The sequence below is a fragment of the Cydia amplana genome, chromosome 18 (assembly GCF_948474715.1).
Source record: "Cydia amplana chromosome 18, ilCydAmpl1.1, whole genome shotgun sequence".
Lineage (NCBI taxonomy): Eukaryota > Metazoa > Arthropoda > Insecta > Lepidoptera > Tortricidae > Cydia > Cydia amplana.
In genome coordinates this window covers 2,859,596-3,436,311 of record NC_086086.1, presented here as the reverse complement: position 1 = coordinate 3,436,311, position 576,716 = coordinate 2,859,596, and the positions used below count along the sequence as shown (strand labels likewise).

General features: G+C 36.6%; 4 protein-coding genes and 1 long non-coding RNA gene across 6 annotated transcripts; 4 read left to right on the top strand and 1 right to left on the bottom strand.

Annotated features, from left to right (window-relative positions):
• Nucleotides 1-7,273: 7,273 nt before the first annotated feature.
• On the bottom strand, nt 7,274-7,867 carry LOC134656299 (uncharacterized). The gene is made up of 2 exons (XR_010097505.1): nt 7,733-7,867; nt 7,274-7,412 (listed from the first exon to the last, which is right to left on the bottom strand). It is a non-coding gene; the product is annotated as an uncharacterized LOC134656299 (long non-coding RNA).
• An 88,902-nt stretch (nt 7,868-96,769) lies between these two features.
• On the top strand, nt 96,770-527,537 carry LOC134656260 (gonadotropin-releasing hormone receptor). 2 transcript variants are annotated; one of them, XM_063511776.1, is made up of 6 exons: nt 96,770-97,475; nt 100,798-100,981; nt 110,731-110,930; nt 113,742-113,866; nt 117,651-117,793; nt 527,528-527,537. In XM_063511776.1, exons 1-5 carry the CDS (start codon nt 96,831-96,833, stop codon nt 117,778-117,780), a joined length of 1,284 nt encoding a protein of 427 aa, XP_063367846.1. In that variant the 5' UTR covers nt 96,770-96,830; the 3' UTR covers nt 117,781-117,793; nt 527,528-527,537. The 2 variants fall into 2 exon arrangements, with proteins under 2 accessions (XP_063367846.1, XP_063367844.1); XM_063511774.1 differs by lacking the exon at nt 527,528-527,537 and having other exon boundaries at nt 117,651-117,832.
• On the top strand, nt 201,656-229,123 carry LOC134656262 (uncharacterized). The gene is made up of 8 exons (XM_063511779.1): nt 201,656-201,674; nt 214,971-215,072; nt 220,336-220,500; nt 223,833-224,011; nt 225,049-225,262; nt 225,836-226,268; nt 226,735-226,838; nt 228,866-229,123. The coding sequence occupies exons 2-8, from the start codon at nt 215,012-215,014 to the stop codon at nt 228,970-228,972; spliced, it is 1,263 nt and encodes a 420-aa protein (XP_063367849.1). The 5' UTR covers nt 201,656-201,674; nt 214,971-215,011; the 3' UTR covers nt 228,973-229,123.
• Nucleotides 355,164-356,765, top strand: LOC134656567 (uncharacterized protein K02A2.6-like). The gene has a single exon (XM_063512125.1). The coding sequence runs from the start codon at nt 355,164-355,166 to the stop codon at nt 356,763-356,765; it is 1,602 nt and encodes a 533-aa protein (XP_063368195.1).
• Nucleotides 356,952-359,342, top strand: LOC134656566 (uncharacterized protein K02A2.6-like). Its single transcript, XM_063512124.1, has one exon. The coding sequence runs from the start codon at nt 356,952-356,954 to the stop codon at nt 359,340-359,342; it is 2,391 nt and encodes a 796-aa protein (XP_063368194.1).
• Nucleotides 527,538-576,716: the final 49,179 nt, after the last annotated feature.

Below are 576,716 nucleotides of genomic sequence, written 5' to 3'. Positions count from 1 at the left end.
TAATGACGGACGTCGCCCGGATCGCAATTTAAATGCAATGCAATGCAATTCATGAAACAATTAGACGTCCGCGAAAGCATGCGGTTCGTAAAAATAATTATGAATTTGCGTGAAGCGGTTGCTTTCATTGTAGGTATTATATATCTTATAATATTCTCATTTAAAATATTACTTCGTTTTGCGTAGGTAGTACCTACATATAAATATGAAGTACCTAACCAAATAACGTGAACTAAAAACTCATGTTTTTCGACTACCTACCTATGTGCTTAACTAAAAGCTACGCTCGTAAATAGTAGGGATTTATTGCACTACTATTTACGAGCGTAGCTTTTAGTTAAAGACCAACGAAAATTTAAAGTAATTTGTTATTGTTTTGCGCTGCTGTGTCACTTTTTACAAGCTTTTTTTTTTAAACTTGCATTGACCTATGTATGTTTGGACGGATCAAATCTTGCAAGTTAAATTTGCATAGATAGGTATAAGTTGGGTGACAATGCAATATCATGGTACCATCGAGCTGATCTGATGATGGAGACAGGAGGTGGCCGTAGGAATTCTGTGATGGAACACCCCGAATTGTATTTGGGGTTTTTAGAATTTTCACATTGGGTATTAGTTGCCTATGGTAAGAAAAGTACAGTCAGCGCTAAAAGCTTGTACCTACTAAAAATTTAATTTTTGCAAATAACTTATGTTGAACATATTGAGGAAAGAGTTGGGGTAACGTCGATAACTTTACGTTTAAACTTGCCCGGCGTATAATTACATTTACCTAAACGAGCCAAGAGTTTGTCAACAGACCTTTCAGACCTCGTTATATTAGTTCAGGAGCTCAATTTGACCGTAGGTACATTTTGATATAGATATGATGTCATTTAGTTATCATTCGCGCACATCACTCTAACTTGTCACTATTGGCGCGAGCGAGACGAGATTTATAACAAATAGACGTCAATTAGATACCAAAATGTAAGTTTTAATTAGCCTCTTATATACAACGCAGTTTCGAATGCGTACAAGCGTAGGTTTTGGTAATAGTCGCTCCGCAAGTCATAAATATTTTCCCTCTAATTTTTGAATCGGGCGAGTAAAACATTCTAGATGATAAAGCTTAATAACTACTTTCCACGAAAATTATTTTGAATATGATCGGTTGAGTCATTAACGAGATTAAAAAAAACCCCACCTTCTTATATAAAAGCCCATTCTCTTATATCTTATATAAAAGAGTATTCTATCTATCTATCTAAAATGACGTAAGTGCTGCGAAGATACGCTCTTTTGCTTGTACGACTTTTTGTATTGTAATGCTTGCGACACGCACTTGGCCGATTTGTTAATTACAATCACAGATAATTAAATCAAGAGGAACGTTAATCAAATCGTTTAATCATGAGTCTCTGTTTACCCTTGGTTTACCCAGAGAAACACCGCTAAAGATTGAAGCGGTTATCTAGCTTTATGGCAGCCAGTCCGATTTGTCCGAAGTTCAAGCCTCAATCAGTCAGTTTAATTCGATTTTCACTGATGAAAACGTGAATTGTAACAGTCGAGTAGAACTATTACTGATCTATGAATTTATATCAATCAGTAAGTTTTGATCATTATAGACTGGACTTAATCGCGTATCTAAGTTTTAAGATTTACCTCCGACGTTTCGTAAATGTAAGCGTAAACGAATATCGACAGTCGATAAATCGAATATCGTTAGTGTTGTGTGTCGACAGAGTGACATCCCTAGTGCGCAAAACGTTCAAGCGGATAAACAAGACCAAGTGCGGGTAGTTCGAAAAACTCGCGCGGTTAGACGATGCTGATGTCAACTTAAGCCAGTCTTCTCCGAGACCACGGGGACAACGCCGTCCTCGAAACGTCGGAGGTAAATCTTAAAACTTAGATACGCGATTAAGTCCCGTTGTATAATTTAATAATGTGTAAAAATCGTGAAAGTTTAAATCAGTGTCATTATAGACTGTTTAACAAATTTAAACATTTCATTGAACTCATAAAGTTGTAAATGTATAAAGTTGCTTACAACAAGTCATCAAGAGAACAAAAGATATTAAATCCACTCTATTCTTTGAAACTCGAGACCCGTAACGTTTAACAAGTTAAATTTAACCACAAGGTCTTGTCGCCGACAAAAGAAACTTAAAGTGTCAATATATGAAATGTGCTCTGGTTACTATCAGTACCACGTAATATGATAGTTCAATGACTTAAAAACCAGCTAATGTACTATACCCATCACGAAACTGGTGTTCCGGAAATTTGGGAGGCGTAATTGAAGCCGAAGATAACACAGAGTTCGTAGAGACTATATGATACTTTGGGCCCGATTCGGATTTTGAAATAGACATCTATTAGATATCTTTTAGACATCACCAACATTTGCGCGATTCTGGAGATACTCTTGAACGATTTCCACAGGATATGACTTAGAGATCCAATTCACATCTAATAGATATCTATATATATGTTTTTTTTTCTGGTATGAAACTATAGGTCTATTCTTATTGTCTTTAAAATACCTATGTACCTACATAAACCATGTATGACTGTTTGTTTCTGAATAAATAAAAAATAAAATAGAATATCTGATAACTCTATCTAACGTAAAAGTGACATTGGTTGCCCGAATTGCACTGCAAAAGAGAACTATTTGAAATCTAAACTATAACGTATCTAGAATGGATCTAGTACGTGTCGTCTCTTGTGAATATCTTGTAGTTCGAATACGGCAGTTTATTGAAATGTAAGGTAAGGGGTACAATGACCGGGTGTTTCCCTTCTCATCTCTGTGTTATGGGACGCACACAAAGGCAGTACCCGCCAACGTGTAAGGACTATTGAGAGTTCATGGAATCTAAAATGAACTAGGCTATTGGGTGAAAGCGATGGACTAAAAGAGGGCTATGAGATAAAAAATCGGACACATGCCTGATAAAATTATGAAAAACCGGCCAAGTGCGAGTCGGACTCGCGCACGGAGGGTTCCGCACCATCAACAAAAAATAGAGCAAAACAAGCAAAAAAACGGTCACCCATCCAAGTACTGACCCCGCCCGACGTTGCTTAACTTCGGTCAAAAATCACGTTTGTTGTATGGGAGCCCCACTTAAATCTTTATTTTATTCTGTTTTTAGTATTTGTTGTTATAGCGGCAACAGAAATACATCATCTGTGAAAATTTCAACTGTCTAGCTATCACGGTTCGTGAGATACAGCCTGGTGACAGACGGACGGGCGGACGGACGGACGGACGGACGGACAGCGGAGTCTTAGTAATAGGGTCCCGTTTTTACCCTTTGGGTACGGAACCCTAAAAATTGTCAACATATTTTTGGGCTAATCCGTGTTTATTTGGAAGTCAGAGTGTAGTCTAGTTTCAACTAATCCATAGTATTCAAAGTATAAGCCTCAACATCTATCTCGAAGGCATTAATGCCCCAAAGTACGAAGCAGGTCAATGCTTAAAATAAATTATCTTAGCTAAGTTTAGTTTATGATACAGCTGCTTCTAGTAGTACAGCCAGCAGCAAAAAGGCTAAGCGGACAATATGCAAAGAAAAACATTAATTTTTAGATGTTTTTAGTTTTAATCACTTGGGGTACGTTTTTGCTGTTGACTGTACTAGGAAATGAAGTAGAGAATAAAAACCATTATCGAATATCCCAAACGATAAGAGTTCTTAAAAACGATAATAATTATATAAGTAGACAGAAATGTCTAAGTGTAAGGCCTGAGTGGACGCTCGAAGCGGAGCGTTCGGCGGGGCGTGCAGCGTGGCGTCGGGCTCACAAGTGATTTGAGCAGCGTGCACTAAGGCCGCTCCTATACGCTTGCATTTGTTTAACATGCCCGCCGCACGCCCCGCCCCGCGCGCTGCACGCCCAACTCGAGCGTCCACTCAGGCCTTACACTAAAACTAAAATCAGCCAAACGTATTCAAACTCATGCATGAACATGCTAATAAGGATGGTAACAAAGTAGGTACGTAGGTTGTTTGATTAGCAAAAGTTTCTATACTGGATGTCGATGGACTTATTTCATGAATATCTATCATTAGGTACTAATCGATTTTTAATGAAAATTTGACGTTATTGCGATGCAATTTGTCTAGGCTGTCTAGACTAATTTTCATTAGTTAACTAGGTATAAGTATTATGTTAATAAGAATTCATAAGTTATAGGTTCTTTACCTATCTAAATACATATATTTTAATAGTAGTTTACCGACTTATTTTGATATTCTTAATAATGAATCAATTACAACATTTTCACAGATAAGAAATGCGGATTTGTAAGGTATAATAGAGGGTTTATGATATTATATCTGTAGATAAAGAAAAATGTTTATTTATTTTAGCTTATGCAATTAAAAAATGCAAACGAGAATCAATTTTATTTATTAATATTAACAATCACCAGGGTCCTTAAATATTACTGAAGTTTTAACTCAAAATGAAACAAGTTATAAGTTAAATTTCGAAATTATATATAAGGCCACCCTAAACCCGCAAACCGGAATTTAGTTCAAAGAAATAATTAAAGTAGCAAAGATGAAAGGAGATCACTTCGTGAGTTCGTGCCTCAAACGTTATTAGATACTAATAGTTGGTGGTGGGACATATCAGATTCTAATTGGGACTAGGCCTGTATTGCTGTATTAAATTAATATGTTGGCCCTGTGGGGGAGGGAGGGAGGCAGTATTGTGATTCTGCACTACCCATCAATACCCACAAATAGGTTGAATGTACCCGCCAAAAGTACCAATATTTCACTTACCCTTACGCACAGAAAATGGACTAGTAAGATAATTAATTAAATATATAAGATGCTGTTGGTGTCTGCTATTTTAATACATTTTGGCAAATAGTATGTCGATTTTTTACGGAATAACCGATATTTTGTGATTTAAAGGTTTAACCTACAGGCCAATTGTAATTTTACAATAATAATATACATGATTGTATCAATAATTGTATCAATAATAATATACATGATGTTTATTAATACTATTAATAGTTCACTTATGAAAATATGTTTAATAAATAAAGATTTGTTAGCAGGACATTCTATCAATTTTCCAGAGCACAATTTTGGTAAACAAAAATAACGAAACTTTGGTATGTTTAAATTTATTTTTCGTCCTGTCATGATGTGAAAGGTTTTTTTAATCCAAATTTATTATATCCAAAATAAGCATTGAGGTTCCCAGGAACAAAATGTAGCTAGCCACATATTCAGCTTTTCTCTTAATGCCCTGTCTGGAGCAATGTGTATTAAACTTACTTAGGTACCTACTTTATATTGTTAAGTTATTCATAAGGGCCATGTCTTGTGTATGTGGGGCTTTTCTCCATCCAGTCCTTAACTAAACTATGACAAACATTGACTTACTTGACTTATTTTCCTATGTCCCCTAGATGGGGCAGAGGGCGTCCACAGTGCGCCGCCATCTGGATCGGTCTTGAGCTTCGTGCTTGACTTCGCTCCAAGTCTTCCCAATAGCCTCTGCCTCTGCAATAATAGTCCGGCGCCAGGTCTGCCTTGGACGGCAACGTTTCCTCTTTCCTTGGGGATTCCAGTCTAGGGCTTGCCTCGGTATGTGGTCAGGATCCCTTCGGAGTGTGTGCCCAATCCAACTCCATTTCCGGCGCTTGATCTGCTGGTTGATCGGAGTCTCATTGCAGCATCTCCACAGGTTGGCATTAGAGATTTTCTCGGGCCAGTATATACCGAGAATGCGGCGGAGGCAGCGGTTAATGCAGACTTGTAGCTGTCGCGAGATGTCTTTTGTGACCTTCCACGTCTCGCACCCATACAGCAAAACGGTTTTTACGTTTGACCGGAATATTCTGAGCTTAACTCTCCGTGTCAGTTTACTTGATTGCCATACGGGGCGGAGCTGTGCGAAGGTTGCTCTTGCTTTGGCTATTCTCGAAGCGATGTCCTCTTCGGTCCCTCCAGTTTCCGACACGACGCTCCCGAGGTAAGTAAATTTGTGGACTTGCTCCACAGCCTCTGTGCCAATAAGGAGCGGCACAGTACTTGCCGCCCTGCACCTCATCTCTTGGGTCTTCCGGGTGTTGACTTTGAGTCCCATCTTCATTGCCTCACTTCGAAGGTCGTCCATGACAAACATTGGTATACACATATAATCTGGATACTTGTCTAAAAGCTCTTAAAGTGAGACAAAATTGATAGCCCCTTGAGATTGGAATAATTTGTTTCAAATAGCAGGGTTTACCGTATTAGGGTTTGATACCAATAGATTGTATCTTCGATTAATTTCTCTGTAGCTGATTTGCGCACCGAAAACGTTAGCAAACTTCCTCAATATTAAATACTTTAGGTATTTATACAAAATAAACAGAGTTATGTGAGAAATGTTACTTCCTATAAGTACATATAATTAGCGACAACTTATTTTTTTTTTTTAATCTGGCTATTTAAATGGTGTACCTATAGGTATTTAAGGTTACGTCACGGAGTATTCAAATAAAGCTTAAGCGGAATTTGTAGAAGTTTTTAATTTAAAACTAAACTGAAGTTCAAGGATAATTTAATATTTTAATCACTCGAGTTATAAAAAGGAAAAAAGCCTCATTGTTAAACCGAAACTCTGTAAAACTTTTAATTTATGCTCGCTCTTTGTCTATAAAGAAAAGATTTGTGTCATATCCGTCTCTATTTAAAGAAAAAAAGGAACCATAATTAATAATTTGTCAAAAAAGTTATTTTAGGTTTTATTCATCAACCATTGAACAAGTTGCGCGTCGAGTACTCAAACAAACTGCATTTTTTCACATTAATTTAGGTATTTTGAGGAGTAACGAGGTCAATAGTCATATCATTATACATTTACATAACTCTAAGTGTTATTATGCGCGAACTCTAGTGAATTAGCTTCCTTTGGGACATAAAACAAACGTATTTCCATTTAAAATCTGCCGTGAAGGCCAATTTGAAATGTGCCATTATTGTTGAATATCACGGCGTAGAAATAACAAGATTTTAATACATTAAGCGAGAGTGTGCTTTACGCTTTTTAAACCTAGCCTAACACATTTAATAAAATAAAATATGTCTAGTTTTCTAGTTTTATAAGATATATTATGTTACTTATTATTATTCGATTTTATGGACTTGAATTTGTCTGAAATAAACGGATTGCATCAATGCAAAGCTATAATATTTACTTAACGTAAAAAGCGGCCAAGTGCGAGTCGGACTCGCCCATGAAGGGTTCCGTATTTAGGGGATTTATGACGTATTAAAAAAAAACTACTTACTAGATCTCGTTCAAACCAATTTTCGGTGGAAGTTTGCATGGTAATGTACATCATATATTTTTTTTAGTTTTATCATTCTCTTATTTTAGAAGTTACGGGGGGGGGGGGACTTTTACACATTACATTTATATACATTGTACCACTTTGGAAGTGTCTCTCGCGCAAACTATTCAGTTTAGAAAAAAATGATATTAGAAACCTCAATATCATTTTTGAAGACCTATCCATAAATACCCCACACGTATGGGTTTGATGATTTTTTTTTTCTTTTCAGTTTTAAGTATGGGGAACCTCCAAAAAAAAACTACTTACTAGATCTCGTTCAAACCAATTTTCGGTGGAAGTTTGCATGGTAATGTACATCATATATTTTTTAAAATTTTATCATTGTCATTAGAAGTTACAGGGGGGGGGAGACACACATTTTACCACTTTGGAAGTGTCTCTCGCGCAAACTATTCAGTTTAGAAAAAAATTATATTAGAAACCTCAATATCATTTTTGAAGACCTATCCATAGATACCCCACACGTATGGGTTTGATGAAAAAAAAAATTGAGTTTCAGTTCTAAGTATGGACCTAGAATATTACGGACGGACTGTCACCTAAGACAAACTGTGACACTGCAATGGCGGACGGTTTGAATGTGTGCGTGTAGACGAGTGTTACCATGTAACACAAATTCTCCCCTAATGGTGAAACAATTATTTTTAATATCGTCCTTGTTGTTAAATAAAAAAATTAGGACAGTTTTACGTTAGACAATAAAAAAGGTGTGTACGTATCTGATTTTATAGGTCTTGAAGATGCGCAATATTGCACAATTACTTTGTGCAAACATTATTTTCAATACCTAATGATATTTAGCATCGTAATGAAATCAGTTCGTCATGTTTTTTTAATTTATACATTTAACTTGAAACATATCTGGTTTTCAACAAAAAAAATATAATACATATCAAACAAACGTTAAGTATCGCCCCTTAGTCGATTCCCGATGGAAATTACCATACCGACCTAGTTTGAAATGCATAATCAATAATTTAACCATTTACCTAAGAAATAAATAAATAAATAAAAAGTCATTTATTGTCGCAAAACACAGTAACAAAATAAAACAAACAAGGAAAAAGAAAAAAGACACAATAAGCACATAAGTCCAACACACATAATGATACATAATGATTTAATAAGAAGGGTATCAATTACCCTACTTTCGGGAAATTACCCTATTCATGTTACTGGTCACACTCCTGTTTTGCAGTTTGATAATTTATAAACAACAAATTATCGTGATTTTACGTATTAATTGATAAACTTAAGTATGAAAAGTTATTCCGTGACTTTTTTTCTTTCGAATGGTACAATTCTAGCAGGATTTAACTACGCATGCCGGCATATTTTATATTTTTCTTCGACATGTTTACTTCAATGACGTTTCGATTCGTCTGACGGCAAACTGGTGGATGTGGGCTGTCAATGTGTGTGTGTCACGCGTAAATACTTAGAAACTGGTGGATGTTGGAATCACAGTTGTGTTGTAAGCGAAACTCTGTCCGTAATATTATAGGTTCATGGAACCCCCAATATTTATTGCTTTTTTCTATTTTTGTATGAAAATCTTAATGCGCTTCACAGAATACATCTACGTACCAAGTTTCAACAGTTAGTTCTTATAGTTTCGGAAAAAAGTGGCTGTGACATACGGACGGACAGACAGACAGACAAACATGACTAATCCATAAGGGTTCCGTTTTTTGCCATTTGGCTACGGAACCCTAAAAAGTCGTATTTATAACCACAGCGCATCTCACAATTATTTCAGCCTTATGATAGTTACCTACGAGTACACTAGCGCGTGATGATAGACGCATTTATGGCGTTATAATGACATGATCGAAAAAACGCCCTACGGTGTCATTACCACGCGATAATCTCGTTTATCATACGCCTTCTTCTAATAATTATCGTAGGGTATACTTACAAACATACATATATTACCTATATCAAAACAGATAACCAAATTTCCAGTGACAAGTTCGTTCGGCGAGCATATTTCACAGCCAAAAATTGGCGGGTGAATCGAGTGCGCTCGGTGCCGGTGTAATAATAGTATTTTATGCAACCGTTGTTTAAGAGAGGTCAAAAAAGGCGAGTGGCGTGAGTAACAATTTGAGGCGAAGCTGAAAATTGTTAATAAAGACGCCACGAGTATTTTTTGACTAAGTTAAACAACGTTGCATACAATACTTTTTCTACGACCAAGCACTTACTTTGAAATAAAATTGAACATTAACAAATATTTTTAATTCAAGAAGTAGCAAAAATGGAGGGTACGGGCGGGAAAAGAATGAATGAATGAATGAAATTAAAAAAAGAAACATGTCTATGGTTCACTTATTTGTCAGAGATGACATTTAAAATAAGGTTGACAACACTGTATGTATTTCATTCAATATTTTTTAAGTGGTCATGTCACACTTCGTGTATTGTAAAATCGCCAAAAAGATACTGCGTGTATGCACAAATTGGGGAATAGACTAAAGACTTGTATTGACAACTATAAGGTAGGGGTTTAAAGGTGTGTGCACGACCCTTTAAATGACAAATAAAAGTACGGGAGTAGAAAAAAAGATTAAGGGTCAAATGACTGTCTCGTACATATTCTAAACGGAGTGCCCAGCCAACATATATTTCGTCATGTATTTGCAATTTTCTATAAATATTATTGTGTATTTAGGAAATGCATATGTTGGTGGCAGCCTAGCGGTCAACTAGCCCAGTAAAGATACGGTTGTGCAAAACATTATTATAATTGCCAGATTTTTTAAAAATATCATTCTAAGATGATATTTACAGATGATAAATAAAAATGCTGGAATCCTGCAAAAACTCCAACTGGAAGTAGGTAAATAGGAAAAAAAATACCCTGTTTTTTTATTTCAAACAATTATAATTATTATTATTATCTACAAATATAACGACATTTTTGCCAAAAATCTGTAAAAATATATGACAGAAAATTTATACAAGTAAAACTAATTAATAAAGAAATGTAATGGTGCGTGAGATACATGAGTTAATTTGCTAAAAACAAGTTCCATTAGTAAACAAGTACCATTTCGTTTCTATGCTTTTTAAACGACCTAAAAAAAATTATCCACAAAACTATAAACATCAGCTAATTATAAATTATTTCCGATTTTCCATACATCGTGTACCTACGTAAAATGATTGGAGTACCTACATACATACACATAGATATTGTTATTGGGAGTCGCTGGTTTCACATTTCATGTCGGTCTTGACATCCATCTAACCGTAACGGTTGACAGACAGCTGGTATATTTTAAGATATGCATCAACGCAGACCACAGACCTAGAATCCGCTCGCGCTTGACAGACAGCTTAAGTGTGCGAAAGGGAAGCCATCACGTATATGAACATCCCATGAGTGCGAAAGAGTCGGACTACCAATGAGAAAACGTAACCACTTTTGAGTTTGACGACGGCCGCTGACGGCCAAGAGCGTATCACGGTAATTTTCAAATTGAAAAATATACACGGATTAGGACGAAAAGTATTAAATAAAGTAATTCAGTAAAGATGGTGTCTTGTAGTGTGCTGGGTTGCAGTGTCACAGGGCCAAATAATCCAAGCAAATACTCATTTCAGAGGATTTATGATATTCCGAACGTAATTTTCATAACGATATTTTGTCAAATTAGTAGCGTAAAAAGTGTAAGAAGCCGGTTTATACAGTTCATTATAAGTTTTTCTTCCTTTGTGTGCTAATATTTTATCATATTAGGCTATAATTTAAAATATTTTGTGTAAAAACATAATCTGTTACTTTACGCTAGGGCTTGACAAAATGTTCATATGACGGTATCGATAACTTGTCGGTATATCAATAGCTATATAATTATTTCTTCACAAGACATCATTAAGATATTAGCTTTTATAACCGACTTGAAATAATCCGAATGTTATACCTTTTTGCAGGTGCTTATGTTTAGCAATAAATTTAAACTTCAGTTTCCAACACAGTAAGAGTTACATTAAGATAAATCTACAAGGATTTTGATAGCACATGCAGTGCAAGTGTTATTTATACGTCTTAATGTCGTAGAATTTTTACGTTTAAAATAACACATTTGAAAAAGTAGTCGATAAAGCAATCAAACATCGACAGATTATTAATATGTTGTAACATGACATCACTATTTTTGATCTCACATAGACAATTTACGCACACACTTGCATTTCATTTTTGGTCACACTTTTGAAGATTGACAGTTGTTCTTGTTCATCTAATTCTATGACGCAGACTATTGATGCAACAAATCTCTGTGCATTCGATATTTGACAATATGGAACATTTCATGCCAAGCATAGAAAGAAGTGTTTCTTAAATGTGGTGATGTTTAAATTGGTTTCTACGGCATCCCACAAAAACGTCTGGTCCACTGTCACCTTTAAGCTGCACTACTGTTCATTTTACTATGGAAATTGACAGTAACAGCGACGCGTTCAGTACCAGTAGTGCAGCTGCGGTCAGAAATGGAATGTTACCCTAAGGGTAAGTGACGTGACGCGTATGGCATGTACAAATGCAGTGTATTATACAGTGTGTGGCCTATAACGCGGGAGAATAATTAAAACGTAGATTCTACTACTCAAACAATAAAACTTTTGTTCGACAACTTTTTGAAATTATGTAGTCTTAAAATTGTCCCTTTTTCAAACAAACTAAATAATATTTTCAATGTACTTTAAATTCCGTCTAATTGACATCGCCCGTCAGTCTTGTCACCGTACAGGCATAATCAATTTCGTGATACATTGCGTGTTCGATTAAATTTTAAAGTGTTTTAAAATACAAACCACAAGTTATTTTTAAAAGTTGCTGAACAAACATTGTCTAGTTTGAGGAGTAGAATCTACGTTTTAATTATTCTCCCGCGTTATAGGCCACACACTGTATACCGTTGATTTAAAGCTAAGGTTAAAATAAATCATTCTCATGACAAATAACGGCTTTCTAATAAATAATGACATTTACCTAAAAAAACGCGTGTGTCGATTTCTATGTACTAGTTTATTATATGTATTATAATTTGGAAAACCCCCTTTTTACTAGGTACTGGAAGATACGGGAGCAAAGGTGGACTGAGTTTAGTCTGAAAATAAATTTAAACCATATCGGTTTCAAAACCATTAAATCAAAATAAAAAGTAAACATACAGTATTCGTAATAAAAGTAACTACCTACCTAATTCAAAATATTAATTAGTTAGGTAAAGTCCGTCAACCAAATCTTGTCAGTAGTAAAAGGCGGCAAATTTGAAAAATCGCGGGTTAGCAACACTGTGTTCAAATAATTCCAAAACGCGTGTCATCTGTGTTTTATCTGTGGAATGTGGATAGTGAATGACAGCCGTCACTTTATTTGTTTTCATTTGGTTTTCATTCTGAATCGTTTCTGTTTCAAGAGATATTTCTGCTGTCACCATTAAATACCAATACATTAAATAAGAATAAGCAAAGCTAAGGGGCCTATAATGTACAATCATGCTCGTTGATGGTAAACATGACTAAAAATTGAGGTTATGACAAGTACTGGAAGAACTCTTTCGAACTTTTATGATTATGTCCAGTTTTTTTGTTTTAGGGTTAAAAGGCATAAATAAAATTAAAACGTATGCCTAAATCTATCCAGCAAGACCATAAATTGTGTCCTGGAAACCGTCCATAGGCCCACATGTCTAATATTTTCAGCAATCAGTTGTGACTATTTACAAAGGTAAACCTTTTAAACAGTATTAAGAGCCTTGATTATATCGCCGTTCTTTCGCAATATCTACCTAATCCATACATGTTTGTTGCAGGATTAAATCTTGCCCAATATAAGGCGTTCGTAGTAGGTAGTATCTCTTCAGACAATACTTACCTATGGCGGTTTATGTACGTGTACAACGCAACCAAGTCGAAAAATAAACTTATTATTTAAAAATGTAACAAAAATATTGAGAGCAATGGAACAGATATTAAAAGTTGTCATTATGTTAATCATCAAGAAAATAGATTATGTAGGCTGATTTGATTCATGCACTCAGTTACTGCACATATGTACCTATGGGAAATCCTAGTTTATACTTGCTGAAGTAGGGATGTATCTATTTAAAAGAAGTTTTAAGTCGCTGTACATACCTGTTTGTTCAATAAAAGAAAATAATTTATTCAGCGTGCATATGAAGCACTAGTAGTAGTAACTTAAATTACACATTTTGAAACAAATCAAACAAAACAAATCTGTTTTATGCTTAAGATGCAATAGATTACTACAGAGTAACATTGGTAACTTCATTATATTTTTTCAATTAATGACCTGTTCAATTAATGATAGTGTAAGCTAAAGTGACCCATCTTATTTACCTTTAAATTAAATAAACACCCAAATATCAGTTGTTTTATTTTTAATATGTATATTGTACAATATATACCAATCAAAAAAATTACACAGGTATGTCATATTCATCCAGAAGAGTACACTAATTTACATTAACAAGTGGCATATTATATTGTAAATAACAAATATATGCACTATCTAATTATCTGCATTTTGATATGATTTTATTTTAGTAAACTTAGAAGACATAGATAGGGAACAAAGAGAATATAAGCACTGCGATAGGGAGTTGTTTTTGATATCTTCAAATTTGTTCATCATTCTGATTAACATTGTTTTAACATCGCTTTTAAATTGTCCGTCCATGTTTCAAATTTTTTCAATAAACCGCGAGTGACAATTTGAATTGAAGTACGCAGGGCGCGCTCAGCGGAAAAAAAATTATTTTGGTTCGATGTACATTGCTGCTTTTCTTAGTGCAATACTGCTCTTTGAGTGTTGCCCTACTTTAGTTTGCTTTACATTGCTACTGACAAGATTTGGTTGACGGACTATATATTGAAATTACTATAGGTAGGTATATTGAAAAACTACTCTTCTATATAATGTTTTAATTTCTTTCTTTGTACATCTTCAGAAACCCTACCTGTAGTGTCTACCAGGAATAATGGAATACGTACCCAATCAATAACTCCACTACTATACAGAGATAACTTTTGCTTGAAGTATTAACATTATGTGAACATTATGTATCATAATGTGATTTTTAGTGTTTAGTTTATATTTTTGTAATATATATGCTAGTTTTAAGGTAAATACCTATGTATGGGCCACTAGTTGCCTGACATAAAGATTTCATTCATTTATTCTTTTTATTCATTTCATTCATTCATTCATTAACTAAATTATAAGGAATTCATTAACATCGCAGTTTATTTATTTACATTATATAACATCAAACACTGTTGCCTAACAGGTGGGTAAAAGAATGCGATGAATCATTGTCGTTCAATGCGAAATTACGATTTAAATTTATTAGTCAATAATAAGTTGAATATGTCATTGTTATAAATTGTCATATCATTCTATCTACCTTAGAATTACGAAAGCACTTAAGGTTTTATATTTTCTGAATCTATTGTAAAAAGTATTGATTGAAATTGCTGTGATGCTCTTGGGACCGAAGCTCGAAGGCTTATCTTACGTTTGAAAAAAAAAAAGGTATTGCCGAAGCTACGACGACCACCTACGTGAACAGTTTTTCTATGTTTAATATAATTCAATTCCGTTATAAATATATCAATGACATAAATCATGTTTTGCATTCGTATAAAAAAATATCCAGAAAAATATTTAAATGTTATTAGTGTATTTAGTCTGATATTACTTTTTAATTTATGGTATGACCTTTTTTGTTTTTTTATGGTATTTTTGTATTTTAATTAATGTAACTACAGATTCCTGTTCAAGCCTAGAAGCAACCGTGCCTAAAAACATAATTTAAAGTTAAAATAGTTTTTCTCGATAACAGAGACGGCTGCCACGGGTTTTCACCAAGGTACTTTGAGAAAACTAGTTTTACAATTGCACACATTCCTTCGCGCGTTTATCTTAAAGCTTCAACTTTGATGAAGACATCCCGGTAATGTGTGTAATTACCCGCTGCGTTCTGCGAGATAACCGGAAAATCTTAGTGGCAGAATGGCGTATGAGGCGTTCATTAGATAATTACAACGACGGTAATTTAATGTTCATACGACGCCTGTCTTCAATAAAGCTCGTTTATCAGAATTGTGTAATGACCCTTTAAATTTAATTTGTCGCAACTAACGGATACTTATGAATAAGAACGTAATTAATTAATTACAGAAATATTTTGAATTCATGCGGTTTACGTAGGTAGGTAGCAAATTTCGCTTCGCATTTATCAAAAACATTCGCAGCGGATAATAGCAGCGGCAGCAGTGTTGTTTGCTGGATAGTACACTTGGGAAATGTTGTATATTGCTAATAAAATATGCACTACGTAAATAACAGTGTTAAGTTAGTGTGCATCATCAGAAACTATGTTGCCTAAATTATGTTGTATGAAACTCGGAAACAATGCAACTTAATTAGGTACCTATATAAGCAGAATGAAAAGGTAAAGATCATATTGAATTACAAATATATTCCTTTTGTTGATGATTCATCTTCCTCGCGTTGTCCCGGCAGTTTGCCACGGCTCATGGGAGCCTGGGGTCCGCTTGGCAACTAATCCCAGTAATTGGCGTGGGCACTAGTTTTTACGAAAGCGACTGCCATCTGACCCTCCAACCAAGAGGGTAAACTAGGCCCGTATTGGGATTAGTCCGGTTTCCTCACGATGTTTTTCCTTCACCGAAAAGCGACTGGTAAATATCAAATGATATTTCGTACATAAGTTCCGAAAAACTCATTGGTACGAGCCAGGGTTCGAACCTGCGACCTCCGGATTGCAAGTCGCACGCTGTTACCGCTAGGCCACCAGCGCTTTTTCTTTTGTTGATGATTATAAAAATATATTACAATATATATCAATTAGAACCAAAAAAATAATTTATTTGTATGTTGTATAAACGTAGATATATATTAAGCACAGGAGGTGATCTATCAGCTCGATGGGTTGATGACATTCGGAAGATTGCGGGTCGCTTCTGGGTAAGATTAGTTCATATAGGGGGCTACTGCAAATACCGAAGATAGCCAATTTCGGGCATTTTTCTCTTTCACTTCAATTAAGGCGTAATTAGAGTGACAAAAACATTTCATGGATAAAATTATAGCCTAGTTCCAGAATGAATGGCGGATTCGAAGACGTAATTAAATAACACGGAGTAGTTTTATTTGCAAGGCTGATTGTATGTGTTACTTCGCGTGGTTGTTTGCTTTTATATATGCCAGTTGTGCAAACTATGACTAATCTTTTTACTGCCTGTGGGTATGTCTATAATCCTTCACATTGGTATTTAGGTTTTTGTCGGTTGTGAAATAATATTTTGCAATTTTAAGTATAATAATGTTGTTTCTGTTAATTTATTCACGAAATTATTAATAATATTATCTTATTTGTCGAGTTTAATGAACAACAATGAACTTTATGAATACAATTCATTTCTAAATGGGTTTGGAAATGCGATTTTGAATTTGTAAGTAATTTTCTTCAGTGTATTTTTATTAGGTAGGTATGAAAACTTTGTGTTGTCCCTATATTAAACAAAAGTCGGTTCACTCAAAATGGTAGCTGCTTAGATAAAATAAAAGCAAAAAATAATCAATGTTAACTAAATGAAGGGTTTAAAAAGTTTAGCCTTCATTAAGGGATACTCAAATTAACAAGCAACAGAGTCGAAAGCTTGTTCCTACAAAAAAAGCTCATTGCGGGAGTTAAATAAGAGTTAAATATTTTGGGTTCTGAACTTTGTACAAATAATAGCCCAATTAAAATATACCTAAAATGTATAGCACTAATCAATTGAAATGAAATAAATACGTAAGGCAACATTCTTCAACTGAGTCTTTTTTATTAGCCATACCTAAATGAATGAAGATCTACGCAGTAAATTCGCTTACACTTTATTTACTAATACCTATTTAAGCCTCAAGAAGTTAAGTAGCGAGTACCTACATAATTGTCTATTCACATACATACATACATACATATAATCACGCCTATTTCCCGGAGGGGTAGGCAGAGACCACGGATTTCCACTTGCTACGATCCTGACATACTTCTTTCGCTTCCGTTACTTTCATAATATTCCTCATACACGCTCGCCGGTTTAGGGTGCTCTTGACCTGGCCTTTCTTCAGGATTTCCCCGATCTGATCGAAGAAAGTCCGCCGAGGTCTGCCCCTTCCAACTCCCTCTTCTACTTCTCCCTTATACACTCTCTTTGTCAGCCTTCTTTCACTCATTCTTTCCATGTGTCCAAATCATTTCAACATACCTTTTTCAATTTTTGTCACTACATCTTCGTTCAGTCCACACTTTTCCCTTATCACACTGTTCCTAATTCTATCTTGTAATCTCACACCACACACACTTCTCAACGCTCTCATTTTCACTGCATTCACTTGGCTCTGATGCCTCTTCTGCCATACCCAACCTATCTATTCATTCTATTTGTCTATTCATTAGAACTTAAATTGAATTAATTTGCCAAAGCTTCAAATTCTTAATTAAACGATGTCCTGGATGAATGAGATTAAGTTCTTATTCGCAATCCCTATTGTAATGACAACGAACATCGTAAAGTTAAATGTATAGGGAGTTATTTTCCAAGTGACTTGCCAGTTTTATACAGGATGGCCCAAAAATAGGTTGAAAATGTTTTTACTAACACGTCTTTTACAAAATGTTATCTAAATTAAAACTATAATCATTTCTCAAAAATAAAACGTATTTATTATCTTCCAAATTCACTTTACCATTGATACAGTTAAAATTATCAACAATACGCCGCAGTAAAAAAATAGACATATTTTTGGGCAAAACTCTATTTACATTACAATGTATGTTCCAGTTAAATCCCTACAATGAATGCCATACTAAATGCTTAAAATACTAGTTATTTTCTAATCTAGTATTCGAAATATCATTCAATTGTGTACCTTATTCTATAGTCAAGTAAGGTAAACAAGTTTCAAATATGGGTGTTTCTGATATGAGTTTACTTGAAGCAGAGGTGAAGTCTAATATACAGGGTGAATCCTGTCGTGAACAGAAATATGCGTTTCTTACTGTTTAACTTTAGCTTAAACATGTGAACGTGACAAAATGCAAAAATATGTCAACGTTGTTTGTTAATTCGTTAATCAAAACAATTGTTTTAAATTTACTGAGTCTCATGGTCACCCTAATTGCTACGTTAAACTGTCATAGACCTATAGCATGTTACTAAGATTAATCAATTAACCTTTTTGTATTTGCTGGTAAGAACATTGAAAAAGATTAAATTGATAATGACACAATCAAAAGTCATAATAAGTCATAACATTACGCTATGAATTTTATTGAACGTTTCGATATGGTAAGACCACGCTCGAACGAATGTACAGAGCAAACACGAAAAGGATTTCGAGAACGTTACCCCCCGAATCACCATCACGGAACTCCAGCTCATTTTCAACGTGACGTCCGTAATTACTTGTATTTCGTGTGTGAAACTAAGCGAATTAGGCGGGCACTCACAAGCGACGCGTAGAATACGCGTACGAAACACAAATCGCTTGAGAGTAGCCTCGTGAGAGAAGGGCCTATAAATACCCTGAACGCTGGATAGGCCGAAATTGACTCATACACCACCGCGTAGTCTTGACTTAACTTTTGACAAAGGAAAAGTAAAGGCTGACAAATTCGAACTAAGGAGAGTATAGGGTGACCATAAGGTTGGTGTTTTTACTATTAAAAATTATTATCAATAAAGTTTAGTTGTTTGCTTGTAGAGTTAATGCATTAAATTTGCCTTAAAATGCTGTGATAGAAACATTTCTGTTTACGACTTAGGTTTCACCCTGTATTGTACCTAAATACAAATTTGCCTCCGTGTATGAAATTTACACTAAATCGCTTAATGTTTGTTTACGTTTAACGTCAGAGTATTCCGTTTAATTAGAATTTCGACTTACTTACGCGACGCACTTAAGACGAAACAGGAGCTGAGATTTAAATATTTTAGGTAAATATACCCGTCTCGTTAACGGAAGCGGCTCCTAAAACTAGTGCGATAAGGACAAGGCGAAAAATCCTGCGTAAAAATCTCAAAAATCGAGGTTTCGTACTCGACTGTTTCCTCCTCCAAAACTTAACCAATCGTAATCAAATTTGGAAATCTAAATGATTATAAAATTATCTGTGTCGGACCGTTTTGCTTTTTTGGCTAATTGATATCAGTTTTGAATACCACGCCTCTCATTGCGGCATAGTCAATTAGGCCATTTTGGCCATTTTTGAAGGGCTCTAGCGCCTTAAAAAATATTAAAAAAATGCAAAACGGTCCGTCACAGGTATTCAACAATATTAATCTGTGTTGAAAAAATCATTGCTCTAGCTTCAAAACCCACGGAGGAAACAGTCGAGTACGTTTGTATGGAGAAATGACCACTCCTGTTGGCTCTTAAAGAGTCCCCAGCAAGCTCGGTTCTCCATACAAACGTCGTTACGCTCTCATTTTAAAACGACTTAGCTAGATTGCTCTGAAACTTTGTACTTACAATAGAATAAGATATATCTAGTCCTGTAGTTTATGTAGCTTCAAATACCATGGTTCAAAGCGACAGCAAAATGCGATTTTGCTCACTGTTTTTAAGTAGCAAAGTACCCTTGTTCGAGCTGCTGAGGTGAAAAGTAAATTACCGGACTAGATATACCCCATATCATTGTATGTGCAAAGTTTCATTACAATCCAACACGTTTTAAAATGAAGGGAAGGTGAAGTTCGGCCGAGCTCGCTGGGGACTCTTAAGATAGACGTAGCAATTTGTCGTACGGGGAAATACAAAATGCAAATACTTCCTTGATATACTATTTCAAATGCAAAATACAAAAGAGAGAAACGGCATTTATTGCAAAAACTTAAATATAAATACAAACTAAAAATATAAAAATAAATACTTACTAAAACCCGTCCCGGGCTGTCCCTGACGCAAAGGTGCCCATCACGCTCGCTGCGTTGCCGCGTTGTATGCGAAAATACAAAATAGTTTTTGAATTTATATTTAAAATACAAAATACGAAATAGGTATTTTCAAAATACTTTTATTAAATACAAATACTTTGCGATAAAAGGTACTCTGAATAGTGAATACCTAGTCTGAATTAAAAAGTATTACTCGGAATTTCCGAGTTGAAAAGACTTTCTTTATTCTTTGAAAACAGTGTTTCAATCAGTCCTCTATCTAAAGTGCAAATTTCTAGTTGTTTGCTCATATTAACCGGAAGGATGGATGGATGATGGTTTTTAACGGCCAATTTTTAAAAGCTTTAATTTAGATATGTAATGTTTTACAGCTAGTATAGGTAATACCTCTCGTTAGTGTGATGAAAACGTCACGTTTGTGTTTCACCAGGGCAGAAAAGTTTGTTCTCCTCTCGTGCCTTGAAACCCTCGCAACACTCAAGATTCTTCTTTTTTAACCACTCGCTACTCTTGTGGTTATGTGCGATGTTACTAAACATATTCAACAGTTCCATATAAAAAGAATGAGAGAGTTGCCAGGATTGTAACATCAGAAGAGATTGTAACTCCTACCTAAATTACCTACTATAAAGTATTTTGTATTTTGAAAATAGAAAATAGGTCCCAAAAACTATTTCAAATAAAATACAAAATAGTTTTCTTCAAAAGGTATTTAAATACAAAATACAAAATAGGTATTTTGCATTTTGTATTTGCATTTTAAATACAAGTATTTCAAATAAGTCACACCTCTGGCCAGTTAAGACCATTCTGTGTTATTATGTGATAATGACTGTTTTACTGAACTTAAAGATTTCCTTTGAGATGACAATTAGCTGAAGCAGAAACAAGGACTTGACAGTTAGGTTTGATGTCTTAATATTCATTTAATTAATTACTACAGACTCCCGGAGTAGAAGCCATTGTCAAGAGAATTACGTAATTCAGGCTTTCGAGTTCTGTAGTCTAAGAGAAATGACAGGTATTTGCATTCAATACTTTAAGCATTTTCATTTCTCATGCTCTGAAAGTGACTCATTGTTTAACTATGAAGCGGGCTAAAAGTGATACGTTTCGACCCGAGGTTTACTATCTAAGCATATTTCTTATTTTACTTACGATTAGCAATGAAAATTCGGTACAAAACGCGACGGCTATTCTCGAGTCAAACGGCGTAGCGTCTCGAGAGACGACGAAGGCCAGTGACCGGATGGCATGAACCTCGTTCGACGTGTTGCCTCTCTGTCGCACTTGTAAATTCGTAGGTAACTGTGACAGGGAGGCAACACGTCGAACGTGATTGCGGTAGACCCTCTGATCCCTTGGAGGATGAGATTAGTGGTGGTCTTGAACGCAATGTGTGTCGACAAGCTGACGCCGTCCCATTTGCCAAGGACCAAAATCAGGGCAGCGGCAAGTGCAGCGGCGGAGGCGGCAGAGACTAAAAAATTTAATAAATACCAGGGTCTCGGTAATATCAGTTTGAGGCATTCGGTGTCGTGACCCTCGCGCCGTAGGGTCCGGGCGCTCGTTCACATAAAATAACAAGGAACAGATAAAGGCTCGTTGATGCAACTGGAGACCAAAGGATTGCTATAGCCATCTCGCTGGTCTCAGCTTTCTCTCGCAGGGCATCATTATTGCTATACAGCAATGGAATGCTGTCAGAATCTTTTCCCGATACCGTGGGGGCCCTTTTTAGATATAGTTTTTCTTTTTAGTTTAGACAATATTTTGTTTTAAGTATGTTTATATCTAAATTACATAGGTAAGTTTTTAAATTAATTTTATTTGTGTATTGTATCTTGTAAATCCTGTGTGTAGCAATAAAAATGTTCAAAATAGATTCGCCGTAATGTATTCAATTTTGATATTTAGTTCATTATAGTTTAAAATTCGATATGAATGAGTCCTTTTAAATGGATAATAGGATTTAGGAGGTAATAGTTAGTCATACTTTCGAAATGAAATGAAAAGTAGAGAATTTACCTCGGTAGAAAGCACCCATTTCTGCCTCGAACTATTTAAAATATATCTCGTGAGAAATGCGATGGGTGCGTTCCATCCCTAGGTTAACAATCTGACATTAAATTGTTATTCATTCAATTTCAAATAAATATAATATAGGATTTTTTCACACAAAAAAAAACAAATGAACGCAAAAATTAAAAAATAATTATTTTAAATAATTACCTTAAATGACTTACGCTGAAAGCGCCTGTTTTCCTTGTAAGTAATCCCGCCAATACGTGAACTTCAACAACCTATTATACTAGACTTAATAGCCTTATTTAAAAGCTATAAACGTAAATGGTATCTGTATAAAGTAATGGAGGGTATCGTAAAACAATAGGTGGTCTACGGTCCAATCACTTAGCAATAACACAATAACTATTCTGTTGCTATTTGACGTCTCCGTGCCGTCAAAGTATAATTGGACGTGATCGAGGGAAGGTCACAGGGCACAAGCTTGCACCGATATTGTTTCATCTCTGCGATTAAAATCTTATTAAAGTGAGTTTTAAAGATTTACTATAGAGACAGTAGAGTGTATCTCTTTAATACCTTATTTAACATATGTCACAACGAGGGGCTTCGTGTGCCTCGCAAGACTTTGAAAAATGACCAAAAATCCATAGTATAATATATTATACTCGTATGTAACTAGTTGGATGATTTCATACAATATATCGGATTGAAAAACATCGCAGTAGTTTAAGAGTATGTAGGTAGGTATCGGATAAAAGCATTTTCCGACCCATATCACACAGCCAGACATAAAGATTCTAATAAAATCACAAACCTAAATTACATTTTCTTCGATTGTTAGCAAAAAATATAGGTATTATTCAATATTATTAAGTGTGTAGGTATAATTGCCACGGTCACAGTCTATGATTAGTACGTAATTGTACATAATTGTGCTGAGGTTTCATTTTATTTCTAATGGTAAAACAAAACAATAATTACAATTCAATCCAACTCTAGGTCCATGGGGTTCCAGCGCGCATAAGTTGTTCGCAGAAATCGCGAAGCGTCTGGTTGACGTAACTGGTGACCGAAGAGCTGGCGGCTACCTCGCACAACGTATCAGCATTGCGATACAGCGAGGAAATGTCTACAGTATCCTTGGTACAATGCCTCAAGGGCCTATTTTAGATTTAAGCTAGCTTTTAATTTCTTTCAGTAATACTCATACTGATACTGATACTTGGGGTAACTCCAGCCAGCAGATCCTGCAGCAAGGACTAGGAAGAGGAGACTACAAAGGGGAGGCGATGTTGATACAGAATAGCCCTGTAAGCTCTGCTGATTCAACCTAAGCGGCAGCGAGTCAGTGGAGGTGTCAGCGTCACCTCACACCGGCTAAGCCTCAAACGCGAAATCAAACAAAGTACGCGCGCAAACCGGCTTATTACGCAACAACCCCTGCCACCCCTCCGTAGGCGCCCGCAGCCTGCCCGAGACACCGGAGCACCCAGTAGATAGGACAGGAGTGTAGGGTTTGCAGTCAGGATAGTAGGAGAGACAGGAGATTTGAGCCGACCCGAATACAAGGCATCGTAAAGTCAGCATGGGGTAGATAGATGCTATACTTGGTGTGTAATAAATACTAGGTGTGAGGATGTGTGACTGCATTATGGCCCTCCCCTTTTCCCCTCCTTTGTAGAAACCTGGGTACCTGGATAGCCCCGTCGTTATTACGTTATCTCGGATAGTAATAAATCAAAGCATTAGCCGCTCTCGCCTTAATGTTTCTTCTTGCGAAGTACTGGGGATTCCGTATTAGTACTGCTCTGGATTCGATTTTCTTCTGGTTCTGATTAATTGATTTGCTGTCCCTCTTTCTCTTGATTGTGACACAAACAGTCCCGAGGTGCGTTGTCAATGTAGGTCGAATACCGCCGTAACATACACCCGTAGCACTTAACGTAGTTATTGCGTCTATATTCCCCGTTTTCTTGCGAGAATGAAGAACGTAGGTAGTAGTCACTAGTTTCTTGATTGACGACCCAGTATACAGACGTAGCGTACGGTGAGCTCAGTAAGATGGACGAAGAATTTGTTATCAGTGGAGACGGCTTTACTTTGCACCCAGTGCCTTAGCCTTCACTTGTAGCTCAATCTACTTAAAAATATTTAATTCTACCAAAATATAGGCACGCTTCGGGTACCAGAAGACTGCACACTGCTCACTTAAATAAACAACACTCATTTATTAAATTTTAGAATAAAACACAAAAGTAAATAGCACTTCACTTGAATAAACTATGAAAAGTATATATCTATTTCGCGGAAGATTGAATAATTTTACGGTTTAGCCTCACTTGTTTTAAGTCACTCGCGCGACAACCGTAAAATTATTCAATGTTAGCATGTCTCACAACATTTTAAATTCGATTTCGCGGAAGGTTTTAACTAGGTACTATTAGGTAGATATGTATTAACGGGTATATCCTTGCACTTATAAGTACGTATATATAACATTATTAACACCAACCAGACTCAAGCCACTTAGCAGCACGCACAATAAATAAATAAATATTATAGGACATTATTACACAAATTGACTAAGCCCCACGGTAAGCTCAAGAAAGCTTGTGTTGTGGGTACTCAGACAACGATATATATAATATACAAATACTTAAATACATAGAAAACAACCATGACTCAGGAACAAATATCTGTGCTCATCACACAAATAAATGCCCTTACTGGGATTCGAACCCAGGACCGCGGCTTCACAGGCAGGGTCACTACCCACTAGGCCAGACCGGTCGTCAAACAATAATTCTGTAGTTTCACTATCACACACCACACAAGATCATTTTACAGTATACCTACTGTACCAATTGGCTATTAGCTTGCAGAATGTCTTTGTATATCTGGTCGGTTGTTCGTTCGGCTTTCTGACCGGCTGTCTATCCAGCTGTTCTCCTCTCCGCGGGCCGCACCTTCCGACCGACCCTCGTAAAATCGTGAGAAGCTTCGGCAAACCAGTGCAATCTTTATCCGTTTAGTCTTTTAAAAATTCTTCCCTTTTAATTTATTTCAGTAATACACTGTATACAGGCTGCTTCCTGTAACAGGAGCAATAAATTAAACTAAAGGCTGTACTTCTCAAACTGACCAACATTTGTAAAGCGTGACAAGCAACGTCAAACACACTGATGTCAGCGTACATTGAAGGCAATATTTATTTTGTATGAAAAAGAGGAAGTCTAAAGGATTCATAATTTTTAAAAGTTGCTGAACAAATGTTGGCCAGTTTGAGGAGTACAGCCTTTAGTTTAATTTATTGCTCCTGTTACAGGAAGCACCCTGTATATCTTGTTTGTAATAAATGATTATGGTTTAACATTAAATAAAACTTTAAAAAATTAACTTAAAATAATAATTACACCTATTTACAAATAAAAAATGCGTTGTAAGAAACAGTGGCCAGCAGACTGGCAGCGTTTCCTTTTTGAATGGCCATTGGCTGTTATCTAATGTACTATAAAATATCAGATGTAAAGTAACCCATAAATGGCAAATTCATTCATTAATTATCATCACATTAATCATCAGACGGGGAATATTTTATTAATCCTTGACTTTTTTAACTAGAAAGGTATTGTCAGACCCTTTTTAGGGTTTCGTAGCCAAATGGCAATAAAGGGAACCCTTATGGATTCGTCATGTCTGTCTGTCTGTCCGTCCGTATGTCACAGCCACTTTTTTCCGAAACTATAAGAACTATACTGTTGAAACTTGGTAAGTAGATGTATTCTGTGAACCGCATTAAGATTTTCACACAAAAGTAGAAACAAAAAACAATAAATTATGGGGGTTCCCCATACTTAGAACTGAAACTCAAAAAATTGTTTTCATCAAACCCATATGTGTGTGGTATCTATGGATAGGTCTTTAAAAATGATATTGAGGTTTCTAATATAATTTTTTTATAAACTGAATAGTTTGCGCGAGAGACACTTCCAAAGTGGTAAAATGTGTGTCCCCCCCACCTGTAACTTCTAAAATAAGAGAATGATAAAACTAAAAAAATATATGATGTACATTACCATGCAAACTTCCATCGAAAATTGGTTTAAACGAGATCTAGTAAGTAGTTTTTTTAATACGTCATAAATCCCCTAAATACGGAACCCTTCATGGGCGAGTCCGACTCGCACTTGGCTGCTTTTTGATCAACAGTTTACTACATTTCGTCATTTTATAGAAGCAACGTAATGTATGACGTATTCAACAGAAATACATCATTGGTACGTGATTCCTAAAGATTGTCTTCAACTCGGTCCGTGTCAACTATTGATAATTGCGATGAAAATGTGTTGCCAACTCGCCATCTGATAGTTCAGCCAACTAATGGAACCGTGGAATATCGTTAACATTATATATATAATGTATATGTCGGCTTTACCTATAAATTATAATACATAAGGTTGACTGGAAGAGATCCGTTATAGGGATTAGTTCGCCTATGTACATTGTATACTTTCTGTTTAATTGTTTCTTAAGTTTCTTAACCTATCTTATGTACAACAAAGTGTCATACATCCATATATTATGTCGGGAGCAGCATTCAAGCTTTACAAATCTTTTCTTGATATGTTGTGATGTTGTGAAATGAACATCGGATCAAAATATATTTGTCACAGTGTGAATTCCGGTCCGTGACAGAATAAAAGCATTGAAACTGATGTTTGTTGGATTCGCTCGAGAACTGGGCGCGAATTAGGTTTTGTCCTGGTCATGCAATTTATTCTTCCACTATCTATGTAGATTGAGAAATAATAATAAAATACGGTTTGAAATGGGTGTTTTTAACCCATAACCATATTTGCGACATGTATAATATGTCACCGTAAAATTGTAAACACTCGTCATATTATAATCTCGCTAGTTACATTATAAACTGACGGTAGGGAGATTATAATCTAACCTAACCTAACCTACGTTAGATTATAAACTAACGGGTTCACAATCTTACGGTGTCATATATATTATACTGTACAGAAAAAGAAAACCTTAAACGAATTATGTATACTCAAATAACCTCGAGAAAATATGTTTTTATGAAAATGGGGCTTTCCTTGAAAGGATATTCTTGAAAGAAATTTCATACAATAGAGATGTTTTTAAGAGCACTAGATCGTTGCTTTATTCCTGTATCGTAAATCATTCTCATCACACTTCTCGTAAAGCCTGTCATTCTGCGCGTACCGTACAATCTGGTTTACCTACTATGGGATTAGTATGTTAGATATTAGAATTACAAAATGATGGCCCAATATAAAAACATTGTGTTTAAAATTTACTAATTTCCTTTCACTTGTAATTTTGTATTGCTTATCACTGCGTGTAATTTGGGAACATAATTTATGTGTATATGTTGAATATTATAAAGACGTATCTACATATTGCAATACATTTTTTCTTGGAAATATTATTTGTAGGTACCTATGTTTTTTTGTGTCGGTGAAAGCACAGCAGCCTGCAATTTTTGTATTGACTGTATTTTATAAATATGAAAACTCATCACCGTCGCGTCGTTATCAGCTAAAGATGTCCACTGCTCGACGGACGGAAATAAATGTCAACGGCCGCTTATCGCCGGTAACAGTAGTCATGATGACACAATTCTATTTTCGCACATTGCTTTCGATGTTCATTTGTATTTCACATTCTGAAATAGTTATTTACGATACAAGTGCGGAAAAGAGGAAATTCGAAACGAGTGGCGATAAATTAAAACACGACCGAAAGGAGTGTTTTAAATCGACACGAGTTGCGAATTACCTATTCGCACGCGTATCGTACAACGTTTTACAGTACATATGCCCCTTTAAATATATTTGACATAGCAACGAAAAGGGCTTATTTACGCACTAGTGTGGGAAAGTAGCACAATATGTACTATAAAGTTTATTATTCGTAGTGAGTAGTGACATCAAGCAAATTTAAGAAACCTAATGCAAACACGTAGCTAGACGCTCGTCTGACGAAAGCCCTTACTGCCCTAAAATAGTCCTAATACCATCTTGGATGACATTTCGAGTTAAGCCAATAAGGGATTTCGGGCCAGCTAGTCAGGGTAATCTTGTATCTTCAGATACAAACCAGATTACTATTCTTACCTGTATGGAACGAGTCCTAGTTTCTGTAACTTGATTTTCTTCATAAAAGTCAGGTGAGAAACTCCCGTTTTTAGTTAAGTATAATAGAATTAATATAATATTTTTTTATTGACCATAGAAAAACAATCTTACAGACACATGAACACAGGTGGATCCCAAACTAGGCTATGCCTGTGACTTGGGCTCCTAGAATGCAGTTGACATTAATATGTTCGAAAAGGTAATTATTGTTTATAGTAACAGGTTATTGATTAATTTTATTTAAAATTTAATTGAATATTTATTATGTACATAATTGCATGAATTATTGTAAATTAAGTATAATCGTAGTGTGTAAGTTTTAGCTTATATCTTGTACATAGCTAGTGTAGTGTAGAGGTTGAATTGATTTATTTCGACGTAAACAATATATCAATATATGGAGGAGACAGTAGGAGTTACATAAAAAATATAGATATGTATATATGTCGTAGTCAGATCGTATAATCCGCCGTATTACATTACGGCTAGCCGTTATCAAAAACAGGGGCGTTTTGAAATGCGGCGGTTCAACGATTAGCCGGATTGTCATTGCGATACGTTCTTCAATAAGGCGGCCTACGTTTAGCCGCATCGTATATCTACTATTTAGATTGTAGAGTGACCAGTTCTTTCGGTCGCCTACGTAACCGGAGTTTGACAATGTTTGCAATTTAACTTATTTTTACCATGGTCCCACCGCACTACATGTGTTTCTTTTCCAAAACATTTCCTTCACAACTTAAATAGACGGAGCCCCGCTTTGCGGGGTTCCTATTTCTGGGCGGTTTGCCCTTCGGGCATCTGAAGCTACCTAACGAACCTAACCTACTTACCTACCTAACCTTTTTTCCCCAAAGTGTAATGTTTTCACGGACGTCACTAAATCAATAGGTATCCGTCTAGTTAAGTTGCGAAGGGAATGTTTTTGAAAAGAAACAGTCCGACGAACTCCAGATTTGATGGACACCCCAGCGTTTTTCATAGTTTGTTGTTGTTATGTCAGGCAGCGCTACGAGTGTTAAAAATGGGAACTAAAAACTGTCAAAGCGGCGGCTAATGACTCGCTGTATTACATTACGGCTAGCCGTGTTGAAGAACGTATGGCGCCGAATACATTCCGGCGGATTTTCATTCAGCCGCATTCAATCCGGCTAATCGTCGAACCGCCGTATCTCAAAACGCCCCTGTTTTTGAAAACGGCTAGCCGTAATGTAATACGGCGGATTATACGATCCGACTGCGACATATATATATATATATATATATTTATATTTATATTTCTTGAGGGATCTTCACTCTTCAGTATAATTTTCAGTAGAGGATTCCTGCTCCGTCTTCGCATTCAAAAGCTTTGATACGTCGTCTCGTACCTCTGACTCTTATGGAGATAGCTCTTATCACAGAAATTTGGACTTTAACTTTCAGCCAGAAAATTATTTGTGAATATGCCTTTCCCCATTTATCATTCAATTTTGATGCTGTTTTCTTTAAGAAACTATTGTATTCAGTCCCTAGGGCTCCGTCGCATGAAATGACTAATGGTGTAAAAGAGTATCTTAGGTCCTCTGTTGCTCTGTCGTATTTTAGATGTATCTCTCGGCTGTGTCTTTGTGCAGTTTTTTTGCCAGGTGAGGTTGCTGTAAGAGGAAGCGTCAGCATTTACTATGCGAACGTCAAAGATCGCTTTCCTTGCAGGTTCCCACACACTGTTTAGTAATAAATCCTATAGGTAGATACGCCTTATTTTGTGTCTGAGATATATCGTACTTGAAGGTAATATCAACAAAAACAACCTTTACTGGTAGTTGAACATTTATTACACAAGAGCAGAGCGAACATTAAATGGGTCACTTTGTAACGAGATCATATTACTATGATACGTTTTCATTGCTCGAGTGTAGTCACTTAGTAAATAGCATTTAGAAGCCTATTTGTCAGAGCCCTTGAGACTCGCGGCCTCTTTTACTTACCAAATAAAACAGATCCTTAAAAGCTCCTCGTGTCAAGACTGCTTTCAAGCAAATTGTTGATCAATACTTTAATATTAAAAATAAGAAAGTAGCTCTGTCTGTCTGTCTGTTACCTTTCCTCTCTAAAACCGCTGAACCGATTTACATGAAATTAGATATAAAGATATTTTGATTCTCGGGAAGGACTAGTTCTTAGCAAGCATCATCATAATTTCACGCAGACAATTGGCCTGATTTGAACTTTATTATACGTCAAAAAATTGCTAAAGATACGACATGGATCGGATATAATGTCATTTCTGATCCATATTGTATCTCTAGCAATTTTTTGACCGAATGTTGTGGGCAAAATTGAGTTGTTAATAAAGGTAACTGAACAACCAAGTTACAGCATCGGAAAATAGTCGATGTTGCTGTCGAATTCCTTAATAAGTTTCGTTACTGTACTTGCAATTAGAGATGTAAAATGACATAATGCCTTATTCAAACTTCAAGATATTCACAAGAGACGACACGTACTAGATCTATTCTAGATACGTTATAGTTTAGATTTCAATTAGTTCTCTTTTGCAGCGCAATTCGGGCAACCAATGTCACTTTTACGATAGATCGTGTTAGATATCTATTAGATGTGAATTAGATCTCTAAGTAATATATTTTGGAAATTGTTCAAGAGTATCTCCAGAATCGCGGAAATGTCAAATTTGACAAGTTAGATCTTAAACATATCGTTATCGTATCTTGGCGATGTCTAAAAGATATCTAATAGATGTCTATTACAAAATCCGAATCGGGCCCATAATCGTCTTGTGAGCCAGCATATGGACGGTATTCTATTCTCTGTCGTGTTTCAGGGGAGACCTAAGCCTAACCGATACCCCAATGAACATTATCTAGTCTACACGGACCAGACCTGCTAGCATGAGTTGCGTTCTTGCGCGCGAATCCATTACATCTTGTGCGACTTCGAGTATGGACACGCACGAAAACGCAAATCATGCTCTACCATCCATCTTACATATCAGACCGTTTACCGATATTTGCCGGTATCCCGATTCAAAACGTTATAAGTACTATCAGTAAATATTTCATAGTTATATGCAAAGGTCAGATATAATCAAATGTGTCAACTGTAAAGAAGGTAGCTATACTAAAGGTTTATCACGTGTAGTTTCCTAAACGTTTTTTCAAATATCTGGAATATCGTTATCTTTTGTAACTTTTCGATTTAATAGGGTCGAGTCTCTAATAGCTTATAATCGGAAAACGCCCACCCGTTAGGTATTAGCATAAATCTGTGAGAACTCTTGTATAATTTCCGAGTATTTTACTAAATTAAATTATCCATCAGTTTGTGTTGTTCGTCGTTCGTACATCGTTAAAGGGGTGTCGTAACACACTTCCTGCGTATCAATTTTAATACAATAGTATTTTATGCAATCCGGATATAATGAAGAGCTTTCCAGTCGAGTACCGTGTTAAGGCCACTAAGCTTGCTGAGTGGCCTTAGTAGGTACGAGATTAAAAAGCTCAAGTAAAGTTAATCAGACGTTGTTATAGGTTTCTTGAGGTGAGATCGACACAAAGTTAAAATTCCAACAACTCTAAAATGATAATGCCATCCGAAGGGATTATCCCTTATTAACGTTAAATGAAAACCCTTTGTATGTTACCGTTTTAATGTAAAATAATATGACTAAAGTTTTTGACCAAATCGTTATCGTAACTCGACATGAACTGAAAGCAACCCCAAAATACAATTTTCTCGTCAAAAAAGAAATCACACACCAAATATGAAATATTAGCAATCTGTCGTCCGAAATATTATTTTAGGTTGTTTTATTTACGAAAAGGTAAGAAAAATAAAAGGGCCGCCCTTGTACGGATTATGCAAATTTTTTGAAGTGAAAATTTCTTTTTGAGGTGGGGAAAAAATGATAAACTCGAGACAGCGTAAGGCGATCACATGACCGTAAGGGGCGTAAGGCGATCACGTGACCCTAAGCCCCGTAAGGTGGGCACTCGTAATTTAAATGGAATTTAAATCAATAAAGAAAAACTCAATGTTATTTGACATTTTATGTTGCGGACTCCTTTTCAAGACTCTTTACTTATGTTCAAATAATTTGACGTTGTCATGGCAGTACGTAAATAAACATGTCAATGAAAAAGTGTGATCTTATTTGAGAATGATAATAATATACAATAAATAAATAGAATTAATACCTCCGCTAAAGGTAAGTATGTATAGTGTTACCGGGCGTCGGTAACATAGTGAGGTGAGTTTTCACTTCTATCGGCACTCCCGGAGTGCAACCGTTGTTGCTTGTTTTTTAATTAATAAAGGTGAGTAAGTACTTAAGTAAATATTCCTTATTGTGCACCATAAAGTTACAAAATACGCAGAAAATTAAATACAAGTTTAAGACTGGGTAACAACAGCCGACCCGGTCTTATCACTGAAAAGTGATATCTTCTAAACAACCTTTGGTTAGAAAGCAAGTTGAAGTGATGACAAAAAGAAAATAAATTGAATAAATTTGCAGTTTCCACAAACTTCATCTGTTGAACAGATGCAATGCACCTGGGTAGGTTAAATCAAATACCTAACTTGATGGAGAGAACAAAACTTTGTTTTAGACATTTAGTTAAAAAGATTAGACAATTGTGAATAGTTTTTAAAACAGAAATCATATTATTAATTCTGTGTGTACTTTTATACCTACTTTGAATAAACAAAACTGTTACTTACTTTTTTTGCTAATGACGTATGAAATGCCATTGCTATTTAGACAATTCTTTGAACATTTCAGGTTTTATAGGTCAAAAATCAATCATAAATTCAATTCAGATATTAGAAATAGATAGTATTGTGCGTGTAATAAAATTTAATAACTTTCATAACTAAATGCATAGGTAGTTATGAAAGTTATTAAATTTTATTTGTAATGACGAATAAAATCTTTTTCCGGAAAACGCACCTACTAAGATACCTACATAATTATTGTTATTGGCAAGTATTAGCGAAAATATAAGGAAAATGAGGAAGTTATCTGTTCAAGTTAATTTGGTAAACGTGTCTGTCAGGGAGTAATTTCCTGTCAGACTCTTTCAGGGTAAATTAATTGCATTACTACTTAGAAACCTTAGAAGCGAGTAAGATAAATGGTTATTTTTACTTCTGCATGTCAATTCCATTTTCTATTAGAACATTTTACAGATCAATTCAATTGTGTTATATCGTCGTCAGATTTAATAATTACGTGCTTATAAGTGGTATCAAGAAGCAACTAAGTGGTACTACTGGTACTTGTGATTTATATGACACCGTAAGATTGTGAACCCGTTAGTTTACAATCTAACGTAGGTTAGGTTAGGTTAGGTTAGGTTAGTCAGTTTATAATTTAACTAGCGAGATTATAAACTGACGGGTGTTTACAATTTTACGGTGACATATATATATTATACTGATATAATCACTAAAAACATATCATTGTTTGTTAATTAGATTAAAGTTTTATTGATTTTAAATTAGAGAACTATTAACCTACAATCATTTTTTACGACTAGGTACCAGAAGTACAACCCTAATCGATACGAATAAGTAGTAACCGAACCAACTCAAGAGTTTTTTACTTATCAATATCATATGACAGAGTGTAAGAGTGCCACCATAAATAACCAACTCCTGGGAAAGTAAAACATTTAGTTTCCACACTTTCACTGCAAGCGCTGGTGGCCTAGCGGTAAGAGCGTGCGACTTGCAATCCGGAGGTCGCGGGTTCGAACCCCGGCTCGTACCAATGAGTTTTTCGGAACTTATGTACGAAATATCATTTGATATTTACCAGTCGCTTTTCAGTGAAGGAAAACATCGTGAGGAAACCGGACTAATCCCAATACGGGTCTAGTTTACCCTCTGGGTTAGAAGGTCAGACGGCAGTCGCTTTCGTAAAAACTAGTGCCCACGCCAATTACTGGGATTAGTTGCCAAGCGGACCCCAGGCTCCCATGAGCCGTGGCAAAAATGCCGGGACAACGCGAGGAAGATGATGACTTTCACTGCAAAATCTGTGCAGATTTAACTTAGACTAAGACGGGCGCAGATTTAAGACTAAGACTAAGCACGTCCACCTTGCACGTCTTGTTTGTAGTATACAGTCAACGCAACCGACTGAATGACTAAAATCATCACAACACCATTCAAGAGACATGGAGTAATCAACTCAACTATGTGCCAAGAAGCCAATTAAAGACTTCTATGTAAGTACAAATTCAAAATGTTGTAATGTAGCATAGCTTATTGATGTCTCATATATTCTGTTAAACATTCTTTTATATAAAAACACTGCCTGTAGTATTATTAATTTATTACCAATGTGGTTTGACTTAATACTATATAAACAGAGCTTTTATTAAAAATTAACATTTTTATTGCAAATATTTATTTAATAACTGCGCCTGAAGAAATATCAGTAATAGCACAAGAATCACTAATAACAGGTAGATCCGTAGAGAAGTCCACTAGATGACATGAAAAATATTTGTTAAATTTACAATTTTATTTCAAAGTAAGTGTTTGGTCGTAGAAAAAGTATTGTATGCAACGTTGTTTAACTGAGTCAAAAAATACTCGTGGCGTATTTATTAACAATTTTCGGCTTCGCCTCAAATTGTTACTCACGCCACTCGCTTTTTTTGACCCCTCTTATACAACGGTTGCATAAAATACTATTTCTTTTCATTTGCGTTGAAACGAATCATTCATCAGTCTTTCATTTCCGACAGCGAGAATCTCCATATATTATACTCGTAGGTATTACATTTATGACAAGGATCTCTTTCTTTTACTGTTTTTAGGGTTCCGTAGCCAAATGGCAAAAAACGGAACCCTTATGGATTCATCATGTCTGTCTGTCTGGCTGTCCGTCCGTATGTCACAGCCACTTTTTTTCCGAAACTATAAGAACTGTACTGTTGAAACTTGGTAAGTAGATGTGTTTTGTGAACCGCATTAAGATTTTCACACAAAAAAAAAACAATAAATTTTGGGGGTTCCCCATACTTAAACTGAAACTCAAACATTTTTTTTCATCAAACCTATACGTGTGGGGTAGCTATGGATAGGTCTTCAAAAATGATCATCATCTTCCTCGCGTTGTCCCGGCATTTTTGCCACGGCTCATGGGAGCCTTGGGTCCGCTTGGCAACTAATCCCAGTAATTGGCGTGGGCACTAGTTTTTACGAAAGCGACTGCCACCTGACCTTCCAACCCAGAGGGTAAACTAGGCCCGTATTGGGATTAGTCCGGTTTCCTCACGATGTTTTCCTTCACCGAAAAGCGACTGGTAAATATCAAATGATATTTCGTACATAAATTCCGAAAAACTCATTGGTACGAGCCGGGGTTTGAACCCGCGACCTCCGGATTGCAAGTCGCATGCTCTTACCGCTAGGCCACCAGCGCTTAGGTCTTCAAAAAAAAAAGGTCTTCAAAAATGATATTGAGGTTAAACTGAATAGTTTGCGCGAGAGACACCTAAGTGGTAAAATGTGTCCCTCCCCCCCCTGTAACTTCTAAAATAAGAGAATGATAAAACTAAAAATATATATGATGTACATTACCATGCAAACTTCCACCGGAAATTGGTTTGAACGAGATCTAGTAAGTAGTTTTTTTTTAATACGTCATAAATTACGGAACATCAACATCAACATTTATTCAGCAAATAGGCCACAAGGGCACTTTTACACGTCAACATGGAATTTACATACAGCAAAAAAAAACACATCAACAATTATAAAATACAACTAAACCGCAAATATCAAATCAAACTAAAGTACTACATAGAGATGTTTAAAGTCTCTAAATGTCGAATTACAAAAAATGCTATAACAATAGTATTGAAAAAAAAAACACAGATACAAAAACTATAATCTAAAATTATTTAGAGATGTAAATGTCTCTAAGTGTCATCATAACTAAAAGATTACAATATGTTGTAGTTATCAAATTATCTTTAGAAATGTATAGGGTCTCCAAGAGTCAAAATCCTGTATACCTAATTAAAAACATTAAGAGAGACAATGATAATAAAAATAAAATAGCATACGAATGAGGTGTGTCCATGTAATTATCCTCAAAAATAAAGTTACTAAATATAATAGTTCGTGTTAGCTTAAATAGACCAGTCTCCACAAACAGCACCCGTTCATGAGTATGACGCGTATCTCAGCCATCGCCTCTCTCAACCTTCATTCGGGAAAGTGGCGACCCGATCAACAACGCCACCGTAAGCAAAGACTTTTAACCCTTCGTATGTCTAAGCACTGATCAGTGCGAATAAATTTAAACCTATTGTAATTAAACAATGGATTTAAATTCATGCGCACTGAACAGTGCTTAGACATACGAAGGGTCAAGCGAGCCCTTCATGGGCGAGTCTGACTCGCACTTGGCCACTCTTTTATGCCTACTTGTGTTATGCGGTATTTTTACATTTTCTTTATTAAACTTAACTAAGAATGTCGCTGCTAAATTATATTTTTTTTACTTTCGACATTGTCGTTGTTTACGACATTATCCACATTTCTAAACGGTTATTTTTTAAGGAATACCAAGTCTGTTTTTGGACGGACTGTTAAAGGCAATAACAGCTTTATGTAAAAACAATTATACAACAAAGTTAATTTGGCTTATATTAAAATTATGCAAATGTATTACCGTAAAATGGGGTGATGAGTAGGGTCAAAACTGAAATTCAAGCCTCGATAACGTTTTATTTTTACATATGAAAACTGAATGGTAATAAGTATTCCGGACGTTTGTATTTTAGTTTTTATTTTATTTTGGGTAGTTCCATTTCATAACTTTGACGATAAAGAGGAAAACCCACATCACTCCGTAGTGCCTCGTATTTGGAGTGAGAGGGGTTTTCATACAAAGGTGATTTTGGAAGATTGTTTGATCGATTTTTTTATTATGCGTATTACTATAGCTCCATTTTAAATTGGAATACATTATTTTTGTAGCAGTAGCCTTAAAATCCCTTCTCACCCCCCCTCTCAAACCTTCTCTCCCCATTCATAACCCACCTCTCCCCGTGAAACCTACTCACCCCGTTTTACGGTATTTAATAATAATTTTCACACAAAGTTCAGTAAACTAATAATCATTTACAAAAAACCTTGTTCGTTTGTTTACATGTATTTTATTAGCGTCTGACTCGAGTAAGCTTAGATCTACGTAGACAGCTATTTCAAGGGCCCCTTGACTCCTATCGCCTCTGCTAGAATATGTATAGCTGTTTATTGCCTAGCCGGGGTTTTATTGGAACAATAAATTTAGACACAACAACTCTAATCGCAGGAGTCGTTAAATAACACCACATAGGCATAGTTAAAATGCTATATTGATTCTTCATAGGCATTGCACATTGTAGAGGGTTAGATACCCACCACATAGACCGGTAAAGAGCTTTTAAACCAGCAAAAATAATACATTACTTTCATAAACAGTAGTGTATAGGCAGCATCAACAGTAACACGCTAAAAGTATCTTTGACGGCCTCCTGACCTAGTCAGTAGTAGCGACCCTGCCTACGATAGGGTTCTCTGGTTCGAATCCCGATACAGGTCATCCCGATAATGGAAATTTGTTCCTAAGTTATGGATGTTACTTATTTATATAGTATGTATGTATATCGTCGGCTCGCCTAGTACCCATAATACAAGCATTGTTTTTTTTTGGGCTTGGTCAATCTGTGTAAGATTACCCAAATAACTATTTTTTAAAGTTGATTCTTTGGCGCGTATTCCAGATAGCCCTCCATGCCGAGGGTGCACGGACAAATAAGAGACAGCCTCCCATGTGTGATGCAATTATTTTTTATATCGGACGTCAGAGAGATCTCCCCGAAGTCCTACTCTACATCAAATGTTTGTTAGGATTCCTTGAGGGGTTGGGCTGACAGGACAAGCCTACTTGCTACCCACGTCACGTCGTTGAGTTACCATTGACGTGAAGTGTGATCCGCTACGTTAGATGCTGCCTGTACCTAGTGATGTCAATAATCCCGAATGTACTACAAATTTTTATGTGACCAAGTTGACTAGTAGATACTGCCAAAATGCATCAATTCCGCCGCAGCGAGCTTGATCTGACGGTCTAGCATGAGTTGCGTTCTCGCGCGCGATTCCATACATCTTGCGCGACTTCAAGTATGGAGTCGCGCGCGAGAACGCAACTTATGCTAGACCGCCTGGAGGCACAAATATGTAGTAGGTACAGTAAAAAGTGTTTAAGAGTTGAGAATAAAATGTCATTAAATCATTGAATATGCCTGTTCTTAGGAATTATGAAATTATTAACTCATTTAGAAATTTTCACTTCATACATAAGTTAAACGTACTGGTGCTCGACATGCTAATGCCCAATAGATGATACCCTGCTGTCACCTCTATTGACAATGACTTAAGTTTCAAGATGACATGTACTGGGACCGCGTCGAGCACCAGGTACGTTTACCTAGATGTCAAAATTAATTTCTGTAATACCTATAGAAGACATAAAATATTTAATATTACGCACCCAGCATAATAGGGTGTCAAGTGAAAAATTCTAGAAACATCGCTTGGGCCCATGGAAGAGAATCCGAAAAGCAGCTGAAATAATATTGGAAAAGCGTATTAGTAACAAGTGTCCGAGACAATGTACGGAAAACGGCGTAGATGCGTTTCATGGCAGTCTTGTGCGGGAGATAGGAGCGGCGCGACGTGTCGCGTCCGATTGCGATTGGGTCTTCAGAGTTCGCGGGAAAAAGTTTGTACTGTGTTCTGATGTGACTGGGAATTTGAGATTGACAAAAAGTGATAACTTTATAGTGTCTTAAAAGTTGGTGGAAAAATTGTGAAGTTGAAAACTTTAGTCACGATTGGAGGAAGGTGAGTTAACTCAAAATAGTTACAATTTAGTTGATGAACTTATTAATAAAATACCTACGTAACTTAAAAAACTACTTAAACTTTGCCATTTGGCATTAAGTCCGCCATTTGTACATTGTTGTATATATTAATTTTGTGGAAAAAAAATTAAATAAATAAATAAAAGTTTTCCATTATTCAAAAACGTACATATTAAAACCTGCTTAAAGCGTATTGAAGGTTTTTTGAGGAAGTTAATAAAAATCAAGTGGAAAACTGGAAAAACTTGTTGCCTGAAGGATATGCGGGAACATTAAAAGTTTCTTAATGGCAATTACCGTGGTATTATACATACTTAAGTACATTAAATTTATTATTTACTTTAATCTTTATTGGACAATACATGAAGGTACAAATGGCGGACTTAATGCCTTAAGGCATTCTCTACCAGTCAACCAATGGGTCAAACCAGAAATATAAATAATTTTATTATTGCGGAAGAAGTTGTAGTATTAAAAACTTTATACTCTTAAATATTCGGGTCAATCAACATTTTCTCATGGCCATTGTTAAGTTATTTTATTAAATCCTAGTTTTGGTCATTTTATCAGAAAGGTAGGTATTACCTATTTGCTGTTTATCTTTCCCATCAGCCAGGGGGCAATAGTAACACGGTTTGTTTTACCGTTTAGTATGCCTACTTAGCTCCAAAATTCGATATTTAATTTAAATTGTAAAGATGTTATTGTGGTATGTACCAATGTTAATTTATACGCTAATTTAAGGTACACCAGCATTACTATCATGTTGTAATATCATTTGGTTGTGATATAGTATTCATGTACAAAAATTGGGAGCATTGGGATTGGGAGTGGGGAGCAAAGTTGCAATATTACGGTAGGACTATTGTATAAATTACAGTGCTACTGTCTTCTCCTGGCCGATGATAGAAATAGACGATCAACCCAACCACAGACGCAATAACGCTGATTAATAGCTATGGGCAAGCTTAGTCTTCTGTCAGCTAAGTCTGACATGTGAAATCACTTATCTTCCAACCACAAATTTGTTACGAGTATCTTGAGTCACTCTCGTATGTCTCGAGAAGACAACGAACATAACTTATTTATAAGTATTTGTATTCCTAACATGACTAAGGCCTAAGATACACTTGTAAGTTTTACTTACGTAAGTAGAGACAAAGCCATTTGCTAGAATGAGATAATGATATTTATCTCTTATTCTGGAGTATAGCTGTGTCCCTATTAGTGTATCTCAGGCCTAAGACATGGATGATGTGAAACTGTCCAAAAGGCTAGCTTTTCTCGTTTGACTAATTACAAAAATGCCTTTTAATGCATTGAGTAATTTTTTTTATCTGCATTGTCTACAACAAAGTTGAAAAGCTTAGAAATAAAAAGTACATTATCTTGTTGTTAAAATGGCCTTGCTATTTGGTATGTTGAGATTTTTGATCATTAAAAATGCATCAAAGGAACACTTAAAAAGGCATTATCGTAAAACAAAGATAGGTACGAAGGCTTTCAAATACAGTATACTTTATATGTTTAGTACTAAAAATTTGATACGATTCTTGACTTCATTCTTCTTTGACTACACAAAAAATTCCATTTTTAGAAAAAATCTTAGTGATAATTCTGATGAACAACCTCTATATGATTGGGTACTTATAATAATTTTGTTATTTTAAAATATACAAATTTAAAATAATAATTATTAAATTAAACCACTGAATCGCTGCATCCTACCATTAGGTAAAGATTTTTATATTTTGTTTTTCTTGTATCGAAAAATTAGCCTTTTTTTCTAATATCGCTTTATGCTAGTTGTATGATGTATTCAGGTAATTTCGGATATTGGGTAATTTCGAAAATCATTTAAATATCGTTATTATAATGGGAGTCCCTTTTCGGGATTATCCGCCATTTTTTTAGTGTTTTCTCCTTTCGGAAATACCCAAAGAATACATCTTACACGTTTTTCGCAACAAATCAATTAGTTACTAAGTACATAACTTCGTCTTATAATCATAGTTCCTTCTTTAATTGTTCCTTAGTGCATGAAAATAATTGCAATAATATACAGGGTGCAAAGTGACAAAAAGGTCAAGTTCAAAAGTGAGAATAATGTTAAATCGTGTCATAGGTCTCTACCACTTAACTGGTTTGGTTGCATGCAACTGATGTGCCCGGTGTATTAAGTTACATTTAATAGCTATAAACTGAGTAGGTATAGTTTAGCTTGTTTACAAATAATAATCGCCTGGCTTCAATGGTAGATCTAAGATAAGATAAGATACTGCAACTTAGACAAATATTTGCTTCGATAATTTTATTGCTGCTGCAATATTATTTTTTGCTGAGTTTTCTGTAACATCATTAAGAATATTAAAACCAAGGGACTTTTAATTACATTACTACAGCGAATATTAAAATATCGGCTTAAGGAGACACGAAACGTATTAAAAAAGGTACCTTTACTGGTAATAGCCCATATACGACACTTCACTAATAGTAGTGTTCGGATAGAAATACCATATTTGCAATTTGTAATATGACGCAGGTACTTAAGGTTTGCACACGCATTATTGACTTATTTAAGTAAGAAGTCCTTTTCCACTTTTAATTTAACTGTCAAACATATTCAGCATATGAACAGTTTGTCAATGTCGGAAAGTGCATTCAATACGTCTTTACAAACACAGGCAAAAGGGGTTTTACTTATGGTTACGTCAGTCCTGTCAGCCAAATGCGGTAAATGAACATTTCAGTTTTCTAGTGATCAGAACATAATAGTGAGTCTTGTGTGCCTTATTTACAATTAAATTGCCGTGGCAAGACGTCACTAAAATGTGTTTGTTAGTTACGGTACGCTTGTTATTTTACTCGCGGTTTTGCGACATCTCTTCAGTCTATGTACCTACTGAGTGCGCTTTTCTTATAACAAAAGTGTAATTATCGCTCTTTGTCTTATATTTTGAGACGGAACTTGTAATTTCTTACTTTGTTGCTAGATTTGAAGTAAATATCTATAAAGTAACACACTAAAATTGAATATAAATGCAAAATTACTGACCTACTTAGTCCAAAAGCTGTAAAGAATATTATTCGGTTCTTGGGTCGGAACAGAAACTGACAATCAATGTCTTTTTGTCTCGTCTTTAAAACATTATATCTTATAATTAACATGCATGCATCTTAAAAAAGCTGCCAAGTGCGAGTCGGACTCGCCCATGAAGGGTTCCGTATTTAGGGGATTTATGACGTATTAAAAAAAACTACTTACTTCATCTCGTTCAAACCAATTTTCGGTGGAATTATGCATGGTATTGTACATAATATATTTTTTTTAGTTTTATCATTCTCTTATTTTTTAGTTACGGGGTGGGGACACATTTTACCACTTTGGAAGTGCCTCTCGCGCAAATTATTCAGTTTAGGAAAAAATATATTAGAAACCTCAATATAATTTTTGAAGACCTATCCATAGACACCCCACACGTATGAGTTTGATGAAAAAAAAATTGAGTATGGGGAACCCCCAAAATTTATTGTTTTTTTATTTATTTTTGTGTGAAAATCTTAATGCGGTTCAAAGAATACATCTTCTTACCAAGTTTCAACAGTATAGTTCTTATAGTTTCGGAAAAAAGTGGCTGTGACATACGGACGGACAGACAGACGGACAGACGGACAGACAGACATGACGAATCCATAAGGGTTCCTTTTTTCCATTTGGCTACGGAACCCTAAAAACTGCCATGCTTATTACGGTATGTAATATCAATAACATGCCTGAGCCCCTTCCCGGACGCGGAATAAATGATTTATATAAGCCAATGGAGTTTTCCTAGCTCCTTTCGAGTTAGGAAACTTATAGGCGAGTACTTTCAAAACTTTTTCCGCGACCTTAAAGGCTAGCGACTGCATTAACTCGAACGCAGTGCATCTTGGTTGTACCAATGTCAGTATGAAGAAGATGCATTGTAAGTTTACGCAGTGGCTAGCAGATATGTCAGTGTCAAACTCGTGGTAAAGATAAATATCAACTTTTTTTTTAAATCAGCAGCGGTGACAAACAATTTATTCACCTAAGCCTAAGTGCTGAATATGTAGGTCATATTAGTATGGCGTAGTAGTAGTAAATTTTAGAATTTGACACTGAATGTCAGTTACTAGTAACTTTTGTTTACACGACGCAAGTTCTATTGAATGACACTTTATTACTACAATGTCGTTTACGAATGGTCAACAACGTCGACAATACTTATGTAACGTAAACTTTATTTGATCACCAACATCAAATGCAAAATAAATTAATTAAAAATTAAAAAACACGACTGCAGTTTAAAAGCGAACTGAAAAGCTAAAAATAATTTTTAGTTATGTTAGTTACTCAACTTAATGAATGTAAAATATAATATATAAGTGTTCTGTCAGGGTCGTAAACAGCAAACGGAAAAGCTTAGGCTCATTTAGGATCGTGACTGTACCTGTATATTTTATTTCGATGCAGTCGGGGACCTTGATATATTGAATTTTTCCCATTCACAGGTCCCCGACTGCATCGAAATAAAATATACAGGTACAGTCACGATCCTAAATGAGCCTCAGCTTTTTCGTTTGCTGTTTACGACCCTGACAGAACACTTATATATTATATTTTACATTCATTAAGTTGAGTAACTAACATAACTAAAAATTATTTTTAGCTTTTCAGTTCGCTTTTAAACTGCAGTCGTGTTTTTTAATTTTTAATTAATTTATTTTATTTTATACATTTTAGTGACCATACAAACCAATCACATTTTTTATATGATTTAAGGCACTTAAGTTGCTTCAAGGAGCTTTCATTATGTTGATATTTGATATGTTAGCATAAAACGTGCTTAAAAACCTAAATAGGCCGGACCCAAAAACCAGACGTATTGAAAAGTGCTATGGCTTAATATCTCTGCAACTACATAATTATTTCCCATTAGTTGGCTTTCGGCCTTCGCAATTAAGATACTTAGGGAAGCTGTAGAAAGCATGCACCTATCTTACGTTCCGGGCCTTCGGCCCTACGCGAAGCTCGGCCTTCGGCCTTTGCAATTAAGAATCTTGGGGAAGCTACAGAAAGCGCGCACCTTTCTTACGCTCTGGGCCTTCGGCCCTACGCGAAGGTCGGCCTTCGGCCTTCGCAATTAAGAAACTTGGAAAAGCTGCAGAAAGCGTGCACCTTCCTTACGCTCCGGGCCTTCGGCTCTGCGCGAAGCTCGGCCTTCGGCCTTCGCAATTAAGATACTTCGAGCTGCAGAAAGCGTGCACCTTTCTTAAGCTCCGGGCCTTCGGCCCTACGCGAAGCTCGGCCTTCGGCCTTCGCAGTTGAGATTCTTGGGGAAGCTACAGAAAGCGTGCACCTTTCTTACGCTCTGGGCCTTCGGCCCTACGCGAAGGTCGGCCTCCGGCCTTCGCAATTAAGAAACTTGGAAAAGCTGCAGAAAGCGTGCACCTTTCTCAAGTAATTTGTACATTTCGATCACATCTTAGATTAATTCTTCTAATTCTATAAAAATTGGTATGCTGGTAAAGTACATGAAGCTGAACAATTTCCACCATATTTCCCAAAATGTCCAAGAAAGTTTGTATGAAACATTCCTTTTTGTTACCAAATGTGTAAGGAAATCTGGTAACAAAAAAGGATGTTTCATACAAACTTTCTTGGACATTTTGGGAAATATGGTGGAAATTGTTCAGCTTCATGTACTTTACCATACCAGCATACCAATTTTTATAGAAATCTAAGATGTGATCGAAATGTACATTTTTTTTGAGAAATGCTCACCTAGTCAATCGTTCAAACCGTTGCTTTCGTATTTGACACTTTCGCAATTGAAAATAACGTAAGCGCCACGTATGACGTTGTCGTATATAGCTGCAAAGAGAAATGTCATTAGCGCGATGTAGAACATTTCGTATTTTCTCTCCAACGATACAATTAAACATATAACTTATATATATTCATATGATCGCCTTAAAAAATCCTTTCTTCTAATATCCCATTCAATAGATTTAGACAATTCATTTATCTTTGCGTTATACTTACATTTTGTAAAATCTTGTCCTACCAAATGAATAGTTTAAACCATATTTTGTGTACAGTTTTAGAATCGTTTATAAGTCGTTAGTAAGTCGGTTTATAAGTTTTATTTTTGTTTCGGTTGCACAATTTGCAGTGCATAATCCGCCATATTGGTTTTGTGATGACGTCACATAGCCTATGTTACTCGGGATGACGTAAGGATTCCAATGACATCTCAAACACCTAAATCGGTTCAGGCACTTAGCTGTTACGGTGTAATAAAGAAACTTACATACCCACATACAAACATGAACCCTGAAAACAATACACTCTTTTTTTGGGGCAGTCGTGTAATAAATGCTTTGTGTGGGGTCTCTATTGTTTCCCAAAAAGTTTTGAGTCATAATGTATTGTTTGCCCGCATTTTCGTTAGTCATATTCAGTGATCGTTAATTTTCCAGCAGTTTTGGTGCAGCATTGTTGGTTAAAAGCATCTGTATGCCCTAATCTAGGTGGAATAGATAATTAGGGTTAATAACAGTAATATTAACCTTAACCAATCCTCTCCCTAGAAGAAAATCCTTTATTTTTACTATGCTGCACCAAAATTGCTGGAAAATTAACGATCACTGGTCATAATTCATTTGATACAGAAACGCGTCACTTTTCAGGATTGCCATAAAACGAACCTAACCTAACCTATCCATAGGATAACCTAACGAAAATCCTGAAAAGTAAACGGTTTCAGTTGTATGTCTAATGATAATCTGCCGTATTCGAACTTCAAGATATTCACAAGAAACGACACGTACTAGATCCATTCTAGATACGTTATAGTTTAGATTTCAACTAGTTCTCTTTTGCAGCGCAATTCGGGCAACCAATGTCACATTTACGTTAGATAGAGTTAGATATCTATTAGATGTGAATTGGATCTCTAAGTCATATCTTGTGGAAATCGTTCAAGAGTATCTCCAGAATCGCGGAAATGTCAAATTTGTCAGGTTACATCTTAAGCATATCGTTATCGTATCTTGGTGATGTCTAAAAGATATCTAATAGATGTCTATTTCAAAATCCGAATTGGGCCCAATATCAAATAATACATTATGATTTGAAACAAAGGGTGTGATGTGTAGTGATTTATTATTTTTCAATAGATTTGTTACCATCGCTTGTTTTCGTCCAAATAACGCTTTCTAGTTTAATATATAGTAAAATAGTGACCCGCCCCGGCTTCGCACGGGTTAACCAATTATACATAAACCTTCTTGTTGAATCACTCTATCTATTAAAAAAAACCGCATGAAAATCCGTTGCGTAGTTTTAAAGATCTAAGCATACTTAGGGACAGACAGACAGGGGGAAGCGACTTTGTTTTATAGTAGTGATAATTAACCATAACGCAGTAAAGGTAACAGCGTTTGGGCAGGCCTATGGAACTCTCCGCGTGAGCTCGGATTTATACCTACGATTCTGTTCCCGTTCACGGTAGAAAAGCAAGCCAGTGAAGCCAGTTCGTTGCCGTTCTCGTTACTCGTTAGTATGAAGATGCGTACGCATCGGAAAGCTGAAAGCATGCGTACGCATCTTCATACTAACGAGCAATTTCTCATATATAAAATGCGGCTCGATGCTGACAGATGTGATTCCACCCTAAGCGTCGCGTCGGCAACCCTAACGTTGTGCCGGTGAGCGCGGTGCGGGGAGCGGCGCGCTGAAGGTCAGTCCATTGTATTTTTGTGTAGGTATCAAAACGGTAGGTATTTGCGTTTTCTTTGAGAGATAAGTATCTGTTCGTAAGAACTATTATATAATCTGTGGTTTGGGCAATACCTACGGGTATTTCAGTCGGTAGACGTCATCATCGACCATTTTCATTATTCATACATATTGGAAATTAAACGAACCTACGAACACGCCATATTTGATGAAGAGTGATGAATCTGACGATGAATAGAATTGCCATTCCCAAATCAGAACAGATCAAAAATGTTTTCTTACTCCGAATTTGAATTAAGTCAGTGAAGTATTTTCTTTTCTCAAAATGCTGATGTTAAACAGGACCCTGTCGTAAAAAGGGGGAAATGTAGACAGTGAATTTGTGTTTCGTTCTGATTGATATCTCGAGTCCTATTTGAGATTAATTTCCTGTCCTTTGTGGGTGGATTAGAGTACCTACTTGGGAATGTGTACCTTTGAATCGAGAAGTTAAATGCGAGTTGTAGAAGTCTATATATACATATAATGTAGTAGCTCAAAAACACGTTGACAAGGAATTTTTAAGATACTTTTTCTTACTTTAATGTCTTTTACAAAATGACATTAAAAATTAAAACTACAATCATACCTGACTTACTTATTGAATCTAACGATGTATACTCGTATTGATATTTTTTGGTTGAATCGATTTAATTTGGCTAAGTTCTTGTATGTACTGATTTAAGATTATCATATTATGTAGGTACGCAATTTGTGTAAAAAAATACAATACTAATTTCTGAAAGTCGAAGCTCTTTTTCTTAAAATATTCACAGCGACGTCTCAAATCATGCATATTTTTTCACAGGAATGTTTGTTTTTGGATTAAAAAAAATGATAAAATGAAAACCTGTCAATTGTCCGTTGCTTCTCACGTATAGGTAATACGCTACTTTTGATGCTGACTGTACATTCAGTAAACCCGTTCACAATTCATTTGTTATTGTGCGATACTTATTTATTTAGGAATTCCGAAGAATTCCAATTTTCTCCGGATAAAGCAAACAACAATTTTTGAACAGCAAATTCAATCAAGGCACCAGCATCTAGCGTTTTTCTTACCAGTGAGTAATGTTTCGTTTTCTTGCAGACATTTCGTAGCGTACACAATTTTATTTTGATTCAAGGATTTACCTAACGTCTTACGCTAATTAGTACAATCTTGTCCTCACTTTTTTTAACTGTGTTTTAAAAAAAGTTTCCGATCAGGGAATAAAATGACTTGGAACCACGGCCAACTACATAAGCTAATAATAATAATCTTATACCTCAATAAACAATTTGGTACCACTAGGATGGATACTCGTACGCAGATACACACTTATACTTAAAGTGTTAATATCTGGGAGACCGAGCTTTGCTCGGAAATCATATAAAATCTCAAAAATTAGCATTTTCCCAGAGATAAGATCTAGCTAGATCGGTTTGTGCCCCCGAAAACCCCCATATACCAAATTTCATCGAAATCGTTAGAGCCGTTTCCGAGATCCCCGAAATATATAGGTATATATATATATATATATATATATGTCGGCGACGGATGGTCCCGATGGCGGTGGGCGCGTGGGGGTAGTACCTAGATGTATTACTTCACAGCCAAAATAGTAGGTATGCTACAAACGCATGAAATAAACATTCGGACTCATTAACCATACTAGTGCCTACTATATTTCAGTACTAAATGATGAAAAGAACTAATTGCTATTAGAATGTTGACTGGTTAAATTCAAAATAAAAAGATCACATGAAATCGTTCAAATCTTTATTTCAGTCAAACTAAACCGGTTCCAACCCTACACCTCTGACCCGAGAAGATTTAACCCGGCAACAAACTCGGCGGGACACATCTTTTCAAAACAACACATAGTTTCTTTATTTTACAAAAGTAACCTTCTAATGGCACATAAGAAATCAAAATAACACTTGGAATAAAACACTTAGATAAACGGTTAAAGAACGTGAGAATCTATAAACTTTCAGAATAATCCTTCAGGTATAAGCCTTCAGGAACGTAGCGAATTAGGCACGAGCTTGGCTAACGTCCGATCTCTAGCGCGGTCCGATCCAGAAGAAGGAAGCCAGTTCCAGCGGCGGAGCCAACCGCTCCCGCCTCCAATTCAAGTTGGTAAACCTGCCTGACCAGTCTACCAACATAACGACAAAAATGCCTGCTCGTGCCTACGTTCACTCAAGATACTACGTCATCTTGACGTTCCAAAGCCTTCTACCTGTCATTTAGTTCAACAATACGCCAAACATTGCTAATCGATTTTATACAGGCGTCTAACTATGAACTGTAATGCTGCAATACGTCTTTCTGGTGTCTCGCTCCGACACGGCCGTCCTGCGCTACACACGTCCTCGTGTGTGGGTGTACGCATTTGATTCTGTAACAAAACATACAGCACAGTATCTCATCGCTCGGTCATTCCTGACCAACAAATTGGGTCTCACTCAAATTACTATTAAAATCAAACTTTGTTATCAATCAAACCAAAAAAAATAATTGTTCAAAATTACTTTGACAATCCTCAATTCTCAAGTCAAAAATAGTCCATCGAGCAACGACTAAATAAAAATAATCATCAGTAATCATCGCCGCTATCTAACGGATACACTCCAATAATCATCGCCTCCATCTGGCGGGTACTCTCAAATTTATGTAAAAACAGAACAATCCCAAACATCAAAAACAAATCACAACAGCTCTAATTCATTGCTCGACAGTATCACTACTATTGTCGTCAATACCAATTTACGAGGAAATTAATCTGGCATAAAAAAAAAATTGGTCATATGTGATCTAAATTTTTGTAAGACATCTTAAAATAAATAAGATTCTGAATTGATAGTTCCAATTTTACTCATATGAACACAGTACATAAACGGGAATTCATTTTTAACAAAACAACACCAGTCCTTCGGTGCACTGCCAGTCCTTCGGCAGATACCAGACCCTCGTCAGAAGTAACCATCTCAGCCGCGTAAGTGCTACTCCTCGCAAAGAGCATTCTGCACATAAAAAGCAGACCACGTGCACCTCTTACATGCTCCGGCACTTCTGATGCGGTCACTAAACAATACCCAGTCCATCGGGCATACTTTCAGTCCATCGAAAGCAAAACAGTATTGCCCAGTCCATCGGGCGTGCCTTCAGTCCATCGAAAGCATGACAGTATTGCCCAGTCAATCGGGCGTGCCTTCAGTCTATCGAAAGCAAAACAGTAGTGCCCAGTCCATCGGGCGTAATTTCAGTCCTACGAAAGTACAAGCTTTCAGTCCGTCGAGAGCAAAACAATGTTAACAGTGAATTCCAAAAAAAAGAAAATAAAAACAGGTCTTTAAATCATGTTACTCAGAACCATTGGTACTATCAGCGTCAACTGATCAACTGAAACTGAACATTACTGATCAAAATCACTAAAGATAGCTTTCTTCTTTAGCTTTAACAACAGAAACTCGCTCAAGACTTCTATGCAGAAGTAAAACATCTCAAAATAATCCCAACGAAATGGGAACTGCTCACCAGCTTAATAAAGTATGATGCACGCGACCAAGTCAAAGGTGGTGGTGGTGAGGTCCAACCCAAGCACGGAGGCTGATCCTTTCCGCTTGCCGTTGCCGTTGCTGCGGCAGATTGCGAGAGACACGATGTGGTTCAACATAGCTGGCTGTTACTGAAATCATCATTTGCACGGTATCAGGTTTATCATGTATGCAGGCTAAACTCAAAAGGTTTATGAAATGCAAGGTAGCAGACACAAAACACATGTTTCCAATGTATACGGGACTTCAAAAATCTCAGAATAAAATTTAAACTTCAATGAGTGAGTTTTATTTAATTCCATGAACAAACAAACACGTGTTCCAAAAATAAGTAACACGGTAAAATGGGCCAATACGAAAAGTGACAGCTTATTAGTTACGTTCGACTGTTATGCTTCGCCATTACACTCAAAATAAAATTCACTAATAAACAATTAGAACGAAACCTGTCCTTTTATTTCCAAATCTCCAGCACAGAAGATACTGCACAGCTGCTTCTGTGTCACGGGCGTAATGGTGTCTGCAAGTTCGCTCGGCTCTGGCTGCAGGACACTGTAACATTAATTTTCATATGCGTAGCTCATGTTTCCATAGTATGCACGATTTGTTCTATCACGGCATTACGAGCAATAATTTGTCACAATTTTATTAATTACTAAACGTTACAGGGTAAAGATTACATAATCCTTGCATTGGCAAATCAGCAGGATCAATTTCTAACGGTGCATTGTATTTTAATGAAAAAAAAAAAATATATTTTTTGAGGGTAGATGCACAAGTGAGCGATGAAATAATATCACGTCGCGACAGCCAATATTTGATTTTAATTAACAATATGGATTTCATACCAAAATAACTTAAGATCACTTAGATTTAAATGGATTTTAAAAATTAATTGTATTTTCATGAAAAATCAATTATTGAGGGTAGATTCACAAGTGAGCGATGAATAATATCACGTCGTGATAGCTAATACTTGGTTTTAATTAACAGTATGGATTTCAAATCAAAATAACTCAAGATCGCTTCGATTTAAATGGATTACAAAAATTAATTACAAAGAAACATAACGATCCCAGACATGACGTCACGTAACGACCGCTATGCTCGACTGTCTCAATCATAATTCACAATTTCACAATAATTCTCACCAAATAACAATGAATTACACTCGCCATTCAATCAAGGTTAGACACGTGAGCTTACCTTACCACGTGTTCAGATTATGGAATGTAGGTCACCAGAAATACACCACGCTCCCAGGTGGCTGTGTAAGCAATACATGAAACTCCGCATCGATCCCACTTGCTGATGTCGGCGACGGATGGTCCCGATGGCGGTGGGCGCGTGGGGGTAGTACCTAGATGTATTACTTCACAGCCAAAATAGTAGGTATGCTACAAACGCATGAAATAAACATTCGGACTCATTAACCATACTAGTGCCTACTATATTTCAGTACTAAATGATGAAAAGAACTAATTGCTATTAGAATGTTGACTGGTTAAATTCAAAATAAAAAGATCACATGAAATCGTTCAAATCTTTATTTCAGTCAAACTAAACCGGTTCCAACCCTACACCTCTGACCCGAGAAGATTTAACCCGGCAACAAACTCGGCGGGACACATCTTTTCAAAACAACACATAGTTTCTTTATTTTACAAAAGTAACCTTCTAATGGCACATAAGAAATCAAAATAACACTTGGAATAAAACACTTAGATAAACGGTTAAAGAACGTGAGAATCTATAAACTTTCAGAATAATCCTTCAGGTATAAGCCTTCAGGAACGTAGCGAATTAGGCACGAGCTTGGCTAACGTCCGATCTCTAGCGCGGTCCGATCCAGAAGAAGGAAGCCAGTTCCAGCGGCGGAGCCAACCGCTCCCGCCTCCAATTCAAGTTGGTAAACCTGCCTGACCAGTCTACCAACATAACGACAAAAATGCCTGCTCGTGCCTACGTTCACTCAAGATACTACGTCATCTTGACGTTCCAAAGCCTTCTACCTGTCATTTAGTTCAACAATACGCCAAACATTGCTAATCGATTTTATACAGGCGTCTAACTATGAACTGTAATGCTGCAATACGTCTTTCTGGTGTCTCGCTCCGACATATATATATAAATGAATAAATATGCAAGAATTGCTCGTTTAAAGGTATTAGATTAGATATATGGCGGGACGAATTTAACGCATTCTACACCAAGTGGTGGGAAAATGCCGATGAACAGGGTCGAGTGGAAAAAAAAGTAGGCTAATAAAAAAAATGTTAAGGCACTGTGCCGTATGTGATTGTTATTCTAATTAAGTATAAAAGAATCACTATAGGTACAGTAATAGCTAATCTAATTCGACTAATCATTATCAGGCAATAACTCATGACAGTTGAGTTCTATGGACCGGAATCGGATAGGACTTTATAGGTTAACACTAATTGTGTACAAAATTTGATGCTTCCGTGTCTGCTACAAAAGAGTAGGTACAAGAGACCTTAGATTATTGAAGTTTGGTGAACTGTGACTAATCAGTGACAAAATTAAGGAAATTAGCCATAAAAATGTAATTGAGAATAAACCTGTGTTTGATGTTATGCTGTTTTGGTCACTGAAAATTCAGGCTTATGGCTTTATCCATAACGAAGTTAGAGGAGTTCGAAAATGCCATGACTGACTTCGAGAAAAGAGGGTACCGTAAAATGGGGTGAGTAGGCTCAAAACTGAAATTCAACCTCGATAACATTTTATTTTTACATATGAGAACTGAATGGTGTATATAATAAGTGTTCCGGACATTTGTATTTTAGTTTTTATTTTATTTTGGGTAGTTCCATTTCATAACTTTGATGATAAAGAGGAAAACCCACCTCACCCCGTAGTGCCTCGTATTTGGGGTGAGAGGGGTTTTCATACAAAGGTGATTTTGGAACATTGTTATATCGATTTTTTTTTATTATGCGTATTACTATAGCTCCATTTTAAATTGGAATACATTATTTTTGTAGCAGTAGCCTTAAAATCCCTTCTCACCCCCCTCTCAAACCTTCTCACCCCATTCATAACCCACCTCTCCCCGCAAAACCTACTCACCCCGTTTTACGGTAAGGCTGTGCCTCCTTTGTTTTTATTGTTCCACTTGGCGGGAGCAATGATTTGCCCTCAGATATCTATTTTATGGGACATGTCATGATCTAGCAGCAACAGACGTCTTTCGCTAGACTTATATCGACCGGGATATGAACCGTGATTACCTTTTGTATTGTTTTCCAGCTCCCGATATTTCGACGCAGTCACATGCATATTGTTCACGGGTAACTGAAGATAGCGAGTGGGTGTCAAAGTTGTGTAGACCGCGCTCGGTCTAGCGGCTCTATATAGCCTCATTAGTGCGCGTCGGCTACGTTCGCTTTCAACGTTACCACCGGGATATCGGGAGCTCGAAAACAATACAAAAGGTAATCACGGTTCATATCCCGGTCGATATAAGTCTAATGAAACTAACCGTGAATCATTCAAAACTGTTAGATGTCTTTCGGTTGTAATGATGATAATCCGTCTGCCGATATTAGAACTTTTAATGAGCCTATTCCTTACTTCATTCAAGTTATTTTCGAGAATTAATTAGGACTGATAAGTTAACAAGAAGGGTCGTTTCTTGTTAACTTACTGTTTCATCTCGAATAGCCCGCGAGGGGTATGGTATTACTCGCCTACGCCGCGATACGGCCCTGAGACTTACGGATCTAACCATGGACAATATACACAATTTATATAGTAAAAGATAGTTTATTCAAGTAGGCATAATTACAATGCGCTTATGAGCGTCAAATAAAGAGACACCGGCTTTTAAGTTTATTGACCTAGCGTCTGCTTGGGCAAAATGCTTTCGTTTGTCCGGATCTTCGCTACAGGCCGCAAAATTCTCAACTCATTTTTGCGAAATTTCGCGAACAGGTTCAATAATTAGGTAAATAGTTTTTTTTGTTGATTCAGTTTTTGGATTTCGATGGCGGAGCTTTACATTTACTCAGTTTTAAGCTATGCTCGGGAGGTCTATAGCTTACAGATCCACTAGTTATAATTAACTAAGCGTAACTGAAGGTCTCCGTTTCAGCTTGGGCAAAAATGCTTTTGTGTGAAGTTAATTGATATATGTACCCACTATACGATGGCAGCTTAATTTACATTTCATAATAAAACCGTTCAGGAAATCGTACTGTAGGTGTGTGACGATATTTTTGGAATTCTATTTTTACGTCTTTAAATGTATCAATTACCTTATCATAACGTTCATAACATTTTTCCTTTTTAAATATCAAAAGAAAGCTTTACTGGTTGTGTCTTAACAAAAATATTTCTTCGACATCAAAATGAAATTTGGAAGTTGTTTTTAGAATTGCTAACAAAAATGATTTAATTACTTATGTGAAACAATCTTTCGTTTTTATTCCGACTTTTTAAATTTTAATTAGAGGTTACTATATACACAAAATATACCTAATGTTTTGCGATACACTGACTAATTGGACCGTGCAAGACTTTTAGTTACTCTTAATAAATAAATTAAAAATTAAAATAAATTATAGAAAGTTACGCAAGTTATTGAGATATCCAAACTATAGTGACCTCTCAACAGGAAGTGGCCAAATCGCATACCGTATACGGAAAAGGCAAAATTGGACAGTCAATTTTGCGTGATTGAAGACCCTAGTTCAGTCGTGTAAGTCGAGGATGAAGAAGGGCTCAGTTGGATAAAAGTGATATGTATAACGTAAACTAATATAAACTTTCCTAAGTTACTGAGATATATCCACGCATCCCATATAGGGAAAAGGCAAAATTGGACAAAAGAGGACCATGGTTCAGTCGTGTAAATCAATTGGATAAAAAGGATTGGACGTAGCTATAACATTATGGGTTCAACACATTTACTTTTGTAGGTAATTGGTCGGCGAATTAACAATGACGACAGAATGATATTCTACCAAACGTTTACTCTCGGCTATTACCTACTTTATTGTTGACCTAAAATGTAGTCACGTCTTCTTTACTTTTAGTCACTTTCTTGTACTTTTACTAAAGAAATTGAGCCAAAATTCAACAGTCCAAGAAGGTGGGTGTGATTGCTGGAGTCGCAGGCTTATCGTAGTAATTAATAAAGACAATAGGAAACTTTAATTGCGTTAAACTGCTTTAATGGAATTTTCAATTCATCTATCCTATATCTCTCAGATCTGTGACGTTGAACATTAAACCTTATTACCTCCAAAACAGGTCGCTAATTTCCATGACGAAAGTTTATAATTTGTGTGCAAGTCACGCATTAAAATATGATTTATAATCCGTCAGCATGCCGTTATTTTAAGCAAATATTTTAATGGAAAGTCCCCTGTTATGTCAAAACTCTACCTAAATATTAATGAAATGTTCTAAATTATTAAACTACATACATTTTCAAATAGATTTAATCAATCTTTAGCGTAACAATCAATCAATCAATCAAAATGTAACGGAAAAAGAAAAACATCGACAGTCGTGGAGATCAAAAGTCTTTTGCTGATCAGTGAGACACTACCCTATATAATAATAAATATGTAGACTAGACTAATAAGAAGGAAAAATCGGAAATAATTGCTCGAAAAGTCTCCCAAGTGACGCTTTTATTTATACAATCCATTGCTTTTCCGTATCGAATACTAATTAGTTTACTTTTGTCCACATTTTGCAGCACACTAGTTGGATCCCATTTATTTTAAATGTTTCTTTTCGTACGAGTACCTAGGCTTTGTTTTCTTATCTAAAAACCAACATAAGTTTAGATAAGACTTTTTTTTATTAAAGTTCACCGAGCCTTGTATTATCTTGGCAGTATTGGCAGGCAAGCTTGGAGCTTGGGACTGAAATAATATGTGACCACCTACGCAAATATTTGTTCTAGCGGCCGTTTTTCTGATTGCAGTGGCATTATTGTCCCTAGACGATCTTACAAATAACTTTCTAATTTTCTTCTATACAGTATAAATACGAATATACCTAATGCATGTTACGCAGTAGGTAGGTGTGTTCGATGTACTCCTCAATTAATCTCTGCTCATGAAGAATGAAGGCACTCCAGGATAGTACTAATCTTTTATTTACTTATCAACTAGATACATGTAGGTAACGTTTAGGTAATTTGAAAATCTATACAAATATGTGTAACCGCTTCGGGTGTACGGTGTAGTCTAAATGTAGGTACGCGAAACGGAGAGCCGTGACGTATGTGTGTGACGTCATGTGTCGTCAACCGGTCCTCGCACGAGTACTTATGTTGCGCCAACAAGGTGTATTACTTTATTATAGTCATCTTCAAATCAAACGCCCACTGGATGAGAAAGGCCTTTCTTCACGGCACCCGGTCAAAGTGTAATTTTAACCTCCCAACTTACCGACCTCGTAAGTATGTATAACATTAATTAACGTTAATATTTTTTTAATCAGGAGTCAGGTGTGTAGGACATGTGTTATTGATGGTACTTGCTATAACTCGAGCACACTTTTTAACGCTTTGATGAGTTTTGTCGAGTATGAAATAAGTATCATAACTTTCAATTTATATTAAAAATAATAAAAAACCGGCCAAGTGCGAGTCGGACTCGCACACGGAGGGCTCCGCACCATCAACAAAAAATAGAGCAAATAAAGCAAAAAAAAAAAAACAAACAAAAAAACGGTCACCCATCCAAGTACTGACCCCGCCCGACGTTGCTTAACTTCGGTCAAAAATCAAGTTTGTTGTATGGGAGCCCCACTTAAATTTTTATATTATTCTGTTTTTAGTATTTGTTGTTATAGCGGCAACAGAAATACATCATCTGTAAAAATTTCAACTGTCTAGCTATCACGGTTCGTGAGATACAGCCTGGTGACAGACGGACGGACGGACGGACGGACGGACAGCGGAATCTTAGTAATAGGGTCCCGTTTTTACCCTTTGGGTACGGAACCCTAAAAATGTAAAATGTTACAAATCAAAAGTATTGATTTGCAACAAAAGTATTGTACCTTATGATATTAATGATTATGAATATAGAAAATATGAAATATAATACAATACTTTATGCCATCATTAAGGATTTTCTTAAATAGAAAAAAATGTAATCAAGCAACAATTGGTATGTTCTCAGGCACGCGATATGCTTTGAGCTTGTGAAAAGAAATCAACCAACAAAGGCTTTTATGATAGCCTAAATAAAAGTACTCTGCGTTCTTTTCTAGAATTGTGACGCGAATGGAGATCAAGGCAGTATTATGAGTCCTGAGTCTTTGTCAGTAAATAAAGGAAAACTGGAAAAAATGCTGTATATTTAATATTTCCGTTATACATACTACTAGTGCCAAAAACGCGCTTCATATATTTTCTCATAATGTCAAACGAAGCGACGCTGCAACGCCGACGTAACGCAATAACAATCCACGAGAAAATTTCAAACGATCGTAACATATAAATAAAATAAATAGCACCCCTATAAATAAGACGGTTTAAAACACCATAAAAAGGGCTCTTTAGGATAACAGAGCGTGCATAAGAATACAGACAATCACATTACTCTTTAAATATCACCACAAAGACTAAAGTTACATTCAGAATTTAAAATTTCAACTTTTCATATAAGGCGGCCTTGACACGACCTGCTGTGTATTTCACTTCCACTTAAGGTGACGTTCGGAAGACAGCTGCACTTGCATTACTGTTGCAACATTACTGTGACCTTGACGCATTGACTCGATAGTGGTTACGGAACGTCATAATCGCAGCATTAATGCGGCGGCAATAATAACGTCACAAATTTTATCAAGGAAATTGACATAGCGATATCAACGCCACTGTAATAATGTCACAAAAGTAATGCAGCTGCTGTTGACGTCCGAATATCGCTTTTACTTTTGCGCGGAAGGTATACAGAAAGTCTTAAGTTTATACAGGGTGCTTCCTGTAACAGGAGCAATAAATTAAACTAAAGGCTGTACTCCTCAAACTGACCAACATTTGTTCATCGACTTTTAAAAATTATGAATCCTTTAGACTTCCTCTTTTTCATACAAAACAAATATTGCCTTCAATGTACGCTGACATCAGTGTGTTTGGCGTTGCTTGTCACGCTTTAAACAACAAAATTTGCAATACATTGCGTCTTAGAATAAACTTTAAAGTGTAATAAAAAATCAAAACATGAGTTATTTTCAAAAGTTGCTGAACAAATGTTGGTCAGTTTGAGGAGTACAGCCTACAGTTTAATTTATTGCTCCTGTTACATGAAGCACCCTATATGCTATCAATATAAATATCAAGTTGATTTTTTTACGCTCGAATTAGCCTTCTGATAGCTCGCTGTCCTTATTGATCCATTTCTTGCGATCCTGACAAATCGTTAGTCAACATTACTAACTCACGCATTAATATGAAAAATATTAGGCACCCTTCTATCTTCCTCTCTTTGTACTTTGAACAAAAACTAAATCGAGAGAACCGGGGACGCAATTTTTTTTTCTAAAAGCGAGTACTCACGGTCGATGTGAAACTTGAACATGTGAAATTTCGAGTCTTATATCAATGGAATAAAGTCCAAAATATAAAAAAAAAATTGCCGACTGTAGAAGAGCAACCGTTTTTAAACCTTAAAACATCAGAACCCATATTAAAGCTGGTACATATATTTATAATATCACTCATAAAAACCTACGCTTGCAATTGGATGGCTCCTGAATATTTATACATAATCTTTAGAGGCCTGTAAATTTTATTTAACGGCATGCGGGTAAATAAAATAATATTGTTATTGCCTACTGTCTCTTTAGATATGGGCATACTTCGGATCATTATATCGTTATCAAACAAACTCTTTTAGGTTTATATTAATCTTATTTAAACGAAGATACATTAATTACGGGAGGATTCAGGGGAATCTCACTAAATCTCAGGTGTGAGAGAGGTTTCGACGAAGGTATTCTGTTTTAAATAATTTTAGATATCTATTAATACCACAATGGATACCCTAAATACACAAGTAGGTAGGTATTTATTTTAACCTCTGTTATAGCTGTGAGCATGCAAAGTTACGAATTTCATTCAAATGCGCGTATTGTTCACGTCACGGCATATTATTGTTTGCTCTGCGCCAACATACGACATTAGAAAGGAAGTTAATTAAGTTGTGCAGTTTGACTCGGCATTATACGAACGCCACGAAATTTATGCGTTGCTTATTAGCTTCGCATTTTGAATCCTTAAAGTTTTTATGTTCGGGTTGGTTTTATTAATTGTATGATTAATAAGTGAAATAAAGACTTATCGGAAATAAATGCTAGACTAAAATTTACGAAAACTTAACTTACCTACGCAAAATTAGAATATCACAAAAAAAGCATATATTATAGGAAAATGTACTTTCAAAATCGAATTAGGAATTAAAGTCAACCGGGCGTATGGATTCAAGGGACGAGGGCGCCATCAAATACAATATTTTTTTTATATAAATATTTAACTTATCTGCTTTTTAACTAACTTCCGAGACGTATTTTTTAAGTATATGTCCTTTAATGTATTTCAATATTACGAATTTTTTCCACTTTCGTGATTGACGAAAAAATGCCTGTGCGCAGCAAAATTTACCAAGGGGCTGTCCATAAATTAGGTCATCTATTTTTGACGATTTTTGACTCCCCCTCCTAAAATCATCCAAAAATCATGCTTCGAATGACCCCGTTTCCTCCTACGTCATGCTACCATCATCCGATGTCCAGACCCCCTAATTTGAAATGACGTAATTTATGAATAGCCCCCAAGCAATATAGTAAATTCGTGCCGGAGGAAGTCCTTTGAGAAATATAAAACTCCTTGCTTTACCTTCTTTACCTCACTCACCAGGGTAAGGGCATCGTTTTATTTTATCACATCTGCTGTTGCATCCTCAAAGCACCGATATTTTATATTTGCGTGCTACGTAAGGGTACTGGGACAACCCCCTAACGAGTACGTGAATCGCATATGCAGAAGTTTTATTTTTAATCCGAATCGTAGTGTCACTCGCGAAACAAATCACGAAAACATGTCTAAATTTCGTTTATTTTCTGTTATACGTCACTACCCTGCATAACATAGCAGTAAAATTTTAGAACTTAATAGCTAGTGATATAGCCAAGCTAGGTATGTGACGAACAAACGTTTTAAACAATTTTATATTTTCAGGATATTGGGATAAAAGGTAAAAACCTGCGCGACGGTAGGAAAGTTTCGCGCGGCACGCTATATCTTTTGTTTCTTTTAATTTCCTAGCATTAAGCCTTTCTTAACTACAAAAAAAACGCTATTCACTCATTAGTCGTACTGTATCGTATTATATATGTACGTATTGTACGTCAGTTGACTGTTTAGGCTCCTCCGTCTTTTGCATTTGTATACGAGATAGTCATTAAGATAAGCCCTAAAGTACTGATGCTTTAAATCAGATCGCATATAAATTACGGATAATGGTTTCGATATATTTAACTGTAATGGATATAGATACGTACCTATAGTATGTACTTATATGTATTCCATGTTTGACAATGACATGGAGCGGTTTTCTAATTTTAAGGTTTTGATGTTTATATGTTACGATCGATCGCTCTAATTATGATTAGTGCGCGCAAAACGCACTGCAAGGTACATACCTTGCAGTCTATTACAGTATAGTGCATTAGGTACAGTGACCGCAAAAGTGCACTTTATGAATGAATTCCATGCCTTCCCAAGGTATGCACTTTTGCAACTGTGTGTACTGTACACCGCTCGCCCAAGATGTACTACGAGTCGTGTCAAAGTCGTATCATCATATTAAAGTTTTTACTAATTGTGGAATCTGATTTGCTCGAATTGAAAATATGGATATGAAGGAAATGAAACAAAGAAATATTCGGTTTAAGATACATGTTCCCATTGCCGCGAAAACAATACGTATTTAGTGTAAGTGTAAGGCCCGAGTGGACGCTCGAGTTGGGCGTGCAGCGGGGCGTGCAGCGTGGCGTCGGGCTCACAAGTAATTTGAGCAGCGTGTAATAAGGCCGCTCCGATACGCTTGCATTTGTTTGACATGCACGCCGCACGCCCCGCCCCGCTGCACGCCCAACTCGAGCGACCACTCAGGCCTTACACTAGTATACTGTATTTGTTCGCGCGGCGTTTTGGTGATTGATTTGTATTGACATTAGTATGATTAAGCATTTCATATGTTAACATAACACGCGTTTGTATGTCTAACTATATCAAAGCTTGTTTATATATATCCGTATATTGGAGTCTCATTAATAATCGGAATCTGTATGTTAATAAACTGAAATAGATAAAAGTGACCAAGTGCACCAGTGGTGGAGGCCGGGTTAGTTGTCAGGACGTTAGCCGCTTAAGTTGGAGACTTAAGGTTCGATTCCGACCTCCGCCAACGGTGAACTTGGTCACTTTTTCTTTTGTGTATGACATCTATTCCCGTCTCCAATTTATATTAAATAGTAAGTGTGACTACTTGTCTTGAAAACACGATTTAAAAAATTGTTTGATTTGTTCCCTAGTTGAATACGAGTATGTTTCTTTATTTGTATAGTTGTCTATTAATATCACCCATTGATGTTTGCTCGATATGGCTGGTGGTCGCTAGGCAGATCATGAAATGCCGGCGTTTCATGATCTGCCTAGGAATATCACAACCTACTTATTTGATATGCCTAAACGTCGCCAGGCAAATCGTCAAGCGTTGATGTTTGAACGATATGGCTGGTAGTCGCTAGTCAGATCATGAAATGGCGGCGTTTTATGATATGTCTAGGAATATCTCGATATGGCCGATTTTAGGATCTGCCTCCGAGATAGACATTTCCTCTCAAAATTCAGGAACCCCGTGTAAAACTCTTGGACAGTGCACGTACTTACACTCCAACGACGAATACAATCCTTGAAGAGCAGATACGTGCACTCTCCGAGAATTTTATTCACTTGGAAAAAGGTAATGTAAACAAAGGGTGTTTCCGCTAACAAAATACATTTTGCAGTATAGGAAAATGTTATTAATGTTGTTTTTACTAAAATAAATAACTTGGATGACAAATTGTATTTTAGAATTAACTCTTGTTATGCTGTCACAATTCAAATGTAACTTTTAGTCATGTAGGATTTCGTTATCATCGATGCTTGTCAATATTATTCAATAGATGGTCGTTTATTTTCAAATTTAATTGCGATAACAATGAGCTTTTGTTTTAACATTAAAAATCTTGAATCTAATAAGGTCAATAAATTTTAACATTTTGCACTATTTCGTTTGTGTCTACATTATGCCATTACCATTTATTATAATTATGATTCCGCATCCAAGGCAATAAGGTATAATACATACCTACACCTCTTTTTAAAACTAGATATATATACATATACGCATTATATACGTGTTACTAGCAAAGTACATTATGCATTCGCCGCGTGCACTGGCCGGAGAAAAGTAGAAAAAAAAACCACGCTCAGATTTAGTTTGATGGCGAAGTTTTCCTCAACTACTACGCGGGCGCATCGGAAATTTAAACTTACGTTTACATTTCGGATTGACATAGTTATTTGTCTTGTGATATGAGTTTATCGCAATCGATCCTACCTATTATAGGCCTTAGTCATGCACTTGTGACTGCCCTCTCCTCACCATCAAGCTATTATGTTTACCACTAATAAATAAATATTATAGTACAATTTTACAGAGCCAAACATAGTCCCATAGTAAGCTCAACACACTTATTGACCATACCCACAAGTGGCTGAAGCCGAAATCGAACCGGCGTTCAGTTTACGCGACTATCGTCCTGACCACTAGACCCTGGGCCCGATTCGGATTTTGAAATAGATATCTAAAAGATACCTATCTTTTAGACATCACCAAGATACGATAACGATATTTTTAGGATCTAACCTGTCAAATTTGACATTTCCGCGATTCTGGAGATACTCTTGAACGATTTCAACAATATATGATGAAGATATGACTTAGAGATCCAATTCACATCTAATAGATATCTAACTCTATCTAACGTAAAAGTGACACTGGTTGCCCGAATTGAGCTGCAAAAGATAACTAGTTGAAATCTTAACTATAACGTATCTAGAATGGATCTAGTACGTGTCGTTTCTTGTGAATATCTTGAAGTTCGAATACGGCAGCCTGTCAGGGTGGTATCCGTCCCAAATTCTCAAGTATAAGTACATATATCTTTGAAAGCAGTTACTTGCACCTCCTATACGAGCCTAACGTCCTGACGGCGGAATATAAACACTACAATTTATTTTTCGTTAGCCCCGTCTTAAAGGAAATTGCAGCTCTCTTACCGCCAACACGGTGCATCTTAAATCTTTATAAGCTGTGGAAACAGATGCAATTTTATTTGTTACTATCATTTACACACGGAGTATACTTTGTGCGGAAAGAGAAGAGTCGTGGAATGTATGGAGCCCAATACATTTCACGACTCTTCTATTTCCGAACATACTCTAAATATAAGTGTTAAGGTTCCGGGGGGCCAATTAAATTGCGAGGTAATTTAAACTAATCGAAATATATTCCATATTTTACATTATTAACTAGAGTCACAGACAACACACACAACACATCTTTTTCGCTTTCTGGACATATATATATATCGCACTTTAGTTAATAATATAAAACGTGGAAGATATTTCGATTACTTTAAATTACCCCGTAATCTAAATTGTTGCTTATGCTGGGGTCTTTTGTAAGTAAAAGGTACTACTTGGGATTATGCCAAGTAAGTATCTAAGCCATTCTAACAGATAAGGTGTAGGTAATAATTATGTTATACAAAAGCGATCTAGCCTTCATTTTGCTTTATCAGGCATGCAAAGCTGTGGTTCTAAATTAGAAACAAATGAGTTTAATTAAACCGCCTGTGGCGAGATAGTACCGGAATTGTTAAATTAGAAGGAATAGTTGTGAACGAGTAATTTGTTACCTTTTCGGTGGTTCAACCATTTCACCGGTAAAGTTAATTATTGTTGAGGCAATCCGCAGAACTACTTTCAACTGATTAGGAGCTTATAAATATGTTCACGGAATTTAATTTCCGCTCCTAAGTGTTTTATTAACCCTTCAAGTGGCGCCTGCGAAAACGCGAAATGTAGTCAAGTGGCGCCGCGGATTTGCGCAAAAGCAGGCGGGGCCCCTATGGGTGGTCAGCGCAGATTAAAAGAATTTTACAAAATCGTCGATTTAAGTTTTTCTATGTTTGAAAGTATAATATATTAAATCACATATCCTTAAAATCAGCGTTAAATACGCCATTTGAATATAGCAATTAAATTATTATAATGTTTATACATTTGGCCAGACGCCAGATCTAATCAAACTCCGGAAGAATGACAATTTTCCAGTTTCCTTGTTAAAAATGAATACCACCATAAAACAAAGTCATGATTGGAGTTGATTGATATTTATTTATCAAATTAAGACTTATTTTTAAGATTATATCATTAAGAGGGACCTAACATACAATTTATTTTACAAAACAACCTCTTAAAAATCAAGACTGAATTCGGGCTAGGCGGTCGTTCCCGAATGAATGGTCCTCACCAACAAATTTTATACCAAGTGTATTTATGTTTCTTACGGTATGCTATCCTTGTCTAACTCGCTACCTAATTTTTGGCACTATAGAAGAGCGTAACTATACTTAAATGAGTCCAATTTCCACTCACTCCACCTCATTAACCACTCACTGGTGGCCGACAGTTTACTGGTTTTCGCATCGACCCGTGAGTGGTGGGCCGCCAGTTGACTGCTTTTCGATCCGACCATTAACGGGTTGACCGCCACTTGAAGGGATAAGTACTATACTTAATCAATAAATATAAAAAAGTCAAACGACCCTTCGTTACCCCTCCTATATTGATGACCCCCTTCGTTGCGCCTGTATATCTATAGTTGCTTTTTATTATACAATAAATATATAGTCAGCAATACTAATTCGCACCTTTGCATACAAAGTTCTATGCAGGGGTGGTTGTAACTTTTCTCGGCAACTGACTGCACATATTAACAATTAACAAATCAATAAACTAAAACATTCAAGAGCAATGAGCGCGCTTTTTATAACCAATGAATGAATGAATGAAATCCATTTAAATTTAATTATCGGAAACACGGAACGGAATATGATCTTTTCATTGAAACGTATTTTTTTTGCGACGTACCATCGCCCACAGAGTTAATCGACAGTTCGTAAACCTTATTACAAAAGGAATAAGGTCCACCGATGGACAGCTGTTAAGAGTGTTGCTGTTTGTATGTATAATTTGCACACATAAATTAATGTTGAGCTTGAGGGGCATTCATTCAAGCCATATACAGACGAGATGTATATGACACCGTAAGATTGTGAACCCGTTAGTTTATAATCTAACGTAGGTTAGGTTAGGTTAGATTATAATCTCCCTACCGTCAGTTTATAATGTAACTAGCGAGATTATAATATGACGAGTGTTTACAATTTTACGGTGACATATATTTCGTTCAACCGTAATTAGGTTAATGAGACAGCAGTCTTACGAGAGTATAATAAGTAGTTTTGTCTTCCTTTAAGGAAGATTTATCACATGCATTGAAAATTATTTTTCGAGATGTTCTTACGCTGTCTTATTAGTGTAGATACATAAATACTTTAATAGTAGTTTATGCAACAGTGATATAATAAGGGTTCTTAAAATTCAAGGGTCGAAGTTACAAAACGAGACGTAGTCGAGTTTTGTAAAAAAAGACCCGAGAATTTTAAGAACCAATTATGAGCTGTTGCATACATTACTTTTTCTATGACAGCTGCAGCAAAAAAAAAGAGTTATTATTAAAAAAAAGAGTTATTATTTAAAAAAAATTGAGTTATTATTAAAAAAAAAAAAGAGTTATTATTGTAAATGAAAACATACCTCTTTCAATCAAGATGATCGGAACTTGTATCTTTAAAAAAAATAAAGCAGTTGTATTATACTCATAAGATGACTGCTAGCAGTCATCTTATGAGCCTATAGACAAATCATTCAAATGACATTGCTTTAGATATCACTGTCAGTCATTTAATTGACACATTTAAGTGCTGGAGTAGAAAAAAGTATATATTGTGCCCAAGTGCGGTAACTAGCACTATACGTGCGTATGTCGAAAATTTCAGGGGTATGTACTGTAAAACGTTGTACAATACACGTGCGAAAAGGTATTTCGCCACTCGTTGCGAATTTCCTGCTTTTCACACTTGTATCGTAATGTACTATTAAATATTTATTCGTTATTTATTGAGACACTGAAACCAATGATTAAATATCCGTGCTCCTTTACAAATAATATATTTCATAGATACCTATACCTACAATTATACAGGCACACGAACTAGGCTACTCCACTTTGGACCTAACCTAATTGCGATCACATTAAATACCAACAGAATTAAATAGCTAACCTATAAAACTCAAAAATATAAATCAAAAATAAATAAAACTAATCTTAAAGTAAATGTTTAAATAACTAAAAACTATCCCCCTGCGGTATGGTGCCGTAGATGCTCTGGCAGCATTTCCTCGATGTATCGCAATGAAGTATGACTCACGCTAAACCGGGCTGGGACTCACGCTAAACAATATTTTGTATTGTTTTCTAAGTGTTTTTGTATTTTATTTTTATATCCATATTATAAAATAACCTAAAACTAATGCCCACGCCAATTACTGGGATTAGTTGCCAAGCGGACCCCAGGCTCCCATGAGCCGTGGCAAAAAATGCCGGGACAACGCGAGGAAGATGATTATAAAATAACCTAACTTAACCAGACAGAAAGGGGAAGGCCCCCGCTCCGAGTCGTTCCTCGTGCAAAGGCTGTCCGTGGTGATCCAGCGTGGCAATGCTGCGAGCATCATGGGCACCTTTGCGCCGGGAACGACTTGAAGCGTTGTCTTTTTTTTTATAATTTTAATTGTAATTTGTAATTTTAGATATAAATATTAAGTTTAGAACGATTAAATGCATTTTACTTAAGCTTAAAGACAAATAAAGAGAATAATAATAATAATAATCTTGATCTTGGACACGGCGCGGATAGTCCGCCGGTTCCTCTCTCTGCGGCCCTGACCACCGGTAGCTTGGGCCCTGCCCCGCTGCCGGCGGCACCCTAGGTTAGGTTTTTTTATAATGTGTTTATATGTATTTTTTATTGTTTTGTAAGTGTTTTTATATTTTACTTTTATATTCATATTGTAAAAAACCCTAACTTAGAGAAGATAAATAAATAAAGGAATAATAATAAATTCATTTATTTAAGGACCATCAGGGATCATTTTTTGTTAGTACTTACGACTATGCCTTATAAAATATTGTTAGTATTATGCTCTATAAACTATACAATGTCATTTTGTAGCAAAATATAAATAAATTAATTGAAATTAAAAAGAAATGAAATTAAATCAAAATTTTAACAACCTGTATTCGTATGAAATCACGGGCAAAACTTTTAATAGGCAAAAGATGCGGCTATTTTTATAAATGCCTGCGTGCTCCATACATCATTATTCGAGATTTATATGATTTTTTGCGAATTTTGCCATTGCCAGTTCAGCTGAAACAGATGGCCTGACGTTAGTGTGTGGTAAAATGACGTGTTGGTATGAAGTTTTAGAGGGAGTTGGCGTTGCAAATATGACTAAATAACGTAACTAGTGTATACTATATAGGTATTTGTATTAAATATTTTTTTTATATCGATACAACATAATCCATCCTGCGCCATACTATGGTATAGCGCAGGATGAAAAAGAAAAAATACATAGATTGCTCACTCCATACATCAGTTTTAGTACCAAAAAGACTATTAGCATCTAGCATCGAGTAGCGGAACTATCAGTACTGCTATTTGACAATAGATGTAAGTAGCACCGACCGGAAAGTCTTATGCTGTTGAGATAAGACTTTCCGGTCGGTGCTACATCTATTGTCAAGTAGCAGTACTGATAGTTCCGCTACTCGATGCTAGATGTAGACACTGAAATTAATAGTCTTACTGATGTATGGAGTGAGCACTCTTGTCTTACTATATTTCTCTATGGCCATACATTTCTCATATCGTTATTTAGTTACTTACATAATTGTTTATGAATATAATGTACAAAATTTCTTTTTTTTGTAGAAGTCCTTAGCTAACCTTCTTTTTGTAAGTATTCACTTGTTAAAACTTTTCCCTCCATTTCATATTAATAATAATGTATTTTTAATGTGAGGTCATTTGAATGATAATAAAAAGTCAAAAGTAAAATGGGTAATAGTCGTGGTCGGTGTTTGCGTAGGTGGCTTTTTGAATTTCGCTCGGGGCTCCATTTTTAGGGTTCCGTAGCCAAATGGCAAAAAACGGAACCCTTATAGATTCGTCATGTCTGTCTGTCTGTCCGTCTGTCTGTCCGTCCGTATGTCACTGCCACTTTTCTCCGAAACTATAAGAACTATAGTACTGTTGAAACTTGGTAAGTAGATGTATTCTGTGAACCGCATTAAGATTTTCACACAAAAATAGAAAAAAAAAACAATAAATTTTTGGGGTTCCCCATACTTTGAACTGAAACTCAAAAATTTTTTTTTCATCAAACACACGTGTGGGGTATCTATGGATAGGTCTTCAAAAATGATATTGAGGATTCTGTAACGGCTGGGAGTTAAAACACCAGTGAAAAATCCGAAAATGCACAAAAAATTATATTAATCGAATTTAAAAACGGAAAGTAGGTACACATATAAAAAAAATGAGCGCAAGAGACGTGCGGCTGGCGCGGAGTCTAGATCGGAACCAATTCGGGTTTGTTCGGAAATGCATAGATGCACCCCGGCTCCCCGCACCTCTCTCAGCTCTTACACATTCATTGACGCTTTTAATGAGATATTATTTGCATCGCGAACATACCCCCCCCCTAGTGCTGCACTAGCAGCACTCATCCCCTATCGGAAGGTGAGCGACGCGTGTGGCAGATCTGGTAAGTATTCCCGTTCTGGTCTTAATCCTCACCATTCGGATCCGCCCGTCTTTTCCAGGTATAACTTCTTGTATAATGCCCCTGGGCCACACATTGCGAGGCCCGTCTGGCTCTACAATAAGTACGAGGTCTCCAACTTGCAATGGCCTCGCCTCTGCTTGCCATTTCTTTCGCGGCACCAGGTCAGGCAGAACCTCCCTCACCCAACGCTTCCAGTATTGGTCAGCAAGGAGTTGAGCTATGCGCCATTGTTTTCGTAGAAAAAACTCTGATCCGTCAAAGACTCCAATGTGTGGTAGATTGGATGAGGTACCCACAAGAAAGTGGTTAGGTGTCAAAGTTTCCTGGCTATTTGGCTCGACAGAAACGTGGGTTAGCGGTCGGCTGTTTACTATATTTTCAACTTCAGCGAGTAGCGTGTTTAAAGTCTCCTCTCTAGGAGCTCGTTCTTTTAGTATGGTTTTCAGGGATACCTTTACACTTCGTATTAGGCGCTCCCATGCACCTCCCCAGTGTGGGCTAGCAGGGGGAATAAAAGTCCATTTTGCCCCGTGGTTCATCGCTCCATCTTTGAGTTTCTCCTCGTCCAGTTCCTGAATCGACCTTCTAAGTTCAGTATCGGCACCTCGGAGATTCGTCCCATTGTCCGAAAACAATTGCTGAGGCCAGCCTCGTCTTGCTGCCATGCGGCGCAGAGCCATGATGAAGGAATCGGAGGTAAGTGATGCGACGGTCTCCAGGTGTATAGCTCTCACCGTTAAGCAGGTAAACAGGACGCCATATCTTTTTTCGCGTCTTCTCCCAATAGTTACCTCCATAGGACCGAACAGATCTACGCCACAAAAGGTAAAAGGACGTTGATGGTGAGCCAATCTAGCACCAGGTAGGTCTCCCATTCTGGGAATCTCTGGTTTACATTTTTTAAGTCGGCAGGTCATGCACTTAGATACAACGTTTTTAACGGTAGGTCTTAATTTTGTAATCCAGTATCTTTGTTTTATATTATTTACAACCAATTCCTGATATCCATGCGCAGAGCTGGTATGATAATATTTTACAATCAGGCGCGCCGTATAATTCTGACCATCTAGGATTGCAGGTCTTCTCATTGCCGGCGAAACATCTGCAGCCTCATCGATGCGGCCCGCCGCGCGCAAGACTCCATATTCGTCGAGGAACGGTGACAAAGTAAGTATTTTACTATTTTTATTAATGTGTTTTCCTTGTTCAAGGTCACTTATTTCTTGTCCGAAACTTTCAGCTTGAGAATATCTCAAAATTAAACTTTCAGCTTTCTCCATGGTGACATCTTTCTCAATGGTATGTTTTCTACATTTGTTTATAAAGGTAAGTACCATATTAGTAGACCTAAGTAGGCGCAACCAGGAAGAAAATCTTGTTGGGTCCGGCACAGGTAAGTCAATTTCATTATTTTGTATAATATTTACACATTCTAAATCATCTGTGTTTTTTATTTCAGGGTTCAGTACATCGGTTGGCCAGTCACACTCATCACGTCGGAGGAAGGTCGGTCCATGAAGCCATTCGTTTTCCAAAATGCGGCAGTCATAGTTTTTTCGCGTGCCCAAGTCCGCTATGTTTAATTTTGTAGGCACGTACCTCCATTCACTAATGAGCGTCATCTCGTCAATCTCGCCTAAGCGATGTGATATGTACGGTTTGTAGGTACGCGCGGCATTCCTTATCCAATGCAAAGTACAACTCGAATCACTCCAAAAGGTTCGTCGCTCGGCCTTTATCTTATGTTCCTTTGTTATCGCATCTGCTAAGCGAGCAGATAAAACAGCAGCTTGTAATTCCGCCCTAGGAATTGATAAGGTTTTATTAGGCATTACACGACTTCTGCTAGCTATAAATGCAACTTGTATTAATCCATTACATTCCCATCTCCAGTAAGCCACCGCGCACATAGCTATAGATGAACTGTCGCAAAATAGGTGCAACTGCAGGTTTGTATATTTATTATTATGCGGCGGCGCAGGCATAGATAACGATAAGGCCGGGACGGGCGCGTCGCCGCCTAGCGACAGCTGACTCTGCGTCGGCTCGGTGTGCGTTGCGCTGGCGGGGCTCGTTGCCGCGGCGTCGTTATAGTACCTGGGCAGTCTCACATTATCTAATGATTTAAGTAGATTCGTCCACTTGCACCATTCATCGTATATATCGTCAGGTACACCTTCATCCCAAGATATATTTAATCGCCAAGTATCACGAATAATCAGTTTTCCTATAATAGTAATTGGCGATAAAAATCCGTAAACATCGAAAATCGACATCACAACGCGCAGCATGGCACGCTTTGTTGGCCTTTGTTGTCCATTTATAATACTTTCCGGTATTTTTTTAAACGATACGTCAAACCCCAAGGTATCATCAACTGGACGCCACAATAGGCCGAGAGTTCGCTCGCCTTCGTACTGCTCGCCGGTTTTGAACTTTACGGCCGTCTCACCTAGGGCTTCTTTCGGTAGGCTATCGAGTACTGCTGGGCTGTTGCACATAAAGTTGCGTATTTCAAAGTTTCCCTGTTTATGAATCATTTTAACTTCACGTATCAACTTGATTGCTGTTTCTTCATCTGGCACGCTGTCAATCCAGTCATCCATATAATGTTGCTTATGTATAGCTTCCGTGGCTGACGGATGTGATGACTCAAAGCGTTGAGCGTTCTTGTTTTTGATAAATTGGGCAATAAATGGCGAACAGCAAGCCCCAAATACTAAGGACGACATCGCATACGTTCTCACGGGTTCTTCGGGTTCTTTTCTGTATAAGAATCGGAATGCATTCTGATCTTCGGGTCTTATTTTTATGCGCAGAAACATGTCCTTTATGTCACCAGATATGGCGATAGGGTGCTCGCGGAATCTGAGCATTATACCGAAGAGAGACATGAGTAGGTCGGGCCCTTTTAATAAGTAGTCGTTTAGAGAAAATCCGTTCGTGGTAGCTGCGCCGTCAAAAACAAGCCGAAGTTTTGACTTATTTGGATTGTCTACTCCAAAATGTCCTAAGTACCAAGTTTTTGGCGTAACTTGAGTGTCGAGTAGTTCGTGCGCATAATCATTTTCGAATAAGTGTTCAAAACGTTCCATATACCTCTGTTTGTATGCGCTATTCTTTGACATCTTTTGCTCGACATTTCTTAAGCGTGACATCGCAAGGGGAAATGAGTCGGGCATAACACAGTTCACGTCTTTCCAGGGCAAACCGACGTGCCATTTGCCGTCAACGAGAGTAGAAGTTTGCTCCAGCAGTTCACGAGCGCGTTCATCTTCGCTATTCAGCCGCGGTTTAGTAGAAATTCCCATCGAATCCACTGCAAAGTTACGGCGAACCTTCTCGTGTAGATCATTAAGCAACCGGTTGTTCTCGGTGACGTCAGCGTCGTCGACATCATAAGTAGTTAAATGCAGGGTTGTAAACAGTGCGCGGTGTGATGACGTCACACCTGAGGGAACCCTGCCGTGTACACAGTAGCCCAGCGGAGTACGAGTTACATACGGCTCGTCGTGTGTACTTCCACCTATGATTTCTAATGGTAATATCAAATGATAATTATCTTGGCCGATTAGTATTTCAGGTTTTTTATACTGTCCGTTACTAAAATGTTTTTTATACTTTTGAACATGCGCGAACTTTTCACAATTAACTAAGTTGATATATTGTTTAGGTAAATCCAGTTCATTCACACTGCGCGCGCTCAACGTAAACAGTTTTTTGTCACTATTAGACACCGTAATGTTATCTATCTGCTCCGTTTCGCACGCTAACTGAGCATTGTGCCATGCACCACGCGCACGTAAGTACTTGGGCCGTCCCTGCAGGCCGGCCCGGGCGGCCAGACCAGCTGTTATCATCGACACACTAGTACCGTCGTCAAGGACCGCGGTCGTGTTTATAATAGTTCCATTAGGTCCGTGTACACTTATTGGCACGACTTTTATTAACACAACACTTTCGGAGGTACAGTCAATATGAGTAACGACTTGAGTTTCCGTGTTTTCAGTCTCGGGCGGTTCTTCTACGACGGGGTTGCTGCTTGATGTACCACGGTTAGTCGGTACGAAATGCAATAAGCGGTGATGCGCCTCACCGCAGTTATCAATATCACACACCGGCGCCGGGCACAGCTGTTTATCGTGATGACGTAACAGGCACTTGTAACAAAGTCCGGACCGCTTCACATAGCTCCAACGATCTTTTCGTAATGATTTTTTAAATTTCTTACAGTCTGTGAGATTGTGATTAGTTCCGTGACAATAACGACACTTAGTATAACTTTGTTCACTTTGTAGTAGTATAGTCTTAGCGTTGATATTATTGTCCGTGTATTTACGCTTAAAATTGTCCTTTGGAGCATTAATTAACGTAACACTACACTTTGATATTTTAATAGCTTCTTCGTTGAGAAAATCCGATAGTTGATCGAGTCTAGTCGTGGTACTTGCCGTGTTGTGTAGGTACCGGTAGTCCGCCCATTTAGACAAAAGAATGGTAGGCAGTTTAGATAACACAACTGTGATTAGACTCGAGTCTTCGAGGTGATTTTCACGGTTAAGTGCGAGTACAGCGGCAACATAGTTTTTAATTTTATTTGAAAACATAAGAATGTCTTTATGGTATTCTGGAGCCACTGAACTCAATTTTTTTATTTCTTGTTTTATACGCGACAAGATATTATCTGGGTTGCCGAACTGCAGCTCGAGCGTAGACATAAGTACTTCGGGAGAAGTAGCCGTGATGAGTAACGCCTGGACCGCGTCTTTTGCTGCGCCACGGAGACATTTTCGTAGCCGCCACAAGTTCTCGGAATCACTAAATTGACACAATCGAGTTGATTCTTCGTATGCCATCTTGAACTGCAGCCATTCCATTGCGTCACCAGTGAACAGTGGTAGATCCTTGGGTGTACTGATACGGCTTAGGAGTTTGGAGTTTTGTTTTTCAGTGATGCTAGTTGTGAGGAAATCTTTAAGTACGTTAGCGAGCTGGTGAATTGGACCGTCGGTGCTAGCGCCGTTCTGTAACGCTGGCGGGCACGGCAAGCCTGGCCCCTCGAGACCCTCGTTCCGTTCAGTGACTGGCCGTGACTCCAATTCTTGCTGACTTCGCTCCACCCATTTAGCAACCTCACTGCGTTTGGAAACTAAACTGTCGGCCTCCGATGAATGTGGACTGTAATCGTTATTTAATTCCGCTATCTCGGCTTCCAATCGCTTGTCAATTAACTCCATCCTAATTCGTGCTTTCTCTTCCGCCGCTTCTAGCTCCAGCTTCTTTTTGCGCGCTTCTACAGAAGATACAGAAGATTTCTTTGTTTTCGACACACTACTAACGGCGCGCTCAGATTTACGAGTCTTTTCTGTCTTGACTGTACTCGCGATCACTGATGTCACATCCAAAATCCGTTTTTGTGATGTTGAAGGTTGAACTTGTTCTTCTTTAGCTTCGGTATCCTGCGGCATATCGGTACCGGTCGCTTCTTTGTTTTCGGTACCCTCTAATTGCAACTGTTCCCGCTTAGCAACACTCCGTGTTTTAACATTTGACATCTTAGGCATCTTAGGCGTATGGAACATGTACGATCCGGTTCGAAGACCAGCTTTTGTAACGGCTGGGAGTTAAAACACCAGTGAAAAATCCGAAAATGCACAAAAAATTATATTAATCGAATTTAAAAACGGAAAGTAGGTACACATATAAAAAAAATGAGCGCAAGAGACGTGCGGCTGGCGCGGAGTCTAGATCGGAACCAATTCGGGTTTGTTCGGAAATGCATAGATGCACCCCGGCTCCCCGCACCTCTCTCAGCTCTTACACATTCATTGACGCTTTTAATGAGATATTATTTGCATCGCGAACAGGATTCTAATATCATTTTTTTCTAAACTGAATAGTTTGCGCGAGAGACACTTCCAAAGTGGTAAAATGTGTGTCCCCCCCCCTGTAACTTCTAAAATAAGAGAATGATAAAACTATAAAAAATATATGATGTACATTACCATGTAAACTTCCACCGAAAATTGGTTTGAACGAGATCTAGTAAGTAGTTTTTTTTTATACGTCATAAATCGCCTAAATACGGAACCCTTCATGGGCGAGTCCGACTCGCACTTGGCCGCTTTTTTATAAGTTTATGGTAGTGCCTTTAAACCAATATTTATGCGGAAATAAAAATACGCAGGGAAATATGTATGGGAGCCCTTAAGACACCAGAAGGGATTTTAAGTGGACTGTATATTAGGAAATTAAAATAATAAAGTACTTGTTTGACGCCTAGATTTATGGATTCGGAGAAATGCCTGCGCACATACCTAGTGATCTCGTTGTAGGATTCTTCAGCTGGCCAGCACTTCATAAAACCTTTCCCAAACTTCAGCGTCAGTACACCTGTGTCACTTTCATTCCGTTTTTAACAGTTTTTGCTAATTTCACATTACATTTTGATTTATTTCAATTAGAAGATGCGTTTAGGTCCGCATCGATTCAGGAACTGATTCGCCAAGATGGTGCCTCATAGAACTGCCGTGAAGCGAGACGGCAATACGGCTTTGTGCGCGTTGGCAAACGATAGGTAGCTTGGAAGGGTATAGAAACCTTTACTAAGTTTTAAAAATAAAATGAAGTCTTCTTTCAGCAAAATATGCTATCTATGATATTTAAGGTACTTTCCCTCCATGTGGCATCGCCGTGGGACGCCCTGTATATATATATTTCGGGGATCTCGGAAACGGCTCTAACGATTTCAATAAAATTTGGTATATGGGGGTTTTCGGGGGCGAAAAATCGATCTAGCTAGGTTTTATCTCAAGGAAAACGCGCATTTTTGAGTTTTCATATGCAGATATTAAATGATTAGATGAAAAGATATTTTCTGCGTTCATATTTTAAAAAGGGGTTAGATTTAATCTTAAAAACACGGAAAGTAACAAATTGGATTGTCAAGATTAAAAAGGATATTTTGATTTAAAAGACGCTTGTATCACATATGGGAATTAAGATTTGAGTCGGATTAAATTGTTATTATGTGATTAAGTATCTACGGAGAATAATTTTATACGTCCTGAGCTAAATTTTTTTCTGATAAAAATATTTATTAAATCCCGTATCGAGTCCCGCAGAATTATATTTTAGAAAGTACCTGTACATAATATCTTAGCTTTAAACATTCGTAAGTTTTGATCTAAAACATTTTTTATACAAATGGACCTCAGAAAATGCTCTGACTAGACGAGAACAATGCATCCATATAATTTGGTTGAGAGTTTATTCAGTATGCATCAACTTTTAGATACTTCTGCCACACTGAAATACTTTCCAAATAATATAGTTTATCTCTCACAACCTTAATGTTCGGAGACATATCTCTTTTGTTAAGCTATTAGAGAACACTTTTCACGCGTAGTCTGATGTTGACTGTTCATTAATTATGAACAAGCCCTCAACATTGCCATAGTTAAACAATTAGCAACGCTGCGTTCTTGGTAACACAATATGCAATTATCTTCTCTTATTGGGAATAATTGGAACTGTGTTGCTTGGTTGTTGGAGTCTAGTTTCGGTTTATCTTACGTATGCAAGAGGCGATTCTATTTTTCAATTAGATATGGTTCTGTGTTAACGTGCGGATTGGCACCAATAATCGTGGTCCTCACAAAATGCAATCAGGAGCTGTCTCATAAGGTATCTCGCTCTCACTTATAGACAAGCGTGAGAAGCCTGATAATATATGACACGACTCAAAGTTAAAACAGAATCGTCCGCCAATGCTCTTATTCAAATTAGATTGACACTCTATTTTAAAAACGTTGATCTGATATACACATTTGCGTGATATGAAGGTACGTGAGTGGATCTGAAAAGCCATTTAGATTCGTAGTTATATCTATAACGATCCTTGCGAAGGTTGCTCGTTTCGGAGTGATAATGGACGCCATGTTCACGCGAACAAATGATCAGTAGTTTCCTGTGCATAAGCAAATTCTTTTTCATAGCAATTATGATATAATAAATCTAAAAATAAACGAAACCTAAGCAGAATCATATTTTTTTTAGCGTCTGGATCATATTTTTTGCGAATTATAAACAAATCTGGCTAGTTGAGTATTCAATGAGTGAGTGTTAAAATGTTTTGGATCTTACAACTTACAAGTCTTACAACAGATGTTTCGACGACGTCACAAAACGTATTTATGCTAATGTGGCGATGTCTTATTCACTGAATTTGTTTTCTCATCTTTGCGTCAGAATGTTATACTAGTAGGTATTATAATCAGGCCTCGGAGTTTTTTTAGCACGGTAAGACTAAGGAGAGCTATGGAGTCTTTGTTAACATTAAAATTAAGTTCATACTCATACTCATCCTCATTAATTAAGTACAAGTAAATTATGTACAGCTCTAGACCTAATAAATATCAGCGATCATCACAATAACGAAATACGTAACTATATATTCATGACATAATGTGACATCTGATTTACTCATACACATATTTAGGTAAAGAGGTTTAATCATAAGTGGCCTATCACTTAAAAAAGTACTTAAGACATGCAACCTATGATTATAAACATTGGTAATACGTATTCGACATATTAAAACGATATTCCATAGATATTAAAACTGTTTATTATTCATTAAGGTTGATATAGAGCTACAATATTTTAGAATAGTTATGCGTTACTCTTCCTTACGTCTACAAAACAGTTCGTTCACACATAATGGGCAGTATAAACGTCGTAAGTCGCATTCATGGGCATCATTTTCAAGACACCAATATCAATATCTTAACAGTAATTATAGTATGTAGGTACGTTAAGTACTTAAATAAAATATTGGAGCGATGACACTGCAATATGGGTAATATAATAATATTAACATACACATATACATATTATATTATTGGGCATCATTTTCAAGACACCAATATCCTTATCTTAACAGTAATTATAGTATGTAGGTACGTTAAGTACTTAAATAAAATATTGGAGCGATGACACTGCAATATGGGTAATATAATAATATTAACATACACATATACATATTATTACTTTTTTATAATATAACATTTAATTAAATATATGTAAACAGAATTAATTACATATAAGTAGTCTAAGTATTTATAAAACGATTCGGACGAACTTAATTAATGAGGATGAGTATGAGTATGAATTTAATTTTAATGTTAACAAAGACTCCATAGCTCTCCTTAGTCTTACCGTGCTAAAAAAACTCCGAGGCCTGATTATAATATATACTTTATATATGTCTACGATTTAAATAATAAAAAAAAACATTATTAAGAAATTAGAGGGGCTACCGCGAAAACCGAATTTCGCAAATTGCGGGGATCTTTCTCTTTTACTCCAATGGTGTAATTAGACAGTGGTGGTGACAGAGAAAAATGCCCGCAATTTGCGAAATTCGGTTTTCGCGGTAGCCCCTCAGGAAACTTTCATGGAAATTCTAACGAATTCAGAACGATAAAAAAAATAGAAATCACTGCGTCATCGCAGTATTGTATTGAAGGGTTTCCAGGTATAGCTGTTTAGATTTGCAACCGTGCGAAACTGAGTTTTTTCTTTGAGAGAACGCAATAAGTATGTATGAATGAATGAATAAATGTATTATGAATCATGTCTTAACTGTATATTGCATGAGGTTCTTCTTTACAGCGATGTCTTGGCTTATTGGTATAACTTTTATTTATTTCACCCATCTTTTTACTTTTGTTAACATTTTTATTACCTACCTAACAATTTTATTCCAATTTGCAAAGTCTAGATAAATGTGAGTAATAATAATGTTCCCTTGAGTATGAGTTATTGTCAGTTAGACAGTTGGACAGGTCAGGTATTAACTCACGAAAATAATATTTGAAGCGTCACTGAAGTTTGTTCATAATTTATGTCATACAATAGGGTATTTAATACTTTAAATAAATAAAATACAAAGTACCATTAAGATACCTCCATGTAATTAGATTACAAAACCACTGTACCAGCTTTCTTCTGTTGCTTCTATTACACAATCTATTAAAAAACTATACGTACTTTCAGCAATTTCATTGATAAGCATTATAAGCAAATTATATTAACGAAACCAAATGTCAGATGCCAGAATCTACTGTCAAGTCATCTGTAAAACGCATATCCAAGCAGCTTACTTTTTTTTAAACAAACTCGTTGACTTATTCGTAGGACAAACACGAAACAATTAAAATTAAAATATTGTCGTACGAATAACAAAGGAGATTATTTCCAAGGTAACACGTAGTTGTTTTTGTAAAAAAAAGTATGCAAGCAAGGTAGATGTTAGGAATGTGAGAACTTCAAGCTGGAATTCATATTACATTTGTTACAAAGTAGCGACCCAAATTATTTTGAGCTCTACTACCTCTCCGCTAGGCCGATTCCATTTAAACCATTTGATATAGTAATAAATGTCATTTTTATTGCTACAATTAATTAACAATTTTATTATTATATATTTTGTTGCTACAATTTATTAACAATTTTATTATTATATATTTTATTGCTACAATTTATTAGATTTGTAACATATTTAGGTAGTGGGTTGAGCTTCTCGAACTAGGTCGAAGCCTGTGACTCGGGAGTCAGTGATTCCTCCTAGGTGGGAACTCTCCATTTAGTAAGAAATTAAGAATGAAGGAAATTCTTAAAAATCAGTAAAATAGAGCATCTAATACCAGATATGTGTAAGAGTGAAATTGTAAGCCAGACCATGCGCATGTTCGCGCGTGTGTATGGGGGGGGGGAGATGTGAAGTTAGAGAGAGAGAGTATGTATAGATAAGGTTTTTGATGTAGCTCACGCTGATTGATGCAGCGGCGCACGCTGACTCAAAGCCATGTTAAAATAACATTAAAAACCAAATCAATTTGTTTAAAAAGAATCGGCTTCGGTAACAGAGTTTAAAAGCACTCAGCGCTCATCCATCAATTTGAACAATAATGTTCTATGAAAACTTTCCCGTAATGCATCTCACCAAATTGTGACGATTAAGTATACAGATTTTCGAATCTATATCCATCGGATAAAATACATGTCGAGGAACATTATTTTTAGAGTTGAAAATTCATACATCAAAGTTGAACTGAGAAGTCGTTATCATTCAAGTGGAAGTTTGTCGCTTGGCCGATTTATTAAGGCCTGTCGACCCTCTTGTCTGTGTTTGTTTTGAATACTTACAGGTCTAGAATGACGCTTACGCTTAAAGATAATAGAAGCGTGCAAAAGGGAAGCTATCATGTATACCTATGAATATCTGATGAGTGCGAAAGAGGCAGGCTACAAATGAAAAAACGTGAGCACTTTAGAGCTTAATAGCTTATTCAGGAGATACTGTTACAAAAGAAAATAGACAAAAGAAAGAAAAAAAGAATATTATGACACTTTTATTACTTGATTATATTATTTCTCAATTCAATACTTCAAATAACACTTCACATGATTCAGATTATGGTCGCATTATTGATATTTGACATGTAATCTTGTAAATTGTAGACCTATGGTTTTGAATTAAAAGAATATCATTAAAGCCACTTCACGGTACATTATTTAGCATAATAAAACATTCAGGTTCATTTACATAGTACGACCTTTTTACAACAATGAGCGTTAAATTCTAAACGTCAGTCTGAAATACTGGTCCTTTTCTTTGACGAAAGGTAGGATTACCTAAATAAATTCCTATGTGACCTGAATAAAATGTGTGTGGAATATGTGTTTTTTACTACCCCGATAAAGTGGGAAATGGAGACTTCTCTAGGCCAGAGATTATCTTTAAACCCTTTTACGATTTTTTCAGTGCCCAGGTAAGTGATACTCCTTTTGACGGCTACTATTAATAATAAAGGTAAGCCATCATCAAATATTCTGTCAGGGTTCTTGATACTCGTACCTGCAGATACCTACTGCGTTTTTTGCAGGTGAAAGCTGCCTGAGTAGGTACCTACCCTTCTCAGGCAGTTTTTACATAGTAGTCAATACTTATTACAAGTTTTTTGTGTAAAATAGATATTCGTAACTTTTACAATAGAGTTGTTAAAGAAATTGGTAGGTAAGTAGGCAGGGCATATTAATGAAAACAATTAACATAACATAACATTAACGCGCCCATCCGCCTTAATAACGCGTTCACTGTTAGCGCGAGCTACTCGGTACGCTTGTAGCCAATAACAGGTTTTTCCGCTTTGTATCAAAAAGCTCCCACGTAAAGAATGTTAAAAGAACCTACTCGAAAATACGCTGTGTTGGGTACACTCTTTGTTTTTAATATTTTGTGTCGTACCTAATGAAGTTACGGAAAATTACATTGAGTGTTGTTTGTTACGTATTAGTTAAATGATAAATATTCCGTTAGGAAATACAAATGTGTGTTTACACCTAGGAAAATGCTTAATATAGGTACGTACCTAACAGATTTTCGACACCTTTATGGTTCCCTAAGTATTTACGTAAATTTTGCTCGGGTTCAATTAAGTAAGACAAAATAGAATAAGTATTTCCACATACAAAAACTTAATTTATTAACAACAAGCAGACTACATAATAGAAGAAACACATATAATATTACTTTTTGTTTCAGTATTTAGTTTACCGTTAAGTAAGCTATAGCTGGTCAAGCAGATCTTGCCAGTAGAAAAAGGCGGCAAACTTGAAAAATGTAGGTGCGAAGGGATATCGTCATATAGAAAATTTGAATTTCGCGTCTTTTCTTACTTACAAGATTTGCTTCACCAGCCTATATATTATGTACTTGTGCAGACAGTTACTATGTTGTTATTTTAAGTTTTTGTATTACTATGAAGAACAATATCAATATTGCTTATTTACTTAAATAACCCACGACTTAAAATAATATTGTGTCGATGTCGGAGCTCATGACTCAGCGCAGAGCGGCATGCGTGAAATTTCGGTTGAACAACTGAACAAATGTCGCTTTGTACTCTCAAGGTTTTACACGTATACGCGTAGTTTCTTTTGCAGATATTATTGTTAAACATGATTTTATTCATATTACCTACTCTTTTCATATTCCAGTGAAAGAATTTGAAACCTAAGGTAATGGATGCGTCACGAATTCAGTGTAAGATTTATATTACGAAATTTCGAGAGGGTTTATTATATGACCTGAGAGATGGAAACGAGTATGTAAAAGTTTTATCCGAACATAAAGATCGTATATTTTTGACATACCTCTATCGGTGCGATATATTTGAAAACTAGAATTATTCAACAAAATGAATTGACGTGGTAGGATTCTAAATGCTGTGTGGATAATAAATCACATATTTGAATTAATCAAGTAGGTATAACTATGTTGCTAGTTATATACAATTCTGGCTAAAATTACAAGAAGAAAAAAACATTTTGGCAATAGCAGGGGTAAAAGTGGGCTAGATGTCCCACTTTTTGAAATTACTTGTTATCTCTTATAAAAAGCAAGATGCCTTATTTTGTAAAATGGGTAGGTACTTTGGTTTATTATCTTAAATTTTATAAAAGGAATAAATTTAAATTAAATAAAATAAATATTATAGGACATTCTTCACACAGATTGACTAAGTCCCACAGTAAGCTCAATAACTGTGCTGACCACACAAATAAATGCCCTTACTGGGATTCGAACCCAGCACCGCGGCTTCACAGGCAGGGTCACTACCCAGTCTACCCACTAGGTCAGACCAGTCGCCTAGAATAAACATTATCTTTGATATTTCCCGAGTATTGGCGATTACTGCGGACCTCTAAATTTTATATCCCCTATATGGGATAGTTGCCTAATCCATGTAAATTACGTTTAGGATAGATGCCCCGTCGAGAAAGAGGATATTTATCCCGCAAAAACTTTGATCGCACCTAGCCGTCCCTTGCAATTGCACAGAGACATGCAACTCGGTCAACTTAGTTGTAGTTCTAGTCGCGAAACTAGATTGCAATCGAGGCAACTATACCCCCGAGGCATCTATCCCAGTTTTACCTATCTATGTAAAGTACATTATCGTATTCCAATAAAGGTATTGAGAATCGTACGATATTGGATGCTCTGCATGTTCTTCACGCGTATCATTTCGAGAATATACTACATATATCCGAATATACTTCTTCACGCGCCGTAATATATGTATATCTGAATAACCCGCACCGCTTTCGTTGGCGATTTTAAGGAAATAATGTATGTTAATTGGGTTTCTGTGCCTGATTAAGAACTTCTATTTTGGAGGAGTTTTTTTCTGAATAAATTAACATAAATAAGACCCTTGTTTCGGTAAACCTGTAAATACTCGCTGGGGATTCTTTTATACAAACACATGGTACTGGAATAAATGTACACAGAATTTTTTAATGGCAGACCGTAAGAAAACGATATAGTCAATTAAATTAAATTAACTTGCACTGATACATATTTGAAAACTTGTAGTAATATTTATGTACCTACATTTTATTTCTAATTTTGATTATAAACTTAATTTTAGATCGTTTTACTCGTAATCATGTGATATCTCTACAATTTGGATTTAAATTCTAACTTCCAAGCTCTTTCTAACGTAACAAGATTCAAGCATTATTAAAACCCTGAATTTTATAAAACATTTTGATTAAAAAGGTTTCTACATAGGTATTGTACATATCTGGTATACTTAAGTAGTACAGAGTAGGTATACAGTAGATAGACAGTAGGTAGGCTCTGTAAGTACAGAGTACAATGGATCGACATCAAATTAATAAGATTCAGTCAGAGCGCATTCGCAAACCAGGCCAGGAAATTAACGGTGTGGTTGGATGTGCCACACCGCACCTAAATCAGTCAATCACTGATTTGGCTTCCAGATACCAACAGATACTGAGGTATGTTAATGTAACTCACTTACTGTGCAGTGTGACGTCATTCAGAGATGACCAACCGTTGGTTTCTACAATATCGACATTTCGAGATCAATGACACAATTATTTTTTCACCTCAGCAGCTCGAACAAGGGTACTTTGCTACTTAAAAACAGTGAGCAAAATCGCATTTTGCTCACTGAGTGAGACAAAATGAGCAAAATGCGATTTTGCTCACTGTTTTTAAGGTGCTGAGGTGAAAACATAATTGTTGGTATATCTTAAGAAAACATGAGTGGTAAGTGATGAAGAAGGAATACATTTTTCGGGTTCTCTAATATGTTCTCACTGCTGAGGTGAAAAGTTTTGTGAACTACACGAGATCAAAGTTATTTACATCTCGTACGCTTTTGAGTCCCTTACTACGCTCAAGATTCTAAATTAGATTCACTCGCTACGCTCGTGAATCTAGTATAGAATCTTTCGCTTGCACGGGACTCAAAACAAGCACTCGAAGAAATATCAAACTTTGATCTCTTGTTGTACAAATAACTATTAATATCTTGTTAAATGTTTGCATCGGTCGGTATCGGTCTTACCGCGGAATAAGGTTTATTAAAAACCGAAATATCCGAACAAATGCTTTGACATGTGTAATATAGGACATTGTTGTAACTTAAAGGTCAGTCGATACCTAACTATTAATATAATCTGATTATCTTATCTAACCGCGCAAAAAGCTTTCCACTTTGAGTGTTTTAAATTACCTACCGAACAGGAGAAGGTTTTTTGGCGTTACAGTACCAGTTGTAAGTACATACATAATTTTAAAATTCATGGCATGTAAATATTTCGATATGACGCTTATTTTCTTTGTAAACTTTGACTTAACACATTCACTGCCAAGAGCACGTATGTGTATTCGTTTTGTACTGGAAACGGGGCGCCCGGCACAAACACACAAACATACAGACGCGGCGGGGGACTTTGTATTACAAGGTGTAATGATTATAAGTACATACTGCAATGGTGTGCAGAGTAACGATTATACAACTGAAAGTAAATGAAAATAAGACATGTTTTCGTTTTAGGCTTCCCTACTCAAAGGGTAAAAACGGGACCCTATTACTAAGACTCCGCTGTCTATCTGTCTGTCCGTCTGTCTGTCACCAGGCTGTATCTCATGAACAGTGATAGCTAGGCAGTTGAAATTTTCACAGATGATATATTTGTGTTGCCGCTATTATAACAAATACTAAAAACAGCATATAATAAATTTTTCACCACACCAGCTCGGAAAGGCTTACTTTGCACTTCAAAAACTGATAGCAAAGTTGCATTTTATTCACATGTGAGGCAAAGTAATCTAATGCAAATCTTGAGTTGTTTTCTTATGTTTGCTGGTAGAATTGTCTTTTAAATGATGATTTTGGATGATAAATATTTAATAACATTCATTTGGATTTGATTTGGTTTGATTTTGTTTGATATTTCCATTTAATATTTGCTTCGGGTTGGTGTGGTGAAAAATTTTGTTTCACTCGGGGGCACATTTTGTTTAACCCTCGTGCTTTGAAACCCTAGCAACGCTCAAGATTCCATTTTTCGAACCACTCGCTACGCTCGTGTTTCAATTTTGGAATCTTTCGCTTACTCGGGTATCAATATTAGCACGAGCGGTTAAACAACAACTTTACTTTGCCCCCTTGTAAAACAAATAACTAATTTAAGTGGGGCTTAAAAGTGATTTTTATGCCGTTTTTAGGGTTCCGTAGCCAAATGGCAAAAAACGGAACCCTTATAGATTCGTCATGTCTGTCTGTCTGTCTGTCTGTCCGTCTGTCCGTCTGTCTGTCCGTCCGTATGTCACAGCCACTTTTCTCCGAAACTATAAGAACTATACTGTTGAAACTTGGTAAGTAGATGTATTCTGTGAACCGCATTAAGATTTTCACACAAAAATAGAACAAAAAAAACAATAAATTTTTGGGGTTCCCCATACTTCGAACTGAAACTCAAAAATTTTTTTTCATCAAACCCATACGTGTGGGGTATCTATGGATAGGTCTTCAAAAATGACATTGAGGTTTCTAATATAATTTTTTTCTAAACTAGTAGAATAGTTTGCGCGAGAGACACTTCCAAAGTGGTAAAATGTGTGTCCCCCCCCCCCGCCCCTGTAACTTCTAAAATAAGAGAATGATAAAACTAAAAAAAATATATGATGTACATTACCATGTAAACTTCAACCGAAAATTGGTTTGAACGAGATCTAGTAAGTAGTTTTTTTTTTATACGTCATAAATCGCCTAAATACGGAACCCTTCATGGGCGAGTCCGACTCGCACTTGGCCCGTTTTTTTCTATTGCGCCAACTTTATCTCTTTATGGTTTTGTTTTAAGTCTCCTCTTGCAAATATATTCTATTTTCCGTATGATTTTTTATAGCATACCAATGCCTTTGATAAAAAAAATATTCTACATTAAACTTGTCACGTAACTTTGTCAGGTTGTCACGTATTTGTGACGTTGTGCGCTTACTACTATAGCTACTGGTGTTCATAGCCTCTATTGTAAAACTCGATTATGATCGGCTTTTTGGCCGAAATGAAAACATAGGTAAATTGACTAGACACGTTTTGGAATGAACACTCAACTGCAGAGTAATCTGAAGAACGTATGCAGTCGATATCCCGGGTGCCTATTTCACACTTTTATACCAGCTGGGCCTAAAAATACTATGTTTTTTTTTTATAAAAATTTTTCTTATATCAATAGTTAAAAAAAAACTACAATAAAATTTAGTAAAACTAAGACATTTAACTTAAACATTACGTATTCACATCAAAACATTCTCTTAGCTTTTATACACAAACGCAAACGCGTGTTCAACAAACGCAAAAAAAATTAACAAAATGATTTTTGGGCCAACCTGTGATATTTATTCCGTGGTATGTTGGTTATTTACACTTCTTGCGCCGTAACGGGATCTACCATCTAGCATCATATTCCAATAAAAAACCGGCCAAGTGCGAGTCGGGCTCGCGCACGGAGGGTTCCGCATCATCAACAAAAAATAGAGCAAAACAAGCAAAAAAACGGACACCAATCCAAGTACTAACCCCGCCCGACGTTGCTTAACTTCGGTCAAAAATCACGTTTGTTGTATGGGAGCCCCACTTAAATCTTTATTTTATTCTGTTTTTAGTATTTGTTGTTATAGCGGCAACAGAAATACATCATCTGTGAAAATTTCAACTGTCTAGCTATCACGGTTCGTGAGATACAGCCTGGTGACAGACGGACGGACGGACGACCGGACAGCGGAGTCTTAGTAATAGGGTCCCGTTTTTACCCTTTGGGTACGGAACCCTAAAAAGGCTAGCAAATCAAATCAATACTTATGTTAAAGCAAAGTAGTAAAGAATTTTGGATTTTTTTGTTTGAATCTCTGATTAAGGAAACTAATATATGTAAATAAATACATTTACAATTTAAACTAACTTTAACGTATTCAATAGTTAGTAAATAGTGTTACGAAATTGAAACCCCGGCTCAAGCTAGGGATTGGAAGTTTGGAAAAGGTTTGATGAGTAATAAAACATGTAATACAAAATTATAAAGCCTGATCAGGTATATTTATCACGCGCCATTTTGCGGAATTTCACTGGAACTATTTTTTCATACTATACTGAACTGTCACCTCTCACATGAGAATAACAGCGCCCTCTTCACAATGATCATATATTACTGTATATACCTTCATATTACGTACGTTGTAGTATTTTTTCGTGTCAAGAATATGCCCTACTACTCTGTCAACAACATTTTTCTTATATCACCGATATTTTTATTGGATTAGACTTTTTTTTAATAAAACTGGGTCTCATTATGGACCGGGTGGGTAGAATTAATAAATTTACCATTTTATTATAATAAGTTTAATTATGTAAGTATTGTAAGAAAGTGGATATTGCTTTATTAATAACTTAATTACTACCTACCCAAAATAATTACAGCCATTTGATCAAACTAAAGAAAACTACACTTACAAGTTCTTGAGGGATATTACATTTTGTCGTAAAAAACTGGCGTATCGTAAAGTGGCGTGTCGTAAAATAAAAAGTAACATTCACTTTTGGAGTTTGTTTTACGAAATTGATTAGAAAATAGATAATTATACAATTTGTTTTGTAAAATTATAAACATTAGCGAATACTTTCAGCACAAAGTTAAGTTAAGATATTTTATGAAAAAATTGCTGAAAAAAATGCATTTTATATAGTTATTGCATATTATATTTACTTTTCGGCCGGTTATACACAGCTGTAGTGAGGCCAATTATCACCTACGCTTCCGCAGTCTGGTGTAACAAAACCAGCCAAAAGACAGCAATAGACACATTAAACAGCCTGCAACGCACGGCTTGTTTAACAGCAACAGGCGCCTTCTCCTCGACGCCGGGGGCGGCCCTAGATGCACTGCTGGACATTATACCACTCCACTTGCAGGTGCAAAAGGAGGCCAAGCAGTGCATCTACAGAGTCTGCACGCTAAACAGGCCAAAATGGCGCTCTCAAGCATTAACCAAACTAAAGGCCTGGGTTTTTGCAAATAGAACCCTTAGCATGCCCACAGATGACACGCACACTCAATGTCACTTCACTAAACTGTACACAGTAGAAATACCTCCTAGAGACAAATGGTCTAACGACCAAATGTTCGTCGAAGAGGGAAGCCTCAATTGGTATACGGATGGTTCCAAGAAAGGCAATGATGTAGGATGCGGGATCTATGGTGAGAGACCTAAGCTCAGAGTTAGCGTCAGCATGGGCACACAGGCCTCAATCTTCCAGGCAGAAGTCTTCGCCATCAACAAATGTGCGGAGATCAACCTGGATAGAAACCTGAGACACCAGCATATCTACATCAACTCAGACAGCCAGGCTGCTCTGCTGGCACTAGAATCTCTTGAGTCAAACTCAAAACTAGTCCAGAACTGTAAATCAAACCTAAATGCACTGGCTAACTCCAACAAAGTCATACTTAGATGGGTACCAGGGCACTCCGACATTAACGGAAACGAAGAAGCGGATGAACTTGCTAGGAAGGACGCAGACACACCCCTGGTCGGCCCAGAACCGTTTTGTGGAATCACAAAACGGGACGCATATTCTCTGCTCAACAACATGGAAAAAGCGAGAGCAATCGATTGGTGGAAGTTCGTCAGAGGACAAGAACACTCGAAAGCTCTAATCAAAGGGTTCAACAGCAAAACTGCTAAGGAGCTTCTAGGGCTCAAAAGACACAAAACTTGCGCGGTGACTAGAATTTTGACTGGACACTGCAAGTTGAACAAACACATGTTCCGAATAGGGAAAAAACAAGATGCGACATGCAGGTTCTGTCAGGAGTCAGAGGAGACTGCTATGCACATTCTCTGTTCCTGCGGACCACTAATGTCCAAAAGAAGTACCTACCTAGGGCGACACATACTGGAACCCTATGAGGTACAGAGCATTACGGCCCAAAGAATCTGGAGCTTCCTGGATTCAACGGGCATCAGTAGTGAACTTTAAAGGGCTGTCACAATAGATCATAGCTTGGTCGAAGCGACACTCAAAGGCCCACAAAACCCCAATAATAATAATAATACTTTTCGGCCGTCAAATTACCATCAAGGTGGCATTTTAATCGCAATATAATTCGCATCCTATTTGGTATACCTTTCTTTATTTAAGTTTCTGTTATACCTTATGTTTTTTACGCCAAATAAATATTTTTTTCTACTCGTCGACTGCAATGCTTGAATTAAGACTTCGTATACCAAAGTGAAATCACATACTTTTTTCACTATGGGACCCCAACTCAACTATAATATTCATGTCGATACAGTTTAGTCAACTATAATGAAATTGACCAATCGAAAGCGCGGAGCAAGTACCAGGGCCTCATGAGTTACGAGAAGGTGTCGTTGACCAACCGGCCGGGTCGTGTACGAGTATAAAGGTATATCGCGGCTGCTCGCGCATTTTAGCTGTATACTTTTGGTTTATTTACCCACATATATGATTCTTTTACTAGTTTTAAGTATTTTTTTGTTGACTCGTAGAAAAAGTATTGTATACAATAGTGATATAATCAAGCTTTTCAATCTCGTACCTTACTTAAGCAACTCAGCAAGCTTCGTTGCCTAAACACGGTAATCGACTGAAAAGCTCTCCATTATATCACAATTGTATAAAATACTATCTATTTCTATTCTATAAACACCTCCAAGCACTCTTCATTATATTGCATTACGTTATTGAGCTCAGTTTGCGTCATACTTGTTCAAATACTTAAGCCTAATTAATTGGGCGTCAATTAGGCCCAATTTTCTACTTGAAAGATAGCTAAGTGAAGGTAAAACGTTACTTGATACGATTGGTACGTCATGGTCCATTATCGTTATAAAAACAGAAATATTATTAAAAGGATATATCGCGTATATATATTGAATTTATACTACATCCCGACGTTTCGAACCCTTTACAGCGTTCGTGGTCAACGGGTAACTGAGGAAAAACTACAATATGCAAAACTACCCACATACAAAAATAATGAACCATCATAAACTATAAATGGAATATTGTGAATGTAATCATAATATCTATATTTAATTTTGAATAATTTATGCTCAAGTTATTTTGACTCAAAATAGAGAGAAGTTCTTGTAGATTAGAAAACTAAGATCCTACTCGTAACTTATTTATAAACGATTCGAGGTTCGCAAGTTTTTGAATTTGTGATGTTGATGACTTTATGATTAGGGGCAGACTTCATTTGAATATAAACTAGTAGTTCACCCCGAACTGAGAACTCGCGGTTCCCCAAAAAGATAAATCAACTTAATGCACCTATTAAATTATACAACGGGACTTAATCGCGTATCTAAGTTTTAAGATTTACCTCCGACGTTTCGAGGACGGCGTTGTCCCCGTGGTCTCGGAGAAGACTGGCTTAAGTTGACATCAGCATCGTCTAACCGCGCGAGATTTTCGAACTACCCGCACTTGGTCTTGTTTATCCGTTTGAACGTTTTGCGCACTAGGGATGTCACTCTGTCGACACACAACACTAACCAAATCTTCGTTGTATAATTTAATAATGTGTAAAAATCGTGAAAGTTTAAATCAGTGTTAATGCACCTACTTCGTCGGCCAATGATCGAAAGCCACGTGCGATTTATTGCAAGGTCTGCCCTAACCTGATCGATTTAAGTCGCCATAGAGATTAAATAAACTGTATCTGTGGTAAGCCGTGGTCTTTCTTGTCAAATTTCAAATACCTATATTATAATTATTTTATTTCGTTTTATCTTGCTATTTATATTAAAATCGTAAATAAAAACAATATTATAAATATCTAAACCGAGCGCTTTCATTTGATACCAAACTCGACCATACTTTCTTGCAAATAAGGTGATCAGAATAGCAAGACCCCTTACAAATAACTTTTTGGCCTTCTAGGCTCTTCTAGCTCCATATCACCCAAGGTTTTGAAGAGGTGTGGCCGATTGTTAATTATTTTTCGGTTGTAAACAAACGCTACATTAGTTTAGTTATGAACTGGCAATTTATAGTTGGGAAATCAATGGAAAAAGCTTAAAGGACCCCGCAGCAAACATAGGGGAAAAGTGGTTTCAGTTAAATCTCACGATTTTAGAAAACATGTCGCGTAAATAGAAAATTATATACTTAATTATTTCTGAAAGTATACTTCTGAGAGAGTTGTGCCCATACAAAAAAATAATCAGGAGAGCCAAATTAACATCATACTAAAATTTCGTGAGATTTAACTGAAACCACTTTTTCCCTATGTTTGCTGCGGGGTCCTTAGTAAATTACCTACTCGTGCATCACATAAATTATTACCAGGACTCACTCATCCGCTCTACAATTTTTTGGCTTCTGCACCTACATTATCTAAATAAACTTTGAGGTTGAAACCACAGACTCGTAAATGTTGTTGTCAAATTTACGATCACAGGTAAGTTATGGTCATGAATACAAGAAATACGAGAAAAAATAAAATCAGGAAGGTAGAAGTTATTACCGAATATCTATTATTGCCAGAATCAATTTTACTTAGTCCTCTTCCTTTCACAGACCTATTGAATTGACGTAAATGTCATGACCTATTAAAAACACGTGGTCCTATACTAGAACAAGATGAACGCAACCTCAGTGTTTAAGCGGCATCTGCCTCGGTCGGTGGATAGTCGGTAAAAAAGATCAGAAATATTTTTTTCAAACTACTATAATTCAACGTCCTTGTATTAGTACGAGAAGGATTACATTAAATAAAATACAATATAGTATATATATCAAGTTTCATGTTATCCACTTTATTATGTTATTAGCGTATTTTATATAGCGTATAAATTGTTAACTTTTATTTCAATGTCTTTGACGTGTATTAATTAATAACCGATATAAAAACTTTTATACAAACCTCACAAAGTTTCCCTTATAATAAAATTACTAGTTACCTATTTCTTGTTTCGTGAATTTCCTTCTAAATTTTGTTTGTTGCCCTGAGCCCTATGTCATTTAGTTGATGTCGCGGCCGCGATTTCGTTGGCATATGTCATGTGTTTCGCTTTAGTTATGACAATCTGGTTTGGCATACGTCTACATAATTTAACGAAGAGTTAGTTTGGGTACCTATTTAGGTAAGATAGTTCTGTTTCTATGCTATTAAAATGTTATTATTCAAGGTCAGGAATACATTCCCACCCACTTACATTCAGTCATATTTTTTGGTTATGTAAGGTTAGGTTTAGTGAAGGAATTAAATATCGGCACGGACAAAGTGAGAAAAATATGTACACACTACCTTATTGTATGGGTATTAAAGTCGTGTATGCATGTTTATGGCACTTTGTCAGTGTCGATATTTAATAGGTAGGTACTTTGGCTGTATTCAACTATTAGGCGCAGTACCTATTATATCCCTTCAAATTATAGACACACCTTTTTTCGCATCATCAACATTCGACGGACTACTCTCTGTCATTAACAAACGATTCATTGAACTAATGTGTGGTTTATCAAGATTGACACACGATATCTAAATGTGCACTGTTTGAATTGAGTGAACCAATGCCAATGTCAAGTATGCAATATTTTTGCATAAATTATACGCGTGATTTGTCAACTGTGGTACCTACAATGTGTAACAAAAGACATCGTGTGAGTCAAACGATTTAATATTTATGAATATAAATTTGACTATTAGTGGTTATTAGTGTTAAAGTGTATTATTTGATCGTGTACCGTAAGACGGGGTGAGTAGGTTTCGCGGGAAGAGGTGGGTTATGAATGGGGAGAGAAGGTTTGAGAGGGGGGTGAGAAGGAATTTTAAGGCTACTGCTACAAAAATAATGTATTCCAATTTAAAATGGAGCTATAGTAATACGCATAATAAAAAAAATCGATCCAACAATCTTCCAAAATCACCTTTGTATGAAAACCCCTCTCACCCCAAATACGAGGCACTACGGGCTGAGGTGGGTTTTCCTCTTTATTACCCAAAATAAAATGTAAACTAAAATACAAACGTCCGGAACACTTATTATATACACCATTCAGTTTTCATATGTAAAAATAAAATGTTATCGAGGTTTGAATTTCAGTTTTGACCCTACTCACCCCATTTTACGGTATATCAGAGCACAGTAAAATTATTATGTTACATATTAGTTATTACTATTTAGTTAGTTTCTTGTGTTAAGCATTTTTTAAACTGTATGCAGTCAAGATACCAACAATTATTATTTGTTCGCTTGGTAAGGAAAGATTAAAGAAGAACTTTATGGATTTTAATATTATCATGTCAAATTAATCATGAGTATAGTGAAGGATCTAATAGCAGGGCACGAGACCAAATAATGAGATGATGCTGAAGCTTGCGATGCAGCCTATGAGGTCATAATAACAAAAATGTTCCAACAAGGGTAGCGTAGTTATTAAGTATCCTAAAGTATATGGGGCCGCATAAAGCCGCTTTAATGGAAATATGGGCTACTGGGATAAATTAACTTCGCTGTTTACTATTAGAGATGGTTCCTAGTGCAAAGGATTCAACATTATAATAATACTTATAACATATTAACTGAGCATTCTTGGAATGAATATATGTTTTAGAATGTTGAGTCCGGAGGGAACCAGAAATTTGAATATTTGTACAACACGCGTTGAATCCTCTAAATTTAGACATTCGGCGTTATACGGAAACTCGGTTTTCATTTTAAAACATTTCAAACAATTTCAACTAAATACTTTTGAGCGTTCTAAAAATTCATCAGCTGGCATCCAGCATAATTCTCTCAATTCATTTCAGTCTTTAGTCAGTAGAAATAACATAAAAAATCCCAAATTCGAAAAAAAAGATTAGGGGACAACTTTAAATAAAATGGCCCAAATTCTACATGACGCACTTTTATTTGCAGTAACTACGTATTTTAGCATAACAGAAGAGCTTGAAAACAAGTCATCGTTAATAAAAGGTTAAAAAGCTTCACCGCCACGGCAAGCTTTTAAGAAGATTGGGGACAACGCCACGTCACCACTCTTCCATACAAATGTAGTCCCACTTTTCCTCTCTGGATATTACGACGGAAAGCGGTCGTCTACTATCCTCTTAAATCAGAAGAAAATGTTGCACTTTATCAACGTTTTTTAGGACCCGTAATATTAGGTTATTGACAATTAGGTCCATTACTGTACTTAAATGCATAATTATATGTATGTTAATCTGTAAGGTATTTTGTAATATTTGCCTGATTTAAATTTTGAATATATAAATCAGTATTTATTTATTCAATTTTTTTTTATGTTATTTCTACTCAGAATCACGAGCTCTTTTGATCTTAATAGGAGAAAAAGAGTGTCCCAAAATTTCCATACATTTTTCGATCTTTCCATTCCATGACCGCCATACAAAGTCTATGAAAAATGGTAATGGAATGGGAATAAATAAAAACCTCGGGACACTTTTTTCTCCTATTAGGATAGAAACAGCTCGTGATTCTGAGTAGAAATAACATAAAAATCCACAAATATAAAAAAAGTGTAGGGGACAACTTTAAATAAAATGGCCCATTTAGCTTAAAACACAAAGCGGTCTTCATAAAAGCAACATTAATTAAATCTGAACTAAAACGCAATTTTGGAGGAGAGTGGTTTATTTTAGTTTTAGTGCAAAAACCTAATTCCTTTGAAGGCCTGTTTTACTGCGCCGTGATGTTTCGAGGTTGAATAATAAATCTCATTCATTAGGTACCCATGTAAAAGTCTCAAGATGGTTTTGCAAATCAAATTCTTACTTTGAGTAAGTCTCGTTTTAAAAAGCAAGCTTCTAAATAAATTCGCAATGTTCGTACTAAGAACAAAATACTAATGTACGTTTGTGTAGAAATCACATTCCAAATATATACAGACTACGATATTTTATTCAAAACGTTTGAAAATGTTATTATTAGTGTCCCACGTTTTTAAAGAAACGCTACTTGTATAAATATCTTTTCCTCCGTATATTTTTAACATTATTTCTAAACTGTTATTCAAGTAGCTTGAATAGCCAAAAAATAATAGACTTTTCTAGACAATGGTCAATGACAAATAATATCTATATTTTCGGTCTGTCTAGTACTTGGTGTTTCTTAATAATCTTAATGTTCGGTAAGCTGCGTCTGTCTTGATGTTTTAAAAGCAATATTAACTTAAAGAATACGCCTGCATTAGACGTAATTTTGATTGTTGTATCAAAAGTGAATAATTATAAGTTAATGCATTTTTTTCCAGTACCAATAAATAGATTCCAATTTAAATGTTTAACATAAGTAAGATGAAGGATGAATTTAATGAATAATCCCACTTGATTACGTTAGTCAGTAAGCCGTTTATGTATTGTTCATAATACATACAGAAATATTTCTTATTTGTTGTTTCAGATTGGCAGAAAACAAACTAACGCATGACGAAACATGGAGAGTTTAGGCAACAATACCACATTATATGATGATAACAACCCGAGTTTCCCAGGATTAGAAATACTACCTGCATTTGATATATGGCCTATAGAAAAATGCATCAGATTGGCGATAATAGACAATAGCACAGATCCAACAAATATTACTCAAAGTGAGTTTTTGTACAACGACACTCGTCTAAGATGTTGGGAGCACTCACCAGTATTGAAATCCGGGACATTAATAAGAGTTAGCGTGCTTTCATTGATAGCAGTATTATCGTTATATGCGAATGTAGCAACTATAATAAGTATAAGAAGAGGCAAGCGAAGCAGAGGTCGGGCGAGGCCATCCTGGACGGCGATATACAGTCTAATATATCAACTGAGCATAGCTGATTTGCTCGTAACAGTATTTTGTATTGGAGGGGAAGCCGCCTGGATGTTTACAGTACAGTGGTACGCTGGCAATGTGGGCTGCAAGTTATTTAAGTTTGTGCAAATGTTCTCACTACATTTGAGTACGAATATAGTGGTGTTGATTGGAGTTGGTCAGTGGCTGGCTGTTAAATACCCCATGAAGGGCATTGGCACGGCGACGAGAAGTGGACGACTAGTCACATTCGCTTGGATTTTAAGTTTTATATTGAGTATACCACAGGTAAGTGTTTTGATTCATTTAACTAAGCAGTTTGCAAACTTATAACTAAATATAAGTTTGTAATACTTGTTACTAATTGTTATACTTATAACTAAAGGTCGACAACGTGCATGTAACACCTCTGGAGTTGCAGGCGTCCATAGGCTACGGTGACTGCTTACCATCAGGCGGCCCGTATTCTTGTTTGCCACCGATGTGGTATATAAAAAAAACTAATTACGGATATCATATGATAATAGGGTCGATAAATATATGATAAATTACTAATAATCACGGAATTACAATAAAATACAATACAACTTCTCTTTATTGCACAACCTCAAAATTACATTTACAAAAAAACACACATAGTACATAAAGACGGAGGTAGCAACAGGCGGTCTTGTCGCGATCTCTTCCAGACAACCATTTAAATGAAATGATTGAAACGTAAAAAAACGTCATAATATTTGGCAATAACTCATATTTTAATATATCGAAATTTTTAATAAAAACGAAAAAAACTTTACTGTTCTAAAACATAAAACTCATTAGGTATGTATTTATATGTTTCTCCATACACTGCTGAAATGAATTTTCTAAACTGTGAAATTTGTTTATGAAATGAAATGAAATGAAATCTTTATTTATTTATTTGAGATGAATGAAACTGAAACGAAGTAACAAGTTTCGACATTCAAATGTTAGTTATGTTATCTAAACATAGCTAATAACTAGGTATAAACAAAACAAATAACAGCAACAACCTTGAGGCAAATGTTTCTTTAACCAGAATTATGTTTTCAACTTCAATGATTTGTCATATAGCCGCGATCAAATTAGGTACCGTTATTAATGTTTCGTTATAAAATTGGTCTTAAATTGGCAGTTTATTTTACCATTAGGTACATGTTTTTTGGTGAAGACGTAATTATAATTGTTAATGATAGTGCTCACATTACTATGACTGGTAAAATAGGTATTGTTCATTAGTGATCCTGGAAGAGTTGATTAATTTGTATTCAAAAACAATACTTAAAAAAATATATATTCCGCTTAGTAGAACTAACTAAACGTGTTCGCCAGACATTTTATTTCGTTCAAATCTCCTTTGGCCACCTTCCGCTTGCCTTATCAGACCAGTCCCTTAATAATAGCATAATTATGACAAAGTTCGAAATGAAGTGTCACAAAAGTGACTTTAACACCAACGAACTAACCCACTTCGTACTGCCCAAAGCTGGTCTTTACATAAATACACAGTAATATTTAAGTCGATGTTTCACGTTAAAAATCAGTAAAAGCGGCTTCGTACTACGTCCGATCCGAATCCGATCCGAATCCGTGAAAATAGGGTTGCCTAATTGGAGAAAACCACTTTCCATAATGGCTTCACTCTATAAAAACTATAGCGCAAAATTATTTTCAAATTTGTCCAAAGTTATGAAAATAAAAACGTTTAATTGAAAGCTCAATTTTAATGTTGTTATTCAATTTGCCTAATCTTATAGTTAATTTAAAAAAATATCTGTGTGCCCAGATTTATTTTTTCTCAAGGTCAAATCTAAAGTTGAGTTAGGCAGTCTTAAGTCTGCTTGGTCTAGTCTAATTTTAGAGTTGCTAGATATTTGATTACACTGGGCAAAATTTAAAGGTAAATACTAGTTTTTAAAGGAACTACGAAAATAATGAAGAAAATCGGTAAAATATATTTTTATTTGGATATATTATGTACTAAGTACCTACAGTATTTTATTCACGTTAAACTAAATAAAAAGCGGCCAAGTGCGAGTCGGACTCGCCCATGAAGGGTTCCGTATTTAGGCGATTTATGACGTATAAAAAAAAAACTACTTACTAGATCTCGTTCAAACCAATTTTCGGTGGAAGTTTACATGGTAATGTACATCATATATTTTTTTTAGTTTTATCATTCTCTTATTTTAGAAGTTACAGGGGGGGGGACACACATTTTACCACTTTGGAAGTGTCTCTCGCGCAAACTATTCAGTTTAGAAAAAAATGATATTAGAAACCTCAATATCATTTTTGAAGACCTATCCATAGATACCCCACACGTATGGGTTTGATGAAAAAATAATTTTTGAGTTTCAGTTCGAAGTATGGGGAACCCCAAAAATTTATTGTTTTTTTTCTATTTTTGTGTGAAAATCTTAATGCGGTTCACAGAATACATCTACTTACCAAGTTTCAACAGTATAGTTCTTATAGTTTCGGAGAAAAGTGGCTGTGACATACGGACGGACAGACGGACAGACGGACAGACGGACAGACGGACAGACAGACAGACATGACGAATTTATAAGGGTTCCGTTTTTTGCCATTTGGCTACGGAACCCTAAAAACGGTGATCTCTTTGTGTTTATTTTAAGATAAACGACCAAAACTTTTCGGGCTGTCCCTTTTGCAGCTGTGTTGACAACTAAGCCAACTTAAACAGTTTTTTGCTGATGGTAGCCGTTGTAAATACGCAAGGCCCTTTAGCAAGACACGACTCTTTCACAGCCCTTATTTTCTATAGGTACTTTTAAGCGTTAAAGTTATAATAGGACAAAAAAGACGCAATTTAGGATAATAATCCTTTTTGCGGTTTAGTAACGAACCAAACCTTGTCCCTAATACTTCTAACGGCCCAAAATCAACAATGCTTATAAGATGTCACACCGACGATACAGATCTGTCAGTGTCAAAGGTGTCATTTTTTAACCAAAAACATGGGATTATTCGTCGACCGCCATTTTGGTAACATCGCCTCGTGATTCATTTTTTTGTTTTTGCTTATTAATATTGTTTAAAGTGCAATATTGATAGCGTATTATGCAGTAAACTAATGTGGAAGTGTGCAGATAATGGAAAAATAATCATGAAACGCGTATAACCACCATTCTGGCGTCAACGCCGGGTAGTCCACGCGGGTTCTTGTAAAGTCTAGCTATCGCCTTACAAGAACTGAGAACCCAACTACCGAACAACGTCGTGCTCTAGAGCATTTATTTTGGTATTTCTACCTCTAACCGTGACTGGCTAGAGCCCTAGAGGCCATAATTTTATACTTTTATACCGTACACTGGCTGAATTTTATTACAAATAATATTAATTCGATCCCACGTGGGATCCACTTTGACGTTGGCGAAATCATCGACAGTATCGATGGAGCCATATTACCCAAAGATTGAATTGAATTGAACCAAAAACTTTAGACACTGACAGATCGGTATCGTATCGGTGTGACATCTTATAATCATTGTTCGAATAGGGACGTAAATTTAATTACGATTAGGGTGACAATGCTATCCTTATAAGCTTTATTTCATTGTTTCAGACGATAGTGTTTCAAGTAGCAAAAGGCCCTTTTGTTGAGGAGTTCTACCAATGTGTCACGCACGGGGTTTACTCAGCAAAGTGGCAAGAGCAATTGTATACAACGCTGTCCTTGGTTGTTATGTTTATTCTGCCACTCCTGATTCTTGTGTCGACCTCCGCTTCTACTGTTCGGACTATTGCTGGTAAGTATTTATTTGGCTTATTTGCCTATTGTGTAGTGTGACAAATTCAGAGGAACGCTAAAAAAAAGTTTAATTACAAATGTTGAAATTACTTTATGTGCTGTAATTCAGTAACTAAACCTTTTTTTGCATTCCTCTACATTTGCCCATGTGTAAATGTTAATGGGCGGACGACGGATGCAATATACGTCAAAATCATGTTGTTTTATTTAAACCATTTTTTTTAATGGATTTTTTTCTTGTTTGTAAATAAATGATTATCCATTAAAAAAAATGGTTTAAATAAAACAACATGATTTTGACGTATATTGCATCCGTCGTCCGCCCATTAGTAAATATGTATACTACGTGTACGGTCCACATACCGCACATTGCCATCTCAGCGAAATTACTTACAATTGCGTAAAGCAATATAATACGAGTCAGTACACGTTCAGCATTAGAACCTATCACGCGTGTCCTCATTTGCACTATCATTCATAATGTCGCGCTTTTATAGTTAGTTATCAATAAAGTGTTTAATTTCGGCTATATTGTGAGTTATCATTATGTCAAGCAACCAACAGAATACAATTGGCGTAATGGCACGAATCTGACAGGAGCAAACAACGTACTCCAGCAAGAATTAGCAGAAATACAGCAAATCTTCAACAACGACTTACTCTCTGAAATAAGTGAAATGTCTATACAATGGCATTTCAACGCTCCCGCCTGGCCCAGCGCTGGAGGAGAGTGGGAAGCCCAAGTGAAAGGGCTTAAGTATCATTTACGTCGTGTAATCGGCGAACAGAAACTCACATATGAAGAGTTTTATACAGTTTTAGCAAATATAGAAGGATGCATGAACAGCAGACCACTCTGCGCAATATCCGAAGATCCAGACGATTTAGACTACTTGACACCATCGCACTTCCTTAGCAGTGGTCCTGTGCTAACTGTATTAGATACGGAACAGGACGAGCGAACAAGATGGCACAGAACACAAAAGATACATCAAGACCTGTGGAAGCGTTGGCAATCAGAGTACCTCTGTCAATTGTCGGTCAGAAGCAAATGGAAACAACAACAAGAAAACCTTAAAATCAACGACATAGTTATCATACACGAACCCAATCTTCCATCTGGAAAATGGGCTATGGGCAGAGTGGTACAGTTACACCCAGGGAACGATGGCCTCGTCCGCGTTGTAACTCTAAAAACAAAAAGCGGTACTATCAAACGGCCGGTCGTAAAATTGGCGTTATTATCAACAGATACGTCCTTAAGCACAGCATACAAATCAATGACAACACCTCACCAAGCAAGCAGTGATGACGAAGTCGACAAACAACAAGCACAGCAATTAAACGTCGAGCCCGCAATGGAAAAGAAAAATAATACTTCGAGAAAAGGTCCTAGAATCTTCGCATCAATGGCCTTATCGCTATTTTTATTTATGACCGTAATCACGACCGGACACTGCTACTACAACATAACGAAATTGAGCAAATCACTTTATTTAGATAAAGTATCAAACATGCAAGTGATACGCGATGAGTGGAAACTGGTCGTATATTACGACATGGACCCTTACTGGGACGGCTCAGCAACATTTGAAAAATATCTGAAACAAATCGACAATGTTTGTTCCAAAACAAAAAAAGCATTTATGTGACATTATAATGTTACAATTACATCATAGCCACAGCGAGTTACAATATTATAACAGCATGCTACTTAGTCAGCGTTTTGAATCACATGTTCGAGGACGTCGCGGCCTTGCCGACGGCGTAGGCTATATCGCTAATAGCCTCTTCGGAGTCCTAGATCAAAGATTCGCCGAGCAATACGAGAAAGATATCTCTATTATCAAGGACAATCAAAAACACCTAGCTCTACTATGGAAGAATCAAACATCGGTAGTCGAAGCAGAGTACAATATGCTAAAACGAACAGAAGAGGCAATCAACAAACAACATAAAGTCATCAACCAACACTTGAACAGTTTAATTAACGCAACCAATACACTGCAAACAAAAGTTCAAAACGCCGAAATCATGAATGAATTAGCACTCTCAACAATCATCGCTAACAACATGCTCACCAAGTTAAAATCGATTCAAGATACCCTGTTGGACACAATAACCGACATTCACCACGGCATGTTTAATATCCACCTGCTATCACCCGAACAGTTACGCAACGAACTGAGCATCATCTCAGGACAACTATCTCAAGACTTATCATTGCCTATCAACAACATACAAACTGGTATGGCGAACATATATCATTTACTCAAAGTTAAAGCAAGGGTTACGCAGCGATATTTGATCTTTGAAATTAAAATACCCCTGGTCAACAGAGAGAGCTTTGACTTATACAAGATTATAACGATCCCGCAACAATACCAGACTAAAACAATCAGCATTAAACCTATATCCGATTACGTAGCCATCAATTTACGCAAGGATATATATCTCATTATGTCTGAAAAGGACATACAACAATGTCTTCGTTATGAGGACTCTACTCGACTTTGTCACACAAAAAAGCCAGTATTTCATTTCAAACCAGATGAAAGTCTCTGCATTAAAGATCAGATAACAAACAAGTGCGAAACAACTATTGCAGGATGCCGAAATAGTTGGACAGAATTAAATAAGTTGAATACTTATTTGTACTACTGTTGTGATAAATGCACTATACGAATCATATGCGAGGATCAAGTTACTGCAGCACAGACAGAAAAGGCCGGGGTTATCGTACTCGGCCGGAGCTGCGTCATCAAGGGCGAGGACTTCACCGTATTCTCACACAAGGATCAATGGAGTGAAATAAAAACTACATCGGACATTTATACGCCAGAAATCGCACAAATAAATCACATTATAAATATTTCACTCCCACTATCTGAATTAAACGTCACGGATAACAGAGTTGAACTCGAAGAAATTCGAACTCAAATTAAACAAATGAAGACAGAGACAGTACTACAAGGTGACATTTCATATCACGACGTGCATCAATTCTCCATCATTTACCTACTACTCTTCGTTGGGCTCATAGCAGCAGGAGCAATCATCTGGCGCCGCTTGCGTCGTCGCCGTAGCGGAAGCGCCGACATTAATTCGGAACTTCAGGAGCAGAGAATACCAACCGTCGTCGTAACTAACGTTCCACAAATTCAACCTCGAATCCCGAATCACTCATCTGGACACGAGTCACCTATTAACATAGAAGTGAAGACACCACCCAACACTTTCAGCGTTCGTAAGACAACGAAGCAACACAGAGGAACTTCACCGGTCTTGCATTAAAACTACGCACCAAGACATCAATGATCATACTTTGAAATTTATAAGTTTTAATGTTTATTTTGTATCAATTGCTTTTATCATTAATTTTGTATCATTTTCATCTCGCTTCTCTCGCGGGGCAGCATGTACGGTCCACATACCGCACATTGCCATCTCAGCGAAATTACTTACAATTGCGTAAAGCAATATAATACGAGTCAGTACACGTTCAGCATTAGAACCTATCACGCGTGTCCTCATTTGCACTATCATTCATAATGTCGCGCTTTTATAGTTAGTTATCAATAAAGTGTTTAATTTCGGCTATATTGTGAGTTATCATTATGTCAAGCAACCAACAGAATACAATTGGCGTATGTGACACTAGCAGCCCATACACTACGTTTAACGAGCTCATTCTCACTGACACTGACAGATTGGCTGTCAACGTCAAATCACTTCACGAGTTTCACATCTTTATACGTGCGAAAAACCAATACGATCCGGTTATGCAAATGTTGGGTAAATAACGGCGGTAAAGGCTTGAAGGTTTGATTGTCCTTTGTTTAACCCTCTCGTTCATACAAAGATATATATGGGTGTTAAAAATGGAATTATATTGGCATCTATTAAAGTAAAAAAAAAAAAACCGGCCAAGTGCGAGTCGGACTCGCGTTCCAAGGGTTCCGTACATTAAGTCCGACTCACGCTTGACTGCACATTTCTAATAGGTTTTCCTGTCATCTATAGGTAAATAACTATTTTGTGTATGTTTTTTTCAAAATTTTAGACCCAGTAGTTTCGGAGATATGGGGGGATGGTCGTTTTTTGCCTATTTTGTTGAATAACTGCTAAACTATTAATCCTAAAATTATAAAAAAAAATATTTGACATCCTTACAATGAGCTCTTTCATTTGATATGCACAAATATAGTTTGAAAACCTTTATTTTTTAATTTTTTCATTTACCCCCCAAAAATGAGCTCCATATTTAAAATTCATTTATTTACGTTACACGCCCATCTTTGGGTCACAAACTTATATATGTGTGCCAAATTTCAACTTAACTGGTTTAGTAGTTTCGGAGAAAATAGGCTGTGACAGACGGACGGATAGACAGACGAGTGATCCTATTAGGGTTCCGTTTTTTCCTTTTGAGGTACGGAACCCTAAAAATTATGACATGGACTAGAGGGATAATATTATAGTAAAAATTCTTACTAAATAATTCTGCCTGACATGTAGGGACCACAAACACTTTCTTTACAACTTCCTGTCAGCGGGCATTATGATGGTCACAGTAATCAATGATCGCTCGATAATGAAATTATTTGTCTGTTTCATCGTGCGGTACTAAAAAGATCTGATAAGTTTACCTGTTTCCAATTTTGTGTATTTCTGTCGGATTTCAGGACGTATATGTATACCAGTGCGTGGCGGCGCGTCAAAGATAAGATAAGATAAGATAAAAGATAGTTTATTCAAGTAGGCATAATTACAATGCGCTTATGAACGTCAAATAAAGCTAGGTAGACCGGCTCCAACCCTACACCTCTGCCCTGAGAAGATTTAAATAATATATCCATAGGCAAGCCGGGGCTAATTTGGCATACATTTTTCCTTTCCAACTCTGCTCAAACGTCTAAAAACAGGCAAGCCGGTGGAAATCGGCTTTTATGGACGCGCCGCCAGCTAATTCAGTATCTCCAATCATCAACGTTTTTAGGGTTCCGTACCCAAAGGGATGTTAACAATTTTGGACACAGTGTTTAACGAATTAGGCTTAAAGATAAACATAAACAAAACCAAAACTCTTACAATTTCAAAATGCAAAACTAGTCATCCTCCAATAGTTCTCAACAGCACCCAAATTCAGCAGGTTGAAAGATTTAAATATTTAGGCAGCTTAATTACTAGGGACTCCAGGTGCACACCAGACATCGTTGCAAGAATTGCAATGGCAAAAAGAGCTTTCAACCAGAAGAAACAACTACTGAAATCCCGTTTGTCATGTAGAAGCAAGAAGCTACTAATTAAGGTGTACATCTGGAGTATAGCCCTTTATGGAAGTGAAACGTGGACAATGACCCTAAAAGATAGAAAGAGAATGGAAGCATTTGAAATGTGGTGCTAGAGGCGTATGGAAGGCATTAGCTGGAGAGACAGGATAACGAATGAGGAGGTGCTAAGAAGAGTGAATGAAAGGAGAGCTATCCTGAACACCATTGCAAATAGACGCGGAAAAATGATTGGACACTTAATACGACACGACCACTTCTTTAAAGCTATCCTGGAGGGGCGGATAGGACGCAAGCGGGGTAAAGGAAAACCCAGACGCAGCTTTCTAGACCAAGTGAAAGAGAAAGTGGGGGTCGTGTCGTATCAGAAAGTCAAAGAGCTGGCGCAAGACAGGGAATGCTTGAAGATACCCCACCGACAAGAGAATAACTCTTAAGTTAATGATGATGACCCAAAGGGTAAAAACGGGACCCTATTACTAAGAATCCGCTGTCCGTCCGTCCGTCCGTCCGTCCGTCTGTCTGTCACCAGGCTGTATCTCACGAACCGTGATAGCTAGACAGTTGAAATTTTCACAGATGATGTATTTCTGTTGCCGCTATAACAACAAATACTAAAAACAGACTAAAATAAAGATTTAAGTGGGGCTCCCATACAACAAACGTGATTTTTGACCGAAGTTAAGCAACGTCGGGCGGGGTCAGTACTTGGATGGGTGACCGTTTTTTTGCTTGTTTTTTTTGCTTGTTTTGCTCTATTTTTTGTTGATGGTGCGGAACCCTTCGTGCGCGAGTCCGACTCGCACTTGGCCGGTTTTTGTATAGCATCTTCTTCTATCTTTATCCCGGCCTTTCGCTTTCCGACTTGCTTTCCTCCACTTTGCGCGCATATAGCCCGTGATGAAATAGGACTTTTACAAGTGTAATCGCACAAAATATCTGACGCGCTCTTATTATGGATTTGCCTTGTGACGTGGGCGTGTTCATGAATAATTATTGCAGAAACCGGTACAGAATGGGAGCTGCAACCTACAGTTGATTTGGAGTACGATACATAATTATGTAATCACGTCGTCTTTATCAGGAAATATGGAGGCCGATTCAAAAGTACAAATAGATGACAGATAGGACTCTTATGTTTATTGGCTTAAAATTTAGGGCGTAACTTTCCAGAATTCCATATTACTTAATTTAATAACAATAGAAATTGCTTTGCCAACCCATGATACAATAACGTCCTTATCAATTAGTGCTAACCCGTTATAGGTATTCACATATTTTTATCTACTTATTTTTTGGATTAAATTAATGTCCTATCCTCTCACCGCGATAAGATAAAACTACAAAACTCGACACGTGTTTCGCCTCTTTACGAGGCGTCATCCTGATAAAGCAAAGCTGCAGTTACAAAATATATTAAAAGTAGAGATGCCACGAGTATTCGGCAACTACTCGGTATTCGGCCTATTCGGCCACTTTGCCGAATGTTGCCTACTATTCGGCCGAATACCGAATATCTGTTGCACCTACTTAAAAAGAAAAATTGCAGAATAAAAATAACCAAAAACTATGTAGGTATATTTAGAATGTGTTCTTGGAAAGTTGTTAAATACGAAGACCCATTTTTGAGCATTTGTTGATTAAGAAACATTTTATTTTTATCATTAGTCTGTTTTTTTTACTCTGTTCATTAATGCTGTGCAACAAAAATATATCTTAGCTAACGTCATCTAACGTTGAGCTTTGTTAGCGATCAGTTTTCATAATAATTGTGACTCAAAATGTTCGCATGTCATGCCGAATATTCGGTATTCGGCCGAGAGAGGGGCCGAATATTCGGTATTCGGCCAAAACCACTATTCGGGCATCTCTAGTAATGGGTAATTCATAATAATCAATCAGATTTATATAATATGTTTTCCCATTTCTTTTAATAACTTTATTTTCTTTTCCTTTTGTAAGAATTTGATATGTTTTCTGAAAGAGCTACGAATTTGTATGATTCCATGTACATATGTATATTTTCTAAATCAAATTTCTATTACACCTTATGTGTATAATTGCATGAATTCTATAGTAATTTAAATTGTATTTTTTCCCTTATTTTCTCGTAATGCATGTTAATTATAAGATGTAATTATTTTTGAAAAGATGTGTCCCGCCGAGTTTGTTGCCGGTCCCATATTGGGATACCCTCCTCCTCTGTTAATAAAATCCATTGACACTTTTTTATCTCCTCCTAACAGTTGAGCTTCAATGCAAGTTATTTCTATACGGTTACCGTCAGTTTGGCACTGACATAAACGCCGTCGAGAACGTAATTTACTTTCTATACATCTCGTTTGCACTAATATGCGAGTACGAGCGAGATGTATAGAAAGTAAATTACGTTCTCGACGGCGTTTATGTTAGTGCCAAACTGATGGTAGCCGTACTGAGCAATCATTGATGTCGCTTTTTGTGAGGGTACCTATATACATCATAAAGAGACAAACCCCTACATTCATAAAACTTAGCAGCAATCTCTTACAAACCTCCGTCAAATATATATCTTTCTCACAAACAGAAATGTCGAAATGGACAAATGAAAAACGGTTTGTTAGATTTGACAAACGTTTATGAATAACGCCACAAAGGCACCATCTGCATATATATATTCGATACTGTTCTCATTTAGACAGGTTTCTAATAGGTTATTCTATCCATTTCATTCAATAGCCTTAGGAAATTTTGAAATCCATTGAATATCAATAGTCCCAGCGAACACTGTCAATGTGTGCGTCCCATTATAAGGGCAAATGCAGCATCCCCTTAGTGTATCCCTACTCGTAACATTCATTAAATTATCGAGAAATAGTGAGTATCAGTATCAAATCAATGTCAAATTTTTCTATGGTGATTCCCCTCTCTATGGCATTTTGAGTTTTCTCTAAAAGAATATTCTTATTATAAACATTAAGGCTTAAAACATGAGGCACTTATTGAAAATGATCTAATCTATAAATAATTGGTAATTTTGGGTTAAGTCATGGCTAGTTTTAGCTGACAGGGTACTCTAACTTGCAAAAGATACGCTCACTCTCAACCCCATATAAATCATGCCTGCGTCAGTATTGAAGTCCGCAACCTGAATATAGACCTTGACCCTAACTTCTTGTCAATTAGAGAAGCTTTCCGTTTCGAAATTTGCAAAGTCATTCATTAACAATGTATTAGGTACGAGAAAATCGTTCAGAATAGAGAAGAAATATATTGAAATCGCCATTGAGCGTAAGCAGGTAATTATTATGCTTAGCTCATTCTGGCGTATTAAATACGTTCTGTAGGTTGATAATTGGTTTTGCGCATGCAACATCAATTTGTTTGGTTTGAGACATACCTATTTGTAGTGTTGAGTTGCTCACTCGTGAGGCACCTCTTTTGTACCACTCATTTTGTTAAATCGTCGCAGTACTTCACACCGCAAAAATGTCTTACTTCACTCCTCTATTCATTTTACTCATTTACTCGCGCGCATCACAACAGGTCTTACCACACAAATCATTCAAACACTTCATTTGAAAAAACCACTCGCGGCTGAGGCGCGCGAGCGCGCGATGCGCACAAGTACTCACAACTCGCAAGAGTCGCGATACTCGCGAGCGCGCGAGCCGCTCGGTACTCGCCGACATTCAAATCCTCATTTGAGTCTCAAATGAGTCTGTTAACTGCCGAACTACAAACCTTATTGCAAAGACAAAAGGTCCACCGAGAAATTCGTTGAAGTTTCGCTCACCGCCTCACGCGTCACTGACTGGGACATTCCCTCAAAAATCCTTTCAAAATGAAACAATGAATTATATTTATCCAAAGAGGGAGTGAGACAGACACACGCCCAACTTCAATGTCGCCTCGCCGAAAATGACACACGAAAGACAACAAGCGTAAGCGCTGCAGGCTTTCATACATCTTAAATATGTCTTTCATAAATATGTCTATACATTAAATATTTTTTGTTGCCGTTGGAGTTTTTTGAAGCCGGAGGAACGGTCGATGCAAAAAAAATTGTAGTACCTCACCTCATTTGAACTAAGACATTGTAGTACTTCATTTTAGAAAATGAGGTACTCATACAAACTCATTTTAAATTGATGTCCCACCCATCACTACCTATTTGACATGAAATCGGGTATTGCCAGGGATTTTAAAATCTCCTATCGGCACTCGCGCCAAGCCAAATGCATTGAAATTGTTTACAGCTTTAATGCGTGGTAGCGCAGATCAGATCCCGTGTGGATTATATACCTGTATTACCCCTCGCGCGTCGAATGATCCTAATGTCCTATGACAATTCCTATAAGTCTCTTTTGGTTGGGCTCAGTTTAAAAAATAATTGAACTTTAGACTTACCAAATAACAAATTAACGGAAAGTGACATTTAAACATTTAAATTGGATTTAAACTTTTCTTGTTTCAGAAAGCGAAAAAGTTTTCAAACCGGAAGTCATAAGACACGAAAATTACCTCACGCCAGACTTGAATAGACGGAGACTTATAGATCGAGCCAAGATGAAATCTTTGCGGATGTCCGTCGTTATTGTGACGGCGTTTCTGCTATGGTGGACGCCGTATTACGTTATGATGATTATATTCACATTTCTAGATCCTGACAAGAAAGTAAGTGCTTAATTATTTTCAGTAGGCTTAGCACAAGTGGCGCTACTGTCACGCTACGTGGCTGCCACACTAGTTATGTAGTCTGCAGTAGCCTACAGGGTGCCGATTCTAACTGGGAATTTCCACTTGATTTGATATTTATTGTTATGATACGACTTTGACGCAACTTGCAATAGATGTTGTGCGAAATAGGTGCAAGCTATCTATGTGTGCAAGTGTGTCTTATAATTTATGATCCTAGAAGAGCAAGAAATTAATTTAATTAAAATTTATTTCGCTCAGTGTTAGATTAAGTGTTAATCTCATGAATCATTTTGAGTGCAAATTAATCAGAATGACTAAGCATTTCTAAATGTACTTCAGTATTTGAGATTGAGAATCATTTCCCAAAATACAGTGGGTGAAGCCCTTGACACAAATTAAAAAATAATTAACAAAAATAAATCGCATAGCCTTTGAACCCTCATTACTGAGCTTAGTGAACTGATTTACAAAGACCCTTCATTTACATGATGAAATTGATGAATCCTTTTTTCCTTTTAAATATTTTATTCTAATTATCGCGGCTCCAGTAATGATTGATTATTTTAACTGATTGTTTTTCATTATAAATACAAGGATAACTCTGCTGTCGTAAATAAATCAATCATACTTAATACTCCGGTAATGGTTATCCAAAGCAATTAGAACATATTACGTCTTTTCGGCAATATGATTAATTCAATTTTAAAGTCGGTTTAAGACGATTTAGAGGGTTTTGTTTCAAAGTTTAATTAAGTAGAATTCCGGGGCATTGTGAGTATTCAATTATTCAATCTCGTCAAGTGATAAACTAGTTAACATGAGGCTGATGGGTCGACCAGGAAAGTGTTCAGACGAATTGGAAACGAATTAGGTACTATTATATTTACGTCACCGTTATGTCTCCGCTACGCAAGGAGAAAATATCACTTCCTGGCCAAGGCAAGACGTGAAACTTTAGACAAACCACGGGCGGTAATTCGTAAAGCCCCAGATCGCATATTGATGGCCCTCACCTTCGGCTCGGGCCACAAACACCTGCGATCTAGAGCATTCACAAATTCACCTCCCTAGGTAAATATGTAATGTACTATTAATTACTATGGACAAAGTGAATATTAGGGTAACATTCCATTTCTGACCGCAGTTACACTACTGGTACTGAATGCGTCGCTGTTACTGTCAATTTCCATAGTAAAATGAACAGTAGTGCAACTGCGGTTGGAAATGGACTGTCACCTTTAACGTACTCAAATTCATATGGAATAAGAGAAACAGTATGAGGATCATCGACAAGTGTTTCTCTCACTCCATCTAACCTTATAACTTTGTCACGAAAATAAGGACGATTATATGCGCGACGCATAATTGATAACATTTAGGTTGCAATGAACATATAACTACTAACCAATATTTAGACTTGTATGCATTCTGTCAAGAATAGTCAACCATTTGAAGCTAAGAAAAAGCTAGGAAGGAAGCTAAAGCTAAAAAAAAGCTAAATATGAGTTAAATAAATAGGTATATTTACTATAGTAAACATCATCGTTAATAAGGAGTTATGGTTTAATGTATTCCTGACAAAATGTATAATATAATACCTAAATAAATATCTGGGCGACCGAGCTATGCACATGAAAACTCAAAAACGCGCATCTTCCCAGGGATAAGACCTAGCTAGATTTTTTTGCCCCCAAAAACCCCTATATAGCAAATTTCATCGAGATTTTTAGAGCCGTTTCCGAGATCCCTGAAATATTATATAAATCAATAAATAGATATACAAGAATTGCTCGTTTAAAGATATTAGATAGAGAGATTAGATAGATACATTCATTCATTCATGTAAATTTGATTTCTTAATCTCTTTGTTAAAGTTGTCCGACTCTTTTTGAGTATTCGTAAAATGAAATTAGCATAATTTACAAACGGGCTCGTTGAGGCTTCCTTAATAAGCATCTTAATTAACAAAATATTTCTGTCTTATCATTAATTTTCTAAAAGCGATACTGGACAAAGTGTGATGTTATCTATGAGAAGGCCCTTGGCTACGCCGCGTGACTTAACCGCCATAACCAACAAGGTCCTTCTTCATAGATAACGTCACAAATATTCAGAGTATCATTTTAATCTCTCTCCTGTGGCTTTTCCACAGCTGTTGTAAGATGGCCGTGATGGGTTGTAGATTTTCGATACTTCGGAAGTTAGTTTGCCGGTACACTGACTGCTAAAGGCCAACGCCTGAAACGCTGAATGCTGAAACGGCTGAACGCTTTAAGCAAAGATAATTTAGTATAGTTTGCATATAACCCAGCGAAATCGTTATCGGATAAATTGAGAAAATGTCAAGTAACGGCTCGATTCGGGAAATGAATTAGAGATTAACTAGATACGATATAGTAAAGATATGTGACGTTCCACGGCAAAAGGTACCCTATGGCGGCTGGCGCCGCGATTCGGGAAATGAACTAGAGATTAACTAGATATGAAATAGTAAAGATATGTGATCTTCCACAGCAAAAGGTACCTAATGACGGCTGGCGCTTACGTCGCATAGCGCCGCAATAATGTTGGAGCGGCGTTAATAATAGCGTAAGCGCCAACCGCCATAGGTACCTTTTCTCGTAGGACGTCACATATCTTTACTATATCGTACGTATCTAGTTAATGTCTTATTAATTTCCCGAATCGCGCCGTAAGTCTCTTTGCTATAGGGTCTATAGCATTCATAAATTTAGATGTGTTACTGATGGTGTATTTTATATAAGCAATTCAATGTTTTTGTTACAGCTAAGTGAGGATCTCCTGAGTGTAATTTTCTTCTTCGGGATGACGAACAGCCTGGTGAATCCGGTTATATACGGCGCCTTCCATCTGTGGCCCCGGAAGAAACCCTCACACAGACACAGTGACAGGTAAATATGTAATTGACAACCCTGTTTAGCTTAAACCTCTCGTGTCGAATGATGTTCCTTTTTTTTTTCTGATGACCCAGGGGGAATCCCTTATGGATCCCACTGGCCCGGGAGAAGCCCTGTGGGTATGTCCGACTTCCACGGACTAAACCCCCTAGGGTGTTCCGCCGCGCGCTTTGTAGGCGGGGTTTCGGGAACTCGATTGTAGACCTCCGATACCCCGCCGGCGATGCTCTTGCGAGCTCATCATATGGGGCTGCTCTAGCAGCTTACTCCGCTGAAGACACCTCGGAACATTTGAGGGTCTTCCAGCTCGATACCTCTTCAGGCGAGTGATGGAACTCCCGACCCATCACCCGCAGGTTCCCGTTAAGGCGGCATTAGCCTTGCTGCGAAGGCTCTTCTCCGCCTACCTGGCCTCCTTCGGCGCAGAGGGAGCGAGTTCGCGTCGTCCTCGCGCGATCGCTCTGCGGCTTCCTTTTGTGTCAGAAAGGTGACGCTAAAGGAAGCCACTGCCGCCCATGCCTCCTAATCATTCGGCGTATTAGCGCCGGCGGCAGTGAGAGGTCTCCTCCTACAGCCGCGGCCAGATGACAATGTGTTTATAAGAATTATGGTACTTATTTAACCCTTAAACAGGCCTGACGAATTTTTTACTTTTGATTACTGATTCGGGTAGATAATAGCGTTAAAAGAAAAGTAATTTCTTGTTTTTTTTTATTGTCATTAATTCAATAAAAAAAGCCCGGTGATTTTTGTATGCCCTCTGCCCGTTAAAAATGGTGCTGCGTGGCACATATATGGCCACTGCCTTTTTAGCCATACAGAGTAGTTTTAAGGGTATGTCACGTCTTCACATGTACATACTCGATAAAATAATAAAACCACAATTTAATCAAGAAATTCGCGCGGATATCGTGGTTTGTAAGATTAATCGTTGAATAAATATTTAATTTAAAAACCAAAGGAAAATATAATATTCGATATATTTTTCTTAGTTTCAATGACTTTTGTACTATGAGGGTTCATTCATAGTAATGAATCTTACCCTTAAATGTCATGTAAACTCCCTGCAGGGCAGAGGCCAATTATAAACCACTCGAACGTGCCCAGACGGGCAGAGGGTTCATATGAACCGCAAAATGCGAATATTTTATCAGAAAACAATAACTAAGGTAAGTTATGACTTACTACACATACATTATCTAATAATCTACCATAAAAATACAAAACAAAATACTTACAGTACTTTTTTTCGGCGTAGCGAACTTATACAGCGGGAGAAACGTACAAAAACTGCCATTTGTTGTCAACTTGAACTTGACAACTAAATTGTCAAAGAAATTTGTTCTGACACCTGTCATTTTTTTACGTTCCGATATCACCCACTTAATAGACTTTACGGCAATTACATTTTGCGGTCGTTGTATTTACACAGCTCGTCAAAAAATATCATTTGCTATGTGGTACTTATAGATACACTACCTGTTTAAGGGTTAAATAATCATAAATACCTACCTACCTCCACAAAATAATGAAATGTAATTTCGCTGTTTAAGCAAACCTCATTGATAATGCAAATACTATGTAACGCATTTCTGTTAACATAAGGTAAAATTATTCGAAAGCCACTAAAAGGAAATTCAGTTATTTTGTTGTTGTTGTTTTCCTCTGAATTCATTTTATAAATTACTTATATCGCATTTTCATCTGGAAGACAATTAGTATATCTCGTTTTTCGTTTTGATGGATGGATGGAGGATGATTTCGTTTTTTTTTCTTTCCTTATAAAAAATCCTATTTTTGTTAATGCTCGTGGTAGGCGTTGTGATGAGTTTTAGCAAATGAAATACTGCCTTTGAAACTCTTTGCTTTCCTGCAAATACCCGCGGAGGTGTCACTTCCGTTTTGTAATAAACAGTTAGACCAATCAACAAGAGAGGTGATTTTATAAGAATTTCGATGTTTTTTTTTTCATGTTATGCTATAATTATATTGAAATTATTTTCCGACTTGGCTTAGTTTTTTCAGTAGTCTAATTCTCGGAACTCAAAAGTTCATTTGGCATTACTGGTATACATAGGTACGTAAGTATTTCAAAAATCCGTATAATATTATGCTTATCAAACTTAATCAATAATTTAGAAAAAGTTTCGTATGGTTTTTTTGCGTAGCTGTACTTACAGATTTACACCATGTCAAACATATTCTAACTTCTAAGAAATGATCTGTGTGAATAGAAAAACAGATAAGATTTTTTCTATCGTAATTTAAGAGTAAAAAGTAATCTGGATTGTTTATTATTAGGTACCTACATTAGAAACATTGAGACCATGTACATGTTTCTCTTATATCAGAATCGATCGTAAAAATCAGACTATATATAAGTAATAAAAATTGTCCAGCCCTAGTAGCACGGTCGCATTTTTATCGTTTATCACCATGCCTGTCACGTTCTAACAAGTATGTAAGTGCGAAAGTGACGGGCATAGTGATAGTCGATAAAAATGGAACCGTGCTGAGCCCGCTGGTTGGTTAAGGTAAGAGCTAAATACAATTTTCTGTCTACTCCGCTTTTTTTACGCTACAAAGCCCTTTAAATGTTACGAATGATGTTTTAAATCCTTTTGAAGTAGCTAAAAACGCTACAGGTTTGCAATAACAGTACGAGTATAAGTTGCAATATATTATATTTTGATACAAGGTAAAAAACACCCTGTATGTCACACATAAAAGCTGCCGTATGCCGTACAGCTAGTATGATAGCTGGTATCCATTGTTCGTGCAGGCGCACGTTGCACGTGCATGATAAAAAAGTGACGTACTCAGGTGACGTCCTCAGAAAGTGGCGTTCTCAGAAAGTGATGTACTAAGAATGTGACGATCGATCTCAGAAAGTGACAAACTCAGAATGTGAAATCCTCAGAACGTGACCTAACTCGAAAGTGACCTCCTAAGAAAGTGACATACTCCGCCTAAACCCTTTAAAATGAACGCAATCCTGAGCTGATACTACAGCTTATTTGCAACAAATAAGGTCTTCATAAACTGAGGGGGCCAAAAATGAATTAATTATGTAAATTGCCGTCGACGACAAGACGATAAATATTTTCATTGAATTATGAGTTGATGTATAAAGTCTCACTGCCGTATTCGAACTTCAAGATATTCACAAGAGACGACACGTACTAGATCCATTCTAGATACGTTATAGTTTAGATTTCAACTAGTTCTCTTTTGCAGCGCAATTCGGGCAACCAATGTCACTTTTACTATAGATCGTGTTAGATATCTATTAGATGTGAATTAGATCTCTAAGTAATATCTTGTGGAAATCGTTCAAGAGTATCTCCAGAATCGCGGAAATGTCAAATTTACCAGGTTAGATCTTAAACATATCGTTATCGTATCTTGGCGATGTCTTAAAGATATCTAATAGATGTCTATTACGAAATCCGAATCGGGCCTCAGACATATTTTGCTAGATATTAAAACTATAAACTTCGTGTTTTTCCTAAGCACACATTCAGTCTTAAAGTGTCATTCTATGGAACTTGCTTACTATGTAAAGAAACCGCCATATTGAAATTGTCTCTGAATGATGAATTTACTAGTGAATCGTGTCTACATAGTTAGCAAGTTCCATATAATGCAAGTCACAGAGATTAAGGAGTATAATTAATCATATAACATGTATAATTTTAATTCCAGAAATAGAAAGATTCCCACATAGGGATTAATACATACTATAAATGTAGGTACATATATGTACTTTTTGTTTCAGAGATTCTGGTGGACATCACGCGTCTCTCTTCAGACGTGGGGATAACACATCATCCGTGAGATTGACTACGATCAGGTCTATAAGATCCTCAGCCAAATACACCAACGGAAACAATGTTAGCTTATTATAACTACGTAGAGGCAGTGATTAATACCTAATTGTAAAGAGAACATTGACTTAGCTTTAATGATCAATGAAATAAAATGAAATGAAATGTATTTATTTGTCAGAATATGGTACATTGATGTACCATATATGGGTGGGTATATGGGTTGTATGGTGTATTGATGTATGTGTATTGATGATTGATTGATTGATCTTAAATTAGAATTACTTAATGCAAGTTCCATCATATTCTACCGTGAAGACGGTGTACAAATATTTAAAGTAAATAATAGAATTAAATCTAAACCTAATGTATGTATAGTGTTATTTTCTTTTTGTCAATGTTAAGCGTAATTTTTACTCCTTAGATCTGTTTAATATTCTGATATACCTATTATTAAGAGTTTCAATATTCATTGTATGCCAAGTACCTAATGATTAGGTACCTACTTGTCCTGATCAATCATCTTCTTAAATATGAGTACGATATAATATATAAAGCCTAAAATAACGCCCTGCGAAAGCATTGCTGTGCTTTTTTGCATTTAATAAAAAATAAATAAATAAAATATCTAATTCAATAATAATGTACGAATAAAATGTCATTTTATTGCAGCATGGGAGTCAGAAGTAATGTTGTAGCAATTAAAATGTAAATTTAAGTTGCTCGACTGAGTCTGATAAACATGTCAACGGCTGGCCGCGGTACAGTTATTATCCCCTAGTGAATCCCTGGTTTAATTTTATTATTTCCCGTAAATGTTTACTCAAATTTAATTTATAAAGTGTAGTATGTCATGTATAAACATAAACACATTTTAAGCCGCTTAAGTACGCCAGGAGACTTGACTTCGTTAAAACCTAAGAAATGTGTTTTACTTTTGAAGTAAGCTCAGAATAAAACAAACGAGAGGACGTTTAATACTGTTCCAGTTGTTTGCTAGAGAATTACTTGAAAAGTTTCTTCGTTCTTGATTTATATTACGAACTTATTACTCGTAAAGTATATTGCATTGTACTTTAAACTTAATTTTGTTATTATAACATACGTTTACCTGTCTGAGTGAAGATAGTAATTAAGACTGCATCAATTTGTAATGTTTGTAATGTAAACATAGGAGTAATGTTACTTACTGTTACTTAAACACAATAAACAATTGCGGTAATTTTATGTAAACAAATATTATTACTATCACGTCGGTGCGAATAAAAAAATCACCATGTATTTTTTAGCTACTTTACAGGAGACAAAAAAAAACTGTTTATTTTCCTGTTTGTAATATATTTGTTGCACCTGTATTTTTTTTCTGGTAGATCAATGGTTTTTACATGATACTTATGCAGAAAATAAACAGTTTTTTTCGTAAATTTTTACAATATTAATTATTTTAACCAGAATTTTGCTACATAGCGACTTAAATTTGGTTCACTTAAAATCGTCATGTGTAAAGTTTACACGTCATAGCGATTTGTTGCCAAAGTAACGTAGCACGAGAAATGATACATAGCGGATTTTAGGGTCAATAAATCGCCATGTGCAACATTATCGCCATCACCCTCGACGGAAAACAAGGCATTTAATTTCGTTATGTGCAAAAAAAATCACATAGCTATTTTTTTGTACAAATTTTGTTAGTTATTTTCAAAACTAATATAGATATAAAAAAATATTGATATAGGTCGACGGGAAATTGAAAAAGGAATTAAAATATGCCAAAATCAAAAAATCATAAAAAAACACGTAGCGATTTTTTTATTCGCACCGACGCAGGACTTTGTGAAGTTATCCTCCTGAGACCCAGAAACATTTGGTTTGTTTTTGAATTTGGAACCCTTAGGGCTCATTTAGACGGTGCGAGAACTCGCATGCGAGTTTCATTACATTGCGTCATTTGATCGGTCGGCTGAATTGATGTAACCTCAATCCGCAATGTAACTAAAATTGTAAACGAGTAAACGAGTTCGCGCGTCGCCGTCTAAATGAGCCCTTAGTTACGCAATGAAAGTCAAAATATTTTTTGGAATATGTACAAAAATCTGTAGGGTCTTAGGAGGATATACCTTGATTTATTTTCCTCACGATAGGACATGGAAGGACAAGGACCTGTACTGGAAGGCGTATTTTATCAGTGTCATAAGCGACGTTTCTGGTTGAATAAATGTCACTTTTGACACTGATAAATTATATCTATAACAAATCCAAATCGAATGCATAACCTGTTATTAAAATCAGAATACGTTTTTGGATTACTGGTAAATAGGTATGTATGAAAATGTTTCTTATACTCGTACATATATCAAATATTTTTATGCTTTTATATAATTTGTATATACATACAATAAAAATAGGTACTTAATGTATTTTTTATGCATTTAGCTTTGAAATAAACTGTTAGAAACTACGGGTCATAACACAAAGAAATTAAATGTAGAAATTAAGAAAATTCTCTGTCAAGTTGTATATTAAGAAAATAATTATGAATAAGTATGATGTTGTGTAAATACTATTAAATTAGTGTTAAGTAGAATTAAGTGTAAGTATCATAAAAAAATATGTTATAAGTAGAACATATATGACAAGATGTGTAATGTGTCTTAGCATAATTACTTCTTTAAAAAATGTTGTAATCTATTATAATTATTGTTGATGTTGTGGATGAATTGTGTACAGTCAGCTTCAAATAGACAGTGGCTGACAAAGTGGCAAAATTTATCGTAAGAAACCTTTGTTACCATAGAAATAAGTACGAGTTCCGTTTTACCCGCTTCATTTAATATTTGTATTAATAAAAATAATAATGTGAGCCTATATACGCCCCACTGCTGGGCACAGGCCTCCTCTCATGCGCGAGAGGGCTCGGGCTATAGTCCCCACGCTGGCCCAAATGCGGATTGGGGACTTCACATACACCTTTGAATTTCTTCGCAGATGTATGCAGGTTTCCTCACGATGTTTTCTTTCACCGAAAAGCTAGCGATTAATAAAAAAAAATATTAGTTTTCACTCATATCATAATGCACAATTTAAGTCTGTCATATTATGTATGTACGTTAATAGCTGTGCCCATAAACCATCGCGTAGGATTTAAAGTGTAATTTTCTGTCCCTAATGGTGGTTTTCTAGTAATAAAATTGCCTAGATTTGCTCAATTATTTATTTCCAGGGCAAACTGCTTTCCACATAACAAATTATATCAACATCGGTTCAGAACTCTAGTCGTAAAATTTAATATATTTTTTCTTTTTTTTTTCAATATACTTACACATGTTGTTATAACAGATAGGCACGGAGAATTAGATGCTTCTAGTAAACAGCATTTGTTGGGTCTTATTATGTGCCATTTTGATTGTAACTGCAACTATATTACTGTTTAGATGACAACGGTTTCACTCACTTGAATTTTTAGTCGCTATTGGCGACATGTTTCGGGCCCTTCGGGGGTCCTTCCTCAGGCTCGAGGGAAGTAGTAGATGTAGTTTAAAATATGTCTCACGAAAGTTTAATATCCATTATTGCAGAGCTATATTACTATAGCGACATTACTGCTGCGACGTTGATGCCGCTGCTGTATCTGTCAATTTACTGGATAAAATGATAGACGTCATAATCGCGGCAGTCATGCGTCATGCAGCGGCGAACGTGTCTTGAACGTGTCGGTAAACGTGTTAAATTTGTCTTGATGGCAGTGACGATCAAACGTACGTAAAACGATCAATCCGTCACTAACTTTATCATTGCATTTGACAGCGAATTGCCCACATCAACAACGCTGCAGCTGAATTTGCAGTAATGACCCCTCGCGCCCGTATAATTAATTATGCCATTTAAATTCGTGTAACAACAATAAATCGAATGATGTATTTCTTAGGAAATCTATGTGTATCTATTGTGACATATTTTTTAAGACCAGTAAAGATTTTAAAATCATATCGTATTTTTAATTGATACCTAATATGCAAAAAAAAAACTTAAATACTAATTGGTCAAGTGCAAGTCTACTTTACGCACCGAGAGTTCAGATGACATCAGTCACAATGTCTTGCGTCAAAAGTTGGAAACCTAAATGCGAGTATAAAATAGCGAATACAACGATAATACCAAATCCGAAAAAGATGGTCTTATGGCATTTTCAACAGAAGTAGCAGAGAAAGCACTATTATCAAATATTCGTAGGCTTATTTGAGCCACAAACTTGTCAATAGTCGTCATTTGTCAATCCGACTGTAGGCGAAGTCTGGATATTTCATTCAGCAACCTAAATGGACTATTGATTATCAAGTTAAATGGCTTCTCATTGTTTTGCATCTTCGTTCAAAGTTAATTTATACACACTTAATAATTGCCTTTCTTTGAATAAGATTTCCGCAAATACTTTTGTTTTCAAATCCAATTTACCTATTCATAAAATTGAGAATAAAAGATAAATCCCTACTAATCCATACTAATATTATAAATGCGAAAGTGTGTCTGTCTGTCTGTCGTCTGTCTGTTACCTCTTCACGCTTAAACTGCTGAACCGATTTAGTTGAAATTTGGCATAGAGATAGTTTGAGTCCCGGGGAAGGACATAGGATAGTTTTTACTTCGGAAATCATCCCTGAAGAGAGTGCAAAGGGGGGTGGAATTGAAAGAGTTAATGAATTGCCTAATACTTGAAGTAAGCAATGCGCAAATTGAATGATTGCTATTAGCATTATCCAAGCGCGATACTTACTTTAGCTGCTGTTACTAATTCCATGCAGACGAAGTCGCGGGCAAAAGCTAGTAGGTAATATTTTGACTACATTTGCGCCCATGGGTACTGTTGCCAGCCGCTACGTATAAGTCCGAAGAAAAAACATTATTTTTGTGAGCATCATTGGTAGGTATTACTCTTAGTAACAGTACAAAAATAACCCTTAAATTGGCAACACAGCAGGAGGCAAATTATCTGACCATCTTTTTGAATTTATGTCTGAATCATAATCATTAGTACCTTCCATTGAGCTTTGAGGAGGCTTGAACTCACAACCTTCCACGTCTTTTGTCAATTTAAGGTTTAAAAAGATGGAATTTTTCAGTACCCTGATAAATCCCCCGTTATGACATTTTTTTGCAATGATGTTAAAACAAATTAAGTAACAATCAGACAACTAGAATTCACCCATACTTGTCATATAATAAACATAAGGGGTATAGTAGGTACTGTACCGAGAGCGCTGGTGGCCTAGCGGTAAGAGCGTACGACTTGCAATCCGGAGGTTGCGGGTTCGAACCCCGGCTCGTACCAATGGTTTTTCGGAACTTATGTACGAAATATCATTTGATATTTACCAGTCGCTTTTCGGTGAAGGAAAACATCGTGAGGAAACTGGACTGATCCCAATACGGGCCTAGTTTCCCCTCTGGGTTGGAAGGTCAGATGGCAGTCGCTTTCGTAAAAAGTAGTGCCCACGCCAATTACTGGGATTAGTTGCCAAGCGGACCCCACGCTCCCATGAGCCGTGGCAAAATGCCGGGACAACGCGAGGAAGAAAAAAAAGCGGCCAAGTGCGAGTCGGACTCGCCCATGAAGGGTTCCGTATTTAGGCGATTTATGACGTATAAAAAAAAACTACTTACTAGATCTCGTTCAAACCAATTTTCGGTGGAAGTTTACATGGTAATGTACATCATATATTTTTTTTAGTTTTATCATTCTCTTATTTTAGAAGTTACAGGGGGGACACACATTTTACCACTTTGGAAGTGTCTCTCGCGCAAACTATTCAGTTTAGAAAAAACTTATATTAGAAACCTCAATATCATTTTTGAAGACCTATCCATAGATACCCCACACGTATGGGTTTGATGAAAAAAAAATTTTTGAGTTTCAGTTCGAAGTATGGGGAACCCCAAAAATTTATTGTTTTTTTTTTCTATTTTTGTGTGAAAATCTTAATGCGGTTCACAGAATACATCTACTTACCAAGTTTCAACAGTATAGTTCTTATAGTTTCGGAGAAAAGTGGCTGTGACATACGGACGGACAGACAGACGGACAGACGGACAGACAGACAGACATGACGAATCTATAAGGGTTCCGTTTTTTGCCATTTGGCTACGGAACCCTAAAAAGGTAAGTATAGTAGGTAGGTACTGTAAAGGTTTGCAACCGTTACAGCCCTTTAGTCAGTGGCTGGCAGCTAAGCCACTTTTAAATTTGGAATCGATCTCGGTGTCAGATGGAACGGGTGTACTGATGGGCATTCCTAATGAGACAGTCATCCAGAATAGTCGAATATTATTGATGTAAATTAGCTAAAACCTATTAAAATAATATACCGAAGTTCATCAGAAACCTATTTAAACTTCTTCTACATCCTCCCTATTAGTTCGTCCCTCTTTACAGTACAATACATAGAAACAATATTTGGGCATTGTGTTTTATGTGATTTGGTTATTCCTGTTTTCTATAACCACAATCTTTTATCACTCAGATCCCTAAAACACTTCTTACAACAGATATTTTCCAGACAGATATAAGATAATATTATGCTTTACACTCACATACAGTCGTAAAACGGAATCAAATCTTACCCTTCCAAAGGAGCAATACTCTTATCTTAGGACAATAAAAACCTACCCACTTTTTATGTAACAATAAATACGCAAAGCTAGATAAATAAATAAATAATTGTGAGTAAGCTGAGACAATCCGACAACACCGAGGGATCAATTCCAATTTAACAACTTGTTACAGTTGATCTAACCTAGACGATCGTCTTGGTGATTGGCGCGCATCTCACGCACGAGTTTCACTTTCTTTCGCATGCACCAATCAACCCAAGTGATCTTCGAGGTCGTACCAAAATAAGATCAGAAATGTAACACATTTTTAAATCTGAATCGGGCTCCGAGACTTTACTTATCTTTTAAGAGTGTCGCGGATTTTCTTGGTATTTATTTAGGGCAAAGATTTGCTTGGCTAAAAATATAATTTAAGTAGTAGCAAAGAAGAAAAATTAATGTGCATTACTAAAAGTTTAATTGATGCAGAAGTCAAGTTAAAGTGACAATTGACTGTATTGTATTCAACTGTATCTACTAATGCAATTTTTATCTTATTTCAATGAAATAACATGAAGAAATATGTCATAGGATATAGGTAAAAAGCACTGGTTGCCTAATGGTGGTGCGACTTTCAATGGAGGTTGCGGGTTCAAATTCCAGCTCGTACGAGTTTTCTGAACTCATGTACGAAAAAAAGATCACTACATAGTATAAAACAAAGTCGCTTCCCGCTGTCTGTCAGTCCCTATGTATGCTTAGATCTTTAAAACTACGCAACGGATTTGGATGCGGCTTCTTTTAATAGATAGAGGGATTCAAGAGGAAGGTTTATGTATAATTTTTTAACCCGTGCGAAGCCGGGGCGGGTCGCTAGTCATTTAAAATTTGCCATTCGCTTTTCGGTGAAAACATCGTAAGGAGGAAACCGGACTAATCTCAATAAGGCCTAGTTTACCCTCGGGTTGGATTAACTAATCATAATAATAGTTAATAATAGCAGACTCCCATGAGTCTTAGAAAATAAAGCTGGGTAACGCAAGGAAGATTATGAACACATGAAGAAATAGTTATTAATAAATTTTAATAGTAATGACCCTAGATTCATATAAACATAAATATAAATAGTCAAACCAATTTTATTGACTGCAATTTTTGACAACACATTCTTCAATTTTTATTACTAAATCCTACGACCAATTTCAGAACATAGGTAAATAGCGTGAAGTGTTAAATTGAGGATCAAATATTATTCGCCGACACATGTCTAGACCGCAAGCAGGTGATTGTACACATATATGTACCTATTTAGATACAGACGCCTTCAGAAATATCGAAGCGACCACGAAGTTAAAAAAGGAAGGAGTTTCCTGTTTAGTACATAGTACGTGCAATTTCACCATATTTCCTAAAAATCTTCTACAGGGTTATGAAAATGTATGGTGTTTTCTTAACTCAACGGAAAATAGGGATGATGATTGATGACACATGTTGAATTTTGTAACAAAATCTAGTCAAATAGCAAACGAGCAATTTATCACAATAATGTGGATATTAAACTAAAATATTGAAAAATTACAAAAATACAGGACCTGAAAATTTCAAAATTTAAGTTTTTTTTAACTTCCAAAAACGATAAAAGTAAGGGTACCATTCGATTCCTTACATTTCACCCAAAAAAATATTGTATGGCAACTATATACATAATAAACGTAATATTTCACCGACAAAACGCAATTTTCTTGTTTTGTCCATACTACAAGATGGGCGATGACGTCACGGCCCCTGGCCGTTTTGTATAGGCCGTTTCGCGAGTGAAGTGCGACTGTCGGCCTTTGACTACAATTTCTGACTTTTGTGTTCCTTTAATGCAATGGGTCCCATATAGACATTTGATCCTAAAAACAAACCCGATCGATTGATACCATAAATGAAAATTAGTCATGTAGCCTATTACCTACTACATACATTATTTGGTCCCAAATTGAAATTTCGTATTTTTTCCAACAAAGTCTACGTAATTTAAAAATGAATCGACAACTATTACCGTAGCTATACATCGTACTTATATTTGGTAGACCATTGTTGACCTTACTGAAAACTGATTAGGCAATCCATCAAGCTGCCAATCAATAGCATTCTGTATTCAAAAAACGTTTGCGAAAGGATATTGAAAATCCTTCCCCGGTAATAATATGACCAATGAATTTTAGATTTAGTATACCTACCTATCTATCTACTTTGTACAATAAAATATGTACCTACTTTCAGTTATTCCTTTCCTCCTTCCTTCCTATTCCTTCCTATTCCTTCCTATTCCCTCCTTCCTTCCTTCCATCCTATTCCTGTTTCTTTTTATTTATAAAGAAATACGTTTCATATTCAGCGACTCATGTGAACTGGTATTGGTCAGTGAATCATAGAACTTTTTGAAAAAAAGCGAACATAACCTATTATTAGTCTAGTACCACTTATCTCAGGCGGCTGGTAAAAAAAGTTACGCGGTTACTTTTTAGTAGACGATAACTGAGTTTTCAGTGTTAAACTAGTTTAAGTTTTACTTACTTAACAATATTTATATAAATCAACTTCTTACCAATCGCCCCAGGTAAAGAGTAGACCTATAAATAGATTTCTTTGTGATTAGATTGCCACGTATGAAATGTTAGTTAAATTTCCCGTTGCTATCGAGTACGTGTCGGACTTTTTCATGCGTGTTATGTGCGATATATCCGCCGACGCTCGCTCTTCATAGAAAAAATATAACCCCTCAAATAATCTGTAGAACAATTTCCTTTTATACATCTTTGTGATATTTTATTTGTAGCCATATGAAGGCACCTGTCCGTATGGCGCGGCGTTGAGAAGTACCGTACCAATCGAGTACTCCGTGAGAGACACACATCGCTACATAGTATAAAACAAAGTCGTTTCCCGCTGTCTGTCTGTCCCTATGTATGCTTTAAAATTACGCAACAGATTTTGATGTGATTTTTTTTTAAATAGATAGAGTGATTAAAGAGGAAGGTTTATGTATAATTTTTTTAAGCTGGGGCGGCACTAGCGTAGCACCGCGTTTCAAAATATTGAATACTAATTCAATATTTTGAAACGGGTCACTCACATATTTTAAGTCGAAAAGCTGCTATCACGTTTCACTTCATATATGCAGAGGAGCATCATATATCAAAATAATGCCTCATAAACAATGTATGTTTGCTAAACTTGTTAAAGCACTGTAAACATTTGAAATTGCATTGACAAAGTATGAATTTATTATTTCCTAAGTTGCTGTGCCACAGTACATTCGCCATCAGAAATATCGGAGCGACCAAGGCGCTCACAAATATCTGATATCACAAACATCTTCTATTGTCCAGGCGTTAGAGTGTGTATTCAGATATTGTGAAAACCTTGGCCGCTCCGATATATCTGATGGCGACTGTAGTACATAACATAAAGTTGCAAAGATATCTGACTCCTGTCGCATACTTCTATACAAAGGGTTTCAGTGCCCCTAGTGTATATTTTATTCGACAGCGTGACGTGACGTACGCGTTTGCGTTAAGTGTCATTGTCAGTGGGATTTCTAGTTTCCAAAACGTCCCTCTTGGCGCGCTGTTCAAAATCCCATACCTACAGATATAACGCAAACGCTCATCACGTTATCGAATGAAATGTACTTAGGTACACTAGGGGGTTCTGATGTTCCTACAGCGTAACTTATACAAAACGTGTATATTTGTCTATAGGAATATATGTATGTAGGTTGGTTAGTGAAGTTGGATATTCCAGTAAAAGCTAAGTTAGTGGCAGGTTCAAAAGTTAGCATGCGAGTTTCCCGATACTGAAGACGAGAATTATTGAGGATAAACACAGTTTGTCCCTATTAAGGAAGGTTAACTTTGAGTCCTTTGAGATATATTTAATGTACACAAACAAATAGCATTAAACAAATGCGAAAATGCCAAAATTTGTAGCAAAGCATAAGTATAAGTATCAAAAACGAAGTCTATTATTTATGCTATACCTACTCGTTAGTAAAATCTTTCCTACGACATCGCATGTTATCGCAGTCTCTGGAAGTAATTGAAATCTCATAAATTTGTACAATCCATATCGTCTTCCATTTTGTGAACCGTAATAATATATACAGTAAATGAAATAAAACTGATTATCAAATACGCAAAAAGCTTTGCACCTTTAAAATCAAATATAAATGCAATCAGATAAAAATGCATTTACACCTTCAAGATCAATTTGATTTTGACTGTTTTAGTGTAAGCCATGTTTTTGTATAGTGCAATTGTGAGTGCAATTCCTTTTAAATGTCTTAATTTTTTGGACTCCCTTGTTAATAAAATATATGCTTTTTCTCAAACATGCAATGAAATGTTGTCGCTCCGGGCGTTATATCAGGCTTCGAAGTATCACGTTTAGGGCGGAGCAACTCCAGCAAACTGTAAAGGAATTTCATACGAAATTGAAGGCCTAGGCCGGGAAGTAATTTTTTTTTTATTCTAATGTAAACATGGGGTCTGTGTCCATGAACAGGCTAAACAGCCGAATTATATATATATTTTTTATATTTTTAGTCAATGAATGGTTATCGGACCAAAATATCCGTGTTAACGCCTGTTATACACGAACGTACTGAAATTAAGAATACGAATCTGTATGATTCAATGTGTTGATGAATAAATTTAAAATTTTGTCTATATACGTAAGTCACCAGAGACCATAGACAATATTTAAAATCCTCTGCATTTATTTTATTTATAGAAATTGAGATTCTTATTATCAGATTGTGTATAATGGCCCTAATAAGGTCTATTCGAACACTACACACGCGAAATACGGACGACTTCCGTAAAAAAAAAAACAATTATGGCGGGATTTGAAGAAAAATTAAAAAACTTTTGTTGTGAAATATAATATTTAAAACCTTCGCGTTTTGAACACATATTAACTCACATTTATAGACGGGTCTAACGCGAAATTTATTCAATTACCTTTATATACCGACGCATGTTTTGTTGTGAAGTTGGATTTTTATTATAAAGATTATAAATTTGTTTTTTTTGAGTGGTGTATTTTTTATTTCATTGCATGTTTGAGAAAATCACTATACATGCCTAGCTGTGAAAAGGTCTTGCCGGCTTCGTATCACTATCCGCTATACCTACTCACCCGGCAAGCCCTTCTTTCCCGGCGTCTGCAGTAATGTACTATTAGGTAGTTCTAAAATAATATCCTGGCAAAGCGAACATACAGTTTTCCGACGCTCCTGAGATAACGTCGCGCCGCTCAATCCCCAGTGTAAGCAATATCGTGTAAGGAATTTCGCTACGAGTATTTCGTAACTTCACAATCAGTGACAGAGGTGCATAATATATCATACCCGTGTCTGAAACAACTTGAAATATAAGGGAACTCTCAGAACAAACAGTTTAGTTCCTAGAAACTGTTGCGTTTATGTAGTAAATAAATAGTAATAAACGTTCGTGTAGTCTTTGTTCTTATCCTATGATAAATAAGCTTTATTTTTACTATATAGGACGCAAACGAGTCGACGAATCGCCTGATTGTACGCAATCACCATCGGCCATCACAGGGATTGCCGGTCTTTAAGACAAGAGAGTACGCTCTTTTCTTGACGGTTGTAACGGAAATACCGGCGGAGACAGTTTATTCCACAGTTGAGGACTGCCAACCATATAAGTAAGTGGTGAAGATGGTAATCTGTAAGTATCTGTATTGTATATGTCGCAGGCAAATTGTAAGAATCCGCCGTTTACAAACGGTGTCATCATTACACAAAGGTTGTCACTTTGCAAATTGCCGAAGGCAACATATGAAGGGTGCACGGAAAGAACATGTCTAGTCACTTCAGTAACATTTTGAGTAATCGCTGTTTTAAAATTTAGAACAATGTCAAAACATATGGTAATTCCGTGACCAGGTATTATTTAATTAAATTAAAGTTGTCTTCCATTTATTATACAGTGGTAGCAAAAGATATAACTAATAGTTCATTAAGAGCTCTTCATTTTACCAAATACCACGGTAAATAAATACCATGGATGCATTAAATGATTATGATTATGATTTTGAGATAAAAATCTCATTTTCCGAAAAAAGTGACTAGACATGTTCTTTCCGTGTACCCTTCATATGTTGTTCTGTGTAATAGCTATGAATTAAAATAATAGCTATTAATAATAAATTGACAAATTAGTACAAATAACCATTTGGCAATATATTGTGGACGTTATTTACTTAGACTTAGTTTTAAGCTTTGACGTCATTTATTTTTAATTTTTAATTATTAATTTAATTTATTACTAATAAGTAAATGGTATTAATGTTATTATGCTGCCTTATAGACTAGCTTAGAATAGAATAGAATAATAATACTATTGTGTGCCCTAACAGGGTGTCATGATCTGACCATATACAATGTAACATCTAATGTATATACACAGAATATTTAAGTCGGTTAAAATAATAAGCGGTTTCTGATTATTCACCCTTTTGCCGCAGGCAAGTCAAGAGCTAATATTTTTTGACGTAAGTACGTAAATCATAGACTGTAGGAATTTTCCTTGGAAATGTTTATCCTTAGGCTAATACCAGACCTTTATTTATGAATATATCGCGACCGTAAAAGCTTACGTCAACTAACACGCAATGCATCTCGCTCGCACCAATATATCACTACGAGCGAGATGAATTAGTTTACATAGCCGCTAGCGAATAGGGACGCGTTTAAGTCATGGTAAAGGGTTCTGATTGTTATCAAATCTCATAAGGTACGGAATAATTCAGATTAATTCAGCAGTAAAATAACATTTATGGAATAACACAGGTAAATAAGACTGAAAAGTGATTCTTCTTTAATAAAAAAGATTTTTGTATTCTTTTTACTTTAATCCTTTTACAGTTGTGTCCTTAATGGACACCGGAGCCTTTTGATATTTTTATATTAGTATCAAGTTTTAACCATTACTTGAAAATGTATTAATAAACAAACCGATGTCTAAATTAATATAATGTATTCACTGTAAGTAACAATACAATTACTCGCTCTTTAGCTATAAAAACTAAAGAAAGAGAGAAATTGCGTTTCCTTCACTTTCAAGATTTTGATTTATTTCAGTTACATTTTATTACACGACTGCCCAAAAAAAGGAGTGTATTGTTTTCAGCGTTCATGTTTGTGGGTATGTAAGTTTCTTTGTTCCACCCTACCAGCTAAATGCCTGAACCGATTTAGATGTATGATGTATCATTAGAATCCTTACGTCATCCCGAGTGACATAGGCTATATGACGTCATTATAAAAACAATATGGCGGACTAAATACGCCATATTGCGCAACATTTAGAAAAAAATATCATGCAAACCCATCAAGTAGGGCATCAAAATGAAGCGCTTTGAAAGACGATCAATAATATATATACAATATGAGGTTTTAAGTCTAATTTCGAGAAAGTAAGAATTCACAAAATATGTTAAGAAAAGCTAATCTTATAAAACCAAATATTATCCTATTGTGGGGATATTCAAAGGAAGTGGCTTGACCGCTGATCATAAAAAAAATTATACATGGGTAGGTATTATATTAATCATATTTTACTTGTTTTGAAACCAAGCCAATATGTTCTAAATTGCGCTAAAGGAATAGAAAAGTGTAAAAGTTCTTTGTAGAGAGTTTGAGATTGTAGAGTCCGTCTTCAGATATAACTCTGCACCCACTTTGACGGAACAAGGTGTGAAAGTGTCAGAACCGAAGGCCGAGCTCTACGTAGGGATGACGGCCCGGAGCGTACGGCAGATGGGCTCTTCCTGCAACTTCCCCGAGTATTCAAATTGCAAAGGTCGAAAGCCGAGCTCCGCGTAGGGTTGAAGGCCCGGAGCATAAGACAGGCTCGGTGCGCGCTTCCAAATTTCCCAAGAATATTAATGACGAAGGCCGAGCTCCGCGTAGGGGGCAAAAACTGGGAGCTTGAGATAGATGGGCTCTTCCTGCAACTTACCCGAGTATTTTAATTACGAAGGCCGAAGGCCGAACTCCGCATATGGCCGACGGTCCGAAGCGTAAGGCTGGTGCGTGCTTCCCGTAACTTCCCCAAGTATCTTAATTGCGAAGGTCGAAGGCCGAGCTTCGCGTAGGGCCGAAGGCCCGAAGCGTAAGAAAGGTGCACGGTTTTTGCAGCTTCCCCAATAACTCAATTGCGAAGGCCGAAGGCCGAGCTTCGCGTAGGGCCGAAGGCCCGGAGCGTAAGAAAGGTGCACACTCTCTGTAGCTTCCCCAAGATTCCCAATCGCGAAGGCCGAAGGCCCAGCTTCGCGTAGGGCCGAAAGCCCGGAGCGTAAGAAAGGTGCATGGTTTTTGCAGCTTTCCCAGTTCCTTAATTGCGAAGGCTGAAGGTCGAGTTTCGCGTAGGGCCGAAGACCCGGAGCGTAAGAAAGTTACACGCTTTATGTAACTTCCCCAAGTTTCTCAATCGCGAAGGCCCGGAGCGTAAGAAAGGTGCATGCTTTCTGCAGCTTCCCCAAGTATCTTAATTGCGAAGGCCGAAGGCCGAGCTTCGCGTAGGGCCGAAGGCCGAGCTTCGCGTAGGGCCGAAGGCCGAGCTTCGCGTAGGGCCGAAGGCCTGGAGCGTAAGAAAGGTGCACGCTCTCTGTAGCTTCCCCAAGTGTCCCAACCGCGAAGGCCGAAGCCGAGCTTCGCGTAGGGCCGAAGGCCCGGAGCGTAAGAAAGGTGCATGCTTTCTGCAGCTTCCCCAAGTATCTTAATTGCGAAGGCCGAAGGCCGAGCTTCGCGTAGGGCCGAAGGCCTGGAGCGTAAGAAAGGTGCACGCTCTCTGTAGCTTCCCCAAGTGTCCCAACCGCGAAGGCCGAAGGCCGAGCTTCGCGTAGGGCCGAAGGCCCGGAGCGTAAGAAAGGTGCATGGCTTTTGCACATTCCCCAAGTTCCTTAATTGCGAAGGCCGAAGGCCGAGCTTCGCGTAGGGTCAAAGGCCGGGAGCGTAAGAAAGGTGCACGGTTTTTGCAGCTTTCCCAAGTATCTTAATTGCGAAGGCCGAATGCCGAGCTTCGCGTAGGGCTGAAGACCCCGAGTGTAAGAAAGGTGCACGCTTTATGTAACTTCCCCAAGTTTCTCAATCGCGAAGGCCGAAGGCCGAGCTTCGCGTAGGGCCGAAGGCCCGGAGCGTAAGAAAGGTGCATGCTTTCTGCAGCTTCCCCAAGTATCTTAATTGCGAAGGCCGAAGGCCGAGCTTCGCGTAGGGCCGAAGACCCGGAGCGTAAGAAAGGTGCACCCTTTATGTAACTTCCCCAAGTTTCTCAATCGCGAAGGCCGAAGGCCGAGCTTCGCGTAGGGCCGAAGGCCCGGAGCGTAATAAAGGTGCATGCTTTCTGCAGCTTCCCCAAGTATCTTAATTGCGAAGGCCGAAGGCCGAGCTTCGCGTAGGGCCGAAGGCCCGGAGCGTAAGAAAGGTGCACGCATTCTGCAGCTTCCTCAAGTATCTTAATTGCGAAGGCCGAAAGCCAACTAATAGGAAATAATTATGTAGTTACAGAGATATTAAGCCATAGCACTTTTCAATACGTCTGGTTTTTGGGTCCGACCTATTTAGGTTTTTAAGCACGTTTTATGCTAACATATCAAAGATCAACATGATGAAAACTCCTTGAAGCAACTAAATTTCCTTAAATCATAAAAAATGTGGTTGGTTTTTATGGTCACTAAAATGTATAAAATAAAATAAATTAATTAAAAATTAAAAAACACGACTGCAGTTTAAAATCGAACTGAAAAGCTAAAAATAATTTTTAGTTATGTTAGGTACTCAACTTAATGAATGTAAAATAGAATATAAGTGTTCAGTCCGGGTCATAAACAGCAAACGGAAAAGTTTAGGCTCATTTAGTATCGTGACTGTACCTGTAGGTATATTTTATTTCGATTGCAGTCGGGGACCTGTGAATGGGAAAATTTCAATATATCAAGGTCCCCGACTGCAATAGAAATAAAATATGCAGGTACAGTCACGGTCCTAAATGAGCCTAAACTTTTCCGTTTGCTGTTTATGACCCGGACTGAACACTTATATTCTATTTTACATTCATTGAGTTGAGTACCTAACATAACTAAAAATTATTTTTAGCTTTTCAGTTCGATTTTAAACTGCAGTCGTGTTTTTTAATTTTTAATTAATTTTCAGATATGTATAATTATATAATATCTACGTAGTGTAACTATTAAAAAAAAATTATAATACTTAGTGTAACTACCTAGGTAGGTATTAAAAAAATTGTATACGTATGTAGTGTAACTATTAAAAAAAATATTTTCATTTACAGAGCGGCACGTAAATTTGCATGAATATTTCTTTTGACAGCATGAATATTGAAAGTCTTAAATTTATCTGTCTACAGTGCGGACTATAAAATATGCGGGGTGTGATTAAGCCCGCTTAAGCCAGTAAAGGGTTCAAAGTTACACGTTCTGTAGAACTAATTGCAAAATTCTTCCCAAGCAATCAAATTAAAATAAAAGGACAAATGATCTCAGGTCTTTGACTTGTCTTTTAATGTTGCAATTTACAGGCCAATTCAGCGTACGATGACACCAGAATACCTCTAGAGAGGTATTCTGGTGTCATCGTACTAGAGGACGCAGTCTTTAATTTTAGGTAAAGCAAATCGAGAAATCGCAAAGCACCATTCGGATTTTGTAATAATACTTTTGCGTACAAATTGATTGCTTTGTCTACCGATTTTGCCTACCTATACCTACTCGTATATTATTTTTTGAACATAACGGTATTATAAAAAATAATCACATAGTTATATTCGTCCCTCCTGCTGCAAAAATACCTTAGCGAACTCTGCGCCATCCACTGGGCAGAAACGGCTTTGGACAGAGAAGCATGGCGGTCTTTGGTGTCGGAGGCCAAGATCCACTTCGGGTCGCTGCGCCACAGCAGTAAGTAATTAAGTATGTACTTATAGTTATATTGCAGTTTTATATTTTACTACCCATTGTACAGTCAGCAGCAATCGTTGCTAATCGGCGAGGTGTTCAAAATTACCTTGACGCACTCTTAATCTCAACAATAAAGTCGCGTCAAGTACATTTTGAACACCTCGCCCGCTTCTAGCAACTATCGCTGCTGACTGTTCATTATCCTAGAGAACCGTTAGCTAGTTATTAACTTCAGCGATTGAAAAATATAATTCCATGGACAAGGAGTATCATAACTGTAAACCTGCAGAGGAAATTGAGTTGGCAATCGTTTTTCCGATTTATTTCGGACGGGTCGCGTCACTGTCAGAGAAATAAAACCCTTCCGAATAGAGCTTCCGCTTGCAACGGACGCGAAACGCGAAGTTATTAATAATTGTAGTAACAATTTTCAAGAAGAAGACTGATATTTGGATTTCGAAACCCTCGGTTTGATTTGCTCGGGTACCTAACTTAAAAACATAATTGAAATCAAATTTAAGTGAAATCTGAATAATCAATTCATGGGAATCATGGGTTTAGAATTCAATATGACATCTGCGAATCACAGTTTTTGAAAGCTTTGTATCTTGTTAATTTTCACGTGACAGATTTTTTGCAGAATGAATTGGTACACTGGTGCGATATTTTTAAGAAGTGAATTCTTTCAGCAATTAAACTATTTCTAGTATATTTAAGAAAAAGTAATTTGATTCGTTTTAGATACCTACTAGTTTTGATAATATGTGATTTTCATACCTAAGCAATTATAGTTAACTTAGTGGCCCTATCGGATTTCGATAAACTAATAGATATTGTAGGGTGAGGGTAAACATAATCAGAAACATTTACAATCAAAGCGTCAGCAGAGTAAGGCTGGAAAAAACTGGAGAGGAAATACCAATAAGAAAGGGAGTAAGACAAGGAGACCCCTTATCACCTAAACTTTTCATAGCTGTACTTGAAGAAATCTTCAAAAAAATGAACTGGAGTAACCAAGGACTGTGGATACGGGGCAAATATCTCAGCCATCTCAGATTTGCAGATGACATTGTCATCTTCGCTGAGTCATCAAATAAACTGGAAGAAATGATGCAATCTCTGGCAAATGAGAGCATGCGCGTTGGACTGTACATAAACATAGAAAAGACCAAAGTGATGACCAACTCTAAAGCACGGATAATAAAAGTAGATGGAAACGAAGTGGAATACGTAAACGATTATATTTATCTAGGCAAACAGGTGTCCTTCAACAAAAAACATAATGAAGAAGAAGTCGACAGACGAATAAACAACACATGGAAAAAATACTGGTCTCAAAAAGAAGTACTTAAAGGCGACTACCATCCAAAGTTAAAAAAGATAATAATGGACACTTGCATACTGCCTTGCCTGACATATGGTTGTCAAACATGGACATACACAAGTACAATAAAAAATAAAATTTCCACATGTCAGCATGCCATGGAAAGGAGTATGTTGAAGCTAAGACGAATACATAAAGTCAGAAATGAAGAGATCAGGAAAAAAACCAAGCTTGTGGACGCCCTAAAACAGACACTGCGTCTAAAATGGCAATGGGCTGGCCATGTGTCAAGATACACGGACAAAAGGTGGACTAAAATTGTGACTGAATGGACAGGACCACCAGGAAAAAGATATAAGGGTAGGCCACAAAAGCGCTGGTCAGACGACATAGTTGAAGTAGTTGAAAAAACGGGAAAAAATTGGATGAAACTAGCTACAGACAGAGAACAATGGAAGGGACTCGAGGAGGCTTTTACCCAACAGGGATCAGTGAAATGAAGTAATAAAACAACATAATAAAATAAACAAAAATTATATTATATAAAAAAAAAAAAAAAAAAAAAAACTGCTATATTACAAACTGTACACATTTCGCTGAAATAAATAAAGCTGTAATAAAAAAATAATAGATATTGTAGCTTATTCGCGTCTCGATATTTGCATATTAAGTTACGACAGCGTATTAGTAATAACTAATATCGCTTGGGGTTGATTCTGTCTTTCCAACTTGATACGGATTTCATCTTATTTTGACGACCAATCTGACCTAGTAGGGTAGTGAGAATGTTACTATAATATTTATTTATTTATTTTGAGGCGACCTTGACCGTATACACTTACATTTACTTAGCGTAAGCTCCCTACGCTAATGTTTGCTGACGAAATGTAATCATTTATTTTTTCATGTCAAAAGAAATATTTCTTCATCGGTTTCGTTTGATTCGATCTGTCAAGTCAGAACATTTTTTCAAATAAAACTGGGCTCCTGACGCCACGCTTCAAAGTCGTATCAAAATCAAATTGTTTAAGCACAATAGGCCTCTTAACTATTAATTTACTTCATTGCTAATTTGCGTCAAATTTATTTACACGAGCGTTGATTCATGAATTGCTTGATAGCAGCAATATATGGCAATTATAATTCTCATTCCGCCAAATGGTACGGTGATGATAATAATGTACCTACTAATCCGGTGTATTGCTCTAAAAAAATATGCTGAAATGAAAATAATATTCCTTTTTGTCTCTAAAATAAAATAAACAATACGAACAAATCTCAAGTTAAAAAAAAACATAAATAATAAATAATAATATGTACTCGCTTTGTATACATAACAATGGCGATATTCGATTCAAAGGCAACTCGCTTTGCCTTTGATGAGATAAATGCTTTGAAATAGTTTCAGTCCAAGATCTCGGCTTGATTGCCACCGGCGTGGTAATAAGAGAATGTGAGGCTTACAAACATAACGTTTCAAGCGTAAAACAATGTTAGTAATTACTACCGTTAAGTTAGGCTGCATTTTATGTAAGGTAATGGCTAATGGAGGATCCGCAGTAGTAAAAAGTTTTCTTGTATTATTTTGTATAGGTACACATTTTTAGACCTATTTTTTTTTCAAACAGTTCCGTGTTAACATGCCACTCCTAAACCGTTATAGGCAGAAATGTCATTTGATTTTATTTATACAAGCATATTTCAATAAAAAGACACGTCAATTGTTTACCCTTTTACAAGCTTTTATTTACTTTCACCTGACCGTTGTCTGTCTGTAAACAAATCTTGCAAGTTAAATTTATATTTTTAAAATCGGATGACAGTGCAATATTATTATGACATAGAGCTGATCTGATGATGGAGACAGGAGGTGGCTATAGGAACTCTGTGATGCAACACCGCAACCTATACGTAATTGTGTTAGGGGTTTTTAGAATTGTTTCGATGAGTATTAGTTGTCTGTCGTAAGAAAAGTACAGTTAGCGATAAAAGCTTGTACCAAAAATGTAATTTTTGCCAAAAACTTATTTCTAATGCTTAAAAAACGAGGTATAGCAATTGAGCTTTTAAATTAAGTACGGCAGCATGTGTAGGCAGCAGTCAATCCGATAGTCACTTATTTAGGAACCAATGGTCAACTGAAATAATTGAACCCAATTATGTTCCATTATTGCTAATCATGGCTGGAGTATACTAGATGGAAATGTGGCACGTGAGAATGATTGGTTGTGACTTCCAATTTTGGCAAACTAATGCATAATTGCAATTTATTGAAGCATATGCACTTGAATTGAAATGAACTACGAACAATATTCTGTATGTATAAATTGTATAATGTTCATGAACACAAAATATTCCTACATTTACCTAGTATGCAACTGCATGATAATCGTTTACGAACCTAAACTAACATTTATATAAGCATCTGAATATTATCAAAACCTCATAATTAAATTAATGATGAGCATTTTGTATGACTAGCACACTGTCTTTTTTAGTTTTTAAATGTTTAATATGTTAAGCAATACATAGATACTACTTACGTTATTTTAAGTAAAATGTAATCTAGGGATAACTATTATTGGCCATCTGTTATGTAAGTATTCATATGTAAAACTTTTATTTACGGCTGTTGTTGTCCTAAATATCAATAAATGAAAAATAAAAAAAATCTCATTTTGATGTTTTAAAAAAGGTGATGGGTGCTAATTGGCTTCATTTTAATGGTATCTCGTGACCCTTTACTAATATTTTGATGTCAAAATGATAAACGACGTAATTTTGTTATCATTGGGCGAATGATAATAAAATTACGTCGCGGGCGGTGCGTCTCGCTCGCGCCAATACATGAACGGACAAGTGCGACCGAAATACACGATAATTAAATGAAACACTATGTCATTCTGATATCAGCGTTCTTTGAAAAAGGCCTGTAAGTAGCCCTTATGCACTAAATATATATTTTTAAACAACGATAACATAAAAGTAATATTGCACCCGCAATTTCTCAGGAAATGTTAATGGAAATATATTTCGCAATAGTTCTCGATGGGCCCCTTATCTTCATCAAACTGTAATATTGTTGTACATGGGTACGTATACATATATTGTACACAAACGTACTCTACAAGAAATTAACGACATCTATAGAAAAAATACAGTATTATACATTTAGAAGTCGTCTCAAGGTTTCAAACTTTCAGCCCAATTTACACAACGTTTGCAGTGTGTGCATTTACTGCTAGATGGCGCTAAAAGCAAAGATAAACTAACGCCATCTTTCACTGTTTATACTGAAGCTATTCTTTAATATACAAGCTGAGGCAAGTCCTTGACTGTTTGGACAAAACCGTGTTTATTTCTTACAGGGTAACACTACAATGATGATGGTCCGGTTAAATATCAATAGATGTCGCCTATGCATGTGATTTTACAGTAGTAAGTCAGCAGTAAGAGTAACCAAGCGGATAAGGTATTCAAAATTATCAATTTAACATTCATGCATTACAACAACATACAATATCTATTGTACAGAAGAGAGGGTATCTGCTGACTGTATGTAATTTTTAACTGTTTGTTTCTTTTAATTTGGCCCCAAAAAGGTTCAAAGCCCCGCCATTAGAAAAAAAAATGAAATACTTAACCTACAATTTTTTTTATCAAACCAAATCAATTTATACCATCAATTTATAAGGGAGGTGGGACGTAGAATTAGGGAGAGGACTTCTGATGCTCGCGCGGGTTCGTACCTGGTGCAAAGGCTGGCCATCGCTATCCAACGTGGCAACGCGGCAAGTGTCATGGGCACCTTGGCACCCGGTACAACTCGCGGAGGTCTTTTAGATTAAAATATTTTAATATTTAGATATATTTAAGTTATTTTTGTACGATTTTTTATATACCATTAACCTTTTGTATAATAAATAAATTTTGATCTATACAATTACAGCTCCCAAAATTAAACGAGAAACGCCTGAGAAATGCAAAAACCAACTACAGGAAAATAGCCGGACATAATTGAAAATTAGAAAAACATTTTTGCCAGTAAACGAAGTGCTCGCGCAGCGCGCTCGTTCAGTTAATTATTAGCGCAGTATCTAAAAATACACAAAAAACTAAATCCGAAAAAGAATGATGCTTTTTTTCCCATCACATTTTTCATTTCATGGACGTATTATGAAACGTGTGGATGCTCTCGTAGCCAGCATGCTCACTCGATTCCAGCGAGTATCTATCAACTGTATGACTCTTAAGGGAAATGGAAACTACACCGCCATTTATTTTCTAAACGTTCGTGTGGTTTGCAATTTTATTTTTAAAATAAGTGATCTTAAAGAATTATATCAATATATGAAATAAATATTTACTAATACATATTTACCTAACACCAAATGTTAACTCTTTACGGTACTTGTAAATTTATCTATTCAAGGCTCCCACCACTGCCACCTTATAGTACCAAAATGCTTAAGAAAATACAAAAAGATGACGGTGTATGGTGGTAATTTTTTACTTATTAATTAATTAATTTAAATATTTAAAATTTATTGCACAAGAGAAAAACTTGATGAACTTAAGGCGAACTTAAATGATGGGCAAAGCAGAAAAGATTGTAAGCAGGGTTATTAATGTGCCCTATTTTTAATTTAAACTCATTATTCATTACCTTCTTCGTTCGACTGTTAAAAATCTAGTTTTATCTTTTTCGTTGACACTTAAAAATCCTAAAATACAAGTAACGAAGGCGCTTTAGCAACTCGACGGGCCCATCTCGATAAGACAAATAAATTTTCTCAGAAAAACTGTAAAATGATGTTAAGAATATCAACTTGCGTAAGTGCTTATTTCAAAAAGGTGGATATTTTGAGACATGTAATACGCAAAAGCCTGAACAGCTGAGTAATTTTATGTGTATTTTATATTAAAATGGTTTCCATTACGTAAACAAACATAATCTAAGGACGCTTTACTGCAATGGAAATAAATATAGGTAAAATAATGGAGAATAAATTGAATTTATATGCTTAACTTTTATAGGTACGCATATTATTAAAGACAATTGTGCATAATTGAGACGGTTAGGCTACATATAAGTCACAAGGTAAATTATGTCTTTTGTCACGTTCACATTGTCACTTAAAGAAAGGCATCTAAAATGAGAAGTGGGGTCCCTGATAGAATTGAAATAAATGTCATTGTTACTCAAGTATTTTAATAATAATGACGTACACAGCTTTAAATATGATCATTTTCTTATCTCTGCCTCTAATCTCATAGTTTCGATCAAGTAACTTTTCAAATAGGTATGTAAAAACCAAATCTAGTAGGTATCAGTTACAAAACCACATAGAGTCTGTGCGGAAAGAGAAGAGTCGTTGAATATATGGGGCCCAATACATTCCACAACTCTTCTCTTTCCGCACAGACTATACCTACAGACTGACATATACATACGTTAAATACATTTTATAAGACCTCATTGTTTTCTACTACGGTCACAAATAAAACAGCATCAACTAAAGCTTATACAAATAACAAAAGATGAAGGCGTAACCAACCATTAATTAAAGCAAAAATCCAGTCCTATTTTTACAAGCGTAGTCCTCACGATTTGACTATGCGCGCTCAAATTTATGGGCCATCCAGTGGGTATACAAATTGCCAGCTTTTGTTCAGTACCCTCGAAAATGGAATGGGAAGGTTCGATTGGGGGATTTTTTAGCCTAGATTTTTCTTAGCCTTTAAGCTTTGTTCCCTTGCCTCGATGAAAATATGAGCAGACATGCCTTCGCTCCGCTTGGATTTCATATTTCAAGATAATCTTTTGCCTAAAATGTTTTTGTAGCGAGAGTGGGAGGTTATATCATTTATTAAGTATATTTTCGTGTTCTTTGCTACAAGCAAAAAATAATGCTTGATCTTCATTTGTTTTATGATTGCTTTTTATTTTAGCTGACAGTGCTGGAAGTTACCAGATTAATTTTTATTTTTTGTTCTTAAAAGCGTACAAAAAGATACCGGTTTAGGGCGATGTAAGTTACAAATAGATGTAAGGTTTCAGTATCCTTAACTTTCGATTACAGACGAGAAAAAAATATTTTTTCCGTCTATAGTGTAATATATATAAATTGAATTAGACATAGTGGGGACTGACTTAAGCCTTGCTAGCAAGATGTCGTATACTTTATACAATCTATTTAATTGATTTACATGTACATAACACTGAAATCAATTTAAATACACTTACTTATACTCGTACTTACAAAATATTGGCTAAAGGAACTTTTGCACAAAATAGGTTCAGGAAATAACTTTCCACATCATACCTGCTTCCTGTTCGAGTAAAATGTGAAGAACCTAACATTACTGCCACGGAGTGTTGACTTTGCCATCATTCTAACGGGAGTCATTTTAGTAAATGGGCTTTTAGCCGAGGGTCTTGACTTGCAATGGAGTTTTCGTGCGATTGCAGTATGAATACACAATTTAATATGGATATATTTTAATAAAGGTAGATTGTTTCTGGTACATTCCGTACTGTTTATTTAGGCTGATAACGCATATTCAATAAATAAATAAATAAAATTTTATATAATAATCTAGTTCAATAGGTAGAGAATATCATTATATCCTGAAGATGCACGAACGACCTATACCTATTTGTTTGTCACAGTTATAAATAAACATAATCGCAATAAATTTTAATTAAATACCTAATGAAGTCTCAATATTTTGAAATTTAAAATCAGTGAAAAATTAATAGTAAATAAAAAACTGTGTGTCAACAGTTTTTGGTACGTTTGAATACAGTAATGCATGATATTTAGATGCATCAGCTAGATACTTGTGTTATATTAACCATTTACAAAACTATAACTATACTTTATATAAATCGAATACTGTCTGCTTTAAAGAGCTAAAATTTAAGCGGTAACTTCTCAAAACCTGCTACAATTACTACAACCTTGGATATACGTACACCAAAATAATAATTGGAGTAACTTGATAATGGTAGCTACCCCATTTCACTTATATGTTAGTTTTATGTTTTATGCCTTCCTAAAATAAATTCACAACAAAATACTACCACAAAAAGCATAATCAAATATGTAAAAGGAAGCACAAACAAGAAATGCGCTTGGTTCTTTAAATTTCATGGCATTTTAAATAAGAGAAAATAAAAACCTTTCATTTTTACAAGGTACCTACTTGTGTCAAGAAAAATCATAAAATGGAGTTAAAAATATGTTGTGTCTTACAATGGTATTAAACATTAAAAATGCAACTGACTGAATACGACTGACTGACTGAAAAATGCAAATGACTTCTATAAAGAAAAAATTGTACTTTTTTTACTTTCCGCTGAGCTACGCCTTTTTACGAAGAAGATCATTATTTATTTTTGCAATAACTCAAAAACGCCTGGGCCGATCAAGTTCGCTATAGTTTCCATTAAAAGTATTTGTCAAGCTTTTGTTTCACGATTGTTTTTGCAGCTTTCTAGCACTTACGATCACAGAGCAAAGCCACGGACAGACAGACATGGCGAAACCATAAGGGTTTCTAGGTGACCACGAAGTATCTAATTTGGGACTTGGGCTATAAGAGAAGTCATAAATATCATAATGACATTTAGTCATTTTAAGAAGGAAACAATTTAGTTATTGTGGGACTTAGTCGTTTTTAAATTTAAAACATAATAATATAATGGCATTATGATATGAAACCAAAGCTACCTACATGTTTGAGGTTATATAGAGCACCTAGAGCCGAACGAGTGGTTTGGCTTGCGGTTCCCAAAATTCGAGAAATCGAACCTTGAACCGGTTGTAAATGAAATTATCATCACTTGGAAATATCACTAGACATTTAGCAGTCGCCCCTGATAAGGCATTTTCAGTTCTGGAGTAAAAAAAAATCAAAAGGGTTTTGTATTTTTTTTTAAGTCCTCCTTTTCGGGATCCTTGAGGATGAAGCTGGAAAAAAGGCTTAAGAGAAAATATCAACAGAAGTATAATGATCTACGTTAGGAATACTACTAATAAGCTAATTTAGGGTTTAAATTAAGCATATTAAATACCACTGTTACCCGTATAAATCATTGGCCTAAATTGCCTTAATTAATTTCCATTTGAACGAAGTCCAGCTAAGTCAAAACAAATACGCAACCGTCATTTAGTTGAAAGGCTATTAAAAGCAGTCTTGAAAAAAATAATGCTTTGTTCATTTAGACAAATCTGCCAGACTTAACGTAAATCCTTAGCTACTAACTTAATAGCCACCCTGCGTACACATTTGTACATTATATTCAAATTAAGTAGGAAAAAACGTATGAGAAATTAATCTTTCACATGAGGAGCTATAGTATAATAAAAATATCGTGATAGACCCTAAAATTATGTTTTGTAAGTGTAAACCGAGGTTTTAACCCACTACCTACTAATTCTGGGTTGAAAACTTAATCTCTGATCACGTCAAAAGGATAAAAGTTTTAGATCTCTCCTATAAGAGTATACGTAAGCATAACAGCAGTTGGCAAAACTAGTCAGAAAAACAATTTCCTAGTGATGATTTTTGCTGACGCACATGCATAATTCAAGCGGTTTTGATGGAAACTGGAATCACGTAGGTTTTGTAAACGAATCCCAATCCGAAGAGATGAATTTAATGCCATTTTTTCGAGATAATATTTTTAGATTCAACATAATTTGATCGGCTGGGCTGTTTACGGTTGTTGTTTCAATTAACTTGATGAGCAAGTTAAGAGAAATTCTCTTTAAAAATATTTTCTTGGTGTTTGTCTTCATGGTTTGAAAGGGTAAAATAGTATGCATATTATCATCAAAAGCTCAGTCTAATCTCTGTTAAGCTGGACTAAAAAAATAATGTCAATCTGAGAAAAAAAAGAACGAAGTTAAATGGATGGCACATATATCTTTGCCTACCTTTGTTTGCTAAGACTGTTTAAATTCGATTTTTGATGTGAAAACTTCTTTAGCGGCGATGTGCACTTTTTGTGATGGGGAAAAAATGTTAAATTCGCGAGAGCGTAAGACGTAAGATGTCATTGATGACTTCTGTCGGCACTCCCGGAGTGCAACCCGTTGTTTTTTACCATGACTAAATCAACTAATTACATAGTTTGGTCAACACTAGCGACTGCTTAAGTTTTTAAAAGATTCGTGTTGCGGCCGTGGCGGCTGCTGCAGAACCAATGAGGCTATTCTTGAGTGCTGTTGTAACGGTTCAATAGTTGATAGGTACTCTTAAAAATAAAGTCTAACAAGTCAAGGATCGAAAAACTTTAACAAAGTGTTACTCGGAGCGGATTGCAGATATATGTAAAAAAAAGTGCAGTACCTATCGTAAGTTCTACTAAGTACTAATCAGTTTTCACATTCGGGTTAACAAGGCTTTTTCTTAACAGTAAATTCAAATTTACATTACTTTAAAATATAAAGCTCATTAAGTTGTTCATATAATATTAAATAAGTAGGACGGACGTGTCCTGACTATATTTAAATAGATAGGGATAATCATGGTAAAATACCCAAGGATAAATATTTCATCAACATATTTCAAATCTTTATACCGCAATTTACGACGCATAAAGACCCGGAAAGTCAATCTATTGAATGTGTATTTGTGCGTAAAATGATACTCAAATAGGAATTGATTGGATATATTTTTGACGCAGATTTTCAATGAAAATCACATAAATATGTCTGACATCTTTGGATTTTGTAGATACCAGAGATATTGTACCTACCTAGTCTGTTTGATAATAACTTATAATATTTAAAACTTTCGCGTTTTGAACACATATTAACGTCTAACGCGAAATTTATTCACATACCTTTATTTACCGACGTTTAAACTTCTTTATTAAACGTCGGTAAATTTATAAAGGTACGTGAATAAATTTCGCGTTAGACCCGTCTATATAAATGTGAGTTAATAACTTATAAGTTATATCACTATATGCTGGCAAGGCATTGGACATTTAATGCTAACTAGATTCCACTTTATTAGGATTTATGGTAAAAAACCCACAGGCTAGATATTGAAACATGAAAAAAAAAATATATATATATAATACAATACCAAAGAAAACAGCTGACTTTTGTTTTGAATTTTCATACAACGTAACCCGCATTTATTGCTCTATCTAGTGTACAAAGGGTAGCTAAATTATTTTTTAGACCACGATGAATAAACCGTGACATCGCTCGAATTCCACGCAGTCAAAATAAAACGCGTATAGAAAAATAACTCGTTGTTTAGTCAAAATATGTCACTGAAGGAAACCACATTTTTTCTCAAATTTTTCAAACTCAAAAATCAAACCTATAAAGCTTGGCAAGGAGGAAATTGGAAAAGCTATGGCAACATCCTGCAGTCTCGAATATTGCTCCTAGGAAATGAAAATATGCGTGTACTTATTGCTGCAAAAAATGACTGTGATATTGACTAACCTGACTAACTATGATTGCTTTCGTTTTAGGCTCTTATAGGTATAAAGGATGACTCACGTTAAACCGGGCCGTGACCGGGCCGGAGCTTCCGGCGCTTACTTTTCTATGACAGATGACAGGTGATCACGTGCTTATTTGCATAGAAAACGAAGGCGACGACACGGCCCGGTCTAACGTGAGTCATCCTTAAGACTTAGTGCAATCCCCTCTTGTGTGTACCTAGTGAAGATTAGGATATACTTATAGTGAGGGAAGTAAGTGCAGTGAGCACTTTTGTCTCAGGCGATGCTGCTTGGCACGATTGTTCCTTGAATCATACTAAGCTGATACAATGCTCTAGCCAAGAAATTAACTCTTGGTCAACCCTCAAAAACCCTACGCTTTCGGATAAACGTGTAAATAACCAGTCGAATTAAAAAAAATCGGCCAACCTATATACCTAAACTTGTTACAAAGCTAATTTAAAAAAACAACACTTTGCATACTTTAAGGCTAACACGGCACGGGTCTTAAATAGCCCAACGGATTTCCACGTCCAGGTTTATTGGGACGATCGTAAATAAAGTGCTACGGTACCGATTTCGAATCAATTCTTACCATTCGCCGTCCTTCTCACACTTAGCTTGCCAATAACCAATGAAAGAGACAACGATTAATACGTTTTACATATCGATATTATGAAGCAAAATTGGGTTGGATGTTGTGGTTTGGAGCAAATAATCGTTTACCTATGTACCACGTATGTAGAGTACCGAGAGAACGGAATACGATTAAACAATAAAAACAAAAACCGGCCAAGTGCGAGTCGGACTCGCGGACGGAGGGTTCCGCACCATCAACAAAAAATAGAACAAAACAAGCAAAAAAACCGGCCAAGTGCGAGTCGGACTCGCGCACGGAGGGTTCCGCACCATCAACAAAAAACAAGCAAAAAAAAACGGTCACCCATCCAAGTACTGACCCCGCCCGACGTTGCTTAACTTCGGTCAAAAATCACGTTGGTTGTATGGGAGCCCCACTTAAATCTTTATTTTATTCTGTTTTTAGTATTTGTTGTTATAGCGGCAACAGAAATACATCATCTGTGAAAATTTCAACTGTCTAGCTATCACGGTTCGTGAGATACAGCCTGGTGACAGACGGACGGACGGACGGACGGACAGCGGAGTCTTAGTAATAGGGTCCCGGTTTTACCCTTTGGGTACGGAACCCTAAAAACGGTCACCCATCCAAGTACTGACCCCGCCCGACGTTGCTTAACTTCGGTCAAAAATCACGTTTGTTGTATTCCCATACACTTAAATCTTTATTTAATTCTGTTTTTAGTATTTGTTGTTATAGCGGCAACAGAAATACATCATCTGTGAAAATTTCAACTGTCTAACTATCACGGTTCGTGAGATACAGCCTGGTGACAGACGGACGGACGGAAGGACGGACGGACAGCGGAGTCTTAGTAATAGGGTCCCGTTTTTACCCTTTGGGTACAGAACCCTAAAAATCGTTGAACTTTTTTGCCTTCTAACATTTTTATTTATTTAATTGCCAAGCGGACCCCAGGCTCCCAAGAGCCACGGCAAAAAGTTACACGCAAAAGGCAACGGGACAAAGATGATAATAATGATGTACCTAATTGTGTAATTGTGGTATCAATGTTAGATTGCCTAGCTCCAGATTTAAACAAGCTGATTTTCAATGTTTGACACAACACGGTTTGATACAAACTCCTCTTCACACCTCTTACCTCGTTCCAATATTATACTTGCAGAGATTAGGCCATTTCGTGGCACTTTAATCTTATTTTGTGTTTTGTTTCATATTATGTATTGTCTGTGCTTACGAATAAATTCTATTCTATTCTATTCTATACATGCTAAATTAACTCTGTCTGTTACTTGTTCACATAGAACCGGATTAGATGTGCAATAGAGGTAGTTTGAGTACGTATACGAAGTCACGGACAAAAGCATAATATAAAGTCAAAATGCTCTCACAATACTTGGTATAACAGCAATCCTCTGAAATTGGCCGGTGTACCGTTACCGTCTGTGTCGATGGCACGCCGACAATAGACGTCTTGCTAATTGCTTGTCACGCGCAAACGCACCTAACTACCGTCATTTGACGTCGTATTATCCAAGGTGTTTTGGAGAAACGCAATCATAGTATCACGCGATGGAAATTAAAGGATGGATAAATTGGAAGTATATCTTTTGGACATTAAAAGGTGATTATTATTATTAGGTGATTAAAGGTGATTAGGTGATAATTTAAGCAGATTAGCAAAATGAATTGAGGTGGTTGACGAAGTGAGTTTGCTTGAATTTCTTGTCTTTTTGTATTGAACCTTAATGATAATTGTATTCTGAATTAACTAAAAAAATCGGATTGTTTGACATGGCCGGAAATCAGATACCACAGTTGTTTTTTCATTGTGATCGCAATAAAGTAGCATTTTTCTCACCGTAGAAATTCGTATTAAATTAGTAACGAACGAAACGAGAAGCAAAAAAGTACGTTCGTAAATTAGTATTCTTTTTATGTTAAGGACACCCAGAGGGCAGTTGAGTATATTTATTATTTCACACTTTCCTAACTTCTACCGAAATAATGAATTAACACGTACAATAAATCTTTTCTACATAGTACTCGTATACCAGTAACGAAGTCCTAGTCCTTATTTAGTGTATGCCCTTAGTGCAGTCTGGATACATTTAATATTTGACACTTTCCGAACTGCTACCAAAATAATGATTTAACAACGAGAAGGGTCCGCAGGAGGAGAATCTGTTCTATTTTCCGCGAAGCTCACATAATAATTGAATTATCCCGAAACTATTCCGGTCGTGACACTGTCTACTGAATTAGAACTTTAGGGTATCGTGTTTGGCAGTTAAGTTATTTCATCTAAGCCGTTTATTTCTGTTATCTGTATAAGCGTTGTAATTATAGTTGGGTTTACGTCCATTTTATTGTGGTCATTTTGGTGTTTTTGAATTTCTGGCGATTTTAAGTAAACAATTCAATTGAACTGCTATATAAAATATGTAAAAAAAGCAAACTAGACTGCAGCATTTCTTAAAATATTCGCGATTTTAATACAATATCTGGGTGAAAACATATAATAACTCGGAAATGCGCGTTTTCCCAGAGATAAGACCTAGCTAGATCGATTTTTCGCCCCCGAAAACCCCTATATACCAAATTTATCGAATTCGTTAGAGCCGTTTCCGAGATCCCCGAAATATATATATATATATATACATTAGGTATTTTCGCGATTTTAATACATATTTAAAACGGGGTCGTCCGGGTCTATCGCAAATTTACTTCTTACTGTGTCGAAACGGCGGAAATAATAAAGGTAACAAAGTAGAGTAGATAGTCGATAGACCCGGTTTTAAATATGTTTTAATATAGATTGTAGCATGAAATAAAATATATCGATATACTTATTATTTACTTATGCACTCCTAAATAAAAACTGGTTGGTCATGCTATTTATAAAATAAGTCGGTACATTTTACATATTTGAAAAATTTTCGTGAGTGTTGTTTGTCTTACGTAATAAAAATAAACTTTGATGACTTAGCTTTCTAAGCATTATTTTATAATATGAGAGAATATACCTAGCTTTGAACTTCTAATTATATTACAAAACATGAACCCACATAATTTGAAAGTAAGTTTTAATAAGACCGCATTAAATTTCTTCACGTACCTAATGTTTTATTCCGAGCTATTCGTTAAAGCAATTTAGCACCGAGCTAAAGTCTCGAGTAATTAAGAATCGTGCGTCGTTGAAATCCTTAAAAGGTTTTTTTTTTTACAATTTTCTATTGAATATTTGGTTATAATAGTTATGAATCAAATAAAAAACAATAACAAGATTAAGATAATGAATTTAAAAGCTGAGATACAATAACCAAATTTTAGCTATGCAACGTTAACTAGTGTTTAGCACTAGATAATGGAAACTGCGAAATATTGCGCTTGGCTGAAAATACGTGGTTAAACTGAATAATTAGTTTACCCACTAGCACATGCTGTTGCGAATGTCAATTGAACTTTGCTATTATTATGCCGTTATCAGAAACGCTGGTGGAGAAGCGCTGGTGGCCTAGCGGTTAGAGCGTGCGACTTGCAATCTGGAGGTCGCGGGTTCAAACCCCGGTACCAATGAGTTTTTCGGAACTTATGTACGAAATATCATTTGATATTTACCAGCCGCTTTTCGGTGAAGGAAAACATCGTGAGAAAACCGGACTACCCTATGGGTTGGAAGGTCGGATGGCAGTCGCTTTTGTAAAAACTAGTGCCTACGCCAATTCCTGGGATTAGTTGCCAAGCGGACCCCAGGCTCCCATGAGCCGTGGCCAAAATGCCGGGACAACGCGAGGAAGAAGAAGAAGATGCCGTTATCAGAAAAATCAACCTCTATAGCCAGTAATAGGCTTTATAAACAGCAACACTCTTGACTGTCCATCGGTGGACCTTATGCCTTTTGTAATAAGGTTTACGAACTGTCAGTTTACAGTGAGGGCGATGGTACCGAGTGTAAGCTGCGATAAACTGAAACAAACGTTAAACTCGTATAGAAAAGAAAAAGTGACCAAGGTCTCAAGTGCCTGGGATCGAACCAGCGTGCAGCGCGCAGCGTCTTCTGCACAGAACATATTAAAGAGGTTAGAATGGCTATCGCGCACAGTTAGTATCGGAACCGGTGTCGCCGCTCGTTCCTCTCCACATTTACTAACACTCGCGCAACGGTAGTAAAAACTAGCTAGCGCCTTGTGTGCGTGGTGAATGGATACGCCTCCTTTCAGCAGATTTGACGTCTGGCTTCTTAATCTGAACGTTATTGTGGCGCAAAAAGGCATCTTTACTTCATTTTCGGTCAGCGCGGGCGAGTAGCATGCGAGCGTTTGCTCAAAACCCCGCGGCGACACGTACCCTGCTCGCATCGCCATTCTACTTGTTCTGTGGTCTTCTGCATTTGTGACAGACGCGATAATCACTTATACTACTACTGCTAAAAGGACTATTTCAGTTTAAAATAGAGACGTCTGCTTAAAAAAATACAATCTCAATTTTTTAATTAATATCTGGTTTGTTTCCTAGTAACATGTTGCAATATTCTTGCTTGGTCGGTACTCAAAGCGCATCGTCATCAAACCTCATTACTTCAGCATTAGTTATCGATCGAGATGTGCCGCATGTTTAGTAATGCATTTAGATGGCTTTCAATCAAGGACATTTGCTGACTTAGTGACACGTCTACAACAGATTGGGTGACAATGTGCTTAATTAATCAAAAGACTTTGGTGTTAATGTGTGTGGTCCCAGGGGTGATGCTTCCACGTCGCAGTTGAATACTCACCGCGATCCTGCGCCGCTCCGTTATAGGCGGAGGTGGCACTCGTTGGATTTTTAGACGGTAGTAGGCCCTCGCCCTTTAGTCCGTCATACCCGTCTTGCTCCCCTCGAGACGGGATGCGTAAAAGCATTTTCCAAACGTAAAAAAAGGGGTGATGTTTCCAAATCAGAAGATTCAAAGATTCAAAGATTTTTTTGCATAGAACACAGTTATGAGAAGGTGTTACAAAATAAAAGATTTCCGTGCATTCAGTCTGCATGCAGGTGTGCAAATATTTTAAAAACAGGCAATATTTACAAAAGCATAAAATAATATAAATATAGGCAAAAATGGATTAATCAATGTCAAGGCTATTATGAAGATAACATTTAGAATTTAACAATAGGTACCAAATTATGAATGTAATTTAATAAAATAGAAGTCATTTAATAAAAGAGAAGAGAAGTCGTGGTGGGTTCGATCTGTCTTATTGGTGTTTTTAGTAAGTTACGTGTAAACTTTAATTTATTTTTATTCGACTGCAATGCTTGAATTAAGACTTCGTATACCAAAGTGAAATCGCATACTTTTTTCACTATGGGACCCCAACTCAACTATAATATTCATTTCGATACATTTTAGGCAACTATAATATTCATTTCGATACAGTTTAGTCAACTATAATGAAATTGACCAATCGAAAGCTCGGAGCAAGTACAGGGCCTCATGAGTTACGAGAAGGTGTCGTTGACCAACCGGCCGGGGGGCGCGGGGCGCGGGGGCCGGGTCGCGTACGAGTATGAAGGTATCGCGGCTGCTCGCGCATCTTAGCTGTATACTTTTGGTTTTTTTTTTACCTACATATATGATTCTTCTACTAGTTTTAAGTATTTTTTTGTTGACTCGTAGAAAAAGTATTGTATACAATAGTGATATAATCAAGCTTTTCAATCTCGTACCTTCCTTAGGCAACTCAGCAAGCTTCGTTGTCTAAACACGGTCCTCGACTAAAAAGCTCTCCATTATATCACGATTGTATAAAATACTATTTCATAATCATACAGCAATAAATAAACATCGCAAAAATCATTCTCCCAAAACACGTAAACTCCCAATAGTTAGTCTCCATAAAAAGGCGTATTGTTGAATACAGTGAACATATATGTACCTATATTTTTCTCATTCCTGCAAAAGACGTTCACCGTTCATTCACACATTCACCAGAACATCACCACATTGTCCAGAAATGATATAATATTATATATATACGAGTATATATAGATTTCTGTGGCTTCTAAGCAAGCAACGTGGATTGTTTGCTGACAAACAGTACTGTTCCTAAACAATAGTGTGTGTACTTTGCCAGGGTATACAGACAGCACTTGCATTCGATGAACTACCTATAAATCACATCACACTTTATTGATCAATAATAGACGTTATGTCGTTGCAATAAGACTTGTAATTGGTTGATTACCTATCTGCAAAATAAAAATCTTGATGGAAAATAATATTGACACCCATTCGAGGGTCGCCCCGCCATGCAACATATTTTGAGTTTTTATTATGCTCAATGCAAGAACCGAAAAACATAATTATATTAAATACACGATAAATCCAATTTTAGTTTATCGTATTCTAGTTTGTAGTAATACTTGAGCGAGCACAAGCAATATCGGCTAAGAATAATATACCTAATACATATAAAAATTGTTTCATTGATTTTGTCAAGAAGATATTTTTAAAATATTAATTCATCGTCTACTGTCATTACATATATCATAGAACTTTATCTACATAATAATTATAAGTAAACTCATGTCAGTAAAACAACAATCCTCAAACAACACGCTACAATGTGCAAATGACTTACGAAGGTCTACCAATTGCCTAAAAGGGGTTGGTTAGAAGTTATCATGGTTAATTAACGACGGACTTATGGAAGCCTTAACTGCGTGCGACTGCTATGTGTTTCAACCAGATTCAGTCACAAAACTAACTGCCGTATTCGAACTTCAAGATATTCACAAGAGACGACACGTAGGTACTAGATCTATTATATAGATACGTTATAGTTTAGATTTCAACTAGTTCTCTTTTGCAGCGCAATTCGGGCAACCAATGTCACTTTTACGTTAGATAGAGTTAGATATCTAATACATGTGAATTGGATCTCTAAGTCATATCTTGTGGAAATCGTTCAAGAGTATCTCCAGAATCGCGCAAATGTCAAATTTGACAAGTTAGATCTTGAACATATCGTTATCGTATCTTGGTGATGTCTAAAATTTATCTAATAGATATGTATTTCAAAATCCGAATCGGGCCCTAAGCCACCTTTCACTAGAATACTACTACGCAACTACTTACTTTACAAACCGCCTGAGATAAGTGAGGGAACTATACCTACGTAAGTATACGTAGTAGATAGGTACTTAACATGTAGCTTACCAACCTAAATAAATAAGCAAGAAAACGAAACGTACCTCATTAAAATTAAATGTAAAACAAACAGTGCTATTTGGACAGACAGAGCTTGTATTTACTCAAATATAATAAAATAAGCCTAGATCCGCAAAATTACCACTTACACATCTGGTGACCGGTCGAGAATTTGTCGGCGGAAATGACAGGAGATTTAGTTGGGACGCCGGTTACCATACAATTATATTGTGTCCTAGACATATAAAATATAAATTTATCTGCTAGTTCAGAAGCATTTCACGGATTGTCCGTATAAAAGCATTTTAATTTGTGTATTTAGAACTTTTTTCGGCGTAAAAGCCGATGATTACTTTTTCAGACATAATTATTTTTGATGGTTTCCCACAGAAAAAGAAACTCCTAATGTAAAAATATTCATAAAATTCGCGTTTGTACGGGACAATGGTAGACAACATCATACTAAGTCTTTTGTCTAAGTTCAGGAATTTAATTATGTGTTCATATTTAGCGCGATATATTTGGAATGAGTCGGGCATTTATTATGTTTGAGTGGAAATCTCGGCATCATATTTGTTAAACGTAAAAAAATGTGTGACGATACGGAAGTCTAGTTGCGCGAGTCTGCGTAAGTCAAAAAAAGCTTTATCAAGCGACGTCAGCTTGTTATTTTATGAAAAAAGTCATTACCGCGTTTATCTTAGCGAAGATATCCGATACAATGAAAAATCTCGTAGCTTTTTTAAAATGTTTAACAAGCATTGAACACTATCATCCCTTCATAGTCTAAGAAGTGACTTTTTGTCACTAAATACAAAGTAAAACCAACAAGAGGATAAAATAAGTAAACATAAATAAAAAATTGTAGATTAATTTTAATGTTTTATATAAATATGAGTCAATGATGAAATATGGATGAAATATATAGGATCAATGAATGATGTTTTATATATAAACAAATAGGAAATCTATGGCTTCTTTGTACTTTTAATACGTACATCATTATGTTTAAGATTTTCAAAGCGCAATATGTCCAACGATAGATTAGAGGGCCCACCGCGAACTACGTTCGACGTGTTACCTCCCTGTCACAATTACGTACGAATTTACAAGTGCGACAGAGAGGCAACACGTCGAACGTGGTTCGCTGTAGACGCTCTGCTTTTGGAATATCTAAAATGAATTAATGAATAATAATTAATCTGCTAGCACCGCTTTCGATTTGTACCTAAATATTTAGTAATATTTAAAACATTTTAACTTGAGTAAACCAAAATAAGAAGACTGAATTTACGATATCGTAGGCAATCATATCAGACTAAAATATAGCATAATAAAATAAAAATTCTTATATTCTCAGGCTCTTGTTCTTTCCCAAAAATTATAAAGAAACATGTTGCAAAAGAAATCCTTACAAAAACATAAATGTCAGAAACACATTGTATGGTATACGGATTCCCAACGACTTAAAATAGACTGCCCTTAAGTATATCTGTGTACGTGCGTGGGATGAGACTTTACCAAATTACACGGGCCCGGGGCTCACGTTCATAGGTACTCATAATAATAAAAACTTTGAAAAGCATTCCCGCAATGAATGGACACTGTTGAAATTATATTTTTGCGCAGAGATTTTTGTGAGAATCAGACAAAGGCAGGTGCGTTATTAAGTGAGGATTTATTTTATTGCGCAATGGACCGAGGTCGCCAGTCTTAGTGACCGCGTGACCTATAAAAAATGATATAATGTACTTATTTTACAAAATGTTTAAGTAAGCTTAACAATTTTTTTGCACGGATATCACTGAATAATTTAACCAAACTTTAGCAACAATGTCTTGTATTTGCTTGCTGAAGCGGTTTGGAGAGTTTTAAAGTAAACTCGAATTATTAATATAAGAAGTCTCTCAGAAATGTCATCAAATAAATAAAATAACAATTAATATAATACTTGTATTTAGAATATTTAGAGTTATTGAACGCCCTGTTGTCGAAGCAATTTTATTTTAATTCAGAAAGGTCACAACTAAATATTATTAGTTACAGCACAGATAGCCACGTGGCGTTGTCGTACTTATTATCTTGAAACGAGAGTTGCTCAGACAAATTATTTCGAGACAGGTTGTATTAGGGTTGTAGGCTCAATTAGGTTTACTCGGTTAGCCCTAGCCCAAACTTGCCAAAGCTTGAGCCATATAAAAAGTAAAACGCAAGCAAATTTATTTCAGATACATTTGATACATATTGTACACAATAAATAATTAATTGGAAACTGAATTAAAATCAATATGAATAATTTTACCGATAAGCGTATTTAATTTTATTAATTATTACTCGTACGAGTAAAAGACAAAACATTCAAAATGGGAATGCGACGGAGCCCTAGGGACTGAATACAATAGTTTCTTAAAGAAAACAACATCAAAATTGAATGATAAATGGGGAAAGGCATACTCACAAATAATTTTCTGACTGAAAGTTAAAGTCCAAATTTCTGTGATAAGAGCTATCTCCATAAGAGTCAGAGGTACGAGACGCCGTATCAAAGCGTTTGAATGTGAAGACGGAGTAGAAATCCTGTACTGAAAATTATACTGAAGATCCTTCAAGAAATATATATATATCTACAGTAGAATCCGCTTATAATGACATCGAAAGGAAGTTACAAACACGTCATACTAAGCGGATGTCATATAAAACATAGTTGTACAACTTCTTATGTTTGTTAAGTTTTCCAAATTAATCTCAAATTCTTTTGTGAGAGATGAGTTTTATTAAACTTGTAACAAATATCAACATGTCACTGAGAATCAAAACTTGAATACTTTACACCCCACGAATATAGGATTTTTAGGTCATAGTAAGCGATTTGTCACTATAAGCGAAGTCATCTTATCCGAATTTGTCACAAAGAATTTTATATCAAAACCAAACTTCCCACAGTAATTACGTCATAGTAAGCGGTTGGTCAGTATAAGCGGAGTCATAATAAACGGATTCTACTGTATATTTTTTACGTAACTCTTACTGTCTCCTTGTTTACGTCGAAATAAATCATGATCATTCAAAATGGGAACCCACTACCGTCGTATAATCAGTTTACAGGCTTGAGTGAAGGAAGCATGCAGACCTTGGAATTTCAGAGGCAGGGCAGTGCGCCAGATGCTGCGACGTTCGTCGTTCAAGCTCCGTTCCACTTCTGGTTATCTATCCAAATGAATTAAACATTGTAGGAGATTAATAAAAAATAAAGTTCTCAAGAATTTAAGAATTTTGATATTTTTAATAGTAGTTTATGCAACAGTGATATAATAAGGGTTCTTTAAGAACCAATTATGAGCTGTTGCATACATTACTTTTTCTATGACAGCTGAAGCAAAAAAAAAAAAAAAAAAAAAAAAAAAAAAAAAAAAAAAAAAGTTATTATTAAAAAAAAAGAGTTATTATTAAAAAAAAAAGAGTTATTATTTAAAAAAAATTGAGTTATTATTTAAAAAAAAAGAGTTATTATTAAAAAAAAAAAAAGAGTTATTATTGTAAATGAAAACATACCTCTTTCAATCAAGATGATCGGAACTTGTATCTTTAAAAAAAAAAAAGCAGTTGTATTATACTCATAAGATGACTGCTAGCAGTCATCTTATGAGCCTATAGACAAAGCATTCAAATGACATTGCTTTAGATATCACTGTCAGTCATTTAATTGACACATTTAAGTGCTGGAGTAGAAAAAATATATTTTGTATCTCTGTGAAGAAATGTTTGTTCCATTCATGACCCAGATTTCAGCACCCGAATGTCTAAGATCCAAGACATTCGGGTGCTGGAATCATAAATAATCATTATATTGTATAAAATAATATGTAAGTAACTAAAATATAAGTACTGTAGCGAGGGTGCGCGCGGGGGTGAAGGGAAACCAAGGCGGTTATAAGTGAGAGGTGTATTGATAGAGTTATACACTAACTGATATGAACGAAGACGTGTTCCCCAGCCAGTTAGCAGATAGGAACTGGAGCGGATGCACGTTTTTAGAGACAATGCCTAGTCATAGCGCATAGTTCCACAAGGGAATAGCTAGAGATGATCAATCCCTAAGATTCGATACAAAACAATTATTAGGCGGCGGACCTAACCAAACCAGGAAAAATCTTAACACCGCGATCTACGAATCGTATGGAGCCTTACTAGCGACATCTTCCGGGATATTCGGTTACTACTGGTTTGACTACTCGTCGCTGGAGGTCACTAGTATCGTGCGGTTGCGGCCTAGCTAGCGCCATCTTCTGGGGTTGTTCGGGTACTACTGGTTTGACTACTCGTCGCTGGAGGGTGCTAGTGGTATGCGTATGCGCCGTCTGGCTGGTATTGAACTTAGTAGTGTTACAGTACCTATTTATTTATACAGGGTCATTTTTGGACCGTTACCCATATTGTGCGAGATGATTAGGTAGGCTATACTGAACAACTCTTTCCATGGGACCAACTCCGAAATCACAAAAAATGTTTTGGCCGTTTCATACATGGACACTCGACCAAAAGTGGATGTCGACGTTTTCTATGGGAAGGCCAATTTTTTTTTGGGATTTCGGGGTTGGTCCCATAGAAAAAGTTGTTCAGTATGACCTACCTAATCACCTCGCACAATATGGCTAACTGTCCAAAAATGACCCTGTATTATGCCCCAGGGGCCCTCTTTAGATATAGATTTTTAGTTTTCCTTTTTAGGGTTCTGTAGCCAAATGGCAAAAAACGGAACCCTTATGGATTCGTCGTCATATCTGTCTGTCTGTCTGTCCGTCCGTATGTCACAGCTACTTTTTTCCGAAACTATAAGAGCTATAGGTACTGTTGAAACTTGGTAAGTAGATGTATTTTGTGAACTGCTTTAAGATTTTCACAGAAAAATAGAAAATTAACAATAAATCTTGGGGGTTCCCCGTACTTAGAACTGAAACTCAATTTTTTTTTCATCAAACCCTTACGTGTGGGGGATAGGTCTTCAAAAATGATATTGAGGTTTCTAATATCATTTTTTTCTAAACTGAATAGTTTGCGCGAGAGACACTTCCAAAATGGTAAAATGTGTCCCCCCCCCCCCCCCCCCTGTAACTTCTAAAATAAGAGAATGATAAAACTAAAAAAATATATGATGTACCTACATTACCATGCAAACTTCCACCGAAAATTGGTTTTAATGAGATCTAGTAAGTAGTTTTTTTTAATACTTACGTCATAAATCCCCTAAATACGGAACCCTTCATGGGCGAGTCCGACTCGCACTTGGCCGCTTTTATAAAATAAAAACTTCAAAAAACTCCAAATTCATGTCCAAACTTTTTAGTATATTATTATAATAATAATAAGCATTTAATTATTTTAAATCTACCTATGCATTAATATTATGAATGCACCTCAATGAGATACATTTCCTTGTTAAGTGAATCATAGATTGATTATAATTTATAGGTAGAAAAAACACATTCTTTTGTTATTTAAATCTCGTCTCACGATCATAAGCTGAATAAGATCCATAAGCGGAACGTACCAACGCCGAGCGCCGAAGGCTGAGTCTTATTAAAGTCACTTATTGAAGTGATAATGAAGCCTGCAGGCTGCCCGTTACAGCCGTAACATTGCCAGCCTTATATAACAAGATATTCCTCAACTCGTTTTAGCCTTAAAGCTAATTGTGAAATTTGTAATATGGATGAAGATGCCTACTGGCAAATTTAATATGCGCCTACTTTCTACAGAATAATACTCGGTTTATCCTGAGTCTTGGGTTGTTAAGTTACAGTCGTACTCGAACAATAAGATACGTCAATTATTAGATATTGAAACGACATGGATCGGATATGTCAGTGTCAAACAAATGTCAAAAGTGAGGTTTTTGTTTGAAGATACGTAAGAAATAAAATACGATAAAATAACTCCTTATTTCACTCTTCAAATCATAAAAGCTGATATCAATGGGCTAATATGTAGGTTACATGAGAATACGGGTTTCACAACAGACTTTTTTACAAAATAAAAACATACTTAATCAATATTATTCTCCAAAATAATCGTATAAAGTAATTCGTTTTTTGGAATTTTATAACAGCAAAAGTAAGTTTTTTTTTTTCAATATAAATTTAATGATCCATCTCCTTTTTAAATATAAAATTGTCCCTTAATAGCACGTTGGTGTTTTCAGAGAAGACGCTATAATTAAAGACACCTTTTGAAGAGCGAAAAATTATAAAGAATTAGCAGCACGATAATTAACATTTTAGCGTCGTTAATTAAAAGAGCGCTTAAGTGATTGAAATCCGTCTGAATTAAACAGGGAACCAAAATAAGCCGTCATTAAAAGGCGAATTACCTCTTAATTAGGGGTCGTTGAAACTGAAGTGGACTCGTCCTTTAAATAAAATTAACAGACCGAGCTATTTCGGCTAATTCATCTCCAGGTGTTAGCCGTGACCACTTTGTGTAACTGGCTGGACTGAGATTCTTGGTAATTTTGATTTGGGTAAACATAAAATGATTTTTAAACATTTAAATAATTTTATTTCAATTAAAATATAAACTTAGAAAAACTACATAAAACTAAAAAAAAGGGGAAAAGATGAAAACTACAAACTATACTTATAAATAAAAAAAAACGGCCAAGTGCGACCGGACCATCAACAAAACATAGAGCAAACCAAGCAAAAAAAAAAACAAGCAAAAAAACGGTCACCCATCCAAGTACTGACAAAAATCACGTTTGTTGTATGGGAGCTCCACTTAAATCTTTATTTTATTCTGTTTTTGGTATTTGTTATTATAGCGGCAACAGAAATACATCATCTGTGAAAATTTCAACTGTCTAGCTATCACGGTTCGTGAGATACAGCCTGGTGACAGACGGACGGACGGACGGACAGACGGACGGACGGACGGACGGACAGCGGAGTTTTAGTAATAGGGTCCCGTTTTTACCCTTTGGGTACGGAACCCTAAAAACTGTCTCCAACTCGGTGTTTTGTGGTAAGGTTTCTAGGCACCTTACCACAAAACGACATGGCGGCATTGCCGCGCTGGACGACAATGCCAATGCGTTTGAATTGGTGGAATTAAATATGATGTCTAAATATTTACGATAACACTTATTAAAAGCTTCAAAATAAATATACAGAGTGGATTTTCTTTTTGGGTCAGTGAGGGCAGCTACCAGATCCCGTGCTGCTACGAGAAAACGGTCTAAGAAGACCTTCCCTCGATTTCAAATTAATGAAGATTGGCTTTTACAGATTTTGGAAAAAACATACAGGGTGCGAGAAAAAGGTCATTTTTGACAAACTTTTTTTTTGATGCCAGTCGATCCCATTCCTATTAAGGATCAAAAGCTTGTATGGAATCAAAAAAAAAAAAATCCGGCTAGAAAAGCCACAAATCGAGGAAAACTTTTCCCATACAATTTGTATGAAAATGAAAACTTATTTTTCACATGCTGTTTTTGTATGCCAAGCGATTCCATACCTATCCAGTATCAATAGTTTCCTAGGGGTCAACTTACGGTAATGTACTAAAAAGCCACAAATTAATAAAAACTTTTTCCATACATTTACTATGGGGAAAATGTGAAATGTTATTCTCAATTTTCTATCTCGCTCATCAGTCCTACAGCAATGTCTTCATACAGTATTATGGTCCTTAAATGTAACAGGACTGATTGGCCAGATGGAAAAATGTGAATTAAATTTCACGATAAGTAGGTTAGAATCTAGCTGTGCAAGGACTATTTTAAGGGCTAAACACAAATGTTTCTTTCCCATTCACGGAACATAGGTGTACCGGACCTTTGGGAGGCGTGCGCGGAGTCGAAGCCAACACGTTTATAACCCAATTTAATGAATGAAATGTAGGTATGGGGTACACCGAGCGGATTCTGTCCTTGCCACGACGGAATTGTTTATTGTTTTAATTAATTAACACAAATAGATGTTCGTTATTTTTGGCTATGGGCCCGATTCGGATTTTGAACTAGATATCTATTAGACATCACCAAGATACGACAACGATATTTTTAAGATCTAGCCTGTAAATAAAAATATTGACATTTCCGCGATTCTGGAGATATTCTTGAACATTGTGAAAAATGTCTCGTTATGTATTTTTATTAGATCTCAAAACGATTTTGAAACTATCTTAATACGATAATTTAACGTAAATGTGACATTGGTTGCCCGAATTGAGCTGCAAAAGATATCTAGTTGAAATCTAAACTACTAAGTATCTAAGTAGTACATATCGTATCGTTCTCTTCTCTAGAACTGATCTTGTTTTCCGAATACCGCGGTATAAATTGTATAACTATTATACCTGTTGATGAGTGTCTTTTCAAAAGGGCTTATTTTTGTATAATATTCATAGAGAAGTAAGGCCTTTAGAAAAGACTTTCCTCTGTTGTCAATAAATACCTCTTCAAAAGTTACCCAGATAAATTCTCAGGGAATCGCAATAGCGCCCCGTAAACCATATTTTAGGGTTTTGCGGATACCTTTTTTATAAAAACCTGATTTGTTCTCGCCTACATCGATCTCGTCATGATTATAAACCACAAAGTTACGACAACTTTTGTGAGATATCAAATATTTACGATCGGAGTCATAACGTCCGCTTCGTATAAAAAGTACCTATTTATAAAAAAGAAGATCTAAAGAATATCCGAAAAGGACGATAGTTTGTTGTTAAGGCGCTAGACGCCGTTTTTGGCCGAAAACTCTAACATTCTAGAGTCTATATCTTCTTAACGGTTCAACAAAAAAATATGAAAAAAATATATATGATTTTACGTTTTACTCGTATGTACAACATTTCTAACGTTTGACTTGTTCCCTATTATGACTTATAGTTTTTCCAAAAAAGGAGCATTACGACAGGCCGTTTTGCGACTAACTTTGCCTATTTCTAGTGAACGGTTTATTCGATTAAAGTTATTTTTAAACTAGAATAATTGTTTTAACAGATACTACAAATGAAACGTAGAATAATGTTAATAAATAATTTTTTTTTTAAGAAATCGAATATTTTTCAACATTTTGTGCGTATGTAGCTCGAAAAAGGCGTGGCCGGCAGTCGTGTGCTAGCTTTGAGACGAGGAGGCTGTGTCGCTCGTCGCTCCGTGCCTTCCTTGTATTCTGCATGCTTGTTCTGAGCCGAGGTGCAATAAAATTGGAGTTATTGTGGCCAAAGATTAAATAACTGCAGAATGTTGATTTGGTTGTGACGCACTTTAGCGCGCACAACACGGTGTTTCGCAGCCTATTATTACGAACGTAATGACAATATTTCCACTTATGTTTGAGAAAGCTTCATTTGAAATATATAAAAAATGTTTTCGAACATGCGCCGACATATTGCCATTAAAATTTAACGTTTTTAATAAAGTTCAATTTCTAAAAAAAATTGATCAACATTGGCAATTTATGTTGTAGGTACGAGTATATACTATATAGTTTGATTCAGAAACCATTACATTTTTAGGATTGTTACCCATTAAAATGATGTTAGTTTATTAAGTAAATCTGAGGGCACGGCAGTGCCCCCGCCAAGTCGAGCAAAAAAAGAGGCACGGCCGTACCATCCTTTTCTCGAAGCGATTCAGTCCATTTTCGACGTCCTGTAATTTTGTGCTGGCTGAAGCTAAAACCCTGAATTTTCAGTAATATATAGGGCTAAACATGCTTAAGATATATTCTCAAAAACATTCAATTTGAACTAGTAGTTTAAGAATGATTGTACGCCAAAGTTCCTTATTTTCGACACTGACACACTCACCTACGATCATCATAATTCTAAGGTACTTCTAGTATATCCACAAGCTTCAAATTTTAAACATAAGTAGTTTTCAGCTTATCAAGCCATAGAAAACCTAAAAATATTGCAATATCAGTCACGTTTTAAAGATCTAAGAACTGCATAAGTAAGTTTGTAATCCCATATAAATATTTGCTATTACAAAGTTACTGTTGCAGTTCCTACAAATAGTAGGTAGTAAAGTAAAGGTACACTACGATGTACGATGTGAGTATGAATGAAGATGTGTTTCTTTATGATATGTGTATATATTAGACAAAACAAAAAACCTAAGGTAGGTAATAAACACATTAAAAAATGTTGGCTGACGGCGTATTGCATAAAGTATCATTCTATGGAAGTAACTATGTCAACAAAAGTCATTAGTAAATTCATTCATCAAGTTTGATTACTTACATAGTTAGCAAGTTCCATCGAATGACACTCTACCAATTCAATACGACGGTTATGTCAATTACACAAACGTGCAGCATGGTGCGTAACGGGATGGGTAAGTAATATATAATAATAATATAATTTTACACGGCGTTTTAAACAGGACGCGAGTCGTATTAACCGTGAAATGTAATTTACGACCTCCACTAAATGCATTATCTACTCATACTCAAACAACAAAATATCTGCAAACAAAAGGTATACGAGTATAGCGCCAACTGCACGCCTCTGGGCTGTATCTTATTCTTTGAACCTCGTGGCGGTGCAGCGATACAAAATTCACGTACGATCGCAGCGAGCGGGGTAAGCGGGTGGTGCGGGTACAGAGCGCTTAGCTCCGCCCTGACGCTCAAGGGCATTGGGCCTTCCAATCGTCTTAAGCCGCTTTTCGGTTTACTAGCTTGCGTTTTCTAAGTTCAGAGGGGCTACCGTGAAAACCGATTTTTTTAAATTGCGGGCATTTTTCTCTGTCACTCTGATTACGCCTTCATTGGAGTAAAAGAGAAAGATCCCTGCAATTTGAGAAATTTGGTTTTCGCGGTAGCCTATTACATTCAGCGTAGAGTCCGTTCAAACAGCAAATATTGCTGCGTGTAGGTAATATTTACAGTGTTTAGCAATATATTATTCGAAGAATTAGTGCCTTAATTTAATAGTTTTTTTTACAAATTAATAGTGTTTGCAATAGGAAATATACATGTTAGCGCTCGGCTTCCTTTTGAGCGCTAATCATGGTAACTCGTAGTAGGATGGCTGAGGTCTTCGGTGTAGAAAAGAAGCTTCGTTGTAAAATACTCATATTTATCGTTTATTTATAACTTTATGCAGCACATTTTTTAGACTATCAGCACTTTAGCTGTTTTAGTAATATTAGTAGCACCATCGTACAGTAAATAACAATAATACACTTTTAGGACACTTTTTGTTAGCACAGGCTGTTAAGGTCTTACTCCTAAGGCTGCTCAGATAATAATGGTCGATGGTCGCTTCAATGAGCAACGCCTTTTATTAGATCATCACCCCTCCAAGCCTAACCACTTGTACCTGTTCGTCAGGTGGGTAGGCGACCGGTAGTTGTGACGTCACTTACATGACTTAATTATTTTAACTAAAGTTGAATTGGAAATTTCTATCACATTACTTTTTATAAATGAACACAAGTAAATAAAATGCGATGTTTTATTATTCTTATTTTTCGAAAGCCGCTAACACCAAAAAAAGTACCAGTTAATACGTAGTTTGATTGTTACTTTCAAGGGTTACCTACCTACTAAATTTAATGACTTTTCTCGAACAACCTATTGCGTGATACCAGATATACCTTTATAATAAGGATTTACGTTTTAGGTAAGTACTCTCGTAAACAGGTTAAAAATAACAATATTTTTATTATATATATAATTATACAAAACACTACGTTAGAAGGTTGGTACGTACAAACGTTACTTTTACTCAATTCTGTGTTTTAGGCAACATATTACTTAAACATAGGTACCCTTACCGTGTATCTATTCTATTATTTATACTATAATACTAGAACAGGACACAGAAATCTTTCCACCACAAAAAATACATATTCTATGTGAACGGAAGGAGTCATAAATAAAAATATGCTTGTCTATTCTAAATGTTATCAATCTGTATATTCTGAGCTTAGGGCGACAGTTCCATTCATGCGATGTCATACGTAAGTCGTGCTAGTTGACATGTGAAGAATCGTGCTAGTTGACATGTGAAGAATCGTTGGGATTATTCCACGAGGGATCTGTCTGTCTGTCCGTCCGTCTGTCACAATCTATTTTCTCCGAAACTAGGTACTGGACCAATTAAGTTGAAATTTGGCACACATATGTAAGTTTGTGACCCAAAGATAACGTAAATAAATGAATTTAAAATATATAGAGGCCATTTTTGGGGGGTAAATGAGAAAATTAAAAAAAAAAAAGTTTTTCAAACTATTTCGTGTTACATATTAAATGAAAGAGCTCATTGTAAAAATCTCAAATATATTTTTTTAAACCGCGTCGGTTATAAAAATGTTCAAATAAAAACTCTAACTTTATAAGGTTGTAAAAGATACAAAGTTAATTTATAATTTACCTGTGTATTGCAAACTTCGTGATATTTTATCTGACTTAACAAATTCAACAAGAACAATAAACGCAGAAAATAACGGTTTAAAAAATGCTTTAACTAGCTTGCAAACTCAAGCAGAGCGCGCATTACTGCAGCGATGCCGTAAATTGTGAATTAAAAACGGATTATTCAAACCGTAATGCACCTTTTTTCTTCTCTTAATATTTGCACAATACTTGCACTCGAAGAAAACTTTCCTCGACGTTATTTGGCCCCGCACTGAAGGCGTTCGCTGTTTATGAAGGAAATACAGACGGTACTATTCGCCACTGCAAAGACTCACACGTACAGTCCAATTTTATTCTCCCGGGAAAGTTCTAACGTTAACTTTAAGAAAAGAAAACTTCAAAACTACATAAAGGTTTTGCGTATGAGTATTGCTAGCAAGAAAAGAAAGCTATTTTAAGATTCTTCTAATATTCTAAATGTGAAAGTTTGGCTATCGTTCCTCGCTACGTACCTGTTCATCGTACATAGAGAATTCAATTATATCACAGATAGTTTGCATACATCAGAATTCGTACCTTAAGGGATGCAGGGTGCAATTGGCGATTGTCATTTTAACAGTATTGCGTTAAGCCGTAGTGGACTGTACTTTAAGAAATATGAATATTGCTAAGCTAATCCAAATTTAAATAGTTTGGCTTACCATTGTTGCTGCTGGTCCCCAGCGTGCTATGGCCTCTGATGATTGCTCGTCCTCTATTTCTAATTTTGCACTACAAGGTTTTAAATGAGAATAAAACTGAACTTTTCTATATGCTGTTTCGTTCAACAAATATACGGTGACACTGGGTAGTTTGACGTGTAACGCTTGTTATCAATAAAAGATTGATTGATTGAATACATTTTGACTTTTCCATTTTATTGAATCGAAGTAGGTACTTTGGTTCCGGATTGGATGCCAAAGTAGTAGAATAACTCGCAAACTGCTGGTTAATGAACTTACCTGAACACTAAAACATTCTACCAAGATTCTAAATTTAAACTTTGAGTTAACGCCTTCCATTACTAAGAAACCCAACCTATTTAGTATATCCTTAACAATGACAAGTAATGGATGCTTAAATTCCAGTACCAGAGTGAATGACATTAATTAAGCTGAGTAGTGTGCTCAATCTAATTATTTATATAGAGTTACAGATAATGAATTCCTCCTACCACTTAGTCTGAATATAGGCTCTCCAAAATTTCACTGCAGTCATTAGGATTAAAAAGATACGCTAATTTTACGCTGCGACATATTTAATTTCAGGCTTAGGTTTAATATAGCCATTTTACCTTTTTATGAAATGAAAAACTTAAGCTTAATACGTTAATAATATTTTATACAATTGTGATATAATGGAGAGCTTTTCAGTCGAGTACCGTGTTTAGGCAACGAAGCTTGCTGAGTTGCCTAAGTAAGGTACGAGATTGAAAGGCTTGATTATATCACTATTGTATACAATACTTTTTCTACGCGTCAACAAAAATAATACTTTAAACTATTAGAATCATATAGGTAAACAAACCAAAAGTATACAGCTAAGATACGCGAACAGCCGCGATACCTTCATACTCGTACGCGACCCGGCCGCCGTGCCCCGGCATAAATATTATTCGAAGTGGTTATTTTACATTAGGTACCTATAGCACTCAGATCTCTCAATTTTGGATATTAACAACGTATTCAGATAATAAATGAAATTATAAGGAATAATAATGGTTACAGAAAAAACATGATCTCATGACTAACGACAGGGCAACGACAAGTTTAGAACACCTCTGTTTATAGGATGACTCACGATAGAACTGCCTGGGACCGGGCCGAGGCGTCCGTCACTTGAGTTTTCTATACAGGGTGCTTCCTGTAACAGGAGCAATAAATTAAACTAAAGGCTGTACTCCTCAAACTGACCAACGTTTGTTCAGCAACTTTTAAAAATTATGAATCCTTTAGACGTCCTCTTTTTCATACAAAATAAATATTGCCTTCAATGTACGCTAACATCAGTGTGATTGACGTTGCTTGTCACGCTTTAAACATAACGAAATTTGCAATACATTGCATCCTAGAATAAACTTTAAAGTGTAATACAAATCAAAACATGAGTTATTTTCAAAAGTTGCTGAACAAATGTTGGTCAGTTTGAGGAGTACAGCCTACAGTTTAATTTATTGCTCCTGTTACAGGAAGCACCCTGTATAAAGCATTACGTGATCACCGATCACCCGTCATAGAAAACGAAGTGGAGAACGCCTCGGCCCGGTCCCGGGCAGATCTAGTGTGAGTTATCCTTAAAACAAAAACAGTGCGTAATGTTGTCGAACTTTCAAAGTTACCAGAATCGACTTTAAACACTGCAATGTATGATTTATGATATTTAGTATTTTGTCGCGTGCTGTAAACAAAGGAAAAATATTACTTTAACTACAATTTTATGCTTACCGGCAAGCAACAGTTTCGGAACAGTTATAAATCAGTATGAAATTAGTTTTCAATGACAGAAAACTCATCCGCAGAGGATTCATTGCTTTCCGATTACCAATAGTTCGTGAAACGAACTTATTGAGTTATGGTACTTGCCGAGTTTTGAAGTTAAGAATCTCATAGCAGGTGCACGAACTAACTGTTTGGCTACTGCTCAGGATTTCAATTAAAACTAGTCGGATTTTCGGTCAATCTGTTGAGCGATGTCAACCCCAATTTTACTAAACAGACCCATACTTCAAGTCGCGCAAACTGTCACGTAGTCGCGAGAATCCAACTCATGCTAGCATGTCAGATAATATCTAATACTAATCAGCATTGCGATACAGCGAGGAAATGTTGCCAGCATCCTTGGTACAATGCCTCAAGGGCCTATTTTAGATTTAAGCTAGTTTTTAATTTATTTTAGTAATACAACCACTGTATATATCTTGTTTGTAAATAAATGTTTAAAAATGAAAAAAAAAAATACTGGCTAGTGTTGGTCAATAATGATTTTCACTACATAGTATAAAACAAAGTCGCTTCCCTGTCTGTCTGTCTGTATGTATGCTTAGATCTTCAAAACTACGCAACGGATTTTGATGCGGTTTCTTTAATAGATAGACTGATTCAAGAGGAAGGATTATATATAATTTGTTAACCTGTGCGAAGCCGGGTCGGGTCGCTAGTTCATAATAGAATTCAATAAAGTAATACAGTGTACTTATCATGCTCCTAAAACTGTAAATATAATGTAGCGATGAGTTGTACAGTCATTAGTCTTTCATAGTGGTAATTTTTGAAGTGAAAATTTCTTTAGCGGCGCTGGGCACTTTTTGAGGTGGGGAAAAAATGATAAACTCGTGACAGCGTAAGGCGATCACGTGACCGGAAGGTGGCCACTCATAATTTAGATGGCATTTAAATCAATAAAGAAAAACTCAATGTTATTTGACATTTATGTTGCGGACTCTTTTCAAGACTCTTTACCTGTGTTCAAATAATTTGACGTTGTCATGGGAGTATGTAAATAAACATGTCAATGAAAAAGTGTGATCGTATTTGAGAATGATAATAATATATAAATAGAATACCTCCGCTAACGTATGTATCGTGTTACCTGGCGTCGGTAACATAGTGAGGTGAGTTTTCACTTCTATCGGCACTCCCGGAGTGCAACCTAACTGATTACGATGTTGGCTCTTCATTATGGAACTCATAAAATAAAAATAGTCGAACTTAACTTTAAAAACAAACATTCAACCTAATAATTATCCTCAGCTGCCACCTTTTTAATTGTTTAAAAAAATGGCTACTGAGAGTTAAAATTACTCATGAAACTCCTAATAAAATTATTAAACTCACATGGTGCAAGCGATGCAAGTAACTGAACAAACTAAGTAATTGCACTCCAACTTATCCCCAGTGACCTACAGCCATGACTCATTGCAGAAAATTGCAATTATAACGAAATGCTGCTACGTTAGTTAATTCCAGCGAATGATATCGTGATATTTCATAGTTAGCTCTCGGAAACATTTTACTGACTTCACAATTAGTTCAAGCGAGAACATTAAATTAGTATCTTGTTCTTGCTAGTGATCTTTCATTTCTATTGTGCTCAGAGATCCGTCAGAGGGATAAATTATTTACTCGTAAGTCATATCTTGTGTTAAATGATAAATACGTAAACAGTGTGATTCGCAATAATCACGGGGACTTCTGAATTATACTTACTAAATAATAAGGACTGGCAACCTCCATACAACGCCGTAAGAATCGTCAATGTTGTAGAATGACATTAAGTATTATTTAAACATTGTATTTATTTGTGTATGAAAACTGCCTAACTTTATAATTTCAATACGTAAAATTATACTTGCCGCAGTTATGGTCACAATAGTAGATTTAAAGCATAAAAAGAGCATTTTTAGCCCTTAGAAAAGGTTTAACAATCTTAAAAGAACTACACTGTAGATGTGTAGATGATGCAATTTAATAAAATTTGCTTACGCTTAATATGATTTTATTCTGCTTTGATTGTACAAACAGCAACGCTCTTAACTGTACATCGGTGGACCTAATTGCAAAAGGCATAAGGTCCACTGATAGACAGTTAACAGTGTGGGCGATGGTACTCGTACTTTTGTGCATTTGACAGTGGCTAGGAAAGTCGCCTTTTACGTTTAGAAGTCATGAACAGCAGGCGACCGATTTTAAACGCATAAAGCTGAAATGGAAAAGAAAAAAACGGCGATGAACGCAGTGTTGTACGGAGATTGTCCGTCTTGAATATTTACTAGTCTCTGGTTGCAGCTTGCAACTTACTGTAAGATACTATCAGTGACTGACTAACTAAAGTCTGACGTACTATCTATAAAGCCAATAATATTATTCTCACCTGGGAACTTGCAGTAAACTCAATCCAATATCACTGCTCTCCCATTTGACTAAGCCGTAAAATTAATGATAAGAGAATGAGAAAGTGTAAAAGATTTTACTGGAAACGAAAAAGGAAAGCAAACAATTCCAATCTCAGGATCAGTCGTAAACCACAGCGTAAACAGCACTTCAGACTACAACGGTTTGACCTCAAACTAGAATTACAAACATAAAAACAACAAAAACGGACGGATCCTACAGCCCGAGAAAGAATTTTATGTTATAAATAAATAAATAAATAAATAAATATTATAGGACATTCTTACACAGATTGACTAAGTCCCACAGTAAGCTCAAGAAGGCTTGTGTTGTGGGTACTCAGACAACGATATATTTATATATATATATTTACAAATACATTTACACACCCAAGACTCAGGAACAAATATCTGTGCTCATCACACAAATAAATGCCCTTACTGGGATTCGAACCCAGGACCGCGGCTTCCCAGGCAGGGTCACTACCCACTAGGCCAGACCAGTCGTCATAGGTAGATAAATCATTACTGGTACGTTCTAAATATAAAATGAACAAATTAAAGCGTCTACTTATATGTATAAATAAAAAACTTCCGATAAATAAAATAAATATACTGAAGTACACCTGGTTCCCATTTTTTTACTAATTCTTGCTACTTGCTTCCACTTTTTTAAGATTAAAAGTAGTATCTAATTAAAGTCAAATAATTTCTAAGTAATTATAGAGTTAGAGAGTTTCACGCAAAAGTTAATTGAGTTAGAGAGTTTCACGCAAAAGTTAATTACATCATGTCAATAATAAATAAATAATGTAAAATTTAACAGAGTTCATTTCCCACTGAACCCTTCAATTTATTTTTTTATGCGAAATCCTTCACATATTGTGAGCAAATATGTAGCTCCTATAAGGATAATGGTGCGCCAATAACAATATTGTCGAAGAAAATATTCTGAATGTTTATGGTATTCTAGAAGATGTTTTTGTAAGCAACCAAGCAATCTTATCTTTTTATTAATATGATAAGGACAGCTTGGATATTTAAATGTGATCATGATATTTCTCATAATATACTTTTATCTACAAACCCTAAAGGAAACATAGTTTTTAGGGTTCCGTACCCAAAGGGTAAAAACGGGACCCTTTTACTAAGACTCCGCTGTCCGTCCGTCCGTCCGTCCGTCTGTCACCAGGCTGTATCTCACGAACCGCGATAGCCAGACAGTTGAAATTTTCACAGATGATGTATGTCTGTTGCCGCTATAACAACAAATACTAAAAACAGAATAAAATAAGATTTAAGTGGGGCTCCCATACAACAAACGTGATTTTTGGCCGAAGTTAAGCAACGTCGGGCGGGGTCAGTACTTGGATGGGTGTCCGTTTTTTTGCTTGTTTTTTTTTGCTTGTTTTGCTCTATTTTTTGTTGATGGTGCGGAACCCTCTGTGCGCGAGTCCGACTCGCACTTGGCCGGTTTTTTTACAAACTAATCTCGTATCTAGAATTATTTAGATAAAGTTAACTGAGTCTGTTGCGGACGTGCATTTTATAAGATTACCGTATTACTGTATAATAGTACCCTTTTAAGTTGTACAATTTGTCTTTTTAATCAAATTTTAAAAATAAATATGTATGGTTAATCAAAAATATATTTTGAACTAGTGTCGTCTCGGTTTAGTATCTTCCCTATTCTTAAAAACCGGCCAAGTGCGAGTCGAACTCGCGCACGGAGGGTTCCGCACCATCAACAAAAAATAGAGCAAAACAAGAAAAAAAAACGGTCACCCATCCAAGTACTGACCCCGCCCGACGTTGCTTAACTTCGGTCAAAAATGACGTTTGTTGTATGGGAGCCCCACTTAAATCTTTATTTTATTCTGTTTTTAGTATTCGTTGTTATAGCGGCAACAGAAATACATCATCTGTGAAAATTTCAATTGTCTAGCTATCACGGTTCGTGAGATACAGCCTGGTGACAGACGGACGGACGGACGGACAGCGGAGTCTTAGTAATAGGGTCCCGTTTTTACCCTTTGGGTACGGAACCCTAATATCAGATATATAAACGTATTAATACCTATTCTTTTCCAAAACTGTTAAAGCGGAGGCATTTACCTAACGAATTGTAAAATATTACAAAACAATACATATTACCTACTGAAAAAATGGCACAAAGTCATCTTTGTAAAGGTTTTTCTTTTCAAATCATGCTTGTATTGTCTGTAAAGCAATATGAGTGATACCATCTCTTTTTAGTGTAGGCCGCACAAACTTTGTTCGCGGTAAACTTATGGGATCACATCGGTCTTGCAAATCACTTAAATGTGTTTTCCTCAGAAACCGTTTGACGTAGATAGCTAAAATTTGGAACAGTTATAGCAATTACCATCACTAACATTATTTATATGGCAGTCATTTATGCCTTTCTATATGCGGAGCTTTTCGTTCCTCCAGGTGGCACATTGACCCAAAACGTGAATCCAAAGCAGATATTCACGCGCCATCTGTGCAAACGCGATTCCTATGGCGTAATTGTATCGATCTGCTTGCGAATATTCGGCGAATTATCATAAGATACTTGATATAGTATTGGTTATACTAGTTTTTATGGTAAGCTGGTGAAATTAGTGTGTACTTAACGTTGAAACAAATACAAAATAGAAAAAAACAATTTTATGTACAAGGTAATAAATATAAATGTATTACTGCACAAAATGCACAAACAAGAACGCCTAATTTAGGCTATTATTAAGGTATCCAAATTACAACATAAATATAGTTGGTCAAACCAAATTTGTCAGTAAATAAGAACAAAAAAACTATACTCATCCTTTTCTTTTGGGTGCTAGTACTAGTGTAAGACAAAGATAGTATGATTCTCTCTGTCTATGTTTGAAATGAGACAGTCCTTTGACAAACTATAAATTACAAATTACAAAACAATAAAGGTACGAGTACAAAGGTTAGCATATTAAATTAACATACAATTAATTAAATAATGTTTAGTCAAAACATTATTCCTCAATCACATATTATATTATATTGAACAATTAATTGAATAAATTGTATTTTTAAAGTGAAAACTTTAGCGGCGCTGTGCACTTTTTGTGATGGGGAAAAATGTTAAACTCGTAACAGGTGTCACGTAACCGTAAGACGTAAGACGGTCACGTGAGCTGATCGAAAAACTATGTTACTTCAATGTCATTGAGATTTTCTTTATTGATTTAAATGCCATCTAGTGCGTTTCGATCTAACTGGTATTAATATAACTCGAGTACTAACAGTGATGTGCTTAGGGGTTTCAAGTAATGCGACGAAATAACGCTAAATGGCGTTAACCTCAATTATACATAGTGCTGCAGACATTTTGCAATAGCGATTGAGTTTTCACTTCTGCCGGCACTCCCGGAGTGCAACCCGTTGTTTTTTTTTTAAATACAATTCTCACTTGTCATAGTATGTGGCACGTTTAAGGGCATCCTCTAAATAGTAATTATTGGCAAGGTGCGCAGTCGGTGGAGGGGGAAGTGGCGCTGATCGTCACAAACACAGGTAATCTTATGGAATGTCTGACATTAGTACTAGCGGCCGCTTGAACTAATTTTACTCCATAAGATTTAACGTAGAAAGTCTGCAAAAATGAGGGCAGCACCAGTCGTGCACCTAGCGAATACAAACATAGGAATCTTTTTATTCAAGTTCTCAATCGTAATATTTATAAGCACATTCAACCGAAGCTAACTGATTGGTTTCTGTGAGTGTTCCAATATTTCTGCTTCTTAGTTTTCCTCGTATTGTAAGAAGTTCATAAAAAGGCCGTATTCAGTTGCCTTGTCTAAAGAAATTGCCTCTGAAGGCACGAAACGATCGGGTTGCCTCGTAAATACTCGCTGGGATAGCTTTCAATGTTATTAATGATAATTACTGTTTATATCCAATAGTTTCTAGAGAACAAAAGCTATGTCGACGCAATATACGTTATCCGCAAAGTGGGACGGTCTCGGACGTATTGACAGTCGGGAGATGCCCTAACCGCTTCTATTATCGGTTCAATAGATGCTATCAGGCGATAAAAATTCTCCCAATGAAATGGAGCACTCACAACATTGGATTATTAATACTGGGTACTAGAGGACATGTACATTTGTGCTTTTCTAAAAAAAAGACATAAAGATATGTATGTATATGACACCGTAAGATTGTGAACCCGTTAGTTTATAATCTAACGTAGGTTAGATTAGATTATAATCTCCCTACCGTCAGTTTATAATGTAACTAGCGAGATTATAATATGACGAGTGTTTACAATTTTACGGTGACATATACATTATATAAATATGTATTACATGCATTATATATATGAATATGTTTATTAGGTTATTAGTATTTATATTAGGTACCTACATATTTCCTTTTTCTTTTTCTATTCTCGTCCTAGTTTGTTTGTTCGTTGCTAATATTAGTTTGTTCTTACGAAAAAAAAAAACTGTTTTAGTATCAGATAATCGCATTAAATCCATTTAAATCTGATATTGTACCTTCTGCAGTAAATAAACTTAAGTCTTCTCGCTGTTTAGCAGAATGGTTTTTTATCTTAAAATTAAATCGTGTCTTCTTACTCGTACGAATAGAATTGCACTTTTGTAAGAAAACCTGGACTGCAATTTATTTTAATTGCATACTGTATTTTACACTAACGAGATATCAGTGTGTTTGTTCATCTTATAGTTCCACTGATACAGTCACGGGGAATGGATACGTCTATGTCAGCAGTAAATAATGGACGGGAAAACTTTTACTGGTGGAAATCTATAAATAACGGTGGTAAACATGTACATGTAACTAGATTTAATACTGAGCCTAAATCTTTATTTAAAATCAAAGCTATGATTATCAATAGCGGGATAAGTAGTTAATAATCATCATAAACATAACGGTCTGACAGCGAAGAGTCTCAACCAATATTTTGAGAGACTCTCGCTAGGAGGTTGGATCAAGGGCAGATGCAGAAGGCGGTAGTCTTGTACCCCACTGGCCCACCTAACAAATTTACTGCTAACTGCACTGACAAATTCTTATTCGAGAGTCGAGTACGTATTGTACCTACATACAATAGCAGTCGTTTTCCGCCAAGAAAAAGGCATTGGGACATGTAGCGCGTGGTAACGTTAATATACCCTTAATAACGTAGCTAATAATGATCGCAACAAAATATTATTGGATTTTATTTCGTCCGAGTCTATAAAAGAAAATTCAGCCACGCAATTTCGGACCCTATAACCGTGACAGTCGCAATATGTGCTAAAACGTAATGGGGAAAATGAGAACAACTAAATAAGTAGTTTTTTTTTCTGCTCCGTTATTTGGGCTGGTATTGTTATTTGTAATTAGAATTGCTACTAATAGGCTTTATTATTATTTTCGGGCGTTCGTACATTTATCGTAAGGCTGAGATTTCAACGACATGATTTTGGTGAAACATATGCTGCTGAATTTATTCATCATGTTTACAAAAATACACCTTCAGGAATGTTACGTTTACTACGATACAGGCTTATAGGACGCCATTGCCATGTGTACCTTTTGGGTACAGAAATCTACATTGTTTTGCAGAAATATGTGACCTTTGAACACAGAAAGAAGAGAAATAAGGACGTTTCTATCTGAAATTCCAACAGAAAATCTGATACAATCGTCCTTAAATATTGCAGAAACACATAAATGATGAATTAATTGATTTCTGGTGTGATGGTATTAAGCTACATGCATAAATTGCATATCGTTTCTATCTTAGTTCATCCAAAAAAAAGTGACGGAGAACAACCAGTACGGCTACCAACAGTTTGACACTGGCATAATCGCTAGCGTGTGAGCAACTTACTTTTTATGCATCTCGCTCGTACTCGCATGTCAGTTTGACACTGCTAAGGCAGTCGTGGTAAAGCTACAGGGCAATTCGAACGTTTTATCACTAGCCCGTGCGTCTCGCTCTCGCTACTACATTTTACGGCCAAATCTGAACGAAACGAACGCGCACTGACATCCTTTGGATATCGTATTGATGTCAACTGTGCGTTCAAGATATTTTGTTATGAGATAGTGTAGAAGATCGTTACCTACTTGTAAAGCAGTGTCAGCGGAGAGGTAGACTCACGGTAGACTAAATTGTTACCACGATAGCATCTCAGCCACATGTTTCAAAGGCCACTGAGTTAGCATAACTTCCAAAAGTAAGTTACGCCGCCGCAGCCCGCATAGTCCGCGATGAAATTATAGCAACCACACAAATCCCTGATCAAAGAGGCACAGATAAGAGAATAACGTTGAATGCGAGATTAAATAACTAAAAAAATTAAGCTTTATCTCCTTTATTCGATGACAGTGATAAGCTTCAAGTTGTATTTTATGAATATTAGCAAATCGGACAAAAGATATCCTTTGCTGTTGAACAAAGGCTAATTTGATCAAACTGGTCTGCTTTCAAGGTCGAATATTACAAGAAAGCTAATATTTGTTTTAATATTATTCCGAAAAATTTTCTCATCAAAAATGTTTGGACATTCCTCTTTTTTTGTAAGGTGAAATGACATAATGGTCGAAGATGGAGTATGCTTGCTTACTAAGAACAGCCTAATTTATTTGAAAATTACTTAATTGAACTCTCCTATATGATATGTGACGTTAATTTAAATATGACCAAAAACGTATCAGGCCATTACGAAACTTTTTAAGAAGAGATGCGTTGCTGAATTTAAGGATTCCTCAAGAATTCCTCAAGTTCCTATTGCCCATCAAAAATATTTTCAAATCTAAACTAAAGCTAATGGTATGAAGGTTGGTTTTATAATTTTAAAATGAGGTAAAATAAGAGCATGATAAAATTATCAAGCGATTTGCCGACAGTCTCGGACGAACTGATACAGGTAATTTATTTTCGCAAGAAAGTTCGCATTAATGTCAGACGCTAGCAATTTATCTTGGCGTAATTCACGTAAAACGCTTATTGGCTGTCGAGGTCTACCCGAGGATATAAGATAACATGATTTATATCCGCGCGCTAATTATTTCTATCGATACGTAACCTTATGATAAGACCTTGCGGACCTTTTTAGCTTTTTCCTACGTACGCAAACTTTGACGTTTTTATGGTGTCCTTAAATTCTCTCTCTCTCTTAGGTAGAAAAGGAAGATAACAGTTTATGAACCGGGGTCTGAAAAAGTTTTTTTTTAATGATCATTTGTACCTATCTGATAATATTCGCTGCAACACCGGTATTTGTAAGCCTAAAAGGATGAAAAGGAACGGAGGCGGAGGTAGTATGTCAACTGCAAATGCATTGCAGAATAACATCTAACAAAAGTTAATCCGTCCATCTGTCAATTTCTTTGATAAAATGAGTGACAGTAATCGGCGGCGAACGTCACTCATTTTATCAAGGAAATTGACAGATACAGTTATAGTTTATCTATATTGCAAAAAGTAGGTGGTATATGGAGACATTGTTTTATGTTCTATTTGGTTCGATAAGATGGACTGACTTTGGAAAATAGCCTTACCAAAATAACTGTACTAAATTCATTTCTGATTGAATTTTACATAGATTGAAACCACTTAGCATGTAAAGCCATTTACCTAGTGATTATGTAGTTAGTATTATGTTTAGGATGCAATTAACATAATGTACATATTTTATTATTTACAAAGCAGAGTCAGCCCGTTAAACAGCAACGTGACACAAACTGCATTGCGGTCCGCGAGAGTGCATAATTGTGACCACCAGACTCGCAGTAAGTGCATCATTTTCAGTATAACGTCTTCATTCAATTCAGGCAGGGAAATTTACCAGATGCCTAAAATGACTAAAAATCAATCAAAATATATTAAAAAGCGGCCAAGTGCGAGTCGTACTCGCCCATGAAGGGTTCCATATTTAGGGGATTTATGACGTATTAAAAAAAACTACTTACTAGATCTCGTTCAAACCAATTTTCAGTGGTAATTTGGATGGTAATGTACATCATATATTTTTTTTTAGTTTTATCATTCTCTTATTTTAGAAGTTACAGGGGGGGGGGACACACATTTTACCACTTTGGAAGTCTGCCCTGCTTATCGCAAACGCAGTACTTTGTATGAGGGTTTTCATGCAAGTACTGCACCCACGATAAGCAGGGCAGAAGTGTCTCTTTCGCATACTATTCAGTTTAGAAAAAAATTATATTAAAAACTTCGACATCATTTTTGAAGACCTATCCATTAGATACCCCACACGTATGGGTTTGATAAAAACATTTTTTTGAGTTTCAGTTCTAAGTATGGGGAACCCCCAAAATTTATTGTTTTTTTTTCTGTTTTTGTGTGAAAATCTTAATGCGGTTCACAGAATACATCTACTTAGGTACCAAGTTTCAACAGTATAGTTCTTATAGTTTCGGAAAAAAGTGGCTGTGACATACGGACGGACGGAAAGACAGACAGACATGACGAATCCATAAGGGTTCCGTTTTTTGCCATTTGGCTACGGAACCCTAAAAAGAATTACTGCATATTCACTTACGTAGCTTGTAGTGACTGTGTGAATAAAACAGAATCTATTCTGTGACCATATTTCCTACATTTACATTATAAAAAAAAAATTACATGAACGGTCAACGATAACAGCATTTGAATCAAACTTTATACGTAATTATCTCGAAACTCAACTTTTAAAGTTACATGATTTGCGCGTGACACGGCGGTATAATAATACGAATTTTTTTTTCTAATTTTATAACAACGTGCAGTAACAAGGCATTAGCTTTCCGTGGTGACTTTGGTACCCCGTTTAAAATTGGAAATAGTTGAGAATACCAAAAATAATTGTACCTTTTCAAATTTCACTTACTGCTGTTATAAATAGGTACGTGGTGAAGCAGACTGCTCATTACCAATAAAATATTGTGCTTTACAACTCACACTTTACAACGGGTAATAACTGGGTTTGAAGGTCTTAATACTGCATGTACCTAATAATTTTACTGTGACAGTGCCCCGACATAGCCATTAGTGAACCCGTCACTTAATTCTTTGCTGAATTAAAGAGTCCCGAGTACAAGCATTTGCCAACTGTATCATGGGAAATCGCCGAGAAAACGACTAAGGTTACCTGTATTTTAAGCAGTGCTTTCATGTTTATAGTTTTCTTTCCATTCTTAATCGTTTTGGCAACGATAAGAGGATCTTTTAAGTATATAAGTACCTCCACTTTCTCGACAACTCAAAATAATTCTAATGTCAGCGTGATACATTATTATGGTTACTTACTTACTGCTGTGGCGCAACGACACGAAGTGGATCTTGGCCTCCGACACCAAAGACCGCCACGCTACTCAGTCCAAAGCCGTTTCTGTCCAGTCGACGGCGCCGAGTTCGCGAAGGTCTTTCTGCATTTCGTCTCTCCAGCGGTACCTAGGGCGTCCAGACGGCCTTCCGCCACTTGGTACTCCAGAGTACGCCCTCCAGACTGCGCGATCTTCCCCCATCCGTACTACGTGCCCGAGCCATCGGAGTCTAGCGGCTTTCGATTCTCCGATGATGTTCGGCTCGGACACCAGATCTTCAATCTCCTGGTTCTTGCGGAGTCTCCAAGTTCCGTCCTCTCGACACGTGGGTCCCAATATCTTGCGGTAGATCTTCCGCTCAGCTGCCAGCAGCGCGCGCTCCTCTTTTTTGTGTTAGTGTCCAGGCTTCGCATCCGTACATAAGAATTGGCCTTATGACCGTTTTATATATTCGAAGTTTCGTGTTCCTGGACATTAGCTTGGACACTAACACTTTATGCAGGGCAGCAGCACAGCGTAGAGCATTCTGGATCCGGACTTGTATCTCGCCCTCTCTCTGGTTGGTATCCGTGACGATGCATCCAAGATACTTGAACCTCTCCACGCCTTTATATGAAGTATCTCCCACTGTGAGGTCTTTCCTACGAGTCCTCGTGTTTTTGTATCTCTTCATGTGAAGGTACTCAGTTTTGTCGTGATTCACTCGCAGGCCAACCTTCACAGCTTCCCCCTCTAAATTCTGGACAGCTCTGCGGACATCCTCTTCACTTTCTCCTAGAAGGGCCAGGTCATCAGCATACCCCACACACCGGTGTCTGCCATTCAACTCCACTCCGCCATCTGGAATTGTGGCCTTCCTAATGACATACTCGAGCACTAAGTTGAACAGCATCGGCGAAAGTGCATCACCTTGCTTAAGCCCTGTCATAACGTCAAACTGGTCCGTAAGTCCGACTCCCGTGTTGACAGTCATTTTGCTCGTGCTGGTTGCGACTCTTATCATCCTCACCAGTTTGTCGAGTATTTCGAATATTCTGAGGATGTTGTATAGCGACTCGTGATCAATGCTATCGTAGGCCTTCTTGAAGTCTACAAAGAGGATATGAAAACCCTGGGCATATTCCCACCTCTTCTCCATTAATTGTTTAAGGTGACGGTAGAGGTGGGTAAATTTTCAGATTCTGTCAATTTACCCCATTTCACACACAAGCGCACTTCACGCACACTACCTCACTTTACTGGGACAGGTCATTGACCCATCAAGTTTTTTTAAGATTGCGTTTTGAGTTTAGTGTTAACCACTGACCTCTTTTGAGGAACAGAAACTGTAAAAACGTTCCATTGAAAGAAGAAAGAGAAACAATACATTAAATCTTGCTCTCCTTGTCTGTTCATGTCACACGTGACGTATTTAAATTCTAATTTAATTCATTTGATTGTTAACTATTTTCTGCATATTATGGCTTTGTCGAGATACGCGTTTTGTAAAGTTAAACCGAATAAACCCAGATGTCATTAAGTCAGATGTAAAATGTTATTTACTACTCTATACGGTTATTCATAAGGCGAAAAATCAATTCAATTAAAAATTTAAATAAATAAAGTTTCGGCAGGGTGGAAATTTAATTAAGGCCGACAAAATAAAATTTAATAATATATGTCGGCTGATGTACCCCTAAGATCTTTACAGATTTACTTGTACGAGTATCCTATATTCGCTATTTATTTTGCTATTAAATTTATAAAATTAAAATAAATAATTAAATATTATACTGGCATTCCACCGCTATTACTTCAGTGCTGAACTGATTATCTTCGATCGTAGCCTTGATGATGTAGTTGTACTTACACTTACGGCGGTAGGAGCGGCAATGAACCCCGCGCAGCGTAGAACGAGAGGTGCGTTGGGATAAGTGCATATACATATAATTCTTCGTGCGTCTGTCTGTCTGTCCGTCCGTCTGTCACAGTCTATTTTCTCCGAAACTACTGGACCAATTCAGTTGAAATTTGGCACACATATGTAAATTTGGCACACAAATGTAAATTTGTGACCCAAAGATGGACGTGTAACGTAAATAAAATGTATTTTAGAGAATTTGAAATACGGTAGCCATTTTTGGGGGGGGTAAATGAAAAAATTAAAAAATATGTTTTTTAAACTATATAGTGTTACATATCAAATAAAAGAGCTCATTGTAAGAATCTCAAACATAACTTTTTTTATAATTTTAGGATTAATAGTTCAGCAGTTATTCATGAAAATAGGCAAAAAATGATCATTCTCCGCCCACTTTCTCCGAAACAACTGGATCTAAAATTTTGAAAAAAATACACAAAGTAGTTCTTTACCTATATATGTCAGGAAAATCTATAAGAAATGTGCAGTCAAGCGTGAGACGGACTTAATATACGGAACCCTTAGAATGCGAGTCCGACTCGCACTTGTTTTTGTTTAGCTCTTATTAGGTTTAAGGAGTTTTATGAGTGAAAAAAGAAGTTTTTTGTTTTATTTGCCCGCGTTATTGCCGATCGATTGTGTTTTAAACGATAATTAGACAAAAAAACTTGTTTTTCACCCAACGAATATAGATCCCCATGACACATCTTCCAAGTCGCCTTTGGATAGGCTTAATTTTAAAAATAATTGAAATAATGTTCTATATCATTCATACTTGCAAAAAAAGACTAAAAATAATTTACGTGACCAATGCTTATTATTAGTAAATATCTTACAATTTAATATCTGATATATCACACGATACAAAAAAATGGCCGCAAAGTTAAAAGTTTATTTATTTACGTTACTAGTCCATCTTTGGATCACCGACTCTTTGTCATATGTGAAAAATGTGTACCAAATTTCAATTGAATTAGTCTATTAGGGGCAGACACACGAGTGATCTTAAAAGGGATTTTTTTCTTGAATGATTTGTATGTACTTACCCCAACGCACCTCACGTTCCACGCGGCGCAGCGTAATCAGTAAGTACCTAATAATTAGTGTCCGACCGAAACACAAATTTCTGTATATATAAATATTGTTGTCCTACTTGCTCGCCAACTTTTGGTCTTTGTCACATAGTTTAGTTTCATAATACGAAGTACTATTTCGTATGTTTCGGCCAGGCCGAAAGATTCGGCCGTTTTTTGGCCGAAACCGAAACTACGGCCGAAACATGATTTTATGGCCGAAACCGAAACCGAAACCGAATCTTCGGTCGGACACTACGAATAATCACAATGGTCTAAGTACCACAGACCCTACTGTCGCTTAAGTCCTTTATGCCAATCTCTGCCTATTAGAACTTATAAAAAAAAAAGAAACCGAGTAATTATATCCAACTACCGAACCTGCTTACAAATTTTCTCGAGATATTGGAGAAATGTGATATGCAAAGGAGAACATTCGAACAAACGAAAGTATTTTTGCCCAAGCTGAAACGGAGACCTTCGCCTACGCTCGGTCAGTGATGGTTTAGGTACAGTCAGCTGCAGGTCACCCCTGCATAGAAGATTGTATGCAGGGGTGGTACCTTTTCTCTGCAGCTGACTGTACACCTATAAAAAATTGTTGTACCTGCTGCAATTTTATACCGGTACCGTACTTTATATTTCAACAGGTATAGTACCTTCAAAACGAAGCGGTATTGATAAATAATAACGGTACCGTACCGCCTATAAATAATAATAATTATTATTTTTAGATTCCTCACGTCGTGGGCTATCAGAATATACCCCATGTATGTTAGCCGATTTTTCGTAGTTATCGAGTTATGATTTTTTTTTACTTTTAACTTTTCATATGAAATTCCGGGGTTCCCATACAGAGTGGCTAAAAAATAACTGCATTTCCGTTGCCAGGGAGGTTGTAAAAGTTGCTCAGTATAATCCCAACACCTCCCTGGCAACGGAATGCAGTTATTTTTCAGCCACTCTGTATGGGAACCCCGGAATTTCATAGGAATAAGAATAAGAATAAGAATTGTTTATTGCCACATACATGAACATAAAATAGAGTTAGAATTACTTACATAATAAAATAAAACAGTTGTTATCATATACAAAACAAAAGTGAGAAGATCTTTGTATTAGGCACAGGGTTCCAGTCTCAGCGTGTGCCGGGCCTAGGTGCCCGGCGCTGGTTTTCAGACCGGTCCCAGACTATGGACGGTCGGAGAATATTACCTACATAGGAAAAGTTAAAAGCTTAAAAAATCATAACTTGAAAACTACGAAAAATCGGCTAACATACATATGGGGTACATTATGATAGCCCACGATTTTTGGACGTCACGGTTTGGACCACCCTGTATAGACAATAATCTCAACGCTAGCCCAATGCGGATTGGGGACTTCACACACAGCTTTGAATTTCTTCGCAAATGTATGCACTACGAGTATGCAGGTTTCCTCACGATGTTTCCTCCTTCACCGAAAAGCTAGTGGTAAATATCAAATGATATTTCGTACATAAGTTCCGAAAAACTCATTGGTACGAGCCAGGATACCAATGAGTTTTTCCTTACCGCTTATACCGTAAAGAAATAATGCAGTCTCTGCTTTGCACGATTATTGTGTGGACATAATTCTTATAATCACCGAAACATACATACCTCTACGCACAGAATGTCATTGAAATAAAACATTGTTTTTTATAGTAAATTAATATAACATTCGATTTATACACATAACAATAAGCAGGCCAGGCCGCAGCGATATTGGCCTGTAAGCTTCATCTCGGTCTCCAAATCCGCAAAACTCGCTGGTACTAAATGCTGGTCTTGCCGTTATTAATTATCTTGATTCTTGAAGATTATCAGAACAGCACGTTACGTAATCGCATACATAGACGGAACGAACGTAGGTGTAGACACTGCAAGTCTTTAGGTATTAAACGAATTACGCTTCGTATTAATAGATGAGTAATATTTAAATGAACATATAATATTCTCTAACATAAATACAAGATTACAATTAATTGACATCAAAAGTCATTGACGTACAGAAGTCATATACATTTTTATAATGACGCAAAATTGATACCAGCATAATGAAAATCAATCCCAATCAGTAAAACGAGTTTTTAAACTTTTTTCATTTTAAGCGGGTTTTGAAGGAACAAGTTACTTAAATTCGATTGTAATCGTATTGTTTTAGGATAATTTACTGCTGTTTTCGACCGTTACGACCCGTAAATAACAACAACTCACATTTAAAATTTGACTGGAGCTCGACGTGATTATATTTATTTACCCTATTTTATGAAATACAATTTATCTACTGGTATACATTTTCGTATGCGTATATGATGAAATGTCTTTATTAATGTCAAAAACGAGCTATGACGATGTACACGTCTGCTTCGATGCAAGGCCAACGGCCATCTGACTCGAAGAAGAGTTTTGAGTGATGTCGTCAATGTATGGAAATTATACGAAAGTTTACATTTGGGATTGAATTTCTGTGTTGTATTTGTGAGTAAAAATATAAGTAGATAATAATCTGGTAGTTTAGTTATCTAGCCTTCAAAATCCCACAACAACTCAATTACTGTCAAAGACAAAACTGTAATGCGTCTTGCTCAAACGGAACTCCATATTTTGATTTTTGGACACTTTTAGTGTCGATTTGTAGAGAATTACAGGAAATAAAAAAAAATATGGCGTGAAGAGCCGGTACACGGCTTCTTCGTGAACAGATTTGCGTATAATTTAATGCAGTTATTAATCATTCATTGAACAAATTGATTGCACAAAGTGAGGTCTAAATCGAAAACGTCATATACCGTCCCCTTAAGGAGGAATAACTGGTCTACTGTGCTTCTGTTCCTTCGGAATCCACACTGGTAATCCCCTATGGTTTTTTCAGCGTAGGGTTCTAACCGCGACAGTAGGACGTATGCCAGGATCTTGTAAGCAGTGGGTAGCAGGGCAATTCCCCTATAATTCGCGCATACCTTCCTGTCTCCTTTCTTATGTAGAGGGCATATGACCCCAACGTTCCATTCACTGGGTTGACGTTCCTCTGACCAGATTCGTTGAATTATGTAGAAGATTCTAACCCTGACTTCTGTCCCTCCATACTTCCATACTTCACTTGGCAACCCGTCGATACCAGAAGCTTTATTGTTTTTTAATCTCACGATCGCCTTGGTTACTTCATCAAATGATGGCGGCGGTACTGGCTCGTCTCGGTTTTCTGCTTCTACAGAAGTATTGTGGATTGCTGGGCAGTTGAGCAGGTCTCTGGTTATTATTATGGTTAAAAAATATATATATATATTGATGCTGGGTGTGAGGTTTATTTTCGGCCTTCTTGTTTTATTCGTCTATAATTATATTCATAACTAGATTTCCCTCTCAATTGCGTCGTATATTTGCGGCATTGTTTTATCTTAGTAACTCTGCGGTTGACGTGCACCTCAAAGTTTGAACCCAATCCAACCCAAGTTTGTCACAACTTTCAGTAGGTATAGCAAATATCGCTAAAGGGGTTATTCGATCTATCCTTGCACCAGACACTTATTATGAGATAGATCTTCCGCTTCTAGTAGAAGAGTAGTAAGCAATTACGAGTAGTAGGTCTAGTCATAATAAAATACTTTGAAGTTTTATATTGGTATGTTTTGGAGGCTTGAATTGTTAAAGAGTTTACTACTAATCATGTCTAACCTATAATTTTCTTCATTTCAGGCAGCCCTAGACCGCAGATAGCTATTGCAAAGCAATCAACTTCTAAGGTGGCATCGCAGAGCGTGGATAGAGCAATGCTCCTGTTGTGTTGGCTATTATGCTTGCACCTCACCTCTTTCACTGCATTTGTGCCGGTACAATGAATGCCAATCATCTAACTCATACCGTGCGAAAATTCACGATGATTGGTATCTTTCAATGAGGGAATCGCTGGAAAATGTTCGTATTTACTTGACTTTGTTTATCCTATATATCAAATTGGCCTCACACACAGTATCTTTGTTACTTGATTAGTCAAAACAACCAGTATCACGGATTTACTTATTTTTTTACAGCCCTTATTTTTTTTACATGACTACTTTTTCCAGAGTAATACATTTAAAACTTGTCTTGATGCTCCATCTTAAGTTGCCTACTTGACTTAACCCTTCGATGGACAACGATGTACATAAAGATTGTTCTATATACTTACGAGTATATGGCCTTTGTATAAGCCTGCAAAACCCTATTCAATGTTGTGATTTGGACCGTTAACTGTCCCGGTAAAAATAAACCATTAAGCCGATTGACGTATGTCGGAAAGGAATATAGGCACGATTAAACGTCAACACGCTGTATTTTCATTTCGGCAGTGTGTGTTTTCCAATTTTGTGTTAGATTCTTTTTTATTGCAAGCGCGCATTCGAAAGGTTTCGTTTTAACTACGAGAGCCGCCTGATGTCACTGCTTTGATGTGCTCAACACTTAATTTTTATTTCATTCGACTTATAATTCTCAAATTGCGATTGGGTTTTCTATATCAGATCTACTAATATAGAAGCAAAATGTACTGTAGCTACAGGTAACAAGATTCATGGGTAGGTAACCGTTGCAGCTTAAGTTTTTCCAAAATATGAAGTGTTTAAGGTTTAGTAAATTTTAGCGATTTTCAAAATTAGGTACCTCTATTTCGAAGCTACTCAGTGCACCTTAATATGCTATCGCTTCAATGTTGATCAAATATGCAACTGCCTTAAGTACATAATTATACCGTAGCGTTTGCATGCACTGACCTGAAAGTATATATACTAAATTGGTTATGACTCATATGCTCCGATGACATGATCAATATGAAATCTGTCAACGGCAACGTTTAATTAATACAACAATTATTGACAAAGAAACCAGCCAAGTGTGTCCTGAATAGTTGGATTTACCAAGTACGGACAACTCTCAAACAATGTGTAGTGTTACTTCGAACAGATCCTCCTGTTGGGTAAACTATCGGATAGTTGGACAGAAAGGAAACCAGCGACGAGAAACGTTCCAGTTAACAATTGTTGACGACCAGAGCTGCTATTAACAGTCGCAGCATACGCGAGCAATCGCTCCAGCGCGAGCCAGTTACAAGTGTGATCTGGTGACCTTTTACAATTATGAGGAAACTAAGAGCGCAAACCAAAGTTTCTGATATAAAAGCTCGCTTGCGCATGATGAGCCACGAGAATAATTTTCACGCCAGACACCAATAGTTGATAATACAAAACGTCATATCTTGATATGAATCTCTGAGATATAGGGGAAACTGGGGAGGGTTGATCACCCCTTTTGTTTTTAGCATACATTTTCTTAACTATTTGTAGTATTGAAAAACTTTATAGACCATACGACTCAGAATTTATCTCTTCATTAATAGTTTGAATTAGAACAGATTTGTGCAATAAATTAGATCATTATTTAATGAAAACCCATACTGTTGACTTTTACCATGTGTCCCCTATGTAAGGGAGACTTGTTTACCCCTGGTCGGGAGCCTTGATCCTAGGGGGATCAAGTGACCCTGGTTCTTGGGACACATGGTAAACATATTTTCACCATGTCTCCCTATACCAGATTCTCATTGATTATATAACTCGGATCGCTATTAGCAATGCATCTATAATTTGTAAAATACACAGCAAACATATATATATTGCATCTTCTATGCTTTGAAGTTGTATTTCCGGTAATCAGATGTCTAAGCCGAAGGGATCAAGTCTTCCAGATTTGGGGACACTTGGTAAAAAGATTTTAAGTGGCAATGTCATATTTCGAGGGTAGTATCTACATTAATTTATTCACTTTATCTACAGAAAATTAATATATGAAGATATCAAACACATATTAATCCATAAACTTATACTTTTAAAAAACAATGTAATCGTATTATCCATAAAACAACATAAAATAGGGAATCAATTTTTGTACCAAAAAAAAACAAAAATCGAAGTTATTAACATAAAATTTCTTGTAACAAGCTAATTTTTTTAAAGTTCTTATGAAGGTATTTTTAGCGTCAGATACCTACAGCAATTTTAATTTTTTTACCCATAACTGGTCGTTATTGTTTACTATAATAAATAAGTTTAGAAATTTACTGCTCACGTTTCGAGGACGGTGTTTGAGCTGCATAATCCTAAAATCCTTTCTATGGACCGTCGGTCGGAAAGCCATTGAAATAGCATTTCATCCATAAAAACAAATATCGCCGGTTGAAAACCAAATATCGTTATAAGTGTTTTTTGTCGACCGAGTAATGTCCCCTGTGTGTAAAACGTTTAACTTGATAAAAAAGACCAAGTACGGGTAGTTCGTAAAATGTTGATGTCAACTTTAGTCAGTCTTTTCAAAGGCCACGGGGATAAATCCGTTTTCGGAGTCGGTTGTATAATTAAAAACTGAATTATACGCCATTAAATTCCGTTTTAATAAACAATAATGAGTCAAAAACCTTGAAAGTTTAAATCAGTGTTTCTCTGGTCGTACTTTCGCGGCATGATTTACTAAAGAAAAGAAAATATTTATGATAGCTCTATGAATCATTTTGTAAGTAAATTTATTACAATAAATCTTGATCGCTTTGGGGGTGACATGATCCCGGAATCATATCTCCCCTGAAGAAAAAGACAAAGTCTCCCCATACATAGTAAGATTATAAAACGTGCCGTACTCGAAACATGTGTTCGCGTATATCAATGTAATCCAAGTTAATCATCACTTCAATAAACAACAAATAAAATAAGCACACTCACTAACATCATTTCCATCTCATATTATAAAATAAATCCAGTTAAAGCTTACCGAAAATTGAATATAGTACGCAGAAAATCTTTCACCGTCCGCCATTTTTGAACCACTGACTTTTCCGATACAGTGCCATGACAGAACGTGAAGTTAGGAACGAATGAATGAGTGTTACCAGCGCAAAAAATTGTATCTCGTTTGGTTTGATTAAAAATGAAGTTTACCAAGTGTCCCCTAGGGATCGACCCTCCCCACCCTCACCTACAAACATTTATGAAATTAACACAACAGCAGGAAATGTTTGTGTCACACAATATTATTTGTTATTGCTCCATAATCACCAACTTCTATTTCTACTTAGCTAATGTATTGGCATATAAAGTTACTCAGATAGCAAAGTAAAGCTCGTTGTGTTGTGAGTTATGAATTGTTAAAAAGTTGGGCGCTCTGTTTTTTAGGCGCTTTGTAAATTGTTTCAACTGGGACATCAAAAAAAAAATAATCTGTTTATTTTTAATCATATTTATTTTGTCTTAGGTATATCTATCGTCCGTCTCATCGTTTAACAAGAATATTAGCTTATTAATTACTGTCATATTTATTTTATAATTTTATTAACTATAGCTTTATTATTACTTTCCTAATTTTACAGCACATTGGCGCCCTTTAGCTGTAATGCTGTAAAGTTTTATTTCAATAAATATCAAATTGTTCGTCATTACTTACATAGTATTTTTTTCTTAAAGGTGAACGATTATAGAAATAAAATAAAAATAAAAACAATAAAATAAGTCAAGTTCTGGATAGTTTATTTGAATGTTATACCAAACAGCGGTATGTATATTGTATGTTATATTATTTTTATGTTATACTTATTGAAAATATGGATTTAGTGCATTATACATAAGATTAGTATACGTTTTGAACGTTTGTAAACTGAAATTATACCAAAAGTGCGTATTCATTATGATACGCACCCTATAAGTACGGAATCCATAATACTTATGTACAGCGGCGGTATTGGCATGTATAAAACGACAAACATAAACATGTTGAGTAAGAATGCCTCAAACTGAACACGACGCGTGATATTGGAATAAATTGGTATCATATTTCATACATTACATCTTCAAATTCCCCCTAGGGCGCGGCATAACAAGTCCAATAGGTACCTATCGTCGGTGCGAATAAAAAAATCGCCATGTATTTTTAGGTACTTTACAGGAGACAAAAAAACTGTTTATTTTCCTGTTTGTAATATATTTGTTGCACCTGTGTTTTTTTTTCTGGTAGATCAATGGTTTTTACATGATACTTATGCAGAAAATAAACAGTTTTTTCGTAAATTTTTACAATATAAATTATTTTAACCAGAATTTTGCTACATAGCGACTTAAATTTGGTTCACTTAAAATCGTCATTTGTAAAGTTTACACATAGCGATTTGTTGCCAAAGTAACGTAGCACGAGAAATGATACATAGCGGATTTTAGGGTCAATAAATCGCCATGTGCAACATTATCGCCATCACCCTCGACGGAAAACAAGGCATTTAATTTCGTTATGTGCAAAAAAAATCACATAGCTATTTTTTTGTACAAATTTTGTTAGTTATTTTCAAAACTAATATAGCTATAAAAAATATTAATATAGGTCGACAGAAAATTGAAAAAGGAATTAGAATATGCCAAAATCAAAAAATCGTAAAAAAACACGTAGCGATTTTTTTATTCGCACCGACGCTATCGAAATTTCTGCGCTATTGTGCTAATTCAGCATTCTCATATTTGACTTATGGTTGTGGCGAACGATATATATTCGTGTGTCATTTGAGTAAAATGCCTGGTGCAACTATATACAGTCAGCTGTATAGAAATGATCCCCCTCCCCCCCCCCAGTAAGTTTCCAGATTAAATCAAGAAGCAATTGTCATTCCCAGTTGGTATTCTTTAAGACGCAGTTAACTTTCTATCGAAAACAAAAATATTAGGAGAACAATTCTGTTTAATATTACTAGAACCAATAACTTAAATTTGATGATGTAGAATAATGTAGATAAAGATAAATTCCAATGCACACAGTGCTAACGTAGCTCCATTAATTGGCTGCTTGGTTGCTATGTTAATCACGTTCCTTATAAATTGGAGGCAAGGACACATTTTGAATGAGAAATAATAAAATGTAGGTATTGGAAAGCAAAATTGACTCTTAAGACAATAACTTGGACTTTTTTAAATTAAACATGTCTACAAAACAAACTGTTAGGGAAGAGGAAATTGTATATAATTTCTTTGCTTTAGTTAGATATGCAAGGCCAAGACAAACCAAACTATAAATACGATACCTAAAGAATTAATATTCTTAACCTATTTTGAAAAAAAAAAAAACTATACAATTTAAGGAAATTAAATCGCTGTTCAGAAAACGATCTTAAGGGCCACTTGCAACATCCCACTTAAACCGTTAACCCAGTATCAAATTGTACTGGTAACCATGGTAACTCCAGGTTTAACCGGTTAACCTCGGGTTAGTGGGATGGTGCAAGTGGCGCTAAGTTAAATTGTGGATGTGACTATATGTCTTAAACGCCACTGTCATATAACTCCTCGAACTTCTTCACAGTACTAGAGTGCTCACTCCATACATCAGTTTTAGTACCAAAAAGACTATTAGCATCTAGCATCGAGTAGCGGAACTATCAATACTGCTACTTGACAATAGATGTAGCACCGACCGGAAAGTCTTATGCTGTTGAGATAAGACTTTCCGGTCGGTGCTACATCTATTGTCAAGTAGCAGTACTGATAGTTCCACTACTCGATGCTAGATGTGGACACTGAAATTAATAGTCTGAACTGATGTATGGAGTGAGCACTCTTGTCTTACTATATTTCTCTATGCTTATGTAGAACATTGAAGCTAACATTAAATTAAGAAGACAGGAAAATAATTCACATTCTAAGATTTTTAAATCATTTCCACGAACAACGGGCCAATTTGAATTTTAATTATTCGATGTTTCCGATGTGATACTGATCAGTCAGTGTCAAAAATGACGCTTCTGGTTGAAGAAAAGTATCGAATCGGAAACAGATCGACAAACTAAAATTCAAATTGGCCCGAAAGATTAAAAAGTTATTAAGTACCTTTTGAAGAAACCATACATATCCTATGTATGTCTGAGCCGCCATGTTTTCAGCATGCTTGTTATTTTCACAGGCAGATACCTAGACACTTTATTATTGTAAACACTTTAACTTACTTTATTGTAAAAAACAAGTAGAAATACCTATAAGTAATATTAATAGTTATTTTTTTAACACGTTCGCGGACGCTCAGTCACACCAGTTGGACACCTAAATTTTGTATGGAAAATTTAGGACTGTTATAACATTCCTGTCACTACAAATATATATTTTAGGTTTGAATATGACGCGGAATGCTATGCAAGGCGAATGCTATGCAATCCGCGTCAATATGAAATATATTTTTTATACACTATGTGACAACAAATGCTCTACAATTCGGATGCATAAGCATGTCTGTCACATGACGTAGTCAAGATGTGTTCTTATATGACATCGCATGTTATAGCATTCATTCATCGTGCTCGATGGACTTGATGGCTGAGACTTCTGACTTCCGAAGCGGCGAGATTTTTGCTCTAAAGACTCATTGCTGACCTCTTCAAACATTTTTCTACTTCTGTTTTGTTCCCTCATTGCTTATCATTGTAATATTGTGTCCATCTGATACATGCACCATCTCAAGCACGTTCGCCTTTCATTCGACCTAAAATTATGTGATACTACACATCATGTATTGGAGACCGCATAATATGTCTGAGGAATCTATAGATTATATCTATAGGCCCACTCATGGAATGTTGCAGAGAGCCGAGTGGCAATGTTGAGCTCTCTTAAAATGGAGAGGTTTATTGTTCTAGCTGTCCAAGGTATACGCAACATTTTACGCCAACGCCACATCTCAAAAGCGTCAATCTCTACCGTATTTCTCTTTTTGAGTTCCCTGTAGCGCACCGCCGCGTTAAGTTCTGGACGTAAAGCATCCACCACTTTTCCTGCCAGGCAATGATTCACCCAACTTTATAATATTTTTCGGATGCATCTGCACCAGACATAAGTCGTGAAATATACACAGAATTTTTCCACGCTACTTATTATAAGGTGCTTACCTTGTGAGAGGTGGTCATCGAGCACCAACAGGCTATAATTCACAATTATATGACCTAAACTATGACAAAGTAACGTAATTACTTGAATAATAGGTAGGTACATTCATGCCTCACGTTTTCACAGAAACCGTTATCAAAACTTGATTGTAGTGCAATAAACAGCAAGTAAACATGTTTGTTTATTAAAACACAATGAAAATCTTAAAGAAATCTGAAGAAAAACATTAATTACGATTTTATAAATAATCCGTCAAAATGGCCATCGCGCACGAAATTCACCCAAATTGCATGTGTCTACTCCCAGACGCACCTACCGGGCTACTGAGGGAGCTGCCATACAAAGACGAATGCTATGGCATGCCCGTCACAGAAAGGGGGGCCCAATTGAAGACGTCACAGGATATTTTTTAACTTCTATAAAACGATGTTAATATGGCAGTATGCATTTTTTTTGATTCTGGTGACTGGTAGAGGAAATGTTGGTGAATAATATTATACTGTGGTAAAGCGGATTCATAAGCATTTCAACGCAGAAATTTAAAAAGAATAACGGATGCAATAGCATCCGCGTCACCAGGAGGAGTACAAAAACGAATGCTATGCAATCCGCGTCCGCGAACGTGTTAATATTAATCATTCAAAATCATCGCTTAAAAGTCAATTATATCAGCCAACATGAACAAACAACTCAAAATTCACTTCAGATTACGTTATGGATAAAATGCAACTTTCTTATCAGATTTTGAAGCGTAATAAAGAGAGCCTTTCCGAGCTGGTGTGGTGAAATCGTTATTTTAGATACAAGTGCGAAAAAGAGGAAATTCGAAACGAGTGGCGATAAATTAAAACACTCCCTTCGGTCGTGTTTTAATTTATCGCCACGAGTTGCGAATTACCTATTCGCACGTGTATCGTACAACGTTTTACAGTAAGTACATATGGCACTTTAAAGTTTCGACATACGCACAAAAAGTGCTATTTTACGCACTAGTGCGGAAAAGTAGCCCCATATGTACTGTAAAATACATTACGTACCTACGTAACCTCATTTGTATGCATTACCCCGGAAGAATCACGTAGAGTATGCAGCCACTTTTATTCTCACCGCACGCTCAACACTTCTGTTTCGAAACTATTCTTCATTTCATTTAAATGGTTCCAACAGACAGCCAAAGTCCAAGGCTAAAATGAGTTTAGAATGGAGCTCGCACAGCGTATCAGTGGCCGTAGTTTTAAACGCTGCTTGTTCGTAACAATCAAAACTTTATGACGCTAAAAAGTACTTTATTACGAGGATTAACTCAGTAGGGGAAACGTAATAATAAGCTATTGTTGTTTACAAAGTTAACTAACCAAATAACTGATTTTGATACAGAACACACATTCCGCGTCTCAGCGACAAAGAAATTGACTTAAAAAGGTTTTGAAGGTAGAATTCTGTTTTCGGGTGTTGCATTTTTTTTCTTTTGTTAAACAGAAGAGTAGTAACGCATATTTTATATGAAATTTATAATGAACCACGGCGTAGTTAACCCAATAGCGATGACGCTTAGGATCACATTTATCAAAGGTTTATATAGAGTGCATAACCAAAGTGACGAATTGACGATATATAATCGACAAAACCAATAGAGGATGGACTTTTCTGCCTCTTTTCTCATTCAGATACCTACCTTTTTTATTTTTCGACTGGGGTAGACAAACTAAGATTCTCACCTGAACTACGTCCCCTGGTTTCCTCGGAAATAAAGTTTAAAGCCTCGATTTCAATCAAGAAAATAGTAGAAATAGTATAGAGAATTTTGTAGAATAGTATTTGGTTTTAATTCTATGAATATGTATGTTGTTCTACAAGGTGTTTGTAATATGGGCCTTTGTCGCTTAAAAATATGTTTTTTTATTATTATCTGATATGATATAATAATGACTGTATCAAATAATAACGTATCTTTGAAAAAAAAAATATATATAATATGTTTTTTATTATTATCTGATATGATATAATAATGACTGTATCAAATAATAACGTATTTTTGAAACAAAATAAAAAATAAAAAATATTTTGTATTATATAACAACCTTTACAGAAAACCGCCAGTGGCAATCCTCCAGCAGGTAAATAATGCTCGGCACGTTTTAAGTGTTGTAACCGTCAACTACCACGCTCCATACACAAAACGTCTAATATTCGTAAACCAGATTTGTACAGTTATGACATTTCGCTCTCGGAGATCTATAATTTATCCCGACGACATGGTAAGGGAGTGAATGGGAACGTTGGTGTTTTTCGTTAGAACTCGCCTTTACGGTTTTAAACGCCCGAAGCCGTGTACGGAGAAGGTTACATGGATTTGTGCTTTGTTTTTCTGCTGAAGACTTTGTAGTTTTTATGTTGTTTGTAATTTTTCGTTTTATAGTTGGTTTGAATCCCTATAAATGTACTGTAATACTATTACGTATATTAAATTTCATATCGCGTATGTAGTATGACTGTATCTACGCTGCTTTGTTATCAAAAATCACTACTCTCTCATAATAAAATGTATCTGAGGCGAATTATTTTTGATAGATTGGACATGATTTATTTCAAAACTTCGGAAAATAACGCAATAATATTGTCCTCAACTCAGATAAATAAGTAGCGTTTGAGACATTTGACATATATGTATAGGCATATAAATCACAGCATTATCATTCATTACACAGTCTAATTGAACCAAGTTAAGGTTATTAAGAAATCTTTCAGCAAATTACACTTATCCCTCAAACCAACCAAAACCTACAATTAACGTGATTTATCACATTAATTACATAATGTTATTGTCCAGAGAGGCTTTTTACCTCGACTTTTTTAAGGAGCTACTTCGCCTAAGAACGCGACGGCGTCTTTTATATCAAAAAGACGTAGGTACCTAATTACACGAATATACACTTACGATTTCATTCAAATCGTAAGGAGTTTTTAAGATCTCATGACGGTACTATCCGGCACTAAATGAGAAATATTTCTGTATTCAGTACTAACGAGAATTTTTGAGAGAAAATAATATTACTTACATCTTAAGTAGGCACATATTGAATTGTGTATAAATTAACTTTGAGGCTGAATGCTGAATCTAATAGGTTCACCCACTTTTCCAATGTTACAAAGAGCCCAATTCGGTGTTTACAATATACATACAAAATATGTTAACTATTATATAGAATACTTATAAGTTTAACAATTTAAACGAGTACGTTCCAATAATAGTTGTCGAAATTGTATCGAAATATTATCAATTATTGATAATGTTATCGGATTTATTGCGAATTTATTTCTACCCCAACGTTTTCATTGACTTTTTGGAGTTTTTTCCCGGTAGTTACACAAATCTCTATTTTCCTGATATATCAATTATGTTATATCCGCAAACAACATCAGTTTACCCTTCGTCGAAACGTCGTCAATAAAGATAACAAAATTAACGATACACCCGATAAAACTATGTTGTAATAATATTTACTAATAACTTGATACACGTATACAGGTATTATTCCTCTCTTAAAAATACAACCCAATTCTGACTGCAAGCAGCAAGGCAATCCCACCCCGCAATGTCCTTGGTAGGTACTTTTAAATACCTATTATTAATTCGCATGGGGATTTTCAGTTTCAGTTTGGTAATAACGTATACCCAATGATATTATATAACCATAGATAGGTTACACTCATACTTGAAGAGCATAAAAAATACTTCCATATTTATTACTGTGCCTACGAAGAAATCTGTTATTTTTGATTAATTTTGTCGTTCCATCCATCTTTGTCACACTCGTTGTTAAGGTCGTCTCTTTCTCTTTCGGTGTGCGGGAGCTCGTTAGCACGTGCACATTTCTCGCTTGTCCAGCCGCGACTAAAGGCAACTTGTCAAATTTGTCACAAGGTAAGCGCTTCAATTTTAGAACGCCTATAACCTATCTTGAGTTATAAATCATTGCGTATACCACGTCTTGCACCATGGTCAGACGAATCTCTATATTCATCACTTGGTCGTGATTACTTAATGCCGATCATCATGGTACGAGTACGCTCCATGGATCTCTCTCTATCAGTCATCATATCAGCCTTTTATCACCCACTGCTGAGCATAGGCCTCTCTTCGAGTACGCCACTTATCCCGGTCCTGAGCCAATCTCATCCAGAAGTGACCCGCAATCTTCCGAATATCGTCTACCCAACGACCCAATGGACGCCAGGCACTCCTTTCGTCTGTAAGCGGCCACCACTCCGTTAACATTTTGGCCCACCTGCCATCACTCTGCCTGGCAACATGTCCCGCCCAGCTCCATTTAAGTTTGGTAATGATGTATCCGACGTCTTGCACCTTGGTGGATCATCGGATCTCGACATTCCTCACTCGGTCTTGCAGTTTGATGCCGAGCATGGCATCTCTATCAGTATATTGTCAAAAGTAATGTCTGGTACATATAATACCAATCGACGTTCGACGGCTGGCTGGTTGGTGTAGTCGCAACAATGTCAATGCAAATAAGGGTATTTTGTATAAATACATTTAATTAATATGTAAAGCTGAGTCGTTAGGCAGTCTTTCTATTCTTTGCGTATTTAAATGACGCTTTCGTCATCTCGACGGCGTTACTGTATCCACAAGGCGGGTTGGTGTGCACTGCGACCCGAATGAAATAAGTGTAGAAAATTAACAGCAACTGCAATATAGTAGAAGTTTTGTAAGAATTGACTATTAACAGTCATGGTTTGACTTTTATGTAAGCTAAGGATATCACGATAAGTCTTAGCTTCATATACTTATTTATCTGGGTCATAACTGTTAACCCTTTATCAAGCTAAGGTATGTCTCATATTTCCCACATACGGCATTTCAAACATTTGTGTTTTATTTATAATGAATAAGACTGACAATTGATTGTCATTTTTGAACTGTCAGTCTAGTAAAGGGTTAGAATTGTATTCTTACAGAACTCCGACTATAAAAGAATCCTTTTCTATACAACCATGCACATTGGAAAACCACCTTGGAACTCTGTTATGTGTGCCACTGCGTTATTAAATTTTATGAATTATTAAGTGTCAATTATCTTTTGTTACTTAAAATACGTAATTATTATTTCGCTTGCTAAATATTATATGTCCAATATTACACATGATTAAGAAGTAAATTAAGAGTTTTGAATATTGGATCGAATCAATTTTAACGGCTGCAAAATTGCAGCTCACTGCCCATGAAACAGACGAGGCAGGTTCGGTTTAGATTTTAATTACGTTACAGTGTTACAAATAATTCAGTCTATTTTTTTTTTTTGCAATGACAGAATTGAGGTTAGCATTGAATAATTATTAGGAAATTAGGACAAAATGTGAAAAAAAATTTTCTATGTCATTGACTATTGCAGATATATTTTAAATTAAATTTTCACATCCCTTTCCCCCTCTATTATGTACACATTATTACAGAATCCATATGGATTCTGTAAAAAAAACTGTAACTAATAAACTGTAACTGTAAGTAATATTACTAAAACATTAAACTTGGAGATGTAGAATTACCACTGTCAAAGACAAAATATCTATCTAATACCTTTAAACGAGCAATTCTTTTATATTTATTTATTTATTTATAATGTATATATATTTCGGGGATCTCGGAAACGGCTCTAACGATTTCGATGAAATTTACTATATAGGTGTTATTGGGGGCGAAAAATCGATCTAGCTAGGTTATCTCTGGGAAAACGCGCATTTTTGAGTTTTTATACGTTTTCCGAGCAAAGCTCGGTCTCCCAGATATTATTTATTAAGTATTTACAAATATAAACATATAAAAACAGAAATAATACCTACAAAATAAAAATTAACTGAAAACATCTATCTATATATACATATTTACAAATAAAAAATGGGAGCTAGCTCGCCGCCGGATGGAAGGGTGCCCAGAAAGCTGATGGCGTTGCCGCGCTGAATGGCGTAGCCGATTCGTTGGGCAAGGAAGTATTTGGAGGTATAAAAGTTCTCTAAGCGTCAAAATTAACTGTATTGTAACCGATATTATTAGTCGATCGAAGGATGCAGTGTAAGCCGAGCCGGGGGTGAAGTGACGTGAGCGTCACTTCTCTCCCAGTTCAGTACCACGCAGCCTCTCGGATAGGGCGCCGCGTCGCCGATCAAACGACCCGCGAGGAGTGCAGTGTCTTTGTGCATTTGTTTCTGATTTCTTACCCGATTTAAGATGTAAGTAAAATTGTCTACATAAAATTTAAAAGTGGAGTTCGTCAAAATTTTTGTTAACGGAAAAAAGTTTTACGTTAATGGGAATCTCTGTTTAAAGTTTGGTTTCGAAACTATTTTTAATCACGTACGTAGTTAAAGATAATAATATAATTTTTAAAATGCATAAAAGGTCTTTTGAAACGTTCTGTTACTTAATAACTAATTTCTGAAATTATTCAGAGTTCATATATCCAATTAAATATAAGTGGCAGATAAGTAAGTAAATTAAATAAGTTCGCGTTACAGTTACCTATTTAAATTTAATGATGAATTTATTAAGTACGTGAAAGTAAGTACCTACCTACCTATACCAACCTTCATTATGTTTGAATTAATTATGAAAAAAAATCATTAAAATATTTTCTTATTATTCTATAAGAAACGGTTACTGAAAAAAATGGGCGTGTTCATAACTCTTTAGTCGTGCAACGTTTAGCACAGGATACGAAAAACTTGTTTTTATTCCACTAGCTTCTGCCCATGCCTTCGCGAGTTCTTTCCCGGGCCTATAACTATCTCCGTACCAAATTTCATCTAAATTGATTCAGTGGATTACAGATAGAGTTATTTTCGCATTTATAATATCAGTAGGGATTATTCTATATATAAACTAGTTAATACCGAGTACCTAAATACTATCAGGTATCTGTATATTCTGTATTTAATCACTTTTTTTTTGAGTTACAACCACAAACCAACATGTACCTGCATGAGAATGAAACATTTTACCGAACACATTAGCGCTATATTAAACTGAATCACGAATTTACATTGCGGAAACGAAATAATTTACATTACTGCATATTTTACATAATTAATTGCACGAGTAATTAGTGATAGTGATTAGAGGTTACTTACTGAAATTATCATATATTACCATACGGTCGAACGTGAAATAGTGAGTAGGTACGAATTCACTACACTAGTTCGGGGATCCTAATGATCTATGGACCCCAAAGGGGTCCGTGATTTGTGTTTCTGTTCAAGCGTCTCAGTGATGAATTGATCGAGTGATTTGCGTAGAATTCTCCAGAACGCTCCTTATATTAAAGCCGAAAAGTAAAATTTAGAACATTTAGTTACACGAAAGCGAATAAAATTCATATTTTGAATTGATAATCAGAATATTATTTGTTTAACACATACAATAGAAAAGTAAAGATAAAGATAATAAAAAGATAGTTTATTCAAGTAGGCATGATTACAATGCGCTTATGAACGTCAAATAAAGCTAGGTAGACCGGCTCCAACCCTACGCCTCTGCCCCGAGAAGATTTAAATCCCCCCTCAATTGGAGGAGGGTATCCCAATATGGGACCGGCAACAAACTCGGCGGGACACATCTTTTCAAAAAAAAATTACATCTTATAATTAACATGCATTAAAAAAATACAATTTAAATTACTATAGAATTCATGCAATTATACACATAAGGTGTAATAGAAATTTGATTTTAAAAGATATACATGGAATCATACAATATATACGTAACTCTTTCAGAAAACATATCAAATTCTTACAAAAGGAAAATAAAACAAAGTTATTAAAAGAAATGGGAAAACACATTATATAAATCCGATTGATTGTTATGAATTACTAACATAAAATATTTGATGTGCTTTCTTACCTGAGCTGTGTACGTTAGCAAACAGTACGTACGTTCAGTACAGTACGTTAACAAAAATACGAAGTTAGGTAACGATTTCACACCACATTCAGAATAGTGCGGGTACAGTCAGCAGCAATATTTGCTAAGCGGGCGAGGTGTTCAAAATGATCTTGACGTGACTTTAGTGTTAAGAGAAAAAGAGCGCGTCTAGGTAATTTTGAACACCTCGCCCGCTTAGCAACTATTGCTGCTGACTGTACATGTTCAATATATTGCTTATTAAAATAACTATTAAGTTTGGACATTATCTTTATAGAAAATATAACTACTTATTTTACATTTACTACAAATTACTTCACATAAAAAATAAAAATAAAACACGAATACAAAATTAAAACAAAGCACTCAGTCAAACCCGCCTCGCGTCATCCCAGGAGCAAAGGTACCCAAAACGCTCGCCGCATTACTGCGTTGAACCGCGATGGATAACCTCTGCACCAAGAACGACCCGGAGCGGGGATCCAGACCTCTATCTCTAAATATAAATTTGGCAGTAACTATGAATAAACACTAAATTAAGATAAGTATTCATTATTATACAGGATGAAATTTTAACCATCAGCCATACTTGCGTTGTGAATTTTTAGGTCACACTGGACAACTTTTATTATGGGACCAATGCCAAAATCGCGAAAAAAAATTTGGCTGTCGCATGGAAATCAGCGGCATAACATCAGCCGGAATGTATGAAACAGCCAAATTTTTTTTTCCGATTTTTCAGTATGATCTATATACTCACTACGCAGAGTATGGCTGGTGCTTAAAATTTCAACATGTATGTTTTTTTTTAATAAGTAGTTGATAAATAATTTTAGTGTACTACCTATAATTATAGGATCTTTATATTTATATAAACAATACAGGCTATCAATAATGCGTGCGTTCCCGATATGCTAATGCATACAGTTTTACTCTTAGAAAATGTTTATTTATTGTATTTAGTCTAAGATTTCTTTACAATCTAGAGGATTTTATCACAGATTTCAAATTATGAAATAAAAAGCAACATTTTAAAGGAACACATTTTTTGCTTCCTAACTAAAATTAATAAATTTAATAATATGTAAAACCGGATCCGTTTTTCAAGCTGTACCTATGCTACGTTGGGCGTTTTTTTTTACTAAGCTAGAAATTTTGAAAGTCTAATGCAGCGAGAAAAACTGAGTTTGCATAGGATTATTTTACTTTAAGTGTAAGGTTCCACGTTGAAATTTTTCAAAAAATGTAAACTAGGTGCTTGTACTTCGCTCAAAGAAAAAGTTAATATTTCTGAGCATGTTTAAATAAACATAATTAATTTTTCTTTCCAAAAAATATTTTGTTCTTTTCCTTTCTCTATGCCTCTTCTCAGTTTATTTCAACTCTCTGAACATGTTTGCGCCATTGGATCTGTCTAGGTTTCATCACCAAATAGCTTTTAGGCGTTTTCGGGGTAGTTATCCTATACGGCGATTTTTAGGGTGATTTCAGCGCGACATTTATTTCATATAAAATTTATCTTGCTCACCTGGTTTTTAGCCATTGCGACAGCAATATAGCGCCTTAATACTGCAGCAATAATGCCGGTGAAGTCTAAATCCGAATGATACCTTAAAATGATCGATTGGCACAGACAGCCACATAAATTGCTAATGACAATCGGCCATACTTCTAAGAACTCAACTGACAATCGACCTAGCTATTTCCGTCCGATATATTCGATTTCGCATTTAGATATGTATACGACTATACGTGAATTCAATTAAACATTACGTAACTATAATAATAAAACAAGTCTTGTTTTTTGTGACTCTAGACATTGGTGTGGTATGGTGGATATTATAAAGTACATCTCGCGCCATGTTTCTAAATTTTTGCCTTTAGGTGTAGACATCACCACTTTTCACAAAAGTCACTTTACCTCGGCTGCCATTAAACCACGAATTTCTTCCTGCTTCTACTATGAATTTCATAAACCTTCTGAGTATTTACGATCTGTCGCGTCACGGTCTAGTTAATCCCTACTGTACAACTCCGACAAGACAGACCTTAGTAGATTTCATGAATAATTCGGCATTCAAACTTCTATAAGGTAATTTATTATAACATTTTCATATTATTACTGTCAAATTTGGTCTATCGTGGTTATCCATTTTCGTAAAACTTTACGTTTATTTTGCATTATCGTATTATTCCTGTTAATTTTATAAATTTTATCATCTTGTCGCAAATTAGGTACTGTGAAAATATTTAGCAATATAGTTTCTTAGCGGCAATATGCAGTATGAGAGACGCTAAATAGATATAATTACTTTTACTTTATAACTCTGTTCTCGTGTAAGTGACTTGTATGTCTTTTATGAGAATAAATATCTTTAAACCTAAATAACCCATTTAAACGACATCATTGGGTGTCTCTGCATGCTCCTAAGTACCAGAATTGTAAGTAGGTAAGTTATTATTAGGATAGGATAAGGATAAACTAACATAGATATAAGTAGATTTTATTTTACTGTACATAATTAACAAATATGGACTGTAATTTTGGTCTGAAATTAATATATACTAATTGATTGAAAATACAGCATACAATTATAATACATTAACATTTTTAAAATAATGATATAATTCTAAATTAAAGTCTGTTATTGCTACTTAAATCTATAAGAACAAATTATAATTCTCCCCATGGGGGAGGAGGAGGAAACAAGACAGAACAATATAATATTTAAAACTTTCGCGTTTTGAACACATATTAACTCACATTTATAGACGGGTCTAACGCGAAATTTATTCACATTCCTTTATTTACCGACGTTTCGACACAGGTTTCACTGGTCATGGTCGCGGCTAACTGATGTCCCAGCAAAATGTCAAAACAGAGATTTGTGCAACTACCCGACGAAAAGTGTATGAAAAAGTTTGGGGTAGACATCACATTAGACCCGTCTATAAATGTGAGTTAAGACAGAACAAATCCTACGTGGGTGAAGCTGCGGGAATGGCTAGTTAAATACAAAGTTTATCGTTGATAATGACCTAGCTAATCCGTGGGCAAAGAAATTAAGTGGGATTATAATTTTCTGATGTTACATTAATAATTGCTTCTTTTCCGACCTTTCCCTGGTGCATATTTTTAGGTTTCTATTTATCACAATCAGGATTACCTTACCTGTAACCTTATCATTGTTTCTTAAAGGTTATTAGCTTGAAAAAAACATGTTCTCTTTATTTTTTTCTTAAACGGGACCAATTGGGGATAATTAAACATTAAACCTATCTTTGACATTTCAAATATCACTTATAATTCAGGGACATTAGCTAAAATTACGGCATAATTAATGGAAGACTTTTTAAATTAGGATAACATATGTACGTTATAGAGAGAAGTTATTTTTCATTAACTCTCCCCTTCCCTAAAATAATGCCTTAAATACCTACGTTATAACAAATAATAAATTGCACATCTACCTGTCTACGTATCTGTTTGAAAGTAAGCTCAAAAATAAATTGGGCTTTTGCGATTGTCAGCATTCATTTCGCATATTTTTAATAATATTAAATTTCCATTCGTTATTTTTCCATATAAATTACACGGAGAGTTTACAAAAACGCCGCATTCATTTCACTCATAATTTTGATTGATGGATTGTGATATAAGATTTATTTTAACTCTTGTTATTTGTGTTATTTATTGGAAAAATTATTAATAATTATAGTTGGAATTTTCTAAGGAATTTCTTGAGCTCAAACCCCTAATCTGTTAAACAATAGTAGATTGTACAACAAGGGCTTAAAGTGACCCATCTTTACCCGAGGCAATTTTTTAATCAATTTTTCAAATAGTAGACGAGGGTAAAAATGGACATTTATGCCCTTGTTGTACACTCTGCTTTTCACTTCGATTGCGAGGAAAATAAAACACATTTTTCACGGCAATTTACACCACGAAATTGTCGTAAAGCGAAAGAACATAACCAATTCCTGCCAACTGACTTTTTAATTATTTTTTTAATTTTCAACATGTGATCAGAGTTTCAGACGCTCGGTTTTCTGCCAAGTCAAACATTTCGGAACATTTTTGAACGATAATCGACTCCTATTTTATGTGATTTACTAAATTTAATGACAGAAAATACGGATTTCTAATGAATTGTAGCAAAAATAAAATAATATAACAAGTTTTGTCATCTACACAATTTTATTGCTTAGTAAAATTGTGCAATATGTTTTAACTGTTTGGCTGTTGAGACCAATTACCTTAGTCTTAGAAGAAAATTTTACTTTTATGCTCTAGAGCATAAAATGCGATTTTATGTCGTCTACGCACGACATAAAGGTGCACTTTTTGAGCATGAGCAGTGACAAAGATATTGTACCCTTTATGCAGTGGTTAATAATGCTACTGCTAATAACCCCGTCATAAGTGAACGGGAAAAAGTCGCAACGCACCCTCGCACATGTCTGGTCGAAACGCAGCCTTAACGCCTTATTCAAAAAATTTGGACAACAAAATTTTGTCAGTCTCATACAAACCTTAATTTCAAAATTACGGATAGGGACAAACAAATACGAGTATCAATGGCTTGTTAGATTCGACTGACTGACTGTTTATGAATACCGCCATTATTATTTTATATTTTTTAGATTAGGGAGAATACTGGAAGTAAATAGGTACTAATTAGGTACTTTTTCACTTACTTTAATGTTTTATTAACAAAGTCATACTTATGTAATCATTTTCAATTTTACTTTGTTAGCTAAAGAGTAATTAAGGTGTGTGTGTTCTTGGAACTGTTCTTGGAACCCGATTCTGATTTAATAATTTGTTAAGGCTTTCATCTTGTTTTGATACGACCTCCAGGCGTATCAAAGGCATCTTACGCGCAATAATAAGTGCGAGCGAGATAAAAAATAATTATACAGAAATAAATATAATAAGACAACATTACACAAATCACAAATAGACCCAGTCCCGTAGTAGGTAAGCTTGTGTTGCGTTGTGGGTACTACACGACGACATACGTACACGTATAGAAAACTTCCAAAAATCAGGCACAAATATTTATGAAAAACATACAAATAAATGCCCATACCAGGATTCGAGTCCGAGACCTCCTGCTTCCTTTGAGGCCCTTATATGCCTATTGCCTATATGACTCAAGGACGTATCAACACAATCAGAAGAAAACCTTACCAGATTGTTAAACCAAAATAGGCAGAATAGAATAATTTCTGGGACCAGTTTTATTGGATGTTACGTGAAGCTATTGAAATAATACTGAAGCTTGCGTAAAATGTACACTCAGTACAACATTTTCTCATTAATTATAAGGAGGCAAATAATTCTTTGACAGGTTCTAGCGATCTTCGGGCTCAGCACGGAAGCATTTTTATCGACTATCACTATGCCCGTCACTTTCGCACTTACATACTTGTTAGAACGTGACAGGCATGGTGATAAACGATAAAAATGCTACCGTGCTACTAGGGCTGGAAGGCGTACCGTGAGCGCTTCTATTGAATTTACATGTTTAAGCTGTGTTTCAATCCTTCGCTTTGAATATTTGTTATATTTAAAACATTCTGTCGTTTGTTTAAATACAATTTAATTTTTATTATATTATCTAAAGGTAAAAAGCATTTTAAAAATTATGACAAAAATTATGGTGCATATTTTCGCCAAGTAGTATACAAAAACATACGCTCGATTCGTAGGAGTATTCTAACTTTAAATGTAAGTTATTCATATATTATTACGTGTCCTTTACTTGCAACGCAGGTTTCAGAGACGAATGTTTGAATTTCCCCTTAGAAGATTTATTGAAAATTTACAAATTATTCATAATTTTGAACGCTTCACACAATCGTCATTTTCATTTCAAGTCGCACAGATATCAATACCAAATCGGAATGAGCTAAATAAAATAAAAAACCTCTTGATCTAAGTATAGGTTCTATGAACCTGTCAAAATCTATATATTAGTACGTAGAAAATGCCACATCAGAACTTGTCAGTTTTTCAGCAATACAGCTTTTATTTTTAGTATTTTATTTTTAAATTTTATTCAAAATATTTTTGCTCTTATTAATTCAATTTTTTACATATTGTGTTGTAATTTTTGAAAATCATATCATATTAGGTACTACATTATGGGAAACATACAAAATCTATAATCGTACACAACCAAACCACCAGACTTTGTGTAACCAAGGAACCTAAATCTTTAAATTAGTTATTTATTAAAATAGGAGATAAATACCACATTTTACTGGATAGAAAACAATAATATCGTAATCACGACAAGACGACCTGCCTATTTGGTTAAACTCCCTAGCCACGTTTTTAATTGCCTTTGCCTTACCTGCGCAGTTATTAGTCAATGAATGCTAGCGAGAACGCTGAATAGGACCCAACCTTTTCATTCACTTTTATTAAAGCTTTCATTACATGTTCTGAAAATGATTGGGTTCACGTTTTGGAGCGAATCCTATAGATCCTATTCACTGATTTACTACACCATCACTGAGTTTTACTGCGTGGTAATTAAATGTATTTTTCTGTTGCCCTTTTCAATTCATGTCAGTCAATGAAGTTAATTTGTGACCGGGTTTGATTACAGCATCCATACTCTATTAAGGTGACTGTCCATTTCCAACCGCAACTGCACTATTGTTCATTTTACTATGAAAATTGTCAGTAACAGCGACGCGTTCAGTACCAGTAGTGCAGCTGCGGTCAGAAATGGAATGTTACCCTTAACCTAAAGCGATCAAATGGATGAATGTTTAGAAATTAAATCGAAGGATTAATAAGTGTCATAATCTCTTGCTGCTAGCGTTAATGAGGACTTTTAAGTAACATTTAAAATTCTTTCAATAAATTATTTTTCATTTGAGAATACAATTGCTGACCAATTTACGAGTAATAATTAATAAAATGTAAGCAAAGATGTTACAACCCAATTAAACATTTAAAAATAATGTCAATTCGAATATTTTTCGTATGTAGGTATTTTTTAATAATTTAACCCGACGTGTTTCTCTAGACAATTAAGCAAACAGTCGACATTTTAATTAAAAGTAACAACTTCGCTTTGAATAACACCTGTCTCATGCGTGTTCACACTCTTAAAAATAAAAAAAGTTTGTGTTAAATGTAAACCATGTTTATTCCAACTATTTAAAATTTTGTAACTTTCTACAAACTGAATCGAACATTTTTAACAAGTAGGTACAAAAGTTTTGTATGTTCCAAAATAGAGTTTCAGTTTCAGTTTCATTTATTTTGTTAAACATAGGTAACATACAGTACCTATAAGATGTTTATAAGTGCCTCAAAATTAGCTAAATGACCAAGATAATATGTATTATCAATATGAGAGTTTGCAGTACCTTTGCAAAGCTAATATAAACAAGAACACTTTTTACTTGGTGAATATTATATTCTCCCAAAATATTAGGGTAGGTACACTTAGCGTTACTTTTTCTAAGGCCCCTCTTTAGTTGTAACAAAGCCTTGAAAGAGATTTCTCAGAATATTCAGTAGCCTCGTTTATTGTGTTTCCCCTTATTAGGGTTCCGTAGCCAAATGGCAAAAAACGGAACCCTTATAGATTCGTCATGTCTGTCTGTCTGTCTGTCTGTCTGTCCGTCTGTCTGTCCGTCCGTATGTCACAGCCACTTTTCTCCGAAACTATAAGAACTATACTGTTGAAACTTGGTAAGTAGATGTATTCTGTGAACCGCATTAAGATTTTCACACAAAAATAGAAAAAAAACAATAAATTTTTGGGGTTCCCCATACTTTGAACTGAAACTCAAAAATTTTTTTTTCATCAAACCCATACGTGTGGGATGTCTATGGATAGGTCTTCAAAAATGATATTGAGGTTTCTAATATCATTTTTTTCTAAACTGAATAGTTTGCGCGAGAGCCACTTCCAAAGTGGTAAAATGTGTGTCCCCCCCTGTAACTTCTAAAATAAGAGAATGATAAAACTAAAAAAAATATATGATGTACATTACCATGTAAACTTCCACCAAAAATTGGTTTGAACGAGATCTAGTAAGTAGTTTTTTTTTTATACGTCATAAATCGCCTAAATACGGAACCCTTCATGGGCGAGTCCGACTCGCACTTGGCCGCTTTTTTGATCAAACATTCACGATATACGAGTAGCAGTATTTAATCTACAATTTTTATCAAAGGGTTTAGTGATTGAGAGTTATTTCACTAGACTTATGTCGACCGGGATATGAACCGTGATTAGGTAGCTCGAAAACAATACAAAAGGTAATCACGATTCATATCCCCTAACGAAACTAACCGTGAATCATTCAAAAACTGTTATTGGGGGTAACTTTATGCTTATTCCTTTTCCTCAAAATACACTACAAAGAGTATCTCTCCGGTGGCCCTGAAAAGAAATCAAACATTTGCCCTTTTTCTTTATTCATAGAAACTAGTCCTTTATAGGTTTGTTCTATTCAATTCAATTTCATAAATTTCAGCAGTCGGTAATATGCCAATGAAACAATTTCTCATATTGTGGTAGCAGGGGTTTATAAACTGCAGTAACCGCCATCTGTTCAGCCATAAGCTTATTACTAACTTCTTATTTTCGTGTCGAGATTTCTTTTTTCATACGACAGATGCCCAGTAATTTCCTAACTAATTGGAATGAAAACAAATATGTACAAACTAATCTTAAGGAAAATTTGGTACTTAAGTAATATTAAGAGCACAGGATTCTTAAAGCTTAAGTTATAAAACCCTACTCCATAAAAACGTGTTTTCTATCGTAGTAACATGAATAGTGCTACAAAATGTTATGTATAACATTTCTTGACGTTCAAAAAACTCCTGAAACGGCCTCACAAAATCACTGAGTCGGCGTCATAAGATGGATTACCTCATCCATCGATACGGTAAATGCTACTCACGTCTCGCGGAATAGTATCTATAGATAGGCGGATTCTGATTAAATGATTTGTTAGGGGTTTCGACTTGTTTTGATACGATCTTGAGTCTTGTCATCAGAATACCTACTCTAAAATCAGTCACGTATCACGCTGATTGGTGCTCGCGAGATGCAATGTGTTTAGATATCTCTCTCGAAAATATTGGGGAGCATGATAATTATGCCTAAAGGGGCCCACTGATTACCAGTCCGCCGGACGATATCATCCTGGCAGTTGTTCGGAACTGTTAACTTTTTATTCTAACTGACAGGCCGATATCGTCCGGCGCACTGTTAATCAGTGGGCCCCTTAAAGACGCATGCAAGGGGAGGCAAACGTAGTCCCCATTTTCCTGTCTGGATTTTGATATTCTGAAAAATATTTTTATGAAATTAGATTTTTAAAACCATTAGCTAGGCCCCTTCGTTTGATTTTTTCGATCCTTAGATTATTATATGAGTTAGGTATACTCTTATAATAATTAAAAATCTAATAAAATCAAACGAACATTCAATTGTTCATTTTTTTTCTATAATGTCAAAGCCTGAGGAGGAAAATAAGGTCTACGTTTGTTGGATGAAGCGGTCGTCTACTATAGTCATAAAACCTTAACAAATTATAAAATCAGAATCGGCCTCTTAGTCATAAACTGATTACTTTAGTCGCTGGTATTGCAATATCCCACGATGATATCGGGTTACAGTCAATATCCTTAATTAATTTGCTAAGGACACTGCGGTAATATGGTATCTTCGATGTACAGTCAGCAGCAATAGTTGCTAAGCTGGCGAGGTGTTCAAAATGATCATGACGCGACTTTATTATTAAGCGAATAAGGGCGCGTCAAGGAAATTTTGAACACCTCGCCCGCTTAGCAACTTCTGCTGCTGACTGTACATACAAGTTAAATTCGAGACCACGCGCGCCCACTAAAATATTAACATTCTTTGTATTAACTGCAGCTGCATTAGGGTAACATTCCATTTCTGACCGCAGCTGCACTACGGGTACTGAACGCGTCGCTGTTACTGTCAATTTCCATAGTAAAATGAACAGTAGTGCAGCTGCGGTTGGAAATGGACTGTCACCATTACTGTAGCGGCATCGTTGTTGCCGCCACTGTATCTGTCAATTTCCTTGATAAAATTAGTGACGTTCGCCGACGCACTACTGCCGCGAATATGACGTTCATACCGTCATTAATTTTATCAAGGAAATTGACAAATACATACAGCATCTGCTGTTGACATCCGATCGTCACCTTTAAGGTTTATATTTTGAATAAATGATAGCGTCCACGCAAAAACCAGGTTCCTATTATTTTTCTTTGTTTCAATATAAATCGAATAACTTACAAAGATTTTACTGAAAATTGCCAATATTACAAAAGAACTTGATTGACAAAAAAATCATACGGCCAAAAGTAATACCTATTAGCAGAGCCCGCTTGTTGCTGTTTCATTTCCCAAAAAAGCAATTTGTACTTAAAAATTGGCAGTGGATTGCATGGACTAAAATTGGTATTTCCAATTGGTTTTTAAAATAAATACAAGTAAGGTACTGAGTTCTTTTATCGAAAAATCAATTTTTGTAAAATTAAGATTTAAGGTACAGACTTGCATCGTACGATCTACTACAAAATGATTTAAAAAAATATTAATATTGACATGGAATATTCTAATTAATTAATTATTCAATGCGTCCCACCAAATTAAGCGAATCTAATTTAGGCTTCTCTATATAATTCAAGTTCACGCATGAACCAATTTCAAACTTTTCAAATATTAAGTATACGTCTTAGGGTAGCAATCTAAGTTGTTTTAACTCTATTAATGTCCTCATTAATATTGAAGCGATTCGTGGAATGAGTTTTGAGATAGTATACATTTTAGATGAATTCCTGTTATATTATAATTATCTTTATTATAATTAAATTAAATTATAATTATCTTCGGTATATTTTTGTATTCAATGAAAAATTTAATACAATAATATAAATACAATATTTTTATTTTATTCTATAGTTTGTTGAAATGCATCGTGTTTTAAATTAAAATAAAATAAGAGATCGTTTTAACAAACTATTTTATAAAATTTTAATCACAAATTATTCTGGCTGTTTCTGACTTAATGTAACTGATAAAGTAGGTACGTAGGTAATGCTAAAGAAAATGATGCTATACTTGGGTAATATTTATCTATATCACTGAGACAATCTTGTATTATTTTCACCGTTTAAAAAAATAGGCTTAGCTTAGCTCAACAGCGCCGCTACAGTATCTCGCGCTTGAGATAGACTACCTCTAGCAGTCTTACGACCGCATTCGAATAATGCTTTTAAGATGTTACAACGATACGATTCCGATCTCTGTCAGTATCAAAAGTGACGCTTTTGGTTGAAGAAATTGTTCTAATTACCTAAATAGAGAGGGACTAGTCTATCTCGCGGGCGAGATACTCAGAACATTTCAAACGTGCACTGACACCAAACCGATATAATGATAAACTTTAAATATAAAAACTAATTAAAATATTTTCTGAAAATAATTTAATTTGTTCTAATACATTGTTCAACAAAGGATCTCATTCTATATGTACTCGTAACTCGTTTCTCTAGTGAACTAACGCTATAATATTTATTACAGGTAACCGAGTAGCGTATGCGCGCGGTGATGTTTCGTCTAATATGCAGTGGGGCAGTGTCTACATCGTGTGTTTAGCACTGTGTTGCCTGCAAACAACGTCTGGTAATTAACCTTTTATAATTTAACGCTAACGCACGAGTTTGAACCGAATTGTTCCAGCTTTAAGGCTTCTTTTAGGCTGGCTTCAGATGACTCGCTCATTATGCTTTTTGAGGTTAGCTTACACTTCCGATGCATTTGTTCTTTGTCACAGCCTGCTTTGTGGCTCAGCTAGCATAAAAAGTACCTATTTTGTTTATATTTTCACTAGTTTACCCACCGTTCACATGAACGGTACCTACACATGTAGGTACACCTATTTTACCTTTTGCGTTTTTTTTATGAACTTTTAAATATTTTTGTAAATGTTATTGTCTTAGAGGATATAACCAAACGGAGACGCCTTGTCTGTAAAAAACAGTCTGCCGATTTTTGCGGCGGGCACGTCAAATGTATAGGTAACGTAAAAATAGCCATGTCAGATAAATGACCATTGGCCGCCTATTTTTGACAGAGGGGCACGCTTGTTAATGATGACTCCGTTTGATTATATCCTCTAAGGTTATTGTATACGTAGGTAGTTGTTAACCGACTTCCAAATCTAAAAGGAGGAGGTTATCAATTCGGTTGTATGTTTTTTTTTTTTTTTTTTTTTATGTTTGTTACTCCATATCTCCGTCATTACTAGACCGATTTTGAAATTTTTTTTTTTGATTGTATGTATATGCATACAGATTGGTCCCGTTTTTGTCAAAACCCAGTTCTGATGATGGGATCCATGAGTAATCGAGGGAACTCCTCAAATCTTAAAGGCATACATATAGTGATTTTTGTGTTTTTATCAACAAATCAAGCATATTCATTTAAAAAAGTGACATTTGATGAAGTGGAACTGCTGATGATGATCAGAACGGAACTCTTCAACGACGCATAGTACACGTTTGACGATTTGTCCTCTTCGTTATGTTTGTTAAGCAAGTTAAGTTTTTAAGCCACATTTTTGTCAAGCTTGAGTTCTGATGATGGGATCCATGAGGAATCGAGGGAACTCCTCAAATCTTAAAGGCATGCATATAGAGATTTTTGTATTTTCATCAAAAAATTAAGCATTTTCATTAAAAACTGTCGATTTGATGCAGTGGAACTGCTGATGATGATCATAACGGAACTCTTCAACGACGCATAGCTCGCATTTGGCGATTTGTCCTTTTCGTTATGTTTGTTAAGCAAGTTAGGTTTTTAGGCACATTTATGTCAATCTCAAGTCCTGAACATGGGATCCATGAGGAATCGAGGGAACTCCTCAAATCTTAAAGGCATACGTATAGAATTTTATATATTTTCATCAGAAAATCAAGCATTTACATTACAAACTGTGGCATTTGATGAAGCGGAACTGCTGATGATGATCAGAACAGAACTCTTCAACAACGCATAGTACACGTTTTGTGATTCTGAATTTCGATTTTGACTTGGACTGGGCCCCGGACTCCGGACTCGGACCCGTACTCGGACTCGGACCCGTACTCGGACTCGGACCCGGATCCGGACACGGACCCGGACCTTGATCCGGAAAACCACTATGATACCTAAACTAAACAAACCACTATGATTACCATAAAATGTATACATATTACCAAATAAAGTATAAGCGCCGTTAAGTGGGTCCAGGCTAGTAGTTAGAGAAGTCGGTTTTTTTCTATTAAAGATTATTAATATTCTAGACTTCTATAGTGGCATTCAGATTATAAAAAAACTAGATGTTTTTAGTATCAATATTATATTTCTTTACAGTATTAATATTATAACACTTACACTGCGTGTGCTATAAAAATCGTTGCATAATTGTGTTGGTCTAACTCTACGTAGGTAATAGGTATTTATCATGTTTTATGATTTTACTTAACGGCATGTATATATTTTTTTCTATTTTCGCTAGCTGCCATCGATTGCGCATGCTCATTGAACTTTAATGTTGTGTATCCATCTAAAGGCCAACTGCCGTATTCGAACTTCAAGGTATTCACAAGAGACGACACGTACTAGATCCATTCAAGATACGTTATAGTTTAGATTTCAACTAGTTCTCTTTTGCAGCTCAATTCGGGCAACCAGTGTCACTTTTACGTTAGATAGAGTTAGATATCTATTAGATGTGAATTGGATCTCTAAGTCATATCTTGTAGAAATCGTTCAAGAGTATCTCCAGAATCGCGGAAATGTCAAATTTGACAGGTTAGATCCTAAAAATATCGTTATCGTATCTTGGTGATGTCAAAAAGGTATCTTATAGATATCTATTTCAAAATCCGAATCGGGCCCCAACTTCCTCAGCCTGCCATTTTTTGTGAGCGATGACTTGCGTAATGTATCGATAGCAATATAAGCATGTTGGCAGTCTAGCGGTAACGCGTAACTTTCAAACCGAAGGTTGGGAACCCCAGATCGTACCAATGAGTTTACGTTTTGATATTTACCAACCTCTTTTCGTTGAAGGAAAAGGTCGTGATGAATCGGACTAATTCTAGTAAGGCGTAGTTTTCTCTCTGGGCTGTAAGATTAAATACTTAAAAAAGCGGCCAAGTGCGAGTCGGACTCGCCCATGAAGGGTTCCGTATTTAGGCGATTTATGACGTATAAAAAAAAACTACTTACTAAATCTCGTTCAAACCAATTTTCGGTGGAAGTTTACATGGTAATGTACATCATATATTTTTTTTAGTTTTATCATTCTCTTATTTTAGAAGTTACAGGGGGGGGGGACACATTTTACCACTTTGGAAGTGTCTCTCGCGCAAACTATTCAGTTTAGAAAAAAATAATATTAGAAACCTCAATATCATTTTTGAAGACCTATCCATAGATACCCCACACGTATGGGTTTGATGAAAAAAAAATTTTTGAGTTTCAGTTCGAAGTATGGGGAACCCCAAAAATTTATTATTTTTTTTCTATTTTTGTGTGAAAATCTTAATGCGGTTCACAGAATACATCTACTTACCAAGTTTCAACAGTATAGTTCTTATAGTTTCGGAGAAAAGTGGCTGTGACATACGGACGGACAGACAGACGGACAGACAGACAGACAGACAGACAGACAGACAGACAGACAGACATGACGAATCTATAAGGGTTCCGTTTTTTGCCATTTGGCTACGGAACCCTAAAAATGATACTTAAGAAAGGATATCACGAGAATTTTCATAAGTTGACCCGCATCTTAATCTCTAATATCGCACATTCTAGTTTTTGGGCAACATAATAATCTATCTAATACCTTTAAACGAGCAATTCTTGTTTATTTATTTATTTGTTTATTTATATATATATATATTTCTGGGATCTCGGAAACGGCTCTAACGATTTCGATGAAATTTGCTATATGGGGGTTTTCGGGGGCGAAAAATCGATCTAGCTGGGTGTTATCTCTGGGAAAACGCGCATTTTCGAGTTTTTGTATGTTTTCCGAGCGAAGCTCGGTCACCCAGATATTATATTATAATTTTAAAGGAGAATTATAGACGTATGTTCGTGTTTTTTTTTTCTATTGAGTGTCAAAAATTCAGCATTCGAATAACTGATGTCTCTACAATAAGTGTAAGGCCTGAGTGGACGCTCGAGTTGGGCGTGCAGCGGGGCGGGGCGTGCGGCGTGCATGTTAAACAAATGCAAACGTATAGTAGCGGCCTTAGTGCACGCTGCTTATATCACTTGAGAGCCCGACGCCACGCTGCACGCCCCGCCGAACGCTCCGCTCCGAGCGTCCACTCAGGCCTTACACTAAGTGTAAGGCCTGAGTGGACGCTCGAGTTGGGCGTGCAGCGGGGCGGGGCGTGCGGCGTGCATGTTAAACAAATGCAAGCGTACAGGAGCGGCCTTAGTGCACGCCTGCAAGGCCTGAGTGGACGGGCGAGTTGGGCGAAATATCGCAGCTTAAAAGATTTAGCTATTATTGTAATGGGCTATTATTTTGGCTTAGGAAAAACTTGTTTTCGCTATAATTAAGTCGAGTAAGTAGTAAACTAGACGTAACACGTAGTAACGGGTGAATTCATTTGGAAGACTGCTTCGAATTTCTTTTCTCTTTCAACTTAATTAACTCTTTAGACGCACTAATTCAATAGAATCTATAATGAAATTGTGTTCAAAAGTTAGGGAATGAAATCCTTTATTTCGGATCTATATCGGAATCCCTCAAGTTTTTTCACCTATCTTTGCATTCCCTAATATTGTTTGTCATAATGATCAGTGTCCTAACACTAAAAACCCTAATTTTGGTTTCCCTAATTATTGATTGCTTATCCTAATGTTATTAAGCATATTTTCATTTTTACGAGGGTCGCAATCCTAACCCTAACCTAACCCACTTTTGTGGCAGCATGTTCTAAAACCTAACCATTTTTCAGAACCTTACATTATGGAAAATAATCGTTAGAGTCTGTGCGGAAAGAGAAGAGTCGTGGAATGTATGGGGCTCAATACATTCCACGACTCTTCTCTTTCCGCACAGACTCTATGACAATTGATCGTTAGGGCATGTGCCCATTAGAACAAACCAGTTAGGGCAAGTGACTTTAGGGCAAACGTTGTTAGGGATTCAGAATGACACCCTTTTATTTCAAGTAGGTATAAGTGTAGTATAATTTTTCTATATACGAATATCATGAAATGAAGTTATTTGGGACGGATATAGATAAACAATAAGTAATAATAAATTCTACAAATGTCAAAGATTATTTGAAAAGAGAAGCAAAAAAGGAGTGGATTCTTTCCCCCTTATTTATATAAACTCTACAAGCCACAGTAGGGTATTTGACTGTATTTAAAATAAATTATTTCACACCATGGAAGAAATAAATCACTAGATAATTATTAGAAATACATAGATAGCAGTCATTTTTGAACACCAGTTCTATTTAATAAATCGGAAAGAAATATAAATAGTAGGTGAGTTGACCGTGACGTCATTGTGTAATGTTTCATAATATATAGATTCCATATTGGCTAATAGTTTTGACAGTTCTAAAAAAGAAACTAATTTGACTAGTAGGAAAATACCCTATTAGTTCATTTATGGCTTGTCTCTTTCTCACAACTACCGTAGTCAAAATTACAGATTAAGGCAAGCGATTAACACCTTTTAGGCTTATAGCGTGTTTATGAATAAGGTCCTATATAGGGTTTGAAATCCGGATCCGAAATGTATGAAATTATCCGGATCTGGATCCGTATCCGCGGATCTTCCCATACATTTCGGATCCGTCGTGCAAACCCTAGTCCTATATCTTTAGTTTTCTTTTATCTGTTGTATGTATGTATTATACAGAGCCCCTACGCTTCTCCGAGGACCAAACGCATGGCCGGTTTCGTCGAAACGACGAAAAGGACGGTCTCGCGCTATCCAGAGAAATATTCAGGAACATCACGAAGCAACTCCGAGAGAACATCAAGCGTGAAGGACCGACCGATAGGAGCGATCATTTGTTACATAGTGAGTGTTCAATTTATAAGAGTACCTAGTACAGTGGGCCAAGAAAGTGGTCTGCCAGTTTTGACAAAAGTTTCTGAGAGATCTAACGATCGCTAAGGTTGACTTTTCTAACGGAGTTTAAAGTAAATCGACCTTGTTGTCTCATGACGTTCAAACGAACCTCAACCGTAGGGTGGTAGACCAGGCCACTTTCTTGGTCCACTGTACCTAGCGTGCGTATAATAGGTATATATTGAGTGTGTGTTTACGGGCATTCTATATTTGATTCTTTTTTTCTCGTACTATCAGCAATAAAAGAGGTTTGTTATATTTTAAAGAAGTAAATACAAAAATTATGTTAGTCTGTTAGGAAAGAGTCGTGAAATGTATTGGGCCACATACATTCCACGACTCTTCCTTTCCGCATAGTGTGTCAGATCATATTACATATTATCAATATTTGTGACAGCTCAGATGAAGATTTAAATATTAGCGACTAAAATAAAAAAAGAACGCACTTCTCCACTTGTTTGAAACGTGTAGGTAATCTCAATAAAATTAAGAAAAAATGTAACTTATTTTCCTTTTCATGCGAACGGTACAAACACTACAAATGAAATTCCGAGCTCTCGATAATTTATAGATTTATAAGTTACTAAATGTACTGGGAGATCAAAACTTTTAAAATGTGGTAAGATAAATAGGCACCTGTGGACCTTTGTCCTTAAGCAGTAACGTATTTTTTACATTTGAATGTTATTTTTTAATGTTGTGTCTGTGACTTATTAGAACAGAACCATGAGCAACTAATTAAACCTTAAAACACTTTCCCCCTTATTTCTGCTAAGTTAATCAGCTGATGATCATCCTTTCTCCCTCTCTATGACATAACGACAGATAGGGACAAACGATGATCATCAACTGATTAAGTTACCAGCCGTTTATGAATAACGCCATTTGTTGTTAATATTCATAACATTTTTATTTTTATTATTACTTTAATTTAACAGAGCGAGTTTATGCTATAATAATTTTGAAGTTTTATACGACTCTTCAAACCACTAATTTAAGCACAGTTTACGACAAAAGTTAAGGTTGATAAGGTTTACAGGTCGTTATGGAAGATCGTTATATTTTTTATATGCTTATTACAATTTTATGTAACAAAGAATTAATAACTTAATTTAGCGCTCGCCTCATCCATTACAATAATGTTGTAAAATAAGAGTGGTTCTCTCACATAAAATAATGAGAGATTTCTTCAACTAAAATAATTTTTGAAACGCATAAATTACAAGCAGTTATTTACGTTTGATACGAAATGAGATAAATAAAGATAAGACAACCGCATATATTAACATAAATAAAAGAACGTGAAAGAAACAGAGAATATTCCAAAATTATGAATGAAGAATGATTTTCAGCATATTATATATTCTGATATTCTTAGATCTGCAGCTTTGAACATATCACAAGAGTACTAACGTTCGATATACATAAATTATATTTCATATTTCAAAAACCGGTAATAATAATTCATAAATAGATTGCAGTCAAATTTTGGAATGAGTTGCGTGAGAATGGCGTGACTTAATTATTGGGTATCGGCCTACAGTGCGAAATCTGTCAATGTTCAACCGAACTTTTGTCAGTTGCCTGACTGACATTTTATAAGGAATATGACTTTTTTAACTCCAACTTTTCCACCATCAAAGAATCCCTCGACTATGACAGATGCTTCAGATTTCCACCTTTATTTATCATCTACGATGAATCCAGATTTTATATCAACTTATTTCTTGACCTAGTTCCGATTGTTCCGTTCACTTTCACGAGTGGCAGATACCTAATCGATAAATTGCATTGACGCTTTCTACGGTTTTGTCATCAATACTTATAACCTGATCTCAATACGACTAACACTGCCGTATTCGAACTTCAAGATATTCACAAGAGACGACACGTACTAGATCCATTCTAGATACGTTATAGTTTAGATTTCAACTAGTTCTCTTTTGCAGCGCTATTCGGGCAACTAATGTCACTTTTAAGATAAATCGTGTTAGATATCTATTAGATGTGAATTAGGTCTCTAAGTAATATCTTGTGGAAATCGTTCAAGAGTATCTCCAGAATCGCGGAAATGTCAAATTTGACAGGTTAGATCCTAAAAATATCGTTATCGTATCTTGGTGATTTCTAAAAGATATCTTATAGATATCTATTTCAAAATCCGAATCGGGCCCACAGAAATAATTAAGTACCTAAGAAGACTTTCATCTCTGGTGTGCCGCGATAATTTTTTTCCAAACAGTTTCTTCAAGCGCTAATCTTTGATGAAACCAAAAATTCACAGAGTCAAAATAATGCAAATTGTACGTCTTTGATTTAACAAAAACAATATATAAAAACACAAAAATACGACTCATCTTTTGAAAATCTTTCTGTAACCTTGTCACAAAAGCAAAAAGAAACACAATTCCAATATTTTTAAATTCAACCTAAGTCGTGATTTTAGGGCGTCTAATTGAAATGGAACAACAAGTACTTGTAGCTTTTAAATATAAAGAGGGCTTTCATAAATATTTCGCAATCGCCATTTAGACTATTTAAAGTCGGTGAATGTCTTATTTGTACAGCTCCAATTTTTTTCAATTCAAATCATTTACCTACTTTCTCGATTCACCAACATCTGTAGAGGTAACTTACTTTTTTTTTGTTAGGTTTGGTTTAGTGTCCCACTGCTGGGCAAAGGCCTCCCCTCCTTTTTAAAATTTATTTTGACATTCATTTTTGTTAGAAAGAGACAAAATACAACGGAGGTTTGTAAGAGGTCGCTTAAATGAGGGAATCATTTGTATGTAATATAGAATTTAATTTTTCTGTAGAAAATAATAATGGACACAGTAGTTAAATTAAAAGCGTGATCAATAGTGATTTGGTCTTAAGGCGTATACTCTTGTTAAAGTCAGGACAAAAATACATAATTATTTTTTTTACTTTATTCAATAGAGAGACGCTTGGTAAGCACTAAAAAACGTGGTTTTCTTTTTAGGATTTTTGTTTTTTATCTGAGTATCAAAAGTTTCACCACGGCACTAATGACAAAAAGTGTGCCTTTAGCACAAATTTCTATAATGTTATTGCTAAGCTTTTCAGGCAATGGGTGACTTAAATTATGATTTTTTATTCTTTAGATTTTTATTTAATTGAAAATAAGTCGGACTCGCTCTCGTCATAAACACTGAAATGATTATCTACAAATCATTTTTATCTGGCTTGTTCACACACACACGCACACAATCTGTAGTAACAAAAACATATATTTACTAACAAATCTTTTTTTCTAACAGGTAAATTAGAAGACTCCCGTCACTATGGACAGTATCAGGGCTACCACCATCACGAGCACCACTGGGGCCCCTACTTTGAGGGCGACGTGGGCGATCCCGAGGGCACGATGCAAGTGACGGCACACGTGGGGGCCGAGGCCCTTTTAAATTGTAGGGTTGGCATGCTGAAAGATAAAACAGTGAGTGTTTTATGTTGTCCCTGTATAGAATGAATCATGCTGAATCCGTATGAATGACAAAAGCAATATAACTAAACCAAAAAACAAGAACTACCATCAAGATGTTACACAAAAATATAACCACAAAAGGAAATAATTACCAAAACAGTCAATTCATTTTGTGCTAAAATTTTTTTTGTCTGATAGAGAAGTACAAAAGATTTTGAATTTCTGTTCCTTGCGAGCCTGGAAATGAATTTATATCTACAAAGAAAATCATGCAAGCCCTGACACCTACTACTTTAAAGCAGTCTGGCTGTATGTACGGACCACGTGATTTGACTTCGTATAGTAAACAGTAAATTGAGTGCCGACATTGTTTCCCTGGGGCCTCAAGAATTGTAAAATGTAAAATGGTTTTCTACGTGCTCTTGGCTAGAACGAATCAGTAATGTGGTAGCAACCTTGTTGGAATAAGTTTTATTTTACCTATACTTTGTGGAGCAAGTTTGATTGCGAAAGTATAAACATATCTGGAAAGATCAATATTATACAACCTATCCGTAGGCGTACTAAACAACGCGAAGCAACGTATAACAATTATTTAAGTTACAGAATTACAATTCTGGAAGTTAAACAGTTTTAGGAAGGAAGTTTTTGAAAGTTTCAGGGTTTTAAAAACAAAGTTTGTTTATTAAATTTTGCGGTAATATTTTTAATGTTACTTTGTTAAGTAAATTAAGTACAAAGTATTCTGTTCAAGATAGATATCAGTGTAAACTCTTCAATTTAAGAAAATTACGTTAATACGACATTAAGTTAATGAAAAAGGATTCTATTTCTAGTAAATCGTCATTAGAAATTGAAAGAGACATCTTTTTGTAAGGTGTCAGTATGATTTGCTTTTAACGAAAACTTGAATCTAATTATGGTTATAAGTAATGGTTAAAAATGCTTTTAAAGATCAAAAGGCTTCCCTATTTGGCGTTGCAATCGGTCCCGCTCAAACAAAATTGATAGCTTAATCAATTGCCTTAATTGATTCCTCATTTGTCCAGGTAATGTGGTTGCGGCGTGCAACCGATTCCGCACAATTGCTCACCGTTGGAAGGTCTCCGTACGCCGGTGATAATCGGATAGCTGTCAAGTTCCAGTACCCCAATAATTGGAGGCTCAGCATGAACCCCGTCAAGAGGTCTGATGCGGGCCTATATATGTGCCAAATATCAACACATCCCCCTAAAGCAATATTAGCTAATTTAACTGTACTGCGTAAGTATTTCATGTTATTACAGCGACACACTCGGCTTTGAATGAATAAATGAATGTAATTAATTTATCCAAAAAAATATTTCCATATGAGATTTAAACTAAAATATAAATAAATTAAATGAAGATTGCGTGTCTTGTGGTAATGCAATCGGCAGATGCCTGGTGCAATCTATATCCATACGGTAGGTATCTAAAGTATCTTTATTCGTTTTAAACGGTGTTTAGTAATACATATACAAACAAAAGAAAATATCGAAAAATTGGGAAAGGAATTCATACGTAATGGAAAAATTAAAATTAATTAGGATTTTTCCATACAATACAGTCTGTCGACATTTTTGATGCGACAAGATTTTAAACACAAATAGGTACCTAAACCTACACAATATAGCGAGACAAACACAAAGAACTAATAAAATTAAACTAAGCTCTCAAATTGAACTAGTGCACAAATGTTTTATTGTGCAGGCGACCGATTGATCAAATAAATGTAGGAATTCTTTTGTTGCCGTTTCAATTTCTAGGGAATTTCAACAAACGTTCGTATTTATTTATATTTGTTTGTTTTTACAGCTCCAGTTTTAACGATAAATGGAGACCAGACTCATGAACTAAAGGATAGATTTTACAAAGCAGGAAGCTCTATAAAATTGTCCTGCGTCATATCAGATGAATACGTAGCCTCACTAACCACGAAGGTGCCCCTAACTACGGCAGTCCCTACCACAACCACGCCTTTAACTACAACTACTGAATTGACTACAAAGATGAGCACAATTTTTAATAGAATAGATTTGATGATGAACAAAAGTTGGAGTGTGGAGACCACAACGATAACTTCTACAGTTAGTGTTAGTACAACTACAAAAAATATGCCGGAATTGAAGACCACGGTAGCCCCTATGATAACGTCAACTGTCCCGACGGTGGTGAATAATATTTACGGGATGGTTTGGAAGAAGCAGGGGAAAGAATTTAATGAGAACGTATCGTGGCGGAATATGAGGTTGGTAATTTACAGGAGATTTAATCTTTGGAAGTTTTCCCACTGCTGAAGAATATTACCTACCTATAATTATATTCTATCGAATCCCTACATTCAAGCAACTTTAAATAATGGTTAACTGTTATACGTGCCTTTGTCTTTTCTTAGCCTATTTGTGTGTCCCATTGCTGGGCAAAGGCCTCTCCCCTAGTTCTCTATGACTCCCGATTTAGCGCTTCTTTCGGCCAGTTATTAAGGAAGGCGTCAAAGTCGTGCTTAATCAGTAAAAAAAAACTTGATTTATTCTTAATTTATACGAAATCAAAAACGAATACAATGATTTTACAACAACGGACCTGATAACACCTAATCTGATACATGAAAACGCGTACAAATTAAAATGCATCTTCATTAGTTAAACCCCCTGACGTTGTTGAAGTGGTCTGTAATTTATAGGCAAAACTAAATTTAAACTTATACTTTGTAGTGCCACAATCAGCGTCGCATCAGCGTCGCAGAACGACAGTGGGACATACACGTGCCACTTACAGAACCATTCTCAAGTTATAATCAACGTTCATGTTTTGATTGGTAAGTTTAGAGAAACGTACCTATTATTGAATTAGTTATTTTAGTTGGATAAATAGGGTGACTGATCTGCCGTATCACGCCAAACTCCGTTAACTCGAGTTACATGAGTTACGGTTAACCAGTCTAAATCGTCTTAAAAACCATTAAATATATATCTTCTAAAAGTATATTTTGAAAATCTTCATTATTTACTGAGAAAAGTATATGACTTACTCATGTAACTTCATTTTTTTGCCGATGGCGTCAGACACAACTCAGTTAACTTGAGTTGCATGATATATGGTTCTTAAGTTACCAGTTTAGGACATTTGGCATGACTGGCCGAGCGCTTGGTATATACGACAACAATATTATTCCGCTTAATCCGTGGCACGTCTGATCACGCGTATGTCATGTAACTTGACTTACATGACTTCGTGTGACCACTATAGTATGGAAGAGTTGGTCATGCGGAACCATTTAATTCGAATAAAATGAAAACTATTCAATTATGCGAAAAAAAAATTAAAGATCCTATTCTGTGACCATATTTCCTACATGTAGATTAGAAAAAATTAAAAAATTACGATAAACCGTCAACGATAACAGCATTTGAATCTTTAAAACTTTAAACGTAATTATCTCGAAACTCAACTTTTAAAGTTACACGAGATGCGCGTGACACGGCAGTGATGTCTTAGTTATTGGCCCCTCCATGGTAGTTGGATACTCTTATAATAATGAGCTTAATTGTTTCTTTCTGCCTTACTATGGAGAGGTCAATAACTGCTATAGTCACCCTAGACGTATTTCAAATGTGTTTTTTTTTATTAGTGTTAATACATATACAGTCCACCTTAACTAAAATATTATAATCACATACGAGTATTAGTACAATTGTATGTCATACAAAAGGTAAAAATTAACCGCTTCTACAAAATATGTTACATAAGGTGACAGTCCATTTCCAACCGCAGCTGCACTACTGTCAATTTTACTATGGAAATTGACAGTAACAGCGACGCGTTCAGTACCAGTAGTATAGCTGCGGTCAGAAATGGAATGTTACCCTTAATGTCAATTAACCACTATTTTATATGCATTGGCAAATTGATGTTTGGTCAACTTTTGTCCCGATAATGCAATAAAACGAATATCGGGAATGAGGTTAAGCTATTAATACGGTAACAGATAATAAAGCGTTGCATGTTAATTTAACTGGATTACCATAATAATATCAAGGTGCATTACAAATAACTCTTGATAAAAGCTAAATATTTTTAAATTAAAAATTAAAAACTAGATACTTGGACTTCTATTTAATTGCTTTAACAATAAGTATATGACGTTAATGTAAATTAATTAAACAAACCCGTTAATACCAATTCATGTTTTAAATTAAATTAAATTTTATGTATCTACTTTAAGACTCGTTCAACATTATGGTTAATTGAAGAATACCTATTATAAGACTACGGCTTAAAATCCGATTTCATATTGTGTAAAATATATCCGGATAATGTTAATTAATACTGCTTTAAATATTTTTAGTAGGTAGGTATTTGAAGCTAGTAGTCCAGACTTTTGAGTCGTGGTTTAAAACGATAATATGACTTTTATAATTATCTGTAGGACAATAGATGTCTCATCGACACCAGATATTTTGAATATCTACTTAAACTTAGCTTTGTGCTTATTCTCATATTGATTTGCTTGTCGCATAAACTTCAAAATCAGAATTAAGATATATACAAGATCAAAAATGTATTCTGCAATTTTTCCATTGGACTATTGCCAGCGGGGTAAAACAGGGGCCAAGTTCACCCCTAAAACTCTATTTTTGTAAATATTTTTCATTTAATACAGGTCGTAAACGTGGACCCAACTTAAATAAATGGTCGCTCTCCCAGAATAAATTGGTACATGAGTGCCTATGTGTGTGGCCACGATTTCGTGGTACGTGATGGAGAATGTAGGTACCTACGTATATGCTTCATCTAAATGTTGTGGTATTTAGTGCACTTATCTAATTTGTATTTTTTTGGCAGGAGAAAACCAAGCTGCTGTTCACCACGACACGTGGAACAAGGGGACCTTATTTTGGCAAAGCCTTTCTCTAATCTATCTTTCAATGATTCTTATATTTGCTACTTGAAATAGTGGTTACTATGAGAATGTTATAAGACTTTGTTTATTAAAAATAGTACACGATTGGTGATACTAGAGAATATTGTAAAAAAAAATACTACACTGCGTTTTCGGAGTATTGTATGTAATGGTTAGTAGAACAGATAAAAGATTGCTTTGAAATTATTTTTTTTTTATTTAAAAATTGTGAACAAACTATAGCAATAAATAAAAACAGTAAAAAGTAACAGAAAGCTGGATAAGAGACACGCTGATGCAATTAAAATACCTAAAATGTACCTACCTTTGTATTAAATTATCAGGTTATTGCAGTCTATTTCAAATATATTTTTAAATATTTAGATGAACAGTTAGAAACACGGGTTGGATACTTTCCTTGCCACATCCTAGCATCACATGAGTTTACGTTTAGTTATGTTAAATCCAATTTTGTTTAATTTGAACTAGAATACATAAATACCTATTTAATTTAAGTCAAAAGCAGTGTTGCCAACTTAGTGGATTTTCCACTAGATCTGGTGGTTTAGGCATGCCTTACAGCGAGATTTTTTTGGTTTTAGTGGCTAGTGGATTTTATAGTGGATTAGATTGTTCCAGTTAGTGGTAATTTACGTAATTTAACCGCTAGTGTGATTCATAAAATGCTCTGTATACGTTATAGTTAAAAATGAGCATTTAGGCCCGGAACTTCAAACATGGTTTAAGTTTAGGATGTAGGCAACATTGCTCAAATCAAATCTGTCGGGTCATAGCAAATCAAAATCTAAGTACTCTATTTTATTATTTTTAATTATTCCTACTCTGTTTTAAATTTAAAATCTAATATTTTCCCGCTTTCCTTTACCACACCGCGAGTTGAACGCCCTACCGCGTTCCAACGGGCGAATTAAAGAACCTAGTGATTTTACTATAGCGAGTTTGCAGCTATAGCTGGTCAACCAAATCTTGTCAGTAAAAAAAGGCGCGAAATTCAAATTTTCTATGGGACGATATCCCTTCGTGCCTACATTTTTCAAATTTGCCGCCTTTTTCTACTGTCAAGATCTGGTTGACCAAGTATATATAACACTACGCTTAAGCACGCGACATTTCACAAGTATCGCAGATGGTTGTCGCTCATGAATAAGTAATGTTTTGTGTCGCACTGTAATTTCTAGTGGAATTCTGGTGGTTTGAGAGCCCGACAAAGTTTAGTGGTTTTCTGGTGGTTAATACGGCCTTATTTGGTGGGTTGATAAAAATAAAGTTGGCAACACTGGTCAAAAGTTACATTTGAATTGTTAAACACATGTTTAAAGGACAATACTTGCACGAATAACCATTTTTAACCGACTTGAAAAATGAGGGGTTCAAATTTGTCAGATTCCTGTAGCGGTATCATGGTCGTATTTTTATCACCTGTCATGTCATGCGACACTTTCGCACTTACATAGTTGTTAGAACGTGACAGGCATGGTGACAAATGATAAAGAGACGGCCATCATAGCCCTTCTGTATGTTTAAAAATTATCATAAGTTATGATTCATAACAAACTGTCAAAGGTTCAAGTGTTTACCTGACTTTGATCGTAATAATTATATTTTTAATTAAAAATTACAGAAACTGTGATTAGCTATATAATCATTGTTATATTAAGAAAAAATATGCTCGTTAATATAACCACGTAGACTGTAAATAATGGGTTTTATTCTCTACTTAGAATCATTTTCTATGTAAAGACATAAGAGCATATTCGTAATATAATCTCAATGTTATAATAGTAGGTTAAATAGATAATCACTTCATCGTGTATTTACTTAATGTAAGTGTACAGTTAAAAACGATTGAACTATTGTGAATAAGAAATCAAACCTTATGGGTATTACTAACGATCATATACGGCAAAGCCATTTAGCTCTTTAATTCATAAAAGTATTTTATATGTTGTTGCACAATTATGTTAACAAACACTGATATTCTTTTTCAACAGAAACAAGGCGACTAAGGTTAAAAAACTGTAAAATCTATAAAATAAATCTAATAATGATACCACGCTTTGTTTTATTCCCCAATTTCATTATTTGGACTCTGTGCGAAGTCGAGATTCGCGAGTTCAGACCGGCTAGCATGAGTTGCGTTCTCGCGCGCGAGTCCATACTTGTAGCCGCGCTAGATGTATTGTAGTCACGCGCGAGAACGCATGTCATGCTAGCAGGTCTGAAGTGTGTAAAATTAGTGTAGTAGTGTAAAATTCATTCGATAGCATGACGGACGTACGCGTTTGCATTAAGTAAGTATCATTTTGAACAGCGCGCCAAGCGGGACGACACAAACTCAAAACTCAAAATTTTTGGAATCTCAAAATCCCATACAAAATAAGACTTAACGCAAACGCGTGCGTCACGTCACGCTATCTAATGAAATTTACACTAGGGATAGAATTTATGGCAGCTTTTTGAATAGACAGCTAAACCTCACCCTTGAAAATATAATGCGTTCTCGCTTTCAATATAATCTTTACCTTCAGGAAAATGGAAAAGGGGGTCGACGGCGTAGAAAATCAATTATACAGCTGACTTCAATTGATAATAAAGAAGCGTGAACCCATGATGCTGATCTTTCTATTAACAATGTGAGGCTTAAGATGGCTGCCATTGTGACGCCGTCAGTCGGCAACTTTCAATATATTTTTCAATTTTGGTATAATACCAACAATTGATAACTTGAATAAACTTGGGCTCTTGTTTGACACTGACAGTGTCAAAACGGACATTTACGCTATCGAGAACGTAATTTACTTTCTATACATCTCGTTTGCACTAATATGCGAGTACGAGCGAGATGTATAGAAAGTAAATTACGTTCTCGACGGCGTTTATGTCAGTGCCAAACTGATGGTAGCCGTAGAGAGGTCATAGGGAACAATAAACAGTAAAGAAAAATGCATGCTTCAAAGAATTTATAGCATTTTGATCTAGTTGTAAAACTTGAATCTGTATAAGAATAAAAGTTAATAGTAATAAATTCTTTAATTTTACATATAACTTGGCTGACTGGTTAGATCATTTTCCCGAAATCATAATTTACCTGTAGCTTCGCGGGGCTCCTATTTCTGGGCGGTTTGCCCTTCGGGCATCTGAAGCTACCTAACGAACCTAACCTACCTACACTTTTTTCCCCAAAGTGTAATGTTTTTCATGGACGTCACACTAAATTAATAGGTAGGTACCTAGGTTAGGTTCGTTAGGTAGCTTTAGATGCCCGAAGGGCAAACCGCCTAGAAATAGGAGGTCTAGCTAAGTTAAGAACTAAATGTTTTTTGAAAAGGAAGTGGGGTGGGATAATCGATTTTTTTATTATAGAATAAACGCCGTAAGAAATATTTGTGAGTGGCTAAATTGTCTAATGGGAAAATATGCGAATGGAAAAATCATGTTAGGAATTAATGCGTCTAGTGTAAATTAAGAATAGGAAAAAATGCGAATAGAAATTATGCTACAGGTAAATTATGATTTTGGGAAAATGATCTAACCAGTCACTTGGCTATCCATACTTTTTTGACAATAAAGAAAATGTAGGTATATATTTCATTATTAAGTTACATCAACAGTCAGGCTGAGATCTCCATACTGATTTGCAAATGTTTGCGCTATTTTACAAACGAGCTTTTCCTGCACGCGTTTATTTGCTTAGTCCGTTCTGATCGCAATTTTAAATTCTATTCACTACTTCAGCGTTATTACGAAATTCTTTGATTCTTATTTCAAAAATAATTCAAGGAATGAGGAATTTTGTACGCGGAAGTTTACTAGACTTTTCTCTTTGAAGTCTTGTACAGGTACTTAATCAGTACGAAATACTTATAGGTACAAAAGTAAGAGGAATTTATAGTGTCAATAAGGTAAAATCAAACTAGTGTGACCTGTGTGACATAAATAGAAAGTAAAAAAAAATGTGTTATATTAATTTGTTATTTAATGAAATTATTGGGTTTGGAGTGAAATTCTACCAGGATTGAATAGAGTAAAACATTATATGTGCAGACAGAAAAACGATATATATATTCATGTGTTCAAGTACACTGACAAAATAGAAAACCACAGGCAAAACCAAATAGTCGCCAGCTCATGGCATAAGGTTTACAACCTGTTTGGTTTATAAGTTCCAACAGAAATTAAATTAAATCAAAATATTTATTTATATAGGCCATTGAAATGGTACATTTCACATTTTATTAAATAAGGCGTTGTTATTTTTTAATGTTAATAGTGTTCCTCCCATCCAAGTTTCCTTCCTTGAACACCCTTCGCCCTCCGCCGGATACGCCCCAATACTTGAAAAGCCATGATTTATTTGAACCATCGTATTTTTTATTTAAAGGTTTTCTATTGTGTAATATAGGTGCACAATATTTTAAATGAAATTTACATACGCCCTCCACTCTATACAAAATATTCCAAGTGCTATACGAAATCTTTGTGAAAAATCTCCCGCATATACGTACTCGAGTCTGCACTTTAACAATACGTGACCTGGGAATAAAAAGTTTAGAACTGAGAAGGTTCAAGGCAATATAAACCTTATGGCAACTTAATTAGGATCTTAATTTGAATGATGTCTAGGTATCTTTAAGGTCCTTTATTTTGTGAGGAGTTGTACTGGACTACGGCACGCTGGAGCATTCTCACATGCATCTTCGTTTACATACTACATGAATATGTAGTGTATTGTTCAGTTTCTTTCTTAATTCAACAACTTAAAATATGAATTTATATAAGTATGTACCTAATTCAGTCGCAAAGGTCGTTTTGGAGTTCCAAAACTTATTTAATACTAATACGGTAAATATTGTTTCAATATCTTGAACTATAGTAAGTAAAATATGAAGAGTAATTAGACTGTAGCAGATAGTTTTGAACGAGAATTGTAGAGATTGCATTCTATTTGGAAAAGTATTAGACACAGGGTGATATACACTTTTGACGCGTTGTTTCATCCTACTATTGATGCTGACTGTTACCACGGTTGCTTATCGCGCATGTCGCGACGTGACAAAGCATTAATCTAGTAAACGTATGTTGTCAGAAAGTGACATGGGATAGGCGATAAGCAACCAGTGAATTAAAGTAGCAGAGTGAAGTCCACCAGACTACTACCAGGGCGAGCTGTAGACGTAAATCAAGATGTAAGAAAATACAAGAAATCAAATACTTATATATATGTTTTTAATAATTTTATTGAAATAACTAAATAGCAATTTTTATGAGTGACAACTTCCCCCATCCGTGAACAAAGAACATGAACGTAATATGCAAGCGCGAGTTTGTGCATGGCTGCAATAAACATATGTATGTTTATTGCAGCCATGCAATATATGTATATTATTAGGTATGCATTTGGAGACTAATACGCGAGAATAAAATCTGGAGATAATACTGGAATATAGTCCCTTTATTTAAAAATACGGAATGCATGATGTCTTATTAAAAAGTGAGTACGTACCTACATATTAATAATTCCTAGTCCATATTCAGGACTTTTAATAAGTATAGTTAGATACTCTACATTGGGTAAAGATCACTTCCAATGTGAAAAAGATAGACACATTGTATTATTATAAATTTATGAAATAATAAATGAGTCACGCTAGACCGGGCCGTGCCCAGGCCGAGGCGTCCGACTTGTAGTTTTCTATGACGGCTGATCGGTGATCACGTGGTGCTTTCCATAGTAATCGAAGCGCCGGAAGCTGTGGCCCAGCCCCGGCCCGGTAAGCGTGAGTCATCCTTAAATTATTTACTGCAAAGGATTTTAATTAAAAGTACTAAACATTATCTCACTAATATTTGTAAGCCTACCGATACTTTACTATTATACTAATGGTGACCGAAGAGCTGGCGGCTACCTCGCACAACGTATCAGCATTGCGATACAGCGAGGAAATGTCGCCAGCATCCTTGGTACAATGCCTCAAGGGCCTATTTTAGATTTAAGCTAGTTTTTAATTTCTTTTAGTAATACCACTGTATATATCTTGTTTGTAAATAAATAATTATTTTTTATGGTTTCCATGTATTTTAAGTAAGTCAATATGTAATCAGCCTACACTTTACCCTTGTTAATATTATAAAGGGTTTAAAAGTATCTGTGGTTATGCCCACGATAATGTACGTTCAAAATACGTGATTGATTCATAGGATTTTCCGTAAAAGGTTTTTGTGTATAATGGCCAGATTAAGGTCACGCATGGTTTAAATTCACGGCTTTTGTTTTTTGATCCTTCGTTTTTTTTACGCCAATGTTTTATTATAAACTGAAACATGTCATGTATCGAGACAGAAAAAGCCCTCCTGTGGCTTAGATTATTCTAGTATTCTATTTCCGACACACGATGGGCCAGCGCCGGCCACTCCAAGGGACGTATTTATGCGTTAGAGGGAGCAAGTGATATTGCTATCTCATTCTACCGCATGGATGCGTCCCTTGGAGTGGCCGGCGCTGGCCCATCGTGTAGAGGAGCCCTCGGGTATCAAGGGTAGTTGCTTACAATCAGGCGATTGGTCTGCTCGTTTACCTACTTTATGATTAAAATAAATTGATTGGTCCCTAGTTGTATACCTACCTAGTTGTAAACTTAAATGTTACAAAGGTGTATAATAATTATGTTGCTTATACTGAACAACTTTTACTTTGGAGCCAACAACGAAATCGGGAAAATAAATCAGCATTATCTAGGTAACAAGAGACTGTTATTTTCTATATGAGTAGTATTCTGTATATTACACATTAATCGTTGTTACTCACTCAAAGGTACCTAAGAAAAAGACTACATCAATACACAGGTATTGGCTACGTGCGAAGTACATGGTGGTAAGTAAAGCGATCGAAGCGCATGCGGTGGTGAAAATTGGAACTAAAAAAGGATAGTCTTTAATATTTTATACAAGTTATATGGCTCGACCTGGAACCTTTCCACGCCGTGTCAAACACAAAAGCTGTCACTCAGACGCCACATCATTGAAGTGTCAAAACTGAAGTTGAACTTTATGTATACGCACGTAGGTCGATGTTGCTCTGTGGTCTGTGACCGATTAATCGGTCTTTGGCGTTGAACCTACTATATATTAATATTATAAATGCGAAAGTGTGTCTGTCTGTCTGTCTGTTACACTTAAACCGCTGAACCGATTTAGTTAAAATTTGGTACCTATAGAGATATTGTGAATCCCTGGGAAGGACATAGGGTAGTTTTTATCCCAGAAGACATCCTTAAAGGGGGTGAAAAGGGGGGTGGAAATTTGTACGGGGAATCGATAAAAAGCAGATTGGATAAATAATAAGCTACCCAAATTACTAAATCCACGCAGAGGAAGTCGCGGGCAAAAGCTAGTATTACATACGACGTGCATGAAAAGTGATAGGGGAGAAACTATAAAAAATATTCCAGCCAAATTCTGTACTTTATCACGTCCCTTTGCGAAATAAACTACATTTATTCTTCTTGAAAACTTTACCCCATTTGACATTCATAGAGCATACTATAGGGTAAATAGTTTTAGTGAAATATGTAGACATGAGAGCATGGACGAGTAAGTTGCGTTTTATCCGTCTACTGTAATGGCAAAAAAAGCGGCCAAGTGCGAGTCGGACTCGCCCATGAAGGGTTCCGTATTTAGGCGATTTATGACGTATTAAAAAAAAACTACTTACTAGATCTCGTTAAAACTAATTTTCGGTGGAAGTTTACACGGTAATGTACATCATATATTTTTTTTAGTTTTATCATTCTGTTATTTTAGAAGTTACAGGGGGGGGGGGGGGGGACACACATTTTACCACTTTGGAAGTGTCTCTCGCGCAAACTATTTAGTTTAGAAAAAAATGATATTAGAAACCTCAATATCATTTTTGAAGACCTATCCATAGATACCCCACACGTATAGGTTTGATGAAAAAAAAATTTTGAGTTTCAGTTCTAAGTATAGGGAACCCCAAAAATTTATTGTTTTTTTTCTATTTTTGTGTGAAAATCTTAATGCGGTTCACAGAATACATCTACTTACCAAGTTTCAACAGTATAGTTCTTATAGTTTCGGAGAAAAGTGACTGTGACATACACGGACAGACGGACAGACAGACAGACAGACATGACGAATCTATAAGGGTTCCGTTTTTTGCCATTTGGCTACGGAACCCTAAAAAGGCAGTTATGTGTTTGTTGGACTTATTTGTACGTTGTGTACGCTTTCTTGTTGGTACTTACTTTATTTTATTGCGCGAGTTTGATAAATAAGTATAATATTGTTGCGCTTTTAAAAAACAAAATGGCGAATTATAATGCATATTCTGGTGTTTTTTACAAATTTCTTAAAATTGTGAGTATATAATAATAACAGTCATATTTAAGAGTTTTGTAAATTATATTTACAAAAATAATTTCCTATAATTAAAAATAAAATAAAAGAATTAAAAAATCACTCGAAGGCTTGTTTCTAATTCTTTTTGGTTTTATACCCGTAAAAACTATACGTATGATGACAACCTTCATCTTCTACCTTTCTGTCGGGTACATGCTGCGACAATAATGTTGTTTATAACGTATTGAATTTTGGTACGAAGTTTTAAGCGGCTTAAGACTATTTGAAAGACCCTCTTTTAATTTATCATAAATTGTATGGGCTTTCATCTTATATATTTCGTTATCGAAAGCTTATCTAAGTCGTGAAAAAAATTACCTGCAAATTATATAAAATATAAAACAAACTTAAACTAGAAATTAAACAAGCCCATATATCGCATCAGCTGAATGTGTTTTCTAATTAGAAGTTTAAAGTGTTATTTGTGTGACGGGCTGGAATTATGTTTTGCACTTAGCAAGTTAGCATGGCGCATCGCAATTAATTTGCATCCTTGACGCCGGGAGCGCGTCGCTTGCACGTGGCTACTGCATGGTAGGTAGGTACAGCCTGCAATAATATTGTTACTCTTCGAAGGCCGCAAAAATATTTGACACGATCTTATTTGTAGAGCCATAAGAGCGTGTTACATTTTTTGCGGCTGATAGCTAACGGTGTGGACTGTATGATGAAATGATGATATAATGCAAAGACGCAGATATTATACAAATATTATAAATAATTTATTTAAGACAGAACACATTAGTCAAGATCTTAATAGTTAGGCGGTGACAGGCAGACTGACCATCGACAAGCAAGCATTAAAAAAAGCGGCCAAGTGCGAGTCGGACTCGCCCATGAAGGGTTCCGTATTTAGGCGATTTATGACGTAGGTATAAAAAAAACTACTTACTAGATCTCGTTCAAACCAATTTTCGGTGGAAGTTTACATGGTAATGTACATCATATATTTTTTTTAGTTTTATCATTCTGTTATTTTAGAAGTTACGGGGGGGGGGGGGGGACACACATTTTACCACTTTGGAAGTGTCTCTCGCGCAAACTATTCAGTTTAGAAAAAAATGATATTAGAAACCTCAATATCATTTTTGAAGACCTATCCATAAATACCCCACACGTATGGGTTTGATGAAAAAAAAAATTTGAGTTTCAGTTCGAAGTATGGGGAACCCCAAAAATTTATTGTTTTTTTTCTATTTTTGTGTGAAAATCTTAATGCGGTTCACAGAATACATCTACTTACCAAGTTTCAACAGTATAGTTCTTATAGTTTCGGAGAAAAGTGGCTGTGACATACGGACGGACAGATAGACGGACAGACAGACAGACAGACAGACAGACAGACATGACGAATCTATAAGGGTTCCGTTTTTTGCCATTTGGCTACGGAACCCTAAAAAGTATACAAATTAAGAGTAACAGCGGCCTTCGAAGAGATATTATTGCAGGTGACTGTACAGTTGGCGTCAAAGGTATTGGAGTTTTACACCTTATTCCTTTGAATGAAGCTAAATGTGCTATCTTCAGCAGATTTCTATCTATGATATGAGGACCCATAATTGCTATCGTGTCTCCTTATAACTGTTCTTGTGTGTTTGTTCACAAAATAATGTAGGTCGTTTTTCTAACAAAAACAGATTCGTAGCACATATTGACATCAATGGTCCAATCAATTTAATATTATTTTAGCTGACTAGGTATACCTACGTCCTACATAGTACAAAGATAGCTGATTTTTTTTTGGTATATTAAGTAGAAAGATTTCGCGTTTTTAATAGTTAGCCGTAAGTTTACATATAAGTACTTTAAAATTAATTGGCATAAATAAATGATGACACTAAGTCAGTGACGAACTATATTTTAAGGAATTTTTCAAATTCATTTTAGTCCTTAGGCTAATAAAGTAGGTACGTGGAATTATTGGACTCACAAGACTTTAAGTAACGTGTAAGGTTTTATCGAAACAATTTTTTTTTGCCCCATTTGAAGCATGTAAACTTCTAATTGCTTTGTCATTTCAGGAAAACATTAAAACCCTCGACAAGATCATTTTAATGAAGTAGTGGTAGAGTATAATCCAAAACTTTTAAACGAGTTTTAAAATAATATTCCTCGAGGTTTCGCTCCGGGAGTTAATTGCAGTTTTTCTTTTACTAGTATCGTAAAATTAATAAGCACTCCTAGAAGACGAACAGGGGCGGAGAAGGTTTCACCGCCTGTTTAATGGTTGCAAGTGTTCTTCTGATCTGAGCAAGGTATTGGTGCAACAAAGCTTTTAACTGTCTTTTAATTTAAGAGGAGTACCGCCAAGAATGTTTTCTTTTTTTAGGGTTCCGTACCCAAAGGGTAAAAACGGGACCCTATTACTAGGACTCCGCTGTCCGTCCGTCCGTCCGTCCATCCGTCCGTCCGTCCGTCCGTCCGTCCGCCTGTCACCAGGCTGTATCTCACGAACCGTGATATCTAGACAGTTGAAATTTTCACAGATGATGTATTTCTGTTGCCGCTATAACAAGAATACTAAAAACAGAATAAAATAAAGATTTAAGTGGGGCTCCCATACAACAAACGTGATTTTTGACCGAAGTTATACAACGTCGGGCGGGGTCAGTACTTGGATGGGTGACCGTTTTTTGCTTGTTTTGCTCTATTTTTTGTTGATGGTGCGGAACCCTCCGTGCGCGAGTCCGACTCGCACTTGGCCGGTTTTTTAATTTCTCAAGATTTAAAATAGCTGTTATTTTAGTGTTGTGTGTCATTGTTTTAAATTCAGAGCCTCGCCTACGAAAAATTCTTAAGACGAAAGGTGACGACTGCCCTGAAGCCGCCTTTTCATACTAACGTAGGCTACAAGTCTATACAAACGTATTAACTTTTTAATTTGCGCGAATTCAAATACATTAAAAATACGTTATAAACACATTATAGGTCTACACCACAGAATTTCGCCAGTAAATAAACAAGTGGTTTACCATTTTAAGGTAAAATAAATATTGTGGGCCCAAAACGTAGGCAGTCGGCCAATGTAGTTTTAAACAAACACCAAGCTAGATTCGACTCCTGTACCTATACATAAACAAAGATGGACAAAGTCCAGCAAAACCGGCCCACGCAAATATTAGTGTACGCCAACAAATATTTAATTTTGTGCTTGTTCAAAAATGCCTTCGCAAAACTAGCACGCTGATAAATTAGCTGAAGTTGCTTGGTGTGTAGAATATTTAAAGTTATACAAAATTGATGCTTACGCGGTTGGGTTTATGATATATTTTTGTTTATACGCGGCTATGCTACTTTTTATGCAACGTTGTTCCCTGAATTAGTTCCATTTTATGCGGAAAGATTTTGAATGTTTGCTTATTTTTAGCTGTTCAAAACTCAAACGCAAACGCAAACGCTCGTCATACTATCGAATGAAATATACACTAGAGGGATACTTACCATCGTTGCCTTGACTTAGTAATCTTAATAATGATCTTCTCATATTGTATTGTCTTCGCTTACCGCGATAGTTACTCATGAAATATAACTATTAAAACAGGTTATATCGCGTATATTGAATAAAATGATAAATACAATAAAAGAATAAAAGATAAAGATATGCGATAAAGCTACACCGGTTCTAACCCTACACCTCTGACCCGAGATGATTTAGATATTTATTTCAATATACGCGATATAATCCGTTTTAATAGTTTTATTTCTTCTCATATTGTGTTAAATGTATCGAATAATGATATAATTTAAATAAGGACCGTCCCTATAGACCTCTCTTTCTATCTCTCGTTTTTGCCCAGGGCCACCTTTCTCTCTCCTTTTTATTCAAGTTTGTGGTCGCTACTCAAGAAACATTCAGCGCCAATCCAGGTAGCGACTACCATTTGTACCGATTTACCATATCAGTAACTCATACGAGTTCTATTTAACACTTCTACATACTTACAGTTGTTTTCTGGTTATTAAACATCTAGGTACTTGTTTTAGTAGTTTTATACTTTGTATATAAATTACTAAGATACGAAAACGCACAATACGACGAGGAACGATATAAATAAACATGCTGGAGACGCGGTGTTATTTACTGCTCGCTCTGCTGCGGTATAATTAAGTGCTCCGATTGCAAATCTGCCTGTTAAGATAGTTGAAGAAACCTTGGCGTAACAACGTCGTTCAATTAAAGTAGATAAGGGATTTAAAACTTAGACTCTTTACTCTGTTGAACTTTTTTCCGAAGGTAGGGTACGTGTATTTCAATTGTTACCTGCACATTTTTTTGTTTAATTATTAGAATAACTGTCAGTTACATAATTTTATGGAAATAATTTGCTGCTTGTCACACAAAAGCCTTTAGTAAAAGGTATGTTTTTTTTATACTACACAAATAGGAATTACTAATTAATACCTAGACACATGAAAGAGCAGAAAATCTGAACAAAACTGCGTGTTATGATTCCGATAATTTGAATTTTGCCGCGTTTTTAGAAAAGTAATGACAATTTTTATCTAAAAACGCGGCGTCAAATGGATGTAAGTAATATGAAACTAAGAAATATATTTGTGTAGACAGAAGACAACTAAAAACTAAGCTATTTGTGTGATATAAACCCAAAAATGTAAGATACAAATGTTGTTGCTGATCAAGGCCGTAAAAAAACTTTGTCGGCGTCTCCTGAAAGGTTTTGTTTTGTCTATTACTATAATTTTACCTGCGGTCGACGACAAAGGTCAACAAGATGACTAGAATAATTTCTTGAATAAAGAAACTTAAGTATTAAGTATTACTACAAAACATTTGTCTTCTAAATTTAAATCTCCTTGGTCAATACCTATTGAATAGAATAAAATAACTCTGTAGATTACTTGCAGTCAACGAAACAAGAAAACTGTACTGTGATCGCGTGACAAACATTCTTGTCCCTATGGGAAATCAAAGATGGCTGTGCTAAGTTCTTAGGTTATTTTCTGAATTCCATTATTCGCGCTGCAGTGCAGTGGAGCTTGAATTAGTATTATTATGACCCAGATAGTACAATTATAGTAATGATTGTTCATACGTCATTTTTAATATTTCTGTTACATCAATCATCATAGAACCTAACATATTATGTCAAATCACGTTCGATGGCGAATGCAGCAAGGTTGCTGTTGCGTCGAAGCGGTGCTGTCAACTGCATTGCAAGAAACTTCGTGTTTGGAACATTTCATTTGACTAGTGACTTGAGTTACACTATTACATCGTATAGAGTTAGACTGCAGCTCATAATTTCATAGAAATTTGACGTTTACCATACATAATACTTGCACGTGTGTGCTATAAAATCGCTGGTAAATTGATCTGACTCTAGCACTGTAATAAATGTGTTAAGTGATACATAAAAAGCTGTTTAAAGCCCCATTTAGACGGATAAAGATTTCACGCGATTTTCGTTACTTTGCTTAATTTTGGTCGATTTACTGAATTTATTGTAGTTACCAATGTATTAAGTATTGCATGCATGTAGTTGAATAGTCTTAATGGGGTTTTATACAGTTAGATAGATAGATAGAATACTCTTTATTGGCACACGTCGGTAAAAAGATACAAAAGAAAAAACAATTGATTAAATGTAGAGGCAGATAACAGGCGGTCTTATCGCTATAGAGCGATCTCTTCGAGACAACCTTAGAGCTATTTTATGGTAGCTGTTTTTGTCGCGGCCGGACGTCGGACTCCTCTCATATCCCGGTACAGTATTTTCCTCGCTAATTCAAGGCTTAAGGCCAGGCCGTAGTTCCGTTTTATATCTCGTGAAATCACCAACATGCTCCATAAACGCAACGCGAATTTCCACGTCAGCCTTTGTCTCGGCCTTTCGTGTTTCAATTTACTTAACTTATTGAGCATTAAGGCCTTACGGCTCGTAAATTACACATTCTGCGTATATAAAATGCCAATTTATTTTTTCTTGGCTACATTGAAATTGTGTGGGAGTTTTGTTCCTGACACTGACATAAAAATATTTAACAGCACATTTGAGTAAAATTTACTTATCTATAAAAAGAATTCGGAATCCATGATACATCCAAACAAGACTTTCGATTTTTCTTTTTCTCACAGTAACCATTTATAAGGTAGGTACAGTACGTAAATATTAAACCTAGAACACATAGAATACTGACTGATCAAATTGTGGTTGTATGTCACTTTACATTAATTCATTAAGTAATGTTAAAGTTTGTACTTACTAACACTATATGGATTTACGGATTCGAAATAAATAATCAATTTAAATTTAATATAACCTGGAACCTAACCTTTCGTATAACCCAAAGGTTGTCTGGAAGAGATCGCTCTTAAGCGATAAGACCGCCTGTTGTTACCTCTATTGTCTTTGTTTATGTTATTGTACATTTATTGTAAACTACGTGTATATGAGGTGTGCAATAAAGAGTATTGTATTGTATTGTATAACCTCGAATGACGTCACGCTCATATTGCATTCTTCTCTGCGGTGTGATTTGCTTGAAAGTAGCTCAAAAACTGCTTTCAATAGAATATTATAACTACTTTCAAACGAACGGAATATTAGATTACGACACAAGTGCGAAAAGTAAGAAATTTGCAACGAGTGGCTATGAATTAAAACACAACCGAAGGGAGTGTTTTTAAATCGACACGAGTTGCGAATTACCTTTTCGCACGTGTATTGAACAACGTTTTACAGTACATTTATGGCCCTTGAAATTTTCGACATGTGCACGTAGGTATTTGTAGTATGTACCTCACTGGGGCGGTAAATTAGCACCATTATACTGTAAATTCAATTGCTATGTCATTCATGGTCCGATTCAACAAAATTCAGGATTCAAGGGCCTCAACATAACTTAGACGGGATATCCAGCAAATTCAAAACATATTGACAAACCAAATTTGGAAATATTTTACTCATTTTTTTAATAATTTGCTTCAATTAGTCTTGAAGCCTGTATATAATATTCGTTCCAGAGAATTAGAAAAGCCTATTTTAATAACATCAAGTCTTATAACTTAAACAGTGTCTGTGTTATATTTATTTCTTTACTCTGTTAGATATTTCATAATAATATTCTATTTACCTAATAAGATCACTGAGTCATTATTAAATTCTAAGTAGCAAAATACAACTACAAAGAAACGCCGGACAAAAAGGTCACAAACGCTCAGTACGGCCGTGACAGTATTTACCACAAAATAAATACTTACTTAGTACTAACTTTATTAGGTAAACCTCTTATATTAACTGATGGACCCCTAGGGAGTCTTCGTCTAGTCAGCGTCAAAAAGAAACGACTCTTCTGTGACTTCACACGAAAATATAACTCCAAATCTATTTATCTAATACCTTTAAACGAGCAATTCTTGCATATTTATTTATTTATTTATATATATATATTTCGGGGATCTCGGAAACGGCTCTAACGATTTCGATGGAATTTGGTATATGGGGGTTTTCGGGGGCGAAAAATCGATCTAGCTAGGTCTTATTTCTGGGAAAACGCTAATTTTTGAGATTTTATATGTTTTCCGAGCAAAGCTCGGTCTCCCAGATATTGATAATGTTATAGATCAACTACCTTCGGTCTGCGACTTAGTGTGCATAGAATGATGATTTCCGTGATAGCCGTTCAAGAAGTGTAACGCTCTTACGGTAGATGTCGCTCGGGTCCCCTTGACCCATATGGTGGAAAGATTTGCTGGCTATGGATGAGGTCTTCGTGGCTCAGATGGCAGAGCGCTGGAGTATCGATCCAGAGGCCGTGAGTTCAAGTCTCACCCAAGACAGTAATTTTTCCACTTATAAATATATTATTGTGTAATAGTTAAAGACTACCTATCTAAATTACCTAGAGCGAATTGGTAAGAAAATTGAGTTTTACCAATTATTAGTGCCATGTCAGTAATTCAAATAAAATCGATGAACATGAATAGACACGGTAATACCTCTGTGGCAGATTATTTTTATTTTAGATGAAACAAATGAAGTCGATGATGATAACGACTTGAAAAATTTATTCATTTATTCATAAACGACATAATCAATACATTAATATAACAAGCCAAGGGATTATTTGCAGTACCTACCTATATCTGGCAACAGAATGCAGAGTAGCGCAATTCTAAACGCTTTATACAAAATATTTAAATATTGATTTTCTAGGATAAAAGCATCGACTAATGAAACTCCTTATAACAAGCATCTTTTTAATGTTTAATTGAGGGGAATTTTGCCAAAGACCGTTCGTCTTAGGCGCTGAACACACAGAGCAAAGCGTAGACGCGGAACGCGGCGTCCTTGGCTGGTTGTGCGTCTGTATAATTATTTTCACAAAATAAATGGAAAATTGAAGGTCATCAAATACCTATCCACGCGTTGATATGACATATACATAGATAAAACGGTTACTGTTACGAAGGGAAAAATAATTTGAAACACGTTATACCGGGCCGGGGCCGGGCCGGAGCTTCCGACGGTTCGTTTTCTATGAAAAGCACCACGTGATCACAGATCAGCCGTCATAAAAAATACATGTCGGACGCCACGGCCTGGGCACAGCCCGGCCTAGCGTGAGTCATCCTTTATCATGGAAATTTAAAATACAGAAGCTAAAGTCGGTAAAATACATCCGTGTATTCCGCACTCACCAACGGTAAATGATTAGAAGGGCAACCATCTTGGCTTGTCACCCGTGTAATTGCGTAAAGTGACTTATTCGTTTACTTATAACGTAATACTTCACAAAAAGCGGATTTCCATCGTTCCGTTTGATCGCTCAGGATCTTATTAGAGGCTGCAAAATTGGTTTTTAGTGCTTAGGATAAATTATAAGTCGGGATGAAAGGAATTGTTATAATTTTAATCCGCAGAATTCATTCGGCTAAATGATATGTAGGTATTACCTAAATTTTGGAAGATAGATTTCAGATACCAAGATATAAAAAAAATCAAGAAAGAATGATTATTTGTGTCTGTCAAAATTAGGTAGACATAATAAAGCAGGTTAATTTTCTGTACTTACATCAACATACGTTATTTTAGTTGACATACGAAAGATAATAAATTACATTTCTTTTTTTGTTGTTATTATTCCTTAGTGTTAGAAGAATATATTACTCGAAAATGAAAAATGAAAAATAATGATTTATTTATATTAAGACCAATTCCGGGTAGTTCGAAAAACTCGCGCAGCAAGAAAATGTTGACGTCAACTTTAATCAGTTTTTCTTCGGAACCATGAAGACAATGACATTAAAGCACGCGATTCAGTCTCATTTTAGTTAATCATTATCATCTTCCTCACGTTGTCCCGGCTTTCTGCCACGGCTCATGGGAGCCTGTGGTCCGCTTGGCAACTAATCCCAAAAATTGACGTGGGCACTAGTTTTTACGAAAACGACTGCCATCTGACCTTCCAACCCAGAGGCCAAGGCCTTATTGGGATTTGTCGGGTTTCCTTACGATGTTTTCCTTCATTAAAAAGCGACTGGTAAAGGATATTATAGATATATATTTCGTACATTATGTAAATTCCGAAAAACTCAATAGTACGAGCCAGGGTTATAACACGCGACCTCCGAATTGAAAGGTCTCGTTTTAGTAAATTATAATGTTTAAAATCGTGAAAGTTTAATATACCAGCCCATTCGCTACACTCAGCGCATGTTCGCGCACATAGCGCCTTAAACTTGCAAAGTAATATTAATTTGTACGCAATGAGGATGGTTATTAAGACTTACTTCTACTTAATTAACCCCGCGTTACGCAAATTACTAATTACATGTCGTTATTAAGTTAATGTTAGCTTATATTTAGTAAAAATAAGATTTTCCGTCGAGTTTTGAGAAAATTAATTCGTTTAGTTATAGTTGATGAATTTAATTATCAGTGAACAATTGACTTAGACTTAAGTATGTTGCGGAATTTCATAGAGAAGGTTTGGGAATACATTAGGTAGGTACTTGTTTGAAAGTGATGGTTTGACTGTGGTGTGGGATTCTCATTTTTCAAAGGTAATATAATTATTTTGTAGTCTACTACATAATGCAAGTCATTAAGATACGATAATGGGTTTTAAAACGAGTAAATCGAGTTTCATTTTAAGATCACACGAGTGTTTTAATGCCTAGTTATGTACAATTACATAAACTGTCTACATTTTATAAGCTATCCAATGATATGTCTATTATTTTATTCAGAAACTAATTTAATTAGCCATTCCCAATATACTGATGAAACACTCAATATCACTATACTTAATATCGAAATCGCACGTTTAAACATCAATTAAAATAATGTATAAAATAAATTCAAGCATATCTCACCTAGGTCCTTAAAATTACACAAAAAGTAAAACTCATTTACATAAAAGTTGAGCAAAATACGCAGTTAGTACTCTTAAAACCACTACCAATACCAGGGTAGCAAAAACGCTGCAACATAAAATAGGAGTCTCGGGCCAATGTGATAATTTAAAATCGGGAACACGTTTTTCCTTCCACGGCTCCCGACGTGTTAGTCCCTAGACGTTTTAATTAAAGCTTCAGAATCTCGAGAACAAATAGCTGTTGATTCCATCCTTCGATAATTAAGTGTTTCATAATGATACCGATTAGATAACATAACAGATGTTCAAGTAGTAAAATTGTGTATTAATCAGTTTAAGAATTTAATCGTAAAATAAAATTTGAACGAAAAATATCGTCTGTCCGCGACTTCTGAGTACGATGAAGTTTTTCGGGACAAAAACTATTTTATCCTTCTCCAGACTGAAACTTTCATCACACCAAATTAGTTCAGCAGTTTAAGCGTGAAGAGGCCACAGACAGACACACAAAGTCTACTTTGCATTTATACCTTAAAAATCGTTTTGTAAAATACTAGCGACCCGGCGTCTTTGCACGGGTTAACAAATTATACATAACCTTCCTCTTAAATCACTCTATCTATTAAAAAAACCGCATCAAAATCCGTTGCGTAGTATTAAATATCTAAGCATACACAGGGACAGACAGACAGCGGGAAACGACTTTGTTTTATACTATGTAGTGATATTAAGTAAGATAGTATCGAATCCTTTCCATTTAAGAGACCTAAGTAGGTACTACTTATAATGCAAGTCATTAAAGCAAAGCTGTTGGATGTTTTATAATCAGTGATCGCATAATAGATCCAGTCATTTACGTGATAAATAAACGTCACTTTTTTCACTGTTAGATAGAAAGAAACGGAAAGTATCATCATCATTTCGATAACCACGCCCATCATTCGCCCGCTGAACTATTCCTTTTGACTTGACTCTTGACTCGCGTCATAACCCTCGATCATCATTACTTGAGTTACATGTCATTTTTTCCTGTCTAAAGACAAAAGGTTAATCTTCCAGTGACTTTATGTTCCTTGTTCTTGCGATTATTTATTGGAAAACTCCGCATTGGTTAGACGACCGGTCTGGCCTAGTGGGTAGTGACCCTGCCTGTGAAGCCGCGGTCCTGGGTTCGAATCCCAGTAAGGGCATTTATTTGTGTGATGAGCACAGATATCTGTTCCCGAGTCATGGTTGTTTTCTATGTATTTAAGTATTTGTATATGATATATATCGTTGTCTGAGTACCCACAACACAAGCCTTCTTGAGCTTACTGTGGGGCTTAGTCAATTTGTGTAAGAAAGTCCTATAATATTTATTTTATTTATTTTATTTATTTATTGGTTGGTGTAATTTACACATATTTCTAAGGATACGAACTTAACCGCTCTACAACACCGCTAGGAGGGCTTTAGGGAAAATTGCCACATATTTAGTTTCTTGGCTTACCTTTGATATTACTAAACACATTTATGTTATTTATGTTTATGAGATTTCTCATTTCATATCAAAAGGCTTACTCATACTAGATCAAATTTAATATGCCTCTATTCAATAAGTCTATATTAAAGTACTTTAACAAAGTATTTATATTTGTTAATGAACTATTTGAGGTGCTTCTATTTGATGAATAATAATTCTATTTTGTAGAAGGAACGTTATTATGTCATTAACGTACGGTACCCTAAAAATAGGTATCTTAGTTACTGTAGACTTACGTAATTTATACGGACTCACATTAGGACAAAAAATAACTATTCTATTAAGTAACTATATCGAATATTTAATAATGGTAATTAGATAGGTAACCAAGAGGTTGCACACGGAGTCAGAAGAAACCTCGAACAAGATGGGAGGATGAACTCAATCTCACAGCGGGCCCGAAATGGAGAGGAGTGGCCCACGACAGACCCCAATGGAAAGAGCTAGAGGAGGCATTTGCCAAGCGGCACACTGAGCTTAGAGACATACTCTAACTCAGAACAAAAGGGCTTAATAGATAGATAGAATTAGATAAGTACAGAAATTTACAAACTTATAACTAGCTAAATATAAAAATTTAGGGTATTATATGTTATTAGGTCATAGGTACCCGGCTAAATGTACCTAGAACGCTACTGGCGGTTAGGTAACTATTTGCAATTGCCGTCCGTTAGCGAGATGACGGATGACATTTGAAAGATTGCGGGGCACTACAAAATCTTACAAGTGCATTACCGCGTAAATCGAAGTTTGCTAATTGCGGGCATATTTCTCTGTCACTCTAATTATGCCTTTATTGAAGTAAAGGAGAAAGATCCCCGAAATTTGCGAATTTCGGTTTTTGCGGTAGTCCCTCTGTTACTACAGAACCTGGACAAGTAGCGAACCTTCTCGAAAATAGCCCTTAGAGTGAGCGATAAAATATTGAAATGATAATGATGATGACTACTTATGAATAATGAACAGTATATTTCATACATAGTAGAATCCTGATACCTCGTTATGGTTATACAAACGCCCAACAATTGCAATTTGTATTGCCATTTTTTAATTTTAAAACAGTACCATTCAAAAAGCAAAGAAAACAAGTACTTTTTGTTTTCTTTGTTTAACGTTGATTATTTTCTTGAGGCCGAAGATAACGAGCCCTCTTTCAAGGCGCTGCCTCATTTCCCAACAGGTTTGTTTGTTTTTAATTTTTGGCGTCGACTCCAGTTTAAACGCATCTAATGACGTTACCAGCTACGGATTAATATTGCGGTAAAAATTATTCGGATAATATTTTACGGGTCGGTGTACAAATTTTGTGATACCGTGATATCGCGTTACGCAATTAGGTTTCTTTTGGATAGTAAGTAACTAGTAGGAAAATAACCTATTGAGAGTACAAATGAAAACAAGATAGACAAACGAACACTATGTACAACAGAATTCAAATTACTGCTTATTAAAATTGGACATTTATGGTTACACTTCCACATTTTATCATTGCAAAATCTGTGCACAGGACATAGGCCGTTCTGTATCCCGGAATCAATCATCTAAGGAGTGCGCTATTTGCATTTTAGTAAAGTTGCCATCAGATATATCGGAGCGGCAACAAGGTGCTCACAAATATCTGAACATGCACTCTAACGCCTTGACAATAGAGGAGATCGATTGTCAACGAAGGCAGAGGCTAGTTTGTAAATAGATGTGAAAAAAAATCTATGGATTTTTTAGCTTACGTAAACAGATTTTTTCGAACCGTGATCTTCAATATCCCCAGATAACGAAATAACAAAGATACAGCTCCTAACAACACTGTAGGTTTTAGCTCTGCGCTCAACACAAAGTCCTGGAATGTTAATGGTCTGACACATACAAGCTATTTTGCGGCACTAGCCAGTTTTAAACAATAGGGCACTATTAATCATTTGTTGAGGTCGCCGTTATAAGCACAGAATGAAGATACTTTAAACGTTTTGGCTATATTTTACTATGAGAACTGTTAAGTACAAGGTTTATATTACAAAATACAAAATAATGGAAGATGACAATCAAAATAATGATACCTATAATTTAAGTTAATACAATTTTGCGATTTCAGGTATCTTTATTCAGATAAATTGGAAATGACAACTGTCACGTACCCAAGCTATGTGACCAATATTATAAAGACATAAAAAGGAAATAATAATAATAATATTAACCCTAAGTAAACCAGGATAAAAAATAAAAAATCTCGGGTTATATGGACTCCTTCTTCTTCTCCTAAGCTTTTTTCCCATCATCTGGGGTCAGCTCTCCTTGTCTGTCTTTTCCATTTTACCCTATCCTGCGCTGTTGCTGCGTCCATCTCGGTCTCCTTCAGATCTCTCTGGACCGTCGTCAGCCAGGTGGCGGGGGATCTTCCGCTGCGGCGCGTCGTGGTAGGTAGGCGTAACGCTACGTTTACCATGTGGTCTGTAGGGCGGCAGAGTATGGCCATACCATCGCAAGCGACGTTCCTTGACCTTGTCAATAATGGGAGCGACTTTGTAACTGCCTCGGATGTGTATGTTTCGAACTTTGTCTAGAAGTGTTACGCCCGCTGACCAGTGTAGCATGCGCATTTCTGACGCGTGGAGTTTTGACAGATGTTGCTGTGTAGATGCCCAGCACTCTGTACCGTAAAGTATAGCTGGCCTTATCGCTGTTTTGTACAGTTTACCTTTTAGTTGGATGGGCATCCTTTTATCGCACATCACGCCTGTTAGCTGTCTCCACTTCATCCATCCTGTGGTTGTTCTGTGAGTTACATCTTTCTCGATCTTACCGTCACTACTGATGATAGACCTAGATATTTAAAATGTTCAACCGTTGGTATTGGTCGGGTTATATGGACTATTTCATAGGGTTTAGTTTTTGAATGCAGTGATTGGGATGCGGATTGTATTTTAAGTAATTTCGGTAAAACAAACTAAATAATATGTCATCACCAGTGGATCATGAATAACTTTGTTTATCTTTGATTCCGGCGTCTCAACACGGGTTTTACCGGCCATGCTCGAAGGTAACAGCGAAATTAAAAGTAAATCTAGTGATCAAACCTTAAATCATTTTATTTGTAGCGGAGGTATAAAGTGTTGTGTTCATAGCCCGGTTTATCGGCGTCCAAAACGTGCCAGTTCTAGTTATTAATAAAATATCGACTCAAGTGTTAACGCATTGGACCGGCAATCTAAATTCTAAAGATGTGGGTTCGAGTCCCACGTTGTGCAGAGTTGATAATCATTGATTTTTTCATTGTGATTGACATCTGTAACTTATGGATGCTCCATTTAATTGTTAATGTGATTTACTAACTCCCCTAGCGAGTGGTTGGCAGTTAATGTGTTAAGGCGATGGTACGAGAGGCTTTTCATTACATGAGTTAGAGCGGTTTCGCACTACGTCCGATCCGAACCCGTGAAAATATGGGTCTGGAAAACTCGGACCGAATTCGGAAATTCGCTTACGCACTAGTCCTATCCGAACCCGTGAAAATATGTCTAACTCGGACCGAATTCGTATATTGGCTTACGCACTAGTCCTATTCGAATACCCCGCCCGCCCCGCTGCCTCTTTGTTCGTACGCAGCTCGGCTTTAACTCGGACACAGTGCGCGAGCGTTCATACAAATATTACTAAGGCTACTTCGGTCCGTCAAATATCTTCTCCGGAATGGAGATTCTAGAATGACGGAAATAAATCGGACGACGGAGATCGGATGTAGTGCGTAACTTACCATAGAAATAGTTCTACAGCTACAACGGACCATATTTTCACGGGTTCGGATCTGATTCGGATCGGACGTAGTGCGAAACCGCCCTTACATTAACAAACTAGCAAATCTAATCGCTCATCACAGTGTAGTGTAATAGTTGGCAGCGATCGATTCCACCCGAACTCAATAAGGAGGATAGTGTTATCTGCAATATATTTCGACGTGTGATTTTTGTTACGGTATAAGGAAAATGGTAACACGCACCCGTTACAATATATCATAAAAACTGGTCAGGACCTCATAGGGCCATGATTAGTGAAACATTACGTAGGTACTTCCGTACCCGCTATTCTGTACAAAACCCAAAATAAAAGTACAATCTGAAAACCACACGTTATATTTTAACTTCCGTAAAAGCAAGGCTCTCTTTATAAAATTTATGAAAGGATTTTTTTTGTAGGTAAAACCATACGTACGTGTAGGTAAAAAATAAGTAGGTACTTTATTTGTAACGCCAAGGTGCATATATAATAATTGCTTATATTGCCCCGGGTTTCGATAAATTAACTGAAATACCTACGTTCTAAATAAGCCCAAAATAGTTTCTAGAACGTTAAATAATTAATTATATTTCAAAAATTATGTTTCAGATGTAGCTAAAGGTACTTATACTCTGCTCTGTATATTATTTTCACTTTCAAGTTAGGTAATTCCAATTTTTTTTGCATTGAGAAGAAAATCTTAAATAATTTATGCTTTCCGTGACACGGTTTCGCATAACGTGGTTCCGAGCAACATGAGAATCCCATTCCAACTTTTGCAGTGAAGAGCAGCACTTTGATTTTAAATTATATATATAATTTTTGTATTTTGAGTTCATTGAAACCAGCGGCGGTAGCACGGTCGCATTTTTATCGCTCGTCACCATGCCAGTCACGTTCTAACAAGTATGTAAGTGTGAAAGTGACGGGCATAGTGACAGGTGGTAAAAATGGAACCATGCTGCGCCCGCAGGTTCACAATAAATTTACCCATTCTGATTTACAAGTTATTACGGTGTTGATCTTGTTTTAACCCTTTAAGATCGCTCGCGCTTAATAGCGCATGTGAAAAGTAATAAAAGTCGTGTGTGAGATTAACATCATTAACTTACTAACTTACTGACGATCGTCTGATCGTCAAAGTCGTATAAAGATAAGATCAAAACCATAAAAAATGTTGTTCTTTAAACCACTTCGCATTCTTTTCGCATATTATTAGTCAAAAGGTTCCGTTCGCCAAAGGAAACTAATAAAGAAAACAAGCTCGTTGCCTCAAAAAGCTAAAACTGATATATAATAAGCGACCTCAATCTCGGCGAGCCGAGAATAATACGGCAAACCAATATATCAAGGGATCTTCAAAGGTTTTTACAAAATATAACGTTATCCTAAATTGCGCTCGTAACTTTTAAGGTTTTTTTAAAACGGTGCTCGTTTTGGACGTAATGTATGAGTATATGATTAGGTAGAGAAAACGTATTGAATTTATACTTAATAATTGATTTTTGTATAGGTACAAACTAGTTATTTATGTTATTAAAGTTGTTTTATAAAGCTGACGCAAGTGGGATGAATCAAACCTAACGCCCTAAACGTCAAAAATTTAATCTCGATACGATATGGATCGGATCTGTCAGTGTCAAAAGTGACGTTTCTTCTAACAAAATTGACAATTGGCAGATTCGATCCATATCGTACCGAGATATAATTTTGTTTTTAAAATTTGAATCAGGCCGTAAGAAATACTCTTTCCCATCATTTTATCCCTTATTGGGATAAGTTCGCCTTTGTACATTGTATACTTTCTTTTAATTGTATCTTAACCTATCTTATGTACAATAAAGTGTTTACATACATACATACATACATTTAAATCACTAATATTTATTGAAAATTTCCATGTTTGTTTCTTGTTAGGATGATGGTTACTTTTTATTATTTATTACATGAATCAAGTTAGGGGAATAAAGGAATAAGGTGACATTCGAATGTCAGTTACAGCTGCATTACTGTTGCGACATTACTGCTGCGGTATCATCGCCGCCACTGTATCTCCTTAAGCAAGATATTATGTCGAATATGAAAGTGGTAGCGACCCGTAAAGATTAAACCAAGCGAAGCGGCTATTATTATACAAATGTGTGTGATCCCGGGAAACGAGGGGGTTTAGAAAGTCATACCAATATTGCCAAGATCCCGCGCTGTTATGTGAGTAGGCGGCCTTATGATGAAAATGAATGGCAGTATTTGAACCATAGATGGTAGGATCCTAATAGAAGTGATATACGCGTGCGTCCGTGAGGGACAAAACAGGCAAGCCTGCATTACTTTTGTGATATACAGGGTGGCAAAATAAGAGGTATACACTTTATTTTTGAAATTTTATTCTATAAAACATAAAAAATATTAAGTATGTATTCCTTGTTAAATATAATATGTAGGGTCAGCAATTACACATGGAAAATAATGTCAGACAAATGTCCACCTCTAGCAGCATGGCAGATGCGAACCCTTTTCATCGCGTTTTTCATCACTTTTTCACACATTTCTGGCGTTATCTCAGCGACAGTGTTTCGAATATTTTGTTTTAATTGCTGAAGGTTCGTTGGCCTATTAGCATAGACACGTCCCTTTAGATAGCCCCACAGAAAAAAGTCAGGGGCTGTTAAATCAGACGATCTTGGGGGCCAGTCAATGTCACCGTTTCTCGAAATTAATCGACCGGGAAACGTTATTTTTAATGTTTCTATTGTTTTTAATGATTAATCTGTCAGCTCCCACGGCTCATATATGAGCCAGAACGCTTATGGTGACGTCATATCGCGGGATTCGACAGGTTAAAACACGTTGTTCCGTCGTAAAACGCTCCATAATAAATTTGTATCTACACAAACTAATTTTCATGCAATAACTGTCATATTTACCGCCAAAATAAAATGGTGGCAAAAAAAAGTTGTATACCTCTAAGTTGGCCACCCTGTATTATTGCTGAAGCAATAATACATGGTGGCCGGCTGAAGCCGGTGTTATTTGTCATTGTCAATTTCCTCGATATAATGAGTGACGGATTTAACGTCATAATCGTAGTAGTAATGCGGCGTCGAACGTCGTGACGTGCACTTATATTATCAAAGATTGACAGATTCAGCGGCAGCATCAACGCATCAACCACAGTAATATCGCAACAGTGGTGCAGCTGATATTGACATCTGTACGGATATGATGGTCGTTCTTGTCTACGTGACAGCGTGATAAAACGGTGTCCGTCACTTTCTTTCCCACGGTGTTAAACAGTGACAGTTATTTTATCACGTGGATAAAGATGGATAAAGCTATCCATAATAGGCTGGCTGAAAGTCACTGTGCGCGACGCAATTAGATTTAAGTTTTTAAATACCAGTTTTACGTTTGTCAAAGCTAGGGGACGCACGGGGAAGGCGGGGTGCGCGGGAGCGGCCCTGATAGTTTACCTCACTAGAGCAAAATTAAACCAGTCGATATTAACTTAACAGTTTTCCAAATTATTTTTCAAAATGTTTCCTCATTATTTCACTTCAAGGCTGCCGGGAAAGTTTTAACTGCAAATCGTATACGTTCCAGAAAGTGTTCCTGATAGTGTTCCGTCGAGGAACAGATTAGTATTAATTAATTTCTATGCATATTTAGATAGGAATTTTTTCTTACATACAAAGCAACACAATTAGGATAGAATATATTTTCATGTATGTTAGCGAGATATTTTTGAGCTGGCAACTACATTCATCTCAAAGCCCTTCCTTCCGGCGCGACCTATGACCGCGCCACCTAGCGAAGATAAAAAAAAACTTCTCCTGCCGTTGAATCGAAATGGCTGCGATCGCTCCGCGCTCCGGTTAAAATAATTCATATTTCGAGTTCTGTCGCTGCAATTTAAGTGAAAATCAACCAGAAACTACTCAGTGACCCAGTGCCCCTCATGGATATATGCAGCTGTCGATAAAAGCAGAGGATTTCCAAATCACCATACATAGACCACCACGCGGTCCGCCAAGGTGCTTCTGGATTTATGTAAGTTTGACCTCTCAATATATATCGCCGCTACATAGTTTTTTGATCCGTTCGATCCGGATCTTTCTTTCTCTGGTTGTGTTGCTTTTGTAATTTGCGGTATTTCGTACCCAGTTTTTCATTTAGACACGTTTGTATATAGTTCAATTTAGTATTGTCATTTCCGCCATCTTTGTCTCGCAAAATGGTCCCAAACCCTACAGACGGCAATGCTGAAGCCGACACATCGTGTATTACACAAGACATATTCGAACGAGATCTAATTCTCGACGAATTAAAGAGAACATTACAGTTCGCAGCGACAAATACAGATCAATTCCGTTCACGAACAACAGATTTAACAGTGCATCAGCGAAAGTTTACTAAGATTCAAACTAAAATCGAAAAAGCGTTAATTAAATTGCAAAGCTTCAATAAAGAAGCCAATATTAAGATTCGTAACGATTTTAACGACTTGTATTACGCGATAGTTACGCATTTAAATAATCTAAAGGAGGTAGACGTAGAAAGGCGTCGCGCTAGCCGCGTACTTACCCCCAACGATACGCTTAGCAACGATCGTCGAAATTTACCCAAATTATCGCTTCCCGAATATCACGGTGAACCGACTGGTTGGCCTGCCTTTTTCGATTTATTTCAATCGCTGGTACACAATAACAATGCCTACACGGATGCGGAGAAGTTTAGGTATTTGCTCCTTTCCGTTAAAAACGAGCCACATAATTTAATTAAATCAATTCCCATAACGGAAAGTAATTATGCAATTGCGCTCGATATTCTAAAGTCCCGTTATGACAATAAACGCATTATCGCATCACAACATCTGGACAAGTTGTTCGATATAGACATTTGTTCCGCGCGATCAGCTGTTGCTATGAGAAATTTACTAAATGTTTATCATGAAAACATAAAGGCTCTGGAAGTAATGGACTTTCCGGTTAAGGAATGGGACTTCGTTCTGTTAAATTTATTGTTACGTAAGATTCCCGTTAATACCCGAAAAGAATATGAACGTTCCTTAACCAACCCGGGCGAAATACCTAAAGTTCAAGGCCTAATTGCTTTCCTCGAACGCGAACTTTCCGCGGAACAGATGATTTCAGTTTCCAATACACAGTCCACTCGAAACAATTCCTTAAGTAGTAAAAATAACCCAAATTTAAATTCAAATCAAATAACACCCAAGCGTGTTTTTGCAACAAGTACGGCGTCAGCCCAAAGTCGACCTTACATCGATACAAATAAGGTTCGATCTTGCTTGAAGTGTAAAGGAATGCACTCACTTAATAAATGTTTGGAGTTTCTAGACTTATCAATCAAAGATAGATTTGCATTTGTTCAAACAAATAATGTATGTTACAATTGTTTATGCCCCGGGCACGACTTAAGGAATTGTAAATCAAGTTTTAAGTGTCGTAAGTGCAATAAAAGACACCATACGTTAATTCATTTAGAATCAAACATTCCGCGACCGGCTATCAACGAAGCTGCGGAATCTGTTGCCGTCTCGCTCGCTCTTACGGAGCAGCCCGGCCCTAGCAGCCCGTCTGCAGTTCACGGCGTAAACGAACAGAGTTTAGGTAATGTAGGTAAACGGCCTAGCACGGTTCTATTGTCAACAGCGTTGGTTGACCTTTATTACGAAGGCAATAAAATTGCTACTATTCGCTGTATGATAGATGGGGGTTCACAAGCAGCTCTAATTACAGAATCGTGTATGCAACGACTTAATTTACCGCGACATCACGATAGCGAGCCTTTGGTCGGTGTCGGCGACTTGCCGCTGGAACCTAGGGGTACCTTCGTGTGCTCAATTTCGCCTAAGGGCAAACAAAGTCCGATTATTCCGTTAGAGGCTTCTATTCTGGCGAAGTTAACCCGCCAAATGCCTAGTGTACCACTAGCACCTCTCGCTGATTGGCCTCATTTGCAGGGCCTCGCTTTGGCCGACCCTGAATTTCATAAACCTCAGCCGGTTGATATGATACTAGGCGAGGATATCTTCATGGATATTGTTCGCGATGGCATTGTCAGGGGTAAACCTGGAACGCCCACCGCAATTAATAGTGTGTTTGGTTATTTGCTAGGAGGTAAAGTGAACTTTACTTCCAATGTTTCGACTCCACGCCATACTTGTTTTACGTCGTTCGACAACGACAATCTTCAGAAGTTTTGGGAGCTGGAGTCAGTACCAGAGTTGCGGAGTTACACTCCCGAAGAAAAGCTATGCGAATCCTTTTTTCAAAAGACGCATAAGCGCGACGACACAGGGCGATACGTAGTCGCTCTGCCATTCAAGCCCGACGCACCGCCGCTCGGCGAGTCTCGGCAAATTTCTCTAGCACGATTCCATAAATTGGAATACCGTCTAGAACGTAACCCCCAGTTGAAGGCGGATTATCACGCGTGCCTCCAGGAGTACGTGGATCTCAACCACATGGAGCTCGCGGACGATAACCCCCCCACTGGCGCGAGTTATTACCTACCCCACCATTCTGTGTCAAAAATTTCCGAAACTACACGCACACGCGTAGTATATGATGCTGGGTGTCGCACGACAAGTGGACACTCCTTGAACGACACCTTGTTGACGGGTCCTAAGTTACACTTAGACATCGTTGACGTTCTTCTAAAGTTCAGAGTGCATAACATTGCATTTTGTTCCGACATCAAACAGATGTATCGCAATATTCTTGTGCGTGAAAGTGATAGGGACTTTCAGCGCATCCTTTGGCGTCAATCGCCCGAGGAGCCTCTGCGCGACTATAGGCTTCGTACCGTTACATTCGGTGTAAGTAGTTCCCCCTATCTCGCATTACGCACAATCAAACAGCTAGCTCATGATGAAGCTGAGCGTTTCCCACTCGCCTCACCAGTCTTACTAAATGACGTCTTTGTCGACGATGTGGTGACCGGTGCAGATACCATAGCCGAGGCCCTCGCTCTGCAGCAGGAGCTGATAGGTATTTGTGCCACGGCTGGGTTCGAATTACGTAAATGGCAAAGTAACTCGCCCGCTATTCTCGCTGGTACGCGATCCCCAGATTCTCATGGTGAGCGGCGCGATAATGTTCATTTTGCCGAAATGGAAAATGACAAAGGGGTCAAAGTCCTTGGACTTCAATGGAATCCGGGATCAGACTCATTTAGTTTCAAAGTACAAAGTACTTCTAAGGCCTGTACGAAGCGGGCAATTCTCTCGGAAATTGCAAAAATTTACGACCCACTCGGGTTATTATCTCCGGTAACATTGTTTGCCAAACATCTAATTCAATTGCTATGGTTAGCAAAGGTTCCCTGGGACGCCGAAGCCCCTATCGATATAGTTAACTCATGGACGAGTTTTGTTAGCGAGCTCCCGCTCTTATCTCAAATTTCATTTCCTCGTCATATTTTTAATATTGACGACTTCGATTCAATCGAAATTCACGGATTTGCAGACGCAAGCCAAATTGCATATGCCGCATGTGTTTATATACGTCTTACGGACAATACCGGTAAGGTTCAAACTTATTTAGTCATAGCTCGAACCCGCGTAGCACCTCTTCGGATTTGCCTTACTATCCCGAAAATGGAATTAATGGGATGCGTGATCCTGTCAAAATTGATAGAACGAGTAATGCGTATTTACGGTGATCGCATTCGCCCCGATCAAGTGTACGCGTGGTCAGATAGTTCCGTCGCGCTCGCGTGGCTTAAGTCACCCCCGCACGAATGGAAAACGTTTGTCTCTAACCGCACCAGTGAGATTTTGTCCCGTGTCCCGGCGAGCTGCTGGCGTCACGTCCCGTCAGCTGACAACAGCGCTGACCCGGCGTCGCGCGGTCTGCTGCCCGCCGCGCTCGTACAAAATGACTTGTGGCTCCATGGTCCTACATGGCTCCAACAAAGTCACTCCTGGCCTATACAAAAACCGGTAGTAAACACAACTGAGGAAAAACGCAATAAAAATGAATCGACAAATGTTAATTGTGCATGTGTGTCCACACTACCTACTTCCCCGGACGATGATACTCTTATTACGCGATTTTCGTCGCTAGGTAAATTAGTTCGCGTCACGGCATTGATATTTCGTTTCTATAATAAATGTAGAAAACATAAACAAACGCTCCCGGAGTACATCACCGTACCAGAGTACCACTTTGCATTAAAGCGACTCATATTGATTACGCAACAACAAGTGTTCGACGACGACTTTAAAAATATTTCGTCAAGTAAATCCCCTTCCTTACGTTTGCGGCGTCTCGCGCCTATTATAGATAGTGAGGGATTATTACGCGTCGGCGGACGCATTCATAAATCGTTTTTACCTTATGAGTCAAAACATCAATTAATTTTACCTAAACGACATCCTCTTACAAATCTTATCATTGACGATGTTCATATACACGAATTGCATGCCGGTCCGCAGTGCGTGCAAAACTCGCTCTTACAGCGATATTGGATCATTTCGGGTCGCGATATTGTGCATCTGCGCGTGCATCGGTGTATTCCATGTTTCCGCGCACGACCTACTCGCGTGCAACCTCGCATGGGCATGCTTCCCTCGGTTCGCTTGCGCCCCGCGCGCGTATTTAGTAAAACTTCGTGCGATTTTTGTGGGCCATTCTACGTTCGCGCTAATAAAGTTCGTAATGCAAAAATAATAAAATGTTATGTTGCGGTTTTCGTATGTATGAGTGTTAAAGCTGTACATCTTGAGTTAGTTTCCGAACTTTCTACGGAAGGTTTTTTAGCCGCGTTGCGTCGTTTCACGTCCCGCCGAGGATATTGTACAGACATATATACCGATTGCGGACGTAACTTTGTTGGTTGTAATAATTACCTTAAAGAATTATACGCGTTCTTACGTAACGATTCGGTCATGAGCGCTCTCAACCAACAAACCTTAGAACAAGGATTAACTTGGCATTTTCAGCCACCGTATGCTAGCCATTTCGGTGGACTATTCGAAGCGGCTGTTAAGAGTTTCAAAACCCATGTATACCGCGTAATTGGTACACAAACGCAAACATATGATTCTATGCACACGCTGACCTGTCAAATTGAAGCGGTACTGAACAGTCGGCCGCTGTGCGTGTTAAGTTCGGACTCTTCTGATCCGTTGCCCCTTACGCCGGCTCATTTCTTAATCGGAGAGCCCTTAACGGCCCTACCGGACGTTTCCTTGATTGACGAAAACCCTAGTCGTCTTACGCGTTGGCGCTGGGTACAGCAAGCTGTCCAGCATTTCTGGCGTCGATGGAGTCGCGAATATCTCCATCAACTGCAACAGAGTACAAAGTGGCTTCAAGATCGCGGTCCCGCCATCCGTGAAGGCACTGTTGTTGTAGTTTGCGATGACCACTTGCCGCCGTTACAGTGGAAACTCGCACGCGTTCATGCTGTCCATCCGGGCACTGATCAAGTTATTCGCGTCGTAACTTTAAAAAGTGGGAACACGTTGTTCAAACGACCCGTAGTTAAGGTCTGTCCTTTACCTTTAGAATAATTCCTACAATCGTTACGACTCTTAATGTTAGCATTTAAGTTAGGTATAGGTTTCTTATCCTTTTAAACTTTCGTAACGTTACTTTTAAAAGTCACTACGTGCTTTTAAGGTGAGCGGCATGTTCCGTCGAGGAACAGATTAGTATTAATTAATTTCTATGCATATTTAGATAGGAATTTTTTCTTACATACAAAGCAACACAATTAGGATAGAATATATTTTCATGTATGTTAGCGAGATATTTTTGAGCTGGCAACTACATTCATCTCAAAGCCCTTCCTTCCGGCGCGACCTATGACCGCGCCACCTAGCGAAGATAAAAAAAAACTTCTCCTGCCGTTGAATCGAAATGGCTGCGATCGCTCCGCGCTCCGGTTAAAATAATTCATATTTCGAGTTCTGTCGCTGCAATTTAAGTGAAAATCAACCAGAAACTACTCAGTGACCCAGTGCCCCTCATGGATATATGCAGCTGTCGATAAAAGCAGAGGATTTCCAAATCACCATACATAGACCACCACGCGGTCCGCCAAGGTGCTTCTGGATTTATGTAAGTTTGACCTCTCAATATATATCGCCGCTACAGATAGAATTATTTGTGAAAGTTTTGAAACCGACATCGATCATTTGTGCGCACACGTGTCCAACTTTATTAAGAAATCCACTTGGGTACTGTGTTCCTTCACTGAAAGCAAAAACTTGTAACTGAATTTGTACTTTATATTATGTTGGATGCAATTGATTTAGAGATAAGATTCTTACATATTTTAATCACATAGTAGAGAGAGAGAAAAGTAGGGGGGTAAGTACCATACAACGTAGCGAGAATTGACGTTGTATGTAGATGGTGCTAAATATTGTTGAAAAAATATAATTATTACTAGATTACATTAAAAGAAAACAACATGGGAGACTCTTATAGCTGGTGACCGTACAAAGGTGGAGGTGTATTATGCTGACTGGGACATATTTCATGCTAAAAGGGGGGGTTGCGACAGGCGGAGATGAGGGGACGCTATAGTTCGTTTTTTATAGCATTAGAAATAGGTAAACAATCTTGACGTGTCTTTTTATTGAAAAACACATTTTAAAAATAAATAATGGCAAATATGTAACAATTTTGAATCTAATACCATCTAGCTAGTTAGCAATGTATCAATCAACTAGAAGCATAATATACTTTAATTTCTCCCGTGATAACTTTTAAATTGGTTTTTAATTCTATAAGATACTTGGTTAAGACTAAAGGAAAAGTCAATTCAACTAAACTATTTGATCAGTGCAAAGCGAACACGGAGAACGCAGCAGCGCCCGCCCTCTTGTATTGTATTTATTGAGAGATAAATTGCTTCAGCTATCTCCTCTACTATCTCAATCAACGACGAAGACCATGGAGATTAAATTACAATTCAAGTTTCCCCTACACTATTTTCACTTTTTTACTACTTTATATAAATAGTCAAGAAAGTCAGTACCTAATGACATTCGAGCAGTGTGGCTACCACCAGTTTGGCACCGACCGGACCCAACCATTTGCTGCGTCCTGCAACACCGTCGACGCTGCTGTATGTGTCCCGTCTACACTACCTTACGAAGGTCGATGATATTTTAAAGTATGTGAAAGCAAAGACCGGATTCATCCTGAGGGTCGCGAAGTTGGAATCTCGACATAATGCGAATTTTAATTCGTTTGTGGTTACCGTTCCGACTGAACATCTAGCGACCTTCACCAAGGAGGAGTTTTGGCCGAAGGGTGTCAAGTTTCGGCGGTTCCGCGGCCGGGTCCCTGACACTGCGGGGTTGCGTAACGCATCGCAATCATAATGTGATTTTTAGTGTTTAGTTATATTTTTATAATAATATATATGCTAGTTTTAAGGTATTTATGTATGGGCAACTAGTTGCCTGAAATAAAGATTTCATTTCATTTCATAAACGCTACCGAGAACATAATTTACTTTCTATGCATCTCGCTCGTACTCGCATATTAGTGCGAGCGAGATGTATAGAAAGTAAATAACGTAGACGTTAGCGTTATGTCAGTTTTGACACTGTCAGTAACTCATGGTACAGGTAGTTGAAAGAAGGAAATAGCGTTATCTTCAACTAGTCATGAGCGAAACACTTCTTCAACTAATGGGCGCTTATAAATTATTTTACCACGGATTTATTGACGTCCGCGGCAAAGGCACGTTTTATCGTCACGGTAAAGCACGTATGAAGTCGCTTATAAATTACAGTCGACGCTGACTTCCATGATAATATTCCTTTACCAAACAAAAAAATGACTGCTACTGCGTCTAATTACATAAGTTCTTAACCAACACAATTCACGTGGGTGCCCTCTTGCCAGAGACGTTTACGGTAAAGTATTAAAAGCGCTCATTAGTACCAATTTATAATGTTAAAGAATGTTTCAATAAATAAAACAATTTTATTAGACTCTTTGGTGTTTTCCAAAGTAGTACACCAAACGAACACCAAAAATTGCCAATCGGGGGAAATAATACATGTGTAAGCCAATTTTAGCATGTGGTGTAGGTAATGGTGTATGAAACAAGATACTAAAAGTACCGGGGGGTGGGGGTGAAGCTAACGGGTAGAGGGGGGTTTTAAGGTCCCTTTTTATAACAAATTACACGTAACTTTCCCACTTTAATACATTTTAAAATATTGATCCTAGCGAAAAAGTGCACTAAATCTTTTTTGTAGAAATTTTTATGTAGTAGAACATTTCTTGCTATGGGCCACCGTTTAAGAGTTATTTACGAAAAACTATAAAAAGGGACCTTAAAACCCCCCCTACCCGTTAGCTTCACCCCCACCCCCCGGTACTTTTACGAGGGGTGTTCAAAATATTCTCGGTATGAGAATGAAAACAAACAAGTACGAAAAGTTTGATATTTTTATTTTTCAATATACTATGTTCATACACTTAAAAGATCGATCAATTATTTTTTTTAATCCCTCGTAAAAATATTTTTTATCTGTCGTGTAAAAATGCTCGTCCACTGCCGCCTTCAATGCTTCATCGTCAGAAAATTTATTTCCACGCAGATCCTTTTTAAGATTGGGGAGCAAAAAGAAGTCGCTGGGGGCTAAGTCCGGACTATACGGTGGGTGAGTAACAGTTACCCACATTAAACAATAGCTGCCTTGGCAATATGAGCAGTATGGACGGGGGCGTTGTCATGCAGAAGCAGAATACCTTTGGTTAACTTTCCTCGCCTCTTTTCTTTAATTACATCCTTTAATTGACGTAGAATGTTAGCGTAGTACTGTCCTGTGATATTTACACCTTTTTCTTTATAATCGATTAGTAATACTCCTTCACAATCCCAAAATATCGTGGCCATGACCTTGCCAGCTGAAGGGATGACCTTGAACTTCTTGGGATGAGCTGAACCCTTAATGTGCCACTGCATGGACTCTTGTTTACTCTCTGGGTCATAATGATGAACCCAGGTTTCATCTCCAGTAACTATTCTTTGCAGCACCTCATCAGGATTTTCACCGCACAGGTCAATAAAATCGGAACAACAAGCTACACGCATGTCTTTTTGAAGCCGAGTCAGCATTCGCGGAACCCATCTTGCACTTACTTTTGACATATTAAGATGGTCATGTATAATATCATGTACGGTACCAATAGAGAGATTGGTTACTTGTGCTATAGATTTTACCTTCACTCGACCATCTTCCAATATAAGTTTTTCCACTTTATCAATATTTTCTTGTGAAGTAGCTACTACAGGCCGGCCAGGTCTAGGGTCATCTTCAATACTCTCCCTTCCGCGTTTAAACTCGCTTGACCACTTTTGAATGGTAGATAAAGAAGGAGCAGACTCACGGTAAACACAATCCATTTCCTCTTTTATGGTTTTTTGATTTTTACCCTGTTTTGTCAAGAATTTTATCACGCATCGATGTTCTAATTTAGTTAACATTGTTAATTCGCACATGATGTTCATGTTTGTTCAGCAATTGCAGAAAAACAAAAGACTATCTCGGTTCGAATTATACTTTTTTTGAATGTCAATGAATAAACCTTAGCGGCCAGTAACGAAAGAAATTTTAGAAGAGGTCGTAAGATATCAATACCGAGAATATTTTGAACGCCCCTCGTAGTATCTTGTTTCATACACCATTACCTACACCAAATGCTAAAATTGGCTTACACATGTATTATTTCCGCTGTAATTCCTTCGTTTGGTGGCCTAAAGACTCGAAAATGAAATAATATATTCAAAGAGTTATTTTGTTACTCAAACGCGGATTGAAAAACCGACTGACTTGACTTGTAATCAAAGACAAAAACCATCAGAACTAATTATATCATTTAGTGCTGCATTGTGTTACATTTATTTATTATCAAAAATAAATTACTGTATTAATTGTCGGAAAGAACATTAAAAATCAAAATTAGATCAAATAAAGTAACACTTTTGTGCACATTTTGCTAGCACTGATACAATAATACCTACTCTGCATACAATGAATATAACCTATTGAGTTTTATTCTAATCAAAATCGTGTTTTATCAGTACTATCTGAAGTCTCGTAACGCGGTACAGGAAGCCAAATAAACCTGAGAGCATCGTCATTCATGCCCCAATAACCTTCGAGAATCGCTTCGGGACCTTTCAATCTATCCTAAAAGCTCATTATAAACTAATCTGTAGAAAATGCTGGAGTATAGATAGTTGTTTTATAACTTGTACAAACATAAATATGAGTAAATTATTCACAATCAAATTGTTTAAAGATAATAAAATTTTCTTCGTAACTTGAAACTTATGTTTTTCTTCAAAATTTGTTCGTTAACTTTTGTTTTATCTTAGGTTTTCTAATTGTTGTATTTTTTGTAATTTTCTGATGTTCACAACGACATGTTGCCAACCAGACCCTAATAGGCTCCCATGAGCCGTGGCAAAATGCCGGGACAATGCGAGGAAGATGATGGTTATATGTATATAGCAAGATCACAAAAAACGATCAAGGAAACATTATCAAAACTTTATTTTGTCGTCGTTGCTAAAACATTAGGTAAGCAATATCAAAAGAGCCACTTATGCGCTGCCAGCCATAAGGACTTTGAATATTCCTTTCTTGAAGAACTCCATAAACGGCTTAGGAGCACAGAGTCTAATAATATTTCATATAAAATGGCCACGGTCCACTCCACCCCGGATGGAATTACCTCACTTCGCGAGCGCACATTGAGTGGAAACTGATGGAATATTAGGTTATAAGTACCTATGTAGATACTTAGGGCATACTGAAAATTCCTGGACTGATGGCCACTTAGAAAAAATAAGTCGTCTCATATATCAGAATCCAGATACTTTCAGTATGGCCCACGTATCGTGCTCACATATACAATAAAAATATTTCGGTAGGTACGAGTACCTACTTCGTATCGCATGCCTCACTAGAGTTTATTCTTCGATATTTGTTCGAGAGGCCTATTCGAGGCATAAAAAATCAACTTGTTTTAATAGGTCTCCTGGGGAAACCGAACGAACTGCCAGCTTAATTTTTGGAGTACAGTACCTAAATAAGAAGTGAGGAAGAGCTTTGTTCTTTTCGATGAAACTTATATACTGATTAATATAAAACTGTAGGTACTCATTAGCGAAAAGAGGAAACAGAAACATCACTGCATATGTGAAGTGATAATTATAATTATATATAAACTTCAAAATAATAACTGAGAAAAATTAGGGAACTGAAATTTCAAATATGAAAACATCGTACCTACGCAATTTATTCATCATAAAGTAAATTTAACAATGACTGTTTCTGAAACGACGTATTTGTCTAGATTTCGCTATGTAAAATAACTAGCGACTCGCCCCGGCTTCGCACGGGTTACACAAAACCTTAACTAATTATACACTCAACTACTCCTCAAGAATCACTCTACTGATAGGTGAAAACCGCATGAAAATCCGTTTAGTAGTTTTTGAGTTTATCGCGAACATACATACACACAGACTGAGGCGACGGGGGACTTTGTTTTATAAGGTGTAGTGATAAAACATATTGTACTTATAAAAATATTGTACAACAACTTACTAGAATAAGTCGAGGAAATGCATGTTTCCGTAGCCGCTATTCAGGGTTCTGAGAGAGAAATAGGAAAAAATAACTAAACAAAAACTCATTTATATTGCTCAAGTTTCACAAATCAAATTGAGTCGCCACTTCGACGAACGTGTAATGCTCACTTGATAATCATCATTTTCCTCGCGTTGTCCCGGCATTTTGCCACGGCTCATGGGAGCCTGGGGTCCGCTTAGCAACTAATCCCAGTAATTGGCGTGGGCACTAGTTTTTACGAAAGCGACTGCCATCTGACCTTCCAACCACGGGGGTAAACTAGGCCCGTATTGGGATTAGTCCGGTTTCCTCACGATGTTTTCCTTCACCGAAAAGCGACTGGTAAATATCAAATGACATTTCGTACATAAGTTCCGAAAAACTCATTGTTGTAGGTAGTTCAATAACAAGTATATCTACCCGTTATTATTTTAATAAACCAGTTGTCATCTGAGCTCGGTGTTTGATTTACTACATGGTGGCAGCGGTGAAAAAATAAATAGGTTTTGTACAGTTATCGGTGGCTATTAGTGAAAATATTAAAAGTTATTGTGTTGGTGTTAAAGTGTGATTAAAATGGAACACGCGAGACCGCCTCCCGAGCTCAACACCGACGGGAGCCCCGTCAGCCGGGCTGACGCGTGGCAAAGTTGGAAGATACAATTCAATTTATTTCTTAAGGCATCCGGAGTGGTTAAAGAAGACGCTGCGACTCAGGCTAGTTTACTTATCAACTTAATTGGACCCGAGGGGTTCAATGCATATCAAACATTCGAGTTCGACAAAGAGACGGATCGCGACGATATAAAAATCCTTCAAACAAAGTTCGATGGATATTTTGGTCTGAAACCGAACATAACTTTAGCGAGATACAAGTTTTTTACTCGCAGCCAAGAAGATGGAGAAACTATAAGCCAATACGTAACCGCACTTAGGTTATTAACAAAAAACTGTGCATTTTCCTCATTAGAACAGGATTTGATTCGCGACCGTATCGTCTGCGGCATAAGGAGCACTATCGTGAGAGACCGGCTGCTTCGTACGGACGATTTGACACTCGATAAGGCGATAAAAATTTGCCAAGCGGATGAGGTGTCGAGTGACGGTTCCCGGAGTCTGGACGCGTTCAAAATAAGCGCGGGTCCCTCGCAAGTGGACGCCGTGCAGCTCCGTGGCGGCAGGGCCGGCCGCGGGGCCCGCGGCGGCGCCGGCGGGCGCTGGAGGCCGAGTCGCGGCGCCCGGGGCGCCCGGCCCGGGGGCGGCGGCGCGGCGTCGCCGGCCCACCAGCGCGCGCCGTGTCCGGGGTGCGGCCAGACCTGTGACCCCGGCAAATGTCCGGCTAATGGAGTGCAGTGTTTTATGTGTCAGGGCTATGGGCATTTTGCGCGAATGTGTGTGAGTAAATCGGTAAATAATAAAAAGGTGTACGACATTGCGGTTTGTGACGACGAATCGGGTGATGAGTGCGAGTCGTTTTTTGTACCGGTGATTGCTAATGTTTCGTCGGTGAGCTCGTCGGCGAAGGACTGGTATGAGACACTAAGAAGTGAGTATGGCGAGGAAAATTTTAAACTTGACAGTGGTGCCGATATAAATATGATATCTTATCAAAGATATTTGCGATTAGGCTGTGACTTAAAAAATATTGTATATGAGCCGAGCACGAGATTGTTTTCTTATTCCCGCGATGTTATTCCTATTAAAGGTGTTGCTATGATGGATTGGTATTATAAAAACCGAGTGTATAAATTAAAATTTGCAATAGCTGATGACGAGCATGCTGAAAGCGTACTGGGGCGTGACAGTTGTACCGAGCTAGGGTTAATTAGACGTATCCATTCTGTAGACGTATCTAAATACAGCAATTTATTTGAAGGGCTAGGATGTCTTCCAGGGCGATACCACATAGTGGTGGATGAGACTATTCAGCCGGTTATTAGTGCGACACGGAAAGTACCGATAGGTTTACATGATAAATTGCGGCAAGAGCTGGATAGAATGGTACAGTTAGGAGTTATACGTAAAGTGAGTCATCCCACGCGATGGGTAAATGCGTTAGTTATCGTGGCTAAGAAAAATGGGTCACTTCGTATCTGCCTTGATCCCCGCCCGCTCAACTGCGCCGTGCAACGTGCTCACTTCCAATTGCCGACTATTAACGAAATAGCTGCTAAACTTCACGGTGCCCGGTACTTTTCAGTTTTAGATGCCAGTTCGGGGTTTTGGGCTGTACAGTTGGATGAAGAGAGCGCGGACTTATGCACGTTTGGCACGCCATTTGGCAGATACCAGTACCTTCGTTTGCCATATGGAATAAATTGTGCTTCGGAAGTATTTCATGCTAAGATTAAACAGCTGTTAGAAAATTTAGATGGGGTTGACTCGTTTATTGACGATATTATTTGTTGGGGCCGCACGAAGGAAGAACATGACGAAAGGCTTAATAAATTATTAAAAAGAGCAACGGAAATAAATTTAAAATTTAATAAGGATAAGTGTAAGTTACGTGTAGAGGAAGTAACGTACTTAGGCCACGTATTCAATAAAAACGGTATGAGACCCGATCCCGAGAAGATTAGGGCCATAAAAGATATGCCTGCGCCTCAGGATAAAAAATCACTTGAACGATTTTTAGGAGCAATTAATTTTTTGTCTAAATTTATCCCCAATTATTCGGAACATACTTTTCCATTAACCAGATTGCTTAAAAAAGAATCCGTATGGTGTTGGGACTCCGTGCACGACGCGGCGTTTGTTAAATTAAAAGATTTAGTGTGTAATGCACCGGTGTTGACGCTGTTCGACGCGTCGCAGCCCGTGGTGGTGTCTGTAGACGCGAGCTCGGTGGCGCTGGGCGCCACGGTCCTCCAGGGCGGGCGGCCGGTCGAGTACGCGTCGCGCACGCTCACCGACACACAAAGGAGGTATGCGCAAATAGAAAAAGAGATGCTTGCTATTGTGTTCGCGTGTGAGAAGTACCATCAGTACATTTATGGTCAAAAGAATGTTGTTGTAGAAACTGACCATAAACCACTAGAAAGTATTTTTAAGAAAACATTAGACACTATCCCAGTACGCTTACAGCGAATGTTGTTACGTTTGCAGGGGTACGACTTAAAAGTTAGCTATAAACCTGGTAAATATATGTATATACCCGATACCTTATCGCGCGCGCCTCTTCCAGATTTATATGATGACTCAATAAGTAGATGTGTTGTCTACCAAGTGAATCAATTACTAGACAGCATACAGATGTCACAATCTAAACTTAAACTCATAAGGGATGAAACTGAAAAAGATGAGACTTTGTGTCAGTTAAAAGAGTATATAAATAAGGGTTGGCCACAGAACAAACGTGATGTTATTGAAAAATTAAAATGCTATTGGTCATATAAAGACGAGTTACAAATAATTACAGATATTATTTTTAAAAACAAGCTTGTTCTCATCCCTGCCGCGTTAAGAGAACAAATGCTAAAAATCATTCATGACGGTCATCAGGGCATTGACCGCTGCAAGAGCCGCGCGCGAGAGGTATTGTTCTGGCCGGGCATCACGCGCGACATTGAGTTGTATGTGCGGCGCTGTGAGGCCTGCCAGGAGTGTCAGAATGCTCCCGCTAGGGAACCTATGTTACCAGTACCTATTCCAGAATTGCCGTGGTGTAAAGTAGGAATGGATATATTTGAGTATAGAAAGCAATACTTTCTAATTATGGTTGATTATTTCTTGGGCTACATTGAGGTGGCTCAGTTGAAAAACATGACATCGTTATCTGTAATTGCTGTTATGAAAGAGAATTTTGCTAGATATGGGATACCGCAAACAATAATCACAGATAACGCTACTACATTTACAAGTCGTGATTTTAATCGTTTCAAAGGTCAATGGGGATTTGAGCACATAACATCTTCACCCCACTACGCTCAATCCAACGGGAAGAGCGAAAGAGCCGTTCAAAGTATAAAAAAGATTCTAACAAAATCAATAAATAGTGGTACAGATTTTTATCTAGATTTGTTAAGTTACAGAAACACGCCGCGTGGAAACATAGGTTCTCCCGCGCAATTGTTAATGGGTCGAAGGTTAAATTGCAGGCTGCCCGTTCATCATAGTTTGTTAGAACCGGTAAATATGAACCTGCGGTGTCATAAGGCACTAATTAAGCAACAAAATAAAACAAAAACAAACTATGACAAACGTTGTAGGCATCTTGCAAAATTGAATGTAGGCGATGACGTAATAATAATGGACCACACTAGTGTGACTAATAAAATGAGAGGGAAAATTGTAAAAACATGTAGTACTCCTCGGTCATACTTAATAAAAAATCGGAGAGGTATGGAATACCGTCGTAATCGCAGACATTTAATTAAGTGCGAGCCGGTTGGGCCACCGCCACCACCGACCACGCAGCCGCCGGGACAGGGTTCGAGTCCGCTCGATGTAAAGTGTGCACCTGCGGTCGAGCAGGCTCCGAACCCGTGTACCAGCGCTACTACCCAGGCTACTCAGCCAAACGAGCCTACACTGACTCGTAACAGAGCTCGTAAAATGGGTATTGATATCAATAGTTTGTTTTAGGTATACCAATTTACTTGTACTCATTTAAATAGCTTAAATAAGTATATAGTCATAGGTATTATCTACGCTTCTTTTATTTATTCTCTCTTCTCTTTTGTTTTTTTTTTTTCTTTTCTCTTTTGAAACAGAGAGGAGAGGAATGAGTGTGTTGTTCTACTTAAGTTTAGTTATATATACATAAGTTTAGTTTGCATGCTTATTATTTTTAAGGGAAAGATGTTGTAGGTAGTTCAATAACAAGTATATCTACCCGTTATTATTTTAATAAACCAGTTGTCATCTGAGCTCGGTGTTTGATTTACTACAGTACGAGCCGGGGTTCGAACCCGCGACCTCCGGATTGCAAGTCACACGCTCTTACCGCTAGGCCACCAGCGCTTGTTATGTAATGCTCACTTGATAATACAAAACATTTATTTAGACAACAACTCCAAAGTGCCACATCCAACCAAACGGTTTGTTTTAACCGTAAGCAAAATAAACTCGAGGATTTCTCATTTGGCACTTCAAAATATTCGACACTTGGCAAAAAGTTACCAGCCGGCGTAATGAACGAACTTGAGTCACTGAAAGGGTTAAAACTGTTAAAGTCTCGACTTTGTTATGGAGAAAATTGGTAATTCATTACATAAATTGAGCTTACTTTACTGGGTTAATGTTCTGAGTAGAAACTGGGAGTTAAAAGCTAATAAATATATTATTTAATTTGTTCGCGACCAGAAATTGTTGCTGAAACCATGAATTGTGAGAGTAGGCAAATCTTTAGTAATCTGACAAAGAGCTTGCTATAATGAAGTTGCCAAGAGTTATTGTGACTCATTTGAAATAATATTGTTCAGTAGGTATACTTGAAAATGGCTAAAAAATGGCTAAATAAGGCAAAAGACAGAGACGAATGGAACAAATTGGAGGAGGCCTATACCCAATAAAATGGGGTTCCTATCAACATTTAATTATTAAACGCATAAACATTAAATTAAGTATAATTAAAATAAGTTAAAATAAAAAGGTAAACATAGTACATACTTAGAATTAGTTATATTAATGAATTAAATTTTTCATTTATTCTATGTACCTAAATGATACGTTTGTAAGTAGTTGATAAGAAAATAAAGAGGCTTTTTATTTATTTATTTATTAGGTATACTTGAAAATAAGCCTATGTATTTTGAGGAGTACAATCAAGTTTCGTATATAACAATAATATTTTTAATTCAGCTACGAAATTGTTTCAGCAAAAATACTCAAATGTGTCCAGAGAAACGATATCAGAAAATTCCTGACACTGCCGTTAACAAATTTGATGTGTATACAGGGTGCTTCCTGTAACAGGAGCAATAAATTAAACTAAAGGCTGTACTCCTCAAACTGACCAACATTTGTTCAGCAACTTTTAAAAATTATGAATCCTGTAGACTTCATCTTTTTCATACAAAATAAACATTGCCTTCAATGTACGCTGACATCAGTGTATTTAACGTTGGTTGTCACTCTTTAAACATAACAAAATTTGCAATACATTGCGTCTTAGAAAAAACTTTAAAGTGTAATAAAAATCAAAACATGAGTTATTTTCAAAAGTTGCTGAACAAAAGTTGGTCAATTTGAGGAGTACAGCCTACAGTTTAATTTATTGCTCTTGTCACAGGAAGCACCCTGTATAATACTATTCAGATATGACGTGCTCATATACACAAGTAGACGGTAAGGTACGATCGATTGTGTCTTGCTATTTCAGTCAGTCTTGATACAAAAAGTACTGAGGTTGACTGAAGTAGGACGACAAATACGAATGTTTCCGAGAAAATACGATAGTAAACAATTATGCACTAAATTTGTAATCAAACGATTTCCGTGGTAAGAAGTTAACGTAACGTTAAAAGGGGGATTCCAGTAGTAAATTCTCCTTTACGCTCAAATTTCCTACTTATACCTGCGGCGGTAGCACGGTCGCATTTTTATCATTTGTCACCATGCCTGTCATGTTTTAACGAGTATATAAGTGCGAAAGTGACGGGCATAGTGACAGGCGATAAAAATGGAACCATACTGCGCCCGCTGGTCAAGCACATCTTGTCAGTATAAAAGGCCGGCTTTGAATAATTGCGCTCCGTTTAAATTGTTCGAAAATCACGTGTCATTTATATCTTATCTGTGGATCTGTTTTGTTGACCTTTCATCGTTGTTCGATGTACATTGCTGCTTTTGGTTCGTTTCCTAGGGATACCATACTTTAGTTCGCTTTACATTGCTACTGAATATCCTGCTTGACAGATTATATTTAAATAATTATTCCGCAAAAAAATTATATATTATAGACTAGCGATTAGTTAGGGTTGTCTAAAACAATAATTGTCTGATTCAGGCTAGTGACCTGGCAGCGTCACACGAGCCATTAAACCGTTCGCATCAGTGCACATTGGCTTATCCAAACCTACGAGTAGGTAGTCATTGCCGGCCCGGGACCTGTAATAAAATAAGGAATATGACAACAGTTAATGAAAATCCTTGCGTAGTTTTCGATTTGCAGCTTTTCATAAATTTTATATAGCATTATTAAGCACAATAATTACTACATGCTTCTAATATACTTAGGTATAAGTATGATAATAATAGGGATGATGACACATGATGAATTTTATAACAAATTCTAGTAAAATAGATAGCAAACGAGCAATTTATCACTAAAACGTGGATATTAAAATAAAATATTTAAAAATTACAAAAATACAGGACCTGAAAGTTTTTTTTTAACTTCCAAAAACGATAAAAACAAGGGTACCATTCGATTCCTTACATTTCATCCAAAAAAATATTGTATACATAAACGCAATATTTCACCGACAAAAACGCAATTTTCTTGTTTTGTCCATACTACAAGATGGGCTCCCAGAGACCTTGACGTCACGTTCCCTTATCGTTTTGTTTAGGGCGTTTCGCGAGTGAAGTGGGACTGTCGGCCTTTGACTACAATTTCCGACTTTTGTGTTACTTTAATGCAATGGGTCCCATATAGACATTTGATCCTAAAAACAAACCCGATCGATTGATACCATAAATGAAAATAATTAGTCATGTAGCCTATTGTATTCTCTGTGTGACATAACATAGTTTTGTGAAATAATTTGTTGTAGGTACTACTAGGTTACTAAATAACAAAATGTATGCGTTACTATAATATATTTATGTATTTTTTTTATAGTCTGACATGTACATGTTTGTTACATGAGCGGTTTACATTCACAACTTATGAGCTTACTTACATGTCAACTCAAAGCTTAGATTTTTCTTAGAGACAAAATAACATCCCTCTAATCCATTTAAACATGATAAAGTGAAGGCCTTAGATTAACATATGGATAAAGTTAAAAGGGACTGAGAAATAAGTTACATGGGGGCTTGCAAAATAAAGGATCCAAAGAGATTTTCCCTTTTTTGGGAAACGAGGCTTAACTATTGTGTTTGGACAAAGGTTTCAATTAAAATAAAAGACGTGTTAGCTCACGTGGTTTGTCACTTTGGTTAATAAAAGCAGTATTTCGTTCGTTAGATAATGTAGGTGTGCGTAAATAAGCCCTTGGTTTCGCTTAGCCAGTATTAAAATGCTTATTTTATGTTTAATCTAACCACTGGTAAACATCTTGGCCATTTTCAACAATATTGTACCTACTAAATGTATTAAAGCGGGTTACTTAGGTATTAAAAAAACGTGAGTGACCCGTCGAAACCGAGTCGAAGATTGCTCTGATTGGTTGGTCAGCAGCATCGGTCCGCCATCTTTAACGTGGGTGACCAGTTATAATATAATGAATAAATATCTGGGTGACCGAGCTTCGCTCGGAAAACATAAAAAAAATCGAAAAGACGCATTTTCCCAGAGATAAGACCTAGCTAGATCGATTTTTCGCCCCCAAAAACCCCCATATAGCAAATTTCATCGAAATCGTTAGAGCCGTTTCCGAGATCCCCGAAATATATATATATATATATATATATATATATATATATATATATATATATATAAACAAGAATTGCTCGTTTAAAGGTATTAGATAGATAGATATTATGTTTGTGTCGCACGGAAGTTTTGTTTATATTATTGTACCTGTTGTAGATTTGTTATACTGTTTTGATTAAAGCAATGGTTAACATACTAGTATCTAGTAGTTGTTACTTAAATAGTATTTTAAGTAACAAGTATATAATATATAACAATTTCTTATGCATACTTTCTAATTGCTGCGTTACTTATCCGTCTTCATTCGATCCGTAGTTTCTACTGCACTTTTTATTCCGTACGTTCTTTTAGAGACAAATCGTACTTATTTAGTAAAGTACCTACTTAGTATTAGTAGTTTTAGCGGGAATTCGCCCTTGCAAATGTAATCTAGTTTTCGTGTAATTTTTTTCATGCCATTTGCTCTTGGTTACAATTCAATATAAGGACGACAATTTTGCGTTAGCACCCGTATGATAAATCATAGTACCACTCTCAAATATAGATATAAACTAGATAGTAGTAGTACACTAAAGTTCAAGTCTCGTATAAATATGCAGTAGTCATCTCGCAATATTACAGAAGTGCTCTCGCCATGAACGGAGACCGAATTCTGTTTACAAGACTCTTTGCTGCTCAGAGTTAACTTTGTATAATGTTTATGTTCGGGATTTAGGATTTCGAGGGTTAAAGGCAAACAACTTTTCAGAGCGGTGTTAACTTACGGAATATTACTTACGAAAAACGTTATCTCCGTTTGCTTTTCGTTTTTGGGGTTATAAAACTAAATTGGACAGAATAATGTTTTTTTTTTTGCGAGGATGTGACTTACGGTCGTTAATGATTGCAGAATACCTACAGAATGACAGAAAAGTATAAATTGAATAACATGGAATTAAAAGCAAACTAAAGGGTAACACGCTGATTGGTGGTCATCTCAAAACAATGTAATAAACTTTAACAAATTGTTGAATCAGAATCAGCCTCCACGTGAGCCATTGCATTTTCATCATTTATGAAGATCTAGTCCAGAGCGTCGCGTAAACCACTAAAAGGTCTACTCCATTCTAATTACAGTAGGTCAGTTAAAGTATCATGTGTGGCCATAGAGACACAAAATAAAGGCGTTTGTATGCGAGTGGCCATGTCTTACAAAAAAGTACACTTGTAAATACTTATTTATTTAACAAACAAATAACTCTAACCAAATCAAAAAGTAAAATGAATTGTATAAATTAAACGTCTGTTTTTCTAAAATTTACCAGCAATACAATTAAAAAACGATCATAACAAACTACACCATAAAACATTGTTCAATTCTGAACGCTGCTAACAAAAACTATTCATGATTTGTACGACACGCATTGACGTGATATATTATACGCCGTATATCAACGCTGGCTATCTATAACATCGTTTTTATTATCACGATAGTTTCAATATAGTGGGAAAAAGAATGCTGGTAAACCGGCCTCAAGCAACGTTTGTGTACAGGCGGTGCCTTTCACTTGCCTTCCTTGTAATTTTGCGTTATTGGTATTAAGTAAACGATCTGAAAGACCGTTTTATCTATAGTTGCGATCTTTTCAAAGAGGCTTTCCCTGGAGTCTGTTTCTTTGGCAAACTTTGAATTCGTGCCGGCATAAATTCAGTATAAGTAATAATCTAGAAATTGTTTCGGGTGTAACTATGTATGTAGTTTATCTACGTTGTTTTATTCCTTGTTATTTGTGTATAAGCTATAATAATAAGGTAGCTTTGAAATATATATGTTTGCTCTCTGTTTCATTTGCCGTCAAAACATCATTTGTCCTAACGTATTTTAAATATTTAAGAACCGTTGGCTTTTAAAACACATCCTGTCATTGAGTTAGGTAGGTCAGATTAGCGAACTTTCTAAAAATATTACGGTTTTAAATAAAACGCGTTTGGTAAATGAAAATTTGACTAACAAAACATCGAATGAATATCAAACATTATTAATGATGAATGACCAAAATGAAAACCTTTAAAGTTGCGAGGTATCCTTGTTTGTTTAATTAATTGTCAATGATTTAATACGATGAATAGGCTATTATTTTAAAAGACAGCTTATATATTTTTTCTACTCCCGTACTTTTATTTGTTATTTAAAGGGTCGTGCACACACCTTTAAACCCCTATCTTATATTTGTCTTTAGTCTATTCCCCAAAAAATATTTGTGCATACACGCTGTATCTTTTTGGCACTTTTACGATATTTCGTGTAATCACCACTTAAAAAATATTGTATGTTGCTAACCTAATTTTAATTGTCATCTCTGACAGACGAGTGAACCATAAGACATGTTTTTATTTTATTTCATTCATTATTTTCCCGCCCGTACCCTTCATTTGCTACTTCTTGAATGAAAAATATTTGTTAAATTTACAATTTTATTTCAAAGTAAGTGCTTGGTCGTAGAAAAAGTATTGTATGCAACGTTGTTTAACTGAGTCAAAAAATACTCGTGGCGTCTTTAATAAAGACGTGGCGTGAGTAACAATTTGAGGCGAAGCCGAAAATTGTTAATAAAGACTCTTTATTAACAATTTTCGGCTTCGCCTCAAATTGTTACTCACACCACTCGCCTTTTTTGACCTCTCTATTACTGGTTTGTTGGCAGTTACTTTCTCTATAAGCCACTACAAAAACACAAAATAAATAAATATTTAAGTTTTTGATAAGTAAAGGTCTCAGTACAACCTAAAGCATGTAGCTTGGTAACAAAATGTGTCTAACACATAATTATGTATGTACTAAAGATAAACCTTTGAAACACTGTTAGACATGAGAGATCAAACCGCAGGTGTTTGCATGATATCTGACTCTTAACGTCTAATCCCCTCATATGAAGCCTATGCCCTCCTTGTCTCTGTAACCACTATTAGAAAAGAGATGAGCAAGCCTACCTTCATGAATAATACATTTGCGGATTGCCACTCGTACGTACTCTTGACGAATGGCGCCCGTGAATCAATAAAGGCTCGTAAGTAAACCATCAGAGACAGTACACACTTCTATATCTACTGAATAAAAGTGTGTATTTCAAAATGTTATTTCTAGTTTGACAGTTGTTAGTTTGAAAACCTGTTCTACATAAAAATAAATTGCGCAAAAACTCAGCCTCACTGTGCAGAGGGGGAACGCGGCCAGTGTATTTAGAACAATGCCTCAGGCTAATTAAGGTTTAAACTTACGATCATTTGTTATTTAATATCTGTTTTAATAAATTAACAAGATGTATTTTTTCCGCAAAAAATAAACTTGAACCTATTTAATACTTATAGGTATGTATAATTAGGTAAGAAGTAGGTACATTACTATATATAGAGGCCGGAAAACGAAGGGTTGCAGGCCCAAGACAAGTAGATAGGGATACGCGGCCGGCAACTCAGTTTCTCGCCAAACTTGCATAAAATAATAATATTAATCATATGATGATGACGATAACAATTTAAGAAGAATGAGAATTTTTATTATTTTTGCGCTAAGATGCACGGTTTAGGAGATACAGCCCTATAAACATTAATATTTTTCACCAGGAAAAGTTATTTCAGCTGTCGTTTAAAAACCACCCAAGCGACTGTCACAAGGTTAAAATTAAACTGCAAGATATCGAAAACAAAGTGTCTCCGACTTTTGGCCAGAATTACCAGTAGTTAAATGAGACGATTTCTTCCAATTATGAAGACGATCTCGACAACATTTACTGAAGAGCGCTTAAAACTTTGAGAAGCCCTCCCGTTGTCGCTTCGAGGTATTCCCCCTTGTTTCTCGGATTGCGGACGAGGCGCTAACCACCTTGGAGATTTATGAAAGTGCCTTGTCTTTTTAAGGCACTCTAGGGCAAAGGGGAGTTATTATCTAGGTTCAATGTCGCCTTAATTTTGTTTCACCTTTTTTAGACTGTTGCCATTAAACTTAGCGGGGGTCAGAAAAGTTTTCGCGTTAGCGGTCTTTGGTTTATATTAAGCTTGTAAATCTAAGGGTGGTGTTGTGAGGATTTGTGAATTTCTGACAGTAAAGTCCGTTAAAAGGTTTAGGTAGTTAGGCTGGTTGGACATTGTTGACATTTTTTTTGTGAAGGGAAAGGAGATACGGGAATAACTACCTTTTTTTAATATTATAATTATAGGTACACGGCCAAAACCCGGCCGGTTTGAAAGTGATAAAAATTTAGTTAACACAAATTGCAAAATAATATAAGCTCATTATAATATAAAAAAAATTCTGATATGATACTCAGACTTTTCAAATATGATACCTAACCTTGGTTACCTGCATATTATTATGTTAGATATCGGAATGCTCCACCAGTGTGCTACCGATCTTAAAATTGATGTGAGTAAAGACACCGAAATAATTCGTTCGGATTAGGAAACACCTCGATAGCGCCTATTACCTCGTTCGGCACAAGGCAAAATTATACACCTCTCAACCAGAGTTCAGTCTTATCAGACATCAATTCAAACTTTATGCGTCTCATGAATATCAATTAGTTCAATGTAGTCGTAATTGAAATGAGGAGAGTGATGAGCTGGAGTTGACAGAAAGTTGGATGATTCTGCGTTTCGTACTTATAATTTTGATTAGTTAACAGTATCAGTTCGAATAATTTTACGGTTTAGACTCACTTGTTTTAAGTCACTCGCGCGACATGTTTCGGAGAGCCTGGGTCTCCTTCCTCAAGCACTAACAGTGCGAGCAGCGTTCACGACGGCCGTGTATCGCGTTCAATGTTAGTATGTCTCACAACAGTTTAAATTCGAGTATCAGTTCCGTCAATATTGCTCGTATAAATGTAGTAGTGCTTTTTTATTGGGCGTCGTTGAAAATTTAGAAAAAAATGTGAAGTTTTAGTTTTCATCTTCAATTCTTAATAAACACCTGTACCGCAAAATGTAACGTTTGTAAATATTTGTATTACGATCAAAGATAAATAAATGTTCTATTAGTTGCACACATTAATGTATGTATGTTTGATTTAATATGTACATATATGTTAGCGCTCGGCTTCCTTTTGAGCGCTATTCGTGGAAACTCGTAGTAGGAGGGCTAAGCTCTTCGGTGTAGAAAAGAAACTTCTAAAGTAAATAAAATGCAATGTTTTATTATTCTTAGTTTTGGAAAGCCGCTAACATATATGTATATGTATTTATGTGTAAAGTTTTAGGTACCCAATATTTATTACAATTTTCCATTACTCACGAAAATTCTGCCCCCATATCCTCAGAGCAGGAAAGAGTTTTGAAATATTGGTTGCGATCAATCCGTGTATGAACTTCACAAGTCAAGCAATGTGAGGTGTTCAGTCATCCGCTCATGCGGGCGAGCCTCTAAGTGCGCGAACAAACTTATTCATTACTCACTCCCATGTGTCTTGTAATATTTCGTCCCTTCGTAAATCAGCCTGAATTTCCGCATTGAGTTAGCCGGAATGAAATTTAATATAATGAATTTACTTTATACCGGTCCGAAATCCGAGTTACTTAAGCCACCTGAATATTTTTTCCTACTCAGAAGATAAATTAACTGAATCTTTATAAAAAAAAACATCGCTAAACAATTGAAATACACACTATACCAATATAATAAAAAAATTGATTTACTCAAGATTCATGTACCTACATGTACCGACCTTGTATTAAACAGATATTTTCTTTAAGTACCGGCTAGGGTTCCTTTTTTTTCCATGTAGATAAAGAACCGTGTCCCGAATAGTATGGGTTCTGGGCCATGAGGCGTCCCAAAGTAACTTATTTATCATTAGATAGTGCATAGCCTATATCGATAGAATATATCGTTCTTATGAGCGTATTTGGTGGGCATACCTTATTAGCAAAAAAGTCTACTGCCTTATAATAGGGCGGCAGAAACCCATTTCATTTGTAATATTATTGCCTATAATTTATCTGTAAAATATTCAAACATTGTATTCATACTTTTCAAATGCCAGATTCAGTTTTTTTTTAACATTTTTCATGACTGACTTTGGCCATAATTCAATTTAAATGGAAATCGTCACCGCCACGCGCTACAAATTATTATTCACAAAAAATATATGAGTGCCTATTTTAAAGTGATACTTTTTAGAATGAGGAATAAATGAGCTAAATTGTACAATTTTTTATTAAGTATAAATCGTTACACTGTGATTGTAAAGGACAAAATTGTCCTAAAAAATACATATAATTTTCATTTATTGTACAAAAATCAGTTTATTTATATGAAAAGGTATAACGATTATTTCAAAAATGAATTCCCCGTCCCTAAATTATACAAAAATGATATACAACTTGCCCTAGTAGCTAAGAGCATGAAGAAATATAGCATAGATTGTACCTGGGAGCCGACCATTTCCCCTCTTCCCTTCTTTTTGGTACACGGTACGATCTCGTTGCTACCGGGCCAAATCAGCACATTATTTGGTAATAAGGGTATGCAAGTATCTAACACAACCAATAAAAGCTCCATGAACATAAATGGGAGACATATTTTATAAGATTTGACAGTATCCATGAAGAATCTTCAGATATATAAACGGCAATTAAGCTACCAGTATTGGGTTGCCTATAATCATATGCCCACTTCAATTAACAATGTAACTATTTTTCCGTGAATGTACTCATAAACCCCTATCCGTTAGTATGCGATTCATTAATGGACGCACCATGGCCCAAATCGGGACACGGTTCTTTATTTTATAAACAAACTATAGAAGAAATAATAGGAAAACCACTGTTTTATTGTGATTTACCGAGAGCTCTTGCGGCCTTGGATTCAAGCCAATATTTAAACGCGGCCGCAAAAACCTATTGTTTTGGTCGAACTTTGTCAATATATAGGGTGTATCGCAAACGATCGGACTTCATCATCTCGCTTAACCACTTTATACCAGTCTAATTGCGGTTATTACACTGATGCGGATCCACGCCACTTCGGTGTGTAAGCGAGATAGCGATAACGGATGTATATAGCGATGTCCCGCTGCGCTCGCACACTGAAACGGCGTGGATCCACCAATTTAAAACCCATCTATGTATATGTAAGTTCCATAACGACTCATTACCAAATACATAACGGCTCGGCCACGATATTGCGCGACTGGTGGTAGTAACCATAGGTTGGAGCGAGACACAGCGATCGGACCTTTCGTTCCCACCTATGCCTATGGTTGCTGCTGCTGCCGCTGCTGGTCGCGCGAAGTCGTGGCCGGGCCGTAACATTGAACCTTCTACAGCTATGTGTTTATGCCGCCATTAAAAATAGGGACTCAATTGATCGTTTGGGGGCTTTTCACTTAAAAGTGTACCATTTACATTTTTTGGAAAATCCATTAACTTTTGGGTTATTTCTACTCAGCATCACGAGGACTAGGCATCGATTTATAAAGAAAAAAATTGTGTCCAAAAAAATACAGTTTTGTAACGCATTGTCACATACATTTTGAATGGACCGTTACAAAACTGAGACCCAAAATTTGTATGAAAAACTGGGGACTCTTTTTTTCTTTGACTCATTCAATAGTACTCGTGATTCTGAGTTGTTGGTGATGGTTTCGAAAAAAAGTTAATGGTACCTTATAAGCATCGTTCAGAATACTGCTGCTTCATTCGTATTCAAGAGGCCTTTGCAATGATATTGAGTGTAAATATTCCTGTAGACTTTCTCAATAATTGTGATGAAGGTCTTGAGGTTGAGAGTCTGTGTAGAAGTAATAACGATTATAACCAGACATACGCGAATGTAGTAAATAAGCTCCAACGCAATTTTGATTTAAAACCGAAGATAGTATCTTGTTTTAAGGAGTATCTGTGTAGCCCCCATTTCGTACCTTTATTGTCTGTTAACCAAAAAATTTGACGATCGACGTCGACTGTTCTATGGCTTGAAATTTAAAATATGTAGCGTTTTATAGGTATCTGTTTTAAGAAAACTTTATTTCATTGAAAAATACAGTAAAAAGACAAATAAATAACTTATGAACTAAATACAACTATGAATAATACTAAATTAAAACTAACAATCCTAAATATATCTAAAATAAAACAAGGAATATAAAAACTACTGAAAGAGGCCTCCCCGCGCTACCCCCGGTGCAAAGGTGCCCATTTAAGAAAACTGAATTATAACATAGAGAAAAAAATACATAGAGTGCTCACTCCATACATCAGTTTTAGTACCAAAAAGACTATTAGCATCTAGCATCGAGTAGCGGAACTATCAGTACTGCTACTTGACAATAGATGTCGCCACCGACCGGAAAGTCTTATGCTGTTGAGATAAGACTTTCCGGTCGGTGCTACATCTATTGTCAAGTAGCAGTACTGATAGTTCCGCTACTCGATGCTAGATGTAGACACTGAAATTAATAGTCTGAACTGATGTATGGAGTGAGCACTCTATGTATTTTTTTCTCTATGGTATAATTCAGTTTTCTTAAAACAGATACCTATAAAACGCTACATATTTTAAATAATACATTGAAATGATAGTAATTTAAAGACTAATTATTTTAATACAAACCAAACCTGTTCAGACTGTTATATAATGAGTAATCAGCCTGTGTTAAATTTGATTATTATCTATTTAACAATCCCACATAACATTCATAATGTATGTGAATAAAGCATTGTCCACATTAGAGCAAATGCACCGGATAATTGTATTATGCACAGTCTGCGACCGCAGGTAAGCGCCTTCCGTGGCAGCCCCCTTGACCCAAAACCCTTTGTTAAACGAGTAGTCGCCCGCACTAGTTCAAACTGTAGTCATAATTTGCACGAGCAATTTGTTGGGCCTGTTTTGTTATTGTTTAGTAACCTTAAACTTATAGATAAAGTGCTTGTAGATTGCTGTATGAATATAAGTGTTTTTGGTTCTGTAAATGTATGCATATCTGCATAAAAGGTAAATATACAAGTCCTTTTAATTGGTATATATATATATATATACTGGTCATAGATATTACTCTTCCAACTATGTTTTTACCTCTTTGACCTACATTAACAATAGACCTAGACTTGCTGCATAAAGTTCAATTACAGTTTTGACACTTCGGTGACGTGGACAGTGAAACGGCGTCGAAAAGGTTAATAGAGTTAGACCAAGATAAGTCTGCAACGCTTTTGATAGCACACGCAGTGCAAGTTCTATTAATACGTCATAATTTCATAGAAGTTTGACGTTTAAAATAACACTGGCACTGCGTGTGGTATCAAAATCGTTGCAGACTCTTAGTTTAACCCTAATTATAATATTACAAGAAACACAATGTTCCTAATTTGTATTGTACTCTCAAATTTATCTAGCTTCTGTAGTATCATGTCAACCTCAACCTATATATCTTACTGTCAACCTCAACCTATATACTTACTTACTTTACTCTATGATGTCAACTGTCAATGTCATCTGAACATTCTGAATAAAACTACAAGAATAATAAATATGTTTTAATATAACATTCTGGCGACGACGACGGAGCTATGACCGCACGCGTTGATCGTTTCCAATTCGATTCGTTCGATAACAAAACAGAAGACTGGGATTATTATATCCAGCGCTTCGAAATTGAACTACAAATTCACGGCCTCGACAAAGAAACTTCTGAGGATAAACGAAAACAACTTCTTCTTTCTCGGATTGGACCTGCAGCCTTCAAGGTACTCGTAGATTACTATCGACCAGTTGTCGTTACTACGAAGTCGTACGATGACTTAAAGAAGGTGCTTAACGAATATTATGGGAAAAAAACGTACGTTCTCTCAGAAAGAGTTACTTTTGCGACTAGACACAGAAAAGCAGAAGAAACAATCACACAATTCATCCTCGAGCTAAGATCATTAGCGGGATACTGCGAATTCGGAACCACCCTAGACGAACGTATAAGAGACCAACTGGTAATCGGCATCAATAACAGCACATGGCAGCAAGAACTTATTAAAGAACACCCAACAAACAGTGCTAAACTCTCCGATGTTATAGCCACAGCAAACAAGCTTGAACAAGCAGAACTACAGAGCCAACGTTTAACGAACAACCCCCAGATGGGTACTGAACAACAAACCGTTAACAAAATAAGGCCCAAAACTCATCGGCCTACTCAACAACAAACTCCTAAAGTAAAAACATGTATGTTTTGCGGACGTGATTTTCACACGAACATGAATGACTGCCCGGCAAAAGGAAAACGATGTAATGCCTGCGGCAAAGAAAACCACTTTTCAAGCGTCTGCATAACCAGCGGTAGGCTCAAGTTAAAACAGAACAATACCACTAGACAAATAACAAGGCAAACAGACAGCGACGATGACAATTTTGATGAACAGAGCATACACACATTTGCTGTGAAGAGACACAACAACCCAACTACAAAAATTATGATACCAACTCAACTCAACGCAAAAAGGGTCGAAATGCTATATGATCCAGGAGCAGTGCATTCCGTAATTGGAAAAAACCTATGGAATTCTATTGGACGTCCACAACTAAAGAAATGCAAGAACCTTATGGCTTACACGGAAGTAGAAATCGAAACATTAGGAACATGCGAGATAACAGTTAATGCTTTTAACATTCAGAAGGTATTGACCGTTTACGTTACGCTACGAAACGATATTCCACTTTTTGGGCTGGATTGGTGCTTAAGTTTCAAACTACCTTTGCCCCCTGGAGCCAGGCTGTGCAATATAAAAACACCTGCAGCAATAACCTCAACCCAGCACGACACAAAACATAACAACGCAGTACAGAACATCCTTCAAGATTTCAAGTCACTCTTTGACGGTAAACTTGGAACTATAAAAGGGCATAGTGCTAAGATTCACATACCTAACGACGTGACGCCCAAAACATTTCGACCTCGCCCGGTACCACTCGCCTTACGTGAACAAGTGAACAGCGAACTACAACGACTAGTCCAAGAAGAAGTTATAGAACCAGTTGACACTATGTCGACTCCAATTGAATGGGCCTCCCCAATTGTCATTGCAATTAAGGCTAACGGAAGCATCCGCATTTGCGCCGACTTCAAAGTTACTATAAACCAACATGTCCAAACCGATGATTATCCACTTCCCAGATTTGAAGAGATTACATCAAAATTGTCTGGAGGACAACTGTTTACAAAGATCGACCTGAAAGATGCATACCTACAACTGATGATCCATCCAGAATCGCGGAAATACTTAACGATTTCAACACATAAGGGCTATTTTCGCTACAAACGCTTACCATTTGGAATTTCCTTTGCGCCGGCCGTTTTTCAAAGGACAATGCACCAGATCCTCAGTGGCATTGATGGTGTTGTTTGTTATCTTGACGACATTCTTATAACAGCCCATAACTTAGAAGAACATCTAACACGCGTAAAAACGGTACTAAAAAGGCTACAAGACGCCGGAGTGAAAAGCCAAGTAAATAAGTGCGCTTGGTTACAGGAAAGTGTCACCTTTCTAGGACATAAAATAGACGCCAGCGGTCTACACCCGACGGAAGAAAGAATCAATGCAATTAAGAACATGCCTATTCCGGCCAACACAACGGAACTCCGAGCACTACTAGGCTCGTTAACATATTATGGCCGTTTCATAGACAGCCTTCACATGAGATGCGCCCCATTGTACAGACATCTAAAAAAGAACCAAAGGTGGAACTGGACCGAAGAAGACACAAGAATAACGAACGAACTCAAAAACATCCTGACGTCATCGGACACGCTCGTACACTACGACGAAAACAAACCGATATATCTCAGCAGTGACGCATCAGAGAAGGGACTTGGTGCTGTTCTATTTCATAAAATCAACGAGACGATGAGACCCGTAGCGTATGCTTCGCGAACACTCTCCGACGTCGAACAACGATACTCGACTATCGACAGAGAAGCATTAGGGATCGTGTATGCTGTCACGAAATTCCACCAATATCTTTATGGTAGAAAGTTCATCCTGTTAACTGACCATAAACCCCTGGAAAGGATTTTCAGTCAAGATCGAGAAACACCCAAAATCGCTAGCAACCGGCTCCTTAGATGGGCCATGATCTTAAACAGCTATGAATATTCTATCCATTACCAGGCAGCACGAGAAAACACCCCCGCCGACGCACTATCAAGACTACCGATCGCATGCAACGACACAACACTAGAAGAAAGAACCGGGCTACCGCAATTCGCCCACTTACTACATCTGAGACTCGAGAACATTCCTTTAACAAAACACGAGCTACAAAAACAAACACTCAAAGACAAGACGCTCAACATTATCAAAAATTATATCATAACGCATTGGCCAGATAAGAAAGACCTTTCCAACGAGCTGCACACGTTTTATGAAAAAAGGGACCAGATATCATACGAAGACGGAATCTTACTTTGGAACGGAAGACTCGTCATACCAGAAACACTCCGACCACAGATCCTGGAAATGCTACACGACGGCCATAACGGCATCACAGCTATGCAGTCACTGGCACGTCTTCACGTATATTGGCCAAACATTGACAAAGACATATTAACTTTCTCAAAAAGGTGCAGTCTATGTCAGCAGTCCAGAAGCAACACGAATGAAGCTCCGGTGTTTCCGTGGGGAATACCAGTCGAGCCTTGGCACAGGTTACATGTAGACTACGCGGGGCCATTCTTAGGTCACATGTGGTTAATAGTTATAGACGCCTATACGAAGTGGCTAGAGGTTGTGCCGATGAACGTTACAACGACGAGGGCAACAGTGCAGAGATTAAAGAACATATTTGCTACATTTGGAACACCAAGATATATTGTAAGTGATAACGGGCCGCAATTCACTTCAGAAGATTTTAACCATTTTTGCCAAGTTTCAGGCATTACGCACATTAAAACAACACCCTATCACCCAAAAACGAACGGATTGGCGGAGCGCGCAGTGCGCACGTTTAAGGAGCGAATGCTAGCCAGTGACAGGAGCCTTGACCTCCATGAACGCCTTAACAGCTTCCTTCGAGGATACCGCAATACCCCACGGCGCTCAACAGATCGATCGCCCTACGAAATGATGTTCGGAAGGCCAATACGCACTACTTTCGACCTGTGGAAGCCTGACGTAAGAGAGAACATGGAAAAGGCACGCCTCAAACAGATACTGAGACCTACCAACAAAGTAGTTGTGCCTCCGGTATATAAACCTGGCGATAAGGTTTGGATAAACAAACCTATCGGTAAGGGGTCTGACCCTGGAACAATCATTAAATGCAACGGACCTTATTCTTACGAAGTAGAACTCACGAACGGAGTACATAAACGCAAACATGCAGATCAGCTTCGCCTAAGATATGAACAAGTACCAAAGACAGCCATCGACATAAACCAACAAACATCTCGACATGTGCCCGAAACTAGACAACCCGAATCTGAACAAGTCCCAAGGAGAACGATCAAGATCAAAAACTTTACATACTACAGACGTAACGTTAACACTCGAGAACAGAGTGGCGACCATGGCGAATAACCGGCTCCAGTAGCGCCCAACCGGGATCACCCAGACGGTCCCATGCCCCCACCGGCACCTGTGGCCTCCACCAGCAGGGATACAGGCGGAGGAGCGGCCGAGCCGCCTGCGCCACCCCCATCATCTGCTCAGCCAGATCCACCCTCACCGCGCCGGTCGGGACGGAAGACGAAACCACCGTCACGTTTTGGCTTTTTCGGATTATAGGCAAACAAGCCTTTTTTGTGAGAGGAGGAGTAATGTAGTATCATGTCAACCTCAACCTATATATCTTACTGTCAACCTCAACCTATATACTTACTTACTTTACTCTATGATGTCAACTGTCAATGTCATCTGAACATTCTGAATAAAACTACAAGAATAATAAATATGTTTTAATATAACAGCTTCTAGTCATTCGCACTATATATGCGGGCGAGCAAAGTAGGTCAAACCCAAAATGACTTGGATAGGTTAAGCTGCGGAGTTATCCTTCGATTGCTAACATTTTCCTAGTGTGCCAATGCCAAGCAAGTCATCTATGTGGCCTGAAGTTTTTGTAATGATAGACCGTAGATTAAACTTTTTCCCTTAAATTTTTGCAAAATATTTTTATTTCACTGGTTTTGTTTAGGTCAGCTTATAAAACCACAATATAATATTAAAAAAATTGAATACAGGTTGTTAAAAATAGTGAGGATCCGTTTAAGCCCGCATCCGGTATCGTAAATCTGATAAGAAAAAAAGCGGCCAAGTGCGAGTCGGACTCGCTCATGAAGGGTTCCGTATTTAGGCGATTTATGACGTATAAAAAAAACTACTTACTAGATCTCGTTCAAACCAATTTTCGGTGGAAGTTTACATGGTAATGTACATCATATATTTTTTTCAGTTTTATCATTCTCTTATTTTAGAAGTTACAGGGGGGGGGGACACACATTTTACCACTTTGGAAGTGTCTCTCGCGCAAACTATTCAGTTTAGAAAAAAATGATATTAGAAACCTCAATATCATTTTTGAAGACCTATCCATAGATACCCCACACGTATGGGTTTGATGAAAAAAAAATTTTTGAGTTTCAGTTCGAAGTATGGGGAACCCCAAAAATTTATTGTTTTTTTTTCTATTTTTGTGTGAAAATCTTAATGCGGTTCACAGAATACATCTACTTACCAAGTTTCAACAGTATAGTTATTATAGTTTCGGAGAAAAGTGGCTGTGACATACGGACGGACAGACAGACGGACAGACGGACAGACGGACAGACAGACAGACAGACAGACATGACGAATCTATAAGGGTTCCGTTTTTTGCCATTTGGCTACGGAACCCTAAAAAGTAGTACATAGTTACAAAAAAACTGAAAAACTCGTTTCGCGCCATTCCAGACGCAAAGTTGCCCATCATGCTTGCCGCGTAGCCGCTTTGAATCGCAATAGACAGCTTCTTCATCCGGAATGACCCGGAACGAGGAGCATAGCCTCTATTCCTTTAGATGGTCGTTTTAATTCTACGTTTATAAGATATTTTTAAAAACATTTATTTTTATCGTAGATCAAAGAGCCTAGATTGACGTACAATGGTACAATTGCAGGCTGCGAGATGATATTTGATTTTAAGGTTAATTTTGTACAATAAAAAGATAAAACAAAAAGGTACAAAAGGCATCATCACAAGCGAGACGACCGAGTTTGAATGAGATTAAGAGCTTATTATTTCATTTCAAAGTATTGTTATGAATTTCTAAACACTTCCGAAAAGGTTCCAGAGGTTGGGAAGGCTTAGCCATATTAATGAGCGCTCATCCCTCCGCATTTAGTATAAAAAATAAAGCCGCCTAGAGGAATCTTTATTATTTTGCCTAATAAAGTAATTTCGGGAGAAATAATGCTCTCACTTTACTTTCTAATCCCAGTAGAGCACAATTTATGGCTAAAGCGGTTACTAAATTTTTCTTAACCAAAAGAAAAATTATATTTCCGTTGAAATTTTGACCAGCTTCAGCCACCTTAAGAATGAGGAATAATAAGTATTTTATTGTTGCCAGTAATTGTACATTTCGTACTGCTTTTAAGTATAAATATTGAAATGTTATGTTTTGAAAATTAAAATATGTTAATGTATTCTTTTGATTTCGTGACCAAGAAAAGACGGCAAAGACTAATTAGAAATTCGTATAAAATGAATTGATTTGTTCTGAAGTAAAATACTCAGGCAAAAGAACTTTAACAAAAGGTAAATATTATGACAATAATATTAACTTTACAGACGACTTGTTGATGCGAAAAACGAATTGGAATATAGTACCTATTATAAAATGAAATACAATTTATTTTGTTTTCATATAGAAACAAACCAAAAATAGACACTTTTAATAATTATTTAAATTTAATTGTAGGTAATTTGTACTAGTATTAAGACCGTGGGACGTTAAACGGATAATCCTTTTTATTTGGCGCACTATCAGAGTAATTAATTGTATTAAAATATGAGTATAAAATCAGTTTAATGGTAATTCCATGTGGTATGCAAATAAACGAGGTAATTTGTGTGTCTTAACCATGTGCTTTGCATATTAATACGGGACCATTCTCCGTAGTGAGGCTTATGCGCTTGCTTGTTTTATTTAATTGCCTTGTGTTCGTGATTTTCAACAAAATAATTATCACTTTAAATTACGGTGATGAGATTCACCCCAACAGGAGACGCATTGAGTGGCGTATTAGGGTTTACCGGGGTAATATTATAAATGAGGAAGTCTGTATGTTTTAATGCTTATTTTACGCAACGGCATCCCCTTGGGATGAAACTGGACACACACAGTAGTTTATTATAGCCTAGAAGAGTACATACATTTAATGAAAATCCCCTAAGTCGTAGGACCTAAGAGGTTAAAATTTAGTACAAGTTAAAAAGGAAACGGTACGGAGAAATTAAATGACTTCTTTAAGACGAAGTCGTGTGGACTAAGGCTAGTCTCAAATAAATACCAAGTAGTAATATTTTAATTTTATTTTGGCTACTGATCCCTTAAAATTAGAAATTTAGCTGTAATTTCCTATTTTACCTGGCTGGTACCTACTTGCTGCATACCCGATCATAGAATAGCTATTAGCTTCCTGAATTTAAGTTAAAGAGTTTATTAATGGAGCCCCGATGATGTTTGGGTGGCAATACACATTTTAGCTATTCAATACGGTTCGCAAGATACAGCCCTAGGGCAGACAGCCTGACAGAAATCGGAGACTAAGTAATATTTATTACTCTTCGGGGAGTACTGACTCGTACCTACCCCAAAAACGAGTTCCACAATAAGTTTCGCCAAGAAATTTATTTGGATACTAAAATTAAGCGTGTAAAATATTTTCTTGAAATTATATTTACAATAGTTATGTAAGTATTTTAAGAGACCACGCCCACGCTTCTCAACCATGCCATTAGCATTCAGAAACTTCTGAGTTCTTATTAATTAACATTTAAAACACTATTTAACGCAAATTCTGCAACAAATTAATCATAACTTTGGCTGCCAAGAAAACAAAATGAAATCAAACTTGGGTCGAGGTTCTGAGCGTCAGCAGTAGGTACGCCCGGTAATTACCAAGGGGCAGGATGCTATGTAAAATTTGAAGCTACAGAGCCAGTGTCGTGTCGAGATCACAAATTTGTATTCCAAACTCACAATAAAGTTCATTTAAATATAAATGCGACAAGACCTTTAACCCCAGCAAATGCTGTTAGTCGTATAAACCGAGTCGTAATTTTTTACGACGACCCAAAATAACTGGAGGCTTTTAATAAGCTTAGAAGCACAGTGAAGTGAAACATTAAAATTTTCTAATGCGTAATGCTTAGTGGTCACTAATGCTGTTAAGTGGCCCCTGAATTGCCCTTTTACTCGCAAAACTCAAATAAAACTCAGACGTGACCACAGTTGAGAAGTCAAATTTGGATGGCTATAAGTTAATTAATTTGATGAAATAAAAACCTTATATTTTACTGCACTCAATATTTGATAAAGAGTCTAGTTAGCCTTCAGCATCGTTAATGTGAAATGACATTGTACATTAGGTACATTTTTGACATCCACATTGTTTATGAAGTTTGACTTTCGATTGATGAGAGACGGTAATTATAGAGGATATATCTACCGATTTGTGAGTCTGATGTGTCTGGCGGACAAGTCTGTAAATGTCTAGCGAAGCGAAGGTCTTCGTTTCAGCGTAGGAAAAAATGCTTTCGTATGTCCGGATGGTCCCCTCTACAGATCACGGTTCTTAACCGATTCTCGTGAAATTTTGTGAGCAGGTTGGATGGTTAAATATATTTTTTGGCAATTTAGTTTATGGATGGTACCATGGTAGATCGGCGCCTAAATAAATAGCGGTTTCGATATCATTAAAACTATTTTTCTTCTTGAAGCATGTTTAGAGAGCGCTTGGCAAAAAAATGCAGAAATTTTGGAAGTCTGGTTTAGGCGATATTTGAATATTTAAATTTTTACTCGAGAACACCTATGTAAGTATTCAAATGTCCCCAACTTATTTACTCGTATCTAAGTACCTATTAGGGAAGGCATATTGACAGATTTGTCAGACATAGCTCACATGTTAAATTTGACAAACACATTTATACAACCTAGCTAATTAACCTCATCAAGTAAACTTCGTATAGTCATACCAAAATATGTAAGACGAGGATAGTTACAAAATAGCACCCATTTACCGAAACAGTGCCTAGGGGCCCGATTCGGATTTTGAAATAGACATCTGTTAGATATCTTTTAGACATCGCCAAGATACGATAACGATATGTTTAAGATCTAACTTGTCAAATTTGACATTTGCGCGATTCTGGAGATATTCTTGAACGATTTCCACAAGATATGGCTCAGATATCCAATTCACATCTAATAGATATCTAACTCTATCTAACGTAAAAGTGACGTTGGTTGCTCGAATTGCGCTGCAAAAGAGAACTATTTGAAATCTAAACTATAAGGTATCTAGAATGGATCTAGTACGTGTCGTCTCTTGTGAATATCTTGAAGTTCGAATACGGCAGGAAGTCACTAAGAGAAAGAATAAAATCGATACAAAGTTAGTGCTCAGCTCGATCGGGTAGTGTGTTATCATTGCTTGCGAGCGTGAGGAATACATAGGAAAACCAATGTTAACATAACCCTGATACGTAATAAGTAACTAGAAACCGGAGAGCGCTTATACTGATAAGTCACCGAATACGTATTGAATTCTAATTGTTCTACGTCACTTTCAGCAAATTATATTCATCCACCTGTTATCCGCATCCGCAGCCAAGGAATACTGATGAAAATATTTGTGAGCTTTATTTTTCTTTATACAGTATACTTAGGTAGTACCTATTTCCTATATGTGGATATGAAGTAAAACAGAAATTCAGGCCTCTAAGGCCCTTAGGGCCCGATTCGGATTTGGAAATAGACATCTATTAGATATCTTTTAGACATCACCAGCAAGATACGATAACGATATGTTTAAGATCTAACTTGTCAAATTTGTCATTTGTGCGATTCTGGAGATACTCTTGAACGATTTCCACAAGATATGGCTCAGAGATCCAATTCACATTTAATAGATATCTAACTCTATCTAACGTAAAAGTGACATTGGTTGCTCGAATTGCGCTGCAAAAGAGAACTAGTTGAAATCTAAACTATAAGGTATCTAGAATGGATCTAGTACGTGTCGTTTCTTGTGAATATCTTGAAGTTCGAATACGGCAGTAAGTCACTAAGAGAAAGAATAAAATCGATACAAAGTTAATTAGGTCCGTTTATATTTGCGGGCGCGCTCAGCTCGATCGGGTCGTGTGTTATCATTGCTTGCGAGCGTGAGGAACATATAGAAAAACCAATGTAACCATAACCCTGATACGTAATAATAAGTAACTAGAAACCGGAGAGCGCTTATACTGATAAGTCACCGAATACGTATAGAATTCTAATTGTTCTCCGTCACTTTCAGCAAATTATATATCCTTGTGTTATCCGCATCCGCAGCCAAGGAATACTGATGAAAATATTTGTGAGCTTTTTGAAGTGAAAACTTCTTTAGCGGCGCTGTGCACTAGTTTTGTGAAGGGGAAAAAATGTTAAACTCGTAACAGGTGTCACGTGACCGTAAGACGTAAGACGGGCACGTGACCTGATCGAAAAACTGTTACTTCAATGTCATTGAGTTTTTCTTTATTGATTTAAATGCCATCTAGTGAGTTTCCCTCTAACTGGTTATATTAATATAATATAACTCGTGCTGTGCTGTGATTTGCTTAGGGGTTTCAAGTAATGCGACGAAATAACGCTAGATACCGTTAACCTCAATTATACATAGTGATGCAGACATTTTGCAATACTGATTGAGTTTTCACTTCTGCCGGCACTCCCTAAGTGCAACCCGTTTTTTTTCTATATACATACATTAGGTATAGGTATTAGTAAGTACCTATGTATTTCCTACATGTGGATATCAAGTAAAACAAAAATTCAGGCATATAAGGTTCTTAGACACGTACCATACAGACTGGCATACACCCAACAATATACTAAATAAGATAATGTAAAGAGGAAATGCAAGAAGCGTTGTTATAGCGGATGTCTTAATGGTGTTAACGTTGCAAAATTTATGTGCAGTAACATGACATTGCGACAAAAGCATTAGCAGTAAATTGTCACAGATTTATAAGAACCCTGTTCACAGAAAATAATCGAAAGTCTGAGTTTTACGCCGTTTTATGTGACATAATTTAACAAATGATTTAGTTTAACTTCCTTATTTTGAAGGCCTCGGGGACTAGGCAACTTTTAATTGATCATTGTTTGTTGTTTAACTTTGTAAACTATGTATTTTGTTAGACGGGTCAAAATTAGTATTTTATAGAAAAAATAACTAGTTAATACACTAATATGCGTTTAATATTATAATTAGATGCCTTACTTTACTTTTTTAGGTGACCTACAGAAAGCCAGATGCATTAAATATTTTCTTAATTATTTATAACAGCAATATATTTGTCAGCACAAGCAAGAATGGTTTAACATGACACCGTTGTATTCCAAAATTTCTAAAACTGCTTATTTTATTTGCAAAATTTTTAAGTTTGTGTTATTACCGGCTAATAATAGGTAGTTAGGTAAGTAACTGTTTTACTAGGGGGAAAAGTAGATATTTAACTCAGTGTGCTCATATTGTGATATTATTGTGTCACTTATTCGAGTAATAATTAAATAAATAAATAAACGATATTAGCTCGTGCTCGGGCAGGCAAGCATTCTAAATTAGAAAATTGAAATTTCACGTCCCTACTCTACTGCTGCTGTGTTCCTGGTATAACTCGTCGACGTATTTTATACTACATATAAATACGTATCATTTAATGGATGGAGTAGTTTCCAAAACCAGAAATTTAAAAAATGTGATAATGGTTCACGTTCCTAATTAAGGTGGTACTCTTTCATTTTATTCAAACGTTTGAAGCTAAAAGTGCATTTACAAGATTACATAAGCCAACACGAGTACCTACTAAATGAGGTGAGTAGGGTCAAAACTGAAATTCAAACCTCGATAACATTTTATTTTTACATATGAAAACTGAATGGTTTATATAATAAGTGTTCCCGACGTTTGTATTTTAGTTTTTATTTTATTTTGGGTAGTTCCATTTCATAACTTTGACGATAAAGAGGAAAACCCACCTCACCACGTAGTGCCTCGTATTTGGGGTAAGTGGGGTTTTCATACAAAGGTGATTTTGGAAGATTTTTGGATCGATTTTTTTTTATTATGCGTATTACTATAGCTCCATTTTAAATTGGAATACCTTATTCAAAGTCAAAGTCAAAGTCAAAATATACTTTATTCATGTAGGCCTAGCAACAAGCACTTATGAATCGTAACATACTTATAAATTATCTTAAGCTAATTATCAGAGCAATTTATTGATGTTATTATTCCATAAGAATATTGGATTATTATACAAATCAAATTAAACACAAATTAAATTAAATTAAGAATTTCACAAAAGGATCGTCAAACATGAAAAAAAAAATTGTATAAAAAATACTAGTCTAGAATGTTTCTAGAATAAAATCTAAATGTCAAATAAATAAATAAAAACACAAAAGAAGTATGTACATCGGAATTATTTTTGTAGCAGTAGCCTTAAAATCCCTTCTCACCCCCCTCTCAAACCTTCTCTCCCCATTCATAACCCATCTCTCCCCGCGAAACCTACTCACCCCGTTTTACGGTATGCTACCGAGTGTTAATTTAAGGAATATCGCTTACCTTTTCGTTTGCAATTGGGCGTGAAATCGAGTTAACTTCTGGGAAATGTCCCAATTCCGGAAACGGAACTTTTAGCATTCAAATTCATGTTTCAGTGTCGCTCCTTTAACTCTTCAAGCGGGTAAATTCTGTTTTTATTCCTACAATTCTTTATAAGAATAATTTTACGTGACTTGACTTGATAGGCAATAAAATATTTGACCTAAATCACTGTGTAAATGAAAAAAATATCTGCTGGATTTTAACGTAGGAAAAAAATAGAGATCCAAGTATATCTAACATATTTCGCGTCTAAAAGTATCTGCAACATTGTAATGGAAATGTTATATTATTATCGATATTATGCAGAAACTAATATACATAAAACTTAAATTAACACTAACATTAATATGATCAAATTTTTAGTTAGGATATCCACAACGCAGGCTTCGTCAGGTGGCCACAAATACAAATCCGCAACATGCTTCGTCCCAACCAAACCAATGATGATATCCGCAACAGGCTTCGTCATTTTTAAACAATAATGCAAAGTTAAACAAAACAATTGTCACGAATCGTACCTGGCTCAAAAGTCCCCATCACACTGGCAGCGTTACCACGTTGAATGGCCAATGAGATTTGTTGAACCAGGTTCGATCCGGACCGAGGGTCGCACCCCCTGTCCCTCAGACGCCGGCCCAAACCCCCTACGAATTCCTTGGCCTCCAAAGCCCAAGGTCCCGCAGTCTCGACTGCAACTGGCACAAAATCGTACATTGGCTCGAGGGCAGAGTACTTAGCATGCTTCATTTTAGCCGTATACTTCGCGGCTGAGCCAGCGGACCTCACCGTGAGATTCAAGTGGGACGGCGCAAACGTACTGACGCACGTTGCATCCCAAAGGAGGCACCGACTTCTGCCATGGAACCAATGTCAGACCGTCAGGCCTCTTGCCATCTGTGCGGCTCAACCCTGGAGGCTCCAAAACGCAAGGAACGTTGGCCGACACCAGAGCCCTGCGGATCACACATTGTAATTGTTACATATATAGAGACATATCTGTCTTGGTTAAGCTGTCAGAGAATAGTAGATACTTTAGACCAGCGGTCGGCAACCCGCGGCCCGCGGACCGCATGCGGCGCGTGAACCTGTCACTTGCGGCCCGCGAGCCTCCCTGGCTATTTTGTTTGTAATATTGAAAAAGGACAATGTCTGATAAAGTCATAAATACGTGCGGCCCGCGTCAACTTCATTAACTACTATGTGGCCCTTGGCTGCTAAAAGGTTGCCGACCGCTGCTTTAGACACATAATCTGACGCTATTTTGGAGGCTGGCGGTATATCGCAAGTTGTGCGTTTAAATATTTAAAGTAAGATTTATTGCGCTTAGTAAAACAAAATATCTCATCAATTTATAGTCCATAACTTTGTACGTAGTTGTACGTCCAGTGTACGTTGAAATGCCAAGGAATCCCAAATCTTATCTCCAACTTTGGGCCTCGGCACCCTTTCCAACATATGCACAATATTCATTCAAAGCATCTGAGACAGACGTCCGAATAGACTGAAGTGATTCTGTAAATGTTTCATTCCATAAAAGCACTTGCCCCAGAAGAGGCAGTTTCTATAAGACGATGTTGCCATATGGAAATAATACTGTTCTTAAAATACAATTCTTAGTTGCCTCGTAAATTCCGTGATGTGATCTGTCAAATTTTTTTGAGAAGAAAATTATAAGCACGTAATTTAAGAAATTAATATTCTCTTTATTTATTTTTCGTCTTAAGTTAGGTTATTTATGTTTTTATATAAAAACACTTACAAAACAATATTATCATTAAAAAGTACATAGGGTTAAATAAATAAATACACTCCTATTTGGCTTGGAAACAAGTACACATTACACTAGTTTCCCTCTTGAACAATTTATTATTTTTACTAAGAAATTAAATGTTACTTTAAACAAATCGTGTTTCTTGTCTAACGTCTGAAGGAATCGGAAGGTTAAAGTAGTCCAAAGTTACTTAATTAGTTCAACTAAACTTTACCATGATACTAATTAAAAGTCAAGACAACAAATCCGTATCAAAATTGAGTGGTTTAAAAATAAACCATTTGGCTGTAAAATAGGTAATCTATCATTTAGGTTTAAAATATCTTTAATCCGACTAAGATAAATTACTCAAAGTATTTAATCAAAAATACTCCAAACTAGCAGCAAATTTTTTTTTGTCATTTACCGCACTTCAAAAATATAGGTATGTAGTTAACTGATTAAACATACAAATTATAAACTAAAATAAACCTAAGAATGAGTAAAAGTAACTTAACAAATAAAATATCACCCCTCACTCTGATTGTCTCCCGGATCAAATGTGTCAAAAATACTGGCCGCATTACCCCGCTGAATGGCCAGTGATATATGTTGGACAAGGAAAGAACCAGAGCGAGGGTCGCAGCCCCTATCCCTTAAACGTCGCCCTATATCCTTAATAAAGGCTTTGGCCTCGGCACATCAAGGCCCCGCCGTCTCGACGGCAACCGGGACGAAATCGTACACTTGTTCAAGGTTCGCGTACTTGCTGTGCTTCAACCTAGCAGCACTTTCAGCCGCTGCACCTGCCTTGTTCACCGTGCGCGCGAGATGAGTGGGTGCAAAAGTACTCACACACGTGGCATTCCAAAGCAAGCTGCGGCCCTTCGCCCAAGGAACAAGTGTAAGACCATCCGGTCTCTTACCATCCAAACGACTTAGGCCCTGGGGCTCCATGATACATGGGACGTTCGCCGACACCAAAGCTCGCCTTATTAACTCATTGATGGCACAGTGCCTAGGTATCCTACCCACACACCGTAAGCAGCTTAGCCCGTGGTGTCCATCCGTCTCCACCATTACCCCGCACTTACACTGATGTGGCTCGCACACCTTGCCCCCGCACTTTATCAGAACGTAAACAAGCAACTCTTGAGGGTCTACCGCGAAAATTGAAAATCTAAATTTCACTATCTGCGTCTCTATCTTGCATATTCGAGCTCCTTTTAGCAACTAGAGGAGGGAAAGAAAGGCTTCTCATTCTCATGTCGAGGCCGATGTACCATGAAAACATAGTTCCCCTATAGGTGACAGTCCATTTCCAACCGCAGCTGCACTACTGTTCATTTTACTATGGAAATTGATAGTAACAGCGACGCGTTAAGTACCAGTAGTGCAGCTGCGGTCAGAAATGGAATGTTCCCCTATATCGCTAAAATCTGAAACGCCTCACACGATGACGTTCCAATGTTTTTTTCTGAATTTCTTGTGAAAAAATTCTGAGGACAGCTCAATACGTACAATGGTACAATCATTTTATATGCAGATCATTGTTAAATTTTGTAAATTTTAAACAAAGCATCTAAATTGAATAAGTATGATATTCTGAATTAAAGCCAATTGTTATTTTTGAATAGATTGCCTTGAACAGCCTTGAGTCATTGACGGTTAACATTTTATATTGGCATTTAGAATGTTTAATATTACGATAGTTGCACTCCTACGCATGTCCGATGATATGCGTAGGTGTTGGCAGTTTTTAGGGTTCCGTACCTCAAAAGGAAAAATCGGAACCCTTATAGGATCACTCGTGCGTCTGTCTGTCCGTCTGTGACAGCCTATTTTCTCCAAAACTACTGGATCAATTAAGTTGAAATTTGGCACACATATGTAAGTTTGTGACCCAAAGACGAACATGCAACGTATACAAAATAATTATAAATATGGAGGCCACTTTTGGGGGGTAAATCAGCAAATTCAAAAATAATGTTTTTCAAACTATATCGTGTTACATATAAAATGAAAGAGCTCATTATATTAATGTCAAATATTTTTTTTTTATAATTTTAAAATAAATAGTTTAGCAGTTATTCAAGAAAATAGGCAAAAAATGGCCATTCCCCCTTTATCTCCGAAACTACTGGGTCTAAAATTTTTAAAAGACTACACAAAATAGTTCTTTACCTAAAGATGACAGAAAAACCTATTAGAAATGTGCAACCAAGCGTGACTCGGACTTAATTACTTAGTTTTTGATATACATTATATTTTAATAGACATTTTTTCATTTAGGCATGGCTATTTATATTATTACTAGTATAAAGTACTTTGTGTGAATAATACCTAAACACGAGAAAACGTATATCAATAAAATAGGTGCCTACCAAAACATAAACACACCACCAGTCAAACATATCACCAAATTACTCGCTACACACAGCAATGAATAATGATGCTTTCAGACATTGGGCAGCGGGTTGGCGGGAAGCTAGCCTAATGTGTGCATGGTTGATTTGTGGTATAAAGGGTGACTCACTATACCGAGCCCGAGCTCCTTTTGCAAAATGTAACCTGACAAGTGAACTAGGAGCTATTAATAGGCGCATGACTATAAGGGCCCGATTCCGATTTTGAACTAGATATCTATTAGATATCTATTAGAAATCACCAAGATACCTATGTCAGTGTCAAACAAGTGTCAAAAGTGACGTGTTTGTTTGAAGAAACGTCAATATTGACACTTGTTTGACACTAATATATCCAATCCATATCGTTTCAATATCTAGTATTTGACGTATCTTAAAGTTCGAATATGGCTGACACTCGTCTGCGTCCGATTCGCACGTCGTAGCCGACTACATTTTCCTTCGTATTTTCACGGAAACGCACGAACGTGTCTTGCTATTACAGTCAGTCTTGGTACAAAACTATTATGCAATACATGTACGCTATTGTTACGAAAAAAAAACCACTTGAATCAAAATTATGATAATATACGGGGTGGATTTTCTTATTGGGTCAGTGAGAGCAGCTACCAGATCCCGTGCTGCTACGCGAAAATGTTCTAAGAAAACCTTCCCTAAATTTTAAATTAATGAAGATTGGCGTTTACAGATTTTGGAAAAAACATACAGGTTGCGAGAAAACTGTCATTATTGGCAAACTTTTTTTTTTCACATGCTTTTTTTTATGAAAATCGATTGCATTCCTATCCATTATCAATAGTTTCATAGGGGTCAACTTACGGTAATGTACTAAAAATCCACCTTGTATTGTTGTGTGACCTTACCTCTCACGTATGTCTGCTAATTAGCAGCCTTTACCTCTATTTTGATGTTGACTAAAAATATATTTTTTACCCCATCCTGACCGTAATCACGATGTTGCAAAAACTATGGTTGAAATTCTGAACAATTCGCACGACCAGTGTACCCTCGTCAACGTAGTGCAAACACCTGATAATCTTAATAACGGCTTATAGGGACAGTACAATACCGCGTAACTAACAAATGCAGTAAGGTCCAACTTCCTTGTACGGTGTTTGAATTTCGAACTCTTTCGTCTTTGTTAGTTACGCGGTATTGCACTATCCCCGACGTTATGGCAATGAGAAACGGACTGGTTCCGGTTGCCTATTATTTATCTTACCAGCCTTATCTTAACGCGGCGTGAGTTGCTAAAACTATTGTGGTATTTTCTATTAAATTAACTTTTTAAGCGATATTAACAAGACACTACCTACCTAGTAGGTAGTAACTACTAATCGCAATAACAAAGTGTCAATCGACTTAGCGACATAACTAAATGGTTAGATAATTTGCTTTGGTATAAAGTTTACTTAAAGAAAATTAAGTCGACTACTTAACTGGCCATCGGCTTTTGTAATTTTGATAAGTTTAATAAAGTGCCTCGAACAAACGCAGGAAGATACAAATGATTTATTTGACTAGACACGTTTTTCAATAATGATAAATTTAGTGACCAAACTAGCCTGTGCCTATATCTTGAACAAAAGTCTCTAGAAGTGTAGGTTAATCTACATACACAAACACAAAAATACACAAAGTACACAAATCTTAAAAATAAGTTTCTCTTTTTCATAACAGAATTTCGAGCCGGCTTATTGTACTCACGATTCTCGCGAATGATATTATAGGTAATACCTATTAGGTGTGTTACTTTCTGACAGCGCGCGTTAGTAAGAGATAGGTAAATTCTATGTTATATATGTATATACTATAACTATAATATGCTTGCAAGGCTTCTATTCAAGTTGAATTGATTATCCCCGAAATAAACTGATATCGATACCCCATTTAAGAGCCTTGAAATAAGATGAATTGCCACACTCAAGAGGCGTCCGAGCGAAACAGTTTTCTCTATACCATAAATTTGACCAATTATGGGTAAGGGAAGCGACCATTTGTCACAGTACACAAAAACGACGCCGTCCCCCGACCCGTCAGTCCGTCTGTCCACTGTGAACCTCCGTCAAAACGGCGCCGACAGACAGATCGTATTTATAACCCCAACCGAAATTGCGTGGAATGCAAGAAAATCTTACACCTCTTTTAATTCAAGAGAAACATTTCTGGCAGATGTGCCTTTCTAACTCACTGCCACATTTAGGGTTTTTGGATAGAATGTAGTTTACTTGTTATAATTTTTGACGTTATAACGTCTTATAAATCGATGAACACCGGTAGCATGCACGAAAAAGTGTCACGTTGTGGACAGATCTCCGTGGTAACGTTGAGGACAGATCTCTATGGTAACGTATAAAAGTATGCAATTTTTCATCAATGTTTCCTTATGACGTTATCACGCAAAATTATCGTCCGTAAACCAACTTTACAGACAAACATTTTTTTTTAAATTATTTTAGGCTGGATTAAGACTACCTAAGTACTCCATAGGAATGTACCTGTCATTTTATTCCTGATGCTGAGTAAAGCTTTCTGTTTAAATATATATCGACACAGTAATTCTTTTTATGTCAACATTGTATAACATATAAAGATTCTCATGACTTCGCACCGGCGTTCTTAGGCGGCGGTATCCGCTTACCATCATTTATTAGTGTTAGAGGTTGACTATACCTGTCATGGCCTACAAGTAGGTAGGCAAAGAGAATTATAGGTTCACCAGTGTTAATCACATTCGATTATATTTCCTGGTTACGAAAAGTTCCAATGTAAGCATATCATATTAAAAATAAACTGCGACGGATAAGTAATACTGTAATGAATCGGTATTTTCGTGTAATTTTATCTGTCAATGCAAATTTAATGACGGCGATAAAATATTGGCTCAGCTCCATACCGGATTAATGAAAGCACACAAATGTTTAATTAACGCGTGTTTCAGTGAATAATACCGCAAAATTCAAAGGAAAAGTAATTTTAAACGTGGGATTGACCATATCACCATACGGCGTTATAAAATCAGAATCGGTAGTCACTGTCACTTCAGATTTATGGATAAAATGACAAATTATATTCAGTTTTTTTTTTCGCGATGAATAAGCGTTCGCAGTTAGTAGCCACCGCCGGCGTGTACTGTTAATTTACAATTTATCAATTTGTATTTATGGTAAAACAAAAAAGTGCACATCAAATGCCCCAACATCGTGACCATTGGAAAAGCATTTGGTATATACTGCTAGATTTACGCGTGTGTGGTATGACTCGATACTTAGATTTAGTGGGTTACGGCGCGATTCGGGAAATGAATTAGTGATTCACTAGATATGAAACAGTAAAGATATGTGACGTTCCACGGAAAAAGGTACCTTATGGCGGCTGGCGCTTACGCTATTATTAACGCCGCTCCAATATTCAGCCGGGGCAATGGTACCTTTTGCCGTGGAACGTCACATATCTTTACTATTTCATATCTAGTGAATCTCTAAATCATTTCCCGAATCGGGCCGTTAGTCTCAAACTCATTGTTAACATCGAGAACTAAATAATGCTAAAGTCACTCTAGTAAACCCTAAAAAAAATGACTATCACCGATCTACTAAAGTTACCTTCAAAGCAGCAAGTAGTAAAACATCCAACAGAAACAGTAATTTATTTCATGATGGCACGTATACGCAAGTTGAGTAGCAAAATAAATCCCCAGTTTCGCAACCTCTTACTTTGTTATCATTATTTGAACTTTATCCCACAGTAATATGGAAGCTTTTGCAATATTTTAATAAGGTCAAATACGATGTCGGGAAAGTGATTTGTTGATGTCTGAGTTATACTTACGCGAATCTCGTTCAAGAGGGTGATTCAATTTTAATAAGCCCCTTCAAAGAGCCAACTTACATTATCATGTCTCATTCCAACGGCGAGACGACGATTCTGATTGTTTTCATTATGTCGCTGCCGTTCTATTTAAGGACGTAACTTTAGAATTTTTGTATTAAATTCTTCCAGTTCCAGAGTTTACGAAAATTCTGCGTTCCTTTGTATTTTATCAAAAGAAACGAGGATGCGTTCTTAAGATAGCGGCAAGCATATTAAAGATTTATCTAATAGAAGAAAGCAGGAGGAACCAAAATGTACAAAATGTTTGATTACTTAGACCCATGGCGTATCATTATAGCTACACACATTAAAATTATTTGTATTCAAACCCTTCTTTACTTAATGTTCTGTTGTCTGACACCGATACTTGAACTAGTTATTTTATACAAGAAATAAAAATACCGGTGTAAACAAGAATTAATTATTTTCCTAAGCACCGGGGCTACCTATAAAAATATTGCACAACCCATTACCGCAAGTCTCGCTAAGCAGGTGCAAAAAACTATCTCATTTTTTTTTTAACTTGACGGAATGGCCGTAAAATTTTATGCGAATTTGCGTGTAATTTGCACGCCTTTACACACATGAGGGCGTCCTGCCATATGAATATATTTGAATAATTCACGTAGGCATCCAAACGAACCGCTTTGCGGGTTTTTGAATTTTATAATTAACATAAATATTGTTCAATCCTTGTATCGAAACTGCAAGCTCAAAATGAGAAATTCTGTAAAGGATAATAGCTTTTTTTGATCGAGTTTTCTAGCATTTCTTATAAAGCACGTTGCATTGGAATCTTGGGCTATTCCATTCCTGTGTTAAATGAATCATTCCTTTCCTCTTATTTGCTGCACGATGCAACATCTTATTTCACGTTAGCTTGCGCAAATCTTTATTTTCTTTGTTAAACTTTTTCTCACAACAGTTTCACTTTGGTTAATTTTAATTACTAGTTATTTGAAACTAAATAGGTACAGTAAAAACATTGCTCAGTATTGTATGACATATCTATAGAGCGATTCAAAACTACTTATACTGAATGGTCTCTGTAACAATCACAGCACAGATTATTTTCACATGAATTAAGAGAGTTGTCGGACTAAAAAGGGTCTAAGCGATGCCTAAGTGTAAGGCCAGAGTGGACGCTCGGAGCGGAGCGTTCGGCGGGGCGTGCAACATCGGGCTCACGAGTGATTTGAGCAGCGTGCACTAAGGCCGCTACGCTGCCGTGTCACGTCAAACTCCGTTAACTCGAGTTACATGAGTTACGGATAACCAGTCTAAATCGTCTTAAAAACCATTAAATATATATCTTCTAAAAGAAAATATCGAAAATCTTTATTATTTACTGAGAAAAGCATATAACTAACTCATGTAACTTTATTTTTTTTCCGATGGCGTCAGACACAACTCAGTTAACTTTGAGTTGCATGATATATGCATGACTGACACTACCAAAATATCGCCATCGTTTCATATGTTACCGGAGTTACGCATGACTGGCCGAGCGCTTGGTTTATACGACAACAATATTATTTCGCTTAACACGTGCCACGTCTGATCACAGTGATCACGCATATGTCATGTAACTTGACTTACATGACTTCGTGTGACCACTATAGTATGGAAGAGTTAGTCATGCGGAACCATTTAATTCGAATAAAATAAAAACTATTCAATTATGCGAAAAAAAAATGAAAGATCCTATTCTGTGAACATATTTCCTACATGTAGATTAGAAAAAATAAAAAATTGCGATGAACCGTCAACGATAACGGCATTTGTATCTTTAAAACTTTAAACGTAATTATCTCGAATCACAACTTTTAAAGTTACATGAGATGCGCGTGACACGGCGGCGCTCATATACGCTTGCAAATGCACGCCCAACTCGAGCGTCCACTCAGGCCTTACACTAAGCGCTACAATTAGTATTAGTTTGACCTGACGCACCGCTAAATTCGACTTTGGTTTGGTTTGACCTCTTAAAGTGACATTTATTTATGAATTATACGAACCCTCACAAATTAGATTGTCGCGTCAATATTGTGTTCACCAAAATGGGACGCTACAATGCTTCGCTTGAAATAGTGACCGCAGATTAAATTGGTATATATAGCAAACAAATGGTACATACCAAGATAATTATATGAGTGGAACTTACTCGAAATAAATGATTTACTTATTAGTAAATATTATATCGCACATTAAGATTATTATACATATAAAATCAACTATATTTCAACATTTACAAATTTAAAAAACACTTACGGTTCGTATTTTTGATATTTTATGAAATCATTTACATGCGGAACAAGAAGTTAATCAAATGATTACCTTTTCAAAATATATTTTTAAACAACTATTTTTGTATAATTATTTGTGAAAAGGGATACCTATAATAAAGGATACCCATAAAGTATATCAATAATAAATAGTTTAGTTAAAATTGTAAGAAAAGAAAAGTACGAATCGCCTCCTTTCTTCCGAATCTCCCGATTTACAAAGATCTAGGTAGTAGGATGTTCCTTAGAGCATAGTTTCTACAAACTCGTATAAAATAAATACCTATATGCTCTTTAACTTAATATGCAAGTAGCTAAACAAACGCTAAGAGCGTGAACAAGCTTTGCGTCGAGCTGAAAACATTATTTATCTTCTGAGACAACAGACTAGGAAAAGTGTACCGGATTACGAGAATGTGTACAAGATAAAATAAACAGTATATGGTATATGTAGCCAAGATTTATACAAAGTAGTCATAATATAACGAGCTACCTATTAAATTACTAACGAGCTACCTGCTGAACCTATTACTACACTAAATAAACCAAATATACGAAAAACATTCTACTAGAAACGATGAAATAAAAACATAAATCAGTAATGACGGCCTCTTCTCGTCTGCAGAATACACACACATTAATAGTTAGAAGTGTGATAAAAACATACAAGTACAAACGACTTTCTAACATTTACATCGGGAACTAAAACGTTAAAGAGCAAAATCCCAAAGCACTAGAAACCATTTCCATACATTTGTCAGAATTTAAAGCAGATATTTTCTTACAAAAGTCCGGCTTGCGCACGAGAAATGTCACGAGAATGACAGATGATGGATGGATCACCACAACATTAATTTTCTAAAAGTTATCCAAATATCTAGTTGGAAATTCGATGACTGGGATATTTGTTGGAAAGTTCTTGCACGATCTGAAAAGTTGTAAGTTATATTTAGGTAAGTATTAATAATTAACACAATTATTAGGCTATTAATAAAGTTTTGTCTTTACTCAGATAGGTGTAACTTTGAGTGATGAATCTTTATTATTAAGAAGAATAAATGATCAAAGTTACCATTTGTTATACAATTGAGAGAGAAAAGTACCTAACTAAAAGTGATTTAAGTTTATATTTTATTCATTTAAACCTTTGGTAAAGAAGCGGGCAAAAAGAATACGCATAGTGCCACTTTGAATTCAGAGGTCAATCACTCTGGGTTGGAATATCAGAAAAGATGGCAGTCGCTTTCGTAAAAAGTAGTGCTTACGCCAATCTTGGGACTCTACGCTCCCATGAGCCGTGGCAAAAAGCCGAGACAACGTCAGGAAGATGATATATTTTAAACCTACACAACGATTAAGATCTTATGACTGACAACGCTTATTGTACTTAAATACCTTCATCTTAAACTTTATCACTTATATTGGGTAGTCTTTTGAACATCCCCAGAGGTATGTTTGCAAAAAAATCGTGCCAAATCTCGACATCTAGCAAACGACAAATGGTTGCACTCCCCGAAGCCGCTTGAGCCAAAACGGGATGCTGTCTACTTATTCTAGACCTCAATATTGTACGTGTTTTGAAACGGAATATGATAATGCTACGAAAACGAGAGGCTTCGCCATTAAATATACGATGACTCAAAAAGATCGAGCCAGATTATAATTCCAAAAATAATACAAAAGGAAATAAAGTCGAACTATAAATTAAGATCATCGTCAATCATCGATCGATCATCAAAACATCGTATAAAAACCGTCAATGATACTCGAATCATTAAATTGATGAGTGAAATGCACGCGCGACTAGACTAGTATCATTTAGATAATTATAATTTTGATGTTACAGTGTAAATATGAATTGTCCTTCATATTTTTTGGAATTAATTCCAAATTAAAACTGTATTTCTAATCAAATGTTACGGTTTTTATACCTACTTACGTTTTGGGTCAGAATAGCGGTAGATAGCTGCAAATCTACCATTACGGGTTATTACCGGAAGTCGAGAATATTCCACAAAGTGGTACTAAAAGACCTTTTTCATGCAAGTAGGATTAATCTGTCGGCAGCCGTGCAACGGATCGGCGATTTAACACGCGATAAAGTCGGAAACTAATTTTTCTTCTTTCTCCCGCCGAATCCTGTTTGCTTCTTATTCGTGCGAACAACGGAAATTTACGGAAATGTTTATTTGTCAATATGCTATAGAAACGCCTAATTTAGTATTTTGGTGCTTTAGAATTTTCTCATCGATACTACAAAGCTTGATGAAGTTGATACTTCCTTTAAAGTAAGATCTAGAGTACGAGTATTTGGGTCAAAATTATTTTCGTTATCTTGTTTTTTGTCCTAAAAAAATGTGACGGAGTGTAGCTTTTTGTGTGAGATAAATTTTTTTCTCATGTAAAATATATCTACAGCTAGAAAGACACGCGATAGCGCTCGACTTTTTTTTATTTATTCGATAGAAGACGGAATACAAGCATGACAGAGTGGTCAGAAATAAGACAGCGAAAAGACATCCTGAAAATGTAGACTCTTGGTCTTTACCAACACTAACATGAATAATCATTTGAATAAAATGATACCTAACTTTCATTCTGCAATCGCACTTGGTAGATCGCAGCATGAAAGCAACGTCGGTTGCGGTAACCGCATTAGGTGAATGACCCAGTGTAATTACACCTTTAGCATTTTAGTTACCCACTCCGTTCTTCTTATAATAACTGTTTTAGATCAAGTTTTATCTAGACTTATATCGACCGGAATATGAACCGTGATTACCTTTTGTATTGTTTTCGAACTCCCGATGTTTCGACGCAGTTACACGCATCTTGTTCACGGGTAACTGAAGATAGCGGGTGGGTGTCAAAGTTGTGTAGACCGCGCTCGATCTACCCTCATTCGTGCGCGTTGGGTGCGTTCACTTTCAACGTTACCACAGTATGGCTACCACCAGTTTGGCAGTGACATAAACGCCATCGAGAACGTAATTTACTTTCTATGCATCTCGCTCGTACGGGCTCAGGTCGCGTTCAGTTAAGTTGTATCTGTAAAGTTTATAGTTAACTAGCGACCCGCCCCGGCTTCGCACGGGTTAACAAATTATACATAAACCTTCCTCTAGAATCACTCTATCTATTTAAAAAAAGCGGCCAAGTGCGAGTCGGACTCGCCCATGAAGGGTTCCGTATTTAGGCGATTTATGACGTATAAAAAAAAACTACTTACTAGATCTCGTTCAAACCAATTTTCGGTGGAAGTTTACATGGTAATGTACATCATATATTTTTTTTAGTTTTATCATTCTCTTATTTTAGGAGTTACAGGGGGGGGACACACATTTTACCACTTTGGAAGTGTCTCTCGCGCAAACTATTCAGTTTAGAAAAAAATGATATTAGAAACCTCAATATCATTTTTAAAGACCTATCCATAGATACCCCACACGTATGGGTTTGATGAAAAAAATTTTTTTGAGTTTCAGTTCGAAGTATGGGGAACCCCAAAAATTTATTGTTGTTTTTTTCTATTTTTGTGTGAAAATCTTAATGCGGTTCACAGAATACATCTACTTACCAAGTTTCAACAGTATAGTTCTTATAGTTTCGGAGAAAAGTGGCTGTGACATACGGACGGACAGACAGACGGACAGACGGACAGACGGACAGACAGACAGACATGACGAATCTATAAGGGTTCCGTTTTTTGCCATTTGGCTACGGAACCCTAAAAACGGCATCAAAATCCGTTGCGTAGTTTTAAAGATCTAAGCATACATAGGGACAGACAGACAGCGGGAAGCGACTTTGTTTTATACTAGGTGATAAAGAGCTGAGGTAGGTAACGTTTAAAACAGGTAAACTTCTGCTAAAGATTTAAAACGACTGTATAAATTCTTTGCTTACTGTAGTGAAGTGATAGTGAAGCTATATTGGACTACATTTATTTTCTTCAGGTGAGGTATGTAACTATTGATGCACTACCCTGCTTTCAAGTATACGCTGCACTCCAGTCAAGTTTACGGTGTGATCGAACTTCTCCAAGTGCGGTAGCTCTCTTGAACGCTGTATAAAGGTTAACGCTCACGTGTGAACTCGGCGCCCATTGTCGTCGCTTCAACTCGAACGTTGCGTTTTCTTTAGTGTAGTTCAGTTAGGTATATAGCATCCGATTGCATTGGAAAATCACTGCTCTCACGTCACACAGTAGTTATATCGAGTGATATTCCGGTTACTGGTGTTGGAATAAGATTTTAGATGGGCAAGTGCTGTAATAAAAAATTATGCACTTACAAAATATCCTTAAATATATAACAGTTGGGTAGTAGTAGGGTCTCGTATGCCCTCTGGGGCAAAGAGAATAACGGTTTCGTAACTGTATGCATAATACTTGAGTTGAATTTGTCAAATGGATTCTAATCTCTTTCAGGATGCAACTGGGAAAGGAATAAGGTAAATAAAAGGAAGTGTACTTGTACGAATTTTCAATTACAATAATACTATGTACTTACTACGGTGACGCAACGACCCAAAGTGAGTCCTGGCCTCCGACACCAGATCACGCCATGCCTAAAACTGTTGTGAGCCGTACTAACATGTAAACACGATGTTTGTGACACAACAAATGAGTTAAATCGTAAAAATACAATATAGTCAGTTCTGAAGCTTGTAGGTAGTTTATTAACTTAACCTGTAACTGTCGCTCACGGTATTTTCGGACCGATACGACCTTCAAGAAAGATCAGCGTAATACTCCCATCTTAATTTCCGATAACGCACTTGCAACCCCTCTGGTATTACAGTTGTCCATGGTCAACGATAATTGCTTACCATCAAGTGATTCATCTGCTCGTTTCCTTCTATGCAATAAAAAAACTCCAACTAACCCCATTAGCTGCCGCATTATAGAAACTTTCACAACAAAACTCTGTTGCAGCTCAATAACGGGAAGCAATCGCTGTAAAAGTAGGCAAAGTCATAAAAATAAACAGCAAGTTGCATTTTTATCTCGACGAGAGCAAACTATGCAAACGACTTCACACCGAGAACCAAGTCTTATCAGAGGCAGATGTTTCAGCTGAACCGGGCCTCTATTTGGTTTACAATTTAGTATGCAAATTGTGGACTTCGCATTTGTAAGTGCTCGAAAGCGAATTAAAGGCTTTCCGCTTCATAAAATCTTTGAAGTTGGCGTATATTGCATTAGAAGGCAAAATTTTAGTCCCGCCCCGCGCCTACCATGAGTCTAATTCGAACGTACATTTTGTGATTTACAAACAAGATATATACAGTGGTATTACTAAAAGAAATTAAAAACTAGCTTAAATCTAAAATAGGCCCTTGAGGCATTGTACCAAGGATGCTGGCGACATTTCCTCGCTGTATCGCAATGCTGATACGTTGTGCGAGGTAGCCGCTAGCTCTTCGGTCACCAGTTACGTCAACCAGACGCTTCGCGATTTCTGCGAACAACTTATGCGCGCTGGGACCCCATGGACCTAAAGTTTCAACTCCGTATGATACAAAATGGTACTCTCTACCGAGGCTCTTATATTTGTTACGTTTTAAAATTTCGGCGCTTTCCGCTGCCCCGCCCGCTTTTATATTAGTCCGTTGGAGGTGGGACGGTGCCAGTGTGTCTACGCAGGTAGCATTCCACACTAACATCTGTCCCAAGCTCCAAGGAACTAAGTACACCCCATCGGGCCTCTTGCCATCGTCTCTGAAAATGCCAGTCGGCTCAAGAAGAGCAGGCACATTGATGGTGGCAAGAGACCGACGGATTATGTCGGATATTTGTGACTGTGTTAAGATTGTGCATGAACTTAAGCAAAGCCAAGGTGCCTACAATGTACAATTATGCTCGTTGATCGTAAATATTTGTAAAATTTGAGGTTATGATAAATACATGTTTTGGTTCGATGTACATTGCTGCTTTTCTACGGCTCTTTGAGTGTTGCCCTACTTCACTTTGCTGTACATTGCTACTGACATACTTTTCTTGACAGACTATAGTTATCATCGCTCGTACTTTTCCGTACAATTGGCACACGCGAGACGCACGCACGAATGATAACAAAATGACATCGTTAGGATGTCAAAAAGTAAATTTGAATTGTCCTCTGTGTCGCCGCGAATTAAATTTCTGCGAATATTCAAATGAGTTTTACGATTAACGCGAGCCGAGTTTAGTGTTGTGACTGGCGGCCCAATTCGAACAATGCTTATAAGATGTCACTGCGATACGATACCAATTTCTCAGTGTCAAAAGTTTTTTTTTATACTTCGTCGATGACAAACAAGCATACGACCAACCTGATGTTAAGTGGTTACCGTAGCCTGTGGACGCCTACAAGAGGTTTTACATGCGCGGCCGACCCTAACAACCCGCACCTCGTTGATCGTATCGCTGTGACATCTTAAAAGCATTGTTCGAATTGTGCCGTAGGTTAGGGGCTTGTGAATTGTTGCTCAAGGTGAAGTTTTGTGTACTTGCCTCTGCTTCATGAATCTGAAATTATTTCATTTACAAGTGAAGGTTACAGGGAGTTTGTACATTATATTAGCGCGTTGTGTAATTGTGTACGCTTCAACTCCCGGTCTCGTTCCTGGCGCAGAGGTTGCCTATCGCGGTTCAACGCGGAAACGCAGCGAGCGTGATGGGCACCTTTGTGTCGGGAGCGAAATAAATTATTTCTACGTCTATGTTTTTGTTACCTGTCGTGATTTTTTTACTTGATGGTCTCATCGGAAGATTATCTGGAACTGTAAGTCGCCAGCATCATGCTTGTATTAATGGAGCCCTTTCACTATTTGTGATGAGATATTGCTACAAGAAGCGGCATAATGAGATTACTAAATTGATCTCAATTTGATTTTATGTTGATTTGTAGACGTCAAATGCTACCGCGCTCGCTACGTCGAATGGTGCTACTAACATAAACTCGCTTACTCGTACTTAAATTACGCTACGGGTCAGAGCGGCGTAGCGCGTATATAAAAGTGCAGCGATTATAGTATAATTGTATGTATGTATATTATGCAAATATATCAATACCTGCATTATGCAAATGTATAATGATATGACATCAGTTTTTCATTGATGTCTATTCAAATAATTCATTAATATCTGGGTGACCGAGCTTCGCTTGGAAAACATAAAAAAACTCCAAAATGCGCGTTTTCCCAGAAATAAGACCTAGCTAGATCGATTTTTCGCCCCCAATCACATTATTTTTATCCCCCACCGTTAATTAATATGGATTATGGTGGGCAATATATAAATTCGACCAATCATAGTGTCGCATTGCGCATGTTTTGTCCCTCATGGACGCACGCGTAGGTATAGCACATCAATTAGGATCCTACCACCTATGAATAATACCTTGACTACACCACCATTGTACTAGTAATGTTGCGCTGTAATGCTGCCTTACTGTACGAAACGTCAAATTTAATTAGCAGTACATTAGTACAGCAGTAACACTGGTGCAGTATAAATCCGAATGTTACCTTAAATCGGCTATCAATCCTCGTGGGATAAAGTTAAGTGCGTCCGCAGATGAATTCGCACAGCTAAGGGTTATGCCTTACCTTCGCAAAAAAGGTAATAAAACCCTAACCCTAGCATTTCAAATGTAAATCTGTGCCCGGACGCTTAAACATTTATTTACTCAATCTCTGAACGGATGAAGAAAACGGGCTTAAGGAACAAATATTTTATACCATTGTTTTTATAACATTTGAATGATTTACTATGTGGATTTAAATTTTTAACGCAGGCTTTTGACGCACGTAGACTCAAACTTCAGCGGGCATATTATGGGTAGCTTTATCCATGTAAAATACGTGACACGATTGAAATGAAATGAAATGAAATGAAATGAAATGAAATGAAATGAAAAAAACAAACATTGTCATCATCACGCTGCACTGTCATGTAGACAAATATTGATTTGCCGCCCGAGGGGATAAAATAATAAATGTGACATAATAATATACTTTTAGGACTCAAAATTAGTTTGTAAAAATTATATGTATGCATACTAAGTAGGTAATCTCTTATTAGATTATTAAAATATTGAGATTATTGTGAGTTAGAATATGACATTGCAATACCCTACCAGGGCCCATAATATTATAAAACTCTGAATGTACCTACAGTCCCCGGTCGGCAGTTAAATGGAGTAAGTAGGTATGAGGAAAAGTGTTACTACTCTAATCTTGCCCTAGAGTGTTTGTCTTAGCCCATCTGACCTTACTTATTTCAAAAAACCGGCCAAGTGCGAGTCGGACTCGCGCACGGAGGGTTCCGCACCATCAACAAAAAATAGAGCAAAACAAGCAAAAAAACGGTCACCCATCCAAGTACTGACCCCGCCCGACGTTGCTTAAGTGGGGCTCCCATAAAACGTTTGTTGTATGGGAGCCCCACTTAAATCTTATTTTATTCTGTTTTTAGTATTTATTGTTATAGCGGGAACAGAAATACATCATCTGTGAAAATTTCAACTGTCTAGCTATCACGGTTCGTGAGATACAGCCTGGTGACAGACGGACGGATGGACGGACGGACGGACGGACGGACAGACGGACGGACAGACGGACGGACGGACAGCGGAGTCTTAGTAATAGGGTCCCGTTTTTACCCTTTGGGTACGGAACCCTAAAAAGAACATTTCACTAATAACAAAACCAATAAGATTATTTAGACCCTTCGTTCCCAATAAGCCGAAATGTACTCAAAATTAACTTCTCCCGATCAGCGGGTGAGCGATAAATAAGAAACTTAGGTTTCCTTGGGAGTTTCGTTTTTATTAGCCCATAATTGCATTTAGCAACTTACTACCGAGACGAAAAGAAATGCGAAACAACGTCAAAAACAATTTGCAACTCCCATCAACGAAGAAGTTGGTCGATATTTTCATATTTAATTTTGTACGTTTGATATAATAAGGACGGATTGTACCTAAGATATCCCTGGCACGTACGACGTTATTCCACTGAAGCTATGTTTTGTTAGACAGTGATTCGTACCCACCTATTATCTTTAAGTGAATAGGTTTATTTAACATTATTATGATTTATTGTCATATTAGCGGTATTATATTACCTATTGTTTGTTTTTCTCAAACGGGACACACACTGATGTTTTGGGCATTTGAGAGGTATCCGTTGAGAATTATTTCCAAACTATATTTTTTCCAGGGTTTTGGAGAAGGTATTAAGAATTTTGTTTCCGATTTTGTTATCACGATAAGCGATTTGCGTGAATATAACAACAGTTGAATTTCCATAGAGCTTTGACTTTATTTTTGCATTATATTGTAAGAAAATCTTAAAATACAAAAAACCGGCCAAGTGCGAGTCGGACTCGCGCACGGAGGGTTCCGCACCATCAACAAAAAATAGAGCAAAACAAGCAAAAAAGCGGTCACCCATCCAAGTACTGACCCCGCCCGACGTTGCTTAACTTCGGTCAAAAATCACGTTTGTTGTATGGGAGCCCCACTTAAATCTTTATTTTATTCTGTTTTTAGTATTTGTTGTTATAGCGGCAACAGAAATACATCATCTGTGAAAATTTCAACTGTCTAGCTATCACGGTTCGTGAGATACAGCCTGGTGACAGACGGACGGACGGACGGACGGACGGACGGACGGACGGACGGACAGCGGAGTCTCAGTAATAGGGTCCCGTTTTTACCCTTTGGGTACGGAACCCTAAAAACGAGGTATAAAACACAGCATTTCTATTTATTTTCTCAGCTTTGCGAAAATCCACCCTAAAGCCAAAATGTACAGGCGTTCTCGGGGATTAAATGAATGCAAGGTGTGTACCGCTTAGCGTAATATGCTGCTTCTGCCTATGTCATGGGACGCACACAGAGGTAGCACAGTATGCTACGGTACTAAGACTAGGTACCTATTAAAAGTTAACGGAGTCTAAAATGTACTAAATTAGGCGAATGAAATGGACTAACTTCCTAAATACTAAGCTATTAACATTTTCAAAACTCATTTTAAACTAGATAGATCTTTATTGTAATGTAAATCTTATTTTTTATCGCAAGTAGGTACCTAACTAAATTGCAAAAAAATTCACACGCTATAAAACTTAAGTCGTACTTTACAAACTAACGTTAGGTGCGATAGTACCATATTTTCACGACTCCCCAGAGTGTATAACTGTATATTTTCAACATTCTCAGAGGCTACCTAAATAAGATATCGCCGTAAGTTAAAGACTTACGGAATTTCCCCAATTCCACTGAGAAGGGAAGGGAATAGAGGGGCGGGCAGTCAAATATTTTGTATTGTATTGTATTGTATTTATTTATTGCAATTCACATGTACATTACAGGTTTTCCAAGTACTTAAGAGTATAGGTAGGTACACAAATGACACATGAAACCCTGTTGGGCGCAGCAATCAGGTAGATATGTAAACAATACTAGTCGTTTCGAGCATAATTTCATCAATTGCAGGGTGGTTGAATAGTAAATATTCTAGAATTATACAAATAAGTAGGTATGTAAATTTTTCTTTCGCACCGAGACCGTGGTACACACAAGTACGATTATGTAAAATGGATCAGCTATATTTACTCGCAAGTAGGTATCTAGAAGTTAGACCAGCGTACCTAATATTTATTTGCTGTTTACTCATTTTCATTAAAATACTCCTGTAAGCTGTAATGACATTTTTTGATTAAGTATTGTTTTAAAGTTTTATTAAATATTTTTTCCAATTCGATGTCTTTTATTTCGTTAGGTAAATTGTTATAAATTTTTATGGCCATATTTTGTGGGCTTGTGCTATGTAGTTTCAGATTTGAGTTTGTTGTCTGTATAAGGTTATTTTTATATCTCGATTCGTATCGTCTAGGTTGGTCAGCAATTTTTTTAAATAGAGCGGGGTATTTACGTACAAATTTGCAAATTTCAAAGATATAAATTGAAGTTAAGGTTAAGAGTTTAAATTTTATGAAGTAGGGTTGGCAACTGTCAGGGCAATAGATATTTGCTAATATTCTTACGCATGTTTTTTGGAGAATAAACAACTCGTTTGCATCTGTGCTATTCCCCCATAGGATGATAGAATATTTTAACCATGAATAGGCGTACGCGTAGTAAGCTGCAAGGGCAGATTTTAGGTCAGTGGTTTTTTTTAGTTCTCTTAATGCATAGGTGAATTTAGACATTTTATTTGCAATCTTTTTTACGTGCGCTTTCCAATTTATATTGGAGTCGATATCCAAGCCAAGAAGTGTAAAGCTATCAACGCATTCTAGTTTTATGTTATTGTATGAGAAGTCTATTTGTAACGGGGTTTTTTGGTAGGGCCTAAATTGCATTAACTTAGTCTTTGAAAAATTTATTTCTAAGTTATGATCGTTCATCCAGTGAGTTATATTTGTCAATATGTTTTTTAGATTTTCGTTAAGATTTTGGTCATTTAGGCATGATGTGAGCACGGAAATATCGTCAGCGAATAGTACGCAATTTTGATTTATTATTTTTGGGAGGTCGTTTATATAAATTAAAAATAGCAAACATCCGACGACACTTCCTTGAGGGATGGAATTCTGTACGTGTTGCACATCAGATTTGACGTAATTTATACTACCGGTTTTGTAATCGATACTTTGTAGTTCCACGTATTGTATTCGATTTTCTAGATAAGAGGTAAACCATTTATGGGTTATTCCTCTCACGCCGATCCCGTATAATTTTTGTAGAAGTATTTGATATTGAACTTTGTCATAGGCTTTGGACATGTCTAATAGAATTCCAATGGCATAATGTTTACTATTAAGTATATCTAGTACTTTCTGCATATATGTATAGACGGCTAAGGTGGTCGAACGGTTTTTCCGGAATCCATTTTGGTTGTCATCGAAAATCAGATATTTTTCACAAAAAGAATAAAGGCGCTTGCAGATGGCTCTTTCGAATATCTTTGATGATGTTGGGAGTAGTGAAATGGGTCGATAGTTACTGGGGTTAGTTCGGTCTCCTTTCTTTTTGTATATAGGTTTTATTAGGGCGGTCTTTAAAAGGTCCGGGAATGTCCCCTCAGCGAACGATTGGTTAATGAGCATATAGTAAGGGATAGTAAGTTCGTCGGCACATTTTTTTATCAAAGCAGGTGATAGTTCGTCGATTCCAAAGCTATGTTTATTTTTTAGAGATTTTATTATGTAATTTACTTCTTTTAACTCCACCGGGCGCAGATACATGGTATTGGTGGTTGAGTTGAGCACAGGCCGGCCGCGCGGAGGGGCCGTGCCTGTATCCCCGCCAGCCGTCCCCATCCCCACCGATACGTAATAACTGTTGAAAGCATTTGCAACCTGTTTCGAATCCGACGTAAGTTTATTACGGATCGACAACTCGATATTATGATTGTATCTTTTTTCATTTTTGTTTGTGCGTTCTCTAATAATTCGCCACATAGATTTCGTTACGTTTTCAGATTGTTTTATTTCATTTATATATTGATGTTTTTTAGACTTGGCAACTACTATTTTTAATATTTTTTCGTAGTCTTTATAATGTTTTGTAAGTATAGGATTTTTGGTGTATGTTGCGAGAATCCGGAGTAGCCTTTTATTTTTACACGATATTTTGATGCCTTTTGTGAGCCATTTTTTTCGCGGTTTGTTTGATATTTTAACTTTTTTTATTGGTATACAGCTGTCTAAAATACGTTTTAATGTTTCATTAAACATGTTATAGTTATAATTAAGAGTTTGTTTTTCTAATATAATTTTTTCCCAGTCAATTTTTTGAAGTGCTAATTTAAATGATCTTATATTCTCTGTATTATATAGCCTTTTGTTTATCGTCCATGTGGTGTAATAATTTTGTGGTTCTAGTATACATATACTAGTTGCTTTGTGGTCCGAGAATCCTAAATTTTGTACATTTGTTTTTACATTTTCTGTCGAAAAATTCGTAAAAATGAGGTCTAGGCAGGTTGAACTAGTCTGGGTTATACGAGTAGGTTCACTTATTTGTTGTGAAAAGTTATATTGTAGCATTAAGTTATTGAGTGTTGTCGAGTGTTTGTTATTTTCTAGTATGTTTACATTAAAGTCGCCCCCGATAATGATTTTTTGTTTATTATATTTTTTTACTAAAAGTTCTAAAAGCAGTTTTATTTGTCTATAAAATATATCGGTCTCTCTGGTGTTCCAGTAAATTACTATTATTATTACATTTAACTTATATAATTCTACTGCAGCTATTTCTATCACATATTCAATTGACATGTCCATAATATCCGTTCGTTGCATGTATTCCAATTCTTCCCGTAACAATATGCAAACGCCGCCGCCTGCGTAGTTAGTACGGCTGTATGATGCCGCGAGGACGTACTTATCTATATGCACTAATTCCAATTTTTTTTGTGTCAACCATGTTTCCGATACGCCTATTGCATGATATTGGTTACGATTTGTTTCCAGGTAGGCTTCAAGGTCCGGTAGCTTATTAAAAATGCTTTGCATATTCTGGAAGAGTATTTTTAGTGTGTTATCTTTATTAACGAAAATTAGACAGCCTTGTTACGTTTGCATAGGACTGTGAGTGTGTAGTGCTTGTGTTAACGTCGCTTTCCGTGGTATTATCTCTGGTGTTATTGCAGTCTTGTTCCTTATAGTGTAGGGTAGGGTTCATCTGTGAGTTAGTGATCTTTCCGTTGATGATAAGTTTGTTGTTGCGTATGACGGCATGATTGCCGTTTTGCCTTGCTAGCCGAAGATTTTCTTGTAACAATTTCCTTTCTTTTAGTATCGATTCATCACATATGTACTCAGCGATTGATAGGCCTGTGCCTTTAAAGAACCTGGAGTTTTCTAAAATATACTTTTTCATTTTTTTACTTAGAAATTCGACGACAAGGGGCCTCTTTTTACCTCTTAAATTTTTCCCTAGGCGAGTGTGGTCCTCTATGTAGCCAGTGAGATTAATGTTTAGAATATCTTGAAATAAGTAGATAAGGCGATCGTGCAAATCGTAACTGTTTTCTCCTTGGTATTCTGTGAGACCATAGAGGACAATTTTTTTACTATTGTCTTCTGCTTGCTTTGTTTTTGTGTTGTTTATTTGTTTGTGTAGTTCATGTAATTCCGTTTTTAGTTTGATATTTTCATTCTGTAGGTGTTCAATTTTGTTGTAAATTTCTGAGACGTCAGATTTAATTTGTTTTTGATCCGAGGTTAGTTCTTCTATGTTTTTTGTTAGGTTTTTATTTAGATCAGTTATTGCTTTTTTTATTTCACATTGGATAGTGTTTCTGAACTCTATGATAATATCCTCTTTATTTTGCCTTAGCTTTTGGTCTAGTAGTGCACTGAAGCTCTCAAAAGTGAGGGAGTTATTTGGTATGTTTTGTGTCTGTACTATGTTTTCTGGTGTGCGAGGTGATTTGTGGAGCCTATTGTTTTCTTCGCTTAAGGTTGAAGAATTATGGAAGTCTATTGACATATTTGTTTCTTCCAATTGTACTGAGGCCAGTTTTCGCACTGGTGTATTATCATGTCTTATACGGCGGGTCACGTTTTGGCATGACGGGCATAGCCAGGACTGGTCTAGTTCGTGTTTATGGGCATTGTAGAATTCTGAGGTCATGCCTAGGCAACCATAGTGGTAGTGTCCTGTGCAGGTAGTACAACTTACTCGCTCGCTGTGGCATTTAATAGCCTCATCACAACCCAGGCAATTCATTTTCGTCGATTTCAGTTGGTATATTCCTTATGAAAGTTTGAGTGTAGAAGTCTGTCTCCCGACCGAGGTGCGTAGCCAATCAGCGCTGCCCATTTACGTTCGGATCGGCTGCTATTGGTCCGGGTGGGGTTAACGTCTGCGTTCGGGGTAAACACTAGTTAGCTTTGAAACGATAATTCGAAACGGTTTTTAGTTATTCACTTATTTTCACTAAAACTAACAATTAAATCATAAAATTGTTTATCACATTTTCATCCTGAGGTCTTGTACTGTCATTTAATTGGCTTTAAATTACGATATGTTCACTGTTTCAAATTAAAACGTAGGACTGGGTCGTAAATACGTGTTGGCACTTCGTAGCCGGTCGGCCATCTTTTCTACAGATACTATTTCAACAGATAACGTTTTTATATCTTTACAATTGAGATGTAGGTACGCAAATCTCACAAACGTTTGAGTACCTAAATGTGATTCAAAGGCTGCTTATACAAACTACGCTTTCAATGAAGTTGGCCTTTTAAATTTTGTCTTGTCTACCGTTGTTTCGTACAGACGCGAATTATTTAACAAAGGATCAATAAAATGCTTAGTAAAAATATTTATCCTTAAAACACTGAAATATAAATTCTAATAGGTACACAAAATAAAATGCGTTAGTACGGCACAGGCCGTGGAATACTCTCTATCCCAGCAAAGTGTTAAATACCTGTACTTGTAGGTAAGTATTTCTTCCGGATAAACGGGTACATATAGATTTGTTTTTTTTTTATGAGAATAAGAATAATAATAAATGTATTTATAATAACTAGGAAATACAATAGCATGCACAAAAGGTCTTGGGACTCACAAAACAACAGTAAGTAACAGATAGGACATTGGATAAACTAAACCTATGTGGTTTAAAATGTTTCACTGTGTTTAAAATGTGTGGTTACTCGAGATGTATTTTTTTTATACGTAGATGTCAATTCGGTAGACGATAGAGGTAGAGGTATCGTCACAATTTACTTATACATGTAACGGTTTGCTATAAAACCTCGTTTGCGCTCGGCGCTTTGTGCTGGCCGGGTGCAAAACAAAAAACATTACATTTTAAAATTTCCTTCAGGAATCTTGTGAATCTGTCACATGAAAAATATGGAGTAGATTCATTGATTGCTCACATATTTTCGCTAATAATCTTCGATATTTAATGTAAAATAATACTAACCTTGATTTAATATAGATCGCAAACTGCCGTTAGTTTTTATTATGCTGTGTACATTTCCCCGGATCGGGTAAGTGTTGTGAATATTTAATTTAAGTTTCTTATGGAAATAATTTTACGTTGTATTCTTTTATACTGTTAACTAATCTGTTATTTTCTGACTGCTTCATCCGTGAACACTAAAGAAATGCTAAAAGGTTAACTTTCCTGATATTTCTTTCCTTGCGGGCCGGATGACGCAGTCACCGTTGTGTGCATATTCAAATAAGACCAATATTGCTAGGGATCAAGTCTGGGGTTGACTCTGAAAACCCACTAGCCTGCACTACCCCGGGTTGCGCTATGCGCATGCTCCACAATCTGGAAGGTTTCCATTCCGAGCTGAGGATCCTGGACCACAGTGCGGAGCCATCTTAGAATACTCTGGACCTGCGACTGCGATGCCTGCTTTGTTCAGCGGAGCCATCTACAACTGCCCGCCTGCGAAGTAGAGTCCCAGGAAAGTGCCTCCTATTAAACACTTGTTTCATTATTTCATTCTTGCCGGCTCAGTTATAAGGACTCACGGCCCTAGCTAACTTATTGTAATTCTAAATACCTAATATTAATTAACCTAACTGCGAACCTAACGCTAAACGTCACATACATACCTACTTAATATTTACAAAATAAAAATATTTTAAGTTTAAGAATTAAAGAATCACAAAAAAAATTAAATGTTCAGGCAAAATTGCAAAATGACCTGAGTCGCTCATGAACTACTTAAGATACATTAAAGCTAGGTATTCCACAATTTGAACTAGTTTCCGGCTTAACCAACCTCTAATCTAACGAACCATATTGGATGTTGACACACGTTTATTCCTAGCATAGTAAGATTAATTTACTTGACAAATGTTAAATATTATCCTCAGTTACGGAGTGGTAGTTAGTATTGACGTACTTATCCATGATATGCATACTGTGAGTGGTTAAGTAATTTATAATTTATTTTAGGTATTTAGAGCAAAAATGTCTTAGTACATTACATTAATAAATAAGTAATAAGTAACATACATTTTCTAACAAACAGGAACACACTTCTTTAAATATAAATATTTATCCGCTTATTTAGGTACTTCACTTTTTATATCGAAAATGTCTTTAATCCATCGAGCTCATTAGTGGAAAATAAATATACGAGAAGCGTTAATAAAATACATCCTTATGTGGAAGGAGAGATTAAATTATTTTAACGAAAAATGCCGTTGTTCCGCAAAAATTTAAACCGTGTCGTATCTACCAGAGCTCAAGGCGATAGCGGGGCGTCGAGATTTGTTCTAAAGGAAAAAGTTTACGAAAGTTTTTTATTTAAAAGAGGGTTCTGTTGTAACCGCTACTATTACATATCACCAGCGCGGTTAGGGACTCTGTTCAACGTGGAATCCAATTTCATCCTGCACTCTAGTGCCATCCACAGTGCTAGTCCATAATGCTAGTCCATAGTACTATTGAATAATTTTACGGTTTAGACTCACTTGTTTTAAGTCACTCGCGCGACATGTTTCGGAGAGCCTAGGTCTCCTTTCTCAAGCACTAACAGTGCGAGCAGCGTTCACGACGGCCGTGTATCGCGTACTGCGGCACGCCGCGTCGCACGCTGCGCGTGCGCCGAGAAAACCGGTTGGGGGAGGTCTTCCGCTGTCATTGTAGGCGGGCATAGTGGTGTGTTTGGGCTTTGGTCACCTAACACTTGTAGCGATACACAGCACGAACTCACTATGTCCACTACACTGTCACAACACTCACTGGTATTCTGCTGAGGAATCACAGGCTTGTCATGATGTCGCGCGAGTGACTTAAAACAAGTGAGTCTAAACCGTAAAATTATCAATGTTAGCATGTCTCACAACAGTTTAAATTCGATCCATAGTACTAGTTTCGATTATGATTTTATAATTTGTTAGTCAGAACAACTTACTTAGCCGCCGCCATAAAATTGAAATTCCGCTCTAATTGCTAATGCTCTAAATTAACGCCATGCTAAAACAACATTGCATAAACATTAAGTGAGCTTTTGTTGCTAAAAATTATAATAGGTACAAAATATTTTTGCAAAAACTTTTAAATGTTCTATTTTCTTTGTATAACAATTTTTAGCGATCGTCGAGGTTGAAAAGTACCTAACACTTGATCTTTACAAATATTGAGTTAGAATCAGCTTCTTCTTTGTTTAGTAAATAAAATAGGACATGCGCAACGTCAAGCCTTTATTTATATAGGTGACGACGATAATGGGGTGCGCCTAAATGCTTTCAACATTAGTTAAACAACAATATCCAGATATTTTACGTAATAAAATCATAAAATCTTGTTGTATTATGAGCGATACCGAGCTTACGACGTATTGCTGTAGATTTACTGCCAAATATTCACTTCAAAGTTTCGTAATAAGCGTTATAAAATGTTTCGTCGCATTAGTTAAATTTGCCTAAATAAATACTAGCACACATGCCATAAATAACAAACCTCCTCCTGTGAAACCCAGAAGCATTTGTTTTGTTTTTGAATCTGGATTAGTTACTCAATTAAAGCTCAAAATATTTTTTGGAATATGTACAAAAATTTGTACGCAGGGTAGGAGGTTAAACTTTTACAAAACTTTTGTTTGATGACTAGTTATATAACGGGCTACTTTTGGGTTTCCACGTAATAAAAATGTATATATTCCTTTAACTAAGAAAACAGGAAAATGTGAAACGTTTTCCCCCAACTACAGCCGACCCTAAGAAGATAACTAGTAGCCGCGGGAATAAACTTTTTCTGGTTGGGATATACTTCATTTCGGCCCGCCGCCTGTTCGCGCGCGATAGTCTCTACTTTATCTCCACAATCCCAGGATATGCTTGCGAAACTTATCTTCCCACAAACAAGAATGGTGTGCAACTTTGCCTGATACTTAAGCTCTTTATATCTTTTAATCAAGTACGATAGTTGAGAAATGACTCGTTATAAAAACTAGACGTGTGTGAGCTTAGAAATCAAGCGATTAAACGTCAGCTTTAAAAAACCATAATATATCATGGTGATTTCTGACATCGGGCAACATCTGGTTATATAACTGTTGTTACCTTGTATTTAGTAGAGGTGCTCGACAGTATTATGATATGTAAACTGTACAAACCCTACTGAGTTAATACCTTAAATTTAATTCGTAAATGTTTGTACTTATAAAGCGTAAATCATTCTAATTAAAGCTACTTTTACAGTATTAGTAGCGAGCCTAAGTCATGCGCTGCACCTAATAACAATAACAATATGTTTATTCATAATAAAAGTTTAGCAGGCACGTTACAGTGAACCCCGCCCTAGGCATGGCCTGTATCGCGGGAGACATGATCATCACGAGTTACCAGTAATAAAATTTATAATTATACTAAATATAAGAATAGGAATTATTTAGGAAAGAAAGAGGAGTGTGTACTTGTATGTGTGTAAGCTTGTTGTGAGAAGGGAGTGAAAAGTGTGAATGAAATCTAAGTTTGTGAATAATAAATCGCAGCCAGGTGGAAGGAAAGGATATCAGTCTGTCAAGGAAATTGACAAACTGATATCCCCGCGACAACAACGTACTTCGGAACATCATCACATTTAGGCAGTAGTATTTTTTTTTTTAATTCCTGAAATAGCTCCTCCTCCTATTATTTTGAGAAACTATAATTATTATTTACTTAACATGTTACCTATGTTATAATTGCTTGGATTAGAAATGAAACTAAGTATTTTTACTGTAAGCGGGTGGCGGAGGAGTGAGTTCAGATGGTAGTTTTCGTAAAAACTCCACGGTTGAGCCTTGCTGATACATTTTATTTACAAAATCGCTGCGAACGTGACCTGGAGACCGAAGCGTCCAAGTCTACTGACACTATACAATAATAAATTCATGTTGACTTTCCGTCACAGATTTAAATATTGAATACATTCCAAACTAACCAAAACTGCAAATGGTATACTAGTACAACCACTACCTACAGTACGGTTTAGGTATATTAAATTTCACAGTTAATTAAATATACCTAATAATATTCAACTGAATAAAATTTATAAAGTTAGGAAGGAGCAGGTGATTGCTAAATCACCCATCAGTGGGCACAAAATATACTCGTAACGCAGCTAAAATTATATTTTTGATATAATTAATTTTGTTTGTCAAGTTCAATAATCAGTTAATCACCTCCATAGAAAGAAAGTAACTTGGAATTAATTTTTTGTCATCATTCTCATATGAAATTTAATTCAATTTTCTCCTAGAGTGGAAACATAACGTTTTCCTCATCGAACTGCTCTCATTAAACTTTGCGTTAAATTACAACATTAATAACATATTCCCAGTTGAAATGTTTGGCTTCATTTAAATTACCAACGTATAAATTTCCAGACAAATTAAATGTTTGTCATCGGCACATTTAATAATATTTACTGTAAACAAGACAAGCCGCTGCAGCGCTGCCTTATTACAACAATTTAAGTAAAACTTTGTATAGAATATTTGTATTTGTGGGTCACTCATTTAAAAGTCGTGTGTCGTAAAAGCCGTCACGTCAGTATTCAGATACCTACTTAAATATAAATATATTTAGCTTTCAAAACGTAAGTGACACAATAACGATCCCTTTGTATAATATTTCTTGACTTTCCTGGATCTCTTTGGTACCGAAATGATGCTGACATTTTTTTTGGAACAATTTTTCGACTGTCTAAACTATGAATACCTACATATAAACATACCTACATGTAATTCTGAACGAATCCCTTTTAATCAGCAAATTGGAGTTTTATTCAAATTTCATCTAGAAAAATATGCATGGTGTCAAACAAATGTCGAATCAAGCTCAGCTTTTTAAAATTCTAAATGCCGCTCATGTATTTTATTAACAATCAATCCGATTTCATTTTAAGGCAACAATAAATAGTTATTATACTAACTTTTAATAGTGGCAAGCTATTAAGACAAAAAAAATCCAATTCCATTTAAATTGACTCCAGGTTCATTTAGCTGCTAAAGCAAAATACTTATTATTCAGCTACATTTGTGCTTCTCGTTTCGCGGTCACTTGGTTAATTTTGATTATCCGACCCACCCCTGCCGACCTATATACCCGCAATTGTTTAAGGCCCGGTCCCACGCCCTGGAACGGTACTTTTGCCTATGCGCTTCTCTTCGCTTCTATGTGTTAATTTAATTTGTATGTGTATTGTTTTTCTTTGTCTACTGATATTTTCTTTTATTTTGTAGTTTGACAGTGTCTGGGTTTTATACTGTAATGCTGTGTATACTTATTTGATCAATAAATAAATAAGTGTCACGCGAAGCTTCATGGCAATTTATTTGACGTAATTTTTTGTAATGGTATCCATCAATCAAAATGTTTGTGAGGGTGCAAAATGCAATAGGTAATGAAATAAAGCTATCTCCAAAATGGATCGACTAATTTAGTCCCTAATAGTACCTCAGTAAATGTTTATCATAAGCACATAATTAACGTTATTAGGTATTACGATCTTTAATTATTTATTGTAGGTACACTTAATTGCAATTACAAATGTAAAAATTATTATGTCTAAAAATACAATACCACCTTATTATTCATACCTAAAAATTACTCTAAATTTCTAAAATTTAATATTACTGTATGGTACATTTACTAAAATTTAAAACTGATATATGTAGAACATTAAAGATGGTTCCTAAAAATAACCTGTTATAAATAATTATGCCAGGAGAACATTATACAACTTTGGGAACAAATCAAATTATTTTATTAAATATTTTTATTTGTGTTTTTTAAGTAGTCACGCCCGCCCTTTCCCACTATACGGCCTTCACCACTGGAGGGCTTCGTCACTTTTTCTTTAATTATATACATCTATTTCAGTATATAGGAGAACATTCGTTTGAAATTCAGAATTTTCTGGTTAAAGACATTTCTGGTTAAAGGCATTTATTTACTCAAAAAAATGTTACATTTCACTTAATTTTATGTTATACGTAGACAAATATTGCGAAATTAATGCCAAAGCGCCGCTTTAGCACCTCTTTTTGTGCGTTTTGAGCCTAAAATTTACCTAATTCCCGCCAAATTACGTAAAATAAAGGTTAATTGCACCATAAAAACGTATGGGTATAAACTGGGACTGATAATGTAGCTATTTAAAAGACCCCAAACGAATTATGCATAAATTATCATTATTAATGTAGGTGGGTGGCTTAGTTAATCTGACAAGGAAAAGGCCTAAAATACGAGCTTGTTTGTGACGAACAGTTTAATGGATTTATACTTGTCACGCTCACGGCGCGACGCATGTATAATATTATCTTCTCCCCTTATTTTTTTATATACTTATTAAATAAACGTTATAGCCTTCTAGCCTTTCCATGTTACTAGGAAACAAATTAAATATAAAAAAACAATTGATTACGTACAACATCTGTGTATGACCATTAAATGACGATTTATCAACTTGTTATATGCCGCACGTCAGTTACTCCGAGAAGATGCCATGCGCAACTGAGCCAAAATATCGCCCAACTAACATTAGGCGCTAAATATAAGGGTTAAAAGAGATCTACATAAGCGTTTGTTTACTCCAGAGGTTCTATTGATGTTCTAAAAATAAGAGTTATAGCCGGCTATAACCCCGTAATATCCCCGGATTGGGCACAAATTTTAACACCTGAGGTTGCAAAACGGCGCTACAATAGAGAAATAAGAGGTAGAAGAGCGCTAAAGTAGTGCTGTAATAGCGTTGATTAAGTACTTAGGGTTTAAAAGGGTGCCAAATAAGCGACTACTAACTATTTGAGTAGTAGTGTAGGGCCATATAGATGATATTTTCAGCTTTAGATGGTATATTAGCATTCAAAGTCAATATTTGTAACACCCAAGAAGATAATTGCGCATTTTTTCCTTAGGCCATATCTGCTTTGGTTGCAATGTTTCCATTTTGTATTATTACCTATTCGTAAGCTTGCACTGTGACAGCTTGAAGTGAAATGTAATGGCGGATAAATAAAAGCAAATAATTATTTTAGTTCATTGATGCCGGCTTTATCTGCGGATTTATGATGGCGAAATTAATTACACTGTCAATAACTATATGTATTGATAACAAAATTTTAAAGGGCCTCTGATCCTTTGCATATTTATCTGAATATAATATTTTTTTATTTGTGGTCCACCGTATTTAATTTTCGAAAAATTACACAATAAACGTGAAGTCCGGTTTTAAATATGACAATACTAACATTAGGTCAATATTGAGTAAAAGTATCGATTTTTATTCAGTATTTACGTTCTAATCAATAGTTTTTGTTTTGCTTATTGATTCACCGGTCATCTTAACATGGCGCTATAGGCTTAGGTTGTAAATAAGACTCTAATAACAGTATAAGATGTACTAAGGTATTGAATAACGCTCGTCTGCGACTACATGATCTATAATAGTGACTCATAACTTCTTTTTTCGACTGTAAGTGATACAAGAGAGTTAAGTAGCGATTGCGATACACGGAGCTATAAAAGACTTTTTATCGCCTGTTTAGAACCTTAAGTGAAATTTGCAGCTGCTTATTACTCATATAGATGTTAAGGTGGTAGAATTCACTTTTAGCTATAACACTAGCTGCTTAAGATGCATTATAGTAGCCAAAACGGCTACTGTGGATCTTAAAGCTATACATGGACCTCTTAAAGACCTTGATGTCACCAGAGCCTGTAAGCTTAGAATATGTAGCTATTCTACAGCCGTTTTATGTCTTTAGGTGATAAAATAAGTGCTAAGTGTCGCCTAATTGTTTGTTGGGCGGGAATCCACCAAAACAAATAAACATGGCAATTATTATTAAAACCGGTCGTACACATACATATTAGTATAACTTAAAATACGGTAGACTGTATAAAAATTTAAACTATCGCGTTTTATACACAATATCTGGGTGACCGAGCTTCGCTCGGAAAACATATGAAAAATCGAAAATGCGCGTTTTCCCAGAGATAAGACATAGCTAGATCGATTTTTCGCTCCCGAAAACCCCCATATAGCAAATTTCATCGAAATCGTTAGAGCCGTTTCCGAGATCCCCGAAAGATATATATAAATAAACAAGAATTGCTCGTTTAAAGGTATTAGATAGATTAGATAGATAGATTAGATATTACTCGTAATTACACAAACGCGTCTACCGCGATATAATTTCATTGTTTTTACCTTAAATTCCGACGATTCAGCTGAGTTGCACCAGCTCAACGATGAACAACAATGAAACAACAACAATTAAATTATATCGCGGTAGACCCGTTAGTGTAATTAACTGATTTTAAACAACTTGCATTGCGTTTTTAACTAACAATGTTTCTGACGTCTCTGCCGCTACGTTATCGTGACGCATAAGCTACTAAGCGGAAGAATGAAGATGATGGCGGTCTTAAGAGTCTTAAGACCACTTTACGCTTCCTCCAAAGTGCACTAGCGCATAAAGCCGCATTTTCACTTAAGAAATGTTCTGTGGCTTCTTGTTGTCGTATTCGCGGAACTAATAATAAATAATATTAGTTTTGCTGCTAGAGCAGAAACTGAAATCCGAGTTTATTTCAGTTTTATTTAGAATTATGAAATCTGTTTGTGGAGTGAAATATCATGATACTGAAGTCATACAAAGTAAATGTGATGAAGTATAAATATTTATATAGTGCAGGAAAAAAACAAATGTCGGCTTTGTCAATATGCCTGTCACGTAAGTCACGTTCTAACAAAAAATGTAAGTGCGAAAGTGCGCATAGCATGACAGGTGATAAAAATGCGACCATGATACCGCCGCTGATGCAAGTGACTCTTTGTTAATTATTATGACTCTTTCAGACAAATGTTCCATAACTCTGTTGGGCGAAAAAACTAACTGGTAGCTTTCTACTTGGGCGTAAGTATTACGGCTCCCATTTAGTTGTTGAAAACAAAAAAGCTTTCTAAAGAAAAGATACCTATACAAAATCTCATTCATAATATAAATGACTTGCCCTGATTAAGTTAACAGAACAAAAGTAGTTAATTTCCTCGGAATTTCCTTGACAACGATTGGTCTGAGAAATAACTCTCTCGGTATCTCGTACGAGTTAGTTTGGGATCGGGAAACGAAATCAATCACATTTGGACGGCGGCCGGCCGCGGGTGCCCTTCGCGCTACGTATCCCAAATAACATCGTTAAGCTGGCCATACACACTAGGGTACGCCTGTGCAGTTTTACCTGTACAGTTCAACTGTGCAGGTAAAAAGGAGCGTGTGTGGCATTCGACTGTGCAGTTTTCTACGATTGCACAGTTGACCTGCGCGAATATGAAAATAGATATTTTTTACCTGTGTGCTCTTGAACTGTACAGTAAAAACTGAGCGTGTGTGGCGTTCGCCTGCGCAGGCCTCAGTTGATCGCGGTCACGTAAACTTGGCCATACATACTAGGGCACGCCTGCGCAGTTTTACCTGTACAGTTCAACTGCGCAGGTAAAAAGGAGGTGTGGCATTCGACTGTGCAGTTTTCTACGACTGGACAGTTGACCTGCGCGAATATGAAAATAGATATTTTTTACCTGTGTGCTCTTGAACTGTACAGTTAAAACTGAGCGTGTGTGGCGTTCGCCTGCGCAGGCTTCAGTTGATCGCGGTCTCGTAAGCGGAATGAAACGCTAGTTGAGTTAAATTAACTTTATAAATCAGAGCCCTGCCTAATTCCCCTGATGATAAAACATGTTTTTTATTCTTGTATTATTTTTTTAGACTTGAAGTATAATACATGGTGATTTGGTGCCATATGTCTGTCCATACTCTGAGGTGTGGATAATGTAGGTCATACTCATATTGAACAACTTTTATTATTCGTTATTTTGTGTCTTTCTTGCGCTTTATAATTAAAAACAATAACGTTAATATAGTGCTGCGTCAACATCAAGCACAGCTGACGACGGTGCCATGGCTACACAACTGAGAGTTTGTGCAGGTTTACCGCTGCCGTGTGTGTGCTCCACCCAGCTAGGGTTAACCTGTGCAGTTTAACAGTACAGGTAAAACTGTGCAGGCATACCCTAGTGTGTATGGCCAGCTTTAGGGCGCGTGTACACGGTGCCGCCTCGGCGCGGCGGCGTTGGCGAGGTGGCGGCGCGGCGGCGGGCTTTACGCGTCTCGTGTACATAGCGCGAAGGTGCGGCGGCGGCGCGGCGGCGGCGCGGAGGCGGCGCGGAGGCGGTACCGTGTACACGAGCCCGTGCGGCGGCGGCGCGAAGGCGGCACCGTGTACACGCGCCCTTAAATTGCTTTCTTCATATTTGGAGGGTGTTAGGTTTTGTTTCTTGACAGCAAAAATGTTGTTGGCATGGCCGTGATACCGCGGAATTGGCCATTAGTATAGATCCAATAAATTCAACTACTAGTTTGTGGTCCTGAAAATGAAAGTTTGTTTTTCAAGATGAAAGGACAAGTCGGGGCTTAGGGATGTGTACTATTTGGGATTTTATGTTTAAGTATGAGTATGAGACATTTTGAATCATTCGCATGAAATTAAAAAAACCACTTCGCTGGATCCAACACTCGCCTCTTTTATATTCGTTTCATTAATGAAATGCACAATGTGTAACACTTAAATCATAATCATAATACTTTATTGCGACTATGGTAATATAGATGTTAAGTACACAATATTATAAACAGTTTCACATGGGCCCTGTTAGGGCAAAGCAAGGATGTATGTACATTATATATTTACAATTAGAATATTGTATAATTACGCACAATCTTAAAAATTACATATTTAAAATATCGTATTTGTATAGTAATCTGAATAAAAACTTAAAAATAAAAATAATCCGCAAAATTCATCATTTAAAAATTATATATCAACAAATCAATTCTATAATTCTTTATAAATTTACATAAAAACAAAATAGCAAAACAATGCAGACTAAAGTCAATTATTAAATGTGTCGGCGACATGTTGTCGTCGTGTGATTGTGTCGAACCGTTGTCGTCTAAACAGTTTAAAATATGTTCAGGAAAGTTTAATATCGGTTAGTAAGTTACCTAATTATGGTTGAATCATGTTAAATGTTAAAACACCTACTTACGTCAGTAATATTGCGTCCCAAACTAAGTTACAGTTTAGTAAAAAAAAACTGCGCAACTACCTTATCAATATTGTAGGGCTGAAGTCTTAAGTTTATCCTGGAACCTTAGAGGCAACTTAGCCTACTTAGAAGTGAGCTTAACCTACTTAGAGGAAATACTCCAAAATTATAAATATTCTATAATGACTATATTTCTTAGATCTATTTGTAAAACCCTATCACGATCTATAATCAAACAAAAAACGTAAATTAATATTTTTCTCAATAATATCAGTTATAAAACGTCTTAGGCATAAGAACAAGCAATTACAAGTTTCCATCGTCACAATATCATCGAAACTGAGGGCTAACCTTTACCTTTGTACCTCGACTGCGGGCCGACTTTGATCGCAATATTTTACCGGCCGAGGGCCCGCTTTTTGTTCCGGTTCACTTCGGGCCTCCACGCCTCAGGGAATTTAATAATTCCTCCAATCCTGCAAATGATATTTCAAGATTTCGATCAGGACAATTCCGCTTCCTAGCAAAGTTCGGCGTCTGCGGTCAAACATTTTGGTTAATACTTGACTTGATGATTAGTGGCCTTTAAACTTTAAAGCCGATCTGATGCCACAACTTCGAACCCTTCCGTATCCATTATTATTTTGAATAAGCAGCTACTTATTTTATAGCTTCGTCTTTTGTTATAAGCGGTGAGAGATTTTATTTGAAGTATCATTAAAAATCCGTATAAATAAGGCTATTTATAGCCTAATCAGCATCCATTTCACAAATCCATTCTACCAAATTTTAATTACTAGTTTGGAATATATGAAACAAAGCACCAGTTGTCTGTGATGACAGAGCGATGCCAAAATGTAATAACGTAAAAGCCGCCAATCAGTAAAACATGCCACCAGTTTCACATTGAATGCGCCACCACACAAATTCAAAAAGCTAAACAAAATAAGTATCAAATATCCCACAGCATCCGCACGCCAGGCGCTTGCGAATCAATAAGTGGGAAATGCAATAGGTATCGCAAACTCTACTTTATAAAATTTCATCTATACGTATTCGTATCCGACAGGAAAGAAAATTTCTTCCTTTGTTACACCCATTTGACGTAGTATTTGCGGAACTTTTGTGAAGTTTTCCTTTGCTAAAAACAAGTTCATGTGAGAAAGCAGCCATTTGTTCGAGGGCCTAATGAGGTCGTTAAGGGGAGTGTTGCAGATCAAGCGAGATTTGTTGTGACTCTGACATACTCTGATACAAGGGAAATCCTTTATTCCTATTGCTGTCGAACAAAAAAGAACATAAAAACAATCATTTTCAAAAATCGTTGCAACACGAGATTAAATACGTAACGAATTTTCAAATAGGTAAATAATTTGGCCGAAAATTTTAGCCATGAGACGCCGACGCTGCTTGATATTACTAATTGAGCAGAAAATTTCACTCGTGTTCCCGTTTCGCAGTTAGTCAGTCATCAGTCACAATTCATTTCGAGCGTATTGCTTAATTCCCTAACTACCATCCCTATTGATTTGAAGAATGAATAAATTAACAGCTCGAGTTTAGCGGCATAGGAGCGAGATTTAATTTGAACAGCTAATTCAACAATCTCCTATCACATCCAATAACTTACATTAAAAAGGAACCTTGTCCGTTTAAAATAAAGTTCATTTTGCAAATATGTGTACCAGAATAATCGTGACATTAAAGAAATAGGCTACCGATTTGCTCACAACGCGGCACACAATTTAACGAGGCGTGATGACTATTACGTTGGTATGATCATTTGATTAATTACCATAGCGGGGTGTAATTAAATCACAGGAGTATATTAAAGCGTGGTCCTTTAGGATTAAATAATAGGTAGAAAGTAGAACGAAATAATATATTCAATTAAAGGTTCTTTGTTGTATCTGTTTCAGCAAAGACGTGTTAAAAGTAAACTTTCCCAGAATACGTAGTTTGAACAATAAACAATGGATAAAACAGTGATTAATTTACCTTAATCGAGAGGCAAGTTTTGAGGAAATATACTTCTAAGTTTACCAGAGTGCTGTGATACAATGTTTTTTGTTGGTCGATACGAAAAAAAATATAAGTAAAACACATGTAAGGAAAACTGTCACTGTAATTTTTTTATGCTGCAGTGAATCAATATAGGCTGTTGTATGTTATTTCTGAAAAATATTTACATATTAATTTGCTGACCTATTTAAAACCGTCGAATCCAAATAACTTACAAAATAAATTTTAGTCCCAAACGGAGAAAACAACAGTTCATTTAATAGTATTAAGTGCTGTAAATGGCTCTATAAATAAAGCTTAAAGAAAGTCAGAATAGTGTAGAAATCGTTTTCCCAATGGACCGAGTCTAGGGACATAGTGTGCTTACATATCCGATGAAAAGACGGTCTCACACTTGTCTACAACTTTTATGTAAAACACGCCGACCCGCAAATTCGCCGGTATGGTATGCATTTTAGTGGTCTGTATCATTTTCCCTCCCTCATTCATGAGACAATGACAATCTACTTACTTATTATCGAACTCCGTTAGTAAGGGGACAGTTAATTGAAAATAAGGCTTGGCAAAAATACCTTCTTATTATTTTATTTTAATATAAGTGATAAAAACGTATGATACCTATGTTTAATCAAAGTCACGGGAAAAGCTAATAGTTTAGGATAATTTGTATTATTTTAATTTCATATTATGACCTTTAATTAAAAGTTGGTACCTTTTAAATCAATTCAACCTAGTTAAAGAGGACGGCTTCGATAGCTTTTATAGAATGGAATAACACAAGCAGATGACTGATTTGGGCGTTTTTTTTTTTGTTGTCCCCTACACTTTTTTTTCAAATTTGGGATTTTTTATGTTATTTCTACTCAGAATCACGAGCTCTTTCTATCGTAATAGGAGAAAAAAAGTGTCGTAAGGTTTTTATTTCCATTACGTCATCATTTTTCATAGACTTTGTATGGCGGTCGCGGAATGGAAAGATCGAAAATTGTATGGAAATTTTGGGACACTTTTTTTCTCCTATTAGGATAGAAAGAGCTCGTGATTCCGAGTAGAAATAACATAAAAAAATCCCAAATTTGAAAAAAAAGTGTAGGGGACAACAAAAAAAAAACGCCCATTTGCACCAGGTTTATTTGCGAACTGACATAATGTGTTTAGTACAAACAATATAGGTAAGTACTTCAAATAATTTAAAAATATAATACAAAAACCTTAAACTAACATAGACAATAATAAATGATTTCGTAACTGTATACAACCTTAACACTAGTAATCAAAAGTTTAGATGTTTAATATTTAATGTACCTAATAGGTATTGCCTCTTGACGATTAGTCTGTTATCCGCTTTATTAAGGTATGTCTACTTAACCTGGTTTTAAATTAATAACACTAAGTAGCATGCTCTCTCCTGGTTTATGTTTTTAATGAAGCGCTTTTACCCATTAACCCGTTGTTGTTGCAAAGTCTAGAGTAGTGCCTGGCAGTAAACTAAGAAAAACTTGCAGTTATACGTACAAATTATGTGCTTATGAGATTAAAATTATTATGAGGTTTGGGCATTACAAATTATTTTAGAATAATGTTGCGACTATGAAAGCCGTTTTGATTTCTCTTGAGTGTAGTCTAACAGATGATTCAAATAAAACTAAAAACTAAATTGTAAATCATTCGCTCTATTTTATAAGATTATGACTGTATTCCATAGCCTACACAGAATAACGACAAGCAGTATGCAAATTCTTTATATAAATGTAGAATGATACAGTTTGCGGATTCCACAATAATTAAAATTATACGGATCATGAACTCTGAAGCCGAGAATATAATAATAAGTGGGATAATTGCTGAAATGGGAAAGAGAGACTTAAATCATTTAGATTTCAGCAATTATATCCCATCAATGGCAGACAGTATAAAATAAAAAGTTAAAACATTTACACATTTGTTCAAATATTTAAACAGATAATCTATTAGAAGACATCAAGGGCTCTTTCACATGGTAATAAAACAAAACATTAACATTATCATCATTAGTAGACATGAACCTTACGAAGCTTGGGTAAACTTTAATTAGAATAATCTTCTGTATTTATTCTAGTTGTGATATGAGCAGCCTTGTTTCTTTTGTTTAGTCGCGCGAAACGTGCTGGCACTCGCTTCTTGACGTCTTTTTAAAATACTGCCGTACAGAACACTCTCAGCGTTATAATCTGCCAAGTAATTGGGTTACTCGAAACTAGGCAGCAATTACGTCGGATTTACAGCGTTGCTTTTAATCAGCTCTGGTTTTTTTTACTTTTTAAACTCGAAATTGGAAACCAGAAAGCATTATTACAACAGCCGAAAGAAGAATACTAGATTTCCAAGATTTTTTTATAATTTGGAGCATTTCAGCACTTTCCTCTTGCTCAAAATACAAACAAGAGTACCTAAACCTACGTTCTCATTAGACGTAATAAATTTGATACACGTTACTGCTTGATACTAGATTCTGGTTGAAGTAGGTACTTAAATTCATCATTCCGTTTACTTAGACAAAGGAAATTAGTAACAGTTGACATACAATTGTCAAAGCCTCCAAGTTTAAATTTAATAGACTGTCTCTACGAGCAATCAGCCTTCACAACAAACTATTTAAGTCACTTAGGAGTTCCTACCTTTTATAGGAACCCCTTTTGGTTTACTTGAAGTATAGAATTTCTTGATAGACGGGCGTCGGCTCTCTGCGGGTTGTACATTGTATTACTCAGTCTGGAATAGAAAAGAATTGTAGTGGATTAGACGAAGTATACAGCATTCTCTAATGCCGAGATTCGATACATAATTTAGAGGAAACTGTTCCCAACCGCAGCGCTGTCTGGGCCAGAGGCGCGTTCATTTGTCAACAAGGCTAATATAGCAGGATGGCTCGTTGCATCATTTACATTCGTACGCATGACTTCATAAAATCAGTTACATTGCATATAATTTGAATTTTCTTTTTTTTTAATCGAATAAATAATCATTTATTTACAAACAAGAAATTGACTATGATTGTCGAGTTCGTATTTGACAAGAAATTACAATTTAAAAAAAAGTTCAGTAAAGCAAATTATACTTAGGAGCCTTAGGTCACAGGTTTGAACCCCGGTTCGTGCCAATGAGTTCCTCGGAATTTATATCACTTGCTATTTACCAGTCCATTCTTGGTAAAGGAACTATCATTAAGAAAACCGAACAAATCCCTAAGGCTTAGTTTCAATTTGGCAAAGACAATGGATTGTAATAGAGACGTAATGTAAGAAAAAAACGTGCTCCTTAATTTGACATCCAAAACAGATGGCGCTGTACTGTACCTATATGGTATAGTGTACAAAACAAACAACGCGTTTCGTAATTTGAACTCTCAGAACGCTATACCCGAAACCCAAACCAATTTGGATTATATTACATTTTCTATGACGGGAAAGGTGAGTAGTTTTATGTAGCATGGCTAATATTTGCAGAATTCGGAAATCCTTTGAAACTCTACCTTCTCTTTCCTTTAATGTTGGCAACTATGGACTATTTGGACACAATTTACTTTGTACCCTTGACGAGGGTTGTGGCGTATCACATTATTTGTTATATAAATTATATTAGAAAATATCGTTAATTTAAAAAAAAATGCTTTTCTTAAAGCTAAACCTAAAAGCTATAAACTTATAAATATGGCAGTAAAATGTCACATAATTATACTATACTGTTGACATAGTGTTATATACCAGTATCAAATGTTTACAGAAAAACATTCAACACCAAGTTCCAAGAACTCCAAAATTCATCCTAAAGTCCTCTAAAAAAACTTACCGATGAATTGAATGAACTATTCGTTTGAACTAAAAGCGAAAACTCTATTCGTACCCAACGAGATTTGCATGGGATAGTTCCCGGCCGAAATGAAAAACAGGATGATTCATGAGACGTGAGCAAGACTAAGCCTACACAATCAGTAAATGTAAAAGAGTCGTTCACCACAATATTTAAGTACAACAATCACGCTTTTTAGGGTTCCGTAGCCAAATGGCAAAAAACGGAACCCTTATAGATTCGTCATGTCTGTCTGTCTGTCCGTCTGTCTGTCCGTCCGTATGTCACAGCCACTTTTCTCCGAAACTATAAGAACTATACTGTTGAAACTTGGTAAGTAGATGTATTCTGTGAACCGCATTAAGATTTTCACACAAAAATAGAAAAAAAACAATAAATTTTTGGGGTTCCGCATACTTCGAACTGAAACTCAAATTTTTTTTTTTCATCAAACCCATACGTGTGGGGTATCTATGGATAGGTCTTCAAAAATGATATTGAGGTTTCTAATATCATTTTTTTCTAAACGGAATAGTTTGCGCGAGAGACACTTCCAAAGTGGTAAAATGTGTGTCCCCCCCCCTGTAACTTCTAAATTAAGAGAATGATAAAACTAAAAAACATATATGATGTACATTACCATGTAAACTTCCACCGAAAATTGGTTTGAACGAGATCTAGCAAGTAGTTTTTTTTTAATACGTCATAAATCGCCTAAATACGGAACCCTTCATGGGCGAGTCCGACTCGCACTTGGCCGCTTTTTCTAAACTGAATAGTTTGCGCGAGAGACACTTCCAAAGTGGTAAAATGGGTGTCCCCCCCCCGCTGTAACTTCTAAAATAAGAGAATGATAAAACTAAAAAAAATATATGATGTACATTACCATGTAAACTTCCACCGAAAATTGGTTTGAACGAGATCTAGTAAGTAGTTTTTTTTTTATACGTCATAAATCGCCTAAATACGGAACCCTTCATGGGCGAGTCCGACTCGCACTTGGCCGCTTTTTTTCTGTTGTCATACTTTTTGTTAAGGACAAATTTAATTATCTACAATCATGGATACCCTACAACATTTAATTAACAAATATAAAACCCTTTTAACCGTTATGACTGCACTTTGAGTATGAAGAAAATAAAATGTCACACTTGATAGATACGATTTTTCAAAAGTAACCAGACTCCGATGACATTCAATTTGGCACTTGTTATGGATAAAACAAGGTGACCATTACTGTCGTAAATAAATTCAAACTTTTTTTAAACAGATTAAAATAAATTAAAGTCAATCTCACAAATACTGGTACGAAACAGTTGTTTATAAGTTACTGTATGCGTAGCGTAGGCTTGATCCTGCTCACGTCTCCTGAATCACCCTGTACGAGTATAAAGAGGTATATTTTAGCTACTCTCGCCCTTACATCTTTATTTTATTTATTGGGATGTATACCCGTCAGTATACCCGTAGAATTTGTATTTCGTTTTGTATATGTTAGGTACTGTATTGTATTAATTATAGAAGTCCCAATATGTATTCGTATATTTTGGCATTTCACTATAATATTATCATATAATTTGGATTCTCGAATTGTTGTTGTTAGTAATATTATCTTCGTGAATACAAATTGGTTTAATTTATGAACCCTTGATTTATACATACAAAATCTTGTTCTTACGGTGTCACGTGACTCATAAATCATTGGTTACAGATCTGATAACAGTACCTAACGTAACATGATATAAGCACATAGTTAATTAAGTTACCTACTTCAACTTCTGCACCAGAAACTAAGAATTTCTAGCCATAATTAGCATACCTTCCGGACCTAAGGATGTTTATATTTCCATACAGAATACAACAATAAAAACGGATTCAAAATTGCATCTACATTTGAATAATATCAGGATTTAGAAGAAATATTAAGTAGATCATTTTATTGCTTTATTCTTGGTAAGAAGGTAAGTACCTACTATACACGTGTTGCATTTATTTTAAATAATAAGTATCGTTTTGCAAAAGATAAAGCCACTTTTGCACTTTAAAAAAAACTAAGTAAACTGCATGTTTCTTAGGGACCACAATATGATTTATAAAAAAAACGCGCGCTAATTCGCAAACTGGCATAATTCCTTAACTGCCGACATAAAATATCCCACCTATTTGTTATTTTAAAACACATTAATTGAATTCCCTTATTATAGTCATTATTACCGAACCTTATTTCGCAATTAAATGGGATCCTCGAGCACAATTCACGCTCGTAAATCGCTGTTAATGTGGAAATTATACAATGTGCTTTTATTTTCACTGCTTTAGGTACCACAGAAAGGAATCAGTCATGGTATTGTTGACACAAGTATAAAACAGATTTGTCACTATGCTTCATCCAGTTATTTTTGTTAGGCAATTCGGCCATTGAATTAACATGCTCCCGCCGCCGTGCCTGTCATGGCACCTCATGCATATGTATGGCCTTATGCAAACTGCAACTTTGCCTTTCATTGAATATAAATTTTGTTAAAAATGCACTGAGCTTCGTGACTACGATTTACGTAAATGTATTGGTGATGTTGACAATATAAATAGAAACAAAACTATGGACAATATTATAACTACGTATAGTTGATCTGATCAATCATTTGATCAACTTGATCAAACCAAATTGTCAGAAAATAAGAACAAAAAATCTATACTCATCCTTTTCTTTTAGATGCTAGTACTAGTGGAAGACAAAGATTATATGATTCTCTCCGTCTATGTTTGAAATGAGACAGTACTTTGACAAACTATACTTTTATACACCGTGGGCTAGAGCAACCCGGCAGATTTCAAAAGTGGATTCTTGACCGCATGTAGAGCCTAAAACGTCATACAAAGTTTTCTGATTTAAAGATAATGACAATTCTCGTGAAAATTTGTTTATGTAATAACTTATTGAAAAATGCCTTTTTGGCTGCGACGCTGCCACTATGTGACGTTGTTTAAACATGCCTACTGACAGACATTGAAGTTTTTACCTCAGAAATGCTTGGTTTAAATCTGTCGGGTTACCTACTCCAGCCCACGGTGGATACATAGTTAGTGGATTTACTCTGATTGTGTTATTATTCAGTCCCACTTTCAATTTCATTTCAATTACAATTTCAAAATCTTTAATGTCAAAAATTACAATAAAATAAAAATACAAAATAAACCAAGTCCAAGGGACAAATAGTACCACATGTTGTTAGAATAATTGTTTTACATACTAACATACATAAAGGATGGCCTATTATAGAAATAGTTTTCAACTACCACAAAATGCATGCTTGGTAAATTTAAACAACATTCAATCTGGATTTTAGCGTACATCTAACCCTAATTAATTAGTCATGGCAATGAGTAAAAAGTTGATTCGCCCATGTCTAATTACACTATCGCATCAGATGAACAACTTCTAAAAGGACAGAGTTGCAGGAAAATGATAATATTGTTTATTTATAAGGATATTAATTAATGTACATCAAGATTCGTATAACACAAGGCTCGGGAGCCTAAGAGCCGCCCGTGAATCAAAGAGATATATTATCAAAGTTGTACTGAACTTGCCCGCGTTACGCGTAAATGAGCTTAATACGATGATAGTTAACCTAATAGAGTTTATGAAATTGAATTACATGTCCTCCATCTAATATAGATTCAATTTGTGATTAATTTTACGTAATTCACGTGTTCAATAAAGCACTTTATATAATAAACATATAATAGGTCATAAGTGACGTGATTTTTAGGGTTCCGTACCTCGAAAGGAAAAAACGGAACCCTTATAGGCTCACTCGTGCGTCTGTATGTTTGTCTGTCCGACCATTCCCCCCCCCCTTCCCTTTTATCGGTTGCACTCGTTAATGATTACACTCATCATATATTTATATTGTTATTACATATTTCGCAATTCCATACTTATAAGTATATTTGTGTGTTATAAAATTTTAATTTATGTACTTTTATCACTTAATTGCAACCAAGTTTACACAAAAAATAAAACGAAATAACACCGCATTATGAAGCTTAAGAATAACAACTGGTCTTTTAAAACAAATTAAAATAACAAGAACAAAAGAATGTATCTGCCTAATTTAAAAATCAAAAAGTTATCTAAGCAACAGCAGCTTCTGAAAATATAAGAGCAACTTTCAGATAGCAGGATGCTTCTCATCTTAATTTAGTGTCTTGCTGCTGGCGAAAGTTCTTCAAACTTAGTAATTTGTAGTACTTGGTTAGAGGAAAGTGGCATGGAAAGGTAGCTTTTTAACGGATTCTAAACTAAATTTTGCTTGGCATAAAATAAAACAAGTAATTGTTTGTGGAGGCCAGTAGAATATGTAACAACACTGTTTAAACTTATTGTATTTGTAATAAGTAGTTAGTTTCATAAAATTATAAGGTCACGGAAAATATATGCAGTACTTATTTATTTTAACATAATAAGAGTAAAATGTTACCTAAAACTTCGCACAACTCTAACGCTTATAAAAAAACATATTAATTATATTTATTAGTTAGATCCCCAAGGTCCAATCCTGTGGAATGTTATTAAACATTTATTGTAACTTTATATAAAGAAAATGTTACAATTATGGCTGCTTAGTAACTGTTATTGACTATTTTCTTTCTTGCGAAAGCATATATGTACCGATTTTTTTTTAAATACAAACTTTCACAACCTTTAAATATATATTTTTTACATGATCAATTATCCATGTCTATTGTAATAAAATACTAATCATAAACTTTTTTTTAGAATAGAATAGAATAGAAATCCTTTATTCAGACAACACATTAATACAAACAACACATATTGCAAATACAAGGCAACGATAAACAAATCAGTGGAAATAGAGATGTCAAGCCGAAATGGTCTCCACTCAGCAATGCAGCTGGCACGACTAGCGGGGCCAACGGCGGCGCTGGTTTTCTGTGGAGCCAGCGGAGTGTGCGGGACAGCATGCAACTTGAAGTTTATGCCATGCCATCCTCGTTTCCTTTACGAGTAAGTGTTAACATAGGAATAGGAATACTCTTGTATGTTCTCCGTATGTCTTTGAAGCAAACGCTGAGTTAAATTGAAGGAATGTTTACAAAAACAACATAACTGCTTAGAGCGGTTGACACTTTTTTAAGAACATTGTTAATCGTTTCAGGTGTCAACCAGTGTAGTCAGTTATGTTGTTTTTGTAAACATTCCTTCAATTGATTTGCATTATTTGTGCTTAATATTAGCTGATTCGCGAACAGTGAACATGGACGAATGAATGCAATAGATTTGGCATGTATAAATGATTTGGAATAATACCTTAGGCCCTAGAACATAAGTGCGCCGTGACAGTATCTTACCTGCGAATAGATCACCCGTCTCTTTTTACTGTTTTGAATAGAAAGAGTGAAAATACATATTTGTTTTAATTTCGTGTTTGTTGGTGACTGTTTAGTGACAATGGATCACTTCAACTAGCCAGCAGAGCATAGTGCATATGATATTGAGGCTTATCGTACCAAAGGATTTTCATGTAGTACCGCAACCATACGGCTTGAAGTAGTAAATGATATTGCGTTAATTTTGGAATATCCGGAAAAGATTGGAGGAGTGCGTACACACCGAAGGTCGGATTAGAATCTGGTAGGTATTCAAGAAATGAAATGAATATACGATGAACGCGTTAACCAAATTTTGAAATCGGAAATCTGACACTTGATACATTTTATATTAAGATTGAAGTGTACGAGTACTATGTATTGATATAATATCTATGGCTATTCCTGCTATGGTTAAACAATAAACAAACTTATATTTATTTCTTTATCTTATAATATAACGAAGCACACTATCTATAGGTACTTAAAATAAAAAACAATACATGTATACTATTGAAATTACACACGTAATAAATTAAAATTTCAATTAAAAATCGAAAGACACAATTTAAACGACAGTTACATAAATAACCTTCTAACTTATTCTACATCTTCTCCGTCTTAAACCAACATGTCGGAAACTCCACGAACAAGAAACTTCGTCCTATTTAATTCACAAAACATACGCCAATTTGTGGATCCCGTACTTTTGCTCGTATTGTTCAAGTTAATTCTGGAATTTATTTTAGGAATCATGAATTATTAGCTGAAAGTACAAAGATTCAGCAGAAAACCAACTCTGCTTTTAACATTTAATAAGTTTTTGTTCTTATTTTGATACGATATTGAGTACCTAATGTCATCAGACGCCTTATGAGCACCAATAAGTGCGAGCGAGATGCATTGCCTGATTTTATTTCGTGAGGACCAATCAGCGATAGCGGTTCACATTGGTTTTGCAGCAGCGTACGCTGAATATATTATCAAAATAAACTGAAAACCGTATCAACTTATTAAAACAGAATAGGCCTTCGTACATAGAACAATTAGAACCACAGTTTAGCAGTCTAGCAGAGGAGTTGTGCAAACATGGTTCCGTCAAAGGGAATCAGTTAATTTGATTTTAGTGGGTACTCGAGAATGTATTTTATTGGAAGTTTAGTTAACTGCAAACTGCAAGCGTATATTGGCTTTATCCGCTCTAATATTATTATAAATGACACTTTTTAACACAACGCGATTGAAAGGGACAGGCTCTGACTAGACAAATACGACCACTAGCAATGTTGCATTTTAGGCTTCCGTACCCAAAAGGTAAAAACGGGACCCTATTACTAAGACTCTACTGCATACTGTCCGTCTGTCCTTCTGTCACCAGGTTGTATCTCATGAACCGTCATAGATAGGCAGTTGAAATTTTCACAGATGATGTATTTCTGTTGCCGCTATAAGTAACAATTTACTAAAAACAATAGATAATGGTACGGAACCCTTCGTGCGCGAGTCCGACTCGCACTTGGCCGGTTTTTAATAACTTCTTAATATTAAATTTGGAGTCAATTTTAGTGTAGCAATGAAGTTAACAGTATTGCTGCGCACCATTACTACTATATCATTGCTTCCAACTGCATTGCTGCAGGAAGTAAGATTTATTGCAGCTGTGACGCTAGTGTAGTCTGAATTCGAACGTTACGTTTAGTATCGGACGTTCTATGAACGCACCGAATTACTTGTAAATGGGTTAATCAACTTTTTCTTGTCACACGTTGCTATGGTTACGGTTCTGAGTACCTCTTAAAATTCTAGGTTTTTCGTATTTAAATGAACCAAACTTGCATTTTATGGTAGTTATAAGACCTTTCCATAATGGGACATCTACCTGAGCATGTTAGTAGGACATGGTACAGCAGTTCTTCTAACAATCTCTGCTACTATTTGTCTCCTCGCTAATGGGACAGAATAACAACAAGAAATAGTTGATTGACCCGAATAGAATGTACTTTCATTTTCTTCAAAGTTTCTAGGTACCTACTCTACTAAACGGGAGGAGCGGCTGCATAAACGTAAAAATGTTCTTTTAGTAAGTAGCTTACGTGCTAGGTTGAAACAATTGCCCGGGGCATTATTATAAGACGTGTTCTCTGCCGCGAGGTGTAGAAAGTATTTCTTAAAATTTGCACGTATGTCCTTTGGGGAGCAGTGCACAGATACAATCCAAATACTACAGTTATTAAACCAAGTTAATTCTCTTGGCACTTACAGTGGAATTCTCGTATGATTTTCATAAAAATATAAGTATAATAAAATACCAACCTACTAGTCAAAATGCATCGTCTTAGGAAAGTCGGTATATATTCATCAGTTGGCGAGGTATTATAATAATATAATTCGAGGTTTTATATCTACCTAACAGTAAAAGAGATAGAGAAAGACGAAATCTGAGTTCCAAACTACGTAGCTTGTATTTTCGGCGAAGAAAGCGAAGACGACGACGAGACGAGAGATACACGACGAAGGTGATAGGCTATCTATTAGTTTTTAACGTATTGAATTAGAATTATTTAGCCGAGCTCTAGCGTACCTCTGGAACCTACATATTTATAAATCATAAATTGACTATACATGTAGCATAATCAACTGGCATAACCGTCCATGTAGAAAAACACGCGAGACAACTTTTCCATCATAATGACTCACTCCTACACCTTTCACACACACACACACACACACACACACACACACACACACACACACACACACACACACACACACACACACACACACACACACACACACAAACATACACACCCTACAAGCATAATTCTTACACCTTGTCACCCACTCTCACACATAATTTTAATTAGGTTTCGTTTATCCAATCTGTTAATTACTCTATTTTTGTAAGCCCCAAGATACAGGCTCAGCCTAGTTTAGGGCTTACCGGACACCTTTTGTGCATGCGTATCTCTTAGTTATTATAAATATAAATTATTCTCATTCTTATAATTGTCATAGTTTAAATATCAAAATAACAAAATTTACTTATCTTCCTCTTTGACATGCTAAATTCCGCCTCTTTACGTCTTAAAACACGCCAGTTCTTACATAAGTAGATAGCGTAAATTTAAGGATTAAACTCCACTTGCATTTTCGGAACTCCGCGTTGCAACTCCAAATTAGCAACCATGTTTAGCCGTTTAGCATAAGCGTTGTGTTGAAGGTTTAGCCAATTTCCTCGACATGCCGAAGCAAATTTGTGGATTAGCGCGAGCTAAGTGCAATCTTTGTTTATTTATGACTATATTCTGTAGTGATTTTGATTGCATGCATAATTAAGGTTTAATAGAGTATTTGTATAGAAATGTAGGGAACTCGGGACAATTATTAGCGCCTAAAGGAAGTCTCGCGAATACGTTTAAAAAAATTAAGTATGCAATTGCTTGAATTATTAAATAATAATTGACACTCTTTTGACAAAAACAACTACTAGTATATCGGTGCCCTTATTTTTTTTTCCTGGTTTTCAGATGTTAATACCTTTTTACCTAAGTATTTTGTTGCCGGTCCCATATTGGGATACTCTTCTCAAATTGAGGGGGGTTTTAAAACTTCTCGAGCAGAGGTGTAGGGCTAGAGCCGGTGTAGCTTTAGTTGACGTTCATAACATTGTAATTTGCCTACTTAATATAAAACTATCTTTATATATTTTATATTACATAGCATAGAATAACGTGGAGAAAGGATTTTGCAAATAGGTACTAGAAGCCGCGGAACACAATAAGGGTACCTGACATCTCTATTGTGCGACGCCCGAGGCAATATCGATAAACGAGCACTATTCTAGCACTACATCAATGTAGTTGTATTATTTACTACAAGTCTAAACAAAAAAAACCGGCCAAGTGCGAGTCGGACTCGCGCACGGAGGGTTCCGCACCATCAACAAAAAATAGAGCAAAACAAGCAAAAAAACGGTCACCCATCCAAGTACTGACCCCGCCCGACGTTGCTTAACTTCGGTCAAAAATCACGTTTATTGTATGGGAGCCCCACTTAAATCTTTATTTTATTCTGTTTTTAGTATTTGTTGTTATAGCGGCAACAGAAATACATCATCTGTGAAAATTTCAACTGTCTAGCTATAACGGTTCGTGAGATACAGCCTGGTGACAGACGGACGGACGGACGGACGGACGGATGGACAGACGGACAGACGGACAGCGGAGTCTTAGTAATAGGGTCCCGTTTTTACCCTTTGGGTACGGAACCCTAAATAGAAACGGACTGCAAAAATGTTGAACTAAACATTTAGTCTGCCCGGAACTGAGAACTTGCGGTTCGCCAAAAACTATATTACTGCCGACTGTATAACTGCCGCACATCGTTTTTGGACAAGTACGAGCGAAATGCATGCGCGACTGACGTCATTTAGATATCATTTTGATGTCATAATATAAGTTTGAATTGGCCGCCGGAGCTCGCTCAGCGAATAGAAGCCAGCTATTTGCACTTAAGTATTTTATGACTGTTGGCCGGACATCGCCGGAAAATGGAACAGACGCTAATGACATCAGCAGAGGTTTGTATTGCAACCAGCATAATTAAGTAGGTACCTATACAGTCCGCACATGCATTATTATATCTAAAGTGTGCGGTAGGTAGTTGCGTTTCATTAAATACAGCTTATACAAGCTTGTAGAAAACGGCGAGATCTTATCATGTCTAAATTAGAGTTTTGTATGATTTTTTTTTCTTTTTACGACGATAACAAAGCCAATAAATAGGGGGTAACCCAATGTTAGTGTGTTAGTATTGGTTACAAGCAATTGTGGTTAAGAAAATGGATCTATACCAAGAAATAATTAGAATAAGTATCCATGTCGCCATACTATACCTTCTAGCTGTATAGAAAATCCAATAATTATATTAATTATGTTACGGCACAGCTGTTAAACGCTACTAGTTCACTTAGTTACTGTTTATAATAAAAAAGTAGCTATAGGTCACAACACCAATAAGAAGTTTAGTAAGTACTTAATTACGTGTTATTGAAGTGACTTGTGGGCTATAGTTGTACTGGACTAAGTATAGTTGGGTGGTTTTATTGTAGCAGGTATTTACCTGGCTTTTTGTTGCCTAAGTGAGCTTATATTATTGTATTTTCCAGAACGTTCCATCGACCCTCAACCCGAGTGGCCTACGGGCCCATGAATAAACCATCAAGGGAATGTGGAACTCATGTCAAGAGCAAACGTGTTTGACGGACGACCTATCGACCTCGTATTATTGGAGCTAAACGCTTTTGGGCTGTTTGTTTTGCTATTGTGACAATTATGCGTACGTGACGTAAAATTGCTTTTACGGTGAACGTTTTTATGACTGTATATCAACTTCACTAATATCTTGGAAATCTTGCAAGTCGATTTTAACAGACATTTAATAGCCGTATTGCTTTGAAATTTTACGTATAATACAGATGATAATACAATTATTTGGCACCAACGTGCTGATCTGATGATGAAGTTAGAAGATGGAAAGTGGAAGACCAATGGCATTAGATTCAGTTTGAAGTACATACGTGTATATTATTTTTTAGGATTAATTTTTGAAGAAACTTATTTAAAGTTAAGCTAACACACATACTTATGAGTATGCCCTTATCGTTTAGTAGTAAACACAAGTGTCATTTTTCAGCTTAGATTACGGAAACTAGATATAGCTGCAATTATTTGACTTATGACACTAGCGTAGGAAAGATTCTAAAATGTACAAAGCTCAAATGTACAATATTGATAGGTATTATATACATACATGTACGAAGGTTACGAGGTACGAGAGAGGCAGACAAACTTTGCTACCGAGCGAAACAAAACTTTCCTCCTCTATACCGCGAGGAAAATACTAGGCTATTTAAATAAACTTTACATGCTTAGGTAAACCTAATTCTTCTAAGCATTTATCATTTTAAAATAATACTATACTTCCGAAAGTAGGGGAAACTTGCCTAATTCGTACCCCTTAAGAAAAAATGCAAATTTCTTGGAAATACAAGTAATAAAAAAAATACAAACGGTGTCTTAGTAGTAGTAGAATCTTTATTTAATAACGAATCATCAAAAGTAACAAGTTAAACTTGAACCTCAAAACCTTCTGAGAAAAAAAAGTAAAAAGTGGAAAAGGTACGATTTAGGCCTAATTGTCCCTAAAACGTACCCGTATATTCCTATATCGTACCCGTAATCCGTATATCTCCATGTCAAACTATGAGAGCGTATAATTAGTATCAGTCTTATAATCACAGCAATTGACATACATAAGTAATATTAATTATAATGGAGTCCCTAGTCTAAATAATTTGTCCACTTCCGTCCAATCATCTCAAATATAGAACGAACATTTTAATTATGTACCTACCCTACCCTGTAGCAGTTCTAACTATATTTTCTAAAATTATGAATATTTTTGTCAACCCCAGCACACATAGTTCGTGAATCCAGGTTTAACAATATGTGCATTGTATCATGTCTTCTAAGGTACGAAATACGAGTAAAACAAAGTGCTCAGTACGAATAAGGCACATGATAACTAACGATTTTAAATTTACCGCGTAAAAAAATGGCTGCCGGGCTGGGTTCTGTCGTCCATTATTTGAAACCGTAAAATAGTATATAATTAAGCATAAAACTTCTAATTTACATATCTCGACATATACGGAATTGAAAATCTTACGTATCAACCAAAAAAATTACTCGGAAACAGCAAAATTACTTTCTTTTTGAATATTTTTATATGGAGGGGCAGCGTGGAGTTGTTGTACGGGTGATGAGACATGGCGAACTAGTAGTTTCATTTTGTAGCACTGGCGTCGCCACTGCAGTTTCACAACTCGAGATTTTGATAGGGTACGTTTTAGGCGCAGGTACGATTAAGGCAAGTTTCCCCTATACAATTAACTAAATATACATTACTGACCCTTACCCTTACCCCTTACCCTTAAGGAGATAAAGTACATATTTTTCTACCGATTTATTACATTACGACGAACGATAAACTAGATTTAATTAGGGATGTACCGACTAGTCGCCGACTATTCGGCCTCATTTGTAGTTGGCGATTAGTCGGCGACTAGTCGGCAAAAATGGCCGATTAGTCGGCACTTTATAAGTGACAGAAAAACAGGGCAAAAAGAAATAAACATCACATATTTTCATAAGCTTTTTACCTATTTTACCCAAATTTTTATTTAGGGTGCTTACGAATGTAGTATCATGTCAACCTCAACCTATATATCTTACTGTCAACCTCAACCTATATACTTACTTACTTTACTCTATGATGTCAACTGTCAATGTCATCTGAACATTCTGAATAAAACTACAAGAATAATAAATATGTTTTAATATAACATTCTGGCGACGACGACGGAGCTATGACCGCACGCGTTGATCGTTTCCAATTCGATTCGTTCGATAACAAAACAGAAGACTGGGATTATTATATCCAGCGCTTCGAAATTGAACTACAAATTCACGGCCTCGACAAAGAAACTTCTGAGGATAAACGAAAACAACTTCTTCTTTCTCGGATTGGACCTGCAGCCTTCAAGGTACTCGTAGATTACTATCGACCAGTTGTCGTTACTACGAAGTCGTACGATGACTTAAAGAAGGTGCTTAACGAATATTATGGGAAAAAAACGTACGTTCTCTCAGAAAGAGTTACTTTTGCGACTAGACACAGAAAAGCAGAAGAAACAATCACACAATTCATCCTCGAGCTAAGATCATTAGCGGGATACTGCGAATTCGGAACCACCCTAGACGAACGTATAAGAGACCAACTGGTAATCGGCATCAATAACAGCACATGGCAGCAAGAACTTATTAAAGAACACCCAACAAACAGTGCTAAACTCTCCGATGTTATAGCCACAGCAAACAAGCTTGAACAAGCAGAACTACAGAGCCAACGTTTAACGAACAACCCCCAGATGGGTACTGAACAACAAACCGTTAACAAAATAAGGCCCAAAACTCATCGGCCTACTCAACAACAAACTCCTAAAGTAAAAACATGTATGTTTTGCGGACGTGATTTTCACACGAACATGAATGACTGCCCGGCAAAAGGAAAACGATGTAATGCCTGCGGCAAAGAAAACCACTTTTCAAGCGTCTGCATAACCAGCGGTAGGCTCAAGTTAAAACAGAACAATACCACTAGACAAATAACAAGGCAAACAGACAGCGACGATGACAATTTTGATGAACAGAGCATACACACATTTGCTGTGAAGAGACACAACAACCCAACTACAAAAATTATGATACCAACTCAACTCAACGCAAAAAGGGTCGAAATGCTATATGATCCAGGAGCAGTGCATTCCGTAATTGGAAAAAACCTATGGAATTCTATTGGACGTCCACCACTAAAGAAATGCAAGAACCTTATGGCTTACACGGAAGTAGAAATCGAAACATTAGGAACATGCGAGATAACAGTTAATGCTTTTAACATTCAGAAGGTATTGACCGTTTACGTTACGCTACGAAACGACATTCCACTTTTTGGGCTGGATTGGTGCTTAAGTTTCAAACTACCTTTGCCCCCTGGAGCCAGGCTGTACAATATAAAAACACCTGCAGCAATAACCTCAACCCAGCACGACACAAAACATAACAACGCAGTACAGAACATCCTTCAAGATTTCAAGTCACTCTTTGACGGTAAACTTGGAACTATAAAAGGGCATAGTGCTAAGATTCACATACCTAACGACGTGACGCCCAAAACATTTCGACCTCGCCCGGTACCACTCGCCTTACGTGAACAAGTGAACAGCGAACTACAACGACTAGTCCAAGAAGAAGTTATAGAACCAGTTGACACTATGTCGACTCCAATTGAATGGGCCTCCCCAATTGTCATTGCAATTAAGGCTAACGGAAGCATCCGCATTTGCGCCGACTTCAAAGTTACTATAAACCAACATGTCCAAACCGATGATTATCCACTTCCCAGATTTTAAGAGATTACATCAAAATTGTCTGGAGGACAACTGTTTACAAAGATCGACCTGAAAGATGCATACCTACAACTGATGATCCATCCAGAATCGCGGAAATACTTAACGATTTCAACACATAAGGGCTATTTTCGCTACAAACGCTTACCATTTGGAATTTCCTTTGCGCCGGCCGTTTTTCAAAGGACAATGCACCAGATCCTCAGTGGCATTGATGGTGTTGTTTGTTATCTTGACGACATTCTTATAACAGCCCATAACTTAGAAGAACATCTAACACGCGTAAAAACGGTACTAAAAAGGCTACAAGACGCCGGAGTGAAAAGCCAAGTAAATAAGTGCGCTTGGTTACAGGAAAGTGTCACCTTTCTAGGACATAAAATAGACGCCAGCGGTCTACACCCGACGGAAGAAAGAATCAATGCAATTAAGAACATGCCTATTCCGGCCAACACAACGGAACTCCGAGCACTACTAGGCTCGTTAACATATTATGGCCGTTTCATAGACAGCCTTCACATGAGATGCGCCCCATTGTACAGACATCTAAAAAAGAACCAAAGGTGGAACTGGACCGAAGAAGACACAAGAATAACGAACGAACTCAAAAACATCCTGACGTCATCGGACACGCTCGTACACTACGACGAAAACAAACCGATATATCTCAGCAGTGACGCATCAGAGAAGGGACTTGGTGCTGTTCTATTTCATAAAATCAACGAGACGATGAGACCCGTGGCGTATGCTTCGCGAACACTCTCCGACGTCGAACAACGATACTCGACTATCGACAGAGAAGCATTAGGGATCGTGTATGCTGTCACGAAATTCCACCAATATCTTTATGGTAGAAAGTTCATCCTGTTAACTGACCATAAACCCCTGGAAAGGATTTTCAGTCAAGATCGAGAAACACCCAAAATCGCTAGCAACCGGCTCCTTAGATGGGCCATGATCTTAAACAGCTATGAATATTCTATCCATTACCAGGCAGCACGAGAAAACACCCCCGCCGACGCACTATCAAGACTACCGATCGCATGCAACGACACAACACTAGAAGAAAGAACCGGGCTACCGCAATTCGCCCACTTACTACATCTGAGACTCGAGAACATTCCTTTAACAAAACACGAGCTACAAAAACAAACACTCAAAGACAAGACGCTCAACATTATCAAAAATTATATCATAACGCATTGGCCAGATAAGAAAGACCTTTCCAACGAGCTGCACACGTTTTATGAAAAAAGGGACCAGATATCATACGAAGACGGAATCTTACTTTGGAACGGAAGACTCGTCATACCAGAAACACTCCGACCACAGATCCTGGAAATGCTACACGACGGCCATAACGGCATCACAGCTATGCAGTCACTGGCACGTCTTCACGTATATTGGCCAAACATTGACAAAGACATATTAACTTTCTCAAAAAGGTGCAGTCTATGTCAGCAGTCCAGAAGCAACACGAATGAAGCTCCGGTGTTTCCGTGGGGAATACCAGTCGAGCCTTGGCACAGGTTACATGTAGACTACGCGGGGCCATTCTTAGGTCACATGTGGTTAATAGTTATAGACGCCTATACGAAGTGGCTAGAGGTTGTGCCGATGAACGTTACAACGACGAGGGCAACAGTGCAGAGATTAAAGAACATATTTGCTACATTTGGAACACCAAGATATATCGTAAGTGATAACGGGCCGCAATTCACTTCAGAAGATTTTAACCATTTTTGCCAAGTTTCAGGCATTACGCACATTAAAACAACACCCTATCACCCAAAAACGAACGGATTGGCGGAGCGCGCAGTGCGCACGTTTAAGGAGCGAATGCTAGCCAGTGACAGGAGCCTTGACCTCCATGAACGCCTTAACAGCTTCCTTCGAGGATACCGCAATACCCCACGGCGCTCAACAGATCGATCGCCCTACGAAATGATGTTCGGAAGGCCAATACGCACTACTTTCGACCTGTGGAAGCCTGACGTAAGAGAGAACATGGAAAAGGCACGCCTCAAACAGATACTGAGACCTACCAACAAAGTAGTTGTGCCTCCGGTATATAAACCTGGCGATAAGGTTTGGATAAACAAACCTATCGGTAAGGGGTCTGACCCTGGAACAATCATTAAATGCAACGGACCTTATTCTTACGAAGTAGAACTCACGAACGGAGTACATAAACGCAAACATGTAGATCAGCTTCGCCTAAGATATGAACAAGTACCAAAGACAGCCATCGACATAAACCAACAAACATCTCGACATGTGCCCGAAACTAGACAACCCGAATCTGAACAAGTCCCAAGGAGAACGATCAAGATCAAAAACTTTACATACTACAGACGTAACGTTAACACTCGAGAACAGAGTGGCGACCATGGCGAACAACCGGCCCCAGTAGCGCCCAACCGAGATCACCCAGACGGTCCCATGCCCCCACCGGCACCTGTGGCCTCCACCAGCAGGGATACAGGCGGAGGAGCGGCCGAGCCGCCTGCGCCACCCTCACCGCGCCGGTCGGGACGGAAGACGAAACCACCGTCACGTTTTGGCTTTTTCGGATTATAGACAAACAAGCCTTTTTTGTGAGAGGAGGAGTAATGTAGTATCATGTCAACCTCAACCTATATATCTTACTGTCAACCTCAACCTATATACTTATTTACTTTACTCTATGATGTCAACTGTCAATGTCATCTGAACATTCTGAATAAAACTACAAGAATAATAAATATGTTTTAATATAACAACGAAAACTTTTGTTCGAAATTATTGACCTTGTGGTCGCTTTTTTATGTCCGATTGTGCGGTCGCCGTGTGAAATATTACCTTAGGATTTTATTATTTAATTTTTTAGCGTTACTATATGATAAATAGCGCGACGAAAGGGTAAAACGATTGTTTTTTAGTGCATTTGAACTGAACTTATACCAAACTAATGATCTGGCCGACTAGCCGACTAATCGGCCATCCGAGCGCCGATTAGTCGGCTAGTCGGCTAGTCGGCCAAATGAATAGTCGGTACATCACTAAAATTAATCAATAAATAAATTCAATTTGTACCTAGCAAAGAAAACATTCAATTAACGCTACAATTTAAGCTGCAGAGGTATGAAATTGAGGGCGTAATAAAACCCTTCTGATCTGTAGTTAAGGCTCTCACCAACACCTCACATCCGCTCAATTATTCGGTTTAACTCGACGTAGATGGGCCATTTTATTTAAAGTTGTTTTTTCTCCTATTACGACAGAAAGAGCTCGTGAGTCTGAGTAGAAATAACATAGAAAATCACAAATTAAAAAAAAGTGTAGGGAACAACTTTAAATAAAATGGTCCAGATTTTAATAATGCTGTTTAGTCAATTTCCCTGTAACAAAAAGAAACAATAACTCGACTTCAACTCAAGTTGTCTTTAATTAAAACTGTTCCTTAAGCATCGTTTCTTCCGCATAGCTTCGTTGTTGGTGATTCGATTTCTAGTAGTTGTTCGTAGTTGCAGATTGAAACGGTTGAGTAAATATTAACAGTCTCGCTCGTAGCAATTAATATTAATGAATACGCTTTAAAGTTAAACGACTACTTAATACAATACAAGTGAAATGAAGATTATTAAAAGTTTTAATTAATGATTTCAAGCTAATGTTGTTATTTACACGATAAATATAAACAATCACAGGTTATTTTCCATGTTTCACCTACACGGTGCCATAACTGACGTATAGCAAGTGTAATAAAATTGTGGTTTACCCATATAGGTACCATGCTACCATGCCACATAGCGCCATTTGATTACTTACTTGAAGATAATAAGTAACATGCGCAACTATGCCAAAATATCGAGAACTCACCAAAAGAGACGTACATGGTAAGTACCCCGTATTTAATAGTTTAAGGGCTGTGCACACCGGCTGCGTGTGCGTGACGTGCACGTGTGCGTGCAGCGTTGTAGTATACAGATCCTTATGAGAGACGGCACACCGCTTGCGTGACGTGTGCGTGTGCGGCTCCAACATTTTAGCGCACGCGCACGTGCACGTCACGCACACGCAAGCCGGTGTGCACAGGCCTTTAAAGTGTAATTGTTAAACTGCTACATGTAATATTAATTAGATATTTTGATGTATTAAACCTACCAACTTCGCTTTAATAATAAGTTTTCTTTGTAATGTTTTAATTATAGGTACTTAATACGAAACTCTCTATATAATTTTATTATATAAGTTGTTCGCGCCTACGTGTATAATAGATTACTAGGCGAGTTTATGTTTGTTTCGTGATCCGAAAACTCTCAGCCTCAGCTTCGAGATAGCTACAGTGGAATAAAGACAGTTTCCATCCCAACTAAAGTAATAAACGTTTGTGTAAGTAATTATAATCGTGTAAATGTAGGACTCTCGTAATTAGGGATTTTCTGAAAAAATTTACCAGTAAGATACTGTTTTTCATTTAAAAGTTGATAAAAAAACATACAAAAGTAATGAGTAAGGGCCCGACTCGGATTTTGTAATAGACATCTATTAGATATCTTTTAGACATCGCCAAGATACGATAACGATATGTTTAAGATATAACCTGTCAAATTTGACATTTCCACGATTCTGGAGATACTCTTGAACGATTTCCACAAGATATCACTTAGAGATCTAATTCACATCTAATAGATATCTAACACGATCTATCGTAAAAGTGACATTGGTTGCCCGAATTGCGCTGCAAAAGAGAACTAGTTGAAATCTAAACTATAACGTATCTAGAATGGATCTAGTACGTGCCGTCTCTTGTGAATATCTTGAAGTTCGAATACGGCAGTATGTTTTGTGACCGTTTATGCAAGATTTATGTGAACATTGGTCACAAAAATATGTCAACACTTATCATCAGGGACCTTTTTCTCTATTTTTGTGTATTTTTTTCTGTGTGCCTACATCTTACAGTTTAATTTATCTTAGTAATATAATACAAATATTTTCCTGATGCCATAATCTTCTTCGTAATGAGAAAATGAAACATTTTTGCTTTAGTTATTTAAAAGTTTAGGTATTTAAACCAGATTTATTCGTAAAGCTCGCAAATAGTTGGCCAAGTTTAGTTTTCTAAATAAAATTAAGACAATCAAAAATGTTGAAACTACAATTTTTTTTAAAGATGTTCCATCTACTACAGCTCCGAGCACCGATTTAAAAAAAAATTGAAAAGTTGGTTGAGGAAATATTATTATTCCTTCCTGAAAAGTTATTTACCTTTTTGTGCCTCATTAGGCTTCCGAAACATTATGTTAAGCCTTGTTTCATACTTTAGATATCAAACCATTTTCTAAATGCATACCTACTTCCACTAATTCGAAAATTGGCTTCAATATTTTCCGAGAAAGATATTAGTATTATGATCAGTTAAAAATAATGAGGTCAAACATTTAATGGAATTCTTTAGCGTATAGATATTGAAGTATAATTCGCAATATTGGAAGAAATTTGTGTAAGAATTTTCATAACGGTTTATATAATTACTTCTTGTAGATACCTGCATATTTCATTTCATTTGTAACTTTCATTATAACGATTGTTAACTTATTTACGTTTATGATATGGATATTTTACTAAAGAACTGTTTTGTCAGAGTTTGTTGTTCATTATACTTTTAGGGTTGTTAAACTTTGAGTAAAGTTTATTTCTTTATTTTACAATTAGCACTAACAGTTAAACCTTACGTGTTAATCAGAGTTGTGTTACTTATGTCCAATATGGCAGAGAGGTACTTAATTTGTGATATTGTACTTAATTTTGTGATTCGATGAAATTTGCTACATGGGGGTTTTCGGGGGCGAAAAATCGATCTAGCTAGGTTTTATCTCTGGGAAAACGCGCATTTTTGAGTTTTTATATGTTTTCCGAGCAAAGCTCGGTCTCCCAGATATTAGCCTTTTAAGTATTATCGGTTATGAACTATAACTTGAAAACGGAAATGGTGCTATCATAATTTCACTATACGGCGTCGCACCGGCAGTCATTCGCCGCTCCACGAGGAATTAAAAACTTTGCAAACAAATCGACAGAACACCCACCTGGGAGCGATTTCCAATAATCGACCAAATTCATTCGAAAGTCAGCCATCTACCTTATTCAAATCCTCATTTTGCTTTTGTGAGTAATTAGATGATTTGGTTGTCGATAACCGTGCTTAAAGCTAAAGTTAAGAAATTTAATGTAATAAGTACCTAAGTTTGACATAACTTTTGTTTTAAAAGAAAAGACATTACCTAACGTCTTAGCACAGTCTCATTGGACATTCGGAGAGAGTGTGGGCCCGATTCGGATTTTGAAATAGATATCTATAAGATATCTTTTAGACATCACCAAGATACGATAACGATATTTTTAGGATCTAACCTATCAAATTTGACATTTGCGCGATTCTGGAGATACTCTTGAACGATTTCCACAAGATATGACTTAGAGATCCAATTCACATCTAATAGATATCTGACTCTATCTAACGTAAAAGTGACATTGGTTGCCCGAATTGAGCTGCAAAAGAGACCTAGTAGAAATCTAAACTATGACGTATCTAGAATGGATCTAGTACGTGTCGTCTCTTGTGAATATCTTGAAGTTCGAATACGGCAGTGTATTTTTGTTACGCAGAACGGTTACGTTTAAGTATTAAAGGTAGTAAGTACTGCATTGAAAAATAGTGAGCTCATATGTACATTCAGATTCAGATTCTTCACTACACAGTATAAAACAAAGTCGCTTCCCGCTGTCTGTCCCTATGTATGCTTCGATCTTTAAAACTACGCAACGGATTTGGATGCGGTTTTTTTTAATAGATAGAGTGATTCAAGAGGAAGGTTTATGTTAACCCGTGCGTCGCTAGTTATTTATAAACTTAGTTTACACGTCAATATCTTAAAACTAAAAGACTCATCTTCATCTTCCTCGCGTTTGTTCCGGCATTTTGCCAAGGCTCTTGGGAGCCTGGGGTCCGCTTGGCAACTAATCCCAGGAGTTGGCGTAGTCACTAGTTTTTACGAAAGCGACGCCATCTGACCTTCCAACCCAGAGGGTAAACTAGGCCTTATTGGGATTAATCCGGTTTCCTCACGATGTTTTCCTTCACCGAAATGCGACTGGTAAATATCAAATGATATTTCGTACATAAGTTCCGAAAAACTCATTGGTACGAGCCGGGGTTTGAACCCGCGACCTCCGGATTGCAAGTCGTACGCTTTTACCGCTAGGCCACCAGCGCTTTCTTTAAAACTAGAAAACTATTTAATATAATATCAATTATGACTATTTACAACATAGTTTTACACAATACTCGTACAGTTTGCTAACAATAGGCAATATACTCTATCAGTGAGTGCAACGATCCCTTTGAAGAAACTCGTTTATACTATAGCATGCTAATTCAATGAGCACGTTTTAAAGTTTCTTGGCATATAATTAACTATCCTATCTTAATTTTAGTTCATATACTGGACAACAAGCGTCCCCTTCATCTCGAAGAAATTCTGGTCCATGAAGACGCTAAATGAAGTACCCTGGTCCTGCCACTAAAGCTTAAAAAAGTTGTTGACAAAATTTGCATGCACACTGTTTTGATAAAAGTGGTATAAAACGTTAGCTTCACTGCTTAATTGAGCTGTGAAACACGAAAAAAGCATTATTAATTAATCGCAACGGCAATACTATAAAAATTATACATATTAAGCTGACAATAGTATTTTATGCAACCGTTGTATAAGAAAGGTCAAAACAGGCGAGTGGCGTGGGTTACAATGAATGTGAGCCGGAGGCGCATCAGGCGTGGGCGAACATTGTAAAGGAATACGCCATAAGCATACTATGTATTACACGTTATTGCCAATATTACTTGTGACCTTAACGAAAACATTTACCTAGCCTTAGGCAGTTGTTAATAAGCTACCTCAATACTTACCTACTTGTAAGATAATGTATTTAGCCCATTAATTTACCATCTTGTAGGAACATTGTATTGTGTGTTAATTTTAATTAATTAGTTTAATCATTCACCTCTCCTAAAATAAAAACGCATCAGTATTTAGTTGGTATAAGTCTTATTTTTGTAAATTGAAGTAGATATCATACACTAAAGAAAAAGTGACCAAGTCCTGCACCGGTGGCCGAGGCGGGAATCGAATCCGCGTCTTCAGCTTACGCGGCTAACGTTCTTACCACTAGACCACCCGGCCACCAATATAGAAATAATGATAATGATGATGGTGGCATAATTGATACTGATTGAAAAAAAAAGATATTGTAAGTTGCTACGTATCCTCAGACTTCTAGGTATAAGTACCGGTGTTACCCTTAATACGTCACTTATGTCGGTTATTTTGGGGCCTACACCATTTTAAGTACATAGGGCGAGCTACCTTCTACCGGAATCAAAATTGGGTACCTACCGTTTTATTTGGGGGGCATCCGGTTTTCCACTCAATTATTTAAGATACATTAGATTCCATTAAGACTTTACATCCTGGCAAGTGTTGACGCTGCGTGCGTGCAGGAGCAGCCAAAAAGTCCTAGGCACAAAATGTGTGCCTAGAACTATGATATGTAATAGCATAGTGGTGTAAGATATTTCGCTATTCGTTTATTGTCGATCGGGTTTGATTAAAGGGTTTTAGTGTGCAGCCTGCAGCACAATGGTAAATGTCTGTTGCCCGAAGCAATTCAGTGCTTTTGTGTCGGAAAACTGGTGAGGAACCTCAGTCGATGAAGACTTTTAACCCGATACCAGAATAATCAAACTCTTTCTGACACATATACTATATTTTAAGAGAGTTATGGGCACAGCACAGCAGTGCCTCCCTCCATCTTACAAAAAACCGCAGCCAAAATCACTTAGGTCCTACTCGTAGTGTTATGTTCGTAGAAAATTATTGCAGTTGACAGATACTGAAGTGGCTAAAGTGTCCAAGTTACTAACTTATGGAAAATTTAAAGCATGGCTGAACTGCACAAGACAGATAAAATTAAAATATTTAATATCCTGATGTGACTTCTGTGCGATGATTCAACTAGACTTTATGAAATAATTTCTTCGTTTTTATTTAAACTATAAACCCTGCTTGATCGGACTATTTAGTGCTTTGTGTTGCAAAACTTGCAAAATGAGTTCTCTGGAAATCGCCACTGGTTACGTCATAAATTATAACCACGTTCATTGCTTTGTGGGCCGCTATAGCTTCCGTTTTGAGCTATGAGAAGTTTTTCCTTCGCTATTAACTTTTGTTTAGTTTGTTTCAAGCATTTATATCTTTATACACTGAAATAGTATTTTTAACTTGAGATAAACATTAGGATTTAACCTGATGTGTGCATTTTTTATTTTTTCTGAATAGACCTAAATCATTTCGTTTGTTTGGCTTACACTTTTTTGATTAAAAGTAACACCAAACCCGTGATACATTGATATCATTCCTTGTTATGGCTAATTTAAAGTCAATATTTTTTATTTTTTTATTTTAGTCCTGTAAGCCTGTAAGCACTTAATAACATTTTCGTGTCGTTTCAAACTTCCAATTTCAATTAATATCGAAGGTTGAACGTTGTCAACTAAATTGAATATTAATTTCTAAGTATCTTGAGATTCCATTACAAATTTTGGAGTTTCCAATGGTTGTTTTAACAAAAAGTCTACCGGCTGCTTACAAATAGGCCACAAAGGTTTTAAGGGGGAAAAGGGGAGGGGGCTTATTAAATTTATTTTATGAAAGCTTTCTTAATCATCCGAGAAAACTGGGTGCTATTTATACCTAACTACGAGTATTTCAATACTTTACACTCGTCACCCTTTTAAGAATCATCTTTAGTAAGAAAAAAAGTTCTTCAGTAGGTAGGTAGGAGGGTAGGTAGGTAGGTAGGTAGGTTCTCTGTTTATTAAATTAGGTACATAGTAGCTGTAAATTTTCTGCTGATGTATGTACTACGGTCTTGTTTTAATGTATTAAGTGCTAAAATATTCGTCCGAGATGAACCGCGAGTAATTTGAAATCAATATCAAATCTAAATCCGATTTTTAAAGTTTGAATACCGCTCCCAGATTATAATGATATTATTTATATTAATGCTATCATTTGAATTGTAGGATTTTTTTTATTATAAAAGCAGGTAGATATGGTAACTAAACTAGAAAATAAAAACAACAAGCACATTTTATTCCATTCCAGTACATTTAACATCCAAGGCTCCATAAATAACTCTATTTCAACATTAAGTTGTCAACACTAACAAGCGTACAAATTGCGTACTAGAATTAAAGAGATGCAAGACATTTTTATACTTAAAATATCTCCTGAAGGCGAAGAAATTCCGTGCGGCATCATCGTAGCTCGTGCATTCCACCCGCGCCTCTGCGGGTGGCATATCATTGCACCACTGAGCAATATAACTCTCGCCCTACTTCTTGAAGCCACTGGCTTTGAGAAATTCTTAAATTCAGACTGCGGATTGTAGACTATAGTACATTGTGCATCATGGGGCGCAGGTTAAATATTGCAAACGAGAGTAAGTTAAATCGCGACGGCTTACCGGGGCACAATGTTTTTCAATGCTTTTCATCAGTCATCACACTTGCGATACAAAAATGAAGTATAAAGACAAAAAACTGTTAATTATGGTACTTACTAGAAACTTCATTACTTTTACTACTAAACGCTTTTTCTATTACTCCCGCTAAGCCTGCGTGCAATTGCACATTTACTGAGCGAGTGTGATGAAAAGTATTTGCCTACATACAAAGGTCGAGTGTGCTTAATGGGTCATACACGGATTTAGGTTCTAATTTATCTTTTCTGTATTTAAAAGCTATGTTCATTGGTGATACATTGTGTTTACAATTTTGGTACAATATCATTCCTCATAGGTAAAAAAAAATCTAACAAATCAACATTTTCGTTTTCATACGAGTGCTAAGTGAGTCATTAGATTAAGTGAGTGTACATAAGTAGGTACTCATATTACGCATAAAAAACTCACCAAGCAAGGTGACGGACGATATCATGGTTTTTTCACATCAATCATTGCTTTATACGTCCGTCCGTAAAGCGAAACGTTAGCGGAAAATGAGTTGACCAAAAATTCTACATTTTGATTTGTTTGCATAACCTTTTTGCGCTTTAGGAAAGAACTCAAACAAAAGAGGGATATTTATTAAGCACGTTGGAAGTCAGATACAGTTAAATTTAATTAAAGTTATAATTAATCTGTCAACTCAGGCTGGTGCCGTCCTTTTACTATCCGGTATAACAGAAACATTGACGAAGGTTTCACGAAATTATGAACCCAAGCTCATTACCAAACCCATAATATATAATAAAAAAAAGTTTTTTTTATTTTTCAAACATAGAAACTTGAGGTTTATGTTTGTTTTAATATAGATATACAAAAAATATATAGAATATATAAATATATAATATCAGTCCAAGTAAAATAACCTTCATTGTCTCAGGGTTTTTTATTCACCAATCACTAATAATACTTTCGTTTTAGCCCAAATATTATTCTGAAAAAGAACTCCCTAAAACCCTTAGTCCTTTAGGTAAGTTTCTTTTAGTATACGAATTAGTTTGACGGAAAAGACAACAAATAAAGAAGGATTGCTAATAAATAAAGAAGTAATATACTAGTAAATATGTAGAACGATCCTTATTACGCTCCAGTGCAATGAAATTATTATTTTTTGTTCGAAAAATACGCAAAAGGTGGCAAAGTAAACGAAGATTAAACTAAATAAAAGCGGGGGTTATTGCATCAAAATGCCTAAGTGCTAACAAGAGCAACAGAAAGCTGAAAGATAAATCACTAAATACTCATAATGTCTGCCGTATTCGAACTTCAAGATATTCACAGGAGACGACACGTACTAGATCCATTCTAGATACGTTATAGTTTAGATTTCAACTAGTTCTCTTTTGCAGCGCAATTCGAGCAACCAATGTCACTTTTACGTTCGATAGAGTTAGATATCTATTAGATGTGAATTGGATCTCTAAGCCATATCTTGAGGAAATCGTTCAAGAGTATCTTCAGAATCGCGCAAATGTCAAATTTGACAGGTTAGATCTTAAAAATAATATATCGTTATCGTATCATGACGATGTCTAAAAGATATCTAACAGATGTCTATTTCAAAATCCGAATCGGGCCCTGTGTCTACAGAGTGACTGAAAACTAACAATAACGGTTAAGTACAAATAAACACAATTGATACAACTTGTACAAAGACTAATTGCAAGTTTAAAGCAGATATCCGAAGCTAAAGCGTACGTACGTACGTACGTAATACACAAATAGAAGCTTAATTTAGCATTGTGTTCTATACTCGCTCAACTTTCCCCCGGGGCCGCTAACCACCACAGCACCATTCGCTACTATCACGACTATTGCATTACTTCCTCCATTTAATGGGGTGCATTCAAAATAGTTTTTTATAGTTCGTTTGTATCGTAACGGGTAAAAGAACAAAATTATGTAACGAATATTATGTGTTTTGACAATAATACTCTGTTAAAATTAAAGCCGAAAATGATTGGTATAGGTAATTTTTTCCATAATAAAATCCAAATTGCTTTTTGCGATTAAAAAATAAATCTAAAGGACATGGCATGTCTCGGGTCCGTGCAGCTAAAACGTGTCTCTATGTGTGTATAACGGGTGGTATTTGAAACTGCGGTGACAACGCGGGCCCTGTTGATGACATACTAAACGTTTTCTTACCACGGCTAAATGCAGCAATGCAGGTCAATCATTTTATTAAGGAAATTGACACACTACAATAATGCCGCGACAATAATGCAGCTGCGGTTGCCATCCAAATGTAACATTAAAGGAAATCAGAAGAAGGCCTTAAACTTGCGTTTGTGGCGCTTCAAGGAAGCAATGCGGGGCTTTATTCTTTCCGACGGTGCACTGTTCGCTGGGCCAAACCGATTCCTTTGAGGGACTAGAAGTAATTTGTGAGCATTTTTCCGGTCTTTAACGACTGTTAGTGCCGGTTGATACGAACTAAATAAATTGAAAGGGCAAAATGTACACGTGTGTATTCATCTGAGGACATTTTCTGTTTTCTTATAGTTTTATTTCAATTATTGAGTATCTACGGAAAAAAATATATTTTATTGACATGCTACAAATGATAATTGTCAGCATGTTTTAATCTATTTTTTGTTTAAAGTTAATTTTTGCCTTACAATATCTGAAATAATATTTAATTAAGAAGTTTTAGAATTAAAACTACTTCATTTAATATGATATGAATGAAAGATTCAATTTACACCAGCACCGCGAGCTTTAGTTTCTATACTAACCATTAATTAGTTATGTACCTACAAAAATATATTATTAAATATCTACGTACATAATACCCACAATAAAACATAACACAAATCAGGTTCATTGTTTTAATGTTAAAAAATATTGCTTTTCTAAGATTAATATTATTTTTATTTACGGATATTTATTGTGTATTATTACAAAGCATAAAACTAATTGCAATTCCTGTTAGTTAGTTAACAGTTGTCAAAGAACCGGCGGAACAACTCCAAACATGACCCGCGGTCAAGAGGCCAATTCTCATTTCATAAATATGATATTAATTTAATATATTTCCATCTTAAATATATTTGTGTGCGATTCAGGCCCCACGTTGGGCGCCATTGTTACGAGTCTAAGTTATCAAATCAAATGTCATAATTTAATAATTCGAATACACTTCCTAGGTTCGTTAATTCCTTCAGCCAACTTCCATATTTCTAGAAACCTCTGGAATGCTAAACCAATTAACTGCTGCTTTTGTCTCATGGATGGGTAAGCGCAAATGTAATGGAATAACGAAACCTGGAAGCTACCAAACTTGTTTTAATTGTTCTGTTGCAGCTTTGTTGACTACCTACCTATGTGTTTAATGTAATGTTTTTGTTGGCTGTTAAAGGAAACGTTGTTTAAGAATTTTCAGAGATATGGCAGAGTCTATTAAAGGCCCATGGCTCTATATGTTATGTAGCAGTAAGACTATCGGCCTGATTCGAACTTTAAGACACGTCAAAAAAGATTATGTGATGTAACCATAATTACCCGTTCAATGCTGAATATTATTATGATTGAACTAAATCAAGCCATTCCCAATCGTCATTGCATATGGATTAAAACAAGAGGATTCAATTGGCCAATGTCCAAAGCTAACTGGAAGTGGTCCAAGTCACGCCGGCATCGCCCTGTTTGTAGTAGACCATTAGCAGAATTTCACACCAGTCGTTCCATTATGATGAAAAAACAAGAGACAATACAATGCTCTTCAGAAGAAAAATGTTGAATCAACATTTTAGGTTTCATGCCCTCATCGCTATTTCTTTTTCGGTGGCGCAATTTCGATTCAAGACAATAAGGCAGTATCAGCTCCCAAGTTTCAGCGTTTATACTATCATTAGTTTCGTGACCAAACAGCAGCATTTCTTGCACTTACATAAGAGTTGTAGTGACCGCTTTACGCGTATCTATAATTTACTTTGGCAAAGTCGAAGCGTATTTTGTTTTTATAGCTAGGCACTAAATTTGACCGCCTCAGTTGGCGAGACCATTTTTTTCTCGTATGCAGTGAATGCATTTTGAAAAGTTACTCAACTTTGAAGTTGTAAACTTCCTCTCATCATTTACTGGCCTTTACGAGATTAGAAAAGTTTTGTATCTCTAATGTAATAAAACTAAGTACCTAATATTTTACTAAAACTACAACCAAGTAGGTACCGTCGGCAAAAAAAAAATTGTGGCGAGTTGAAGTGGAAATGTAGACCTACAATTTTGTTTTCGAAGCTATTATTTCTAGCCTTATACCTTTGTTACCATTTACTTTTTTTTTACGCATCCTAAATTTTTGTTAATTTATTAAGTTCCCGGAAATCAACTCTTAATGTCAAAATGTGGTTGAATGCGCTTTTCTGATTAAAAATCTTTAAATATCAAAATTGTTCAAACACAGTATAATTGCGCCCAACACGGGTGCAGTGTTTGGGTAATGTTAATGGTGTTTACGCCAAGCTCATATGCTCCGTTTCAAAAGGTCGTAAGTAACGGTAATTTTCTGTAATATACGACCCTTTTAGTCTGAGTGGCATGGAATAATTCTTCACTCGTAAATTCGTGACTCAGTTCATTTTTCAGCGAACAATGATTGATGAGAGTTGCACGTTTCATACAAATATAAAGGCCATTTACTTCTGGATAACGTATTAAACTGTTTTGTATGCTGTTGTTTATTCTGTCATTTAAACGTCGCAACTTAGGTCTGAAATATAATCATCAAAGTCAATCATCAAAATTTGTGAACAAGTACCTATGCTGGTATAAGCCGGTAAGATTAGTATATATTTTCACCCAAACCGCAAATGCCTAAAACTAGTATTACCACTTTCAAATATTGCTCTAAGTAAATGTTATTCATGCTCACGTGCGTTCCATGAAGTGAGATCAAAGTTACGATTTAATGGCAGAACTCTCCCATTACCCCCCACTTATTGTGAAGGATTAGGTACTTGTCGGGCTAAATTAAATTTTCGTTTAAATTACTTACCATTTGGTGAAAATTTGTTATTTTTACATATGAAAACTGAAATGATAACTGTTCCGGACGTTTGCATTTTAGTTTTTATTTTATTTTGGGTAGTTCCATTTCATAACTTTGACGATAAAGAGGAAAACCCACCTCACCCCGTAGTGCCTCGTATTTGGGGTGAGAGGGGTTTTCATACAAAGGTGATTTTGGAAGATGGATGGATCGATGTTTTTTTATTATGCGTATTACTATAGCTCCATTTTAAATTGGAAAAAAATATTTTTGTAGCAGTAGCTTTAAAATACCTTCTCACCCCCCTCTCAAACCTTCTCTCCCCATTCATAACCCACCTCTCCCCGCGAAACCTACTCACCCCGTTTTACGGTACTAAGATATTACGAATTAAGTATACAAAAACATTTGTAAAACTATCTGCCTACCGTAAAGGACCCTAATATTACCGTTGGTAACCAACTTTATCCAGGTAAAATTTAAAAATAATAGTTTTACCAACAAATTGATATCAATTGAATTCACAATAAATATAGCTGCCTATAAATATGTAAAAAAAAAAAAAAAAAAACAAATTTCCCCAAATTCGCCCCAAATTTTTTATAATGGAAATTATACTAAAACTTATTCCAAATACTTAATTTTGAATTAGTTAACGCCATTTATAGTCAAAATAGCGATTTAGTTAGTTAAGGCGAAATTATCACTAAAGGCGAATAAAGGGAAGGTATTTTTACCAACGTTTATTTTCAATAAACTGCAACACTGATAACGGGGTTTCCTTGTTGAGAATACGACGAAGTCTCTGCGACAAGCTACGAAATGGAACATAGGGGGGTACACTGTAGAGGTAGGGTACATCGTTGTTTTTCTTTCACAATCTAGGAAACTTAGCCACATAGACCTATTTTTAAGCTTTCCTTGCCTACACATGGGCGATCAATCACGATCACGTCAGGAGATCCCGCAACCTCCGCAAGAGCTCAAATTAATATCCAATTAGTTATACAGGATGCTCCATTGCTCCTGTTGGGTTCCGATAACTTCAAGGAAACGTAGCTTGGTTCGCTATATTTGTTTAAAAGTCTGCTAAGATTTTGATATTGATATAAATAGGTATCATATCTCGCTCGAGCTGATTATTGCGAGTGAAATGCACTGTGAGTCTTGTCAAGTATCAATACAATACAATTGTAAATAACGGTAGGTAATTATCAAAAAATAATCTTCGTAAATTACTAATATTTTAGGATTTCAAACATTATTTTCTCGTTTTTGTGTAAAAAAAATGTAAATTACGTTATTGTGTTAGTAGTATAAATATATTTGTACAAATAGGAATTGATACATACCTAAAAGTAATATTTTTTTAAACAAACGACGGTATCTTTGAACGGAATTAATAATAATAGGGTATTTGACTGTATTCAAAATAAATTATATTACACAATACATGAAATAAAGCAACAGAAGATTAATATAGAAACGTAGACAGCAATTATTTTTAGACACAATTTCTATTATAAAATTTGATCGTGACGTCTCACATGTCAGTGTTTCATACAAATGTAGCAAAATCGTTTTGACAGTTCGAAAAAAGAAACTGAGGGCCTACCGCGAACCACGTTCGACGTGTTGCCTCCCTGTCACACTTACATACGAATTTACAAGTGCGACAGAGAGGCAACACGTCGAACGTGGTTCGCGGTAGGCCCTCTGATTTGACTAGTAGTCAAATAGCCTATTTAATATTGTCCGGCAACTGTAGCGGAAAATGAATTGGCACGCTGTGATTAATCAATATTCTAAAGGTAAATCAAATACCTGAAACTGTTTCTTATTCAAATAAATCAAAGTCGTTAAAGAAACAAAAGCGAAACACGCCAAAACAATGTACTTAACGTAATTTCCCTGTTTTTGTATCCAAAAACGTGTTAATTTAGCAAATACTCCGAGTTTTGAAACAAACGGCTTTTCAGTTGGTTTGTTTAGGCGAGCATCCATCAACGTCGCGGAAACAGATAACTAACACTGTGATGTATGGACCGAGGTGAGACAATGCTTCAGCATTCCGCGAATACTCAGAAATCTCATTTTATTTTTACATTTGGACCCTGCTTTAAATGACAATGAAATTCGTGTTCTCATGTTCTTTTCAAAAATTCTTTGTGCACTGCCTTTATTAATGAAGAAAACATAGAAAATGATGTATTTTTGAATTGGTAACTGAGTTCAGCTGTACCGGATTTCGTGCTTAGTAACTAAATATTTCGGAACTGTAATATTTATACAAATATCAAAACATTAATTTTGAGTGCTACTTTAAGTGGATCAAGGCACCTAAGGTCCGACCACACTAAGTTTGAGCCAACTTGGCAGGTATCCCATAAGGTAAAATAATGATTTATTTGCTTAAACATGGTAAATTGAAGTTGACCTAATTAGTATAAACAGTATCACAAATGTTAAGCCAATGGCAGTATGCAAATAGTGATCATAAACTATTTACATTACATTAATTTTCCATTAAAATGTTATTCCATAGGGGGAACACCATACTAAACTTGACGTAGCACTAGGAATTTAAACATAGTTCGACCCTAATTTACCAATAATTTTATTAATTTTAAAACAATTCACACTGTATTAGCCATGTGAAACAAGTACTCGACTTTAATTACTGTGAATATAGAATAGAAACATTGTAGCATTTCATTTCCACGGTAAACGAGGGTATACCAGAATTACCACTACTTAATCATGCACTATTAATTGTAATAAACCATTGTAATATTACCTGTTCAGCGAGTCCAAATCAAATTAATTGTTACGATTACATTACGTGCACGAATTATCAGATATAAATTTCCGGGGTTTCATCTGATTTTCTGCAAATTAGTCATTGCTTAAACGTGAAAATAAAGCAGAAAACTAAGTATGTACATACAAAACATTATTCCTTGATTTTTTTAAATAGAATTTTACATCTACAGGCTCTGAAATTGCCCAAGTAGTTATATATGGCAGAATAAAACGACATTTATGTATAGTGCAATTTTTTTTAACTACGCCGCAAAATGACTTTAAGTACATAAATAAATACCTAAAATTTAAAGTACGGCGTGGTGTGCTTCAGGCTGTTGTGCTTTACGTGTAGTGACGTGCGGTAAGGCCGTTAATGTTGTAAGAAAATCCATTTCCGGCACACCTCTCTGCAGCGCACCCGCAGCATAATAAATAAAATATCTTACCTGCCCGCATTTGTTGTTGTAATATTTTAAACGCGAAAATATTTTTTACTTGTTTGAGAAAACCCTATTTCTGCACCTGCAATATTTCGATCAAGCAACGAGTATTTTAACGCCACTGTCAATACGGTTTTGATGGCTGCGAGTGTCAAAGCGCAGTCACTATGCACGACATTTAAAAAATAATAGTATCTTATACATAGTCAATTTAGTTACTATAAAAACAATATTTGTACGCAATGGCAAAAATGTAACACCTATGTACGCTTGTTTGATGCAAATAAACATTCATTCTTTCATTCTTTTGCTCATTCATTCATTCATTCATTCTTTCATTCATTCATCATTCGTTCAATCATTCAAAAAATGATTCTTCTGATCTTCATGCCTGGGCCTCCTCTACTATGTAATCATGTTTTTATTTTGAGTTTGTCATAAAAAAACTTATTACAATAATGACGCTTTAGGGTCAATTTCAACAGTACTAGTTTTTTGTGTCATTCCGGTGTAATTCTTTATTTACGTTTCTTCGATGTTTCTTTTAATGTCAATCGACACCTCAGACTGTTCTTTGATAGGCCTCTTACAGAGCACTTGATATCTTAAGCTTTTTGAGAATTATTGGAGATTAAAAAAATTGACTCGCACGTGAATGATAAGTATACACAGGAATGATATAACACTCCACCTGAATGACATTTTTCCCAACGGAATGAAAAAAATAAACACAGGAATGATATCTATACACTAAAATGAGAAAAATGCTAAGAACTGCCTAAATCAGCCAAGTTCAATAATTAACCGAAAATTTATTTCGAATGCCCATGTTCAATCTAGCATATCGAGTATTTCTTTAAAAAGTGCCACTTTTACTAAATTATGGGCACAATTTATGGTACTTCTACTCGAGATAACAAGCTCTTTCAATTTAAAAACGAAAAAATTGACCCACTTTAATACGTAAAATTTTAGAATTTCCATTTAAGTTACCGCAATACAAAGGCTATAGAAATAAGCAATACAGTAGAAAAGAACTAAGGACATTTTTTGTTGGAAATTAAAAAAAGCTCGTTATTTCGATTTGAATACATAACATAATAATTACTTATGTACCCAAAATTTATATTTCGTAAAAGTGGAATTTTATTAAGAATATTAATACAAAGCCTCTGCAACAAACGCCAAGCTGAGCCTGAGCTACTCAAAGCTTAACCGTCGAGCCTGACGGACGCTAGTAATTTAAAGAGTTACCCTTAAATCAACAACGCGTACAAATAAAAAATATATCAAACAACTACTAACTAGTACTTACCACTAGTTATCACTTATTTATATTGTAGTATTTGAGATCAACAATTAGTTTTTATATAGTTATCTAGTTATAAATATTTCGTATACCTATTCCCAGCTGGACAATAGACACTGTAGATGTGAAGTACAAGAATACTTTTAACAAAACAGTTGATATTATTCATATTTAAAGAGTTTTATATTTTGAGCCACTTATAATTTAGACACATTAATAATCAACATTATATATGGATTACATATTTCAAAATCAATGGAAATATTATTAAAAAAGGCTCTCAAACATGCAACCAGATATTAAAATGTGCAAATGTGTAATTTAACCTTATAAAGCTGCTGCATTACACGGAAGAGAAAACTAGAAAATTTGTAGTTAATGAATAGTAAACGAAGCTATATTTTTACCATAAATATCTTTAGCATCCTTAAACTAGGAACAAATTACTTTGGGATCAATAACATTAGTATCACATTATCAACATCTAGCATACTAACATGGCCATGATTGACTTAAATACAAATTTAAATTAACAACAAATTGCTTTTACGTAACTTATACTACTATCACATTAATTGTCACCACTTGTTAATCATTATCTTCGCCTATACTCGAAATACTACATCAAATATTTCTAAAATATGTCTAAGTCAGAAGAATCTGCGTCACTTTCAAATACATTAGATTTTTCCTGATTGACACGTCTTACTGCTGACAAATTTTCCATGTTCCTGGCTTCTTCCTGTTCAGAAAACAGTTTGCTGTCAAACTCGGCTTCAAAAAATGAACTCGATGGTATTACTTCTTCTAAAACCTGATTCTCATAATGTGTTAGCAATGACCTACTGATTATAGAGCCAGTTGACTCTTTTTCACTATCCTTACTAATCCGAGTTAAACTTGATACTGATGGACCTTTACCTGGTTTTGCTAAAGACGTAGGTATTTTGGACGTTGAGGGACCACAATTTGGTTTTGGTACATGTTTGGCCTTGAGGAAACTTTTTGGCGATGAGCTTAATAATTGGTCCTTTAATATCCTCGGGGTACCAACAGGTTTTGATGGTGAAACCTTCGATTCTGATGTCTTTGACTTTTTAGCTACAAGTTTGCCTTTACCGTGTTGCATGACTTTAGTTTTAGATAATGTTGTCATTCGCTCAGAGGCAGGTATTGTTTCTTTAACGGTGACCTCCGACATGTCATGTACGTTTATGTGTTTTTGGGGTAGTATTAGAATATCGGACATTTTAACGGGCGTCAGTTTCGCCAAACTCTCACTTGATTTGACGTTCTTAGTCTTACTGGATTTTTTTTAAGACTGCATATTTATAGCCGGTACAATTCTGTTTTGCTTATTTTTGGTTGAGGCTCATTACCACGGTTTGGAGCCGAGTCATGAAAACCCAAATGTTTACCGTGAGGGCATCTGATTGCATTATTTTGGCACTCTGGTTCAGTGCATGAAAGGCATCGAAGTGCCAAGCGACTTTCTGTTTCTTTCATCCATACGACTTGATGTACCTGCATAGTTCCGGGAAAAGTCTTTAAGTTCTTAGGTAACAGCCAATCTTTTTCTGTTACTTCGTAGTCTTGGACTATTTTGATTTTCACTCGTTGAACCCTAGACTGCAAAATTTGGACCAAAGCATCGATATCAGGGATGTCATTTCCAAAGGAGACAATTTTATCGGCAGCCGTCTTTAAAATACCACCAATCCCGTCCGCAGCACCTTTTCCGTGTCCGCATTCGCAATAGTTCCAAATTATGTTTGTCTTTCTTTGAATCTTATTTTGTCGGACTTGGCGGGGGCATGGCAGTGCCCCCAAATAATACTTAAACACAAAAGTGAAGCTACTTTTGATATCATTCCGGTGTTATTTTCATTCTGGTGGGTATTAAAGCCATTTTACTACACCGAAATCACCGGAATGAAATTGGTGGAATGATAAACCGAGGTGAAATAAAATTATAAAAAAATAACTAAATCCCACATTCTTTAACTATCGCGACATTTAAACTCACAAGTACAAAATACACGATCTGTAAATATTTGAAAAATAACAAATATGAAACAAAAAACATATAGCAAACTCCGGAATGATATTTTTTTTGTCCCCGTAACATCGAAATGACATGACTCACGTGTGTAGCGGATCTATTCGGCATCACGTCGACGTCTTCTTGCGGTGAGAGCCGCGGCACAACTGACTCTCAAAGTGCGCAGGAGGCGGGGGGGCGTACGAAGTCAAACTTAGCCAATAAACGTCGATGAAATTTGTCCGCGGTAATAAGGATTATTTTGCCGGACAAATTTCTTTACGCATAATAAGGGGGTTTATTAAAGAGTTAGTAAGCAAGTAATATTTTAAAGGGTTCTTTATTGATATGGTATTATAATGAACTAAAAAGTAATTTGATATCTTGTATAGTTTTAGAGTTATGCGGCATTAAACAAGAATAACTGGGTTCCGGACAACCCACCTGAATGAAAAATTGGGCCTTTATTATTTTTTTTCAATGATTAAATTATTTAATATTTTAATATTAGTTATTGCCCGAGGTCGATAGCTAAGAGATGTTTCCAAAAAAAAATAGTATATGACTATTTTGACTTTCTGCACCAGCGTTTTCAGTCTTGCCATCAAATTTTATTGCTTGGGATATTCACCCTTTATACTTCTTCGCGACCTAGGTAGGTTAAAATAAAACGTTTTATGAACTGCGATAAAAATGACATTAAAATATTCCCAGGAGTACTTTAAAAGTTCTAGTTTAAGTTTGCCTTTTAAATAAACTTTGAGATGATTATCAACACCAGTCTTTATACATTCTAATGCCGGGAAAATCTTCCTTAGAGAAAATTAGGAGTTAGAAAACTTAGATAAAAATTGTTAAAATACAACATGCACATTTTTATTCCATTATTTATTGTGTTTTCTGTGAAGATCGAAGTTTAACAACGACTAAACTAAAAACAACAACACACGACGACTAAAATAGGAGTGTTAGATTTAATACTCACATACAATTAGAACACCATTTATAACATAAAAACTTCATAAAAGACTATAAAAACGGATGTAAAATATGTATTTTTCTCGCACAGGGTTATTATGCCAAAGATACGTGTACTCTACCAGCAAATAAGTGATCCATATCACCACTGTAGCCTGTTAATGTTCAATCAGTCAGCTAATAAAGCCACGGCTGCGACGAAAATATGACAAAGCTGATCACGACTAACTAGGAAAGAAATTGGCCCGTCACAATCAACAATGCCGAATATTGCCGAAGACAAATTGGAAAACATCTTCGTATAGACATTTTCTTTGTTCGGTGTAATTATGGCGAAGAATGCCTACGACAATGGGTGGATTTCTTTACCCGAATATGTTACAGGTACCTATTAATGAAGATAAATCATTCTAAAATTTGATGTACCTCTAGATAGATAGACAGATTTATTGAATTCTATAATGCAACGTGCCAATTAATTAAAAGAGATCGTTACATCGATTTCAAATTAAACTATGCGACTTTGTAGGGTTCCGTAGCCAAATGGCAAAAAACGGAACCCTTATAGATTCGTCATGTCTGTCTGTCTGTCTGTCTGTCTGTCCGTCTGTCTGTCCGTCCGTATGTCACAGCCACTTTTTTCCGAAACTATAAGAGCTATACTGTTGAAACTTGGTAAGTAGATGTATTCTGTGAACCGCATTAAGATTCTCATACAAACGTAGAAAAAAAACAATAAATTTTGGGGGTTCCCCATACTTAGAACTGAAACTCAAAAATTTTTTTTTCATCAAACCCATACGTGTGGGGTATCTATGGATAGATCTTCAAAAATGATATTGAGGTTTCTAATATCATTTTTTTCTAAACTGAATAGTTTGCGCGAGAGATACTTCCAAAGTGGTAAAATGTGTGTCCCCCCCCCCCTGTAACTTTTAAAATAAGAGAATGATAAAACTAAAAAAAAATATATGATGTACATTACCATGCAAACTTCCACCGAAAATTGGTTTGAACGAAATCTAGTAAGTAGTTTTTTTTAATACGTCAAAATCCCCTAAATACGGAACCCTTCATGGGCGAGTCCGACTCGCACTTGGCCGCTTTTTACTACTAGAACTAATACTGTTTCCTATGGCATATATATTTATTCCGTATGTGGTTAAGCTGTAATTTTTTTTGTAAATCTGCAACCTTTTTTTATGATAGGTATATTATAAATAGAAAAAATTAAACATAAAATTAACACGCAAGTATTTGTTTTGTACCCTATTCTTTCATATTGCAGAAAAAAGACTCCAACTGATCTACGGTTAGGTAAGTTACCAGTGAGAAATCTATGTTACGTACTTTTATCTTGCCTGATAAAAGGAATAGACCGCAATACATGCAACACGCCGATAATGGGTTTTCATACAATATTACCGAGCTAAGTGCGCCCGAGCCGCACGTCAATGCCTGCATCGCACAGTATGAACGGCATACAACACGGCAATACCTTATTTTCCGGCCTCTGTAGTAATGTAGGTAACTTGTATAAGTAAATGATTTTACTTAAGCATCTCCAAAAAAATATACACTAAACTGTCTTCAAGGAAATTGGTTAAAGTTTCGTTAGAACTTTGAAACTTTAGATGGATTTCGTTAAAAGAAGTTTGTTGATCTCGTAATAGATTTCATAAATTATTTTTGCCTTGATAAAACAATCGGAAAACTAAAATTTTGATGGATAGCTTTCCTTTTAAATTATTTGGCTGATTTGGTGGATTACTTTCGAGGTGAATCGAGCGCGAAGCGCGAGCGATGAGTTTCTTTTTATGCTTGGGCACAGAATAAATAATAGTACTAAGACGCACTCTCTAACAAAACGCGTCTGTTACGATCAGCACAGATATGGCCGCTAGGTGGCGACAGCGCCACGCGCGGCTTATGACTTTCCCCAAAATTGGGGCCGAACGGATGTACTTTTAGCTACCTGTAGCAAAGCGACGAAATCGCGCAGTGAGACACGCCTAGCTTGGGTGAAAATGCTTTCGTATGTTCTGCTTTTCTTCGATCAGATCGCATTTCTCACACGATTATCGAAAGAAAATTGTAACCAGTTTCGATAATTATATTTTGGGGGTTTGCGAAGTCTTCGGCTCAGAGAGATTTAGTAAATATTTTACTCGTAGATATAGGTTCAAATACTGAAATCGCCTTTCGTGCCTAGTCGATATAACCATATTCAAGCTTGCCTAATAAAATACAACTCGACCCTATTGTTTCGTTTGATCGCAAAATTACTTTAATTATGGATACTCTCTATCTATCTAATACCTTTAAACGAGCAATTCTTGTACATTTATTTGTATATTTATTTATATATTTATTTATATATTTATTTATTTATATATTTATTTCGGGGATCTCGGAAACGCCTCTAACGATTTCGATTAAATTTGGTACATGGGGGTTTTCGAGGGCGATAAATCGATCTAGCTAGGAAATATTTATCTCTGGGAAAACGCAAATTTTTGAGATTTTATTTTTTCCGAGCAAAGCTCGGTCTCCCAGATGTTTATAATAAAAGACTGGAGTTAGGACACGTCGAGGTCATCTGTTTTTAGTAGATGTTCAATTCCTTTTGTCATACTTGATCTAAAATTAATAAATACCATTCAAGAGACCAAGGCAATAAATATTGTTAATACTTATACCTAAACCCGTTGACAGGTTTTGTGGAAGAAATCGCTTTTGATGCTGAGACTGCCCATTGTTTTGAGCTCTACCGATTTATAACTTATAATTCTCAATCGCGTCACCTTGCTGCCGCCACAATAATGCAGCTGCAGGTGCTGCCATCCGAACGTAACCTTATCTCATTCAATATCAATTTCCTTTTTAGAATACCGTAGTCGGCAACAATTTAGGTTTACTATAGGGTTTCTGCTACTTAATGTTAATGAATGGCTGTTTGTTTCTCAATAAATTGAAAAAAAAATACAATGATACTAGCAAAGCATGATATTGCTGCTGAAAATTCCAAAATCGGAATAAATCTTGAAATTCCAACAACAAAATGACAGGATAACTTGGATTGTAATGGAGCGACTTTATGGCAGCGTGTTCTTGTGACTCTTAAGAAATCAGACAGCTTTGCAGATTACGTGACACTAGTTTTGTGATCAGGGTAGCAAGTGGCAACACTAGCAACTATTTGAACGTGCAATGTGGTCATGCGTCTACTGTAACTTGGTCACGTAAAATCGATTTGAACTTTCCAGTTCTATTGCAAGTTAACCAGCGGTGTTATACGAGAATTGGTTCTTTTAAACTCTTCTTAAAAATATGCCACAATTTCAAGTATACGCAAATCTTTTGAACAGGTTGATTCTTAAGTGCTGGTGCGAAATTGTAGTGTCAAAATTTTCATTATTATATAATCTGCGTAAAAAATTAAAGAAATATTTTCCATTAACGTTTTGAAAGATCCGGAATCTAGTCGCGTTCTACTAAAATAGTAAACAAAATACGGTTTACATGTTACGAAGGGAAATCATAACCTATATCTGAAATTATATTTCGAACGGACGTACCTACGTATGTGACCCCGTTTTTATTGTTATTAAGCGTAATTCCTGCCTTTTTTATGATAAAATAAAAACTGATTCTGATAATTCAACTGATTTGTTACAAATATACTTACGGCGTTATTCATGAACGTCTGCTAAGTTAATCAGCTGATGAGCATCGTTTGTCCCTCTCTATGGCATAACGACAGATAGGGATAAACGACGATCATCAACTGATTAAGTTAGCAGCCGTTTATGAATAACGCCATTAGTATACATATATTATACCATGCATGCATACGGGTGCATTTAGAATTGTTCAGGCAGGAATATGACTACTTACACGAAATCGTGTTGTGTAACTTAGTCCAAGTCAGACAGGCTTCGTTAGGTATCCAAGTTTGTATCTATTTCCCTGTTTCTATAACGGAGTAACGTACTCACAAGTTACTGAAAGTTCAGCCGTTTTGAATGTGGAACTCTGAAATGGTGAGACTTAATGACTTGCTTGTAGTTCGTGACGTAGATATTGCTATTGCTTCCATAGAATTGGCTTTAGTTTAAGGTATTTACATATATTTATAATTGATTCAATAACAGTGCATAATATACCTACTGTTATGTGATGACAATTAAACTGTTTCACTCACTTGAATTTTTAGTCGCTATTGGCGACATGTTTCGGGCCCTTCGGGGGTCCATCTTCAGGCTCGAGTGCTCGCGTGACAACTCCGGATGCGGAGTGCACCGCGCCCCCCACCCCCGCCCTGTCAGCTCGCGCGCAACGAGCGACGAGGCGGGCGGCGCGATCAGTGTTTAATTAAAGTTTAATATCGGTGATGACAATTTTGCGAAATCCGACAGCGACAATGTTAGACGTCCGAAACCATGGTACACCATTTTCTTCTATTATAACTTACCTGGTATATTTGAAACTCCGCTATTAACACGCCTACGCTACCATCCCATAACCGCTACAGCTTGAACACAATCACCTCAAATCTACTAAAATTTCATAAAATTATAATGTCACATAGCCTCAAATTCCAAATGTGCAGGAGACCATTAATAATAGTCAAATATCTTCAATTTTGAAGATCTCTTAAGTTTCTTAAATATATGGGCACCCAAAATGCATTGAAAGTAAAATCAAGTAAATTCCATATCGAGAACAGCTTATACTTTTACAGCTCGAATACCGCTTCGCCTCTTAAATCCTCTTAAAATACTAAAACGACAGTTCAAGGCTAACATTATTTTCCACTCGTTGTTCAAGTATAATACAGATTCTTTTTAAACTTTCTTTCCCGCCGTTTCTTTCATAAAAGTTATATTACTCAGCCCTTTCACGCTACCTACTTATTAAGACATAAAAAGTTTTAAGGGCCCCAAACTTTTCAATTAGACGACACTTAATGCGAGTGAACTCAAGAATGAATGATGGAACAATTTGTTCTTTGCTTAAATTATTTCACGTCAAGATTTTGGAATTTTAAGACCGCACAAAGTTACGTTTCACTCTTAAATATTTACGAATTTTGTACCCACTTCTCATCTACGTATTTTGTTCTCGTCGAATATAAAATTATGATTGTCAACCAATTTCGATACCAGGTGTTGTATTGTTTTCTACACTAATGGTTAATTTACCTATAGATATGAGGGTCTTACATTGTTAAATTGTGCCGGCGCTGCGTACCAAATTGTTATCTTTCTTTAATTGTACATATAAATAAATAAATATATAAAAAATAATGACTACGTATACAAGTAAGCAAGTATACAAAGCTATATTTCTAACCGTATACTTACCTGTGCATAGAAAACCTAATAGACACAGAAACCAAAGGGGTTTTAAACCAGGACAAGATTAAACAACTTATTTTTTATAAATATTATGTAAAAAAAAAAAAAAATTGGCTTGTAAAATTTTATAAATTTTGCTCAGCTTCAGGGCGTATTCAATAATGTATTAGATTAAATTATATCTAATATAAGGCTTAGAAAGGGCCTCAAGGCTTTTTATCATAAAACGTGTTACTAAATTCGTTTTCTAAGTAAGAACTCTGCAAATACCTGTTAGCTCTACACATAGGTTGTTTGTCGTGAAGGGTTAACGTATCAAAAGCGAATTCCCTGGGCAAAATACAATTTCAGCAGCCGATGCCGAAGAAAAATGAATATTTGCAGGCTTTCATTGACATTAGGGCATATCGAGAAAATGTTTGCGCGGGAAAATACACGGCACAATACATACCTTCGCGCCGGGACCGGCAGTGAGCGGTTTGTTTATATACATGTGTATACATTTTTAGTTTGAATATTTAGGTGTAATTTAATTTGTCATTTGTATCCTTAACTTTGTTATACTACAACAGAAATATTTGTTTACGTATAAATCTGTAAATAATAGCTCCGGAATCTTATCTTTTATGATGTGGATACTTAATACATATGTATAGGTACTCATATTAAGGGAAAAAGGAAATAAAAATACAGTTACTATGCAATTGTCTTGCAAACTTCACCCACATTCATTACGTGTATTTTACCAGTTTACTTTAAATATAATAACATAAAAGCTTTAAAAAAATTACACCATTCGGGGCTTAACGCAATACAAATCTAAAACCCGTTACAACTGAAGCTACAAAACGATACAGGAAACTGTTTCAATGCCATAAATATTGTTGCCGTCACTTGTCCTCATGCCTTAAGCTGCATGTGATGTCCGTACTTGTCTGCGTGACTGACTATATGATAATGATAATATATCGAGTTCTTTGGTGCAGTGGCTCGATGTTAAAAAGTGATGTTTATGCTATTACGCAACCCATCCAACTTCTATTTAGGTTAGCGCAGCTCATACAAGGCTTGTATACTCGCGACATCTGTGTGCGTAATAGATTGACAGAGCTGTAGATACAATACAACACAGATAATACAGATGGAGATTGCTAGAGTGACAGGGTAAAAGCGATCGTAGCACAAGCGGTGCAGATCTTTTACGCAATCTGATTTTACCATTTACCACGTACTACCTAAAATAATCTGGACACGCCTTTAGGTAAGCGTATAAATATTATATACAAAAGAATTCTAGAACAAGCATCTTTATCAATAACACTCTGCAAATAGTGTGTAAACTATTATATTTGTCTGTCTGGCGATTTTATTTACTTACCAAGTTTGAAAGGCCTTTCATTTACTTACCTTCAGAGGTACGAATCCTATTTGCTTACTTTGTCCCGTATTAGGCGGGTATTGTAAATAATAAAATTATTATATTCAAAGGATTATCCAAACGGAATGTTGCGTAACATTTGTCCTAACAATTTAGAAAAAAACCGGCCAAGTGCGAGTCGGACTCGCGCACGCAGGGTTCCGCACCATCAACAAAAAATAGAGCAAAAAAATCGTGTTTGTTGTATGGGAGCCCCCCTTAAATATTTATTTGATTTTATTTTTAGTATTTGTTGTTATAGCGGCAACAGAGATACATAATTTGTGAAAATTTCAACTGTCTAGCTATCGCGGTTCATGAGATACAGCCTGGTAACAGACGGACGGACGGACAGCGAAGTCTTAGAAATATAGGGTCCCGTTTTTTATCCTTTGGGTATGGAACCCTAAAAAAATAGTGAACCGTATCAAGTTCCAAGAAGTGGTTCTTATTTCCTATATTTAATCCTTACGAATATATATATTGACAGTTGTGACGAAGGTGATGAAGCTGGAGGCCATTGGGCCGCATCATCTTCATCATCATTGGGCCCATTGGGGCGCCGTATCTTCTCTGCCGGAGTCTCCACCGATTGACAAAGGTGATGAAGTTGGTGATCCTCTGGGTGCCGTATCTTCTCTGCCAAAGTCTGCATCAAGCTACAAACGTGATGAAGCTGGTGAGCCCATAGGTATTGTATCTTCTCTGCCGGAGTCTGCATCAAGCGACAAAGAAGGTGATGAAGCTGGTAATCTGACGGGCGCCGTAACTTCTCTGACGGACTATGCAAAAAGTGAGCTGACGCTGCCGGCTGTGTCAGAAACACGTCTAGTTCACGTCCCGTAAGTAACATACAATTTTTATGTGTGAGCATCTAAAAGTCTAATTGTCTGTAATAGACGAAGGTGATGAAGTAGGTAGTTGTGCCATGTCTTCTCTGCCAGTCTGTACTAATATACCTAATCTGTAACTAGCAGAGCTAGTTAAATAACAGCTTGTTATTTAACTTGCTCAAGCAAGCTAATGAGCTTAGTTAAAAATAGCTGTGTTATTACAAGGTACCTACATCTTTGATGCTGTAATATACCTAATAATATGAACACAATTGAATACGCTACAGAGAATGTTCAAAATTATGAACATAATGAATATAAACGGCGCAAGTAGGCATCGTAATTTGTACCTGTACATTCTACCAGGTAATTTATGTTATTTTTCACGGTAGGAACCATCTGAACGTTCGCGTTTCGTCCCGAATGGTAAAGAATTCGTAATGTATGCTACGTCCCTTAGTCATTTTTTCCCGTTTACGGAACAATGGTGTCCCGGGGCGTCTGTTTTTACCGATTTCATTGTATTGAGCGATCGAATGACAAATGTCACAAGGTTCCTAGAAAAATATGCGTACGCTTTATATTTCAGAATAAGTACAAAGGGTAAGCAAGCTATTTGATTCAGGTATCATTCATCATTTTAAGTCTTTTTATTGGCAACTATTGAACATAGGCCTCACTTCGACTACCTACACCATATGAGCTAATCTCATCCAGAAGTAGTCACAAGCAAACGGACGCCAGGCGCTCGTTTCAACTAAAAGCGGCCACCACATCATTCTGCTAACATTTTCGCCCACCTGCCATCTTTTGCCTGGCACACGTACATAAAAATAGCTTTAATTCAAGAATCGTTAGGTAAAATTTCCTTTAAATAACACCCGAAAATGACAGCCTACTATTTATCTACCTGGCTAATAGTATAAGAATGGAGAGTTGGTTGTTGCTGTTTCAGCGAAGTCATTAAAGAGTCACTCTCCTTACAGTTTAACCAAGCAGCAGTGTGCCACTGGACCCACTAGTTGAGATGGATGTACGTAACTTATTACTATGTCTGAAGACAATCTCTATTTAAAACGTACTGCCTTCCTGTACACGTGCAACCTGTGGAGCAACTAAACCAAAAAAAAACTTTTAGTGCTCTGCGTGCCAGTACAACAACGCCTTCAGGGGTTTGTTGGGGCTGCCCTGGCGATGCAGCGCGTCAGGAATGTTCGTCGAGTGGAGCACAGACGGATTCCACGCAGTGCTGCGTAAGAGGGTAGCGTCCCTATGGCAACGCGTGCGGGGCAGCATCAACACACTCCTGAAGGTGATTGCGAAAAGGGTCGATAGCCCTCTTATAACTCACTGGATGTCAATACATGTAAGATCCAATGAGCATTATATGGTCTACTAACATTAACGTTTATTTTTATAGTTTTAGTTTTATTTTATTTTTCTTTGTTACCTACTAATATAGTTTTGTAGACAAAAATATGGATACCTGGTGTCTGAAATAAATATTTTCATTTTTCATTTTCATATATTATGTTGTAGAATACTCTGAGACAGAAATACTTCCCCATTCGCGCCTGGAATATCAGTAGTACTACGAAATTACTTAACCTTGTGCATAGTTGAAGTAGGATTACTGGTTTACGTATTCCGGTATTAGTGCCCCGGCAAATAGGACTAAGTCCCCGAATAACGTCTTACATATATTATAAAGATACTGGTCCACCAATGCAAGGTGAAAGCGCATTAAGTTGTACGTCAAATAATACTTAAAAATATGACCAAAATGCAAACAGATTTTAATTAGCAGATCATCTCTCGATTCCCAACGACAATCCACTTTGCCACTTTTTGTATTTTTGTAATTTAGAAAGTAAACCAGCGTTAATACTACAGTCCACTTATTATTTCACCACCTTTACAACACCTGAGATCAGAGAAGATTTTACATGGTCCTTCCAGGAGTTTGATCACTTTCAGAAGAAAGTGATCAAACTTTCCTTGTAGTAAAGTTGTCTTGTTTATATTATAACTTCAATATACTTACTAAACCGTCGTCGTCAATTAATCATGAATATATTTTCTGGCGTGGCTGTAAAATTCCCAATGTATTCATCATGTTTTAATGAAACAAAGGCCATGGCAGGATAAGCTAAGTGAATCTGCCCCCAGCGAGTTTTGGCTTGTAATTTTTTCGATGATGTGGCTTTGTATTGGTAACAAGTACGCAAAATTTGAGCCCCCAAAAGTTTATAGTTTTAAAAAAAAAAAAAAAAAAACGAAATATGATCATTTTTCAATTTTTTTTCTTCTAGCCAGCCGATTTTGACGTGCGTCACATATAATGTGCATATAGAAAAGACAATTATAGGATATATCAAAAAAAATTACAAGCCAAAACTCGCTGGGGGCAGATTCACTTAGCTTATCCTGCCATGGCCTTTGCTTTAGATTAAATATATATACCTATCTAGTCTGTTTATATTCTTCTTGTGTTCGTCCATAATAACAAAGCCAAGTTTTTAACGCAATGTGTCGTAAAGCATATGGTGTGTCGAAAGCCTTATTATGTGGTGGGTGCTGGGTGAATTTGTGTATTTATATATCACAGCGGCGTTTATACTCGAGGCATTGTGCTGCAAATATTATTAGCATGATATCGATTATACAGTTTCATAGTTGGTTTCACAGTTGCCTGAACAAAATTACTTATTGGCATGCCACTTTAAGTTAACACTATGTGTATGTAAGTATGTGAAAACTAATTATTGCGTCAGTGCGAACTTTAAAAACTGTAAGATAAGTCGTTATAAAAATGCAGATTCCAGCATCAGATCAAGATAACCAAATTTAAGGAAAAACTATTACTACTATACTATTACTACTACTTTTACTGGAAAAGTGCTGATGATGATTGTCCAACTTAGCTATGAATACGTTTATGGCACGTTTAAAAAAAACACTGGCTTTATCAAAATATTTATATTTACTGAACTGCACATCACGATTTCACAAGTAGACGTTTGACTTTTAACACAGCAGCACTTTGTTTTTATTTACGTCAACGTTAAAATGCATTCTTTAATTTACATAGTACGTAAATGTACTTTTGTTTTGAATGAGTACCATGACATTGTATGAGATTATTATTATTCTCATCAAACTCTATAGTGACCTGATGAGATTACGATCCGAGTTCAGAGTGGCTTGGCGAGATTGAAATAGCGGCCATCTTGAAATTGGCGACCGCATTCAAACTCTGGGATGCCAAATGAACATCTGACGGAAAATACGACGTCATTTATGTAGGACGTTCAATTGAAATTGGGGCTTCATATTACAGTAGGTAGGTATTTATTTTGCGAGAGTTTTTAAAAATGAAAGGAAACGGACTTTACCAAACTACCTATAATAAGCCTAATAAGCTTATAATAAACCTAAGGTATAGGTAGTTATTAGACTTTTAAGTACATTATTGAAGTTTCGTTTGGCGTTATTGTCACTTGGCTAAGGATTCCAGATTTAAATTTAAAATATAAAATTTAAATTTAAATATATAAAATATTAGGTATGTACTACATAGACGTGTGCGCCGCGCCGGCGCGCCGCCGCCGCCGGGTTTTTTTGCCACGCCGCCGCCGCCGATAAATGATCGGCGTGAAATCGGCGTGACCTTGAGTGTTGTTAATTAGCTATTCCAAGTTGGTATTTGAATTACAATATGGATTTTTATATATTATATATTTTACAGTTCTCAAATATACATCAATCATTAATTAAATGAAACAAAATAGCCAGTTGCACAAACTATTTGACACACCAATTAATAAAGTAACTGAGTAATCCTAAGTATTCACCGTCAAGAAAGATGGGGAAACGATAATATGAAGTAGGATTTATCCTGTTAATTGTAAATTCACATTGTCTCACATACGAAGGCAGAATGCTCCGTCATGAAAAGACTTACAATTAACTAGACAACGAAAACACAGGGCTCATGTAGTGGAGTCCAGCAAAAATCTGAGAACATTGATGTGCGAAAACTGTCAAGACCCTGAGTTTCCTAAAAAAGTCGTGTGCCAAAAATTTCGAGAAATTGAAAGAGAGAGACAGAGTGACAACACTGTAGATTCACTGTCTCTCTGGCGAACAGCGCAAATGCTTGCCCCGCGGAAATCTGCAAGCTGTAAATGGATCAAGCAACATTTTCTTATCACTCGTTGCTTTCAATTAACCAAACATTTTTGTAGTAATTTCCGACGCACTCGGCGATTACGAAAAAGCGAGCTAGTTTGTATATCTTTGGTTGATAACCAGGACCAGTAGTTGCACTGCCGATATACACCGCAGAGCTGACATGGCTAACCTCCATAAGATCTGAAAGAACAGAGGTATTTGACATGCAACTAAAGTGCGCTTGGTACGAGCTACCGTCTTTTCAATATTCCAGTAAGGTGCCGAAACATGGAGTTTCAAAAAGTGTGAAGTAGCAAAGGTTGGCGCTTTTTAGATGTGGTGTTAACGAAGACTGCTACGTATACCAGGACAACTAGAAAAACAAACCCCTCCATTCTCAGAGAGCTCAATATCCCCACTCAGCTCTTTACAACATGCAATGGGTGAGCTGGTAAGCCCTTATATTCTTCGGACATATTATACAACGCATGATATGGAGAAAAAACATGAATTTCGAATGAATGGCAATCGTACCTGCGACAGTCTGCACCGTGAAGTCACACGGCTTATGACCGCACGAAATGGAAACAAATACATGTGGTCGCGATCCTCAGCAATAAAAAAACGAGAAAGAAGATACGTCTCAGTGAGCCTAATGCTTGTATGACAAAAAAACGATTAAAAGGAAGCCATAGCAGTCCACTATGTCATGTGTCACTATGCCAAATTTCAAGGGAATTTCTGTTTTGTTAAAGTACGACATTTTTTTAAAAATAATACGAAAAACCATGGAAATCATGAGAAAATGGAGGGTTACCGATCGAAGGTCAATGGGACCAGGTAACCCCTTATTGCCAGCCAGTTACTAGGGAAATCAAGTTATTATACCTACCCATCCTATATTTATTTATAAACCCTATTTTACTCACAGCCTATTCAAAACTATATGCAGTTCACTGACCAGCAACCTGGATTGATCAAATTTTCAAGAAAAACAACAAATTAATGATTTTTCTTAAGAAACCTGAAAGTCAAGGTCACGCCGATTTCACGCCGAAAACACGCCGCCGCCGCCGATTTCTTGGCAAACGCCGCCGCCGATCATTTTTTAATCGGCGCACACGTCTACTACAGTCAAGTGCTTAAAATATCGCAAAGTAGCAAAATTTTACAGAACCTAATATATCACTAACACCTTCTAAATCAAAGTCCCCCGCTGCGCCTGTCTGTATTATACTTAAGTATGTTCGCGATAAACTTAAATACTACTGAACGAATTGTCATGCGGTCTTCATCTATCAATAGAGGGATTCTTGAGGAAGGTTTAGGCGTATAATTTGTTAAGGTTTTGAGTAACCCGTGCGAAGCCCGGGTCGCTAGTTTTAAATAAAACTGATATTCAATATAGAATAAACCTTAATTATACTTTATGTTGACTTTCATATCTTCACAAGCGTGCCATAACGTTCGGACTTTTGAGTGTGGGTGGAAATCGATTTGCAATATATTCGATTGTTAAGTGCTAGACCTTCCACTGATGGCTCGGAGCATCTGTTGTGTTTGAAACTTAGGCTAACAATTCAACAGGGACACCAATTCTTGGCACTATTGAAAGCCATCTAGTTTACGAAATTTCGCGAACTAACATTTGAGATTCTGACTTAAAGGATTCTGATAGGTAAGTAATAAGAGACTTATACAGAGTGATTCAGCAGACGTTAGCGGGATCAACCCTAAGTATTTTGTATACAACTAAATGTCATCAGTCTGGTTATTTTTGAAATTTACTGTGATTGGTGGTATTCAAGTCACGTTTCCCAAATCAACCTGTATAAGTATGATTTCTAATAATTCAATAAGTAATCAAAGTAGCCCAGCACCATGAACGCATTTAAGTAGGTAAGTATCGAATTTAAGGACTTAATCAAATATTCTTTTTATAGGGTTCCGTTGGCTTATCCTTTTATTTAGGGAAATAAGTAAGAACTACGGCTCAGCGGTATGTCAAACAAAGAAGTCTTTATTGGTAGTATCAGATAGATGCTCAAGCTAACAGGATGTTTAGGTTAATATTAATACGTCACAGTCTAGGGACGTCAATTTATCAAACGGACGAGAGACGGGGCACTGTGGCGACATGGCGCAGTTTACTAACAAACAGTAGCCACATAGGTATAAACTATCAATTTAAAATCTAAGTTGCAAGACTAGGTAGTTTAAAAGGCAAACTACTAAATACGGGCTTTTTAGGAATAGTTCCCGGCAGAACGTCATGTAAAACGTTCACCGCAAATTGTAGCCAATATTATCAACTTTCTAAAACAAAAACCAAATTAGGGCCGAATTACGGAATTCCTGTATACGGATACAGGATGTTTTATAACCCCTAGAAATATTTTGCAAGATGACTTCTTAACTTACTTACCTACCTGTCATACTAAGCAACTTTTACTATGGGAATGGGATCAACGCCGAAAAAAAATGGTGTTGGCAATTTTTTTTCGGCTTTTTTGGGTTGGTCCCATAGTAAAAGTTGCTTACTATGAACTATATACTCGTATTCACACCGCAAAATATTTCTAAGGGTTGTAAAAACAACCTGTATGACCCAATCATGTTCGCCTACTGCTAAACCGCGCCTACGAACTGCGGCGACAGTCTCCAGATGAAATTAACTGAGCCTGACAAGGTTAACCTTCATTCATCTTGTTTCTATTTATTAACCGTTCTCTAATAACGGACAGTTTGTCAAGATACGACACACTAAGCTGTGGCAAGACGAATTAGAAATATAGCTTACTTAATTGGTGACATTGCTTTAATTCTTAATTTTAACGAATATTATCTTTTATAAGACTTTATCTCCATTACGTACAGTCTGTCTGGCTCCGGATAGCTTGAGATCGTTAAGAAAGAAATAAAACTATATCATTCGGGTGATTCAATCTTTTGATAAACCAAGTAGCTAACAAAATGTTATAACACACTTTTCTTTGTAGTTAAGGTCATAAAATCGTAAAGACGATTTTAATGAGTCCATACTGGATAGGGTCGCGTCGATATTTGACAGTTTTTATGTCATCAAAATTATGTTACTTTGCAATAATACCAAAATAACGTAGGTATGTTGAAGTATGTATGTATGTAATAAATACGGAAAGAGGAACAAAATAAATTGAATGCTTTGGTTACGAACAGATATTTACCATAAAAGTGGGAAAAAAGCTTGTGTAAATATTTTGCTTACGTTAATCAATGACGAAGCTCTGAAACAGTATCAACAAAAAAAAAAAAATACTAGGAAATAATACATTTAATATTTTTCGGAGAAAAGTACAGTTGTAACGCGAACTTTCCCAAATACATTAATACGCTATGTTTAGTTCATATGATCTCTTACTAGCTGACACTAGTAGTCCTCGATTTCGACGTAAACATTAGCGATATTTTATCTTTCCCGTAGTTTTAAAAATCCAAAACCTTGTGTAACCTGTGTTAAGTGTTGCCTAGATTTTTTGAGTACACATAACGAATGTGCAAACTAAGATTACTGTAAATTAGTTAGCCTTCAGTTCCTATGTAAACCATAGTTTACTGTGTCTTCAAAAGATGGCGTTACTAATACCCAATGTTTGATCTTAATCCTAGTGTTCCTGGAGTCTTAAAATTATGACTTTAAGCATTTCGGTACACTTGTATTTTTACTAAAACGTATCAAATGTATAGATATAGATTAATGTAATCTTGACAACTCATACACATATAGTTCACCTATACACACAGAGATGGTGTTAGTAGGCCTATCATATTTCGTTTCTGAAACCTGTGTAAAATACAGAACATCATGTAACATGTTCCTAAAAATATAGCGAATGTATCCAAATAGTTTAACATATAAAAACAACGCGCATGTTCGTACAACTGAACTGGTTACCAAATCAGTCACTAGATGTCACTGTACAGTGCGAATAGCCATCCTACATGGCGGTGTTAAGATTTTTCCTAGAATAAGGACCCGATGCACCTAATTTTGTAATTGTTGAGAAATGAGAGTTAGCTAGGAGTCATTAGGCGAACGGACTGCGTACCCTCTGGGACCTTTCTTGACCTTCTTGACAAACCAAATCCTCGTCACCTCCCCTAGGCGCTCGACTGCTGTCCTGTCTTGGACGTTGCTCGGCCGTAGGCTATTAGTTTAGTTAGTCTAGCCAGTTACATAGTTCCTGTACCTAGTGTTAGCGCCGACTGTATAATATACGGCTATCTGCCATTACTTCGTGTTTCACTTCGCACCTCACCGCACGCCCCACCGCTCTCGGAGAAATCTACTCCTACACAGTCATATTTTGCATATATTATCTGAGTGTTGAGTGAACGTTTATATATTAAGTCTTATTACTTTAGCGTGGCTTTGGCCTTTGGACATTTTTGTAATGCTCTGATTTTGTTTTACTACTGACTTTTGCTCTTTTTCTCTTAAGTAATTTTTCTTTTTCTTTTTAATTCTCTTTTTTCTTATTGTACGTGTAACATATTTGCTCAAATATCTTTCAGTAGGTATTGTATCAACCAATATATATTTTATGCCGACTTTACAAACGCTGTAACATACATGAAAAAAAAACACGCTATATTTTATCCACAGAGTTACGTCCAATAAAAATGTAGGTATCATGAATATTTACTATTTATTTATTGCACTTTACTTATCTATTTATTTATTATTTTATTTTAATTACGTGTAGTTTATATTTAGTCACTCCCTCAGGCCTTGGCAGAATAAACAGCGTTGCAATTTTGCCTCGTTTGCAAATTGTGACAATATGCTGAGTCAAAGCCTTTTCCTTACTGCACACATTGCTGGGCTCAAGTGTAATTTATTTTTCTGTCTGTTTGTATATAATTTCTCTCTGCTGTCTTTGCATTGTTATTGTTATCCTTTTCTTTTTCTTTGTTTTTCATCTTTTTGTCCTGTGTATGTGTGCTTTATCGAATAAATGACTTTCTATTCTATTCTATTCTTTTATTCACTGGCGAACTTTTATTTAAACCACATTTCATCGGAAAAAAAGATAAGTGAATAAAATGTATGCTTCAATCTTAATTTACACACAGGAGCACCGCCTGCACGCAGACGATAGTTAATGAAGACGTACGAGCAACGCAAATCTGCGGTGCTCAACATACATGCACAAACTACATTCGAAAATTCATGCGATCGTGTACTCTATTGCCAGGACACAAGGCGTAAAATTGAATAAGTTTTCAAAAGTATGTATTGCACTTAGAATGAGCGCTGCAGAAGTGACGATGTGTACACGACTCGATAGACTTGATTGCTTAATAAACTTGAAACTAACGCCGAGAACGAGATGATATTGAAGTGTAAATGGGCTACTTCACTTTTATATCCAAGAGCGTATATGTGCGGTTTCCTATTTAAATATTTACCAATGCCATTAAACCGTTTATGAACACGTGCACGAGTTCGTTTCCGATATCAGGAAATATTTCGAAACACTCTTTTATAGTTAGTAATAACTAATACTTACTAATTCAGTTTAGTTATAGCTACGTTATTAACTTTATCATATATCAACGAATATCACCGTGGTGACTTCACTGTACATTTTCTGTTTCATGGTGTATGAAAAACATGCAATGACGAGTAATTTAAAAATTGGTACGTGAGTGACCCGTTTTGATATAATATTTATTATGTCTGTGTCTCACGGAAGTATTGATATAAAAATATGGGAAAGAAGTTCCGAAAACACATTGTAAAGAATCAGTGGGCCGGGCCTACCGCAAACATCGAAAGTCGTAATTTCGATACATAATAGAATGACATATAATGAAATTTCAATTAAGTACCTTATTAAGTATGTTAAGGTTGAACAACAATCTCCAACCTGGTAGTCACAAATACGCTTAAGGTGGTTCGACTAGGTTACTCAAAGCTTAACCCTCGCTAGATGGTGCCACTTTCGCAAAATTTCATGTTTAATATTTTTATGGAATGGTCTTGGTATTTGTATACTTAAAACTATGTTTAGCGAACTCTTTAAGTAAATATTGAACTATTAATATAAACATTGAATACTTCATTGTGCAAAAACCACCCTTTAAAGTCGACGGAGTGTTGCTGTCATGCTTTTTCCTACTATAACTCACACATGCAAGCAGTGTTTCCGTGATGCTTATAGTAGACAATTTCACACAACGTAAGTATACTGCAATAGCGTTACAGTATGTTCGTGGAAATACGTGCAAGAGGATTGGGGTTCAAGACTGGTGCGAGTAGGTAATTTCTTTTTGTTTATTTTTGTCCTTTTTGTGTTATCTTACCTTTAAACGAGCAATTATTATATATATATTTATTTATATATTATGATGATATCAGAAACGGCTCTAACGATTTCGATGAAATTTGCTATAAGGGGTTTGATCTCTTAGCTAGGTCTGATCTGTGAAAAAACGCGCATTTTTGGGTTTTTATATCTGAGCTGATATTTTCTGAGCTTTGGTCGGTCTCCCAGATATTCAATCTCTTCTTCCTCGCATGGGGTCCGCTTGGCAACTAATCCCAGAATTGGCATGGGCACTAGTTTTTACGAAAGCGACTGCCCTGACCTTCCAACCCAGAGAGTAAACTTATTGGGATTAGTCCGGTTTCCTCACATTGGTTTCTTTCACCGAAAAATAGGTATCGGTATATAAATAGGTTCCGGTAAATAGGTATCAAATGATATTTCGTACAAAAGTTCCGAAAAATCATTGGTACGACGGTACGAGCCGGGGTTAGAACCCGCGACCTCCGGATTGCAAGTCGCACGCTCTTTCCGCTAGGCCACCAGCGCTTCCCCCAGATATTCAGTATCATCATCATCACTATCACTACATAGTATAAAACAAAGTCGCTTTTCTGTCTGTCTGTCTGTATGCTTAGATCTTTAAAAGTACGCAACGGATATTGATGCGGTTTTTTTTAATAGATAGAGTGATTCAAGAGGAAGGTTTATGTATAATTGGTTAACCCGTGCGAAGCCGGGGCGGGTAGCTATTTTCAATAAATTACATTATCAACGTTTTCAAAAAAAAAATCAATACCTGATTTTCACAGATTATGATCTTTTTGGGTTCTTCCAACTCAGAATCACTAGCATATTCTTGTTGAATCCTGAAGCTAATATAAAAACTATGTCCCAAATATTTGTATAGAAGTTTTAGTTTCCGCTACGTCACGCAGGCTGGGAAACATTTTTGATACTAAAACCTGACGTGATGACCGACATTTTAGGATATCTTTTTATGCTAGGATGGAGAATACCTACTGACGATTCTTAGTAGAAAAGCCCAAGGAAGTCCAGTTTGTAAGTGTCAGGTATCAGTTTTTTTTAAAGCGCTAATAGTTTGTTCTACAAGTAAAGCAATCCCTTACTGCCCAGCCTCTAATAAAGTAGTAGGTAATTGTAAAATAAAATAAAAGGAAATAATTTTTTTTTTAATTCAAGTACCTACAGTACATTTTTTTATATTTGTTATCCGTAGTAGTCCCTGTACCTGAAAGAAATATAATATCATGAATCATGATAGAAAAAAATATTAGGAAGAAAGATGATGTAACAATATGGATTCTAATAAAGTTATAATCAAGTTATAATTTACATACCTGGTAGTAACTAGTAATAATTGTGTTTTTCATTCATAGACAAAATTCCATTATTTTCAACCACAGGAAATTTTATACATTTCTTTTTTATTGCTGTGAGGATGTCCTGATTGTAAAAATCAAAAAGATTAGGTAGAGTATAATTTCTAATTATCTTTGTAAAAATTAAACGAATACGCTTAGCCCATACTTAATCCATCGATTTTTGAAAATAAGAAAAATTAAATAAAAATAAAAAACACAACACGAAATTTAGGTGCAAAAAAAAATACAAAAAGTTATGTCCCAGCATACAATGACTGGGGTTTGAACCGGGAACCTTCCGTTTGTAAGCAAAAAAGCGACTGTTTACAAAAAGCGCCATGATAGTTCTTAGCTAAGCTGACGAACTTCGGGTACTTATTCAACAAAATCGGGTAGTGCAACAAAATTGCGCTAAACATGACGGCACTTCAAATTCGCGCCGTGGTCAGCCCGGCAACGTCGGAAATGGTATGGCAACGTCGCAAATGTATCCGTACACGACATTTGTGACGCACACATACGTAAAATTGATGAAAAGTTAACTATGATTTCTGCATGATTTCTGTATGAAACATTGTTTTCCTATTCATTTAGCGAAAATGAATATTCGAAAGAAGATAAATGCGGAAATATTTATGTAGTAATAGTGTGTAGTTACTTAATGAAAGTCGATTGAATTTTGTATGAAAATCGAACCACCTTAAGAGAAATTGGCCGACATTTAAAAAATGCGAGATGAGTTGTTTTTAAACTTTCCAGCCCACAGTACTTTTTGTCTCCGTAAAAATTAAACAGTATCACTGGATAATTTCAGTAAAATACTTCTGTGAACATTCCGCAGATTACACGTACTCGAAGAAACTTTCTAGGTACTTTGATGAGAGAGCTCCAAACTTTTGTTTCTGAGAATTAGGTTAATCGATTTGAAACTAAATTAGTTAACAAATTGATAATCTAGCACGCGCGGTATTCGGGTATCAGTTATTTATGGAGATTAACGATAAGGATGGTTTAAAAATTGGTTGGTGCGTTTTTCATGAGCTGCCAGGCTAATCCTTGCAGCACTAAATTACCTAGCCTAGCCGTTGTTCATGCAACCAGACCTAGCTAGTCTCCACACCTAGCAGGAGTGTGCTGCGTTACTATCTAACGCGTGAGACAGACTACCTGTCTCTTTTTAGGGTTCCGTACCCAAAGGGTAAAAACGGGACCCTATTACTAAGACTCCGCTGTCCGTCCGTCTGTCACCAGGCTGTATCTCACGAACCGTGATAGCTAGACAATTGAAATTTTCACAGATGATGTATTTCTGTTGCCGCTGTAACAACAAATACTAAAAACAGAATAAAATAAAGATTTAAGTGGGGCTCCCATACAACAAACGTGATTTTTGACCGAAGTTAAGCAACGTCGGGCGGGGTCAGTACTTGGATGGGTGACACGTTTTTTTGCTTGTTTTGCTCTATTTTTTGTTGATGGTGCGGAACCCTCCGTGCGTGAGTCCGACTCGCACTTGGCCGGTTTTTTAAATTACAATATAGAAATAGACCGTCCATCTCCCTCGCGACCAAGCGACGCGACATAACCGCAACCGCAATAGGTATACACAAACAAATATACGGTTCTATTGTTCATATATTATATGTACCTATACATATGAACAACCATTATGGATGGTGGTTAAAATTTAACCATGTATACCATGACAACTAAAAAAACTGAATTAATAAATAAGGTTAAAATTAAGAGAAAGGTACCTATCCGACACTATCCGTGCAGTTTAACTTTTTGTGCCACAAAATAAGTTAAAGTAGACGGTTATTAGAGAACTTAAATATACTAACGAGATTTTAAAGTCAGGCCTCTATTACACCCAAAACACAATTTTAAAGCTCTTTATATTATCAATTCAGTTTGTTATACAATACGAGTACATTCTGTCGCACTAGTATGATACATTATTGAAATGAATTTTACAGCCCACCGGTTCTACGTCTCATTTCTCGTCATATTATGTCAAATATGGCGGGATGTCTCAAAGAATCCTGGAAGTGTAGCGAGCGAAGCATGAATTTACTCGTTCATGTTTTGCGTTTCGCAAAAGGAGCATATGAAATGTCATCGGTGTATTAAAGGCATTCAATTTTCCCAATAACCCCGAAAAACATTTAGCTTCGGTGATGTAAAGTTTCACGCTGCGTAATTTTCAAAGCGGTGTATAAGAATTTCAATAAAGTATACTTTTGTACATTATTTTTATGCTGGCTCGGCACGGTAATACCAGGCACGGGTCCGTGTAAATCAAACAAAAAACGCCTGGCGAAAGCCGAAGGAAGCCAATTTCCCTTAGCTAAGGAAATGGCTGGTGTGATGTCATGCCGCAAATCCCAACAATGTAACCTTTTAGTGTGCAGCGGCGAATACCAATTGCAGGGCAAATAAAACTGCGTAGAGATGTGAATACTCCGAAACCGGATGACTTTAATGTGGCTTTAGTTTATAGCTTTGTTACCAACGTGGCACCAAATAAACTGTTAAATTACAGTAAAAAAGTATAACGGGTTTTTATTAAATTTAATATAAATTTTGGTAAAGCGTAGCAATATACGATTAAATTTCATCGTGTACAATGACAATGAGAATGAGAATAATATTAGGTACCTACAACATAAAGAAAGTTGTATTACATCGGCATGTTGTAAATAATAATTTGAAAAAACCATTTTAATAATGAAGCTGTACACCATGCTTCAAATACCGAAACCAGTATCGTTAGTCTTAACGACTCTGGTTTCGGTATTTTCAGCTAAAATAAAACCAGCTGAAACCGGTTATTCATCACTATCACTATTAGGCAGTCCCTCGTTGTTGGTTAAGCGAAATTACTGCGAGTTGCTTACGAATTAACTTACTTGTATTTTTTCACGGTGTATTTTATTATTTTTACACGACTGCCCAAAAAAAGGAGTGTAGGTATTGTTTTTGTCATCTCTTTATTTCTTGACCTATATGACCTAGGACTAGGGTTTGCAATCCGAATCCGGAATGTATGAAATTATCCGGATCTGGATCCGGATCCGCGGATCCTCCTATACATTTCGGATCCGTCGTGCAAACCCTACCTAGGACTGAGTTTCTACTTGCACTTAATAAGTAGTACGTTATGACCGTCTTAACATCAAACAGGTAATATTAATCAGCTTTGTGATCGGCAGCTTACACTTCATAAATACTGAGAAATAATATTCCACCTTAACGCTTTTAGAAAAAGTGAAACAATCTCCTGGATTTTCTAGTCGATATGAAACTGCATCGCGTTAGGGTTAACCCAATTGGCGTGTAACGTGCTTCCGTTTGGAATATCGAGATACCGACCCGTCCGGAGTTATCCAGCATCAGCATTAGTATATCGAGTGGAAATTATCGGTTACGCCGAATATAGGATCATTAGGTACCCAGGAACGAGTACTGTACAAAGCTTATTATCAAATATGTAGTACAATTACCTCTAACAATTAATTAGGTATGTATATGTCATCGTAAAATTGTAAACACTCGTCATATTATAATCTCGCTAGTTACATTATAAACTGACGGTAGGGAGATTATAATCTAACCTAACCTAACCTACGTTAGATTATAAACTAACGGGTTCACAATCTTACGGTGTCATATATATCCGATCAAAAACATTACATGTAAAAAGGTGCAAGTCTCGCAACGCTTTTACTACAAAAAAGTTTTGAGATGTAATGTGAAACCAAGTCGGTTATTTTAATCAGTGCCAGGGGGTGTTAAAACCGTATCAATAAGATATCTTTAATTTGTAATATGTATAATGACTTGGCCATCGCACGGCTGCATAATGTCAAAAGGATCATCGTCACCTATTAAAAATAATTCTAATTGAACATAACACTAGCGCTAATTGCAGTTTGAGCATTACACATATTTACGAGTACGGTACGAGTAAAGCATTATGTGCGATTGCCAAGTCATTATATGTATTACAAATTAAAGATATCTTATTGACACGGTTTTAACACCCCCTGGCACTGATTAAAATAACCGACTTGGTTTCACATTACATCTCAAAACTTTTTTGTAGTAAAAGCATTGCGAGACTTGCACCTTTTTACATGTAATGTTTTTGATCGGATCTCATATCTTTTTGTAGGCAGTATTTCTTTTCGGGTACTCATACCCATACTATGTATACACATATCATAACTAAACATATCTTCTTCATTCATACTCACATCGTACATCGTAGTGTACCTTTACTTTACCTACTATTTGTAGGAACTGCAACAGTAACTTTGTAATATCATATATTTATATGGGATTACAAACTTACTTATGCAGTTCTTAGATCTTTAAAACGTGACTGATATTGCAATATTTTTAGGTTTTCCCTTTATGTGGCCATTAAACCCTAACTCTGTACCAAATTTCAGCTCTCTGAGTTTATGGGAAGTACTAGTTCTATTCTGATGATCATGAGTGAGTGAGTGAGTGTCATATATGCGAAACTTTGCTTTCGCTTAACTTCGGAACTAAATGACCTACAGACTTGAAATTTTGGATTTTAAGTATGTGATTATAGCTTACTGGATGACGAAAATTTCTGCGTTCTGGTCTTATGCAGAGGTTCTCAAATAGGGGCCTGAAAATGCGGCGAAATGGTTCCAGTAAAGGATGGTACGGCAGTATTTGCTTCGCGCTCGACTTGGCGGGGGCACTGCCGTGCCCCCAGATTAAATAATGTTTATAGAGTTTTGGTACAATAATCACTCAAACTTAAATAGTTGCTCAGGCGAACGGTTTTATAGTTTACTACGAATATTTATTGATGTTCAGTTTAATTTATTGCTCCTGTTACAGGAAGCACCCTGTATATAGTGTGTTACCAAAATGGCATTGTAATCTCATGTTGAAAATTGAAATTATAGCCAACCAAAATTAAAGAAACAAAATAATGAGTCAGCTTTTAAACTCTGTTATCCGAATGTCGCTACGAAAAGTAATTCTAAACCGACATAGAAAAATTACCCGCAGCTGCGCAATGTCGGGTGCAAACTAGTTAACGCCAACTAAGCTCAAAGAAACAAAAGTGTTAGTTAGAAGAAGTTCTAACTAAAGCTTGTTACAGTTACATAAGACAGGACCTAATCAAATTAAAAGTTGTTGCACGCTCAGCAAGGAACTTCGCGGTGCTGTCATTTTAAAACTATGCTCGTAACTTTGTTTCCCTGTATAAATTATACTTTAACATGGAAGTTGATGTACTGGCAATTTGCGGCACAATTTTCAAACTACAGGCTCAAGCGGGCTTAGTTAGTTTATAACTAGGTCCGTATCACTTCACTCGGCATTAATGTTTTTTGTAATTTAATAATATTGCTAGTTTATTAAATAAATAAATAAATATTATAGGACATTTTTACACAAATTGACTAAGCCCCACAGTAAGCTCAAGAAGGCTTGTGTTGTGGGTACTCAGACAACGATAGATATAATATACAAATACTTAAATACATAGAAAACAACCATGACTCAGGAACAAATATCTGTGCTCATCACACAAATAAATGCCCTTACTGGGATTCGAACCCAGGACCGCGGCTTCACAGGCAGGGTCACTACCGACTAGGCCAGACCGGTCGTCAAAATGTTATTAAAATGTTGATCTGCCCGTTATTTGCTGCTATGTTTTCACAACCAGAATATTCCCTTTCTCTTTTCTGTGTTTGTGTGTTTGATTTATTTAATGATTCATCCCTCTGCCGTCAAATGGTAAAACGCTGCAACTCGAGTTACAGCGTTTTAAGTAACCTTGGATCAAATGATTCCTTTCATGTTCTTCTATCATCCCCTTTATTCAGATTTTTGATATCTCTTTTAATTAAGTCTGTAGAAAACTGTCAAAACGCGATAACTATAGTCTGAGCATACCAAAACATTGTCACAAGAGTTAACGCGTTTTTATTTCAAATACATGATGATTATATTGATGATATTGGGTAAAGCAAAACGCTGTAAGTGCTACCTGCAGCGTTCTGCTTGCATTATAATATTGTTAAATTAAGAACATGTAATACGCCAAAATGCGGCAAGACACTAAGAAAATGATCGTAATATCGTTTATTAAAGTTTAAAATAAGTTCAAATATGTAGTCCAATTACGTAGTTAATTTCATTATTTTTAATTATATATTCATCTTATGCACTGCACTTACAATGTTTTCTTCTTTCAATGAATCAGTTTATGAGTTATAACCTAATAGCCAAAACGATGCAAAATAACTGTGGCAAAATGATGTAACTATGGAGTTACAGCATTTTGCTAAGACGTTTACTTTGTTATTTTTTGTAGAATCCTATTGGCAAAACACTTTATAGCTAATATTTTAGTAAATACACTAATTTAGAAAATTTTCTTTAGACGTCGTTATAAAATGCGCTATTAGGTATATATTGATAAAATTTCAAAATGATAAGTTCATAAATAGTAGGTGTTACAAAGGCCGAACTGTTTAAACCTATAAACGCGTTTTTCTCAAAACTATGTTTTTTGACTTGCAGCGTTCTACCATTTGACGGCAGCCCTATGGTCGGGCCCGGGCCGAGGCGTCCGACATGTCATTTTCTATGACGGCCGATCACGACGCGGTCCTACCCGGCCCGGGCCCGGTTTAAAAAAAAAATTTTTCAGACAATTAATAGTCCATATTTTAAACTAAATAAAATTAAAATAAATTAAAATTAAATGAAATAAAATTTAAATTAAATTAAATAGAATTAAAATTAAATTTAAATTACAATTAAACAATCATAAATAACATAAAATTAAATTAAATTTACAATTTTATTAAAACTAACATGTAGGGAGGACCAGTGCTTTAGCAAGCCACTGTCCCACCTGTCACCCACTACAGCCAGGAGGCTGTGGCGGGTTTAGCATGAGTCATCCTTAATGCTCTCCTGGTACCGAGCTATCAGTTCAAGAGTACAAACCGGATCCTCGGTTAGATATTTCATAAAAAGAGGGCGCTAGAATCGGCAGGTGGGCGTCAGAACTTCACAACGAACACAACCAAATCCATCTTAGTCTTATTCTTATTAGAAACATTTCAATATGAAACAAAATAAAACACGTGCAAAAGTGTTTACAGTAGGACTTAAAAATATAGGTATTAAAGACAGAAAATCAAATCAATGACCAAGACTGAGTTATTCTTAAGTGTTATTTTTTGTAGTAACATTATAAAGACGAAACAAATCAAAACACGTGCAATAGAATTTGCAGTAGGTGAGTAGGACTTAAAAATATCAGGTATAGGTATAAATATAGGTACCTAAGACAGAAAAAAAAATCAATATCAACGACAAAGACTGAATTATTTTTCTGAAACGCTTTTCATTGTTTACCTGTTTTTTTTTTACTTTGTCTTATTTTTGATACTGTGTTTTAAAAAGTTAAATAAAATATCTGTTACACAAATATCCTGTTAAACTCCTGTATTTATCAATTAGGCAATAAAAGTTTAGTTTCAGAAGAAATGTAATGTATGCGTCTTGGATAACACCGATATTTTAAAATTATACTTATACAGCAAAATATATTGCGTCGATTCCTTTTTCTGTGTTGATCTATTATTTAACAAAACTTAATGATTTTTACAGTAAATATGGTGCTAATTTACCGCCCTAGTGCGTTAACTAATAGCACTATACGTGCTTATGTCGAAAATTTAAAGGGCCATATTATGTACTGTAATAAAACATTGTACAATACACGTGCGAAAGGTAATTTGCAACTCGGTCATGTTTCAATTGTTGCGAATTTCCTACTTTTCGCACTTGTATCGTATTATATCAACTCTTTATGGTTTTCACCCCAGTCCCATTGTGTAAATGCAAAATAAATAAATAAATAAATAATGGATTAAGTACTCATTGGCACGGCTGGAAACAACACAATACGTTTACAGGCTTATAAGTCTTCACTTCTCATTATGACTAGACTTTATTCCTTTGACTTTCTTAAAGCGTCCCCACAAAGCGGTATCCGGGGTCATTAGTCGTTGTACAGATCCATCCCACTCTGTCTTTTGGAGGCTTAAGCTTAAGGTCTTAGAGTTAGTGTAATTAAGTTTATATCTGGTTCGTTATAATCCATGGGATCGCTCGTTTCATGTCTGAAGTCATTACGTGCTTAATGCGTCAGTTTTTATGTGGTACATTACAGAACTGTGGTAAGTGAATCATATTTCAGAGTTTATTGTAAGTGGAAGCCTGGTTTTAAGAGTTAACGGTAGTGGCTAGTACTGGCTATGTTATAGTAAATTCGTGTATGTGCATTTGGCGCTCGTAAAAAATATAAAGTGTAAGGGCCCATTTAGACGGTGCGAGAACTCGCATTCGAGTTTCATTACGTTACATCATTTTATCGGTCGGCTGAATTGATGTAACCTCAATGGTCCGCAATGTAACTAAAATCGCATGCGAGTTCGCGCGCCGTCTAAATGAGCCCTAACAGTTCTGAAGTAAATGGCGCCATTCTAGGCTCATATGACTCGGGTAGCTCAGTTAGTAATTCGACAGGCTCCCAGAGTCGGGAGTTCAAGTCTCACCCGCACCAGTGAATTTTTTCCCTTTTTTTCAAATATGCGAATGAAGCGTCACACTCGGAAGCTCAAAGTCGAAACGCATTCAAATCTAACAAAGGACACGGGGAGTGGACTCTTTTAATGCTAATTCCTCTTATTCCGCCCGCTTTATTTAAGTGAAAGCATGAATATGCAGAAAGCGGAGTCAAGAGAATCCCTTGCAATGATTCCTGTTGGTAAAAACGGGGCAAAGCAAAGGTGGGAAATACGTGAAAATAGGTTAAGGCCTAATATTTACACGATAAAGGTTTATTTTTCTTTTGTATTAGTTGTATGTAAAAACTAACATAAAGGCAGATTTCGGATGTAAAAATATGTGGATATTGGAAAACCAATACAGTTTATAATTAAAACATTATAGGTACATACGTATGTTGTGAATCGAAAACACTGGTTAGGTACTTATCCTGGGAACGTGACACTCCCGGTTTCTCCCAATAATCGCACACGTTGCAATCAGCACTAAATTTAAATTATTGTAAGTAATGGTAGTTTTCCCGATAGCCTAACCAGGCGGAATTTTTTTATTTTACTTTGTTAGGTACACTAAACAGACATCGTACAATATCATGGGTAATACAATTGCACATTATGGCTTAAATCTAGCACGAGATCCAAAACAAGTGTACACAGCATGTTTTACAATTTAGCGGAAATATTACAAACTAATTAACACCAGCTAAGTACAGTGAAAAATACCAGAGAAGAAAAAACTATCTAAACATTACAATATAACGAGTAACGAACTTTACATTATAAAGACTATTAAACATCACAAATGAAACAAACTTAGAGGATTAGGGTTTAAGGGCAGATTCCCTGAATGTCCGATCTCCTACCCGGAACATTCAGGGAATCTGGGAGTCCGAAACGAAAACGAAAATCGAAACTCTTTAATCTACGTCTCTAACGCTCGAATATTCAAGAGTGATAGAGGCAGAAATAGAAATTTCGATCTTCGTTTTCAGGGTAGGCACTCTGCTGTCCGCATTGCGTAGCTATAATTCTAATGACAATTGAATCATTACACAAACATAATAATGGAAATTGCTATTAATCTTGCCTGTTGATTTATTAGACGTTAAGTGCTCGCTATTGTCTCATGTGTACATTACGGGATGCAATTGTATATTCGATATTATATGCATTTGTTGTCCATTGGTATTACTCAAAGATTTTAATACGAGTAACAAAACTTCCGTGAGACACAGTAATATTTAATTAAATATATTAAGAACGGGTCGGTACGGAGTGAAAAATGTTGATCGTTTTCAACATAAAATTACGTGAGTGATATGTTCTTAATATATTTAATATTACACAAAAAATATCTTTATTGGTTTTTAATATCTTAAATTTCACTTCTACAATGATAAATATTCGAATTTAAACTGTTGTGAAACATACTAACATTGAATAATTTTACGGTTTAGACTCACTTGTTTTAAGTAACATGTCGCGCGAGTGACCTAAAACAAGTGAGTCTAAACCGTAAAATTATTCAATGATAAATATTGTTTAAAACTTGTGTGGGTACCTATATCCACCAATTTTTTTATGATTATCTAAATATGCAATACTTATTCTTGATCTGAAGAAAATCTTGTGTTCATAAGTTAAATAAAAAATCAAAACCTTCCTGAACAAAGACCCCGCGAGATACATTTCGATTGGTGTGAACCATGGAACTAACAAACATGAAAATTGTACCTGTATTCGATCTTGAGATTTCACTTCGCTCGGTCTTCAACATCTCAAATCTATTCTATAAGTTTTTTTAATTCAATCATACATTTCCATGACTAAATACGCTATTTGAAAACGATAAGTAAATAATTATACGCAAGAGAAAATCCGAAGAATAAATCCACAGCAACTAATCGCTTCCACTTTTGTTTTATTTCTTTTAGATTCCAAGTAGCTCTTATCGTGATTCTACCGTTCGCGTCTTTCCGAGAAATTTAATTGTGAAAGTGTGCGTAACGTACCTATAGCCTGTGCGAAGGAACTCTAACATCACATTGTATGTATACATTGTACATTGTACAGTAATTTGACTTTGGAGTGTATTGTATTCAATTCCTTTTTAGGGTTCCGTACCCAAAGGGTAAAAACGGGACCCTATTACTAAGACACCGCTGTCCGTCCGTCCGTCCGTCCGTCTGTCACCAGGCTGTATCTCACGAACCGTGATAGCTAGACAGTTGAAATTTTCACAGATGATGTATTTATGTTGCCGCTATAACAACAAATACTAAAAACAGAATAAAATAAAGATTTAAGTGGGGCTCTCATACAACAAACGTGATTTTTGACCGAAGTTAAGCAACGTCGGGCGGGGTCAGTACTTGGATGGGTGACCGTTTTTTTGCTTGTTTTGCTCTATTTTTTGTTGATGGTGCGGAACCCTCCGTGCGCGAGTCCGACTCGCACTTAGCCGGTTTTATTTTTATTCGACGTTGTCTGACAATATTCGAAATATAAGGGTATTTACAAAAATCTTATCTATCCGAACTAATTGTTACAATGTTAATGTGCGCTTGTGACAAAACACGTCCGTGGAGAAATATTATTAGGCAAAAAAAGTGTACCGAATAGAGCGTTCAAGGTCAAAGGTGGAACTGTCAAAGCTCTTATCATTCTTAGGGATATCAATCTTAGGGACTTCGGAAGTCAACGTACTGCAACTGTAATGCCTGCAGACTACGTGCGTTCGCCACGTAACATTAGGTTACGCGGTTTCGCACCATTAGCGAAGATTTCGCAGTTTCACCGGGTCTCAATTCCGCGGACTGTTAGGGGGAATTTCATTATAAGAATGGTTCCTCTGACTAAGCCATGAGTGCGAAACGGTACCTTAACTGCCGCCTCTGATTAAAGCTTATAACCTGGAGGTTGTTCAATTTAATTTGCTTTGCCTAGGATTATGTAAAGCTTGCTTGTAACGTTAATTTGCAAAGGTAATTTATAATTAGATTATTCTTTGAAGCTGAATAATTTTCTAAGTAAATAGATATTTGAGTTTACTTTTCCGTGTTTGAAATTCAGAAAGGTATTCATTTTCTGCCTGTATTTCAAAAACTGAAATCAAAGTGATACAGTAGGATTGCTTTAGGTGAGTTTAATTTTAAGAAACATTATCATCCTTGAACTTTTATACTCGTACGGATTCATAAAACAAAAATATTTCTTTATTTAATAAATTTAAACCTAACAGTAATTTTCTTTCAGTTTCTTTAAAGAATATTATGTCATAGATAAAGTCGAAACTAAATAAACAAATGTATTCACTACAATTTAATAATTAAACGGCTATAAACGTATGTAATACTCTTCAATACGATTCTACAGAGTCACATACTCGTATCTTAAGCGACTGAAACAATGAGCCTGGCTCAGCCCCATTTACCGCAACGTTATTCCGAATACGACTAGGTACTCAAGCCCATTTCGCACTCTAAACGTATTACGAAATGCCGTTTTCAATAAAAGCCGGGCCCGGATATAAATCTTACGTATGACGCACAGCTCACTATCAACATTTTTCATTTTGTTTGTGATTCGTTTTCGTTACCTACAAGCGTAAATACAGGGTGCCATTTGAGTCGTGATCAGTAATATGTTTTTCTAACTCCATAAACAACGAGCAATTTAATGCCCCTAATCTTACTAAAATCAGACAAGATGTTTTTAATTTTTTGTTTATTTTTTGTCATTTATTTTACTTTTATAAGTGGATTTAGGATATTACAACGGCTTATTAAGATATTTAAATTAGTAAATTGAATCTCTTCTTTGAATCGGAACTGTCATTGACATCAATTTTGTCATTTGTCCCAGTTAGAAATAAAATTTACTTAATTTTGCATTTGAAATATCTTACAAAGCTGGTTAAATACCACATTGCCACTTGTAAAAGTAAAATAAAAGACAAAAAATAAACAAAAAAAATTAAAAAATCTTGTCTGATTTTAGTAAGAGTAGGGGCATTAAATTGCTCGTTGTTTATGGAGTTAGAAAAACATATTACTGATCACGACTCAAATGGCACCCTGTATAAGTCCGGCAGCTGAACGAAACATGCTCCACGTTGTTAAGGCGACGGTAGAGGTGGGTAAATTTTCAGATTCTGTCAATTTACCCCATTTCACATACAAGCGCACTTCACGCACACTACCTCACTACTGGGACAGATCATTGACCCATAAGTTTTTTTAAGATAGCGTTTTGAGTTTAATGGCCTCCTTTTAGGAAAAGCGTTCCATTGAAAGAAGAAAGAGAAACAATACATTTAATCTTGCTTTCCTTGTCTGTTCATGTCACACGTGACGTATTTAAATTCTAATTATACATTTGGTTGTTGACAATTTTCTACATTATGGCATTGTGGCTTTGTCATTATGGTTTTGTTTGTTTGTTTTTTTTTTGATTATGGTTTTGTTTTCTAAAGTTAAACCGAATAAAACCAGATGTCATTAAGTCAGATGTAAAATTTTATTTACTACTCTATACGACTTTTCATAAGGCGCAAAATCAGTTCAATGAGAATTTAAATAAATAAAGTTCCGGCAGGGTGCAAAATTTCAATAAGGCGGACAAAATAAAATTTGAAAATATATGGAAACAGTGTTGGCTAATGTACCCCTAATAACATTACCGAAATACTTTTATGTGGTATGCCTTTTGTTTCGCTATTAAATTAATAAAATGAAAATAAAAAATATAATGTAGGTGTTGATAGTTACTTACGGCGGTAGGAGCGGCAATGAACCCCGTGCAGAGTAGAACGTGAGGTGCGTTGGGATAAGTGCATATAGCTACTTATAATTCTTTGGCTGGTTGGTAACCCTATATCTTTTATTTTTTGTTTTACTGTTATTAGGTTAAGGGAGTCTTAGGGAGTGAAAAAAAAAGATTTTTCGATTTATGCGCTCGCGTGATTGCCGATCGATTATAATTAGACAAAAGAACTTGTTTTTCACGCATCGAATGTAGATCCCTATGACACTTCCTCCAAGTCTCCTCCAATAATGTTTATACCTTATTTTAATTTCAATGTACCAAGAAAAGTCTGCAGCGGATTTGATAGCCCCCGCAGTGCAAGTGTTATTTATACGTCATAATTTCATAGAAGTTTGACGTTTAAAATAACACTTGCCCTGCGTGGGCTATCAAATCCGCTGCAGACTTTTCTTGGTCCGACTCTACCTTAAATGTTACATTTTTAAATAATTTTTTGTGCTATACACCACCTAGCCTAGCCTAGGCCTAGGAACCACTGGTAGCCTAGCGGTAAGAGCGTGCGAATTGCAATTCGGAGATCGCGAATGAGTTTTTCGGAACTTATGTACGAAATATCATTTGATATTTATCAGTCGCTTTTCGGTGAAGGAAAATATCGTGAGAAAACCGGACTAATCCTAATAAGAGCCTAGTTTACCCTCTGTGGGTTGGAAGGTCAGATGGCAGTCGCTTTCATAAAAACTAGTGTCTGATGATGATGTGACACATACTTCCAAAAAATTCTGCAAATATTTTACGTGACAACTGCTTATAAGTAAATATTATGTCGGTACACTTATAAAGTATAAAGTAGAAAATATCTTATAGGTACATAATATAAAAACCGATCATGTACCTACGAGTAGGATTCACTATGGGTTCCACAGTTACACATTTTTATTGCATATGTTTTGTTTAAGACCAACTCACCTATAGGACATAGGTCTTCCATTAATTTTTTGGCGTTGAACTATTTTTTGTATATGTAATACAATTCTGAGATAGGTTATGGTACATTTTTGCTTACCTACTTCTAATTATGTATTATATCTGATATGTCACATGATACCAAAATCGCCGCAAAGTTAAAAAAAGTTCATTTATTTACGTTAGTAGTCCATCTTCGGATCACCGACTTAATTACTACTTCCTTACTTGACATATGTGTACCAAATTTCAATTGAACTAGTCCAGTAGTTACGGTGAAAATTGGCTTTAACAAAATGGCAGACACACGAGTGATCTTATAAGGGATATTTTTTTCCTTGAGTGAATGACTGAACGGTATGCACTTATCCCAATGCAATTCACGTTTCACGCGGCGCGGCGTAATCTGGCCCCTATTTCACCACGGTGACAGGTACGACAATTATAAAACATCACTGTTATTGACGCTATAGGCATCCATGGACTACAGTTACCGCTTACCATCGGGCGGGTCGTATTCGTGTTTGCCACCGTCATTGTATTATTTTAAAAAACTTTATTTTATCGGATAAAACAGACATTTCTCTTGCGAAAAAATCTTGTGACAATTGACACAAGATGACTTTTGAGTCATTGACGTACAGAAGTCATATACATTTTTTTTATGACGCAAAATTGATACCAGCGTAATGAAAATCAATCCCAATCAGTAAAACGAGTCTTTAAACTTTTTTCATTTTAAGCGGGTTTTGAAGGAACAAGTTACTTAAATTCGATTTTAATCGTATTGTTTTAGGATAGTTTACTGCTGTTTACGATCGTTACGACCTGTAAATAACAACAAATCAAATTTTAATTATATTTATTTACCCTATTTTTTGAAATACAATTTATCTACTGGTATACATTTTCGTATGCGTATATGATGAAATGTCCAGAAATGTCTATAATAATGTCAAAAACGAGCTACGACGACGTACACGTCTGCTTCCATGCAAGCCCAGCGGGCATCTGACTCGAAAAAGAATTTTGAGTGATGTCGTCAATGTATGGAAATTGTACGAAAGTTTACATTTGGGATTGAATTTCTGTGTTGTATTTGTGAGTAAAAATATAAGTAGATAATAATTTGCTAGTTTAGTTATCTAGCTTTCAAAATCACACAACAACTCAATTACTGTCAAAGACAAAACTGTAATGCGTGTTGCTCAAACGGAACTCCATATTTTGATTTTTGGATACTTTTAGTGTCGATTTGTAGAGAATTACAGCAAATAAAAAATATTATGGCATGAAGAGCCGGTACACGGCTTCTTCGTGAACAAATTTACGTATAATTTAATCCAGTTATTAAACATTTCTTGAACAAATTGATTGCACAAAGTGAGCTCTAAATCGAAAACGTCATATACCGTCCCCTTAACTTAAACATGTAGCATAATGTGACAAAATGTATAAGTGGTTATAATTGAGTGGAAGTATCCATAATAGGCCTTTCTTAGGTTATCTGCCGATAGAACTATTGTTAAAACAAATGAAAGCCTGTATATGGACAAGGTATTACATTACATTTTGCGAAAAAATATTTATTAAGGTCTATGTGTAGTGTCACATTAATGAAAAATTGATACAGGCCTCAACTTATACGCTAGAGTCTAGGCGTATGAAGTAAGCGGAGGTAATAAAACTTACAACCCCAAAAGTTATGGTTCAGTTTTTTTATATCCAGACGGCGTACGGCCTGTTTGTGGATTTTTTACCCGGGTATGTCATTAAGCGAGGTAGAGGCAAAAGAGAGGTAGGCCACTGCGAAATGTCATCTCGCTCGGATCTGGATCAACCCAATTTGGAATGTACCTGCACCTTACAGAAGACCACAGCCATATACTTACTCGTATATCTAATCATACAAGGGTTATTTATTTTGATATGCAGGAATAAGTGGCCCCTCACTGAAATTCATAGCCAAAACAGTGCATCATTGAGATCGGTGGGAAATTTACTTACTTACCACCAGGCGACCTAGCCAAGGTGACAATCGCTTGCGCTTCGCTATCGAATCGCTTTGTGTCTCTCTATCGCTCTTCTATATTAGTGTGACACTGACAGTTGCGTGTCGTTTGCTACGGAGCGTTAGCGATTGGCATGTTGGCTACGGGGCCAGGAACACAGCACTAAAAATTTAATTAGTAAGTACCGGAAACTAATGAAAAGACGACTTAACAATTCTGCAATCACAATCGGACGTTGGAAAACTGTGGATTAACAAAACAAACGACGCGACGGCCCGCATCTGGTTACCGTTTTTTCATAGGTTCAGGCGATAAAAAATTCATTATTTTCAGCACATTTTCACAAAGGCTTTCAGAACAAAAGATGTCATTACATAGTGGTGATTTACGATACGATTTTGGTTTTTGACGTCTTGTTTATCGATGTTTACTTTACATATTGAATTTTTCTGATTATTTAATTAATTGTTTGGCTTATTGTATAGCCATGCAATTAAACTTGAGTCGCTTTAAATAAGTAAATAAGTACTAAAATATTTTTCTGTAATTAATATTTACTAACTTTATTAACCAACCAATAGTTTTGTTTTAATAGCAAGTTATGTATTATTTATGTTTTACTGCATATTGTTATTTTAAATTGTATAAATTAATCACACTTTAAATTAATAAAATACCAATTATGTAGATGAAAAAAATATATATATATAGATTCTGCGATTATTTAAATAAATACATCATTATATTAACCGTACCTTTAAACTTAATTTGGATTGTTATTATTAGATATTTAATTTATACATCATAAGCATATTTCATTAAATGTATGGAGACTGATATAGTCTTAGAAGTATTAGAACATATTAAATTATTTTCAGAAAATATTTTTAATTTGTTTTTATTTCAAGTAGACAACTACTATATAAATTATAAACTACCATAAGCCTTCAGTAAGAAAGTGCATATACATACTTGGAAAAATTCGACCTATGCCGCTGTGGCCCGGTGGCCGAATGGCACAGGCACCTTCCGTGATAGCAGAGGACGCTGGTTCGATTCCAGCCTGGGGCACTGGAGGCCTTGGTCACTTTTTCTTAGTATATGTATGACATTTATTTAAGTATACTGATATAGTCATTGGCCACTATTATGTTTGGCTAATAGCAATCACCCTACTCGACCATAACGCCAGCTTATATTACGAGTAGATATATTCAAATTGCGATGGCAGTAACATTGCTGATGCAGCATTACTGCAGAAACTAGCAATGTCACTGATAAGTTGGTTGGTTGGTGGTTGGTTTGGGTTGGATGACAGAATGGTTGATAAATCTTTTCAATTGCGACAATAACGTGGCAACAACAGCAACGCAATTCATCATAGAAATTGATAGTGACATGTGATGTACACCAACAGTAAAGGATGACTCACATTAGACCGGGCCAGGCCGTGTCCGGGCCGGAGCTTCCGGCGCTTACTTTTCTATGGCAGATGACAGGTGATCACGTGATGCTTTACATAGAAAACAAAGTGCTGGAAGCTCCGGCTCGGACACGGCCCGGTCTAGCGTGAGTCATCCTTAACGCTTGTGCAACCGTAACATTAATTCGTTGTTTTGATTGTAAAGTCATTGTTGAACATATTACTTTATCAACTTATTAATTTGTAGAAAATGTGATTATACAATTATTATTATTATTTATTCAGGTAATTACAACACAATATCTAAACTTAATTACAAAAGTATCGGTAAACCAGTAAGGTTTGTCTCGATACTCCATCCGCGGTAGATTTTATACAACAATAGAATATCTTTTAACTTAAGAAACTACTTACATTCATAACATGCTCAACTTAATCTATCATTTAAATTACAACAACCGACACCACTGCACTGAGCGCTAAATAAATAAAAAAAAATCCTTATCCTATTGTTCTGCCGACCGGCCGCTCTGGCCGGACCGGACTGCACTCGCCTGAGTACAGGATGCTCCAATTTTGTTTGAGTGTTTAATTATCTTATTACGTACCTATAGTTAATATGGATTATATAGGTACAAAAGTGATAGGATTTACGTTTTAAAAATCTGTTTCTTTTCCAAATTACAATACCGAGATGGGGACCGAGTTCGACAAGTAAAGTTGCCTTTGTGTTTGATCAATATCTATGTTGATTCCCGTCTTTGTAGGGACGAGGACCATGTTGAATATATTATGTGAGTTTTTCAGACTAATGGGACCGCATTGTCGGTTACGAGTATCAATAGAACGATGTCGACTTGAATCTTTGTATCAATATACAAAGTGGTTTATATTAGCTACGACATGACAGAGTTGTAATACTATATAAGTAACCAAGGTATTGTTGCTCATTTAAGACCACAATAAGTAAAAACCAGCCAAGTGCGAGTCGGACTCGCGTTCCAAGGGTTCCGTACTTAAGTCCGACTCACGCTTGACTGCACATTTCTAATAGGTTTTTGTCATCTATGGGTAAAGAATTATTTTGTGTATTTTTTTCAAAATTTTAGACCGAGTAGTTTCGGAGATAAAGGGGGGGGGGGAATATTCAGACAGACAGACAGATGCACGAATGTATTTAAACAAACCTACTAACATTTGAATAATCGAATCAAATTTTACATTCAATAACAACAAAAACACCAACTAACTAAAAACAAGTCGTATCAATCAGCAATCCAGAGTTGGCGTCAAATTAAAAAAAAAAACCGCGCGAATTTTTTGGGCCATATAAAAATGTTAAGAAAAATACCGGCCAACTTCCAATGGCTATTTTTAATGTACGTTTTCACGGTCAAACGGAATGCGAGCAACATTTCAAAATAGACGGGCGAGTAAAAGAGTGAAAAACAATCTACGATTGCTGTATAAATCATGTCGGTGGCAGAGTTTTAAAGCGGGGTAAGTAATGAGTCCCTTTGCGATCCAGGCTGGCTTTAATTCCATTTAGTTATATCGATTTTAGGCTAATGAAAGTTAAGTTTTTTTCTGAACGCTTTGAACTCTTTTGACGAACAAGGAATAATACTAATTTGCTAAAGTTAATTAAAATACGTCTGCGAATTAGATGGCTAGAATTAGAATATTAAATTTTATATAAATTACAATAGTCGCTGGGTCTTATCTTATCCTTTAATTCGTTCCCTACAGTTAGAATTATTGTATTTTGCGTAGATAGATTAGATTGTGAGATAAATTTTACTTAGAAATACACTGAAAATTATAACCATACATAATAATTCGGCTCGCAATGCACCACACAAGTTACGGGATACGAGCTTTTTAAAGTAACTGTCAACGATTGTTGGCAGTTACAATAAAAAGCTTACCTCGTAATGTCGTGTCATCTTATGTTTCTTAATGTTTCCAGTACATGTGAAAAAAATAATAATTACGGGGTTATAATTAAGTGTAACTTAAAAAACTTCTTAATTAATGATTAGACGGGTAATTTCTAAACCTGGTTTAATTTATTGCCCGTATTGGATTTACACACTGTATAGACACTTATTCGTCACTTTAGTGATATCGAATTGCTTGCATATAGAAGAGCTGAGTCGTCACGGGACCGGAACTTTGTAAACTAATAGTCTAAAGTGCAGACATTCAGTTCGGAAACGGTAACAGTCAATTAACAATACCATTCTCATCTGTAACTTGAGATGGAAGCTGATTATGTTTTTTCCAATTCCATATGGTTTTCATTTTGTTTTGACACGACCTTGACCCGAGGGCAAGAAACGCCTTAGAGCGTTTTGAGCGTGTACGCTTGAGCTTGACCCTGAGGTCGTACCGCGAACCACATTCGACGTGTTGCCTCCCTGTCACCCTTATGTACGAATTTACAAGTGCGACAGAGAGGCAACACATTGAACGTGGTTCGCGGTAGGCGTGCACGCTAGTGACGTTCGGAGTGTGCATTCCGTGGCCAAGGCATGAGTCAGTGTCCGCTGCGGCACTAATCAGCGTAAGGGTAACGTTCCATTTCTGACCGCAGCTGCACTACTAGTACTGAACGCGTCGCTGTTACTGTCAATTTCCATAGTAAAATGAACAGTAGTGCAGCTCTGCGGTTGGAAATGAACTGTCACCTTAAAGGTAGGCAGGTGTAGTTTGAATCCGAACGGTGCCTTACGCCGCTAACGCTGATTGGTCCTCACAAAACACAATCAGGGGTCCTCTCATAAGTTATCTCGCTCGCACTAATGGTGCGCGTTAGATGCCTGATGACATGACTCAAGATCTTATCAAAATAAGACGAAAACCTTATTGAGTTGTTGAAACAGAATTGGCCTCATGGCCAGCTAAAAGTTTATCGGGCAACTGAAATTAGTTTTAACGAAGATAATGTAGAAGATATTTAACTTGGCATTCGAACCGCCTTAGGAGTTGAACGCAGGGGCTGCCGAGATAAAATGTAATCTTCGTTAATTTGGGAAGTACCTACGCGTTTGGTGCGGGTTGTTTTTTGAAATGATGTGGGTGAGAAACGAAAATAGCTAACGTGAATAAATTTTCGAATTCGTGTTATTGTAGCATTTTTATCGAAAATTCCTAAACTTTTTTGGCGCATACGATTACATGTTATAGGTGTGTACAATGACGAGTACAGAAAACGTTCGGATATAGACTACTCTACCATTACTGATGCAGTAGGGTAATTCTTATACTTATGCTTTTTTTGTGTTACATGTAAGAATAGCATATAATATATTTTTAAGAAAATAAATAAACTCTATATCAATATACTTAGCAATTTACCTCTAGTTTTAGGTCAACCTAAATGTATTGTCCTAAGAGTATTAAAAACATATAAAAAAAAATTACAAGTGCGAAATGTCACGGATCGTGTAGTGTGACTTCCCCGGATTTTGTGATAATATATATATTTTTTTTAAATAAGTATGAAGTGATTTTGCAATAATTTATATCGAATATAAAACAGTAATCCCTATTCTACAACACTGTTTAAAAATGGTATGCGTATATAACGACTTTATATAATTTTTAACAACATACATTTTGTGATCAGGATTCGTGTCACCGCCGCGTGTGGTAATATAAACATGCGGTACTCGGTATAAAATTATATTTACTACTGGCAGCCTTATTAAAGTTTTTTTAGAACAGCAACACTGTGTTGTTGTCAGGTTTGCAGATGACTGAAGGGAGAAGTTTTGTCGAAAATTATTTATTTGTGCTCATTTGAAAAAACGGTCAACCTTAACGCGTCACCGCCGTGTTTGAGTTTTAAAAGTAGGTAGCAGTTTCACGTTATTGTTTGTGACATAAGATATACCTCACACATTGGAGATTAAGCTAATCATTTAACATTTGCAAAATCAAAGGAAATGTTTATGTAATATCGAACATGTTCCAAATTATCACGACCGTGGCCTCAAAAATCTGTCACCGCCACGGACTTTTGAGTCCACGTTCGTGACATATAGATACATGGTCGTGACATTCTTAATCTCATTTTATTAATTTAGAGGCACATGAACTCTTCAGAAATGTATTTTTATTAGCTACAAATCATTTGCTATTATTGACCGACTGCCAAAGCAAAAAAATGTTTTTCGCTTGTATGTATGTATGATGTGTATCGAATTCTTTGTTACGCTCTACAGCCTTTATAGTTTGACGGATTTCAACTTATGAGCTGTCATTAGGTTTGTCGTAGTCATAGGAGTGACTTAGGCTATGTTAAAATTATTATATAAATCAAAATAGTCGAGTTGGCCGCCAAAATGCCGAAACGCCACGACTGACGGACACTTTGTCACAACCTTGTTTATGTACTAATTTTATTTACCTTGCCTGGGGGTTTTAAGCTTCACCATATGCATCAAAAATTGCCTTTTGTATGTACTTTTGATATATGTAACAATATGTGAAAAAGAAAAAAAATATAAAAAAAAAACTTTCTGGACACAATTTAAGAATCACCCAGTAAGTAATACGGCATCGGCAGAACATTGTTGCCGACTGCATTGTTGTCGACAATGTGAAGAATCCGGGCACCAATATCGATTTTGGCATTTTATTAGTAGTAGTAGTAAAACACTTTATTGTACAAGAAACATAAAACATGAAAAAACACACATCATTTGTACAAATCCCTTATGCATGACAATATATTACTGTTACTCATAAAACCTAGTATTTAAGAAGTTTTGCAATGCCCTGACAGGGTACCTATCATGTACCACCTACTTTACAAATGACACCTGTGTATTATAATGTACCTGATTATGCAAGTAAATAAAATGAAATGAAATAATTATAGTGCCTGGACCGTAAGAGTTTCTTCCGCAATTTATTTAATATTTTCTATTTGCGGCTGCATAAAACACCTGATATGTCAGGTACCATACTGTGCTGTTGCCTTTTAACGCTTTTAAGTAACTATATTTTACTAGACCGAGAGGCCAATTCAAACTTACATTTTAATGACAAAATGATATCTTTAGCTCTCGCATTTCACTCGTACTTGTTCAGACATGTGCTGGCGCGAGCTAGACGCACGTACGAATAGTAACAAAGTTACATTATTTAGATATTTATAAAAAACCGGCTAAGTGCGAGTCGGTCTCGCGCATGGAGGGTTCCGCACTATCAACAAAAAATAGAACAAAACAAGCAAAAAAAAACAAGCAAAAAAACGGTCACCCATCCAAGTACTGACCCCGCCCGACGTTGCTTAACTTCGGTCAAAAATCACGTTTGTTGTATGGGAGCCCCTTAAATCTTTATTTTATTCTGTTTTTAGTATGTGTTGTTATAGCGGCAACAGAAATACATCATCTGTGAAAATTTCAACTGTCTAGCTATCACGGTTCGTGAGATACAGCCTGGTGACAGACGGACGGACGGACGGACGGACGGACAGCGGAGTCTTAGTAATAGGGTCCCGTTTTTACCCTTTGGGTACGGAACCCTAAAAATGTAAGTTTGAATTGGCCTCCAAGTTCATGTGAATATAACAACTGCTGGCAAATAAAAGCAAAGACAACTTTATGCGGATTTGCGATGAACTGCAGTTTAGTTCACTATTATATTTTAGCTACAGAAATTATTATTGCAGTTTATTTAAAGCAAGATTGCGGCTAAGATGAAAAGCATTATACTTATTGCTCTTATTTTTACAAATTGTTAATTTATCTTGCAATGTATGTATGTATGTATGTATGTTCGAGTCATTAATTAATAATTCAGCTGCAAGTGCCATCTGATTGTCATCTTAACATCAACTGACAATGTTAGAAAATAAAACAAGCAACAACGGTTGCACTCTGGGAGTGCCGATAGAAGTGAAAACTCACCTCACTATGTTACCGACGCCCGGTAACACGATACATACGTTTAGCGGAGGTATTCCATTTATTTATTATATATTATTATCATTCTCAAATAAGATCACACTTTTTCATTGGCATGTTTATTTAGGTACATACTGCCATGACAACGTCAAATTATTTGAACATAGGTAAAGAGTCTTGAAAAGGAGTCCGCAACATAAATGGCAAATAACATTGAGTTTTTCTTTATTGATTTAAATGTCATTTAAATTATGAGCGGCCACCTTACGGGGCTTACGGTCACGTGATCGCCTTACGCCCCTTACGGTCACGTGATCGACTTACGCTGTCTCGAGTGTATCATTTTTTTCCCACCTCAAAAAGTGCCCAGCGCCGCTAAAGAAGTTTTCACTTCAAAAAAATGTGACAAATTCACAATCTCAAACTCGCATCTCTTGGAAATAAGCCCGCCGTCCTAACAACTGAGCTACCGAGAGTGAGTCGTCTGCAGCGTATATTTGCCTTGGTTAAAAAGCATTTACGCTACTTAATTGGTTGTTTTAAATGTAGTGAAACTGCTTATCACAGAGTTTCTTGGTTTAAGGTAGTTAAAACGATGTTTAATAATAACCCTTGCCTTACAATAATAACTATTCATAATATTCAGAGAAATCGTTAATGGTTTGATGGTTGACAATATATAAATGTATCTGAACCGCCTATTACCTACTTGTTTACTATTTCAGCATTTCATAAATATTCAAGAGTATCGAACTGTGCTTCATTTACATAAAGGCACCGGGAAAAACAGTCACAATTCCTAGTGGAGGGTTCGATCAGTGATACGTTTCGTTTTTACGACCAAACGCATTCACTGCAGTTTTCATTGAAACAATCTATTTTTTATTTCAATTTAAATCGTTTTTATTTGATGAATTTACCTGTAATAAATATTGTTTTCTATATAATTATCCAACTTAAATAAACAACGTGATGCTGTCTGAATGAGTAATCGACATCGATTCATTTAAAAATTTTATCTTTTGCGCTGAGACCAAATCTCCCCTTATTCCTCGCAAGTCTTTCAAAGTGACGAAGCCATTTAGTTCTAAAAGCACGTACACAAAACTCTTAAACGACGTCAGTCTTAAAAATCAAGAGGTAAACTGCCGTATTCGAACTTCAAGATATTCACAAGATACGACACGTACTAGATACGTCCATTCTAGATACGTTATAGTTTAGATTTCAACTAGTTCTCTTTTGCAGCGCAATTCGGGCAACCAATGTCACTTTTACGATAGATCGTGTTAGATGTGAATTAGATCTCTAAGTAATATCTTGTGGAAATAGAATAGAATAGAATAGAAATAATTTTATTCGTGAGCACAAACACAAAATAGAAACAGATATAACAGATATAACAGAGATAATAGAGATATAACAAGAGATAACAAGAGATATAACAGAGAATAAAAGGAAAAAGAAAAGAAAGGAAAGGAAATCGTTCAGGAGTATCTTCAGAATCGCGGAAATGTCAAATTTGACAGGTTAGATCTTAAACATATCGTTATCGTATCTTGGCGATGTCTAAAAGATATCTAACAGATGTCTATTACAAAATCCGAATCGGGCCCAAAGTCAAATCGAAATGTCTGGAAGATTGATCGCGTCCGAATAATTTAGAGAAAATGAGAAAATAATCCAGTTAATACGGAATAGCTCCATTACAACCAGAAAGGAGTTGTTTATTATTGTTTGTTAGAAAGCTATTTGCTTTATCGTTGCCCACTCAATTCGATGGGCATTCTGAGTCGCTATTCACTGATGTGATAAATGCGAAAGTCTCTTTGATAGTTTGACCGATTGAAATGAGACGAAATAAGGGACATCTGTTCGGATAATACTTAATCTCGTGAGTTGTTGTGTTTCGGCGTGTATGGGCGGATTTTTTTTATAAACTATATATAAACTTGTCTGTATACTTGGCAATGCGTGTAAGTATTCAGAAAATTCTTCAGCGTAAACATAACGTACTTAGTAAAAGAAAAAAATGTTAATAACTGTCAAACACAGTTATTAACATGCGCAATGTTATAAACTTTTTTATTGGCCAACTCTCTTTATAAATTAATGAGTTTCTAACTTATTTTTACTCAGCGCAGTAATAATAGAAGAGATCTAATTAGCGCCTAACTAAATAAAAAAACTATGTCTCCCTACGCCTTCTTAACGGGAGAGTATGAGACAGGCCGTGAACGAGAGATAAGCTTAAGTATATACCTCAAAGATTCCCACTTTTTCGTAATTTTAGCTTACCAAAGAAGCCATCCTTCTCCTTAGAGGCATTTTTCTGTGTAGTTTATCAATAATAGATAAGCCTAAGTATATATCTCGTCAAGTCGGTTCCTTTTACGGTCTGCATTATCAGCCAGTGGGGTGATAAGCGGCAAACGAGGCAGCTCCGAGAAAACCGCTATCATTTTTTATAACGCAATATGCCGCTCGTAAATACTCTGGGCCCTTTCCTCAGGTTATTTGCTTTTGTTTCAACAGAAAACTGGGAGGCTTAACGAATGCCTTTTGATTGTCCGATGTAATCATTTTCCAGTTGGTATTCTTTGTAAAAAGGTTCAGAGTAAATAGCAAATTTCGTTTCTCGGTATGGCAATAAAGTTTGGGGTGGATTCGCATAGGTAAGTAAAAGAATTAGGACTGTCCCTTGTCCTTGTCAACAGCTATCTAAATTACCCCATCTTTTTACTTTTATCCGCAATAAAACTGTCTTAATTCAAATATGGAACTTCACCTTCTGTATACAGAAAGTACATTTTTCAAACCGCAATGGTAAAATTCTATCTGACCAAAAACTGATATTATTTTTCGAATATGTTTTTGAGTAAACTCTCGGCCATTATGTTTACATAACGATCAAGGCTCGAACTTTTAGTATGGATGATGACTTTGTTAGGTTGTGGGTTAGTCGTTGGTGACATAGTAAAAATTTACGTAAATTATTATCAAATGACAATGTTATTCAAAGACGTTATGTACTGCTGATTCCAAGCGGCGGTAACTACCTATCGAGGCCCGAGGTTTGTAAGAAGTATTTAATTGTTTACCAACTGATTACGAAATTACTATTTGAAATCAACCTATGTGGTTTGACGTCATCGGCACTACAAGTTCGAGCCTTGATAACGATAGATAGAAGACGTTGTAAACATTAAATAGCTCTTCAAGTAAATCTTCATCCGAAACCTTCATTCCCTGCCAACCTGTCACTATTAAAGAGTGAAGCAAGTTGACGCGCCGAAGATGGCTGGATTACGCTGAGAGGGACGCGGGTGCTTTGACAGTAGATTGACGTTCCACGTCGCAAGAAATATTGTTTTTATCTGTGAAAAAGCGCTAACGATATCTTTTTGCGATTTCGCAAAAACTTGCATTTTCAAAGCAATAACTTCATATGCCTCGATACTGTTCAAATGAAAATTTGAGATAGATTTTAATTTTATACGTTCCCACGTATCCGAAACCACATAAAAAGAACGACACACTAATAACATTGCATTTGTAATGAATAACTTTTACTATGGCACCTACTGAATTTTGCCATCTCCCGTAGAAAGCATCTACATTAGATCATTAGATGTATGAAACAGACAATGATTTTTCGCGATTTTTAGATAAGTCCCAAAGTAAAAATTGCTTAGTATAATAGAATATATCACCTCGCAAAATATGGCTTTGGGTTAAAAGAATACCCTACTGCACGAGACATCAAAAGGTCGAAAATATAACCAGAATTTTTATTAAATAAATAATAAAAACAACGGGTTGCACTCCGGGAGTGCCGGCAGAAGTGTAAACTCAATGACTAATACTTACTGCAAAATGTCTGCAGCACTATGTATAATTGAGATTAACGCCATCTAGCGTTATTTCGTCGCATTACTTGAAACCCCTAAGCACATCACTGTTAGTACTCGAGTTATATCAATACCAGTTAGAGGGAAACTCACAAGATGGCATTTAATTCAATAAAGAAAAACTCAATGACATTGTAACAGTTTTTCGATCAGGTCACGTGTCCGTCTTACGGTCTCTGTCGCGAGTTTCACCTCCACCTCAAAAAGTGCACAGCGCCGCTAAAGAAGTTTTCACTTCAAAAATGTAGTCTGAATCCGAACAGTAGGTGGTACCTTTACTTAAACGAAAACTAATTATTGCAGTAATAATTATTAATCGCATACCTATTATACTCGTACCATATTAAATATACTAGCTAATGCAGATTTAGATTAGGCAAATTAATGCATGAAGCGTATAAATGGAAATTCAGGTGGACATACATTGGTATGGCCCGTACGTCCGTATGAAGTTGACACTCATTGAGTTGCTCGTCACGAATCATCCATGTTTGATTTGTTTCTTATTACCCTGATCTGATTGGCCAGTTGGACTGTTATTTTATTATAGTTGGTCAAACCAATTTGTCAGTAAATAAGAACAAATAAAACTATACTCGTCATCCTTTTCTTTTGGGTGCTAGTACTAATGTAAGACAAAGATAGTATGATTATCTCTGTCTATGTTTGAAGTTTGACAGTCCTTTGACAAACTATATGTATATATTGAATATTATATAAGTAAAAACATCGTTTAGTTCACACAGTCATGATTAAATATGTCGCTGCAGCATCGCACAAAGTATGTACTGAGTCAAAATAAATATTTTTACTTTCCTGTAGTGTTGATATCATACATAACATACCTATATACTCTTCATTAAAATAAAGTGGTTCGAAATATAATATCATTAAAATATTGTATTACCGTTTCCGTCATCATTTTCCACTATATGCTTCCATAATTATATTCCGTTACAATTATCATTGTTGCGCGGTTCCTATTTCCTGGGCTCGTTTAATAATATCAAAAGAGAAATAAAACGCTTTGCTACAGTTCATGAAACGTCAAACCAATAAAGGTACCGTTCGGATTCAGGCTGCACAAGCGTTACTGTTACAGTATTGCGGCGCGACATTACTGCCGACTGCATTGCTGCTGCAAATATCAAAATCGATGTTGCTGCCCGCATTTCTGACATTTGCGGCAGCGATGCAGTCATCCACAATGTCACACCGCATTGCACCAGTAATCATAACCGCAGCGAAATACAGATGTACTCGTATTGCATAATTGTTTTAAAAATAATTATGTACTACATCTGTAACATAATTTACCTTTAAAATAGGAAACAACCCTATTGCTGTATATTATAAGTTTCTCCGCAATTTCTAGGTACAATTATATAAAAGACATACAAAAAATATTACATACCTAAAATAGGTTGTTACAAAAAGCCAAAGAAAAAGATAATTACTTACAGTTTCATTTGTAGGGTAAACTACTCAATGATTGGCAGTAATTGTTACCAGTTTTGGCAACTAACTTTTTGTAGGAATGTCATTCTCGTACCAGCTGCCTGAAAATAATTATTTCGTATTTTCTCACTGGACTCTCCAAGGCATGTTCATTTGTTTAAATCTTCATTTCTTATAAGCTGACCTGATGAGCTGGGGCTATTTTACTGGGGTAAAATATACCCAAATCGTTAACTATTGTAGTTTTCCACAAGACAGAAGCCCGTTTTTCTGAACGGGTTTACCCTTGACTTATATCGACCGGGATATGAATCGTGATTACCGAATTTCGAAAACAATACAAAAGGTATTAGAACAAATTAAATTATTTTCAGAAAATATTATATAATATACACTGCACTGGAGGCACTTTTTCTTTGTATATGACATTTATTTAAAGTTAATACAAAAGGTAATCACAGTTCATATCCCAGTCGATATAAGTCTAGTGAAACTAAACGTGAATCATTCAAAACTGTTTTTACCCTTTATCACAATAATACAAAGGAACTTCTGTTCCTCCCATTAAGTTTATCATAGAGTACTCGTAGAGGGTTTAATCAGAACTAAGCAAGATCTAAGTTCCTATTAAGTATCAAGCACCGGGAAAGTAAACCTTTGAAAGGATTCCAGCTATATATTTCAAAGTGTGCGAGTCGGGCTCGGATATCCTTCCGTTTCATCTCCATTTTATTTTCGGCTTAGATAAGCCCGAAGATTTTTACGAGACAAATGAGATACGCGGACGAGAATATTTTTTTTCTTTACTCATTGTGCCAGTATATTATTTCCCGTATATTTTATTTTCCGTCATGTTTCGCGTCCTCTAAAATACTTTGAGTTCTAAGCGTGTTTCTTTGCTTGATCATATGATCTTGGGTTACGTGGGATAAAGTCGCACCCAATATGAATCTTGTTATACAAATGTGAAATAGGATTGTACCTATTTCGTTTGCGTGTAGTCATGTAAATATCATTTTATACGGCGTCGCGTTACAGATGTTATTGCGTGTTACTGTCAAGCCGTCATTTTAAGGAATACCAGATTTACTTGTCGCGTCTTAGTTAGAATTCACTTTGCCCTTTCATATTTCTGAACACAATGTCGGAAAATGAAACATAATCTCACAATTATCATACAACTATAATAATGTAAGTAGAATCTGTATTTTTTGTGGCCATTGTTACATATTTTTAATTTTTATTTAGGTATTGTCGAAGATCATTTAGAAAATGAAACAGCCTTTTCATAAACATTATTTATTTAATTATATTTTTTGCGTTTCCACATTGTTTTAATGAAAGACACTTCTTTCATTTTAATACTATGATATAAATGTACCGTACTCATAAAGTACTTTGTAGGCATATTTAGTTTTTGCGCATGCAATTAATTGATACAAATATTTAAATTAATTAACAAGACTTCGATACCTTCTTCACTAAAAATTACGTTGACAAGTATCTACCTAAAACATATACAAAGAAAATTCGTACTAATACACTAACTCGAGGACTTTGTGAAGACAAACATCACATCAAAACTTCGATCCTCGGAGACGCATGTAACTTGGAAAAGTAAATATATAAGCTGCCAACTTACAAAATGAACATCTTCCTATATACTGCCCATTATGCCGTAATGAAATTTATCTTCTCATTTCAGGGCAGAGGGCCCTAGTCTAGGACTTCGGAGTCCGCAAGCCGATTCTGTTTTAACGATTTGATAAGGTTTCATCTTATTTTGATACGACCTTGACTCGTGCTATCGAGCATCTCACGCGCACGAATAAGTACGAGCGAGATGCCTTTTGAGACGATACTTGACGCTCACGCTAATGCAGGCCTAGCACGCGACAGTATGCATTGCATTCAATTTATCAACTTAGTGTATTAATATACTGACATTACATAACGTATTCATTAATTACATTTCAATCTGATAAATTTTATTTTATTTTGTTTTCATCTTTTGAGTTCTGAGACCTCTGTTATTCTAGGCGCTATAAGTGTTAAAATTTTAATTTAACAATTTGTTATAGTTATGAAATGACCTTGACGATTGTCTTAGTGATTGGCGCCTCTCACGCATGACTTTCAAGGTCGGATCAAAATGAGATCAAAACCGTAGCAAATTCTTTAATTCTGAATCGGGCTCCTGGTCCGAAACTTTAATTACTTACATTCAAGCGGAACACCTGAGTAAATCGCTTGTGTTGTTTAAAAGTAAGAGGTTGGCTTCAGAAACTTGGCCCGGACTCATGCGAAACTTTAAAAGTTACATTGGTACTCGTATTAAGACTGTATCATCGTTACTGATGTTGCTTGTATCTTAAGCCTACCTACCTACCTCTACGAGCTCCGATGCAAATTAGTTCGTCTAGTTCCACACAACAATTTTGTTTATTCTAATAAATTTTACACATGGACATAAAATTACCCAGTAATGGGAACCATAATAGTAATGTTTAATCTAGTTTATTTTGATCGTATAATAAAATTGCATGGGACTTTTATTGATGAAAAAATTTACTTTTCAAAAACATTGTCCAAATTATATTGTCCTCTCCTACAGCACTCCTGCGGCACGAAACAAAATTGTCAGTACATTGGCAGAGCCGTGTTGCTAACCCTAGTAATAGCCCTTATCACATCTGTTATATTCCTACCCGTCAAATAAAAAATAAAAAATCGTTATTTTTTTCCTTTCAGTACAAACGGTATTTCTTGTATTTGGATTTAGTTATTGTAGAATATTACCATATAAAATTAAACTCCATTAGTATTAGCATTAAACATTAGTGATTCTTAAACTAAAACATTATTTTTGTACAAACGCAAAAACCTCAAAAAATGGTCTGACTGGACGAAAACGTGTGCATAGGGGCTCGTCTATGAGTCAAATAAGAATTACAGGCAATTTATTTTTTTAACCAGCATTATACATAGAACGTATGTGTAAATAGGACATAATATATACAATATGGAAACGAGTAACTCGACCGCTTTGAACCTGTCCTATCCCACTAGCATTGACTTAAAATGAAAGTTGCTTTAATAATGTACGTATGGCCCTATCCTTTTTTGACCCAGATATGAGCCTTGGGAGAGGACAGGTAAAGGTGTATGTATTCTTGTCACGTGTTCGGTTTTAATTTAATACCACTTGTGTGTTGTGTGAAACTTTATACCTTTTGAAGCGGCCCAGCTTTACCAATGAGCTTTTGTAAATAACTAAATGGTTTCAAATTAGATATTTTGCAAGAAGGAATAAGATTTGGAGATTGGAAGGAGAGGAGGGATTTTTCATATAAGTGAAATAGTTTAAAGGTTCCCACCTGTACAACAAAATCATTTTTTTTAGTCAGTCGGTCAAGATAATTTGTATGTTTTTCTTAAATACTTAAAAAATAAAGCTACTGAGGATAAAATTAATAAACATAATCAAGATCTAATGTAAACCTTGTACATTTTACAAAACTGTTAATTTATCATAAAATGTATAATGTTAATTTCATTAAAATTAACTTCACCTAGTATTTTAGTATAGATTTCTAAAATTTAATCTGGAAGAGCGATGTCTCCTGATACAGGTAACTACTTTATAGGACTCGACTACTATGTATTTACCAACTAAGATCGGAATGAAATAAATGATTATCTTATCTTACCTTATCTTATCTTATCTTATCTTATCTTATCTTATCTTATCTTATCTTATGTTATCTTATCTTACTTTGAAGGCCCTTTCATTACTTCATACAAGTAATCGTCCCAGCATCATGCTCCGAATGGTACCTTGATGGAACTGTTAAGAGCACTCGGGCGTCTACATTAGATCAAATTCAATAATATCCTATGTACTTTGCTAACTATTCCACTGCAGCAATAGAGATAAACTCAATTTCAAATGAATTTTCAGTGTCATTAAGACCAGCTTGTTGAATACTGAACTAAAATTATATTCGGACATTGGTTGCAGCAGCTATTAACGAGGTTTTGTAATTATTGGCAATCGCTACATTAGCGCAATCAGGAATTTTTTTCAGTTAATTAGTTTTACTTAGTCAGAAAAGTGTTTAGTCACTTATTGGACTGGCGGCCTAGCCAAGGTGACAATCGCTATCGCTTCGCCATCGAATCGCTTAGTGTCTCTCTATCACTCTTTCCTATTAGTGTGACAGTGACATTTGCGTTTCGATCGCTACGGAGCGTAAGCGATTGGCATGTTGGCTACGCGGCCTGGTCCTTCCATTTCGTATAACTTAAATGTTAGTCTTTGTAATCTTTATTAAAATAACTACTGACATCCAATCAATCGAGGCCGTATTAAATAGGTAAGTTTGTAAAGCAAGTTCTATTTATACAGGTGTTATTAGGTACATACGCTTGCAATGTAATGTTATTAATTTAAATTGTTTAATGAATTAAAGGCAAATAGTGCTATGGATCGTATTTCAAAAACCGTTTTTACTATTTGCAGTTTCATTCTTAATTAGGAATCCTTATAATTTTGCCATGTCAGTCGACCCATTTATCCGTCTATCTGTCCGTTGAATAGGTCTTTTAAAATGTATCTAGTTCTTTAATAAAAATTATTTCATCTGCTCCTAGTCGTATTTTCGTATTAACGTATCTCTGCAATTTTCAATGAGCACTATATTTTGAACATGTTGTGTGAACTTTCAATTTGGAATGTTACATAAACCTCCGGACATTATTTGCAAAAGCTTTCCACGAAACAACCCCAGTTTCTGAACACCAGAGTATTCGCTTAAACCTAGATTTTATTCCAAAAATGCACTGGGTAAACACAAATTTCAACTTATGAATATCGCGGTGAAGTGTACGTGTAGATTTCCCCCGAGATCCCAACACTGATAAAGTACATTCACACAAAAAGTTCTGTCCCTCGATGTCCAACTTCCGAGCAAATGGATTAAGATCGTTCCATGCTTCCAAACTTGTTACTATTGCTAACTGAAATTGTATGTGAAATGCGTATTATTCACCTCGTAGACTAGGCACAGGGCGGACACGCCATACTTAAATCAAAAATGATTTGCGTTTATATATGTGTATGCGGCACGTCTGTACACGCGTCATTGTGTATCTGACGGACTTATGGCATGCTCTCAGTAGAGCGACTTACGCACACATTCATGTCGCGGCCAGTCGCGGGGCGAGGTAATCCGAGTCGGGGCGGGGCGGTGCGTGTCCGTTCTGTATGATAATACTATTACTTATTCTGTGCTATTAGCTGTGTTGGAGAAGTTGTATTGCCTTGCGTATTTCAAAGTGGCTAGCGCGGTTGGTTGCACTCGGGAACAATACAAAGTAAGTCAAGTGTAACTGCGCCGCGAATTAAAATAGGCGGCGTTGTTTCACCGACACGCGCATAAGTTCCTCGACTTGAAGACTTGTACGCAAGTTAGTGTCGCATCAGTTAGTCTCGGGTACAAGCGCTCAGCGTTTTTGAAGTTAAATAAACTGAAAACAATTGTCTCACAATGTATACATGTAGCAGCTATTATAAGTCTACTATTACAGTCGCCGTCTGATATATCGGAGCGGCTAAGGCGATCACAAATATCTGAACACGCTTCTATTGTCAGGGCGTTAGAATGCGTGTTCAGATATTGTGAACACTTTGGTTGTTCCGATATATCTGATGGCGACTGTACAATAAGTTGACGTATTTTGGAAAATATGTGGATTTTTGATTTTTATGTTATACAGCTAGTATTTTTCTAGCGTTGGTGTGGTGAAAAATGTTGTGTTGCACTCAATAGCAAAGTACCTTCGTTACGTTCGTACCTTGAATTTCCCACAACGCTCTAGATTCCAATTATTGTACGACTCTGAGCTGCGTTGCAATATAAGGATATTTAGTTTGCTCGAATATTAATATTATCACGAGGGGTTAAACAACAACTTTGCCACCGTAAAAGAAAACAAATAACTATTGTTTACACCCAACTATTTTTTGTAACAAATTTGTTCCAAGTTACAAATCCCGCTAGTTAGAAAGCTAACAAAAAACTAATTACGGTCACCAGGGTCCATAGGGCTAGCCCGCTTCTCGCCCAACGGGTCGCCAGACAGCCTTGTGAAAACTATTTTCCAAGGTCTAGCCCTAGGTAACCTAATATTTAAAATTATTTTTTAAGCTTCAGTTTTGTATGTTTATTACTTTGCGTTGATTTTGTTTATAGATTGCCAACAATGTGACGTTTAGAGTAGCATAAAGTAGGGTAGAGAAGATATAAGAATACCCAAATTATTTTTCTTCTCTCTCTTCTAGTAAAAAAGTAACTAATAAAAACCCGGCCAAGTGCGAGTCGGACTCGCGCACGGAGGGTTCCGCACCATCAACAAAAAATAGAGCAAAACAAGCAAAAAAACGGTCAAGTAGGTAACTGACCCCGCCCGACGTTGCTTAACTTCGGTCAAAAATCACGTTTGTTGTATGGGAGCCCCACTTAAATCTTTATTTTATTCTGTTTTAGTATTTGTTGTTATAGCGGCAACAGAAATACATCATCTGTGAAAATTTCAACTGTCTAGCTATCACGGTTCGTGAGATACAGCCTGGTGACAGACGGACGGACGGACGGACGGACAGCGGAGTCTTAGTAATAGGGTCCCGTTTGTACCCTTTGGGTAGGGAACCCTAAAAAGATAGGGTCGTGAGTTTAATACTGAGCTGGGGGCCGATTTTTGAAATTCGACCGCTCGATTTCGGGTATTTCGTTCAGTAATATCTCCACTACTATGCATGTAAATTCTACTAATAGAATTGAAAACGAATGGTCAATACCACTAGATTCCCAATGTCTATCGCTCGTATTTAAACAATCAGCATTACGCCGTTTTCCACCGATTTTCGAGTGACGAAATCGAGCGATCGAAATTCAAAAATCGGCCCCCTGGCAGTTTAGCAAATTAGCGCAAAATAAGTCTGATAAAACAGTAAGCTGTAAGCAAAGAATTTATATAGGTAGGTAGTCTTTTTAAGTATTTAGCAGAAGTCTACATGTTTTTAACGTTACCTACCTCAGCAGCTCTTCATCACTACATCGTATAAAACAAAGTCGCTTCCCGCTGTCTGTCTGTCCCTATATATGCTTAGATCTTTAAAACTTCGCAACGGATTTTGATAGAGTGATTCAAGAGGAATGTTTATGTATAATTTGTTAAGCCGAGGCGGGTCGCTAGTATTTTACAAAACGCTTTTTTGTTATGACTTCTCGCTTCTGACGCTAACCTCTTGTATGTAAGTTGCCTCTTACTTCGAAGCGAGCTGCATACTAAGCGAACTCAGCCAAAGTTGGCCGCAACTGAAACTTGGCTAGAATGCTACGCGTTCATTTGTATTATTAAAACCTGAATCATACGGAACATGTCGCTCCAATTTACGGATAAATTATTTATTTGCAGCAATATATCACCGAAGTTAGGAAACTTGCTCCTTGGAGACCGAATCGATACCTATAAATCGGACCTAGTTTGTAACGCTTACTCACACTACTACAATACTTATATGCTACCGAAGCTTAACTAACTTTATAGGTACACAGTGTTTTCAAGTAACGAGAGTAGTCGACCTATTTAATGTTTTGTAACAAGAATGCAAGAAATACAGAGTTTGCGAGCTCCTCTGTGAAATACGTTCACTCACAAATTATAAAAGACATACCAACTGAATTATGTCATGCTTGTTTGCGTAATGTTGCATCCAAAATTCTGTTTTGATAATTTTATAAGGTTTTAATTTTTTATTGCTCTCTGTGATGCCTAATAGGCCTTAATCAAATTTTTTTGAAGAATTAATTCCCAGCAATCTGGAAATCGTTTTAATACCTTCATTTTGGACCTGTAATCCGAGTTTGCGCAATCCCAGGTGTGCAAAAATCTTTGCTCTTTTTCAATTGTTTGCTGGTAGCTCAAAAACTGTACACGCATTTAGAACCAAATGAAGTTATTAAAACGATTTCAAGCTTGCCACGATTTAATTTGTTTATTTGAAATAGCGCAACTCAAGTTCGTATTAAAATCTTAACAAATGGCTTAATCAGAAGCTGCTTCCTATTTTACGCATCTTACTGCAACACAAAAGTTGGGAAAGCACATTAAAACGTGTTAAATGCTGTGTTGTAAATAAGGCTAATGCTACACAGCCTTATCCTAAGCTCCACTAACTTACCTACCTACACAGCGTTTATCAATATTTCTACTAGTTTAGCTTTGCCGCTTTCCAAAAATGAAACATTTTTACAGCGGGCCTGTTCAAACAGATGGCAGGCCGGGTTGCTATTTTTCAAAAGCCGCACGAGTTGAGGTGGAATGCCTAGATATTTTTCTTGGGAACGTGAGGATTTTTATTTTTTATGTCATAAAATATACGAGTATGAGCCGCATTGATTCCTTTCGATTGTATGGTCCTATTACCGCTCTAAAAATAGAAAAACACGAATATTATCCTTACATATTTAATATTATTAGAATTATATTATTAGTTTTATATTACTAGTTTTATTAGAATTATATTATTATTAGTTTAAATTAGTTTAGTTTAAATTCTTGTACTTTTTTGTGGCAATAAAGCATTTTCATTTCATTTCATTTACATAACTTTTTAGAAACCTTAAAGCTTATTTTAAAGACCTACATGGTGCGCCACACGTTTTTCTACTAAAAAAAAGTTTTTACTTTTTAGTTACTTGTATAAAATGTCTCCTAATATTTTCTTTTTTTTTTAAGTTAATTCTACACTAAGTAGCGGCTCACATAATACACCGATGTTCTAAGTTTCATTAAAATGCAGCTATGATTTTTAGTGTAAACTTTTTTTATGTTCATTTGTTACAAAACTGAGCGTTTAGCCCAAATGTAAAAACCAAAATCATAACAACAACAACCTCTACCATAAAATATTATCGATTTCAATGAATAAATTAAAATATTCTTGTGGAAGTTATCGAACAAAGTGTACTGTTCTTAAAATAACAATGTTAGTGTTTATTTTATCGTTTCCACCCGAAGGTGCCTCGATTTGTAGATGTTGTTCAAACTTCCGGTACTTACCGGAAACTTGTTAGTACTGTTCCTGCCTGAAGCAGTACATTCGAACTTTAAAAATATGTCATTGATAATGTTATTAAGTAAGAACTTAATACTTGTACGGCATCTCACTCACACCGATATAATAAATACTGTCGAAGATTTATTTTCATAAAGAATGCGAGTTCATATGTACATATATGCATAATTGTAACTGTAATGTTTTTTATCCAGTGTGTATTTAACCACCATACTCGTACGATAAATTAAAATGTATTGAACAAAAACATGACAAACATGACAAAAAAAAACAATAAATAAAAACAACTTAAAATTACGTGGAGTATGGGACGGGTGCTAGTGTGGGATGCAACCTGCGTAGACACGCTGGCCCCGTCACATCTCCACGGAACCTCTGTGAGGGCGGCAGCTGCTGCAGAGGCGGCCGAAAATGCAAAGGTGGGGAAATATCGCGGTCTCACGCATCAAGTATGACAAACACAGATCTCACTCTAGACGGCGCAATCCTGCCAAGAATAAGCGAAAAATACTGGTAACGAGAATTTTAGGTACCTGTGACCCATCACTAGTTAGGAGTAAACGGTAAACCGGTAGGTATATTATGGTATTTCTCATACTAAATATTTACTGGTTGCATTTTCTAATAGGAGGCTAGTATTGTATGCACAGCACAGCCCTGTGTTGCTTCGGATTTGTATGACAAAGCTTTGGTGAACTAATAGCTGCAGCGTATCGCACTGTTCGATTTCTGTGGTTTTGTGGCTGAGACCATCTAGCTTAGCCAGATTCTACTCAGACTTTAAACATATTGCCTGTGTTATACGACTGAGCGTCGCATTTCGCTGGTGAAATAGGATTTGAAGATTGAAACCTTCAGAGGTAAGGCATACACCCAGATCTGCTACATTATGGTAAAATTTAATATTGTGTTCTAAAATATATTAAATACAATATCTTTCTGAAATATATGTAAATATTTTACGCTAAAAAAATGCACTACCTATGAATGTTGCTTAAAACTAAAAAATAAAACATCATTATTCAGTAAATTAGTACATGACTTCGTCATTTGAATAATTCTGAGCGTTATACACATAATAACTCGATATACAATTTACTTGGGTAAAAAATACTGAATACCACACTTTAGATTAATCCATATTACGTATAGAAATAATGTTTTAACGATAACTTCTTTATAATCTCCACGCGCCTCTTTGGATTAGGTAACCCCTAATTTGTAATCCTTAATAGCTTTTGTATTTCATTGGAAATTTTACCTGTAACGAAGTAACGAGAGCATGCCTTTATCGCAAACTTTGGTTTTTCAATTAAACTTTCGGTAATCACTGTTTGCATAATAGAACGGTCCGGTGACTTCGTGAAAATAGCCAAGTTTCGTCAATCTAATCAAATCCCACTTTTAGAGAGCACCGTTCAATCTTATAGCCGAGATAAGTGCCAAGTTGTTTGACAACGCTGGGGTGATCACTGATCACGTTGCGTTCATACTGTCAATCAGGTTTTAAAAATATACAATGCTCATAAATATTGAAACTTATTCTGTGGAAATAAGATTCAAATTTGGAAGATTGGATCGTGCCGCGGAACGACTCAGTTTGCGTGCGATTTAACTTTAAACGACTTTACAGAAATTGCGTGCGTATTCATTGTGTATTTTTTATTTTTTATGTAGATTAATAGAATATAATATTATGATAATCACCATACCTTTACTTAGACCAGAGCAAGCGAATATGATCAAGTTTTTTTGACGCTAAATACAACTTAGAAAGCAGACACATGTTACTTAATGAAACTGGATATTTCGTTATTCAATAGGAAACACCCATTGAAAAAGTTTAGCGAGAAATCTTTTTATTACTCTAGGTATACAAGATTCATAATCGGAGCTAAGTTTAGTGATTTCTAGAATTACACATGATTAGACTCAAAAAGTACCTAATTCTATTTCAATAATAACAGTGTAATTTTTACAGAATGCTTCAACATCCCTTATTAATTCAATTATACTATTACGTTACTAACAATTAAGTTTGTGCAATCAACTATCAATGTATGCATTAATATTTTATTACTACATTTTATTCAATGGACTTTTGTGTTTCAGTGACCTAGCCAAGGGATGAACCAAAGAGTTACCACAGGGGCTACTTAAGAGGATAGTACGAACTCCTCCATACGAAAGTGGTGTCGAGTCGACGCTTTCATCTAAATTATGATTGAGAAAATAGCAGCGTGTCGAAAAAAATGATGTAAGGCGATATAACAAGGATCTAGGCAGGCTAACAAAGGGTACGACAACAAGCTATTGTATAGAAGTTTCATCTAAGTTCTTTGAATTCATGCATGTTAATGGCACTTTCATGAGAAAGGATAAGGAAATGAAGAGTTCCTTTCAACTTTTCTGTAGAATACTTTTCGCATTATGGTTCTCATTGTATTCAAATTCAATTACGATAATAATCCCCATTTCTTTTCATAATGTTTTTGAGTAAGTACCTTTTTTTTTTGACGCAGGGGTAAATGCATTTAGGCATCTCACCCCCGGACTGGGGAAGCCCATTGGGGGGGTGGTATGTGGGACTCGCTCCTCCCGTAACTCCCTCTGCTTGGCAGAGGGAGGGGAAGAGAATACCCACTAACATCCCCTGCGGCGTTGCCCGCATTACCGTTATTGGGGGACGCCACGAGTTCGCAGACCATTGCACCGTGTCGTCCCCCCGGCTGCCCCGGTTAGTATACCGGGGGCACCCTCGCTCCAAACGAGGAAAGGATCGGCAACGCACCGACCCTTCCCCCAGGCTTCGACAAGGCCCTATATTGTGGATCCCCAACCCACAGGCCCTATTGGGGGAGTAGGCGATTGATATATTGTAATCGCCTTCTCCCAACCCGTCTACGCCGGAGCGGGTGCGCATTTGCTTGCTCCTCGCGCTCCCGTTCCGCTATCTCTTTTCTCTGCAGCACCACTTCGCAGAATTTTGAGACGGCATTCCACTATCTCTCGCTGCTCAACATACTCGACGCCACGCTGTGCAGAGAGAGATTGTCCACCCCCAATATCGCCACCATTTCGTGGCGCTCTAAGACCCAGCTTGGGCAATCCGCAAGGGTGTGCTGGGCAGTGTTGTCCTCTTCGCCACAGTGATGGCAGACTGTTGACGGTTCCCGCTGAATTTGGTACAGATAATGACCAAAGCAGCCATGTCCGGTCAAAACCTACACCAGCCTATATGTCAGGCTCCCTCTTTTCCGGTCTAGCCAGTTGTCGAACGACGGGAGAAGCGCCGCTATGGTGCGGGTACCATATGGGGCGTCCTCCAGCTGGTCTTTCCACCGATCCCGCTCCCTTTTGGTTGCCGCCTTTCGCCTCGCATCTATCTCTTGTGGAGCCAGACGATCGTCATTATTTCTGCTTCCAGCCGCTCTCTGTACCGCTCCGCCAAGAGCCTGGCGTCAAGCTCCCATGGCAAAGTGCCCGCGAGAGCGCATGCAGCGTCATATGCCACCGTGCGGTAGCTCCTAATAATTCTCTGGGCTATTATCCTCTGCGGTCTTCGGAGGAGCGCCCTTGCTCTGTCTTTTAGGCGCTCAGCCCATATCGGCGCCCCATATAGCGCCATGCTTCGCACCACCATTGCGAAGAGGCGCCGGCATAGAGCTTGGGGTCCTCCCACGTTTGGCAGCAGGCGGCCCAATGCAGATGCCATGCCGACAAGCCGAGGAGTTAATTGTGAGAAATGCTCCTCAAAGTTCCACTGGCGGTCCAGGATAAGACCCAGATATTTTATGTGGTCCTTAACCTGGACCGCTTCTCCCCCTACAGGGAGCGCCTCGTTGGGTCGTAATCGCCAGCTCCTTCCTCCGAAGATCACTGCGTCCGTTTTCGGCAGTGCTACTGAAATAGGCAGAGTGCCGGGAGGGGAGTAGACACCAAACTCAGGTACTGTATTATAGTTTATATCATGTCACTTTACAAGTCACCACCAATCTCCCTAGTAATTCTAATGATCAACTATATATATTATTAAACTACGTGTCTTGAAGAGGAAATCCCTTATCGGATGGAAAGGTGTTTTATCTGTTTATTAATTCGCTAAGTATCCACTACGTGGTTTACGTGTACATATGTATACTACGAGACCTACGTGTAGATACGCGCATCTGCCTATCACACCTCCCCTGAAAAGGTAAGGGGTTCCCTCCCTCTGAAAATGACTCTATACAATTTTTTTTTATTTTCGTGTAGGTACATTCGTCCTTAATTAACACTGGAGATTTAGTGTTCTGTATCTTAAGATTAACAATGCTTTATTTACAATTTCTTTTTATAATTAAATTATTTTTAACACACCATTGCATTTCACAAGTAATATTTCACATTTCAAAGTTATAACATACTTATATCGTGTTTTATCCAAGTCCAACTAATCTAAAAATTCCTCCTCAAAAGATGCTGTAGCTGTGATAAGTAGTCATAAATTATAACCATAATTATGTTATTATTAACCCTAATCACTACTGCTAAACTTCTGCTCCTGACAATCTTTACATCGTTTTACATAATCCAGTTTTCCCAACAATACTCGTACCTCTTCTGGATACCGTTAATCATTCTAGTTCTACCAGCATATCCACTAGTTAGTAACAGTCATAATCCTTTAAATCATTTCCCGATCGGTAAGTCCGTTTATAAGTAAAAACTAAATAGTTCCTACATAACCTAGGTAATTCATCATGTCCCGCGCGAAAGACATTAATTAGTTAACATTGTAACATACTTTTTACTTGAGCTCATTTCAATATATAACAACTCTACTATATTTAAACTTTTCCACAAAGAGCCATAAGTAATCCTAATGTCTACTTTGGGATCTTCCCATACCATAATCAAGTCTCGTAACGATACGTCTAAGCGTGCCTTCGTTCATGGAGAATCTTGATTCATATAAATTGTAGAGTTCACACAACAACATTATCAGTATCATTTTTTTTTAAACTTCTGCACAGTATACCCAAGTCTCGTAACGATACGTCTTAAGCGTGCCTTCGTTAATAGAGAATCTTGGTTCATGCAAATTGCAGAGTTCACATAATCAATATCATCAGTATCATTTTTACCGGTTCGCTTCGGATCTCCCATCAATCTCGTCAGTGTCCTAAATTATTTACTTCAGCAAACTATTAATCCCATATATTCCTGTTTCCTTTTCATGATATCTACTACTCTAGGCTGGTCAAGCTCCAAAGACGTAGTATCAGAGTGTCATGTCCAGTTTATTTGTTTAAGTATAATCCGTCAGAATCCTCAACCAGTAATCCTAAATCCTTTAACATATATTATTTATTTATTTACAATCCGTACAGAAAACTAAACTTGATAACTTCCTTTCTAAACAAGTTATATCTATGTACGTGATAACTAGTATTATAAGATCAAATAATTACCTAATCTTCGTTAGACACGAAAAAAAAACACATTCATTACATACGTATGTCGTCTACCTAAATCACCTGCTGAATAACATTGACATTACACTATCCGTCTGACCTACAGAAACTACATGATTTCTGCCTACTCGCGAAAACACCCGTCCTCGACCTTGCTGACTCGCACTAATACCGCGATTATAGTTTGAGTGTGCAGAAATAAATTCGATACAATCATTTTTAGAATGCAAATAAAGAAGCGTCTTTAAATAAAAATCGGTAATTATCCGACCATACTATTACCCTGAATCTCCAAAAGTAAATCTTTCTACCGTTTTAAACGCGACTTTTAAAATCCACAGCTGCAACTTCTTTTTTACAATTATTTTTAACTAATAAATACACAAAACATTATCTCCTGCCAATAACTTATTTCTACTTTTAAACACGCAATGCTTCTAATAATTCCTTAAAGTTAACTAAGTAGAAAAATAATTCACACGCATTAAAAATAAAAATAATCACTCAAAATACCCTTAATAATTTTCACCTCGCTCGACGCGACGCGACGCTCCACTCCCAGCACCCGACAGCAATGCGTACCCAGACGCGTAGCCGACGACATCCCGGACCTCCGACCAATCCAAACCCGCCGAAGCCAATAAACCGATGTTGATACTGGCCGCGGTCACCATAACATTGTCCTTCGTTTATCATTATAATCTCATTCTCCGTTTTAGACCACTCATCTTGGTACGTTGATTACCCACATTAACAAAACAATAAATCACTGGGTCAGCTCGACACCGCCGACTCGTCCTCAAAGTCCTCTTCACTGTCGTCGTCCATGATGATTTTATACTCGCAGTATCCTCACGCAGAATTCATGTCCACGGCCGCCATGAAATAGGCAGAGTGCCGGGAGGGGAGTAGACACCAAACTCAGGTACTGTATTATAGTTTATATCATGTCACTTTACAAGTCACCACCAATCTCCCTAGTAATTCTAATGATCAACTATATATATTATTAAACTACGTGTCTTGAAGAGGAAATCCCTTATCGGATGGAAAGGTGTTTTATCTGTTTATTAATTCGCTAAGTATCCACTACGTGGTTTACGTGTACATATGTATACTACGAGACCTACGTGTAGATACGCGCATCTGCCTATCACACTACCCTTAGCCCCAGGAGGCTGATTCTCCCTACTGTCAGCTCTGTAGCAATTGCTGCCCGCCTCAGAGTGTCATTATAGTCCTTCCCCCTCACGGCCACCATAGTATCATCAACATAGCAAATGGTGACCATGCGGGAGAGTTGTGCACCTCGTATCGCCCAGTCAAAGCCGACATTCCAAAGGAGGGGTCCTAGCACTGACCCCTGAGGAACGCCGCACTCCATTTTGCGCTTCTTTAGGCCGTCCGCTGCTTGATAGAGCACTACTCTTTCAGAGAGGTAGTGTCCTATAATCTTTTGCAGATAAAGAGGCACTTGGTGGTAACGGAGTGCCTCTTTAATTACCTCATAGGGGAGGGAGCCAAAAGCGTTTGCAATGTCCAAGGACACCGCTATTGCCCCCTCCCCTTTATCCGCTGCCTTTTGAGTAAGTACCTAAGTGGTTACGTAAAGAAAAAAAAAATATGTAAGGATTTTTTTAAAGTACTGAATAGGAAGCAAATGAGTCGTGATTTAATGTTGAACATCTTAGGAGTTTGGTTGTCAACAAAAAAATAAACATTGTTCTACAAGTTGCACACTGTTTCAGTTATATTCTATTTGTCTTTTTTCCAAATGCGACTTAATGTTTTATGCTATCTAATACATTACTTAAGTATAATATGGGTGAATAAACCGTTTCTTGTCACTCTTCGCCTTAATTAAAATAAATAATTAAATAAATATTATAGGACATTTTTCACAAATTGACTAAGCCCCACGGTAAGCTCCAGAAAGCTTGTGTTGTGGGTACTCAGACAACGATGTATATAATATACAAATAAATGGTGTACTTCCGTTTGGCCCAAATACATTTCGCCAAATTTCACTTCCCAACAAACTTATCGCAATAGTTTCATTTCCCAAAGGAACCTTTAGCAAAGTTACACTTCGCATATAACTTATTTGGTCAAATTATCATTTGGCATGATTTTACTTTGTCAAATGTTATTAGGACAAAAACTTATTTAGCAAACGTTTTTTATTGGCTAATATTATATTCCAAAAAGATGTTTGCTCAAATTGTCACTTCGCAAATTTGGCAAATAGGCATCTCTATTTAAATTTGAACCTAATTTCATTCTGTTAGAATGTTGAATTGATATAATATTTCTACTCAGAATCAGTAGCTTTCTCCATTCTAACTGAGAAAAAATGATTTGTATGAAATTTTGGGGACACTTTTTTTCTCGTATTAGGGTCGAAAGAGCTCGTGATTCTGACTGGAAATAATACAAAAAAATCACAGTTCTGTGTAATGCAGATTGGGGGTAATCTTCATAAATTAAGTTATAGTAGGTAAAATGCAGTACCAAAAAAATTACTATGTTTTTTAAATTTTTAATCATCAAAATGTCAAAATCAAGTCAATTTCACTTCTGATCAAATCGAGCGATTTGATTATCCCGTCTGGATACCGCTTTACCAGTTACACTACACTGAATAGGATTGGCAACTGTCAATGGTTTGCATAGATGGCACCATCATAGCTTGCCGGGGCTTGCCCCTTCTCTAGTTGAGTTCTGTGAGATTTGGCTTAAAGGGCTGGCATCTAGGGCATAAAATTCTATATAAAAAACAAGAATTTGACACAATTCTAGGGATTGACAGAGCAATCTATGCTGGCGCCATCTGCTAAATACTTTGACCGGCCAATCCCATTGATTACCGAATCTTAATTACTTAATTTTTATTTTAGGTCCTTATATAATTCTAGAAAATATTATTGCAGAAATATTATTGTTCATGGTTCAACAAATTACATCCGTTTGCGTAAAACATAACCAAAATGATAAAGTATTTCAAATGAAAGCAAAAATAAAAATACTGCAGGCCCTCTATTGGTATGTAAATGGTATGCCATAGCCCATGTAATATTTTGGGACATGTAAGTTATGCTTAATGATACATTTGACTAAATAATACTTGGTAAAATGAAACTTGACCAAGTATTTATTTGCTAAACAATAACTTGCCAAAAAAGACTATTGCTAACTGAAAAATTGCGATAAGTTGTTTTGCCAAACATTTATTTGGGAAATGATAATTTGGGAAACATAGTTTGGGATGTGATACTTTGGGAAACGTTTTTGGCCCATTCATTAGTAAACCCAAATAAATACATAGAAAACAACCATGACTCGGGAACAAATATCTGTGCTCATCACACAAATAAATGCCCTTACCGGGATTCGAACCCAGTACCGCGGCTTCACAGGCAGGGTCACTACCTACTAGGCCAGACCGGTCGTACAATAAAACTTTGTTTTTATGGTAATTACAGTAACCAATCATAAGAACATAGTATATTAGTAGACGTCGCACAACATTTCTTTAACAAACTATCGAGACAGAATACCTAACAATTAAAAGAAGTTTATCCACCACCAGATATATTATTTAAAACAAATCACTAAACAATTTAATAAATACCTACAAGTTATGTTTTTTAGGTTGTGCAATAAAGAGGGTTTCTATTGTACTATTGTATTGTACAAGTACAAGTACAAGTAAAAAATTACACTTCGAACTCGTCCTGAATTTTTTTATTACCTCCTGTCTATTTGTACGTCAATTTATTAAGCGAGTCGAAAGAGAAAGGAAATATATTTCAAATTCAACATTCAAGCATGTTCTTGTATTGGCAGAAATAAAATCTGCTCCTTAAACATTCGGAAGGGACAGGAGGAGTCAACAAATTCAATTTATATTTGCGAACCCGCCAACCTTGTGTTCACCTTGAACTTGATTGAAAAATACGTTGTTAAAAATTTAATTTTTAACAAGCAGAAACGTCTGCGACCGATGGTATTAAGCTTAGAATAAATTTAAAACTGGAAAAAATACTATTGAATACTCTGGCCAGAGGCCAGTCTCAACCAAGACAGTAGTTTTTCCACTTAATTTTTTTTCTACGTTGTTAAAGTTAACGAAATCTAATTTAACTTTACCTGTTTTTGTTAAGTTTAATTAGTGAATGGTACTTTTGACGCGTAGTCTGATTCGTGACTTTTTGATGCTGACTGTACCTAAGCTATTTAGATTAATAGGCCCTAGTTTTGTTGAGAAAAAAAATCTAAATAATCAATTTATAAATCTGCATTCAAACTGCTGACGCTCCAAGAAACTTTACTACATATATGGTAGGCAAATTAAGTAACAGGTAAAATGGAAAATTTCACAGCTTTTGGCAAGATTCCAACTTGCGACCTTTTGGAACACAAGTCGTCGCCATTAACTGAGCTACCAAAGCTTACCAGGAGCATATGAATATCTCTTTTCCTTCCTTTTTGTTTACACGCCTGTTTACACGACGGTAGGCGCCTAGTGACATCTACCGTAAGAATATTCCATCTTAACGGCGCCGGAGTCTCGAGCTGTATTGAAAATTTCACCACCAGTATCAAAGTGCTACCCCATACTAAATTATCTATGGTAGGTGTCGAAGTAGAATTTCTCAAATCATAATTTTCCAAGGGTCTGCATAAAGATGGTTATTTAGAATTATCTAAGCCCCGATATTAATTTAACAAGCCATAAACTGAACTAATTACGCACATTCAGCATTTCCACCGCACTGTGGGGGTGTTAATGAGATCATAAAAAGTTCCCTTTTCTGAATTATTCCCCTGAATTTGCATTTTAATGGGAAAGAAAACCCTAAAATGTCTGCACAACCAATGTTGTTGAGTTGATGTTTCAATAAGATGTTATTTAACATATTTCGATTATCTGACATTATTTAACGAACACGTGTCTAAGGCAATCCTTAGACACGTGTTCGTTAAATAATGTCAGATAATCGAAATATGTTAAATAACATCTTATTGAAACATTCAGACAAATGAAAACAGATAGTTTGAATTTATGTTACCAATTTTGATCTTTCGTAACTTGTCGCTTTAGGCACTGAAGTATGACTTGAAACTACCCCCGCATCATATTTAATACAAACCCTTTATCTACGAAAAAGCAATATTTAAAAACCGGCCAAGTGCGAGTCGGACTATACTGTTTTTAGTATTTGTTGTTATAGCGGCAACAGAAATACATCATCTGTGAAAATGTCAACTGTCTAGCTATCACGGTTCGTGACATACAGCCTGGTGACAGACGGACGGACGGACGGACGGACAGACGGACGGACAGCGGAGTCTTAGTAATAGGGTCCCGTTTTTACCCTTTGGGTACGGAACCCTAAAAAACAGCATACTACTACTGTAGGTATTTTTCAGGTACCTTCATACTTTATGGTAAAAATGGTAGGATCCAACGTGTAATAGCAACTTATGTTCGCATAGCAAATATATTACAGTTAATAAGAAACAAAGCGTAGCAATACTTCGCGTTACATAAACAATGAGGCACAAACAATGTACCCATAGGTAAGTAAGTACTTTAATATTAAATTGTACTCCTTATACGTAAGTACAATTTAATTTACGAAAATGTCTGAGAATTATACAAAGGCTTGTGTTAGTAACGTTTACTTTAATGAAACAATATTATTTCATAATCTTATTACATTTTGCAATAATGCACCTGTTCTAAGGCTTTGGACTTAAAATTGGCGAACGGCGAGTCATAATCATTGTTATTGTTGCCGGTCCCATATTGGGATACCCTCCTCTAATTGAGGGGGGATTTACAATTTTAAATCTTCACGAGGCAGAGGTGTAGGGTTGGAGCTGGTGTAGCTTTATTTGACGTTCATAAGCGCATTGTAATATGCCTACTTGAATAAACTATCTTTTATCTTTATTATTGAGTGTCAAAGCAGTGCGTTGCAATAAGTTTCGTACCTACATAAATGTATGCAAACATAATAAAAATATTATGTTTATATTATGTTTGCACTTAAAGTTTTTGCGTGGTCTAATGATGTCTTTGAGAGAGTTTATAAGTGGTGCTCGCTGCTTTTTAATATAGGTACTCTGCTCCTTTGAAGTTATAAATAGCAGGAAGATAACTGTTTCCATATGCAAACATAATAAAAATATAAAAATAATAAATAGCTCCCTCTAAGAGAATGATATGGGCCATATCATAAGGCATACTACTTTGTATGGGTGATAAGTGTATAGTCATCATCGAAAGTAACGGATATAATAATTTTGAAAGAGAACTGTAGAGATTTATCTCTATTTGAAAATGTATTAGAGGGTGGTAGACACTTTAGGCGCGTTGCTTCATCGTTCTCAAATTTCTTTCTTTTGATACTGACGGTACCACTTTCCACAGGCGATTGGTAAAAAAGTTGCGTGGCGATTTTCTGGTAGAAAGAAGCTGACTTTTGGGACCGAAACTAGTTTATATAACTATTACATTTATACTTTACATGATATAAATCAGCGACGTGAAGTTCGCTGCAGTGGGCTGAATGACGCTTATTTATCTGTATTAATAAAAGCATGAGCTTTTAAGGAGTCCGTAGGTAACCATTAATAACTTCTTACCAATCGCCTCAGTTAAACGGTAGATCTATAATATTCTTTTTCTACTCCCGTACTTTTATTCGTCATTTAAAGGGTCGTGCACACACCTTTAAACCCCTATCTTATAGTTGTCAAGAGTAGTCTTTAATCTATTCCCTAAAAAAGTATTTGTGCTTACATTATTTCATTCATTCTTTTCCCGCCCGTACCCTCCATTCTTTGCTACTTCATGAATGAAAAATATTTGTTTTTACAATTTTATTTCAAAGTAAGTGCTTGGTCGTAGAAAAAGTATTGTATGCAACGTTGTTTAACTGAGTCAAAAAAATACTCGTGGCGTCTTTATTAACAATTTTCGGCTTCGCCTCAAATTGTTACTCACACCACTTGCCTTTTTTGACCTCTCTCAAACAACGGTTGCATAAAATACTATTACAGTTCACTCGCTGTTTCAGCCTATCCTTGCCACCCACGGTGATTCAGTTAATTCAGTATTCTATGTCAGTGGGACAGGCGCCTTAGGTATTATGCGTAGGCTAGGCTGAACGCAAACAAGGTTTAAGCGTATTATGCTTATATTATGTGCATATTAAATGGCTGCACTAAATCACAGTCACCTTGACAAGTCAATGCAAATACAATAGCAATGGTTTGACCAATAATCTGAAAATACCTATACTATGTAGCTATTGTTCATAATATAGAGCTTACTCTTGTGACAGAGCTAAGTCGTAATCTAAATTTATGATATTGTATTCAATGGTTTCAAGTGTTTCAACAATAAGTACAAGATTCAATCGTTCATTATTTATTGACACAAGTATGCTAAAGGTAAAACAATTATTGAATTGAAAACGCTTTTAAGTATTTATTTTTACGAAGCCTTTACTTAAATCAGAAAATACTCTTTTGGAAAGTGTTTCTTATAATTATACCCAGTTTCTTGGTAAAGGTGACAGTCCATTTCCAACCGCAGCTGCACTACTGTCAATTTTACTATGGAAATTGACAGTAACAGCGGCGCGTTCAGTACCAGTAGTGCAGCTGCGGTCAGAAATGGAATGTTACCCTAACGCTACTAAGTGAAAAAGAAAAATTCGGGACAAAAGCAGACCTACCGGTTTTTTGGCTAATTATTCAGAAATTTAACTCTTCGAAACCAAGGGGTATGCAATTTTTATTAGGGTTTCATGAACTTTTTTCATTAAATTCTTCGAAGTATTTGGAAGTTTTCCTTAAACGGAAAAAAGTTTAAAATCGTAAAGTTTGGCGGGGCATTAGAGTATGGTAATGTCCTGTCACGAGGTTTTGTAATAACTCATTCAGAAATATTTTAGTTATTTATTAAATTTTAAGAGTACTTTTATTTTCAGAAATGTTGTTTTAGAAAAATACGGTAGATAGGCGTATTTTAACAATGATCACACTTCCAGCGTTTTCAGACTGTTAACAACAACGACGTTGACGAGTGTTGCAATATGCAATTCGTTTGACAAGCCAACACATCAAAGTATACCATTTTTTTAATCCTCGTATGGGAGCAGAAAATGTCTAATAAGCGGAATTTTTGTATCTTCTAGACAATCGCTGGGCATGTCTCTAGTGCAAATTGACTCAAATAATTTTTGCAATGACTCATCATTTTTTGTCCCGGATTTTCGCCAGGGCCATGGGAGCCTGGGTACCGCATGGCAACTAATCCCAGAAATTGGCGTAAGCACAACTTTTTGCGAAAGCGACTGCCGTCTGACCTTCCAACCCAGAGGGGAGACCTTATTGGGATTAGTCTGCTTTCCTCAAGATGTAAATATCGTAAATACATAAGTTCCGAAAAACACATTGATTGGTAGGTACGAGCCGGGGTTTGAACCCGCGACCTCCGGATTGAAAGTCGAACGCTCTTTCCACTAGACTACCAGCGGTTTTTAATTATTGCAATGACTGAAAAGTTGACCTTAAAACTTTCAATTTGGGAAAATCTATAAATTAATATAACAAATATGCATATGTACTCTAACACTAAACTAAACTTAAAAACAGCATATACTTATATAACTTTCCTTCACTATATTATCTGAAATAATATTTAGCTGCAGGAGCATTATACTAAAAGCAAACTTACTCATGAGCTCATGACAAACAGCTGAATATGAAAATAAAATAGCAATCCAGCAAGACGGAATACCCTTCCCTTCTGAGTTGTCATGACAAAACACCGGTTTCACTTTTCCTATAAAAAGACAACATGGTTCCACAGAAACGTGATCTATCTTCCCTACTAATCCCTTCGTATATTTCAGCCAACCAGCAGTGAACAACAATTTGTCGCCGCTTGCATGTGAACTGGAATGAAAATTCATTTCCAGCCTTCAGAGCATACATAATCCGTAGTGCCTCTAAGACTACTTAACTAATTACATGTTATGTCGAGCGTTCCTCATTTTTGCTTACACTTGGGATGTAAGAAGACATCATTTTTAGGGTTTCGTACCCAAAGGGTAAAAACAGGACCCTATTACTAAGACTAAAAACAGAATAAAATAAAGATTTAAGTGGGGCTCCCATACAACAAACGTGATTTTTGACCGAAGTTAAGCAACGTCGGGCGGGGTCAGTACTTGGATGGGTGACCGTTTTTTTTATTGTTTTGCTCTATTTTTTGTTAATGGTGCGGAACCCTCCGTGCGCAAGTCCGACTCGCACTTGGCCGCTTTTTGTTTCTCGCCATTAATCGTACACGTCTTACGGCTGGCTTATCTTTATGTGCAGGGAACACGCAACATCCTGAATATAAAACGTTCCGAGGAACTAGGACTTAATGAACAATAATTGTGTAGAGAGATACGTCATTTTTGAGTAAACGGCGCAGCGTACCAGTTCCAAACGAGTAGCAAATCAACGCGAAATGTTTATACACAATGAAGATGAGCGACGGAAAAACACGTGTAAGAAACGTAAGTAGCTTTTCATTGAATAGATAGGTACAGGTACTTTTATCATTGAGGCAATTCTCAATGAAATACGAATGTATGTAATTTAATAACGAAACTTCCGTGAGACAAAGACATATTGAATATATTAGAAACGGGTCACTCACGTATTTTAAGTCGAAAAACGCTCGACATGTTTCACTTCGTACCGAGAAGTGTCACCCGTGACACGTGATACGTGAGTGACCCGTTTCTAATATATTTAGTATGTAATTTATTTTTCCTATTAGTTATCTGTGTCACATTTTAATAGTATATTAAATGTAGGTAATGACGAATGTCAATGTAACATAATTTATTTTAGGGTTACTTATCCAAAGAGCAAAACACGGGACCCTATTAGTATTACTATAAGACTCCGTTTTCCGTCTGTATATCTGTCCCTCTGTCTGTCTGTCTGTCACCAGGCTGTACACAATAAATTATAGTGCTTAAATATAAACAAGCACAGGTATTTTGGCTATGCAAACCATGCTTCGTTAACTTGGTAACTAATAATTTCATTTAAGCGGCCGAGTCAAAATAACGTTTACACTCCCCAACTTGTAACAAGCAGTCAACAATGTTCATGAATTAACAATGAACTGGGGTCGGAAATTGGGGACATTTAGGATAAGTTGTGTAGCAGCTTGGGCCGATTCTCTTTGACAAACTATTTGCGGTATTAATATCTTCATTTAATGCTGGAATTTAGATTTGGGCAAGTTGTCTATTCTTTCGTGGGTATCTGACTGCTTTCGAGATTAACAACAACACTTATATAAATGTACAAAATGTTATATTTTTTCAAAATAGGGTATACCTAAATGCCCATGCAATGCCGTGGTAGAGTATGTGCGGAAAGAGATGCAAGATACCAAACCGTTCTCGCTATTAATACACGATACTTGTAACGTTTATTTTAGTTCGACATTGTGAACAATATCTAATCCATATTTCCGTCCCATGTTCCATTCAACACTATTACTTGCGATCCTGATGCAAAAAGCAAAACGCTTATAAACTAAAATATAATCATACCTGAAAGAAAAACTGACCAAGGCCTACTTAAAATACCACAAATCGAAGTATTTTTTTTTTCAATTGCCCGCTTTAGTGTCCCACTGCTGGGCAAAGGCCTCTCCCCTTGATCTTCACAACTCCCGTTGTTGTGCTTTTTCCGGCCAGTTACTGATGAACACGTCTAAGTCGTCCCGCCATCTCTGTCTGGGCCTGCCACGTCCGCGCTTTTTTTGCGGTATCCACTTGGTGGCTATACTAGCCCACCTATCTGGATGCATGCGGCAGACGTGACCCGCCCAGTCCCACTTCATCCTATTCATAAAATAATTTTATTTCTTTCCCATTTGTCCAACACCAAAGAAAGGGACTTCTTAAAATAATTTCGCGACTTCACTCGTCGAATCTACTAGATAAGTCGCTGACAAGGGAAGATTATCGCCGGAATAAATCAGGAGACAAGGTGCCCCGTAAGATTTATCACACTGGGTTGGGAAACACGCGTTCTACCCGGTGTTTGTGGGCGCGGAATTTCCCTTTTCGCTCTGAATGTGGCTAGATTGAGATTAATATCGGTTTACCGCCTTGAATTTCTGATTATTTATTAGCCAAAAAAAAACTAAAGGTTGTTGTGTTGTGAGATTTTTCTGCTGATAAAGTGCTTAGGTTCGAAGGATGCTGCAAACAATAATTATGTATGTATACTTTAAAAAAAACTGCGTATATTATTATTTATACAGTGTGCAAGTCCAATACGGGCAATAAATTTAACCAGATATAGAACTTAAATCCGTCTATTTTTTAATTTACACTTAATTTTATTATGACCCCGTATTTTTTATGTTTACCTTTAAGCAAAGGTGACAATCGTACATCGAGACGCGAAAATAAAAAATGTACCTATCAGGATGGCAAATGCTACGAAAAATCATGTGACCATTTCCATTCATTATTTAAGTTTAGATTTGCATTTTCCATCACCGACTATCAGCTTGGCTATGCCCCCTGTATCGCCTCTTACTTTAATGTAAAAACTTTGGCAAGTGCATTTCATACAGCTTGAGTATTACATCTTGGTCTAAGCAATTTTATTATTGATCGATTTAACATTTAGTTTTTACAGTTATAATAAAAATATATTGTACTTAATACCAAAATATGACGCGATTGCTAAAGGTTAACTTATTTACGTAGAACTTTATTGTGTAGCTTAAATAATTGTTCGCAGATACCTAATAACGTAACTTTTATTGGCAATAAGAGTCGAGCCATAAATAAAGCATAAATCGTTCGGAAGTCACGTTCATCCCACAGTCAAGCTCTTTAACTGCCTCCGTACGAACCGCAGAGTGCCCGTTAATAATTTCGATGTAGAACCAAGTTCCCGACAAACACGAACTTCGTCAAAGGAATACGGTTAATTCAATTTCTATGTTCGGCCACCGCCACAGTAAGTACGTACAAGAAAATTCACAACATTTAATTCTAACGGCACCTTTTGGATTGAAAGTTTGAGACCGCTAAGTTTGAGAGTTGCGAATGGATTTGAAACTAAAACTGTCTCGTGGCAGATTTATTGCGTTATAATATTGATCATGGTTGGGTAAATAAAGTGACAGGGATTTGGCTTAGTGGAACTAAGTCCACTTTGACTGGAATTTAGTTATTAATTCATTTGTATTAGTTGTCTCGCTGTCATAGTTTGAATACTGAAATTAGTTTTTGCTGGATTAATGTGGTTTGCATAAATTGTGTTTTCAGCGAATTTAGTTAAGAGTGAATTAAATTTCCAAATCAAAGGGACGGCATATTTAAACACAATCTGGCAAAAGAGCATAGCAGAGCAATTGTGTCCTTTCTAAGGCCTCCTGGTGATGATACTCATAACAAAACTAGTCACAGAAAATCCCTATGGTATGTAACCACATAATTAAAAGTGATTTAATGATTTTCTTGGTTCAAATACAGCTTTGTTTCTTTAACTAGTTAGATGGACTATGACTAATGATTGTCTTTCAGTCCAACAAAATTACATACTTAAATGTGGAGATATTGTACACATTTAAGACTATAGGTACGCTCGAACAATTAACAAGTTACACACGTATCCCTGATTACTTGTATGGTTCTGAATAGAGATCAATATTCCATTCAAACAAGCAGCCCAAGCTAAATAAAAGCTCGGTATGGTATGTTTACTCATAGGCAAAGGGGGCTTGACAATGCGAACAAAAATCCCTCACATCGTTCAATCGTCGACTAAAATACCTGCGAGCATAAAGTGCGTACCGTCATGTGGATAAAATTATTGGGGACAGAAGGTTATCTGTTTATACATTTTTGTTACTAATATGAACTAATCTAGCTAGTTACAAATGTTACCCTAAGACTCTGGTACATCCTGATTTTAATTTTGTACTGCTACTGCTCACTACTGGTCTCCTCCGTTATCCCATTTGACGGTATGTTAAATAACCATTTATATCCAGACAAGCTATAGTAGAAAGATTGAAGATACATTTCAGAGACAAAATACCAGTAACAATTATGTAATTCTAAGACGTAAACCCCGGAGGTCCGAGCGGCATATACAGCTTGTCCTGGCATAATTAATGTATTGTTATCACATTACAGGGGTGACTAATGAAACGGAGTATTAAGTAGGTATCCTCATCTGCGAGATAATTCCTGGGGGTCACATTTTACTTCTATAAAAAGTCGTATGGTTTACATTAAAATGTGGCAGTTACAACCTTTTTCTGAACGGAAAGCGCTATTGTTTTGTCCGTAGTGTGCGGCAACTGCTTACCGCTGCGGCGGTGTGGTTATCTACATATAAATTACCACGTATAGGCGATTGTGGTGTATTTAAGAGCCAACAGGAGTGGTCATTTCTCCACACAAACGTACTCGACTGTTTCCTCCGTGGGTTTTGAAGCTAGAGCAATGATTTTTTCAACACAGATTAACATTGTCAATATCTGTGTTGGACCGTTTTGCTTTTTTTGATATTTTTGTTTTTTAAGGCGCTAGAGCCCTTCAAAAATGGCCAAAATGGCCTAATTGACTATGCCGCAATGAGAGGCGTGCTATTCAAAACTGATATCAATTAGTCAAAAATGCAAAACGGTCCGACACAGATAATGTCATTATCAATTAGATTCAGGAGGAAACAGTCGAGTACGAAACCTCGATTTTTGAGATTTTTACGCAGGATTTTTCGCCTTGTCCTTATCGCACTAGTTTTAGGAGCCGCTTCCGTTAGCGAGACGGGTATATTTACCTAAAATATTTAAATCTTAGCTCCTGTTGGCTCTTAATTAGGAATGTCTAGGGGGCCTAACAAAGATAATAATCAATCAAGATGGTAAAAATGTATCGTGATGACAGATGCTACCAAAAATCACATGGATGTTTCCATACATTACTAAGTCTCTAATTATTGGCGTTTTCTATCATCGATTGTCATCTTAACTAGGTCCCCTCTTATTTCAGGGTCCTTAGCTAGCAGCTGAACAATTGTTTATCTTCAAACGCAAATCGAAAAGTATATGTATCGCGATGGCATTTGTAAATTGGTTTGCTAAGTCAAACGAGTATTTCTTTATTTAATAATAGGCACTTGTTCAGCGTTGGATTTTCTTGAACACGATGAAAGTGGCGTGAAATTGTCATAAAAAATATCGTTAATATTTTATTTTATCTTAAAATACATTGTTTTGCTGATACGATTTAACGCCATTCAGCTCTTTATTATCACGAGTTATTTTTGTAACTATTTATTACTTCTTATAAGTATTAATATTTATAATATCTGTACCAATATAATAAACTTTCACGATTTTTACACATTATTAATTGAAAAAACGGGACCTAATCGCGTATTTAAGCGTTGTATAGTGGTACGCATTATACCACGCTTAAATATGCTCAAATTATGTAAATAATATTTACTTATATTATATTATTATCTTATATTATAAGAATATTTATAATTCATTTGATATTAGAAATTACTGATAAAAGAAGTTTAAAAACGAAGGTCCTTAATTCGGTGGTGGGTGTTTTAATTAGGGTTTGCAATCCGGGTCCGGAATGTATGAAATTATCCGGATTTGGATCCGGATCCGCGGATCAACCCATACATTCCGGATACTTCGTGCAAACCCTATGAACTAGGTAATTATTAAGCTAAGGGGTGAAAAACGCCCTGCATTATTCAGCTATTTATGATTAGACTCATTGAATCAGCATCCATTGTGACTGCTTACTGATCCGGCTCAATAGAAGCAGAAGTTTCCTCGAATAACATCCCTGTTTATGTATGTAAATACCAATTTAAGAAAAAAAAGGGAAGCTAGGATAAAGCATATAAAGTACACTAAAAAGTATTTTCACTGCCGGTTCACCGCTTTACGGCAGACGGGAAAGCCGGTTAGTTAATCCTTTAACTCTAAAAAGCCTTGTTTTTGCTGCAATCCCATTGCACATCTATGTTCAACCGACACATAACAGGACACAGGATTTTAATCAGTCTAGAACTTTTTAGGTTATTTCGTGTTGGTGTACTTAGTAAAGACATAATAGAAAGGTCTACTCGTATTGTGTAGGTATTCTGTAAACTTTATGACTGACAGACAAAATAGGTATTAATTATATGTATTACGGCCCGATTCGAACTTTAGGATATGATATGGATTAAAGATATGTCAAAGTCAAAAGTGACGTTTCTTCAAAAAAAGTTACACTTTTGATACTGACATATCTAATCCATATCGTATCTAGACGTAATATTCGAATCGGGCAGTTATTCAATGAATGTTTACATTTGAGCTAAAATAACGTAGTTTTGATGGTTTAATTTGTTTGGATTGTTTTAAGATACTTCTACTTTCTGAATATCACAAGTACAGAACACAAGATGGCACTGGTCCAAAGTAATACAAAAACGATATCAAGATTTTTCTTGGAATGTGACCGCATTTGGCAATTGTTATTTATTTTTATTGAACGAAGCTGTAATGAAATGATAGTGTTCTACAATCCGACTAGCATATCAAGCTTGCAGGAAAGCTGAAAATGCAAGACATCCAAAACGAACTACAATAATAGCTAGCAGCTTTATTTTTGTTCCATTAGACGTTCGAATTCAAATATAATTGTATCAACATAGGTCACGTTTCTAGAAGGTTCTGCGTCGTCCTGGCAGCTTAACTCGACAAAGCCACACGAACTCGTCTTGTTAATTATGTGCGAAAACAGTTTGAAGTGACATCGCAAATTGAACAATCTGCCTGTTGTTGTTTTATTCAGATTGTGAATTACGGCCTATTCAAGCCTTATGTGGTTAGTTAATGAAGCGTTATGTTGATTAGAATTATATACGTTGTATGCTAAAGAGTTTCGCTGGATATAATTGAAGTGTGATTTAATTTTAATCAGGGATATGCATGTTTGCATTCAAGTTGTTTGCTAGCGCGTATTTAATAGTTTCCTTTATTTCCACTGAGTGCAACTCGCTATTCGCTAGGCTATGCGACTCGCAGGCAAGCTACTGTTCATAAAAGCTTTTAGTTAGGATGAGCTATAAGATCGTCTCAATTGCATGTATGACGTATAAACCTGATAACCTTTACAAGTAAATGACAAAAAAGAACATGACAATTACATTCAGTGAAATTAAAATTTAAATTGTTTATTATTAATCGCTGGCTATATCATATAATGATAGGGAGTAACCGCATGCATGACTTTCAACTGTCAACCATCGCTTTTGTTAGACTGCGACTTATGTATGTTGTACTTATCGAAGTAACAGCGGGATAATGACTAGGTAAGGTACGTCCGTCTCTTTCAATGGCGTGTAGCTGTGCAAAAGTGACGGATGTTATATCGGATAATAAAGTTCCAACCATCATACGTCTCCATCATACGTCTCCATTACACCTACTCTGTAATCGGCTTTATCTTAGTTAACTAAAAAACTAAATGAGTAGGCATTAAGTTAAATTTAAATTTTAACTGTCCACTCAACACATAGACTAGGAATCCTCTAGACGGAGTTTAGAGCAATTATTTCATGAAACCGATGCTGCCAAAATACGGGGGTACGGGGGGACGAGGTGAGCGAATCCCGTGCCGTGATTGGTCCGTTCAAAGACACGGACCAATCACGGCACGGGATTCTGACACTTTGACTCGAAGATGGAGTAAAACTACCGTATATAGTGGCAGAGGGGGTAGCGTTACTATGCTCAGTCTAGAGGATGTCTTGTCTGTGACTCAACAAAAGTCTATTCAACGTATTTGCACAGAATATTAAAATTCATAGAATTGGAAAGGCGCTGTATAATTCGCAAGTTTCCGTTGCCGTAAGTTTCCTAGACACCTCTAACGTCCGGTTATCTTCCCTAAATCTCTTTCATCGAGTTGCGCACGACGAATTTATTGCTCATAGGCGTACGGGGCCGATTTCTTCGAAGGCACACTTTATATAAACTCGGTCAGATCTGGTTCCGTCGGGTCTCTGAGATTTGTGATAATGTTCGTAAAGAAAAACTGCTCAATGTGTCTAAGCATTTTTAACAATGCTTAATTCCAGTGAGATAGTCCACCATGTGTGGGTGCGTTTATACTGACCATGCTCTAAATTATTTACTCCATATACTGGCAAATATAAAGATCATGATGAGTTTATATCGTAGTACCAACAAATGAGCAATAAATTCTGCAGTAATGCGTTACATTGCTGCCGGAAATGTCAAAAATTCGGGTCGCAACAACGATTTTGACATTTGCGGCAGCAACACAGTCAAGAGTCAGGAGTAATAATGACTCGCTGCAATACGGCTGAAGGCCGAATAATGAACAGAACGGTACCAGAAAGCCGAAAAATGTAACCCTTACTTTTCCAAATATTGGCTTCCATGAGATTAAAATACGCACATTGAATATAAACACACACACACACAATAAACACGATGCGAATCGCAAATATTTGCTTTGGCATTTGACAGTTTAACGAGGCATACTCCCAATAATAACAGCATGCGTGGACTAATAGAACGTTTGTCTGCATTATTAAGCGTTAGTTGTTTAAGTGGCTTTTGTAGCGCCTATAACAGTGCAGTGTTTAATTTTGTAGTTGAGCAGTATTTGACTGTATACATTATTCCTCACCACGCATGAAATAAAGCACCAGATAATTGTTAGAAAAACATAGATAGCAGTTATTTTAAAACGCAAGTTCTATTTAATAAATCGGTTAGAAATATAAAAATTAGGTGAGTTGACCGTGACTTCACGATGTAATGTTTCATATGTATAAATTCCATATTAGTAAATCATTTTGACAGTTCTAAAAAAGAAACTGAATTGAATAGTAGGAGTAATATATCCTGTTGGCTCAATTACGGGGTTCATTGTATGTGTAAGTTTAATTTAGTTTTTTATTGCCATCATCTTTCTCGCGTTTGTCCCGGTTTTGCGCCATGGCTCATGGGAGCCTGCAGTCCTTTTTTAGCAGAAAGCGACGACGTACCTAAATATCTAATGATACGAGTATACTTACCTACCTGCTTCGAACCCGCGACCTATATATTAAAAGTCGCATGCTCTTACCGCTAGGCTACCAACGCTTATTTTATAACCATAAATTGATATTTATGCTCTTTATTTTAGGTACGTAAAAACAACTTAGTAAAATAAAATATTTAAGTAGATTTCTAAATATCTTCAAGTTTTTATTTCATTTGGGTCTTAGGTTAGGATTTTACAATATGAGTATACAAGCCTTTATTATTATTGAACATGCGCCCCTGTAAAAACTAAATGAATCGGTATTCTAAGAAAATAAAAATGTTCCACTATAATACGAGTAGGTACATTGGCGTTATTCATAAACGGCTGCTAAGTTAATCAGTTGATGATCGTCGTTTGTCCCTATCTGTCGTTATGCCATAGAGAGGGACAAACGACGATCATCAGCTGATTAACTTAGCAGACATTTATGAATAACGCCGAAATCTGTAGAGAACTTATTTAAGTATTAATTTTAACATCATCTGAATAAACGACTTGCTGTTCTTAGTCCGAAGTCGACAAAGTTTGGATCCGCGTTTAATAGTGTGATCAAGAGAATTCATCACAAAGTGCAGAAATTATGCAAATGAGAGTTAAACTTTAGTATCGCGGCAATTAATCAGCACGACGCAAACAACACTAACTTCGAAAGTTTCTGATGAAGGAGATCGCGAGAGTAAAATGTTAGGGAATGACTTTTGTGTTTTAATTTCTTTTTGTGATAGATTGAGCAAGGCTACTTTATAGTTATACAAAGGATAGAGTGCTTGGGCATTATAAAACTTGCATTATTATATGCAAATTAACAATGGCACGTTTAAATATACTTATAATTTTATTATGTGTTGTTACAGTATCCCAACGTCGAGTACAAAATTCAGCATCAAAAGTAACGGATCAGACTACGCAAATACTAGACTACGCTACGAATCAAATGTAGGTATATTCTCTAATACCTTAACAAATATTCCCCTATGTGTAGAAGAATTACTGCGACAGATATTACCTACTTTTAAACGCAAACTGTACTTAGAGATATTTCTCTATTTGAAAAGGTATTCCAGCAGTGTTGGCCGAACGTTAATTGCTATTGACCATTAACTAGTATAATTTGAACCATAAACTGTAACGGACGATTTCAGTTTACGGTTCAATTTATAATGGTTAATGGTCTAAACTAGTCAATTGCATTAACGTTTGGGCCAACACTGTGTGACAGAATAAGTAATAGTAGGTATTATCATACAGAACGGACACGCACCGCCCCGCCCCGATTCGGATTACCTCGCCCGCGACAGGTCGCGACATGAATGTGTGCGTAAGTCGCTCTACTGAGAGCATGTCAGGATTCCGTCAGAAACTCAATGACGCTTGTACAGACGTGACGCGCACGCATATAAACGCAAATCATTTTTGATGTATGGCGTGTCCGCCCTGTGACTGTGTATTCCAGGATGGCAGATACTTTTGGTTCGTTGTTTCATCCTCTACTAGTGTTGTTGACTGTACGTTGCCATGCGTAATTGCCAGCGTTTTGAATTGGAAACGTGATTTATATTATTCAGTTAATTGTAATTGCCTAACAACTAATATTGGCATATTATGTCGTACTCCAATATATATCTAATATATTTTTTATGCAACAAGAGACAAAGTTCGATATTATTTCGCAAGCGAGCAAGCGTAAAATTCCCATTTAGAATATTATTTCAGAAACTGTAAAAAGTACACCAATTTGGGATAAAGTTAAATAAAGTTGTGAATAAATGGATCATAAAATAATTATTGCAATAAACATCAAGAGACTTCAGTTAAGTATAACGCATTAAATTGCACAAACAATGTTCCGCGACTTAGTGTAAGGCCTGAGTGGACGCTCGAAGCAGAGCGTTCGGCGGATCGTGCAGCGTGGCGTCGGGCTCACAAGTGATTTGAGCAGCGTGCACTAAGGCCGCTACTACTATACGTTTGCATTTGTTTAACATGCACGCCGCACGCCCCGCCCGCCCCGCATCATGACCAACTCGAGCGTCCACTCAGGCCTTGCACTTAAAGGGGGTTAATAAACAAACAATAACGTGCAATTATTAAGGCTTCGAGGCGACGCTAATTTCTCAAAGGCCAGGAGAAAATGTTTCACGTTTGATCAGTTAGTTGAGTTATTATGGCGATTATAGAATTTCAGATTTGAGCAAACATTTATAATAAATAATACAGCACTTATCAATATTCACAAATTGCATGGGCTTTCCCGGGCTTCAAACAATCTCCGTGCCAAATTTTATCTAAATCAGTTCAGTTTTTTAACCGTAAAGAGAGAGAGACCGTAACAGACAAACAGACGGAATTACTTTCGTATTTATAATATGAGTAGGAATCATTATTTATACAAAACCTGAAGGAGAAGTTTTGGTACATTTTGTACTAATCATGTTAAATCTTAAATTGGTGGCTACAATCACCATGGCACGCTCTCCTAAACCACTAACTGCCACAGTGCCGCCTTTACATATTAATATCTAGTTTACTAAATCCTCTTCGGGAACATAACAGCTATCTTAATGCCGAAGTAAACTGGAAGAGGAACCATTACGGCATTATACCAAATTTCAGACCAAAACGACGTAACCTCAGTGTTATACAAGTGACACATTTTTTAGTAAGTAATTATTCTCATCGCATTAAGACCGCAAACTAGAGTTTGTCTTCGATGAAAGTGAGACACGTGGTTCCATGAAGTTTTATACACCGTTTTTAGGGTTCCGTACCAAAACAAGGTAAAACGTAACCATTATGGTGCGACTCTGTCTGTCCGTCTGTCTGACATCATTAACCTTTGTAAGTTGGCGATTAAAACATTTGCATTGAATTACCGCTTAGGATTGAACGTTAACTAATCTACGATTAACATTAAGGTCACAACAGGTAAATATAGTAAAGACAGACGGATAGATTTCACCATTAGTAGGGGTGTAAGCATCAATCTGGGTTGAAGCATAAAGCGATGGACGGCATAAACATGTTTATACTGTATGTAACATCAACTTCATGTGCTATTAATTATTTTTCCACTTATCTCCTAAAACTCTCGAATCCAGACGGCTAGAAAACTTCTTTATTGTGTCCCTAGAAATTGTGCTTTATTGTGTTTTTTATTTTGTTCGTTGCTGTAAGTTTTGTTTTTTGCGACAATAATTGACTTTTTAAGTTTTTTTTAATGCTCAGGGCAGGAAAAAATGCTGTGAGTTGTTCAAGGTAAGGACCTTGAACAACTCACAACTCTAGAGTAAAAAAATAAAAGAAACATACATGAAACCATAGAGAAAAAAATACATAGATTGCTCACTCATCAGTTTTAGTACCAAAAAGACTATTAGCATCTACCGCTACTCGATGCTCGAGCACTCTTGTCTTACTATATTTCTCTATGATGAAACATATATAGATCGCGAAGCCTTTACTGAGCCAAACCCTCGTACTTGGTGGCTGCTGTGAGAATAACTGCCGTGGAATGTACTCGTACAGGTTAACGCACAAAGGATGCAATAATGCGTTGAATGCAGGCTAAATCGCTTGGAAACTGGCGCAAGGAGCGGTATATTTAGATGACGGTGTTTTTAGACGTGTTCATAACAAGCGGACGCCTTGTATGGGATCTAGGTCGTGCACGGAATTAGGTACGGTACGGCACTTATATTATTATTGAGAGAAAACTAGAAAAAGGAGGTTAAAATACTGGTTCTACTACTACTTGGGTACTAGTCACTTGTTCAAATATTTTTAATTTTTTTTTTGGCGACGAATAACATCCTTAAGACTATCCCGCATTTTGTAAAAAAAAATATATTTGGGAACTTTAAGTTATTAGTTCCATATTTGCATCGCATATTTGCAACTATAGTCTAATCGTTCCTCGCCTAAACAGATTTTTTAAGATACTCTGAGCTACCCGACCGCAAAATAATATGGTAAACTGATTATTATTGGAAACAGGGTTATAGGATAACAGCTCTCAGAATAAGCGCATAACATACGAGAAAAATATCATAGAAAATTCAGAAAAAAATCTAATAATACGATGGCAACGAATAAATAACAAATCTAATAAAACCTAAAAAGATTTCAGAATTGTCTGATAAGCTTAGACTTAGTTCTAAGTACATCAGATAAGTACTATAATATTGTATATTGCGACATAAAATAGTAGAAATTACATAAAATGGAACTAAAAAAAAACATACTAAATTGTTGCCATGTTTAAGCATTTTACGTATTTCTTGTCGGACTAAGTATATATAAAGTTGCAAACATATTTATGTTACTAAGTGATAGTAACAATGATCGTGTATGTCGCGTTCGCATGAAGAATCTCGTTGTTGTATGTTCCATCAACACATAAAAATAAAAATGGAAATTGTTTATTTCGTGAATGTTACTCAAAAAAATAGTCTTTATTTTCGAAACTATGAAAAGGTCAATATAGCAGCGCGAAAAAGCCAAACATCACATAGTCGATTTTTTGCTCGCCAGTTTATATACGCTAGTCGAGTAGCTACCCCTTAATTGAATGAAATGCTTCGTTTGGCAGGAAATTCGTTCCTAACGAGATGTTTCAGTGAAACTACCTCTACAGAGTACATATAGAGTAGGGGCGACATACTGAGATATAGGTAGGTACCTACAGTATTCCATGCTTTTCTATGTGTAGTCTATAAAACTATTGGCTAAGCACCTATGCATGCAAATATGTATGCAGGGATGCTAAGCTAATTTTTTTGTTGTCTGTACATATGCTATCGGCCGTATTCGAACAATGCTTTCAAGTTGTCACTGCGATACGATACCGATCTGTCAGTGTTAAAAGTGACATTTCTTCAACCAAAAACGACATTTATGACACTGACAGATCGGTATCGTATTACAGTGACATAGAAGCATTCAGTCAGCTGCAGAGATAGTTGATTAGAACGTTGAATCCGCCACTCACTTTATCAAGGAAATTGACAGCGTCTGCTTCAAGGCCGCAGCAGTATCGAAGCTGCGGTTCACATACAAATGTCACCTTTACGAATGCAGTACGCAACGCAAGAAATGTATACTATTAATCATACTGCTTCTCCAGATAATAACAACACAAAATTTTCTTTAGAGCTACAAAACACACAATGTTCTGCTGTGAATAATGAAACTGCAATTTACGTGTAAAGTTCTTAAATTCATCTTGTGTCTGTTGAATTAGTAGGTTCAGTACAATCATAATGTGTTATTTGCAATAAGTTATTTATTTGATAAAAACACTTAAGGTTTGCATTTGCAACTATAATATAATACTTTTAAAAACTTACCTACTTATATATGCAAAAAAAAATTAAGTGCTTATCGGACAGCTAGACAATTTTAAATTTAGTCCGAATTATCACGGCGGCACTCATCATTGACTTACAATAAACAATACATTTATTGGTCTACTGCGAAGACTCCTAACTCCAAACAAGTAGCCCTGACAAGAAGCTTTCAGACGGTTTCTATCACCGAAGCTAATCAGGTACACAGGTACAATCCTTCCTGTTTATTGTTTAAGCATAGGTGTGTTTGAACGGTGGTTCCCATTTTCAATTTACCTAATTTTAAACATAAATAGGTAGCAAGAACTTGTCACATCAAAGAAAACCCATTTCAGGTTTATATTCAAAGACCGACAGGCTAATTTCCCTATAAATAACATTCCGGGCACACATAAGTGTATTTTTGCCTCGAGAACATTATTTGAGGCAGGATTGAAATCCTTAGACATTTCACTAAATCCCGAATGGTCGCTTACTCAAAACTTTTCTGAAGGACAACAGACTACGTAACATACCTGACTTAAATAAAATCCTAGAAGATTTTCTAACTAAATAGTCCGAAGGCATTTTGTAGGAACTCGTTACGTGCGCTGTTTTCTTTTTCAGAATATTATAATATACCATTCCGTTTAAAAAAAGGAGCATGTTATCAATTCGACCGTTTTTTGTATGTTTGTTATCTCAGAACTCCGTCATTTGTGTAATAGGTAAATTATTTTTTTGTTGTAAAGTATAGGGTTTCAAGTTGGTCCCATTTTTTGACAAATCTAGTTCTGATGATGTACCTAATACTCGTAATATGAGGGATTGAAGGAACACTTCAAATCTTATATAAGTAGCGTTTTTTGTAGTGGACTTCAAAATTAACAGTTTCTAGCGGATACTAAAGGGATAATATTTTATATGATCCCTTTTGAGGTCGGTTTTTCTTTTTTAAATGTAAATTTTTCATACATGAAGGTAAAAAAATATATTAAAAAATCTTCGTTCCACACATAATGGAGAGTGCCATTACTGCAGGGGCAGTGTCAATCGCAATATCAAGATGAGAATTCCTATTTTGGCCAAGAGATAATAGACCTTAAATTCAACGCTTTAGACACAACGTTTCTTAAAAACCAGATCCTATTAAAATACAATTTTGCTTAAAACTTCTATGATCTTAACTAGAACTAACTAGGTACCAGTAAACAACTAAAACGAGACTTTGCGAAAACACACTTATCCCACGTACGCAACGTATGCAATGCATTATGACAATTTGAACCCTGAAAGTTGTATGCTTAGAACCATAAAGTATGTTTCTAAGCATACAAATTTCAGGGTTCAGATGTCATAATGCATTGCATACGTTGCGTACGTGGGATAAGTGTGTTTTCGCCTTAACCCTCTCTGCTGGGTCTGCCTACCACCAAGAACGTATCACGTTTAAAACGTAAGGACTGTTGCGAACGCAACCTTTATATTTGTATAAAATCTCAATACCTATATTCCTAATGCAGTAGCTACACGCGGCCGTCGGGCTCGGCTAGTATTCGGAAGCTTTTTCTTAAGCACCAATAGGCGCACATACTTTGTATCGCGGCCAATTAGAGGCACCTAAAAAGCCACCTTTTGTACTGATCAAATATTGCAAATCACTCTCTCATCAGCCTTCATACAATAACTACACCACTTCTACATTTAACCGTTTTGGCAAGAACCCTTTGTAACCAATATTTTTGGAAGATTACATCAGTTTAGTTATCGAAGCTATTTATTTGAGTCGTCGAGATCCTGACCTGCACGGCGGCTACAAGGACTAATAACAAAAGTAAGTAGACGCGACACATTTCCATTTTAGTTTTAAATATTTAAAAACTCGCTTTAAGCTCCAACATACGCCTTTGTAAACATCTAATTTGTATGAAATAAATGTACAGCCGTCACACAAAACACAACGGAACACCAACTGAAAGGCTTAAATTACACCCGCTAAAGCTTTTGGATTGCCTACTTTAGGTGCGGCACATAGTCGTGGCGACCGCCTGATAAGTACTACATTACAGTGGCGGCGCGTCAAACATATCCATAGGCAAGCCGGGGCTAATTTGGCTTACATATTTCCTTTACAACTCTGCTCATAGGTCCAAAAACAGGCAAGCCGGTGGGAATCAGCTTTTATGGACGCGCCGCCACTGCTACATTAGGTTTCAGGAGTCAAATTGTACTACATTCTACACTTTGGTTAGTTTAGTAGAAACTTGTGATATTGTTGTATAATTTCATGTTTTTCAGCTGGGTTATTGAATGTGATTTATCAGTTCCTACTTCTTAACCGTCACGTCTGCATATTAAAAGAAGCAAGTATTAGCAGAAAAAATATAGTTAAAATATGTATGTATAAAATATATTAAAAAGCGGCCAAGTGCGAGTCGGACTCGCCCATGAAGGGTTCCGTATTTAGGCGATTTATGACGTATAAAAAAAAACTACTTACTAGATCTCGTTCAAACCAATTTTCGGTGGAAGTTTACATGGTAATGTACATCATATATTTTTTTTAGTTTTATCATTCTCTTATTTTAGAAGTTACAGGGGGGGGGACACACATTTTACCACTTTGGAAGTGTCTCTCGCGCAAACTATTCAGTTTAGAAAAAAATGATATTAGAAACCTCAATATCATTTTTGAAGACCTATCCATAGATACCCCACACGTATGGGTTTGACGAAAAAAAAATTTTTATGTTTCAGTTCGAAGTATGGGGAACCCCAAAAATTTATTGTTTTTTTTCTATTTTTGTGTGAAAATCTTAATGCGGTTCACAGAATACATCTACTTACCAAGTTTCAACAGTATAGTTCTTATAGTTTCGGAGAAAAGTGGCTGTGACATACGGACGGACAGACGGACAGACGGACAGACAGACAGACATGACGAATCTATAAGGGTTCCGTTTTTTTCCATTTGGCTACGGAACCCTAAAAACGGGTCACTCACGTATTTTAAGTCGAAAAACGCTCGACATGTTTCACTCCGTACCGAGAAGTATCATCAAGAGCTTGCGTTTACGGTGACGGACCGGCGCAGACTGCGGGCCGCAGCTCTCCGCGCCCGATGACTCGGCGCAGGCGCCGGTGGCGGCAGGGGGGCGAGAAACTACCCTCATTTATGGCATTATTGTCAAACGATGGGTTGCACACAACACTTACTACGTCACTCGCTAATGGTTCGTCCACACTGCTAAAGTACCTATCGAAATTAGTCGTCATCCGAATTTTACCCGTGATTGTGGTTGGTCAATGCATACAAGCTGGAAAACTGTTTTGGGTACTACGTCGGTGGACAGTGTGGACGAACCATTAAACGCGGGCTCCTGATGACACTCCTCGGTACGGAGTGAAACATGTCGAGCGTTTTTCGACTTAAAATACGTGAGTGACCCGTTTTTAATATATTTAATATGTATGTGTCTCACGGAAGTTTCGTTATTAAAATGTATGTATAAAAATGCGGGGAATGAACTATGTCACGTTGAACTACGTTTACGTAGCAATACAATAATATTCATATAAGCTAAAATATTGCATGACTACCAAGGCAGATGCTATGAAGCTACCTACACCTAAAATTGCATTACTATCAAGTTTTACTGGAACTTTTTAGTAAAATGAGAACCACATATACCTAATGTATGGCTAATATATAATTCTTCTTTTGCAAAATAAGTGGATACTTGGGGTGGGTGGGTTGTTTTTTTTAATTATTATGACATTAAATTGCACTGCTGAACAAACCTTCCCCCATTTTAAAGGGTGACAAAAACAACCTGACATTTGTCAGACAATTGTACCGACCCTGTAACACATGCATTTGAATTACGTAACCGAGTGCTAAGCCGCAGGGACCTAGAAGTAGCGTGCACTAAATTAAGAGCACAAGAGGCGAAATTAAAATCCGCGGTTGCCTACACGAGTGCTCCCGCCGCTAATAAACTTATGCGAATACCCACGAATAATTTTTCTGTAAAAAAGACATGCGGTAAAAATTCACACTCCTCTGTTGGCGTCTAAAAGGAACATTGTAACATTTGTAACGCCAGGTGTAATTGGAGGACTCGGTTTTCAGTTTTCCATTTAGTTTTCGCGAATTTTTTGCAGTTTAGACTATTGCATCTAAATCACGGTTTGTGTCTGAACTCAACAAGAGTTTTCCATTTAACACACATGCAGACGAATTGCAACATCATGTACGAGTATAGCCAACGGATATTGGCTGGTGTAAGAGGAAATAAGACTTGTCAGATGGCGCATGTCATTGCTGCCACCTAAAGTCCGGAGGTGACAGGTAAAGATTTCACAGTTCGAACCTTTGACACTTAATACTATTAACAACTAAATTGTGCTGTTCAATATTCATTGACACTTCAGGTTCTGTAGGTATTTCTAAACGCATTTACTAAGTAAAGTAGATTTTTTTGGATACTTTAATTAAATAGAAATTTCTTTTGAAATAGCAACGATTTAGAATGACACCAAACAGGATGGCGGTCACTCACGAGCCACACTCCACAGATAAAACACAGATGACACGCCATTTTGGAATTATTCGAAAATAGTATTACTAACCCGCGATTTTTCAAATTTGCCGCCTTTTACTACTGACAAGATTTGCTTGACCCAGTATATTAGGTTATGGGGGCCAAAAGTGGTCCGAAATGGTTCATGTAATACAACCCATGGCCGATGTGTCGCCAATTGCTTTGAAAATTTTGCTGACACACTACTGTGTGTTTAGATAGGTAATAAACTATGTATTTACTTACAAATAACCTACCTAGTTAAAAAAACAACGGGTTGCACTCAGGGAGTGCCGGCAGAAGTGAAAACTCAATGACTAGTGCAAAATGCACTATGTATAATTAAGGTTAACGCCATATAGCGTTAGCGTTAATTACTTGAAACCCCTAAGCAAATCACTGTTAGTACTCGAGTTATATTAATACCAGTTAGAGCGAAACTCACTAGATGGCATTTAAATCAATAAAGAAAAACTCAATGACATTACATGTAACAGTTGTTCATGTAATGTCATTGAGTTTTTCTTTATTGATTTAAACGCCATCTAAATGAGTGGCTATCTATATCTTACGGTCACGTGATCGTCTTACGCTGTCTCGAGTTTAACATTTTTTCCCCACCTCAATAAGTGCACAGCGCCGCTAAAGAAGTTTTCACTTCATAAATTAATAACTTTATTTTAACACGTTTGCGGACGTCATGACTCATGACTGTGTTATAGGCCAAAAGAAACAAAAGACTACGCGACTGCTATAGCACTCATGTTCGCGGAAATGTTAAAAAGTAAGCAAACATTAACAGTTCTTACATTAACTCTCAACAGTCCTGCGAATCTAAAATTACGGAGCGTGAAATATAAGTACTGAAAACTACTGAAAATAAAGGAAACATTTTACCGTTGCATTTTAGTGTGGAACTCCAAATCTCGTTGAATAGCAAATGCTTGACAAGTGCGAAACAGTGCCATTTTAGTAAAATGAGAGCGGAAAGTGGTCGCGTGAAACGTTAAGCCGTTGTAGGCAAGCGTTCAACATTTTGAATATTTTGAGTTCCGCTGACTATAATCTCGATTATTTAAGAGCCAGGCTTAGCACAGGAGCGCCACGACAGTGACGACAGTATATAACTCGCGCGATACGCTGCCCGTCTTACTCTAATAACAGTTAGAAAAAGACCGGTAGTCTATCTCGCGCGCGTGATACTGCCGCAGCGCCCCTGTGCTAAGCCTACACCTGCGGGCTCAGCACGGTTCCATTTTTATCGACTATCACTATGCCCGTCACTTTCGCACTTACATACTTGTTAGAACGTGACAGGCATGGTGATAAACGATAAAAATGCGACCATGCTACTAGGGCTGGATATTAAAAGTATGGCCCGGCAGCTTGAATATGTCATGCTCCCTTAAAAGTCTTTGCTTACGGTGGCGTTGTTGATCGGGTCGCCACTTTCCCGAATGAAGGTTGAGAGAGGCGATGGCTGAGATACGCGTCATACTCGTGAACGGGTGCTGTTTGTGGAGATGGAGACTGGTCTATTTAAGCTAACACGAGCTATTATATTTAGTAACTTTATTAGGGTTCCGTAGCCAAATGGCAAAAAACGGAACCCTTATAGATTCGTCATGTCTGTCTGTCTGTCCGTCTGTCTGTCCGTCCGTATGTCACAGTCACTTTTTTCCGAAACTATAAGAACTATACTGTTGAAACTTGGTAAGTAGATGTATTCTGTGAACCGCATTAAGATTTTCACACAAAAATAGAAAAAAAAAATTTTTTTTTTGGGGTTCCCCATACTTAGAACTGAAACTCAAAAAATTTTTTTTCATCAAACCCATACGTGTGGGGTATCTATGGATAGGTCTTCAAAAATGATATTGAGGTTTCTAATATCATTTTTTTCTAAACTGAATAGTTTGCGCGAGAGACACTTCCAAAGTGGTAAAATGTGTGTCCCCCCCCCCTGTAACTTCTAAAATAAGAGAATGATAAAACTAAAAAAAATATATGATGTACATTACCATGCAAACTTCCACCGAAAATTGGTTTGAGCAAGATCTAGTAAGTAGTTTTTTTTTAATACGTCATAAATCCCCTAAATACGGAACCCTTCATGGGCGAGTCCGACTCGCACTTGGCCGCTTTTTTTTTTAGTATAATTACATGGACACACCTCATTCGGTTCTCGTATGCTATTTTATTTCTACTATCATTTTCTTTAATTTAATGAATGTTTTAATTAGGTATACAGGAATTTGACTCTTGGAGACCCTATACATCTCTAAGGATAATTTGATTAACTACTATATATTGTAATTTTTTAGTTAGGATGACACTTAGAGACATTTACATCTCTAAATAATTTTAGATTATAGTTTTTGTATCTTTGTGGTTTTTTTTCAATACTATTGTTATTGCGTTTTTTTGTAATTCGACATTTAGAGGCTTTATACATCTCTATGTTAGTTTGATTTGATATTTACGGCTTAGTTGTATTTTATAATTATTGATGTGTTTTTTTTTGCTGTATGTAAATTCCATATTGACGTGTAAAAGTGCCCTTGTGGCCTATTTGCTGAAGAAAAAAAAAGAAAAAAAAAGTCGCAAAATTCCAAGTAGTGAAATCGCTTCATTTCATTCTTTTGACTATTACGACTTAAAAAACGTCATTTTTATCGGGCAAGAATTCAATTAATCTATCAATTCGACGTTACCTATTTAATTCCCTGTAATAGCTAATGGTGCTCTTCTAGATGTCATAGAATGGTATGAGAGGAAAGAGAGAGAGCGAGCAAGATAATAATTATACTCTATAGGAGACAGTTGTCATCCCCTTTGCCATTATGTTTAGTTTGTAAAAACGTAGGGCGTACCTCCCCTCCCTTACCTACCTACTTCGAATATATCCATTTAATTTAGATTAAAATAAGAAAACATTTGATACAGAGCCCGATCGTTTCAAAACTCGCGTTCAAACGCATTGCCTTAGACTGTACGAGTACAAAATGCTTCAATTAATTTTCAAAGTGAGCTTTGCTCTAATCGATTTTCCTGACTTTCTTATTAGTGAAGTTAAACTTTCGCTTTGACAATTCAGCGTTTATTTTAAACGAGCCTCGGTTATTTTTATTACATTTTTTATTACAGACTAGTAATTTGACCTAAGATGAAGGTCAGTGGTCCAGTACAGTACTTGACGGTATATCTCGTTTTCTTAGCATTAGAACAAGGGTAAACATCTTAAAGTGTCTTTTATTGGAAAACACTTTTGAAAAATAATTTACAGCAAAATGTAACAATTATAGGTATAGGGAAAATATGCATTCTTTTGGTTTCATAAGTAATAGTTACTATTTTTAGTGAAGCCACGTAAAAGTCACACAGCAGAGTTGGACTACATCCATAAATATGTATAGCTCAAAATCTTTTCCTTTTTATGTGTCATGGTTTTCTTCAAGTGATAATATTTTTGGCAAAATGTTTTGGGAAAGTGAATAGGTCACATTTCCAGCACTTTTTCGCTGAACATAGTTGGAAAATTCTTTCTCATAGAATCGTTTTATCTCTCAGTACTAGATGCAAGCAAGCATATTCTGCGTCGGCAAACCGTGCCAAATTTCTTACGAAAATAGTTTAGTAGGTAGCCAGTAGCCAAGACAAATTGCTGCTAAACTTTGTACATTACAGACGTCTATAGAAGCTGCGACATGGAAACTATTTTGAACATAGTGTATTGCGCTTTCTATATATATGACTAGCTATGCATGCGACTTCATCTGCTTGGGATGATGATAATGATTATTATAGTAAAGACTATCCTATGGCCTTCCTCGGACCTCACACTTCCCAGTATTTTCACAATAATCGCTCTTTTGCCGTCGTTACACACTTGACTTTTACAACATTGATGAAGTTAAGAATCCATCCGGAAGATGCAAGTAGCTACGAGTACATATGAAGCTAAATAAAAATATGGTTATAGACATTTTTAGAAACCCACCTTTTTCAATTCAAGGCGTAGACGGATGCGTGGAATAAAATTTGCGGCGGCGGAGCGTGCTCTTTGAGGCACAGATGCCGAGAAATGTCGTGACTCGTCGCTGCAGTTCACTCGCCTCGGTACTACCCTTCTCAATTACAATGTCACAACTCTATGGGAATATCATGACACTTACGACCTTTTTAGTAAAGCAATGCGAGGACGTTCTGAAAATTTATAACAAGATCTTAGCTGCCAGTTCGAACGATGAAATGGTGTTCGCGTCTATTTTAAATGAAAGAATTTCGAAATGCTACAGGATTCGATATTCATGCAAAAAATTAATTACGTAAAGACACAAAGGGGCTTTCAGTACGCAATATTCGTATTTCCCAACTTCATTAATTCTCACCAATTGGTTTTTTTTTCCATCATGCAACTAGCAAACAGATTTTCCACAGCCGTAGTAACGTAACACCAGACGTAAAACAATTATATGTAAAATAATTAATACCAAAAACAGAAATGGATCTTGTTTCCTGTAGTTTTTCGCCTGTATATTTTCAAACGGGGTTAAATTATAACCACGGCCACGGAAGAATGCATCGAATATAGTCCTACTTAATCTATACCTACTCGTTCGGATTGTCACATCTAACTTTATTAAACCGTTAACCCAGTGTGAAATTGCACTGATAACCATGGGTAACTCCCGATTTAACCAGTTAACCCCGGGTTAGTGGAATGGTGCAAGTGGCGCTATCAGATTTTAAGCAAAGAATCGGCCTCCAGGTTTGTTGACTAAACGCTCGTGTAAACGCGGCATATTATTATCTAACCTACTGTATGCGTTTGTATTAAAAAGTGTCGTAAAGCCGTCTCGACACGATCGAAGCGGAGGTAAATGTGAGTTTAAGTCAACGGCTTAGTTCGAAGCGAAGATAAAGCTCGGGCACACGTTCCGTCTAAAATCTTTTATTTATTGGACCCGCCGCAGTATGCACGATTTATAGAGCATTGGATGAAATGCAATACAAAAAAGTACTGAGGCAAGATCGCTTAATTGACATCGTTAACATTATATTAAGCTGAGATTACATGATCAAGTAAAAATTTAATCAACTTACAATAGGCGGTATGTAGTCTACGGAGCCAGGTAACTAAATGTTAAAATTAAATAATAGGTAAATATTTCGTATGAGCCTATGTTTGAACCCACGATCTTTAGTTAAAATTTCACGAAATTTACTGCCCGACTACAAGACCAAAATCTTATACATGCTCAAATGCTGAATCTCGAATATTCTGACGGTTTTCAGCCCTTACCAGAGGGGCTACATCGAAAACCGAATTTCGAAAATTGCGGGCATTTTTCTCTATCACTCTAATTACGCGTTCATTGGAGTAAAAGAGAAAGATCCCCGCAATTTGCGAAATTCGGTTTCCGCGGTAGCCCGTCAGCTACTAGGTAAGTCTCGTACAAAGACGGTGTAACTCCACGCGCCTAGTATTGTTTACCTTTGAAATTGGATATAAGGCTAACATTATACGGGGATACTGGAGGCGAAAATTTAATTATATGCCACGCTGTACCTGCCCTGACCCGCCTCAGTTTATTCTGTGACCTTTGCTGTAGCGCTGTTTCAAATAAGTAAGTACCTACAGTCTATTTAGAACTCTAATTTCATGCGCTACGAGGCTACTGAAGATGTACTGCATGTTTTTGCAGACTGCTAATTCGTTTTGGAGGAACTATTTAGTTGAAAACAAATGCCACGCGTAAAAAATTAAATTATAAACTTTAACACGGGCAACGGCGTGCATGGAGCCGAAACCAAGATGTAGAAGCCTTTTCGACAATTTAATGAAATGTAAAGGAAGAATGTACACTGAAAGAATGATGATGCAAATTAACATGGCCTAAGGGTACAGAGGTGTCGCTGGAGTGAATAGAGTACGAGTATTATGTATCGCAGCTCTCATGACTCCACTTTGCGCAGCCGGCTATGACAAGTCAGAGGCAGAGTGCCCTGACCCTGACCTGTCGGATGGCAGAGCTACTTACCCCAGGAGCACTCCGACCCACCGACCTGTCGGATACCCCAGGTGCACTCTGGTACGTGAAGGCGCTACTCCCTAACAGTTTGCCACTACATGCCCAGCGTTAACCAATTGCAGTCTTGAAACCAGCGAATGAAGGTGTCGTCACATCATATCCCTTAAGAGCTTTATCACACTGGCAATTTGCGCGAGAGTTGAAAAATGCAGCACAAACAAACCTGAGTTCTGTATTGGAAATTCTTGTATTACCTGCTTCAAAAATATGACTGTATGGATAAATTAATGTTTTCCTAAAGTTTTCAATGGCACGATAAAAAAGTGTGTGGTGGTAGTTGAGTTTTTGACGTACGGGAGTGACCTGTTTTTATATAACTTAATTTAATAAAGAAGTTATTGCATTCTAAAAGGAATGCAAAAGATATTCCAAATTTCAATATACGCTTGAAGTCAAAGTTGGTAGCATCACGATACTGAAACTGAACAGACAAGACATATTGGCAATAAAATGAAGAATGTCACTTAAGAGAAACTTAAAGTTTCCAAGCTAAGAACATTATTAAAGATGTTAACGTAGTTTAAATCTTTACTGCCGGCTTAGGGTGCATCGTGAAGTTTATGATGTTTCTATAAGGTCGCAAATGTTCACGCTTTCACCCAGTAGAAGCAATAAAAGGCTTTGAAAGGCTGGGCTCGTTTCATGGGGATTTTACGATCGAAACTATATCACTATAGCGCAGTTGGAGTCAAGTATTATAAAATAGTTAACTATAGTTCGTTTTTTTAGCATTAGAAATAAGGTAAACAATCTTGACGTGTCTTTTTATTAATTATACGTTTTAAAAATAAATAATGGCAAATATCTAACAATTATGAATCTAATACGATCATTTATATTCTTCTTCTTTCATAAGTAGTAGTTACTGATTTTTAAAAAGCGTTTTTCAATTAACCTGTCGAATCCCACGACATGTCAAGATCGCTTAACTTCTTTCTAATGCTAAAAAAACGAACTATGTTAAACTAAAATTAACATATATAAATTATATAACTTTTTAGTTTACAGCAATCTCCAAATACTGTAGTTTGAAAAGCATTTTGTGAAACGGGAGAATACAAATGAAAACGTGACGTAGGTATTGCCAGTATACTAATTTGTGAGCACCCGTTATGTTAAGACTTGCTTGTCAGAGCCGATACAGACTGCAACCCGACTGCACGTTCCCATACAAGTTGCAGTCGGGTTGCCAACCGTCTGTACCGGCCCTTAAGTGAACAAAATCAAAAAGCGGCCAAGTGCGAGTCGGACTCGCCCATGAAGGGTTCCGTATTTAGGCGATTTATGACGTATTAAAAAAAACTACTTACTAGATCTCGTTCAAACCAATTTTCGGTGGAAGTTTACATGGTAATGTACATCATATATTTTTTTTAGTTTTATCATTCTCTTATTTTAGAAGTTACAGAGGGGGACACACATTTTACCACTTTGGAAGTGTCTCCTTGCGCAAACTATTTAGTTTAGAAAAAAATGATATTAGAAACCTCAATATCATTTTTGAAGACCTATCCATAGATACCCCACACGTATGGGTTTGATGAAAAAAAAAATTTTGAGTTTCAGTTCTAAGTATGGGGAACCCCAAAAATTTATTTTTATTTTTCTATTTTTGTGTGAAAATCTTAATGCGGTTCACAGAATACATCTACTTACCAAGTTTCAACAGTATAGTTCTTATAGTTTCGGAGAAAAGTGGCTGTGACATACGGACGGACAGACAGACAGACAGACGGGCATGACGTATCTATAAGGGTTCCGTTTTTTGCCATTTGGCTACGGAACCCTAAAAATGAAGAACTCTTGGCTTAATTTCTGCATTCATTTTCTCGAAGCAAAATTGACAATATATTGGCACAGACGTGTCGTTTTCACAGTCAGCCCTTTCTACATCAGTTAAATTCCTACTTGAAATAAATTGAAAAATAAAATTGTTTTTCCCTCGTCTCACAATATTGCTATTTATTTTAAAATTTAGTTACTTTCGTGTATTTCTATACAAAATTAAACTTAATTAGTATTAGTCTTAAACAACATTGGAAAAAGCCTTTTATTCAGTACAGGATTTATTTTTAGACATTATTAACTATTTATATTTTTATTTTATTATGTTGACTTCTGCTTAATTTGAAATATTTTTTATCTAGAGCTGTTGATTTATATTGCCAATGTAATGCGATGGTGAGTATATGATATTATGTAAATAGTTTGTAAATAATGTATAGTATAATATAGGTTAAAACAAAACATAATTTGCACACTTAGATTGCTGGCAAAAAGTGCTGAACTCGCAAAACTAACACCTTGCATGTTAACACCTAATTTCTGTACCTACCACATTTCTAGCAAATAAATTTCTATTTCTTTTTATATTTCTAATGTTGTCGATTTTTTATTTAATTCATTATTATTGTACAAATGGAATGGATGAATCTGAGATAATGGTATGACTAGACGAGGACATTTGCATCGGGGCTCTTAGAACGTAAACAACAAGGTGAACAGTATCCATAAATCGTTGGTGCATCTTTTCCCAAAGCTTTACTATAAAATGTCGCTCTCACAATGTATTACTTAGTAGGTAATACCTAAACTTCCAAATTATTTTAAGGAAAGAGATTGAAAGATTACCACGTTCAAACCGGTTTTACTATTTTCCATCGTATACCTACTTATGTGTAAGTATTTACTAGTATAAAAGTATAACTGTATTCAAATAGGTAGTATGTGTTACCGATATGTTTACATAAAATACTTACTTAAATTATTAAGTTAATTTAAGATTCAATGCAGTCCGTGCATTCGTGCAAGATGCTACGAATAATTATCTAGAACAAAATATAATTAAGTATAAACTGTTATTTTATTATGTACTTGAAACAATGTATTTGAAACAAAATGTATTTCAATACAGTTGTACATTGTGAGTGATAATTAATTTACTCAGTGGTACCGAAATTTTTTCCTGAGCAACTGGAAAAATACGCATCGAGCAACTCTGGGGAATCATCTTTCTTAAATAACAATTATCCGGCTTTATTACGTCAAAAATACGATTTATCTTAATAAGTAGAAGCTGTCAACATATTCGCAGAGGATTAATTATATGAAGATAAATAAGGCATTAAATACGCTTTCACAAAAACATTAATTTTTGCCTTAATATCCTCTTCCTGGAATCGGATTTCTTTTATTATTACGCTTATGAAAAAGATACTCACGTAAAGAAAGTAGGTAATAATAATGTTTGAGCTACGACAAAGTAGCGTTGAACTTAGAAAATAACCCACTATTTACCATTTTTATATAATACCTATAGAATTTTTGGATTATTTATCACTTTTAACCTCTAATTGACAGTTTTAACTTAAAGAAAGACAGAAGGGAATCAAGCTATATGTTAACTTTCAAACACTACAACGTTTATTTTACCTACGGTAACCAAGCAAATTCATTGCAACGAATATGAAATTAAATTAAATTAAAAATGCTAAGATGTTGTGGGACTACTTTTTAACCGACTTCCAAATCTCAAAGAAGGAGGTTATCAATTCGGTTGTATGTTTTTTTTTATTTTTTTTATTTTTTTTTATGTTTGTTACTCCATATCTCCGTCATTAATGGACCGATTTTGAAAATTCTTTTTTTGATTGTATGTATATGCATACAGATTGGTCCCGTTTTTGTCAAAACCCAGTTCTGATGATGGGATCCATGAGGAATCGAGGGAACTCCTAAAATCTTAAAGGCATACATATAGTGATTTTTGTGTTTTTATCAACAAATCAAGCATATACATTCAGAAACGTGACATTTGATGAAGTGGAACTGCTGATGATGATCAGAACAGAACTCTTCAACGACGCATAGTTCACGTTTGGCGATTTGTCCTTTTCGTTATGTTTGTTAAGCAAGTTAAGTTTTTAAGCCACATTTTTGTCAAGCTCGAGTTCTGATGATGGGATCCATGAGGAATCGAGGGAACTCCTCAAATCTTAAAGGCGTGCGTATAGAGATTTTTGTATTTTCATCAGAAAATCAAGCATTTTTATTAAAAACTGTCGCATTTGATGAAGTGGAACTGCTGATGATGATCAGAACAGAACTCTTCAACGACCCATAGTTCACGTTTGGCGATTTGTCCTCTTCGTTATGTTTGTTAAGCAAGTTTAGTTTTTAAGTCACATTTCTGTCAAGCTCGAGTTCTGATGATGAGATCCATAAGCAATCGAGGGAACTCCTCAAATCTTAAAGGCATACATATAGTGATTGTTGTGTTTTAATCAACAAATCAAGCATATACATTTAAAAAGTAACATTTGAGGAAGTGTAACTGCTGATGATGACCAGAACGAAACTCTTTAATGACGCATAGCTCGCGTTTGGCGATTTTTTCTTTTCGTTATGTTTGTTAAGCAAGTTAGGTTTTTAAGCCATATTTATGTCAAGCTCAAGTTCTGAACATGGGATCCATGAGAAATCGAGGGAACTCCTCAAATCTTAAAGGCACACGTATAGAATTTTCTGTATTTTCATCATAAAATAAAGCATTAACATTAAAAACTGTCGCATTTGATGAACTGGAACTGCTGATGATGATCAGAACAGAACTCTTCAACGACGCATAGTACATGTTTGGTGATTTCGAATTTCGACTTTGACTTGGACTGGGACCCGGACTCGGATCTAGATCCGGACTCGTACCCGGACCCGGTTCGGACCCGGACCCGGACCTGGACTCGGATTCGGACTCGGACCTGCACTAGACCCGGACTCGGACCCGGACTCGGACACAGACCCAGACCTTGACCCGGAAAACCACTATGATACCTAAACTAAATAAACCACTATGATTACCTACCATAAAATGTAGGTATAAAGTATGATGAGGCCAAACCCCTCCCGCACAAACCCCCGTACACCGCACCGCATGCGCCGTTAAATGGGTTAGGTTAGGTTTGAACTGCTATCCTCACAGAACCGAACAAAAGTGGGTTAGGTTAGGTTAGAACTGCGAGCCTTACAGAAACGAAATGCTTCCTTTTCTACATAGCGCACCATCTACAATAATCTTTCACCGGGCCGCATAGAAGTCGGTTTTTTTTTCTTAAAAATTATTTGTGATATAGGTAGGAGGCAAATGAGCGGACGGGCACTTGACAATGTTTCGTCTGAAATTACATCTAAGAATACATAATTTTGTGGAACAAATTGACGTGCTCAACTGCTCATAGTGGTACAAGCACGATTTTCCCGTTAGAGTCGAGTGGATGATTCTTTTATTATCCAAAATACACTTGATCCAAATGGCCCTCGCGGGCTCCTTGTCACAAAAGGGGGACGTTCTCAACGCAAATAAAACGTGCTCCGTTCGCTTCGCCGAGCTCTTATCGTAGCTCCATAATTCTATTATATTAATTCTACCTATTCTATTCTAGGCGGTGGTGGCCGAGTGGATATGACGTCCGACTTTCAATCCGGAGGTCGCGGGTTCAAATCCTGGCTCGTACCAATTGAGTTTTTCGGAACTTATGTACGAAATATCATTTGATATTTACCACTAGCTTTTCGGTGAAGGAAAACATCGTGAGGAAACCTGCATATATCTGCGAAGAAATTCAAAAGATGTATGTCAAGTCCCCAATCCGCATTGGGCTAGCGTGGGGACTATAAGCTCAAGCCCTCTCGCGCATGAGAGGAGGCCTGTGCCCAGCAGTGGGACGTATATAGGCTGAAATGATTATATATTATTATTATTCTATTCTGTATAACAATAGTAATTTCTAACGATTACCATTGAGCATAGGTATTTTTCGAGTTTTATTTATATTTTGAAATAATTAAGTACCTTTTTCTGTATGTACTCAAAAAGGATCTATACAAGGGAACCGAAGGCTTCAGGGTCGAAGCCCTACTCGCTTGATTGAGTTTTTCGAGTACAAAATAATTGTTTGATATTTTACCAGTCGTTTTCCGGTAAGGAAAATATCGTAAATCAACTGGACTAGTCCAAACATGGCCTAGTTTCTACTCTGGCAGGTCAGATGTGTGTGTGTGTGTGTAATAGGGATGATGACACATGTTGAATTTTGTAACAAAATCTAGTAAAATAGATAGCAAATGAGCAATTTATTACAATATTGTAGATATTAAAAAAATATATGGAAATAATACAAAAATACAGCACCTGAAAGATTCAAAATGAAAGTTTTTTTTTTTACTTTCTAAAACGAAATAAGTAAGGATACCATTCGATTCCTCACATTTTATCCAAAAAATATAGTATTGTATTTGTATAGCAACTATATACATAAACGCAATATTTCACCGACAAAAATGCAATTTTCTTGTTTTGTTCATACTTCAAGATGCGCTCTCAGCAGTGACCTTAAGTATTAGCCAGAGAACTTTATTATTTTTAGCTGACCTAGGGTTTTTCTCTAGGTACAGTCGACGTCAAATATATATTTACACGTTTGCACCTTACTCCTTTGTAATAAGGCAATTAAACATATCTTTGACGTCGACTGTACTAAAATCCTTAATTACTAAATCAACAAAAGAGCATTCATTAAACCTTTACATAGCATGTTAAATAAAATGTTTCTTTTTAGAGTTTTGGTCCCGTAATTTTTTTTGCGTGGGACACCTTGAGCAGCAGATTGTAACGGTTTGCTATAAAACCTCGTTTGCGCTAAGCGTTTTGTGCTGGCGGATTGTAAAAATTTAGAAAACATTTTCAAATAGTTTTCAGAAGTCTGGCACTTGAAGAAAATTAATGACATCGTCGACAATTTTATGCAAAGAAGATACTAAAAATCTCTAAAATAATGTAATTTATCTAACTTGATATTATTTAGATCATGCCCTATTAGTATTACTCTGTGTACATTTCCCCGGATCGGGGATCAAGTCTGGGGTTGACTCTGAAAACCCACTAGCCTGCACTACCCCGGGTTGCGCTATGCGCATGCTTCACAATCTGGAAGGTTTCCATTCCGAGCTGAGGATCCACAGTGCGGAGCCATCTTAGAATACTCTGGACCTGCGACTGCGCTGCCTGCTTTGTTCAGCGGAGCCATCTACAACTGCCCGCCTGCGAAGTAGAGTCCCAGCAAAGTGCCTCCTATTAAAGTCTTGTTTCATTATTCCATTCTTGCCGGCTCAGTTATAAGTACTCACGGCCCTAGCTAACTTATTGTAATTCTAAATACCTAATATTAATTAACTTTTTTAAATTAAACTTTCATTTCCTTCCTACCTCTTTCCAATTTTCATTTCCTTCCTAACTATTTCCAACTTTCATTTCCTTCCTACCTCTTTCCAACCCTAACTACGACGCTAAACGTCACAAGATAATGGATAACCTATTTGATGTCGTTAACGAACACGAGTGGATAACGAGAGCCCTGGCGTAAAACTCGATTTAAATACAAATCGTGAACTCAAACACTTGTCATCCTTCACAGACAACAATTAATTTACACATGTATTTCCCATTGTACCGGCATTAGTGCAGCCTTACCGCCACACATTTGTTCATTTTGAACATTCATCAATGTCACGTGGCTACGTAGATAACTAACCTAGTGATGTATGGAGTGAAGCCACTGTGAAACAACCCGATGAGAGGCAAAAAGTTTTAACTGTAGTGGGTCACTGGGGATTCTTCGTAATTCCAGAATTTACACATTATTATTGACGCTTAATTTCGATTCTTCTTTACAAACCTTTCACAAAATTCACAGTGATTGACTACGTTGTATCTTGTTACTATGTATTGTTTTGCCTGGCTTATTGCCACGGCTCATAGAAGCCTGGGGTCCGCTTGGCAACTAAGCTCAAGAATTGGCATAGGCACTAGCTTTTACGCAAGCGGCTGCTATCTTACCTTCCAACCCACAGGGGAAATTCCAATTAGGCTTTATAGAATAGAATAGAATAGAAAATCGTTTATTGCAAAAACCATCTACATACAGCACCACACATATACATTTAAGAAAGAAGATCTTATACACTAAACAGTTAAAACTATTAGTAGCTTAAACTAACATGCAATAATAATCGTAGTTTTGATGCTGCTATAGAGGCTACAAATGGACACCACTCAGCATATGCTCTAACATAATATATATGATAGCAGGCACCTACCATCAATGTATATACAGCAAGTAGCCTCAAATTTCATCGGAAATTTATAAATTGGCAATCTGACCTTTCCCCGAAATTTCAAGCATTAATGCAACAAAATACGACCTCCGAAACTGAAGCCATTAGTACACCTGAAAAAGTAACATCCAAATATCCTCCCACGATATCCAAATAGCATTTACTTGTCCTCAAAACACTATGGTATTTTCAATATCGGCTTTATATCTACCGAACTAAGGTGCAAATTCTATTGTAACTTTGTAGTTACGTATCTGTTACTACAAATTTATTCGATAACCAAATGTTGGTGCATAAATTGATGCCGATGTCAACGGTCGATAACGTTTTGTTAATACAAACAAGATAATGTGATGCTGATGATATTCACTGTGTAGTTTAATACAGAATGATAACATAGCGTACAGACTGTCCACTGCTATAAATGCTATAATACACCGACTTTTTACTACTAAAACATTACATTAAAATTGAGATAAAAACATGACATACGTACCTCTGTTTTCAAATATGCTTGCATATTAAGTACAAATGTGGTCCTGCTGCATGCTCTCTTGTCTAATTAATATACTATTAACATTTTTTGTAACGGCTATTTGTTACAATAGTAAGAAGTATAGTTAATACATACCTACAGCCATACTGCTAAAGAGACAATTCAAGTAAATATTTATTAGTCTCATTTTAGTTCATTATTTCAAATGGAATCAATACGTTTGAGCCAAAGTTTTCGATAGCAATTATTTCAAGGCAACGTTGGGTCGAAATTTAATCATTTCACAATCAGAGCCGAAGCGATCAGTCGTGCGCCATGTGGCGCGTTCAAATTACGACCCAAAAGTGGTATTCAAATTTACAATTTGTTTTAATTTTGATATTGTTATATTACGCCCTTGATACAACTTGCAGTCTCACACGAACCAATAAGTGCGAGCGATCGTATCATATCAATATCAAAACCTTAACAGATTATAAAACGAGAATACCGCTCCGGGCCTGAATTAGAGTCCAGACTATTAGCCCTCATTGATTTAAAATACTACTTAGAATTGAGATTTATCTTTATAATGCTATGCTGCTATATGCTGCTTTATGCTGCTATTATGCTGCTTTATGCTGCTAAAAAAATGACGCCCAAGAAATAAGTTTTTCTTTCTGAATTGTCTTTTTTCTGCAATTTTTGTCATCAAATGGGCTAGATAACTATGGTGGCAGGGTGTCATTGTACCTAAGGAATCACAATAAACCAGTATAGATTCAATGCATGTAATTGGGTAGTGTTTTCCTTGTATAATATGTTACCCTCTGTCCCCAATTACCGCATTTGAGTGTATTTATCCACCTATAATATTTAAAACTTTCGCGTTTTGAACACATATTAACTCACATTTATAGACGGGTCTAACGCGAAATTTATTCACATACCTTACCACCTACTTATCCACCTACTTTTACGACAGTAGTTAGGTTTCTTAAGACCTTATAAATATGCCTGTGTGGCCTATAAATGTAAAGAATGGCTGCCTAAATTGCTAGTAGGTGACTATTATATTTCAAATTGCTCAAGGGCAAGCGATAATAAAAGATCGGGCTAACATACAATAACTTTTCTTGTCAATTTTCCCTCAGAGTACTTATTCTGAAGGGTTTTATCTAGATTGAAGTTATGATGGCTCTGTTTAACTGGGGACTGGAAAATTTGGCTTTTATTCATATTTATATCAACAGGTACAATTTTTGTGCAAATAAATGCTAGGTAAAGGTACCAGGTAGTAGGTACGAATGGTCAGGCAGTTAAAAATGCCGAATGTTATGGTGATAAAATGCTTAAAATTTTTAGCGTTTTGAACACATGCATAGATAGGTATTAAATCATAATTTGCCCCAAGTCTATCCCTAATTTATTCTGTTTACCTTTAATTATATCATCATCTTCCTCGCGTTTGTCCCGGCATTTTTTGCCACGGCTCATGAGAGCCTGGGGTCCGCTTGGCAACTAATCCCAGGAATTGGCGGAGGCACTAGTTTTTACGAAAGCGACTGCCATCTGACCTTCCAACCCAGAGGGTAAACTAGGCCTTATTGGGATTAGTCCGGTTTCCTCACGATGTTTTCCTTCACCGAAAAGCGACTGGTAAATATCAAATGAAAAACTCATTGGTACGAGCCGGGGTTTGAACCCGCGACCTCTGGATTGCAAGTCGCACGCTCTTACCGCTAGGCCACCAGCAGCGCTTCCTTTAATTATATGTGTTTTATTTTTGTTTAAAATGGTAATTATTCGTATTATAAGTATTTTAAGTGGTTTAAATTTGATGCACAAACCACCCAAATAACCTATTTGATCAGGGGAAGTGTTCACAAAACAATCATAGCTGCCTTTGTAGTTCAGCAGGCGACGTTTGACGGGGGTTGATATTACACGAAATGCTCATCGCACCACAGTATGCCCATCTTATCAGTACGTTCGATACCCTGGCCTACTTCACCAACGCGACCTTGACATTCATAAATTCCGGCTATAAATAAAGCTATGTACGCGGTGTTTCTGAATCATATTGAGAATATTCCAATTATTGTTTGCAACATAGCGATGTAAAATATTATAATTTGATCATGAATGTTACCAAAAAAGGCAAACAATCTGACATCATTAAAAAAATTCCATTGTTAAATTACGTTTAGCTAGATTCTTCTTGTTCGACTCGCAAAAGTTAATAAAACAAATATACGTAATAAATGTGTACTTAAATAGTATAGTTTAAAACACACATCAATTAAACTCAGATCGTCTTCGCAAACCAAACTCTAAGCAAAGTCTTTGCTACGAATTCTGGGTGCTGATTTTATTACCTATATATTATACGAATATTCGTTTGTGCCCTTCAGAAAAATATGATGGGGATTCTATCCAAGAACCTCCAGCTTTACAGGCCGTGTCACTGCTGACTAGAAATGAGCAGTGCTCTACTGATCCCCTTGTTTCCACTGTGGCTAAGCTTACACCCACGTTACCGATATGGCTAGTGGCGTGACAGCGGTCGGCGACACTACCATACTGGCATTTATTGGGTCATTCCCTTAAATTATTTATCGACAAGTTAATCTGTAGCGAGAAACGGGGTTTGTGTTATTTGTATTAATGTAATAACTGGGGTCAAAATCTTTTTCGTTTTGTGAGACACTTAAAATGTGAAGGAATGTATTTTTTTATATATAATCACTACATAGTATAAAACAAAGTCACTTCCCGCGCTGTCTGTCTGTCCCTATGCCAGGGATCGGAACCGGTTTTTTGCAAAAACTTAGAAATAATCATATTTTTCGAATTATTTTATACTCGAAATGTAGGACTCGGTTGTGTTTTTAGGTTACGACTTCGTATTATTAGATTGCTCAATTAGAAATGAAGTAATTAGCAAAGAACGAAAAAATACCGTTTCCGTTCCCATACAAAAAATACCGGTATCCGATCCCTGCCCTATGCATGCTTAGATCTTGAAAACTACGCAACGGATTTTGATGTGTTTTTTTTATACATAGAGTGATTTAAGAGGAAGGTTTATGTATAATTTGCTAACCCGTGCGAAGCCGGGATGGGTCGCTAGTGTGAGATAAATAAAAATAAATCAACACATGACGTTTTTACACATACATACAAAAGTAAAATAATAACTAGCTTAAATCTAAAATAGGCCCATGAGGCGTTGTACCAAGGATGCTGGCGGCATTTCCTCATTGTATCTGTGATTGCTGATACGCTGTGCGAGTTACGTTCCACCAACCGGTTATGTCACCCAGACGCTTTGCGATTTCTGCAAAAAAACTTGTTTACTAAAAATAACAGTTTCAATTATTTCACTGAACTTGTTGAAGATGATCGGAAGTAAAAGCATTCAGTAAGAAATAATATCACAAAAACGTAACTCTATTATCTATCAATAACTTCAGCAAATGGTTATAAGGTGAAATCGATAGGTTCCTACGCTGAAATATAACATTCCAAAGATATAGTGATAGGCATTAAAAGAACATGGCATGTTACATTTGACGTTTTATCCCAAATAAGCTTATTTCTCAAATATCTTGATCTTGTTTCACTGAGGCGTAGCAGGTGTTTTACCTTTGAAGGTGAATGACACGTTTTACTTCTCTCAAGGTAGAAAAAATAAACGCAATATATATTATTATATTATATATAAAAAACTGGCAGTATACGAGAACACATTATATACATAGAGTTGTATTTATAGCCGTGTCGTTTTATTTGCTTCGTTTTGTTGAGTTATATTATTTTTCAAGTTAAATATATATTTAACCATAATGCATAACTTATTTTTTCATAGACGGTAAATATGGTAGAAATTTCACAAGTATCAAGACTATTTTATCAATTTTCTGTGGTGTTGTCACATACTGATTTTTAAAAACTTTTAATCTGGCGCTGCAGACTTTTTTTGGTCTTACTCTAACAATTATTTATTTACAAACAAGATAGGTATATACAGTGGTATTACTAAAAGAAATTAAAAACTGGCTTAAATCTAAAATAGGCCCTTGAGGCGTTGTACCAAGGATGCTGGCGACATTTCCTTGCTGTATCGCAATGCTGATACGTTGTGCGAGGTTGCCGCCAGCTCTTCGGTCACCAGTTACGTCAACCAGACGCTACGCGATTTCTGCGAACAGATTATGCGCCTTTTTATTATTGTCGTCGTAGAGTTGTTCCTGCAACCTAGTCAAAGTAGGTAACTGTCACTGTCACACTAATAATAATTATGGAAGAGTGATAGAGAGAGATGACTACGCTACGCTATATTATATGGTATATCTTTTTCCTCCAATTGTACCTATTGCAATAAATAAATAGGACGGGCTGCGACAAGTGCCCACGCGAAGGTTCTTACATAAACAATCATTCGATCAATCGATTCTAGACATGAATCCATCTCGACTTGCTCGTTAACCACAAAACATAGACTACTACCAACAGGCTGCGCATTGATGAAGCAAAACGTTCAAGCTGATAAACAAGACCAAGTGCGGGTAGTTCGAAAAACTCGCGCGGTTAGAAGATGTTGATGTCAACTTAAGCCAGTCTTCTCCGAGACCACGGGGACAACGCCGTCCTCGAAACGTCGGAGATAAATCTTAAAACTTAAATACGCGATTAAGTCCCGTTGTACAATTTAATAATGTGTAAAAATCATGAAAGTTTAAATCAGTGTTAAGGTAAGGGGTTCTTGGACGGTGCGCCCCGGGGGCAATAAAAAAAAGGGTAACAATATGCAGGGACAATATTAGAAATCATTGATCCTGCTAAAGTGATCTGCGTCACAAACCAAGGATCCCGTGGTCTACCTTTGCAATTAAAGTGTGCAGTCGGCCGTGTCGCGAACTTCGGTGTATTGGGCCAGCGGTCGGTTTCGATTAACAACGCTTGAGTTAAGGAAGTCAAATAAATTACATTGTTTTATATTTATATAGAGTTCCGTCCTTTTTTTTAAGAGGGGAAATGCTTTACGCATACCACCCGGCGCGGGGACGGGCCGGGATGGTTATGTGGGACTCCCTCCTGTGGGCTAATGAGACCCCAGGTTTACCCACTAAAACCCCTCTGTTGCCGCCTCGCTGCTATACGACGAGGTTCCAGGAACGCCGCCGTCCTACCCCAACACAATTAGGTTGCGTTGTTTTATAATAAAGTTCCTACGGTCACCTCACATCATTAGATCAGCTTGACAGTACAATATACAGGATGCTTCCTGTAACAGGAGCAATAAATTAAACTAAAGACTGTACTCCTCAAACTGACCAACATTTGTTCAGCAACTTTTAAAAATTATGAATCCTTTAGACTTCGTCTTTTTCATACATAATAAATATTGCCTTCAATGTTCGCTGACATCAGTGTGTTTGACGTTGCTTGTCACGCTTTAAACAAAACAAAATTTGCAATACCATAGAGAAAAAAATACATAGATTGCTCACTCCATACATCAGTTTTAGTACCAAAAAGACTATTAGCATCTAGCATCGAGTAGCGGAACTATCAGTACTGCTACTTGACAATAGATGTAGCGGAACAAGGTGCAACCGTGTAAACATATTACTGATGTCGATTGTACAAACACATTTACCTTATTTTACTTTGAATACAAACCTTAAATTTATTCTTATTAAACAAAAATAATTTCCATACTAAAATTTTAAAACATTGAATAAAAACCTGAACAGAAAAACATTTCAATGTAGCCTATAAATAGAATTGACCTTTTTATAAAGCCAAGAGGTGCCGCTATTCTATAAAAGCTATTTCATGTAAATACGAATATACAACTGAATGGAAACTGGCAGGTGTAATAACGCAGGAGACCTTGATGTAAACAGAGTATTTGGACAACTAAACTTTTAGAACAATAAACAAATGGAATTTCAAAATGTTTTACATCGTCATACTTGTTGAATATACAGGATGGTACATTTCTAGCGACTGAGCTGAAAGGATAGTGTTATCTAAGTGATCTATAGGAAAGCGACAGCTACTACTTAGACCGATTTTCGCTGCATCTTAAACAGCCAACATTGAGTTCCTGGTCCTAAATATGAATTCCGATCATCCATACTTAATGTCATAAATGCGTAAGTGTGTTTGTCTATCTTTCTGTCTGTTACACTTCACGCTAAAACCGCTGAACGGATTTAGTTATAATTTGGCATAGATATATAGTTTGAGTTCCGGGGAAGGACATGGGACTGTTTTTATGTCAGAAGTCATCTCTAAAGACGGCGAAAGGGGGGGAAATGAGAAAAATGTCACTGCCACAAATGTCAAAAACCAGGCAGCAACATCGATTTTGACATCATAATTATTGAAACTTTATTTATCAAATAATTATGCTACAAATAAAAGTAATTAATTACAACTAACAAAAATAAAATAAACTAATAACTAAACATATACTAAACTAAAACTACCTAAAAAGTAAAAACCTACAAATAAAAAATTGGCCCCAAGTCTGTGCCGACCGGTAGGGTGCCCAGAAGGCTGGCGGCGTTGCCGCGCTGAACGGCAAAATCATAATTATAATTTTATTATACCATTTATTACCCTCAGTTCACCTACAAATTGATAATTACATCAATATCAAAACTTGTAAACTTGTATTAGCTAGTAAAGTCGTTATTTAGGTACAAGTGTCTTATAAAGTTAAATTCAAATGCTTTGTTTGAAACGATTGTAGTAATTTTTAGGGAAGGTAGATACCTACTTCGGTCAATATTGTAGGGACAGTGAAACTAGACCAGCCAGGAAATGCTAATCAATTCCAATTTTCAAGCAAATTTATATTTTAATTAAACTTAAATATACAGGAGTTGAGACAAATCCCTATTCCAACTGTCAAACTTGTCATGAAATAACCGGTGTGCTTAAATAAGGTCACTTTGGTCTAGTATTTGTACAGTGAATCTTAGTTTATTAAGAAGGCAACGCGCTTGTGGTAAGCACCTCTGAGGGGCTACCGCGAAAACCGAAAATCGCAAATTGCGGGCATTTTTCTCAGTCACTCCAATTACGCCTTCATTGGAGTAAAAGAGAAAGATCCGCGCAATTTGCGAATTTCGGTTTTCGCGGTAGACCCTCTGGTTTGCCCGGCAATCTTGGGCATTTTTTTCCTATATTAGGATAGAAAGAGCTTGTGATTATAAGTAGAAATAACATAAAAAAATACAAAATAAAAAAGTAATGTATTTAAAAATAAAATGGACCAATTAAACTACCCAAAGTCATCAGAACATTCAAACAATTTAGCAGCTGAGCAGTCCTTACTACGTAATAGGTAGCCCCTTAGCTAAGTGCTCTTAAGTTACGTTATTGTAACGGTTTTTCCTGAACCGTAATAAAACGTTTCACATGTCGGACGCAGTGCCGCTAACCGCTGCGGCCGGCATCGGACCAAATTGATGGGTCACTCCATCGGCTGCGAGTATGTAATGGTCCTTCAAAATGTACGACCTCTGGCCAGTAAGTGAAGTTTACGTTTGATTAACTTTCCTTCCCTTAGTGCGGTGTTTTAGCGAAAGTGCTGGGCCCTGGCTCGCTTGTTTCTAACGAAACGTCGGCCAGATGTGCAACATGAGATGTTTTATTTATATAAAGGTTGTTCTGCGTGAGCAATTTGGTTTTAGTTTTTTTTTTTATATTTATGATATTATCAGGTATATTTATGACATAATTTTTTTTTTGGTATCTGTATTTTTTTCGCAACTTTACCCATTTTATCGTATGGTTATTAAATTATAGAAATATGAAAAACAATTTTTACTGTTCACTAGCAATTTAATAAGATCCATTCATGACGCATGACTAATTTCTGTTCTCAATACCCACTTTTCATAATGTTTTTTTTGGGAAATGTACCTAATATCAAATGGAAGTTTCTCGGAGTGTTGATTAACATACAGCGTAATAAATAGGAAATTAGTATAATAAAACAGGAAATATAAAAATACTGACATGGCACCTATCAGATTCATGTCTGAAAATAATTTATGTCGAAAAATACACTTAAATTCCATCAAACTCTCAACCGATTGGTATTTGGACACGAACACACTCAATGAAGTTATGTTAACTTGATTTCCCGAAGCGCCTAATTTGCCTTGAGACTTGGCTCGATACCAGATGAATTCGTCTATCGAATCGCCAGATGTTTAATCCTGTTTTGTTGTATAAAGCGCACATCCTGTATTTGTGTAGTTCGTAATAGCACAGAATAAATAATAGTACTAAGTACAGAAGATTCACTCTCTAACAAAACCCGTCTGTTACGACAGATATGACCGCTAGGTGGTGCAAGCGCGAGCAGGCTCCCGTTCCGTAGAGTGCGGTGCGCGGCAACTAGGTACTATGGCTAGACACCAAAATTGGTGTGGGCCGTCACATATCAACTTTCAATCCCCCTTAGAGCCCGGGATAAAAAAAATATCGCATTTCTTATTTTATAGAGTTCCACATTCAGACCTACTGAGCTATTTTTGCAATAAACATCCATAAAATAGCCTTTCGTCTTTTATAATAGAGTAATGGTATGGCCTTCAAGTAGATAGCGTAGATTAGAAAAATTGTTTTTTTAATAAGGAGCAATTAAAATACAATAAACTTTAACAACACTGCCAATTGTGGCATTTAAGTTGTGTAAATTTGTCAATACGAAACATTTGTAAAACAATGCCTTTACGACAGTTGTCATTAAAACTCAATTAATCAATATTCCAGCATACGTATTCCGCTTTCATTTCCCGTTTGTTCTTTATTACTCTTATTATGAAATCGGAAATATCAATACTTAAATGACGCCGAATCCGTTTTAAGAAACTGATAAAATTTTCATCTTATTTTGACGCGACCATGAATCGGTTATTGATGGTGTATATGGATAAAGGAATTATCGATCCAAACCAAATCAAATTATCGAAATAGAATTGGCATCAGTCTCTGTTTCGAAGCGCCAATATCATGTAATTTGTAAGTCAATTCGTCCATCGTCGTCGTTGTATTTTAGTCAATAAAGACAATTACTACTATCCCCGCTCGTAAACGCCCGATACGCGTAATAAACACAGATTATTTGTACTTGTAAAAGACAAGGAAGACTGTATAATAAGTACATTATATCGGTCCAACGACCGCATCCCTTCGCTGCCGGGCAATAACAACGGTATTGGAAATTTATAAAAGCTATTACGTCCAAATGTTGAGCTTTACGGACTGTGAATTCAGGGCTGTTGTTCTTTCGGCTCAAAGAATCACAGCGAACATTTGACTGAGGCAAACTATCTTTTATTACGTACAGAGGGGCTACCGCGAAAACCGAATTTCGCAAATTGCGGGCATTTTTCTCTGTCACTCTAATTACGCCTTCCTGATCCCCGCAATTTGCGAAATTCGGTTTTCGCGGTAGCCCCTCTGATACGGCTCTCTAGTTCATAATAAGGTAAGCCAATTTTCATGGCCTCATTAGAACTATTTTTTTATTTAATCAAAAATCAATAAATCAGTTGCATAAAAGGCTTCGGCAGGTAGCCCCAAACCTTCGGAACACCCATGATGCAGCACCACAAATCAGCTGAAGGTTTCGTTTCACAAGGAAAAATTTATGGTATATTATCAACACAATTAAAGCGATAAGAAAATCGGAAATAAGACTCAAAATTGACAGTAACAATTGAATAGTAACAGTAACAATAGCCGCACGTCGTGACCTCGAGACGTGAGTTTGTACCCGTAGTTGAATGGATAAACACAAACACCATTTTATAACAATTCATTTTAATTGCATACTAGATTGGCTTATTTTCTATCCATTAAATGTTTATACTGGTTAGCCAGAGCGAAACGTTTTGGTCGGGCCCAGGAATAGCAGTAGCTGCCAAGTACGGACGTCGAATATTCTTATTCTCATTCGCATTTCCTTCCAATACGTGACTCCACAGCGTTGATTGATACGAAAACGGGCCACGCATAATGAAGACGTGTTTTTGTAAAATATTCCATGAAAATGTTCAGTACGCGGCAATACGTAGGCAGATAATTTGGGTTACCTACTGAGTTTGTTTAGATTCGATCAAAAGCAGAACTTATGCGAAAAGTACTTTATAGGTTCAACACTGTCAACTAATGTAATTACATCGAACACTTAATATTGATTAGGTAATGGAAATAACTTTATAATAAAAAGTAAAGTAACTATAGCCTTTACAAATAGCCAACTTTAACAAACTGCCTTTGATAGTACATTATGCAGTCTTTTTCACGCCGATAGCCAAATTTTGACATGTCTTAATCTTCTGAATAATAATAAAAAACAATTAAATAACTAAAGCCCGATTCAGATTTAACTACTTGTTGTTTTATGTTGGGATTTTTATCCTATTTGGATACGACCTTGTAGATCGCTGAAGCTGATTGGTGCACGCGGAATGAAGTGACAATCGTGCCTGAAATGTGCGTCAATCACCAAGATGATCGAGAAGGTCGTATCAACCCCAGTTCAAATTTTAAATTAGAATCTACCTCCTACTTCGGGAACGAAACAAATACCTACATTCCCCAATATTCATTCTAGAAAATTATATCCAGTCCAACTCTCTCAGACGGAATAAAATCCCAACGAAACATATTTTTAAGGTAAATTGTTTTCTAAATTGAAAACACTGTAATGGGTTCACCACAAGGCGATCCGGGACGTGATCGGAAACGCCGATTCTGCTGGAGCAATGAATCTGCAACCGAGACGCGATAGTGCGGCTGTCGCAAAAATGTAAACCAATTTATATTTGTATTTAATTTATTTTATGAAAGCGCTACCAGACTGACATTTTTGTACGTATTCACGCTGTGCTTGGCTCTGCACCGCCCTAGCGCCCTATTATTCCAACATTTGTTTCCTGACAGTTTAACATTGGTTAAATAGCATGAGTGTATCCCATTAGAGTTCTCATTTTGCGTTCCCACTCCATGCGTTGTCAATCATCTCTTGTAGTTCTTTAACAGGCATTTCACATTGAAAAAATCTCGTATCTCACACAGCTGTTCAAAGTTGAAACGCAGTAACTCTGTTTACCCATACAGTCATAGTTACCACATTTTACTTTTGATTCGCGTTTTTATTTCTTCAAAGTAGTGACGATGTAGGTATAGCCAATAAGCTAATTTGTGTAATGTTTGAGGGTGTGGCCATTGCATAAGAGTGCGTTTAAGCTATTGAATGACAATTTCACTGAACAAATTGTGAAAATTTCAATATAACTATTATACCAGGAATTTGACATTTAGCTTCGCCTTTCAGCGTTTTTTTATTTAAATAAAGATTGCAGTAATATTATTGAAGTACCTATGATTTACACCCACATTACTCGGAGCCATTTCTACTTCGCTGGAATCGCTTGTGCTTTGTCACGCTCGAGCATTATGACTAAACTCGCCGCTCGGTCAGCAACATAGTTCCTGCTCGCTTGCTATAAATTCTGTTAGAGCAATGTAGCTTCTCCAAATGTTAGACTTTGTACGGGAGATATGCTGTCTTGGCACAGTGGCCCAATTTTCAGTGCAACTCGACGACATACAACTACGGCTTATATACGACAAATCGTATTCATAGTTTGTCAAAGGACAGTCTCATTTCAAACATAGACAGAGAGAATCATTATACTATCTTTGTCTTACACTAGTACTAAGATCCAAAAGAAAAGGATGAGGATAGTTTTCCTGGTTCTTACTGACTGACAAATTGGTTTGACCAACTATATTAAGTAACCGATTGCAGGTAGGTACAGTCAATTGTAAAAATATGGGTGCATGATACAACTCACTCAAAAATATGTCCCATATGTAGTTATTAATTCGCTGACATAAGAGCTATGGGACATTTTTTGAGTACGATAAGAATAAGAATGATTTATTGCAGTGCCTACCGTATATTATAGATATTTTTTCACTTGATTGTACAAAACTTACATAGAAAGAGCAGGTACCTAAAAAAATTATGATTTAAACCGTCAATCAGTTCGAGTTTTAGTTATACGATCTGTTTCCGATATGATACTGATCTGACAGTGTCAAAGGTGACGTTTTTGGTTGAAGACATGTAAGTTTTGACACTGACAGATCAGTGTCATAACGGAAACAGATCGAATAACTAAAATTCGAATTGGCCTGATAGTTATATAATCTTTTACAACCCTGAAAATCAAACGTTGTAACGCTAAATACACGGTCATAACAAACACGATTAGGTCACAAATCCGTGGCCAAAACTGTATTACTATACCACCGGATTACATGCAGCCATAAATGTTCCTAGAATCGTAAATGATGGCATCAATATCCTTATTCATGAGCAAACCAAATAGGTACAATCGTATTGCAGTTATTGATACTGTTTTGCAGATTTCATCGTATGAGGGTGTAACTTCATGGAGATTCCATGTCATTTAAGCCTTTTTTGTAGTTGCGTGGTGCTGTGGGTTTAGTACCGAATATCTCGGGACCAAAATCTGCAATAGGCATTATTCTAGAAGATTTATCGTCGGCACGCATGCGGTATCCTTGGCATTTCATTATTATTGGATTGAATAGTTTGTACTAATTTTGGAAGTAATTTCATTCTGTTTGTTTTCATGTCTATTGTCTAAACATGGTTATAGTGCTTTCATAACGTTAAGAAAACTTAGTATAGTAAGTTTTATTATTAATAGGTAAGTTTCACCAATGAGAATCACATTTTTACATTGCAGGAACAGAAAAAATTAATAAGAAAAGAATAACGAGAGACCTACGTAGACATTCATTCATAAGGGCTTACGAGTATGAAGGGCTGACTATTTTTTTCATAAAAATGTATACGATAGTTTGTGAACGCATGTAGGAAAATTTACCGAGCATCAATGAAGCGGTAGTATACGTTATCTTTTTTAGGGTTCCGTACCCAAAGGGTAAAAACGGGACCCTATTACTAAGACTCCGCTGTCCGTCCGTCCGTCCGTCTGTCACCAGGCTGTATCTCACGAACCGTGATAGCTAGATAGTTGAAATTTTCACAGATGATGTATTTCTGTTTCCGCTATAACAACAAATACTAAAAACAGAATAAAATAAAGATTTAAGTAGGGCTCCCATACAACAAACGTGATTTTTGACCGAAGTTAAGCAACGTCGGGCGGGGTCAGTACTTGGATGGGTGACCGTTTTTTTGCTTGTTTTGCTCTATTTTTTGTTGATGGTGCGGAACCCTCCGTGCGCGAGTCCGACTCGCACTTGGCCGGTTTTCCAAATCTTATATCACTTCTCAGATTCGTTACAGTCGAAGTCCAATAACTGACAAAAAATATAGAACATATTGGACGTACTCTTTTCAAACTCTCACTTCAGCCGAAACAACCATTGAAAAAACTCATTCAATTTAAAACGCTATTCACACACAACAAATTCTAAATTCAAACTGGGGTCACAATACTTTCAATTGACGTTTCGGCTATAAAGCGTGATGGCTGGGATAACACCCGTGGCGTAATTTAAAATTACTCGTATTCTACCTAGTAATAGGGCATTTCGATTTAATTTTATACCAAAAATTTTTGTGTTAGAATTGGGATTTTTTATATTATTTCTACTCAGAATCACGAGCTTTTTCCATTTTTACTGAGAAAAAACGTGCCCCCTAAAATTTTTGGTCCGTTTGGTTACGGTTTTCATACAAGCTTCTATGACCGTAACAAAACGGACCAAAAAAATTTGTATGAAATTTTGGGGGCACTTTTTTTCTTGTGTTAGGATCGAAAGAGCTCGTGATTCGAGTGGAAATAATATAAAAATTCCATAATCTAAAATGCAAGTTCGAAGTACAACTTTACATAGAAATGCCCAATAAACTATATCGCTTACTAAAGCCAAACTCTCGACAAAATTGCTGCTGTAATAAACTAAAAATACTAACATAGTTGTTAAAACTACATACAATACGAGTACAATGCTGTTTGGATTGCTTTATTAGCAATTTAATGCTAAACCGCAGCAAACTAGGTAGATTTGCGCATTAATGTTGCAATGCTCCAAAGTACGCCGCTAAAATGTCGGAAATGCAGCGACAAGCGACAGTTTCGTGGATACGGATGTCAACGACTCAATAAATAGAAACTGTTATTGAAACTAGGTATGTACTGACTAGTCGCCGACTAGTCGGGAAAGCCGACTATCCGGCTTCATTTATAGTCGGCAATTAGTCGGCGACTATTCGGCAAAAATGGCCGATTAGTCGGCACTTTACAAGTGACAGAAAAACAAGGCAAAAAGAAAGAAACAGTAAATATTTACCATAAGCTTTTCACCTGTTTTACCCAAATTCCTATTTAGGGTGCTCACAAAATAATTTGTTCGAATTATTGACCGTGTGGTCGCTTTCTTATGTCTGATTGTTCGGTTGTCGTATGAAATTATTTTTATATTTTTAGCGTTACTAGGGTAATTCCGGGGTAGATTAAGTAGTAAAAAATTTTAGAAGTACATAAAATCCTTGTTGATTGTTTTGACTAGTACAAAAATTTTTTTGAGGTTCTTATTTTACATGGTGGTGATGCTAGTGTCTTATTCTAATGGTGTTATTTGCTTTTGGTGCAAAGTATACGGTTGTAGTTTTGTTCTAACCTAAATAAGAATGAAGCTCGAGTCACAACTTACATTGATTTTAGGCGTGGTCTTCTCTCCCGGAAAAAAGGAGAGATGGCCAGTTCAAGTTGGGGTATTATGGCCATATGGCAGTGCTTCTGAACCAAACTTAGACGAAACTAGTGATCTTGCCGACTAGCCGACTAGTCGGCCGACTAATCGGCTATCCGAGTCGGCTAGTCGGCCAAATCAATAGTCGGTACATCACTAATTGAAACCGAATATAACCAAGCGACGGGTAAACTGCAAACGTCATATTATGAATTTCAAATATGAAACGTCTAACTGAACACTTCTCTGCTGCATACAAATTGAAGTTTTTTATTTAACCGTTGAAAATTCCACGGGGGAAACAACAAAAGTCCATTTAATTTCAAAAGTTTCTAAGGCAACGGCCATCAACTTCTAATAATAAAGTGCCTAGAGTCTGTGCGGAAAGAGAAGAGTCGTGTATTGTATTGGGCCCCATACATTCCACGACTCTTCTCTTTCCGCACAGACTCTACCTGTTGCCATTTATTTATAATAAAATTTCACACGTCACATAATAGCATCTTCAATCAAAAAAAGGCCTTATAAAATTCTTCTTGCATTCATTATTACTCAACTGCTGTCTCTAACACGATATTTACACCTTTTCCCGACAAAACAGAATCGTGGTACCGAAAAAATATCAATAAGGCAGAACTTCCGCAGCGATTAGTAGATTCAATATCGTACTGCCGTATTCGAACTTCAAGATATTCACAAGAGACGACACGCACTAGATCTATTCTAGATACGTTATAGTTTAGATTTCACTAGTTCTCTTTTGCAGCGCAATTCGGGTAACCAATGTCACTTTTACGTTAGATAGAATTAGATATCGAATAGATGTGAATTGGATCTCTAAGCCATATCTTGTGAAAATCGTTCAAGAGTATCTCTAGAACCACGCAAATGTCAAATTTGACATGTTAGATCTGAGGGTAACATTCCATTTCTGACGGCAGCTGCACTACGGGTACTGAACGCGTCGCTGTTACTGTCAATTTCCATAGTAACTTGAACAGAAGTGCAGCTGCGGTTGGAAATGGACTGTCACCTTTAAACATATCGATATCGTCTCTTGGTGATGTCTAAAAGATATCTTATAAATGTCTATTTCAAAATCCGAATCGGGCCCGTAAACTTTGGTAACGTGACACGATTTTTTCATGTCCTCCAAACTCAAGATGGAAATGGGCAGAAAACGGCGGGGAACCCATAGAATTGTAATTCAGAGTAACATTGTATTTGCATTGGCGTCGAGAAGCAAATAAGAGCCGGGACGAGTGCCTATCCTCTCACTTTCATTTTAATATTTACATTATGAATCACGGATCTGGCATAATGTCAACTTTGCATAGTTCGATGTTATGGAATTTGGGAATAACTCGACATGAAAGGTTTTACAATTCGTTTAGAGGATAAGAGCTGTTCAAATAGGTACTAACAGAAAATATTATCTATAGGTAAAATATTACCATAGTAAATCGTTTTTTTACTGTTTCAATTATACACCAATTATACATATCACATACCTACAGTTTTATTTAATTTTGTTAATACTTGCGAACCATGAATGAATTTCAAATACCTTTATAACATAACACTGATTTAAACTTGCACGATTTCCGAGACCACGGGGACAAACGCCGTCCTCGAAACGTCGGAGGTAAATCTTAAAAACTTAGATACGCGATTAAGTCCCATTGTACAATTTAATAACCTGTATAACAAACATATTATACACATTACGGTCAGGGCCGGATTAAGCATGTCGGGGCCCCTTAGGCAGTGCAATGCTCGAGGCCCCCTTAGGCCCTTACAGTCAATTCTGCATACATAATGTTCATTTTTCAGTTCAGGGAAGTAAGTTTGTGGTTTTAATTTCAACCTTCAGGTGTCGGTTGAGTCGATCCGAACATGCCAAGCGATGTCTTTTTCGCTCTTATTGCGTGGACATAAAGCTTTTTTCTATCAGTTTTTGCCGATTCCTTTTTGCGTCAAGTGTGGGGAGAGCCCTTTTTTTCTCAATAGTTAGTTAAATATTGTGCGAGGCTGAACAGCGATTGTCCGACCATAATACCATACGCCGAGCCACATGATTAAAATTAACGTAATAATAAAGATATTCCATAGGTTTAAATTCCTATTCATTCACCAGTCAAGTTAGCATGTAGGTACAGGGTCAACCAGAAAAGCAGCACAAAAACGCGAGCGCAGCGAGCGCGAAATTTTTTGTTAAAAAATTGTGAAAGCGTGTTAAAAAGGCCGGGCCGGGCCTAAAAATCCGAAGTTCCACAGTGAGCAGAGCTTTCATGCGAGGTCAAAGCCGTGCTTCAGGATAAGCTCAGCTAGAGCACAGACGCCAACCAATGTCTATTGTATTAAAAAGCGAGGCCGCAGGCCGAGCTTGGCGCAGCGAGGCCAAAGGCTAAGCTGACGAAGAGGAGATTTGGAAGACAAACCAAAAATGGAGGTAAAAAGTGAGGCTGAAGGTCGAGCTCAGCAATCTCCACATTACTTAACAAGCCCGAAGCATACTTATAACCAGCGAGGTGAGCTATCATGCGAGGCAAAAGGCCAAGCTTCTTAAATCAATGTTTATATTTGTTAAAAAACGACGCCGAAGGTCGAACTGTAAGAAAGCAGCGCTCTGACACGAACCAATCGTCAAATAATATGTGCAAGAGTTACTCGGAGATGAGGTATTAGGCCCTCGGGAGCCTGAAAATCGAGCTCGATATTACAGACTTTAAATCTATAAAATAACATAATTTACATAATCATCTAATGATTGTGTATCTGAGAAACTGATATTGAACATTAAGTAGGTATAAACATTTAGGTACAATAAAAACAATATTTATGAATTTTGGCCATATGAAACAAATATTGTTTTGGGCGCGCGCGGGGCCGCCGGGGCCCCCTAGCCGAGGCGGGGCCCCCTATCCGAGGCGGGGCCCATAGGCAGTTGCCTACTCTGACTTAGGGTTAATCCGGCCCTGATTACGGTCAGTATGTTTAAATCACTACATAGTATAAAACAAAGTCAATCCCGCTATCTGTCTGTCTGCCTGTATGTATGCTTAGATCTTTATAACTACGCAACGGATTTTAATGTGTTTTTTTTTAATAGAAAGTAATTCAAGTGGAAGGTTTATGTATATGTAATTTGTTAAGCCGTGCGAAGCCGGGGCGGGTCGCTAGTAGTTTATATGATCTATTAATATTTTTAATAAATTGATTTCATCTACTTTATTTGCCTTTTTGCTAGTTTAACTAAGTATAAACCTACTAGAAAAATGTAAGTAGGTATAAATTTAGTGACAAAATATAATCGGTAGATCGGTACACGGCGGGAAGAAGTTGATAACCCGAGATATTTTACTGAGGAAATTTGAACTTAAAATTAAATTGCATAAGGTTCAAATTTCTGCCATTTTTTCCCGCGAGTTATCAACTTCTTCCCGCCGTGTACGGAATAGGGGTAAATGAAATAAGTACTTATAGCATAGATTATTACTGTTAAGCGTAACCAACACTAACACAAGAATCAAAACAAGTGTAGTTGAGTAGTAGATATTTATGGTATCAATACCTAGGCATGGCTCATTCCTGACACAGCGTATATATATAGAGAACTATGAGGAAACTCGGCTGGCAATCAAAAGAGATTCGGGTCGATATTGTTTGACTTGTCATTGATTTTGTGCGCTGCATGATTGGCTGATTCGAATAAAGTTTCCGCATATCGTTTTGCTGGGCACTGAGCTCGGCATTGTATGTACAGTCTGATATAATTGAGCATGCGGAGAAGTTTGTATGCAGGGAGGGTTAAATATTTGTGCAGTAGATTATAATTATACAAATTACGGTAGATACCTATCGCTTAATATGATTTCCCGCGTAATATGCCACTTTTATTTTGTCCTTGCGAAACGTTTTTATCCATTTTTCCTTTCCCGTCCTGACTTATGTATGTCTACCAGTAGATAAATAAATATTATAGGACTCTTGAGTAGTAAAAGCACTCGCAAAAATTTCCAAAAATAATATATTATCTGTGTTTTATCAAAAAAAATTTATAAGATTTTTTTAAAACAAAAACGATCTATTTTATAATGATCATTTTTACTAAACAATTTTTTATCAAGTACCTACGTCTGTATTTTTATTAATTAAAGGAAATATAGAAAAAATCATCGCTTCGGGCAAGACTCGGACTTCCGACCTTTTGGAACACAAAAATTCGCGATATTCTGTTAAGCTTTACTGTGCTACCCAGTTGGTTAAGAACGATTAGACCGTTGCACATTGTATCAAAAGGTCACAACTTCGAGACTCCCCAGAAGAGGTATGTTTTTTTAGGGTTCCGTACCCAAAGGGGAAAAACGGGACCCTATTACTAAGACTCCGCTGTCCGTCCGTCCGTCCGTCCGTCCGTCCGTCCGTCCGTCTGTCACCAGGCTGTATCTCACGAACCGTGATAGCTAGACAGTTGAAATTTTCACAGATGATGTATTTCTGTTGCCGCTATAACAACAAATACTAAAAACAGAATAAAATAAAGATTTAAGTGGGGCTCCCATACAACAAACGTGAATTTTGACCGAAGTTAAGCAACGTCGGGCGGGGTCAGTACTTGGATGGGTGACCGTTTTTTTGCTTGTTTTGCTCTATTTTTTGTTGATGATGCGGAACCCTCCGTGCGCGAGTCCGACTCGCACTTGGCCGGTTTTTTTCCTTTATTTTAAATTCTTTTTACTACCCAAGCGTAGCGCAATACTTGGTCACTGGCTCTCTGCCAACTCCTCCATGACTGACTCCAGCCAGTAATTCTATCCTAGTATAAATATTTTAAAACTTGACTGTTGGATAAACTGGTCCCAATAAATCTTAAGGCAAATAGTTCTCTCGCTGCACGGTCGAATCCCGCGGATCGTGACGCCTTAGATCTAGTGCACTGCAACATTGGAGTTATTGTTATTTTAGATCACTGTGAGGTCTGTGAGACTTTGCTGTTCAGACTTTTCATTATGCTATTGTTTACGGAGAGCAGATAAGTCGAATGCTCAGGAGCGGCATTCTAACGTCTGAAAATTTGATAATAAATTGTCATCCAATTTATGTTACTCGCTCTAAAACTATTCAGACAATAATCAAACTGTCAATTTCGTTTTTAATTTATTTTTGCAAGCACTATGGATACTGACAGCCTGAAATAAAAGCTTTTTTATTTATTAAAAATGAACTACAAAACTTTAAAGCAGGGGTAAATTAAAGTAAGTAGTATATCGGATCATGACGCTCTAAGATCTAGTGCACGGCAACATTTCAGTTACTGTTATTGCTAATCACTGTGAGAATACCGTAAAGTCGCATTGTTTTCGGAGAATACTATTTTTTTTAAACCTGTGTTGTGTACAATAAAATTATTATTACTACCACTACTACTACTACTACTACAACTCGAATGCTCCAGAACGACTTTATATAGGCCTTAAGGGTATTAAAGACGGAGAACGGCTAATGGCTATTTTATTTACTTTCAACGGGTTGCAATGAAGCTTACACGTGTTACTTATTTTTGTTTTGACATTTTAAGGAAAATTTAATTATGTACCATCATGGCCGGCATTAAGACCTAACCCTCGTCGAAATGAAATAATTACATTTATTAAACTCTTGATAATATACTCCTGTTTCACATACTGTCTTCCGAGTAACAGTAGCTATCTACTTATATGGGTACTTACTGTTTTTCTAACAAAAGCCATTGCACGTAAAATAATTATCGAATCAGTTAAAAGCCGCGTAGATTTTAGGATAAAGATAATTACATTGACTGCTTCAGTAGCGAACGTGAGTATTATAATAATGACTTTCAGCAAAGCTTAAGGTTAACGCACAGTTAAGCTCAATTTCCATCACCATGGGGCGGGAATAAAATTGAAATCTTATGATCGGCGATAAAATAAATGACTGTTTAATTAAATCAGATGTTACTTTGCGGAAGTCCATAGTAATACTACCATAATAATTGCTTTCCGTCAAACAACGCGCCAGTCAATTAGTGTCAACTCGTTATATTTACGTATTTAACTCGTCGAATGATTAAATATTACTTATGATTATTCTTTATTCCCATGGTAAATGATTGGAACGTGGTCACGAAGGTGGTAACCACCTATGTTACGAACGATGAATTGGAATACGCTTCATGTTTCATTACTGAGGTCACTGATTTTGAACATCTACAAATTGACATAAAATTTCTACGAAATCCCAATATGATCAGCACATATTGCTTCTTTTCCGCGGAAAAAGATTCTTATTTGCATTTCCCAGAGACGAGGCGACAATGTCGGATCCCGAGTTAAACGCAAGCGACTACGTCAATTCAAACGCACTGTTGCGGACTCCTTCTCAAGACTTACACTACTTACCTTTTTTACGCCTCACCTATGTTTGACGTTGTCATGGTAGTATAGAATAAATAAACATGTCAATGTGGAAAAACAGAGCTTTTAATTTGAGAAAGGATATTGAAGATATTATGTAAATAGAATCCGCCAAAATTAAGTATTTGTGTTACCGGGCGTCGGTAACATAGTGGTCCTATCGAGCCGCGATCCAGCGCCGCGCCGCCGTTGACTCCCCTACATATTGAACCGAACCGAACTGAACCATGTCGGGGCGAGTTACGAGGAGCCGCGCAATGAACCTAGAACCAGAACCGGATAGTCGCGTAAAGAACCTAGAACCAGAACCAGAACCGGGTACGTCTGCACAAACGAATAAGGAACCGACCACGTCGACCCCCGTACAAAATAAATCTGATGTAGTAAGATCAAAGGCAAGTACAGTCAGCCAGAATAAATCGGAACGAAACCAAACCATCCGGTCTAATGTTAGTAGCATAGAAGTACAAAAAAAGGAGGCTGAACTAGCGGCCGCGAAACGACTAGCAGAACTAGAACTCGAACAAACCCTCATTCAGAAACAACTAGAAGTAACGTTAGCACGTCTAGACGCCAAGGGTCGAATTAGTCGAAGCCGCGTCCAGGAGTCGACAACAGAACTACATACTAATGAACAAGACAAATCAGGCCGTCGCCATGAACCAGCCCTGTTTGAGACCCAGTTTGAGAGTGAACCGCCGAATATATCCGATGATGATGAACGTTTCCATCCTGATCCCAAGCTCTCAGACATACAACTTCTTGCGCGAGAGATAGCAAATCTGCGTCGTCCGACTGAACCAAAAGATTTGCCCTACTACAACGGAAACGTCAACGAATGGCTCTCATTTAAAGCTGCCGTCACAGATATCAGAGCCTCCTCGACCGAAAACGAACTTATCTCCAAACTCCGACGTTGTTTAAAGGGCAAAGCTCGTGTCACTGTCGCCGCGCTTTTAGACACGCATGTCTCTGTCACCGAGATCATGGAATCCCTAGAACTTCGATTTGGCTTACCGGAACTGATTCTGCAAGAGGAAATACAGGCGCTCAGAGACTTACCTAAGCTCGTCGACAACACAGAGCAGCTCAGCAAGTTTGCCTGCAAGGTTCGGAATTGCGTGTCAACTATCAAAGCCCTTAAAATGCCTGAACACCTGCACAATATAGAGCTTTTACGGACCCTGAAACAGAAGATGCCCCACCTCAAGATGCGCTGGCTTACATATGCTTCAGAACATGAGCACGAACACGAACCTGAACTTGTTAAGCTGTCAGAATTTTTGAAGAAGGAAGCCCAAACTACGTCAAAATACTGGATGCACGAGACCACCCGCACCACAATAAAACCGTTACAGCAGCACAAGACCCATTACGCTATATCTGAAGATAGCGATTCTGACCCTGAACCCGAACCCTGCTATGCTTCGAATCAGCCCAAAGGTCCCCTTGAAATATTGTGCCTATACTGTAATTCGAAGACTCACCTTCTCGAGAATTGTGAAAACTTTCTCCGGCTGTCAATTGACGATCGATGGGTTTGGGCGAGAGAGGCCAAGGTGTGCTTTAAGTGCCTAAAATCCAGACATCATAGAGAGAGCTGCCGAGCCCGCTCGTGTGGCATAGAGGGATGCCGCATGTCACATAATAGACTACTTCATTCTCCGCTTCCTCGTCAGCCCGAAGTAACAGCTTGCATACATCCATCAACCTCGAGCCCTCGACCTACCGTGGAGGTAGAACTGGAGACACCGCCACAAGAAACGACGGCTTGCAGCAGAACCACCAGATCCCAAGTTTTATTAAAGATCATACCTGTGCGAATCCAAGGGCCAGTCAAATCAAAACTGACTTATGCCTTTTTGGATGGAGGCAGTACACTTACGCTTCTAAAGCAAGACCTCGCGAATTAAATCGGTCTAAAAGGGATCCCCGAACCGTTGAGCCTGTCTGGCGTGAATACCACCTCCGATCATCGCGTATCTGAACGTCTGGACGTAGAGATTACTGGACCCTCCAACATACCACTAAAATTGTACGACGTTCGAACGATAGAAAGATTGCCGATTTCACCACAGACTGTTGCCAATATCGACAGATACGAACACCTACAAGATCTACCCAAGACTGGACTATGCTACGAGCATGGAGTCCCAGAGATCTTGATCGGCCTAGACAACTGGCATGCGACCATTACCAAAGAGGTCCGTAAAGGAAAGAGGACCGAACCATTAGCCACCCTGACTCCACTTGGGTGGGTAGTGCACGGATTTTCCCATTCGCATACCAACGCCGTACACTTTGTAGGACATAATAATGAGCCGATCGTCAACTGCTTACGCCAGAAAGGCGTAATAATTAAAGTTTTCACAGGTGGAGGACAGTACGGGCCGCGTACGAGTCGCCGACGTCCGCACTGCCCCGAGTGCTACGGCGCCCGGCTGTGAAGATTGTCCGCCTCCCGACTGATGTTGAATGCGCTTAGTCGCGCATTCCCGGGGGAATATGTTGCGGACTCCTTCTCAAGACCTACACTACTTACCTTTTTTACGCCTCACCTATGTTTGACGTTGTCATGGTAGTATAGAATAAATAAACATGTCAATGTGGAAAAACAGAGCTTTTAATTTGAGAAAGGATATTGAAGATATTATGTAAATAGAATCCGCCAAAATTAAGTATTTGTGTTACCGGGCGTCGGTAACACGCACTGTATCTCGCATGCACCAGTACAGGGCCAGGTTGCATGTCAATACGAGGGAGATGCATTGTAAATTAGTAAGGATACAGTTGATATGTGCGCGTTAACCTTTATACGGCCTTCATTAACAGAAAATTGGATTCATTTTGAGTCTTGAATAATGCGATACTTGAATGATAAAATCTCCAAATTTAAGGTAAAATATCTCTAGCACACTCACTCTAAGTAAGTTTATCCCTAAAATGTAATTAAATAATTATCATAATACGTCGAGAAATTGTCATAATTATTTATATTTTAGTACAAAAAGCTTGCAGTTACAGTGTAAGCGGAAATTATTGCGGGCAATTATTACACGAAGCATTTATGTCCCATTGGAATTCCATACTTGATACAAGATTTAAAAAAAAAGACTGGGCATGAAAACTTAGCGTAGTCCCACTTTATATAAACGTGCTACATTTATTTGGAAGATGTTTTTGATAATATTCAGCTGCCTTGCATAACTAATGTTTTACCGGATGGTCTCATCGGAAGATCAGCGCTGGAAGTCGCCAGCAACATGGTGTGTTTGTGCTCATGAATAAAATTATTTATACTGTATTGTACCTATTCTATTCTATTTCTAATGTAAGTTTGGAAAACCAGTTTGAGCTTAATAGTCCTTAACTTTCGGGTGTGTCTACAGGAAAGACGTGAACATAGTTTTATGTTTGACCCAGATGGTGTCTCTTAGGTTTGTTCTATGAAGGGCATGAAGGGCTTAAAATTTTTTTTAACACTATTCGTAGGATTGACAGGTAAAACTTATATTTTCGCCATCTGTAAAATACGTCGCCTGGCCAACCTCATTCCTATGAAAATATAACGTTTATATTGGCTCTACCACAAATTTGTCACTGCTTAGTCGATGCAGAGATACCTTAGTGTAAGGCCTGAGTGGACGCTCGAAGCGGAGCGTTCGGCGGTGCGTGCAGCGTGGCGTCGGGTTCAGGAGTAATTTGAGCAGCGTGCACTAAGGCCGCTCCTATACGCTTGCATTTGTTTAACATGCACGCCGCTCGCCCCGCCCCGCTGCACGCCCAACTCGAGCGTCCACTCAGGCCTTACACTTAGTGGAGTCTACCCCCGAATCTGTTCGGGTTAATTGAATTTCATTACTGGCACACATGGAATGGAGGTGAGACAATTGGATACGTCAGGCGTACGATTGTGGTCAAAGGCCATTAAGGTGACGTTCGAATGGCAACTGCAGCCGCATTACTGTTCCTTGACAAAATGCATTACTGCCGCGATTATCATGTTCATTCCAACACTCATGTTCAGGCAACAACGACGCCGCATCAGTAATTTAAACCTTGATTTCTTTTCTTCACATAGGTAAATGAAGCTTTTAAGTATTATTTAGGTACTTACCTAAAAAAACATCGTTACTTAATTTGAGCTCTAAGGCTATCTTGTTCTGCGAGGTTATATTTGATAAATTTTTGGCGTAGTTCAAACAAATTATTCAGGAAATGTTTGTTTAGCAAGGATTTCCTTGATTAGTCCGTGCACTTCTACACCGTAAGATTCCTCAGCTAAAATAGCTTAAACGCGCAACTTTGCTCAGAGCATATTGCTGCTTATTATTCTAAGAATATCGTCGATAATCCTGTGAAATTTTCGTAGACGTTCGTCTTTTTAGAGTTGAAGATGTAGCTAGAATTCGCAAATGCTAGCTGCTGTTTGGGTTAGTAAGCTGTTTGCACTAGTCATTTGTCTGGCGGCTTATCGAGCTCCTAGCGCGAGCCGATTCAATTTCCTAGGCTGACCCGAATACGTGCACCGTACACTGATTTGTCTTGTAAAATAAAATTGTTAAAGTGTGTATCGCACTTTTTGTTCACGGGATGAAATTTGAAAAAGTTTAATTGACATCGATACAGTATTATCTTATGGGGCAAATAAGAAAACTCTGCCTTTTATTGTTATGTTTTACAATCAACTACACATAACCCTTAAGGCCCACTTGCACCATCCCACTAACCCGGGGTTAAGCGTTTAAACCATTAACCTAGTGTCAAATTGTACTGGTAACCATGATAACTCCAGGTTTAACCGGTTAACCCCGGGTTAATGGAATGGTGCAAATGGTCCTTACTATATCAAATTACAATTGATTAAATTGAACTTTTTTACCTAAACCATTATAAAATTATTAGACTGTGGTAACAAACTTGTGTTTGAGAGGCAAAGTCAACGCACTGAACTAAAACAAAAGGTTTGCCAGACAGGATGGAATCCAAGATGAATTTGTAATTAAAATGTTTAAAGCATCCGCTGTCTACAAATGTTAATTTTATTAGTACTGAAGGTTTTATTAATAAATGTGGTCTTGCTTCACGATTTTAATAGTATTTTATACAATCGTGATATAATTGATTATATCACTATTGTATACAATACTTTTTCTACGAGTCAACAAAAAAAATACTTAAAACTAGTAGAAGAATCATATATGTGGGTAAAAAAACCAAAAGTATACAGCTAAGATGCGCGAGCAGCCGCGATACCTTCATACTCGTACGCGACCCGGCCCCCGCGCCCCGCGCCCCCCGGCCGGTTGGTCAACGACACCTTCTCGTAACTCATGAGGCCCTGGTACTTGCTCCGCGCTTTCGATTGGTCAATTTCATTACTACATTATTTGACTAAACTGTATCGAAATGAATATTATAGTTGACTAAACTGTATCGAAATAAATATTATAGTTGAGTTGGGGTCCCATAGTGGAAAAAGTATGCGATTTCACTTTAGTATACGAAGTCTTAATTCAAGCATTGCAGTCGACGAGTAGAAAAACATAGGTATGATATCTTAAAGTAAGAAATTCAGTATGAAATAGCATTTTTAGGGTTCCGTAGCCAAATGGCAAAAAACGGAACCCTTATAGATTCGTCATGTCTGTCTGTCCGTCTGTCCGTCTGTCCGTCTGTCCGTCTGTCTGTCCGTCCGTATGTCACAGCCACTTTTCTCCGAAACTATAAGAACTATACTGTTGAAACTTGGTAAGTAGATGTATTCTGTGAACCGCATTAAGATTTTCACACAAAAATAGAAAAAAAACAATGAATTTTTGGGGTTCCCCATACTTCGAACTGAAACTCAAAAATTTTTTTTTCATCAAACGCATACGTGTGGGGTATCTATGGATAGGTCTTCAACAATGATATTGAGGTTTCTAATATCATTTTTTTCTAAACTGAATAGTTTGCGCGAGAGACACTTCCAAAAATGGTAAAATGTGTGTCCCCCCCCCCCTGTAACTTCTAAAATAAGAATGATAAAACTAAAACAAATATATGATGTACATTACCATGTAAACTTCCACCGAAAATTGGTTTGAACGAGATCTAGTAAGTAGTTTTTTTTTATACGTCATAAATCGCCTAAATACGGAACCCTTCATGGGCGAGTCCGACTCGCACTTGGCCGCTTTTTTATACTTTGGTTTTGACAGTAGGTCATACATTAGGGAGCACGCTTTATTTCTGATTTTGTAAACACGGTTTACACAAACATACATAACGGAAATCAAACATAGTACCTACCTTATAGGAAACGGTCTAGTTAGCACCAATAGTTTTAGATGATTCACGGTTAGTTTCACTAGACTTATAATTATGACTGCGTGAAAATATTGCGAGCTCGCAAATAATACAAAAGGTAATCACCACAGAACAAGTAGAATGGCGATGCGAGCAGGGTATATACTTAGTGAAATGATCACTTTCCAAAAGTAGGTTTCCAAAGGTAGGTAGGTAGGTAGGTAAGGTAGGTAGAGTAGGTAGGTAGGTAGGGTAGGTAGGTAGGTAGGTAGGTAAAAGTAGGTAGGTAGGTAGGTAGGGTTACCTACTAGGTAAGGTATTTCATTAAACATATCGAGGAAAATCGAGGCCGGTACGTACAACTCTCACTTCTGTAAACAGTTGGGCTTGCACGTGAGTACAGTCAGCAGCAATAGTTGCTAAGCGGGCGAGATGTTCAAAATGATCTTGACGCGACTTTATTGTTAAGATAATAAGAGCGTGTCCGCTTAACAACTTCTGCTACTGACTGTACCATATAATATCGAATCGAAAATACCATAATTATCTTGAAGATACCTCGAACTTATTATATCATCTATACAAAAGAGTAATACTCATAAAGTTACTTGATAACTATTTTACTTATAATTGTAACGTCATGTACATATAGTGCGTCAAGCAAATCTTGTCAGTAGCAATGTACTGCAAATTAAAGTAGGGTAACACCATGTAACACTCAAAGAGCAGAATTGCACTAAGAAAAGCAGCAATGTACATCGAACCAAAAGGTGTTTATTTTTCCGCCCTTCATACGTCAGTTCGAGTGAATTATATATTCAAATTTTAGTAATGTTTACCGTCAACGAGCATGATTGTACATTGTAGGCACCTTAGCTTTGCTTGAGGTCATGCATAATCTTGGTATTTAATGGTGACAGCAGAAATTTCTCTTGAAATAGAAACGATTCAGAATGTAAACAATAAGATGATGGCTGTCATTCACGATCCACATTCCACAGATAACACACAGATGACACGCGATTTTGGAATTATTCGAACACAGTGTTACTAACCCGCGATTTTTTCAAATATGCCGCCTTTTACTACTGACAAGATTTGGTTGATCCAGTATAACTCAATTCTATATTTGCATGTGTTTGACTTTTCGATAGGTAAGTAATAATAATATGTAATAGCAAATGTACACTGTAGCCTGTTAAATTTGGGGACTAATATGTTAACTCACATTTATAGACGGGTCTATATAAATGTGAGTTAATATGTGTTCAAACCTCGAAAGTTTTAAATATTATATTGCAAAGACTAAGTTGTTTCAATATTTATTTTCAACTTTAAAAAATATTGCCTAGTAGCCGATATAACAGTCCTTAACTGAACCAATATTATTACAGAAATAGCCATTAAAAAGCCACTCTCGCGGCCGCGATCAATAAAAGCAAAAACAAATTAAACCATACAATTATTTTTCCAATTAAAATTGGCTTCTCTTTGAAAGACTCGGTTCCCAGCCGAGAAATTTGTTTGCATCGAAATTACATTTGCCTTTTTGTTAAAAAGTCGTATTTTTATTGAACAGCGTAAACAAAAATTATACCGAAGTCTACACATAAATTATTGCAAGAGTAATAGTTTCGACCACAGAATAAGTAATAGTATTATCATACAGTACGGCCACGCACCGCCCCGCTCCGACTCGGATTACCTCGCCCCGCGACTGGCCACGACATGAATCTGACGGACTTCTAGCATGCTCTCAGTAGAGCGACTTACGCACACATACACTATGACGCGTGTACAGACGTGCCGCGCACACATAAACGCAAATCATTTTTGATGTATGGCGTGTCCGCCCTGTGGTTTCGACATAAAATTACCAAATAATGTTTTAACTGTTTATCTGAACTTAAAAGTATACATGGCTACATGGTTAAGGATAGCATAGAAAGAAGGGCCGTGTCTGTGCCGGAGCTTCCGGCGCTTACTTTTGTATGACAGATGACAGGTGATCACGTGACGCTTTCCATAGAAAACGAAGCGCCGGAAGCTCCGGCCCGGTCTAACGTGAGTCATCCTTTATGTCGCAACCAAATTGTAAGAGTCCACCTTTTACAAACGGCGTCGTCATTTTCCAAACGTGATACGTTACGCAAATTGCCGAAGGTAAAATCATTAGTGCGCTCAATAGTGCCAACGTTAAACGGTGACCATGTCGGAAAGGAAAATACACATTATTAGTTTGTACTAATACGCATGTATTTGTATGTTTGTTTGTGTTAAGTACGCGTTTGTACGCGAACTTATTCCTTTTAGGGACCTCGGTTTCAGGGGTCAATTTATTTGTGGTTAATGTAAACAAACCTCCAATCCAATTTCACAAATGCAGTCCATTCGTGAAATTTGACGTGAAGACTATTAGTATTGATTGATTGATTGTGCATTCCCGTGATTAGTGTTTATCTTACAATTGACCGTTCAATGGGATTGTCCATTCATCGTCATTAGGTCGTAATTAACAATAAGCATTAATCACTTTCAAACTGTATAACATGTTGTCATTTGTCGCCTCGGCTTGGCTGGAAATAAGGGTAATTAAAGGACAGCAGGAGAGGAGCCCTAACAATAAATACCGGTCGGCTAAACTACAAGCGTTAGTCGTTTAAAAAATTGTTTACAGTACATATGGGGCTACTTTTCCGCAAAAATAGCACTTTTCCGCACTAGTGCGTAAAATAGCACTTTTCGTGCGTATGTCGAAACTTTGCCATATGTACTGTAAAACGTTGTTCGATACACGTGCGAATAGGTAATTCGCAACTCGTGTCGATTTAAAACACTCCCTTCGGTCGTGTTTTAATTTATCGCCACTCGTTTCGATTTTCCTCTTTTTCGCACTTGTATCGAAAATAACTATTTCAATTGCGTTTAGTGGTAGCGTTGCGTGGTGGTAAGGTTAAAACAGACAGACTGAAAATGAACGTTGTTTTTCCGATTAGCTGTACAGTTTGCCGCGGTAAAGATCGTTGCAAATTACTATTAATAATTCAGCTTATAATTATACGAGCCACTGCTGACCACAGGCCTCCCCTCAAGGGCGAGAGGGTTTAGGCTGGCTACACGTAGCGTATAGCGTGGCTGGTGGCTGCTTACTGGCTGGTTGGCGGTGTAAATTATATTTCGTAACTTTATCTATATGTAACATTTACAGTGGAGTAGATATTTAATTGTGACTAAACTTCGTGGTATGACAGCCTATCCTACTTCGAAAAATACATATGTAATCTTTTTCTTCTATAAGTACTCGCCTTTCAAATTTTTATCCGTTTTCAAAGAGAAAAGAATATCCAGAGGGAGTCAAGACTTGAGTACTAAAGAAAATAAATGTTGAATTTAGAGCTAATAAACAAATGATTTAATATTAACTCACATTTATAGACGGGTCTAACGCGAAATTTATTCAATTACCTTTGGGTCGGGTAGTTGCACAAATCTCTGTTTTGACATTTTGCTGGGACATCAGTTGGCCGCGACCATGACCAGTGAAACCTGTGTCGAAACGTCGGTATATAAAGGTAATTGAATAAATTTCGCGTTAGACCCGTCTATAAATGTGAGTTAATATTTGTTCAAAACGCGAAGGTTTTAAATATTAAAATGATTTAATCATTAGGTAAGAGGTAGGGTAAAGGCACCAGTAGTCAGCCTTATAACGACTTTTTTAAGTTTGAACGCTCGGCATTTCTACAGGATTAGTCGGATAATTAAACAAATGACATGGTTAGATCAATTGTTTATCATAGTTTTAAAACAAAATATTTAAAAACATAACAATCCTCTTTATAATATCTCTAATTAAGTTTAAACAAAAAGTGGCACTTTTCTCCAGTAGTCAGCCTCCAAAATCCAGTAAGCAGCCTCTGTGTACCCAGTACTCAGCCTATATAAACTATTCATAATAATTAGATCAAAATCACTAATATTTATATCAAAATCAACGATATTATAATATTTATTTTCTTTATAATTTTTGTTATCGTTATTGTAGTTAGTTGTAGTTTTTAATTTTAGTTTATAATTTTTTGTATATATCAAAATCAACGATGTTAAACAAATATCTATTTTTTATTACTATTTTAGTTATTGTTATTGTAGTTAGTTGTAGTTTTTAATTTTAGTTTATAATTTTTTTGCATATACATATGTATTACTTACCTACTTGTTTACTTATTTAATAAAAAAAAATCTTATAGGTACAATTCTTATGACACGAAATTTGTTGGTCATAGGTACTTAATTAACTAACACTATTCTTGCAAACTAAGAATCGCAATATTTATTTTCTAATAATTAATCCGTCAAAAATTAATGAGGTAAATCAGGTAATATATAATTATGTTCCTAGTAGGTATTCGGTAAAAAATAATTAATCGAGTCTATGCAGATCTAATTATCATTAATAAACAAAGTCATATACATACCGACCAGGAAAAAGCAAAATGATAGTTATGTATAGTTAACGTCAAAAATATGTATACACTTTTGAACCTTATTTCAATGAGATAGGGTTTAAAAATGTGGACATATTTTTGGCGGCGACGTACCAAGCAAGGTCAATGGCTGAGTACTGGATCCGCGAAACCCAGTGCTCAGCCGCATTAAAACGTTATTTCAAATGCGGCTGACTACTGGGTTTTACTTTAAATTGACTAGGGCATGCCTAACTAAATTTGAAAATGTAAATTTAACGGTCCTAACGGTCGCATTGGTTCGAAAATAATAAAATAAACGAATAACCCAAAGGTCAGCCGTGGGGGGCTGGGCACTGGATTCTTTGGAAAAAAGTGTTATCCAGTGGCCAGCCCCCTCAATTTATAAGTGAAATATTGATATTTTCATTCAAATATAATGCAGTTTAATAGATAAACTAATAAATAAACCAATCATTAACAAAAACAATAACTTTTAACATTAAAACATAGTTTTTCTTGCCTGTTAAGAGAACACCACGTGCAGTAAAAAATATGGCGGACATGACACTATTGCACTCGTCGACAAACAGCACCTGTATGAACGAGTATATTTCTTCCCCCCGTTCCCTCACCGCACCTGTCGTGTGACGTATTAACCAATAAGGAATCAAAGCTCCTATTTAAGTACTCGCGATTTGTTTAAACGAATATACCAGATATTTATGACCAATAAACGACTCAAAAGGCTGACCACTGGTACCTGGCTGGCCACTGGTGCCGTTACCCTATTGATTAATGCCGACTTATAGTATCGTTTTATTCTTTCAATTGAATTTAAAGATGATTCGAATTTTCCATCTGGTCTAAATCTGCCGCAGTACTATAGTGTATTCATGAGCTCACTCGCTTTAGTATCCGCCGACTCACGGTCCTCAAAGCTTTTAAATTGTCATTTTCTTCAATTTCGTTCCTTTTAATGTGTTAAATAAACGAATTTGTGAAAAATGGCCTCGGTCATCATCAGTACACAATTGATTACACAGCCCATAGACTAGGAATCCTTTAGACTGAGTTTAGAGCAATTATTTCATGAATCCGATGCTGCCAAAAATACGGGGGTGCGGGGGGAGGAGGTGAGCGAATCCCGTGCCGTGATTGGTCCGTTCAAAGACACGGACCAATCACGGCACGGGATTGACTCGAAGATGGAGTAAAACTACCGTATGAGTGGCAGAGGGGGTAGCGTTACTATGCTCAGTCTAGAGGATGTCTTGTCTGTGACGCAGCCTAACATCCGTTCATCAATTGTAGAGCGATAAACGTCGGGCCGGGTTTGCAAATGACAAATGTTTGCTAATGACTCTCGGCTGAAAACCGAATAATTCCGCGTATATTTTACAGACTGCTATGATGAATTAATACATTTTGTATTATAAATTACAGTAGGACTCGTTTGTTATGGCTAATATTTATAAGTTTCATAGGAGCACTTATTATGGAGTAATATTAAATGAGACTATCGTCGCAACCGTGTATATCCTAACCTACCCTGAAAATGTTTTTTTTATACCACATCAGTGGCAAGCAAGCATACGGGCCGCCTGATGGTAAGCAGTCACCGTAGCCTATGGACGCCTGCAACTCCAGAGGTGTTAATTGCGCGTTGCCGACCTTTTAAAAACCTGTACACTTCTTTTTTAAAGAACCCTATACTGTTGACCCTCTGGAAAATCTCGGAAGGGATTCGAGCTCATTCCACAGCCGGAGCGTCCGCGGGAGGAAATTCCTCTTAAACCGCACAGTACGCGACCATTTAGGTTCTAGGGTGTGTGGATGAACACCCTGCCGAGCAAAAATAAGTCGTATCGTTTCCTAATTATATATTTAATCGTATGGCTTAAAGAATTAACTAATAAATCGAAAATACATCAGGAATGTCATAAATTAATGTAATTCAATTTAACGCAAATTAACGTAATTCAATTTAACACAAATTAATGTAATTCAATTTAACAAGAAAATGTAGGTATGTTAAAATAGATAATCTCATTAGTAATACGTTTTTAAGTGTCGTTTAAAGCCTTCCAGATTGGACAACGTAACGAAATTAATTAAATTTGTTCAATCAGGATCACTGACTTAATGCCTTTAAAATTACAGGAAACCTTTGTTCGTTTACGGAGGCCTAATTTCTAAATTGATTGATAGCTTCGCTCTGCTGAGTTGAAAACGGTAGATGTAAATTTTGTGCAATCAATGTCGGAGTACTCGGAGTAGTCATTCTCAGTTTAACGACACCTTGTTTTACCTGTAATAATTTCGTTAATTATTCCTGAATTTCAAATCTCTTAGGGCTACTTGCTCCAATCACTAACTGGGGGTCAACCGGTTAAACGTGGAGACAATTTGACACTGCGGTTAACTCTTTATCTTAGCCATAACTTATTCATTTTAGCTGCAACATATTTATAATCATGTCATGTATATGGGCTGGTCATGTCTGCCGAATGCCGAGTGAGCTGTGGGCCAAGATCGCCACAGAGTGGCAGCCCAGCTCAAAACGAGGAGTTGGCAAACCACGTCGGCGATGGCGAGACGAGCTAGACTCCTTTTTAAAGGAATGGCCAGAGACTGCACAGGGTCGGAAGACTGAAAAAGTGGGGGGTGGCCTTTGCCCAGCAGTGGGACATTACAGGCTCCTAATAATAATATTTATAATATAATCACCGTACGACTTTTCGAAGTGCCGAAAATAAACCTTAATAACGTGCACTGGCTATAAGTAAGCAATACGACGACACACGAACTTTCGCCTTTAACGGAGGCATTAAATGGGTGCTTAACGCTGGCGGATTGCCCTCTGTGAATAATGGAGAAGAAATAGCTGAAGCGGCACCATTTTTAACGTTGGCTGAATAGACTCGTAACTCCATAGTCATTCAGCGCAGTAATGTAAGATACGTGACGGCGCATTGTACACGTTCTCGGGTCCGACCACTTTACTTCGGCTCAAACCAAAACATAGTGATTTCTTCGCTTAAGTGGTTCCTTGACGGTGTCGTGATGGGGCACTTTTACCTTACAGTAATTTTTAAGTGACGTGGGGACTTGGAAACTGCTGGAAAAGTAAAGTTTGACTGAGACTGACTTAAGTACAATGCTTAAAAATAAAGAAAAAGTAAAAATATTCACTTTTTCGAGCGGGAATTGAACTCGAAATATTTACACCAAATACTTACTTTCATTTCTAATACTTTGCTAGGTTGACGCTTTTTAGAAATATGTCTATATACATCAAATGCCATGTAGTTATTTACCATTTTATGAAGGAATTCGTTCATAATGTATCAAAGTCGCGCATTTCACATCTAAGATAAACAATACATATAATTCCAAATAATTTACCTTGATTCCTCAATCATATTTTCACTCCAATCATCTCATGAAAGTTGACAATCATAATATAACAAGACAACAATCCACAAAGTTTCGAAGAGGCGTATTCAACTGGCCAGTCCCTTACAAGTATAGGAACGTAAGTCAGAGTCAGGCCCGAGATTGCCGGGCCACTTGTTTGTTTCGTGGTTAGTACAAGATTGCATAACAAAGGAAATGTGTAGCTACATTGTCGGCCGGCCGAGGGCTAAACGAGGATGTTTTCCAAATTAAATTACCTTATTAGTCTTATTGAAACAGTCGCCATCACATATATCGGAGCGGCCGAGGTGCTCAAAAATATCTGAACACGCACTCTAGCGCCTTGACAATAGAGGCGTGTTCAGATATTTGTGAGCACCTTGGCCGCTCCGATATATCTGATGGCGACTGAACCTACTACAGAGCCCGTACCATGAGTCACTGACAGTGTCAAAACTGACATTAACGCCATCGAGAACGTAATTTACTTTCTATACATCTCGTTCGCACTAATATGCGAGTACGAGCGAGATGTATAGAAAGTAAATTACGTTCTCGATGGCGTTTATGTCAGTGCCAAACTGATGGTAACCGTACTTATTCAGCGACAAGATCAAAGATAGCTGTCACTTGTTAAATTAAGAGAGACCAAGGCTTCAATTAACAGAGATAATTATTATTCAGCAATTGTATTTTACCGTAAACATTATGAACGTTCCATCACTATAACGATTCCTCGAATCCACGTCCGCAACAAGGTTGTAATAATATTATTGAGATCTCTAACGGCTTTTATATTGATTGTCTCTGTGACAAGATAAATAACAAAGAATATTAAGTGCCCTAACTTTCCACGTCACCATACTTACTAGCTGTATAGAAAAGTGGATACTTATGTTAGGGCGCCGATTTTTCAATCGAACTAACTGATTTGTGACCCACCATAGAATTAAACTTTTCAAATAAATGTAATGTAATGTCAATGACGTAGGTAGTAAATGTAAAAAGATTTCACAGTGAGTCAGGAATCAAGTTGTTCGGTAGAACGAAGTGGCAAGGAAATCGCATTTCTTAACTGTAAGTACATGTTGCATGCCTTTAGTCATGGTTTAAAACAATTCAAAACGACTCAAATGTAATTTATATGTTCTTACGGTTATTATTGGTATTCTTTGTGTAACATGTGTACATTTGTGAAAAGCATTTGCGTGGTATGGAAGCTTAATACAAAAACGAATTATATAAACGTTTTTTGAGCCAATCTTCTCGAGGCAGTGGTATAGGTTTGGAGCCGGTGTAGCTTTATTTGACGTTCATAAGCGCATTGTAATATGTCTTTTTGAATAATAAACTATCTTTATCTTTAATCATAACTTATGATACGGACGATATTAGGTTACTGCTTTGATAAAGAAAGAAATAGTTATTTTCGATACAAGTGCGAAAAAGAGGAAATTCGAAACGAGTGGCGATAAATTAAAACACGACCGAAGGGAGTGTTTTAAATAGACACGAGTTGCGAATTACCTATTCGCACGTGTATCGAACAACGTTTTACAGTACCTACATATGGCACTTTAAAGTTTCGACATCGCACGAAAAGTGCTATTTTACGCACTAGTGCGGAAAAGTAGCCCCATATGTACTGTATCTTCCGTAAATTTAGAATCTGATAATATCAAACATATGTAACCACTGATTTAAAATATCTTCCATAACATTTCAGAATAATCATTACCTAAATCAAAATTCAGCTTTTACAGGAAAGCAATAAATCACACGTGCCAATAAAAAAAACATTTCGGCGTGCGTAAATAGGGGTGAACCGTTCGAAAAGTAATAATTTTATCGCGGATTTTGCAATCTACCAAATTTTATATCGATAACAGAAGCTTCCCGATAACAAGCACATCTGCTAGTCATTCCGAACACGTTCAGCTTTAGAGCCATACAGAGAAACGCTCTCGTAGACAAGAAAATGCCCTCTTTATGGCTTCTTGGCGTAGATTTTATGTCCCCCACTTACGAACATTGACTTCCCAGGTCGACTCGGGTATTCAAAACGTGACGTCGTACATTTTGAAAATGTTTACACGGAATTGGTTGTCGTCAGGAGGGCATTTCAATGTTGTTCAGTAAATTGTCGTAACGATATACTACGGAAGTGGTTACCTTTCTTTTATATTTTTTGTTATGATTTGTTTTTATTGGATTCTCACATGTTCAATATTTTTATAAAAGCGAATGATAAAATAGAATATAATAAGAATAATTTTAGTGCTGCAAAGGCCGTATCTTTAATATAAGTCCATAATTTTAGTGGTACTGTCTACTGAGTTTGTTATAGACAGCCGAGCAAAGAAATACCTAACCGAGGTAGGCCATCTCTATTCCTGTCCAAGTAAACTATAATTACTATTAGCTAATCGCCGTCTGCCATTGGCTACTTAAAATGTAGTAAATAAAAAATGTCTCATTCCCATTATTATTGACTTCTAAAACGAGAACTCCTGAAACTAAAAAAAACCTAATGCTTTGCAACAGACCGCACCAATGTACAATTTACATTGCCTGTCAAAATTCAAAAAGGTGTCATTGGAGGTATTGAATTGAGAAACGATATGTGTATATTTCTAGATATAATCACCCACCGAATCTCATGAATACACACAGCTTTTGGTATTATCCAGGCTGCTAACCTTACGTTTTGGCATATTCAAGCGACAGCTTGTAGATATTTTGTATATTTGTTAACAATAGGTAACCTTTTAAAAGAAAAAAATCTCCTTACATTATTGTTACATTACGCCATTTACGCCCTAGGGAATATAGTCGTAGCTTCAAGAACTATCAATTGAATTAGCCAGGCGTTTCCTAAACATGACGTGATTGTATCGGAAAAATATTTCTTTGCTCGTTAAAAGGGTATCATTTTCTTCTAATTGAGTAAATAGTTACATCTTGTTGCTAGTTAGGTTCGATTTGTCGGTAGGTACCTAAACACACACGTTTTACTACCTTATTGTTAAGGTTACATTCGTATGTCAGATAATATTCGCCTGTGACCCTAAAGCGGCAATTACACTGCGTCGTTCACCTAATGCGGTCGCTGAATTCATTTTAAACTACTTAGGCCAACAAACGTCGTCTTCACATTAGTCTGTCCGCCTACTACGGCGACCGCATGACTCTTGAATGGATTCGTTCAACGAACGTCGTCTTTACACTAGTCTGTCCGCCTAATGCGGTGGCCGAATGTTATTTGTGACAACTTCAAATATAAATGGCCAATGCCAACGATATAATGAGTACATTTGCATAGAGGTTTTACTTTATCAAATGATCTGCGGTCGTCGCTGTCGGTGATCTAATAATGCGGACAGATGTCGTATTTACACTGCTTCGGTCAACTTATAAGCGTTGGCAGGTGTCGATCGCCGAATGCGACCGACTAACGTGTTCTTTACAATTTTGCGGTCGCCGCATGCTGCATGCGGCGAACGACGAAGTGTAATTGCCGCTTTAATAAAACCCTATACATGTAAGCGTGGTTATAAATATACGAAGCGTCGTTCGAGCCGTTTAATTATACCATAGAGGGGGAGGAGGAGGTACTTTTGAGCCCAAGCCAGGCAGGTACTCCAGTAATTTCCTTACATAAAATACTTATTTAATGCGTAGTTTTACACAACTGCCCATGTAAGTCATGTTTTCATGGCTCCTCCTCTACCGATGGCCCAGCACTGGACCAGCTACATGACCATGCAATGGTAGAGGCACCATCCCTGGCCCACTACCTTTGATGTGCGGACGAACTAATGACACCGTGGCCATCCCATCGCCATCCCGGCGTGCCATAAGCCATCCGACACCACTACCCTCTCTACACGCTGGCCCATCATAGTGGGCCAATATAATGGCCCATCGTGTAGAGGAGCCCTCAGGGTTCATATTTTTCTACGTGTTATTTTTACAGCCGCCAAAACCGATACCACTACATACCCTACGCCTGAAAGCTGACACCTTACAAAACAGTATTGATATACGCCGATACCACTAATTCCCTACTAATATGGTCCGTGGTTACGTTTCTGCATACCAACTTGCGGATAATAAATCGCCATAATTATATTATTACCTCACGTCACAAATTTTAGGTATAAAATCAATCTTAATCTTAACGTTATACCGTCCATTTTTCAAAAACGATGGTGAAATATATAGTTCGGTTAGTTTTGAGTGGAAGTTCAATAGTAGCGATCAACACGTTTAACTTCCGGTTTGCGGTTTTCATATTTCCATGTCAGTTGTCACATTATCTGTCATGAGCTTCGAGATGATTGGTTAGACCATGATGAAACCGGACGTTTTGAATCTGACTTCCAATTGCGCGTTCCAGGGTTGGCCAACTAACTCGGAGTTAACCGTTTAAACTGTATAAATAGTTTTACTTTGTTAAGTGTGTACCTATGTACTCCTTATTTAAATTATACAATCACATCGTTTTGACCTCGATAAAATTGTTTCGAGAGCTCGTAATGTTTACCTTAGAAGAACGCTTATGGTGACGTCACACACGTGGGAGTTGATATATTCCCTTTAATATAAACTAACTCCTAACCAATAGAACATTAATATACGTCAGTGTGTTTCAGAAGAGCGTGACCAGGGTGCATGTATATTTTAAGGATGTGGCACAAAAAAAAAGTACTAGCTGCATAGAATGTTCTTTTGCCTACAATGCTTCGTAAAAAATAATAAAAATCTTTTGACAGTTTCCCACCTAAACTTCAATAAAAAAAAGAATGTCGCTTACGATTCACGTTATTATGAGGCAGTGTTCTTCTGTACGTACCCGAAAGGGCCCAAAATGTTACGAAACCAAGCTGATTGCATATAAATAAATCGAAGGCGTTTGTAATTAAGTGGGTGAAGCTATGTGGAGTATAAAAATGTTTACGATTTACCAGAAAACGGGAAAAAATAAAAAAGACCTCATCCATATAGGATTTAAAACGGGTCTTGCAGATGTTTTCAAAAAATTCACTTCTATCATTGCGTTCTGGGCCTTCTGAGCAAGAAAACTAAAGAAAAAAGGTTTGAAGATATCTCTAGATACCTTGGAGGATATAATCAAACGGAGACGCCATGTCTGTAATTTTCTGTACAAAACAGTCTGCCGATTTTTGCGGGGGAGGGGAACGTCAAATGTATGCGTAACGTAAAAATAGCCATGTCAGATAAACGTCAGTCCATACATTGTGTATGACCGTTGGCCGCCTATTTTCGACACAGGGGAAAGCCTGTTAATGGCTACTCCGTTTAGTTGTATCCTCCAAGCTAGATACAATCAGAAGGCGTTTGAATGAAAATGGTTTACAATATCGAAATACAAGTTTTACCGGTCACGCTCTTATCGTACACAGTGTAAATCTGGCTCGTAATCCTGTCAATGCTAACACGCGTTCGCCGCGGACATCCCGCATGCGAGGGAGGCAAGTGAGGCAACAAAAAGAGGCTTTACTCCGTATGCCGAGGCATTAACTTGAGCCCGGTTGAACCTTTCTGGCGAAGGTTCGTTAAAACAAGCGAATTAAAACGGCATTCGGTTATTTCCGTACGTGCAACTTTGTGATAGTGCGGAGTGAAACTCAATCGAAGCTACCAAAATAAAAATGCAATGTATTTGATAACCGGGGAACGGGCTAGTATTGAGAATACAGTTGAATAAGTTATGGAAAGTGGAACTTGGAAAAGACCTTGGAATTTTTTCAGGAAACAAACTAACGTTTCATTTTGGAAATGGAAAATTTCGATTCCATCATTTTTCCATGTGAAAATTTTGCAATTTTGGAAAGTTTCCGGCATATCAGTAATTAAGAACGACTACTACTACGACTACGGATTTTGTCAACTTTTATGAAGTAATGTAATAAACGTTTTTTTTAACTCAAAATAGACGTTGCAAGACCCAGAGCGATTTAAAACCTTCTTTAATTATATAAGAGGTAATTCAACTGTTTCAATTTGTAATTGCATACGTATTTGGACTTATGAGTGTAACACCAATAAAATTTAAACTCTAATTACTATATCAAAATTTTAAATTCAGGGTAAGCCGTAAGGTATTGTTTTAACTGAAGCTAAAAATACGACACGTTTCAGATACGGCGGCAATTCCTATGAGATCTGTCACTGTAGTTTGTCTGATTATGTCACATAGATTTCTATGCAAAAGTGTTTGTACCTAGGGTAAACCAGCAAGAGCCATCAGAGCTTATAAGTAGTAACGCTCTATTTAGAGACGGTTACCGTAAAATGGGGTGAGTAGGGTCAAACTGAAATTCAAACCTCGATAACATTTTATTTTTACATATGAAAACTGAATGGTGTATATAATAAGTGTTCCGGACGTTTGTAATTTTAGTATTTATTTTATTTTGGGTAGTTCCATTTCATAACTTTGACGATAAGGAGGAAAACCCACCTCACCCCGTAGTGCCTCGTATTTGGGGTGAGAGGGGTTTTCATACAAAGGTGATTTTGGAAGATTGTTGGATCGATTTTTTTCTTTTTATGCGTATTACTATAGCTCCATTTTAAACTGCAATACATTATTTTTGTAGCAGTAGCCTTAAAATCCCTTCTCACCCCCCTCTCAAACCTTCTCTCCCCATTCATAACCCAGCTCTCCCCGCGAAACCTACTCACCCCGTTTTACGGTACTCACTGAATAGTTCCATATGCAGATATCCGTGGTATTTCCATTCATATATTATTTAAATTAGAAAAAGCTCCCGCAGTATTCTTAAGCGTAGTTTTTATTGAAGATGCCACGAAGGCCTTCCATGCATAGAGGCACGTGCTCTGAAGCCCTCATTGTATTCCGATTTGAACGACGGAATACATTTCAAAGCAGTTATTTTCTGCCATAGGAAGTGAGAGTAAATTGTTCAGCGTCTGATATACATACCTACTTGTAGATACGACTACGTTTTGATAAGTTAAAAGATTAAAAGTATAAAAACGACGAGAAATTGTGTTTTATTTAAAACAGGTACGACAATTTTGCACATTATAATTTTGACATTATATTTTTCCTAAGTCTTCCGTTGACCGTGAACGCCGTAAAGGGTTCGAAACGTCGGGGTGTATTTTATATTCATCATCAAGACAATATCAATTACGTATTAACCAATAAATTTCTATGCCACTTCACACCTCTTCTCAGTGACAATAATATGTGAGATCCCTTCATATTGATTGTCACTCTAACAAGGTACTAAAAGGGACCATCATTCAATGCGTGAGTTATACCTTTCTACAATTATACCAAAATTATAGTGCCTACATCTACAATCTTTTTTTTTGTATCACTTGTGTTAGTCAAGGTCCTCGCTAGAAATACGGGCGGGCGGTTGCTTTTTGTCGGATAGAAGCTATATGTAATGTGTCTAGTAGGTACCTACAACATACCAACGTCTTACATTTTCTGAAACGCAACCTTAGTATCCACATTGCCACCGGTCTTTTGTAATCTTTATTAACGAAGAGTTCACCCCAGATTCATTTCACGGGCTTTTAATCCACGGCCATTCACTGGAATACTTTTCTCTGCTTCCGTAGGAATGGGCTTTATGCGATAAATTGCTTACTAATCCTTAAGCCAAGTTGCACGTAGACTTCCCAAAGGTTAAAAAAACGTTTTCGTTCGCATTAAATCCTAGCGTGTTAAAAGCTGTTATGTATATGGACTCTCATTTAAAAAACGAACTCGCATTTTCGCTTCGAATGTAGGACACAAAAACTTACGTAAGAATCGTTGAAATATTATATTTGATCGCATCAAAGCGGAATTTCATTTTACCCATGCATTAAGCAATTCATGAGATTTCAGGACTCTAAGTTACATGCGTAATTTTTTACATATTGGAATAATTTCATTTCGACTACCTAGCTATTAATCAATTCATTTATTTCAATTTGGATAACTTAATTATTCGGCGGCCAGTAAAATTATGAAATATCTCAATTAGCAGGACCATGATTTACCTTAATTATTTCCCGCGAAAAGTACCTACCACATGTTTACTTTACGGAGCTATTTCTAATTTTTCTGCCAATTACAAAACGAAGTACTTATGGATATGCGTTTAATATTAATCTGCTGTTATCGCTTTGCTCCAATAAAAATACTCTCACACATCACAACACCATTGGCAATTCAAAACAAGTCTAAAATAAAAATCCTCTTACATTTGTATATTTAGCGAGTTGAATTTGATTGTCTATATTTAATCTAAACCCGAATTCAAAAGTGACAAAACACAGCGAAACGCCGAGTTAAAATAACACACATTTTTAAATTCAAATTGGTGTATCTTTCTGTTCCTAGATATTCGAAAATAAAAAAAAGCAATCGGAATACACAAACACGGCTTTTAAATATTGCAAACTAACTTTTGCCAGCGTGCATCCCATGCGCAACTTTCACATCATTTCCCATGCAGTATTCAGTGTGAGCGATCTACAAAGTCGTGTCAAAATAAGATCAAGACTAACAAGTTGTTATACCTGAATCGGGCTCTAGGTCCAGTCGCTCTAACCCGCTACTAACTGGATGGACAAATTACTAATTAGAAGTTAGATTCTCGCTGGAGGTCGTGAATTTATCCATTATTGAATTCCATACATTCACAAACTTCGATTTAGATAGTTAACGTCTTAGCTTGTACAATTCGCGATTAGATATACAGAAGCAACCCAGGTGATCAAAAATATCTAAGTATGCCCTTTAAGGTCTTGTTAACAGAGGTATTATTCAGATATTTGTGACCTCCTTGGCCGCTCCCATATATCTGATGGCGGCTGTAAGTAAATAGAAGTAGGTAAATCACTGGAATAACGCCAGATCTGTTACTAATTATAATCCTTTTGAAAACTGAAACCCACACTTGGTATTTCAGACACATCCTTAAAATGTTCATGCCACATAACAGCCGGCGGGAATAAAAACTGACAAGCGCCTACGTGCTGAGGATAGTGAAGCATTTTCCCCGCATGGACCACTATTTATGGCAGAATAGTTTTTGCACAGTGAACCACTTTTATGGCAGAATCGTTTTTGTACGCCTGCGCCCCAGTGAACCACTAACAATGTAAGAATGTTAGCATACGTTTTTTCCTAACCGACCGCTTACAATACGAGCCTAAAACTGTTAAGTTTTTATCGTTTAGTGCTGAAACTGAACCGTTTTCGGGCGTACTATAATCTCTTGGATTTTACCGCCGTGTTACAACCTTGTCCTAAAACAAAAATGACTATTTAAAATACCTATCACATATATTTTGGCACAAGAACACTAACAGATGTACGAACGATATTGATACGCCGGTGATCCGAAACGTCGAAAATTAAAACGGCCGCATAGATCGACGAATCCTGCAACATAAAAACTAGTTTAATGTATTCAAATATAAAATACAGTAGGTACATAGCGGCCCCCTTTTTCAAATATCTATCGTTAAATTTAAATAATCACAATTATTTAGCAGTTTGGCGCTAGTAACCAAAATTCAATTTCGTTGACCGAACTTTGACAGCGTACGAGTAAATTTTTCGACAGTTTTTCTCCGTTTTTATGTTGAATAATTTCGTGTCAAATAGTTACATATAATATACCTATTATCAAGGTTTAAATTTAGCTTATAGTAACCGGAAAAACTACCAAATTTGGTAATGGTATTCTTTCAAATGACGCGGTTTTCCCACAAGATTTGCGATATTTAGTAACTATCAAAAAGCAATACTGCGTTAAGTACGTAGTAAAGTCAGTGTGTGTGTAAGCAATAAACGTGTCATCATCCCCAACGCTATCTCCGACTATTTTTTCCTAATCCGACAACCATAAATATTTATGTTTCTATAAAAACTTCCGCCATCCCGCCGCGCCGGAAGGGAACATAAAGATAAAGAAACAGTAATCCGGGCTCATTTATTAGGAAACCGTCGCTAACTGGTCATTGCGGCTAGAATTTTGGAAAAGATCCAAAGTCATCTCAATCATTTCCAATGTAATTCGATTGTTTGTTGCGCAACTAAGTAATTATCATTCAACTTACTTACCTATACCTATCTATTATGCGTGTAATCACAGTGCACAGTAATAACAAGTAACTATTTAACTAAGACAAAAAAACTACATATTATGGGGCAATCTTATGAGACACATCAACCGACCTAGCCCCACAGTAAGCTAAATAAGGCTTGTGTTGTGTTGTCGGTTATAACGACGAATTTCCTACAGAGCACACAGTCGTTGTGGTCGAAATCGGTCAGGAGAGCAGCATCATCATCATCATAACGACGATATATATAATTGATGAATATATATAGTAAATGTCTAAACTTGAGGAAAAGAACCTTCAATCAACTCGTGTATTAATTTGAGTACTGACCCAAATAGAGGGCCGAGAACAACGTGTAAACTTTTTCGCTGAAACCACATTGTACTCGTGTTTGAGTATCTATATTATCAAGACATTAACGGCCCTTGAAATAAAAAGGGTTCCCTATTGTTCGCCAATCCTAATGGATATTTTTCACGCAAAAAGTATATTCCCATACGTGATAAAACCCTTGAAATAAAACGTCATTTCCATTCTCACGCTACGTGAGACTCTGCTTCTCTGATACAGTATTCAGTGCGCGGACATAGATGTCTATATCTCTATCCATATGAACCTCTATAGATTACTATCGCAGTAGGCAGATGATGACCAGTGGGCTTTTTAAACGATTTTAACAAGCTTTTATTTAACATGCAATGTATGCATGTTCGGGTCAAATGTTGCAAGCTAAATTAGACCCACTTCCAATTATTCGATTGAGCTGAAACTTCACATACATATATGTATATACAATATAAACTATAAGAAAAAATCAATAGGAACTCTGTGGTAAAACAACGTAACCTAATTGTGTTTGGGTTTGTTTATTGAAAGAAAAGTACATGTACATTCAGTGGTAAAAGTTTGTATCAATTAATTTCATGAAATTATCGACGAAAAACTTATATTTATTTGACTTGCTTCAAAATTTCATAACTAAGTAATTTTCTTCGTAAACCAAAGACTCTACACAGGGCTTAATCTTGCAGTTAAAAGACATGTGTGTACAATACGCAAATTAAAATAAATATGAAGATGGTGTTGATTAAGTATATATTTACTTGAGATTTACTCATACTAACTAAACATACATTTTCCAATGAATATCTTATATCAAAGTCTGGCAATACAACAACCCTTCAAGCGTTAATCCAAGTATAAAATTCTATAAGATCTTATCAATATAATTCAATAGCCCGTACCCAAACTACAAAGACGTTCGATTCATCGTAGAAAGCTGATCACAATCTGTCTAGTGTGATCCCCACAGAGCCTCCATCTAAGTGTACCATATTCTATTTGAAGATATTGTTCCGTCGTAATAGAATAAATGACAATAGCTAACCGACACAACGAAATGTGGTGAAAATAAAGTTGGAGCGTCTGTACACGGCCGCTCTAATAGCATTATAAGCTAAGGGGAGTTTCCTACATAGAATGTACAAACATCGTGCAGCGTGTGAAAATTGTCTTGCTTGGTGTCAATCGATCCTGCTTGTCTAGAAGTGGTGTTACTGTTTTATAACTGCCATACAAATGAATCCCCTTATTCATAAACGCACTACAAATAGTGTTGTGAATAACGCTAATTTTGAGGCTTAAAAACTCGAACCCTTATGACTCTCGAGGCTTAACGCCTCAAAGGCGGCAAAGACGATTTCTTACATCCATACGCGTAAAATAAATAAATACAATTCTCAAATATAGTCGAGTCTTCAAGACTTACGAGTTTTGAGGGCTCGAGTCTTTAAGCCTAAAAATAAGCGTTATTCACAACACTGACTACAAACCTCAATTAGCTAATAATCGTTTGTCCTTATCTATAATTTTGACTTATGTATTTGTAAGAAAGGGATAATACATAATTTAACTAAATCAGGCCCTTAAAGTTTTATGAATAACGGGGTTAGACTATAACTAATACTTATAGTTGTGAAACAGGTAAGTACTTACTATATATTATAACATAGTTGAATATATTTTTTTATTTTCTAAATATGAATGAGCTAAGGGAATGTTTGTTTTTTTTCCGAAACAACATGAATAGGTATTCAAATCTTTTGAAATGATTTTCTATTTCCACTTTACGTTCGACATTAATGTGAGCGTCGATCAATGGTAGGAAACCTCAGGAAACCCTTGGAATATAAACGCTCTATTATTAACTATGGGCCGAGATGTAGGCAGAGTATTTCCCCATAACTTACCAAGTGTAGGCGTAACTCTGTAACTCAGATTTCAAGACCCGTGAGGTTTATTCTGTTTTCGCAATTTGATTCGACTCACGCTTGACTGCACATTTCTAATAGGTTTTCCTATCTATAGGTAAAGAACCATTTTACACAGTTAACATTAACAGTAGTTTCGGAGATAAAGGGAGGGGACTGGTAGTAGTAGTAGTAGTAGTATTAAAATACTTTATTGTACAAAAAGAAACATAAAACATGAAAGAACACACATCATTAGTACAAAGGCGAACTTATCCCTTTTAGGGATCTCTTTCAGTTAACCCTTGAGCAATTGGGACTAGTCGGACAGACAGACAGACAGACGCACGAGTGATCCTAAAAGGGTTCTGTTTTTTTCCATTTGAGTTACGGAACCCTCGCAAACAATATCTCTAATAAGCAATTATATGTACTCGAATAACAACTTAGGTAAAACTACGAGTATTGAACTTAAAACATACTTATTTACAAATAAAAATCCCCAGGTCTCTTTCGTAGGTGATTATGCAACCTGGCAGCGTTTTTTTTTTCTTTAATAACAACTTGACCAGGCTTAGTCGCCGCTGGCCAAAGTAGCTGCCAGGCCTATGATCACCAGACGCATCAAACAGGCGTTGGGAGATTAAAAGTAAAGTAAAGTAAAGTAAATTCTTTATTTGCATTAAATTTTCATGGATTGCATGGAATAACATTTTTGCACTCGGCCACCTTATTGATACAACCAATCAACGTGCATCGCTTCACCAAGCCTTGTGAGCCACTAATGCTGATTGCTCCTCACGAAATGCAATCAGGTGTCATCTCATAAATGCAATCTCCCTTTCGTACTCGCGTCTCGTCTCGCTCGCTCTTATCTGTGCGCATGAAATGTCTGATGACACGACTTAAGGTCGTATCAAAACAAGATCAAAACCTTATCCCAACATTAAAACAGAGTTGGCTTCCGTAACATTTATAGGAAAGCAGAGAGCGAATTTATACTAGCTCTTCCGAGCTTTATACTCGCACGCTCGGAGCGATTAGAGGAACACTAGGTCTTGGATGCAGCAATCGGATGTATTTTATAATGCATGAGTGCCGCACTTAAGCTGGATTATGTAATGGAAAGGATTACCTACTAATACTGATGAAGACCTAACAAGTGAGAAAGGGATGGTAACATCGCTAATACATAGGCCCAGGAATAACAAACTCAAACCACGCGAATTTTCGCTTAATGTGTCATCTCTTTTGGTGTATTATCGATAAACGAATATTATTGGCCTTGGCTGAAAACCTTTTTTGTTTTTTGATTGAACTTGAGCTGTCAATAAAGATACATTGATTGATAGATGCGTAAAATCTTCGTGTTTCGAATATGATAGGTAAACGAGATGGCGCTGTACTGCGCCATATGTTTTGCGGTCACTGAATTGTCAAACGTCAACTTTTGACAATCAGAATTACCGCAAAATACCGCTGTTTTGGATGTCAAACTAAAGGGCACATTTTTTTTCTTAGACACCTCGATATAACAATCGATTATCTTTGATATAAGTAAGTTGGTATTAAACTTTTAAAAAATCTGTCTTAAACTGCACAGACTGAATTAGACACTGAATAAATCTAAAAACCAGCTGCATTTTATGTTCGTTGTCAGCTGCTAAGGATTGCTTTTATCATGAAAAATTACGATATACTTAATAACAGTCTGAGGAAATATTTTTAAAGCAATTGAGTAAAGTGCACTCTCTGCCGGACCAAATCCGTAAAGGGTCGCTTATTCAGGCTGATTTACGTCGGGCTCAATGTGGGTAATCTTAAAATCAGTGCCGCAAAAAGTCCTTTCATTCTCATATTTTATAGATGCATGACGTAGTGAGCGACGTAAAAAAGTGTCTTAAGATGACGATGACGGTCCATTTCCAACCGCAGCTACTGTTCATTTTACTATGGAAATTGACAGTAACAGCGACGCGTTCAGTACCAGTAGTTCAGCTGCGGTCAGAAATGGAATGATACCTTAAGGTAACGGTAAAATACGAGGTGGCCCAATAATACGATGTCTTTATTTTGTTCTTACAAAATTACTTTTATAAATAATTAATTTAGATATTTTTAAGTGATTTTTTAAGGACTATTATTAACGAAATTTGCTGAATACATTATTAATTTGATCTTTAATAACTACTAGTAAAACTATTACTATTTAACTTAAATACAACGTATTATATTCAAAATATGCTCCATTAGCTTCGATACACAAACGTAAATGTTTGTTATAATTATTGATCAATTAAGACGTAGTAAATTACTGTGAACATATTAGTATTTATATAAAAAACCAACATGGTATAATATTAACTCGCCAACTATAAGATTTCGATATAAGGTAACACCTTGAGGTTTGGAACCTATGTAACCTGGCACCTATGTAAGGAACTACTCAAAAATCTTCAAGAGAGTGTGTGTAACCGCCAAGACAAACTATACAAGTTTTAAGCTGAAAGTGTCGGACAACAAAGTGAAGACAACATGGAATATTATAAATAGGGAAGCTGGTAAATGTAAATCACGCGATTGTCAAGTCAACATTGTCTCGGATATACAACTTACCATGTCAAACAGCGATGTTGCCTCGGCATTCGAAGATTATTTTTCTAAAATAGCTATTAATACCACGAAATGTCTACATTCATCTTCGTCTCGAGCTCATTCCTTACTTTGCGCTAATGTTAAGAAATGTAATATTAACTTTGAGTTTAGTCTAGTAGATTCAGCAAATATTGTTAAAACATTCAAGTCTTCTTTGCCGAATGTTAAACCGGTCGATACTAAAATACTTTTGAATAATGAATGCTTAGAGATGGTAGATCAAGCACTGTTTCTTGGTTTAACATTGGACAAAAATCTACAATGGAGTCCTCATATAGGAACACTGGCTATCAAAATAAGGTCGGCCGCTTACGCCGTGAGGAGAATTAGACAATTGACTAATGTTGAAACAGCTCGCCTTGTTTATTATAGTTATTTTCATAGTGTAATGTCATATGGTATTCTGGTTTGGGGCAAAGCAGCTGATATACAGACTATATTTGTCTTACAAAAGAGAGCCATTCGTTCTATATATAACTTAAGAGCGCGTAAATCATTAAGAGAACTTTTCAAAGAAATTAATATTTTAACTGTAGCTTCAATCTAGACTGCTTCACTAAGAATTCTGATGTCCATAACTTTAATACTAGAAATAAAAATAAGCTTGCTATCAGAAAGTTTCGTATCCGTAAAGTACAAAAGTCATTCGTTGGGCAATGCATTAATTTTTATAACAAGTTACCTGAGGATGCTATAAGATTACCCTTTCCAGCTCTTAAGAATTACTTAAAAAAGTCATTGATGTTGAAGGCTTATTACAGAGTCGAGGACTACTTGACAGACAAACATGCATGGTCCAAACCAGAAACTAATAAAAACTAGTAGCAATTAAAAACATTGTATTATGTATAGAGTTATAGGTGGCACAGCTCAGTTAAGAAAGCACATCAAATATTTTATGTTGGTACTTAATTCATAAGAATCAATCAGATTTATATATGTTTACCCATTTATTTTAATAACTATATTTTCTTTTCCTTTTGTAAGAATTTAATATGTTTTCTGAAAGAGCTACGTATTTGTATGATTCCATGTACATATGTATATATTTTTAAATCTAATTTCTATTACACCTTATGTGTATAATTGCATGAATTCTATAGTAAATAAATTGTATTTCTTTTTCCTTATTTTCTCGTAATGCATGTTAATTATAAGATGTAATTTTTTTTTTTAAAGATGTGTCCCGCCGAGTTTGTTGCCGGTCCCATATTGGGATACCCTCCTCCAATTGAGGGGGGATTTAAATCTTCTCGGGGCAGAGGTGTAGGGTTGGATCCGGTCTACCTAGCTTTATTTGACGTTCATAAGCGCATTGTAATTATGCCTACTTGAATAAACTATCTTTTATCTTATCTTATCTTTTATCTTCGGTATAAGGTAAACGTACTGGTGCTCGACGTGGTCCAAGTACATGTCATCTTGAAACTTAGTCATTGTATAGAGGTGACAGCAGGGTGTCATCTATTGGGCATTAGCATGTCGAGGACTAGTACGTTTCCTTAGTGGCATTTTTGTTAAACTTTGTAGAAAATTAAGGGATGCTAAAAAATATTTGTTTATATTTACTCATTTATGTTTATGTAAACATTTTTCTTCTAGGGAGGTCTATGCTAGGGCTCCCGGTATCCGTGTTACACGCCGAAACGAATACCCGTGTTCTTAAGCCCGGCGGTGCTAAGAACACGGTTTACACGGAACCGCCGGGATCCGGATACGTCTCCAATAAACGTTCCCAAGACACGTTTCTCAGATACGTATCTCCGTTTACACGGGTACTTAACACCGGCCCGAACGGATCCGAAACAGGTTGACCCAATCAATGCTCTAGGTCTGGGTATGTAAGGTCTAATATTGAATGTTGACTTCAGATGAACTCGTTTGGCGTACGATTTTTTTTTTATTATTTGTGACGTTCCACGGCAAAAGGTACCTTATGGCAGTTGGCGCTTACGTCGCATAGCGCTGCAATAATAATAGCGCGCGGCGGCGGAGCGGCGTTAATAATAGCGTAAGCGCCAACGGCCATAAGGTACCTTTACCCGTGGGACGTCACATTTATAACTGTGTTGATATAACATATTTAGCCAACTATACAATATATATATCGAAGTAGGTGTCCCTATCCTATATTGTCTACGATTTATAATTTTAAACCTACTCGTCCCTAGTTTAAGTTTAAATTAAAACTTTCATTTTTTTTACTATTATTGCTTTTAAGCTAACATATTCATCATTAATTACATAATTAATATAATTATATTTCAATCAAAGACATACATTTTATACATGTATAATTGTGTAAGTAATTAAGTAATATAGTTTCGTGAAGAATAGATGTGCAGACAAATACTACCTATATTAGTTAAAAATAACAGATAATAACAGGTAATAAGTATGGATTACTTCGTGGTTATTTCTTATTATTATCAATTTACTGCTGAGCGAAAACAGCAAATCTGCCAACGACGCAAAAAAAGTACACACAAGCGGCATTCGAAACGAAGGATTTCAGACGAGAACCTTAAAAAAATAAAAACCCATGCTACTTTGGTTACCTAGCGATTATATTGTTAAGAACATTAAGATAGATCTCAAAATTGGTAATCATTCATGTTCACTTGGGTCACTTTCACCACTCGTGATAAAGGTAATAAATGCCGGCCGCTGGTGTTCCATTCATTAGAACGTGTTGTTTTCCAATACCCTTTTGTCTGATATCGCCGAAAACAAGTAGGTTCCCAAACCATTATCCGAACTGCCACAACCAATTATAAGCTTTATGTCGGTGTAATAAGGTGAACACGTCTACACAAGAAATTGTAACAAATGCAGTGGCACATGGTTTACTATAATACTTAATACCTAGATGCCTGGCTTACGTAAGTTAAAAAATAATACGATTAAAAAATATACATTTCTTATTGACAGAATATTTATTCGATAAAATATACCTGTTCGAGAAAACTCACACATACATTGTAGGTAATATCAGTAATATGATTGACAATTGATTGAATTTTAATTATAATTATACTTATAGGACTTATATCTACAGATTATTAAAAATATAAGAGCTGTTTAATAATGTGCAATTGGTAAGAATATTGTATGTATACCTACCAGATCATGCATGGCCAGTTTTTATCGTACAGTCTTCTCTTTATACTCTTTATTGCTTTTATTTTTTATTACTAGCACTTTACATTTATTGCTATCAAATTATATAATAAACCATAAAGTATTAGTATTTGAAGTCTTATACAAAATACTATTTTGATAGAAGCATGTAGGTATACCTACTGTATTTCTAATTTTCTACTCATATTGCAACATTGCAAGCAAAAACTACCTGCTCAGAAAAGGGTTTTGTAAACCGTTTATTGAATTTCGACTCTATGAACCACGAAATAAGGTTAAATATGACAGAAACTCCTCATGAATCTTTTGTCTATTCATTTGTAGCTCTTAAGTACCTACGCCGGTTCGTTCCTTTGCTACTCGTCAAGGACGTCTCCGGAGCCACGGGTAAATAAGATCCGTTTCTTCGAATACCCGTTTATCCGTGGGAACGGATCTTAATTACACGTTTCTTAATTACACGTGCGGAACGGGCCAGAAAACCGTGTACGTGTTATTCGGAAACGGGTATTCGAAACGTGTAAACGAAACACGGACTCGACCGCGAGCCCTAGTCTATGCTTGATACATGAACAAGCTAAATGAAAAGATAAAATACTACCCCACATAGAACAAAGATGATAGTCTATTTGCCAACCAACCCGTAAGCTGAATGTCTCTAACATGATAATTGCTAAATGCAGCTGTAGCAGTAATGTAGCAACAGTAAAGCAGCTGCAGTTCCTATCCGAACGTCACCTTATAGGATGATTCACCCTAGAACGGTCCGGGTCCGGGCCGTGGATTCCGACACTTCGTTTTCTATGACGGGTTTTGTATAGAAAACTGAAGTGCCGGACCGTTCTAGCGTGACTTATCCTTTAGTCCCAAATCACAAAAAAACGACATATTTGTACCCAGCAAAATACCCTCTATAATAAAACCTTTCAAAATGATTTCTCTATTACGTAGGTTACTTTGAGTAAAAAAATTGCGATCGCATTCATATAAGCGTGTACCCTCTTCTCTACCCACTTTATTTGCCGTCACGTCGCAAGATTAGACTTACATATTTCCCAAAACCGCTTACAAAACCTTTTGGTTCGCCGCAATAAACTCGGTCAGAGATTAAAAGCGAGTCGAGAAAAACGCTACCCTCCATGTTGTTACGCACGAAGGCCCCGGGGAGAGCCGTCAGCCATAGCAATAACACTTTCTTATCAAGACAACACAGTGCTACCACGACGCACTCGCAAACGTGAAAGGAAACGACATTTCTTAACAGCGAGATCCACTCGCATGAGTGTAAGGCCTGAGTGGACGCTCGAGTTGGGCGTGCAGCGGGGCGGGGCGTGCGGCGTGCATGTTAAACAAATGCAAGCGTAAGCGTACAAAGGAGCGGCCTTAGTGCACGCTGCTCAGATTAGTTGTGAGCCCGACGCCACGCTGCACGCCCCGCCGAACGCTCCGCTTCGAGCGTCAACTCAGGCCTTAAGCCCTTGCTACACGGTCGCCGACAAGCCTTCTAACCGTCTGTCCTTGGTCTGACCATGGTCAGTTTTGGTCAAATTTTGTTGGAAACAACTGTCTACACGGTCCGTCCAGACCAAGGCCACGCGGTCTGAGGGGCTTGTCGGCGACCGTGTAGCAAGGGCTTTAGACTGAGGCATCGTGTCAGTGGAATACAAATTAAGAGTGGTATATATTTAGTGACACATTGAAACACACTGGGATTTTAAGATAGTTAAGCTTTTATTTGATAGGAAAGGTACAGATGGAGATAGAGATTTTTATTTTATTTACAAGTACAACAAAAAGTACCTAAATGTTTTTACAATAAACGCCTTACTATTATATTCTAAGTAGGTAGCATACTCGTACAGGGCTTGAAGTGAGGTTTAACACCATACTCGTAGATCAATTTCATCATCATCATCATCATAACTTAAGAACTTTGCTCTTGTCGGTGGAGTAATCGCCAATCATTCCTTTCTTGTGCCAGTCTTTTAATTTCCTCATACGACGTATCATTTTTTATTTGGCTAAGATAAGTTATTCTAGGTTTCCCTTCTTCTCTTGTCTTTTCAATCCTGCCTTCCAAGATGTTCAGGAAAAACTTGTCATGCCGTATCAGGTGTCCTACCATCATGCCTCTCCTATTTCTTATTGTATTTAATAAGCATCGCTTTTCTCCTATCATACTCAGGACTTCTTCATTCGTCTTTCGTAGATCAATTTACGTGTTACGTTTAATGCACATAACAAAAATTAAGGCAGGGACAAACTGAGCCCACGTACGCAACGTATACGTACGTACGTACGTTATGACAATCTGAACCCTTAAAATTTATATCCTTGGAAACATACCTACTCGTCATGCGTTGCAACAAGTAAGTATATTTCTAAGTATACAAATTTGAGGGTTTAGATTTGATCACGCATTGTACACGTTGCAGACGTGGGCTTAGTTTATCGGTGCCATTAAAAATTATGATTGATATCATTCACAAGTTAGTAATAAATAATTTAACCAGGCACCAATTAAAGACTCAATTTATTCCCAGCCATGTATACTTACTGTAGAAGTTTGTCTAACAATTCAGTAAGTAAACTCTTCAAGACCGTTTATTTGCACAAACTCCCAAATTAACTGACGACCGTTTCCATATTTCAAACAACAGTGCAAATTGAAGTTGCGAAATCTCATTCCAGTTCGACTCGGCGGCCGTAAATTTTTGCAGCATTTCCATTGTAGGCCACGGGTTCTAAATACGGCTCCTTAACCTCACTTAATCCGCAGGCAAACCATCGGCGGGAGTCCATTTTACACGCGATAAACTTGCTAAAGGATTTTTGTCCGGCCGCGGAGGCCCGCGAAGCTATTTGCCCCACTCCGCGGGCCCATAAATCTGTCGGCAATTGGGCTGTATTTGATCCGTTTTATGGACAGACTTTTTAACGACTCAGATGGTACAAAGTGGAATTTTACAGCCCCGTGTCAGTAACTCGAATTAGCAGTTATGTAAATAAGGCTTACTGAGATTGTAAGCGAAAAAACGAAACACTGTAACAATAACAGTAAAACATGCTTTATTGCTGGTTGCTAGCCAATTATGCAAATTTAATGAATATATGGGTTGCTGAAAGTATTTAATTCAAAACAAAGCTTCTGATATTAAGGCTAGGCTTTTATCATAAAATTCCTAGTAGGGTAAAGGCACCAGTAGTCAGCCTTATAACGACTTTTTTAAGTTTGAACGTTCGGCATTTCTACAGGATTAGTCGGATAATTAAACAAATCACATGATTAGATCAATTGTTTATCATAGTTTTAAAACAAAACATTTAAAAAAATAACAATCCTCTTTATAATATCTCTAATTAAGTTTAAACAAAAAGTGGCACTTTTCTCCAGTAGTCAGCCTCCAAAATCCAGTAAGCAGCCTCTGTGTACCCAGTACTCAGCCTATATAAACTATTCATAATAATTAGATCAAAATCACTAATATTTATATGAAAATCAACGATATTATAATATTTATTTTTTCTTTATAATTTTTGTTATCGTTAAATATTGTAGTTAGTTGTAGTTTTTAATTTTAGTTTATAATTTTTTGCATATATCAAAATCAATCAAATATCTATTTTTTATTAATAATTTTAGTTATTGTTATTGTAGTTAGTTGTAGTTTTTAATTTTAGTTTATAATTTTTTTGCATATATGTATTACTTACTTACTTGTTTACTTATTTAATAAATTTTTTTTTATAGGTACATGCAATTCTTATGACACGAAATTTGTTGGCCATAGGTACTTAATTAACTAACACTATTCTTGCAAACTAAGAATCGCAATATTTATTTTCTAATAATTAATCCGTCAAAAATTAACGAGGTAAATCAGGTAATATATAATTATGTTCCTAGTAGGTATTCGGTAAAAAATAATTAATCGAGTCTATGCAGATCTAATTATCATTAATAAAAAAAGTCATATACCGACCAGGAAAAAGCAAAATGATAGTTATGTATAGTTAACGTCAAAAATATGTATACACTTTAGAACCTTATTTCAATGAGATAGGGTTTAAAAATGTGGACATATTTTTGGCGGCGACGTACCAAGCAAGGTCAATGGCTGAGTACTGGATCCGCGAAACCCAGTGCTCAGCCGCATTAAAACGTTATTTCAAATGCGGCTGACTACTGGGTTTTACTTTAAATTGACTAGGGCATGCCTAACTAAATTTGAAAATGTAAATTTACCGGTCCTAACGGTCGCATTGGCTCGAAAATAATAAAATAAACGAATAACCCAAAGGTCAGCCGTGAGGGGCTGGGCACTGGATTCTTTGGAAAAAAGTGTTATCCAGTAGCCAGCCCCCTCAATTTATAAGTGAAATATTGATATTTTCATTCAAATATAATGCAATCAATTAGATAAACCAATAAATAAACTAATCATTAACAAAAACAATAACTTTTAACATTAAAACATAGTTTTTCTTGCCTGTTAAGAGAACACCACGTGCAGTAAAAAATATGGCGGACATGACACTATTGCACTCGTCGACAAACAGCATCTGTATGAACGAGTATATTTCTTCCCCCCGTTCCCTCACCGCACCTGTCGTGTGACGTATTAACCAATAAACAATCAAAGCTCCTACTTGAGTACTCGCGATTTGTTTAAACGAATATACCAGATATTTATGACCAATAAACGACTCAAAAGGCTGACCACTGGTACCTGGCTGGCCACTGGTGCCGTTACCCTATTTAATTTTAACATTTTACAGTAAAAACTTTTTCAAACTGACTACATTAGCTTAAACCTAGCTTTTTAAAATATTACTTATTTTGCATTCATATTATAATCATCAACGAACATATACTAGTGACTATCTCAATTCTAAATTCCGTTACTGGATATATTTTATATAGAAAACAAGAAAGATCAATATGGGAAAGACAAGAACAGAGGGATGGCCGTCAAAGGCCAAGAACTTTCGTATTTGAATACGTAGGTACGTCCCTCAGACACAGCCAGAAAAGAACAGCTTCACTCCTTATGCTCTACCAACCATCTGTCAGTAAAGTATGTGTAAAAATGCACGGTCTTACCTTATAGACGGTCTTGTCCACATTGACCTTAATAATTACAATCTCACCTAATGGAAGAAGTCGATGAGATTGAGCAAGAAACATGTTTACCAAAAGGTGCCTATTCACTCTCGATTTGAAAAGATCTATAAACAAATAAAATATTATCTCGGGAACTCGAATTGTGAATAGCGAGAGTCCAAACAATGGTACCCTGAAAGCAAAGACATTCCAAAAATTTGCGACACCGGAAATACATTAGAGTGTAAATGAAAATGGGGGAGAACGGCAAAACAGATTATCATACGAGTGTTCATATAAGTTCGTTCAAGTCGGTTGTATTCCTTCTGCTTATTTTCTTTTTATAGGATAAGCAAAGATTATCATTGTATATTTGGTAACCCTTTCTGGAGAAGTAGATATTCAAATAGGGTTGTTAAATCATTGTGCATATAAATACGAACTCGTATAGGCTTTTGGCAAATATTTTATTAGGACACTTTGAAGCTGTTCGATGTATTAGGGTCAATATAAAAAGGATGAGTATGCATTTACTAATAATAGTTACACAGGTATACGCGTAAGTTATCAAGTGTAAGTTATGTATTTCTGTCGCCGCTATAACAACAAATACTAAAAACAAAATCTTGGAATAATGACCCTATTTACACGAAAACAAAATAAAATTAATATTTAAGAGGGGCTCCCATACAAAAAACATGATTTTTTGCCGTTTCTTGCGTAATGGTACGGAACCCGTCGTGCCCCAGTCCGACTCGTACTTGGCCGGTTTTATATGTATGTACAGCAGGCTACAAATTTGCATGGACACATTATGAATGATTTCAAATAATTGCAAATGGATCTTGATTTAATAGTTGATATGAAATCAAATTGATGTCAGTAATAACACATACACTTTATTAAATTATACAACGGGACTTAATCGCGTATCTAAGTTTTAAGATTTACCTCCGACGTTTCGAGGACGGCGTTGTCCCCGTGGTCTCGGAGAAGACACTTTGAAGACATACACTTTGTTATCCGAAGTTCGTATTAGGTTCAACATACTCGTATATTCAAGGGCCCTTTTATGTTCTTGATGTGTATATAAGTCTCACGGTGCATAGTTGTTATTTCTCGAAAAAGGGAGCCGAAAACGGAGACAAATTAAACACCGGCCGATCACATTGACAAATTATATTCGACTCCTTTCGGCGGGTACGCAGCGCGCCGTCATATCTTAGATTACCCACATAACATCCCTCCACCAGTATTTCTAAAGTTACTAACTTAAAATTACAATAGCCTAAAAGAATTGTTTATAGTCAACATTCTTCCTTAACCGTTTCCCAATAGGCTCAGTTGCATCTGGTTCGACAGGAGGCACCATTATGTCGGCAGAATTAATCCCGGGGCCAGCATCCTCATACTCCAAAGAGTGGTCACCATCTGTCACTTGCTCGACTTGGTCTGGCTGGTCCTCTAGTCTGCCAACATCTGCTATATGATCAGTTGCCGGTGCTATCTGTATCATCTCTGTGACTGCTGGATGCTCATTTAAGATGAGGGATACTTGAAAGTCATCCGCCACTGACTCGGCTGCCGATGAAGGCTGTGACAATCGTGCTAACTCGGCCACTCTTGGCTGGGCCGTCGCAGGGGCCGCCACTGCATTATAGTCCGACACATGTTCCTCCTCCCCCTTATATTTCAAAATTTGATTTGTGTGTTTTTTTACACTTCGGTTAAGGTTCAATAATTGTACTATATATACTGAAGATCCAAGTTTTTTTAATATTTGACCCCTAACTAGTTGTCTATTTTGATTAATATAAACTTGCACTAACACTTGCTCTCCGATTGCGAAATTCACTTTGCGAGAACCACGGTATTGTTCACTCTGTTGACATTGTTTTTCTTTGACCAGTACGTCGAGTGGTGCGCTGCATGATGCAACCGTTTGTGGTACTATCAAGTCCAACCTACTTCTTAATTTCCGCCCAAATAATAATTCAGAAGGGGATCTGTCTGTAGTGCTGTGTTTGGAATTCCTGTAATGAAATAAAAATTCTTGTATTTTTACATTTAAATCTTTCCCGCTGCTTCCCGACATTATTATCGCCTTAATAGCCCGCTTTATTATTTTAACGTAGCTCTCGGCTTGCCCGTTACTAGCCGGGTTATAACTAGGTGATGTAATATGTTGTATTCCATTACGAATGCAAAACTCCTTAAATTCTTTGGATGTGAAATAGGACCCATTATCACTGCAAATAACGTTAAATATTCCAAATCTTGCCATCACTTCACAAAGCCGTTCTATAATTACGCGAGTACTGTAATTATTAGACACCTCAAAACATTCCACCCATTTTGAAAACGCGTCTACGATAACTAAGAAAGTTCTACTGTTGATGGGCCCCAATAAGTCAACGTGTACCCGATACCAGCTGTGCGGCGGGAACGGCCACGGCGTGAGCGGCGCCCGCGCCGGCGCCGGCCGCAGCGCTGCGCACACGCGGCAAGACGCGACCCAGTCCTCGATTTCCTGTGACAGACGCGGCCACCAAAACCTATCGCGGGCTTGTGCTTTCATTTTATGCACACCTAAATGGCCCTTATGTAACTCTTCCATTATTTTTGACCGCATAGATTGGGGTATGACTAGTTTATGACCTTTCAGAATAAGGTCGTTTTCGACAGCTAACTCACTACGATTATCATAATATGCCTTTAGCAATACATCTTGAAATTTATTAGGCCACCCATTTAATATAAAATGGATCACTTTTGAAAGTGTGCCGTCCGATTGCGTACCTATTTTTAACTCGTTTAAAGATAAAAAACTGTCGCCCTCATAAACAAAGTTTACATAATTACCGTTGGTAGATATGTCATCTATGTGCAAAACCGGTTCCTCGCTCGGCGCTCGGCTCAAGAAATCAGCTGAGTTACGCGAACTTGACACATATTCAATCTTATAGTTATACGCTGATAAGAATATTGCGTATCTTTGTAGTCTGTTCGCCGAAACTTCGGGTATACCTTTCTCAGGATTAAATATAGACAAAAGTGGCTTGTGGTCTGTCCTTAAAGTAAATGGAATGTTCCGCCCATATAAGTATTGATGATACTTGCGGATTCCGAACAAGATAGCACTTGCCTCTTTTTCTATCTGGCTATACCTTTTTTCGGCAGCAGACAAGGATCGTGAAGCATATGAAACCGGTTTTTCTACCCCTTCCACCATTAACGATAAAATAGCCCCCAAGCCGTAATGCGATGCATCTACTGTCAAAAATAAATCGGCATCCGGATTAAAATGTGCTAAATTTTTATCCAGTGATAATTCTTTTTTTATCTTTTTAACTGCATCGGCATGTTCCTGTTTCCAAATCCATGGTACATTTTTTTGTAACAATTCGTGAAGCGGACTAAGAATACTGGAAGCATTTTCCACGAAATTCCTATAATAATTAACGAGCCCTAAAAATGATTGTAGCTCTGACACGTTACTGGGGCTTTTAGCTTCCAATATAGCCTTCACTTTTTCTGGTGACTTGTGAATACCATGCTTATCTATAATGTACCCTAAATACGATACCGAGTTTTGGAAAAAGGAACATTTTTCTTTTTGTAACACCAGCCCGGCCGCTTCTAATCTGCGAAACACCTCATGCAGTTTATTTACATGTTCACTTTTGTTTTTCCCAGTTACCAGGATGTCGTCCAAATAAACAAGAACCCCATCTAAACCTGCCAATAAAGTTTCCATGGTTCTTTGAAAAATGGCCGGTGCCGATGCTAAGCCAAAAACTAGGCGCGTATACATGAATAGTCCTTTGTGAGTATTTATAGTAGTTAACAATTGCGAATCGTCTGATAAAACTAACTGGTTGTAGGCGCTCGACAAATCAAGTTTTGAAAATTGTTCGCCCCCATTAAGTTTAGCAAATAGTTCATCTACGCGGGGCAGTGGGTATTTTTCTACAAGTAAATGTTTATTGAGTGAAACTGAATAGTCCGCACACAACCTTAACGACTTATCATGTTTTATCACTGGCACAATTGGACTAGCATACTCTGAATAAGTAATAGGAACTAAAATGCCTAGCCCGGTCAATCTATTTAATTCTCGTTCTACTCGTTCTTTTAGAGCGAAAGGTAATGGGCGCGCCCTACAAAAAATGGGTTTTGTGTTTGGTTTTATTTTTAGCTCAACTTTTGTGTTTTTGCAACAACCTAAATTATTTGAAAATAGTTTTGGATACTTCGAAGTCAACCCATCGTATTTGCAAAAATTTACCTGACAAAGCTCCAAATGAAATTTGGAAATAAAATCTCTGCCTAACAGCAAGGGCCCTTCGTCCCGTGCCACATGAACCGTTATGTTATTAGTCACTGATTTATACCTAAAGGGTAGGTTTAACGTGCCTAATGTATCGATGGGCCCACCATTATAGCCTTGCAGATGCTTATCAGCCGGTTGCAGCGGGAAATTATAGAATAACGATTTATAAGTACTTTCCGGTATCATCGTTACCGGAGAACCCGTGTCTAACTCAAAAGTTACAGTATTTTCATTTACTACGACAGATTCCTTCATGGGTTCACCTCGAACAGAGCGAATATTGCATACAACACGCTTACCGGTTACATCGTCATCACCATCAGCGCCGCACTCGACGTAGTACTGTCGAGATACTCCTTTTGAACACATTCGTTTTAAATGTCCTTTAATGCCGCAACGTTTACAAACGTGATGTTTAAAACGACACGAGTCCTGCTGATGTCCCGTATAGCCGCAAACTTCGCATGCGGCGCCGCCGCCGCCGCCGCGCGCGTCGCTGGTGCCGGCGCCCGCTCTGGCCGGGGCGCTCGCGGCCGCGCTCGGCCCGTGCTGCCCGCGCGATGGCCCGCCGCCGCTACGCGCCGGTGCCGCCGACATCTTCAGCACTTGCAGAGGAACCTGCGCGGCCTCCGTTGCCGCGCCCGCTGCGGCGCTTCGACCTTGCTGTGATCCTATTCGCGCGCTCCTCATGCCCTCTGCAATTTCTAATGCTTTTTGTAATGTGACATCCGCCATTTTTGTCGTAAACAGCTTATCCCGCTCGGGTCCGTGCGCCATGCCGAGCACGAACCGATCCCGCAGCAGGTCACCGAATGAATCCGCGCTAAACTCACAATGCGCGGCCAGGCCACGCACGCGAGCTGCCCACTCCGCCATGGACTCGTTCGCATTTTGAACTGCACTGTGAAACTTGTACCGTTCTGCAAATCCACACTTTTTACTTGTACTTGCAAAATGTTCATCGAACAGTTTTACCACTTCCGCGTAGCTTAACTTCGCGACTACTTTCGGTAAAGCGAGATCCCGCGCTAATTTATATGTTGCTTCCGTTAAACAACTTAGCAAAATAGCGCGACGTTTTGCGCCGGATTTGTCTCCAACCTCATCGAGTTCGTTCGCGAGGAACCATTGTTCCAACCTGTCCTTGTACACTGACCACTCATGCACTTCATGATTAAAAGTTGTAAGTGTGCCAACTGTTACTTTGGCCATTATTACACGCGTAACTAATAAATATTTTCGTCGTCGCCACTGTTATTTCTCGAAAAAGGGAGCCGAAAACGGAGACAAATTAAACACCGGCCGATCACATTGACAAATTATATTCGACTCCTTTCGGCGGGTACGCAGCGCGCCGTCATATCTTAGATTACCCACATAACAATAGTCTACCGTCGTACTTAATTTTTGCGCAAGAACACAAACATGCATTTTCCGGCGGTTTTTGCACAAGAGTAATTATGTTGTAACCCAGCCTCGCCTAACAAAGGGCCACCCGATATGTAACATGGGTTAAACCTATTCATTTTAACAGGAAACTGCGACAAACGAGGCGTTGACATTCCCCAGCAGCGCAAAAAGAAAAACACGGATAAAATTAGGACGAATGTTGATTAAGAGGAAAGTGAACGGCATTTCGATGTTTTGCAGCTAAACTATTAACTAATTTAGATTAGAACAAATTTACTTAAGTTATTGCGTAACTAAGTTTAGCTACGCAATAACTTAAGTAAGTTAAGCAATAAGTTAAGTAAATTTGTTCTAATCTAATTGAAATTATGTAAACGTGTAGTTATTACTATATTATTTAGGTTTATTATCCCAATGTTATAATGTTTCGGAATAAAAATGATTGAGATGTTTGTACTGCAAGGGAAAACTTTTCGGGCAATTAATTTTGGCGGCCAGGAAACAGTATAATAATTTACTTATGAAAACGTGGTTTAACCCAGATAATAATATTTAACTGTGAGATTCCATCTTTTTTTATTACGTTATAAATGCTTACTTACAGCTAAAAAATCGAGAAACAAACAACAACTACATATCTCCATTCCCGTGCTACAAAGACGATGGATTTAATTAAAAATAAATTTGGCGCCTATTGCGTACGATTTCACCGTGTTAAGCCCAAAAAAGGCCCACGCTAATGCTTCTGTAAGAAAAGGGCTGGGTTAAAAAAATATGTCACATAAGACATACTTAGCGTTAAAACTATTAGTCAGTGCTATTATTATCGCTTACTAGGAACAAGTGCGATTTCCTAATTCGCGAACTATAAGAGCAACCAAGATGATACAATTTTACGCGTTCAAACAGGGTGTCTATTGTTTCCCAAAAAGTTTTAAGTCATAATGTATTGTTAGCCCGCATTTTTTTTAGTCACAATTCATTTGGTTCAGAAACGCGTCACTTTTCAGGATTGCCATAAAACAAAACAAAAAACACGATAACCTTACGAAAAATTAAAAGTGAACGGTTTCAGTTTTATGACGAATGACATGACAAACAATACATTATGACTTAATACTTTATGGGAAACAAAGGGAGGGTGTTCAAACATCGTGTGTCTTAAGAATCCGACACAATTTCACCCACGCCATGCCACGTCAGTAGCAAATAGGGTTTGCACGACGAATCCGAAATGTATGAGAACATCCGCGGATTCGGATCCAGATCCGGATAATTTCATCTATTCCGGATCCGGATTGCAAACCCTAGTAACAAACAATCGTGCGGACCGCCTGACCAGATAACCTGATTGCGCTAGTATCCGTCCATCTCTAGTTTTCGTCCTGTTGACAAAATTTGAACTTATTGCAATAGCGTTCGTCTAAGGTGGACAAACCGCGACTCTTTGGAAGTACAACGGCGCTCAAGTCACTCAAAAGAAAGTTCCTAGACCACGGAAAATAACATTTGCGGCTTTTCTTCCCAAAAGTTTGCCGATCCCTGGCCTAAGGCGTTATCTCGGTAAACTCGAGAATACATGCCCTCATAAAGACACGACACGCGTGAACCTGCCAATTAGAGCCTTCTCACAGACCCCAATGACCGCGTAATGTAATATTCTCCTCCGAATTATTCCACGATAAAAGAAGGTTACTTTGAGGCTTTCAGTAATTCACAGTCGCTCTTATTGCCCGTATTATGGTCGCTGGCGTAATTGGCGATCCATCATCATATTTTGTTTCATTACTGAAATACGCACCGGTGAAGGAAAACATCTGCGAAATAATTCAAACAAATAGTGCAGGAAAAACAATTTTTTTCTCCTTAGATTTCACGAGCCTATAATCCCGGTCTTTTGATAGGCTTGCGTGGGCATATAGATCCAACACGTAGAGGCCCCTTGGAGAGCTTTTATGTCATGTAGAAAATAATAATTAAAGTAAATTTGTTTTATTGATATTCTAAATACTATTATTTGTTTTATTGTTGTTTGTTTTTTAAATTTGTTTTCTTGTTTAGTCTGTACCAATTTAGTCTGTAAAGTTCCTGAAAATTACCTGCTAGTTAAGGAAATGGCCAATTTTTTATTACATTTCCATTTCTTATTAAAATTCTACGTATATATTATTATTTACTCACAATAAGTACTACTTATACACCTGCACCTACTTAAATTAAATTTTGGATGCCAAAAGGCTTATATATCGTGTTTTTCCTGGACTCTGAACTCTGAAAAGATAATTTCAATTACATTTTCTTATTTTCGAGTCAGCCTCTATACCAGATAGGAATATATATGTCGTAGGCAGATCGTATAATCCGCCGTATTACATTACGGCTAGCCGTTTTACAAAACAGGGGCGTTTTGAAATGCGGCGGTTCGACGATTAGCCGGATTGTCATTGCTATACGTTCTTCAATAAGGCGGCCTACGTTTAGCCGCATCGTATCTACTATTTAGATTGTAGAGTGACCAGTTCTTTCGGTCGCCTACGTAACCGGAGTTTGACAATGTTTGCAATTTAATTTATTTTTACCATGGTCCCACCGCACTACATGTGTTTCTTTTCCAAAACATTTCCTTCACAAGCGGGGCTCCTATTTCTGGGCGGTTTGTCCTTCGGGCATCTGAAGCTACCTAACGAACCTAACCTACTTACCTGCCTACGCTCTTTTCCCCAAAGTGTAATGTTTTCACGGACGTCTCACTAAATCAATAGGTAGGTAGGTTAGGTTCGTTAGGTAGCTTCAGATGCCCCAAGGGCAAACCGCTCAGAAATAGGAGCCCCGCGAAGCGGGGCTCCGTCTAGTTAAGTTGCGAAGGAAACGTTTTTTGAAAAGAAACAGTCCGACGGACTCCAGATTTGATGGACACCCCAGCGTTTTTCATAGTTTGTTGTTGTTATGTCAGGCAGCGCCACGAGTGTTTAAAATGGGAACTAAAAACTGTCAAAGCGGCGGCTAATGACTTGCTGTATTACATTACGGCTAGCCGTGTTAAAGAACGTATGGCGCCGAATACATTCCGGCGGATTTTCATTCAGCCGCATTCAATCCGGCTAATCGTCGAACCGCCGCATTTCAAAACGCCCCTGTTTTGTAATACGGCTAGCCGTAATGTAATACGGCGGATTATACAATCCGACTGCGACATATACAATACAATATCATCATTTTTGTCCTTGTCCTATTCATTTGGGGTCGGCGTGTAACCTCCCACTATCTTAACTTACTTACTAACCATAATATTAACACCCCCTTTAGATTTACCCCTGAAATATGGCCAAGTGATTTAGTCGTGATCGTCTAGTTTAACGTTAGGACCCCTCGAAGTGAACCGCGGTACCCTAAGTTCTTTAATGAGTATCAGCTAAATTTTGGACTCTGACTTACTTACAATTTCCTGGACTGTAGGAAAAATATATTATGATATTGGAAGCACATTTTATTGTGATGTTACGAGTATCTTACTAGAATAATTTATTAAATTACGAAAATAGTACCGAAAGTTACCAGAATTTATTAGTGTAATGTAAATGTTGTTATATTTTACTTCAAATAATATTATTTAGATAAATGCAGCATACATGATAGTATGAATATAAAAGAAATATGTTTGATAAAATGAATTTAAAAATGGGGTTGGTAAAAGCCTGCTACAATCTATTAAGCCTCCGGGATAACATATGAGTAGCACTCCTGGGGTAAGCCCATTTACACCCTAGCATTTCAAGTTAATATTATTAACTACCAGCTTCTATACGAAATATGCTACCCATACGCTCGATGCAGGACTGGGGGCTCCTAGTCCAATCAGCAAGGTCAATTGGAACTCCTACCCTACCTCTTTAGCCAGACGGGCTATGACCAACACTTCGGAACCTATGCGTACCTAGATGGCTATGGAAAGAAGTGTCAAAGTATCCATCAGTCATCAAAATTACTATTCTTTTTTATTTCAAAAGCTAGGGATGCGAATCCCATTTCCATTCCCCAGAACTAAAATATAGACTGTATTTCTAGTTTTTTAGAAGTATGAACGAAGTACTAAGTTTATTTGTTAAAAATATACTATATTTTATGAGACTGAAATATCAAGATGAGCATTATTTCACTCAAAATATCCTTTGGATTACTCTTGCCTGCCAAAGGTTCCCTAAAACAGCTAGTCGTCGATTTTCTATCTCCGAATAGACTGTGTTCCTAATCCCAACTTGATATTTAAGATTTTATTTTGTAAATACCTTAGAAACATGATTGTAATACTCAGTACCTCGTCTTTACACCAGAAAACCAGAATTTCATAAATAAAAATAGAGATAAGATACATTTATTATTTTCCCCAAATAAATTAAAATATTGTAAGATTGAAGCAATTGAAACCCTATACCTATTTACGCACAATTTTAGTATAGCGAGACCGTAGTTGAAATCCCTTAAAAAGAAAAATACATCAGTTTTACAGACCAAGACTAAAACGAACCCTAAATTCCGAATAATTGGTGTGTGAATTTACCCTAAACCTACCCTTGTCCCTACTCTAGTATAACCAAAGCACAGTTCGTACTTACCATCGACCTGGTACTTTGGAATATACGCAAGTGTATCCCTACTAAGAAGCTGTAAGAGTTCGGCGAGCGATTCCGAGAATGCAACCTAACAGCTCGTGGGCTTGTCTCCCCCCATGGCGGGTTGCACAGAGGCAGGGTGGCAACATGGGTAAGACAGGTCCCTATTATGTATATAAGTGGTATAAATAAATATATTTAATATACGAAGCCTCCAAATACTGTAGATTTCAAATGGGCCCAGATTACTCCGGATGGTGCGCATGTGACACCCCCACTATTCATCTAACAGCTGGACATTGGAGAGCTAAGGAGGGAGACGTTTTTCACCTTCTATGTTGGTAAAGAGAAGGTGCCAAGATAACCCTCATCTTGGAACAAAAAGACTCCTAGACAGCTCACATTTAACACCGCAAGGGGTGAGCGGTCCAGTCGGACAAACAGTCAGTCCAAACAATGATCTGGTTTTTAAACTATATAGCAAAAGACCCCATAGTAAAACACTAAAATAACTAGGTTCAATTTTACGAACCAAACTACTCACAAAATCAAACTAACTAAACACAGAAGTGAAATTCCCTTAAACACCGCTATCTAAGTTCAGTTTTATGACGATATTGTCCCCACAAAACCAAACACAGACACGCTTTCCAAGCCCCTGTTATGCAACGATATTGTCCCTGCATAACGTGACGGCACTTAGAAAACACAGTGTAGAAAACTTCACTATAACTACACACAGTAGCAAAGAATCCCCGCAATAGCCTAAGTTCAGCTTTACGACGATATTGTCCCCGTAAAACCAAACACAGACACGCTTTCCAAGCCCCTGTTATGCAACGATATTGTCCCTGCATAACGTCGCGGCACTTAGAAAAACACTGCGTAGGAAACTTCACTATATTTAAATCCCGTACACGGTAACAAAGAATCTCCACAAAAGTCTAAGATCAGCTTTACGACGATATTGTCCCCGTAAAACCAAACACAGACACCATTTCCACGTTTAAATTCACCAGGATAATTCCAAGCGAAAACAAACATAGTAACAGTAGTAGAGGAACTTTGCTCACCGAATATTAAACGCCCGAGAACCAGAGTCACTGCTAGCCGATGGTTGAAGAATGAATGAATCGCTCGCGGCGCGCACCTGCCTTTTATACCCCTTACTGGCGACCTATTGGCGACACAATCGGCGACGTATTGGCGACGCAACGGCGACGTATTGGCGACCTGTTGGCGACAAGCGACGTAACGGCGACCTATTGGAGACATGCGACGTAACGGCGACCTATTGGCGACATGCGACGTATTGGCGACCTATTGACGACAGGCGGCATATTGGCGACCTATTAGCGACAGGCGACTCAACGGCGACCTATTGGCGACAGGCGACGTACTGGCGACATATTAGGGACCTATGGCTAGGGTCATAACAGTGACGTATTGGCGACATATCGGCGACATATCGGCGACATATCGGCGACATATCGGCGACATATCGGCGACATATCGGCGACATACCGGCGACATACCGGCGACATACCGGCGACATATTGGCGACATATTGGCGACATATTGGCGACATATTGGCGACATATTGGCGACATAACGGCGACATATTGGCGACATATCAGCGACATATTGGCGACATATTGGCGACATAACGGCGACATGTGACTTACTGGTGATCTTATGACACACTGGCGACCTATTGGCGACAGGCGACGTATTGGCGACCTATTGGCGACAGGCGACGTATTGGCGACCTATTGGCGACAGGCGACATATTGGCGACAGGCGACATATTGGCGACAGGCGACGTAACGGCGACATATTAGCGACAGGCGACGTATTGGCGACATATTGGCGACAGGCGACGTAACGGCGACAGGCGACGTAACGGCGACATATTAGCGACATGCGACGTATTGGCGACATATTGGCGACAGGCGACGTAACGGCGACATATTGGCGACAGGCAACGTAACGGCGACATATTGGCGACAGGCGACATATTGGCGACCTATTGGCGTCAGGCGACGTAACGGCGACATATTGGCGACAGGCAACGTAACGGCGACATATTGGCGACAGGCGACATATTGGCGACAGGCGACATATTGGCGACAGGCGACATATTGGCGACCTATTGGCGTCAGGCGACGTAACGGCGACATATTGGCGACAGGCGACATATTGGCGACCTATTGGCGACAGGCGACGTAACGGCGACATATTGGCGACAGGCGACGTATTGGCGACAGGCGACATATTGGCGACATATTGGCGACATAACGGCGACATATTGGCGACATAACGGCGACATATTGGCGACATAACGGCGACATATTGGCGACATAACGGCGACATATTGGCGACATAACGGCGACATGTGACTTACTGGTGATCTTATGACACACTGGCGACCTATTGGCGACAGGCGACATATTGGCGACAGGCGACATATTGGCGACAGGCGACGTAACGGCGACATATTAGCGACAGGCGACGTATTGGCGACATATTGGCGACAGGCGACGTAACGGCGACATATTAGCGACAGGCGACATATTGGCGACCTATTGGCGTCAGGCGACGTAACGGCGACATATTGGCGACAGGCGACGTATTGGCGACAGGCGACATATTGGCGACATAACGGCGACATATTGGCGACATAACGGCGACATATTGGCGACAACGGCGACATAACAGCGACATAACAACGACGTAACGGCGACGTAACGGCGACTTACTGGAGCTCTTACAACACACGGGTGACCTATTGGCGACATGAGACGTAATGGCGACCTATTGGCGACATGGACATACTGGCGATCTATTGGCGACATACTAGCGACATGTAGAGACAACTGTTATTCTAAAAATACCAGGATACCAGAACCGAGGAAGAGGTGATTTGTCTCGTGGCGTGTGCCGACGCTTGATCCGTGAAGAAAGATCCTAAGTCCTATTTTGTTTACTAAGCCATACGACCGTAATATTAAGGTTCACGTTCGTAAAGTTCGATGTTACCAAGATCTATCCCTTTCCCGCTTGCGTTTTTAGAGAAAGACGGAGATATTTTCAATGACGTCTACGCACACATTCATAGGCAATAGTCGGGTAGTCAGTTTGAGTAGACTAAATTACAATAAAAGGGAACGTTTTATGGCTCCTCTACACGTACGAATTTGTAAGCATTATTTAACTTTGAGATACTTTTAGTTTCTTTCCGAAAAACACTCCCGTATTGAAGTACTTTATGTTTATTAGTAGCCAAACATAGCGGGAAATTTAAAATCTTACGAGTTTTGGATTGTTCGTATTAACGCTGTACTAGGAGTTCAGACTTCCGTACGACCGAACGTCAAACTGTCAATGTCATCCAAAGGTTCACGCATTTAGGTTAGTTTCAACTTGAGATGATTATCTTACGCAATTTATTAATCTAAATAGCGAAAATTTTATAGTGGGTTATATATTTAATGAAACCACAAGTGGTAAAATATGGAAACGTGTGCTTCAAGTTGTAATTGTTACACTATTCATTGGAATCATGTATGAAATACGCGACTGAAGGGGATTTTAGTATTCAAGGTATTTCTTTCTAGTTTCTGAGTTTTGTAATGACAATTTAAGGTTAATATTATGCAATAGGCATACGACCAGTCACAGGCGCAGCATGTCTTTCTCTTCCATACCTCTCCGTCACCCGTCATCTCATCATTCACTTGCGTTCGTTTCATATCATCTCACACAGTCCATCCACCTTTTCCTCGGTTTTCCTCTCCTTGTACTTCCCTCCACATTCATTCATTCGTAATACCTTTCTCGTCACATGACTTTTATCCCTCCGCATCACATGCCCGTACCACGCTAGGCGGTTTGCCCTTACTTTTTCTGTTATGTCCTCCTGTGTTCCTCTATATACCTACAATACAATATACCTTGGCTATATTTATCGACACCTACATCTCAATTGAGACGTATTCAATCTTTCGTTAGTACACAATTGAACAAAGCGAACAAAACCGTTTTAATCTTCTCCATTCGTGAAACACTTCAAACTGAACTCGACGCAAAGTGTTATTCCCTTAACTGAGTGAGCAAATGTCTCAACCAACACAACCAACCATTTTAAATGTTACCTCAAAATTTACGTAGAAAATATAAGTAATGGGAGATCAGATCACACATATGTGTCACACATTAACATGCATTCAAATGAATATTAAATATCTACAATATGAGTTTAGTTCAATTAGACTAAACCATTTTTAGGGTTCCGTAGCCAAATGGCAAAAAACGGAACCCTTATAGATTCGTCATGTCTGTCTGTCTGTCCGTCTGTCCGTCCGTATGTCACAGTCACTTTTCTCCGAAACTATAAGAATTATACTGTTGAAACTTGGTAAGTAGATGTATTCTGTGAACCGCTTAAGATTTTCACACAAAAATAGAAAAAAAACAATAAATTTTTGGGGTTCCCCATACTTAGAACTGAAACTCAAATTTTTTTTTCATCAAACCCATACGTGTGGGATAGGTCTTCAAAAATGATATTGAGGTTTCTAATATCATTTTTTTCTAAACTGAATAGTTTGCGCGAGAGACACTTCCAAAGTGGTAAAATGTGTGTCCCCCCCCCCCCCCCCCCCCACCCCTGTAACTTCTAAAATAACAGAATGATAAAACTAAAAAAATATATGATGTACATTACCATGTAAACTTCCACCGAAAATTGGTTTGAACGAGATCTAGTAAGTAGTTTTTTTTAATACGTCATAAATCGCCTAAATACGGAACCCTTCATGGGCGAGTCCGACTCGCACTTGGCCGCTTTTTTTTAATTATACGGGAAACGTATACTCGTATTTTTATGTTAGCGAAGGTCTCCATTTCAGCTAGGGCAAAATGCTTTGGTATATCCAGGCCCCATTTCACCACGCCGCCGACATATCGCCGCTATACTTACTCAACCTCGTATCTGCAACACTCATTTGATGACAAAAACAACCGTATTCCGAATGAAAGAAAAATGACATTTCCATCAAATGATTGTTGCAGATATGAGGTTGAGTAAGTATAGCGACGATATGTCGAGTGACAATTTTATTGTCAAGTGCAGGTGATAAGTGACCATTTCGTAAACTGTTTTTTGTGTAGAAGTGCTTATTATAAACTTGACAGGCATTTTGTCAAAATTGCTCATCTTTCATAACCTTTTAACGGCCAGTAATTTTTGATCGAGCGTGCTCGTGTCGCTACCGATAGTAATTGTCAGGCATCGGAGTTTTTGTCGCATGGTAAGACTAATAGCAAGCTATGGAGTCGACATTTGCCATAAATGTAAACTCTTATTCATACTCATACTCATGATTAATTTTATTTAATATGAGAACAGATTACGTTATTATTTCGTTTGATGAAGAATACTGTTGATATATTTTAAAATACATGTATGTTTCAATTGGGTGAGTTGTACTTCACAACTCAAGCACACTATAGCAGATTTTTCATAGTCATATTGTAAATCGTTGTATGGCTCTATCCAAGTATCCATGCCAAATTTGCAGCTATTTCTGGGTTAGGCATAATAATGAATTATGGAATATTCCACAGCGTATTTACCACTTACAGATATAAATAACTACTACGTTTTAATCACCAGTGATTGACACATGACAAATACTAATCAATTTTATCAGCGATCAATACCTACATGACATTAGGTCTTTCGCAGCGACGTAGTTTGTATAGTTGTATGTTAAAATAGTTGAAGTTATGAATTCATAATGTAATAGAAAAATATTTTTTTATATAATTCGACTAAGATAATATACACGACCGACCGCTCGAAAGGCATTTTAAGATAAATTAAATAAATGAGTATGAGTATGAATAAGAGTTTACATTTGTGGCAAATGTCGACTCCATAGCTTGCTATTAGTCTTACCATGCGACAAAAACTCCGATGCCTGGTAATTGTACCACGCAGAGTAAGGTTGGCATAGTTACGGGAGTTATAAATGTACTGTAAAAACCAAATCAGATCTTTGTCTTATTTATCAGACTGTGGCGAAATGAGCTGGATATGTAATAACAGACTCTGGCGGTTAAAGGGTTAATGACAATGATTTGGTGAAAAAAGAGTAATTTTTTACAAGACCGGAGCTGTGTTGGGTTACAATAAAACTGTAGTGTATTGTTAGCAAACCCCGTTATCAATGTATCACTTAATTGAAAATCAAGTAATTATCTAAAATCGCATGTCATTTGTTGCAACGTCTGTAGAATCCTTTAGCCGAGTGCCTGATGTGCAATTGGAACTAGGATCAAGAAAAATGGAACGAGCCGAGTGTAAATTCCCCGGATAAATTCTTTATCTTACGGAACATGCTCGAAAAATACATTGTGCTCTTAATGTATGAGTTTCTTACACGTATCACCAACAAAAGACGGAAAGCACCTATTTCCAGTGATTACTCGTAAGACAGAACTTCTCTCTCTTTTTACTTTAACGCAATGGCAAGTCGGGGATTCCTTACAGAACATTAACTGAGCTCATACTTGAAGGAATGGAATTTGCTCGTATTTTATTCTGGAACGTTCGATCTAGGTCGTTTGTTTTAAGCGTCGTACCCATTAGGGTATTGTTTGAATGTATGCACCCTGAAACAATTTTCTCTTTACTATATTGCTGTTAAAATTTCCTTTATTGTTCATCGATATTCGATTGTCATCTTGGGTAGGCCCCCTGATATGATACCTAACGTTTTATCGTACAGTCTGCAGCAATAGTTGCTAAGCGGGCGAGGTGTTCAAAATGATCTTGACGAGACTTTATTGTTTAGAGAATACGAGCGCGTCAAGGTAACTTTGATTGAACACCTCATCCGATTAGCAACTTTTGCTGCTACCTATACCTAGTATGTAATATAAATCAACTTACTCCCATGATTATTATTCAGTTTAATATTTATTATGTCGAAATAATCTACCTTTATTCAGTATTGTATTGACCGAAAGCAATTCGCAAAACAAATTGCTTTCAGGTAATGGGCAATTGAGTATTGCCTTTTTGTTATATCTGAAAATCTCCATTCTTTTTATGAACCCAGTCAGTTATTAATGGCAATAAAAATACTATGGCACTGATGTTAAGGCTATAAACCGTTTAGTTGTAAAAAGTATGTTGCAAACTATTATTGAGGTGATCGTAAATTTTAAATTTATTCGTTTCACAGGAAATCTTAAATCTTTGATACGATCAACTAAAGCGACGATAATATATTTTCTGGATCATAATCTATTTTAACTTTGTATTGGTGTTTGATATTTCTGGTAAGATTGAAGTCGTTATTGCAAAAACTAACCCCCTTATTCACAAAACTTAGCAAATCATTACAATTGCCCCACGTTGGGCGCCAGTTAAAATACTTGAAGTTTTTTTAACTGGCGCCCAACGTGGGTACCCTATAATAAAATTGCCCCTGACTGAAAATATAAGCATTGAAGTATATCTGTAAAAGTACTGTATTTAATTAAATTGTATACATGTATAAATAATTAAAGTACTTACCTCAACTTCGATCATTTTAACTCACATGTCTCATGGTCATTTACCTAGGCAGCTAAATGACTGAGCGGCGTTATATCGTGTCATCAGAAAAAAAAACCATTTCATGCCAAATTCCCTCATTGGCCTTAGCGTCTAATGCAGACGATTTATGGCGTAAACCCGGAGAAATATCCTATTACACCGCCTGGGACGAAATTAAGGAAACGCAGGAATGCCCAGCACCTGCATTACCCTCTCGGCTTCACTGTCTTATCCCACAGGAAAGGCGAGCCAATACGTGTGGAGACAGGTCAGCTGCAGGAATCTGCCGCTTATTTCAGGTTGGACCCTACTCGCGCCTTACGGAAACTCCATTCCGGGTTTTATTTGGAGTATCCTTCTCCTAGATGGATCGCAAACCAATGCTAAGAGGACGACCATCTCCCCTGTAACGAAATACCTTCTTGCTTCGTTTGTGGACTTAGTCGCCTCGTACGACACCCTACATGCCAAATTCCCTACATGCATGCAAATCACCTATAAAACTAAACTTTTATTAATAAAATATTTACGAAAATATGACAATAAATTTGTGACCATGATAAATGAAATTTAAAAACTGTGAAACAGTTTAATTTCTATAGTATACCTTATTGCCACTTCACCAAAACCACTTAACCTAGGCAACTAAGTGAGCAAGTGGCGTAAATCAAGCCAGTTTTAGACAAGCGTCACATAGAGAGGTCATCTATAACATTTCACGCCAAACGCATTTGCTCGGCTGTCAACGAGACGGTTCCATGTGAGAGATTTATCCGATGAGGGCGTGGACAGGCGTGAACTCCCAATTAGTGCTGTTGCCACTGATCTCGATTCTATGAATACACTGTCATTTATGATGAGAAATTATGGATCTATTTTGAAATCCGATTGGCGTTATTATTGAATCATTTCGATTTCTAAGAATGTAGGTAGGTATTTAATCTGATTTTAAGCTGTGGATGTTATATAGGTATGTGTGTGTTTATTTATATGTATTATATCGTTGTCTAGTACCCACAACACAAGCCTTATGGAGCTTACTGTGGGACTAGGTCGCTTTGTGTAAGATTATCCCAAAATATTAATTTATACCTATAATCGCGCTTTCAAGTCGTACTTGTATACAAAAAATCTCTGTAGGATTCTCAGGTCGCTTGGTCCATTAATTACGCGAGGGCTTCAGGGGAGGAGGTGGTCAGAAAATTCTCAAAACCCCTCACGTAATTAATGGACCTTTTACTTACGTAAGTAGGGACAAAGCTATTTGTTAGAATGTGATAACGATATTCATCTCTCCGTCCCTTCTTACTTAAGTAAAACTTACAAGTGTAGTATCTTGGGATTTATTGTAATTTTGATTGGACCTAATAAATGAATAATGAAGAAATTTATAAAAACCTTGATTAAAAAGTATATTTACTTTTAATATACTTTTTACATGAAGCAAAGTTAATATTTTAAAAAAATCCTGTTCTTTTTTACCGTACAGTCAAGCTGTAACAGACATTCATAAGGTGTAAACACAAGTTTGAAGGTTATAAGGGGTGAAAGAAATTTCTGTTACGTTGGTTTAATTATTAAGGACGAGAATTTTCAAGTTTTATTATATAAGTTAGTACTTTACGAGCAAAATATTTTTACTTATTCCACGAAATTGATAACAAGACGTCAAAGACATTCTTTCTCAAATATGGTTAATGTTAGGCACTTTATAATTTCCTCTTTGTCAATACCTTAGTATAAAAAGTTGACATTTGGTACCTTTGTACAGTATTTTCTCGTACTGCATTAGTGCGGAAAAGTGTGTTTTGTCTGGCGAGCAAGATCTTTCCTATAGCTCTAAGAATGAAACCATTGCACTTGTTTAAAAATGACTTGAATAATTTATTAATTTCTAAGTGCTATTATTCGTTGCCAGAGTTTCTTAGTGACACTTTAAATTAGCTTGTAAGTAATTGGTGAATAGAAGTATTGTATACATGCATGACTTTTTGACATAAAAATATGAATAGATTTTAATAAATAATTATGAATTTGTAATACGCGCAATTATGATTAAGTTATTGTATAATTGATTAATTTCTTTAGTTAAATATACTTAAATATTTGCTTGTAATAATGTAATGTAATAATGTAATTTAATTGTTATGTGTATACCTAATTTCAAATTTGTATGCCTGTCGGCGAAACATAGCGTTCTGAAATATTTTTGTACCTATCCAACACTGTTACCTATGTTTACAAATAAATAATTTGTCTTGTATTGTCTTGTCTTGTCTTGGTTTGTAAAAGTATTCGAGATTTTGTATTGATGTCAGGTGGTTTTGTAACATTACACATAGGGTGACTGCTATAGTTTTTGGCCACTACATAGTAATTGGCCACTCCTAACAAATCAGAAATAAACAAGCCGATTTAAGCCTATTGCCAATTACTATAGCAATCATTCTACCGCAGACTGATGGCAGGGGGACCATAACGGAATAGTGGCCTCTTCTTGCGAATGTAAAGAGCGCCAGGCATCCGTTAGCTCGTTGGGTGGACGACATTCCTAAGATTGCGGGTCACTTCTTAATGAGATTAGCTCAAGAGCAAGGCAAGTGGCGTGCTCGAAGAGACTCCTACGCTCAGTGATAGGCTGAAATGATACATTTTATAAACTTTTTTTATCAAGCAGATGCATCTGAAAGTGATACTACAAATTATAAAATGAAAGGAAAAATAGAAAAATTAACGGCTTCGGATAAGACTCGAACTTGCGAGCGTTTGAGAGACCAGTCCAATCGCTCTTAACCAGCTCAGCCGGCCTAGCCAAGCTTCGACAGCGAAACGCTTTGTGTCTCTCTATCACTCTTCCATGTTAGTGCGACAGTGACAGTTACGTTTCAATCACTACGGAGCGTGAGCGATTGACACGTTGGCTATGCGACCTGCTCTTTTAAGCTTACTAGAATAGAAGCGCGCGAAATTTTCCATTCCTTCCTTTTGTTTACACACCTTTGGTAGGCGCACAGCGACATCTACTGTAAGAATTAATCTTAACGCTACCGGATGATACCTAATGATAAATAATGATCAAGGACGGAAACCGTAAATGATGGCTGGTAAAGTTCAAAAAGCCCACAATAGCCACAATCCTTACTCACCATTAATTACCAAACTAAATCATCAAGTATCTTACAATTAAAGTGTCATTCTATGGAACTTGCTAACTAAATATCCTATGTAAACAAGCCGCCATATTGAAATTGTCAAAAAATATGAATTTACTAAAGACTTCTATTTCAAGTCTATTTTTTTATTCGGTAGACTGAAATGAACATAAAATGTCATTTCATACTATGAACTGTCATTTCAGTCTACCGAATAAAAAAATAGACTTTACATAGTTGGCAAGTTGCATAGAATGACACTTTAGACACAGATACCTAATATTCGGTTCAGAATCCAGCAAGATTTCAATTATTTATTTAAACGAGTAAATAAGATGAACTTGAGCACTGCGGCGTACAATTCGCAGTAACTAGATTATGATAACCGCAACTTGTGTGTCGCGTCTACGAGTGTATACGAATATCACGTAAGTAAATAAGGGCCCGATTCGGATTTTGAAATAGACATCTACTAGATATCTTTTAGACGTCACTAAGATACGATAACGACATGTTTAAGATCTAATCTGTCAAATTTGACATTTCTGAGATTCTGGAGATACTCTTGAACGATTTCCACACGATATGACTTAGAGATCCAATTCACATTTAATAGATGTCTAACACTTTCTAACGTAAATGTGACATTGATGGTTGCCCGAATTGAGCTGCAAAAGAGAACTAGTTGAAATCTAAACTATAACGTATCTAGAATGGATCTAGTACGAGTCGTCTCGTCTCTTGTAAATATCTTGAAGTTCGAATACGGCAGTAAGACTCTTTTATTTAAAATAAACGCTGTTTGGAACCCGTGCATTTCGCATTAACAATACCGCGAACGACATACCTACGTAATACAACAGCTCTCGTACCATCAGAGCAAGCTCGGGGCAATAATTTAAGAAAATCTCCGTCGGTTTATCAAACATTACGTCATCTAATTACCGCTAAACGACACGTCGTTTCCAGAGTAACATCAACATTCACTTGTAAAATGTCTTAAGAGACAAGTCTTCAATTTAAAGTGCAGTAAGTCTAATCCGTGTACTTCCTAAGCGTTCTCAGGGAGGCATTAAAACTTAATTGGTTTATTGTATATATTTTAAATTGTTTATTAAGAATACGGTTATACATTTGGGTGAATCTACTTTTTTGTTTTGTTATTCTGCTTTGCAAGAGACAATAGTGATGAGAAATGTTGTATCACGTTATACTAACTCTAACTAACTATCTACTAAGCATAGATAATCCATTGTGCAAAGGGTTTTAAGTAGGTACAAAACTCTTATGTTTGATAGCTTAATACCTGGATTTTAAGAGTTGCCCAGAGATACATAACTATCTCAACAAGTAACAAGAGAAAGTTAATTAACACATTGCAAAATCACTAAGTGCTGATCGTCTTTATTAACAAAAGAAGATAGTTTCAACAAAAGTGTATACCGCACTTTTCCTTTCCTAGACACGAAAGAAGATAATGCGTTTTGATTCTAAAAACCTTGTTCTTGTGTCATTTAGAATTGCAACTGCCGAGTATTGTGCGAGTTCTCGTTAGCTACTAATGCGGGATGCACCGTGCCATTTTAGAAATAGCTTAAGTACGCTTGAAAATAACGTAAACTTTCGCCTTTTCATAATAAGTACACCCCGTTATCTAATGCTCAGTTTGGGGGCAAATAGTGATGTTGCTTCACATTATTAGTTGATTCATATTTATATCTATAAAGGGTTGTTTGTCAAAATAAAATTCTTATTTTGTGAATGCTCTAGACATTCATTCCAGCTTTTTCATCAGATAGGACGGCGACAAATTATAGAATCGTACAGAGACGACATATTAGGTACTAGGTGCCTATAGTGTTGTATAAACCGTTTAAGTTCGGGGGTAAATATTAGTAGCAGGTGTAGTAGTAGCACTTTATTGTACATAAAACAAGTTACAACACAGTTGATACAGAAACAATGTACAAAGGCGAGCTTATCCCTATAAGGGATCTCTTCCACCACTTCATAGGGATCACTTCTTTTTTCAGAGCAATATTAGTTAAAAATAATTTACAGGTACACGATTAAGTCCCGTTTCCTAGTAACAAAGAGCAGTAAGTTTCTTCAATTTTGTAAAGAAATAAGAAGTATTTTTCTTTAAAGTTATAAAACCTTTTTCAAAATAAAAATCAAACATATTAAATAAAAATCTGGGCTTTAAATTTGTAAATATTATAAATCACTTGTTAGAAAATAAGAAAGTTCAAATTGATAACAGCGTTGTAAACAAAAGTTACATAGAGCATTACAAAAAACTACAATTTTTGCCAGTTACATCTGTCGAGGTCGAAAAATCATTTTCATTTTTGAAATGGATTTTCACAAGCAGGCGACGAAGTTTGACGTCATGCAATATGGAAAAAATATTGTTAATTTATTATGAAACGTATAATCAATAAAAAATAAATAAAAGTTTTTTATTTCATAACAATTTTTAAAAAACACTTTAGCAGAGCTCTGTTAAGTATGAATCAGATCTATTTATATGTTATTAAGTGAGTAAATCAACTTAATTTTTTATCGATATTGATTATCGCAACTGCCCCATCACTTGCCCCCAAACTGAGCATTAGATAACGGGGTGTAATAATAAGGCACTACTTATTTAGTAATGCATAAATTCACATGGCGAGTGCAGGTGAGCGTCTAACTCAAACGAAACAGAGTAACTCTAATAACAACTAAACGGGCTTTAGGTATGTGAACATTTGGCTCGCACTCATAGATGCGCGTGAACGTTGTTGTATCAAAATAGGATTAAAGCCGTATCAAATCATTAAAACAAAATCGGCTTCAAAGAGGGTGACTCACGTTAGCCGGGCCGTGTCCGAGCCAGAGCTTCCGGCGCTTACTTTTCTATGACAGATGACCGGTGATCACATCATGAAAGCTCCGGAAGCTCCGGCCCGGACACAGCTCGGTCTACGTGAGTCATCCTTTATGCGGCTACTCGGTATCTGTGCATACACTGTGCTTAACAACCCGGTGCGAGTGTGACATGCGAGTGTGTCTAATGCACGGAAAAGGGAATGCGCTTTGATAACGATTTAATGCACTAGCTATTTGTCATAGTTAGGTCGCTTCGCTGGGAACCAGGAAAGGAAGGCAAGAATGAGTTGGGTATGCTTAATGGTTCCGTAGCTCGTGAGAGGTATGTGACGATGGTGATGTGTGTGTGTGTGTGTGTGTGTGTGTGTGTGTGTGTGTGTGTGTGTGTGTGTGTGTGTGTGTGTGTGTGTGTGTGTGTGTGTGTGTGATATGATGTGTGTGTGTGATGTGTGATGAGAAATGAGTGTAAAAGGGAGTAAGAGGAAAGACCACAGACCACCTCAACTATTAGACGGTGGTCCTAACCACACATAAGCGCTCCCGTACATTTTTGATATGGAATGGAAGAACGACTGCTTATTTTAGTTGTGCCTGCAATTACGACAAATAGTCATGTAAGTACATACATAATATTTACAAAAAATAATGCTTCGCTGCTTGAATCGTAGCATTTTACAAGTAAAACTCACCTCAAGGTCACCTCGTACTCTTTGTAAAACTTTAAAAATGCGGTGTCTGTTTAGGCTGTGGGTGTTCCAAAGGAGAAACACCAGTTTTATTAAGATAATTATTATTTTTACTGATAAAAATAGTGGAAAGCATCATTAAATGCAAAGATAAACGGGATAAAGTAAGTTTTCTTTTAAAATAAAATCACAGCATCGAAAATGTAAGTACAGAAATTACTGGGTATTCAAAAAATATGTAAAATTGCAATATACCTACATACGAATATAACTAACATATATATATTCTAATACAGGAGCTGTCAAAGAGCCTTATAGAGGCTTCTGGTGACCAAAGGGCTGGCCAATATTTTGCCCAGCGGATCAGCATTGCCATCCAGCGGGGCAATGCGGCCAACCTTCTGGGTACCCTACCAAGCGACCACGACCCAGGCCAAATTTTTTTATTTATAAGTTTTTTTTTATTAAGTGTTATTATGTTTTTCAATAAATTCTAATACAAGATTTACGAAGTTACTTACTTTCAATACACAATACAATTTACAAATGTAAATAAACATAATATACAACCTATCTACTTAATAATAATGATTGAAAAGCTGATATCAGTTAATCAAAAAATACAGAAATGAGATAATCATGCTCACAATTGAAAAAAACTTGATTAAAAAAAAGTAATTTATCGGCGGATATACATTTCCGGCCAAATTATTATAAAGCTGACATTACACTAAGCCGCGGGTTTCCATTAACAAAAACAACCTCCTATTTAGAAGGTGGTTAAAAACTTTAGGTAGTATTTATTTGTCTTAACTTAAGTGTTATAGCTGGTCAACCAAATCTTGACAGTAAAAAAAGGCGCGAAATTCAAATTTTCTATGGGACGATATCCCTTCGCGTCTACATTTTTCGAATTTGCCGCCTTTTTCTACTGTCAAGATCTGGTTGACGAAGTATATATTCTCTCTCACATTCACATTTTTCTTAAAAATCCAATAAATAAATCAGTATTCTTATACCTTTAAACGAGCAATTTATATATACATATTTCGGGGATCTCGGAAACAGCTCTAACGATTTCGATGAAATTTAGTATATGGGGTTTTCGGGGGCGAAAAATTGATCTAGCTAGATCTTATCTCTGGGAAAACGCGCATTTTCGAGTTTTTATATGTTAGCCGAGCGAAGCTCGGTCACCCAGATATTTATCTAAAAATGTTGTAGGTAAAATGTAAATTGAAATAAACTCTGTACCTATCTACATATCTGTCTCTAATTGCTACACGTGCCGCACATATGGTCAGATGTTAGCGGTCAGCATGTGAACGTGCCCTAAGAATACAAATGTAAACTGTTCATAAATAGTTGGCGTATCACAACGTGGTGCAGTGTCCACTAAGATGCTTAACTTTGCAGGAACTGTTTTACTTGTGTTTGTGTGCAGTCTTGTTTTGTTGAAGGTAGGCGTTCATTTTACTTTATTTAAAAACCAAGTCCGCTTCTTTGCATCCAGGGGTGATGTGCATCGTCACACATGACACTAAGTAACATTGGAGAGGCATTCAATAACATACCGCAACCCCCCTCAATAAAGTACACTTTTGAATAGTTCTCCAATGTATCTTAGGATTGTTATTCATGGTGTGTTATTAGCGCAGGCCAGTAGACGTTATTATAGATACTATTCTTCGTAATTATCTAGTAAATAATGCATTTATACTTGATTTCTGGTCGGAAATGAAGCTTTAAAAATATAACTACCTAGGTAAGTTTAAAATTAATCGAATATAATTAATCGAGTTATTAAAAGTAAACGAGAAATCAATTAGGCTTTGTTTCTTTCCAGGAAAAATCGTTTTTACTAACTCAGAATTAAAATGGATATGCTTTCATTCACGATTTTTTTTCCTTTTTACGCATAATGTCAAAAACGCAAAACGCCATTTTGTCGTTTCGCGTAATTAAAAAAAAATACGCATAACGCCAAATACGCTTTATGACATAAACGCAGAATGCCAAAAAACGCATAATGCCATGCCAAAAACGCAGAAAGACAAAAACGCTTACATACATATAATTACATGTTTACAGGAACTATATATATATATAGTAATTAGGGCAGTATGGGCAATAGGCTTGCATGTTGCGGTAGGTATATGAAAAAACATTCGTTATTTATTTTTTAATCGAGGAAGGTGTGATGTAATACCCTGATAATGTGAAAATAATAGAATAACAAAAGTACAAAGTCCTGTATTCGCCTTAGGTAGTTACCTACCTAAGGCGAATACAGGACTTTGTACTTTTGTTATTCTATAGTTTGTCAAAGGACTGTCTCATTTCAAACATAGACAGAGAGAATCATACTATCTTGTACTAGCACCCAAAAGAAAAGGATGAGTATAGTTTTTTTTTGTTCTTAATTACTGACAATTTGTTTGACCAACTATAGCAGGTAATTATATAACACATTACATTTATGTATGGAAGGTTTTGGATGATATCAAATAATTTGTTGGGTGTCATTAGCTTTTGGCATTATGCGTATTTGGTTTTTATACAGCTTTGGCATTCCACGTGTTTGGCATTAACAGAATTTGGCAATACACGTCTTTGGCGTTTCGCGTATGAATGGCGTTTTGCGTTTTTGGCATTATGCGTCTGAAGGTTTTTTTTAAGTTTTCAAGAACACTGTCAATCGATCACGTTTGACTTCTTTTATATTATTTTATCAGGCAGAATTCCAACAGCAGCAAGCGAAGCTGATTCATGTAAATCCGAAGTACGTAAAATGTGCGTCGATATTTACCACCCGCAGAAGCCGTTCGGCACCCTACTTGACAGATATGAACTTCACTACACTTTTTGCTTCGGGAAATAATGTAACTGTAAGTTACTAACCCTATACGTTGTGTATCTGTTTAGTATGTACTAATCTGTGCTAAGATATCAATAAGTAATATAAACATGTAAGTAATGTAAAAGAGCATTTCTCAAATAATTTCTACATTTTGTAGATAGCGGTAACAAAAAAAAATATATAAAAATTTCATGATTTTTTTATTGCATATTATTAAAAGGTTTCTTATAATTGAGAATATAATTATAAATTATTTCGGGATCTGAAGTGTAATTTTATGTGTAAAGTGTATTTAATTGAGTTGGGGCAAACACAATTTCCTTTTTTGTTACCATAGCTTAAATAGGAATTATAATAACTACACACGAATTTATATGGTATTAATTGTTAAATTAGGTAGTAATAACAAATACGCGCATATTTATTAACAAAAAATACTCTTGTGTAAGGTAATTAAAACAATAAAATGGATTAACACTTCTTTACGTTACCATTTCATCAATCCTCGGTTTTTAAATTAGGTTGTAACGCGTATTATTTAATTAATCTTAATTGTCTTACGAAATTACCTTATGAGGTTGACTATACTTATTACTAAACATTTAACAAGTTCAACTTCTTTATAAAAAAATAACATAAATCAATAAAATTCTCCTAAATGTTCAAGGGACAGTAACAAAATAGGAACATTGGTAACAAAGTAAGAAATCTTAGGCATAGTGTTATTACATTTTAATGTATACATTTAGTCGACGAATAGTCTACACAAGTCTTAATTAACTGCTAAAATTGTCTGTGATAATATTCATGCGGATAAATGCGAATTATATTGAAAATCCTATTTTGTTACCCTGACTTCCTAGCTATACGTAATTATTCAAAAGTAACAAAAAAGGAAGTAACGATATGATTCTTCACTACTTTAAAAAAATTGTAAGCAAATTTAATTACTAATCTCATTAAATAGTTTGATTGTATGAGTCTCACAAAAAGGCTTAAGTATAAAATTCAAGCAATACAAAACAAATAACGGTACTTACCCAAGTTTTTCGGTAACAAAAATGGAATTTAATTTCGGTCGATCACTAGCCACATGCGTCGGTCGATGATAGCTCGATTTAAATAACTGATAAAACAAACTAAATGCCTGCCACAGCGCTAGTTTTACCAGCTTCCATTAAAAGTTCTACTAAATTTAGGAAAAAAATCCTTTTTATATACGAAAATACGGTAACAAAAACTGGAATCAAGAAAGGAAAATAATTCAGTACAAAATTAAATGTTTAAAATTAAAATATATTTATTAATAAAATAAAATCAATCCATTACATAATTAATTCCTAAGATAAATCATTCTAGCTGCGTTTCGTTTCGTGACCCACAAATGGCCTCGCCGGAAGATCAGCGCTGACTTCTGGGTTAGCATTATGCTGAGGTGGGACCATTTCGTGGTAAACTATGTATTTATATTATGTTTAATTTTCTCTGTTTGTTGTGTACTTGTGTATGTTATAGTTTATCACGAATAAATGCGATGATTATGATTATGATTAATATACAAAATAATTGTGAACAAAAGGTTTCATCAAGTTATGAAAAATTGATGATGAAATCAGCTAATTTAAAATGGGACATAGGGGTTTTCATACAAATGCAATATACCCAATATCTAAAAAAATTTTTTTTTAATTAATGTAATGCGTTTTGGATAAGGAAGTTATTTTATCTTCAAGAAAACAAAGTATTGTTTCAGTTTCTTTAATTAAATATTAAACTATCTCAGAATTAATTTCAGGCCTAAAACTATAGAGGACAAAGGAAAAAGACAAATGTACAAATTATTTGAGAAATGCTCAAAAATGTAAGTAATGTAAAAATGTAAGTATGGTAAAAATATAAGTACTTAACCCTTATCTTGGCAAGGCTCAAAATATCTTAAATATAATATTTTATTTAGATTTTAGTCACCTATTCAGTATACTAGACTATAAAAAAATAAGGAAAAAAATCCAATTTTTCCCAGTTTCGGAAAATCATATGTATCATATTTGATACAATGCCAATCCCTCGACAAATCAGTTACCTACTTTTTAAAAGAAAATTGTGAATTTTATAAAAATAAAACATGTAGTGCAACAGAAATCATCATTTATTGCTTATTAAACGCAATCTAAAGCATCTGATAACTATTACACCTGTAAAAATAAATTATATCTACAAATACCTGATCACATGGGAGAAAAATTTGATCCCGTAAAGTTTCAAAAAAGTCGTCAACAAGAAGTTGTGTCAAAAAGGAAAAGTTAACAAATAAATAAAAGCTAAAAAATAAACATTTTTTTTACTTAGGGGGCATTTTTGGGCATACACAAAATTTTCCGTGCTACGAGCTACGGTGTAGCAATAATGCTACAGCGTACGAATATACAGTTAAAAAACATCTAGTACTTTACGATATTAATACGACAACTAATATGACATATTTGAAATATGTTTTGTAACCCCACAAATATAAAAAATATTTAAAAACATGTAAACCTATTTTGATGACAACTTGGCAATGTATTAAATGTAATACAATCCTTTTGACATGTACATTTCTGAGTTCTTGGCAATGTATCAAATATAATACATAGCAGTTTCATGTAAGTTTCTGTGTATAAAAATGTTTAAAAATTCGACCGCAATGGAAATATTTATGCACTAACAGATAGTTAAGAGTGCTATTACATTTCGGGGATGAGCGAGTTTAGGTATTTTACGCGCTGCGGCAGGCCTCGCGATCTCAGGTCGCCGAACCCTTCCACCGCATTTTCCCTCGGTCGCACTACAATGATGGATTAAACATTCTTGATCCGATCGTGAAGCACATTGAAATCAATCATAACAACACTAACTGTACTTTAATATCAAAGTCCTAAAAATGTTATTTGGTACGAAAATACTAAATCCAGTGCAAATATACATACTTATGTAGGTCATTATTACTAGAAAGAAATTATACGTACTTACTTAGGTACTCGCTTATTTTCATTTTTCGTCATTGCATATGGTATAGGTTGTATAGTGAAACTATTTTAGCTATATAATAAAACCTTTAATTTGTATCTTAAGTTTAGAAACGAGCTGATACTAAGCATTTGATGATGAAGCCTGATGATGATGATGAAGGTGGTCACGGATACCAATCAACCATGTAGTAACATGATTAGGCTCGTTTGATTCGTCTCAACAAGATCTTTGGCACTAGGTGACACTCAGGGTCTGATAATGGAGCTGGAAGGTGGCCACTGTTACCAGTCAACTATGCAATTAAACCACTTCGTGTTTGAGCTCGTTTGATTCGTCTCAACAAGATCTTTGGCACTAGGTGATACTCAGGGTCTGATGATGGAGCTGGAAGGTGGTCACCGGTACCATTCAACCATGCAACTAAACCACTTCGTGTTTGGGCTCGTTTGATTCATTTCAACAAGATTTTTGACACAAGATATGACTCAGGGTCTGATGATGGAGCTGGAAGGTGGTCACCGGTACCAGTCAACCATGCAACTAAACCACTTCGTGTTTGAGCTCGTTTGATTCGTCTCAACAAGATCTTGGACACTAGGTGATATTCAGGGTCTGATGATGGAGCTGGAAGGTGGTCACCGGTACCAGTAAACCATGCAACTAAACCACTTCGTGTTTGGGCTCGTTTTATTCATTTCAACAAGATCTTTGACACAAGATAGGACTCAGGGTCTGATGATGAAGCTGGAAGGTGGTCACCGGTACCAGTCAACCATGCAACTAAACCACTTCGTGTTTGAGCTCGTTTGATTCGTCTCAACAAGATCTTTGACACTAGGTGATACTCAGGGTCTGATGATGGAGCTGGAAGGTGGTCACCGGTACCAGTCAACCATACAACTAAACCACTTCGTGTTTGTGCTCGTTTTATTCGTCTCAACAAGATCTTGGACACTAGGTGATACTCAGGGTCTGATGATGGAGCTGAATGATGGTCACCGGTACCAGTCAACCATGCAACTAAACCACTTCGTGTCTGGGATGACAACCTTCCAGCTGCACATCAGACCCTGTGAGTACTATGTTGTGTCAAAGATCTTGTTGAGACAAATCAAACGAGCCCAAACACAAAGTGCTTTAGTTGCATGATTGACTGGTACCAGTGACCACCTTCCAGCTCCATCATCAGACCCTCAGTACTATCTTGTGTCAAAGATCTCATTGAGAGGAATCAAACGAGCCCAAACACGAAGTGGTTTAGTTGCATGGTTGACTGGTACTGGTGACCACCGTCCAGCTCCATCATCAGACCCTCAGTACTATCTTGTGTCAAAGATCTTGTTGAGACGAATCAAACGAGCCCAAACACGAAGTGGTTTAGGTGCATGGTTGACTGGTACCGTTGACCACCTTCCAGCTTCATCATCAGACCCTGAGTTCTATCTTGTGTCAAAGATCTCGTTGAGAGGAATCAAACGAGCCCAAACACGAAGTGGTTTAGTTGCGTGG

Bases quoted from the DNA above. Each gene is read 5' to 3' on its own strand.
- LOC134656566 (XM_063512124.1), top strand. From the start codon at position 356,952: ATGCACCAGATCCTCAGTGGCATTGATGGTGTTGTTTGTTATCTTGAC.
- LOC134656260 (XM_063511776.1), top strand. From the start codon at position 96,831: ATGGAGAGTTTAGGCAACAATACCACATTATATGATGATAACAACCCG. The intron at 97,476-100,797 runs GTAAGTGTTTTG...TCATTGTTTCAG, and splicing joins TTATATTGAGTATACCACAG to ACGATAGTGTTTCAAGTAGC. The intron at 110,931-113,741 runs GTAAGTGCTTAA...TTTTTGTTACAG, and splicing joins TTCTAGATCCTGACAAGAAA to CTAAGTGAGGATCTCCTGAG.
- LOC134656262 (XM_063511779.1), top strand. From the start codon at position 215,012: ATGCAGTGGGGCAGTGTCTACATCGTGTGTTTAGCACTGTGTTGCCTG. The intron at 224,012-225,048 runs GTGAGTGTTTTA...TCATTTGTCCAG, and splicing joins GCATGCTGAAAGATAAAACA to GTAATGTGGTTGCGGCGTGC. The intron at 226,839-228,865 runs GTAAGTTTAGAG...TTTTTTTGGCAG, and splicing joins CAACGTTCATGTTTTGATTG to GAGAAAACCAAGCTGCTGTT.
- LOC134656567 (XM_063512125.1), top strand. From the start codon at position 355,164: ATGACCGCACGCGTTGATCGTTTCCAATTCGATTCGTTCGATAACAAA.